At 42.5% G+C, this 562,363-nt stretch overlaps 19 protein-coding genes and 3 long non-coding RNA genes across 38 annotated transcripts; 12 read left to right on the forward strand and 10 right to left on the reverse strand.

Moving 5' to 3' along the window:
• Positions 1-55,573: 55,573 nt before the first annotated feature.
• On the forward strand, positions 55,574-60,188 carry LOC115586239 (protein FAM180A). Its single transcript, XM_030425087.1, has 3 exons — positions 55,574-55,858; positions 59,421-59,518; positions 59,607-60,188. The coding sequence occupies exons 1-3, from the start codon at positions 55,780-55,782 to the stop codon at positions 59,934-59,936; spliced, it is 507 nt and encodes a 168-aa protein (XP_030280947.1). The 5' UTR covers positions 55,574-55,779; the 3' UTR covers positions 59,937-60,188.
• A 1,315-nt stretch (positions 60,189-61,503) lies between these two features.
• On the reverse strand, positions 61,504-71,034 carry slc23a4 (solute carrier family 23 member 4). The gene is made up of 12 exons (XM_030424986.1): positions 70,820-71,034; positions 69,860-70,000; positions 69,330-69,487; positions 67,096-67,255; positions 65,472-65,653; positions 65,005-65,125; positions 64,754-64,910; positions 64,383-64,636; positions 64,123-64,287; positions 63,913-64,021; positions 63,721-63,816; positions 61,504-62,338 (listed from the first exon to the last, which is right to left on the reverse strand). The coding sequence occupies exons 1-12, from the start codon at positions 70,865-70,867 to the stop codon at positions 62,040-62,042; spliced, it is 1,890 nt and encodes a 629-aa protein (XP_030280846.1). The 5' UTR covers positions 70,868-71,034; the 3' UTR covers positions 61,504-62,039.
• Positions 71,035-77,054: 6,020 nt separating this feature from the next.
• On the forward strand, positions 77,055-81,228 carry LOC115586213 (homeobox protein aristaless-like 4). Its single transcript, XM_030425048.1, has 5 exons — positions 77,055-77,403; positions 77,516-77,566; positions 77,656-77,804; positions 79,370-79,483; positions 80,742-81,228. Exons 1-5 carry the CDS (start codon positions 77,169-77,171, stop codon positions 80,961-80,963), a joined length of 771 nt encoding a protein of 256 aa, XP_030280908.1. The 5' UTR covers positions 77,055-77,168; the 3' UTR covers positions 80,964-81,228.
• Positions 81,229-84,017: 2,789 nt separating this feature from the next.
• On the forward strand, positions 84,018-120,723 carry bicd1a (bicaudal D homolog 1a). 6 transcript variants are annotated; one of them, XM_030426209.1, is made up of 10 exons: positions 84,018-84,584; positions 104,907-105,119; positions 108,367-108,519; positions 109,664-110,161; positions 112,434-112,826; positions 112,908-113,669; positions 113,828-113,979; positions 114,084-114,294; positions 116,975-117,060; positions 118,492-120,723. In XM_030426209.1, exons 1-10 carry the CDS (start codon positions 84,369-84,371, stop codon positions 118,610-118,612), a joined length of 2,805 nt encoding a protein of 934 aa, XP_030282069.1. In that variant the 5' UTR covers positions 84,018-84,368; the 3' UTR covers positions 118,613-120,723. The 6 variants fall into 6 exon arrangements, with proteins under 6 accessions (XP_030282069.1, XP_030282070.1, XP_030282072.1 ...); XM_030426210.1 differs by having other exon boundaries at positions 112,911-113,669; XM_030426212.1 differs by having other exon boundaries at positions 116,985-117,060; positions 118,492-118,626.
• A 1,261-nt stretch (positions 120,724-121,984) lies between these two features.
• fgd4a (FYVE, RhoGEF and PH domain containing 4a) lies at positions 121,985-179,288 on the forward strand. Of its 6 annotated transcripts, none has more exons than XM_030427024.1 (18): positions 121,985-122,260; positions 154,211-154,294; positions 164,477-164,629; positions 166,248-166,458; positions 168,973-169,375; positions 171,822-171,911; positions 172,079-172,224; positions 172,389-172,545; positions 172,677-172,815; positions 172,902-172,960; positions 173,045-173,191; positions 173,574-173,746; positions 174,716-174,746; positions 174,858-174,938; positions 175,031-175,156; positions 176,158-176,295; positions 176,433-176,573; positions 176,712-179,288. In XM_030427024.1, the coding sequence occupies exons 1-18, from the start codon at positions 122,158-122,160 to the stop codon at positions 176,979-176,981; spliced, it is 2,652 nt and encodes an 883-aa protein (XP_030282884.1). In that variant the 5' UTR covers positions 121,985-122,157; the 3' UTR covers positions 176,982-179,288. The 6 variants fall into 6 exon arrangements, with proteins under 6 accessions (XP_030282884.1, XP_030282885.1, XP_030282886.1 ...); XM_030427025.1 differs by lacking the exon at positions 121,985-122,260 and adding an exon at positions 128,352-128,388; XM_030427026.1 differs by lacking the exon at positions 121,985-122,260 and adding an exon at positions 149,559-149,668.
• A 525-nt stretch (positions 179,289-179,813) lies between these two features.
• On the reverse strand, positions 179,814-194,605 carry nup205 (nucleoporin 205). 2 transcript variants are annotated; one of them, XM_030427022.1, is made up of 42 exons: positions 194,527-194,605; positions 192,869-193,011; positions 192,512-192,683; positions 192,139-192,283; positions 191,846-192,005; positions 191,436-191,664; positions 191,139-191,303; positions 190,831-191,006; positions 190,570-190,686; positions 189,926-190,063; positions 189,658-189,808; positions 189,186-189,391; positions 188,867-189,049; positions 188,485-188,535; positions 187,882-188,091; positions 187,500-187,737; positions 187,213-187,402; positions 186,933-187,053; positions 186,630-186,711; positions 186,367-186,531; positions 186,118-186,242; positions 185,892-186,006; positions 185,533-185,682; positions 185,257-185,331; positions 184,972-185,129; positions 184,801-184,881; positions 184,513-184,704; positions 184,105-184,306; positions 183,898-183,996; positions 183,648-183,793; positions 183,242-183,433; positions 183,030-183,151; positions 182,585-182,717; positions 182,355-182,481; positions 182,153-182,226; positions 181,916-182,044; positions 181,568-181,694; positions 181,196-181,368; positions 180,987-181,116; positions 180,676-180,804; positions 180,496-180,572; positions 179,814-180,350 (listed from the first exon to the last, which is right to left on the reverse strand). In XM_030427022.1, exons 1-42 carry the CDS (start codon positions 194,552-194,554, stop codon positions 180,198-180,200), a joined length of 5,979 nt encoding a protein of 1,992 aa, XP_030282882.1. In that variant the 5' UTR covers positions 194,555-194,605; the 3' UTR covers positions 179,814-180,197. The 2 variants fall into 2 exon arrangements, with proteins under 2 accessions (XP_030282882.1, XP_030282880.1); XM_030427020.1 differs by having other exon boundaries at positions 183,648-183,796.
• Positions 194,606-194,968: 363 nt separating this feature from the next.
• agk (acylglycerol kinase) lies at positions 194,969-198,120 on the forward strand. The gene is made up of 14 exons (XM_030427029.1): positions 194,969-195,257; positions 195,346-195,385; positions 195,495-195,574; positions 195,676-195,751; positions 195,852-195,977; positions 196,072-196,166; positions 196,249-196,318; positions 196,458-196,537; positions 196,633-196,690; positions 196,784-196,931; positions 197,028-197,125; positions 197,231-197,301; positions 197,412-197,496; positions 197,631-198,120. The coding sequence occupies exons 1-14, from the start codon at positions 195,148-195,150 to the stop codon at positions 197,763-197,765; spliced, it is 1,272 nt and encodes a 423-aa protein (XP_030282889.1). The 5' UTR covers positions 194,969-195,147; the 3' UTR covers positions 197,766-198,120.
• Positions 198,121-198,820: 700 nt separating this feature from the next.
• On the reverse strand, positions 198,821-200,410 carry LOC115587280 (uncharacterized). Its single transcript, XR_003985019.1, has 3 exons — positions 200,105-200,410; positions 199,554-199,912; positions 198,821-199,452 (listed from the first exon to the last, which is right to left on the reverse strand). It is a non-coding gene; the product is annotated as an uncharacterized LOC115587280 (long non-coding RNA).
• A 674-nt stretch (positions 200,411-201,084) lies between these two features.
• On the reverse strand, positions 201,085-208,566 carry dennd11 (DENN domain containing 11). Its single transcript, XM_030425761.1, has 9 exons — positions 207,920-208,566; positions 206,812-206,911; positions 206,561-206,719; positions 204,907-205,060; positions 204,666-204,804; positions 204,344-204,475; positions 204,090-204,240; positions 203,878-203,946; positions 201,085-203,747 (listed from the first exon to the last, which is right to left on the reverse strand). Exons 1-9 carry the CDS (start codon positions 208,341-208,343, stop codon positions 203,552-203,554), a joined length of 1,524 nt encoding a protein of 507 aa, XP_030281621.1. The 5' UTR covers positions 208,344-208,566; the 3' UTR covers positions 201,085-203,551.
• A 305-nt stretch (positions 208,567-208,871) lies between these two features.
• wee2 (WEE2 oocyte meiosis inhibiting kinase) lies at positions 208,872-213,799 on the forward strand. Of its 2 annotated transcripts, none has more exons than XM_030425760.1 (12): positions 208,872-209,016; positions 209,486-209,815; positions 209,940-210,133; positions 210,773-210,830; positions 211,182-211,351; positions 211,465-211,586; positions 211,685-211,831; positions 211,936-212,034; positions 212,116-212,201; positions 212,679-212,849; positions 213,049-213,197; positions 213,298-213,799. In XM_030425760.1, the coding sequence occupies exons 1-12, from the start codon at positions 208,996-208,998 to the stop codon at positions 213,461-213,463; spliced, it is 1,713 nt and encodes a 570-aa protein (XP_030281620.1). In that variant the 5' UTR covers positions 208,872-208,995; the 3' UTR covers positions 213,464-213,799. The 2 variants fall into 2 exon arrangements, with proteins under 2 accessions (XP_030281620.1, XP_030281619.1); XM_030425759.1 differs by lacking the exon at positions 208,872-209,016 and adding an exon at positions 209,031-209,174.
• Positions 213,800-217,205: 3,406 nt separating this feature from the next.
• On the reverse strand, positions 217,206-240,877 carry bcl2l13 (BCL2 like 13). 2 transcript variants are annotated; one of them, XM_030425765.1, is made up of 7 exons: positions 240,690-240,877; positions 239,442-239,643; positions 237,203-237,292; positions 236,105-236,261; positions 228,954-229,026; positions 228,659-228,787; positions 217,206-220,177 (listed from the first exon to the last, which is right to left on the reverse strand). In XM_030425765.1, exons 2-7 carry the CDS (start codon positions 239,578-239,580, stop codon positions 219,161-219,163), a joined length of 1,605 nt encoding a protein of 534 aa, XP_030281625.1. In that variant the 5' UTR covers positions 239,581-239,643; positions 240,690-240,877; the 3' UTR covers positions 217,206-219,160. The 2 variants fall into 2 exon arrangements, with proteins under 2 accessions (XP_030281625.1, XP_030281626.1); XM_030425766.1 differs by lacking the exon at positions 240,690-240,877 and adding an exon at positions 240,037-240,207.
• A 3,658-nt stretch (positions 240,878-244,535) lies between these two features.
• Positions 244,536-251,070, forward strand: fbxl9 (F-box and leucine rich repeat protein). Its single transcript, XM_030425764.1, has 11 exons — positions 244,536-244,964; positions 245,247-245,348; positions 245,464-245,598; positions 246,426-246,605; positions 247,357-247,662; positions 247,907-248,123; positions 248,361-248,518; positions 248,603-248,818; positions 248,958-249,170; positions 249,270-249,487; positions 249,580-251,070. Exons 1-11 carry the CDS (start codon positions 244,911-244,913, stop codon positions 249,746-249,748), a joined length of 1,968 nt encoding a protein of 655 aa, XP_030281624.1. The 5' UTR covers positions 244,536-244,910; the 3' UTR covers positions 249,749-251,070.
• On the reverse strand, positions 250,896-273,364 carry elmo3 (engulfment and cell motility 3). 2 transcript variants are annotated; one of them, XM_030425762.1, is made up of 21 exons: positions 273,104-273,364; positions 268,069-268,177; positions 264,837-264,877; positions 264,566-264,638; positions 262,407-262,457; positions 261,942-262,111; positions 261,375-261,474; positions 261,122-261,273; positions 260,720-260,798; positions 259,934-259,984; positions 259,668-259,790; positions 259,160-259,282; positions 258,934-259,038; positions 258,624-258,732; positions 258,366-258,502; positions 254,052-254,215; positions 253,207-253,319; positions 253,006-253,110; positions 252,794-252,873; positions 252,623-252,703; positions 250,896-252,490 (listed from the first exon to the last, which is right to left on the reverse strand). In XM_030425762.1, exons 2-21 carry the CDS (start codon positions 268,144-268,146, stop codon positions 252,278-252,280), a joined length of 2,148 nt encoding a protein of 715 aa, XP_030281622.1. In that variant the 5' UTR covers positions 268,147-268,177; positions 273,104-273,364; the 3' UTR covers positions 250,896-252,277. The 2 variants fall into 2 exon arrangements, with proteins under 2 accessions (XP_030281622.1, XP_030281623.1); XM_030425763.1 differs by lacking the exons at positions 258,366-258,502; positions 258,624-258,732; positions 258,934-259,038; ... (10 more) ...; positions 268,069-268,177; positions 273,104-273,364 and adding an exon at positions 256,150-256,630.
• Positions 273,365-275,445: 2,081 nt separating this feature from the next.
• e2f4 (E2F transcription factor 4) lies at positions 275,446-286,223 on the reverse strand. Its single transcript, XM_030426720.1, has 11 exons — positions 285,782-286,223; positions 283,726-283,835; positions 282,233-282,394; positions 280,445-280,488; positions 280,273-280,337; positions 279,988-280,176; positions 279,606-279,693; positions 278,349-278,492; positions 277,942-277,989; positions 277,777-277,821; positions 275,446-277,586 (listed from the first exon to the last, which is right to left on the reverse strand). Exons 1-11 carry the CDS (start codon positions 285,944-285,946, stop codon positions 277,471-277,473), a joined length of 1,176 nt encoding a protein of 391 aa, XP_030282580.1. The 5' UTR covers positions 285,947-286,223; the 3' UTR covers positions 275,446-277,470.
• Positions 286,224-288,276: 2,053 nt separating this feature from the next.
• On the forward strand, positions 288,277-303,788 carry ferry3 (FERRY endosomal RAB5 effector complex subunit 3). The gene is made up of 14 exons (XM_030426872.1): positions 288,277-288,369; positions 288,945-289,133; positions 289,557-289,702; positions 291,250-291,431; positions 292,424-292,523; positions 292,734-292,858; positions 294,498-294,604; positions 294,785-294,982; positions 295,339-295,467; positions 296,532-296,600; positions 296,745-296,947; positions 300,346-300,403; positions 300,886-300,953; positions 302,146-303,788. The coding sequence occupies exons 2-14, from the start codon at positions 288,953-288,955 to the stop codon at positions 302,236-302,238; spliced, it is 1,659 nt and encodes a 552-aa protein (XP_030282732.1). The 5' UTR covers positions 288,277-288,369; positions 288,945-288,952; the 3' UTR covers positions 302,239-303,788.
• A 2,031-nt stretch (positions 303,789-305,819) lies between these two features.
• LOC115586406 (solute carrier family 45 member 3) lies at positions 305,820-337,004 on the forward strand. 2 transcript variants are annotated; one of them, XM_030425429.1, is made up of 6 exons: positions 305,820-305,932; positions 324,208-324,574; positions 328,894-329,084; positions 329,194-329,857; positions 333,175-333,440; positions 333,531-337,004. In XM_030425429.1, exons 2-6 carry the CDS (start codon positions 324,427-324,429, stop codon positions 333,972-333,974), a joined length of 1,713 nt encoding a protein of 570 aa, XP_030281289.1. In that variant the 5' UTR covers positions 305,820-305,932; positions 324,208-324,426; the 3' UTR covers positions 333,975-337,004. The 2 variants fall into 2 exon arrangements, with proteins under 2 accessions (XP_030281289.1, XP_030281290.1); XM_030425430.1 differs by lacking the exon at positions 305,820-305,932 and adding an exon at positions 316,968-317,179.
• A 1,193-nt stretch (positions 337,005-338,197) lies between these two features.
• LOC115586410 (fibroblast growth factor 6) lies at positions 338,198-347,747 on the forward strand. The gene is made up of 3 exons (XM_030425434.1): positions 338,198-338,933; positions 339,640-339,743; positions 343,356-347,747. The coding sequence occupies exons 1-3, from the start codon at positions 338,588-338,590 to the stop codon at positions 343,530-343,532; spliced, it is 627 nt and encodes a 208-aa protein (XP_030281294.1). The 5' UTR covers positions 338,198-338,587; the 3' UTR covers positions 343,533-347,747.
• An 809-nt stretch (positions 347,748-348,556) lies between these two features.
• LOC115586409 (fibroblast growth factor 23-like) lies at positions 348,557-352,395 on the forward strand. Its single transcript, XM_030425433.1, has 3 exons — positions 348,557-350,714; positions 351,000-351,103; positions 351,202-352,395. Exons 1-3 carry the CDS (start codon positions 350,501-350,503, stop codon positions 351,628-351,630), a joined length of 747 nt encoding a protein of 248 aa, XP_030281293.1. The 5' UTR covers positions 348,557-350,500; the 3' UTR covers positions 351,631-352,395.
• Positions 352,396-353,133: 738 nt separating this feature from the next.
• On the reverse strand, positions 353,134-359,211 carry tigara (TP53 induced glycolysis regulatory phosphatase a). Of its 2 annotated transcripts, none has more exons than XM_030425432.1 (6): positions 358,901-359,211; positions 357,472-357,509; positions 357,258-357,379; positions 356,890-356,940; positions 356,632-356,742; positions 353,134-354,616 (listed from the first exon to the last, which is right to left on the reverse strand). In XM_030425432.1, exons 1-6 carry the CDS (start codon positions 359,122-359,124, stop codon positions 354,233-354,235), a joined length of 930 nt encoding a protein of 309 aa, XP_030281292.1. In that variant the 5' UTR covers positions 359,125-359,211; the 3' UTR covers positions 353,134-354,232. The 2 variants fall into 2 exon arrangements, with proteins under 2 accessions (XP_030281292.1, XP_030281291.1); XM_030425431.1 differs by having other exon boundaries at positions 356,863-356,940; positions 358,901-359,206.
• Positions 359,212-360,598: 1,387 nt separating this feature from the next.
• On the reverse strand, positions 360,599-384,037 carry ccnd2a (cyclin D2, a). The gene is made up of 5 exons (XM_030425298.1): positions 383,582-384,037; positions 381,981-382,196; positions 378,300-378,459; positions 370,658-370,806; positions 360,599-365,020 (listed from the first exon to the last, which is right to left on the reverse strand). The coding sequence occupies exons 1-5, from the start codon at positions 383,774-383,776 to the stop codon at positions 364,847-364,849; spliced, it is 894 nt and encodes a 297-aa protein (XP_030281158.1). The 5' UTR covers positions 383,777-384,037; the 3' UTR covers positions 360,599-364,846.
• LOC115586342 (uncharacterized) lies at positions 380,465-381,897 on the forward strand. Its single transcript, XR_003984859.1, has 2 exons — positions 380,465-380,753; positions 381,509-381,897. It is a non-coding gene; the product is annotated as an uncharacterized LOC115586342 (long non-coding RNA).
• A 29,156-nt stretch (positions 384,038-413,193) lies between the features above and the next one.
• LOC115586341 (uncharacterized) lies at positions 413,194-522,110 on the reverse strand. The gene is made up of 4 exons (XR_003984858.1): positions 521,993-522,110; positions 463,433-463,653; positions 425,659-425,714; positions 413,194-414,017 (listed from the first exon to the last, which is right to left on the reverse strand). It is a non-coding gene; the product is annotated as an uncharacterized LOC115586341 (long non-coding RNA).
• Positions 522,111-562,363: the final 40,253 nt, after the last annotated feature.

The following is a 562,363-nucleotide window of genomic DNA, read 5'->3' on the forward strand; positions in this document are numbered from 1 at the left end:
ATGCGCTGATGTTAGCATTTGGCTAAAAAAAAACACATGTGACAAACTAGCAGCTAGCATGGCTGTAAGCTCTTGTTTATTTGTGAGTGACCAATCTGTATAACAGAATATACAATACGATATGATATACTTTATTGTCCCCATAAGCAAATTTGTCTAGGAACCAAATGCTGGGCACATATAGCTGCTTCCAGAGTGAACTGTGACTGTGACTAAAGCCTTTTTCACAAATCAGCCCTGAGATTGGAGATAACAGGAGACTGTCCAAATCAGATGCACTCTCATCTACTGAAAATACTGTTTGGTTTTTGGATGAGGTGTAAAGCATGAAGAAGGAGGACTGTTTTTCACTTCATATCAATAACACATATATCTTGATTGTTACGCGTATGATTGGTTTTGAGGGCATTCCCTTACTTAAGAAACATGTAGAAGTAAGAACAGGCTGGCGGGCAGTACTGTATATGATGTTAGTCCATGAGCGGCTCACCCAGGCAATGCCAATAGAGTTTTCTCATTTACATTTTCTTTTATTATTATTATAAGAGGTTGGGCCAAAAACGATTTCACTTTCTCTGCCTTCACAGCCAAAGACAACAGTTGCTCCGGTGTCAAGTCTCTTGCGGATGTTCACAGTGGTTCAGCGCCGATATCCACACCAATCGCTGTTTAGAAGCCTTTCTCACACCTGGGCCACTGGGTTAATTGTCAAGCCCCACTCACTACCAGCCAACCAAACCAAAGAAGATAGTAATAATATGAATACTTAAGAGCATGCTGCTCAACTTAGCATGAAGAATCAGCTGTATCACCAAAAGAATGGGAAGCAATACACAGGCAAGCATATATCTTTATAATATATGGATGGTTTCCGGGTAGCAGCGCATGTGCGAAAAGGGCTTACGACCAATGATGGACAAGCGTGTCACCAAAAGTGCAACGTGACATCTCCTGTTCTTCACATTAGATCCTACTGCAGAGAGATATGGAAACACATGCACTGAATATTCTCCTCACATAGTTTGGGAAACTCTTTTTGTATAATGCATATATTCTAAAACCGAATATTAAAGAGTCATAATAAAAGCTTATCACAACCCAAATCCTCAGTCTCCGTGAATCGTGACCACAAGTGCAGTCTGCTAAAATGAGAACACATTCATCAAATGGTATGAACATGTATTCAGTGGAATAAGTTTTGATATTATCATTGAAAATAGTGTGTGTGTGTGTGTGTGTGTGTGTGTGTAGGTGTGTGTGTGTGTGTGTGTGTGTGTGTGTGTGTGTGTGTGTGTGCGTGTGTGTGTAGGTGTGTGTGTGTGTGTCTGTGTGTTTGTGTTCTGGCACACAGCAGGAAATGAACACATTGGGTGGTTCTTCTGCCATCTACGCCATAAATCTTCTCCTCAACGCTGCCGCACGCTATATTTGGTTTTTAGCCTTCACACCGGCTTCCTGACAAGTGTACATAGTGTAATATGCGTTTGGAAAATGTCCTCTGAAAAGTTTGAAGCTGAAGTTGCTGATGCGTGTGATTCCCAGAACCCGAGGTTCGAGGTTCCAGTGCCAAAGCTCACCTCAATGTCAGTGCAGACATGTTGGACGCCTCCAGAACCAATTATGGGTTCTGACTAATTGTTGGCGAAAGACTGTTTCCTTTCTTTTCTTTTTCTTTTTTCCTTGGTTGGACTTTATTCCCACATACACTAGCCCCCACAGTTAACACACACACACACGTATGTACACATACATGTGCATGTGATCTTACGGGCAGGTGTGCAATGTCAGGATGAAAAAGGAGTCAGAGACAATACCCAGACCCCCTTATCCCCAAAATGGCCACCCTCGCGGATTTACAGAGGGCTAATATCAGCCAAACCCTTGAGACCTTCTAAACACACTACTTTGTGTGTTTTTTCAGCAGCCGGGTCCGACACGTCACAGGGTTCTTTTTATTTATTTTATTACAGCTACAGTGATAGAGCGTACTTTGTCTTCCCTCTGCCTTCAGTGATGTGGAGAAACGGGGCTGCGTATTCTCCGAGCTGGATGCCTGTGTAGAATTTTGTTCCTGCGTGGGTGTGCATATGGCATATGTGTGTGTGGTAGCCAGAGAGGAGGCAGGTGGCCTGTGTGCATCGCTGCGTCAGGATCGATTAGTTCCAGAGACAGAGACAAGATGTGAAGATCCAGCAGTATTCTGTCAAAACAACGGGCTCGTCTCCAGACAGCTGGATTTCCACTCAGACCATCACATGGACTGTAAGCGTGCTCGGGGGGGGAAGGACAATATTTATAGGTAGGTTGTGTGCGACCCAGTGTGGGCTCAGAGTGCTTTTGGGCAGCATTTGCTGCCGTCAGAAGATCAATGTCGTGCAATAGACTGATAGACCTACAGAGAGTTCATTCCAGGTGATTTAGCACACACTGACAGCCATAACAGAAGTCCTCAGTAGTTTGAGCAACACTGCTGGTGAACAGATTGTGTTTTTAAACTTCACAACTGTGGTTAATTTTTGTGCTGTGTTGACAGGGATGTTATTATATTTAATCTTTTATCAAATACAGTATACCTTAGGGGTGTAAAGATTCACCGATACGAATCATTAACCTTTTTTAACATTAAAGATGTGACTACATCGATACGCGGACCACTGTATCGATTTAAATTTACCATTAACCGGTAGATACCCGATTCTAAAGTTATGTATTGGTTGACTGAAGCTTTGCTGCTAATTCTGCAGAGCTTCTCTCAACTCTCGTAAAAGGTTAAAGGTCAACGCAAGATTCTCAAGAGAGTAACGTCAGCGTATCCGAAGGGAAAAACCACAGGAACAACAACATGTCCAACAACTCCGACACTGTTTACAATGCACCAGCTGATCTGAAATCTAAAGTTTGGAAGAGATTTGGATTTTATAAGAAGGAGGGACATTTGGACAAAAGTCTGGCCATATGTAAGGTCTGTTAGAACAGCTATTAAGTACAGCGGTAGCACAACAAATCTGAAAACTCATCTGGCGAGACAGCATGGAGACAACTATGGGGGCGACAAGGGGTCTGTGGATGCTAACATTAGTAACGTTATAGCTAGCACAAGCAAGAACATGCAAGACAACAACATGGCTATTATAGACTTTTTCCAGCCACTACTTAGCCACAGCTCGGCGAGGTTCAAGGTAATCACGGCATCTGTAGCACGTTTCATTGGGAAGGACTTACGACCTTACAGTGTGGTTGAGAGTGATGCCTTTCGAGACACGGTAAGTTAAGCAATGCCACTTTTAGAGAATTGCTTATTTTGATTTATAATAGAAAATGAATGTCTACATTAAACAAATGTTAAGAACTGTATCAGATTGCATCGTATCGTCGAATTGCATCGCATCGCATCGAATTGCACTAAATCGTTCCGTATTTAAAATGTATAGTCCCTGAATCGTATCGTAGCCCATGTATCTAGATGCGTATTGAATCGTCTTATGAGGGAGAGATGTACACCCCTAGCATATCTGCATGGGAGGGTTCATTCAGACAGTATGTTAATAGAAAGTTAGCCGGCAACCAATACAGTACTCCAACCAGGGCCGGATTGGACAGATTAGTATAGACTATGTTTTTTAGGTCCTCTCCTATGTGCATATTTTGATATTTGGTAAACAAACACAATTACTTAAATGCTACATGATTGTTATTATATCATAATTACTTGCAGTTAAATTTGTTATGTAAATATTTTAACAAATCTGTTTATATTTCAGTAGTAATACACAATTGGAAGGTCATAGATACATTTTAGGATGAAGAAATTAATATCTTTACATTAAAATCAAGTTTTAGACTGGAGAATCTTTTAGATTTTTAAAAGTATTCAAATGTTGAATATGTAAATAAGTATGTGAAACATTATTCAAAGTGGGCAGTTCTTTTCTCCTCTGGCTCCCTAGAGGCAAGCGGGCCCCTCAGCATGTGCCTTGAATGTCTATGCCGAGATCTTGCTCAGCTCCAACCGTGTGTTAGCCTCAGTGTTTGTGGTTAGTTCATGGTGAACATTTTCAACTCATGCAGATGCATCTACACATCAATTTGTGCAAAATTTGAGCCTAACCAGGTCTTTCCATTGACTGGTCTGTACACACAGTTAGGGCTTAGTAGATAATTCCCAAGAAACAAGAGAAGTACAAAAGGTTTGTTGAGGTCTGGCAGGAAAAAGAACTATCAAAAAACCTTTAAAGTGTCAGTTGAAACATTTGAAAAACATTGTGTTAAGCTGCTCACAACTTATAGATGGTAGTGTCTTAAGGGGTGGTTGTGATCTTTATGCTTGCCTTCTCACTGGTCCCCCCTCATGAGTTGCACAGTGAAAGACAGTAATAGTAATATATATTTCAGTAGTCAGTAATATAGATTTTCATAGTAGTTCATGTGAATAAAAGTAACCAGCCAGCTGCTTTTGACCATTTGTCATGGCATCCAAAACAAGCAGACACGGGACCGCCTCTTTGAGTTCTCTGTCCTGATTGGCTAAGGTGGGCAGGGATTCCTGAAAATGTTTTTTTTGTTGTTGACATTTTACTGAAAGAGCAGGGGAAGAAGAGACATGGGTTAGAATATACTGTTGGAATATAGAGCTATTTAACACTTATTTCAATGTACTCACATCACTTACAGCAGCTTTAATAATGCCAGTCCCTCTCTCTGTACTTGCAGCGTGTTTCTTATTTGAGCAACTTATTTCAGATGGTATTCCTAAGCTGATGATAATGCAGGAGGGCAAGGACGGTGTTGTGTGCAACTTGTACAACTCCAACAATCCAAGGGCAGCATTGAGACACGAACTACAGCACAAAGAGTGATTCAGATTCAGTAGGACTTGGTCAGTGTGCTAAGCAGTCACTTTCATTTAATTCAACCATCACATTTCAGTGGAGTGATTCGGGGGCTATTTAAGGTCTTCACACTCACATCCGACCTGGATGCAAATGTTTTCCTTACTCACTGTAGCTGCTGCTGTTGCCAGAGGCCCCCTCGCCCCAGCCTCCACCTGCTTTAGCTTGGCTCTGTTTGTATGTACCTTGGATGGTGTTTACTCCCACTTATTACCCACTGAGGGATTATGTGTATGTCGTTTATTATGTGTTGTAGGTTCCCATTGTCCTGATCTGTCGCTGCAGCAGGGAGTCCTCACGAGGGGGAATATACTGCCTAAGTCTGACTGCCATTTGCCGTTATCTGTAAGTATTTCTGACAGAACTGAACTGATCCACGCCAACATCTAATGTTCATCGGTTGTAATAAGTATTAATAATATTTCTTTTCCAATGTAATCAATACTGAGCAACACCTGGTTGTTTAACTGATCTAAATTTGACCTGAAGTGAAGATGTCATCTCCAACATGTTGCCACTTAATCCACTCTTACATGTTGTATCAGTAAGAAACATGGACCTCAAATCTGCTTTTTAGAGATGACATTGTATGGCTTTTTATTTTTTATTTTGGACTCGTGCAATTTTCCATCAGAACCTCATTACGGCACCAGTTGCAGGCGATTCATGACGCAACACTAGAGCCTCTACATCCTGGCAGATTCCCTGTGTGTCCGGTCACTGTGGCCACACTGATGGAACACAGACGGCACTGATCTGCCCGCCTTTCATCTTTCCCGTTACACAATCTGGATAAACCTCCAGCTCTGATGGATCAGAGAGCCAAACATTACAAAATAAGACCAATATACGAATGCCAGTTCTCATCTGCGTCAAGCAGAAGGAACACAAACATGAAGGGAGAATGAGTAGAATTTACAGAAAAGCTTTTTGGTAATGATGTCCTTCGGGTATCATCAACCGAGTCTCACATCGAAATGTGTAATAGCTACATCGGATCACGGCACACAAAGTACTAGTTAAACAACAATTGCTCTACAATTGTGAGATGCTTAGTGTTTTTCTGCCTGTTTTTTTTTTTAAGGTGTATTGAATCTTGCGCTCAGAAGATGAATGTTAATGTTGGACTGGATAGAGATGTTTGATGCATTCTGGCCAACTCTCCCGCATTTCCTGGGAGACTCCATTTTTCCTTGTCCCTGCCTGATTTCCTGCGGGGGTCATAATTCTCCTGTTTTCCTTTGTTCATGACAACTCTTCGTACCTGAGTTTGTAGTAATCATAACCTGTAAACCAAGCAATTTTCAGATGTCCTTGAGAGAACAATTCCCATTTCTTGTGTTAAGTTTTAAAGGAGAGGGGTATGCTTTTTGTATAATCTGCCATGTTGATATTACCATTAATCATGTGGGTCCCACTGTGTCCATCATCATCGAGAGGCTGGAGATAAAAAAAATGAATTTGTTAATGAAAAGTGATTAATTTTACTTGACACTACAGATTCATGCGAGTTTACACCAGTGGGGAGGATTATTCAGCACTGTTTTCTGGAAAATACAAATAATAATCTAAAATTATATATGATAACCCCCATGTTGCGGTGTATTTATTTAATTGTTTTCATTCTTTAAAATTCACCAGAATCCAGGAAACAAAGTCCCTGGTCTTGATATCCTCCCTGTTGCTAAGGTCTCGAGAGGTTGGCAAGTATGGTTAGATATTAACGGCAGAAACTAAAAAACACAGAAAAAGATTATAGTTGGGATAGTTTCTGAAGCTAGAGGGAGCAAAGGTTGCAGTGTGTGTCAGGAGAGATAATAATTATGATTCACATTGAAATCCCCTCACACACAGCAGCTGCAGGAGTCTGTCGGCCTTATTGTTACGGAAAACTGTCAGAGAGAAAATTACACAGAAGTACGTCAAACCCTCTACAAAGTGTTTGTATTTACAATAATTACTGTTTACAACCAGACTGCAGTTCACAGTTTATCTTCTTTTGAGTCGTTTCTGGCTTTTCTTACATATTTCACCTCCTGCTGAAGAAAAAGCCCAGTCACACAGTATCACCTACAGACTAACACGATCTGAGTAGATGGGTTTATTTGCTGCCACTTTCAAATACAGCGCGTGTATTGGTTGTTACGTATATGTTCTTTGCCATGCTGTCTTAATATATTTCAGTTGGAGGACAGAAAATGTAACAGCTTTGAATACTGAGTATTTTAGGGCTCAGACGAGCTATGCTTTTACCCACTGGTGGACTGAGGGGGGTTCGGGGGCGCAATCGATCCTCCTGGTGCCCCCATGTTCGAAAAAACACCATTTTGTGCCCTTAGGTTGCCCCTACGTTAAATAAAACCTGATGAAGTGCCCTCTAGGGTGCCCTTCCAGTCAAATGGCTAATAGTTCCCCCATGTGTTTTATTACAGAGGTGGAGTAGTTCAAATCACTTAAATTGACTATTTATTCACTACTGATATGTGATATGTCAGGAAATCAATCAACTTGCACCATTTCTCACTTCATCAGCTCATACCGCAGATCTTTCGCTAACGACTGTGACTTCATTAGCCATGCCGGCCAGAGGACGCTGTCCGCCCTGCCTCCGTCCTTTGCTGTTTCCAACCATCTGTTGCGGAATCATTTCCAAACACTCCGTCGATACTTTTCTTGACAGCTGCTGCCATTTCCCTCAAGTAGCCATGGCTCTGCTCCTGTTCCTAATCATGTTAATGTAGTTATCTCGCTCCTTAAGAGCATGTATATGAGGAATGGAGGCCTGGTTGAGTGTGTCTGGCTGTTTTAGAAGTGTTGCACTTCACTTTGTTAAGTAGAAATTTATAGTGAGGGCTCTTTGCACCCAGGCCAGTTTCCACTGAGAATGACCGTACTGCAGTGGAGCTTTACTCACATATTACTGTCTGGAGTCTAAATACGGCGTGTGGTTTGACCAACAACCGGCACACCTTTCTTTTTGCTTCACCACAGATTTCAGATGCCTTGTGAATGCACCCGGATTGACAAGATTTTGGAAAGATGTGTTTTCAGCATGTGTGTCTCAGTTCCTCAGCCTTCACTCTTCATTAGGCTCATTATCTTGCTGAACGGAGCTCCCGCTATGTTTTTTGCAGGAGTGCCATCAGACTGCTTTTTTCTTGGCCAGCCCGCACCCCTCCGCCCTAAAAGAAATGTCCAGCTTGTTATTTATCCACACGCTGTGGGAACGGCTGATTAAGTTCCTCAGAGACCCATTAGAGCAGGCAACCTGTCCCACTTAGCCAACGCTACCATCCATCATGCAAATCTAGAACGCGGACACTGCGCTCAAGTCCACCACAGTCGGCTTTATTATACCCTCATGTCAAAACCCAGTAAAAAGTCTGCTGCTAACAACTCTGGACACTTCCTTTAAAAAACTCTGTAACAGCAGAAATGGGACACCGGTGGGCGAGCATGGAAGGAGCAACAGGTCTCGTATCAGTGGGGTTTGGTTAGCCAGGTTTGACACCCCCCCTCGGTCCTGCCCCATATCTCTTCTCCCGGCGGTGGCTGACCCAGGTAGCTGGGTCTTGGACGAACGGCCGGCTGCTGTGTGTTATTCTACCCTCAACTCCAGAGAAGGAGGTAATTTGCAAATAGGCTTCAGGACGCTCAGCACCGGGGCTCCAGCCTAGAGGCCCCCTGACAGGTCCGATATGGTTTTCCAATGGAAAATCTCTCAAAGCTGAGGTCTGGATATCTACCAGTGGGCCTGACTGAGTTCCAGTTTATTCTGATAAAAAAAAAAAGTATGTTTCCTCTTTTTGATACTTTTTCAGATGTAAAATTCACAATCACGACTACAGAAATGAGAGAATATGCAAGAAGACCTTAAACCGTAGCATAAACATGCAGCGTTAATTAAGGCTTCTGATGAAATGCAACGTTTATCTGTTTATCGGGTACCAGTGGCGGACTCGGGATGATTGGGGGGGCTGGGGCAAAAGAAAGAAGGGCACCAGCCATATGCAGTGAAGCACCAGCGTGCAGAAAGCCCTGACTTATTTATAGTGACCTGGAAGGGCACCCTAGAGAGCACCTAATCATGTTTTCTCCACTAGAAGGACACCCTAGAGGGAACTTTATCACGTTTTCTCCAATGGAAGGGCACCCTAGAGGGCACTTTCACTGTGATTTTTCAAACTCAACAGATTCCACCAGTACTAAAAACCAATCATTTTACCATCAAAATCTTTCTCTTGGCATCAGCTACTGTGAGAAACTCTTGATAAGGCCTTTGGGTCTGGTCCATCAGAGATATAAACATGCACAAACCATTCAAGGCTGGAGATTTAAGCCGATGAGGTTAAAACTGCTGCCTTACTTTAAGTTTGTTACAATGATGAAGTGTTTATTCGTCTGAAACATGTTCAGTGCTGTTAAAACAATTAACAGACACGACCACATCTCAATTCATTGTCTGCCAAGACGTGTCTGTGTTTTTCATCTGTTTAAGCAACCTAAATGCAGCCTCATGCACATGTGTGGGGGATCTGGACTCACACGCAAATGTGTCTTCTGTACAAAAAAGTGTTTTTAAAAAAAACGCCTTTCTTCCCTCTTGCGCCAGTGATTTTTTTGCAAATAAGCTCTTTCTCAAACAATGCAGAAAGCCCCATTACACGGCTGATTGTAATTGATGCCTTTGATTGTGTAGAGCTCCGCCGTCCACAGCCACGCAACTATAGCCCGAGGCCTCCGACCATCATCAAGTGAGGAGAAATCCCCAAAACAGCACGCGCTGCTGCTTCTGTTGTGTATCAAAGCAGACGGAGGAGAAACCAAACAAAGTGTGCATGGAGACCAGCAGCGAAACCTTAAAGGCCATTGATGCTTTGCATTTACAGCAAGAGTGTAACACCGAAAGAGCCTTTTCAGTGCTGATGTGTCGTTTCTCTCAAAATAAAGCACCTCATTTGATATCAGACTCCACTGGTTTTGTGGGAACTTTATGGCTCCGCTGTTGTTGGACACGAGTTAAACTTTTTTTTTTTTTTTTTTCCTTTGGAGTAATTTCATATTTTACTGTCACCAGCCTAGAGGTACTGAACACGAATCGTTTTTCATTCATCACATCAGTCGTCAGATGAGTGGATTTGCTGTGTTCGAGAGTGGGAAGAGCAAAGCACAGCTCTGGAAGCAATCAAAGGATGTTTATATATTTGGCAAAATGATATTCACTTAAAGCTGAGTATAAAATGGAACTGAGACGACTGGTGGTTTAACTGCTTACTATCGCAGCCATTAGGCTGTCACTTTTAAACCAGTCATATTTCTTCATTAGCTCGAACCACAGTGATTTACTGGGCTTTGAGGGCTTTTTATGATGAGAGTCTAAGTCTTGGTGAATGTGTGCAGGACCGTGACCAGCCCCCCCCCCCAAAAAAACTCTCTTTTCAATTGCTGTCTTGGAGAATCCAGCATTTACTTTTGGGTGGATTTCAGTTTGGGTTTCATTTTTATGAATCGTTTGTTCATCTTTTGACGTGCAGGGAGAATAACAGGCTTTTATATGAGGGCTTTCTTAGTGTCCAACACAAGTGCAAACGTGGTTTGTCTTTTGGTTTCACACGGGACACGAACAGTGGTCCCCTGAGTCGAAATCTGGTTGTTTTTGACCCCACCCATCCACCCGAACATCCTCTCTACACAGACTTTCATAATGACTACAGCCTCCAGAGGTTGCAATTATTTAAAAAATGTGTTTGGGTCAAAAAAAGTTGCTTACACGGACAACCCAAACAGCCCACTCACTAAAAGAAAAGTTTGGGGTTATGCTTCCCTGCAAACCACGGGTACATCAGAATGTGTACGCTTCATACGATGACTGCCATTTAACATTTAGATTCCAAGTAAGATCAGCTAAGAGAAGATGTGAATATGTCTTTCATGTGAGAAGGAGGGGACAGTGAACAACAACAACAACAACATGATGGGTTCAAGAAGGTTTTTTCAGTTTTTAAGCATGAAATCAATGGATTAAGAAGAAGATGGGACATTCCCCAAACATGATCTGTTCCTGACCCCAGTGTTGTAGTCAAGACCACCTAAACCAAGACCAACTCCAGAGTGTGTCGAAACCAAGACAAGACCGAGACCGAGGCGGAGCGAGTCCCACACTGCATGACACGCTTACAATAAAACGTGTAGCATGCGAACCGTAGGCACTCATAAAAACTGATCGAGATTGAGATTCATGTTCGCATATAAACACCCACAGAAGACAAATGAAAACTCCCTTCATGTCAGCGTAAATAAAACTTCCCCGATTGACGTCTGTGTTGTTTGTCTGTTGTACTTTTATGTACAAATGCTGCGTTCTAACTGGACTGAATGCAACATGTTATGGCTAATGTAAATGTTCCCTACAAGAATCAGCTCTCTGGCGTATCTACAGTATTTTCTCATCCAAATGACTTTGGTTCTAAGCTGCAACATGCATCGTTATGGGAGTGTTTCAGTCACTGCTGATGAGACTCATCTCAGCAAGGACAGTGATAACGAAAGTATGACATTTCATTTGTCACATCGTTTACGACCACTGGGGGATGTTAATTTAGCGCCATGTTTACAGTGAGACCCGACCGAGTAACAGGACAGGGCAGCCTCAATTTCATTTAGAATGTGATGTAGTAATAGAAACAAATGAATCTCGTCTCTCTCGTCTCCAGTGACTGGCTGTTTGTCCAAGCAGATGTGAGTGTTCGGGATATTAATGAAGGAGATTCAGATGAATTCAACCTTCCCAGAAGGAAGCCGAATCATTGCTGGTCACACACATGGAAGTGGATTTCCTCTCCATTTGCAAAACAAACAGATAGATTGCCTGTTTCGCGGTAGGCGACACAAGAGGTCAGATATGGCTCGTGTTAAACCTCCATTATTGCCTTCTGTTTAGAAAAGTGATGCTTATGAAGAGCTGATCAAACTGTTGATCTCTAAATAATGATGAGAAGTCGGGCCAGGTGGATGAAGTTGATGTTTGAAATGCATGAGTCAGGCTGTTTTTCCCCTCTGCACAGTGTGTACAACAATAATAATAAGTTCTGCTTTCTGTTTTGAACCACTCAGCAGGATTTTAAAAAACACAAAGCAAGAGTCTGACAGTAGCAGATTGGTTTCAGCCGTCCCGACAGCCGGGCCTAAACTGAACACTTTTTGATTTAATGTTTCATGACTCAAGTTGCGGACTTTGTATGTTGGAAAATCAGTTCAGCAAATACATAAATTCCATCCAACCCAAAGGGCTCCGTTAGTTAAAACCATGCAACAACTGTTTGCAGCTCAGCGGGACCCGTTCAGCTCGTCCACTGCCCTGGAAAAGAAGCATGATGTTTTAATAACAGCAATCTGCAGCAAAGATGGTTCTTTTTAGGCTCTCTGTCATCATACAGGACCACGCACACGCCTTAACGTCTTGGATTTCAAAAAGGGCGGCGTGTTTGGTCTTGTTAGGATGAATTGCGCTGTAACCTTTTGCAGATATTCTGCTAGTTTACATTGAAAATCTTGTCTGAGCTGACAGCTGGTCAGGGGGTGGAGGTGCAAAGTGATGGCAGCAAAACTTTGTTTAGAGATTGAATTGTGTTGGAACCCGAGACTGAGCCTGTTGGATTTACAGGACGTGAGTTTTTAGAGCGATGCGTTTTTGGAACTACTTTTGAATGCACCAAAACATGCAGCACCTGAACAAAGAGTTTCATTGTGTGAGTGCTGCTTTGTAATGACCCTAGGTGTGGTTTGACTCACAGAGCAGCTCTTTGTCTGATGGACACCTGGAGGAAATAGTGGAGGAGGATGGAGGTGGTGCAGAGGCAGGACTGGTCCGTGGTTCAAAGACTTCACTTCTTCCTCTCTTCTGAATGATTTACTCTGTGATTCATAGTCCTTCAGACTGAATGAGTTCCTGGAGGTTAATTCAGTAAAGCTCCATGAGTCAGTCCAATTAATTAAGATTTAATCAATCAAGAAATCAAAGCTGTGGAGTCACAGGCGTCAAACAATCCTTTTTTTTTTTTGTAAATGTGACTCTGGTTGCCAGACCTCTGACCGGACAACGACATCCAGTGACCTGCGAGGAGCTAAAAATGTTCCTCCGCAATTAAACGTTCACCACAATTTCCTGGAATTCCCAAGAGATCATAAATCACTTTTGGGCCGCTCGACTAAAACACTTGTTAATACAACATCAACTGCAAATGACCCTTCAAATGAACATCTGTGGGCCATATTGGGCAGACTTCCCTTTTAGCTCAAAATGCAGGAGACCACATGTGAAAGGTGCTGGTGATTCACAACTCGCTAAACAAAAAGGCACAGGTGAGATGAAAAAAAAAAAACAAGGTTTTATATTGTGCCACAGTGGGAGCAGGCTACCCTGCCTTGCTCAAGGGTGTTGTTATAATAGTTGCTGAAAGGAGGTCCAGCCAAACTTCTTGTGTTTTCTCTGCCCCTTTTCCTTGTTTGTTGAAGGAATTAATGCGGTGACCTTTCGTTCACACCCAAGTTTTGTAACCTTACAGCTACTGACACTACACCGGTTCAGTCAGCAGACTCACATGGAATGTAAATCAGGGAAGAGATGACGTTTGGCTCCCCACAGCAGGGATTGGGGAGTGACAAAATGGTTTCTCCCTTTGGGAATGCAGGCCAAAAATACAGGTGTATGCTGGGGTAGAGGTAAAGATTTCTGAAAATGATCTTTATGAACAGCAACAGCAGCAGCAAGATGGCTTTCAGGTGAGCAGTGTGGCAGCAGGCCTGGAAGCGAAAATAATGAGCAGTGCACCGCCATAATGCAAAAGGTATGTTTGACTCGGTTTAGCCTTGTACGAATGCATTCCATATAAATGAGGACACTGTTCATTATTATTATTTACTTGCAAATACCACGTCCGAACTAAACAACCGAATGGGCTGATTGCTAATAACTCCCAACTTTACATTTATGTCCACGAGAGAGCACAAGCAATAGATGTACCAGACTGGTTGTCACATGGTTAACGTTGTGCAACAGTCGCAGTTTGATGAGGTTTCGGTGCTTAAACTGTTGGCTGGTTTTAAGTATGGTGACTTGATCACGTAACGTACCAGGCGTAAGTAATGTGCATTACCCTTTTTTTGTTTTTAAATTTCAATACTTGTTGGTGTTTATCTATGTGTCACACAGGACACGAACAGCAATCTCCTGAGTGAAGGTCTGGAGGGAAAAAGATAGCATTGTAATTGATAATACCAAAAAATATCTGGGGGAGTACAAAGTTAATTTAGTTAACCACATTCATTCAAAACAAATAGCGGGCCGTATATCACATAGTTACGGCTAATTGCTGCTAATGGTAGCTGCCGGTAACTAATTAGCTCAGTTAGCTGGAACTCTGAGCACCTGAGATGCATTGGTGTTTCCCTGTGAGCACACGAGCTTTGGACCAGCTTTGGATGACATGCTTACTTCAGTAGATACATCTAACACAATACATAATAGACAGATAATAGATGCTATGATGTCAAAGCTGTTCTTTTTTAAATGTTTTCAACTAAAATCTTACATATTGCACCTTTAACCTTGCAGCATTTTTTTTTTCAAAATGCACAGACTGGACATAAACAACGTCAGTGCATTCCATGGTTAAGCAGAATAGGCCAAGTTTGTCGATGTTGTTCAGCGACTGGGTTGGAACATTATGTTATACGAGACTACAGACTCAAGACTGCCTGAAATAGCTTGCAGGCCTCGTTCCATAAACACCAAGACTGCATGTGAGTGGTATGTTTCCATACTGTTTGCTTTTACGAAAACAAAACATCGCAATCAACAGAACATGATCCAAACCATCTTCTGTTCACGATCCAACTCAAATGGTTCGAATTTTGTTGAAAAGATTATAGTGTAAATCTGTAAGGTAAACACCAACATTCTGCAGTGCCTGCCGCCTCTGCGTTTGGCACATGTGCGCTCGTGATTTCTTCAGTTGGGAGGAGAGTGTCGTGTGTCAGATGAGGAAAAGAGGGAGTTGGAGAGGGAGATGTAATCGAGACCGAGGTGAAGTGTGCCAAAATATATTTCTTTCTTTTTTTTTCGTAAATAATCAACATGTTACGAGATTTGTTCAAATATTGTTTTTCGAGGTTGGGTTTTATGACAGCCATTTTCCCTATTTATCCTGCCACCATGTTGGCCTCGAACATGTGCCCAAGGTTATCATGGGACAAATTATCCAATCACAGTCAAGATTATCCAACAAGTGAGCAAAGCGAGCCCAGGCAGACTTCCAGGGTAGAGATCTGAAGAGCTTTGTTTTGGTCGACTTAAGAGGCACGGGATCTTTTTAATGCTCAGTGCTGAGCCGCAGTGGATCGCTGCTGGTGTGCAGACCTTACACAAGATAATTATAGATTTCACCATGTAATCATCTCTTCTAATCACAAGAAAGACTTTTCCACTTTAGGCATCATACTTAAAAGCAATTACATTAACTTTATGGTTCATATGCAAGAAATGTGAGCTCGGGTTTTGTTCATGTATCGCAGAGGCTTCATTTGGTCAGATATAAGATTGGCCTGGGCTTAGGGCAGGAGGGCAAATGCTGCTGCTGGGTGGTTATGGTATTTGGAACTGTTGTTTGTAAGAAGGAGATAAAAAGGAGAAATCACCTTATTTCAGCTGATCGGATTACAGGTATTTAAATGATAAGTTGACCCGAAAAAAGGAAATACAGTCATTATTTTATAATTCAGCCCCATGCTGATGGAAAGTTGGGCGAGGTTTCAAAGACTGCAGAAGATTCAACAGCAATCCAACGATGCAGCGTTCTCCCAAGAAACCAAAGTAGTTGGGGACAGCAGGAAGAAAAATAACTACAATGCCTCTACACAGCTAGTCTGGAATTAACCATGTCTTTTATTTTTAGGTCAACTTATCCTTTCAAGTGATAGTTGGTGTTTCTGATGTGGGGTTGTATGAAGTCCTTATCCCAAATCAGGGTTTCGTGATCAAAATTTTAAGTTTTAAGTTTCCCCTGGTAACACCGAAGAGTTTGACATATAGCAGAAACAATCATTACAATCCCACAAGGTTCTTAAGTAATGGAAACACTGCTCACCACTCCAGTAAATTGGACAGACCTTAGATATGACTTAGTAACAAGAGTTAAACTAGTCGGCTCCCTTCGGCTTGACAGCCAACATTAAGTAGCAAGATTCAAAGTCAATACCATTGCGTACAGTTAAAAAAGTAAAAGTAAAAGTAAAAGTCAGTGCAATTTTTCACGAATGAATGGCGGCTCAAGAGTACCGTCGGCAGCCTGAAAAAGCGAGTCGAACAGCGAATGGGATGTGGGGGGGATCACTTGGAACCAGTAAGCTCAGAGGGACAGTGCAGCGCGGCAGCCATTGGGAGTGAATGCTTATGAAGGCTGTGTTAGGCTGTGTTTTGAAATCAGACAGGGTTTTCGCAGCTTTTTATGAGTTATCTATTACTTATGTACAGTTTAGCCAGCGGACACGTAGGCTGCCCACTTTTTAATTTACAACAGCCCTGATTTGAAGCCTCTTCTTGCAGCTTGTGTGTTATAAGCGCCAAATTACACAAGAGAGAAAAAAGCATTTTTGAATTCTCTCGCATGTTCTTAAAGCATCACACTTGTGTATAATGTACCGGTTTAACCCGCAGACCTGATTATAATCAAACTTGACTTACACTCTCACCCAGATCGCAGTCTACAGCATGCATCCCCTTACATTAATCAAATACTGTATATAAGTTCTCAGCCAGTGTGCTCCACACTTGTCTGCACTTCACTAGCATCATCAAAATTTTGATGCTCCACCATCTGTGTCTAATCTAATGCGTCCTCTCCCTGGATGACTCCTTTCACCACTCGTAATTTTTTTCAATAAACAATCCCAAAGGTCGACATGGCGGTGGAAAAAACAGGAACGCATGAAACAGGTCTGCTTTGGTAATCAGCTTGAACAGATGTGCGTGGCTTTGTACCAAGAAAGAAAAAGCTTTTGGGAAATAAACGCAGCTTATCACTTAAAAGGCTCCCGGTGGGCAGGATGCTCCATTTGTTATGAACATGAAAAAGTGGAACCGGTTCTCATTGCTGAGAAGAGCTTATCCATCATGCCATGGTATGACAGTGGAGACAGTGGCCCTATAAGCTGATGCAATACATCTTCCTGTTTCATCACTCCGAGATCTGCCAGGGTTTAGCCTTCGATGGGTGCTGACTATATTAGTGAGAGGATCAGCTCCATTAAGAGACAGTCTGTATTTATGTGCCTCTGAGGCAAGGCGTGCTTGGCAGCCAGAAAAACATCCAAATGGTATTTCTTGGTTAAAGTGTAACAAAGTTGATGAGGGGTGTTGACAGTAATCAGAAAGCAGGAACTGTGCTTTGGCAATGTTCTTACTGAACCCGTGTGTGGTCTAAGCACATTGTTCTGAGCAAATCAACGAAAACAATCTTGAGTTGAACGTGTTTCAAGCCTTCTCCACATCACCGAGCACTGAAAGACCTGACAACACATGTTGACATTCATTTTTCCTGTCAGGATGAATCGTTCGGTGATCCCCTGACTTTCATCCAGCGCTATAATCAGTTCAATACTTTATTTTGTTTGATACTATGATGTATAATAAACCATTACATGGCGGCGGCTGCTGTGGCTCAGGAGGTAAAGTGAGACATACGCTAATTGGAAGTTTAGTGGTTTAATACCGGGATCCACCCGGTTGCACTTGGAAATATCCTCAGGCAAGATACTGAACTGAATGTGTGTGATTGGCTAAACAAAGGGCCCTTTGGATAGGAAGCACTGCATGATGTAGGTCCTGTAGGTCAGCACCTTGCATAGCAGCCTCTGCAAATGCATGTCCAATAATGAATGTGGTAAACATTGTACCTTCTTGGCATTGATGTGGTAGTGTTGCCACCATATGCGTGTTAGCATGGTGACATTAGCATTTAGCTCAAAGCACCACCAACCTCACAGAGCTGCTTGCATGACTGTAGACTGTCATTCTCGTCACAACTATCATCCACCCTAGTTATGTTCCACAAAGTCTCAGCACTATTGTCATTGAACGCAATCCAGACAGAAGTTCTGTTATTTATTGAATGAATATTTGGGGGGTTTACATTCATGGTCATAATAAATAAGACTATTTTTTCTGAAGTGTTGAATTCATCTGGCAAGGGAGAGTAGCAATATTTTAATATCATTTTGATTTTATAGCTCTCTATCGCAAATGCATCTCTTTTATTCATACCAACCTTTTACATCTAGTGTCAATCTACATCACAGAGTATACACTTATGAATAATAAAATCACTGTGAGGCAGAAAAATTGCGCATGGATATTATCATAGTAAGTATTCCCAACTATGTCAGTAAATCCATCTTTTTGGCCCTTCAGCAAGGGTTTCTTCTCTGGCTGAAGCGCCACAAAGTTCCAAGTTTCCAAAGAGCCCCTAATAAATCATCACATTTATTCTTAGACCGCTTTGGAAGGAATATTTAAAACACAAATTCAAAACAAACCAGACTTTTGAAACGTTTCAGCACGGAGACAGAAATGATACAACTAATTAAACACCACACACTTGCAAAACTTATGGCTCTAACAAAACAGCACACCAGATCGGCTCCCTACCGGACAAAAATGAGACCAGAATCAGTATGAATCTCAAATTAAACAGAGGATGACAGACATTTTTTCTCTCACCCACACCTGGGTGGTTACAAGCTGGCGAAAACATCATGATTCTCTTGTCATTCATCACAGACTTCACCATCCAACACAAGCACAGCCAAACCTTTTAGTGTGTTTGGTTTTCCATAAATTTGAGACCACATTCCCACATGTGGGCATTGTTCATTATGAATAGACTTGTGCATTTGAGGCATTATGTCTGATGCTTTGCAGAAGGCCATTTGACTTTCACATCAGCGAGAAAAGGTCAGCAACCCATTTTCAGTGCAGACCGAAAACAGAGAGCTACATTATATTAAAAATGCACACGGTGTGAAAAACCTTCATGTTTCCCTTAAAACACACGCTGCTGTGCATCTGACCCGTATGTGACACTTGTTGCATTATTTATCATTCATGAATAACGAAGCGAACATTAGAACAACCCTGAACATCCCAGTGAAATATCAGATAAAAATGTGCACAGTTCGTTTTAGCGTGGCAAGCGGATAATTAATTTGTCTTTGTGTAGCTGCTTCCAAAACCATGGAATGCAGTAAATTAAAGACTTGGGTGCTCTAATTGAAAGCCAAAAAATGATTTAAATATTTACATCTTGTAAACTATTCTTGCTGGAATGAATTGTATTGCGTCTGACTTCTGCATTTTTTTGATACTGCTGCTGAATAATTATTCAACCACGCAGGCGTAGGAAATGTACCCAGTAATTGCTTTTGAAAGAAACCATTATGCCGCCATGAAAGACCAGTTTTCAACCAAGTTACATTAATACTGTTGGCTTGTTTTCATCAGGGGCTCAACAGACATTTTAGGATGTGGACTGTCGAGCAGCTTGGCTATGATAATTAGCTGCTGCCTTGCCTTCGTTTCATTGCTTTGTTCATTTAGCCAACAGAGGAAATGGGGCAGCGAGAGCAGCCCAAAAAATACAAAAAGTGCTTTTGGAAATGCGGTTTTATCATTTGTCTTCCAAGCGTTTAAACTCTAAACTCAGTCTTGAAAAAATAATTTACTATTCGTGTTCTTGCAGAGAATTAGATAAGAGAATTGAGAAGCTACTACTGTCATGTCTGTACGGTAAATAAACATGTCAAGCTACAAGCAACGGATTACCTTAGATAAGCATAGCGCGACACATAACCCCCAAAATCAAAAGTGGAAGATGCTTTATTATTGAATAATTAGATAATGATTAGTTCATAAATACCTGTGAATCAACATACCGACCAAATTCTTCGATTGTTCCTGATTTACTGTGAACAACAAACTAGTAACAACTCATTGATCCCTAAATCAGTAGTGATTAATGAGTATATATGGTAACATCTCTATTATGTATGACTTGAAAGTCATTAATGAGTATTTGATGGGTCTACTTAGTGACTATTTAGAAATACTTTACACTTACTTAAAGTTACACAAAAACAGTTGGTAATGATTTTATAATTACTTATTCATGAGTCTATTTTACAGAGAATTATGCTTCACTTTTAGTAATGTGATAAGCTGTTACTAGTTTGTGGCACTCAACAGCTGGCTCATCTATAGCTACTCATCAACAATTCATTAACTATCAAGTCGCCTCTGATCATTTCCATATTCCCTCATTAGTAACTCCTCACAGTTGTGTGTAGGCTACCTCACTGTTAAGTATTATCTAAAAGTTCATTAAAGGAAGACAGATTCTGTTGCCTTCAGAGCCAGATTAGTTGTTTTCCCCCTGTTTTCAGTCGTTATGCTAAGCTAAGCTAACTGTCCGCCAGCTGTGGTTTTATATTTACCATACAACCATGAGCTAACCATGGCAGATAAGCTTTCTTCTTACATCTGTACTCTTGTCAAGACTTGAACAGGCGGATATAGCTGGCCTAACTCTTTCCAAACACAACATAACACCTTCCAGCACCTCCAAAGCTACACAATTAACACCTTACAACACATATGTGTTTAATCCATACAAAGTGTGAAAGCAACAATTCACCATTTTACGGGCGGTTTTGTGCCAGACTCGTTTCTGCCCCGGTCTCTAGTCCTTACATCAAGCTAAAAGCTAACCAGCTGCTAGCGTTTTTTGCATGGATGTAAAAGTGGCACTGATCTTCTAATCCACCTATCGGCAAAGTGATTATGCATGAAAACAACATTTTAAAACTCAACACATAAATTCAACCAGTAAATCAGAGCACACTTGCGAGCGTTACACTACAGTAGAGTGAAAAGCTTTAATAGTGTGGATTTTACATTGTGCAGTCGTGTCCTGAGCGCAGTTTGACGCGGCCCGTTGTGAACCGTGTTCTGCCCACTCACTAGCTTCCTCTCTGTGCTAAGATAAAGGGCCTGCTTTCACACTTGTCATTCCTTTGCTAATTCAAGATCGGCCTTACACTCCTAATTACTCACTCATTCATCCTCTTCACTCAGTCTTTCTTCCTCTCTGTTTCACAGCACCAGCATGCAGGAATGCTGGGGAGAGCGTCCTCATTATGGAGGAGACAGCAGTTTGGGAATAGTTCTTCTAACACAAGTTCGGTCGCCGCTTTGCCCGGAGAGATACAATCGACCTTGGAGTGTCCCTGTGGGGAAAACACTAAAGCTGAGTTATGCGGTTGAGTGTGGGAAGAAAAGTGTAATAACTTTCACCTGAATGCCTCCACTCTACCAAACACCATGGGTTTGTCATTCACAGGCGTCAGACCCCCCTGTATTCAGAGAAGGAGGCCTGCAGGGATCTAGCACTAATGAGGCAGCAGGCATTTCTCTGGCTCGTTACAAACCGCTGTGTGTGAAGCCTTTCTCTTTACCAGAAGCTGCACCCAGTACCAGCTACTATTTCTTAGACTGAAAGGGATTCACAATTAATGATGCAATTATGCTAATGGAGTTGCCAAGCTGCTCCTTTGCCTCCCCTCCTACTAAGTATCAATCCTGCTGAAGAATGAGAGAGTGAAAGCATCACTGCTCAGATTCAGAGCGTACATTTGCCCGTGAGTCTGAGCTTTCCTGAGAAATGGCAGGCAGTGAAAAGTTGATGACAACAATTGGCCGAGGAAATAACAGAGCTCTTGTTTACTGTCGCTCGGCTTTTCCTTGCTAATGTGTAGAATAGCATTGGCGGGCAGGTCTAGAGTATTTTCTTGAGATTCAATCAAGTTTTGGCCACAAAGTGAGCCGTTTAATATTGACAGTATGACATCAGTTATGTTGCTGCAGCCACAGAGCGTAGTATGAGCTATTCTGGCATGAAGGTGCTTTTTCCTTCTGTAGAGCCAGGTCCAACTTTTTTCAAATCCACCTTTAAGTTGTATAAGTCTAGTCGCGGATGGTCTGATTGAGTCCATTTTCTTGTCATTAATGGGGCAAACGCAGTAATTCTGTTGGCCTGTATAATTCTCACCAGACCATATGGGTGCACCTTGACACCCGCCAGCCATACAGACAGTTGAAAAAGCTCCTAAGAAGACGAATGCCGGTGGGAAGGACTGGGCTTTTTCTCCATAGTGACAAATGGCCATTTAATGAAAAGAGGGCGGTAATTGTGCCTGAAGTTGCCATAACAGTGGCCACATTGGAAATCCAAGGGAGTAACCCATATTTTCACTGGCACCTCCACTATCATGTAATAAAGATTGGTGTATTTCTTACGTTTCCATCCAAAACCAATGCTTAATTTCATGCAGTGTTTAGTTAACCTTCAAAATAGCGCCAGAGCTGGAATCCAGCAGCAACAGCGGACTGTGCTAACTCACCGTATCAGCTTGCGCTCTTGTTTTGAAAAGCAATGAAATGGTAATCAGATTGACCCTTTGTACAATCATCCGCTGAGTAAGAGACACTGCCAGAGTCTTAGGTGAGTCCATCAACCACTAGGGTTATAGTAACATCTCTTTGTAACATTTCTCTGGTTTTGGACGTGCAAAATTACAATATTTTTAAAGTCATTTTGAACCACATTGTCACTTTACTTAATCCACTGATTTAACGCAACAAGTTCTGTTTAGGAGTTCGCTTCAGGATTACTGCACCTTTGGGGCTCTATAGGGAGTTGCATGAAGCTGATATATCGCCTCAAATGATGTCACTTCTGTTGGTTTAAAGTTAGAAGTTTGAAAAAGAGAAGATAAGATAAGAACAAATCTGGGTGGGTGGTGTTAAAGAGAAGCGAGTTTACCAAACTACTAACTTGATCCTTGTCTCCGCTTGAAGCTAGTGGCTCGAGGCGTTGCTGTTGGAAACAGTTGTCAATGTGTTGTTTGAGCAGTGATACAAATTATTTTCCTTATCCATGTTGCTCCCACACTGACTCACATGAACACACCGAAGATGGAAGAATGACTTCGCAGCTCTGGAAACGAGACCGTCTGAGGAGCACGTGAATGCAACATAATGTTCTCTGACTTCCTGATTTGTTGTTCAGACTTGAGGGGGCATTCACATGAATTTTTGAGGTTAAAAAAAAATATTTCTCTGATTATTCCGACACCCCCACTAACGCACAGTAACATCTATTTCTCCAACCAATCTTTCTGACGCTGGGTTGCATTGTGGGTAACAGGAAAAAGCGATGCATTGTCTGAAATGATCCTCACTTTTCTGTTTCTTTGCACAAAAACATTCATTGTACAACAATTTGTGTGACTTTGAAGTGATACACAGGGATTTTTTTATCACAATATAAATATCACAGTTTTCAGAAAGTGAAAATGTGGCAGCAATTGTTTTGTCTGCCTTTGTTTCCAAGGGTTCAGCTTCGTTAACATAAGCTGCAGTCAGTTGCTGTTGTTTGCCGTCTTGGCTTTGGAATCAGTTCAGCTGTTTGATTGCCAAAATGCTCACAGCTTGGATACACACAACTAGTGCCAAAGCTGGTAATCACACCTTATAATCAGACAAATAAGAGCAACACATTCACGAAACGCCTCGACCAAAACACTTGTTTTGTCATCTCTGTAAAGACTGAAATGACTGATTTTGATGTTAATGCAACACTGAGAGGATATGATTATTTCAGCAACTTCGGCTGCACACCACCCACAGTACAAACAACACACAGCGCAGTCAACCCTCTGAACTGCACCTCGCAAACACGTGGATGGTGGTGCTCAGGGGTGGTTGTGTTTTGATTAAAACGAGAGTAGCAGTAATTGGAAATGTTGCACCTGCGAGTCCCTGCATAATCATATTACTTCCCATGCCAAGATCTTTCCACTGCTCCTCATTTCATCAGAGACTAACTGTTTTGGGGAGCATGAACACATATGCTCATTTGTTTCGCTCCACTGTGTCTTGGCTTGCACGGATGGGGAAAGGTTAATTATATAAGCAATGCACAGAGGAGTCCTGTGTGTCAGCTGCAGATGAAATGCTGGATTAAAAGGCTCGGACAGAAACCCGTATGACGCCTTGTAGTATTTGCATTTTGTGCTAAAACCTTTTATGGCAGCCGATCATTTTATTACAGCTTGATACAAAGTGTTATTGCATTTTGCCCCTTTAACAAGCTTATTGCCAGGTTCCTGTCAGCTTTACCGACAATAACTGTCACATTACACAACATCTAAAACCACACTACACAACCTGAACAATGGCTGACAATCAGGCAGTGGAAGAAATGAATACTAACGAATGGTAGACAATCGTGTCTGTGTATGAAAAGGGTTGTAAATGTGGGGGGAAGTCTGCTGACAGTTCCCAGGAGATTTCCCCACCGGGAACAATACCATGGCTGGCTGGGTGTTTGCTCTTGTCAGTCACCTTCCACACGACGACAGAGACGAACCAGCCAACGGCAGCTTGAGTCAACTCCAGACGATGATGAGAGACCCGTAAAACTGCAACTGAGCTGCTCTCTTCCCCACCCTGCTGCTCCCAGCGTCTTCGTGAAGGCAAAGTGGGTTACATGAGGGTGACACAAAAGCTAAAGGACTTAAGTCGCGCTGTTTTTCTGCACGAGATGTTTTTGCCACACATGCATCCACATGCATATTTCAAATGTCTGCATGTTTTACTTTGTCACAGTTTCTATCATAAATCACGCCGCACTTCGTTTTTCATGCTGAAGGCGTCATTAATGAAATAAACCACAACCATGCTGAAATCATAATAACCATAATATTTTGTTAAACGGACTACATCAGCGCGGAGCACATTTCAGAGAGTGTTCTTGACATTTGGACCTCACAGGCTCTCCCAGTTTCCTCGCAGAGTGACATCTCATACGTGTGATGTATTAGAAGTGGAAAGCGTGACACAACGCTCGCACAGACAATTAATGTTGTAAGTGAAATGCAGAATATGTGGGTAATCCCCCACAGATGGAAAGAGTTTACAGGGATACAAGCCGTCGCAATTTAACAGACTCGGTCGTTATTCTTCTAGTCATGATTACAGTGGTTTTTCATGAGAGCAACTTCACAAACGGAATACACATTAAACAAGACGTTGTTTTTACAATAAGGGAGTATGATGAAAATGACTGAGGTTTAATCTAATCATAGATTTTATGTATTACAAGATCCTGTTACACACTCTTGAGGAAGGTCCAGAGGGACTGAAGTGTCAGTAAAATAAATAAACTGTGATGCTGACCACGAGCAGTGTGTGGGATCTTCTTTTTTTCAAGACTGCCTGAATATCTTCTTTGATTTATATTCACAAAGAAGATGCTGTTGAACCATACAGCAACTGTTGTAAATGTACCCAAAAGTCATAATTAAATAAAAGAGAAGATATCATGCTGAAATATATCTTTGGCTCAAATGAAAGTCACCCACCAGAAAGTTCTTGATGAAAATTCTTAAAGCTTACTTTAAGATTAATGCTAATGTCGGCATGCTAACGTGCATACAGTGACAATGCTAGCATGCAGATGTCAGGAAGTTCCAGTGTTCACCATCTTAGTTTAACATGCGTTGGTTTGCTAACATTTGCTAATTAGTGCTAAACACAAAGTACAGCTGACACTTGAGGTCATGAAACAAAGACAAATTGACATTTCCACCTGATGATAGCACTTCATGAAATGTGAACATCTTGAAGAGAATATGAATGTATGCGCACGGAAATCCATCCATTGCGATATTTCAGCTCGGAACAAGTTTGTAACATCCAAAAAAAGGTATTTCACTGGACATCGGGACATATCTGGTTATATTTGTGGTATTTAAGTCAGGTATGTTGCACAAAAATCTGATTTCTATTTTAATCCTACCCAAGCTTTTTGTGCTTAACCTTAACCAGATCATTAGTAAAGCAATTTCACAACATAAAATTTTTTTTAAAAATTGAAACTTATCAATCATACAGTTGCATCATAACGTAATGTAAAGTTTCAGCATATCTGCAATGTGCAAGGTAAGTGCATTTCTGTTTATTCTGGTAACTGGGTTTAACCGACATTACCACCCCTGGAGCTATGCCATTAGCATAGCAATACTACCCGCTTTCATGCAACAGAGCGTTTTATTCAGTCATCCACAAAAATCCTATTTTCTCCTCCCTAATGTGCCCCTTCATTGTTTCATGTACATGCCACAGACTGCACCACTGCAGATGAAAGTGTCATCTGATGGGAGATGAACTGCTTTATTTATTCTAACATTACAGCCCTTCACCTCAGTAACTTGCTTTTCAAATCTCATCATCACAGCAAGGCCCATCAATGTTTAAAATGCGCCTTTTATGTCTATATTTAGAAAATGTCATGATAAAATATTCCCCCCGGAGCTCTGAGCAATACATTAGGAAACAATCGCCGTTTTAGCTTAGAGTCGTTCCTTTTTCAAATTTTCATATTTTTTTTGACCGCCTGATTTACATTTCAGTGGCCGTTCTAGCGGTAAGACTAATAAGGGGCTTTCAAAGCCTTTGCCCAGGGCCTCTATTCAGATGTGGCCCACTGTTTGACACATGAAACACCAGTCAATCCCCCTTTCAAATCCCTTTCCTATTGTAGGGAAATGGTGTGGGTTCTGGCAGTGGCTGAGCGGTTCATATTTATACTGAGTCACATTGAAATTGTGATACTGTGGCGAGGTTTCTTCACGGTCAGATGTAATAAAAGAAAGAATATGCATCTACCGTAGCAGTAAACCAGCAGTCAACCAGAGCTAAACAATATATTAAAAGTGCCTGTATAGTGTTGTGAATGAAATGAAAATGCACCAAAAAAAAGGTTTTCATTTGATTCTCACTGTAAGTCATTGTACTGAGGCCATATCAAGCCAGTAGCAACAGGTGTATACATACACAAGGATAAAGAGCCCTCTCAGTGTGGCCTATCACCATGTGTCCACAGTAAATGAGCGTCCCCTGCCCATCCTTTCACATCCTGTTCTCCTCACACTGTGACATTTCAGTCATGTCCCCCATAACAGAATGTCAACCTGGGCGCTGTATCCCGGGCCATTAATCTCCCTAATTGAATAAAGATGAAGAGAAACCGCTGTGATGAGAAAGGGCAGAAGAGTGTCCTGGGTGTGATTTAATGACCCGAGTGATTTATGGCCGAGGATAACACCCCGTTTAGGACTGTGTGGGTGGCGTGTCAGAGGACAGCTCGCAAAAATGCCCTTTCCACCATTCTCCCTGTTGAGCTCGGGGCGAACACCCCCGCTGCACCTCAGCATCGTAAATTTCAAGCCGAAAGAGAAGCCAGTGTGAGAAGGAAAGTTTGTCTCGTCTGCGGAATACATAAGTGGTCAAACCTGGGAGAGAGGGAGAGGAAAGGGAAGAAGTGAACAGAAAATGTGCAAGAAACAAAGGGAAATGACGGGAAAGGTAAGGTAAGGAATACATAAGTAGTCAAACCTGAAAGGAAAGGAAAGGAAAGGAAAGGAAAGGAAAAGACAGGAAAGGGAAGGAAAGAGCCAGGTCAGTCCTCATGGGGCCTGTTGTGCTGAATGCAGCATTAACTTGACAAATTAAAGGCAAACCTTTGTGGAATAAAATCTCTTTCAAGGCTCATTAGTGTACAATCACAATTTGTTAAATATAGATGTACAACTACCGGTTTGATCCAGACGTCATCCATGAACAGAAACTACCAGAAACAGCGCACCATTCCCGGATCTGTCTTATTTTCTTTGATGGATTTCATGTGAATTATGAAAGTGACTGGCACACCGCAGCCTCTAGTTTAAAAACCATGCAGGAGATATATTTTTTTTTTCTCCTGGAGGAAGCAAACGTGCACACACACACACACACACCTGTTTTTCAAAAAGCGAAGCCTCCTTCCTCCTATCCCCTTACATATTTCAAAGGAAGGCTAATGGCATTCACAGACCCAGTGTGATTACATGGCATGTTAACGCTCCTGAAGACAAAGTCATGTCTAAGGCCTAGAGGGGAAATTTATTTTACAGCAGGGGCAGCCTGACACAGATGTTAACGGAATTACAGCCATCTGCCTCGAGGTGGCCGCCGCCGTGTGCCCCTGCTGGTGAGTCGTGCCATGTTTGAGCAAAGTCACACTGTGCCATCAGCTGTCAAGACATTCACAGTGAGGCGAAGGGTTAAATGTGAGCGCGGACACACATGCACAGCTGGACGGACACGGATGGTGACAGCACACACAGACACCGGGGCTCCTGCTTGTCATTTGTACGCTGTCTTTATCTATCACACGAAGCTCAACGACTGCAGGTTGGTGATTAATGAACTCCTCAACATGTCTGAGCCTCCGGGTGCCATCACAGACCGTGTGCGAGTGTAATATTAGATTCTCAAATACAGCCGAAGCATTGCCGCGAGTGTCTTGCTGGAGTATTTTTATACAAGCCCCTGGCTGACTGCTGTGTGGGCTTGTTTCAATATCTGCAAATTTGCCTTTAATTCATTTATTGTTCCCATTATTCCAACCTCAAGACATCTGTGCTCAGCCAGAGAGGCTGAATACACACGAATGTGCTTAAATAGAGGCGTATCTTTCATCCTTCAAGTTCACCAGTGTTCTTAAAAAAAGGCATTTTTCAAAGTAAATTCAGGCACTTCCCTCCATAGTGACTCTATGCAAACAGAGGATCAAGGACCCAGGATGCAGCAGGGGTTTGTTGCTCTGACGGAGCTGGCAGAATCCTGACAAAAAAAAAGGAAAAGACAGGAAACCAACAACAGCTGTGAAATTAATAGAAAGGAAAGGGCACTATTCTTGGATGACTGGCACTAAAAGCATAGTCCGCCTGTGCTTGGAAGAGGAGAAGATGACTGTGATTTCAGATATCGGTGGAACCGGATGCAATCAATGCAGAGGAAGACGGTTGCGTGGAGACAAATGAAGCAAACCACCTGTGTAGTCATGTATGCCTCATTATACTCTTTGTCTGTTTCATGACAAAAGAAGAGAAGTCAGAGAATCTTCACTCTCACAACTTTTGCTGGAAATTGTTTGATGCCTCATCAAACATCCAAGACCTGACTGAAGCTCCGAGGCTCTCCAGTGGAAGTAATTGCACCTCGGTGGCAGCACCGAAGCTGCAGGCTCCCACCCTGCGAGTGCACATGTTTTTAAGCCCTTTATTGCCACATTTACATATGAGGAAGAGACGAAGGGCCAGAGTGGATGAGACAGCGAGATAAAGACAGTGGCACCCGAAGGATTTAATGCAGAAAGCACGCATAGTCTACATTATGGTTACATAATGCCACCATGAAAAGGGTATTCACACACTGCATAAATATTGAATCATGCTCTCTCAGAGAAAGGTATATTCATGTATATTCATGCCTGTAGCAGGACATGGTTTCAAGTCATTTCATAAGTACGTTTGTGAAATGCTGAAACAAGAATAGTTGAGTTCCAGCAGAGCTTGTTCTCTCTTTTTTCTCGGGTTAGAATTTGAAATGAGGTAAATTCAGGACAGGTGAGTGAAAGTGAGTCTCTGCTGCAGTAATGCTTTTGTTGTTGTAGCCATTAATTCAAAAGTGAAGTTAAATGAGAAAGAATCACACATAAAAACTTTACTTTTATCATCATATGATATTGACATTTTTAGATGTGTCTCAAGTCGAACATATCATTTTTAAAATGTTGTGAGCAATGTGTAGCCCCCTGCTGGCATGGAGAAGAAATGCATCTTTTTTTTTTTCTCCTGGGGGGAACAGGGAAATACATTACTGTGCCAACTGAGAGATTTCTGTGTGTGTGTGTGTGTGTGTGTGTGTGTGTGTGTGTGTGTGTGTGTGTGTGTGTGTGTGTGTGTGTGTGAGTGCGTGCGTGTGTGTGCGCATGTGTGTGTGTGTGCGGTACGTATGATTTGTAGGACAGACCCGCCCTTGATGACATGCGCGTTTCCTTCAACCAGAGGCAAATGGATAAGCCACTGGGGCAATGAGGCAATAAATTAATTAAATAGCACTGATGGTCTTTGAGTACTATTGGATTTTTATGTCTCTCATCAAATCCTCATTTGCTCTGGTCGGCCTAATTTTCCAGCTTTGGAAACGGGTCAAACTGCAGTCCATACAGAAAACTGCACTTCTTGGCTCTGCCTTCAGTTTCCCTGTCCAATACTAGTGGGAGGGACCAGAGGTCAAGTAGTTTACCACCATGTGCCTGGTGATACGCTTTTCAGCAGCATATAGGGGCAATATGATGATAACAACAGCAGAATATATGAGTATTATCACTGTAAAAAAAAAGAAACTACATTTCCAACAAACATTTTGTGTCATGATGAATATAATAAGAATGCAACACTGCCGAAGACTTTTGCATGTTTATGTGACCAACCATCAGTAACAAATTAAGTAAAAAACACAGTACTCCATGATTAAATGGTCACAAATTGGCAGCTGTTTGGTTGGCAGCTTATTTGAACAGATATAAGCTTCTATGATCACCCTAGAGCCCACAAGAGCCAATGAGTGATTGCATTGACCTATTCTCTCTTCTTTCTCCTCTCTCATGAGCCACTTATTTGCCATCTGATTTGGACATTGAATACAGTGTTTTTCTGCCAATGCACCTGCATATATCATATGCACAAAGCTAGTGTAAATAAGGGAAATAAAGAGCCATGGTGAGTTTTTGCCCCCGTTACTCTCAAGCGTGGATATTTTGCAGTCACAAAATGGCATTTTCTTTGCCAGTTGCTTGAATATTTCCTTAGAAAAACATGTGTTAAGTGCTCATTTTCGGTATTTGTTATTAAATTTGAACTTGGACCATGTAATGACATACAATGTGGATTTTCCTGCTAAAAGGGGCAGTTACAGGTCACCTGCTGGTTTCTGATAGTTTGGGGGGAAAGAAACCGTCTTATAACCTTTCAAAAGAGCCCTATAACCATGCCTGTACTACAAATGGTTCAACAAATGGTTCAACAACAGCTTTGAATTTACTTTGGCTTGACGGGGATGGGTTTTTAATGGGTGAATAATTTTATATCAATTTCCAGGAATGATAAAAGACAGAAAAGGAAAGAAAAAGCAAAAGGCAGTAGTACAGTGAAGAGTCCATTTTGAATGACTTTTCTTGCCCCACATTCGATAACTATAAATTGTGTCCTACTTTCATGACCGTGTAAAAGTCAAATAAATGTAAAAAAGGCACCCCATTTTATCCTGAAGGTTAACTGAGGCCTCCCTCTGTGATAACAGCAGCACTCTAACAAAACTTTATCGCCTCTTGCTCGAATGCTGCTCTGTCGGTAAGCACTGTCAGCATATATTTGTACACATGGAGGTTACATGGCCATAAAGCCTGGGGAAAGAGAGCAAACAAACCATCTGTTTGGCAGCAGAGGACAGAAATAATATTCTGGACGGTGACGTGGATCCTGTTGCTATTCCAAACCTCAACTTTTGCTCCTGATCATTAAAAGTGCCGACTGATTTCAAGTTTCTATAATCAAACTCAAACTCCGGCTCTCGCGTGTGCTAGAGCAGCGATCTAGCTTTTTGGTTTTAGTCCCACTGCAGATCAAGCAAAAACCCCTAATACTGGATGTTTAATGTGGTAAGCTCGTCTGAAGTCATCACGATGCCTGCGCTTGTCCCTGAACGTCAAGCCCGTCGAGTAAGAGGCTTTGAAATATTAGGAGCAGTCAGATAGCCCCGCAGACACAGTAGTTGAAGACTCCGGCATGACAGGCCGCGTCGAAAGGCCTAATCCCAGTTTCCACTTGCGCCAATCCATCAATCTGTAATGATTCATAATGCTATAATCCGGTCCTCCTTACCCCCCACTCCCCCTCTCACACATGCACAATAATACTTTGTCATGTGTAAACAGTAAAGAGGTTGGGTAGCACTCTTTCCCTGTTGTTGTTTTTTACCCGCTGAATTATGCATTAGTACATATATGACAGAAATAGAATTGTTGTTTTTGCCTCTGTCTCCGGCAGACAAGTGCAGAGTGCTTTAAATTATAGATCTAGTCATCCTTTTTTGAATAATAGAACGGCTGAACTTTTTTTGCGTCGGAGGATAATCATTGTAGTTGTAAAAAAAAAAAAAAAAAAAACCTCTGTGTTACTTTCTGATGCGTGGCATTTTCATCCCAGACTTATTCGGCGACTTTTTTTTTTTCATTCCATACTTTCGGCTCCGCGCTGAAAAGGGGCAAAGTTTATCTGCTTTGATCAATAAAAAAACACCAAGTACTGAGAGGCAGAAGTTTCTTTCCGCTATCTGTGTCAGCACATATTTCATGAACCTGCGATCAGTTCTGGGAAATAGTGCAATATTCCAAACAAATAACCGTATTTTTTCTCCTCGCTCAGCTTTATGAGTGTGTGTCAAGACTCCCATCCCTCAATATTCTATAAGAGGAAGAGCGCACAGGCCGAGGCCATCCCTCTCTGAGTGGATTAAAAAGAAAACTCCCTGGCGATAAAGATGAAGACAGATTCCTTTAATATCTCTGTCATAACACAACCAGGACACTCTGCCCTCAGACTACACTTCTCAGAGATATTGTCCAGTCAGAAATGATTACGGCTCTCTGGTTAGCAAGGCCACCGAATTGATAAGGGATCAGCTGTCGGCTCTCACAGGGCACTGAGATGATCAGTCATTTGTTGTCGGGGTGTAGCAGACATTCAGAGGAAAGTGCACCGATAAGAGGAAGACCTTCAGTTTTACAAACCAAGTTTTTTTGCAAATAGTAATAAATGATGCATTAACACAAACCCTCATGTTTGGTTTGCAGTGCAGGCAAGCAGTCGGGGAATTATGTAGGAGGTGATTCACATTTTTCCATTCGCCATAAAAAAAAACAGCATCTTAGTAGTTTAGAACCCGAATATCCGTCTCTGAAATATATCTCAATATATACTGCATGTATACTCAGTGTTGAATTGAATTTCAGTTGTGATTGTTGACAAGACTGAAAACTACATTCAAACAAGACTGAGAGTCTATTTGTGAGCACAGCTCTGCTCTAAGCTTAATATAAACATCAGCACGTTAACAGGTTCATAACCGTACATAATGATGTTTATCAGGTATATTTACCATTTCACCTTCCACCTTCATCTTATTTTGGTGTGTGAGCATACTGACATTTGCTAATTGGCAGATTTCATTTTTGACGTGATTATGAAGCCAAATGGAAAATATAAAGGACCAGTGTGTAGGATTAAGAGGGCCCTGCTGGCAGAAATGTGATGTAATACTTATAAGTGTGTTTTATTAGTGTATAACCACCTGATACTAAGATTCTTTGAGTGTTTGGTACCTTAGATATTTCCAAAGCGGGAGCAGGTCCTCTTCCAGGGGTTCCATCCACTATGTCTCAACCCAGAACAGACAAACAATACAAATGGTTTTTCACGCTCTGTCATAACCTCATGGTTAGATGCCAGTTAACATGCTCCTAGGAACATGCTAACATACTAATGTTTTGGAGGTACACCATTGTCACTCTCTATTTAAATTCAATTTGATGATGGTGCTCAAGGTTTTGACAATTAAGGGGAATGTGAACGTCTGTACGTCGTTGTTGACACAGCCCGTCCTCATCAGAAAACACATTGGTAAACTTTGAAAGCAGCTTATTATGACCCATATTTACATATCTTTTTAGAGTTTGACTTCCAGTGGCCATAGTTAACATAATGGTCACAATGGAGGAAGTCAGGCAAAACAGCATAAAGAGCAACAAAGTCCTTGTAGTGAGGGGGAGGACAGATTGTTAGATTAAACTAGCCATGAACTTTTACTCCAGAGACCACTGTTTGTGTCACATGTCTGACCCAGAGTAAACAGTGACTTTTTTTTTAAAACTTGCAGCCATAGTAAACTGGCTTCAAGTACATTGCATAACTGAAGTTATATAAGTAACGTAGCTATTTTCACTCAAACCACAATGTTTGCGACAGTCATGTTGGTTTGGGAACTGTGATATATGTCGTTTTGGGAGTCACTGAATATCAGCCTGTTCAGTCGTTTAGGTTTCAGGATGTGTTTGTTTGGGACATTTTACTCAAAGCCACAAATATCAGGTAAAGTCAGAGGATCACCTGAGTGTGAACCGTGAATGTCTGCAGAGTTTTTGTATCTTTACCGCACCAACTGCTGAAAAAGAAACTTTTGTCTCGAGTAATACTGATTTGATCGCCACACATTAAGTTCCATTCACACTGGGGAGTAAATAGAAATGGGGATGGATATACAAAAATGCACAAATTACACATAAAACCAAAACTACCTGCATTAGGGAACTATTCTTCATTAAAAGCAAGAGAAAAACAATGTGTGCACTGATCCTCTAGTTAGGGTTTGATTCAGGGCATGATGGTTTAAATATAGCAAATGTCTCTTTTCTCATCTTAATGATTTTGTATCATCTGCACATGTCATAAAAAAAACATCTGATGACTGTTTCTAAATCAGCCCAATAGTCCCACAGAGCTTGCATTTACTGTTAACTCAAATCCGAAACATGTTTTATAGAAACCTCCTGGAACAAACACAAAAACCAGCTCTCCACAGCCGTTAAAAACCAATTTCTTAGCATCTTACTAATGTTTGAGACATTCCACAATGGTAATGTGGTTCAAAACAGCCTGAAGGAGCTCCCAGGGTGAGAAGAGAGTGGAAGATGTTAAATCTTACTCCTCCGCTGTAATTCACGTATGACACACACAGGACAAAAAGAGAGAGGTTAGACCTCTTGAAAACAAGCCTCTTCCTGGCCACAAGAATGCGAGCGAGCAGTGTGTTTTCAATTACACAAAACCAGCTCGACCATGGGCTGCTTCATTTAGCTGCCTGTCTTGGAGTCGACATAATTCTCCTTTTTCAACAAATCACAGTTTAGAAAATAAAAACATGTCTTCGTTCGCACGCTGCTAATCACACGGTCGGTATCAGAAGTTTCTCATTTTCGGATCAAACTGCTCGAGGATTGCTGGATTTGCGTACAAAAAACAGCGTCTTCCCCCCCCCCCCGAGCGAAAATGTACATTTTTGTGGGGGTTCTGACAAAAGAGAACACCACAGCAGCGACATTGAAATCTGCACGACAGTATTATTTCCTACAGTGGTGGCAGAGCAGCGAACCGCGTCGGTCCAACAGCTCCGGAGCATGGAAATTACGTTTTTGGGAAGTATTTGACATCATGTGCTGACACCAAGAAAAATAAATTGCGCTCAGAAAGGTTTCATGAAAGACACATGTCATCAACCGTAAAGCTGCAACAAATGACATCTGTAATCATGGGGATCAAGTCTGGTGGTTTCTGCTTGGTGACACAACTTGGATTCTTTAAGTTCTCCGGACTGTGGTTCACCGAGCCTCCCAATAGACACATTAGCCCGACAAATCTTTCCCAGGCTCTGTGCGCGCCAGATAGAGATTTGCTTAATTATTCCCCGTATGAAGGGCCCGGTGAGCACAATGTGTGTTATTATGCTCATCCGCTGGATGCCGGTTTTCACATTGTGCCCCCTGTGCACTCAGGTTTTTCAGACCCCGTAATTTCCCCCGGGTCTCTTGAACATGGCTGTCAGTTTGACTCTGGCTCATAGTTGGGAGGGTGGCCACCTTCTCCTAGGCAGACATCTCATACCCGCTTCGCCTTGGCGTGGAGACAGGAGGCTCCCAGTTCCCATTCCAGCTTCCTGCTCTCCACGGAGGGCCCGGCTTGGTGTGCAGCCCTGGGAATAGAGGTTGAGAGGTTGGAGCGGGGACAGAAGGGAGGGAGCGCAGGCCGAGGGGAGAGGAGAAGGGGGCACATTTGAAGGGATATTTCCTTTCACGGCTTCCGCTCCTCTCATTTTCTCCTTATTATCAGCATGCCCGGTGCCAGACCTCCAGCTTGATCCAGCTGAGGTGGGAGATGACATACAAAGTGCAGACAAAAAACTCAAAGTGGCAGTTGATCATTTTAAGAGGGGGAAAAGAGCCGGCTCCTGTTCTGGGCGTCTGCTTTCGATTAAGCTCTCCCCGGTTTTTTTTTCGAGTTGAAGAAAGAACACCAGTCCCCTTTATTCGAAAAATACAAACAAGTTATTTATTCATCCGCACACCCTCCCTTCTCTCAACTTCTCATTCTTCATCAGCAGCTTATTCCTCTTCACATCTCAGCGTGTGTTGCACCTCCTTGACTTCAGCTGCCTCTCTGTTCACAGAGACCCACACAGGCCTGTGCACGTCCACTCCCACACTCCCACAGCCTAGAAGGCAGATAGAGCTCTATCTCGCGTTTAATTTACAGTGAACACTAGCTGCTATACATCCAGCAGCGGGCCACTGCCCTCCTCCACCACACCACAACCTTTGTTTGGCCGCCTGTGATGAGTTGTGCAGCCGCAGCCAGCGCTTTTATTCGCTGCCAAAATAAGAGTTGGGCAGAGAATAAAACTGTGCTACAGGCCAGAGCGAGTCTGCAGCCCTGCCGAGAGACCGAGTGGTTCCTCCACCACGGGGATCCACAGCACAGTGGGGCGGACAGAGCTCCGTGCACGCAGAGACATTCCACACGTGCACGCGCCTCACTACAGGCTACCGTCCATCCCTCTGCCCTCAGGGTCCATGGATTTCATTTGATCGGCCTGTAATACATCAAACTCAACTAAAGACGTTTTCTATGTGATGTTATTATTTAAAAAGCGAGTTAAATGTGTCATTCTTAACATCACAGTTTTTGCAGCCGCCAGCTGTTGGTATGGTAACAGCGAGTGCAGTTTAATACTCCAGCAAACACTCAGTGAGCAGTTGTCAGAAATACAACGGATGACTGTTGTGTGTGTTGACACAGCAGCCAAACTCCCAAATTCTGGGCCGATTTGGATTCTGATGTTTAAAATGACAGTTTAGCCAATTTGCTGTTGCTCTTTATTTTTCTGTTTATTTTACTTTTTACTTTTTCTAATTTGCAAGATCTAATTGTGTATCTTCTTAATTCATATCTGTACATAATTGTTTCTATTGTTTTTGTTTTTGTTTGAAAAGTTGAAATAGATAATTAGGAAAAATTACAGTTTGACCATTTGAAATGGTTCAACTTAGTGTCATTGAGAACTTTATGCAACACTATTTTTAGAATGATAAACTCTCACACAATATAATCTAGGCCGGGTCTTGATAGACAGCTGTCACAGGGAGCAGTAACTACACCCAGTGCAGACTGCCTTGGCTCTTTGATTGAATTTTATAGCGACTGCAATATTAACATCGATGTCTTTTTAAGTTTAAGTCACATTCCTTCATTCCCACCAATGCTTTCATCAGTATTTGATGACCTGGGAATGAGACTCCGCAATCAGCTTTCACCTTCGAATGTTTAATGAAAGGTCCTAAACACAGCAAAGTAAGGAAAAATAAGAAAGTGCAGTTAGGGGGCAAGCTCTCTGCCTAAACAGACCCCACCACACTACTCTAGTGTTTCGTAAGTGATGATTGAGAGTCTAAGGAAAATCCTTCACAGTATACCTTTACAGAGTATAACTTTAAAAGACTTTGATGTTTGTTTGTTAGTGAAATAAAGATAGTAGCAGTGGCGGATAGATATAAGCACCGCCAAACCCAATCTTACTCCCAGACTGCGTGCACTGACTTTTTAAATGGAGTCACAGCATGCCATTTCCTTGGCAAATGGTTTTCTTTCTAGTAGGACCTTAAGCTTCACTGCTCCGCATTCGCCGCTCCATATTGAAATGGATTAAATGCTAAATCAAAAGTGACTCCCAGGAAAACAACGGAGAGAACCTGCTGACAGCTTATGTATAGACAAATAAAGACTTTATTGACCCCAGTCCCTTTTACAGTCCACTTTGAGGCTTTAAAAAGGGATTTTCTCTCTGGGCAGCATTAATGAGGTTTACCAAACTCTGCGACCCGAAGGTATTGTGGTCTCCCTTACAGCTGAGAAACTCTCTAATTCTCCAGTATATGTGAATATTAAAATCTTATGGGGAATATAAAGGATAGGGTAATGACTTTTGGGGTAGATGGCATCAGCCACAATGACAACAAACATTATTCTGATGAGGTGTACAGTACATTAGCCCGAGACATTGATATATGACTGTTTTACAGCAAAGCTCCTGCTAAACGCTGAGGTGTGTGTTTACATTGATCATAATCAGTGATATTTCTGCAGCCAGCCCTGCTTCCCCTTCGCCATAAGTCACTGTCATACGCGTTGGCTGTTTGTCCCTGAATATGCGCGAGTGGAAAAGCTCACAGTCAGGGGGTCAAATTGTGGCAGCATAAGCGGAACAACTTTGAGACGGTGATATTTTGCACGAGGCGCTCCGACAGGACAGCGCAGAGGAGAAACCAGAGAAGGGCGCTCATTATGCTGCCTTGACCTCCGAGGTCAGGGACAGGAAGGAAGCCGGCGGACACAGCGCCAAACTGGAACTGAGGTATTTTGCTGTTTTTAAACCAGCCACAGATAATGAGATTTATTGTTTACTGGGGTAATGAGAATGTAAAATCGTCTGTGAACATCTCTCCGTACTTTATTATTACAAGTCAGTGTTTATATTCAGGTTATTTATCTGCTTTGAGAACACACACATGTGCATAACGTGATATACTGTATATAAGAGAGGTCACTCTCACACCACAACACTTATAATATGGGAAGCACAGGCACTATGTAGTTTAATGAAGTGCAATGATACAGTAAATAACTGCTGTGTGGCCTTATTAGAAATTGGAATAAACAGCATACTATTACCACAATAAGTTATTAATGGTATATTACTTGTATATTCCTGAGATACTCACAATACATGTTTGATATGCTGTACTTATAACACTAATAAGATAGAGTTTGAATTAAGTAATCAAGTATGTATGTATTAGTACATAGTTTTTCCACTTTTTCCAAAAGTTCACTAAATACACTTATTCTTTTCTACAATCTAATTACAACTAAATTATACTTCCTACTTTTTTAACAACTGATTTTGTACCAAGTGTAGTTATTATTTTATATTTTAGATGAACTTTTAGTGAACTTTAAGTGAACTAATCATTAAGCTACTTGAAGTGTACTGATGATTAGTCAGGTAGACTCAAGTATGCTAAGATTTAATATACTTGGTGTATTCTGTCTTCGCAAGGGAAGACAAGAGAAACAAGTACAGCACCTCGATCAAACACGATAGCAACTTCAACTCCAGTACATAAATAGCATGTGTCTATTGTGTTTAAATTGTGTGAAAGTTTAGTCATTTTTATTCATACAACGTAATGTTAATCGATACATGTATGAAAAGGATAACTTGTCAACAATGCAGTGAGAATCTCTCACTGATTCCTACAGAATGCCTAAATATTTAAAATAATTCACGATTGTAAAGTATAGCATTATTGTATGTGTGTGCATGTGTGTGTGTGCGTGTGTGTGTGTGTGTGTGTGCACAGAAGTGTATCTACAGAAGCAGAACAGTGTCTGTTGGCTTGGCTCAAAATGAAGAAACATGTCACGATGTGGCTCACTGATGTGCTTTTAATAGTTTTTTTGGGAAATAGTGAAGCTTTTGTGGTAAGAAAGACATACGATACATCAGGCTTCGGATATAACAACAAAATGTGCTATTTTGATGAATTCATTGTTGGTTTGGGTTGTCTTCCAGGTGCGAGCTAGGAAAAAAAAAATTGGAAACCAGTTGCTGCTTAAAGTGCACGTAGACCGTATGAGTGAGGGTTCTGTCAAACCGGTGCACAGTTAATATGTTTGTGCACAAAAGGAAATCAGTGCATAAAACGACATGTGTGCCATCCTCTCTTGTGGTTCTATACAAAGAGCCAGGAGATCAGCACCAGGCTTTACACACTCTGAGAATGGAGCTGGTGATTTACAGTAGAGTCACTGCAATGGTCTTGGAAACATCCCATCGGTTTGTGAACGGAGAGTCTGTTTTTTATTGCCTACAGTTGTGAATAAATGAACGTAAACTGGTTGCACCTCCCATGAGACCAGACAACCAAGTCATTAAATGTGATGAAGCTTGGCTGGAAGGATGGATGGAGGGGAAAAACCAGGAAGGGACAGAGAAGGGAGGGCTGGAGGAGTGAAGGAGGAGAGGAGGAGGAGGAGGAGGATGCAGAGAGAAAACACTTTAGTTTAATTAAGACTAATGTGCATTGGGTAAGAGTCATCATGTTTAGGGAGGACTGGTAGGGGGAGTGCAGCACAGCAGGAGAGCATTACAGAGGAGTTTCACAACAGATGAAGCACGGCCTGGTGAAATGAAGTGTTGATTTCCTGCTGTGTTGATCATGTTTTGCCCCATCCAGCGGGTAGGGAAGGTCAGCAGATATACTGGAAAACAAATTAAGAGCACAGAGCTATTTTACACGATGACCGAACTTTGAGGTTACCACAAAACCCATGCGTTTGATATTTAAAAAGCACTTACAGTTTTAATTTCTAGCAAATTTGACTCCATTCAATCACCCAGAATCATTTCGCGTGCAGAGTTTTTTCTTCTATACTGTAACAACCACAAGCTCATCTGCAGCTGTTAACCCCGACTTAGAAGGAGGCAGATTTAATTACTTTAATGACTTAATGGATATGAACTTTATGATCAGCATTTGGCTCAAACCGAAGCCAAAAAAGTCAGTGTCAAGAGTCAAAATCTGTGAGAAAACTATTAACAAAGAGAATTCCCAACACCCAGTATCCTTATAATGATCACAAGTTACAAGGATTACAGCACTGAAACAAGAACAGTTAATTTCTTACCATTTACATTTAAGTTTTCCTTTCCTTACCCTGAATTAGACCAAATATTTTCCTTTTATTTCACAGCTAAACTGATATTGATTTACATTATAGGGGTTGTGCAGATTGGTGTAGACTGAAGGAGCTTGAAAACTTTTAAATTGCATGCCTTGAAATGCTGTACAGACACTCATGCTCCCCAGAGGACGAGGCCTGCTGATCCCTTGACTTTTTTATCGGTTGTCATCATCAGGCAGTCTTTGTAATCTGTCCAAAACTTTGGTTTATAACTAGCAATTACCAACCTTTTCCATTTTGTTGCAGAAATGCCATCTTATGTTACTGGGTCTTGAATAAGGGTTCAAGGGGACTGGGTCTTTTTATTTCTCAGTGCATTTGTGTATAAATATCTGCAAAACCAATTTGTGATTAATGCTAAAATGATCACGTTAGCATGCCCACAGGTACACTAAGTTGATGAAGATGGCAAACATTACATCTGTTTGACATCAGATCATTAGCATTGTTATTGTGAGCATGTTGGCATGCTGACGTTAGCATTTCAGCCTCACAAAGCTGCCAGCGTGTCTGTAGACTCTCAAGTCTGGTATCCCAGCCCAGTCACCAGGAAAATGTGTCAGCAGTTGACGTTCATGCTAGCCACTGGTTTGTTGTCATTTGTGGGTCATACTGCCATGCTGACGTTTCTATCATATGTGTCAGATCACATTTCCTGTAAACCCAATCAGCATAATAAATGTTAGCCAAGTATGTTTCTGCAAAAACAACAGATACATTCAAACTTAACAGTTCTTTGTTGTAACTTTAAACTTGTTTAGGTTCAATTTTCTATGTATCTCTTGTCCCACCGCTGTAGTTGCTCTGCTTTGGTTCAGGTACAAAAACCACTTGGTTATGGTTAGGAGAACATCATGGCTTGGCTCAGGATACCTGTTGTGGTCACCACGAAACAGCTGGAGATGGTCCGACTTCAGTTTCGGTCGCAACTTAAATGGAAAATGTCCCCACAGATTCCAACTGCGGTCACCTATTTGCAGCCTTGTGTGTAATAACTTTTGACACAGGACCACGGCGTTTCAACATTTGTATGCATGACATCATTTTTATGGTTTTCTGGAGCCCCTAGGATAATTTCCAGCTGTGATTGTGCAAAAACCAAAGCAGGTATTTTGAGCCAAAAACTAATCTTTTCCCAACCCTAGAGAGTGGAGTTTGTGCCTAACCAGACAATAAGCACAGCATTGTCACAACAAAAAACTGAAAAATGAATTGAAAATTAAATTTAAAGTTGCATCATAAAATTTCTTTATGTTTCGACATATCTGTGGTTTGTAGAAGCTACATTTATTTGGGTGATTGGGTTGAGTTCCCATACTCTCCTGGCCAGAGGCACTTTCATCATGCACTGAATATATAAATGTTTGATCGCAAAAGTGCAGCTGTGAGTTGAAAGAAATAGATTTTATCAGCGGCTGCTGTTACCGTACACTGTTTGGCTGGAGAGATGCTGTCAGCAACCATTTACACATTTTTCAATTGTTTTTTCCTCACATACCTCCGGCCAGCATGGTCTCCAACGTGTTGAGGTTTCAGCACACAGACAAAAGAAAAACCAATGTTTACAAATGTGGTAAGATTTAATTCCTTTATTTATATATTTTCTTACCCACTTACTCCATTTCATGGTCACAGGGGTCTGGACTCTGTCCCAATGAGCACTTGGTTGGGAAGTCAGGTTGTGGCAGAATTTAATTTAAGCGGCGCGAGGTCTGGAGTTTATGGCACTCTGTGTCTAAACAGACAGTGGAACTTGTGTAACTGCTTCCTCGGGAGACAAATTTCAGGGTAATTTACCAATGGACGTGTTCACTTCAAACAGGAGGCGCACGCTGACACTGACGTTAAATCATGTAAACGGTCATTAAAGCTGCTCTTTCATTAAATCTACGTGCTCCGAGACGCACGCGTAGACGACAGAGGGATACACATGTGTAACTCATTTCTGTGTTTTCTTCAGATTCCTGAACACCTATTAAACAGTCGCAATGCGACTAAAGTCAGGAGAATGTGAAGTAACAAAAGCAAAGTGATGCTGGGTGATCCTCAGCAGAGTGCTTGATTTATTTGATCTCTGTAACACATATCCACATGTGTATATACACACACACACACACACACACACACATACTCATCAGCTGCTGCGAGGCAGTCCAGGCGAGCTGTTGAGACCAAACAGCTGCTCTCACGTATCACCTTTCACTACCACACTAGAAGAGTAGCTCTCTGGGCCCGCTAACGTCCATGTAGATACAGTCAGAGAGGAAATGTCACGGTTCCCCACAGAATGTTAATTGAGCGACCAAAACAAACACCGCTTGAGCCAGAACAACACGCAGGAATCCTTTAATGACACTGTAGCGAGCAGCTACTAACTCCTTTCTAAATAACAAGAGGAGATAAAATAATGAAATGAAAGTAATTGCATTGTGTAGAGTCATCAATTTGCCCCGAGCGATAGACACAGAGTAATCGGTTTCATTTGTTGATTTTCATCCACGTACGCAATGTGGACTAATAACACACAATCCTCACCATTACGGGAAACTAGACAATCTGGCCTTCATTTTAAATTGCATTATATTTTGAAATCATTATCCCAACTATTCCATCCACTTAAAATTCCGCCCACTTAAAATTGCAGCGAACAACTTGCCTGAGTGTACTGATTAATGAGACGCCACGGCAGATGAGGCCATTACACGGGGAAATCCGTGTTGTTTGAACCAGACAATGAAGTTTCAGTTATGTAATCCGTCGTCAGTGTTTGAAGAACGACCCGAGTTTCAGAATGGATGCGTTGCCTCACCTCCATTAATTTACGCACACATGCCGTGTAACTGATTAGGAATCAGTTACTTGCCGAGTTCGGCTCTTCTGTATCAGACCGCTGAATGAGGCGCACTGTTAATCTTCGCTTCTCAAATCAGCTTCGCGGCTAAACAAAATATTTACATTGGTCTTTTTTATGAGATACATTTCTCTCCCACTGAGTCATCACTGAGATGGCTCCTGGCAGCGCACCGAGACAGCAGAGATGATGCAAGCTGAGGTCTGAGATCCTGTTCTTACCGTCAGTGTATTGCTCATATTCCTGTTTCTACCTTACACACCATTAGTCACATCACTGACCATTTGTCTGAGGCACACAGGGATACTTGTTGTCCACAGCCTCCTTCTGTTATTGTTTACAATACAGCCATACCGCCCTCCTAAATCAATATGTACTGTTATTTGTGTATTACATCGTTTGCTTTGTGTCGAGTTCTTGTAAATATGCACAGCGTACCACAAATGAGAAATCGTTAAGCGTGAGAAAAGTAGCCTTCACGGCTGAACGTGCAGCAACTTGCTCCCCGAGGCAATGAAATTTAGCCGCTCACATTTTCAGTAAGTACCACAACAAGCTACTGTAAATACCTGCTCGCAAAACTGAGCCGAGCTCTCCCAGAAGTGCGTGACACAGTCGGCGGTCGGACCACAGAAGGGGTGAGCCACCCACGCGTCGTTCCCGTAGACAGAGAAGTTGTTTTGATAGAAACTGTATTGCATGTGACGAGGAGACTACCCATGAGGCTGCACAAATCTGATTCCAGTAAAACAATGCGTCCCACCAAGAGGCCCGGTGTAGTCACCCAAGGGTGCATTCTCATCATTAGTCATGTACATTGAAAAGCTGTGGTGGAGCCGTAGATCGTGTTTCTCTGATACATTGTTGAACATGGAGACTGGACACTGACCATTGAGGATGGACGATCATTATTATGTTTTTTTTTATCTATGTGTGTGCATGTTTGATATGTTGTAACTTAAAACGTCATCAATTTTCACTTGAGGTATACTCAGGATTTTTGGGGGGCCATTATGCCTTCAATACAAAGAAACTTACATTCATCGTTGATTCCAATTTCTCTGTATCCAACAATATGCACATAGTAAAGAGAGAAAGAGAGAGAGGAGAGGAGAGAAGAGGTTGGATGTTCTGGAGAACAAAGATCCATATCCAAAGACTGCAATCATTTCATGCCATAAAACTGTCTCCATGCTTTTTAATAAAAAAAAAAAAAAAGAATGAAAAAAAGAGAGATAAAGATTAGAGAATATTGCTGCCTCCGGACCAGAATACCCACACACGGGGACGTGAAACATGAGTGTGGCGGTAACCTCATCACTCTTCCTGCATTAGAGGCCGGATCCCCACGTTTAGCACTGCCCGGGTCTATGATTTCATTACAGATGCGTGATTCAATACTAACAACTCAGATGACTTCAGGTCAATTACTCAATGACAGCGCTGCAGGCAACGCCATCCATCACCTACAACTAACCTTCATCTCATCTCCCCCGTACACCGCGGCTCAACCTGTCCTGTTCACTGTTACAGCACACTCCAGTCCCTCCCCCCCTCCTCCTTTTTTGAGCTCAGCTTGCCTGATACTATACATACCACTCACTCCAGCCAAGTGCACAGCTGTGAAAACAATCATTTCACATCTATTTCCCAATTCTATTGGCTTAAAATCATCTGTGCGCGGGCTTTGCTTGTACCTGTATATTCACACAAGGGGGTCTGAGTGAGCTGCCTCGTTATATGTGATGGGTTACTGAGATTGAAAGCCGCCAGATCGACTAGATAAGGCTTCTCTCTGCCGGCCCAAGGTCGGACTATACCTGTCGCACAGGAACAGAGATGGTGCCTAACACTCACACAGTGGAAATGATATAAGGAAACGCGACTACAGGGTTTGCACACCGAAGAACATACTGAGTACATACAGAAACCTTGCACACTGAGTTAAATGCGTTTATTATTCACAATACAAGACAAAAAGAAAAGGCTTCAAGCAGGTGATTTTCAGTCCTCTCACTTCTTGAAGAAAGATGTAATTAAAATACTGTAAAATACTGGGTTCAGCAATTTCTGAAAGGGGGGAGTTTCACCTGCTGACAAAGAATTTGAAGAATTTCTTCAGATTTTTCCCGATCACCTCCAGGCGTGTTTCAGGATGCCACTGATCAAGTTCTAAATGCCGCTAGCTGTGCTGGAACCACACATTAAAAAGAAGACCGTCGATTTCTGTGAGTCAGTGGATCCTGACCCAAACAGCAGCCGTTAGGAAAGGGTGTGAAAAAACGCAGGAAATTAAAACCCGTTCCAACAGAAACGACCGGCAAACATTTCAGAGTCAGTTTTTATTTTAACATATTTATTTTCTTAAGCAATTTCAGATGAAAACATTGACTTGGTGTGCAAAGGCCTTTTGAGGCTACAGCCAGACGAGATACTCTAGAGCTAAATGCTAACGTTTCCGGCGGCATGCTATCAAGCTCACAGTAACAATGCAAACACGCTGCCGTGTAATGTCCACCATCTTAGTTTGAGCTTGTTAGCATATTAACATTGCTGATTTGCGCTGAATACAAAAATCAAAAATAGATAGTACAATAATAATAATAAATCAATCAACAATGCAAAAGTGTTTCATAAAACAAACGTTGGGTCAGGATTTTGGAATGGACTCAGCATGACCTCAGTATTTCTAAACTCCTGGCTGCGGTCCTGTTTGGACCAGTGATATCGCTGGAGGGAAAGTCAAGAGTTCACCAAAATTATCACATTTTGAGGGCGGTATGTCTTGACAACAACTTGCATAGCGATCTATGGAACAGTTGCTGAGACACTTCACCGAAAACCAAAAATGTTAGTCTCGCGGTGAAGGAAGAATCCGGAGATCACTGAAGTCAGTCGAACTGATCCTCAGGGAACTGTGTTTATCCGTCTAAAGTTTCACCCCAATCCATCCCGTAGTTGACAAGATATTTTCAGTCTGGCCCCAAAGTGGTGGACCAATGGAGACAACGCTTTCCCCTATTGCCTGCCACTTGCAAAAAGGGAGGAGAAAATAAAAAAGAAAGAAAGGGAGGACTCCGGTCAAGTGGATTACAGGAGGAAGACAGAGTGGAAGAGACAATAAAAGCTGTTGGGGGCTAATAGAATCTCCATGGGCCTGTGAACGAGCTCATAGAGAAATTCACCAGGATTGATTGTGAGCTCAATGAAACTTAGGTCCATTAGGACATTGACCACTCTGTGAAATAAACCGATGCGACGCGAACACACGCCTCAAATCTTTTAATCTAATGAGTTCGTATTGACATTCTATTGGGCTTGTGTGAGTGCATGTACGGAACTATTTCAATGTTTACGCACCGGTCTGACTGTAGCTCGCCGCCTCCTTTCTCTTTCTTTGTAATATTTAGTTTTATGGGCACTAAAAGATTCAAAGAATGAGTAAACGAATGACTTTGGCCAGTCGGGTGAGACACAGCCCCACTTCCCAGCTCCCAGCAGGACCCGCAGTTATAACCGAGGTAATGGCCTTGAACTGCAGGAGTCTTTGCAGCCTCAAACAGAGCCCTACGGTCACTTGCCCAGATTATTGAGCCATTACTACAGTTTAACTAGGAGTAGGAGGTGGAACCGAACTCGCTTCAAAGAGACTGAAGCGAGCCGGTTGTGAAGTGAAGTATTCCCCGTGCAGGACTGACTTAAAGAAAATGTTTTTGTGCGGGATTTTGCGTGATCATCTGCGTTCCGTATGCCTACGTTTTGATGTCTGAGGAAGAAAGTGGACTGCAGGTTGCCTCTGTCAAGGTCAAGGCAGACGGGAGGAGGCGACAGAGGCTCAAAGAGCCGAAGAGGATGTGGAGGATGAGGGACATGCGAAGAAAGGAGCCAAAGACCTTGGGTTTATGTCAATGACTATTGTGGATCTGTCTGAGGATTTACACACACACACGCACAGTATATCCTAATAAAAGTGCACGCCGCAAACTCAAACAAGGACTCGGAGAAGTGAATGTGAGTGATGAGGGGCACGTTGAAGGCCTCGCCACTGCAGACAGCTCATCTTTCGTCCTCAGAGATAAGAAGGGGATTGAGGCAGGATGGATTCAGAATGCGAGGTAGTCTGTGTCTCTGTCTGCAGGCCGAGCACTCACGATTGAAATCTTCGAATAACTGCTTAGAAGGAAATGACAAGCAATAATGCAAAACTGCGTATTCCAGGTTCTGCTTGAAGTCATTTTCTACGAGTTCTTGGAAGTATTTACGATCAGGACTGACATTACTTGGTGGAAACAGAGGTTATTGAATTAAAATGACATTTATTTTACAGCATGTGTGCACAATACCATATATGACAAAATGTAAATGTGAATAAAATACAATATAGTTTGCATTTAAATCTTTTTAGAATGCATGTGTACTGCCAAAAATAAAACAAAGACTCAAGCATTCGTCATCCTTAAAAGCAGAATTCTTCTGTTGTTATAATTAAACTATATATAAAGTAGACCGTATGGTTTTTGCTTTCTTGCTGACATGTACTGTCCAGGGTTTATAAAAGGTTTTGGAAAAAGGTCAAGAAAAACATCACTCGTATTGAATTAAAAGGGAGTTATTAACTTTTTTAAATGCAGGAGACCAGTTTGCTTTTTCAACAACCAGTGAAATGCAAAAAAAAGGGTTTTTTTGCTGACAAGAATTTTTGATATAACTTTCATTTTGGGCTTTGGTGATTTATTCTTAAACATGAGAATGAAAACTGCACCTTTTTTCTATTGATTTATGTCACGTATAACTGACACATACATGGCGAATTACATTTCAAATGCATTTAATCATTTTAATATAGCAGTGTCACTTAGATTTGCATACAATGAAAAAGAAATCATCTCTCCATTGGTGGAATAGTATGGTTTATATATAAATACTCTACAGATTTCCACCATCTGTCATTTATTTCCACACAAAGAGAAGTTAAGCCCATTTTTTCCTCCATGCTCAATCTGCCTTTGTGCCTCCCTAAAACCCAAGAGAGAAAGATATACCAGCTCAGACAATGCAGCTGCTGTTTCGATGTCCTGATAGTGCTGGAGACGTGTTTGCAACTTAAACCCAAAACGCAAAAACACAGGTCATTTGTCAAAGTATGGTAGCTGCGTTCCGTCCAGAGCTCTGTTCCCACCATTGCTATTTTTGGTTGTGATTTGGATGCAGACTGTCCCAGAAAGTCACGTTCTGACTGCAGTCTGTGGGGATTGTTGAACTTCTCCATGCAGCTAATTACAGTCGTGGCTCTGCTCTTATTTTCTGTGTCTATGAGGAACAGATGGACAATGGGTTTGACAGTCTGACTCTGTGACGCGCTATTGCGCCAGCAAGAGATCTGGTCAGGGAGTGCGTCCCAGAAGTCAGAAATTATGGGAAGTTAGTATCATTTTAAAAACAGGAGGGTGGTTGAACGGATCATAAACTGGGTTTGGCCCGAAGACAGCAGCGTACAATACAACGGCATAATGCTGACAGATGGTGTGTGAAAAAGCTGGGAAGTACTGCAGTATCAGGCTGTGAAGTGGCAACTGCCCAGGGTCTGTGGATGCTGTGTACAGTATCTCCAAACAGCAGCACGGTAAATGCTAATGTGTTGATATAAAGGCTACATATGACAGCTGACCAGGATATTTCTGTTTAGAGGTGTATTAAAAGTTCACTGCTTTCCTGAGTTAAGTTCAATTTCAAAGAAAGTGATAATCAAAGAATATAACATTATGGTGCATGTTCACAAAAGTAACACATTTTCAGGGTTATCATGAACTCAACTAAAAACTTTGCTTTGGGTTTCTTTCTGTTAGGCATGCCACAGTGGGTGAGAGTTAATGCAGATTAATACTGCCACCTAGTGGAATAATGCTACTATTACAGATTGTAGGAGCTTTATTAAAACAGGGAAGGCACATCCTTTTTTTACTTCATGCTGCATTACGCCTTTTATTGTAGTTTTGAAATGAAAACATCTGGCACATCTGACTCACTCCATTTACGTACTGAGGGGGTCTCCAGATATGTAGCACTGCACTTCCATGAAGTTGGGAGGCTTGTAAAAAAAGATTTTATACAGCAAAAATGCAGCAGCAGACAACCTAACTTGCGGTCCCTAGCTAGGCTAAAAGCCTGGTCCTATATTTCCCATGATGCAATGACATGAAGATGCATCTGTCAACGTGCTGCCTTCAGGTCAGCGTCAGAAGTTGGAATTGCATAGCTCAAATTTTCAATTTCTTACATGAAATCAAAATAAATACTACAAATTCTGTGATCTTCAAATATATCTACCTCCTCCCAAGAGTGATGCCACTGTTGTGTGACATCAGACAAATTTACAAGTAGGAATTCAATAGGGGTCAGAGGTTGGAAAGGTTTGATTAGCAACATTACACCCATCCTGCCTGATAAAAAAGCCACACCTTAAACTCCACACCCTGTCTGTAACACTTTCATTAAAGGCTACATGCAGAGTCTCCAGCTCTCTGACGACGTTATCAAAGTCATTTTTCCAGACTTGCCAAAGCTTCTCTGGCGGTACAAAAGATATCATACAACAGTTTTCACACATTGTACAGGATGTGTGTAAAATTGGTTGGATGCCCCTTTAACGTACGTCATAAGAATAACTCACACCGTACTTGTGCTTCTCTGTGGAGTGTCTAAACAAAATAAAGTTCTCGTGACATAGATATCACATGATACTGTGTTCAGCAGTGCATTTCAGCAGACATTTTAATTTAATATAGAAAATTACAAAATAAAAATAAGTATTTTATTTATTGTTTTTTCATTATATGCAGCTATGTCATGCATATAACTCTTCGAAGTTTATATAATAAGTCATGTGGTATTTAAATGCTAAGATCATCATTATCCAAAAGTCACATGTCTCATGTCTCAAACTGTGATTTCTGTTGTTTTTTTGGTCAGATGTTTTTTATCTTTACTCTCTCTCACAGTGCAGGAAGAGCACAGGTGTTACTAATAACATTACTGATGTCCCTGTTCCATTTAAGTGCACTTGTGGTTATGTAAGTGAGGCCAGCATGCACAGTGCTGTGGCCCTGACACTGGCACCGCAAATGGAATGCAGCCATAGATAACATTATTAGTTACACCTGTGTGTGATGCTTCAGAGGGCCTGCCATGAGAAAGGTTTGTGCCCTGTCCAACATCACACACACACACACACATTCCCTCTCAGTTATGGGAGAAGAATTTACTGAACTGTTTGAATGTCAAAAATACTTTATTAACCTTAAATTATTGAGTTATCTGTAAGTGCATTAAAGGTCCAGTGTGTAAGATTTAGAAATGGAATTCAGAATATTCAGAATTATGTTTTCATTAGGGTAAAATCAGCTGAAAATAAGAATTTTTGGGTCTTCATTAACTTAGAATGATCCCTCTACATCCACAGACGGAGCAGGTCATCTTCCACTAAGTCCACCACGTCCACCATGTTGTGCGGCATCATTTGTACGGTAGCCCAGAATGGACAAACCAAACAATGGCTCTGAGCAGATTTTTCAATTTCCTTTTGCATTTTTAGTGGCCACTTGGCTTAATCTCTATCATAATATGATCTGATCAAAAGTTGTGTATGTTTCATGTTATTCTGTAAAGTAAACTAGCTAGTACTGCTGTAAAAAAAAAAAAAAAAAAAAGGATACATTACACTCTGAATTGTGGTAGAGTGGATGTAGAAAGTGGAAAAGTGTAAGTACTCAAAGTGTACTGCAAATATATCACCTATTATCACATTTTACTGGTATACTGTAAAATGTATCCAGTGAGGCACTGTTGCAGTTTGTTTGTTTGTTTGTTGAATTTATGTTAATTGTTGTCCCGTGTCATTGTCCCATGTCACCCATGTTGTTGTATATTCCATCTTCACTCTTTTTATTGTGTATTGTTGTTTTTTGCTGCTGGCTGCACCGCAAATTGCCGTCCGGGGACAATAAAGATCTCTTGACTTGACTACTGTTTGAATTATAGTTACATTAAACCAACTTCCATCCAGTGCTCGCTGTATATTTAAAGGGGAGTTATGGGTTTTTTACTAAACCGGCACCCTAAATTTTTTGGTGTGTAAATGATTTATACTTACCAAGATCGCCTCAGCTATTAGAACCGTCTCGATAGCTGCCACATAATCCTGTGGGGCAACTATGACTGTCAAAGCTACGACCACTAAAAAAGTGCTTGTTTTTGCTGCCGACAACCTGAGGGTGAAGTGCCTGACAACTTTACTGAAACAGTTCCTTTGGAGATATACCTCTTTGTTTAAGTAATAAGATCTTTCGGGTCTCAGTGGTTGCTAAAATTACAGAGTTTTGTCAGTTGAAACAGGAAGCCATCTGGTCTTGAACATTGGTTTCTCCAGCCCAGTGCTTGTTTTTGCTACTCACAACCTCAGGTTTAACTGTCTGACAACTTTACTAAAACATTTCCTTTGGAGATACACCTTTTTTGTTTAAATAATGAGATCTTTTTTGTAACCAGAAACACAAGTCTCGCTCACAAAGCAGTCTCTCAGAGATGTCAGAGTTGTAATGAGGAGCTCGTAGTTCACTGTACCTATAGGAACTGCCAGCAAGTATTCATTTCTAAAGTCATGGCTGATTATTTAACTGATTTTGACTCAATAGGCAACAAGTGTCACAGGTAATCTCGCTAGACTTCTCCTTGAACAAGACTCTCTCTCTATGGAGGAATCGTTACCGTGATGCTGTCAGACATTTTTCCTGGATGTAGCTGTGACGGTTGGAGATTCCTCTCAAGGATTACGTTGCAGCCCATTACAGCTGTGTCACAGCTGCCAGCTGAGGCGATCTGCCAGACCAATCCCCGAAACTTTTTTCGTAGAATGAATCATATACACACCAAAATGTGTAAATACAGCCCCAGGTTTAACAACAGCAGCATTCCCCTTCAACACTAAATAGCTCGCTCTGTAGTGAGTTAAACCTGAATTGAGTTAATAAATTATAGATTCTGCCGGACTCAACAGTTTAAAGTATCTGGAGACTTTTCTGTTGTGTAGCAGCTGCTGTCAGTCCACAGGCATGTCCTGTCCTCCTGTCTCAAATCTTATTCTCTTCAGCACTGCCAACCTCCTTTCATTAAGGAAGAAGTTCAAGTGAAGTGAAGTGAAGTTCAGGGGCTTTATGCACACCGAGCCTTCGTGATTGTAATTACCCATTATGATCATCCTCTTATTTAACATAATCACAATGCAAACCTAATACTCACCCCGGGCTCGATCCGCCTCTGAGTCACTCAGTAAGTACACCAATTTGAGAGAGGAAATTATTTGGGGTACAGCCTAGAATAACATTTTCATTTAATTTGCCCAGTGAAAGAATATTGTGTTTGTTCAAGTTTTGGAGCTGTAGTTCTTGGAGGTTTTGCAGAGGCCACAGCTCTCCTGCCAGTTTCGGCTCAGTCTGCGTCCACATTCCTCTGCAGCAGCCCGACTGCCACATCTGAGTCTGAGACGCAGCTTTGTCCCACTCTGACTTCCACAGAAACACATCTGGGCGCCTGAGGGCCACATGTATGGAAATGACCTCCAGAAAATGTATCCGTGTGCCGTGCTCACATGTTGGCAGCACCGCGTGTCCTAAATGAATGCTGAAATAGCTCTCAAACAAATAAAAATAATTTTATATGGTTGCACTTCTGGTAAGTGTTCCTTAGGCTTGTGGAGAAGGTGGACTGTGCCAGGCAGTGAACAAAGTCTTTCTTTGTGGTTTCTGCGTTATGTTTCCGTCCAGAATGCAGGGTGCGTGCATTGTATAATTGGAAATAATCACTTAGCTCAGTTTCATGTTCACGGAGTGTGAACTTTCCGCATCTGTCCTCCTGAGGACCACAAAACCGAGCTGGTCGCCCGGGGTCATTCTGGCACCGTCACGTACGCTCCGGCCCACGGAGGGAGCATGCTTTTGGCAAAAAACAGAATTAACTTGCACAAAAGCAGGGCTCCAAGAGGACTATAAACATGGTCGCTCACCCAAATCAGTTCTGCAACCCACAGAGCGGAGCCAGGATAAACAACATTGTTTTAAAGAAAGTAACAATATATGTGTCTGACAGGCACAAAATACTTTACATGACAAGCTGAGCAGAGAGATAATGACCAAACTATATCGTCATTTCAATCTAAAATGATGACTGGACAGCAGAGTCACCAGACTGAAATGTTGCAATTGTATATCACATCAACATTTCTACAGTATTTATCATTATACGTTCAGATTACTCGTATTTCTCGGCAGGATAAGGAGGATGGTGTGGTGGGACAGGGGAGAGGGATGCCAGATGTTTCAGCAAACCATGGATTAGGGCTGCACGATTCTGGAAAAAATGTGAATCATGATTTTTTTGCGTAGAATTGAGATCACGATTCTCTTGCACGATTTTTTCACAAAATGTTTATTGCACTGATGAGTAAAAAAACATTGTAGTATGGCAGAGGCATAAAGCAATGGTTTTTTTTGTTTTGTTCAAGTTCTATCATTGGATGAGAAATGATTTTTTCAGTTGCTTAACTAGCAGGCGAGGTGGAAATAAGTGTACCCTCTGAGGTTGCAAATCGGCGGACCTAAACAGACCCTCAATTTGCCGCCCTCTGTCTAAAACCGTGGACCTAGCTGCCCAAAAGACGGGCAGATTGGCGGCTTGCTGCCCCGTCTAAAACACTCACTGTCACTCACTCCTTCCAAACACTTAACTGCAGGCGGGCTTCCTCCGCTGAATCCCATGTTGTAAAGATGCTTTACCACAGGTTGAGGGAGGAGGCAGCGGCAGTGCTGCGTTTGGAGGCGCTTCGAAAAATCCAGGAGGAAAATAGGAGCATTTGTTTGTGATTCAGCTCGAGATATAAAATGCTCCATAATTGCTATCTGTAGAAATAAGATCACGTGTATGTGTGAATCGAGATCGCGATTTTTTAGCTGTTAATTGTTTCCTTAGGTTCAATTATCTAAATTTCATATTGTGACAATACTGTTAGGTTTAGGCAGAAAAATCACGTGGTTAGGGTTAGGGAAAGATCATGTCTTAGCTTAAAATATCTGTTTTGGTCACCTCAAATGCGGCTAAAGACATTACAACATCTGGTCAAAAACACCTGGTTTTATCACAACAAACATGGATGGAATTGGCCCAGAAGTATCCTTAAAAATAACTTTAATGTTAACCATAACCATAATGTTGAAATGCATCCTCGAACTGCAGTCAGTGACTTGGCTGTCTGTATGTATCTCCACCTCCAAGATGGATATTGAAGTTAGGTCATAAACATGAATGAAAGGTGAATTGTCAATGCAACACATACAAATGTGGTCATGCTAGCGCTTTGCAGAAATGTGCTCACATTTTTTTCTGGTGACTGGGCGCAAAAATGTTCAAGACCAGATTTCTTCCTGTTTTAACTGACAAAAACTGGCTAATTTTAGCAACCATTGAGGCATTTTCCAGCTGTCGCTTAACTGGCTGCCAAAACCCGATCTGTGCATAACCCTTACCGAGTGTTTCTTGTGCCTAACCAAACCGAAACCTTCAGCACAGCGTTGCCACAACAACTGAAGCATTTCTTCTGGCGGCCGGGTTGGAGGTGATGCACTGTTGACTTGCATTAGCACAACAGTGGATTTTAATTCAATACCCGTAAGTGATGGGAAAATGATTGTTTTACTGTCTGTGAACCTGGTGACAAGCAGCTGAAAGCATTTTAAGAGACGAGGTGCACAGTCAGAGGAGAGAGAGAGAGAAAGAGAGAGAAAGAGAGAGAGAAAGATCAGATGTGGATGGGAGGAGGGGAGAAACACAGTCCCGAGGACAGGATGGGGTGAGGGAACATAAGTGATGAGGAAAGTGCACAGTCTGGTGCTGTGCGAGGCTGCAGAGGCAGAGTTAAGAGAGGGGAATAAATGCAACAGAGGAGCATCCTGGGTGCTGACAGGCAGAGACACAGTGGCAGGCGATACATGCGGTTAACGGCGTGAGAGTGATCAGGCCACCATGCTGCCTTGGAGGATGGTCATCGTTGGTCTTTTCTACTGCTGCATCAAAACAGGTGGTACGCAGTGTCAGGCTAAAGGTAAGACATGAGCTGAGGTGTGATATTGGAGTGCAGGTCAGCAAACATTTCAGTTTGTAGAGTCCAGTTTTCTCTACATGATTCTTCACAGAGCAGAATATATTTCGGAGCAGTGTGAACGTTATTCGATCTCTTTTTCATGTGAGTCTTGGCTACAGGAGAATTTCACGCATAAGTCAGTTATTTATACAGTGTTAATGATGTTTTTGCGCCGTGATTGAATGAGTCTTGGCTGTAGGCTGAGTGTACTTTGGTTAGTGTAACATAATATTGATTCATAAAAAAATATGCAAATTAACAAAATCTTGTACAAGCATAGCATATTGTAATAGGGATGACCTCATTATGTGTATTGGACAGGAGAATATTTTTATCTCTGCAGCCCTCCTACATGAGTGGGAAATGATCCGTCTACATCAACCCCATTGTTTTGTTTTTTCAGAGCAGAATCCAGAACGGTGCAATGCAAAAAGTACTAAATAAGTGCCGTCTCACTCATTCGTCAGAGGAATACTGTGTTTTTCAGTTGAAGCGCACATTTATTCAATGCACGCTTTTATCATCATCTCTCTACTAAGTTCAGATGTCAACCGCACCTGTTTCTAATACAAAAGGAGGAGCAGGGGGATCTAAAGACAATCTGACAGAGGAAACTCATATTCCTCAAGTGAAATGAAAAGCATGCCGCTGAGATATCCAGGCCTGCTCCTGTCATGAACCGCCTTCGTCTCATCAGCTGGGATCTTTGATGGTTTGATCAAATGTTATTGGTCCTATCGTTCACCGAGACATGAACAGAAATTAAGATCCAGGGATGACATGGCGGCGAAATAACTCAGATGTTGGATTTTTTTTGTTTTGTTTTATGGCTGGGGACACTTCTCCACTGACAGGAAGCATGAGCAACATTAAAGCACTGAGAGTCATCAGAAGCACATATTTGTCCTCTGTTATCCCTTTGATACAGAGCCCAGCTGGTAAACACATGAAATGCTTAGTGCAGTTTTACTGATGTGCGTAATTTTAGGTTCATCAAAATTGCTCCGAAAATAAGCACTCTGCAGTGCATTCAGATGTGGACAACTGGATTGTTTGAAGGTTAAGCAGTAATGTTGAAACACTTTCATCAGTATTTTTTACTAGAACATAGATTTATTTAATCGTGGCAGTTTGGAGGACCCCTAAAGAGAGAAAGTAATCATCGCTACAGTGCCAGCTCTTATTGGCCTTATTGAACATAGATTAATGGCGATCATTATCTAAACATTACAACTGACTCGTGTGGATTATCTGATCCTGCAGCAGTCTATTAAAAGATCATTATCTTGTCGAGCCTGCTGCTTCTGACACCAAGTCAGTGGCAAGAAGTAAAAAGAGTTGGCGGTTGGGTCGTTGACTCTGGCTCAGACATCTAATGGTCTTCTTGATTTTGTTTCTCTCTCTGGTCACAACATCTTTACTCCAGACAAAACTGTACATGTTTAATGGTTTGGATTGTGCTGCTGCAGACTAAATAGATGACATCTAACGGCACTGTCCAGTTCAGTCACGAACTCTACCGCTTCCTCCAAGTCTGCGTGACAGGGTAGCTATCCGTCTAGATTTTTGTCTGCGTGATTTCCTCTGCAATTTTTTTCTTCCATCTGTTTTTCATCTTTTCATCTACACTACATAAACAGTCATATCTTGATCCTGTATACTAACACTGGAAGGAAGGACTCAGATCTTTTCCTTGAAGATGCATTGTGCAAGAACTGGCCACCTGTTGAATTCATATTCACAAATTTGGGGGAGGGGGGAGGCGCATATCACCAGAGTGACCCTCAACTGCTGCCAACTGCAGCTACAGTTTTCGTTAGCTCAGTTAGCAGAGCAGCTAGCGGTCCAGACTGGGAGCTTGGAGCACCAGGTAAGTGTTAGCAAGGCTAGCTGGTTAGCCTGCTAAGCATGGTTTGCAGCAAAATACTGGACGTCGTAATTCACATATTCAGTCATTTTAGTGAAGTTTTCAACCAAACATCTTACATGCTGCCCCTAAAATGAAATTACAAATGCCACAGTGTAGAAATACCTCATAAAAGTTATGCAAGTTATTATCTTATATTTATTATTTTATAATGATAGTTCATAAGTAAAAGAGAAAAATTCATATATTTGTCTGCTTCTGAAAAACCGTAGAGAAGAAGTGAATATTCACAGAAAATGGAAATACTGAAATCAAGTAAGTACCTCAACTTATACTTAAATATGGTACTTTTATTCAGGAGATGTAGTCAGATACGTTCCACCACTGCTTTATACCATATGAAAATATTGTAAATAAATATATTTCATAAAAGAAGCCAGCAGAATGTTACAGATACTTGACATTAAGTAAAAACAGCGGTCTGAATTTAGTTAAGTTTAGGCACAGAAACCACTGGTTGAGGGATGTTTAGGCTTGGAATACCTTTTTTGGTCACCACCTTTTGTTGCCAAAAACACAAATATCCATTGGTGTCACGCAATGGTCCCTCGTCAAAATACCCAGTGGTTTCTTACAAATGCTGACACTAATTGGGAAGTGGCAACTTATTCGTAATTAGCAAACGCTCCACATTTTACCTCTTTCCGATGAAACTCGTCTACAACAAAAAAAACCCCTCTCAATCATGATTTTAGACCCACTATAAGTGTAAGGCAGTGCAGAGCCCTTGCCCACTGCCTGTATTTTTTTTATTTTCTCAGTATTTTGCTGTGCTCGGGATGTTTCTGGTTGTTTACAATACTGGAGAAAGATCGACGATTGTTGAGTCTCATTCCCGGGTCGTCAGATATTGATGCAACCCAAAGCGAGGGTACTTCACGACCTGGAATTTGAACTCAGCAATCAACAAACAAGTCTTTCTTCAGAATGACTTACTGCAGCTCTGACCGGTTTGTTTAAAAAAACAGCCGCTGACAAATTCTGCATAGCATGCCTTTAGGTAGTGTGACTGCATGGTATTCAAGGGATGTCTATGCAAATGCATAATGGTTATACTTCCTCATCTTCAAATCAGGGGGAAGGTTTCTTGCCTGTGTGTTTTCTTTGGCCACACAAAATCTGCCTTGGTTAACAGCCTGCTCTGAATCATCTGAGTCTGTGGAATGCCGTGAAAAGCGAGGCAGAGATGCGAAGCCAGTACAACGCTCGTCAAAGTCATCTGGATCCTGTTGTGTAATCCGGGTGTTGCTCCGCCTTTGATTCTTCCGCTGCTTTTGAAGTCCACCGTCACGTCTCATCGCCCGCAGATAGAAGTCATCTGTAAGGTCAGAGAGGTCAGCGTTTCAGTGCGCGGTGTGCATATCGTAGACTAACTGCAGAATAACGTGGTGCGAGCCTGGTGAGCCTCTGCCCCACATGTGCCAGAACGTCAGTGCCCCACCGAAGCTTATATTTCATGGCAGAGTTTAGGGCCTGTTTTTCTGCTTGGCCTTTGGTTCCACAGCAGTAAATCACAAGACAAAAATGTGACGAAATTATGAACGGAAAGGTTTGCTCAGGAATTTGTCTGACTGTTTGTCTCTCTTTACTCAAAAGCCCTATTTCCAGCTGCAAGCAGAATAAAAAGGGAATCGGAAACTGCGGTGAACCCCACCTTCCAAGACTCCTTTGATGATGTTCACCTATTATACGAGGTGAGACAAATATATCTGTTTGAAGTGCAAAACCAGCAAATAGACCTCAATAATGAGCATGTCTTTGTCCTTCTTTTCCATCTACTAGATCCTGCTGGCTGGCGTACACTTTGAGCACAGTGGGAAGTTCTCAGTGCGAGACGCCGAGCTGGCTTCCCTCCTCAAGACGCGAAACCTGAAAGTCATCTGCGAGGAGATCATTCCCAGGGAGCTGACAGACATATATCGGCTCATCTCTGACCTTTCAGATCATCCCGGTCACCTGCAACAGGATGATTTTGAGCGCACCCTGTTGACGTTGGTGTACACCGCCCAGCAGATGGTCAACTCTACCGTTGAACAACAACGAGACGTGTGGGAAGAGTCTTTCGTTAGTTTGTACAAAGCCCTCAAACAGGATCTGACAGGGACCAATTAAACAGGCATCGATGTTGCTACAGTGCTGGACACATGGACATAAAAACATTATTTAAACAAAAATATCCATTGAGATCAAGGGGTAGTCCTGATATGTGCATGGAAGAAATGTTTTGTGTCTTGTACTGTATGCTGGCAGGTTATAAAGGCCCTCTTCACACGTACACAGGTATTTCTTAAAGGAGTCATCACCCGGAAATCGCAATTTCTCTCATTTAATCATGCATATTGGTGTTGCACCTCTGTTGAAACTTGCCTGAAAAGCTGGAGTTTGAAAGTGGCTTTTTTTTTCGCTTTGGCTCTTTTTCCGAACAGGAATAGCACACAATAGTGCGCGTTCCTAAAGCATGAGATTTTGACTCTGCTCGTGTGGTGACATTACCACAGGAGGCTACTTGCATAAGCATCAGCTCACAGCCGTCCTCAGCCAGACTTTCTGAGTGAGCACGCCAAATCTGCTTATTTCTCTGTCATTTTCACACCATACATCGTGACTGCCAGCATTGAAACTCAGGTCTTACATGTAAAACACAAGTGTGAAAAGTAATAAGGAAAAAAAAAAGATTTTACCATTCAGAGACATCCTGCTGTAAACGTGTCTCTTCCACCGTCTCTTCCTCTTCACTCTCCCGTTCGGGTTCCGACTCCGGCTCGTACATAAATGCCTGAATTCCATAAGGTTCGTCATTTAGTGTGTGCGCAATGACAGGGGGCTGTTTATGTTTTGGAGTCTGTGTGTGCATGCAGGCTAGCCCCCCATTTCGGCTCTGTCCTTCCTGCAGCCAATCAACGTGCGCCTCATTACATATTAATACAATGCACATCCAGACCGGTCAAAACCTCGCGCATAATCTCACGTGAAAAAGTCGCGGTATGAAAAAGTGTCAGAACAAGCTCTATGTTTGATTTTTTTTTATTTATTTTTTTTCTTATAAGTTTTAAGAATTTATCCAAAGCGATCCAAGAGGGACTGGATATGTAAAAAACCAGGTGATGACTCCTTTAAAACAGAGCTATTTCTAGGCTTTTTGTGCCTTTTGTAAACACGTACAGGGCGCTTTTTAATTTGCTGAAAATTGACAACTCCGGATTCAGTGTTTACATCTGGACAGTAGAGATTTTTAGAAACAACGCACCGAGACACCGCTGTTATCAGTGTTTGTACCAGCTACTGTCAGTTACATGTGAACTCGGAGTGTGTGTTATGATTGGAGCATTTGAGTTTGTACGTTGACAAAATGAATGTTTTATTGATATGACGTCATATTTAGACAGACACAAGCGGACATTGATCACGCAACGATGAAAAAGAGAGACAATGTTTTTCTGACAAATTCTGCAAGAATTCTGTGAGGAGCAGTCACACATCTGTGCCTCATTCATGAAGTTTTATGAAGCCAAGCAGCTAACCACTTTCCTGTGTATGCGAATGGCCATGGGATATGTGTTTTCAGGTGTGCTGTGGCGATCTTTCAGAAATGGTGCTTAAACACTGGTCTGGACAGAGACTGTTGCCACATATCGTTAAGGTGCATGGACTGATAAGACACAGTTATTAAAATTGTTAATTCAAACATGAGGTATCTTGTTTATATATATTTATATATATGAAACTACACATTGGATTAATATGCTGACAGTGGCAATAAACATCATGGATCGACTTACATTCACTTGTCTTTTCAGTGTTTGTTCTCTAGCACCTGTTTTTTTGACTGACAAGATCAAAGACAACAATAAAGTCTAAAGCTTTAAAACCAAAGAAATCGTTTTTTATATTCAACAGTGTAAGCTCTGAGAAAAAGTTGTCAGCTTACTATCCAGGAGAACACTTAAAGATTATATATATATATATATATATATATATATATATACACATTATATATATATCAATGTCAGCTTTATATCATTTATAACAATAATTACAAAATATCAAATAAAACTACATCCCTAAAGGAAATCCATGTATTAATAATATGCACAACGTCAATTGCAAATGTCACTCCAAAAGTTCATGTGAAATACTTTGCACCATGTTGTTACAGTACAAAAGAAGGAGGTCCAAAGTGAGCTGCCTCTGATGGTTTAGTTTTGCGGAAAATCCTCAAACTGGCATGCTGAGGCGAGCGCACCGCTCACATGGCGACTCCGTAATGATCTGCGACGGCTCTGGATGTCCCAGCGGCTGCTTTGGCTCCAAGGCATTAGTATCTGTTCCAGATCCATCCAGTAAAGTGGGCACACCAGGAGGGCAGAAAGGTATGTACCGGAGCCAGGAGGAAGAAGACAAGTAAGACGTGATGCCGAAGGGAAGGTTGTAGACTTCTCCGCTCTCCAGCGTGTTGCTGGAGTCGTCCTCGTGAGCCTTGTTCCAGGCCAGGATGCCTCGCTCATGCTTTGATCCTGTTGGACACGAGTTAGATGTGGTTAATTGTGCTAGCATGGTCTATTGAAGGAGTGAGTGCTGACTCTGTCTTCATGTTATTTCCTGACTGGACTTGTCTTCTCAAAAAACTTGGGAATGCTCATGTTTCAGGAACAATTGTTCTTAGAAAGTCTTCCTGTTCTACTACATGGAAAGTGCAACTGCCTCTCCTCAAAAATAAGTGCAATTTCTAAACTATTTTGGAATAGAGTTTCACTATCAAACACTGAAGGAGGATTAAAAGAAGGACGTTGCCACAGTATGAGATGCTAAAAGTTGCTAACAGTGTCTTCAGGCCCGGGCCTACAAAAGCAAGAATAACGATGCCTGTGAGCTAGTTCAGGCAATCAACTCTCCACAACCATCTACCAAACACACCCTCCCAATGTGGTGCTCTATTTATGCTGCAAAAATATCCCATTGCACCCTTTGCCCTGTCAGTGCCACTGCTACCCTGCGTCTGTATTGCTGCCTTTTCTCTTTTAGCACCGCCTACACAGCATCCTCCTGCAGGCTCCAGCAAGGGGCCTCAAGCTATCTGCTCATGAGTCCCGAATATTTCTATGAAAACATATCCACAGGGAGTGATGAGGTCAGAACTGGGACACCAAACTTAGTTGTCTGACTGACATATAGCAACACTTTCAACTTCCAATGTGTCCCTGTTGTGCCCCTGTCTCTAACCGAAGCCGAGTGGCTAACCATGCCATAGGCACTGAATATCCATAGGCTGTCCCGTACATTGTCGTGATAATCATCTGACACTTAGCAGCCAGTCACTTGATAGAACATGAGCACCAGATTCGGAATAAATAAGGTTTATTGAGTTGACTATTTTGACCTAAATTGAATCTTTACTTGACATTTCTGCTGGGACTACAGCTTGCATATTTTTTACAATGTGATTTCACTGTTAATAGGATGATAGCATTAAAAAGTATTCCGATTGGGATCTAAATTACTAAAGGATGAATGTTTAAGATTTCACAGCATCTGGCAGTGTGTGTGCATACTGCTAGTGAATAGCCCTCGTCTCACCCTCCCATAGGTTGGCTGCTTAAAACATGAATAATGCAGACGGCCCTCTCCAGTGCCAGTGTTTGCTTTGAACATCCTGGGCTTCTGTAGAAACATGGTGGTGCAACATGGCACACTCAGTAGAAGAGGACCTGCTCCCGGTGTAGATATATAGGGCTTATTCTCAGCTGACTTAACACTTCATAGTTTCAGGTGATTTACACTAATGAAAACAATAATTGTGATATCTGCGAATAGACCGCCCTAAACACACTCGACCTTTAAATAACTTTAAGGTAGTATTACTAATAAAAAAGACTAAATTAACTCATTACATAATTACCTGGGATTGTGTTGTCCAGTATGAAGCCAAAGAAACCTCCAACAAACATACTGGTTGTCAGGAGGACCAGCAGCACCTGGTCAAGTTCAACCACACCTGAACACAGCATAGTGAAATTAGTTTGGTGTAAAAAAATAGAATGATACTGAGATTAAGTGATTAAGATTATATGGTATAATTGCATCCATGCACCTGTAGCAATGGCATCAGGGTGCTTTACTATCCAGTTAGGAATGACCAGACCGGAGAACATGGAGAAGCCAAAAACGAAGATGTTTCGAGATGAATTCATGTCTGCGTACTGAAAATGTGAGGGGAAAAAACAATGTTGGAGAAAATGGTAAGTCCTGTTTTAATGAAATATTTATGTCACAGTATGAATATTTTTTGCCAAAAGTGTACCTGCAGGTTAGATACTCCTGCTGCAGAGATGACGCCAAACATAACCATGAACATGCCCCCGATCACGGGCGTCGGGATAGTGGTGAATATGGCGCCCACTTTACCAAACACACCCATGACAACCATCAAGACTCCGCTGGCTATTATCACCATGCGACTGCCAACCTTTGAAGAGAAAACTTGTATTAGTCAATATACCCTTAGAGAAAAAAGGTGGTTTTAATTATCAGGAATCTGTCAGATTGTGTAGCTCATCTCACCTTTGTAATACCAAGCGCTCCGACGTTCTCGCTGTATGAGGTGGTGCCGTTTCCTGTACCCCAGGCTCCAGCCAGCAGACAGCCCAGTCCCTCAATGCCAATCCCTCTGTTGATGGCATGTTTAGGGGGAGGTGGAGCCCCGGATAGCCTGGCACAAGCGTGGTAGTCCCCGACAGACTCTATCATGGAGGAAATCACACCAGCCAAGATGCCAACCACCCCTGCCAGGCTCACAGTCGGCATCCCCCACTGACCTAAGTTTGGATTCAAACAGAAGGAAACAGAGAATGACACAGAACATATGGCTTGCAAGGCCGTTTTTTAATTTTTATTTGAAGCCACTTCAGATGATAGTTTGGTAGCTTCTTTACCAGGGTATGGAAAAGTGAACCATGGAGCTTGGCTCATGACGTCTCCCTTTAGATCAGTGCGTGCCATGTAACCGTATCGCTGTGGATCAGTAGGAAGTACGTTGTAGATTGTCAAGATGTAGCAGATAAGCCAGGAAATAGTGATTCCAAGCAGCACCTGAGGATATGTACAAAAGGAAAAATCACCTTTTATGTCTTGTCAAAGGGTGTAAAGACAAAATGCATGATTAATTTCACAGTTTGGTACATACAGGGAGGATCTGGAAGACGTAGACACGAGAGATGTGCAGTTTTTTATCCTTGCTGTATGAAGGGAATGGCACAGGAATGTGACGGAGGTACTGAGAGAACAGGGTGATCAGTGCTGTGGTTCTGTGTGGGACAGAGACAAAGACATTAATTCACATTGTAACATTCTCAGTGTAAAATACAAGTAGAACGGTGCTTATTTGCGCTAAGTAGAGCAACTTAGCAGGTTCCTTTGCAACAAACTTTTAATAGGCTTTCTTGCCCTGCAGAGAGATTAAGGCTTTACGCAGATTTCAAGGCTATTATTAATTTTAAAGAAATTTGGCTTTACGCTCTGCGGGGGATCAAGTAGATTTAACATCACCTATATGATAAATTGTCTGGCAAAAGTGGAGTTCTCCATTTAGTCAATATCTTCTACTGCTGATTTCAAACTATAAAATGACACTGTTTGTTGAATTTTACCCACAAGGTAGCCAAGCCCCAATGGTTACCGGCACTGGTACCAGCTGAGTCAAACAGGGACAGTCCAATGAGAGAGATGGTGGGAGCGATGGTGAGAGGTCCAATGAAGCGCATGAAGAGGCCAATGAGGCCAGAGAAACCAACAAACACCTGCAAGAGGGATCCCACCATGATGGATCCCTGCAGCTGGGGAGAGACACAAGTACGCTTACAGTCAGGACGTGGCATCACTCTTGTTACAAAGTGATAGTTATAGTTATAGTCTTTGAAACAGAATACACCATTGTCATCTCACTTTTGTAACTATACACAATTTACATATAGATTTAGATGACTGTTCATTCTGCAGTTATAATGCGCGTGCTGCTTAAATACACTGATAAATTTCACTGAGGTCAAAATTAATATGGTATATATTGAGTAAATGACACATATCATGCTTATTATCATGGATGTTGCCCTCTGATGAAGTAAAGTAAATATCTTTTGAGCTCAGTTTGTTATTGTCAACCACAACAATACATTACAAATAAGGTTTTGTGAGATCCATCTGTCCCATTCCACGCAATAAGCCACTCGCTACTGAACACAGGGCGAAAAGGGTTCAAACTAGCATGAAACATGCGCACATAATACAACCATAACACAGCAAATGAACAATGGCTACTTCTGTGCAGCGCAAGGTTCTGTTAAACAATGAGCATCTGTCCAAGCCCGAGCACCAGGGCTGACACACAAACACTAATCTGATACACTCGTCCTTGTCCACGGGACAGTCCTAACAACACCAACACTTTCACATATAGTGGTCGTCCACCAATCGGAGGGTTGTTGGTTTGATTCCCAGCCCCTGCAGTCTACTTGTCGAAGTGTCCCTGGGCAAGATACTGAAAACCAAATTTTTCCCAGTGGCTCTTCCATCTGTACAAGTGGTTATCGCTCCTTATGAGCAATTGGCAGCTTACATGGGAGCCTCTGCCACCAGTGTGTGAATGTGTGTATGAATGGGGTCAATGCTCACTTGTGTTGCTGAGCACTTTGAGTGATCACTAAGACTAGAAAAGCACTCTATAAATACATTCAATTTATGTTACGTAAGGACTGTTTACACCTACTCATTTTGAAAGAGCAGGGTCCAGTGGGGAAACTCCCACTTTCCACCAACTAATGGTTTAATTTCATCTCTCGCTCAGTGAGTCAGAGAGCAGTCCACACAGAGCACCTGTTGTTTTGTCGCTGAGTAGACCTTTGTGCTTTTACTAAAATAGTGATAATCTGAATTTTTGTCTGTTCAGGGGCATAACTTAACAACAAGCTCAGCAACATTCACATTGATATCGATAGGCATGGTATGACCTTACAGTTGACATGTAAGCAAACAGAGCAACATTAGCATACAGGTGGAGACATGTTTCCAGCTGCCTGACAAACGTACGTCCTATATTTGGTGTTATTTTAGTTCTTGTGATGCCTTTACCAATTCTTCAGAAATACATGTAGTTGTTGCTTTTAAAGTTAAATGGAAAAAAAAAACGGAGTGGCTGTTTACATGTGAAGAAAATGACCTTTTGTCACCTGTAAACTGAAGTTCAGTCGCAATTAGAAAAAACATCAGAAGGTTTACTCACTGCTCTCATTCGACTCTGCCACACTTCTATGAATTCTGGGGAGGAGGTGTTGACCAGGGTGGCATTTTGGGTCCAAGCAGGACACGTCCACTCTGGCATGGACAGCATTGCCATGGAAGGTGCCAATAATGTGAACGTACCACCTTGGAGAATGGGCAGTCTGGAAATAAAGAGGAAAGGCAATTAAGAGGAGGTCACCAGACAGATATGACATCAGGACAGGAGCACTTCCAGGTCAAATACCATCAGATATGGTTGTGTCAGATGTTCTGCTACTGTAGACATCCGGCTTGGGACGTACAAACAAATAAATGAAAAGGGTTTGCTTGACTTCAAGAGTGTCTCTGTATCTACAGCCACTGCTTCGTTCACTCACATGTGATTGAATGGTTGATTTAAGTCATGTGAAGGTGGAGGGAGTGACTCTCTAATTGAACCAGCTGCTGCAACAGAGGTTAACTGAGTTAAAGTCATCTGCTATGCAATAATCCTCATTATGCTGCTCCCTTGAACCGTCAGCAATTCACATCAGATTGTTACAGACTTCAAATTCGTCTTTCCGTCTCTCACAGTGAGTCAGAATAGTCATGTGACAAGTAGACTTGTGGAAAACAGAGAAAACTCAAGGACATAGCAGACACATTTTAGCAAATATCTTCTGATGAGAGTTTACAATGTTTTCATCCTAAAGGGGGCAAAAAAAAGAATTGTTTTCTTTTGGCTTCTCTGTAACACTGAACAAACCCAGTGTGTTCCTCACAGCTGACCTCCAGGTATTTGGAGAGAGACAAGAAAGCGTCAGTGGTGCTAAGCCAGGAGAATGTGGATTTAGCAAGAACTAGATTCCAAAAGTAATAAGATGGAAATTCCTTCACTAATCCTACTGTGACACAAATATTCAGCCTGGCTGAGCCTGCGCAAACACAGCACAAGTTCAGAGCAACAAAAACACGGTTTGAGTTTGTAGTTCTGCTGAGACACAATCAGCCGTGTCATCGTTTCAAGTGTTCGGTGTTCATGCCCGTGGACGCAAGTGATACTTCACACTGAGTGGCACTGAGCGAAGTGCTGCTGGTGTTGACTTCTTTTTTTGTTTAGTTTTTTTTTGGGCTTTTTTACTGACGAGACATATTATTTGACATATCAGATTGTATCATATTGTACCAGATCATACTGAATTGCATTTAATTGGACTATATTGCATCATATCATAACAGAATACATGTTTTCATATCGTTCTGCATCATATTGTGTCATATTAAACTTTATTAGGGAGGTTTATAGTTGATACGAGATGTTTTCACTTTATAAATTGATATTTTCATACTTCTATGTTATTATGTAAAATGTTTTTGTTATAAAGATAATCATTTTATCTTTACATTATAACAAAAAATGTTTCACATGATCATGTCCTAAGAAGATAATTAGCATATTGTTATAACAAGATAAATTATGATGTTATAAGATTAAACGTTTTATGATAAAATCATAACTAAAGCGATGTTAAGTGAAATGTTTCATGTTATAACAAGATAAATAGCAAATCTTTACAAAAGAAGATTATTATTATATTGTGATAAGTGTGTATGTCATAATAATCTGAAAATATCGTGTTATATTGTGAAAAACGTCTTTGTTATAACTTTCCACATAATGATGTGATGTTGTGATGATGTTGTGATGATCTGTTTTTCTGGCCGCAGAATTGCTGTTGTATTTATACATTTGAAAGCTAAGTAGAAATGCTGTGGCAAGAACATCTAATGCAATTAGGTAACATTAGAACAGTAAAGTATTTCCATATGTAAATAACTATTTTCCCCATTTTCCTCATCACAGCTAAACCTGCCTGAACATTTGAAAGCATCTGCATGTAAAAGCCCTAATTTTCCTTTCCTAATCACTAAAATAGAAGCCGTACCTGCTGTACCCACACACTGGAACAGTCTATTGTTTTTCTGTGGTTCAGGCTGCACTCACATTGGCAGGCCTCACAGCTCAACAGGGTTAAGAAGGGATTCTGAGAGCTGTTTTGTTCTAGATGTTCAATAAGAAGCAGCCGCATGGTGAATTCCGCCATAAGGAACCTGCTACTCTGCCGCACACTCTTATCTTATCTTCTTATCTTACTTAGTAAATGAATGTAAATCATTCTGAGAGTGGAAACAGACATCTAATCCCCCAGCATCCTATCTTTCCTCTCATGAGCTACTTCTTCTTTACTTGCTCACCTAATGCCGAAGGTGACTTGCAACAGAGTGCAAAGGCCGGAGACGAAGAAGATGGTGCTGATGAGGTGGCTTTGCGTGAGGCCGTCGTGCTGCAGACACAACCCCTGAGACAGGATTAAGGGGATGGCGATGATGCCTCCAAACGCCGTCAGACAGTGCTGAGAGAGCAAAAGGAAAGAAAAAGGGGATGCTCATGTGCTGCGGGGGAATATTCTGCCTCAGAGGCTAAAGCATTACACCAAACATAAACTCATCTCTACATGTTTGCAGGACACTAAACATGACTGTATGAGTGCACTGTTCATAAAGCTTACAATCGCAACTGTATCTGAAGCAGGTTTCACATCAGGCCTGCGTACATAAAACCAGGTCTAACCAACTGTGAAGGAGGCATCAAACAGAGGCTCTCATGCAACAAGGCAGTCATGTTTGCATTGTTATATAACGTCAGAAACATAACAGGCTCTTAATCAGGAAAATGAATGGGGACTAATTGTCAACATGACCTTAAAGCCCCTCTGCTGACGTACCTGGATGCCTAGAAGGATGCACAGGTACCAGGGAGGAACATCTGTCACACAGTACGCCAGCTTATTGCTGTCCCCCTCCGTGGACGCGTCCATTTCCTCTCCCGGTTTTGTGTCAGGTAGATCACAAAAGCGCCCTTCAAGCTTCAATTAGCGGGACAGAAAGGCAAACAGAGGTCAATTAGAGGTACAGAGGAGATGATGGCGCGCAGTCATTTTATTTAGATAACAACAGAATGCTTCAACGTGTTTGAGCTCCCATTCAACCAGTCCACAAACTTTCATATCTGGACAATTCCCAGTGAGCGCATGGGGTTAGCTTGTGACTTTTTATCAGCCGTCACAAAATAAATGATTTGCTTCAGAAATTAAAACAATCTGAAAATCAAAACAAAAAGCCACAATCAAAATAAATATCGAACTTTCAGTAGGTTTAAAGCAAGAAATGTTTCCATAATCAATTATAAATTTAAATAACTAGCGTGCATAATGTCTTTCTTTATATTTTTCGTATCATACAAGATTTGGACTGAAAAAATAGAGCAGTTTCTTGTTGTGTGTCCGGCGACCGGACAGCGTCCCGCGTATCTTTTCAGTAATGTGATTTTAGGCATGGAGGAGCAAGAATGTAAACAAGTACATTCATATGTACCCATGACGACGACTGCTCTACTAGCTAATCCATCTGGTATCAATTATTAACTGACAATAAAATCTAGTTTTTACTGCAATTAAAAGAGAGATAAGTTAATAACTAATATCTATATAACCTGCTCACCTTCACACAGTTTAAAAGTAAATTACTTCGATATTAACTGGAAGAAACACTGCAATAAAACTTATAAACAAACTCATTTAAGATTATAGTTTTATTAGCTTTACAACCTTCAGAAATAGCTTCACAAGTTTGCAGTCTTCTTCAAATCACATCCCTGTAGAAGAGGAGGTAAAATCCACACTTACTGCAAATGCATAGTTGTCGAGACCGTTGCTTTCCTTCTCTGGAGCCATGTCAACTTCAGCCTACAGGCTCAGGTGCAGGTGGTGGTCCTCTGAGCCCGAAAACAAAACAGGCAAGTGAAAAAAACATGAGTAGAAGAGGAGGGAGCACATCAAGAGAGGACCGGGGAGTGTGAAACAGAGGGCGTGGGCTGGGCAGCTTGCTGGGAAGGAGCAGAGTTCAGACATGAGACCGTAGCGCATGCTGATTGAAATGAGTCCCACCAGCAGCTCATGTGAACCCAATTACAACAGAAGCAGCAGCTGACCAGGGGATAGGCTGTCAGACAGGGGACGACATTTTTCCCTGCCTTAGTTCGGTCTCAGAGAACTCTAAGGAGAATGAAAGAGCAGAAAAATACATAATTTTTTGAGAGCGGTCTACATGGAGTGGATCTCTCAGGGCGGTCCTGTACTTACTGTTTGTTCTAGCCGGCTGTTAAACGCACAGTCAAGTCAAATTACTGCAGTCGGATGCACTGAATAGTTAAAAATCCAGTCTTCAGGGCATAGCTCGGGTATGTCTTGCCCTTTTGCAGCCGACTTCCTTCTAATTTTAACACCAAATATTTGTTTTGGGAGGGCAAAACCTCCACGATCACATGGTGCCAGACTATCACATGGTGCAAAAGCTGTTATTGATGAGTGGTCAATGTTCAGTAAATTGCATTTCCTTATTTACCGTATAGCTGTGTTTCCCCTGAAATGATATTAGATTACATTGGATTATTAGGCAGAATTAAGAGTTTGATAGCAGCCCACATCTACTTCATTAAGAAAGTCCAAGTGAGGACATTTGTTAGTAGTATGGCACCGGTGAAAGCTCAGATTCTCACACTGCTGGCACCGATGTTTGGTCACAAACCAGATGATGTGTGACACCAGAAGTAAGCACACAAAAGGCCATTTAGTAAAACTCATCAAATGCACACTTTAGCAGATTATTCCCAGATACAGTCACAGCTTCCAGTTGCCGCTGCTAATTTTTGTGTCAGGCACTACTGTTTCCACTATAACCTTCACAGTTTATTAGATGCCTTTATAACACTTTCATACATCAAAAGGGGCATAATGGTATTAATGATGCTGTCAATTTTCCACGTCTAGATCTGCAAGAAATTTACATGAATCATTATTGCATAACCCTCTTTGGTTAGTCCTCATAAAGTACACAGTATTTCATTTGTATGGCGTCCTGTGGTCATGTATTTCTACATATACTAGTACAGTATGGTCATATTATAACATGTGGAAAACTTTGAATATAAAAGCATTTCAGGAAATTCACTACAGTGTGTCACACTATAAAAATGTATTTACTTGCCATACTGTTAAAAAAATAGAAAATGTTACGTTCTAGCAACTACTGTCATTCTACCCAACTTCACCCGCCATCACTACACAGAAAGAGGCGTGCATCAGCGCTATGCTAGCTAATGTTACGATTGGATTTTGGATTACGGCCAGTTTATGATATTTACACATTTTGTTTAGCAAGATCTTAGCAGTGGAAAACCACTTTTGTGATTTTCGAAGCATAACTTTAAGTGACTACAAGGAACTTTTAAGTGTTTTAAGAAACCGTCTCGTGTTCCCTCTGATGATGATGATAGATGATCTGTAACAGCAAACGAGAAAAAGCCTGCTGTTTTAATATAGTCATTATTAATGCCTGTTTTCAGGCTGCTGTTCCTGGTTGTCACTTTAAAGGGTTAATAGTAAAAAGCTAATGTTCGGCTGTAAACAAACAACATTCCAGTCGCATGCCTTAAAGTTTAATGTCCCAGACAACTTCTGTAGTCTCATTTAGCCACTTGTTAGCAACTGGTGCTTTAAGACACATAAGAGCTTTATAATTGAATTGTGGGACAGTTAATGATGTATTTGATGATGTAAAACAAAATGTGTAAATATCTCAAATCTGTGGTAACCACAGGTGTAATTTCAAGCATTTAACCAAAAACTCATTTAAAAAGCTCATTGACTTTGAGATGAGAGAACCAGATGTGATAACAGATATCTGTTTTTTAGGGCTCATTACTACAGCTCTCCATGGGACTACCTAGCTGCAGCTACATTTAGTAGCATGTAGTTGCTACTTTAGCGACAAAGCTATTGGCATCTGTCCATCAGGAACAGCATTAAGCACCTTGGTGGAAATGGCTTCCTTTGTTGTGAGAGGCTGCATACAGCCCCAATCTGGAGGTGTATAACCAGCAGCTAGCCATTAAAGCTAGCTGTCCAGAGCTGAGGCACAGCAGCTGGAGGACAGCAGAGGGAAAACCAGACAATACTTTTTCCATAAAATATGATCTACATCCCTGGTAGCGTGATAAAAATTAGGAGAGCATTTAATGGTTGTGAAATTGAGAGCAGAGTGCAGGATGAGTCATCAACATGTTTTTTACAATTTTCCAGGAAGTTCCAGACTAATCATTAAATCATTGTTGAGGCACTTAACTCAAAATCACAAATCACACATGTCTGCCTCAGTGCACAGGGGTCAGAGTCAACAGGTTTCACTGACTGGGGATCATGAATGTCTATATTAAGTTTTACGCCAACCTATCTAATATTCAATAAATTTCAGTGCGGAGATAATTGGTTGATCAACTGGCACCTGGTATTTATGTACAATAGGGTTATTTAATGATGTCCTCCAACAGTCTGAGCATATTTCAAAGAGCAGTTACAGAATACCAATCGAAAACTTTTGTCTTGAATTGTCAAATAGTCAGAATTGGAGCTTGAAAAAATCCCCCAAATGGAGGAGTTAAAGGAAATTGAGCTCACATGAAACTTGCAACTAGTGCGGAGAGAAGCAGCGCTGGCACATCATGAGGTCTCCTGCTTTGTGCGCATGTGACTGTGAGCAGTATACAGTATAAGGATCCATCACATGTCAGGTACTGAAGGCCTGGGATTGGCAGCAGTATTGTTTCAAAAGGCTTCATGACGACAGAATCAAAATGTAAAATGTGAGCCAAAGACATGAATGTATTTGAGCCAGTAGTTGAATTGGGAGCTAACACATCATTGTCATGTCCTCATTAGAGCTTGCTGAGAGCGCTGACAACCTTGACATGTATCATTGTGAATGTGTGTCCAATCACCAAAGCGAAGCCAACGATCTTTCTTTCTTCTGGTCATATCATTCACATGTGAGGGTTTTTTTTTTTTGTCTTTTCTTTTCGTCAGAGGCACATGATCACATTAGGACACACAGACAGTGTACTTTTTAAATGTGTGTCTCTGAGACCGTTCCCGTAATTAAATTGGGTGAAGGGCAGTCTGCAATCAGTCGCTGAGCGGACAGGGAAACTTTTAACGGAATAATGGGTTGCACGTGAGGAAATTAAAGGGAGAGAAGGATTTTTTTTTTCAATGTAGGGTTAAATTTAAAATCAAAATGTAAAGCACAGATAAATACAAATTTTAAAAAAGCAAAAACACAAACAGAAAAAAACATTTCAGCTCCTGTGTATGAGAATTGGATTAAATCTGTTTTTAAGGGTTTGGTCATTATAATGGTGACAAAAGATGAAAAATGTTGAATACTTCTTATAAACTAGGCACTATACAGTGATATAAATAATACAGTGTCATGGAAACGGCAGCAAAAAAGATGTTGAAGTTAAAAACAATCAATGAAGTTATTATCTTCGGTGTAGCATGCTGAAAAAGCCCTGGAAGAGGCGACCTGGGAGACTGTAGTATCATTCATGCAAACTGCCTGAGTCAAAAACATTTGGTTCTCAGAATGTAGTTTAATCTGATCCAGAGTCGCACTGCTTCTCGTGATCTTTTTCTAATTGTAATAAGAGTACAGTCTTGAGTGCATTTGAATAAAAAAGATTAAAAGATTGAATTTAAAAAGCAAAACTTGTATTACCGATATATTTATTTGTTTCACCACACTGCATCAAGTAACATGTATGTACTTATTTAAATGATTTTGAATGGACTCTATTTTTTCAGTCCACTCACGACTCCACACTCTACACACTAGATTATTAACAGACCATGGGAGACACATGTGGGTCACATTGTGTCTCACTATGACTCGAGTATGCAGAGATGTAGAAAACAGCACCACCCAAAGAAGAGTTCACTGTCATGTTGCAAACCATATTGGATCAGAGAGTGAAAATCTTTCATTTTTAATTCCTTTTTTTTTTTTTTTTTAAAGGCATCATTGCTGCTGAATAGAGAATAGAGATCATATATTTAGACGTGCATTTAACATCTGTTATTTATGTGAAGTTATATCAATTTCACATATGTGGACATATGAAAAGAGGCCTGAAACTGCAATAAGAAAGAAAGATAGAAAGAAAGAAATAGCTCTATAAATAAGTAAATACATTAAATGCAACAAGAATAATAGTACAAATAAATATAGGCATAAATTAATTTAAAAAGGTGACACAATTTATATTTTTGTTTTATTTTTTCTGTATTTTATTCACTTTGGTTTTAATTTTGCTATGTTTTTACATTCCCAATTGTTTTACCATTTAATGTTTTCATTTATTCATTTTTGTATTCATTGTTTCACTTATTAATTTGTTGTATTAATTAATTAATAATTCATTCATTCATGTATTCATAATCTTGCTAAATGCAAAGGTAGAAGAATACAGAAAAAGTATGTGAACAAAAACATTTGAAAATTAAATGGAAAATTAAACACAAGCAATCTAAAATGGAAATGTGTGTCACATTTCATAAATGAAATAATAATTACATGTATTTATGTGTTTCATTTTGGTCAGGTTGGCCCTCCATACATATGTTTGTGTGTGTGTGTGTATGACTTTGATATATTAAAGGTGCACTCCACTGATTTTACACATGCATGTCAACTTAATCTACATAGGGTGTATATTCATCTTGACTCTGAAGAAGTTTTATCATGATTATGATCCTGACATTGTCATCAGGCTTATGTTGGTTATGGACCAGTTTTTAAGCCTCCATTACAACTGGGAGCACTCAGGTTTATAGACAAGGATATTAAGCAGGCAAAGACGGTCTAACAATAATATCCCGTTGGTTTGCAATATGGGAAACGTGTGCCCGGTGCATGCTGATGTAGAAGTACCTCAGATGCTAGATAAAATATGATAAAGTGTCCTCAAGGTCGTCCTTCAGGCGTAGAAAACATGATGCAGTAAAGGCTTTACAGGCTGCTATACATAACACGCTAGATAAGGATTTGGAACCGCTTGACCATAAATGCATCGAGGCATCACTGGTCTTTTTTCCCGTGAACAATATCTCACTTCTGGTAAGGGTCTGGGTAAGAGCGAATCTGATGATTGGTCCCTCTTGTTTTTAATGTAACTGTTAGTAACAGATAGTGTCAATGGTATCCTGGTGTGTAGATTGACTGATTGTTTTTATTTTATCTGCTGTAATTTGCCCTGTGCTGGCTGCACCCAGCAGAGACGCACTGCTGTACACAGTGTATCTCCCGTTTCCTAGTAAGATACTCAAATGAGCCAGAGCACGCCATACCAGGAACTCCTCTGAGTGAAGAGCAGCCATTGTTACATCATTAAATACACCTGCTATGAAATGACACAATGTCTGCCATTAAAAAAGTCTATTAATATCATGGAAGACCGGAATCGTATTGTCATAATCATCAAAAACAATGCATGCAATTATGAGCCACCACCAACAGATGGAGACACACCAGACACAGAAGATAGTGTGTGTTCTCATTATCATGTGTGGAGAGGTGAACTGAAGTTTGAGAGGGCATACTGAGGACGAGGTGATAAAGGTTAGTCCTCTTGTAAACCTGTTGATAAGACAGAGGAGCATTGATTTAAATATGTTTCATCTTCAAGTAATAACCAGGTGGTAACCCCACTACATAACCACAGAGGCTTTGAGGCTCTGAGTTTGGCCCCTGCAATACAAGTACCATTAAAACTGGCAAAAGCTCAGCTCTATTAAATGCTGTGTGATAAGAGCGTATAATAATATCGTCAGAGGTACACATTTACACATTTACAATGAGCATACTATGGATAAAAAGTTACGTGTGGAAACTTTGACATCAGTGGATGTTGATTGCAGAGTCTTCCTAGAAGTACTGAGACATTGCCAGACGCTCCTCCCTAATAATGACCATGTGATACAGGTCAAACAGAGGCTGACAGGAGGGGGAGGCAACCTTACCTTCCTCACCTTATGGAACAGAGAGTGCAACACACATGCCAGTGACTAGAAGACAAGTTTTCTTATCCAGACAGCGGTGCAGATAAATATATTTTGTGTCTTTACTGTCTGCAGTCATCTGATGACAAAGGATCATATGGCAGGGGTTAAACTGCTTGAAATGTGGAATAGAGGAAATACAGAGAAAAAGTCCTGCATGGATGAGGAAAGGGAGTCTCAGCCTTGCAAGAAACTGTCCCATTCGATAGAAGAGATACTGAGGGAGCCCACATGTGTCAGAAAAGAGAGAAGTTTTCATCGAGAATGGTCTGTTATCAAGGAGAACACCAGAATATCTGACCAGCTCTCATCTACAGGTATGTTTTTTTTTATTACTCTTTTATATAAACTGGCATAAAAAGAGGCTTTCATCATCAAAGTATGATAAAAAATAATTCTGCTCATTTTCATTTTTTTTTTTTCCAACAGAATCTCCCCAAATCAGACTAGAGTCTCCAAAATCCACCACAAACTGCTTAAGTGAGTATATTGCTTTTTTTAATTAGAAACTGTGACCGCCACATGTTTAAGTGGACGTTTAAATGATGTTGACGATAATGCTTTGGCAGGTCAGAGGAAAAAGAGGCAAACGAGGGTCACGTTCACACCGTTCCAGGTGCAGGAGCTGGAGAAAGTCTTCCAGCAGAGCCACTACCCAGACGTCAACACCAGAGACCAGTTAGCCTCTAGCCTGCACCTCACTGAGGGCAGAATACAGGTAGGACACACGCAGCTCATCATTTATCATTAGGGTTAGGGTTAGGTTTCTTTATATATGATATATATATATATATATATATATATTAGGGCCGGGACTCGATTAAAAAAATTAATCGAATTAATCAGAGGCTTTGTAATTAATTAATCGAAATTAATCGCATTTTAATTGCATATAAATATTTGACCTGAGAACAGTGAGAAGCAATTTTTTCACATGGATTTTAGTATACCATTGAATAATGACTGAATACAGAAGTTTAAGCAACAAAACATTGTTTGGGGTTCTTTTTCAAGACCAACAGACCAGTGAAATTTTTGCCATAAAGTGTAGTATTAGCTTATTTAGGAATACATTTCAGAGATTCAGGTAGCCTATAGGTAGGTAGACCTTCTGTAAACTATAACATTTTGTTTTTTAAGTAAAACACAATACTTTCAAGTACATTCAGAACATTGGAAACCCTGACTATTAGAAAACATCTATCTTCAGAGGCCATAACAGACTTTACCAACAGTTGATCTAAACAAATCAATTTTCAGTCCAACTCTCTGTAAATAACCTTGGCCAAAACAATAAACAGTTCAACATAAAGTGCCAGTTGCAACAACAACATAATAAATAGTTGCTTGGCATTTAGGTGATACCTGAGGTGATACGCGGTGATACGCGAAATCATTTATCATTAGGGTTAGGGTTAGGTTTCTTTATATATGTATATATATATATATGCTGCATGTTAAAATGAGTCAATAATAACATTTGTGATCATTCTGATAAAATTCCAAACACGACCACATAAACCTTTTCTTGCACCTGATTTATTGCTGATATAAAAGGAGTCAATAAGTCAAACTGGGCTAACCAACAGTTCATTGAGTGTTAGACTGATTATACTAAATAGTCATCAGTGGGACAATAGTATTGGTCTTTGGACAGTTGCTTGCATTGGACATTATCTCCCAAATGATAAATGATAAACTGTAATAGTGTGCACTAAAAGCATTGATTCATTGTTGTGCACACAGAAGAAGACTGGGCAAATATGGACCCAATTTAGGTTAATACACTGATGCAGTAAAACCTTACCCGGAACCACCCAGTACCAGATTGTTTTGACCAACTGTTAAATTACATAAACTTTAATATGAACTGTAGTATGGCTGTGTGTGTGTTACGTTTCACTTTGTTAATGATCGTAAATAATACTGCAAATTGGAACGTCCATTTAAACATTGTTTTGTTCAGCTAACAATACGTTTCTGACCGCTTTTAAAGTCAGACTTGAGCTTAAATTATTTTAGTTTGTATAAATAACCCAACTGTAAGATTTAAAAAACATAAAGCACTTAGACTACAACTGGTTGTGTCAGTGCTGTATTGATCAAACCGGGTGAATTTTTAACCCAATGATTTTTAGTGCGAAGGAGCATTTGTCCTCAAAGGGAAGTGATAACAAAACAGGCCTTTCAGTACTATTTTACACATGTGTTTATGAGTTTATGTTATTCTAGATACATTTATTTTACTTCCTGTTTTTTTAACATGTCTTCTCTGTGCTTTAGATTTGGTTCCAGAACCGCAGAGCCAAATGGAGGAAGACTGAAACACTGAGGGAAATAGAAGTGGTGACTAAACAGCACGTACACTCTGCGAGTCATCCCCTGCTTTACTATGAGGTAACACAAGACTTATGATGTAAATAGCACATATGATATGAGAATAATTGGTTTCAATGCACCATATTTTTTGTCCATCATCATTATTTTTATAATACAAAACTTAATCTGTATAGCATTCTCTATAAAGCGTTATTCTTAACAGAGTTAAATGCAATAAGTGCTGTACAAAAGAAAAGATAATTAGACAGAATGTAAGCAAACAAGTCAGATAAAACTAAAATAAAGAATTTTTTATGGAGGAGATATAAACAATAAAATGAATGAGATCAAATACAAAGATAGAATAAAAACTTTATGAATAATAAAGCATCAGAGATGTCTAAGGATTTAAGAGAGAGAGAGATGAATAAAAATGACCTCTGACTTATCATTCGAAGCTTTGGAATAGGTTGTGAGTTTAACCAGGCTGCTCGGATTGAAGGGGTTTTAACGAAATGTGTAGCTGAGTGTTGTCGACATAAAAATGGTACAATACATAAGGATTTTGAAACACCTGGACAAGACGTAGCATATAAATAAAAAAAAACAGAAGGGGGCCAAGAGTAGAGCTGTGAGGGACACCAAAAGGAGCAATATTAGCCTTATAGGCTTAGAGCAGTGCCTTTAAGGCCTACCCAAGTCTTCAAGCAATTCGAGGGGATAATGTGATCAACAATATTGAATGCGACACTTAAAACTGAAATAACTGAAATGGAATAGCTGTCTATATCTGCAGTTAACATGATAAACCATTGTAGCATTTTTATACACAAAATGCAGCACAAAGTGAATTGCAAATTTAAAAAAGGAAAGAACTGACAGCTTAAAAAGCAGTTTAAACTGTTTAATACAATAAATTGAAGTGTCATTGAAGTAAATGTAAAATACAGTAAAACATTTTTGTATATATATATATAAATAATCCATATATTACAGCAACAAAAGCAATAATTGTTGGAAAAACAACCTTCATCATCATTATTAGCCTAACAGTTGTAATCCACAAGTAGTGTACACAATCATAGAATAAAAAAAAGATCCTAAAATAATTGATAGAATAATGTAAGATATGTGATGTTTTCTGTTGCAATAAGATATATCATCAGTTTTATTACAAATACAAAAACAAAAAATGATAATGGAGAACTGACTGAAGCAGTATCTAATCTAAAGGTAATCTAAAGGTGATCAGTCTGTACAGTCATCATAGATTAACTGAGTAACTGCTTTGTTGTTTCTTTGAGATAACTTCTCATCAGTGTCTGCACTCTCGTAGCTCTTACAGAAGCCCCAGCTGCAGGCAGCATGCTGGCTGCCGTGCTGTTTACCTGAACCCCTCCGATCCAGGCGGTTCGTCAGAGCCGCATCAACACCCACCTTTCTGAGTGATACGCGTTTGGATCACGCCGCTGTGTATCTTGATTCTCGCGATATGGAAAGATACAGTAGCACCTTCAGTATTCTTACAAATGAGGGTAGAAATGAGGGATCACATTGAGTTACTGTAATCTGTAATGAATGTTTAAATTATTTTTTGTAACGCGTTCGATGTGCAGTTTTTTTCAACCTGGAAATAAAGTTTGCATGTTAAAGGTGTAAGGTGTAAGAACTATGTAGTTCTGGGGAAGACATTTTAATGAGAATTGAGAATCAAATTTTAAGTTTGAATTTCTTCTCCAAACCTACATAGTGCCCCTATAACAGCTGAACATTATTTTTCCTTTACCAATAAAGTTGACATTCAAAATCGGCTGGCTACTGTACTGAATGCATTCGACTGGCTTCCTTTGCAATAGAGGATTTTGTGATAAGTCTGCATTTATGTATCACGTATTTCTACAGATCAAGGTTTGAGGACAATCAGTTCTGTGACATACTTCTTGGTAGAGGGCTGTGTTTGCACTCCGTTATTGTGCTGTTTGATTTTTCTTTTTCATGACACCACACTTCCTTGTCAGAGATAAGATTATGGCGCTGCCATAAACTGTTCAACTGTTTGACTCTCTGACAGCCTGTGCTTATCTTAATTTGGTATCATAAGTCAGGGTTATTGGCAGGTCAGCCGGGTGATTTAGGGAACATGTCGAATGTCATCATTGGGGAAAGGTGTGGACAATTATTGTACATTGCTGCTGTAAAGATATGCAAATAATTGTGACTTGAACTTTCAGAAATCAGGTATAGACAGCTTTCTTTACCCATCTTTATTTGTTTTGTTTAACCAGTTTTACACGTAAGACCACTGTAAATGTATTTCACAACCCTCACTGTAATATTGTTGCTTCAATTTAGCATGAAACCCGCCTCTTTCGACAGTGATATGGTTCTGAGAAACGGCTCCGACGATGGCATGAGATCCTCTCATCCCCTCCTTTTTCCAAAAAGTGTTACAGAGGGCATTTTTCAAATAATCATCAATTATAAGGAATATAACACGGCATCGCCTTCACTATCAATACCATAACTGATTACATTTAACAAGCTCTGAGTGCAGTTAAACTTTTCACCCCGGTCTTATCCTCTTTTATTGCATCTATTTGCGGTGAGATAACTTTATCTTGCTCCCGGTTAAGGAGGACAAAAAAACAAAAAAAAGGGTTGGTGGAAGCAGTCATACAAAATACTCGCTCAGCCACGCTTGTGTAACCATAATTACATCAGAACGTAAGTCTGGCTTTTTCTGCTGTTATGAATTGGTATCGTGACTTGACGTTCCTCCCCTGAAATCTCACAATTTCCAAGGACTTTTAAAGACAAAATGGTTTTCATGGCATGGAAATAGACGACCATATATCAATTGTGATTGTCCAGAACAGAATGCCTTCAGGACAAAGATGTGACACATCAGGTATGACCAGTACGCAAGTTGTTAATTTTTAACGAATTCAGTGGACCCAGGTTGGTTTCATTCACCTGCCACGAGCAATCTGACTCTTCTGGTTCTTTTGTTTTCAGAGCCATGGTTGGGACCGTGTATTCTAACTTGCTCAAACCTCAGTCAGTCAAGCAGACTGTGCTGATATACTTAACAGAACAACCCCTCTGTCCCTCCACTGTTTCTGCTATAAGGGAATGGAGAAGTGTGATGGCATGTTAACAAGGAGGCTGCGTTTTGGTCATTTTGTTTACAAGGGGGATGACATCCTGATTTGTGAATATAGGAAAATATAGGATTATTTCATGATCTCAAAATGGTTCAATTTAAAGCAACATTATGTAGAAATTGGCATTTTGTGCAATTTGGCGCCTCCCACAGTTTCTTAGTGCAACACCACTGTCGTAAAAAAAATAAAAACAGTTTGTCAGATGTAAAGGAGCTGCTTACTACGAACAAAAGTCATTACGTCAAAACAATGTTATATATTGAATCAAAAAATAGATAGATCAGTCAAATAGATGAATCCTGGGAACACATGCCAGGAGCAATATTGAACTGATGTCACCACCACTTTTATTTTGAGATCATATTCTTCACCTGCACTGTCTGTTGTTCAGTACAATACATGAAAACTAGATAGAGTAGATAGCCATGCAGTGAGTAATCAAGACCTCTTGACTCAAACACAGGTGGAACCAACAACATGAATCTCTGCATTCCATTAAGCCGTCATTATTTATAACACCTGCACAGTTCCTGATATTACATTGCAATGAAAGTGATCTATAAGAGAGGAAATTATAGTGCACATCCAAAGTTGGCGTATATTTTTAAATAGCAAGTATGAAAAGGAAAGTTGACAGTAAATGCATAGAGTAACAGCTTGGAGGCCGTAGGCTGACTTGTGCTTGTTAAAATGTGTGCACCCTTGGGCAAATTTGTGATGTGTGACTCGATCCATTACAAACTGACTTGGCAGACTTTATTGTGTTTACACTGCACCTATAAAGTATAAGCAATTCCTTCACTCCCTTACAGAGTGAGGGTTGCTTTCACTAGCAAGGACCGCAACAACAATATGTATCTAAATGTTTAATGTACCTTATAATGAGAATGTATTTGACAGAGATGACAGCTGAAAGGACGTAGAGGGGAGGACTGTGGATACAAAATATAGATACATTTATATATATATAAATATGTCATGTGTGGGGACAAGCTCCCTAAAATTGGATATGGAAAAGTGAAAAGTATAAACTGGATTGAACTGCTGGGGATGACGGGAGGAGAGAGGATGAAGGGATGCGAGTAGGGATGATGATCAGAGTTAGTGATGAAGAAGGGGGGTGAATGGGTGAAGAGGAGGGAGGGCAGGTCGAGAATCTGAGACGAGCAGAGCACCGGGGTTTCACGGTCCACGCTCCCCAATCTAAGTTAACTAAATAACTTTAATTTACTTATCCGACACAACAGTTTCATCAATTAAACGTGAGTAATGAGAGCGCGCAGGGCCATTTCTCCTGACACAGTGTTTGTGTGTGTGCGTGTGTGTGTGTGTGTGTGTGCACTATATAGGATTTGATAGGTTACAAGCAGGACTTGGAGGCATGTTGAATTTGGAGTTAGAGAGAGACAAACACTGTATGACTGAGAGCAGCAGACAGGTGGCGCCCTTTCACCCATGAATAAGCAGAAATGATGTTTTGCTGAGTATCACACTGGAAACAGCACTGACCTGGTTTTATTCTCTCTAACAGTCTCTACGGTCGCCCCAGGGTGATTTACCTGCTGTTGGGTGCTGCTGACGACACCTCTGAGCTAAATGTAGACATTCTGTAGTTGCTCGGGTTGGTTTATTTCCACATACTGCCCGCACCGGCTCTCTCGGCAGAGGAGAGGGGGGCGGGATATTGAGCATCTCTTCAGCCTCCGCCCGCCTCCGCGCCTCCGTGCCTCTGTCCAAAGCGAGGCGCTGGAGACACAGTGGGCACCGCAGAGCGACCGGGTGACAGACAGAGAGGGGCGATGGCCGCCGATGGAGGATGCGGGGAATCGGTGGATCAGTACCGGGCCGAGCTGGAGCGGCTCACCCAGGAACTTGCCGAGGCGAACCGGGAGAAGATCAGGGCTGCGGAGTGCGGTCTGGTCGTGCTGGAGGAGAACCAGGCGCTGAAGCAGAAGTATGTGGACCTGGAGACCGAGCAGGAGACTCTCAGGAAGGAGCTGGAACAGTTACAGGAGGTAAGAGGAGAGGAGCTGCCGCCTCCTCCTTCGTTGTTTACGACGAGCCAAACGCACTGCGGCCAGGTGTGATCAGCTGCACCCAGACGGCAGGGTGCCCACAGCACGCTCACGACGCTCGTGTCTTGTTTGTTGTCTTAATGTGAGTCCAAACAGAGTGTGTGGAACCAGCAGGGGCCGTTATGTGGTCTCCAGGGGCCCCAGCAATTAAGGAATACTTTGATATCACTTAAATGTAATTTAATTGGGGGGGGGGGGCTGGAATGTGGTGTATTCCCATAATTCCCACAATCTATGTTGTTTCTGTGCAGGCAACAGTGCTGGACAGTGCATTGATTATGTTGCAAGCTCGGGACTCAATAACATCCCACACCATTGTGTTTTCACTGTCTCAACACTCCCTCCCTGTGTGTGCACAGCAACAGTCATCCCTCTCAAGCAACCGGGCTGGGACCCTGAGTGCTTTGGTGCCTCGCCAAGATATGTATTCTTTCTCAGAAATCCCTCAGTAATTGGATCTTCAGAGTCGTCCACCGCTATTTGTGTGCTGGCTCACTTGTCCATTGATCTTAATGTCAAGATATGCGCAAAGACACATCAAGACTTGCTGTGAAGTTGTGAGACTGGACGTGCATTTATATTTCATTTCAAGTTTGGGGTTGATGATAACCTGGAGAAAGTGGCAAAGGAGCTGCCTGCTCCTGCTCCAGCCTGAATAATGAATGCTGGCTGCGCTCATACATATAGTCATTAATGCATACATGCATATAGCGACAAGAAGCAGATGCTGACAGGGCTTCACAGCTCAAGGTCGCTCGTGAAGATGCTCTGGAACCAGAGGGCCGAGAGGAGGAGGAGCTGAGGGCCGTGTTTTTGTGAGTGCGTGTGACTGACAGAGAGAGGCGACATTAGCATATCAGCCCTGTGCTGCAAAACTTGCCTCCACTCATTAGTTAGAAAGTGTCATCTCTAATCATAACAGGCAGTTCGGTCTAAATTAAAAGTCATCGGGTCACAGGAAAGTGCTCAAAGTAATAAACACAGTAGTGCAGCGAGTGTATCGTTAAGTGTTATTGAAAAGTATTGAAGTGCCTTTACCTCTGACAACTTAACTCCAATTTGCTGATTTTCCTGGTGCTAAATGATAGTAAATGCAGCATTTAATGCTTTTGGACAGTTGGCCCGCCAAAAACAAACCAAAAAAAAACCTTCAAGACGTCACCTTGCAATTTAGAATTTAGTGATGAGTATTTTTCATTGATTTCTGGTGTTTTACTGACCAAATGATTATCGAAAAGTTGTGAAAATAATAGTTATTTGCAGCCCTACGCTGGTGGGCTCGCCCCCCTGGTGCTTCCATGTTTGAAAAAAGGCAGCACAGGTGCCCTCTTGGATGCCCCATTGGTAGATAAGACATGATAAAGTGCCCTTAAGGGTGCCCTTCTCGAGCCCTCTCTTCACTATAAATACATCATGACTTTTTCTGTGCTGCTGCAGTGTACATCAGGCTCCCTTGTATATATATATAGTCACAAAAGTTACACTATGCATGCACGGTTATATAATGTATGTCTTCCCACTGCCCTTTTCTCCTAATGCTTGACTAGTTGAATATTTTGTTTTGACTTGCATGCAGAATCACGATGATCTTTGTGCACAGTTCAGCACAAAGTTAAAATGAGGAGACGGCCTGACACAGCCGGCAGCAGAGCACTGTCCAGCTGATATCTCACACTTATGGATTATTGGATGATGTGGCGGGTGATGCCGGAAAATGTGATGAGACAGAGAGGAGAAACAGAGAACTTTGACTGTGCAGGGGAGGGGATGAGATGGAGAGAGTAGACGTTGGGAAAGCAGTAAAAGTGAGGGATGTTGGCCAAATAGATGCCAGGAGAGGGAACGAAGACGATAGGCTAATACGTTAATAACAGTTTCTTGATCTTTCCAAGTATCATGGATGGAGTATCTTGTCACTACCTAACATATGATATGGTGCTTCTACAAAATCCTGCTTAATAAAACTTTGATTTGTGCTCTAAAACGTCAGCTTTAACTCTGCTCCCACACCAGAAGTGCTCTTTTCTGTGATCCGTCATCCGTTAACATCTGCACCCTTTGTATCATCTGCTTCTCCACCTGCCTGTCTGTCTGCCTGTCTGCCTGTCTGTCCACCTGTTTGTCTCTCTGTCTCAGCGAGAGGGGAACATTTTCCGGAGGTGATATTACTTCCACAAAAACACGTCCTGGCTCATATAGGTCTGTCGCACACTTCAATGAATATGAGGCAGAATGGCAGAGTGCGAACCTGCCACGACAATAAAGCCACGTCTGCTGTCGCCGAGCTCAGGAGAGGTGCACAACAAAAGGGCAGGCAGTCTGCGAATGGAAACTGGAATTGCTTCTGGGACCGAGTGACCGAGCTCACAGCTGTTATTTATTCTTATGATAGACCAAAAATCTATTACACAGTCTGAACCTCTTGTTTTGTTCCTCTTATTTGAGGATGGATTGTATCTTCTGTTTCACCAAGTTTTCATTTTTCGGAAACTCTCAGAAAGTGTTTCACCAGATATTGAGTTATAGCTTATGTGTAAAAAATCTCAGAAATAGACAGTATTTCTTGTAATAAGAGAAAAAAAAAATCTTGAATTTTATGTAAATTCTTTGTCCTTTTACTGTTGTTTAATTAATGATATTCACATAAAAACAATATAATTTGCCTTAAATAGGGTTGGATGCTGTCATAATATTGGTAATCACACTTAAAATGCAGAAGGGTGCTGTTATAGTTTTCCATAATTGTACAGGATCTGTCAATTAACAAACCAATCTATGTAACCACACAATACCAGTGAATGTACTGTAACTGCATAACAAATACCTATTTTAATTGTCAATAATTGTATCAGATTTGATAAATTAATTTACAGTATTAAAACTGAATTAAACATTTTTTATAGACATGACAACACACAGTTTACAGTCTTGTTTTTGTGATTGTATGGACATACATTCGTATTGTAGAAATACAGGGAAAATCTGTCAAATAAACAGAAGAAAGTCTATTAAATTATAGGGTATACTCTCAACATAAAAACATTCCTGTATCCCGTATGTAAAGATAATCCTGTCATGACTGAAGCATGTGTTTTCCAGGCACATGGCATTGTGTGTACAGGTGTGCTTGTGCACGTTAGCCGGATTTGCATGCGTGTTCTTCCTGTGTTTGCATGTATTCTGTGGTGACACATATGTCCACATGCACTGGTTGTCTGCCCTCAGTCCAAGTCCCAGCTGGTGGAGAAGAGTACTGCTTGTACTACACTCTTTCTCTCTTTCCCTCTCTCTCTCTCTCTCTCTCACACACACACACACACACACACAAACCCCACAGGACACTAGTGTCACAGCTGCTGTAGTTCTGGACTAATTTAATCTCTCTGTAAACTGAACTTTAAACTGCGTTTGTATATGGCTGTATTTAATATTAGCCCTGATGAAATGACAAAACACAGGGCCATCATGATGGGAACAAACAGACCAACACCCTCCAGGGATTTAGCTGTTATTTTCATTATTGACTAATTCACCAATTTGTTTTCTCCTCTAACAACCTCCCAGAACCTCAGGCAACATTTTAAAAGAGTTTATTTTGGTTTACCAGTGGTCCAAAACACAAAGCATTTAAATTAGAATGTTTGGCAATCGTGCTTGAAAAATGCCCAGAACTATTAATCAATTATTCAAATAGTTTCCGAGTCATTTTTCCTTTGGCTGACTCATTGAATCAGTGTCTAATTGTTTCAGCGTCTTGTGAAAGCGCAGCACTGCAAATCTAAAATTCATCATGGCCTCCCTTAGTTTCCCTCTTGGTTAATTGGAAAAAAAAATAGGAACATCAATCCTATATTTCTCGTCATTAGGCGGTTTCATTTTCAAATAAATCCAAAGCTGCTATTGTGCATTGTTTCTCTCATTGTTTGCACAGTACACTCTTGTGTCTCTGCGGGCTCAAGCAGAAACAGAATGCTAAGAGCGTGCATTGGCTCTTAAAGCAAGAAACTGTCTTCTTCTCTCCTGTGTCCTCCCCTCTCTTATATTATTTTCCCTTCAGCCAGCTCTTTCTCTCAACCTCCCTCCCTCCCGTCTTCCTCTCTGCCTGCCGGCCCCGTCACTCTCTCATTCCCTGTGTGTGCATGTACTGTATGTCACTGGATAGATGCCGAAGCAGTGACGGAGACACCGTTACCCCCGTGGTTCTGGCTTGTTAGCGCTGTCTCTGGGCAGATCAACCTCAGATTGGACACAGCGAGGAGTGGAAGGAGGGAGATTCCACCACTGCAGAGTGTTTGTGTGGTTTACAGTGATGTTTCTCATGGTACTGTCGATAAGGCTTAATACCGAGAGAGCTGGAAGAGCAGCCTTATAATCATAATGTCAAAGTGTCAATTTAATCATTTAATTTGTTTTCTGAAAATTGCCGTGTACTCACTAATTTGAAGGTTAATCTCTCGTGTCTCCCATTAAAAAAATCTATTAATCAACGCAACTCACAGGTCTGAAGCGTGTGAAAAATGAGTGAAGTCATTTCAGCCGCTGTCATGGCTCGTCTTCTCAGCCCTTCTAAAGCCTGCAGAAGAATTGACATTTATGATAAGTTGAGAACACGCGTTTCTCAGGTCACTTCTGCTCTACAGGCTTCAGGCTGAGAAAGATGCCAGAAGAAATCGACATCAGATTCTTCAGAGTGACTTGAAATACCTTAAAAAGAAAGATTCAGTCATGATTCATCAGGACAACGTAAAGTCTGAAGCTTGAAGACTGTCTCTGAATGTATCTTGCAGCTGTTTAGTCGTGCTTCTCCTTTACACTGTTCTTGGTGGTGTTTGCACACATTTAATGTGTTTGGCGTACAGTGTTTGCAGCCATTGAACTTCCAGCAAATGTCAATTTTTTTTGGTTTTATGGATCTACTGATATCACTGTCATGTCTGTAGCTAAGTTTGAAGTAGTCAGTTAGCTTAGCTTAGCTTAGCTTAGCCTAGCTTAGCATACAGACTGTTCCTCATCAGGGAGTAGTGACTTCCTGGAGTCCTGCACACGACATACACGACAGAAGATGTTGTTATGGGCTCTAAAGGCTCTGGTGGAGGGATTTGTTTACCTTTAGACGGAGCCAGGCTAGCTGTTTCCCCCTGCTTCGAGTCTTTATGCTAAGCTAAGCTAACCCCTGCTGCCTCTCGCCTTAAGTCCAATGTATCAAATGACCCTGCAGTAGTCATGAGTATTCATCGGCCCCAGCTCTGATCAGCAGTGATGGAAACGCAACAGCCAGGAGGACACGCTCTGGCTCTTTAATGTGTCCATCCCTCTCCGTTCAAGCAGCACTCCAATTTTTTTTCAGTCGCACTGAGTTTGAAAGAGATACTGTTATAAGATACAAAAAAGTAACCACTGTAACACTGCCATTGGTCTATTTGTAAGTGCCAGATCCGTGCCAGCTGCCTTATCACTGCTGCACATGTGCAACTCTCAACAGAGATGATAAGTAGGCGGGATGTCTAACTCCTCGGCTATTAAAAACTGAGATCATATTTCTATTGTTGTCGCTTTCTGCTCTTCCCTGTTTTCCCGAAACAAAAAACAGATATTCAAACATAAAGCAAGGGAAAAGGAGTCATTCGGCCATATTTAGAAGGTTTACGCATGTTTTAAAAAAAGCCTGCATACGCATGCTAAAAATGTGAGCCTAAAAAGCCTTTTCCCCAAATTCCAAACTCCTTTAAAGGTATCTTCCTTATCCAAAACAAAACGATTTGAAAAACAATTGAACCAGACAGCACCGCAGTTGTCTAACCGTGTAGGCAAGCAGTAACATGTTACCTCATGTGGCAAACTATGTTACAGTGTAAAAGTTATTCTCAAGGCTCGGCTGTCAAATTCAGGCAGAGCAACGTACACGTTTGCTGTACTGTGGGATGATTGATTTGCTGTCAGTTCATCCCCTCTGGGATCTTCTCCACAGTAACCATCTTCTGCATGAGTCAAGACGACGTCTTGGTCATCGGGGACCGGTGATGATGAGGGTGTGAAGCTGTCGGTTGACTCTACCGCCTTCAGAATTCATTATGAAGCCCTGTGAAATTGAAGCTTTAACCTTCAGGACTGAAGCGTCAGAGGCGTTCACGCTTTCAACGTCTGCCGTTTTTTCTTTGAGGTGGTGAATCAGCGTTGAATAGAAGGATTAGCAAAATCTGAATAGTAATTAACCTTTTTTTTTTTTTTTTTTTTTTACTATTTTGGAAATTGCCCAGTGCACCCTGGTTTGTTTGACTCATTGTCCAGTTCAGGGGCTATGGCCAAGAAAGGAAGCAGCTGTGGTTGTAAATCAGTCTTTCTTTAATGCACAGAAGGGCTACATTACAGGTTCCTCTTCCATCTCCTCCTCCTCCTCCTCCTGTTTGCTCCTCTTTTACATTAGCTGGGATTCGTGGGAGGGCAGTAAACATGGTTGGAGGGGCTGAATCAATACCTCTGGCTGGTATTCCCTCCTTTTACCATCGGCCCACCATCCCCCTCCTCATCTCCTGGAGCCCCTCTTCCCATCCACCCCTGTGATCTCTCCCCGGAGTGAAGTGGGAATTATGCATCGATTCCTGCTCCGTGTGGTGGAAAATGTATCATGTCGGAGCTTAAGCTGTGTGTTATCGTGTGTACCGTCGCATGCGTTGGGGAGAATCAGCGCTCATTGGTGAAACATCTGACAGATTCTGTGTAATTTCTTCAAAGTGGATCACACAGAACAGCTGCAGAAACACACCAAAAAAGTATTTTAAGTTGTTGTAGCCATTTATTTTGTTCCTTCAGCTTGAATGGCATCGGCGTTTGAGAGGAAAGAAGGGTGCGCTGTGCTGCAGGTTTCATGCCGTTGCCCTTTGACCCCAGCAACAGGCTCAGGGATGCAGTTGAGCATATAGATAAGGACCTGTCTGCCCTTGTGTTCGGCCCCCTGGTGTTTTACGTGGCGGTGGTTGATACATGGGTGTTTTGTCAGGACCTGAAGGGAAGGTCATCTGTCTTTGTAGTTGAGTCACACATCGGGACCACTTTTTTCTGCATGTGTGTGTGTTTTTTTTTTTTTTTTTTGTTTCTCTCCTGTGTCTGCTGCACATATAGCAGGAAAGGTTGGAGAGGGGAAGGGGGGTGTTGGGTGTGGATGTTGTGATTGAGACCAGAGAGGGAAGGAGGGGCGCAGGATAGAGTGGTGGTGGTGGTGGTGGAGGTGGTGGAGGTTGTCAGTGTCTCTTTGTTGTTTCAGGCTTTTTTATGGATGTGTTGACTTGATTTTAGAGGATGTCAGGAGGCGAGGGAGACAGTGCGGGCCGATTGCTGTATAGACAATCTGACAACAGAGCTCATGGTTTTGCTGAGTTATATTACAATCTGACCCATATTCTTTTCTTTTCTTTTCCTCCCCGTTCCTGAAACCTCATGATCCTCACATGAAAGAGAAGGGGACTTAATGAAACTGTTCTCTCCGCGGAAAAAACCTTCAGGCACGCCCAGCCCCGCATAGATTATGTTTTTCAGAAAGCTCCTTTTTTTGCTGCAGTGAAATACAGTAGTTGGTGAGAGGGAAGAGGGAACAGGACTCCCCAGCCTGCAGGCTGCTGTATTGATTAGTCGTCTACTTTAGCTGTGTGCGCTGCAAACTCTGAAAGCGTAGCAAAAAAAAAAAAAAAAAAAACACAAGGAAAACTTTTGTTTTTTTTGCAAATCAAAGGTCCTCCTTGTGTGAATTATGCGTCGTGGTTGTGGCATCTGCTGCCTGTGTTTACTGTTATCGCTCACATGAATTACATGTTTGTTTTTTTCATTAGCGCTTTAAAGCATCGCTGAGTCCAGTTATTCTGCCTTGGTTGTGTCTAGACAAAGCAATTTAGTCTCAAAAGTCTTCTTTCATGCTTATCATCTCCTCAGCCACTCCGCTCCCATCTAGATGTCCAGAGGCCATTATATCCAGCAACGATGTAGAGCAAGAACAAGCATGATCCTCTGAACGTCCTGCCTACCCCCCCTCGTCACAATTACACTGCCCATGCACATGAGCATGAGCATGTACGCGCCAAAACATGCACTTAGAGACTCAGAATCAGGGTCAGATGATCTGTCTCTGTCACTTCTGCCCTGTTAGGGGATGTATAGGATAAGGCAGGTATTAAATCATCTGATAGTTAACCCATTTAATTAACCCTGTCCTCCATCACAAGAGAGATGGTGTCAAGCCAGGTCACTAAGGTGAAAAAGCTTAGAGGAAGAAAGTATATCTGTTGTTTTGGAGGAAAAAGAACATGAATTGAATCATTTGGTCTATAAAATGCAAGAAAGTACAAACAGTTGCCGTTACAGTGTCCCAGATCACTGTGTGAGACACATATTTACAATAATATAAAACAGAGATGTAGCAAATTCTCCCATTAGAGAGCAGGAATCAGAAAATGTTTGGGTTTAGGGATGGCAGTGGTCTGTCACTCAGTTGATCAGTTGGCCCACAAGAAAATATCTCAACGTCTGTTTTTTATATGGACGTTCATGGTCACCTGAGGATGAATCCTAATGATTTCCCCGTTTTCTCTAGTACCCTTTTCTGCTCATACCCCAGCCAGGGTCAAGTCTTTATTTGTCAAAGTGAAACAGATCTTCATCTACAAAATGAACTGTCACCACATTCAGGATTCCCAGAGGATGAACCTAATGTATTCTATGATCCCCTAACTGTTGCACCACTATGATTGATTAGCACAAAATGTCCGTGTTCTCCTCAAGATAAATTGCAATAATTTAAGTGATCCCTATACTGAAGCAGGTCAAAGCTTTTATCTGGCCAGTGCTAGCAAAACCTGCAAAACTAATGGAAATCCCAACAGCCATATTTTGTGCTAATTAGCGATTATTATTGTGCTAACTTCATAAACTAAGACGATGAACATAGTAAACATACGTTGTCACATGTCACTCCACTGAAAATAGCAGGTTTACCTTAACAGTCGGTGTAAAGTGAGCGAGTCTGGGTCAAAGTGGTCACAAACCCCAGTGCAAACCGGCTTCACTCAACTCTATGTCACGATATCGGGCCTATCTACAAATAAGATGACATACACCCATGGCAGTGGCTTATGTTTATCTGATGTGTCACATCAATTTTGCGCTGGCACATTAAGGTTGTTTCAAACATTTTATTTGTTTTTTGTGTCTGTATAATGGCTATTTATGTTTCCTTGGTACAAAAGGGGGATCAAACAAGAACCAAAACAAAAGAACCAAAACAAAAGAAACGTTGTACCAGCATCAACTAAACTTAGTTTCAGCCCAGAAATTCACAATAGGTGCATCCCTACAATAACGCTAATGTCTTACATTTATTCTGATGAAAAAGAGATTGAATCCCAGCCAGAGAAAAAGTATAATGAGAGGAAACAACAATGTTTGGATAAAGGACAGAGACAGAGATAAGAGAGCGAAGTAAAGAATTCCATTTGCCTGATGAAATGCTGCTGCTGGCGTCTTCTCATTAGTGTCCTGTACAGTGCGAGGATTCCCACCGGTCTGCGGGCCCTGGCATGGAGGCTCTCCTGTGGCTGCACAAAAGCACTGAGTCACCCAGAGGCCCCCATGTGTCAATACCAAGAGGGTCAGTGTGTGCGGGCCGGCCGCTCCATTGTGGTGTGTGTTTGTCTGGCTTGACTGAGTCCTCTTAATCAGCAGAGACCAACTACAGAGATGGGAGACAATGTTATCAGTCGAATCTGTCTCCTGTCTTTCTGTCTCTCTGGCTGCCTCTCTGGGTGCGTCTGCTGGCACTGACACAGAATACCAATCAGCTCTCGAGCTCCTCCATCTTTTTGCTGCTCATTGCCGTCCTCATTGCTCTCAGCACACACGTCCAAGCTCACTTTCCCCTGTCTCCCTTTGGGTACCTTGTCTCATGGAATAGCACTTAGTCATACAAAGCAATGAGAGACTGTAGTGAAGTGTGCGGCAAAGAGGAAGCAGAGTGGGTCGATCTCCCCACTCCCAACATTAGCGCTCTAATTCTTCTTCACCCCGGGCAAGTCCCCGAACACTTGAATGACTGAGGAGACTCGGTACTTAGATAAGGATTATAATGGAAGTGGTCTGTTGTCATTTTAGGAGGATTACGATGGAATGAGAGAGCACTTCAAGGATTCCGGACAAGATTTGACCTTTGAGAGATTAGGAACAGAAAAAAGAAGTCAGTAAAACAGTGAAACAGGCCGTTTGCACTGTTATGTAAGACCTCGGGGATCGTGATCACTGAGACCTTTTATTTAGCCGTGTTCGTTCTGTTAGTGTTCCTGAATCGGTGAGCATCAGTGTACTGCTGTGTTTATTAGGCTCTATCCTGAGGGAGCGAGGCAGCTCTTACTTCACTGCATCGGCCCGTCCCCACTCACACAAACACATGGAGGCACAAAAATACCGAGTGTCTCTTTAAATCCGTATCTGACTGCAGCACACCTGCCACGAGCTGCAGCACAGAGAACCCATTGACATTAAAGAATGTGTGGCTGAAAGTGTGAAGTAGAGGACGCTGCACAGCAAATGTTAGATTACTTAAAGGTCCCATAGTGTAGAAAAGTGAGATTTCTGTCTTTTTGATTAACAAGCAGGTCTAGGTGCTGTATATATACTGTGAAAGTATCAAAACACGGTGGGCGATGCCTGATCAGGCCTGTGACAGATGACCAATCAGAGCGGGCTGGGCTTCTCAGGAGGGGCTTAAAGAAACAGGCACAGAAAACAGAGGCGTTGAGAGACAGAGTTGTTGTAGCAATGGGCAGTGTGAGAATGAGAGTGTGAGACTCGTGTGTTTTTTTAACATCGCAAAAGAAAAGGTGAATAACGGGGTACCTTTGAAGAACCAATCCCAGACCTGGGCCTCAACAATTTTGCTATCTGGTAAAAAAAAAACGTCCCTTTCCAGCTAAAAAAAAACGTGAGTAAAACACCTGAATAACATGGTTGATCAAGCAAGTAGTCAGTCCACAAAAAAATGAATAGGCAACAATTGTATCAATCTGTGAATCATTTCAGCTATTTAAAAAGTAAAATGCCCTCCAAAAATCAGTCAGATCTTGATATTTGATGTTTTTCTTTTGCCATCCATGATAGTAAACTGAACATGTTTGGATTTTGAAGCAGCGTTACATACCTTTCAATTTGTCAGCATAGACTTCAGGTAATTGTTATTTGCATTTTTATATGCAAACTTATGACTTAACTAAGGAGTTCATCAGAAAATAACTGGTCAGTTAATGGATAATGAAAATGCTCAATATACGCAGCCCCATTTAAGCCTTTTTCTGGTTGAGTTGAAACCAATAAATGACCTTCTTCACTGGTCAATGGACAGACAATTGATCATCAGTTAATGATTTATTTATCAAGAACGATTCATTCCAAATGCTCTGAAATGTGATGCTTTGTTGTTGTCCTAGTCATTTCTTTCAAAGTGGAGCTTTCTTCTTAATCCTTCCTACTGTCTGTGTCACAGCACTCACTCTGCATTAAAGCCTCGTCTCTTCCTTCTCAGTGCTTTTATTATTTACCCTTCCAGCCTGCTGGTACTCGCTTCCTCTACAAATGAACGGCAGGAGTCCGGGATGAATACCAGTGAAGTGCATGTCGGAGTGTCCCCGTAGCCATGTGTGTTTATTCTTTTTTTATATTAATTTGTGCGCTGGGATGGCCCACGGGGTAGGCCGTGTGTTTTTGCGGTTGACTTGCTCATGAGCTCCCGCAGGGCACATTACCAAGCAGAGAGAAGGCTGCATATGACACAGTTACGGCTGGTTTGCGCAGTGTTTAAGTGCCTCAAAGTCTGCTTGGGCTGATCAGAGCTTGACAAAGAAGAAAATCCGTCTACGTCTGCCTCTTTATATTGTGACTCCCATCTTACAAAATGTCTCTCAAGATCTGTGTTGGGATGGCTTATCGTGGAGCGGTCCACGGTTTGATTTCACACTGGGTCAATGTGTGGAATTCATGAGTAGAGTTAGGAGGAGAGCGGGGGAGAATGTAAAGACTCAAAGAGAAATTTAAAGAAGGCAAACAAATCTTATGCCCAGCTGCTTCTCCCTCTTCAAATTCAATGTCCATTCAGCCGGGCACAGACCGAGCACACTTAAGTGATAGGCATTCTGAGATTAAATCCAAGCGTCATTGTTATCAGGAGCAGACTTGAGCCAAATTGAATCACTTCAACAGCCCACATCTCTTTAACTAAACCCCACATGTCTCCTGGCAGACCTTTCAGCGCCACGTCGCATGTACAGTACGCATAGTGTCGGCGAGGAGGCGACAGATGTGATACCATTGTTGATTTGCTGTAACTGGCTGGGATTTTCCTCTATAAAGCTTATTAAGGGGTTTTTTTCAGCTGTTATCCTGCATTATAGCTTGTGAGTGTCACGATAATAGCATATTGTCATGGAGGAATAATAGGACTCACTGAGCTGAATAGCACTTCAGTGAGGAGGAAGGGAAAGCAGGGCAATTCGCATTTCCCCCTCCCAACTATCTATAAAGTATTCATATCATCCCCGGCTCTGTGTTTATGTAGAAAGTAATTCATTGAGTAGGAGGGCTTTAAGTGGTGCAGCGGAGCACTCAGCCTTATGATGATAAACTGTGCACATCCCTGTTGATTCACCGGAGGACTCCAAGTCGCTTAAAGTACACACAAACGCACACAAAGCCAATTTAAACTTTATTTTCAGCGTTTGTACACACTGTCTAGTGTTCACAATGTTATTTCAAGCTCACACAGGACAACGCGCCACGTGCAGTGTGTGAATAAACGGTTCAGATTTAGACGTACGTCGCTGAATGTGTTTTCCATCGTGTAACTGCTTCTCAGCTTCTGCTTTGTTTGTTAATTGTGCTGGTGTGACTGACCTCCATTCCTGCTGGGCTACGATTACCCAGCTTCCCCTCGTTCACAAAAATGTGCTTGTGTGTTTTTTTTTTTTATAGATGACAGATCTCTTGACTTGGCGCTTTTCCCTGTGGCTGAGAAGCACATGGGGACGTTTCGGTGTCCTTGCTAAAGGGCAAAGTATGCCAGGACGATGAATCCCATAAACCGGTGCTTCAGTGGCTCATCATGGATATGGCTTTTAAGTACATCAGAGAATACTAAATACAGAAATCTGAGAGGGAATTGCACGCATTAAACTTGCTTTGACGTCACAATCTGATTGGGTGACGTTGTTGTAGGTAAGCCTGACTTTTGTGCGACACTTAATTACTTGCATTTAAAGAGGCGCTCGGTTTGTCCGGGAACATGCTATCTATGAGCTGCTTAATGTCTTGTGTGGCGCAGAAGTGATCTTTCTTAAGTGTGTAGAAAAATAATAATGGTGATGTCATTGTGATATCAGATTGACTTGATCAGGTGGCTTGTCTTAAAAAAAAAAGAGGTGATATTAAGATGAATTATGGGAAACATAAGATTCGGTGTATTTGCGGTACGAGCAACACGTGACACTAAAATTCAGGATGTGCTTTGACTATTTTATTGGCGTGCAATACTGAGAAGCTGGAGCGTCCCTTTATGATATACTGTATAGCTGTTCTCGTTCAGAGCAACTGAGCAATTTCTTGGGTTATGAACAGCAGATATTTTTCTATTATAGTGGAAGAAGAAGACTCATGCAGTCATGCATGCTGCTTACGCTGATCAGAGCTTCACATTTAACGGCAAACCATAAAATCCTGCACACTTTTTTATGCTAAATATCATGACGTGTTGTATATGTTGTTCATTGTTGACAATGAACATCATATAATGGCTTGTCATCGGTCAACTTCTAAATTTCATACTATGTCAATGTGGTATACTTAACATAGATGACAAGGGTGATGTTAGGAGGAGTGGATAGTAGAATGTAAAGGTTGATTGGCGAAATAATAATAGGAATTATCGACGGAATGCATGACATGGCTTTTTTTTTGGCCGATTCTGATAACTAATAGGTAATTACCTGCTTCTAATGGTAAGCTATTATTATAAAAGTAGTTCCTATAACCTGTAGTTCACCCACACCTGAGGGTAATGGCTACAAGTACTTCTTTCTAAGAAGCTGTAAGAGTCTAGTCCAGTGTACACTGGGTGTCAAAGTTTGTAAATGCTGCTTTTGTTGAGTCAATATGTCCAATATGTATCGTGCAGTCCTGAAATAAAGAGTCTTTTGGACAATGAAATCTTTCATTCAGCTTTCTGTTGCAGAATACATACGGAAGAGTAAAGTCATTTAAAGACTTGGACACAGAGTTATCAAAATCATGTAAAAAGGTTATTCACTAACTTAACTTGCAAGGCTGCATCACCGGTTTTATTTGGTGTTAAGATAAACAAACCAGAGACACTCAGCAGTTTGTGAAGTGTAAACCCTTCTGCCTCCTTCCTGTTCTGCTGCGCTGTTCACCTCCTCAGACCTGTGTACTGCAGTCAAACGTGAGTTTGTCCAAAGGAGTGAGTGAGTCGGGTGAATCTAGTGTGCTGTGTTTTTAATGCAGGTTGACACACACACACTGACGTCTCTTCTATGATTTATGCTATTGTGGTGTTCTGTACCTGCTGGTCTTTAGTTTTTAATGGATTATTTGGCTCCGTCTCAAACACAGCAGCATGGCATGATTTACAACTAACCCGAATACCAACTAATGAACTTACACATCTCCTTGTATGCAGGTACACATCTATCAGTCCATCTGATCTCTGACACACACACACACACACACACACACACACACACACACACACACACACACTTCTTGTCATGACGGCTGACAGCTGTGTGGCTTCTCAGCAGCAGTCCTGCATGTCTCTCTCCATGGTACTGAAATCCCTGATGTGGTTGGCTGGGTCGACCATCTGGACAGGACGAAACAGCGTGTGTGTGTGTGTGTGTGTGTGTGTGTGTGTGTGTTTGCGTGTGTGTGCGTGTCTGTGTACATGCAGCGTGAGTGTGTGTGTTCACAAGAATTTTCCTACTTATGACTTGACTAATACCCTGATTTCCCCCATAACTTATCAAAATATTGGAGCAGCGGCAGGGATTAGAGCTCAGCAGGCTGTCTGGTTGACATTTCAATCATTCTCGTGATCCAAATTTAAAGCTGTCACGTCTCAAATTGAGCCGTAGAAATGATGCGTTCCTTTCAGAAAATATAAATGGCTCGCAGCGACTGATTGATTTCAAGTCTTTGAGTCTTTAATCCACATCCATCGTGGTTCAATTAAAATTCTCGTGAATGCATCAATTAATATCTAGCTGGGCATTTAGAGCAATTGATTAAGTCGATGTCATTATTAGGGTGTTAGGTTATCTAGATCATGTCATTAAAATCCACGTTAATTGGAATTTAGATGAACAAAGGGACCCTTTTATAGATCACAAATTCTACTCTTGCCTGTGTCAATTTTTCATTTCTCCTCTGTTTGAATTTCAAGTGCAGCGTTTAGCTCTAAGCTTTGCTCTGTGACCTTTAGAATTTAATTAAGTCTATGTCCTTTGCTGGCTTTACATTAGTGTCTATAAATAGACTTGTTTTTACAGTGTCTGATGCTGGGAAGACCTTGTAGAGTATGAAAGTTTGCAATAATAAATCACACTCCTTCTCCCTCCTGGGTGTAAAAATAGACTCCTCCTGCTGCTTCCACACACACATGCAGGATCGCACCCTCACAGGTCCTCCCCTGACTCCTCATTAGGAACTGCAGCAGTCAGGGAAGGATTTCGGGGTTACACACGCTCCTCCCCTCACATTGGTGCAGGGATGGGTCGGTTCCCTCTTTCCATGGCCCCAGGGATGAATATCTATAGAGGGGGGCTCTATTGTCTGGACTTTATCCACTGTTGCACAGACGGCAGAGGAGCCTCAAGGTTGAATGCATTATCTGGTTTTCAGTACACAAAAACGAACAGTCTGCCAATCAGTGACTACATATTGATATCATCCGGAGGAAAGTGGCATTAAACTTTAATTTGCCACATTGCTCCTCGCATGTTGTCTGGCTGGTTAGCTGTGTTGCATTGGCCAATTAGGGCACAGATGAAGGGCCAATGCTAATTCGTCAACATAATGAAACAGCACGCAGTATTGTCAGTGACGTTCATGTAATTAGGGTGAAAAATGCAGAGCTGTCGAAGTGTTATTTTTAGCCGAACAGAAGCTGTGGTGCAACAGCGCCGGGCGGGCCAGAGCACACTATGCTCCGTTAATGTTCAGCCTCAGTGTCAGTCACTGTGAGTTCCTTTGAGAGGAGCCGTGAGCAGATGGAGCCGGCAGACTTCGAGCAGTGTTGCCGCGTTGGGTGGATTTCAGTTGAGTTGGGTGGTTTTGGGACACTTTGCGTGGGATGAAGAGTGGTGAGGAGGTGTACAGGGTTTGGGCAGGTTTTTGAAAACACTGAAAATTACAGTTTCTTTAAAGATACAGTATATCAAGAAATGTCACTCGTTCGTCAATCGGAGACTCTGAAACAGCATTATTCGTTTGGGTTTTTTGGGATTGTGTGCAGCCTCTCCGTCTCTTTCTCTCTCTCTCTCTCTCTCACTTATGCTTGAGTGTGTGGGTAAAGCTGGCATACTGTCAAGGCTCGTTTCAGTTTACCAAGTTAGATAAAACCCTATTTTTGTTATTTGAGCTGTTGTTTTAAGGTAGATGGCAGAATTGTATAGTAGTTTGATGGTTGAATTGTACAACGTTGCCTCCTATTTACGGTCCAGCTCACACGTCAACACCTGAGATGTTGTCTTACTATGATGTCATATTGAAAGATTGTGATGAACCAAAATACAGTTGTTAATTTTTATTATTTCATTTGTTTTGTTTATTATAAAGAATATTTGAGTGGTTTTTTTATCCGTTTGGGGCAGAATTTGATCAGTTAACGAGAAAAATTTGAAAACATCAAACCACTCTGACGGCACTGGCTTCGAGGAGCATGGCTCAGCCCATAAGAGAGGCCTGTTATGAAACCTTCTGCCTTTTCTTACGCATCCGAGACCCACCGATTCTCCATGGATGACTTGCTGCTGAATCACTGTCTGCAACTGGGACAGTCCTCCTGTCTGTGTGTCTGTTGCTGTGTGCTTCTGCCACACATCATCAGGCAGAACGAAAGGTGCATGCAGAGTACTGAAAGTCGGGATACAGTGCTTGGCCAGATTTTTCTTTGCCTATTGTTCGATCGAATATTTCTATGTGGTTAAGGTAAGGCTACAGCCAGCAGACTGTTAGGGGGAAACAACTAGCCTGTCTCATTTAGTCACTAAGATTTTAACACATTTGTTTTGTTTGTGTCTGCACAAAACCAAAACAAGAAGATCTAGATTCACCAGGGAGGGAATCGGCCAGACTTTTTATTGGGAGCCATAACTTTGTGAGATCGATGCTGGTTGCCTGCCGTGCTCACCTCACAAGAAGTAATCCTGCATGTACACTCTGGTTTATGTAGGGATTAGAGAGACAAGATATAAGGTGTTAATTATTGAGCTTTAGAGGGCTTGGTAGATGTTTTCTTCAAGCTAACTGGCTTCTTCTGTCTGAAGCTTCTTAATTAGCCTGTTGACATGACGGTGGAGTCCATCTTCCCTTCAAACCCTCTGCAACAAAGCAATTTAGCACATTTCCCCCGTGTGAAATTAAGCCGTTGTTTATATTTCTTGAGTTAATGAAAAAACTACTATTGTGGCATGAGTGCCAAAATATTTCAGACAAAACCGAGCCCTTTCTGTTTTCACATTACCAGCACGGGATGGACAAGACTCAAGTCTAAACTGTTGCGTTTCACATTTCACACTCTCTGCTCTTTTGGTAAATCTCTGCTCCCTCCTTCGACTGTGTCGTACTAAAAGCCCGACAGCAGGACTCTGTGGGTCCAGATTTTTTCGCCCGTCCTCCTGCAGGGTCCAGCTGTTGCCGTGAGGCCCGCTCGGACACTGACAGCCTCTCATCTGAAGCCAGAACGCGAGCTCATTCAGTCACATTGTGCTCTTGGAATTAATCAGCTGTTTTGTTCCCGAGGCCCTCCCTCTTAATCATTCACCGCAATCACACTGTGCCTCACCGGAGAACGAGGGAGGGCTCAGGGGCCCAGAGAACAAGAGTGTGAACATAAAAGAGATGTGGTTAGAGACTCCGAGGGAGGAGGAGAGGGACAATTATAATACACTACTTTTATTTTGCGTGTAGTGTTTTCCAGTCGTTAAAAAAGCAAGCCCCTGAGTGCAGTGTTTGTGGCTGGATGGCTAAATGTTCTGTGTATTTATAGCTGTTTTGCTGAACTGATTATTGCTGGCTGGTATTCACATGCTAACTGTAACATTTGTAATTCGGAGGGAAACAAAGGTGGTTTATTGAGTTTGAATAAAACCATCTACCCAGGGAACCGGTGCCTTTCCACTTTATTCACCTGATTTACAGCATGGAGATGAAATGTGGGTTCATATTGAGAGAAGGGATAAGGGTGCAACCGTTTAAATTCATTTGACCAGGGACTGGATGTATTGTTCAATCAACATGTAGTGGGGCTCTGCTGGCTGGCGTCGAGTAGTCAATAAGCAGGTGGCATTCGACAGGATGGTGGTCAATAAAGCTCATTAACTGACATTTGGCTCTGCTAATGCGCTCTCATGCAACGGTACAGCAAATAAATCATCCCAAATTGTCATTTTAGTCATACATTTTTGATAATTGTCAAACTGCTTGTGAATAAGTTATGAGCAAGAGATCACTTCAGAATGGGGAACAGACTCTGAGTAATGAGGTTATTGAGGAATAACTCTTAGTTAATAGCCTAGGAGTTGTAGAAAGGAAGGGCTTTTATAATGACTAATAAATAATAGAGCCAGTAGGCAACTAAGACGCAGGCTAAGTAGCAACTAGAAAATTAGTATTATGTGTTACCTATATAAAATGTTTGCAGGGGCTCATAGGGGCTAAACATTCACGAGATAACCCCCTTCTCTCTGCGTTAGTGCTCTATATACTCTTTATGCTCTATGTACTGATTCATGATCTGCTTGAAAGTAGATAACTGTAATAAATTGCCCCTGTCTGACAAAACGACCTCAGTGTACTGCATGCTGCTCACTTAACCTGTTAGCTTGTGAATCAGAGGTAAATAGAGAAATGAAAAACGACCAGGAAGAAGAGGCAGCTGCACAAACTGAAACTCTCATCATCTCCAAATAATAGATGCTTGTACCTTATAAATGATTAATCTGGAATAGAGAAAATGCTGTTATTATGTCGAGGTGGGATTAGGAAGACTCATTGTGAATTATTAATACTCTAGGCTGAAGTGTGTGGCTCCCCTATGATTTATGCTGCATTGGCTCCCAGGTCGGGTAACTCTGTCCAGGAACTGCGCCCTGTAGACGGTCATAACTGTACATGCTGCATTGTTTACAGTCTCATGTGGCAATTGTAAACCATAAAATATTTTTCAGGGGAGACGGTATTGATCCATTGTCTCTTACAGAGGCCCCCGTGGGCAGCATACCCATTTTTCCTGCTGATCTGCTGGGAAAAGTGAAGGATGGCTCATAGTATTTATCGAGCCGCTGAGGCAGCCGGTGCATGTGTGTCGAGGAGCGCTCGGTTACAAGTCATGAAATCCTGTCTGCACCCGAGGCAACCTTGTCAGGGAAATACTGCAGGATTGCACTCTCATATAATATAAATGATGTGTTATTCCCTTAACCTTGCAGGAAGTAACTGTATATCTCTAAATTTCACCGTGCCTGTGTGCGTTTGTTGCACCACTAGTTCAGGTCCGGTACTGGGGGGCCTGTTCTGCTGTTGGTGCTCGCTTTGATTTTCTCAATCAAGCCCTCGGCTCCATTATCATGGCAAGTCAGCTCTCGGTGCCGTGAAAACCTGTGTCAGGAAAATGGGAACAGTGTGTCTATTGATCCCAGTGAAACATCATCCCACATAGACAGAAAGCAGGTATCCTTGAGGGACAGGCCCTGCGAGTGTGCTTGTCGGTGGTCAAAAGTGCAGCAGGAGTGCGCCTAGTGGCCATGGATTTATTCTGCACACCAGTGGGTGCAAATCCCTCGCGTTGGATTAGGATGTTGATGTTATATGACAGGATTTGCATCAGTGTCACTTCAATTTTGACTTCCCAAAGGACGTTTGTTGGTCGTTTTATTCTTTTTCAAATTGTGATATTTTTGGGGGGGCATTGCTCTGACCGTCCCTCCGTTTCTTCCTCCCCAGGCTTTCGGCCAGGCGTACACCAACCAGCGTAAGGTTGCAGAGGATGGGGAGACCAACGAGGAGACATTGCTGCAGGAGTCTGCCTGCAAGGAGGCCTACTACATGGGCCGTCTGCTGGAGCTGCAGACGGAGGTGACGCTGAGCCGCTCCGTGGCGTCCAACGCCCAGGCGGAGAACGAGAGGCTCAGCGCACTCGTGCAGGAGCTACGAGAGGTGAGGTGGTTCACGGCAGACAGGGGGTTTATCACTTCATACAAGACAAAAGAGACACAGGAAACCAGTCAAATGATAGATCAGAGAAAACAGCATGGGGTTATCTGACAGTGGAGCACAGGAATGTAAACATATCCCCATTTTAGTAGTGGTTGTTTACATGTATAGATTGTAATACAATAAAAATGCAAAATCCCTCAGGAAGACTTGTCAATGGCAGGTCATTTTTGTGTATTAAATTTAAGACTACTATTTAAGACACTTTCCTTCAGTGGTTGATGTTCTTGTGCATGTAAAAAATCTTGAAAGTTAAAAAGGTCAGAGTCTGCACCAACAAAGCTCCTCCCTCCCACGGAAAACACTGCTCCTGAAAAACCTCATCAGTAGTCCCACCTTTCATTTCGTGACTTGGTGACATCACACTAAATCACAGTGTGACACATTTGCTTCATTTTACCTAGCGGCAAGTTTAGCATATCAAAACTGATTTAGTACAGCTGCTCTTTTGTTGTTGTTATTGGTGCTGGGTCAGGCGTGTGTGAGCTGACCAGTCAGAGCAGAGTGGGTATTTCAGGAGGAGGGGGGCCTTAAAGAGACAGGAGTCAAAACAGAGCGTTTCAGACGAGAATGCTAATGTGTTTTTTGAACACTAAAGCATGTAAATGTATTCCAGAAGTAACCCAAAATAAAATTCTGAACCTGAAAAAGATCATAATATGTCTCCTTTAAAAAAAAATGTAGCTACTGGTGTATGCTAAAAATTTTTGGTCTGTTAGTTTTAAAATGTATTATACATTTAAGGCATGCAAAATAAGTAGTTATTTCTAAAGTTGTAGTCACCAGATGGATTTAAAAAATCTAAAAATCTGCAGCTTAGTCTGTTGTTGTAAAAAACTTTGTGAGGAGTTCTAACAAATGTACCTCTGGATTTAGAGAAACTTCCTAAACATTATTAATATGTAATTCTGTTGTTTTAAGCAGATTTTTTTACTTCCTTGCCTTCATGTACATAAACATACATGAGGTCAGTGTGTCTGATAAAGGCCCAAGGGTCACAGCGATGGGCGGGCAGATGGGGGGGGAGGGGTCAGACCTCACACAGAGAAAACAATATGTACGTGTGAACGTGCATCTGCACATGTCTGCAGCCGCTGTGTCGGGCAGTGCAGGAGTTCGAGCGGGGGTCAGACGCCGCGGCCACGACCCCATTGTGGGGGGCAAATCCGGTGCTAAGCTGGGGAATAAGTGAAATGCCCTGAGCTCGGCACATGTGAGCCTCGCTGCTCTCATCACACAACCAGCGATACACCCACAGGACACACACTCATTCACCACATTCAACCAGGAGTGTTGTGAGGCTGTGTTGTTAGCTGAGGTATTCCACATTTTCGATTGAGATACTGTTATTTTCTCACACTCGCACCTGTCACCTGTTGGCATCTTGATCAGGGCTCTTTGATGATGCACTCGTCTCTTTGAAGGCCTCATTTGCCTGCGCGGCGGCCACTTAACGAGGAGCAGCCGCCAGATGTTGCAGCCACACTGGGAGCGTCATTTGTCACAAGTCGCGTCTAATCAAAAGGTTTTTTGCAGGTTCCAAGCAACTTTTCACAAACACACATACACATTTATAGAGACTTAAACTCATGGGGAAAGTTAGATCCAGCCAGAGAAAGTTTGATTTTGCTGTGTTCAATCATAACATGAAATAATTAAAAGAGATAGGATGAAGTCCCAACCATACAAACATAGGAATTTTTACAAATTATGTGTTTTTTATTAAATCACAGCGCCCGAATTAGGGTGCTGTTATTTTATTAAAAAAACATATCATTGTGACATCTGCCTAAACTTACAAATAAATGACAATAACCCAAAAATCAGCACTGTCAATGTACCCTCCGTCCTGTGTCAACATCTTGTATTTATTCCCTGTTACCACTGCAACAGTGGTGCTAATGATGAATGAAAACGAGATAGTTGGACCGCTGCCATATTTGCCATTGTGTCACGAATCCAATAAAGCTGTCTGCACTGTGAACTCCAGATGAGGGTTGAGTCGCCCGGTTCTGCCCCTGTGGCGGGCTCGCTGCCAGCGTTGTGTGCCGCACTGTCCCTGACCCCGGCTGCTGTAGCCCCTGATCAAAAAAGACCTCTATAGAGCCTCACTGACTGATAATTGGCTTCTAATCCTGCGCAGTTCATACCCAGCTCAGTGTAAATCCCCGCATTGACATGAATATGTAATTAGACAACAACAATACAGTGCACTGTACAGCAGTGTGTTATTGTATGACTGGTTATTTATGGTGATACGGTTTGTACTAAAAATGTGATTTGGTTTATATTATAATCTTTCCCTGTACTTGCAGACGCCATTCTACTGTACTTCTGTGTACTTTGCAGTTAAGGCTCCATTAGCTTCAGAGTATAAGAGCTGCTGTCAGCAACTGTACAAATCAAAAGGTTCACTGTATCATAAACGGTCTTTAGTTTCAGTCCAGTTGCCTCTTCAGATAGTACAGTCATCCAACCCTTGACAAACACTAACACACACACACATACGCAAACACACACATACTGAGGTACTGAAGGGGCCATATGTGTCTCATGTCTCCGAGATTCTTCCCCCTGTGCTTGTACCCACCCACTCCTGACGCTGTCTCTGGGTCAGCACTTCTGCCATATGCACAGAGGGCTGCAGGGGAGCTGCATTGAGAGAGCTACACACATGCGCACGTAAACTGCAAATTTCACGTTTTATAATGTTTCAGGTCTTTGTTTCAAGATAAGAACGTCATTCCTGTTCTGCATGTCATTTCTGACTCGTAGGTATTGTGACTGTGACTGTGAGAAGAGATGATCTCGCTGGTCTGTCACTGTATTGCCACCACTGTATTAGATTTATGAATTATGTGGCTGGTGCATTACTCTAATCGGCAGTTTATCTGCTCCAGCATATGCTCATGTTTCTATCAGTGCACAGCAGGTGACCCGCTAATAATAGTGATCCGTCCGGAGTCAGAGGGTGCTGACTCATTGCATTTAACATAATGAAACTCACTGCTTCATTCTCATGCTATCAGAAGGGGGGGGTTTGCACAGTATGTGTGGGCTGAGATATATTATAGGTATGTCGATCCTCAGCATGAAACCCTGCACTTCATCCAATCGTAAGCCAAAGGGAGAGTTGTAAACTTTGGCCAGGATTAAGGTTATGACAACTTTTCTACTTTCTCTGCTCCAGAGTAACGAGACGCTGGAGCTACAGAGGAGTAGGATGAGGGAGGAGATCAAGGAGTACAAGTTCAGAGAGACCCGACTGCTCCAGGATTACACCGAGCTGGAGGAGGAGAACATCACGCTGCAGAAGCTGGTGTCCACGCTCAAGCAGAGCCAGGTCAGTGTGAAGACTGTCACCATTTTAGTACTTCAAAACACATTTATAAGATAAATTGTCTCATTGCCTTTAATGATGAGGCACCGACTGCCATCTCAGTTCAGATTAATTACTCATGCTAAATTTCCCAGTATAGCCTTGTTTATCAGTTCCAGGACAACACAGTGACCTCATCGAGTTGTTCATCATCCTTTGTTTCCCTGAAGCATCCCCCACTCAATTACACATAAAGTTTAAAGTGTCTTTATTGGCTTAAGTCCCAATTTCTAGTACCTGTGATGGGCTGGAGTAGAGTAAGGTCACATATCAACGGAAATTAACTATTGCGATGTAAGACTTTTTTCTTTTTTTTTTAACTCAAATAAAAAAATGATGCTTTCTCCTGCATATATTTGATGATACAGGCATTGTTCAAATTTTAAGATAAGAAATTGTATGAAAGCACCAAACAAAAGCCAAAAAGCTAACAAAATATCAACTGGATCTAAAATCTAGGGTAACTCTTTTTATAATGTCTAAGTATATTTTTGTGATTACTGGTCAAAAATATCTTATTAGACAAAAGGTGCAATATGTAAGAATCGGCCACCTGTCAAATTCATGCATAAAACAAATAGCAGCAGGCTGGTAGGCAACCACTACCTGGTGCTACATTACATATAGCTGCCATTAGCTAGTTAGCTCAGTTAGCTTTGCAGCTAGCAGTCCAAAATGGAAGCTCAGCGCATCAGGGGAGTGTTATTGTTTATTCCAGTAGCACAGGAGCTTTGGACCAGGACAGGCAAATCCAGGCCTAGCTTGCTTAGCATGCTAACTTCAGTAGATACAGTGTCTCTGCAACACAATACGAAGGCATCTTAATGTCAGAACTGCTATTTCTTCACCCTGCTGATAATTTTATTTAACTTTTGTATGTTTTCCAAAACAAACAAACAAACAAAAAAAATCATCAAAAATTCATCCTTTTGGGGGGTTTCGAGCTAGTTGTAATATTATACTGTGACACTGTGAAACTGTGATATTTATCTCAATCTCAATGTCAGTCCGTAAACAAATAGGATTCTTGTGTTTTAGAATTGAGTTAAGTAATTACATCACATGTTTCCTTGTTGTGTTCCTGTCTGTCCTATCTCCTCCTCCTCAGGTGGAGTATGAGGGGCTCAAACATGAAATTAAAGTACTTGAGGAGGAGACTGTTCTCCTGAACAGTCAGCTGGAGGACGCATTACGCCTGAAGGACATCTCAGAGGGTCAGCTGGAGGAGGCCCTGGATGCCCTCAAGAGTGAGCGTGAGCAGAAGAACAATCTGAGGAAGGAGCTGGCCCACCACATCAGCCTGAGTGACAGCGTGTATGGAGCAGGGGCCCACCTGGCACTCACCGTCACTGGCGTTGAGGGCCTCAAGTTCCCCGAGGAGACCAACGGAACCAACGGCACCAACGGCAGCGCCAGCCCTACTGCTAATGGCAACAATGAGGACAGCAACCGTCGCAACGGCCACCTCCACGCAACTGCCGGATTGGCTAAGATGAACGGGGAGTACCGACCCGGGCGGAAAGGAGAAGGCCTGCACCCTGTGCCGGATCTGTTCAGCGAGCTCAACCTGTCGGAGATTCAGAAGCTCAAGCAGCAGCTGCTACAGGTGGGACATAAGAAGAGGCCTCACAATGGCCATCAGTCAATCAGATTAACCATGATAATCAAAGTAAAATCAGTGGTGCTGACTGCTCGAAAGCACTTATTCTTTGTTCAGGGCTTTTTAATCATGAATGTTCCTTTTAAAGGTCAGTACTGACGCCACTGGAACATCACATTGTTTACTGTCTAGTTGATTTCAGTCACTTTAGCGCTGGTTCGTATCCTATATTGAAAACAGTTTACTGCACAGAGGGCGTATGAATTGCTCCAATTTCCCACACTACATTTCAGTTTTCAGTGTGGAGACTGAAGGGTCTTGTCAGTCTACTTGCTAAATTCTGTGTGGGCGTGCATCTCAGTTTGTTTGGTGTGTGACATTTCTCTGTGCTCAGCGTATATTTGCAAACTGATGAAAGCAGCCCCGGTCGCAGTCTGACACCGCTAACAGCAAGGAAATTACAAGGTGATGACAAGAATATAGATACTGGTACAGCTGCGGTCGAACCATAATGACACAAAGCATGTCTGGTGAATCATATAATGATGATACACTTTTTACAGGAACATTTAAGCCCGTATGAACTCTATATCACGTGTTTTTACGTAACGTATGCTTCCATAAGTGCTTGTGCCTTAGTGGAAGTAATAAAGCCAAATTATAGCAAAACAAAAAGAGTCCAGCAGTGGAGGCAGGACATTTGCGTGTACTATAGGGAGCCCTGTCAGGGAGATTAGCGTCCAGTAGGCACGGGGAGCAGATGCAGAGGCCAGAAAGAGACAGAATCGGACTGTGCTTTTAGTTTAGAAACAAGGAGACAGAAATAGAGCCCGATGACGGAGGGAAAATGCAGAGTACACTTACATTTATACCGCAGATAGTTCAAGCCTTCTGCTGTGATAAGCTATTTCCATATGAACAGAGAGTATAAATATAGAGCTTAGATAATATAGCATAGCAACTGTCTTCCTCTTCCAGTCTCTTACGCACTGAGTCAACTGAGTATACCACACACTCATGAACATGGGCCCACAGTTTGTATGTCACAGGTAGACTGGATTCATGGTGGAATCTAATTAAGTAATTACTGCACATTTTTGCCCTCGCTTAACTCCGCTGGGAAAATAGAAAATTAGATCAGTGGCTGCTACATGAGCAGTGTGCCTTTCTCTGTAAACACAATTACTCGCCAATCAGTTTTCGCTTCGGAGACGATTATTCTGGGAAAGATGTTAACGCCGGCAGCCTCGGGCTTTATAATTGCCAGTTGAATTTAGTAAAAATCAATTTTGTCTTTCTTCATTGTGGACGCTGTTAAAAAACATGCGCAATATATCACCACCTTAGGTTTCAGTTATCATTGTATTTACTAAACTTAGCTTCTAAGCCACATGATGATGGCTGCATGGTACATTGCGCTTATCTTTAATAGCCCCTTAATGTTATACTGATTATTCATTGGAATTATGGAGTCTTGCTATGCCATATTTTTTTAACAGTGGAATCTAAATATTACTACTATTTAAATTTGATTGTTTTCAGCATAACAGGAAACATCAGTGCAGGGTTATGTGAGAATATATATATTTATAACATTATAACACTTAAAGGATAAGTTGGCCGACAAATGAATATTCACTCGCCGATGGATAGTCGGGTGAAGTTTAGTAGTTAGCAAAACATTTTTGGAGCTTGAATGCTGCAGCATTCTCCTAAACAGATGAAGCAAATGGGGAATGGTCTAAAAACCGAAGAGCCTCCACATAAGACGGATCCATATAACTGATCCTGCATAATCCATGTCTCTTGGAGCTCTGAGATCCCAAATTAATTAGTAAACACATTATTTACACTCTTAGTGTGTAGCCGAGCTCATGCATCTACTTCAGACAGTGTACTTCAGACTAAAACTTTTAGCTTAGCAGCTATAGTGAAGAGTTCAGCTTAGAAAATGATGTAAATAACGTATTTTCAAATGATTTTACAAGCTTTCCTGAGACTGGGATTTACACTGTGTATGGCTATATAGTTGTTTTTTCCCCATTATAAAACAAGTCCCATCTACTTTAGTTGTTAAGAAGAATACTGCAACACTGTTCTGCCGTGAAGCTCCAGAATTGTTTCATAGACTACAAAACTGGGTGAACATATCCTTTACTAATTTACTTGGACTTAAAACACTGTTCTCAGTTGTATCGTTAAACATATATGCAGCATTGTATTCCCCCCCTCTGTCTTGACTGCCTCTCATGTGTTGGTGTATCTTCCCGTCCTGCAGGTGGAGCGTGAGAAGACTGTGCTGCTCATGAACCTGCAGGAGTCTCAGACCCAGCTGCAGCACACGCAGGGCGCCCTGAGCGAGCAGAGCGACCGGGTCCACCGCCTCACGGAGCGCATGAATGCCATGAAATGTCTGAATGGAGACAAAGAGCTAGATGACCTACAGGAGAGAGAGAAACCTGACGGTGGCTCCTCATCGCCGCCAGCCAATGGCCACCATGATCCCGATATCCACGGGTTCGAGATCCTGGAGTGCAAGTACAAGGTGGCAGTGACGGAGGTGATTGACCTGAAGGCGGAGCTCAAGGCCCTGAAGGAGAAGTACAACCAGGCTGTGGAGGGGCAGGGAGACAACCACAGCGACGACAGGGTCCAGGCACTGAGTGAACAGGTTTGTCATTGTTCAGATCTTTTTCAGTGGAGGGCTCGAGCTGTTTTGCATCCCATGACGTTGCTTCTGCCTTTGTCCAAGCAGGTAACTCACTTGGAGCGTAATTATCGTGAGAGCCGGGAGAGGGTGGCGAGCCTGGAGGCAGAGCTCAGAGCAGCGGCGAGCACAGCCACGGAGAGCCAGGGCATGCTCAACGCAGCACAGGATGAGCTGGTAACCTTCAGTGAGGAACTGGCCCAGCTCTACCACCACGTCTGTCTGTGCAACAACGAGACACCCAACCGCGTCATGCTGGACTACTACCGCCAGAGCCGCGTCACACGCAGCGGCAGCCTGAAAGGCTCAGACGACCCTCGCGCCCTGCTCTCCCCTCGCTTGGCACGACGCCTCGCCGCAGTATCCGCAGCCTGCTCCTCCGAACCCCCGCGCAGTCCCATGGACTCCCCATCCAAAGACGGCCATCACAATGAGACAACAACCAACACAGCAGACCCTCCATCCCTCCACAGCAGCCCCACCCGCAACCCCCCAGGCTCCCCAGTCATCAGCATCTCCCCTTGCCCGTCTCCGGTGCCCTCAGAGGCAGGCGGGGACCTGCGGAAGGAGCCCATGAATATCTACAACCTGAACGCCATCATCAGAGACCAGATCAAACACCTGCAGAGGGCTGTGGACCGTTCGCTGCAGCTGTCCAGGCAGAGGGCTGCAGCCAGGGAGCTGGCGCCAATGCTTGACAAGGACAAGGAGTTGTGCATGGAGGAGATCCTCAAACTGAAGTCCCTGCTCAGCACCAAGAGAGAGCAGATAGCCACACTCAGACTGGTGCTGAAGGCCAATAAACAGGTGAAAATCATTTTCTTTGTAGGTCATATCTTCAAGGAACATTTGTTTATCCATGCAAACAAAATAAATGATGCAATATCTCTTGTAAACCAGTCATTTCCAGACTTAATCTAAACAGGCCCTACATGTTGTAATCCAATGTTAAATTGTCATTGCAGACAGCAGAGGTTGCACTGGCTAATTTGAAGAGCAAGTACGAGAATGAAAAGTCGATGGTGACAGAGACCATGATGAAGCTGAGGAACGAGCTGAAGGCTCTGAAAGAAGATGCCGCCACCTTCTCGTCTCTCAGGGCCATGTTTGCCACCAGGTGAGAGGGGAAATAGAAAGCCATGCAAGCTGGGGAAGTGAAACTTGTAACTTTTGAACAGGGAATTTGCAGAAATCTCCAACTAAATCTTTGTTTCTCTGTAGATGTGATGAGTATGTCACCCAGCTGGATGAGATGCAGAGGCAGCTGGCGGCAGCGGAGGATGAGAAGAAAACGTTGAACTCCCTCCTCCGTATGGCCATCCAGCAGAAGCTGGCCCTGACCCAACGGCTGGAGGACCTGGAGTTTGACCAAGAGCAGACCCACCGTGGCCGTGGCGCTAAAGTGCCCAAGATAAGAAGCAGCCCGCCCAAAGTAAGTCGCAGAGGCACCTTGACAGCTCCCTCCAGCCCCACCAGGCTCCACAGCCCCTCCATTATCACCACCCACACCCTTAACACCTCCCTGACCCTCCTTAGTCCGCCCTCCGTCGAGCTAACCGCCTGCCCGTCCGTGTCTGCGTGTACCCCTGACACACTTTCCGAAACAATCCAGAACTCAACCCTGCCTAACATCAGTTACCCTAGTTTGCCCCTGGGCGCCCAGCCCATCACGATAGACCCTGAGTGGCTAACCTTAGAGGTCAGACGAGTCATTTATTCAAGACAAGACTTAGTTCAACTGTCCCCGCCTCACAGCACCACTCGCCCTGTCTCAGTGTCTCCTCACCTTCGGCGGAGGCGATGACTCATCATCGTCTCCACACCCAGCACCAATATCTGCTAAATTCCTGCAAGCCTCTGGATTAGGTGGGATACAGAGAGGAGGAAACACTGGTTTAACCTGTCTTTGGTTTGAATATGCAGAAATACCCAGGAGGAAGGAGCACCTTTTAGCTCCAACATCCTCAGAAACAGTACAGAAAAGCCCTTTTGTTATTGTTAAGGTTGTGTAAACATCGGACTGCGCAGATTTTTAAAGTTATAAGGCATATTTCTCTGCATTTTAATAACTGCTGACATAAAATGTGACATCATGTATCACTCTTTAGAGTACAGGGATGGGTTTCGAATTGGAAACCAAGCAAAAAAATGACTGCAGCGTTTGCCTCAGCATACAGTGACTCACAGCTCCTCCCTGTGGCAGGCTGCGTACATTACATGTCTTTTTTTTTTCTTTTTTTTTTGCATTTTTAGTCAAATGTAAATTATCTAAAATGTTCTATTCTATAATATGTTAGAAAATATATTTCTTTAAGGTCACTCTTGCATGCCTTGTTGTTGTCACATCCAACATTATGTCAAAAAGCATTTGACAGGCCTAAAGTATGTTACTGAGTGTTATAGAAGCCAGTCCGACCTCCTCTCTGTGCCTCAGCCTCATGTCTGATTCTCCATCGGTTAACTTCTCCTCTTACCACACTAAAACCACATCCATGTATTCCCCCACTGATGGTCAAAGTCTTGACAAAACCTCTCTCAACAGTATTCGTACACCAGGTGTCAGTGTCTGAGCACATTTCCATTCTCATCCCTGTCAAATGCTGTTTGACACCTCTTTGTCTTCCGTATCCTACCTCAAATAATCAGATATAAGGGAAAACAACGTTAAGATATCAAGAGACCATTTAAAGTTTTTAAGCGGAGCCGAAAGGAAGACTAACTTAGAGTGGAGTCCGTGAATATGACTGGAGCCGTGAGCAGCAGGTGATCTGGAGTTGAGCAGCATTGTTCCGCATTAGCCTCACTGTGTGTATCCTTCTCTGTTTGTGCTGTACAAATCAATACAATAATGGATTTTGGAAGAGTGTGTGTCTGTTGTGTCCATGTCTCTGTCTCATTCAGTGTTCTGTGTTTCCCACCTCCAGTGCTGATTGTCTAGCTGTGCAGAGACTGGTCCTGTCAGTGTGGTCAGATGAGACTGGTTCACATTATTAGTTACACTTTGCAAGCATTTGCTATAACTGACATGCAATAGATGCAGTCACTTAGTTCATACTCAAGTACTTCCATTTGGCTCTTCTGCTCTTTTGCTTAAATTTCTCCTCTCGCTCTCGCTGCATCTCTCCCATGCATTGGCAGTGTGCAACGCCGATTTTCACTGCAGGATAATCAGATTTCTTGCCCGAGAGAAACACATTAAGTAAATTTACAAAAGGATGATTATCCTCTATGTTATGTAAAATAATGAATAGTATTGTGCTATAGTAGTGCCATAAGAACATATACACCAGGATCAGACTGGTGCTTAAAGGTTACAGTTCGCTCCAAAATCAGAAATACATGTTTTTTTCTTTTTTCTTTCTTTTAGTGCTATTCATTCATCTGGATTGTTTTGGTATGATTTGCAGTTTTGTAGATATTGATTATAGAGATTTCTGCATACTTGTCAATAAACTAGTAATAATAGTAAGTAAAGTAGTAGTAGTAAGAAGCTAGTTGGCTTCTGGTGCCTAAGCATGAAAAAAAAAAAATAGAAAAAAAAGATTAAAGAAAAAAGAAAAAGCAGTGTCTATTTCCACCTGCCAACCATATCACCGCGCAGAGGGAAGAATGCCACTTCCCATCAACAAGAGGCTAGATAACTAAGCAAGCTAATATTGTAGCTCAGCTGAGGAGTATGCCTTCAGTGTTTTCATCCTGCACTGTTATGAGCCACTCCGCCTTGACAAGATGCATGCATGATTGTCTTCTGGAGACATTGCTGTTGTGTTTTTCAATGTTTTTTTTTTTTCATTTTGGTTGCTTAGTTTACTTTAAGCACCACAAGCTTGGTCCAGTTCCATAATAATCTCTATGGCCGATATCTCCAAAACTTACACCAAAAAAAAAAAAATGATATGAATGAATAGGATTTCAGGTAAGAGAGAAATACTTGTTTTTGATTTTGGGGTGAACTGTCCCTTTAAGTATGAAAATCAGAGCTTTCATAGCAGCAAACCAGCAGTAGTCTCTTTATCTCTGACAAGGCCTCCCCCTGTCTAGTCTTCCGTGTTTTCTCTGTCGTATTGTCTAATCTGAGTGTCACCACTCTGTATATTTGTCTAATTTATCAGTTTCTTGTAGATTGTCAGCAGCCTGCTGCCTCAGTACCGTCACTCTCCCCACAACTAAGGCGAGGGAGAGCCTCCCTAGTCCGCAGGTAACAAGCTGTAGAACCGGCTAGTAGTAGGCTCACTGACATCTATCTATCTATCTATCTATCTATCTATCTATCTATCTATCTATCTATCTATCTATCTATCTTTCAAATGCCACAAAATTGCAGATGCAGCAAATCACATTCTATTTAATGCACCTTTAATATTTTTATACTTGTCCTGCAAGATTCATGATTAATGATTAATGCATGCTATCACTTTACGTTACTACTTGTGAACAGGTTATGCGTGACAGCCCTGTGCTGCGTAAATAATTAATAACAACTCTGGCGAAGGCAGTGAAGGAATTGTATTTTAACCTTGCATGTGCATTTTTGCATGGCATTTATTTTTTTACATACATGCTCTCGCTGCATATATAAACATCACGATTCAAAGTTCAAGATTAACCTTCCATGTGATTTGTGTTTTTCTCCCTTATATACTTTTTACATGGCAGACATTTTGATTTCCTGTAGTTCTGGTTGTTGGCGAACAGAGAGATTCATGCAAGGCAACAAGGAAACTGCTGACAGATCTGACGTCTGGTTTTTCTGTCGTGCTGGTTAGCCTTTCTCCTCTAACCTCTGTTGTTCTGTAGAAGTTATCATTGCTTTTTCTTGAAAAGTATGATATGAACAACCTATTTTTGTCTCTGGGGTGGTTTTAAAGGAACAATTGGCTTTTTGGGTAATACCCCATGTTTATATGCTTTCTTGCCAAACTTTAGATGTGAACTCAGGAATGTACAGTATATATGAAGCTGCTACAGTAGCAGCAGGTTAGCCTAGCCACGCACAAAGATTGGAAACTGGAGGATACGGCTCACCATGCTCTGTCGAAAGATAACAAACCTACCTTCCAGCCCCTTAAAATTCATTAATCAACACAGTATATGTACAGTATATCTAGTTTGAGTGGTTCATACAAAAATGTAAAAACAGTGTGTTTTACCGGGGGGTGAGGCTATATGCTGGACTATTTCTTGGCCGGGTACAATAACTTCCTGTAGACTCTGCTTGTTGCCTGCCATCCTCAAGATGACAACAAAACTACAGGAAGTCAAGTTCAGACTGATTTTTTCACGATGGAGCAAGCTGGGTTCCCACTTTTTGCCATTCTTTGTGCCAGGCTACGCTAAATTACTGTAAAGAGTAGCTTCACATTTAGCATACCGACATGAGAGTGGTGTTCTCATTTCAGTCGCCAGCAAGAAAGCAAATGTATTTCCCCCCAAAAAGTTGAAATTTCTCTTGAGACAAACCATTTCAGTACTTTTTCCCTCGTCACATGTTGTTGGCTTTTTTTCTTTGTTGATTTGGTTTGACCTTATGCGTCCAACTACTGTGCCTCTCATGTCCAGCTCTTAGATTGCTGGTCTTTTTCACTCAATCTTATTTATTGTCTTCTCCTGTCTCTCTGCACTCTTACAGTCCTAAATATTTGGCAGACCTCCAGGAAAACCACGCTGTCCTGATCGGGAACAGTAGCCTTCTCTCCCCCTGCGACCCTCGTAACTGTCTGGCCCAGCAGCCCCAGCCCCCCGGCACCTAACCTTGCCGCTCCGGCCCTGGCCCCGGCCTCGGTCTGAAAGGAATCATGCAGAGACAGAGACACTCTAGACGGGGGTTCCCGCAATTTGACTCCCCCAAATCTAGCAGTCCAACCTGGTGCTTACTGAACTCTGTGAATCCTCCCCAAGCCCTACTGTACATGGTCCAGCCCTCGGCAGGCCTCGTGGTTACCCGGGTCGCAGACGAAGAGCAGGACGCTCTCTTCTCTTCTGGAAGTGACATCCTATCGAAGGACTGAACTGAGGTGCAAAAAATGCCAGAGTGACAAATCACGGGAATCTTCTCCCTTATTCGTATCAGTATTTATTTATAATTTATTTACTCTATTGATTATTTATTTACACATTGATTTGTGAGATATTTATTACTGGAATGTTTTTTTTCTGTGTTTGTTGGTCATTCTTCAAGATGGAAATCAAGTTTTACTGCTGTGGTGAAGAAAACCAAAAGCAGAACTTTTACACTGCAAAAGCTCTTTCTGGCCTAGAGAACAGGTTTAAAACTGGCCTAAACACACTATACGGCATTTAAAATGATAGATTTTGTCAGTATGATAATCCAAAAAAAAGACGTATGCCACTTTTACATAGAAGTACGCTGGGTTTGACATTGCAAACAGACTAATGAAGGTAAACATTTTATTACAAGAAAGTTATTTCTTGTGGTGGTGGTGATGGGTGATTTCAACTACCTTTCTAACGTCACTAGTCTTTCTTGGGATGCTTGTGTTTTTTTATACAAAGATCTTTTTTTTTTTGCAAATCATGTGCATAAAGACTATTTTATACCTCCTATGATTTTTATTTATTTTTACAGCAGACTCTAGCGACAAGGTTGTGTCTGTAATGTAGCCCGGATCTCCTCGGAGACTGGGATAGACGAGAGGCTGAGCGTTTGAGATCAGGACTAGGGCTGTTGGCCTGGGTTTTTTGCCTTTTGAATTGCACAGGTTTAAGTGACCGTGGAGTGTACTGACCTCCATCTTTTTATCCTTAATTAAGAACAGAGGACTTCTCCCCACCCCCAAAGGTGTGCCTCTTCTAGAGTAACCATCTCGGTCATGTCAGCATTGTACTCTCACCATAAAGTATTCTCTCTTTTCTCCGTGAGCTCGGTCACAAGCCCAGAAAAACTGTTACTATTACCTTAGTTGCTCCTGCAGTGACAGAAATGTCAGTCAAATTGATATTTTCAGTATCCCAAGCTACACTTGTCCGTCTCCATGTTCAGTGTCTCTACATGCTTCCTCCAAACTGTATGCAGTACTGTCCAAGCACAATTATGCACTATGCATTATAGCAATACAGTAGCACGGGTCGCGGACTGATTCGATTAAGATTAATCAATCGGTCTGTCACCATGAACTAACCAGCAGGCTGACAAGAAAGAGCAAGCCAGCAGGAGTGTCCCCAGCTTGCTCAAACAAAATGGAGACACTGCTACAGCACTACTGTCATTAGATGCTTTCAAGACGTTGTTTCGTTTTGAAACACTGTTTCGATCCGAGAGGAGTGGGGGCTGCGTCAAACCGAGATGGATGTAATGTGTAGCGTACGTTGCATAATTGAAGTCCCATCTCCTTGTCGTTATACCATCATAATGTCTTTAAAGTTAATGTTCTCCTCACTGCACTGAATACATACTTTTACAGATGGAGATGAAGTGGATCAAGTGAAATAACATAGCCAGTATAGTGTTGTAACGACAGATAAAAGCATATCTGTTACATCAGCAATGAATGAGTGGACTCTTTCTGTTCTCAGTGTGTACATTTGTTGGGTTTGTCTTTGTTAACAGTGTAGATTGTTACATTTGCAACTACAGAGTGATGAAAATGTTTGTGGTCCAAAAGTAGCTTCTGTACCCGTGCAGGCTCGTCAGTGAGCTAACTCTCTTGGTTTGTTTGCACAATATAGCATTGGATGGAGAGAAACTAATGCAATGAAAGAAAGAAAAAAAACTTGGAAAAAAACTGGTTTAAAAAGAATGATAGCTGTACTACAGTGGATTTGACAGTTTCTCCACCATCTACAACAGTGTTTAATTGGTTTCACAAGTAAATAAAAGACCTGCCCTTGGATTTGTATGTGACTTTGTGTTTGTGTCTGTTTTTTTAACTCATCAAATTACCTAGTACCTGTATCCATGCATCCACACAGAGAACACACAATAGATGAAAATGTCAGAAATAAAACAATGTCTAAACCTCATATGTGGTCAATGTGCTATATTGGGATCATTATGTAATATGCATGTAATGATTTAAGTTAAAAAATGTAGAAATCCACCAACACCTTGACAGAATGTGAAAAAATGGCTTGTTGCACAGCTAACAAATGCTTGCAGCTACAGCCACAGGTAGCTTTGGTAAAGAGAAAAGTGAGAAGCAGCCGTTTACAGCAATATTCTTCCCTTTATTTGTTTGAAAACCCCTTTGACAGTTGACCATTTTTTCCATAATACACCTTAAAGGCTCCAGAAAGCTTGGATTGGTAGTTACACCTCGCATAGTTTTAGTGCTCAACACTGGAGTCCCTCAGGGCTGTGAGCTTAGCCCCTTCCTGTTGACATTATACAGCCACGACTGGAATTTCAGAAATTGAGAGAGCTGATCTTGGTGGGATTTTAATCAACAATGATAGTTCATCTGCTTCATCTCTGTGTGCAGCAGGTGAACAGTTTTAGGTTACTGAGAATCAGCATCACAGAGAACCCATCAAGGTCTAACAACCTGGTATAAAAAAAATGTAAAATATAAAAAAAAAAAATAACTGAAAACATCACAACTGGCCTGTGAAAGCAGCTGCTCCCAAACTCACCCACAAAAATTATTTTCTATGATGTGATCTTCAACATTCTCAGCGAGTAATTTATAATCTTGATAGCTTCAGGAATGAATAATAATTTAGATTTTAAAAGCACGGGTTTGATTTATTATCTCCTGAGCGATTTAGCATCTTAAAATGAATGTAACATAATTATGACTTACTATCTCATAATCGTAAATGAGTCATAAATTAGAATTTGACGTCGACTTTATTGAGTGGCAGTATCTACTTAACTCACACTATGTCATCATTTAAGCTCTTAAATCGGATTTATTATGTCCAACCAATAAAAATACAAGATGATGAAGAAGATCAACATAATGCATACAAATAATCTGCATGATTTTCTTTTGAGTGTGTGTGTGTGTGTGTGTGTGTGTGTGTGTACAGTACGGACACTGTGCGGCTGTTATAAGGATCTCTGCACCATCAGTACGCGCACAGCCTGAGGGGAGAGGGGGGGGCGGGGCTTGAGAAACACCCCCGTCAAGGTGACACTGATCGGATTAAAGTGGGTGATGTCGACTGAGCGGACACATGTGCGTACAGCTGTTTACCAAACAAACAACACTCAGGCTGCGTGTGTCTCCACGGGCGTGGTGTTGCTGACCTGCGCAGAGTGTCCGAGGAGCGCGCGCTCCTTGAAGTTTCGTCGTTATTTCCGGTCACTCTGAATGCGTTGTACTTTGGTATCTCGATGCTGGAGCGGTCGTTGCCTGACAGGAGAATGGACAGCTTCAGCAGGGTCGCTTTTCGGAGGAAACAGCGGAGTATGGACGTCAGCGAGGCGGAGGAGGCAGGTGAGTGTCGAGGGAGCGCTTGGACGACACTTTGATAACGAAAACGTAACTTAACTGTCCCGAAACTACTGCAAAAAGACTCGAAAGTTACTCTCCTCAGTTTGTTATGACGTTTGACAAGCTGTTGTAAAAAAAAAACATATGCTCCCCTTTTTTTTTTTTTTTTTTACCAAGAATGTATCATTTCTCGACAGCTTTTATTTGAAAGTCACCTTATTTGTACTGATTGTTGAGGTGTGTGATTGTAAATATTCTCCATCTTACAGCACGAGTCAAAATCTCCAAATGATCACAGAAGCGTTTAATCGACCTACTTATGACTCACTTCTTGACTCCTTGTTTGAGCCATCAGGTGTTTTTGTCAGTGTGGTTGGGAAAGCGTGCACTGGCCAGACTGTAAAACACCTACATTATAGCCATTGTTTACACACCACTTAATAGCTGCTCAGCAGGTATGAAGGTCTCAACGACCAGCCCCAGCCTGTTGTGTAACCATCCACATGCTGGAGGGCACATTTTTTTCATTCCAGAAAAATACCACCGCGTAGGAGCTCCTAGAAGGTTGTCTTGCTCAAGACGAGTTATCTGCTCCTCTGCAGTTTTGTATCTCAGTTTTTTTTACAGGCCTGGAATCTGTTTCCACGCAGCCGTCCAGATGGATCTCCGAGAGCTGCAGCCTGCCAGCTGCAGCTGAAAGTTTGCCCAGGCTTCAGCGTGATTAAGCATATCTATATTTCTCTGAAAACTGGGATCCAAATGCATGTCAGCACTGCTATAGTCAAGTGTGTGCTGTCCAGGCATGAGCGTCTGAGATGGGAGGCGCCCACATGGCTTCGTCTTATCTTGCAACTCAGCGGAGGGCTTGTGCAAACACGCAGCCGAGGATAAACCGTACTGTACTTGCAGTCGGATTTGAACTTTGCTCTGTGGTTAGTAGCGCTAAGGTGTCTTCGGCTCATGAGGTGTGTGTCAGCAGTCAGCCCCTTGTCACTGATCTCAGGTAATGAGCTCTACCTCAGGAAGTGAGGTAAATACCAAAATACCCAGAGAAGTTATCCGTCAGTGAGTCACCGCGTGTTGGCAATACTCGAGTCAGATTTATATAGGTTGTATTCATCCTAATGTTCCCCTAGTATTGCACAATCGCAACACTTTTGGAAATACACCGTCTCCCTCCGACATATTGAATTCCTTATGCTTTTATACATGTCTGCTTTGGCAGGAGATAACAAGAGAGTACCGAATCCAAGGACGGAGATTTATGTGCACCGCCGACTAATGGGAAATTACAGCCAATAACTTGTCCCACACTGGTAGAAAGGCTGTTTTCATGTGGGTTCATTCGATTTCCACACTTTCCTCACAGCTCCTAAAACTATTACCTTCATCACACTTGCCTTTGCTGCCCAGTTTGAAAGGTAGTCCCAATTATCTGTCACGCTGTGTTTTTTGCAAAAATCAAACTGACCTCAACATGAACCGCCGTCGATTTTAGAAAGTAAAAAGTATGACTCCATTCCCCCTGCTGCAGTTAAATAGTCATTTCTTCCACTTGACCGGGTTCAACTCTTAATGATGAAGACGTTTTATTGTGGCTGGCTGACCCCCGCGCTCTGAGACCACGGATGGGATTTCGGTAGAGAAACCGTATTTCGCCCATAATGATCCGTCATGCTCTGTTATTTTGCCTTCATTCCTCCTGGATAAATCCTCTAGGAAGCAGCGAGGCACTGAGTCTGTAAGTCTGTTGTCCTATCAGCCCGCTCCACTCATCTTTGAATGTAAACCACAATACATCATTATCCTCTCAGCTCTTGTGTAACAGTAAATGTCAACACAATACTCCCTGGGGACGCATCTCAAAGAGGTCTTTTGTCTCTCTGTGAAGTCGAGATTGCAGTAAGCAAATAAATTGAACCCCCTCCCAAGTTTCCCTCTTATTAAAGCTCACGCGTGGAGGGAAGTCTATTTAGTGTTTACAGCACAAACAGCCTGGGGGCACGTCGCAGCTTTGAGCCGGTGTTTCTGCGAGGACAGCTGTATCTGTCTCCGACAATGAAGCTGCTTGTTTTCTGTCTGCTAAGACAGAAGCTGTGGGACTGTGTGAATCAGATGCTGTGTGGCCGCCTGCTAGCCTACTACCCCTGGTATTGTTTTGCTGAACTGTTGCCCATTCATCCCCAACTGAACCCTCTCACTGTCCTCCGCTGGCTTTAACTCAGTGCAGCCAATAGTGGTTCCTTTGTGAGGCTCAGTTCATGATGGCTTAAAGATGATTACTTTTTTATGTGTCATGTTTTGCTTTGCCACATTAATATAAACTACCCACAAATCCTAGCTGTGGTTATGAATAGGCACCGAGCGTTTCATGTGTGATATTTGAATTGTCAAAGCTAAATTGGAAAGTATTTAGTTTTCTGCTTGCTGCGCTGTTGAGCGAGCAGAGTTTCAGTCGTATTAATACCCACTGAACAAAGCAGAAGGTTCATATTCTCAGAATAGAACGACTTGCTGAGCGATTGTAGAATGAAGTTCATGTTCCGCAACCAGAAAAGGGGCTAACTTCACAACTTCAACCAACAGCAGACGCCCTGTTAGTTCAGTTCTTCTGTTCTATAAACTTTTCTGGTGAATGCACAATTGAAAATAAGAGAAATTTGTGATGTCAGCAGTTTGTGACAGATACACAGAGCGTTATTCCCCTCAGCTCTAAGGGCTGTCCTTCGGCTCATTGGTGTTTTTTTTATTAGAACCCGCACCTTTACTGTTTTGGTTCAGTGTTATCACAGGCGGGGCGCTCACCTGTTTTCAGAGAAAATCCTTTTGATGAACTCCACCTTACACCACCCGTCCAGCACCCGACAGCACACACACAGTTTGCAACTTGCTGGTTATCATAGTGGATCATTTAGCAGCTAAAGAGCCGCTCAGTTTGGGTTGGTGTGGACCATAACAGAGCTTAATGGACAGCGAATACCGGACCTGCCGTTTTTTTTTTTTTTAAGGCCGCAGGCGTGGCTTCAAACAGAGGCTCATGTTCCTGTGTGTTTCCTGGATGTGCACATCGGCTGGTTGTTGGTCTCACGCTCACCTCGAAGCTGTATAAGACGGCAGAGTTTGAAATCGATAACCGTAACCCAAAGAAGAGTAATAGAAGTAGGAGTAGAACTAATTACTATTTGCCACTGCCACACTTCAGTGCTCTTGTTCCTCTGGGATCTTTTCTGCTGGTGACAGAACATTACAAAATGAGACGAAAAACTGAAACATGTCAGAGTGTCGAAGCCTCTAGCTGCGTCTCAAAAAGCTTGATCATTTTGTCGTCTTTTAAATTACAGTGACAGCTTTAATTCAATATTGCATTCAGGGTTTTTGTCATTTTACTGAACCTTTAGCTGTGCCGCAGGAATGACATTTTTGTACTCATTTGTTTTTAAAGGCTTTTTTTCCCCCCGTTTTTATGTTGACATGTTTCTAACAGCATCCTGTTCCATGTTGGACATTTTGTACTGAGCCTGCTAATAATTCAAGCACATCAGTTTATCGTTCTTCACCACCTGAACTGACTTGAACGACTGAGTGACAGATAACCTAAGTGGTTATGGTGCATAGTTTGTCATGTGACACCAGTGATTTATGCAAGTTGACGGCTTGTTCCGAAAGCATATTCTCTCTTCAGGTGCACAGAGACAAAGGGTTCAGCACCTCCTCTAAGAGGATATTTATCTTTATAACTACCCAACCTTCTTTCATGTCCTTATTTGAATATTTCCTCTGAGTTCGCTGTGTGTCCAGTAGTGAAAGCTCAGACTAGATACGATTGTGTGTGAAGGTGTGGAGGAGGTTATCAGTTTGCTCAGGTGATAAATTACAGTGGGCGTGGGCTACCCTCAGCAGGAAATGTCTAATCTGTGTGTGTGTGTGTGTGTGCGTGTGTGTGTGTGTTTGTGAAATATTCCCCAGCAGTTGCACACACAGGCTTTCACAAACAACAGTATTCAGGTTCGGTTTGAGGAGTGCCAGTTTGCAACTGTTCCAGTAGGTGGAGGTAAACGCTCATAAATGTCTCACGCATCGGGCCCCTTCATGCTCAGTGTGGGATAAGGACACACGCGGAGTTATGTACTCCATTACAACAGAGCGACCATCCACATACACTGTATCCTGGCAGGAAACTGTGCTGTTGCTCCCAAATCAATTAAAAGACAATCAGCAGTCGTCAGTTTAGTTAGATTGTCTCTATAAATCTAAACGCTCCTTCCATTTAATAAGATAACCGTGCTTTATCTCTTTTGATTATTTAAATTTGACTTACTCTTAAAGGAATTTCGAATGATCGGAAAAAAAATTAGATAAAATCTTACTGTAACTCGCAGAGACAGTGCTCCTGTGATTCTGGGAAGACTGAGGGGGATTTCTCATAGATGTCTGCCAGAAAAACAATGAGGTGGACAGAGGAAACTAACAATGAGCTACTTTTAGACTGTTTGTGTAGAAATATGTAAATTCATCAAGGGGAAAAAAAGGGGGAGGGGCGCAAAACAAAGCCTGTTGACACTTCCTTTATTAACCACGCGTGTTGCACATGGACCTTTGATGTCGGGCACCATCATGAAGTAAGGTGGTGCTGCAGAGATGCTCTGGCCTACTAGTCGTGTTCTCCTGATGTAAGATAACGTGAGTGTTCAATGCAGATCCCAGCTAATGTCACATCATCGTGATTTGAATAGTTTTTTGCTAAATGTGAATCGTGATATCTTTTGAAATATTCCTACATGTTTGGAGTTTTTTCACCATCATGTTGCTACACCACCGTTAATCAGTTTTTATGTTGCTTCCAAACCCTAATGACTTGGGTTTGTTACACTGATACAGGACAGACACGAAACACAGTCAGTGCTCTTAGCTCGAATTAAAGACATATTCGATGTTTGGTATTTTTGATATACCTGCTGTTCCATACCTATTCCCTGTTATACGTTTGTTTGCTTCATGCCTTATTGCTTACTTTCATTGCTCTTATACTCCGAGTGAGAATAGACATATTGAATCTTGACCATAAGAACACATTTTTTGCGATGATCCTTCAAATGTGGTCATCAAGAACTTGTGACAAAGATACAGGTATGTATGTAAAAACACACAAATATCATATGCGACAACATAAACATCACTATAAATTGATGCTGATTTATCTTTCAAAGGCCAACTCCCGACCAGTATATCGATCGGGCTCTAGTCCGAATCCAAAGTCAATAGGTGCCTGAATATCTGCTGTGTTTTTCTTGTCCGCGTGCCAGCCAGAGTTTCCTGACTGCATCGTGTGTCATTTCCCCCTCCTCACTGGCATTATTAGCCCATGAGGTCCTTCCCAGAAAGCCCACTGTACTCTTGTTACCTTTCCAGCTCCGTCTGAGCTCAGAAAAGGAGAATTCAGACCTGCAGCAGTGGCCTGCTGGAAGAACCGAGGGGTTTCTTTGGGGAAGTAACTTTACAGAGAGGAAGATTGAAGAAAGGCGACTGTGCAACCCTTTTTTTTTTCTCTTACCTTTGCGAAATGAAGGACATCCCATTTGCAAGAGGACAGACATGTGTGATGGTGTTTGTGGTTGGATGACTCGGCTTCTTCTACAGTGCTCTCAGTCTACTCATAAGCAGAAGAGTCTCAGCTTGGCGTCCTGTCAGGGGGTTCTCTTCAGCCTCTTTGTTTACTGACTGAGGTCGAGGAAGGAAAGGGTGAAAGTACTAAACGGAGGTGTGTTTGAGGCCACGGTTTCCACGTAGGAAGTGAAAGCTTATACACCTCACCTTATCTCGCTGCTTCTATTGCATTCCATCCACCGATGTGGACGCAGCATGGACTGGCTGGTCGCTCGTTACCGGAGGTCCCGTCTCAGACACATCGCCTCTGGTAGGTCATCCTCACAGGCTGGACAGCACAATGAGGATGAGCACTGTCATTAGTTGAATATATATATATATATATTGGGAGGAGATCTTGGGTTGGTATTTCCTTTTTTTCTTTTTCAAAATAAAAGACACTGGACTTGTCATGAAACGACGGCGCAAGTACTGGTTTTGGAGCCGGAAAGGTAAAAACGCAAAGATGTGTCTGCTCTGCTGTTATGGTAAGATTTGGAGATTCCATATTTGTCTTGACACTAACAAATCATGGATTATTCTTGATAAGTAGAGGAATGTTTTCTGCCCATCCTTTCACAAACATCATCTGTGACTCATTTGTCATTTTTATAAGTGTTGCCATGACTTGTTTCATCTTTACTTTCCACCAGCCAGCAGCATTCTCAAATGTCATCATCTGGCTGCGCTCCCACACAGGCCATTTATTTACCACTCTGCTGATGTGCTGCTGTTCCTCTGACTGTGTGTTTTGTTTTGTTTTTTAGAAGTAGAGCAGCTGCACAAAACTAGAACATATTTTGTGGAAAGCTTCCTCTCTTCTGCAGTATGAATTTGCAATTCTTATTTTGATCAGGTTTTGATAGCAGCCAGTGGTTTCACCAGTGCCACTGTCTTGTAAAGGCATTTGTTTCAGTATTGCTTGTCAGATACAGTGCTTGGATAGAGTGTGTTGAGTCACTGGGCCGCAGCATCGGTCTCCATGTGGACCGGCTTGCTGCTGTGGAGCGATACAGCAGAGTGTAAAGGGAGCATTTAAATCCACCATGCTGGAAAAAAAAAAAAGACAGTTTTGTTCTCGGAAGCCTGGGAACCGTTTCCCCCTCTTAAGACCCTCGTCCAACCACTCTGGCCTTTTGGCAACCTCCCTGACGGCCCATTACCAAACTGCACTTGTGCTGTGTGTGTTTATGTGCAGCATAGTAGGGCGATAGAGTGTGAGTATGTGTGTTTTGTAGCAGTGCAACCCCTCAACTGTGCACTTTTCTTAGGGGGGATGTGAATTGTTGGTGAGCTGGTGGTGAGTCACCCGCATTTGATAGCAACGGAGAGGAAACACAGTTAGGCTTTCTGCTTTCATTCTCGTTGGCAGGAAGGAAAAGGCTGGGAACACCAGCAGGCCCGGGTCCTTTCACCACGCTCATTGTTTCAACGTGGGAGAGGGTGTCACCAGCAGTAGTAACACTACAGAGCCTGTACGCTCATATGTTTGGATTAGCTTTTTGTCTATTTTTATACAAGCCTTTTAAAGGTGGTTCTAGCAGTTCGGGAAACGTTTGAGTGTTTGATGGTCTTGAAGATAAAGATTGAGTTTTCATTTTGTTCCTTTAAAGGTGCAATATGTAAGGGATAATGCCCGACGAGGTGTCCATAAACAGGAGTTAATGGACGACGCGGAATACTCGATTCTGATTGGCTGCAGGGTGTCCATTAACCCCTGATATATGGACACCTACTAAGTAGTTCCAGTAAATGGTCTGCATTTTTATAGCGCTTTTCCAGTCTAACGACAGCTCAAAGCGCTGTACAACACATGCCACATTCACCCATTCACACACACATTCATACACTGATGACGGAGGCTGCCATGCAAGGCGCCAACTGCTCAGGAGCAATTTGGGGTTCAGTATCTTGCTCAAGGACACTTCGACATGCAACTAGGGGGAGCTGGGATTCGAACTGGTGACCTACTCATCACTAGACGACCCGCTCTACCCACTGAGCCACAGCCGCCCCAGTCAAATTGACTGTTCACCGCTGTAAATTAATGCGCTAGCTGGTGTATCAAATCTGAATATTTTATTTCCAGTACTGAGTGCAGTCCGTCAGTCCTTCAGTGTCTTATTCTCTGAACACCACAGGGTGGCGACTGTAACGCACAAGCTGCAGAAAGTACAATTCCCCTCTAAATTTACTGATACGCGAATAATCTCACATCCCGTTCGCTGTACAACTCTCTGCCTCAGGCTGCGGCCACAGTAGCGTTACACACGGCCGGTCATTTGTTCGTGAAAATCTTACTATTGATTTGGGGACAATGACATGACTGGTTTGCTAGCTAATCATGTTAGCTAGCATACTGTCAAATTATATTTACTGTTTGTCAACCGTACGCAATGTTATTGACTTTGAATCTTGCTAGCATAGCGTTAGCTTTCTGGCTCATGGCTGAGCGGACTAGAATATCTCCCGTTGCCAAGTCGTATCTATGATCCGTCCTATTTACTGGAGGAGTGAACAACGTCTCCGTTGCATAAGAATCTGACGGGAGAGTAATGACTGTTCCAGGTATTAGTCAAACCCTCAGGCGTTACCAGGGAAACTTAGTTATGGCTTGTGAAAAACTTTATATTAGGCCTCCGCGTCGTCCATTAACTCCTGTTTATGGACACCTCGTCGGGCATTATCCCTTAATTATTGTTAGAAATATGGGAATAAATGTTCTATAAATGTAAAACTAGGAATGACTACAATCGTTTATGAATGTCTAATGTGATAATATAAATATTCAGCACACGCAGAACCTAAAGATGGCTGGGTCGGGTCGTATCTCATTACTGTTAAATCTGTGATGTATTGTTCATATTCTCCAGAGGATGATACATAGGGATTTTGATGACCTTTGATTGCAGGATTTATTTTCTGTAGCATCATCGTCAGACCAAACCTTCACATGAGAGAGGGGTATTGGGCTCCCAAGAGGATAATCCTGTTCTATTTTACACGTTCCGTGCGTTCGACTCCTGACTTGCACCATGTTCAGGCCAAAATGTTCACAAACATTTAAGTAACTGTTTTCATCATTTAAAGTGAGTGAGTAATGAGAAATGTGTTGAGGGCATTCATGGCTTAGCGGGATAAATCCTTTTAATTCCTGCCTCAGCACCTCTCTCACGACATAGTTTTTATTTTTAGCCCCATTCCTAGTCAGGCTATTCACAAATGTGTTCCATCTATTGTATTATGAACCCTGTAGCTTTTAGAGGTTTGACTGCTTGTTCCTAACATGGTTATTTATTAATTTCCCCTGTGGCTCCCGTGTGTATACCCCTATAGCTCAAAACAACAGCACGGTATGTTCCAACAAGAAGCCTGTGTGGATGCCTGGAGGCAAAACTAGACAGTCAGGTAGTCAGGTTAAGATGAGGATGGTGAGCTAAATTTAGAGTGGTTGTTTGTTTCCCCGTTCCCTCTCAAGCTCGCTGTGGTTTTCAGCCTCTTCCTCCTGTTCTCTCTTTCTTCAGTCACGGGTATTTCCTCGATTCAACTGTCTCTCTTTACCTCTTTCTACATTGATCCGCATTCCTCCTGTTATGCCTGACTCCTGACGTCATGCTCAGATTGTTTTACTGGCATGAAATAAGAGATGCGTTGTCACGCTCACAACAACAGACACCGATAATGCTGAGATACACATAAAACAAAGGCTAATGAATTTGTTTATCTTCTCTGAAACTTGTACTGTGCGTGCACCCATACACACTCGAGTAAAGTCTGTTTGCAGACAATGTGAATGTGCATGCAAATGAGTAACGCCTACGATTTGGTATTTAGACACTTCAAACGCCAGGAGTGAGAGGAGTGCATTGCATCAATATAGGGAACTTCTCAGCAGAGTGCATTGACTTCCTGCAGAGCTGAGCGATCAGAGGTATTTACCTGATGTGTAGACTGTCAGCAGTGGGCCTAGTGTTCCAAGATGGAAGCCTTATCATTGGAATAAAATGTTCTCACCCTGCGCCATCACTGAGAAAGTTTCCCAGACTTCTTTAGCCCACTGTTAGATTGGATTCTTTCTGTGGTTCTGCCTGACTGACAGTGAGCAAAAGTTAGATTTAAAAGTTTTGTGTTTCAAAAAAAATAATAAAAAAAAAAAAAAAATATATATATATATATATATATATATATATATATATATATATATATATATATATATATATATATATATATATATATATATAACATTATTGTGTGGAAGTACCTTGATTTCTCATGTATTTAATTCACTAGATAGACATTCCCATCTATTTATTCATGATAGGGCTGCAACTAATGATTATTATCACTATCTGTTCATCTGCAGATTATTTTCACGATTGATCTTTTAATCATTTAGTGTATAAAATGTAAAAGGAAAAAAAAAAAGAAATCAGCTCCTAAATCAATTTCCTAGAGCCCAAAGGTACTTACATTTTTTATTTTTTTCCTTAAGTACAAAACTCAAAGACTCCCTACCTTAAATCACAAAGAAAAGCAGCAAATGTCAAGCAAGTTTAGCAATTTAAACTGTAGACAGTTTGCCACTGGATGATGTGCAACACATTGTGTGAAGAATAAGACTCTGTCATCAGTAGGCTTCATGTAACCTGTACTTTAGACTGTGACCACAGGAGGGCTTGTTATCACCAGAGGAGCCACCACAACGGTGTGCTTTCTTGTTGTTCTGCCTATCGGGAGCAAAAAACAAAAGCGCCTCAGAGTCACAGCTCAGTGGCTACCTATATTTTTGGGTCCAGAGGGAAGTTGTTTTATCAAGTGTGATTCTGCAAATTGTGCTACTTTTAGTAACCAGTGCGTACAAGTAAATTGTGTGAAGATTGTGAAAATCGATGTCAGAAGTGTGGCTCGCTGATTGTTGAATGTTGTTCCAGTTAGTGCATGAATAAAATCCGAGCCTCCCACGATGCCTGTTATCAGTCACAACAGAGAACTCGATCAGCCCAGTGTGCTGAAATGTGATTGTCCCTTAAGAGAGTTAAATGATGTAAAGCGGAGCGCAGTCAATGCTGTCGGCAAAGGACGTGATCAGTAAAGCCTGTGCTGGATATTTGTTCGAGAAGGCAGGGTAGAAACTAGAAAGGTGAGCACATCACAGTGACTTCCCAATCACGATCTATAGATAATGATTGCCGTAATCTAATTGACTGCAAAGGCACTTGACTCTGCTGGAATCCACTCGCACAAACACACACGCGGATGCTGTCACTGATGCACTCCCAAACATGAAAATAATGAAGCGCTTATCGCTCCCGGTGATCGCTCTCTTGTCTTATTGTTAATTCAGGGTGGATTATGGCGGGATTTATCCTGTGTGTTTACTCCGAGGGAAGATGAGAAGGATAAGGTGGATAATGAAAGCAGTGGAGCGTCGTCTGTGCTGAGATGGTGCTCAGACACTCCCAGTAAACTAATTGTTTAATCAATTCGGTGTCTAGATGAATGCTACTGTCTGGCCACGTTATTATATCTCTCAAAGAGCAGAGCTCAGGATCTGCTCGGCACAGTCCCAATTGATTTAAGCCAGTTGTTGGTTGTTTCAGGGGCAGGTTGACAGCTGGGGTAGCATGGTGTGTGTGTGTGTGTGTGTGTGTGTGTGTGTGTGTGTGTGTGTGTGTGTGTGTGTGCGCGTGTGCGTGTGCCAGGTTGACTACAGGAACCAATCCAAGGTGGGTTGTTCCTGTGACGCGGGGGCAGATGTCGACCCGTGCCCTAGCGACAGATGTGCCCTGCCCCAGGTTCGGCTTTTGTACCTTGTTTGTCGTGTCTTTGTAGCTTTTGTTCTTGTGTCTGTGTGTGTCTGTAAACACGTGTGTGACTGCAGACAATACCCATCATTCATCATTGACCTTCATAATGTGCATGGAGCACCGCGAGGAGGGGAGAGTCAATGAAAACAGCGAGGGGCTCAAATGCTGTGTGTGCATGCCAAGTGTGTGTATGTGTGTGTGCATTTTAAGCGATGCGGGTTTTAATTGATTGTGTGTGTATGTGTGTGTGTGTGTGTGGGAGGCCCCATCGGTCTATGCTCATAGAGATGTGGTGGGTAACGGCCTTGAGCCATGCTGTTATCCTCCCCTCTCCCCTTTTCTCAAGCCAGACAGAAGAAAGAGATGGATAGTGGAAGGAGAGGTGGACCTGTAACAGAGTGGTAGGTGGATGTGACAGAGAGGAGGTGGGAGGGAATGCTAGCCGCAGTGGTGAGGAGGTAGTGAAAGTGTGAGATGGCCAGCATTTGTGTCTGTCATGAGTGGGAGGAAGGTAGTGAGGCATGAGGAAGGATAGGACAGAGGGAAATATATGCACATATATTATGTTGATACATGCTTGAAAGCAGGGTGACAAAAAAAACGAAGAGGACCATTTGCAAAGCCCCGAGATTGTGGTTTAAAAGCCAACAGAATCAACCGGATTTACATGCTTTAAACTCATAACAAACTGAAGTTACAGCCACAGCTGAGAAATCTTCAAAAAAACTTGAGTGATTTTGACAGGTTGAGTGTTGATGTGTATTCATTCTACATAGCCAAGAAGAAGGGAAGTGTAAATCCAGGTGGGAATTCTTGAAAATCTCACATAGAAACACTGAGCTGTTGACATTTGAGGCTTTACTTTTGACCTGAAAATGAAAGGCATTATTTGGACTAATGCCTCAAAGCTGCACTAATCAATCTTTTTTATACAACAATAGATCCAATTATCTTGCACAATGTCAAAAGTTAGGGCCTCAACCAACAATTACTTTCATTGTCGTTCAATATTTTTAATAGTTTCTCATTTAACAATAATTTAATTGGTCTATAACATGTCAGAAAATGATGAAAAAAATACAGATCAGTGTTTCCCTTAGCCTAAGACATTCAAGGAAGCATGTTTACTTCCTTAAATGTTGGTTTCTTGTCACAGCCCAAACATATTCAGTTCACTATCACAGAAGAGTAAAGATTGACATTAAACAAGCTGAAATCAGAGAATTTTGACTTCTACTCGCATCAAAACCATATCCTGCGGCAGGCAGATGTCTCCGGCAAAAAAGCCCTGATGAACCCAGGGGATGCTGCCTGCGCTGCATTAAACAGCAGACAAACAAAGTTATTTCCCCTGAGGAGTTAACAGCAAAGCAAATGTTGCTCTTGTGAAAGCCGACATTATCGGGTCCAAACAGAATTTAAGCCATACTGTTTGGGCCTATTGGACACTCATTAGGAAGTATACAGTATTTGCAGTATGTAATCTTAATAGTCACCCATCACACATATTAAAACCAATAGGTTGAAGCCACAAAAAAGGAAATTAAATAATAAAAATGCTGCTGCTTATTTTGTTGTCCTTCAGATCCCACAATTTGACAGACAATTTACTGGACTGTTTCTCTTTCACTGTGCTCCAGCTATTTTGCTGAAGGGCAATCTGAATACCAATCTCCACAAAAGGAATGCTTTTGAAATTTAATTAGGATCACAGTAAAATTAGTCTTAATCCCTCGCCAAAACATTTCTAATTAAAGACAGTCATTTTGTCTGAAGAGAGCCGAACGTCTGAGTGTGAGGAGCAGAACTCAGAATAATTAAACCCAACAATTAGATGATTGGAAGACTTAATTGAATAATTAATTTGATAAATTCTTCAATATATTTTAGTCAGATTTGATAAAGTCTAAATTGTACATAAGTCAGTTATACTTCAGACTGCTAAGTGAGAGGTTAAACTTTTATTTTTTTCACCAATCAGAGGTATGAGGACATCTGCACGTTGGGACATGTGAGAGCTTCGGTGTCACCCCAGTGTAAAGAGTTTGATTCTGAACAAAATACGGCGCATAAAACACAATGGTCTTACATAATGTGGTTGAATCGTTTCTTGAATTAGTTTGTCTGCAGTATGTGCAGGAAGGATTCTTAAAGCTGACGTTCGCAGTGTGTGACAACAGTTCGATCTGCGGTTGCAATGCGGAGAGGACGGGCTTATCTGCCGCCCAGCAGCGTGCCTATTAAGTGTTTGATTGCGTTCCTCCGCGTGTGTTCCTGCTTTCACTTGTGTGCGCTGTGTGCATGCGCTGTGCGTGAAATAATGTAAATACAATCTGTGGATTTGTGGCCTGTCGTCATGATGGTAATGCGCTGTATATGTGCCTGCGTGCTCACCTCACTTCATATTGCGTACTGTATGGAGAATACTTAAACAGACCCATTACTCACCGTCTGAAAACCAATACTTCAGTAAAGCATCACCATGGAAACAATAGGCCACTCTGCTTATGATAATCAATGAATGTGTTTGAGAGGTTTGATTTGCCAACATCATACTCGAATATTCAAAGCACCACAGATGCCTGACATTCTTCATGGTAAGCTGCTCAGCTCTCCGATGGGAATCTCTGACAAAACAGCCGGATGTTATCCTCTTATTTCACATCAGTTCTAATAATTCTTTACATATTATTGAGATAATAGCAACATGTTTGGGGGTTTTTTCCTAAATAACCCAAATGAGCCTGAACGTTGCTGTCACATCCAGGCCACTAATTTGAAATGGTCTAACTAATGCTGAAACAATTCCCGCTAGTTCTAAACTAAATTAGCCCCAATTAGGTTGAAAGCTGACAGGGACGGTACATTAGGATAAATTCAATGTGAGCTTGTTAGTGGCGGGTTTCTTGTTATATCCTCACTTGTCACTTTTAGTTTGGCAGTAACTGCACTGCTTAATTAGGTCCTGGACTACTGTGCCTAGTGTTATTAGATTCATGAATAAACCCCAGTGAAAGTTTTTCTTAAAGCCTCTGACTGTCTTCTTTCTTTCCTTTATGGAATTAAAGTCAGCAAAGCTCCATGAACACAAATAAACAAGATAACTTTGATGATTACAATTCAGTATGTAGATTTACAGTATATATAAGGAACTGAAGCCATGATAACATATGTAAACAGTGTATACTCAGCAAATAGTATATCATAGTTATAGTTTTCGTTAAGGTTCTCTAGTCTGTCTTCTAGTTTCAGCTTTTATATTTATATTTCATATTTGAGTTAGTCTATTTAGTTATTGTATATAATTCAGCCTTTAATTGTATTTGTTTCTTTTACCTACCTTATTGTTTTTGTATTAATTTAATTTCCCTTTGGGATTAATAAACTATCCATCTACCAGTATCCCATGTAACTGCCAGTTTCAAAAGTGGTATTTTTTATTAGGCCCACTCTGCACTAGTAGCTATATCTACATACATTTTAAGATAATAATTTTTACTAACCACCATACTTTGGTTTTGTAGAAATTGCATTTATGCTGTACTCTCTGATGGTTAAAAATGACAAAAGTAATAATTCAGAGTAATGTAAACTTTTTAAATGTTTCTCTGTTCCCTCATTTCCCCACCTCTTAACTCCTATATGTAGCGTTACTGTAATTGTTTGTTATTTAAGTTTGTCTTTTAGTGTTGGGATTGGTTCGTGATGTCACCCTTATACGGAAGTGCTTCTGTCGGCTCCACGTACACGGCCGTGTATGGCGGTGGCGTCACTGTCTGATCCTTTTATTTCAGACTGCAGCAGGAAGCTCCGCTGCGCTGAGCTTCAGAGATGTTTGGAAAAATGTATCTTGTGTGGACACTACCGCACTACTTGGTCAATAAAAGAGCTAAGCTACTGAAAAGCTATTTGATTTAGAAAACAGCGATGCTAACACAACACTACTGAGAAATGTAGTGCCCAACGCTGCAAATCATATCATTCATTCATCAAGAACTAGGCTACTGACTTTATCGTGTAAATACTCTTAGTTAAGTCTCAAAAATGACGCCGATGCATCAGTCATTATGATACTTTGTTACTTCCACAAGTTCCGATGAGCGCTGGAAGTGTTATCCATTTCCCAAGGAACCCCCCCAGTGACTTCACCAGGAAGCTCATGGATACAGAAGAATGTCATTATTTGGTTTGTTGGGTTTATCAAAATGTAACATCACACAAGCAGTCTGTGATGAATCTGTTACCAATGCTCAACAGTACTGAAAAGTTGCTATAGTAAGGTGATTACTGTACTGTTACTGATTTGTCACTCAGTAGTTATTTTTCACTTTCTAATTCCAGGAAGAGCACAGTTACTGTCAACTATTTTGGGGGCTGCCTTGTTTGCTGTCTTATCCAATGTTGTACACACATGTTACATGTTGTGTCGTCTTCCAGCACCCAGCCAGTCAATGTCAGCTTTGCTTGTACATACCTCCGGGTCTTTTGAAGTGCTGCAGGCGGTCAGTCACCAGGGCTAAGCCAACGTTAGCTGTTGATAATGTGTAAATACCTGTAGGCTGCCTGCTTGTTTAACCTGAATGTTTTGTGTTCTATTTCTATGTGTGTTAAATATTTGACAAACAAGTTTAGTTCTGTTGATTTATTAACAAAGTAAAGTTAATCAATTACTTTTTCAAGTAACTTGACCAAACCAGGTTTTCATCCAATCCCAAATGTCTAAACTCATCCATCCTTTTTTGATTTTTCAGCCTTTTGTTTGATATTTTTCCTCTCCTGTTGCTCTGGTTTTTTAACTGTTGCGGTGACAGACCTAGAGTTGGGTGCATGGACCCTCTAGCCTCCTCTAGCCTCGGGGTCTGGAAGTGTGTTTTTGTGCGAGTGTGTGGCTGCAGGCTCTGTGACCACAGAGCAGCAGTGCTGACCCGTTGGTGGCAATGGCATGGCAGTTTATGTTCAGGAAGCGCAGTTATTTCTGTAGCACCCTGATTTCCTGTATGTGGTTTACACGTACACACAGTCCACAAAGACACACGTACCACTGCTGATAGTGGGGTCTGGATACAGTTATTGCTCCCTCCTGCCTTCCGGTCACTAATCACCGTGTTGCGTAATGAGGTCTGCACAGACTCACACTGTATCAAGGTGTGTGTGGGACTGAATGTGTATGAATGGTCGTTTCATGTAACTGCTGAGAGGATTTCATTTTAATGAGCATCTGTGTCTGGGACCGCTTGTGTAGGGTTAACAACAAAGCGGGTGTTGTACAGAGGATCACCAGCTCCACACTGAATTTCCAGCTGTTGTAAAACGTAAGAAAATTGTAGATTAGCGGAACAGGTTAAAAAATGGGTGGTTCAAGTGTGAGGTAAGGTTAAAAGGACACAAAGACAAGTTAAATGCAATGACAGACAGGGTAATAGAAAGGAGGTCAGGACTGTGGTGGCTGCCAGTCTGAATTAGAAACGAGATGGACGGAGTGCAGCTCCTTGACACAAACACAGTGTCTTATTAGCTGGATGCCCGAGGTGTGAATGTGTGTGCATGTATGTTTCCTCTTCACACAGCTTGCGAAAGCAACACCTCTCTCTCTGTTCGCTGCAGTAGCACTTAACGGTGCCTGTAGGTCATTTTTTCGCAGACAGGTTTGACAATATGACAACAACTGAGAGCTCTCTCTCACCCCGTCAACACTTCAGCCGCTCCAGCCAACCACAACTAAGATCTCCCTGCCCGATAGTGCGCTTTGTTCTGCTGATCAGCGCAGTGACGGAAGACTCGAATAGAATTGCGACAGAGCCATCATACTCTGAATTGCACCCACCGGAGGGAAAACAGTCAGCGCTGAAATTTGCAAGCAAACGGATGATGAAATGCTAACAAACAGCCTGAAGCTAGCTAAAGCATGAGATCTCAGCGTGTCAAATTAATATTTCTAATCATACAACCAATCCAATCCAACTTTATCTGTTAAGCGCTTTAAAAACAACCAAAGTTGACCAAAGTGCTGTACAGAAAAAATAAATAAAACATCACAAAGAGAAAGACATAATTGCTCACATACCGCGCAAAATACAACAATACATTAAAAGGCATAAAACATGAGTAAAAAATGCAATCAAAATAATCAAAATAAGGAATAAAATCAAGACGATTAAGTCGACCTCTTACTAGGTGTCGAAAGCTATGGAGAAGAGATGGGTTTTAACGTCTAATTAAGAAAAGACTCTTCCAGTACCACAAAGCTATTAATGTGAAATCCATTTGTACCTCAACTGGAAGCTACATTGGTTCTCTATAGGTTTATGACACATTTGACTACTTCAGCTTATGAAATAGGCACAAACCCCAAAATATGAAGTGCACTGTCATCAAGCTAAAAAAAACTGGTTAGTTCCCAAAATTGAGACATTTTAGAGGCTTTCGCAAGACCTGTAAATTTGAGACTTGATCTTGACTCAGACTCAGGCTTGAGACTTTAAATGGACCTGACCTGCTAGAAACCACTTGAGATTTGAAAGCATAAAACATTAATGTCTTATAGATATATCGATAAAATATCTGTATTCAAATGTCTAAGTCTGAGATCAAGACTAAACATAACATGAATAAAACTTTAAACATTACCCCGTCTTCGGAGCCTGCTTCATGACGATATTTATTAGAAACTCCCATGATCCCACGTCTATGTCTTTTGTTTTGTTTTGGCTGGGGCAGAAATGACATAATGTGCTTTTAAGTTTTGACCAAGCAAAGTCCTGTGCAATAACGAAAACTGTCTACAGCCATGTTAGCAACTCTATCAGGCTGTACTCATGCTCACTTAATGGTAATGTTTTGACAATGATCTTTAGTGGTTATAATGTTTACCATGCTCACCATCTTAGTTTAGCATGTTAGCATGCTAACATTTGCTAATCAGCACTAAAAAGAAATCAAATTTGTACTAATCATTTACATTTAAGTTACAGGTAAGATTTATTATATTTTCTTAAGACTCAAGGGTTTATAAGAACAAAACTATGTTTGAGTCCTTTGTGCTTCATCTCTTTTAGAAAATTAAGTGTTGACGTTGAATTGGGATGTCTCTGGTGGTACGGCAGCGTATACTTCTGTATCTTTTGCCAGATGACGGCAGGGCGAACAGTCTGTGGCCTTGGTAGGTGTTGTCTTTCAGTATCCTTTGGGCTCTGTGCAGACATTTCACTTCACAGATGTCACTGATGCTCTGTTGCGATGTTCTGGGCGGTTCAAATAACCTGCTGTTGAGTCTTCCTGTCCTGGGCCGTGCAGGAACAATGTCAGTTTGTGATGTTTCTGCTCAGGATGCTTTCCATTACTCCTCTTTAAAAGTTGTCCAGAGTCTGGCTCTAGAATTTAGCCCTCCTGTGGTTTATTAACTATAATTATAATAAAGACAATTACAACAGACAAAAATTAACCGAGTGCGTAAAGAGCCACGTACGTGTGTTTGTGTTCTTCCATGGGTGAATAGGCTAACAAGCGGCCATAGAGAGGTGCCCTGAGGAATCAAGGCATTAGACTTGACTTTGAGCCTCCTCTTGTCTAAAGACCTCTACAGCTCTGGCTTTCACGATGTGGATTTCTATTCAAAGAATACTCAGTCCTTTTCTTGTCTTTGTAAATATTTCCCCATGTAGCCACTCATTTGGTTGTCATGGGAAAAGAGTAGGTGGGCTTCACTCCCACTACCTCCAGCCTACACGTTGCTGCTCACTATTGACCCTGAAAGAAACAAGTTCAGAGCACATCACACAAGCCACAGAGAGACACTGACAAATGATAACGCAAAATTCTATAAACCTTTACTTTAGGCTCCTACAGATCAATTCCTAGTCATCTCTCTCTCTCTTCCTGGAGGGGGTTGTTATGAATCACGCTCAGCACCTATATCTGCTGTAGCCACCGGCAGCAGCAGCAGAAGCAGCAGCAGGGACAGCAAATGAGTACGGCCATTGGCTTCTTCCCCTCTCACCGGCCCTCCCCTCGCTCAACACAATGGGGCTGATTGTCCATGCGACACACACTCACACACAGAGGGGGCTTTACTCTGTGGGCTGAGTGTCGCTTCCCCCGCCATATGCCCCATCTCCGCTGGAATGTGATTATCTTTAATCGGCACGGAGAGGAATGAGGAAAAGGGTGAAAGAAGAGGGAAGCATCACAGAAGGCAGGAGGGGAGGTTGAGTGAAAGGGCGAGTCGGTCTGTCACTGAGCGTGCAAGTGTGTGTGTGTGTGAGAGGGAAGGAAGGGAGGATGCAACCAATGCAGCGAGGCAGCAGTTTAACACAAGCCTGAACCTGCCAGTGCGAGCGACAGAGCGCAGAGAGAGGGAGAGGAGGGAGAGGTCCTTTCACTTCAGTCCAAGCAGTGGATTTTAATTTCTTCACTGGACTCGGGACACAACCGTCACCCAGGTTAGTGCTTTCTCTCTTTTGAGACCGGTTTACCAGGCAGAGGTGGAGCGCTGTATCCACCGATGGCACAATGCAGCTGTGGGGCGTTGGGTTAACGGAGCCGATAGACAAATGTGGGTGGTTCGTGACCACAGAGACACTGAAACGCTGTTTGCTATTCCACACACACACAGACACACACAGACACACGTTGCCTGCTGAGGCTGATGGTTAACAAAGAGGGGAGCACACATCACAAAAGACGAACCCTGGATCTCACCACAGCATGTTCCTCTGGCGGGTGCTGTAAATACGAGTGGCAGTGGTGGCTGTGTGTGTGTGTGTGTGTGTGTGTGTGTGTGTGTGTGAGGGAGCTGTGGGGTACCCTGAGCAGTGGGAGCTGTTCTGGCTGGAGGGGACTATTAATTTTCTTAAAGGCGTTTACTGAGCCTGTCAGCTGCAGGCTGTCTCAGGATATACACTTCAGCTCGCATGCACACAGACACAGACAGACGCCTGTGCACGTAGAGGCCACCGCTGCTGATTTTGGTTAACTCTGTTTGCCTGTGATTGCCGTAATCGGCCTCAGCTGTCCACAGTGAGCTGTGGGAAAATATGCAAGTCCGTGCGTGTATGTGCAACTGCATGCGTGTGCGTGTGAACTGCAAACTGTGACTTAAGCCACCTTGTCATTACAGCTGTAATGCAATCTCTAGATGATAGATGTAACCCAAACTGCCTGTAGTGGCTGCACTCTGTCTTCCTCGCATCGAGCGAGGAAAAATGGCTTTGTGAATGTTATTTAGAAAAGAATAAATAGTTGCAATAATGACTTTTTTGTATTATCAGACAAATAATAGCTTCATGCCTTTTCTCTCAATCTCCTCTCTCCATCTCCCTGCTGTGTGCACTCGCTCTAACTCATTTGGCTGGCTATCTCTGCAGTTAAAACCATTAACTTTATCTGCAGCAATATATTTTCTGTAGTGCTTCCTCCACTGTCTAAGCCTGGCTTCCCATGCAGGCAGGCAGGCAGGCAGGCAGGCAGTGGAAGGGGTGTTATCGGATCCTGCTGTATGTGCCGGGGTGGAGGCAGGCATTCAGCAGCCCTTATACTAACAAGGCACCTCGCTGGGTCTGTGTGTGATCCCACTGAGGGCCTTAGCCCACCAGGATCAAGGAAGTCCCTGCAGCAAATCCCAAAAGCTCAGGGGGAGCCAAATGCAGTGACAGCTCATAGGTGAGGTGGCCTCCGTGGCTCAAATATGAATCTGCGACGGGGATTTTTGATGGGTGTCGTAATTGTAAAAGTCGTCATGGACAGCTGCGGTTTGGTGTTGCTTCATCAGAGAAAAATCAGCCTTTGAGACGTTGATGAAGCCAATGGTCTTCTCGGGGTTGAAGGGAACGTGTCATATGCACAGCAGGGGTCAGGTATTAGTGTGCATTTTGTTTCTAAAGAGAAGCTAAAAGGAGGAAGAAGCACAAACAGCCTCAACCACAGTGAATGCTGATGTACGCACAAGGACACAAACTTTACGGTCTGCTTCCAAGAACCCTGAAGTTCAGCTAGTTCTTGCATTTTTTTCACAGGTGTCTGTGCATGCGCGTGTCTGCGTGCATAATATGTATGGCTATAAGTCCCCTGTGCCCTGTATCCGACTCTGTGCCGGGGCTTTGTCAGCAGCTGCAGCGCTGTCATCACGGGATTCTTCCTCCTCACCTTCCCTGCCTCCTCACTCTCCTCACTTGGATTACACAGCTCGTTCCTTCGTCCCCTCTTTCTCTGAACGCCACAGTTAAAAACGCCCCGTCACTGCCATTCACGGGCATCGCTGGCTCTGTTTTTGGCAGCTGTCTTGTCATTCTGTCTCCGTCTTTCTGCTGAGCCTCCTGTGACACGGAGCAGAAATGCTGATGCTGTTTGACACTTCATTCCAGCAGGACGTGTCAGATTAAGTGCTGCGTGAGCTCGGGCATGTGAATGCAGACGTGCGGAAAAGCAGTTGAGTAAGTTCATGAGCGCTACAGAGCGTCCAGATCTGGTTTAAAGAGAGGATTTTTTTGGACAAACGTGGTGTCAGAAATGAGGAAGAGGGGATATAATTTCAGTACAAGCTTTATCAGCTAAAGAGGAAGTTTATTTTGAGTTGAATGTTGGTCGTCTCTCCTTCTCTTTCTGCCTCATTAGCGTCTTGGCAGCGGGCAGGCCTGCATTCAGGGTTGCAGGGTTGTCTGTGCATTCCAGCTCTGCTCTGAGAATATGGGCTCCAGTGGCTCCAGTCAGAGGGGCTCATTCATACCGAGCACAATGATCCCGTTTGAGCCGCAAAGTTTTTTAACCCACGCTGTTTGATTGGCATTATATTCAGCATCTACTTACTTCATCCATAATGCATTGAGTCCGATCAGCTTAGCATGAATCTCTGCTGCTCGCTGTTTCTCCAGTGCAGTGGAATCAATAGACGGCGATAAACAAAGAGACATTTAAGACGGACCAAATTAAGAATTCATCAGGAGGGTTTTAATATGAACTTTGATGTGCCGAATGAATTGATGGTTCACAAAGGACCGCACAGTAGATCTGTACAGTATCTGTGACTGTGGCAGCTTTACCACTCAGGTAGGAAGATACTTGGGCTTTGCAAACTGAAATTCCAGCTTTCATTTTTCTGTGTTTTATCAGCCGTAGATTGATAATTAAGCCAGCACTAGCTTCGCAAGCGGGTTTGGAAACGCCATATGCCTAGTTGACTTTTCATAACTGCCCCATTTTAAAACAAGAACTCTGTGAAACTTGGTGGCTACACACATGGGATCAAGCTAAAAGGCAGAGATTAAAGTCGCACGTCTCAGGCAACAAGTCAGCATCATCATTAGATGATAGTTAGATACCCAAGTAGACCACAACAAAATTAAAGGATAAGTTCATTCAAAACTGTAAATAGAGTCGGTATCTACTCAGTTTCATAGACACAAGACATTTCTGGAGCATTTCTGTTGCAATCCCAAGTCTGTGGAAGTGCTACATTGCCAAATTGATTCAAAAAGATGTTTTTTTACACCCATTTTAAACCAAAATATTCGCTGTAGCTGCTAAGCTAAAAGACCTTAGCACACACCCCCGTCTCATGTGGGTCAGCCATGCGTCAGGGGCATAATTTATGTTTTTCAAAGGGATTTCAATTTGGAATTTCAGGGCTTCCGGAGACTTGGATTACGGCAGATGTTGTCCGTCTGTTTTGTTTTTTTTTTGTTTTTTTTACCTTTTTTAAAAAAGTCCCCATTTGATTCAATTGTTTAGGAGAATGCTGCAACACCATTTAGCCCCCAGAAACTTTTTGTGGACCATGATTTCTTTATCTCGACTCTCCATCAGCATGGGGGTGATTAGGTAATATCTGTATTTTCATTTTTGGCAGAACTTCTACTTTGAACAGCTTTGTGTTTGTTACGCATTGGTAGAGCTGGTTAGCCGAGTCCCCAGGAATGAAGAAGTATGATGAGGGGAATTTTGACTCGTATTTCAAGCGTACGTAACTCCGTTTGAATTCTTGGCATACTTTGACAGGCACCTGAGAGATGATGAAGATGTATCCTACTCCTTAATGTTTGTACTTTCAAGGATTGTGTTTCAATTTGAACGTTACAAAAGGCTTTAAGGGTGGGGATTTTGGCTGACTTACAAATGTTGGTTAAAAGCTAAGTTAGGAGCACAGTTGCAGCTCACATGAGAGAACATAAACACACTGCTTCATCAACGTCAAACACTTCCCCTCTCGCGTGTCATGTTTTGTGGAGAAAAGCCTGACAGAACACACTGCCGTCCAACCTGTTTATACATGGAGTGGTATTCTGTCTAATGCCTCATGTACACTGCTTCAACGTATGCAGTACTTGACGGTACTGTTTTTTTTTGTAGTGTAAACAGTAAAACAGTCAAGTCCTAATCATCCCTGCAAATGATTCGGACTCACCTCTTGACAGTTAGAAATCAGCTCGTGAAATCTTCTGAACAATATCTGTCAACCGCGACCTTTTGCAAATGTCATGCACTGTCTCTGGTCCTGTGTACAAGGCCTCTGTTGTGGCTCGTTGCCTCTTGCTCAGCGCATTAGAATATGACCAAGTGCGTGTCTTTGTTTTCATCGTCGGACAGCATGAGTTGTAGCAGCGCCAGATGAGTAACAACTCGCTGATGAGCATCATGTTGTCAGAATTTCTCATGGGGTTATTTTGGGAGATGGGGCTGTATTTTTAGGTTCCAGAAGTGGTTTACTTTTGACGAGCAGATGGGAAATTTGGTTGTTTCTTGAGATGTTTTGATTATGAATTGGCTGCAAGGTCATTGAATGGAAACATAGCTCAATTACAGGAAGAAATACCCTTGGGGCATCTCTGCACGGTTCAACTTGACTGATTTAATACAAATCTGAGAGTGTTGTTGGTGTGAGTGAGTTTACTATTGTGTGTGTGTGTGTGTGTGTGTGTGTGTGTGTGTGTGTATGTGTGTGTGTGTGTGTGTCCGTTGCACACCAAAAGAGTATTGGTCTTTAATGCTGGATATAGGTCACTGTCACGTATCTGCCCCTAATCTGTGAGACATTTCAAATCCATTCGGTTCAGTCTTATCATAAAAGAGCATGCTGTGAATAATTGCGTTGTCCATTTATGAACAGACCGGTCTGCTGGGGCCCAGTCAGACGTGGTGATTGGGTGGACAGGAATATTGATTGACACATTTGGGAGCTCCTGCCCAGCAGCTGCGATGTGTTTTCCAAGGTATACAGGCAGGTCACAGGGGGGTTGGAGGGGGAGATAGAGGGAGTAGAAGGTGAGAGGGAAAGAGACAGCAGGCTGGAAGAGAAAAGAAAAGAGGTACGGTGAAAGAGAGGAAGTGAGAGAGATGGAGGAGGAGAGAATGACCGCCTGTCGATGCTATCGCATAGTCTAGTTCCAACAATCAATCCTCTTTTCAGTGCCCAGTGGTCACAGAATCCACTGTCTCTGTGCGAGTGTTTGGATCTCAATCGTAGGACTCTCCCATCAGCTTCATTCATTAATGTTTCATACCTGCTTGTATTTGTTATGGAATTAAATATGTCTGCCATCTGATATCCAGAGCACGTTTCAGCATTTAGTCATGGCTACCCTCCTCTGAATGGTAATTATCACTACAATGACAAACAAGAAACATACAGCAAATCCCTCTCTCTTTCTTTATGTGTTCCCTGAGGTACAGACAGGAAGCATTTAATGCGGGGGGGGGGGGGGGGGGCACCATTCGGGTTCAGGATCACAGCACTCCCAGTCGTCTGCCCTCATTAGGCATGGTCCGGAGAGCATGTTCAGATCATGCTAAAAGCTTATGTTCACACGCTGGGGCCAAGTAAGAAGCATGCTGGGCTCCAGAAAGTAGATGTACAGCGTCTGCACACGATGTACGAATTTGTGAGGCAAACGTTTAAGTAAGTGGAATGTAAGGAAGAGCGAAGGGGAACAAAGTGTACCGATTTTCTGAAGGGCTTGAAGGAAGACCCAAAGTCCATAGTTCAGATTTATTCAAAACTTATCAAAACTTCAGCTAAAACAATGGTTTGGTTCACTCTCATCATATTCCTATCCAAAACACACAGCTTGATTTCAGCAACAAAGCCAAGACAAGCCAAAGACCCAGCTATTTCCATTGGAGCTGCGGCTGTGAGACAATATATCAAGGTTGCGTTGTGCAGTTGGCCCAAGAAATCAATAAATACTGCTTTATAGTGACTATAGTCAATAATTTTGTATTACCAGTTGATCAATCAATCTATCACATGGCTGCTAGTGTGTAAAATGGGTCGATTGCAGTCATAAAGCCTCAGAGAATTACCCCCTGATTCATTGTTTGCATTTCTCAATGTGCATCGTTCATGTATTGGTTCACACTTACTCAATTTTAACCAGTGTTTGTGTCGTGACGGGCAGTTTTCAGCTACAGGCCTCCAAAACGCACTGCTACCTGCCCAGTAACAAACAGTAGACACACAAAGTTTAGCAACTAGCTGGTGAACACAGTGAAGCATAATGCAGCCCAAAGAGCCAGTGATTTCCCTCTGGAGTTTGTGGAGACCAAAACAAAAACTTACAGAACAGAAGAGTGAATATTGGATTATATTTGCCCAACAGGGAACCACTTACAGATCACCAGAAATATGCTTGATTGGCTCATTCTTTGTACAAGATTACAATCACAGAGCTGAAATGTTAGATTTCGAGTAAACTGAGCTGGAGACAGGGGTCTCATCTGGTTGCCTTGGCCATATAAAAGCCTTACGAGGCCTTTTAATTTTCACTCTATTATGTTTGTGGCAGAAAACCATAACTCTTTTGGTAATTGTCCATTATGGAGGGACAAGGGAGGAGGAGGAGGAGGAGGAGGAGGGATAGACAGACGCATCTGGTCTCATTCAATAGCCAATCTCCACTGTGTCAGGCATGGAAACCTCAGACATGTGCTCACACACATACGCGCGGGGACACACACATTATCACCAGCATGAAACTCGGTGTGATTAAAGGGGTGTGACTTGGCATATTAATACATTCTGCCCCTTTCCATTATTTATGAGTCACATTTGAATGGTAGTTATCTCAATCTAGGGCAGCCATGCAAATGAGGCCGGGGTTACTTTGAATCCTTGTGTCCGTATGGACTGAAACTATTCTTTTTTTATATATTTAACAGTATCCATTTCTTATCATTATAAGATGATAAGCACAGATCCCCCTCTGTGATTTAGATTTTTTAATTTCAGAATCTCTTTCTCCAACATCCATTTCTGCAGCAGTATATCAGGGTCGAGATTAGGTTGAAATTGGGCTTTGGGGGGTTTGCAGCACTGGCACAAGAGCACAAAATAGGGCGGCAGCGTGGTTCATCATGGTAAAAATGTGTTTAATAACGGGTTGTCAGAGCATTTGTCAGGCCTGCAGATGGTTAAATATTAACTGTTATGGCTGGTTAATCTGTATCTCTCTCACTTCTCCATCTTCACTTCCTCTACCTTTCTTCACCAGTGATAGCAGCGATTTCTTCCCCCCCCCCCCCCCCCCCCCCCCTCCTTTGGTTTGCCTCCTCTCCCCAATTTCCCTCCTCCCAACCTGGGGGTGACTTTGTCCTTGAGTGCTGGCTAACCCCTAAAAACACTACTATGGAAATTGTTAAAAGTGACCGTGAATCAAAATCTTGAAGGACAAGCTCACCCTCCTCCTTCCCTCCCTCCCTCCCTCCCTCCCATTCGCTCCCACACCTGGTGACTCTGGTTTCCAGGGAACCGGTTTGTACAGTGACGGAGTAGGCACTCTGAGGGCTCGATGGGTAAATGCCAGATATGAAGTTACTAGCTGACGGGGGAACTTGTCTCTGAAGAACGGAGTGCAATTTCCCTGTAGATGCTGATAAAAACTAAACTTGAAGGAACACTCTGAGATGGATAAGCACTATGTGGTTGACAGGAGGGGGAAAACCCAGCTGTACTGGAGAGGAATACTCACACACACAGGTACTGTTTTTTTTGTTCAACAGCCAGGTAGCTTGGTAACATCAAGAAAATACAGTTTGTTTTGGTTTCCGATACAAGACTAAAGATAAACCGCTGAGAAAAAAAGATACTGGAGGAAGTGCTAGTTTTAACACAGAAACCACACACACAGGTGTTGCCAGATAAGTGGATCCGTCATTGTGGGTGCAGCCACCTTAAAACATTTTAGATATGCAGGGTATCTGTTGTGGGGAAACCATGTAGATAATTACTTATGACAAGGTGACAGGTAAATCGAGCTATATTTAGCGCGTGTTAGAGTTCTGGTAATTTGTCTGGCTTTAAGTGTCCTGTAAAGATGTAATAGCAAATAATTAGATATAACTGTTTTTTATGTCATCACGTGTGACATATTAAATTACGATGTGTGAATATGCACAGAATGTAATTGTTGTCTGCACATGGTGTACTTTGGTATTTCTTCCGTTGTTGTTCTTCCTGTTTAGGAAACAGAAGTGTGAAATAACTAGAAACTTCAAGTTCAACCAGTTTTCTTGGTAGATTTTTCAGAACCTATTTTTATTTGGATGAATTGTTCTTAATGACTTTAGTTTTGCTATAGTTAATATTATTTTTATTTTTTAGTAGAATGAATGATGATTTATTGATCTTACTTTACAATGTTGCGCACTTGTTCTTACTGATGACGTCAATATTTAAACACGTGTAACAGATGAATGGGTTGACTGTTTTTCTATGCTAAATAATTTATTGGAACAGCTGGGCACTGTGGTTTTTAGCAAATGTTACTCAAACAGTGGCAGTTAATGCATTTTACTGGGGCTGAGGATGAGAACACATTTGGTGTTCAGTTGAGTACTTAAAGTGAAACTCTTACCAAAATGCAACCTAGGCTTTTTTTGGGAATGTGCCCGAGTCAAACCTTTGTGTAAATGCATAATTACGACACTTTTAAGGCACTTTTAAGATTTGCCGTATTTTCGTTTTCGGGTCAAACTCATTTTCAATGAGAGTGCTATGAGCATTTTATGAGAGCATCAAAATGTATTTTTGCTATTCACTACTTTTAAAACACCAAGAAGTCTCGACACAACATGAAACTTTGCTCGTAGTATCACCAGGGTCTCTACACATGAACACTAGCATTGAGAACATTGTTTGTGTACACAGAGTTAACTAAAATGAAATTTTTTGAACAACTCACGTTAGCAGTTGCTTGTTCTGCTCGCCGCCGTCCTGCCAGTCAAGAAGTATCGATTTCCAAATGCGGCATAACATGGATGAGAGTAGCAATTTTGATGCAATCGTGGAGTGCTCGTAGCACTCTCATTGAAAATGTAATATGGTAAATCTTAAAAGTGCCTCTTTCGTTGTAATTATGCTTTTACACGAAGGTTTGACTCGGCAGGATGGTGTAAGTGTGTCTGAGAATCGAACGCTATATGATGCCCATGTTGATGACAAGATTGATCTGCTTTTGAATGAGAGGTCGATCGCCAATGACTCCCAGTCGTCCATCACAAAACAACATGACCGTTGCAGCGTACACGTGGCAACCGTATCAGACCGTTTCGTCATGTGGTCACAGTTTGGGTTGTGTTTAGGCAACAGAAGTACTTAGTTAGGTTTAGGAAAAGATTGTAACTTCTGTAACTTAACTTTCGTATGTTCATACCTTAAGTCACATTACATATGTGAGGTGATGTAACTAGTGACCAAGTCTGTTAGGTCTTTTCACAGGATTTTCATTGACTACGAGAGCGGGAATATCATTGGCCTTATCCTTAAGACATGATTAAGTTTGGTTGTGTTTCTTGTGAGTATTTTTGTAAGAGTAATGATGTGTGTTGTTTTTTTTTCCTTTAAACTCTACGCACTTGTTGCCAGGCAATACTTCCATTGAGTAATGTCTTATTTATGCTCTGCTTGGCATCTGGTTCTACTAAACGCAGGGCATCCGTAACCTATGACATGTTAAATGGTCCGACTCCACATTTTCCGATGTGAAATACAAGGCGGCGAACGTGTGCAGTGAAGGGACCGGGATTTCATTTTGTGTGTTGACTGAAGGTCAGGCTGGGGCCATAACTCATTTGGTGTTCAGCACCGTAAGCGTCTGCGTCTGTGTTGCTACAGAGCAGGTGAATGTAAACAGAGACAAAGCAGCTGTCAGCAGTGGTGATGGGTTTGTTCACACCATTTTTACATACACACGCACACACACACACACAGAGTCTGAAGCTTTAATATCACAGCTCATTAACTGTCCTCTGTCCGTCGGAGAAAGTCACTGTTTTGCTTTTGATCTGCCTCCATCGCTACAGCTTGTATAAATAAAACAAACAACCATTTTACAGCGGTATTAGAGTGGAGGGTGGAGGTGCCACAGTTTCCTTCTGTGACACTCCAGTTGTTTCAGGAGAAGCTAAAGCGTTTATTCAGAGAGCTGATTGGATTGCTGCGAACGTAACTGCTAAATTGGACTTTTATTTTCTCTCGACTGCAGTCGCAAGAGGATGTGCTGCAGTTTGCCACCTGTCTTGATGTGTGTTTAATTCATGCCGCTAATTAGAGGAAGCTGAAGCCCCACACTGTACAGGAGGCAGATGACTGAGATATGTCACGGCAGAAATTACTTTAGATTCACTTTCACCCTTGCGATTTGTGACTCCTTTTTTGTTCACGGGTACTGTTGAAGCGTCTTTTTTGCAAGTCCACTCCCAAAAATAAGCACTTCACTTCGAGGATGTACGCACCCTGAGTTTCTTACTGAGTGTTAGGGCCTCATCATGAACGCTGGGGTTGTGTTTGTGTCCAATGCTGGTGTAGATGCGCAAGTTAATTCTCACAGTTTCTCTTTTTTGTCGCCGGGGTCACCGTGGCCAGATTATAGATGATGAAAAACAGGAAGTTGACTGGTAGGAAGAGGAAGTTTATGGTGAGTCCAGTAGCTGGACCAGTGAACTCTGCCCATCATACATCATCCCTGAAGTAGGTTTCCCCCACACCCACGACTCAGAGCGGTCATTCATTCGACCTTTGTGTCCTTCTTGGAAGTCGTCACTTCAGTTCTGGCAGAGTGTGTGACATTTTCGTTTCTTTGTGTTTGTGTGTTTTCAGTGCTGACATAGGAACACATCCCCCCACTTGAGGAAACAATAGGCATACGATGACTCGGGTCACATGGCTGAGAGTCTGCTTGGGGGGGGGGGTCACAGTTGAGTGGGTGGGATGTGTCTATAGAGAAGTGTCTGATATTTGCGTCATGCTTCTGATAAGCTGCTTATGTCTGTTATATTCTGAATATGGAACTTATATAACAGATTGGGGTTCACCTAAAGTACTGCACACACACACACACACACACACACACACAAACTGTAAAGTTGATATATGTGTGTGTGATAGAGGTAGAGAGAGCAGCAGGCAGGCCTGTCATGAGGAGTCCAGATGGTGGGTGGAGAAAGCCCTCCTTTAATCCCTGAGCCAGGATATTATACCCCCCCTTAACATACACGCACGTGCTCAAAGACACACACACACACACACACAGACAATCATTCGTACATCCTCTTGACTGTGTGCACGGCCCCACACTGAGTTTGTCCACTCTTCTTTTACGTGACATTAGCCACACTCCATTATGTTGGTCTCAGTTCACCACTCCTCTGTTGATATAGCCTGACTGATACTAAACACTTGCAAATTATAGTTTGGTGCATTGTGGGAAATAATGACAAGTGATGTATTAACACTGACATGGCAAAATGTGTGTAGGTGGGCTCATAGTATTAACCTGCCATGCTTTCTTTTGTATACCTTTTGAGATTTTTTTAGGCATGTGTCTGCAATTTCTGATGCGTTTTGTCTTGCTGTCCTTAGTGATTTGTGAAAACATAGAATAACTGATATAACATTAATAACATTGATAACCCAGCAGCTTTGATGCCTCATAGTAGATCAGACAGAGCATCGCTTTCTGTGTGTGTGCGCGCGCATGTGTGTGTGTTTGGAGGGGACTCGCTGATTCTCATGTGAGCCCGTCATTGTTTTTACGAGCGTTGCTATTTTCTCTTTAATCTTTTATGTGCATATTAAACGGCTGTGTTGAAAGAGTGTTAGCTCTCCCCACAGACGATGCCCTACATATCACAGACAGACTAATTAGGGTTTCTATCTCTGAGGGGCGGTATATTCCTTTTCATTTTCAAAACAAACATAAGTCGACTCCTGATCTTGATAAATGGAGCTACCAGAAGAGCTATTTGAGCATCTCCGCTACCGTGCGTGTCCACCTTGTTGTCTCAGCTGCTGTTTGGCCCATGCAGATTGTGGAAGGTATGAAATAGTACGATGCGCTCCCTCCTGCCTCATACTCCACCATTCCTCATTTTCATCTGCTCTCCTTAAATAAAACATGGGGTTGCCTGTAACAGCTTGAAGCTCCTGCCTCAGATGCGGGTCGAGTATTAAAATATCATCCTGTTCCCCTAGTTTGCTCGTATTTCTTTTTATAGTGAATCTTGTGTTTTCTTGTTGCAGAGAGGAAAGAAAAGCCTGTCTATTTCCAGTCCAAGAAAACTGATGAGGAGGCCTGCGTGGCGGTGAAGATCGAACACTCCAGAGGTAGGCTGCAACACTTTTACTCATCTACAGCCTCCTTCTGTCTGTTTTGTTTTTTTTAATCTTTCTCCTTTTAATGCAGATTTTTCTTGTCGTGGCACAGAGAGCCGCTCTCGGCGGTCAATTAATAAGTGTACAACACTCTTGCTGCTCTGCTTGTGCGTAGATGTGAGGAGGTTGTTCATTTCCTGTGGTTTCGTGCCTGTCTGTGTTTGTGCTGGGGTTTTGACGCAACCCTTTATATATATATATATATATATTTATTTTTTTATGCCTCTTTCTGATCCTCATCTTGTGATGTGTGGGAGGTATACCGCGCCACAAGCCAAATTAAGATGCAAAGCTTTGTTGCTTGTCAGTCACCAACACTGACTCACGGCAGGAGGGCTGCACGTATTTGCATGCAAAATCAATATCACGGCGAGAGTTTGGGGCCCCTCAGTCCTCTCTAAACCTAAACCAAACTCAGCGAAATCTTTTGCTCCTTCTGAGTAGATCGGCATCCGTTAAGTAAAGTTTGAGATAAGGTTGGTATGCAGAGAGGAGGTGGCAGGGTGGCACTATTGAGGGTAGAATGAGCACTACTCCCTGCAGCTCACAGCTATGCAGGGGTGTGAAGAAAGATGCTGGTCTCTGCTCTATTTTTATATCAAACTGTGTGCGTGTGTGTGTGTGTGTGTGTGCATCAGCGTGATGAATGGGTGCTTTCCTCCGGCCCCCAGTGCCTCCCTATTTTTCACCTTTTCTCATTTTCTCTCCTCTTCATGTGCAGCGTCTCGCTCCCTCTCGTAAATCCCTCCATGCACCATCCTTTCGCCCCTCTTCCATCTGGCTTTTCATCTGTCAGTCTTCTCTGCGCTCGTCTGTTTTCCTCGTGCCCTCACTCTTCCTTCCTTCCTGTCTGTTTCATCCCATCTTTCCTCTCGGCAACTGATGAAACTTTCTGCCTTTAACACATCCTCTCTGCCTTGCGAAATAGTTCCCACTGTTCCCATTTCTCCGCTTCTCATTTACCTTTCACCTCCCCACACTTGCTCCTCTTTTTTACACCACAACACTCTTCTTCCCCCCCCCCTGCCTCCTGTTTCTGGGCCTGACTGGGGTCCTAATCTCACGCTGGCCCTTGGATTAGGAGATGAGGCAGAGTTAATCTGAAGAAAGTCTGGGTAGTTGAACAGAAACAGCTAATCCTCCATTCCTGCTGGTTATCTGTCACCCTGTCTGTCATACACACACACGCATACACACTGCATGTGCTGCATGATGCGCACAGTGAACGCCTCGTGTACCCAGGCAGAGCCAGGCATGTGCTGTAACTACACTCTCTCTAATCTCATTGACTGATATAGGGCACCAGGAATTGTTTAAAATGGGGTTTTGAGTGTGTCTGTCTGACTGTCTGTCTGTCTGTCTGTCTGTCTGTCTGTCTGTCTTTCTGTTTGTCTATCTGTTTGTGTGTGTGCATGTGTCTGTGTTGTCTTTGTGTGACTGCGGTTAGAAGGTGACAAGTAGCAGTGAGTCACATGTCTCTGTATTTTGCACGTGCCTCAGAATGTATTTTCATTGCCAAATTTACATTGCTGGATGTGTCAGCCAAGTGTTTAGATGTCAGGGTTATTTTTATTGATTTCTTATTTATATTTTGCTGCATTCGAGCTAACGATAACCTCTAGAAGGTTAGCTCTGCCCCAGCAGCGGCCGGGGTGTCATGTTGCTACACACAGTGTAAAAAGGCATGCTAACCATGTAGCATGCATAGCCTCTATTATACTAGTAAGGTTGCCTAGTGAAAATTATAATGTACCTAATCTATTTTTTCACATGTTTTACGATATCCAATATATTGCAGAAAAAAAAGATTTCAGTGTCAGTTGCATGCAGCCACAACTGATGAATATAAAAAGTCAAACTTTCCAGAGATAAATACACATCATCAGGGCATAACACTTACAATTGAAACATGAAAATAAATAAAACCTGCACCTATGTAATTTGTAGTTCTCATCTTTTGGCAGTGACCACATTTCTTTATACTTGATAAGAGTGAAAAAAAACAAAACAGTTTCTTCGACTGAGGTGAGAGAACAACAGAGTTCGAGAGAAACCTTGTGCTCACACAAGATGAAGAATTCAGATAGGAAACGTGTTTCTGTTGCAGCAGAATGAATGAAGAGGATGAAGTGAAAATGTGGATAAAACAGATGAATCCATGAAAAGAAATGATCCGAACTAAACCAATCCTGCACATAAAGGGTTAGATAATTCACCAGAGAAACTGTCCTTTCATCAAGCCATCAGTCTGAAATGCTTCGTCACAAAAGCACCGCAGGATTCAGCATCAAAATTGAGGGCATAAATCTGAAAATAGGATTACCGACCAGCAGCATGTAAATGTGGCTTTTTGAAGTAACCAGGTGCCTGGAAACACATTTCCTGTTTCCTGCATAATAGTCAGTGAATGGAAGTGTTTGAATGCAGTTTTACGGAAGTGCCAGGTTGGGTGCCAGTCAGTCCCGTCTATAGAGGCTCCGCTGAGACCCTGCCAACGATAATGCTGCAGATGTTGGCTGCATCAAGTGTTTACTGGCAACAAATAATCGTTGCCACACAGAGACGTGAGCATGAGTGTGCAGTTTTGGCCACCGTTGCACGCACACTTATTCAGAGTTGGGAGATTCATCTTTATCCCTTCAGACATAGATTTTGCATCATTTATGTGAAATGTTCACAGCAGTGCTGTATGTAGAAGGAATCTCTACTGGTCAAACATGTTTTACTGGGAGAGCTAAAATAATTGCTGTTATTTTCTTCGAATCCTGCTCTGTTGACGCATGATAGCATGCCGGTGGCACAACAAAGTGTGAGTGTGAATATTTGTATTCAAAATTCACTCTAACTCACACACTCACACATACCTTTCACATTTTCACAGCTTGATTAAAGCTAAGGTTAAGCTGAGGCTTCCTGTGTTGTCTTTTTTTTGTCACCATGTGACGTGGCCCAAAGTTGACATATAACACTGTAGATCAGCAGACGCTCTAAAGCTTTGCTCAGAGGATACGTACAGAACATGGAGGACCTTGACTCGCAGTTCCCTTTGCCGACTTCTGCAAAAGGTACATCTTGTTCATGATAAGTATTGTGTTCCTTGGATCTTTGTTTCATTTTCATATTCGCTGCAGATTTAAAGGGGCACTATGTAGTTTTGGAGAATAAATTCATATTGTTTTTAATATTTACAATATTAACGGGGTAATTATACAAAGTCAGATATATGTATTGTTTCCACAACTGCATAAGCAAGCTGTTCAAAGAGGAAAATAAGGTCCCCAGAACACTTTTTGAAGCTAGATGGGTGGCAGGGTCCGCCAAATTTAAACCAAGTAAAACAATATGAAACTGTGTCGTCCTTTAAATCAGTTTATTTGATCAGCAAAGCGAAGATTTCATTATTTGTTTGTTTAGGCGTCAAGGCGTGAAGATCTTTCTCGTCTGATTAAAATTCCATTCCCACACTACGTAGTGCTCCCTTAAACTCAAACGAAGTCAGTGGCTTTTACCAGATGTTTATCCACTTTTCGCTCAGTTTGTCGACTGTCTTAACTCGCCCATATTGTTCCTGCGTCTTAAATATTTGCACGAGAACTGTGCCCGAGGAGATGAAGTTGACGGGATGGTGGTTTGAAATAATAGATCAGAGGCTCTGGGCTTCATTTAGATTGCAGCAGGCAGATGAGAGAAGTGGTGCGTGGCGCTCCGGGGCCACTTCACTGTGCTGATTGTTAATCATTGATCAGAGCGACTGACTGATGCCAGGCGTAGATGGAACGACAAGTGCGTCGGCTGTTGCGCAAGCGGGTCAGTCCTCTTTTACCGATTCCCACCAACTCTCTCGTCATTGTTTGATCCTTTTATGATCTTAAAACGGATGAGATCGACAGGTGAGAGGAAGCTGGAGAGCACCTAAATCATGCGTTCAGGGAGCTTCATACTCCCTGATTGATTTAATACTGTTCATTTCTACAATGAATGAGTGTGCTGCCGGTCTGTCAATAGTGTCAGTAGTGCTGTTTGTGTCTTATAAAGTCGAAATGTGCAGAGTTGTGTGTGTGTGTGTGTGTGTGTGTGTGTGTGTGTGTGCGCCGCTGTATTTGTTAAAAACCACTTAAATAGGGGGTGTGTGAGCGAGAGCGAAGGAGGAGTCATGTCCCGCTCTACTCTCTTCTGGCTGAGCTGAGTCACTCAGAGGCAGCGCTGCCTGGGAAGATTGCATGGAACCTAAACTTAGTCGTGCTCTTCTGGGACACACACACTCTCACACACACAGCGTGGCCCCTCGCTGAGGAGGATACACAGCTTTCCTCTCGGTTTCTAGCGCGGGGTGAGTTCATCCGCAGGGATTTATTTCTGCTCTCTATGTTTGATTCCTCTCGGATTGTCTTCTCTCTCTTCTTTTTTTTTTCTATGTTTGATTTGAAGTTATTTACAGCAGAGCACACAATCACACTTTGGTAATAAAACAGGCTTGTATGGTATTAGGCCGACCTGCTGCGTTATCTGACAATTTCTGAGAATGTTGCAATGTTTGCACTCTGCCGCTGAGCGAGCCTTTCATTTAATAAATCACTTCATATGCAAACATGCTCACATCACTGCACTCTGTAATGTACTTCGACCATAATGTAACACTTGCTGAAGACTGTGTATGCGAAGGGTTTCCGACGGTCTTCAACTAACTGAGATTTCTCCTGTTGGTCTTCTCCTGTTTTTCCTGACATTGCTTGCTGCTGCAGCGTAGAAGCCACCCAGACCTTGTTTTAATATGCCAACCCATTTAAAAAGAAGAAGCAGAATTTGTGATAAATCCTCTCAGACATTCCGTGTGATATGAATGTGGAGCCTGTGGAGCCGAGAGGCAAAGCCAAGAGAAGACAAAGCTTTAGTTTCAAGCTGTGTCTAGCAGGGTGGGGACACACTGAGCCACACACACTGAGCCACACACACACACACACACACACACACAGGTGTGCCTTTGTTTGGTTCACCTGGGGAACTAGAAACTGAAGTATCGGCACACATTAAGCCAGCGGGTGTTTGGAAGGAGGGACTCGTAAAAGACAGGTCAGGCAGGCCTACTGTAGGGTGACAACGCCTCATGGAAGTGTTGATCTCTCTTCTACGACGTAGAAATGTTTTGTACAATCACTTAATGGTGTTTGACTGAGAGGCTGAGTTGAGATTAACCCACTGACACACACCTGACTGTCTGCAAAGGCAGTAGTTTGTTTTTGGCCATGAAGGACAAGAACGTTTCTCAGACTCTGCTGCAGACGTTCGTCTCATGGTGCGTTTAAGTGCATTGTTGAAAAGGTCGGCAAGTTTGTTTTGAACCTTGCTCCCAGCAAGGCTCCAAGGATGACAGTGTTGGTCTGTGGGTCCACCAAGACTGTTCAAGAATTAAAAAACTACAGTGTAAAATGGATTGCCATATAATTGCTAAAGTACAATTACTCAGTTTTGAGGTACTCATTGGACTTTTGCTGTATAACATTTATTCTAATACTGAAGCTATGTATTACCGGTACTTTGCAGATTGCATGCTGCATCAGAAACAAAGCAGCGCATTTTCAAATACCTCAGATAAAACACTGAATGTAAATTAGAAAAATGCTGAATATTGGACCTGATAATCCCAAAGTACCCATAGTATACAGAATATATGTGCTATTGTAAAGTGCATTTATTGCAATAACATCACCTTTGATACCTACAACACTGCCCAGATTCCAATGATTTTGGTGAGCCCCTGACTTTTCCTCTCGCGCCACCAGCAGGTTGACGAGTGCCTGCGTGTGAAATGTCTCAATGTTTCTTAGTCACATTACTGATAATCATCAAAATTGTGCTTTTATACAGGTGAAAACACTGTACTGGAAAGTTTTGTGCTGGTCCTAATTAGCAAACGTTAGACGGTAAATATGAAAAAAATAGTATACCTGCTTAGCAATAGCATGCTGCTGTGACTGTTGACACTGTGAGAATGTTAGCATGGTGTCATTAGCATTTAGCTCAGTGCTGTGCAGAGTAAAACCTCTGGCATGACTGTTAACTCGTTAACTTAATTGGCTAGTCCTGCAAGAGCGCACCATACATAGTCCTGCAGGTATTGGGGTGCCAATATTTATTATTCGTGCAAAGAAATGGTGCTTTTGTTGCCTCCAGTTACTTGAATGTGCTTTCTAAATCAGACTAAGAGTAAGAGGGATTTTAAGTGCCATACAGCTAGTGTGGGAACTAAAGTTCAAAAGTCATTAGGATTCCTTTTCTAGGAACCATAATAGTAAAAATGTGTACAACATGTTGTTGAGGATCACCACATAGTGTGTGACCAGCAAACTAACCGACATTGCCATCCCTGGAGCCAAACTATTTTGGGCACAAGCTGGGATGATTCCCCTATTTTCAGACACGGTTTGTTTTTTTGTTGCGGAGAAAGATATTTGTGTCGGAGTGATACATTCCTTCAGCCTCCTTTGCCGGCTTGCAGTGAACTCAATCCCCTACTTCTGTGATGTGGCAGAGCTGGAGGGTTGTGGAGTGGGGGTGATGCCTTTCACGCTGTAGTACTGTTGCAACATTGACCACACACACACACGTGTGAATCTGCACACAATCCACTGAGCTCAGGTAAATGTCTGAAGTGAATTCTCTCTACTGATTCTCTTTGAAAAAGAAATGGATCTGGTTGGGTGGTTTCAGAGAGTTGACACATCTCCATCTCACTGTGGGAAGATGCCGTTCATGTTTTCAGATAAGTGTGATGGATATTTAAAATGAAATCAAAAGATGCAGAGCACTTTGCCATTCGGCACAGGTTGTTCCATCTCACTGACACCTGACCTTTACGCGAGCGTTTCTCATTTTCTTGCTCTCGCTGTGCGGTTTTGGATTTATTGAGATAGACTCAGATGTCTTCAGGCTCAGTCCACTAGGTTGTGAAATAAATGATCTGAAGGTAACCGGCTGGTTACCATGGTGGCGAGTCTCACCATCCTTCAACAAGGACCGAGGCAAAGGTTAAGTCTCAGTTTGACGTGTGAACTCGCACTTCCTGGATTACAACCGTGCTCCAACAGTGTTTCAGTTTCTTTGTAAAAACCGGTAACTTACAGTATTTCGATCAGAAGCATATATCATTGCATCAGTTAAATCCAGCTAAAGTTCCTCTTCTGTTTGTATCGTCTCACACCCAGACAGCAGGGTTTCTTTCTCTGCACACACAGACGGAGGAGGATAATCAAAGTCTTTCTGCAGTGTGGTGGCTGGCTGCTACCAATTTACTGTACAAGGCGGTCTGTCACTTGTGCCAAGCCAGCTTTAATGAGAAGATGCCAGAATGAGTGTGTTACCAGGAGCAGCAGTTCCTGAAAGCACTCCGGTTCTGGGAAAGGAAGTAGAGATTCTCGTGTTTTTACTGAAGAAACTGACTGTTTCCCTCATATTTGTCAAAGAGCATAGAGTCATCTTAACTGGAAACCATTTTCTGTGCAGTTTACAAAAGAACTGGTTTGCACGTCTGAGGCAAATACAATTGCATTTTCAGACACATCTACTCATATCACTATTTACATCTCTCTTTTCTTATCGTGAGCATGAACACTTAAAATACCTGCATGACTTTCTCAGGCTCGAGTGAAAGCTGAGGCAATTTACAGCTGAAGGACTGGTGTTTGACACAGTTAATAGCAACCTTCAGAGAGAAAGCCAGGCTGTGGAGAGTGGGACCCCCTGCAATCATCCCAGATAAATGGCATATGTGCAGTACAATCTTCATTTTTAGCCATACATGCATAATATGGCGCACAATGTTTTCTTATGATCTCTTAATGTGGCCTCGAGGGGAAGCCAAGCACATAATCAAGAGAAATTCCTGAGGCCGCCTGCAGGATTGATTGGTAATTTCGGGGCCCTGTTTAGAAAGTCTGCTCTCCCAAACGCAGCGTGGGATCGTTTCCAGTCAGACGGTTGCTCGAGCTGTTGTCTTTAATTACGGTCAGGCTGTAAAAATAGAAACTGTGACTATATGATTCTGTGGTTGTTGTTTTCTCTTTCTGTTTCAGGATTGGTAGGATAAAGATCACTGTAAGAGGAAATAAACAAGGGGCCCCCTGAGCAGTAACTATAAACTGCATCTGTAAGGGTACACCATATAGTGTGTGTTTTTCACTCAAATATCAGTTGTTCATGTAATTAGAGCTAGGGTTGCAACAGTATACCGGTTTTCAGATATACTGTAATTGGGTAAGCTCTAAACCTTAAAAATTTAGGGATGAAGCTGACATGTGTTCATTATCAGTTAATCGTACGTTTAAGAAAACTGTGAAAAATAGGCCCACTTTCTAGTTTCCTAAAACCCAAGCGTCTTCAAGTCTCACAGTCATAAACCCCCAAACTCAATTTGCTCAAACACAAGACAAAGAAAAGCAGCACAAGTGAGGTGTCCTCCATAATGTTTACAACTAGTGCTAACAAGCTAATGTTTGCATGCTCACACAGTAACTGCAAATGGTGAATTGGTGACTTATAGCTTAGCTTAGCTAAACATTAGCATATTAGCATCACTATGAGCATGTTAGCATTTAGCTCAAAAACCCCTAAAGAGCTGCTAGCATAGCTTAGCTGTAGACTCTTTCGGTTTATTGCACAAAAAGAGTTTAAACAGCCATTCGATTATTACTTTAGGTACCTTCACCAATGAGGTGTTCATGCGTTCCCGTATGGTGGTTTGTTGGTTTGTAACCAAGATTACAAAAAAACTACTGAGCAGATTTCCACGGAACTTTGATGGTGGATGGGTCTCAGCCCAGAATAGACCCAATTACATTTTAGTGGGGATTGGCAATTTTTTTCCTCTCCTTTCAACATTGCATTTTCTTGCCATTTTCCTTAATTTCTCTGAGAATAATACATGCATATTGATGGAAAAAAAACAAAAAACAAGCCAATTGAGGTGGCTGGGATCTGTGAGTGATTGCTTTGATGTGGCTACTACATGTGGTGGTTTTAAATCATGGTCAAGCAGTTCAAATGTAGAGTGATGCAGGACTGTCAAGTTTGATATTGGATTTTGATTGAATTAAAGGAGACTGTTGGTCCGTGGTGGATTTATGCACTCTCTGTCTTTCTAGTTGCAGATAAGATTTCAGAGTTTTTTGATAGTATATTCATCAAAGGTTCAGAAGCTTTTAACTATTTTCAGACGTGAAACCAGGTCAATCAATGCATTAAGAAGGCGCAAAATGTTTCTTTCCATTTTAGCATCTCTGAGCGCCAAACAAAGGTTGACTGAATCTTACTGTCTTTGTGCTTGACGTTCTTGACTGAAAACAGAACAGATACTTTATAAAAGGCGTCTGAAGTTCTGGTGTGAAACTGTATGTCTGAATCCGTTAAGGTCAAAGCCATCGCTATTGCACTACACACACTGTTAATCCATGCAGGTTAGCCAAGCGCAGAGCTACATTGATTTCTGCGTTCAAACCCATACATCAGCGCCACTTGTTAAATCACAAACACCCATTTAAGTGACCACCTTAAATGGAAACTAATAGCTCGTAAAGTAATGAGAGAACCTACTGGCTATTTAGAACCAAATATGGGCATTTGCCTTACTGGGCTGCATGTAAGAGTACACGCGTTTCACATGCATGTGTGTGTGTGTGTGCGTGCTGTTGAGGTCAGAGAGACAGGCAGATTTAGGCTACTGTAAACACTGCCAGTCGCTTCATTAAATCGGTCTGTCTCCTCTATCTAAACACTGCCGCTGTACCATCTGTGGCCAGCTGGTCGGCTAAAAAGCCCCGCCAGAGCTGATCATCAACGGGATCATTAGCTGGATAATCAACTGAACTGTCTAACTCTCTCTAATATTTACCGTGCAGCTGTTTACCATAAACATATTTGCAGAAATGAATATATAGCCAGTAAGCACTGTGTATAAATGTCTGGAGGGATGAGATTTGGCACACTGTGGTGTATGGAAGGGATCCTTAAAACATTTTCCTGGGTATTTGATGCATGGATTTAGAAGATTTAACTACTCGTCCTCCACTTTTTTTATGAAAATAGAGATGTCTTCATGTTCCTCTTGTAATTGACTTGTTCTCTTTTCTCCCTGTCCTTCAGCTCTAGGCAGCAGCCCGGCACACCAGCACCGCAACCCACCCAGTGTGCAGGCGTGTCTGAATCGTGCGAACGGTGGGACGACTTACAAGAGCAGGGGAGGCGTCAATGGAACAGGCACTGGCAACAGGCCGCCCTCGCTGTCTAAACCACAAGGTACATAATGACAACTCACAACAATCCAGCCTAACGCTGGAGAGTGGGAGGGTCAGTTGACACAATCGTATCGGTCTATGATTCATGTGTGGAGTCGGTGAGAAGGGTGTCGGCACGCACGTGCTAATTGTCTCAGAGTGACCTTTCACCTAGAGTGACGTGGTTCTTTAGAATTAATAGTGTGTTAAACACCAATGGTTAAAAAGTAGTTCATACTCTGAGTAGTGTTTGAGAAGAATGCTTTGCTATTTTACTTTAGTATTATTTAAATGTCAGTGGTTTTACTTGTGGTTGAGTAATAGTTCAGTGATGTGACTGTTCTTCAGAGACGCAATGTATCCAATAAATTCAGCCATGCCTGAGGATTTACACTTTGCCTGCGGTGGTGGAGAAAGTATTTAGATCTTTTGCTTAGGTAAAAGTGGCACACTGTGAGAAATGCTCTGGTACAGGTAACGTTATTATAAATGTTATATATTATATCTTTACATTATTATTGCCCAGTCAAAAATATAAAAGCAGGATTTCACCGTTTAGATGGAGAGTAAAGCGAAACTTTCACGATGCTCCCTTTGTCCAACCAATAGCCCTAACCAAATGATTACAAATATTAAATTGGTGAAGTTACCCTTTAAGAAGCTGAAACCATGAAATGTTTGGACACGATGCATTCAAAATTACCGAAACAATACATTTTGTGTCAATCAGTTTACCAGCTGATAATGTCAGCTGTACTTGTTTATACTGTTGTATGGTTTAATTAATAACATAACATCATATTTCATAACCTCTTCATTTGTCTCATACTTGGGTATGCATCACACCATGTAATCTGCGCAGTCCCTTTTAAAATGATAAATGAGTACTAAATACAATTTGAATCGGTATCTAAACCATTTATCTGCATTCTTGTAGCCAGCAGAGCAAGGAGCCAATGAAAATCCAGAAATCGAGACAAAAAAACAAGACTCAAGCAGGCGCAGGTTCGGAGAGGAGAGCACGGCCACAGAGCAGATCCCTGAGTAGTGTTTGAGAAGAATACTTTGTTATTTTACTTCTGTCTTATTTTGATATTAGTGGTTTTACTAGTGGTTGAGTAATAGTTCAGTGATGTAACTGTGCTCGTACTTTTCGTACAGATTGTCAGCACTCTTTCCGCCACTGCTAATTACTTTGGGGGTCCAAGCATTCTCAGTCCACCTCAAGGAGAGTGAAAACAGGAATAGAGTTACATAAGATGTCCCAGGATCAGTGAACCCTGTGCCTCGTTCCTCTTTTTATTTGCACTGAGTAAATCATTGTACACAGATAAGACAAGAGACAGAGACTCCATTCTCTCTGCTGCTAATAATCATCCTGGAACTTCAAGTCCTAACACATGACTTGTGAGTCGAGTGAAACTGATTGATTACTCTGTGCTGAGCTGGGTAACTTGTTTGTCACATTTAGGACGTTGACAGCTCAGTGTCCTGTGCGCGTGGGGTCATTTGACATAGCTTATACCGCCCCCCTCAGGTCCAACTCCACATTGCAGCGACATATTCCCTAATGAGTGAAATCAAAGCAAACGTCCAGTGTCCAAGGTAGTCACTAACTTTTCCTCTGGCTTCTCCTCCAGTGCCTCCAAAGCCACCACATCTCCAGAGCCCGGTGACAGAGCTCACGTCCCCACTGGGCCGCTTGCAGAAACCATCGCTTAGACCGGTCATGGAGGACAGAGGAGGAGGAGGAGGAGGAGGGGAAAGAGGAAGAGGGGCTGTGAACAGGGAGAAAGTCAGGGAGAAACCCTCCAAAGTGTTAGACCTCATCAGCCGCTTTGAGGAGAACAGGTAGGTGCACTTTACCCGCTGGTGTGTGTGTGTGTGTGTGTGCGTGTGTGTGTGTGTGTGTGTGTGTGTGCGTGCGTGTGTGCATGTGTGTGTGTGTGTGTGTGTGTGTGTGTTTATGTGTGTGTGTGTGTGTGTGTGTGTGTGTTTATGTGTTTATGTGTGTGTGTGTGTGTGCGTGTGTGTGTGTGTGTGAGAGCGATCAGGAAAATATGCTTTGAAGCAGTTGATTTTGTCTGGTTTTTGTGAGGAATTGCTCGTTTCATTCAATCTATTGTGCACAGTTATCCAGTGAAAGTGGACATTCAGTATTGAAGTTATGCTGTGTCCAGCATGACGGGGTTCATCCTGACAGATACGAACCACGTCACTTAATAGTTTTTGTAACAAAAAAACGACCTCATTCAGGCAGTTGCAACCCCGCGGTGACGGAAAAACCTCTCTGTCTTTCCTAACGTTTCCTATGCCGGTTATTTCAAGGATTAAAAGCAGAAGTCCTCTCGATCAAAGTAACCAGCCTGACTCATTGGTAGTAGCACAGACGAGCGCCGTAGACAGAACAAGCCCAGATTAGCCCGTGCTCGACAGGCCAAGCGTTAGCAGAGGGGATGAAAGGAGATTTACACAAGCAAGGGGGAAACGCGGCTCCTCATTCAGTTGTGGACCAGTGCTGGGAGATGAAACCCCGGAGACCGAGGTAAGATCCCTCACACTATCTTTAATATGTCTGCTTTGATCGTGAGGCCTCGTTGTGGTCATGTAAGCATTCTGTCGGCTTCTACGCAAACTCTTCCCAGCAGAATCTACTAAATCTAATGCTGGCTTCCAAGTGTGTCTCCCCCCCCCCTTTTTCCAGGTCGTGTTAGTAAGATTTGAATGCTGCAGCCTTGTCTGTGCGAGGGAGGCCGGTTGAAAGTGTTGGAAAGGCACAACAATGGTGCCCTTGTCCCCGCCGGACAACTGCTCATACAGTAGAGCCAAAGAAAAAATGCAAGCAGTGGCATGCCTGCTTGGATCTCCCTCAGTATCATCAGTCTGTAGCCTCTTATTTTGGATCTCTGCAAACAGAATTACAAAATCCGAGCAGGATCCGGCACCCTTTCATCGCACGTTCTCGCGTTGAGGTCCTTGCGAGGTTAATCAGAGCAAACGGGTGCATCTTTTTCATCCAGACTCTGCGGGGGCTGGGGGGGGGATTAGCCCTCCAGTGGCCTCGGTACAGAAAAAAAAAAAAAAAAGAGAAAGGCCCGCAGCTTCCGAGAAACAGAATTAGCCTACTAATATACTAATCTGGTTCACATGGCACTAAAGGCACCTTAGAGGACTGCCACATGGCAAGTGGAGCCGCTCTTAACTCTTGTCTCGTTCTGCTCGCTTTAAAACACTGTCATGCACTGATACACTTGGTGTGTTATGGATATGCAAAGAGGAACTGTTCCGTGCACCTTCCTACACACTGCGAGGTGAACCGTGCGTGTGTGCTTTTTCTTATCTAGTAGTACGAAACAATGTCTTCCAATCACGGCGTTATTTAGTCCTGCTCTGAGGGGGTTCGACGGCATTGTCTCCAATACAGGCACCTGAGGTGGCCGACAGCCCAGAAGTGATTCATCCGTGGAGTGTTTCACCAGCCTGTTGTTGTTCCTCTATTTATACATACTTCCTGTTTCAATCGGACAGCGACAGTTGTTGCGACAGCGGACGACTGAAGCTAATGAGCACCTGCTCGGCCGATGGGTTTTTTTTCATGGGTTTTCATTTTTGTGTAGGTTATCTAGTTTCTTTTCTGCTAGACAAGGCGATGCTTTGACACCCGGAAGTGTCTTTTATGGCCAGTTTTGCGACCGAGTTGGGATCAGCGAGCCGAGCTAAGATACAGCAGCTACTGGAGGCTTCTGCTGGCTGCAAACCCGGAGGGTAATTTACAGGGAAACAGCTGGACCCTCTGCCGGTACAGGATGTGGAGCAGATGAATGGTGACATTGTACATCCATGTGTGTGTGTGTGTGTGTGTGTGTCTGTGCGTGTTAATCTAGCTTCCATTCCTCCGCTGTATATCAAAACGTCTTGTGCAAACTGTTTTTTCCATTTCATTCATGCTCAGGCAAAGAAGGGAAGAGACGTTCCAGCACAATATATAATGTGGGTTCTCCTTGGAAGTAGGACAGGATCTGTCCTTGGGGAGCAGTGTTGTACCTCTCCCCCTCCTCCTGTCCTGCTCATTACTGTACTTCCATTCCTCCTCTGCTCATCCACGCACACACACACACACACACACACACACACTTCCTCTGCACTACACCAGCTCTCAGCAGCCTCATAAGACAGAAAGAAGTTTGTGCATCGCCACAGTTTTATTTTTAACTCTCACACTCGCATGCAGAAGCTCTCTGCTTACCGTCAGGTCTCACACTCCCTAATCAACGTGCCGAAGAGACTCCTGCAATCTATCTTGTCTCTCTGTGCTCTTGCCGTACTGACCGACTTCCTCCTTTGCCCTTTCCTCTGTTCCACCAGCAACACAGAGACCAAGAGAGACAGCTCGCCGCTGAAACAGATCAGCAAGTCAAACAACTGCAGCCCAGCTCACCGCGCCCACCAGAAGCAGAGCGAGACCGGGGGGACTCAGGAGAACGACTCCACCGTACCGGCTGCGCCGCAGGATGCTCACAAGCCGGCGTCTAACGGGGTGGTAGCCCAGATGGAGCAGGACAAGGAGAAGGAGGAGAGGAACAGTGAGAGCGTGAGGATAGAGACTGCCGGGCTGGTGAACGGAGATATGGGGGACGGGAGCGCAGAGCAGCGCGATGATCATTCACCTCCACACACGGACAGGACTGGTAGAGAAAGCCTTACTAAGAATGAGGACAGTGGAACAGAAAGTGAGCACCGGAACGGAGAAGGGAGCACAGACCAGAAGGTACGTGCATGTCTGCTTTGTTAGAGTGTATTTACATCCTCTGTGTCATATATTTAAAGCCGTCTCGTTGCTCTGCAGTCTCAGGTATTCTCAGATCTCAAACCTTCAGCAATGATTTACGTTCTGAGCTGTAAGTGAAATTAAATGGGTTACTCTAACGCTGTAAGGGTAGAGTTACAGGAGTGTATGCGTGCGTCTCAGAGGGGCTATTATCTGCGAAGGCCAAGCAGATGTCCAACGCTCGAGCAGCTGAGTTTGTGCTTCAGTGAACTCCCTGCTGGTGACTGTGGATTAAAAAATATCTCAGGTTCAGATCAATCTCTGTCTTCTCCCCTGCTCAAAACAACCACAGTCTCTCTGGCATCGGAGAGGAACAACAGATATCTTCACTGGTGCTGTGGCCCTGACAGAGAGCTCTGTCAAGTTCAAACTTACCGTTGGTGGTGAACCTGAGTGTTCTTTTTCTGGTCAAGACCAGTCAGTGAAGCTGTGTGACCAGTTTTCGAATCAGATTGTTTTTGCTGTTTGTGGAATTATCTTGAGTTAACATAGAGTTCTCCTCTTTGTGTCAGTTGTTAGAAAACAACATCTTAAATACTCTGTTCAGCTGGGTTTTTGGGCCTTTGACAGTAGTGGATCAACTACATGAATACCAATAAAACCACGTGGAAATAGTCCACTACAAGTTAGTGAGCACTGATCACGTTCATGCAGCAGAACCAAAGATTTCCTTGTCTCGGCGCCTGCATTACCCACAATTCATCTCAACTTCCAAAAGTTTGAGCGGGGATTTCGCAGTGTTATGCTTGTGGCAGCTAATGTAACCACATCACTCCACAGACTGCAGTCATCAGACGCAGCCAGCGCTGAATCAGGACAGTTATCAGACTTCACACAGAATCTCCAAAGGGGCACAAGATATAATTGATAGGGTCATGAGATGATTAACAAGAGAGGAAAGAAAAAAAAGAAGACATTCTGCAACTCAGAATTGTTTTTATCGATATTAAATTTAAATACGAATTTTAGAAGTGAAGTTATTATTTTTTTGCTCTCGTTGGGGCCCAAGCAGTTATTTAATTGAAACCATCTAAGAGGTTTCACTTTTGGGTGGAACTGCTAACGGCTCAAAGACATCTGAAAGAGGCCCCAGTTACATACAATCGCAGTTCCTTTTCTGTCAAAACGATTAGGAACAACTGGTTCAGACGTTAGAGATACATTCGCTTTTAAGAGCTCATGAGCCATTTCTTTATTCGTGTGTTTGTTGTTGAAAAGAATTCGTCAAATGTAGGTGTCCAATGAATGCAGTCAAATAAAAAGAGCAGTATTTCCTGTACCCGAGTAAAAGTTCATGTCACACTGTAGCACTCAAATGCATGTCCAGATATTTCTCTACTGATCAGTGTTTTACTTGAGGACCACAATGAACTGCATTTGTCTTACTCTGTAACATGGTGTGCCTGGGAAAAAGAAAATACGTCCCACAAACTCAGCAGAGAAGTGGCAACGTTGACAAATGAATTATGTGGAAATGAATGATGTGCTCTTGGGATACTTGGACCCAAGGAGAGAGGAAGATACTTGTTCCTTGCAGTTGCATGGTGCGGAAATATTCTGCTGCCGTGGTCGTTGTCACGTCAAACGCCCGATCAGTATGCGTGATGTTTTTTAAGTAGATTCTGAGGCTACGCTTTGTCACACTGATCGCCCTTTCACACAGACCCCTGTCAGACATGTTTGTGTCTTTGTTTGATTAAGAGTCATTTCCCTTATTCTGTATTTTCATTTCCTGTTCTGAGAGCCTCAGTTTGGCCACAGTCTAGCCCACCATCGGCCCAGTGTTGTGGACACACGTGTCGGTGTTACATGCCGCTGTCAGCTGTGTGTAACAACTAACAGCACATGCCTGAGCTCGAACAGCAGAGGAGTCATTGAGGCGTTGAACCTGAGTCAGTACAAGTAAATGGACAATATGTAGAAAATGCAACATGTCGTTCCTCAGCTATTCACTCCCTGATGGCTGTTGTAAAAGAAGTACGGTGCCTTTATATCAGTGACCTGAACCAAACAGGAACTTGCAAAGGGTCACATATAAAATGACAATGATGTGGGAATATAATGCTGACCTCAGATTCATGCAATACGGACCGTTTATACCACACTTCTGCATTATTATATATTTTTTTTAGCTCCAGCCAGTGTCTCAGAAGAGCTCATATGGTCCCATTTTCCTTTAAGCCTTCGGTGACAATACCAATTACTCACCACTAGAGAAGTATGAGAGTGGAAAAGGTCATTGTGCAAGACTGTGAGGCGGTGCGGCTGTCTTCCTTGCCCAACAGAATAAGATCACTTTCGCACCTCGCTAAGTCACTAATGAGCAGAAGTTGTATAAGATCACCACACGTGTAACAACTCACAGTGATGTACCCTCTGTTCTCAGGAGACAAATGAACAGAAGCTGTTCAAGATCGCCAGCGAGCTCTTGCACACAGAGAAGGCCTACGTGGCGAGACTTAATCTGCTGGACCAGGTGAGGAACTCAGAGAGAGCTCCGGTTCACTTCTGTTTTGTTTTGTTTTTTTCGTTTACATTGCACGGGAGGAGAATCTTCGCATGACAGCACCAAGAAACTGAACTAACTTGAGCTCATTCCCTTACATGCCACTTATCGTTTCTATGTTGTGCGCGGCTCTTCAGGTGTTCTGTCTTAAGCTAATGGAGGAGGCGAATAAAGGGACATTCCCTGTGGAGGTGGTGAAGAACATCTTCTCCAACATCTCCTCCATCCACACCTTCCACAGCCAGTTTCTGCTTCCGGACCTGGAGAAACGCATGGGAGAATGGTGAGCTTCGGCGGGAATGAAATGTGAATGAATGCAGCAGAGTTCTGAATCACAGCATTCGGCTGCATTCACATTCTCTCTTTGTACTGAACCAACGCTCTGGAGCGCCGGAGCAACGACTTCAGGTCTAACAAGCCCTGCCTTCCCCCTCTCCCTCCCTGCAGGGCGTCCACACCTCGCATCGGAGACATCCTGCAGAAACTCACACCCTTCCTCAAGATGTACGCAGAGTACGTGAAGAATTTCGACAAGGCCATGGAGCTGCTGAAACAGTGGACTGATCGTTCGCCTCAATTCAAGGCCATCATTCAGGAGATACAGGTACCGCCAACCAAAGTCCGCTCCGGATAAATGCATTTATCACTGTATAAGCATATTTCATTTGCACAAATTTGCTAAAAAATGTAGAAAGTGAGCTAATACTGCTTTTTGGTTCCGTTAAATCTGGGCAGAGTCAAGAGGCCTGCGGCTTCCTGACACTTCAGCATCACATGCTCGAGCCCGTGCAGAGAGTCCCTCGCTACGAGATGCTGCTCAAAGACTATCTGAAGAAGCTGCCTGAGGACGACTCCGACCGACGAGATGCAGAAAGTAAGTCGGAAATGCCTTAAACTCCAAGGAGCCATTATTATTTCAATCAGCCTGTCTTAAGGTAACCCGTCTTTTTCCCCCCCCAGAATCGTTAGAAATCATCGCCACAGCCGCTACTCACTCCAACAGCGCCATACGGAAATCTGTAAGTACAGAAATCTCAAACCAAGACGGAATCTCTCCGACTCATCGAAACCTGACTAAAATGAAATGTCCCATCCTCATTTAGGAGAATCTGAAGAAGCTGATAGAGATATACGAGATGCTGGGCGAGGAGGAGGACATCGTTAACCCCTCTAACGAGTTCATCAAGGAGGGCCAAATCCTGAAGCTGGCAGCCAGGAACACCTCAGCCATGGAGCGGTACCTCTTCCTGGTGAGAGAAAACCGTCAGGCACAAAAACGCCTTCTTATCTAATGAAGGACGCTGCAGGGAAATATGCTGTAGCGAGACTTCCCCTGCACAAGTCAATTGAAACAAGTGAATCATTTGGAGCCGGGAACACCTCCACGTGAGGATACACCAGGGGCACATGAACGAATCTCTCAATTACTGAGATTGCCAGATGATGTGATTACGTCGCGGCTGTTTCTTATTAGCTTCGGGTTGAATGTCTCCCGTCCGTGTAGTTCGCGTTGCCCGCTGTGCGCAGGACAGCGCCCACTGGCAGAAAAACAGTGCCTGCTAGAGTAGCGCTGATCTATTCTCACACATGTTCTGCCTTCACTAAAGCGTCTTGTGTTCCTTTCGCTGCCAGTTCAACCACATGCTGCTGTACTGCGTGCCCAAATTCAGTCTGGGGGGGACGAAGTACACCGTTCGGACGCGGATTGGCATCGACGGCATGAAGGTCCTGGAGACGATCAATGAGGATTACCCTCATACTTTCCAGGTGTCGGGGAAGGAGAGGACACTGGAGCTACAGGCCAGGTACAGTTCACTCCACGCAAAGTGCAACAAGAGGTCATTTTAAGAGACACCCCACTCCCTCTCCTGTCTCTGGTCAGCTCTGTCGTGTTTTCAGCTTCCAGTTAGCTTCACTTTTATCGTGGATGGAGGCATAAATTATGCAAATGTAGGACACAGTGATGAAGAGTGATGTCAAGAAGTCACAGAGAGAAGTGTTCTTGTTGGCGCAGACTTTAGAGGTCTTTAAGTTCAAGACCTTTCACACGCACAAGAACAAAAAATATACAAAAAAAAACAAAACACAATAGGTCTCCTTTAAACATTTTTAATTTCTCAGGTTCACCTGCTGGATACAAGATGTCTCCTTCTTTACTATGAAGTCCATTCTCAGTGTGTGTGTGTGCACTGGGGGCTTCAAGTTTCCACATCACACTTGTGTATGATGAACATTGGACCAGGACTAGCTTACCAACTATTGGTGATGTCACAAATCATGCTCGCAGGCCCGCCTCTTAAAAATCTGATTTTCAGTGAGATCAGGGAGAATTTACACTTTTTAGCAAATAAAAAGTGAAACCGTCCGTCTAGCGTCAAACCCTGCACATCCATCATTCTACACAGCGAGGCTTAAATATTCAACTGTAGGAACGAGAGGAAAAAGCACATTTTTGACTGCGGTTTGACTTTTAACCAAGCTAGATTTTTCCCATGGGTAGCTTTGCTGTAGTTCAACTTCTTCCAGTGTGAAGTTATGTAAGCTTGCAGAGCTATCCTTTCAAATAGCTTCCCACTGATAATCTGCACCACATACTGTATAATTTCAGTATGGACGACCACCACAGCACACCCAAGCTCCGTATTTAAATCCTGTAAATCTCTAAATAAACTCTTTGGCCGCGGCTAACTGCTATGTTGGTGTGACATAAAGTTCAGGTTTAATCATTCGCAGTGTCTTAACGCTTATTCTGGCTTTGTGTTTTTCCCCTGCAGCTCAGAGCAAGACAAGGCAGACTGGATTAAGGTACATACAGGACATATAGGACATTATTTTCGCATTTTATTGTGTGTGAAGGTAATGTGAAGTGACTCACACGTGTGTTTTATTTTATTTATTTATTTTTTTATCCGTCAGGCTTTCCAGGCGACCATTGAGATTTTCCAACAAAAAAATGAATCATTCAAAAACGCCTTGAAAGACGTGGAGGAAGTGTCTGTAAGTGTCACATCACAGTTGTACACACGAATGAGCTGTCGAAATCCATTGTGCACCGTCATAATGAGCCTGTGTTTTTTACTCGACTACAGAATGCAGAGCTGGGGAAGCGAGCCCCTCGCTGGATCCGCGACAACGAAGTGACGATGTGTATGAAGTGTAAAGAGCCCTTCAACGCTCTGACACGGCGGAGACACCACTGCAGAGCCTGCGGCTACGTAAGTCATCTTGATGGTGTCGTGTCATGCATAATGTATGTGCGGGAGGTGAATGAGAGCGCATCAGTCACTGGTACAACAGGGAACTTTTACTCATTCAGAGCTCACAACTGCAGTTCAGACGAGAGAAAACGTAGAATTTGAAACACCAAGAAATAACATTTTTCTACCTTGATTAGTTTTTACAGGAAATCTCAGATACTGATCAGCAGGGTTGAGTCAGATTAGTTCTAAATGTAGTCAGTTACTGATTACAGATTACATCGTTATACATATTAGTAAAGTAATCCATCGGATTTTTTCTTTAAACATCTAAAAATAACTGTCAAATCAACCCTTTTACCCTTAAAAACAGTTTAAAAAACTAAATAAATCAAATTTAAACTCACTCTGAACAAAACTGAGAGGATTAGTGCAATCAAAAATGTAATCAAGTACTCTTTGACAATGCATCTATAATATAATTACATTTTTCCAAATTGAATCTAGCTACTTATTTTTGTAATCCGATTACATAATCCCATTGTTTTGCATGTAATCCTTTATTACCCAACCCTGTTTGTGACAAACTTGTAGATTTCGCTGCTGTTGAAGTTTTTACTTTATCAACTACCTGAAACACATTCAGGGAAATATGGTTCACATGTGGGCTTCAAGTCAGAAAAATCCATTGCTCTTCCGGGTTAGAGTTGCTGTCCTTCAAGGAATTCACATGGACATTTAAAGTTTCAAGACACAGACCCTGTAGCAGAAATGTCCCTGACTCAACTTTGAGTCTGGCAAGGGACATTTGTTGCACATCATCCCCCACCAGTCACAGGCAAAATTCCCCTAAATGTTTTCCATAGGTAAATAACGTATTATTTAAAAAAAGAAACAAAATGTCTACTGACTTAAAAATAGTCACGGTGAACTAAACGATGCGTAAAGATAACTTCCTGTGACAGTTTTGGTAAGCATGTGCTGTATATTTATTGCTCTTCTCTTCCTCTTTATTACAGGTGGTGTGCTGGAAGTGTTCAGACAATAAGGTGGCGCTGGAATATGACAACAACAAGACGAACAAAGTCTGCAGAGACTGCTTCCTAATCCTGACTGGTGAAAGGGTAGCTGAGGGCAAAAAGAAGGGCATCCTAGAGGTAAACAGGATGTGCTGATACAGACAGAAATCTGTTGCTCTAGATAAAGAGATAACCGACCTAGAAATAAATTAGTGAAGTAGTGTTGCCTTGCTGATTTTGTCCTCATTTGCCGCGGTCTTCTTCCCACCGTGCAGATCGAGGCGGCTCAGTTCTCAGGCAGCAGCATCATGTGTGGCTTCCTGCAGTACTGTGAGAAGAACAAGCCGTGGCAGAAGGTGTGGTGCGTCATCCCCGAGAAGGAGTGCCTGGTGCTCTATCTCTATGGCGCTCCGCAGGTAAAACGCCGAGACAGGAATCGAAAAATGTGAACACCAGCATTCGTATAGAATGCATTATATTTTTTTGATTTTTATGTATAATATTTTATTTGCATAAAACTCATCAACTCCCATGACAATCTGTTCATCCCTCAGGACGTGAAGGCCCAGTCTAGCATTCCCCTCCTGGGCTACACTGTGGACGACAGCGCCCGGCCCACAGACGGTCAGGCAACCTTCCGCCTCTCTCAGTCCAAGTCCATCCACAATTTTGCTGCTGAAAGTGAGGAGCTCAAGCAGCGCTGGCTGAAGGTGATCCGGGTGGCAGTGACGGGAGAGGTGCCCGAATGCCCCCCGACCAACGGCAGCAATGCCACCCTGACGGACAACAACAACACACAGGAGGCGAGCACTGATAGCTCATAAGGTGCCGGCTGAAGGATGCTCAAGGAAGACAATATGTGCAGAACTGTGCTGCACGCACAATATACAAATGCACTTTCTCCATGCTGTCCTTAAATCTGAATCTTAACGACAAAGTGGAACAAAATCAGTGCTGGATAAGCTGCCTTTCCTTGCCACTCTCCTGTTTCCCACTTTCTTCATGGATTTTCTCAGCTAGAGCTGTGCTGGATTACTAAAAGACTTGTCTGGTACAGTCAACACTAGAGCAAAGGGGCCTCAGGATTGATTGACTTCACACAAACAGGCACTATTAAAGACAGCCCAAACATCATCTTGAGCCAGTGGACTACAACGGACTTGTGCAGCGCCCTTTACAGGATGTGAATCAAAGCAAAAGGACGGTCTGCTGCCAAAACGAAGTTTGCTGGTGCTGAAACTCAACTCTGTGTACCTGTACAGTATAAATGTTTTGTTTTTCAAAAAGGAAAAATTGTTGTTTTCATGTACAGAAATCAGTTTGAATCTTTGTTTTGATAATATAGAAAACATCTAAGTATGATATAAAGTATTTACAGTATTCCTGTTTTCCTTTGCTTGAGAAGATGGTTCCGAAAGTGGGAAAACTGATGATGTGGTTGGTAATGATTATCTCATCTCCCGCTCTAGTCACTCAGTGAAAATACATCAAGTCTAATCAAACTCTGGATGCATGTTGGCTGATCTGTGTATGTTTGCAAATCTATGAAGCGAAGGAACTCATTTATAAATCAGTGTGACCATAGCAGAAAAGGATGAGTCGAGTTGGTTGAGTTTTAAATACCAGCTTCTTATGGCGCTATATGGGAGGGCGATATGGAACTGGACTGGCAATACACGTTGTAATATCCTAAATTTCTGTAAGTTATAGAAAAAATGTAAATGTTTTTGGCTCATTCAGAAATGCCTGACAAATCAAGGTGCTTCATCATCTTGACGCAAATTCCTTACAGTCCATTACTAGTCAGTCCATTGGACACACTGGTAACCAGAGCTATAAACATACACTCCGGTAATTATTGTCATTAAGATTGGACAATTATTTAAGAGATTTCTTTGAAAAAAAACAACAACAAAAAACAACAAAATTGGAGCAGCATTCACCTGAACCTCAAACGGTCCCATTTCCTTAGTTAGGAAGTCGTTCTTTCGACCTCGGCATGTTGATTGGCTTTTAAGTCCATGTGGAAATAACATGGAGGTTCCACTTTTTTAACTAATCTAGGTCAACATTTACAACTCAAAACCATATTATAAGTGTGTGAGCAAATGTTTGATATCTAATATATGAATTTATAAAACATTCTAGCCATAAAGTGAACATTTACTTTCATCTGCTGGGTTTCTGCACATGTCAAAATATTTTGCCACTTTCAGAGTTGTTGCTCCAATTTGAGGGGGCCCTTACACCTCAGCAACTTTAATTAATCCAACATCATATAAATGCACAGTTTAGACATTGTACATCTGTTTTCACAGCTTGAGTCTTTCTCTCCGAGACCAGTAAACCAACTTCCATGTCAAAAACCAATAGAGTAGCCCTTTAATTATAAGTAGAAACAGTATAAAAGCTTCTCAAATATCTATGGTCTCACAACATGTATCGTCACACATCACCCAACCCTGGGGCCCAGGCAGTGCTGTTAGTATTAAAACTGAGTGTTTGTTAAAAGCTCGTCCAGCACAGGACAACCTTGGTTCACGTGGGAAGAGATGAGCGGGGATCATCGTTGTCTTCATGTGCCAGGGTTTTTTTATTTTAGATGCAAATGCAGCACAATCAGTTCTAGCGAAGCTGGTGCGAGAAATGTAAAATGTGTTTTTAATGCTGTAATTAATTTGTATTATTTAAAGTAATTTATAGAGTATGATGACAAGCATGATCTGTTAAAAGTAGCACAGTCGTTCCCCTCACTGTCAGCTATGAAGTGCGGTAGATAGATGTTATTTTTCTTTCCGAGAGCAAATGTTTTTCCACTAACCCATCAAAGATGTCACCTCGGTCCTTCAGCGCGACAACAACCGGTCACTGCGCTGGACGGACCATGTTCATTCCCTCTCCGTGCTCGATGCTGGTGCTCTCCTGAATCTCACCCCCTACTTCACTATTCAACATAATAAAACAAGAGCACAAAACCTTCCTGTCTGTAAGATCTGAATGTATATCCAGATTTTTTTTTTTTATGTGTGCTCTCATCCCCACCCTAAAGGCTTGAGAATCTACGCACTTTACAGTCTTATAAAGTGTACCTTCAAAGAAAATAAAACCAGATTAAATATGATTTATGTCAAGCGAGCTTGTTTGTAATGTTACTGCTTGAATGGCTTTTACTTAAAATGTCCTACCAAAACCAGCATGACAGTTCTGGTCACATGAGTCATTGTGATTCTACTTTCACAAAGAAATGTCTTGTTTTAGTTCCTTGTTTTGTTTCTCCTGATAAGAACTGTTCACTATGAGTCAACCCAGACAGGCACGTAAACGTAGGTGAAGTTAATAGTTTGTTTGTCACAAGTGGTTGACCGTCTCATGATATACGTGATAAGTGAAGCACTGAACCATCTGCAGCTTGTCTGATAACCACAAAAGTAAATGCAAAGTGAGAGTGACATCGTGGAACAAAGACTTGCTGTAAACAGGGAAAAGTTTCTGACAGTAAACACTATTCTCACTTGAGTGCATGTTAACAGCAAGGGACTCCGGTTTGCCATTATTACCAACTAACATAACTAGAATAAATTCTGCTTATTACTGTTGTAGTTTAGGGGGTTGTTGCATAATGTTTGAATGTGTGTGTGTGGAAAACTACACAAACATTTAACAGATTTAGAAAACATTTATTTTTGACAAAGAGAAATCAGAGCAAACAAAAAAATATCAAACTTCTTAACAAGTAAAAATTTCATACATGTGTTGTGCAAGTTACTTTATCTGACTTATTTTAGGAACACTCCTTGCACGACTTTAGGCAAACATAATTATATTGGTCACAAAGAATGCACCACGTGTTGTGTTAATATACCACAACACTCAGAGAGAGGAGCCACAACAGGTCAGCAAAAAGGAGCGATGTTGCCAGAAAAAAAAACACACCGACACCTTGGGGCGTCCTTGGATGTTTAGTCATCTGTTGTTGCTTGGCAAAGGTTTTCAGAGTGTTTTAGTCTTGGCCAGTCTTTGTTTTTGTGTGTTTGTGTGCCTCAGCTTTTAGGCTGACGCAGCAGGCCACGGATCCTGCGAACCAGGGCCTGGATGAAGGTGTAGCGGGAGCGGACCTGGCTGTACAAACCCTCCACCTCCAGCAGCTTCCTCTGCAGAGCCTCTCCGAAACCTGCGGCCATGTCACTCTTCAGCTGCACTCACACAAACACAAGACAGAGAGATCAGGAATGATGAACGTGGCAACCCACATATGTTGTTACAGCAGTATTCCAAGTGTAACAGTATCATGCTCATGCCAACGTGTGGAGCTGGTTGCCAGCTTACAGCAATTCTTACCAGGTCGAGGTCTTGCTGGCTGACTCTGGACAGACCGAGGCCACGGCCTCCACTTGCCTGCAAACCGCCAAATGAGTCTGAAGAAAAGGAATATTGACATTAGTGATTGCTACCAATAATACATTTACTTAATTCCAACACTTGCTTAAATGTGCATCTATCCGTGACATCTTTTCTCACCGTCTGTGAGCCGTGATCTATATAAACTGGCTCCAGGCAACAGGGAGTCCTTGGGGTCAGTGGGAGTACAATGCAACAGGTAGTACTCCAGGTGGCGCCACAACACAAACAAACAGGTCTCGATAACATCTGAGGAAGACGCAGGTCAAGGCATTTCACAGCAATTCATGATGTGGCCTTTATACATGGTGTTAGTCCAATTTACTGCACAAAACTCCTGAAGACAAATGTGACAACCTAGTGATGGACGGTAAGGGAGTCTATTCACAAGTCCTGTGACAACCACCGTGCTTGCAGGTAATAAAGGATACAGGAACACAGGGCCAGCAGCTTGGCTCTGTTGTTGATAAGCTGGACCAATCGTCTCTTTGCCAACAAGCTCCTCTGGACTGATGAGATTTTCTCCACCCCTCCTGGGCCTGACACCAGGCCTTGGCACAACTACAGAGACGATGTCTAGTCAGTACTGAAGACAATGATAGTTGGAGCCAATAAGATACATCAAATAAAGAAGAGTTACCTCCTTGAGCTCCTCGGGAGGCAGCTGATCCAGGCTCTGCAGCTTGCCTAGGCTCTGTCTGTGACTCTGGTGGAACCGGAAGAAGTCTGCAGCACTGTTCTTCAGCAGATACAGAACCAGACCCAGGCTGGGGGTCCGGGAGTAAGTCATCGATGGCAGAGTGGATGAGAGATCTTTAAAAAGAAAAAAAACAAAACAGTTTAGTCTCACTCCTGTAGGAACTTGTGGTAAAAGCTAAAAGAACCTCAAGAAATTATGGATTTTTAGCTTTATATAACAGGATCCTCTAGAAAAGTATGGCTATTTCTTCAGCATACAATAACAAGTCAAATCCCTTTTCCTCCTCTTCGGTATGGGCAGAATATTACTGACCTGTGCGTCCTCCGTCCCTGCCAGCTGGCTCGCTGCCTGATGGACTGAAGAGGCAGATGCTGAACTGGGCCTGGGCTGAGCTCTGCAGCAGCAGGGTTTGGCAATACTCCATGATGTTAGCACACACCTGGGCACAGAGGACAACACCTCTCAGATCACTGACCGTGGGACTTGTGATGAATAATAATGACTATGCATACAAGACTCGACACACATTGTTTCAGTGCCATATTATCCAATTTTCTGAATTCCCACTGTCCATTTTACTGCTCGAGGAGGTATACTTCATAACTTCTTTAGAGGAAAATTACACTCATACTCCCTTTATTAGAGAGCTTTTTGTCACACCTGTTGCATTGCCACCTCCATCTCTTCTCGTCTGTCTGCTGAGTCTCCAGGTGCAGCGATCTCAGCCTGCTTTAGCAACCTCTCCCTCTCACTCCCAGCCAGACGACCAAGCAGGGACAGACACAGGCGCTAAAAAGGAAAAAAAAAGAGACATATTGCCAACTGCAATTTTCACATTGGGATGGATGCTTATTAACAGGGAAGACAACAACAACAATCCATAGATTAGATAGAAACCTGGAATCTGTTGATGTGACCCTGAAACTCCATAAGAGCAGCACTGTTGACTTCCCCGCCCATCTCAAGGGCACCTGAAAGACCAAGCAGCAAATGAACACCACTATTTACATAATCTACATATGAATGTGTGGTGTGCATGATGGAAATCGGGAAATACAATAAAGAGTGAATAAAAAGATAAGACTGTTATTTATTGTACCTGGCAGAGCCGTCTTACTGATGATGCCAGTAAGCAAAGAGAGCTCCTGCAGAACTCCCATACTGAGCTCCTGACAACGTAACAGGGACTGAATGGTGTCTGCATGGACTATCAGCCACTGAAGAACCTGTAGACATACAGAATAAGAACATTAGAATGCAAGTGCAATGTTTATAAAGCAAACTGCCACAACATTTACATTTTTGCAAAATAATCATTTGTGTGCTTACCTGTGCTGCTCCCTGCTGGTGGTTCATGGTGGTGGAAGTCAGGATGACCTGAAAAAGCCTCAAGGTTGGCAACAGAATCTGCCTGTAGCGGTCCATGGGACTGGGGATGAAGCCGGATGGGTCCCTCATCACTCTGTAAACAAACAAGGAAACAGACGCACACTTAAGTAACACCATAAATAGACCTCTTAAGATTAGAGGTCACTTAGACGAGAGCAAAGCAAAGAAGCTATAATCAGCTTAATACATTAAAATTCCCCTCAAGGATTTGCTGACTCACTGTATCCTTACCCTCATTTGGTCAAAATCACTCTAAAAGTATGAGTGATGTTTTTATTCGAAATGACTGGTTAAAAAACATAATATCAACAACAAAACAATTTGATAAAAATGACAATACAATTGGGAGTTACTATACCGCCTTCTTCCCTTTCCACATTCATACCTGTGTGCATCGCTGTCAGGGACCATGTCAAACACCTGACACTCTATCAGCTGTGCCACCAGCCCACAGCGCAGCAGCTCCACAGCTCCCTGACCAGTCTTAGCCACACGAGTCAGCAGAGCCTGAAAACACCACAGCAGAGTTCTTTACTTTCAACTTTCAATATAATATTACAAACTCACGTCTAATCAAAACATAGTGTGTCTCCTCACCATCTTGCTCTCATAGATGTAGAGTGGCTTGAGGAGGGGAGGCTGAGGTGTGAGCAGGCTCTGAAGGGCGACATCATCCTGTCTCAGGCTCTCAACCAGTGACCGCAGGTAGCCACTGTTGCAGACATAAACCAGCCACTGATTCTGACGGTCTATGGACAGAATCCGGTCTAGCACGGCCAGAGCGAGCATCTGATGGACAGGGAAAGGAGACAGGGATGACAAAGGAGTCCTGAGAGTAAAAGAGTCTGGCTAGGTACTCATAAATAATATGTCCCAGCTAATTTTGCAATTAGACAAGTGTAATTTCACAAATAATCTAGTTTTAGTATAGTTTTTTGAAAGCAACTACATATATAAATGGCAGAGTAAGTAGATAGACTTTCTGTCTTTGTTTGGCTCTTACCCTGCTAATTTCATGGCCGTCACAGGCATCCCGACACACCACCTCCATGAGAGCCTTGCCATAGCTCTCAATGATAGCCAGGTTCTCTCTCTGCAGTTTAGAGAAACCATCTTCAGGGGCAGTGAGACGCTCCCACATTGCTTTCCCTGCTGGATGGATGGAGAGGAAGACAACACAATATCTGTACATTGTCTCTTTGAAATAACATCAGATAAGGTGACTTAATAACACACATGTCTCTTTGCTGTACCTTGTTGCAGAGTGTCTGGTTCATCAGGTTTCTGGGCGATTTGAAGGTAGTATAGCAGAGAGCCATACAGGTGGGCACGCAGACGCTGGTATCCACCTCCTTAAAGGGCAAAAGACAATATTATGAACTCAACTGACCATGGGTTATCTCAGCATGTGAGAAATGTGGGTTTTTATGAAATGATGCCATTTAAAAGTCAACACTTACCAGTACAAAGGATGAAGTCCAGCAGCTTGCGGAGAATCAGGTGGAGGGCAGAGTTGGCAATAGATGCAAAGCCGGAGGATGCCTCTAATCCCACCCCCTGCTGCTGCTCAGAGAGGACTGATTGGCTGAGGTGGGCTGTCAGAGTGAAGACTGCCCCCGCAACAATGGGCATCAGCTCTCCTGCTGCATCCTCAGATAACACCTGGACAACATAAGGCAACATTGACACTTAGTTGTTATTACAACCTGCAGATTTGCAGCATTTGTTATGTGTCAGCTCTGACAGGAACTAACAAGCAACTCTAGATCATTATACAGTAACGATGAACACTAAATAAATGCCATGACAAGAATTTAGAAATGACTGCACCCAAAATAACCCCCCATGTAACAAATTTCCTCACTGACCTTATCATGCAGGTCTAGCAGCAGGTCTCTGATGATGAGCTGCCTGTCATCAGCAGGTATGAGATCAGCCGGGCAGGCGGTCAGCAGCGTTTCCACCAGACTCCTCCAGGACCGCAGAGCATGTCGCTTTGCACTCAAACTGCGGCGCACACGATTGCGTTCCACCACCTGCTGCAGGATGGAGTTCACCTCCTGGAAGAACACAACCAGGGACAAAGAAGAATGTGGGCATAACATTTTCAACTCCAGGTTTACACAAAAATGAAGACTCAGTTTGGGCTCCCTCACCTCCATTAACAGAGGCCTCTGTCCAATGGCTGCCATTCCTTGCAATGCATTTACCTCAGCAACCAGCACTCTATGTAACAACTGTGAGGAAAATTAAAAACCAAATCAGCGGAAGATCAAACATAAAAAACAACACAACTGAGAGATTATGTGTTCAACCTTTAGACCCACCTTCACGTTGCACACTGTGTGTCCTTGCTCATTGACGTGCTCACAGTTGGAGATCACCTGCTCTATTTGAGTGCGTTCGAAGAAGTCAAGCTGCAGCAGTTCGGGCATGTCCTGACTGAAGTCGATGGTGTCCAGCACACTCAGCAGCTTCCTGCGCACTGATTGCATGGAACGAGGACAAGATGAGTAAAAGACAGAATCAGTATGTATGTATAACAGCCTGTATGCAGATTGTATTCATTTTATCATATATTTGATCTAAATATCTAGAGAGCTGGAACAAACCTTTAGATACAGTGTCAAAATGTAGGAAACCGCTGACTGATCTGGTTTCCTCTTCCATGCCTGATTCTCCATCAGCTAAAACAAAAATAAATATGAGGTACGTAGGTTGATGCATTAATGAGCTACGTTGTGTGGTCATGGTGTTTGGGAGTTTGAGTTTAAAACAACAACCATTAACAATAAAAGGTCAGATTTCACTCAGTTGTTTCACCAAATGTTTATCATTTCAAATGTGTGCTCATCATGGAGAATTAAATAAGTTTAGACAAGATATACCTGTATGTTGAGTGTGTGGCTGGTCATCCAACAGAAGGCTGACGAGGCGCTGCGTATGTGAACGCTGGCGGTTGAGCGAGGTCACTCTCAGCTCAATTGCAGCTGTTTTCATGAGCCAAGACATCTGGGATAGGGCAGCGATCTGATTACCTGACGAGAGCAGAAAGAAGAATCGGGATAATGATAAGAGATGACAGTGTTCTTTGTAGTATCTTCAACAACAGTTCATTACTCGCACGCTGAAAAACCCTTTGTGATATTAAAATAATCATTTTAGATTTTGCAAGTATTCAAAACAACTCCCAATTTCTGTTCTGTTCTGCATCCCCAGCTTTTCATTCATCACATCTGATACTCACTAGACAGGATGAAGGGTAGGTGCTGCAGGTGAGAGAACAGAAAGTCCTGGCTGGTCCTTAAATAACGCATGGTGGGTCCAGATGTTTCTGGGCAGGCACACAGCTGGTAGATCACCTGACAGAGGAAGAAGAAAAAAAAATCAGATTAATCAGACAATCAAAGGTGCTTTATTGACATCAAGTGCCTACTAGTCTCTGGGTTTTTCAAGTAGAGGATAAAGCATACCTGGTAGCAGAGCTCAGCCAGGTGTGGGGCCTGCTGTGTGAGTACAGGTCCTGATCTCTTCTCAGTGCCTCTCTGCAGCAGACTCAGGATGGCGTGCAGGCAGCTCCGTGAACATCCCAACACACCTGTAACAAGCAAATACACCTTCAGCTTAAAGATAACACTCAGGTCACCAGATGCCAATAAATATTGTTGAAATCACAACAGCCAGCAAAATTAATATGCCAGCAACTAAAGCTGTAGTCTGACCTGGATCCTGGAGGTTGGTGGAGGACACAGGCTTTTTCACTTCATATCCCAGAAGATACAGGGCCAGATTTGGTGTCTTCAGCTCCAAGGAAGTGATGAGCAGGTTCAGGATGTGGATCTGGGTCTCGTGTCGGATTCTTCCAATTGTCTTCTGTGGTTCTGACTCTGGAAGTTTGGGGAGAATGAAAGTGTAAGAATGTGGCAGCAGGATTTAAAACAAACAAAGAAGATGGTACAGTTTTTCCACAACAAGTCTCTCTTACCATCTCCTTTCTCTGTTCCCTCTTCTGCCTCTTCATTGTCCAGACACTCTACAAAGCCTGCCATTAGCTTGTCACTCACAGTCTAAAGGACAGAGACAAAAAGTGCTGCCAACTTCAAACACAATAAAACGCTTGACAAAAGACTGAAGTGCCATTACGTAGAATGCACGCAGGATTTATTTCTATTCTACTTAAAGAAAATGTTAATTACATTATTTTGTTATCTTGCTGACTTTTATTCTTTGCTTACCAAATATTTTGTGAAATATCCAGAAGCTTTGAGGGGAAACAGACTTTATTTACCTGGTCGTGTGTGAAATCTCCCACGAGCCGATTCTGAATGTTGGGGTAGTTGGCGATACGACGCAGGATCTTGGCACTCTGAAATGCAGCCTCTGGGTTGGAGCTGCTGTGGTACAGATACCTGTACAGGAAAAACATAGGTCACCATTAAGTTCTACTGTTCTGAACAAATTAGTCTTTGAAAGGGTAGTTTTCATTAAATACAATTTAAAATGACTTAATCAAACAACTTAAACAAAAACAGACTTAACAGTTTCCATTAGAGCCTGGATGCCCCTACCTGGCAATATTGACAATGTGATCAGCCTTCCTAGTTTGAGGACTGACTCCCTGGAGGAGCTGCTCCAAGGGGGACACCAGCAGGGAAGCCTGGCTCTCCCTGAGGAGGTCCATGAACACCACTTCCTTCTGCAGTGCCAAGTCTAGAAGGCGCAGGCAGTGCAGCACAGCCGACTCCAAATGCTTCTTACCTGTAGGGGAGGAGTAACACAGCACGACGTCAGAACACACACATACACACAAGCAATCTCTCATTCTTGGAGTGCAGAACAGCATATGTTCTCTCACCAGGGAAGAGTGCATAGGTGTCCAGCTGGCGTACGCCCTCCTCCAGCAGGCTGAGGCAGAGCACCAGCATGGGTGAGTCGTTGAGCAGGTGGAACATGATGCTGTGTCCGGGGGGCTTGTGGGCCGAGACCTGCTCTCCCTGTAGCTCCACCATCTCTTGCACAAAGTCTGACGGCTGGGGCTCGTAGTCCCGCAGCAGCTTGTGGAACACCTCCAGGACAGCATCAGCAACCTCCCACTGAGATGGCAAAGGAAAGACAACAGGAAAAACAAATCAAACAGGGGTATGTGTAGTTGTTCAAAGACCATGTATACATACATGCATGCAACTACATGTCTTCTCCTTGCAAAGGCATGGTAAGAGCACTATACAGCAGTTTACCTTCTCAGCTGGACGGCGATACGCTCTGGTGGGGAAGGGCAGGAACACAGAATCACGCAAGAAGTCCAGGTAGGGCTGAAAGCCTGGCACGCGCAGTCCGGCACCCAAATTAATGGGCAGGCTGTTCTCAACCAATGTGCTGATCAGATGGCAGAAGCTTCTTGTCAGGGGGTACTCCTCACAGCTGGACTCAATCTCATTCAGCTCCACCTGAGAGACAAAACAAACTAATCAGGAAGTTTGCCGCCAAAGTAGGCATCTCCCTACAGGTTGTAACATCTGAACGGAACGATTTTAGTCTGATGCAAGTCAATTTTTCGTCTTTAGCTTTTTACTGACCACAGAGACATCACATCCACATATAAAGACAAGAAGACCACAACACATCTACGTTTTCACACTATGCATTTGGTCATCAGTCAAATGTATCTTAATGTAAACAAATCAAAAAGATCCTTGCAACCCTAAGTGATCCAATTACTCTGTGCATCAACTAATTACATGTTTTGAATTTGAGCGAGAAGCAAACATTAAAACATTTCCCACAGATTGGTTTAAGCAGTGGGTATACAGCATTATATTCACTAACCACAAAACACTCACCTCAATTCCAGCTGCCTGCCTCTGTCCTGGGGCTCGCACTGTCTGAAGGATCTGTTGTAAAACAACATGAAGTTACAAAACTTTACATCTACTGCAGAAATATTTTAAAAAGCAGTATTCTGCCAAACTCAAACCAATGTCATAACCCTACAAGACTTAAGTGCCTCAGATAAAAAGAAGAGAATACATCCATGGTAGAATTTTAATGTTTGCATATTTGCTGTCTGATATCATTGACATTTCACAGATGCAAATTTGAGCTTTATATTGATGTCAAAAGAAAAGCTTTCAGTAATTATGTTCATATTCTACATGACAAAATGCAGACCCTCTTCATATAGAATCAACAAAAATAGTTTTTTCGTCAATTATAAAGGCTAACCTGTGTGTACTCTAGTGACTGCCACAGTGAAGCAGCAATCTCTGGTGACTTCCCAAAAGCTGCCAGGCACTGCAGGACCTCAGCCTTCAGGACAGGAGGAACACTGCACTGAAGCAACCCCAACATCACTACAACTGGGGTCCACTGGGGATGCTCACACAATGCAAGTCGTGCATTTTCACTCTGAAGAAAAACATAACACACACATACCACAATAATGTTAGATAAGAACTATCTAAGCAGCCTGTATATCACAGGGTTTTCAAAGATAAGATAAGGAATTTAAAATCTTGATCTCATCCTGAATATTGTACCATACCCATGTGATGATGGTGGTGAGCAACTGAAAAAATGAGGTGAGTCCTTCCATCTCTCTTTGGGTAATGCCTCTTATGGGCGGGTGGCGGTACTGTGCTGCATCTGGATTTGGAAAGTCTCGTCGCAGGTTCTCATGGTAGAGCATAAGGGAGTGAAAGAAATGTTCCCAAGACACTGGACTGCCTGAAACCCCCTGGATATTATCACCTGCAATTATATACTCAGAGTTAGTTGGTATTCATTTGAAAATGTATAAAATCAATGTATTCAGCTTTTGAAGTCAGATTTTGATCTCCTAAACTTAAAAAAAAATAAAGAATATGAACATCTACTGAACAGCCACAAAGAGTCAATACTCTAGTGGCAAAAATTCCTGATCCAGATTACCAGTCAGTTCACATAGGGCAAACTGCACATCAAACGGTTTCAATTTCACAAAGCAAGCTGAAAATATATACACAATCTGCTCTTACTGTGTGTGGCTCCATTGGTTTTAAGCAGGCTGAAGCAGTAGTGGGCACACTGAGGACCATTAGCCAGGCCTTTTAGCATACGGAGATAGGACATATAGAGGGTGGAGGGAAGAAGGTCTCCCATCTGACGCACAAACTTGGACAGAACAACCTGCATCAAACATAGAACATACAGAAAAGAATGGCATGTTTTTATATTAGGGTCTTTTCATACCTTTCAGTACAATTCTTGCCATAAAAAGAAGGGTCCAGAAAATATAGCTCTTACCTGTTTATGTGGAGGCCTTTGCAGTGCCATTCCCAGATAGGATCCCTGCAGGGAGGTGTGCTGGAGAGACTCAGTGGGACACCAGAACTCCAGACCCAACTCCAGCCCAAATGAGTCCTTACTGTAAAACTCTCCTATCTGGTAAGACAAAGCAGTAACCAAAAATGTTAACAAATACTATCAGTTAAACCCTTAAAATCTAGTGATGATTAACTGATGTATGTGTGTGTACTGTACTGCTGCAACCATAATAAATTAATTGATTGAAAGAAATTGCAAACTTTTAAAATAAGCAACTAACCATTTCAATTATTTTTCAAGCGAAATGTCAAACTTTTAAAGTAAGAGATTAAAACTAAGGATTAGCTGCTTGTTTTGTCATTTTTGATATTAAATGAAGAGTGTTTGGGTTTTGGACTGTTGGTTGGACAAAAGAAGCAATTTGAATACATTGCCTCTGAATCTGAGAAATTGTGGTGAGCATTTTTTGCAATTTTATTATTTGTTATGATAAAATTTGTAATAATTCATTAGCGAATATTTGTGAAAATGATCTGCAAATTAATCAATAACATTAAATGCTAGCTGCAGCACTAATGTTGCACACAAATGAATGTGTGCAAGTGTAGGTGAAAAACACTCACGAGAATCATGAGGTGGTCTAAGTCCTTGCGTAACGATGATGGAAGCTCACTGTCCATCTGTAGGGACATGTGCACCAGACGGGCATCCTCATCAGCACGGTTACGAAGTTGTTTCACCTAAAAAGACAAAATATGTTCATTTAACAGTCTAATCAGCTGGCAGAATGATAAAACAATGTGATAACAAATAATTATATAGAGACAAACCAAACTCTTACTAGAGTAAAAAAATTGGTTGTGGACAACTATGGCCCCTCTCACCTTCATTGGCATAAGTGCCAGGAAGTCTGTAATGAGTGAATGGAGGCGGCGGATGTAAAACTCTTCCTGGCCAAAACTCTCACATCCCAGAATGCCCTCCTTCATAAACAGGAAGACGTCTCCAAGTAGAGCCTGGTCGGCCAGAGCCTCGTCTGCCTCCGTGAACTCAACCAGGGCTGCACAGAATACACAGAGAAGCACACAACATTAAATTGGCTGCCATCTTGGAAAAATCATATTTTTTTAAAAAGGTTTTCTTCATACAGGTAAAAGGCAGTTAATGCCTGTCAAAAGAATAGGGACCTTACCGCATCCCTGTGGAAGCTGAGAGAGGACCCTCAGAGACAGAGCCCACGCCAGTCGACACAAAGCCTGCAGGCCTGGAAGCTTCCACGGCTGGCCGTCCATCAGGCGACTGTGCACTGCAGACACATACTGCCTCTCAGTGAGCAATGGCAATGCCTGGAGCAGATCTAGAGGAACAAAACACACAGAGACAGTCCTTCATTAGCTGTAAAATCCAAACCCTGACACCAACAGCAATCTTATGCATAACTTTAATCAATCAAGGTTAAAATTACAGACATTATTTAACGGGTTCTCACCTTCTCTATCTTCTGTTCCTTGTTCTATGAAGCTGACATCCAAGCAGTACAGCAGTGCCATGACCAGAGCCATGTTCATGCTGTCCAATGAGCCATCAGCTTGAGCCGTCACTGTCTCCAGGTGGCCAATAAGAGCCAGGGTGTCATCTTTAGTCAGAGGTGATTGGCAGGTCCATAAAAAGAGGCTGTCGGCCAGGGCCTGTCTGCTTTCTTTGATGAGGTCAGAAACCTGGGGGAAAAGAGTGGGAATTAAAAGTTGTCCATATTCATCCCCGCATATATTCTACCATTCCATGTTGCTATTTCAGTTATAAACTTTAGTCTCTGCATGAGCCAAGAATGATGGGATATAAATGCATGTTCAGCAGATGAATATCTCGGCTTCAAATTAACAAATATTTTGCTGTCACCTCTTTTCTGTGCTTCTCGTTGCCCAGGCCACGCTCCTTTTGCAGCTTTTCAAACTCACGCGTCACATTAATCTCTGATACCAAGGTTAGGATGCGTTTGGTCAGACCCTGGTTCATCAATTCATCTGTAAAACGGGATGTCAATGCCACCAGCTCCCCACTGAGTGAGAAAACAAATAACAGTAATGATAAATAACAAGACACCACAAATATTAAGGAAACATGCTCATGGTGTGGACTTTTAAAAGCACCTCTCATTGCTTGATTGCACTACTTACAGAGAAAATTATTACCTTAGGTCCAGTGTGAATGTCTTGCCCTGGCGTGACTGGATGAGTGTGCGCAGGGAGTTGGCCACACAAAGCTTTCCATCCCAGTAGAGCAGCACAGCTACCAGACCTCGTGTCAGACCTGGAAAATGGGGCTGCTGCTGCTCACCTAGAGACAAATAGACACATTCAGAGAATCAATCGCATCATTTAAGGCCTTGACTCCAAATCACTGATTTGATGAGGAAAATCCAAAAACAAAATAGTTATTTCTAAATAATGTGACCTCTGTATGATTCACACAGAAAACAACTTAATAAACACTCACCAAATTTGCTAAATCACATTCTTGATAAATTTGCTTGCAAGTCATTACTTTTTCTCATGTCCCCATTACCTGCCAAGAGGAGCTCCAAAGCTGCCAACTCTCCAATATCAAACAGGTCACTGAGGATGAAGGCCTCTTTGAGAAGCTGCTCTGGAAGGAGCCGTGACCCCTGCTGACCTTGGATGGCGATGCCTTCTGTGCTGGCTTTACGCACCTTCTCTCTCTGCTCTGCACTCTTTGGCTAAAAATGAGAAAAGAAAAAGACCTGGTGTTATTTACATTACAGTCTCAGAAGACATACTGCATATCATAAATGTGTCTGTCAGCACCAAGGGAGTGGAAGGCCACTCAGGAAGAATATTATTGTAAACATCCAAATATGAAATGAAAGTAAGACAAAGAATTTGTGTTTGCACAACATCTCACCGGGTTCCTAAAGAGTGAAAGAAAATGCGATTTGTGTTTCTTCAGCTGCAGGTCCAGCAGGTGGACGCTCTCTGGCTGTCTCCTCAACACCGCCCCGTCCACCGTCTCCCATAACTCCTTCAGCGGCCCCCACAGACTGGCTCCTGGGTGGGTAAATGAGCTTTTAAATGTCTTTCCTCATCACACATACACAGCTTCTGATTTCAACTAATTCTATTGTAGTTATTTCTAATGCCATACTGGGCATTAGCAGCTTGTCCTGATAGTCATACAGGTTCTGCTGAATCCTACTCTCATAATCAGACTCAATATTGATGAGAATCAAATTATCTTCTGGCAATATACAGTAAGTGAATAATCTTTAATGCAGTGAATAATCCTGTATACTGTGAGGTAATTGACTGACAGGACTGATGTTGGGAAGTGACAATTTCATTTCATGAACTGGAGCTGTCCACAAACACGGAGGCAGTCTACAAGAAAGGCCTGAGCCGGCATTACTTCCTGAGGAGGCTCAGGTCCTTTAATGTCTGCAACCGGATGCTACGGATGTTTTATCAGTCTGTTGTTACGAGCACCATCTCCTTCGCTGTGATGTCCTGAGGTACGTGCATCAAAGCAAAGGACGCCAACAGACTGAATAAACTCATCAATAAGGTGTCGGTTGTGTTAAGCTTGTCACCCTGGAGGAGGTGGCGGAGGACAGGATGCCTCTCACCCCCTCCACAAAACTCTGGACACTCTCTAACACTCAAATAATGCACTTTGAATTACTATTACTGTAAATACTGTCTATTATATTGACATTGTGAGCCTCTTTCTGACTTCGACAAAGTGTGATGACCAATATGAATATGTTACTGATGTACACACACACCATACAGTTCTCTGATGAAAGATGGTCATGTGATGTGTAAATGACAGTACCAGTAAACAAATCTTATAGCCATACTTATATTTCTCGTGATTCTAGTTTTCTTTTTTTACGGTTGTTAATGTAGATTTAGCTTCATTAAGCTATAACACTGAGGTTATTGGTTCTTGTATCACAGACCCAGAGGAAGCCTTGCTGTCACTAAACATCACTCAGGTGTGTACAAAGACACCTGGCTGACACCAGTAAACATCTGACACTCATTCCTCACTGACAGGACATGAATATAGTAAACCGGAGAGTAGTTTAAACCTGGTCCGAACTGCTCCATGTGTGTCTGTGAGATGATCTAAGGCGCGGTGCACCAGTGTGCAGTGTGCCAAGTTATGATGCCAAACATTTCCTTACTTGTTCACGTCAGTTAGTTTCAGTTTAGTTGTTTCCAAATACGTGAATCTGCTGACCCATTAGACTGAGCAGAGAGGTCATGTTTACCGGATGGCGTCGTTCTAACATGGTCGTTTGTTAACGTTAGGTCTAAACGCGCGTACCTTCCGATTAACCGTTTAACTAACGTTAGCTAACTTAAGGTTTACTTGTAGGCTAGGCTAAATTAGCCTGAACTTGAATGGTCCATCACCATGCGGTCATAACATATGACGTGCGGCACAACTGGTCCTGAAAAGCGAACAAGTACATTCTCATATATGAAATGACAACTAATAGCAAGTGTTAGATGTAAAGGCATTTAAGTTACACTCGTTGAAAGACATATAATTCATACCCGAATTTACCGCCATCTGCGCCGCCATGATACGCTCGGAAAATTGGACAGTAGTTTCTGAGATTGTGCCGGTGTGAAATTTAAAATTATAAATTCTCTAAACACACTTTGCTGGCACTCGGTCCACAAAAAAATACACCAGTTCAAAGTGAATGCGTATACGTATTAATTAAATGGGTAGGATATTCTTAACATTGATGTTAATCTGTGTAGACTCTTCAGGCGGGGTCCTCGGATCGTTGGAGTCGTCTAGCTGGTCGGGACTTGTAGTTTACCAGCGCAGGTGAACTCAATAAGTGATTTAATTGTATTCCCTGTGTATTTGAGTGTTATTTTACAAAATCCATTCTTTGTCAAATATTTTCCTAACTAACGTTTAATAAAGAAATACGTGCTGCGCTGACACGCGTTCGTGAACCTCATGTGGCAAAAACATTGGTTCCGCCCTGTGTTGGTCCGTCCTGTTTTGAGGTTACACCGAGATGTCCATGCTAGTCTGACAGTTGTAGATCGGTGACCGCTGGGATAGAAATGTGTCGTTCGTGATTTTCAAGCCTCGGTGCCTCCGTAAATTTAGCACCGCATTAGAATAAAGGGTTCGGGGACATTTTATCTAAAGACATGGCTCGAGTTGTGAAAGTGTTTCGGACGGTGCGGAATCACTGGAAGAAATCCACATTCGCCGTCTGCGTCCTGTCTTACGGAGGCTACTGGCTGTATGGTAAACACTGGTGAGTCTCTCAGCTTATGGTATTACCCACTGATGAGAGCACAGGTCTGTTCGTGTGCCTTACATTTTTTGGTCTTTTGTCTTATCAGTGATAGTGTTCTGCGGACAGAGGCTTGTCTAGTGGCCAGGGTGAGACATTACTTGTTCTTACAAACTAATTGTCAGCCAAAGACATGATACAAACCAATATCTTCAAGTGCCCATTATTGGTCCTCATCATCATCTTCATCTCTATTAGGAATTTGGGCGTCAACAGATAGCACCAGGGGAGCAGCTGAGGAAAGCAACAGTGATCTTGAACCCTGCAGCATGTGGAGGGTAAGGAAACAGAAACGTCCAAATTTAAAGTTTGGTCTGGACTTCGAAAAACAGGTTTTTCTCAGAACATTTTCAGCTCCCTGTCTCAATCTCCCCCCCAGGAAAGCCAACAACTTGTTTGAAAAGAATGCTGCTCCCATTTTACACCTGGCTGGTGTGGAGATAACAATAGTAAAGGTATGTCTTTTTTTTCCACCTTTTAGTCCAGTTTTTAGTGTCTCTAGTCAGTCCTATTTTGTGACACCATGATTGTTATATATTGCCTGCTCCTCTACAGACAGATTATGAAGGCCAGGCAAAGAAACTGATGGAGTTTATGGAAAAGACAGACATGCTGATCGTGGCCGGAGGGGATGGCACATTGCAGGAAGTCATCACAGGCTTGCTGCGAAGGCCAGATCAAGTAGGTGGCACACAGGCATCATGCTTTGGTTTAACGGTCACAGGTCTAAACGTTTTCTTTAGCAGTGTCACTGATGGATGATTTGTGGCTGCAGGAAACACTCAGCAGCACACCGATTGGATTCATTCCACTGGGCTCCCACAATTCCCTGAGTCCAAGTCTTCATCTCCTCAGTGACAACAAGGTCAAGTAAGTATCTCATCAGTATCATACCTAAAGATCCAGATGTGTAGAGGATGTGTCTCATTGATTAAATCTGTGCATTTTTCAGAGACATTACATCGGCAACACTGTCCATTCTGAAGGGAGAAACTGTTCCTCTGGATGTGCTACAAATAAAAGTGAGAAACTTTATGTTTATGTCCACTGTTTGTTTGTTTTTGTGGTACAATAAACAGAATAAGTATTTTTTAAGTAATTTTCTTTTTTCATTATCAAGAAAAAAAGATTTCATTTCATTTTTACCGTGTGTGTTACTAGGGCGAGCAAGAGCAGCCTGTCTTTGCTCTGACGGGACTTCGTTGGGGTGCATTCAGAGATGTGGCCGCAACAATTAGCAAGTAAGATTCCACAATTGGTCGCTCGGACTACAATCCTGGGTAAACTGTGACAAAATTCCACATACAAAAGGGTAATCAGCCATATTTCCTCATAGATATTGGTACCTTGGACCACTGAAGACAAAAGCAGCACATTGGTTTAGCACTCTTCGGGTGAGGTTTTATTTAAACATCTGATTATCTCATTGGTACAGTAGATGTCATGAGGTGAGATGTTGTATCTTACACTGTTGGAAAATCTTTCAGGAGTGGCCCCTTGTCAAGGAAGTCTCTGTGTCCTACTTGGCTCCAAGTCTTCGGCTCCCTGACCTGCCCCCTCAGAAGCCCACCAGACCCAGCCTGCTCTACCGCATCGCCCGCAGATGGAGAAACTACTGGAACCCTCCTGTTGAAGGTAATGTGTGTTACTGTGTCGTTACTTGGATCACAACATGGCAGTAAAACGTGACGTTTTGAGAGTAAGAATGTTGGTGTTTGCATGTTTGCTCAGAACCTCCAAAAGTGGAAGAGCCAGAGGTGTGGAGTGAGCAGAAGCTGTCGACACTGGAGCTTTTTATTCAGACGCACAACAAAAACCCAGTGGAAGTGGTCAGTGCGAAAAGAATTGTGCTTATAAAACCCTTTACCTGCTCTTATTGAGTGCTGACATGATCTCACATTTTGTAATTATTTCCTGTTTATTTGGACTTGCAGCGCATAAATGACTCCATGATGATCTGTGCAGAACCAGACGACTTCACAGTGGGCGAGTTCATCACTGTCGGGTTAGCAGATTTTTTCCGCTTTTATTAGTAACAATTGAGGCCCAAACACAGTATATGATAGTTCATGTTTACGTATATTCAATAAAAAATGCAAATGTTCTTCATTTTAGAAATAAAAAGGAGGAGGACCCCACTGTATTCACCAAAACGTCCACAAAGCTGGAGGCCAGTGCTTGTCGGCTGCAGCTGCCAGAGGTCAGAAACGCTTTTACGTGACCTGATTGCAGTTTGTTACATCAAAGCAAAACTATTTTAAGATAGTCAGCTCACATTTTAGAGCTCAGTACATCAGTTTTTGTCTTGACGAATCGTATGTCCTGACCCCGCAGGGTGCCACCGGCTTCTACAACATCGATAACGAGGAGTATGAGGCGATGCCTGTGGAGATAAGGCTGTTGCCACGGAAACTACGCTTCTTCATCAGTGCAGAGCGCAGGGAGGAGCTCCTCCTGCAGATGCAGTGAAGGGGGGGAAAGAAAGATTAACCAGAAAGAAGACAAGAACAGTGAGACACAAACTGAACTCAAGAGAAACACAAAAACAAAGATCAAGATGCCATGAAACTCTGAAAACAGATGTTTGGATTTGGAGTCACTGAAATGGAAATGGTCCTTTGTTACATTTAAACATTACTCTAAATCATAGGAGGATTTTATTACATGTCGCTGTATGTAAAAGGACCAAGGCTTTGTATTTCTTTAAGCCATTAACCCATGTACAGGTTGTCTTACCCATGGACTTTATGTTTACTAAATGGTTTACTTTTTCCATCACAATTGAACTTGGTCAATAAAATAATGTCTGTCAAAGTCCACAGAAGTTTGTTTGATCAGTCTGATACTTAGCATGGAAGAATTCAGTAGATGCCTGGTTTAGATAAGGGGCACAGGCACGAGTAGCTGATGAATCAACAATATTATGGATAGGTTTGGGGTATAAAGATGAAGGTAAAGAACACAGGTATGCTGCAGCATTTTGAATGGGTTGCAAATGATCCGAGTGTTTGGAATCGCCCTGATGAGGCTGGGTCTGATCTGACAGATGGCGTAGACAGAAAATCTGCGGAATTAAATAAGTGGCTGTGATGGAGGCCTCTTATCGTATTTAGTTGCCCAGGAAAACAAAACTATATTAACATATAGGGCTGCAGAATTAATTGTATTATAATCAAAATTGCAACATGGCCAAGTGCAATATCCTAAATCATAAGAAGCCAAAATGTTTGATGAAGGTCAAATGTGTCATCAAACAGCATTATGTCCTGTAGTGCTGCAGAGATGCCCTGGCCTACAAACCTTCTCTCCAGATGTAAATCCCAAATCATACTGCAAATTATATCTTTAAAAACATCACATTTTCATTACTCTGAAAGACTGGGATAACATAGACATGTACTGATTGGACACTGACAAAGAGATATGAAAATGTTAAAAGCATTTCATCTTACATGTCCAGCTCTAGAAGTCATGGGGACATCATGTTATACACTAGATTTCCAAAAGGAATAAACAGAGACAACTGCTCTTCTGTACAGTTTTATTTTTAATTCAATTTACATTATTTACATGCATGCAAAAAAAGCGTGCAAAGGATACAGAAATAAAGTGGAAACTTGTTTAAATGTATTAATATTATTATTATGTTTTACAATGTTTGTGTGTGAATGTGTGATCACTAGGACTTTTTCAGGCAGACATTAAACAGACACATTAAATATGACATAGTTTATACAGCTCTCCCAATGGCTGTGTCCTGCGCTGTCTGAAGTACGACTTCAGTGTGTCTCGGACTGACACCGCATCCTGTGATGCCCTGGCAGTTGACAGTCGCACTGGCTCCAGCAGGCCGTTGTCCCCGGCAACCAGCCTCCTCCATTTACCTGGCAGAATCTCCCCTGACGCTGCAGTCCTGTCAACAAATCCAGGCGGGATGTATATGGTTGTATGAGAGGCTGCAGCGTCAGTGTATGTGAGCAATTTGTGCAGGGCCACACTGGTCTTAACCACATCCACGGTCTGGTGGAGATCTATGGGCCGTCCCAGAATCCTCCACCGGGTAGCCAGGACCCCAAAAGCATCTTCAATCACTCTCCTGGTCTTGGAATGGAATGGCGATGACTGTAGACTGTCCGTGCATCATCAAGGTTGATACCTACAAGCAAAAAGATGTAACACATTAGACCACAGCCAAAACAGAGAGCACATGTATGATGTTAAGGGGATGTCAAATCTGTCGATGTCAGAATAGATTACCTGAATATGGCACATCAGATGTACATCCAGTGGGAATGCTTCATCCCCAAGGAACACAGGTAGTGTTGAGGTGTTGGTGTCATTCAGAGGGGCAGGTGGAGGAAGATCCAGGGTCCCCTGCAGAAGCTGTGATCCAAATTCACTCTCCTGGAAAATCCGTCACACCGTCAATTTCGCGCCCATGTGCACCGATGTCCACCGCGGTGAATCGATACTCTGCATCGCAGGCAGCCAAAAGCAAGCTCTCACTCCCTGGGCCTGATGGTGCCTGTGTTTGCATGTGTCTCACATCAATGGCCCCCACGCAGTTTGGAAAGTTCCACACTCACCAGAAATCACAGGCAATGCGGGTTCAATCTCTGGCAGTGGGTGAAAACACAAAGTCATTTTTTAGTCCATTCCAGACAGCCTGACACACCTCGGACACAATCGAAGACACCGTCTCCGTATCTAGCTGGTAGGCGAGCACAACACTTTCCTGGTCACTGCCTGACTCGAGTAACCTCAAAGTTTAAATATAGTTATTAAGCTAGTTTCTCTTGCAAACTCACCGTTAACCTGCGGCGAGTCCTGTTGTGTTGTGTGAACGGCTCGATGCGACGCAGCAGCTCATCAAACGGAGAGCGGACATGTGAAAGTAGCTGAAGTGCATTTCCTCGTCGGGAGCGAGCAGTGGCACGACAACGCGATTAAATTCCCCGCCGGGACGTCGCTTTGCGGGTAAGCGACGAGCAGGCCGCCTCCTTTGGTGCTGCATTTGTCGTTTTAAAAGCCATAAGCAGATAATCTCTTCCTCGGCAAGCCGGAGCTCCAGCGCAGTGTGGGCCGCCATGTTGGATGTTGACGTTTTTCCGGCAACACTGTTGACGTTCTTCTTCTTCCTCGCTGGAAGTTCCGACAGGCTGTGCGAAGCTGCCCTCTACCGTTACAGGGTAGTCACACCAGGTCATATTCTTCTGGCCGACATTCCAATATAACAAAGAAAACTTTAAATTACGTTTCCCACCTGTGGATAGGTATTGTCAACAGAAAGGACAATACCTATCATCTGAACAAGGTGGTTGCGGCTCCTTCACTATCTTGACACTAGCCGCCTCTTGTTGTTTAGTAACATTTGCTGTAACATTATCCTCCTGGCTCACCTCATTTGCATGGTTGGAAACAACTGTATGGGCGCGCTGAAATAAATAACATGTTCTTCATTTCATAATAATTTGGGTTTAAAGTTCTTGACAGCTCCCTCATTTCTATTACTTTCATTACTGGCGTTCCAGTCTTTGTACAGGTGTTGGCACAAGAAGGAAATTCACCTCAGTCGCTAGTATCTGGCTTAGGTGGGTGAGTATCCAGCTCAGGTCATGTGACTGTCACATGCAGTCCACTGGTGACATTTTTAGAAAAATAAAGTGTTAACTGTTGTTGTTTTTGGGTAAAAAATCCAATTCTGGTCCTGGGGATATGTTAAATAGGATTTTGTAAGAAGAAAATGAAATAGTTTAATGGATACAAAAACAGAGGATTCGATAACACCTAAACTGTATCAATGTTTTATTGTTTTACAATGGCAGTACAGTGAAATTAACAGTTTCTCATGCTATTGAGTTCATGTGTACAATTACTGACATCTCTTTACAGTGTTTCACATTAGTAGAGGTGGAGACTTATTTGTTATTCAGTGAACACTGCTGATTTACATTACAATCAAGAAGAAAACACTACTTGGATGTGTTGCTGCATGTGTGCAATATTTTTGCTGTCTTTGACATTCAGTAGAGTGACACGCTGTACAAACAACTTATTTAGCTAATGCTGGTACACATCTGTGAACGGCTCCACAAAGAAGGCATTTTATACAGTGGTGTGTGTTGTGTACATTCCCTTTTACTTTAAACATACAGCTAAAGTAAAGCAAACAGTGGAGACCGACAGAGGCAAGAGTTGCCTATAGGTCTGTTGACGAGTAAATAGACCAGTCAGAGTGAACAGGTTTCACTGGCGATGGTAAGGTCACTGGGAACAATGTACTTAATCTTTCAGCAAATACTGTTGACGCACATACAGAAATGAGTCAGTCACTTTGCTGCAGTAATTTTGAGAAATCACATTTCATTAAGGCCCCATTTAAACAACAAAGCTTAAGTGCCCTTCTCTTTCAAATACAATCCTTTGTGCACCTTTTGAAAATGTTTTAACCAACCCAAAAACATCTTTGGGGGCGGTCGAGTCAAAACAGTACAGGCTAAGACCATTAGTAGTCCTCAACCTGGAGATCAGCCAGCGACAGATCATTACTGAAATTGTGACAATGAAAAAGAATGAATATTTGTAGACCAATGAATGAAAAAGACATGTTTTTAAAAATTACTTGGTGTTTTAGCTTGCAAATGCATACGAGGCGAGTATCCGCCTCATGTGTTCCAACATGGAACAAATTATCGCTCTGATTGGCAACGTGATGGATGAAATAAACCAGTCTGCCAGGGTAATTCAAAAGACACATTTGGCTCGTCTCTAGAGCTGGATTCGCTCAATGGGGCTGTGATGAAAAGGCAGAGAGAAACCATCAGTTGAATCTGCCCGTGGAGGAGGAGTTAAAGCTTCTGCTCAGCCCTCACTGTGACAAACGCCACATCTCCAAAACCACAAAGAGATCTTTGTCAAGGACACAGACAAGCAGAGGGGGTCTCTCTGCAGCTGATCAACAAGTAGACTACAAACGGCTCCATCGAGGACTTAACAGTCTCAAAGAAGATGGATAGGCTTATGCTGATGAACCATCCTTGAGACTCAAATACAAATTCAAGCCTCTATACAGTGCAACACACACACACACACACAAAACCCCTCCACTCCATAACCGCTTGATGGCTCAGTCATAAACATAGCAATAAAAAAAAAAAAAATACAGTTAAGTATGATCACTGTGTGCATCAGGAGATAGTCCAGTGGTGGACATGGTGCAGCATTCATGATAAATTAGTGTTTAAGAGTCACAGTCATTGACAATTCAAGAACATCAGCTGAACACGACGTATGAAGGTAAAACAAAGCACAGAGGTTTCCGGAACAGCACACTCAAACACAGAGACACATTATCAGATCGACCTCGTGTTGAAGGTGCATCAAGGTGAGCAAAGTATTTAACAGCGTTTCCCCTCCTGTTCCGCGACTCACCTTCATAATAAACCACCCCAGTTATAAAAAAAAGAGGATATCTTACAAACATATCTTACCATTCAATTGTGAGAGCATAGTAAAAAAAAAAAAAAAAGCATTTACATGGAGAAGCCCGATTATTTCAATTAACGTAGAGACTCCTATTGCTTCCTTTTTAAAAGGCAAATAAAGTTTCCAAAGTAGCTTTATCCAGACGAGAATCGTGATCATCCACGTATGGTATTATTTCAAATGGTCGCACATTATGACGGCTCAAATCTCCTATTAAATATATTTGAAGAAATGTGCGCACATAACATGAATCTATTCTTTAGACAGAGTGTTAAGTGGACACCAAAGCTGCAGGAGTGTGACTGTTTCAGTGTCTTCGTCATTGTGATGGGTGCAGATGCAGACATCCTGCTGTGAAACCTGATCAAGACTTTGATACTTTTTATCCAGTGCTTCAGTCATGGCCCCATAAGCCAGAATCAAAGTCAAACAAGGACACACAAACAAAAATCATTACATGACAGAAGGTGTGAGTGGCTTTAAGAGCTCACCGCTGTGAAGCGCCGCTGTCTGCTAGGCGGGAGTTTTATCAGCCACCGCGGAAATACAAAATGTCCTCAGCCTCCACAGCGGTTGGGAACAGTCTCCGCAGGTCAGATGAGACACACACAGATATAAAAACAGACACCCAGGAGGGGACAGCAGGCAACAGATGGAAGTCCCGGGGTGGAGGCAGTGTCTTCAGTGTCTTGGTGTGCGTGTGGGCCTTGAAGGCACAAATATCCAGTGGCAATCCAAGTTTCCCAGACTGAGGGCGGGGGGGGAGGGCCTCAGGGGCAGCAGAGGTTGTCTATGACCAGCGTGATGTCAAAACCGTACACCTCCAGCAGGTCGATGAGGAAGGAGCGATCTCCCTGGGGATCCAGCCCCATGGCCCTCACGTGCTCAGCGGTGAGGGTGGGATCAATGCTCCCTGCTACCTCGGACAGGATCTGGAAGATGCGGTTATTCAGCTCCATGAAGAATCTAGGATAGGAATAAAAACAGCTCCTTCATGCTATGGTCCTCCGCGTTTTCTCACAATTAGAAACACCAACAGTACCACCTGTGATTATGACTCAAGCAGCAGCTACATGTACGCTTGCCAAGGACTCACAGAATGAAAAGATCCTCTTCGGTCGATGTGCAGTCTCCATCCACCTCCTGATTGTACAGCAACATTTGCCTGGAGAAGAAAAAAAAATACAATCAATCGATCATGACTTCTGAAAACTAGGATCTCTAGGCGCCTAATTTTCTCGGAATAAAATCAGATAATTTGACAGTAAACGTGACGCCATTTTGCCTGGTTTGCAGTGCGTAGTGTACCTCTGTTCCGTCAGTTTCCTGTACTTCTCCTTATCTGCCGCATTCAGTCGGAGAAGCGGCTGCAAGTGGCTTCTGTGCGTTTTCACATTCTGGTTATCAATGTAGACGTCGTACAGCTCCTTCTTCTCCTCAAATATCTTCTCCGTTGTGCCTTAAAAAAACGAAATATGGACGCGTGCTCACACATAAGGGATCGATTCCATAGATTACGAGTAGCATTTACAAGCATTTACATGAAGTAGCGCTCCACTCACAGGCCACGTATGACATCTCTGTTTCCAGGGCGGTGATGTCGGCTACGTTGATGTAGAAGAAAGGCCGTAATTCAGGCACAGAGACACCAATTCCAGGCAAAGAGACGTTGGCCAGGCAGCAACAGCAATACACTGAGGGAGCACAAGAGCACAGGGGATGAAACATATTCATGGAAAGAGAAATTAAACACCAGTTAGGTTGCAGCATTAGTGACGTCATCAGATGCTGGGCTTTGAGCGTGGAAGAACAATAAGAACGTAATCTGTGCTGCAGCCACAGATTTAAAAGCACTGTTTGAGCATGTATGTCTGGGCTCCTCACCCCTGTAGCAGACCACGCCTACAGGTGGAGGGGAGAAGATGAGGAGACGTTTCCTAAGCAGTGCAAACTTCCACAGCACCATTATCTGCTCCCCGAAGAACTGGATGAACTGGGACATGCAGCCAGCTGGGTGAGTGATCTGCAAGGGAGGAAAAAATATATATTAAAAAACAGATGTTTTTATTTTTATTTTGAGGTCGTTTTCTGACTGAGCAAACATGCTGTTGTGCTGCTTTCAGACCTTCATTTCTGGGTGCATACAGCGGTTGATGGTGGTGACGCTCCAGGTTGGGCAAGCGGTGACCAACCCGTTTCCCATAGGGGGAAGGACAGCTTTCTTGTCCTCGTAGAAGGCTTCCAGTGGAGAGTACTGGCCTGGACACTGCAGCTGGTGTCTACAAGGCAATAAGGAGGAGAGAAAGAGAGAGAGACAAATCAGGTCAGGTCAATTTTGGATTTGTATAATTAAGCAGATTCAACTAGCTTGAGTGTATGCACACAAATCACATGTGCATATTAAAAAGGTGCCATATTATTGTACACTTTTGTAGGTTAATACTTTTATTTGAGTTGTCGATTGGAAAAAATGCTTTTAAAAAGCAAGAACGACATTATTTTCTTAAACAGTTGATTTCTGCAGCACCTCTATTCACCCTTTGTCTGAATGCTCTGTTATAGTGCCTGTCTCTTTAAAAAAGGTGCGATATATAAGAAATTGGCCCTCTGTTAAATTCATGCTCCAAACATATAGGGGGAAGCATATAACCAGAGTAACCACTAACTGCTGCTAACTGCAGCCGCCCTTAGCTAGTTAGCTCAGTTAGCCATGCAGCTGGCTGTTAAGACTGGGAGCTCAGGAACCAGGGGGCCGTTACTGTTCCCACCGCTAGCACAGGGACTTTGGACTGGGACAGGTTGGGAGTAACGTTTCTGCATCAGCTCTGCCAGTGTCTTTGAAACCACAGCCACGGCCTTTCAAATTAATTGTGCAGCACCAGGACCTCCTTTTTATACAAAGAAAGACAGAAGATCTCACTTTCTACATTATGGGACCTTTAGTGATCTGCGCGTCATGTTTGCAGCTCATGCAGAGTCATCCGACAGATTTGAAGACCATTAATAAAGCACGGTGGCTCGCATCTGAAACTATTCACTCAAACTGATCGAATCTGTTACACACTGTAATGGGAAGTCTACGTGGAGGCATTGTGTATTCAGCATCAGACGCTATGTAGGTCATCCATAATGCAAGATCACAGATTGTGCTTGGTTAGTAAGCATCACTTGTTCTTAAATTGCACCGTGGGATCACTTGAGGCCACTCACATTATATAAACACCACTTTTTCTGGATTCAGCCACATCAACTCATGCTTTACATATTTCTAACACCGCCTGAGGCATCTGCACACAACTGTAAAAAAAAAGCCACAGTAGCCACACATTAACTCTCCATACAGACAAACTCAGATCCACTTGTACTTGCTGGTAACCTGAGCCAACTGTGGCTGTGCCATATATATATATTTATGCATAGTCAATGAGGAGATAAGCTTTATTTTTTTCTTTCGTGACAGGACTGAAGCAGAAGAGCAGAGTTACTGAAGAGAGGAGAGGCTGTCAAGGCTCCTTCCACTTCCTCGCTTAGACTTCACACGAAAAACTGCATGTAAATGTGCCTCAGTGACGATAGCTGTAACTGGGACTCGAGGCTCATGTTTAATAGATGAGGAGAAATTTGAACAAGGACGCGAGGACGGGAGGTGCGCACATACGAAGACAACTGCGAACATGCTCGTGTGAGAGAAAAGGTAAACAGAATACAGAGGGGGTGGTGCACGGGCAGCACAATAGGATACACAATCTCACACACACACAGAGGAAAGTATGTCTCACCTGACTTGGTTCTCCAGGAAGTGCATGTAGCGGTAGAGCAGAGTGTAGGAGGGAGACAGAATTCCCACAGACTTCATCCTCGCCCCTCGCTCCAGCTCGCTCTCCACAGGCATGTTCGCGAAACAGGCCAGCCCAAAGTAGGAGCCTTTACGAAAATATCTAGCCAAGGGGCAAAACAAAGAGGGGAGGTGAACACACAGTGACAGATTCCTGGCAGGGATTGAAAAGACAAATGTTTCCTCCATACACACATGAAGTCGCTGGTGATCCGGTGGGAACCGCTGGCCATGGACTTGAACTCAACTCCGTCCAGATTGATGTCGTGAGGCAGGCACCACTCCACCATATTCCCTGCCATTCACACAGAGAACATACCATGAAGTTACTTCCCACGCCGACTACATTCATCCTGACCGCTTCCCCTAATTCTGCGTGTCAGTCATGCTGTCGCAGGAGGTCAGACAGAGAGAGAAAGCACTGACTCAGCAACTGTAACTTTCTGTACACTGGCTCCTTCTGTATATTAAAGGGCTATTATGTAGTTTTGGAGAAGAAATGTACAAATATATAATATTAATGAGGCAATAATACAAACTCTGAATTTCTTTTTCTTCCATATCTGAATAAACAAGCTGTCCTCAGAGGAAAATAAGGTCACCAGAACACTGTCTGTTTATATGTGGCGGACCCTGCCACCTTTCTAGCTTCAAAGTTAAACAGTATGAGATCCTGATGTCTTTTAAGGCTGGTTTGTTTATTCAGTTTGTTTAGGCATATAATAAAAGAAAATATGAAAAAAAAAATATGAAAAAAATATCAGTCAATGATAATTCCTTCTCTTCTGATTCAAATGTATTCCCCAAAACTACATAATGCACCTTTACGTACCAACATCCTGGCCTTGTTTCTCTGAACTACTGACTATATATTTCTTGTATATTTGTAACTACAGTGATGCAAATGATTATCAAATTCTGAAGTAAATCTAACAGGATTTTTCCCCTTTTTCCAGCTTGGGCTGCAGTCACTCATCTCCTGCACACAGTATGTTTGAAGGCTTGGAAATCAGACCAGGAAGTCCGTTTCTATTGGAAGGGGTGCCCCACTGGTTCACTGGTTCGATTGTGAATCTTTACATCTGGGCCTTCAAAGTTAAAATGTTTGACAACACCACCTCTATAATATCTTTGGTTAAGAGCAACATTACCCCTTTCACTCCCATGACTCAGTATGATGCACTGAAGCACATCAGACAGAGAGGCGCTTCAGGATAACAATCCTTCAGATTGCCTGGTCAACAACAATTTGATCCATGACAGATAACAAATCGGATGCCTCGTCTGCAATTCGCTCGCTTACCTGATCTGGTATCGAAGGTAACCACAAACACAGCCACGATCTGGTCTTTTTCCTCCCACTGATCCCTCACCGAGAGGCCGGGGAAGGGAACATGACGATCCGTACCGAGGGTGTGCGGGCGATCCCACCCGTGCCCGCAGAGCACCGTTCGCGGGCGGCCCGGGCTTCCGTCCCCGCTGGCGATAACAGCTGTTAGACTCTTCGTCGGACTGCAGGTTATGGCGGTGGTGGTGGTGCCGCTGCTCCACCCAGTAACGGCCGCGGTGCCTGTCGGTGTGCGACGCCCGGCTGGCTGCGAACTTTTCTCCGGCGGTGCGTCGTCCTCCCGCGGCGGCGCGGGCGGCGGAGGGGCCGCCTGGTTCGGATCTGGCGGTGGGATCTCCTCCCAGTCCAGCAGCGGGGCTCGGTCCGACTGCTTCACCATGGTGCTGCGGCTGCCTCCGGGGACTCGGGAAGGGAGACGAATATCACTAAGGTCCGCTGTCCAGTTGAATCGCGCACACTAAACACGGTGCTGGTGCTGGAGCCGGATCATGGTTTCCTGCTGCCTGCTGGGTTGTTTTCTATGTATTTGTAAGCGTGTCACATCCACCGACGGGCTGCTTTTCCTCCTCCTGTCTCACTGTTTTGATGACGTCGCTGACTTCCGCCCACGTGTCTATATTACTATTTAATACAATGACCTAATTTCGGTTATAGACTGTTAATTTGGCCCATGATCATTCATTTTATTATAACATTCACATAAAGATTCCGCTTTAATGTGCGTGTTGGACTTGAGTCTGTTACAGATTGTTTTAATGGTATATTTATGTTGTTAACTTGTCCATATACTTATGGACACACACACATTTAATAGTTAGATTTTCATAGTTTTAATGTGACCGCTGTAAAAAAAAAAATATATATATATATAATAAAAAGTTGTTTACGTAATTAACATCCATTTTAAAGTCAGGTGTGCTGTCTACGAGCCAGTCAGCCAATCAGAGGGCTAGATGTGTTGACCCCCGAGGGCATAGTTCATTTAAACAGGAAGTCATTTACATACAAGGCGCGAAATTTAAGCGTGGTGGATGGGGGAAGGCGACTCGTTCGTGAGTATGCATCATGTATCATCATACAACATACATAAAGTACACACTGGTGTGTGTGTGTGAGACTCATAATGTGAAGCTTCTGTTGAGCTTTCAAAGATGTCTGAAAAACCACAGCTTGACAGATGTGCTGCTTTTCAACTGTCTTGCGTGATTTGGTGAGCAGAATGTCCTCAAAACATAAATCGAGTAGTAATATTGATTTATTGATCAGATTATGGGTGTGGAGGTCAAAAGTGAGCTGACAGTAGGATATACTGGATATGTTTAAAGGCCTACTGCTTTAGAGGTTAAGAGAGTATTATTTTTTTTTCGTTTTTTTTCTCCTCCAAAGAGCCTTGATGCAAGCATAATGGTCTAAAGCGTGCTGAATTAAAAAAACAAACAAAAAAAAAACAGTATTTTTGCTCTGCAGCGGTAATCAAATACATGATTGAGCAAATTAAACCAAACCTTTGCCAAAACTCAGGCCCCAAGCATGGCGACATTGTATGACGGGATCAGCCAGCAGCTGGACTTCACTAGCTGTGGAGAGGAGGGGAGCAGCAGCAGCAGTGACAACAGTTCAGATGACTACACCTCCAGGATCCGCAGTCCCAGGATCCGAAGTCCCAGAATTTGCAGTCCCAGGATCCAGAGTCCCAGGATTCGCAGTCCCAGCTCTGCGTGCAGGACGCCCCGGGTGCAGCGCCACCGCAGCAGAAGCAGCACCTTATCTTCCCCTGTAGAGTGCACCAGCCCCATACCTTACGCTTCCTGGAAGAAACTGAGGCTCTGTGACTCTCCCAGCACTCCCAAGGTGGGGAATAATTCAGACTGATTGTACTTAAGTGGTGCCTCCCCCTGTGCTCTTTGAGTGACTGTCAGTATGTCAAAGCAGTTTAACTTCATGAACTGTATTTCTATCTATTTTTCCCCTGCAGAGCTTACTGTCAAAGTCGTCCCAGCCTTGCTCCAGCACTAAGATAAGTCGCAATCAGAGGACCCTGCGTTTCAACTACGTCCACGCACCTTGCGTCAATGTGAATCCTTTCACCCCTGACACAGTGCGCAGGAACAGCGAGCAGCAGTGGAGGAACAGTGGTAGGAGTGATGATGATGAAGATTATGGACGCAGGTAACTACTGCTGAATGCTGTGTCATCGTCTGTAAGGGCGTGAGTGTGAGCTGCAGGCTGGGGGTATTAAATGTGAGCCCTAGTGCATTTTCAGCCTTTCTTACGCAGATTTGTTTGATGGTAATGTCTGGAAAATTGCCCAAACGTGTAATTTAGAAACATCTCCAGTCACATCAAAATGAGTCCATTCATTGTGTGGCTGTCTCATAAGAATTTAATGTTCGTCACTACAGGGTATGGCCTTGAAATAATACTGTGATATATATTTTTTTTTTTACCGCATATCGTGATATTTTTGGCCAAACAGCTCTATTAATATTGCAGCGATGACTATTCATACTTATTAACACAATGACATCTTTGATAATCATCAATGACGTGGAATGCCATGACCAAGTGGGCGAAGGCTAGTATTACAACATGTAGAACAATGAGGTAAGTTGAGGCATCAGATGGCATCACTGTACTGTAACGCAGCCTTAAAACCAGGAAAAGCTAACACTTTGGCCATATCAATATACAAAGACATCCAAAATCTGGCTTTAGTGTCACTACTCATAAGCCTGACTTTAATCCCTTCATGATGCGGTGTTGTTCTGAAATTATAAAAAGGTCTAAAGGCCCTCTTTTACCTTTCAGGTTGAAACACAGCTTAACGTCATCTGAGGAGGACGATGATGCCTTCCTCCCACCAAAGGTACAACTATTTTTATCAGTGCTTTCTGCTGGATGTGTTCCTCCCTCTCAGATGCCTCTGATATGATTTCATCATCACGCTTTGTCATCCTCCGCTGCCTCCTCACTTCTTGTTTTGTCCAAAAATTACATGCTGCCAGTCCTGCTTCCGGGATTTCTCTAAGGAATCTCCAGCTCTGTCAGACTCCCCCACCTCTTTTTGTCATGGAAGTGCGTCCATATTTGGTGATGCGTGAAAGAAGTTCCCCGGTTCTTCGGGCTAATCAAACTCGAGACTGATGACGCGCGTTCCTCCTTTTCTAGCAATGTCTTTTGGTTTAACCACAAGGCCCCCCGTCTGTTTGTCTGGCAGAGGCGAGCCGTCCAAGCCTTCATGCTGTCGCGCTATGAGAGCGAGTTCCTGGAGCTGGAGTGCATTGGAGTGGGCGAGTTTGGGGCAGTTTACAAGTGTGTGAAGAGGCTGGATGGTTGCTTGTACGCCATAAAACGCTCTCGCAGACCCCTGGCAGGCTCTGCCAATGAGTGAGTCAGCATTATGCCGTGTCTCTGCTAGAATCAGATCAGTCCACTTGTTTTACTGTTCCTGAACTGATCAAATTTATCCTTGACTTGTTTTTCTTTTTATGTCCTCTCAGGCAGTTGGCTCTAAAGGAAGTGTATGCGCATGCTGTTCTTGGGCACCACCCACATGTTGTTCGTTATTATTCAGCATGGGCAGAAGACGATCACATGATTATTCAGAATGAATACTGTGATGGTTGGTTTCCGCTTACTGTCAAAAACAGTTTAAGATGACATTTGACAAGACAATTTTTGGTTGAATCATGTGGTCTTGTTAATGTGTGTTTGTGGCAGGTGGGAGCCTCAACAATGCCATCGTGACGAAGGAGATGCAGGGTGAGCTGTTTTCGGAGGCCGAGTTGAAAGATCTGCTCTTAGAGGTGTCGATGGGGTTGAAGTACATCCACAGCTTGGGCCTCGTACACCTGGACATCAAGCCAAGTATGCCTCATTGAGCAGTTTGTATTTCATACATTGTCTGGTCTTAAACCTAAAGTCTCTTGTGCCTTTTATTTAAAATCTGCCATGTTTCAACCCTTTTGTAGGTAATATATTCATCTGCCAGCATCCCAGGGCTGCAGGTGAAGGGGAGAGTGAGGAGGAAGATGACAGAAGCACTTCAGCAGGAGTCATTTACAAAATTGGTATTGCTGTACATCGCATGTTTGATGCATTTCTACCTGAAATGTTTGATTGCCGCAAAATCTGATTGTTGTTTCCTGCAGGGGATCTGGGTCATGTGACGTCAACAAACAGCCCTCAAGTTGAGGAAGGGGACAGCCGCTTTCTGGCCAGTGAGGTCCTGCATGAGGTAAAAATGTTAAAAGCAAAGTAGTCATGGCCTCTCGTTTGGTTGGACTGAAGATTAAATGTCCAATATTTAGAATTTAGTGGCATCTAGTGGTGAGGTTGCAGACTAAAGATCCCACATATCAGCCTCTTCTATGGTGGCCTCAAAAAACGCTCAAGGTCCTCTGTAGTCCCAGTTTCACTTGGTTTGTCCATTCTGGGCCACTGTAGAAAAATTGCTGTGCAACCTGGGGGACTCTGTGGAGGAGGACCTACTCCCTATGTAGATAAAATCTCATTCTGAGGTAACAAAACACAGAAAGAAAACATAGTTATGAATATCACTTTTTTGAATCCCTAGTAAATTTTGCTCAAGACAAAAAATAAAAACAATAACGATGTTAAATTCACATGTTCAGTTGTATTTGCGTTGTTTCTCGTGCTCAGTTGTATTTGCGTTGTTTCTCGTGCTCATTTCAGCAATGTGTCTGCTCTCCAGGATTACAGCAACCTCCCCAAGGCAGACATCTTTGCTCTGGGCCTCACCGTGCTGCTGGCAGCCGGCGCTCCTCCCATGCCGCAAAATGGTGATGAGTGGCACAGCCTCAGAGAGGGGAAGCTCCCCAAACTGCCCCAGGAGCTATCGGCTCCCTTCAGTAGCCTACTGCAGGTAATCCTTTTTTTTTGGGGGGGGGGCGCTGATGTTTTTGTCATGTTTTAATGTTTTAATCTAAAAATAAGCTAAAGGGATTTGATTTTCAAGATGTCATCTCCATGGATAGCATTTTTATGTTTGAATTTGAATTCACTCCTATCACTGGCCTAGCTCCTTGAAAATACCTTTTGTTTGTTTTTATTCTTTATGTCAGTCGTTGTTGGATCCAGACCTGACCAAGCGTCTATCTGCCAGGGAGCTGTGCAAGCACACAGTCCTAAGGGAGGAGAGGACTGGGAGGCTGGCTGCTCAGCTACGAAGAGAGCTCAATGTAGAGAAGTTCAGGACTGCCATGCTTGAAAAGTAAGAGGGGGAAAAATGGGTGTATAGTACATTAGTCCTGCTTAATACTCGCATGCTGATGCCAGTTAAAAGCATTCACTCATTTCCATTTTCTCCTCAGGGAGCTCCAGGAGGCTCGTCAGGCTGCTTTGTCCCCCAAGCAGAGCCTCCCTCCTGGACTGAAACCCCCTGCTAAGATGGGGTCTCTACCGAAATCAGGGAGGAGGCTTGTCGGTAGGAAGACTGCGCGATCCATGAGCTTTGGTTGCCCAGGATATGGCGTGTGATGGGGCGTTGTGAGGCCCAAAGGCTCGGCTGCTATGTGACTCCTTCTGCAACGAGGTGGTGGCACAAATGTAGCAAGTCTTCATGTGAAGACTACGTGACCAAATCCCTGATACAGCAAAGGTTTTGCTGATACTGATTGAAATAACTGGAGGGACAAAACATGGAGCCGTCTGAGTGGACACAGTGTGACCGAGCGACTGGAGAAGCTGTGTTTGGTTTTAAAGGACTAATCTGCTATTTTAACTGCTTGTTACGGACCATTGTACTTAACCACAGGATGACTTGTGTGGTGTTGTTTTTTAACTGTAAATAAACTTTTAAAGCATTTTATCAGGCAGGTTTTGTCTGTTTTGATTTTAGCTGTGCTACTCAAGGGTTAATGGTTTACCAATCAATCCAAAAGAAGTCCACTGTTCAAAGTCACAGCAGGGACTTTCCAGTGGTGTGTTTTGCTCATGTTATCTTTAAACTCCAGCTAACTGTGACTGTGGACTCAGGAAGTATGAGCCAGTGTGCTGTAAATTCAGTTTTGTTTTGCAGGTCATGTATTCCACTGTTTGGGACAATACATTAATTTACATCAGGTCACATCTACCCAAAGTGGCGTAGTCTACACAAATTTTTCACACATTTCCAATAAGTTAATTAAAAGATACCTTGGACACATTTCAGGCTCTGTCATATGCCTTTCCTATGCCACTAGCGGCAGACGGCTTTCATTTTTCTGTTCCAACTAAACACTTATTTGCGTGTTTTTCTCTCATGGGGTTTCAGTTTTGTTTTATGTGTTACCCACGGCGGATTCCGACGGTATGTGAACGCGTCATGAGGCGTAATGTCCTCCCGCTACACAAGATGAGGACGTGCAGTTGTTGTTGTGTTGCTCACTCACACACAGACACACACAGACACAGAGAGGCTCAGATTAGCCAATTAGCTTCGTTCCCCGCGGCTGGTCGGTGATCTACATGGAGCATCACTGACTGTTACTTATATGAAGTGAACGCTAAAAGCTGACGGGACACCGGCACAGGACACGACTGTGAGTAAGACGAGAAACTCCCTCGACACTAATTTAACTTTGGACAGAAAGTTTTGGTTTTGATAACTTAAGTTAACTTTGACGCCCGAAAGATAAGTTGGCTAATGTGTCGATAACCAAAAGTTAGCATTAGCTTGTCGCTCTAGCACCCAAGTGTCCAATCAATACTATTCCGTGAATGGAGTGTAGTTGTTGTGGTTTCCCATGGGTTAAAGCTGTTAATGTTACATAAATGAAACTATTTAAATGTCCCTCTGTTTAAACTGCGGTCGTCTCCCTCCATGGTGCAACCGTTTGACCTGGTTCGTCTTTGTTTCACTAACATTATCCTCATCACTCTTCCTCAGGCAGGGATGGATGACCTGGGGAATCTTAAAAGTGGCCAAAACGCCGCCCTGGTCATCCTCGCCTTCCTTCAGGCGGACTGTGGGGATTCAGAGTACAGCGAGGAGCTTTATTTCTTGGCCCAGGAAATAAACGTCAACCGGGACATCAATTGCAATGGCCTCGGGGAAGACCCTTCGGAGGATGGATACCTTGAATCTGATGGTGGTCACTTGTGTGGTTGCATCACAGATGCTGTACGTGATATCCAGCCTTCAGTCGGGCTGCCTGGTGAGTGATGGCTGTGAATGATGTTTATGTGTGTCGGATGATTCTGAAAGCAAAATGCAAAATCCTCTGAGCCTCAGGGTAACAGGCTCACTCACATCTGAAGTTGTTTAACCGTGTAATGGAGAAGCTCTTACTTAATAACAGTCCAGAAGTCAAAGCGCTGACATTCACATCTGATGAGTTGTTCACAGCTGTTTTTAAAAAACAACCTGTGCCTCAAACAGAAAGCAGGAAGTGAGAGCCGTCAACCATTTCATGTGACCCCTGGCTCACTTGATGCAAGCTTACATTCACATTCATACATCTTTCACTTGATTACAGTATGTGTCTGAAACCCTAAATCATAAAATCATAAAATGTGTGATATCGAAGTCCAGAATATATATATATATTTTTTTTTTTAACTTTATGATAGATTTACAAATACATTTAATGAGGGCTCATTGCTGCATGTTCATTTTTGGAAAATAATGATAATAATATTTTCACTGTCCTTCCCGTTGGACCCAGAAACAAACATGATGTGGACTCTTGAAGTGTACTGATGTTTTCCTGTAGGGAACCATGCAGATGCAGAAGTCTTTGTGCAGATCGCAGAGGGCCTGAGAGAAATTGCTGCCCAACTTGAACACAATGTTGTAGCTCAGGCGACCCAGAACCTGAGCAGGAACATAAACGCATCCCACTCCCCCCAAGTGAGTCATCTCTGAGCACAGGGACTTTTGAATTGTTGATGTTTTGTTGGTCATTGTCTGTCACAGACAGGACAAACTATTTAGTTTATAATTGCCTTCATATTATTATGATTCCTTCCTATTTTTAACTAGGGCTCGAATTAATCAAGTGTCATTATCTTTGTAGATTTTCTTTTTAAAAGTTGGTCAAAAATAATGACATGATAAAAGTCAAATTGCCAAGAGGGAAAAATACCCCAAACTGCATATGTAACAAAGAGATCATCACACAGCCTTTCAGTAACTGTAATGCTGTAATCTGAGCGTATCTGCACACTTTGTGGCTGATTAAAGTAACCTAAATACCAATGACAGCACTTTTCTGTTGCTGCAGCAACATGCTGTTAATCTTACACACACTCACTCCTTTACTTCCCACCATAAACCCACTTGACATTACCCCTATTGGCTCCTGTAAAAGCGCTTTTTTTTTTTTTTCCCCCCCTAGGAGTGGGGAAAATACCTTTCCTCGGAGGTGGAGAGGGTGATGAGGCAGGGCTTAAGTCTCAGCGATCTACCCCAGGAGCGTGTCATCTTGGCCCTGAGTCTCACCCTGGTGAAGGGAGTGTACAAGCAGGCCCCCCATTTGCTAAGAAACCTCTTCAACACGGCGCTGCAGTACATTAGCAGCTCTGCGAGTGCCAGGTGACTTTTGAGCTGCAGGCTGAGGAAATTACTTGGAACACAGCTGAATCTGAAACTGACACCTGCTCCGAGGGATCAGTTCACTCTGTAATTGGTTGTCTTGACTTGTTGCTAGTGAGAATGATTTCCATATGAAGGAAAGTGGCGATGAGTCATAATTTGAAGAAGGGAAATTTTGTTCGACACTTGAATTTTTTCATTGCTTATGTTTACTCTTGTTTAAAAGTCTATGTTTTCACGTTGTACTTGAAATACCGGTCATGATTAGTTTGCATTCAATGATTTCACTTTTGATATATCGGTTCATGTATGTGTATTGTTTGTGTAACCTGAATAAATAGATTTTTTCCGGGAATTGAGTTTCATTGAAATCCTAATACTGTAAGATTTTTTTATATATATATAAATCATTTTACATAAATGAGGGGCTGTGTGGAACGTCTGTGTTGTGCTGGAAGTAGATGTATAGTCATAGTCATGTAAATTCTTACATAAAGCCCCTTTAAACAGTAAACGTAAAAGGGGCAGAACACACCAAAATAAAAAGTAGTGCCACTGTAATACTTTTACTACACCTGCCAACCATATCAGATCGCAGAATGGAAGAATAGCACAACATGAAAAAGTCAAAGTATATATTTGGGGTGAACTGTCCCTTTAAGCATTTTTTTTTTTTTTTTAAACAAACCACCACAGAAAAGCTTCTCAAATATTTAAATCTTTTTTATTATTGTCATTTTAAACAGTGTATTGTAGGAAACTCAAGGTACAAAGTGTCATGTTGGGGACCTTTTGACATCCATCCTGCTCTGTGCTGTGTTTCCCTTTGAGAGCAGGCATAGTTCGAGTCCACAAGTATTACTTGTGTGTAACACTGACTCACGTACATGGAAACACCCTTTCTGTATCAAAGAAGATGATATCTGTCCAACACTGTTTTAACATCCATTCATGAATTTTCATAGTGATACAACTTACTGCAGAAGAGAAAATATTTAAGTGGTGAGGCAGCAGCAAAGAGGGCAGAACATGGTTGGTCACATTTTTTTTAAAAATGTAACGAGTCAGGGGGACTCACTAATCTTCTGTCTAAATTTAATGTGAGAGTGGAAGGAGACATTCCCACATAAACAACTCACATTTTTCTGCTTAAGTGCTGTATATTGGCACACTAGTAATTGCAGAGTTTCACTAAGCCGGGTGATCTAAAAATGGAATTTCATAGCAACACGAGAGGCTGAGTGGGTCTGTGGTAAATTTCTTGTTATCTGAAACAAAAATCTTTATAACTGCTTACTGAATGCATATGTAAAGCCATACAAACTTGTTGCCGCTGATTTGATTGTCACTTTTTGCCGTTAAAACCCTCACTAGTGGCCCACTACCTCATACTCTACTCGGGGAGGGAATGGAGCTGAAATAATAACTAGACACACTGGAACAGATGCGATCCTCACTAAAAAAGCCACGGCTCGAGTCAGGTGCATCAAAAGTGGCGAAGTTAAAGAAAAGTGTAGAGAGCAAAATATGAAAGACTTAAGTAACCTGACAGGATACAAACTGCAGAGAAAAAAAAGTGAGTCCAATAAATTCAATTGGGACTCAAATTTATGTGCTGCAGTCACGTTCCTGCAACTCCTTACCTGGAGAAGCACTGCTCACTTTGCCAGGGTAAACAAACGCCATGGCTGACAAGCGCCACCTTGTTCTGTATGAATAAAATATGAAAATCTATTGCAATAAGAGTTAACACCATGTTACATGCTGTATTCAACTGAACCTTCACAGTATATTCAGATTTACATACAAATGATAGCAACAGAATGACTCAGGCTCCACGTACATCAGCGTACTCGCTGTATCATTTCTACGAGTGCAGCAGCAGAGCTGTATCTCAGGACACATTTGAATACTTTCATCCATTCTCGGGCAAACGCTTTAATGTTTCAACACACAACAACTAAAGCGCGCTGCATGTGAAGAAATACAAATCATTTATGCAATATGGAAGATGGGACATAAATCTAACCGAATATCTTTTTTTTTTCTGCGTCAGTAGGACTTTCAAACTGACAAATCAAATTCAAATTATTGGTTTCACTTCCGTACCATACATGTGTGGTTTGGTAAACAGGGAAAGTATCAGACAGTTACTTAGAAGGGGAAAATGTAAATAAGTGCGAAAGAGAGACGGCTTGAAAGGCAGCTGGACAGCAACAGTAAATGTGGGCTTTAGCTGGGGGGTGGGGGTGGGGAAGCACACCGACTCAACTGGCACAAGACAATCCTAAACAGTGAGCCACAGACACAAAAGAAACCAAAAGTAGCAGAAGAGGGCTCAAAGTCAACACATTTTTTCCAGTCTAAGAGAGGGAGGGCTGAAGTATAAAGAATCTTAACACAAAGTTGCCCCAAAAGGAAAACACCAAAAATGAAGTCAGTGGAGTGCATTGAGATTTTTTGTTTGCCGGGGGCATTTTCACATTGCCTGGAAACCTTCAAAAGCATAGCAGATTTTTCTTTTTTTAAAATGCAGCCTCATTTGATAAATCCAACAGAATTTTGTAAAGGGAGTCCCACCATGTGTGCACTAATACATTTATTTTTCTACATTAACAGCTTGTCGTTTTTTATTCGCCTTCCCTGACAAAGACACTTTTCTACTTCCTCCTGTAGCTTATGAGACCATACGCCATGACAGCAGCCAGGACCGCCAGTGCAGCACCGCCATAAAGCAGGAACTCTGATGCTGGCTCTGTCTGCTCCTCAGCTGGTGCTTCTTCTACAGGGGCTTCTGGGATTAAGGGTGCAGCCAACGGGATCTCCGGCTCTGCCACAGTCTCTGGTTCTGGCTGGGGAGGCACTACGACGATGGACTCTGGTTCAGGGGCTGGTTCTGAAGTGGCTTCAGGCTCTGCTGGTTCTTCCGGGGCTTCCTTAGCTAGAGATGGGGGTGCCATCTCAGCAGGCACTGGGGCAGGGGCGGCAGCTGGTTCTGGCTCAGGCTCTGGTTCTACTGCAGGAACAGATAAGGGTGCTGGAGGTTCTGGATCAGAGGGAGGGGGTGCAGCAGCTTCTGCGACGGGGGGGAGCAGCTCTGGTTCTGAGGAAATGAGGGACGGCTCTGCAGACAAGACTGCAGGCGTCTCTATAACAACTGGCTCCTCTAGTGAAAGCAGGGAGGCTGGGGTTGCGGAGTCTGCCTCGGCTGACTCTGGAACAGGTGGAGTCTGGCCCCTAAATTCTTCCCTGAGCTCAGCCAGCTCACTCTCTGTCCCTAAAACACTCATCATGCTCTCCTCTATTGCTGCCACTTCACCGCCTTCCTCGAGCAGCTCGGCTTCCTCGCGCTCGACGTGGACAATGTCCGAGTTCGAGGAGTTATTCTCGCTTCGCTCCTCGGCCAGAGCCACGCCCTCATTGCTGTCCAGGCTCTTGACGTCTTCAGGGTCCATCACACCGACCTGTGCCCAAGACTCGTGGCCTGCCAGAGACACAGGTAAGCTTTCCGTCTGCCAGGAGCTCTGCTCACTGCTGTTGTCTCCAGTGCAGAGCAGCGATGAGGGAGGGCTGAGCTGGTCGTGATGCTGCTCCCCAGAGAGGATGTAGATGTCGTTGCTGTCTTCGGCGATGGTTACACCTCGCTCCTCATCTGACTCAAGGCTGTATATTTGACTCTGTGGCAGAAAGAGACAGAGATGGTATCAATATTCTGTGTTTTGTTAAGCAGGTAAGTAATGTGATTCATACATATGAATGATTTTGAAGAATTTTGAGTTATAGATGGAAAAGTTTCATTTATTATTTCGCATATTGAGTTTGCATTTTTGGTACATCAACATGAACTGATAAAGAAAGTCAACAGCAATCTCCAAGTGGCATACAAAATACAGGGTTACCTCAACTTGTTGAACACCAAAATCAAGGACTTTCCAGGCCCATTCCTCAAATATAGATAGTTTGAGACATGGATCAAGGTTAGCTACTGGTTTAGAACACAGATTTTTATGATGAGGTCTAACAGGCTTTACAGAAGCTCAGGCAACAATTAAAAACAGAGAGGCCTTTTCAATTGTGATGGCGGACAACTGAGAGGAGCATAATAATGTACTTGATCTTGCATATCACATATTGACCTGTGTGACTGAATTGTGTGTTTAGATAAGCACAATGCTGCAAACACTGAGTGAAAATGTAAAAAAGCTCTTAAAGTGACAGCCTACACACTGTACATAATATAACACTGCCCTGCTTTACACCTTCAGTTACCATTGTGTGCCACCTAGTGGTATGTAGCAACTAACCAACTACATCAGGAGCCATCTGCAGAGTTCTATTACATAACAGATAATATCATCTCATATGATCATGTGGGTATGAGTGACTAACACAGAGGTCAGCTCGCTGAAGCTGAATATGTTGAAATCAATCGAACTGTTGAATCTGCTGAACTACATCTGACCTCAAAATATTAAAACCTTTTCCCAAAGCTCATTTTTCATGTCAACTGCAAGAGCCCAAGGCAAAACTATAGCATGTGAGCATACCGGCCATATCATTTATATTGCTGTGTGTGCAATGATGTGAAACAGAATCTACAGTATGTGGTTCATAAATAGGCCAGTGAGTAATCACAATGAGCACAAAACAAGAAGCACAGGGACATGCTTACTGTCTTGAAATCATGAGTGTTAAAAACACTGGAAATACATATGAAGAAGTTGACAAGATGCTGCTGTTGCAGCTTGCTACACTTGAGTTTCATCCTCTCCCACTGTCCAGCAGCAGAATCCAACACCGCCCACAGCCCTGTAAGTCCGACTGTGCACATTAGCATCTCTCTCTTAAATCACAAAAGGGCAGTTATATAGAGCCATACCAAAAAGACCAGTGTCTACAGCCACACTAGCAGCTTTTCAAGGCAAAGTAGTTCTTTCAGCTAAATGCTAACACGCTCACAAGGACAACACCAAGAATCAAGAATCAAGAATCACAAAGTACAGGCGAGGTTGATGGAAATGATCAATTTAGAAGGTATTTGTAACAGTCCATCGCGAGGGAAACACAAATGTGCAAAGACATTCCACAGAAATCTGTGTTAGAGCTGTGCTACAGGACATGTCAGGGAATAATCAAAGTCTGCAGGTCATGAATGACTATACAGGTCAGTTGAATTCAGTCAGGACGAAAGTGGTTGACTGGCAGACCAACAATCTATCCACAAACCCATATCTGTAGCACAGCATATAGTAGAGCTTCAACTACCAATTCAAAGTCCAGTCCAAAGTGTAAATTGCTTCTTTTGTCCAACCAACAGTCCAAAATCCAAAGACTCTTCACTTACTTTCATAAATGACAGAAAAGCAGCAAATCATCACATTTAAGAAGCTGGAACCAGTAAATGTTCAACATCGTTGCTTAAAAAATGCCTGTCGAAGTTGCTGTGGATCTGTGATGAGCAGGCTTCTCTGCTGCGTTTCTTTGCATGTCACACACCTGTAGGTGTGACCTGAACAGATGAGATTCAAACCGACAGTGGGGATGTGTGTGAACATTTGCATGTGTGGGGGGTGTGTGCAGCAGACAGACAGGTTCTGACAGAAGAGACAAGCTCCCGAGGCAACACCATCTCATTTGAAAACATGATAATATTTTACCATCGTCTTCAGAGTGTCCGCTTTGTGCCATCAAAGTATTTAACCTCTGAGAAAGCATACAATATGTAAACTACTACTGACCTACGTAAATACGATCGATAAGCAAATGGTCAAGCTGTGAAGGTTATATTCCTTACAAGGACACTCGCATGGCAGATGCATCCTGGCAGGCAGGGAAGAGATTAAATCTAACAGCGCTCCATCATTATCCAACATTTGCCTTCTTCATAAGCTGATTTACATGTGGGACAGTGTTTCACCGATCACTCGCCCTCAGGATACAGGCTCCCTATCAGCTGGACAGGGCACAACAGGGATGCCATGTGAGATGAAATCCACAGCAAAAGGTTGCTGGTGGCAATCAGGAGCAATGACAATCAATCCTGCTGCATTTGTAGTTTCAAGTTGATAGTGGAAACGTCCTCACTTATCTAATATCTAAACTGAGATTACACCTCTAAAGGAAGATTGACAGGGTTAATATTACGTACAGAAGAAAGTAGCAGTAAACCATAAGATTTCTTACGATATTTGTATGCAGTTTAAAGGTTGGGAATTACGCAACAAAAATACCTCCCAAGCTAGAGGCACAAAAAGTACACTTCTGCACAAAGAAGGACTCTGGAACAATCAAAACGCATGAATAAACAAAAAGTTATCGGAAAACGACTTCTAAACCTGCATGAATAATAAAATCAAGAATGAACAGTTAAAAGAAAACCCACCTGAGGAGAAAATCCACTCTGAATCTGTTCTACGCTCTGTGTTGTTGTCCTCCAGCACTGCTGATACTGGGAGACACACTAACTTTTCAGCTACTCGGTCGTCAGGTGTGTCCTACTGCTCTCCACCCTCGCCCCAAGACAAACACTAACTTTATAAAACACATTCCTGCTGTAGAGCCAAGGGTGTACAGCCTACCTGTCCTTGCCCTGCCTTTTCATGTCACACTTAATCAACACTGCGCTGACGTTCAGTCTGAAAGACCCGTAGAAATATCTGTAAACTCACTGACATGTTTCAGAGACGAAAACAGCTGCCACATTTTTGGGACCTTGACATATGCTTGCTACATTGCCACATGACTGCCACATACTGTCAACATGCAAAATACAAAACAGGACTTAGTTGTTTCTTTTTACATATATATTTTTGATTGTGAATACATACAAGTAAAATCCTTTTGATCAAATTAATGCAGTACGATGAAACTCTTGACATTCATGAGGATTATGTCATCACTGTTCCTAATGGACAAGCACTGCAAGAGGTCACATGGTATTGGACCGAGATCAGCGAAACCCAGGACAGAGAGGGACAGCTACACTGCTAATTAACATCTAATGAAACCTTTAGTTTAATGTAACTACATTAGGATCTCATTTTAACAAACTTATAATCACTACAATTGGCCTTGCATGCTGGGGCTGGTGCTCTTTCACAGTCACATGCAAATATCTGATCACCATCACAGATCATTTACTGGCTTTACTTGACTTGAATAGCCATTGCACACATCGCCATCAACCCACAGTAAAAAAATACAAAACTTATAATGGAAGAATACTGTGACCCAAGCTCAACGTGTCATCAACAACAGGAATATGAACAATTTATTAATTCATCTGCCTCTAAAAGTAGCCTCTGGCTCAATAATAGATTCTTCACATTTATTTGCATTCTTTTATAATGTTAAGACACATAATATCTCCTTAAGTTTCATATAGAAGCCAAGACAAGTTCAGGACTGAACATATTTATGGAATCTGGCAACTCTGTGCCAGCCTTGGGCAAGTCTCCTGTTGATGTGCAGCGAGACAATTTGCATCAGTAAATATTGCTTTTTGACCAGTCATCATTAGCGGTGTTGTGGCAGCAGGGACACTGACAGATAAACGGAACGACAGGGAGATGGTTGGGTGCCCTGTTTAAATGTTGGCACTCAGCCCCTGTGCTGCTGCTAATGCTGCTGTAGCACGTCTTTTAGCAGGTCACAAGTGGGCCAGTCAAGCCCCTCGTGATGATGTTGTCAGAGGATTAAGAGAGTTATTTTGGGGGTCTTCTTCAGCCCGCAAAGATACTCTACTCTAGTGGAACCCAATGTTGATGCACAGAGATTATTGCATATTTCAACGTGGCGAGAGAGTGCTTACATAACATGGGGGAGCACTGTTAGTGTGCAGGGTGCAGCATGACGTGCCCTGACACGGCCTGGGCTGGAACCCTTGCAGCACCTTGTCCCAAAATATCACCACTGCAGCATCACTGTTTCTACGCAGCACACAACACAGCCAATGTAAAACGGAAGTGCCCATAGGAGATGCCTTTTGGATAAGCTGCTTTGACTATCAATTTGCTGCAGTAAAATGAGGTATGTCTTCATTATCTCATCCCTAAGAGGTCAGGTGCATTTGTCAGTGTGCCACTTTTAAACCTCAGGAGTCACATTACATCACACGAACAAGGACTGTAATTTGAAATGGCTGTTGTGCACACTCAGTTCTCATGCAGCAGTTTTTAATCTGAAGGACAACTGTCTGACCAGCAAGAGCATGTAAGCATTCAGACTGACCTCCAGGACACAGGCCGTGAACTAACTACTAGAGACAACCCAGAGAGGTTGGCTGCTGTACAGGCACTCGATTACAACCACCCTTGTTTGGCATCAATTCTGCTCTCCAGTTTTGTAGTACATCACTCTTACTTTAGAAGAGGGCTGCAAGATATGGTAAAAAAATTATCAAATGCCCCCCCCCTATTTTGACAAATACTGCGACTCACGCTTAGTGGGAATGATCATCACAATCTTATTAGCCTCTGGAAAAATCTAAATCCAAATCATGATGCTGTGACATTTGTTGGGGTCTGTACCAAACAAATTTGTTTTCATCTGAAGAACAAGATTTGTCAGCCAGGACGTCTCTGCAGCGCTACATTACTTCATTATAACGCTGTTTTGTCACACGTTACTTTTATCCAAAAAATTGCAGCTTCTTGCGATTTCAATTATATTTCAATTAATTCAGAAACCCTATTTATTTCACCATGTACGCCATCTTTTTTTTTTTTTAGCTCACCCCCCTTCCCCTCCCTTGTGCTTCCCCAATCATGTCCTCCCCCTGCCCCTGGCTGTGCGCCGTCTGAGGGCTGCTGGTTTTGTTCCTGCCAAATGAAGTGGACACCACATTAGGGTCATAATAATCCTTATTGTGTTCCGATGTAACTAACAACGGCATTACGAGAGCCACCCAAACATGGTGCCTCACTTACACTATAGTCACAGCATGTCCGCTAAGAAGAGGACACGCTGGTACTCATCGCCGCATTTAGGATTTTGTATCCTTTTAAATAAAAATGCTTGAACAACTGGTCAATAAATATGATAAACATTAATAAAATGGTGTTCCTTGTGCATTAGCAATTAGCATTTGTGTACTTGAATTTTTTCACATTTTACAAAATCATACTTTGATAAAAATCAATCTGTACGTAGTGTTTACATGCAACCCCTAAACAATGACAAGAACTGGAAAGATTGACCTATTCCGCTGTCGACAGTCTGTCACACACTCGCACGCACACATCCAGACCAATGAGCTCACTCCGTTTTCGCTTCAGTATCACAAGTAAAACATCCTACCTCGGTATGAAGTCCTGCTTTCACTTGAATACACAAAACTCAAGACGCAGCGATGAGGAGGATTCAGGTAGCAGGTAGCCAGCTGAAGAGAAGCGTGCATGCAGGCAGCTGTCAAATTAATGGAGATTTCACTTTGCTCTCACTGGCACACCACGCTTCTCTCTCCCCCCCCCCCCCTCGCTCCTTTTCTCCCTCATCTCTCACCCCTCCCTCCTTCGTATGCCCTCCCCTCCTATTGCAAACTCTCCCTCCGTCTCCTCCTGATCCTGCCCCAGCCGCTCATCTGTTCATCCCCTATGACATAACGCAGAGCAATAATGTATCTTTGTCTGCAGCCGGCACACTATGTTCGCTTTACGTTGCACGAAACCAGGCAGAACGTCATGATAACGGGGCACCAGTGATAACAGCGGTGGCTAACACGTCATGTGACCGTTCATCAGAATGACCTCTTTCACAGGGAGCCATCTGTGACGCAGTGCTCCACTTATTACAACACTGGAAAATAAACCCATCTTCAACAAGAAAAGTTGCAAAAGTTGTATTTATATAACATGAGAACAGGGAAAGTGTGCGCATAGGAAACATTTAAAAAAATCATACAGCTAGACGTACAGTATCACTGTACTCGCACTTATATATATAGCTCATTTGTTTGTTACCTGAGGACATGTCAGTCCCAACTTGCACAGCTCATCTGCATCTGCTAGGATTACTGTTAAGCTCTAGCAGCAGAGTTCATGTTTTAATAGGCACGTTATCTTCATTAAATATGCAAATGATTATCATGTAACAGAAAAACTATTGCATTTTGTTCTGAACTATGATTGATTGTACTTGACAGATTGAAATTAAAGTTTAAGTGACCAGAAAGCAGATTACATGAAGTATCTGACTCCTGACTGATGGCAATATGGGGTTGCAAGTTTGGTTTTAACTCTTTAACACCCACCCTTTTTAAAGGATATTATTACAACCATCTATGTACAAAATACTACTATATACAAATGACAAATGATTACTACACAACTATTACTAAAATTTCTAAAAATGTCTGATGCTGTAAGCAAGGCAGTGATCAGCGGGCCAATAATTCTTTTTCTGAGTGCCAGGTGTTGATTTCCTCAGTGGCCCAAAACACAAGAGCACATCACATGAAATAAAGACATCTCAATGACCTCCTTTTGTTTGAACCAGGTCTTCTTTCCGTCCAAAGACATGGTTAAATATATGATCAAATACAAAGAAATTCTGTCAAAAAGTGCATTTCTCTGGGTGAAGGTTGTGCTGGGCGTTCAGCTGTGTAAAGCACGGACGCATTGAAATAGTTTGCTAAAATAGATTGGCTCAAATGCAACTATCCATGCATACCAGTGTTGGAAAGGTAGAATAATTGGCTACAAGCATGAATAATCGATGTGTTGATAGCCAATAATACCTCGTTCTAGTTTGGTCATCAACAATACATGACAGAACCCACCGGCCTTTTAAAGTGGGAGCACTTGCTGTACTCCACGAGGTGAAAAATACACAGAAAGGGATAGGATCACTTTCACGTTGTGGGCAGCAACATAAGGAAAACAATATCAACACCATATGAACGATCATATGAACGATCACAATCAAAAAGTGATATTTGTGATTATTTTGACAGATATTGTGATATAATTCAGGATTATTATGGATGATTCAATTTTACATCACAATTTTCATTGTCATTCTAGTAAAATCATGATGACGTGGCATCGTTTATTACATTTGGAGAACACGCTTTGTCGGCCAGAGCATCTCTTCAGCACTAAACAAATGCACTAAAAAACACTGTTTTGTGTGACACATTTTATCTTGATAAAATAATTGCACTTCTTGTGATGTGTATATTGCACTTAGTCATACAGCAACTTCGATTATTATGTGATTAGTTGTGCAGCCCTGCTTCACAGGACACTTGGATTCATTTCATGGTTAAACTTTTTGGATTCTTTTAATCACTACCGTTATACACTTAAGGAATGAAAGTTATCAAGCATTTCAAACAAATTCAGGCCTTATGACTGCTTCGAAAAAGGTATGGAGTCACCACTTCCCCCCCCCCCCCCCATCTCTTCAGTTTGCTAAGGTGGTAAATCCGAATGACTCATAATTTGGTAGTCATGGTTTCCCTAAAATGAACTATATGACTCAACTGTGGAGAATCTAACCTATCTAACAAGGTAGAACATGCCTATATTCACAAGTGTAAACATCTATATCCTCATGTGTGGTGCCGACCCACTTTGAACGGGCCGAACAGTTCGGCATGCCGGTGGGCTGATGGGCTTAGGGGGGTTAAATACCGTCCAGTTATTTATGTAAAGTTGAGGATTTACTGCCATGTACACATAGGTATGATGTATGTTCTAATCTTGTGTGTGGTACTATGCCGGTTGGAACAGAAACAGGGACTCAGGGGTATGAAACATCTGTATGGGAAGCACACTGACGCCCTCATCTGGCTATTCTGAGTTCTGTGAATCTATTTTAAGGAAGATGGAGGCATTTTTTTCTGTTCACCTTACACGACATCCCAATTTTCTGTTCTGCACATCTTGCAAATATTTATATAAATATTCAGACATTAAGAGGCACCAAGTGGTTGCCTTTGATTATATGAATAACTTATAAGCTTATACTTTACAATTTCTATTTTTGTAACTGTTGTAAGGAGGGCACACTTAGCAGTAGCAGTACACCAATCTAAAATTCTTACTCATCCAAATATGAATATTACTAAAACTATTTTTGAACTCCAGCTGAACTTAGTACAAAATGTTTATGGAAGCATAGAATGGTTTTCCTCCACTGCATGCTTAAAAACTCACCCATCCCCCTTGCTGAATGATGTATCCAGCTTCGTCCTCCTCTAGGAAGCGCACCCCCAGATGCAACAGAGTTGCCAGTGACTGGCCTTCACTTTGTAAAGCCTGGAGCAGCACCAAAGGCACTAGCACCTGAGAGAAGGGGTGGGGAAAGGAGTTTAAGTTAAAGATGAGAAAATGAAACAAAAGAAATGTGGAAAAGTTTTGCAACATTTGCATGTCCTACGTAATCTGCTTTGTGGTTTGTTTGTATTTTTTTTTAAACCAGGCCTTTGTATAGAGAACAAATAAAACTCACCTTGCTCCAGCCTCCCTGTGTGTGTATTGAGAGATCCAGTGCTGTGTCTCTGAATCTCTGGTAGTCCAAGGGCCTGAAACACACACAGACAACATCCCTGGTAATAAATACAAGGCCTACATATAACCGTCTTGGAAATATCAAAATGTGCTCAAAATCCAAGAATTATTGTAAAAAGACGCATCATACTTCACACAGTACCCCACATTAATGATTTTGTTAATGCCAAGATCTACTATCCCCGAGCACGGTCAAGCTCGGCTCGGGCGCATCACGGCTGAGGCTTCTCTCCTCTATTCCTCTCACAGTCTATTTGTTTATTGGGTCTCACAATCTTATATTTACAAGACAAGACAATCAGAGTCAAGTTTGAGATAACTTGTTCTAGATATAAAAGTGAGACAATGCCTCCTAAGTCAGACCTTAAGTGGGATCAATTGAATGAAAGCCTGATGGAAATGATGAGGGATCAGAAACAACATCGGATTGTGACCGATGAACTTCGGAAAGATCTGATGGCGGAGTTGAGAGAGATGAAGAAACAGATAGAACCTCTCAACAAGGCAATGGCTGAAATTAAACAACTCCGGCAGGAGAATGAGAAAAAAGACCAGCTGATAAAGCAGCTGGGAAACAAAGTGGAGGAGCTGGATCAACAGGGAAAGCTCAATGATGTGATTGTGACTGGCCTCATAATCAAGCCTCCAACCTACGCAGCGGCGGCTGCAGCTGGGAATTCAGCCCATGAGCCTGGTGAATCTGAGATGAAATCTGTGGAGAAGCAGGTGTCTGAGTTCCTGAATGGCAAAGGCATCGAGGTGAATTTCGGCAACATGGAAGTATGTTACCTCTTACCTCGAAGGAAAGAGTCAGCAACTCGAGCTGTCATCCTGAAATTCATCAACAGAAAATACAAGACTGCACTGCTGAAGCAGGGCAAGAAGCTCAAAGACTCGAATGTCTACATCAATGAGAATCTCACCAGAAAGAATGCAGACATCGCCAGAACAGCTCGCCAACTGAAAAAGGATGGTAAGATACAACACACCTGGATGGCTAACTGCAGAATCTACATCAAAACAAATGGAGCATCAGCTGAAGAAGTCAAAATAATCCAGATCAGGAGCAAGGATGAGTTGGAGAAATACAATAACTAAGGTATGGCTCACGAACACTCCATAACTACAGCACAGCAAAGTTCAACGGTTCTTACACGGACTGAAAGTATGATGGGAATATCTGAAAGGATTGCTGAGCTAGGAAGTGTGGAGTTGATTACAAATCAACATGTGAATCATACCTTATCTGACCTGAACGAAGGAATTGACCCGGATAATCACTTCTGTTTCAACATGACTGGGAATTGCAAGTATTATACTGAAGTTCAATACAGAGACAGCGCTGAGATGGACGGGAAACTGTCTCTAATTCACTTTAACAGCAGGAGTCTATATACCAACTTCGGCCACATCAAGGAATACCTAAATCACTTCAAAACCCCTTTCACCATCATTGCAGTGTCGGAAACATGGATTAATGAAGACAAAGGCACAGATTTTTTCCTGGATGGATATAATCTTGTATGTGTTAACAGGAGAAACAAAGGCGGAGGAGGAGTGGCACTATTCATTGACAATAATATCAAGTATGAGACAGTACAAAACATGTCTAAAGCTGTGGATCACTTATTGGAATGTGTGACAATTGAAATCTGTGTAACTAAAGGTAAAAATATAGTTGTAAGCTGTGTCTACAGAGCACCAACTCAAAAATAGAGGACTTCAATGAATGTGTGGGAGAAATATTCTCCGAAACAAGTCAAAGAGAGTTTTTATCTGTGGTGATATAAATATTGACTTGCTCAATCCGAAACAAAACACGGTAATTGACGAGTTCATTAATTTGATGTATACAATGGGCTTACAACCTCTCATCACACGCCCAAGCAGGATCACGACACACAGCGCTACTCTAATTGATAATATTTTTACTAACTTTAATGACATAGTAAGTGGACTCCTGATAAATGATATAAGTGACCACTTACCAATCTTTGCTATCTATGACTATAAATACACTGTGAGACAGACACCTAACAAAAACACATACATAAGGGTCAGAACTAAAGAAGGAATGAATATACTGAAAAATGAACTACTGAGGCAAAACTGGAATAATGTTTATAATGAAACAGATGTGAATGATGCATATGATTCCTTTTTGCTAAAATTTTAAACACTGTATGACAGACACTGTCCTGTGAAAAAGAAACACCCTAATCAGAATAAGGAGCAGAAACCATGGCTCACAAAAACATTGATAAACGCCTGCAGGAAGAAAAACACTCTGTATAGACAGTTCCTAAAATCAAGGACGGCCCAGTCTGAAGTGAGATATAAAAGGTATAAAAACAAGCTAAACAGCATCCTAAAGGAATGCAAGAAAGAATATTACAGCAATCTACTAGCAGAAAATATGAAGTATACTAAAAAATTATGGGATATTCTAAACAATGTGACTAATAATAAAAGCACAAAGCCTAACTATCCTCCCTACTTCAAGTATAACAACATGCAGGAAGAAAATCCGGAAGTCATAACAAATAGATTCAATCAATTCTTTGTAAACATCGGGCCAGAGCTAGCAGGACATTCCTGACTCACCCCTACACTGGGACCACTTTGATAAGGATGGAGACAGAACTCCCAGCTCAATGTTTCTCACACCAGTGAAGGACACAGAGATTAGACATCTGGTCAACGAATGCATAACAAAAACTTCCACTGATGTTGATGACTTCGACATGAGGCTAATTAAGAAAGTATTAGACGGAATTATTTCACCTCTAACATACATTTTTAATCTGTCATTTCAAACTGGGATATTTCCCACTAAAATGAAAGTTGCCAAAGTTGTGCCACTGTTTAAGAATGGTGACACACACGAGTTTACTAATTACAGACCAATCTCAATACTGCCACAACTGTCGAAAATCCTAGAGAAGCTATTCAACAATAGGCTAGATAACTTCATCAACAAACACAAATTGCTATATGACAGCCAATATGGATTCAGAAGGAACCACTCGACTGCCTTTGCTCTAACTGAGTGTGTGGAAATCATTACTGACGCTATTGACCAAAAACAACATTCAATAGGAATTTTCATAGACCTGAAAAAAGCATTTGACACCGTTAATCATGATATTTTAATAGCTAAACTGGAGAGATATGGCATTAGAGGTGTAGCACTGCAGTGGGTCAAGAGCTATCTACACAAGAGATCCCAATATGTCAAAATGGGTGATAACACATCGACTAGCTTGGACATAGTCTGTGGGGTCCCACAGGGGTCAGTTCTGGGTCCAAAGCTGTTTATACTATATATAAATGATATATGCAAAGTGTCAAATATTCTGAAATTAATATTATTCGCAGATGATACAAATATTTTCTGTTCTGGGACTGACTTGAACCAACTTGTGGAAACAGTAAATCACGAAATGGCCAAACTTCATGTGTGGTTTAATATAAATAAATTATCACTAAATCTTGAGAAAACTAAATACATGCTATATGGGAAAAAAGGCTGCAACAACAGTACTAACATTCAAGTAAACGGAGCGAATATTGAAAGGGTACATGAGAACAAAGTACTGGGAGTAATCATCGACGACATGTTAAGTTGTTAGCCACACATAAGACAGCTAAAAAGGAAGTTGGCCAGGAGTGTGTCCATACTCTGGAAAGCACAAAAAATATTAAATCAAAAAGCACTTCATCTGTTGTACTGTGCACTCGTCTCTCCACACCTGCAATACTGTGCAGAGGTGTGGGGACACACATATAAAGGCTCCACACAGCCTTTGTTAATACTCCAAAAAAGAGCTTTGAGAATCTTACATTATGCCAACTATAGGGCACACACACAAATCAGTTATTTATTGAATCAAGAATACTTAAACTATATGACTTAATAAACTATCGCACACTACAAATGATGTACAAGGCTGCTAACAAAAGCCTCCCTCATAATTTGCAAATACTCTTCCTAGACAGAGAGGAGAGACACAATCTCAGAGGGAACATGATTTTCAGGCAAAGTAAAGTACGAACTACGTTAAAATCCTTTTCTTTATCAGTCAAAGGTGTTAAACAATGGAATGTGCTAGAAGAAGATGTCAAAAAATCAGCAACACTAAGTGGCTTCAAGAAAAAGTATGTACATTCAATCGTTGATCAGTACAGATCAATGCAGGAGGGTTGATAAAGGTCAGAGGCACGAATCAACAGACACTGTGCAGACACTGTGTTGAGACCGCATGTGAGCATAACGAATACCATTCTGTACCCAAACAATAAGTTGAACCTGAGAAAATTGTATGGTCCAAGGCCAATGCCAGTTGTACATAGCATGATGTTGTTATAATGTGTATCAACAATGTGAGATAACTTAGGTACGAACACTGTGACACTATTGTGAGTTATCACAAGTTCTTCTGAGCTGTGAAGAACTCAACTAGCCCTGTAAATCGGCACACAACAGTCATTCGATTGAGATTCGTCTAATATTGTACAACAACGTTCTTAACCAATCAACCAATCGATCAATCCACGATGGAGTTGCTGAGCTGGTCAATGAATGCCATCGACAGAGTGTTCTCAACACGGCGTGCGGGTTCTGGTGAACCGACATGCCCGGACAGGACCTTCATGTCCGGCTACGTTATGGATGGTTGGGGAAAGTGGAGAGTCATCTGCCTTGCCGCACTGGATGTGGAGGATGTCGAGGACGTGTACATGTTCACGTTCATGACAATTGGAACGATCGCTTTGGGATTTGGAATCTTTATGCAATATCGGAAAATGAGAAAGATCGCTACTGAGCAGACCAGTGCGAGGGCGGACAACGCCACTACTCGGAGTGCTGTGGTCGGGATACGCTCTGACATCTCAGCAATTCGCGAGTTCGTGATACAGATGCGAGTTGATGTAGCCACCAATCGGGAGGACATGGCGAAGCTAACAGCGATGAAAGCTGCAGAGGAGACTGATGAATAACATAAAAATGCATTAAAGGGCTCTTACACCATCCCAACACCATCTCAACAAATAATAAATACACTGGACTTTTGCTCTCTGTCGATTGGACATTCTGACCTTGTGGCAAGCCTGGCTATAAGATGAGGCTATAAGATGAGACTGTTGTTCACTCATGATGGACTAATATGGACACATGTGCAGACACACATGTAATCTGTATGTACTGTCTAGAGCTTGAATTCAGCTCTGTATGCTACTGCTGTAATATGTTTTGTCAAAGGTCATAACAAAAGAAGTTGTTAGGTAAAAAAAAAAAAAAAGAAAAAAAAAAGAAAAGAAAATGTAAAATGCAAAAGACAAGAAAAAGATCAGGATGAAGATTTTATCCTGTGGGTAATGGGGGCGGGACTTGATAAGCTTTGGCTTCTCCCGCTTTTCCCTTTCGGCCATGTGTATTGTATTATTTGAACAATGATGAAATGTGATGTTTATGAATTGACATGCCCGAAATAAACAACATAAACTATAAAGTATATTTTGTAGCAAAACCTAGATTTATCCTCTTATTTATCCTCTAAAATACCAACCTGAGGCGTTTATGTGGTCACATCTTAAATGTGTTTTTATTGTCCATGACTTATTACTTCTCTTGTATGTGTTGCAGTTTCTTTTACATATCCATGATTTCTGTTATTATCTGCCTTCAGGGAGTCAGATCGAAGTTTTCCAACTGATCTACTGTGTACCAGAGATAACTTGTGAAGTCACATCTTCCCTTCCAAATGAGTTTGTCTTGCAACATGTGGATGTCAGCAATACTTTAAATAAAGGAGCAAATTTGTGTGCCTGAGGGGTTTTCTTCCTTTTTTGCATATGACTGTATATCCAAAAAGCTGCTTTTTACTCTCTGGGGTAGTTCCCTTAGTATGGACGGTCTGTTGTGGCAATATTCTGCTCAGTTACACACAGTCACAGTTGTCCAGTACAACCACAGTCTTATCTGTGGGCCACAGAGCCGCTCTACTGGAGCAGTGGATTAGGTGTCTCGTTTAAGTGTACAACTTTTAGCAATCAGTATTTGACGACCCGAGAGTGACACTATGAGATCAACCCTCTTTTTTCACAATCAGTTTAAGAGTTTGCCTTCATTATACTGTGTTGCTTTACTCGTCCACATTAATGCACGGGCACTGGCTTGTCTCATCTTCTCTCACTTTTCTCTTTCTCTCGGTTTTCTCTCTCCCAGCAATTTCATCTATTCTATTTGTCAGCAGTATGTTTTATAAAGTCATCCAGAAAACACAACCTTTCTTTTTTTTTTTCTTCTTCTGCGATTCTGTCGTAACAGCAGGTGAGCCACGTGTTGAGGATGCTGGTTAATTATGTAGCAGATCAAAACCAAGGTGCACCCTATGACATTGCAACAATGAGTTGCACTTACAAGTTTGTACAAAATAACGGCGGTCAGTAGGCTGACATTACATTAGATAAGTCGCATCACAATCAGTATGTTTACAGGATGGATGTAATACCAGAGAGCCTCTCTCTCACTGCAGAGCATGTGAGATTGACAGACGGGATGGGAAGAGCGAGGGCAGATTGTCCACTAGTATAATCAATCGCAAATGGCATTTTTCTCTCTGACAAAAAAAAAAAAGATACAAGTGTAAAATGGGTCACCGAATAAACTTGGGCAGGCATCAATATACACAGATCAAGTGTATGTGTGGGAGATACTGCCTCTACAATATTTTGGTTTCATTTCAAATTCTGAATTCATGCAATACAGCCTTTTTTTTCCTTATGTAACTGCATCACCGTGAAAGTTCAATAGTTCACTAAGGAGAAAAGAACTAAGCAGCCGTTTATCAACATTGACTCGGTCATTCCTCTGAGACTGTAACACTCACCATGTGGGCACACATTTCCTCATACTGTCTGAGTGTAGTGTGAAAAGAGTTGATTAGTGTAGTTGCTGCACCCACCCTCACAATTCTGTTTCCATAAGTACCAAGTTTTGGATCAAATATTTGTAAGCAGTCAAGAAAAGCAGCAAACATGTCATAGCAGCTTTTGTCACATAAACAGGTCAGAGTGCTGCAGACTGACCCTGCGAGGAGTGCGTCTACTGCTGCCGCCAGGTGTGCATCAAGCTCTCTGGCCACCTGGTCTCCCACTGCAGCGAGGCAGTCTTCAATGGAGGTCTCTGGGTTGGCCGGATTAAACACCAGCGATGTGTGTCGGTCAAAGCCTGTTGTAGAAAAAGCTGCAAACACACAGGACAGAGTGATAGCTCAGACAGGAATTCATTTTTAGGAATTATTCAGATAACCAGAGAAGAAAACGTGGTGGTAACGCCGGAGAGATGCTCAGCTCCTCCTTTATACACAAGAGCAAGGACGATAGCCTGGAGCATCACTAAACCTTTGTTATGTAAAGAAGCCAAAGTTCTCTTTCAAAGCATACATTTCATGTTGTACATTGACAGACTTTGACCTCTGGATTCCTTTGAACGGGCAGACCAACTGTCTGCATGACCTGCAAAGCCAGAATATGTTTAACTAAGGAACTAGAAGTACCACCTTGTGCTGTGTGCCTCTGCGGACATGTCAAGTTACTGTTCCTGAGCTATGCTGTGGAAATGTGGCCAATACACTTCTTTTTGCATTTGTGCAAAATGTTGTTGAAATTATCACAGGAATTGTCAAGTAATGGCTGAAAATGTGTTTGTATGAGGTCACAGTGACCGTGACATTGACAATCAAATCACAATCAGTTTATCCTTCAGTTCAGATTGATGGTTGTACCCAATTTGAAGAAATTCACTCAAGGTGGTCTTGAAATGTCACATTCACAAGAATGGGATGGAGAGACAGACACTTGCTATCGCTAGAACAGCAGCAAAAATAAAGAGTTTTAAAAGACATCAATCTGTTTGATTATGTGCTTCCTTTCAGTAATTTACGGAGTATTTAAGCAGTGCTTTAAAGCATCATAATAGTGGTTCACATGCATATATGCATTTGCATTAAAATGACTTTACAATGAGTAAACCATTATGAAGACTGAATTCATTGAGTCGAGACTGGAATCTGTATCCAATAAACTTAATTTGGACAAAAACCACTGGAACGGACTCTGTGTGTGTGTGTGTGCGTGTGTGTGCATCTGGTGTACACTTGTACAGCTATGTTTGTGTCCACTTACAGTCAGCGATTTCATCTTCCAGTTTTTTCAGCTCTTCCTCTACCTGCACTTTTATCATTGTGGTCCTCTCTCTCTCATTCTGGGAATCTCCTAAAGGAAACAAACACATAATTTAATGACCAACCCATCTCACTCCCGTCTCAAACACACACTCTCACCGTTCACAAACGCTATACAGTGCAGTTGTACACCAAATCACAATAGAAAAGCACTTTACACGGTCATCTCTGTTTCTGCATCCTAAAACATTACCGTGTTTAATCATTGTAGTGTGTAACAGCTGTCTGAAGTCATTTTTTTTTGTTGTTTGTAGTTATTGTTGCAACAATGTTCTATGCTGCTCTTTTGGCCGGGCTTGACAGCAGTGATGCCTGCACATATCATGACACTAAATACACACCGTTTGCCCAACAAGCCTGTTATGCATGTATAAACACTGACTTTCCTGTTGAGAAGAACAATGTTTGCAGGCTGAGGTGCAGCTAAAGTCACTTTAGCAACCTTTACTTTCAAGTCACTCATTTACTCCTCCTCAGCATGATGTTGCTGGACTCCAACATATGAAAAGAGGGAGAACTGAGCTCTCTCGTCGCGTGCATCTGAGGCAGCAACACGGAGCTTGTGCTTTAGTAAATAATTCACGAGATTCAGTCTACACTGCTGAAGACATAATGAATCAGGCTAGGGGCAATACTGACACAAAGGCTGCCCGGGGTATATGACCACGAGCTTCCACATTAACACACGCACACACACACACACACACACACACACACACACACACACACACACACACACACACACACACACACACACAGAAAGCCATTCAGCTTATGAAGATCCAGCAGTCATTTGATTAAGAAGTGAAACAGTTTGTGGTGCTAAACTGGGGACTAACAGCCAAAAAAAGAAATTGCATTTAAGTATTAGTATTTATTGATTTAGCAGCTGACTGATATGATTTTTCCAATTAATGTTTTCGTGACACAAGTCAAACGCTGACATGGTTTTAACAGGAAGGAAGAGGGCCCTCAGTCTTTTCTGTCTGTGTCCCTGCGGCCCATACATGACCACCCTGAGGACCAGTGTTGGTTTTTACCGAGCTTGGTGCTGTTTCAGCACTGAGCCAGACAGCTACCCGGCCAACTATTTGCTTCAGTCCACTGGCGTGCGAGTGATCCTGCAGTGATTACACATGACAGGCTGTCAGAAATTGGACCGGGTCAAGCGGAAAGCAGGGATCAGCCACTCCTCTGACTTTCTCCGCCCATTCCAAGCTTGCACACAACAACAAAAATGGACAGGAAATACTGAAAACTTCCTCTCTCTCTCTTTGACCATCTTTCCTTCTGCTTTTAATCCTAAAAAAAAAAAAAAGGCCCGAATATTTCTTTTTTAGAAAACTCTGTCCATATGCTGTGGCAGAGGGAATGACATCCATGGCCTAAAATGCTCCTCCTGCAAACCTGTAGGACCTTCCAATTGGGATTTTTTTTTCACCCAGTAATTTATGTCACCACTAACACGCTGTGTCCATAATTTGATTGCGCAAAGTATGAGCCATGACATGTTGGTGGCTAGTGGGGGATTCAGTTTCACACAGCATTTCTCTTAGAGCACAGGACACGCACAAGTACGACAACTATAGGTCAAAAACTATTCAAAAACAGTCCACTGTCGCTTTTTTTGTATGCCAGACACACAGGACACCAAGAAGAAAAACAGCTGCTGGCCTGAGGTCACAGCACAAGGCTGTTATAAATGCCTCCGCAAAGACAGGCCTTCGGTTACTTTGGACACCATATTGGAAGGCTAATACAGAGTGTCACATGCCATCTATTTATTTACAAGCACTTCTTAGCTGTCACATTCAAACAGACACACAAGTCACTTGACGTGTTTCTATGCCAACGTAAGAGGCGGCAAAACTAACTGGTGGTAAACAGGTGGCAACCTGCCTACACACCCCGAATGTTTTCCTGCTATGTATGCATGTGCACACAAATCTATTTGCGTGCCGTGCGAAGGCACAAGCGTGAGGTTTGCCCTCACATATGCGTCACATACCGCCTGAAGAGACCGTAGAAAGCAATAAAACAGGGTGTCCTTGGCAGTGGTTGCACTTCACCGAGCGTGTCCCTTCAGGACAAACGGACAACTAATTTTTTCAGATTGAGGCAATCATTTCTAACAGATTGTGTTAACTACATTTGGAGCCAAAATAAGTCTTTCTTCTCACCTTGAGCTGTGGTGGCCTGTGATCTACCAACAGGCAGCATTCCCAGGTAGTTGAGAACAATGTACTTGGTTTCATAATGGAAATCCTCAGGCACAGTGGTGGTAATGGAGGCAGAAGAGGTAGAGCCTGAGGTAGCCATTGAACAGACCTGTGTCAGACTCTCAGGCACATATGTTCTTACAGTCAAAGATGGACGTATGACCTGGGAAGATGACAGCAAGAAAAGAAATAAAAGGTACAACCGGGAAGCTGCAGTACAGTCACATCACAAAACATGAGGGAATCCACATCAGAATCTGGAGAAAAGTCATGAAGACGTCTGCTGTGACACTGTAATTCAGCTGTCAGGTGTTTGTCATAAAACAAATGTCCCACTTAATTTCATTGCAGGTAGACAGCACAATGTCCTACTCCCATTGTGCCAGGTGGACATGTCCATCTGGCAAAGAGGCGAAACTTGATCAGTGAGTGTAAATACTGGTGCATCTGGGACTGCACGGCTGTTTACTGAGACACAGATGGAGAAGGGCCCAAGACATGTCAAACTCATACACGAGTACGTTTTGTACCTACATCATGACACAATAGAACTTACATAACACACGTGGCGGACAAAGGGGCGTGCAAAGCCCTTCCAATAGAGCCTTTTTTGGACAGATGCATGATGGAAATTCAGATATCTTTAACCGTAAACCACCGTTTACAAACGCATTGATTTGCAAAGTTGAACAAGTCAATGAGTGAACGGCTCACATCGTCCTCGACAGATGAGGTGGGACCATGTGGACCCCATGAGATCAAATTTACCAGATTAAATTAAAAAAAACGAAAAACTTCCGGCCTGTCCTGTCAGAATAAAACGTCTTGCAGATTTGTTCCCAAACCGATACATATCCAAGTTCAAATTAAATCATTAAACTACTATACACATTGGAATTTAAGTTAATAAAATCATTGTTATTCTTTTAACAAATTGGCAGCATGGCTCATTGAATATTACGATCTAACGTTAAACGCTCATATTCAATTAATAATCCGACGCACAGCCCGTTAGATAATTACCTGACATGTACCTTTAATGTCCGCCACACTGGACACTCCGCTTCAGGGCAGACGGGCGCTCACTGGAGTATCTCACCACACATGCAGGCTACAGCTAGCTTAACATTGCACGTTTTAGGTGGCTATTTCAGAGACGCAAAACTTAATTTGAACTTCAGTTCAGCCGAGCGGGAGTATATTTCTTACCGTCCTTGTCCAAAGGCAACCAGGTGGTGACAGACGACAAGCTGAATGGAAATGTGCGACACAGTCCCAGCAGCAGGAGCAGCAGCAGTGAAAGGGATAGACCACCGCTGGCTGGCAGCTACAGCACTAGCACACCGTGTGCTTTGGAGGCTACACAAGCTAGTGAGAGTGAAACGGCGACCTTCCGGTCGTAACCTTCAAAATAACACTGTCGTTAGTCGGCGGACAGGTGGCGCTACTTATTTACGAGGCGCTAATTTTACGCTGAAAGTGAATGATTGAGCGTTTCCTGTGTGTCATGGCAGGGTGGCAATTGAGTGTGGTATTTTGGAGAGCTATTTAACTGTGACTTCTTCTGAATGAAATAATAAGCTTACATAATGACTAAAATGACCGAATGTGACGCACGGCACCGTTAAAACCCCCCAAACCAGTGGACGGACTGAACCCGTACAGAGGCGACGCCCCCCGACCTTTTACAGTAAGAGTCAGCAACACCGAGCACGGGAAAAAGAGCACGTAGCTATGCATTGTTGGGTTACTGATGTCAACAGCACTCTGCTTACATAGTGTCTGGAAGCACGTGAAAACACGTGTTTACTGAAAGGAGGGGAGTGGCACCCTTTCCTCGTTCCATTCCAAGGACTTGACCTACTGAATGTGTGTCTTATTTTGAAAGTCACGACCGGATGTTCTGTTCTGACTTGTGTCTGTCTTCTTTGTTTGAATATTTTTCTCACATTTGATATACATTGATAATTAGGCTACATGCAACATCTCATTCACAACTACAGTGAGATTGCATACATTTAGGTTTGTGTATGTATACATGCCATAATGTGCGTCAGTTTTTTAGTCCCATAATTAAATTCTTACATTTCAGCAACTGTCTAACACCGCAGACAGATTATTGCCTATAAACTACATTTTATAAATGTGTTTGATTTCACAGTATCTGGATAATTGTTTGCTACCATGACCTTTAAAGTAATCCAAGTTCATCAGTTAAACTGTTATATGTGAACATTTGTGTTTTTCATAGGGTCCCCAAGAAAGCCCCAGTTCATATCTGAAGACTCAAGCTGTACGCTCAGTTTATGAGCAGACGGTGTCCACCGCACTTTAACTCAAAATGACACTGTTTGTTCTCAGCCTGATTTAATGATAGTGAAAGACTCTGCCTTTTGACCAGTCTGAATGAAATAAACCCCACCTATTATCATGTAGCATCCCACCATGAAATTCCACTAAATATGTGATGAAACGCATAAACATTTAAAGGTTTGTGATTGACAATTTTGATTAAAAGCTATTCTAAAAGTTCAAATAAAAGTTGAATACAACTGGTGCGAAAATGTTCTTCCTGCCTAAAGACAGAAAAAAACAACAGTTGCAGCTTTCATTGCTGACATGCATAAGCCTATTTAGTTTTCATATCAGTCTCCTGGCACTGGTGTGGTGTCTACTGTTTGGCACCGTTGCTTACATTTGTGGCCACAAAGCTGGAATCTAATACTGTCATGGTATCATAACGCACAAAGCTCTCTCTGTGACAGTGTATCACTCTGTCGGCCAGAACGTGTTGTAACTCCAGCCTCTGACAAAAAAGGCTGCAAGAGCTGGCACCAGATAGCTTCTCGTCTTCTTGAAGACTCCTGATGGCAACAAGCCCTGTCAAGTGTTAGTGTCGGAAAAATGTTTTAACAACTGCATCTACATTGACATTGGGGAAACGTTAAGGGAGTTAAAAATCTGTGATTCTAAGGTGCATCACTGTTTACAGCAAATCCTGAGGAGCAACATAAGAGAAAAGATGAAGACTGAGGATTTGAGTATGACCACTGTACATCAGCTGTTTCTCCGTTTGTTTTGTTTTCTTTTTTGTGCCCTTTAAACTCCTGATCACCGTCATATAGATCATGTCTTAAGACTTTATTTCCTCCAACAATAGCCCTATGAGGAGGATAATGAGAGGATATAATAAGACTGGGCTTTAATCAGGTGATTGCTGCCCCCTAATGGAGGATTGCCCACCCAACTAAAACCTCCTGAAGGCTGCCAGGTCCATAGGCTCTGGTAGGGGCCATGAGTGAGGTCATTGTCATGGTTTATAAGAGGTACCTGAGCTATCACACATTTACAGCCAGATCTATTCTTCGTTTAAAAACTTTATTTATATCTATCAGTTTATTTGTCAGGGGCAATACATGTAGGCGTTGTTATACCTGATGAAAATGCAACTGATGTAACGTATAAAGGACTTCTAGCCGGGGGTTCATTCGCACATCTTGTCCCTGGTTAGGCTTTTGAGATATAAAACACATGATACAACACTGTAAAAAAGACAGAAGTTAAAAATCAAACAGACATAGACAGGCCGCCTACTATCTTTTTTAAATCTAGTGTGACATCCAAGCATCTTCATCTACCAACATCCTAGACCTCTAGTTTAGTCTTTCCTCCCTCTGTGGTACTAAAAATTAACAGGTTCATCATTGTAAGTGATTTTAACTTTCACTTGCCACTGACCTTTTAAGCGTTGCTAAATCATTTCAACATGTTTCTTGCCTCACACATAACTGTGGGCACACCCTCGAGCTCGCCTGGCCTGACCCGAAACTTCTTGCACACGACTGAGTTAGTTTCTTCCCAAGACAGAAACAAACAATATGACCTCCAAGCTTGAATGAATACTCGGCAGCTAAGCCCTCTGCTACTTTTCTTCAATGTGTCAAAAATAATTCCCAAGTTTACCAAATATTAAATGAAACTGGCAATCGGTTCAATGATCAGTGCTCCTTAGCTCTTGATATTATCGCTGCAAATAAGACTAGCCCCAATGTTGAACCCTGGATAGATGACTACACTACACAAAAGGGTGAGCGGAGATGGAAAAAAAAAAAAAAAAAAAACAAGCCTCAACATTTGAATAAATCGTGTTTTTTTTCCTGAGTTTCATGTGTCAAGTTGTCAAGTTTCAACTACAGTGTGTGAAACCACAAACCAAATAGGCTATAGCAAAAACTGAACAGGAAGCAGCAGGTTAGCGATGAATGTGCTTCACACCAGTTCTGACTCGAGACAGAATGTGGGCACCAGTTTAACCAGAAAGCCACAGCTCTGTTTTTTTTTTTTTCATTACACTGTATGAAGATTTGTTTTAGAAGATCTTAAGGAAGGATCTGATCTTAGAATATAAAACAACACATATAAAACAACACATCTCGAGAGAGTTAGGGGCGGCTGTAGCTCAGTGGGTAGAGCTGGTTCGAATCCCCGGCTCCCCTGGGGTGGGACTGAGCTACATGCCGAAGTATCCTTGAGCAAGATACTGAACCCCAGAATTGCTCCTGATGTGCAGTTGGAACCCTGTGGGGCAGCCACTGCCATCAGTAAGGGTCCTGCAATGAGTGTACGTACCCTGGCCTTCACCCATGAGTCAAACTGGATTTGGCCCCAGTAAGCCCCACAACCCCTCAGGGGGATGAAAAGCAGCAACCCTCACGGAAAAAGCAGAAAACGAAACAAAACATCTGATATAATATAAAAATGGGCTGTTACATCAGATCCAGGCCTGTGGTTCTGCTTTAGTGTATTCATATGAATTGCCCATTTATTTACACTTTTGTGAAACATCTTGTTAATTTCTGTTTGGCAACATACATTTTCCAGCATTACACCAACACCTAAGTGGAAAACCCTGTGATAGGTGTAAGACTTTAGTTTCCCATTTATTTAGGTCAGCTTTTTTCTCTCTCTCTCTGTTTTAAGGTCAAGTTGTGCTAACCATGGCACCAACCGACTTTGCGGTGTGCTTGTTCCAGGTAAAGGTAGAAGAACAACAGACCAACGGAAAAAACACCATTTCCCACAATGCCCCGCCCCCTGTCGTCAGCCTTCCCTCTGCGGTCAGCTGATCCGACTGAAGTCAGCCTGCAGACGGAGGTGTACAGCCTGTGGTACAGTGCAAAGTAGCTTAGTGAGATGACAGCAGGCTCCATAACTCTTCGTTGGCTTACACCCGAGATTTTACATTTTTAAATGCTATTTACTGGAGAATGAAACGAGTCCGACGGCTTCTCGTCACCAAGAGGCTGTTAGCTTAATTGCTAACGTGAGTCAACCAACGTAAGAGCTTTTTAATGCAGCTAGCTAGTCAGTGGGCAGTTGATTGACCTGTGATGGTCTGGAGCGCTTCATACTGACGAAGGAGAGGCTGAGATGGAAGACTGCGAATGGGAGGACTTCACAGAAACACCTGAGCTGCCTCTGGAGGTCAGTCCATGTGTTGGTCGGGCAAGGATGAAGCTGGCACACACACAGTTTTTCTTTCTTGTTTACAGTAACACTCTGCTTCATATTCATACTGTCACACACATGTCGGAGCTGAGAGTGCAGCCGCAGTGACAGTCATCATTGACTGTATTCAGTTCATATGCAGTATGCTGTCACTTTGGTCAATGAAGTGGAATTAAATAGGCCTAGGATGGACCTTTCTCCCAGGACCATGAACTTTAATGTGATTTAATGCTGTTTTTTTTCCATCTCTTGCTGTAGATTATAGTTTACATCCTGAGCTTTCTGCACGCTTCAGACAGAAAGGAAGCCTCACTGGTCTGCCGCAGGTGGTACAGTGCCAGTCAAGACCTGCGCTTTCAGGTGATTTGCGTGAACTACTGACTGCTTTATTCATTTGCATAGAAAAAGACCCGGGAAGGAACTTCAAGAGTAAAAGGCTAACCCCATGTTCCCTCTCTGTCTTCTCTTTGTGCAGAGGGACGTCACCTTCTGCTTCCCGGCTTCAGCCTCATCCCTGGAGCTGATCAGGGGTCTGGGCAGAAAGTCACGCTGCAGTCTGATTATAAGCCAGCTCGATGGCTTCAGTCTGTCCAGATCGCTGCTCCTGGAGGTGCAGTACGCAGTTGTCATTTAAAAAACGCTTCACGGCATGAGTGTGGAAAGAGAGAGAAAGAAAAAAGAGATGATTAGTAATCACCGGATGACTTTGAGAGAGTTTTATCATGATAGATATTCCATGTGGTTATACAAATCTTTGTGAGTTCAGAGAATTCCCCCACCTCCAGGGCTTATAAAAGCTTTTTTGGGAGGAAAAAAAAAAGTCATAGGCGACTAAGTCTCGTGGACTTTATTCAACTCTGAGTCAGACTGCTACCAGGCAAGACAGGAAGTCTGTTCTCCTGAAAGGAGTTGTTGTATGAGCCAGGAACAGGAACATTTTAATAAAACTGTTTGGTTATTTTTTTGTCTTGACTATTTCAATAATGTCACTCTTATCGCAAGTCTTTGCACGGTTGCTGCGACTCTTATCATTTTAATTGTTTCCATCAGACTGACCAGGATGTGGCACAGTCATAGTTAGACTTGTCATGGTCCAAAGTTCATTTCACCTTTATCACTAAATGTGTTTGGACATGCAAGATTTGAATTTCCCATTTAATCTTTATTGTTAATCCTCAACAGTTGCCTGTAATATAAGAATAAGGAGGGAGGATATGTCGTATCTTCTCGCGTCTATGCAGCCTGTCAGAGATTGTCGTTTAATGAAATGGACTGATTTCTATAACCAATAAACACTGTGCACATGTCATTTTTTATGGCACAGAAAGCAGGAAGTGAAGTTAACAGCATTACCCGCTCTTTGTCTCTGTCCACCTGTCAACCCCCCCACCATCCCCAAATTTAAACTTGTTTCCTTACCTCCTCTTCCCTCTTCAGGTGGGTGTGTGCTTGGGCCCTAAGTTGGAGAGCTTGGCCCTGCCTGGCAGCAGTATAACAGAGGCCTCGCTGCTGGCCCTCCTGCCTCGCCTCACCTCCCTCCGCAGGCTTGATCTCAGGGGCCTGGACAGCCTCTTCATGTCGGGGGCCTTTCTCTCCAGGGAGGAGCACAGACAGCAGGTATGTAGTGGTGCGGTGGACTGAGGTTGGCCATTGTTTCAGTAACACCTCAGCTGACTGTCCTGTCAACAAAAAATCTGGAGATAAAGTGAGGAGTGTGAAGACAGAAAAAAAGACAAATAAAACCAAAGTAGTTTTGGGTAAGGCCGATATCAGAGTTCTAACACCTGTTTTACCATGTTAGAAACAAATATTCCATGAAATTTGTCATTTTTTTGTGACTGATTGATTGTAAACTGTTAAGTAATACCACTAATATTATTTTTAAACGGAAAAGGACGTACAGAAACTTATCAAGACAGCTGATTTGTACATGCAATTCTCTTGAACTAGGAAAGTGCAGTAACTGTATTTTTTTGGTTCTGTTTTTTTTTTATAAACAAAATGATAATAATCAGTTAATATATAATATGATGTTGGTATTAAAACCTTTTTTTTTTAATTTGTTACAAAGTTTATCAGGCCAGCCAACAAACCTGAAACCCTCATATTCTACTTCTGCTGTAGTTACTGTTCTCTGCTTTCTTTGTGGAACACTATTCGTTTTTGCTTCTGCCTACATATTCACCCGTATAGCTCTACTTTAAGCCAGGATTAGCATCTCTGTATATCTGTAGTTCTCTTGGGAGAACAGGGCACTGGCAGTGGTTCCACGCAGCAAGTCCTGAGTGTCATCGTCTTTAGAGCTTTATTGTTTTTCCGCCTGCAGCAATGGTCCCATTTCAGGTCAAACTCCATCCTCTTGTTACAGGTCAGGTCGGCACTCTCTGGTTTGGAGGAGCTGGACCTCTCCGACCTGCGCTACCTCTCCGACCTCACCTTCAACCGGCTCACGGGCTGCACCCCCCGCCTCTGTCGCCTCGCGCTGGCCGGCTGCCACATCGCTTTCGAGTTCGACCCGTATCGAGGGTGCCCGGTTGGAACCGTTGAGGATTCGTCGGCGCTGCTGTCACTGAGGAACTTGCGGAGGTTGTTAACAGAGCAGAAATCCACCGTTGTAGCTCTGGACCTCAGCAGAACCTCCATCACCCCCGAGTCACTGCGCATTATTGCACAGGTCGGATAAGCTTAAGTCACTGCAGCTTCTTAACTGCTTGAAGGAATGATTCTTGATCTTGGTGCCTATTCGGTGGTTTATATAGACTTAAGATTTCTTTTATAATGTTGAATCTTTTCATGATTTAAGAATGTCTTTTAGTTTCTGAAAAGATAGTTTCAACTGCTTATCTTCATAAGACACATATTGTGTAGAACCTATACTTAGGGCGTCTTTGTTGTTTTTAATTTTATCTCTGTTCCAGGTTCAGGGTTTAGTCTTAGACGAACTTTGTCTGCACGGCTGTAAGGAGCTGACCGACTACTCAGTGGAGGTTCTGGTGAAGCACCAGCCGAGCCTCAAGAAACTGGACATTAGTGCCTGCACTGAGCTGACCAACAGGTCTGTAGAGGCCGTGGCGCGGGGCCTGAAGACGCTGACACACCTCTCCTTGTCCCGTGACTGGAGGATCACTGAAAAAGGTGCCCATAGTGTATTGTTGTTTTTGAATGTATTAAAGACTTGAAGCTTGAAATTCAAAGAACTGTCAGTGTTGTGTTTACAGCTTGTTGTGCTGCCCCCGTGTGGTCAAAGAAATACATTGACATGGCTTTGTTGCTTGTGAAACACTGCATATTTCCATTTGACACCCTCTTTGCCAATGAACTTGTAACTCTCTTAGTGTTCGACTTCAAACAATGATTTCCTGTCTTCCACAGGCCTCGCTGACCTTCTGTCTGTGTCGTCCCTGAGGAGTCTGGATCTGTCCGAGTGTCTGCACATCAGCGGGACGGAGATAGTCAAAGGCTTGACGGGATCCGTAGCCGCCAGAGCACAGCTCGAGACACTCAGCCTCAAGAGCTGCACCTACATTCGGGTCAGTCGGTGTGTTTGTATAATGTGTGTTTGTATCTCACTATGTCTACGTGAAAATATTTATCTTCATCTCCTCTCTCTTCAGGATCTCGAAGTTTTCTCTCTGACCCAGCTTCTTGGGGATACTCTCCGCGAGCTAGACTTGACATCATGTGTCAACGTGACTGACCTGTCCGTGCGCTCTATAGCCACCTACCTGCACAGGCTGGTGGTTCTGCGGCTCGGCTGGTGTAAAGAAGTCACAGACTGGGGGCTGCTGGGGATGGTGGAAACGACCAAATGTGACCCTGACAACGAGGCGGTGAGAAAGCCGGCCTGTTTTTTTGGCTGGAAGGAATGAGCGGAATAGCTTTCCTTATACTCTCCTTAATAGAATTTACATTAACTGTAGTTTTAGCAAAACGTGCTAAAGCTGTGCATAAATGTACTTCTCTCAACAGAGCGACAAGGGTCCCAAGTTCACCCGGACCTTTGGCAACATGGGCTTCTTCAAGCCTCCTCGTTTGCCTTTCGAGGAGCGGCCCAAGCTGGTGACGCAGAACGACCTGCAGCAGTTCAAACAGCAGGCCGGAGCTTCACTTTTAGCCCTCAACAGGCTGCAGGAGCTGGACCTGTCTGCCTGCGACAAACTCACCGACAGCAGCATCACACAGGTGGGAGGCTGAGGAGAGGCCAATGTGTGTGTGTGTTTGTAGTAGAAATGCAGAGTATTTCAAAAAGTCAGGGATCGGAACTGTTTCTCCTTTCCTCAGGTGGTGCGTTACCCGGACCTCCACAGTCTGTCACTCTCCATGCTGCCGGAGATCACCGACGCCAGCTTGGCATCAGTAGCCTGGCACTGCCGCAGCCTCACCAGCCTGGCCCTCAGCCACTGCCCGGGGATCAGTGACCGTGGAGTGGCACAGGCTGCACCGTATCTCCAAAGACTGCAGCATCTCTACCTCTCCTGTTGTAATAACATCACTGACAGGTGAGTGTCAAAGAACCCCACGTCGCCGCCTGTATCTGCAGCCCCAGACAGTGAGAAATAATTCCTTATCGTTTAACCCTTGATCCCTCCAGATCTTTGTTCCTCCTGGTGCAACACTGTAAACGTCTGCGAACACTCGACATCTCAAGGTGCAAAAACATCTCCATGACAACTCTTGAGCTCCTTCAATCACAGCTGCCGTTCCTGGAAAATGTCCACTACAAATTCATAGGTGGGGCCGATCATATACTTGCACTCTGAGTGACTCCGGCTGGACCTTTTTTAGTAAGAAAACCTGCTGACCAAAGCCTTCTCTGTGAGTTGAGCTTTTGCACATCTCAGTAATATGCACGAGAACTGAAGGAAATGTTGAAATCTATGTTAAATGTACTGTAAGTCGTTTAAAAAAAAAAAAGTATTGTTCAGGTACAACTTGTATGATACAACCACACAGGGCAGATACAATGGTATTTAACCAACATATTTAAAGATTAACTGTTAAGTCCAAGAGGAGAAATCTGTAATATTTATGTTCAGTTTATGTGGTGCATCATCACTGAGGGCACAGATTTAAGTGAGGCATCATATAGAGGAGCTGCATCTGTGCACAAGTCTGTTTAAATCAAGAGACACTCTGGAAAACTGCAACATACAGCTGCCAAAGCAAGAAATACTCTCACATTATCTCAGTAGGAGGAGATTGGGAATTTCTGGAGGTGTAGACATCACTGAAACCAGTCAAAGTGTCTCGGAAAACATTTCCATCACTGAAGGTCGAAAGAAAATGGAGGAAGCTTTCATAAATACTTTTGTTGAGATCAAAAGTTGCTTTAAAATTGATTTTTTTTTTTATGCATTAGTTTTGTTGATTTCTTTTCTATGTCAGAGAAAATAGTTAATTCTTAATAGGGTTTGCAATTATATATTTAATACTTTATAATTATATTTAGTCCACAACTAATGACATTCCAAGTTTAGGTTCCAGACTTAATTTCTCATGTTTGTCCATTTCGGACGTTTTTCTCTTATTTTTTTAACAACAAAATAGGTTGAATATTTTTATAACAGTTTTGTGCTGCTGAAGTAGAAGTAAAGATGGGATATGACATGAAATAGTGGTTCTCGAATACTTTCCCCAACGTCAACTCTCAGACCAGCCCTGATACCAAGAAGGTTGGACGCTGTGTAAAACAGAAATTTAACAGAACGTGATCATTTCCCTTTTGACGTAAACTAGACTGAAAACATTACAAAGACGATATGTCAGGTTAACAGGTTCATTGCTAACAGATAATAGTATCGTGATTGGGAATGACTTGCATTCTGGTTTTTCCATTTATGTTTTACACGGTGTACCAACTCTTTCTAAATCAGGGGTTGTAGAAACAAAATGACTCTGATGCATAGGTGAATGATGAAGAGAAATTTATTTTGCATGGTCTCTTTCAAAGGTTTTCCTTTTAGAGGATGTCAGCTGCCCCTGGCGAAGGCAGAGAATTACAGACTGTAAAAATTAAAAAAATCGAAGATAAAAAGATGTGGATTTTATAAATAAACCAAAGCTTGGCTCTGAGCAAAACACACACATGCTTGTTTTTTTTTCCTCAGTATAAATCCAACAGTTTATTCATGTGAAGTCTCCCAAAGCACATGACTCCAAGTGAAGGTTATCACAGAGGGTTGTGTGTCAGGAATGGACAGCACAGGACAGTGCTGAATGAATAACCTAATGTGAAAAAAGACACAAAACACTCGATGATTATGCTGTAGACCTGTGTCAGTTCTAAAGTAGCTGCTTTGGGTGTCACCACTACAGTGCTTTGTGAGTGAGAACGTTGTACACTGTCAGAGCATGTCGCTTCTATCATAGTATTATAAAAAAGTACCTTGTACGCAATTGATCAGTTACAAAACAGTTCAGGAAAAGACCAATGATTGCATACTGTATCATACTGATTTCCTGGGATGATTGCTGGTTTGATATAAAACTTGTAACAAGTCTTTTGTCATTATCAAACAGTTAATTATGGCAAAGGTTAACAAGTACCTATTGTTAAAAAACAAAAAAAGAAAGAAAAGGTAAGTTTGGTACCTAATGCAAATCGGAATCACAATGAAGAAAAAAAAAAAATCAAAAGTTGTACGGAGCATCTTATTGTCTTGTCTATTTGTTGGAAATGAGCATAACACGTACCACATCTTGAGAAAGCACTCATTTATAGTTAATGCCCATTAAGATAAAAGCAACCGAAGGTTCAAAGCATCTGTAACCTCCTCACACACGGAATCATTCCATGTGTCGTATATTTTTAGATATATTTAGAAATATAAAAAGATTACAAAAACAAATTTAAAGTACCATTGCTTGAGTGGCTGCATTGTATAAGAAGAAGTCTTTGTTGTTTAATGAGCTGTGTTGAAGCTTCCAGACAGCTGAGGAGGAGGAATCGTGAAAGGAGAGCTGAGCAGTGACAATGTGCAGCATCAGTACAGTCAATAACCATCTGGCAGCAGTGCGCACACACACACACACACACACACACACACACACACACACACAAAACCACTATCGTAGTTTAAAAATGTCACTTTTCGGCAGGTTTCCTCCTTTTTTTTCAGAAGAAGAATCTAATGTCAAGGTTATAAATCTGTATTAAAGGAATAAGTGCACGGATGCACAGGTTGTCTCTCACCACACACATGCCTTATTTCACGTAGACACACACACACACACATATATATATTTACACATTCACACATCCTAGTTGCACTCCAGCTGATGCACACGCTCTACTGCTCAGTCTGACTGAAGTCGTAGCAGAAGTTGTAGTTGCTCGGTGGTTTGGGGACGACTGGCGCGCACTCGGGAATGGGAACGTTCTCGAGGTCCAGGAGGCGGAGCTTAATCTCCATCGAGAGGAGGATCTCCAGCTCGCTGCGCATGGATTCACTGCTCATCTCTCGGCCCAGGAGGACGCTCAGTCCATCTGTCCACAGGCAGAACTGAGACAGATAGAGAGGAAGCCTCCAATTAAGCTGTTTATACATCGTAAAGCTCACAGAAAAGAAGAAACTGCGATAATGAGGGGAATGTTGTGTAAATTTGGGGGGGAAAAAATTCAGAGCAAGACTCACATCAGTTCTGGAGGGGGCGATGAAGTTCAGGCTGTACTCTTCTACATCATACATGATGCTAAATGCCAGGTCCAGCACCTCCTGAAAGCAAGATAGATAAACACAGTGAGATCTCAACCCACCAGAGGTGAACATGAATGGAATTTTGGAAACACGGAGAGTGTCGTTGACCTTGTTCTGTTTGCCTTTATTCTCCTTCATGTGAGGACAGTCTTTTCCTGTCAGCAACCCTTTGATATCTGCTACTGGAACTGAGGAAGAGTCATAAACAGACATGGTCAAGTTTATATAATCGAAATAAGTCAGGGCTCCAACTCATATTCATGATCAAGTTTTAGTTTTGTCTCCTCTACAAGTTGCAAATTATTGTGTTTTCGACTCACTCTTCTCTTGAAGTGTTTCGATTGGTGGATTTTCGGTGTCCTCCTCCACGTCACCGTAGTGAAGCATCTTGTGATTGGGTGACAAGCGGCAGTACCACAGTTTATCTGAGAAAATCAGATGATCACAGGGTTTAGGTCGAACAAGACATGATCTATGTTTTTTTTCTTCAGGGTGTTATGTATCTGCGTGCGCCGTCTCACCCTGTCGGCGTCGGCTGCTGATCTTCCTGAACATTGTTCCTTGACACAGCCGGTTGAGTCTCTGCTGGCGGATCAACTCGAGCAGCTCTGGTTTCAGGCGCTCTTTGAGCTCACTGGGACGACATGATAAAATGCTTCAGAATGCTTGGTCACATGGGAGTAGCACTGTTTTGCAGACACGGTTGCCAACTCACAACCGAACAATCAAAACTTGATGGGAAGTCAGATGGGGATTCACACACGCCAATAAACTCAAACTGCGTGGATGACCCCTTAATGTGGCAGCATCACGCTGTTACACACAGTGTTTGGTAACAAACACCAGCAAAATAAACAACAGTGTAGCTGCTGACCTGTCAGCTGGCTCCATGAGGGTGGAAACTATCTGGAGAGGTCCATAAAGCAGCTGATCAGGCTGCAGTACAGACACCGTGTTGCTTTACTTTTTCTACATTTCAACAACTTAACCAACGAGAGTCTCAACCCGTTAACCTCATTTTTCTGGATGGCCATCGAGTCAAAATAGCTGCTGCAAGAACCGAAAATGACTGAAACCACCCACACAACTAAACAAATCCTGAATCCAGTGTGCGTCACAAGGGCAATGAAACTGAAATCAATTCAAACTCAATTAAGCTTTTTCAACAGCAAAACAATTCATTTCAAGAATGTTTTCTTGTCTGAAGAACATTCTTTGAAGTGTCACGCTCAGCAAAAACACATATTCTGGATACTCAGAACGTGACTATACGAGAGGGGCACCTTCTCTCATGCAGCCGAGACAAAGGAATCAAATAACGCAACAAGAAGGTGCACATGTAAGCTGTAAGCATCCCGCTACTCACAGTACAGGTGGAGCAAGAGTCTCTTCTTGGTGCAGCCGTTCTGTCTGCCGCAGTTTGAGGATCTCGCTGTAGTTGAGGGCATTGACTTTGTTCTTGAAGAGCTCCAGGGAGGTCGGCTTACTGGACAACGTCCTGGTGATCTGCTCTCTCACCACCTGCATCACCTGGGGACAGACGCAGAGAGTTTAGTTTGGTTGTGTTGATATTTCAGCCGTGTTCAATGCAGCTCTCTCTCACCAACAATGCCCCTTGTTTGAAAAAAAAAAGCCTTCAGGTTTAATGATCCTTCTGAGGAATGGTCCTCTACTAATAACTTGTACACATCGGAGGTCAACAGCAGAAAGGAATAATAATGAAGGTATGGAGAGCTGTACTTTTTTTCCCTCTCTTTAACTTTTCATTTTCTTATTGGCTTTAGTGTTACACTCGTGCACAAGTTTCACACACAAGACACCAACTGTGAGGTGCTGTTCCCATGAATGTTGTACAGTATTCATATGATGCCAGTGAAAGGAATATTTAGATCCGTCTCCATGTGTAAAAGTGCTGTAAAATTAAAATGGATAATGGAGTCGGTAATCTCGCGTTTCAACTTTTCACTTATTTAGATGAGAGGAAGCTGCACTGCTCTGGGTTCTGCCAAAGAAACAGCAGTTTCAGTTATATGCTTGGCTTCGAGAAATTCCAGGAATTGCTGCACTCTGTCCACTGCACTTGCAATCAGCTTTAATGACAACAACGACAACGTTTAGACTCAGGCCTTAATCAGGTTATCTAAACCGACAAATTCCAACCTCCAATACTGACCTACGGGAACACAGCTTGATTGCAGTTTGTGGGCTGTTTGAGGAAGAGTACTTTACTTCCTCTCCTCAACTCTTTCATTACTCCACACCCTTTGCCTTTCATCCATTCATCCAGTTTCCCGCCCACTCCTTTTATTAGTCTGAAGTTAAGCTCCCTCCTGGTTCACACCGTCCAATCACATGAGCCCATACGTACCTCCTCTCTTCTCCGACCCACACAGTCATTGATCAGTTCGGTCATTATCAACCCAATTATCTGCTGCATCCACCCGACACTGACCACGCTGAATTAGCACAATCGATGATGGAAAAACTGGGGGGTTATTTTACAGATTATATGGATGAACCTAAAAAGGTGAAAAATCAAAAAGACATTTAACTAACTAACGTGAGAGCAAGTCCCTCCACATTGAACTGCTGCAGCAATGACTCAGCATTTGCTCTGATTTTGTGTGTGTGTGTATTCTGCACAACTTGTTAAACTGAAGCGAACACTGGGGGACAGGGGGTGACCCCGGCAACCCCAAAACAAGATCTCAGGGCATTTGTTCAAACAGTGTACTCGCGCGGGTGTAAAATCCATAGCTTCCTTGAGTGTATGTGCCTCAGCTGTAAAAATAGGAAAATCTATTTAAAAATCTATAATGCGACGAGACCAAGCCAACTCCGGCAGTGTGTGTCCTGCACTCGCTGTTCTGACACACACACACACACACTCTGCTGACCTAGATCATTCCTGTTCACACCCAATTTGACTGATTGTGAACAATCAGTGACTAAAGTGTAATTTGATCCATTCAGTGCAACTCCGTCCAGGCTTCTCTCTGTGGCAGCAATTCACACCAAATGTAGAAATCTTTATCCCATGACAAATCCGATAAAGCTTGCAACCGTAGGAGAAGGTTTACGACCACAGAGAATGGCCGCCGCGCAAGTGCAGACGGTGAAATTCAGACCGTCATCCTAGATTGTGTGAACGTGCGGGGACACAAAACAAGCGACTAGAGTTTCACACTGTCCAGCCCTCTGCGCCAAAATAACCTCACTGTCCAGCAGCGTTCACATGACACAAGCCTTGGGCAGCCACTTCACACCGTTGTGTCTTCTCAACTCTGGTGCCACAAATCATGCCTGCTGATGAGTTTAACCTTTTTAACAGTTCAGCTAAAACTGTGGATGACAAATCAGATTTTTGTTTCGTCTACACCTGGAACATTTGATATCACCAGCCTGATTAAACTGAATGAATAACAAATTGCTTAGCCAAGAAATAATACCAAAGACAACCTTACCTCCATCTTTTTTTTTTTTCCTTTCGGGCTGACTATTTCGACAAATATTTCGATCCCGACTTGGAATTCCACCGCCCGTCAACGATCGGAGAAGAGCGACGGGGATGATGAGCGGTAAACGTGAGGCAGAGAGAGGCAGAGATCACCAACATGACAGGAGAGGTGCAGGCCTGTGGCTGTTTTGTAAACAGACACCCTGATACTCTCGCACACATGCACACCCCCTCCCGTCCAGCCCCTCTGTCACTGAGCTGAACTGGCCAATGGGGGCGATGACTGGCAGCTGTCCCCTGTTCCCTGAAACCCTGCAGCATGTGCACATATGCAAAAATGTGTGTCCATCTGTGGGCGCGGAGGATGACCGTTATCGCAGCGGGTCTATAGAGCTTCGCAAATCCATTCACCGTGATTCGATGGACAGAGGGTGTGTCACTTACGATTAATTATCTTTGGTAAAGTAACCTGAATTTGTGATATCAAATATACCAACATCTCTCTTTTCCCCCCGGTTTCTCCCCCCACTCCAGCCCTCTCATTCTCACCCTCTCATAGAGTTTCCAGGAGTTTTAGGTTCCCTCTGTTGTTGTGTAATTACCGCTCATACCCCTGAGCGCTTTGTTTTCCTCATTTCCTTCTCCCTCTGTTTCTGCCGCCCACCACGCTTCTCTTTGTCCACCTAATGCCCTTTTGTCCTTGCCCCAAAGCACCCTGGGTAGGGGGCCGGGGGCAGAAACAAAAGGCCGGACTGCTGGCCTGGCGCTGAGGACACTGGCCCGATGCTGAAAGGTCGAAAGGTCACTGAGTTTTATGACTATCAGGAGGGCACTTTGTTGATGTGTGGTGTTGAAATGCGGCTCAGGACAAAGGCTTGACCGCTCTCCTTTTCAGGATGGTGGATTCTCAATGTTTGTACCAGACCAGAGCCCGCTGCTGAAGGCTTGGCTCAACTTACTACATAGTTTACACACTACATTGTGGTTGTAAGGTCACTGTGTGTTCTCTATCTGTGGGGGTAGGGGATGTGCAGCATAAAAACGATCCAATACAAAGTCACTAAAGTACAAAGTTAAACAAATCCATCTTAAACTCTTCTCATTTAATCAAACTTTGGAGGAGATGGCCTTCAGCTAAATTTTGTATTTGTTAGGCCTTCATTGTCCACGTAACATAACTGAGATGAGATCAATCACTCAGAGCTTTTTAGGTTTGTTTTATATATGATTCACGATGCTACTGTGCAAGATAATTAGGGATTAGGGATTGATGAACAGAATGGGATTATCACTGCTTTGCTTTCATGTATTTAATAAGCAAAACAGCGGGTAGATACAAGGAAGTGACCAATTTCAACATCCTTTCATCATTTAGAAGTGTAATTGTGGTTGGGCCTGTCCGACTTAACAGAAAATGACCAAGTTCTTAATAGAAAGCACACTGTTGCTATGTCACTGTATTTGTTTGCTAGATTTGCAGTAAACAGGACCCTTCTGGCCATGGTAGGCTTGGATCTGAAATATCCTGTGTCATCTTTTTACACACACAGCGACCATCGGCGTGCCATTATTCATGCTAGACCAGCAGTCAGACGTTGTTTGTCTGTGTAGCGACTGTGAAATCTGCAGATTGTACAAAATCCCCTTAGGAAAGCTGTGATATTTCCCATCTCTGTGGGAAAACCTCAATGCAACTGTTACCATAGCACAAGAAAAAAAAAAATATCACAACTGGCTTGTTGGCAGTAAAATGTGTGCATCCAAGAAATTCAACGTTGTCCTTCAGCCTCAGACTTTTCTTACAGCATCTTTGAGGAAACACCATCACCAATTAACTGTGTGACCGTGGATTACAATGACCTAATTTATGTAACACAGCTTTCATCACAGACAAACTGAGTTATCTGCCTTTCAACTTAGTCAGTTAGCTTAGCTTAACAGAAAGACTGGAAACAGGGCAAAGAGCCTAGCCTGGCACTCCCCAAAGGAATCAGAGCTGCTGGCTCAAGGTGCGTATTTTCCATACAGAAATGAGAGTGGTATAAATCTTCTCAACGAACTCTCACCAAGAAACTGAATGAGCACATTTCCCAAAAGACTGAACTATTCCTTTAAATTGAAAGAAATGTGAAGTTTGAAGCTGGCCTGCCTCATCAAAATCCTCTTGTATGATCAGACAGCTGTCGCTGTGCCTTTAAAGATAGCCATGCTATGCTATTGTACCTTGTCAAAGTCCTCCTGTGTTGCTCTCATCTCCTTCCAGGTCTTGTTGAGCAGCTGAATGCAGACACAGAAAAGCTCATCCATCAGCCGATCCTGACTGAAGAAGATGGGGTGGTAGTCAGATCCTGTTTCTGAGGCTGTTAACAGAGGTAGTGATGGAAAAGGCGGAGGAAAAAAGCAGCATGACGCAACATTAGTTGTTTCAAGAGTCAGACCGAGGCAAAGTTATGGCACTTAGTAGGTTGGAGGTGAACTTACGAGGCTCTCCAATACGAAGGATTTCACAAAGGATGAGTGTGAGTTGGATGCTGCTCCTTGCAAACGGACACTCATGTTTGTCTTCCCTACTGCTGTTCTCCAGGACAAACTGTGGGAGGGCAAAACATTTAGATAGAACAGTAAACACTCCAAATTAAACTTTAATTAGTCATAAGGTGAAGCCTTGGCCATAGAGCTTTCACAAACATAATAACACGACAATACGTAACCTCATAGTTGTGCTGTAAATATAAATGTATATGTAGAACTTATCAAATTGTCAGATGAACAGAAAATAATTCATGCTCACCCTACTGTAGGCGTCGGGATAGCGTGCTGAAAAATAATACATGGTGTCCAAAGCTAAAAGACCAGGAGGCGTTCGCACCAAGTCCTGACCAGGGTTACTGTTGTTCTGAAAGGAAATAACCAAAGACAAAATGAATCACTGTAATGCACAGCTGAAAAATAATACAGCAAGGAGTACTGATATCAATGCTGAAAAAATTTAAATAACCTCTGAGTTAGCAACTTACAGAAAAGCCTAATTTCTTGAACTCTTTGGCGCACAGCGAGCGACGTCTCTCGTGGCTCAGACTGTTCTCGCTTTCTGTCTCAAACGCTGCCTGACGCAAATTATGAAGGATGTCTCTCTGCTCCTGGAGTGACAGAGAGAAGAAGCAGATCAAAGACGGGTGTTTACTACGGTGATAGATGTTGATCCATTTTCAATATTTCAAGACAGACAATTCATTTGGGTATCTAAGTAGTTCTTTCAGCCATGCACCGACTCCTAATCAAGTGTATCTGGTAATTTCAACTAAGAATGTTTGTTTTATTTATCTACAGATTACTGTGGCTGTTAATGTTTCTGTTTTTTTTTCTGGGCAAACCTGTTAATCTTTCAAAAGGTCAAATGAAGACTGCTGATGAATCCTTAGTGGTGTGCAGGATAAAGTATCTAATGTCGAAATCTTTATAAAACGTACATGTGTAGGTGTAATAGTCTGATAAATGAGAGTGACTTATGATGTTGTAGCTCACCTGGCTGTAACAGTCCAGAGGCGTCCTCATGCGAGGCTCCAGGTGATTCAAAGTAACGGACTGTAGGACGTAGAGGTAGTGGGCCATCTCATCCTGGACTGAACCAGAACTGTGGATGATGTTCTGCAACAAAATGCACAGTTTTTGTGAATAGGCCAGATAGAGTGCTGGTTTTTCCTACATTCCTCTGCAACAATGTGGTCTTCTGGCAACATATAATCACTGAGATGTGGATGTAAAACATTTGAAAAAAGAAGATAATTTACCTTATAAATGTACTGACGGAGATTCTTCTTATTCAGGAAGGCAAACATGTCCTGGAAAAGAGAAAACAAGAGATAAGTAAAGATTAGATGTGTCACTAAGGTGCAATGATATTAAAGTAACATGGGGTGGCGACATAGTGTCAGTAAGTGATTAGTGGGCGGGAGGAGGGTTGGTGTGTGAGACTTTGACCTCTGTGACGAAACCATCACTTGCTGGTACACGCATCTCTGGCCCCACCTCATTTTGTTCAGGACCAATTTGCTGATAAGAAGGGTGGATTTGTTGACCTACTGTAAAAGTGAGGAAGTGTGTGTGAGAGTAACAAAGAGACTCTGAGAGAAAGGCCACAGAGCGCTGAATGAAGGAACTGTGTCCGTACAATGAGAGAGGAGCTGAAACAGGACAGAGGGAGAGAAAGCCTCGACTGTCTGAGCTGACCAGACAGAAAGAGATAGATGTGTCATTTCCATCTATAAGAAGTGGCTCTGACTCACAATGACGGCCTGCTCGTGCAAATTACCACCCTCCACCCCAAGTCAGCTCAGGATATAAAAAACCAAAATGCACTGCAGTAAAGAGCTTAGATCATTGAAGATGTAAAATATCCGCAAAATTTAAAGTGTGCACTGTTTTCCAGCTGCAGGGCGCCATTGTCTGGAAGTCACAGACATTCAGGAAACTAGCGAAATCCCTCCTTGTCCGCATGCTTTAGAGTTTGAATAGCTACTACAAGAGGAAGCTGATCAAAAGTGCGTTGGAAAGTGAGAAACAGATTGCAGCAGCACCTGTCTGTCTGAGTCCCCGGCTGTTTGTAGTAGTGCCATAAGTAGGGCCATGGCTTTGGTCTGTATCTGCTGGTTCGTCCTGCAAGAGGTCAGAGAGGCAAGTGTGAGAAACACACAAGATTGTTTCAATTATCTAATCAATATAGTATGTCTAACTGTCTCTGCTCTTTATCACACTAAGATTTCACAGTCAGCTCTAGTGTTTTACATATTTAAAAACTTCCTGTTAGGGATACTATGGTGATACTCGTTACGCTCAAAGAGGTGTTACTGTGTCAGAGTTTGTTTTCTCTTTTACTGATTAGTGATCGTCTCAAATTTCACATTGATGAAACTTTGAAAAGGTACAAATGTATCTAAAAATGAATGACTGCCGTCATTCCACATCTTTCCGTCACTTACACCTGGAGGTGAGCGATGAGCCTCTCCATTGTCACTTCCTGCTTGACCTGCAGGAAGAGGCTGTGGCTGCTCAATACCATGCTCTCCAGGATGTCCAAGGACACCTGCTGTATTGAGGCATCGGTCGGCTTGGCGTTGACGAAGCTGGCAATCTGAGAGGAGAGGAAGAGGTCGGGAAAAGTAAGAGAGAATGTGGCTAGGGTGAGGTAAAAAAATATAAAATGACAGAGAGAGAGAGCGGCATATACAGCACCTTCTTTATGAAGACAGACGAGAGGTTCTCCCAGGAAACTATCCCATGATCCATCAGTTCCATGAAGCCCGTCAGTGTGTGGGTCATGATCACATTACTCCTGAATGACACACACCATCAAAAAATGTATTTGCATATTTGCACCCACATATACACACACTGCATTCAAATGGACTGCTTGTGTAGAATCCCTTCAGTCATTCAGCTACTGGTTTTAAGTGTAAATATTTATACAAATGGACTCAGAACATTTCCATCTTGTGACACAGCACTCAGGATTAAGCTCACTGTGCTCCATGCTACAGTGACTTTCGTCAGCATTATCTATGATCATGGAAACAGATCAACATAAATGAGCTACCAGTCTCTAATATCAACTTGTGCAGAAGATGGCTTAACATTTGGGTCCCTTGATACAAAATTCTACACGGTCAGCTTTGCAGGATCGGCAGCTACATGCATGAGATCCAATCCATCCCTCAGCACCACTGACATCTATCTGAGGAACAGTATTCCACCTCAGGGAAGGAAACCATGCAAGCACCGACACACACATCGAGTACTAACTCTTTAGAGTCCTCCACTATCTTGACCAATAAGAGGTGTCCGTCTCGGCTGATGAACTCCTGAGCAAAGGTCACGTCTGTGGAAACGCTGGCCAGTTCCTTCAGAGAGTCGCATCGCACGCCCGCGTCCGAGCTCTGGATGCCCTTGAACAAATCGTCTGCACACCGGCCCTGCGTTCACCAGCATCGGTGAAACACACAAAAACAAACACATATGCTCAAACACACCCCACTCAACAGTTTTCTCCTTTTGTCATTGTTCGTATATGGTCGCTCTTCTTCGAAACTTAGCTTCTTGTAGTTTGCAGTTACAGATGATTGCTGACTTACTGACTATGAATGCAGCTGTGTGAATTTCTTTCGTGCACAATGTAAAAGACAGAGTGGCGGAGTGAGAGAGAGAGGGCGGCAGGAATGTGAGAAGAGGGAGGTGAGAGAGTAGTGTGGCACAAGGATGCAGACTTACCGGTGCCTTGGTCAGACGCAGAATGCAGCCGTTCTTTATGTCCAGACGATTCTACAATGCAAAAACAAACGGACAGACACAGACACACGTGCAATCACGCGCGTGCACACACACACGTACACACACACGTACACACACACACACACACACACACACACACACACACACACACACAGAGGTGTTTAAAAACTTTTGAAATCTAAAACACACCGACGTATACTGGTGCATTTGTTCAGGAAGCAAGCAAGTAAAAATAAGTTAAAGGGTACAAAGACCTATACACACACATAGACACATAAACAGCACAGTAGCTCATAGACAACCTTACACTTTGATAAATATAGTCACCTATAAACTGCCAAAAAAGCTCTGACTGGTAGTTAGGCTTGACACTCTACTCGAAACAGCAGAAGGGTGTGATGAAATGCATATTTAAATGCTGAGTCAGTTTTTTTATGTAAAATTTTTCTATCAAGCTCTGCAGCTTCTGGCCAAGTACAGCTTTCTCTGAGGAGAAGACGCCCTGAACTCTCCTTTCAGGGCCAGAGCAAAATGTGTTGTGCTCTTACAGGGGATGAGGGGAGTGATGGGAGGTGACAGCCCAAACTCAACATGCTGATAATGCATTGCCTCAAATCACAATGCATCTGTCCTACTCCAGCCTTGGGTCTATTTAACAGGAACAATACAGACAAACCTTAAAATACAACAGATGTAGTGTATCTAGATTCTAGCTGATGCAATTTTTTTATCACACATAGAGCTGAACACAAAAAAATTATTTAAAAAACCCCCAGAGCAAACAAAACAGACTGTGTGAATATGAATATTGATGTGTCAGTGCATGTCTGTATTGTAGATCTGTGTTGTGCACATAGCTGTTGGTTCCAAAATGCTTAAATTTTACGAGCCATAAACTAGATTACCATTGTTTTTCTAGCCTACAACTGTAGCAAATTTACCCACCACAAGCATATTTTACCAGCATCTGGCAAGTAGCTGGTGCTAATTTTTGAACAATGAGTGCGTGTGCATGAGCATGTACATGTACATGTACATGACCACTGGATGCACTGAAAAAGGATCCTGTGGTGGTGATGCTGCACATCTAGACACCAGAATTGCACTATTTGGTGTTTTTGCTGCCCCAGATAGCGCTCACGTTCGTGCTCTTGTCCACTTTGACAAAGACAGAGGCAAATGTGACTGGCATGCAAATCACAGATATGTTTGGAAACTCTAAGTCTGACAAAGCAAAGAAACTTACTTGAAGTTTATGTATATGTGAATCCAATATTTATCGTGCTGGCCTGATTAAATAAGACAGTGTTGGCATCTCATTGTACTTGGTGTTGCCTGAATTGAGGAATTAGAATCAGTATTGGAAAATAAAACATTTACGGGGATCTGTCTGAACTCAGGTAACTGTTGAAAACAGGAAATGAAGCATTATTACACTGCATGCAGTCAAGCCAAGCGTTCCTTAGACTCATCAAGAGGTCGCTCTTAAACTGAAACATCTGCATTTAACTACGCTCACTTTTAGGTCTGAATGTTATCAAGCAGCAAGTAAATGCCTGCTGTGTGTTTCAAGCTCTACACAACAGCACACTTACGCTTGTCTCATTGCAGTTAAATAAATGAAGCATATTTCTTTGTATCTATGGGATGGCATTGTAATGGATTCTGCAGCCCTGTCTCCTGCCCAAAGAGGGGGAGGGCCTACAGTAGCAACCTTTTCAAAAGGTCACTTGACACCAGCTGAGCATAGTTCCAGCTGTTTTTCTCTTTCTCTTTTTTCCATGTCTTTTGCTTCTTCAGCCTGTCTCACTCAATTTTGAACAGCATTAATGACATTGTGTTACCTAGGTTTCATCTTAAGACAAGTAATTGTATATACTTTTGGATTCTAGGGGAAAAACCTGACAAAAGCAGACAGTGGTAACAAAGTGCTGACAGCGTTGTGAATCACCGATTCACTGCTGTGTTTTTAAATCTTACAGAGATTTACAACATTCTCGTCCTAAATGTAGAAGCATCTGAAAGCGATGACTCACGTCTGTTGCTCAATGTCTTCAAGATGTGCTCAGACATTTACCAGACAGATTCCCTGGTGTAGATAAATATTTGTATTGATTTGTGCATAAGACGTGACTCACAGATTCAGTGATGTACGTCCGCACTCCATCAGCATACTGCAGAGCGTAGTTCTCAGGACCTGGGAGATTCCAGCTGAGCGTGCACACACACACACACACACACACACACACACGCGCACACACACACACACACACACACACACACACACACACACACACACAAACAGAGATTAACCATCACAGTAATAGGAACATTTAATGAGAATGATGGCAAACATTACAAAAAGAGTCAAGCAAAAAAAATAAATCTGAGCCATTATCATCAACTTACCCATCGCACACCTCCTTTATTACAGCAGACAGAGGTTTTTTCTGCACGGACAGCAAAAAAGCATGTTGTCAGTCAACTACATACACACATCATAAATAACACACACCTGCTGCATACATGTGGGTCATAACAACAGGATTTAGCAGACTCTACTACTAAGTATTTTCTCTGTCAGGGAGCTGAGGCATGCTTCAGTAATAACATGCTGTTATGGGATCACGGGACCGCAGCTATTCTCTCTGGCTGCAAACCTTGTTTGCTGAGGAGAGGAAATCCTAGAGCTCCCCAACGCGTTCTGAACAATGTTACCCTCACTGCCCAGATCCCTCTTTGTACGTAAATAAAGCCAGACTACTTCCATGTCTGACTCTCAGCTAGCCTGCCATTAGTGGTCAGCCCGGCGGTCAACCAATCAAAATGTCTTCGGGTTCTGTGGTAGACCCAGTGGCTGCTCTGTTATTAGTGGCAGCCAAGAAGGACGACCAATCGGATGAGTTTAGTGGATAGGCTGGGACAGGATTGGTTGTGATCTGAAATAAATGGGCATTCTCATCCAAATCAACACTCCTGGAGGCTCAATTGTTGAGCAGCTCCAAAAGAGAGTCATGAAAATTGTTGGTTAAGGTATCAGGGCTTGAAAAAGTGTGAAACTGGGATCCGTTTTCATTCCAGTTTCAGTTCTGCAGTTTCAGTCCAACTGTGAAATTACCAGGCAGTCTAGCACGTAGCAGTAAACCCACTGCCTCAGTTCAAACCTTCTCAAGTGATGTACAATGTGTGACTGTCAGAAACACACCCCTGCTGTCTGGGATACAGTTTAAACTTCTGACTAGTTTCTTGCGCAAAGTACAAGTTCCCCTAAGTTTCTGAGAAAGACTTGGAAAACTTCCCAACAATCGCATCAGTACAAGCTGAGGAAATAAAGCCATTGGGTGTGTACGGAAACCGCAAGTGTCCATATAAACAATCATATAAATAAATTGTGTGAAACATATAAATGCGCCAATAATTAGTAAAATGACTGAATAAATCATATAAAATAAAGATTGCTTATGCTACCTCCATAACCAGCTAAGCATCCAGGCTGCCTTGTGAGCTTCAAGTATTACTGTTTTAAAGGTGTTAACAGTTAGCTGGCTCCTGTTGACTAGAACACCCACTGGGAAAGACTCCATGTCTTGGATGTGTCATGTGTCGCTGCCTTTTAACTCTGTCTCTTCATTGATGCTGAGTTATACGCCAAGCTCACCGTGCTATCTAGTTGGCCAGTAAGGTAGTTTTGCATGTGGATACTTGTTCAGCAAAATAAATAAAAGGAGATTTAAGATTCTGTGTCTCTTGTTGATTCAGAATTATTTTGACATTAACAGAAGCCAACTGGCTAAATCTGGTAGCAGGGGTGGAGCTTGCTTGAGAGGCAGAGGGCAGCTGATAGGTGAGGGCCTGTTGACGACACCACTGTCATGTAAAGTGAAGGCAAAAGATGAGGAATAAAAATAATCAATATGTAAATAAGAATGATTAAATAACAATCCATAACAAACATTTAAGTTTAAATGATTTAACTTAATTTCCTAAATAATTTCACCTAACATAATTTTATTTATACATTTTACGCAATGTATTTTAATTTCTTTTATAATAACTTATATTGCTCAATGTTGGCTCCATAGGTCATGACAGGAAGATGTTGAAAGGCTGACCTGCTCATAAAACTACAGAGCCAGTTTAAATATCTCGTTCCACAGCAGTTTTGTCAAACCACAATGTTAAGGAAGTGATGACAGTTGACTTCTGTAGGCACACCCCACACTGACACCAAAAGGCTTTATAACACCATCGTAATCTTCTTCATCTTCCTGTTTTACAGTGGAATGAAAACTACCTCATCTTCTGAAATGTAACGCTTGTGTTGATGTTCACTGTATCAACATATCAGCAACATCTTGGTCAGATGGTCGAATTTCAAAGTGTATGTCAAAAACCGTCAAAGGCTGCTTAATGTAAACAGAATCTGTCCGCAAAGTCAGATTGTTTGCAAGCTAAAAAAATAATCAGAAGAATCATGTGTGATTCTTGGCTTGATGTCTCAGTTGTCTTCTCAGGCCTAAATAAATCTCCACCAATTGGTCACAGCATTAAAAGGATGAGCAGTTGTTATGAATAGTATAGATTACTTTGTAATAATGCAATGTTCTGCTGGATAACCTTGGGTCCTGGCATTCATGTGGATCAATTTGACACCCCCTTGTGGCCGGAACAAGTCTGGTGTGCTGCTAACACCCTGGTGCCAGATACGTGGGATCCCCCAATAGGTCTCGTGCCTCTGCGGATAAGAGCCAAATCTGATCCATGGTGTGGCCTCTGTGGATCAGATTTGTTTCTGCACATCCCACAGTTGCACTGTCAGATTGGGATCTGTAAATCTGGAGACTAGGTCAACGCTTTTTGCATTGTCCTACTGCCCCCACCATGAGGGGGTTTAGTCAGTCTGCAATAGTGTTTGGGTGAGTGGTGGATGTCATGTGGCATCCACATGGATGCCAGGGCCCAGGGTTTATGAATGTCATATTGCATTACAAGACGATCAGTTTTCATCACTTAACCTGTTAGTCTTTCAATGTTGTGGTGTGATTGGTGTAAATCATGCTGAAATTCAGGTTTGTAAGCAACATGACGCCAACAGAAACAGGGCTCCAGAGTGTAGAAAACATATTTCTTTTGGGTGTGGATGGGCAAAACTTATTTGTGTGTTGTGTGCCCATAGTGCTGCTGCAGATTTTTTGTCTGTCTGGCCTCGGAGAGCTTTCGAACCATAAATACAACTCCTGAGCTCACGTTTATGTCCTGGTAGAACTACCATCAGACTCACAGCAGCATAATCAACATCTCTTTAACAGTTAGGGTTTTGGCACTGTAGAGGTCTTTGGGTTTACCAATGTGACAAATGACGCCGCTGAGAGGAAGTGCTGCCTGAAAAGGCTCAACATGAAAGAGCATGAAATTCCCATGGTGGTTTGCTGTCAGAGCAGCCAGCTTGATCTAAGTCTGAGAACAGGCAGACAACAGAGACTATACTATTATACTGTATTACTCTGTGTGTGTGTGTGTGTGTGTGTGTGTGTGCGCGCGCGTGCGTGTGTGTGTGTGTGTGTGTGTGTGTGTGTGTGTGTGTGTGTGTGTGTGTGTGTGTGTGTGTGTGTGTGTGTGTGTGTGTGTGTGTGCGCATTACCTGGTCCAGTTGTATGAGCTGGGGGTAGGCCCCAGGCATCTGGATGGCTATCTTCACTATGTCCTTCTGTTGTGGCATGTTGGCACCTCTTGACTCCACCACTCTGTAGCTGACGATAACAACAGAGATGAAAGGGTAAAAAAAAAGTGGAACATCACATTTACAGTAGGATGTCCCTTAACCAAAATATCATGACATTTACTAGCTGGAACCAGATAGAATAAATAAATGAATAAAAAAAAAACTTCATCGTTTACCCTAGGAAGCATGTATTTAAAGTCATCCAATGCACTTTTTTTTTTCTTTTTTCTTTTTTTTTTTTACCAAAGATTACTTTGAAGATGTAAGGTAAACAATGACCAAAATGAGTTTGAGCATGTATCGGATGACAATACAAGTTCAAATTCATTTTGACAGTAACTACAAGACAAAAAAGTGTGGGCTCTAAACTGATGATAGACCCAATGTTGAGCATAAATCTGAGAAAATGTGGACCTAGTCTTGACAAGGACCACTGTGAAGAACTGAACAATCATTCTGTTCAGTTCAAAGACGATCTGGCCGAAGATAATATTGCAATCTACTTAATCACAATCACGATCCACAATCTAAATTGCTTTTCATTCCTCGATCTTGACACACCCGTAGACTATGGCTAGACTTGAAATAGCCGAAGCATTTCTTCTGTCTGCATTGTTGAAACAACATTGCATTAGGGATCATCCTTTTTTGGCACAAGCTCCTCAGTGACGTTGCTGACTATGACTTAACGTTGCATGATTTACTATACGTCACCAGGAACAAGGAAAAGCCACATGAAGTAATTTGTCCAATCATTCAGTATAGCCATGTATTTGGCTACATTCATTGGTTCTTCATGTAGGAAGGATCTGTTAGTCAATGAGGTCATGTAAAAACAGAAGTAAGACGACATGAAATACAACAAGCGTCAACATTCACCTGATATCTAGGTTTAGGTAAGATTGTGGACGCTTTTCTAAATCAATCACAATCTAAAATCTGTGCTGTGCTGCTGCGTCAAGCTGGAAAAATTCATAAAACTATGAGCTGTCTCTCTGTCGTTTCATGAATGACTCATGTCTGTCAACTATCATTTTCAATATGAAGCTGTAGCCCAGTGTTCCTCTTTCACTGTATATTTATGGAGCACTGAGTAAAGAAGAGACAGCTAAATACTGTCTGTGCACGCACTATGGATTATTCACTCTTTTTTCCCTTTCCAACTCTCACACACACACACACACACACACACACACACTTCTTCAACATTTCCTCCTCAGCCTTCAGACAGCATTCCCAGAGGATACAGAAGAAGCTGTTGTTGTGTTTCCAACCCTTCCCCCTTCCTTGTCCTTCTCCGTCTCTCCATTGCTCTCAGCACATGGAAACCATACAGTTGGATCTAAATTCTTCTGCACGTTCGTGAGCTCACGATGAAGGAAAAGAGGTTGAGCTTGTGTCTGCAAGTGTACGGTGTGATTAATAACCCCTGCCCTCTACTCAATCTCTTGAACAGTTCAGATACCATGACTCCCGTCTATAAAAGAAAGCCTTCAGTTTATTGCAGGTTTCAAAGCAGCAATACTCCTGTCAAAACAACCACACATCTTTACGGTCTTCTCACCTCACTCAGCCTGAGGCTGCATCTTTCCTGATAAAGAACACTTTCAAAGCAAGAATGAAAACAGGGAGGGCACATCCTCCTACGGCAGGATCGACTGAGGCTGGAGACCTGCTGACTTGTTTTCAAGCATATGCAAACAATTAATCACATGAGGTTTAATTGGGATCATTCACATGGATTAGACAGCAAGAAAAAAGCCTGTGGTGCTGAAATAATTATATCGGTGCTGGTGCCAAAGGTCAGTTTAACTCCCACAAATAACAACAAGAGCTTGCAGACTTAATCTTAAAGAGATTTAGGGGAGTGCAGGTTTGTGCTGGGGCAGCTATGAGTCAGCAGATGCAAGGGCAAGCTCTGGGTTATGGCATGTCATGTCTTTGCAACACCGCCTGTGGGTTTTTAATGAGAATCTGTCTAAGATGCATAATGATGAATGTGAAACAGAATCCATGTGTCTATTAGCTGAAACCCAAATTATTACCTTGGCTGCTGAAAAATTATAAAAGTAGAGAAGGCTTTCTTTTGTAAAAAAAAACCAAAAACAATTCCTCAGAGGTGCAAATCAATAATGAAGTGGACGCTGTTGGGCTTCCACAACAGCTGTACGTTAGAGTTGTTTTTCGCTAGCCACTGGGAATGACGGGATTTCGCTGATTTTCGCCGGTACCTTTACAGTTATGATAACTAGTTGTTGAAAATGTGAACCAACTCTACTGCTCAGCCCAGCAGGTAGGTCCAGAAGGAAAACCCAGGAGCTGATGGTGGACTTCCGGCGCAGGAATCCCAAGAAGGATCAATAAAAGGAACATCTTATCTATCTCATCTTTTCCTGTATAGCTGTGATGAGGTTGACATTTGAATTAGTCCAGCAGCCTGGTATGTAGCAAAAGCTGTCATGCTAACACACTAAGCTGAGATGGTCTGCAAGGTAAACATACCTGCTAAACATCATTCACTCATGATTATCATCACTGTTGGCATGCTGACGTTAGTATTTAGCTCAAAGTACCATTGTGCCTTTGCATGTATAACATGAATATTAACATGAATCTAGATGCTTAGCGTTGTTTTGATGAACCTGAACTTTCATTTTTGTTTACTACGTTTTTTTAATGTCACAGAGAACTACTCAAAGAGTTAAATGAAGTTTTACACTAAATAAGGTGATTTAGCAAACAAATAAATGTGTGCACAACTGTTGGTGCTTTCATTGCCTTCAGTAACAAAAAAAAGAGACTAATAATATCATAATCTTACCATTTTTCAGATTTTCAGAGATTTTCTTGTCTCATAACACAATACCATGAATGTAATGATTTATCTTGGTGTCTTGAACTGCAGACTGAAGTGGAAGACCCACTTTCCAGCGCAGTTACACTCAGTAGTGAATTTGAATCGTAAAGAGCATGGAGAAAAGGGCTGATAGAAAAAGGAAATAAATGTCACCAGTTACACTCGTTGTGTCAGACTAGTCGGAGCAGACAGTTAAATATCTGGTTAAGTCCAGAGGACTTCTAGCTCTCTGGGTTACCCTGAGCTGATGACAGAGCTCCATTAGTCTACATTCATCATGACCTGTCTGTACATGCTTCAGGCCCCATTCAACACTGGGAAGAGCTCAGGATGCACCGACATTCTCCTGTCATTACAACAAGACGAAGCTCGTTTCTTCGACTGCAAAATGGGACAAGCTAACAAAGTGTTGTAACCTGTATTGTGACTCATCAAATGCCTTACATACTACTCGAAATCAAATCACATTAGGTATCAATCAGAAGACAAATGAGATGTTAAAACATTCAAACCCTTATTCTTAAACAATTCCACTATCAAGTTGTTCCCTTATAACTAGAAGCAAGAGCAGCCTTGTGTACTGGCCAGAATATTTTTATGCTTCTAAATGAACTGTCAAACCAGCCCTTGGTTTGTTGTGAACCTCAGCTCGTGAATCTCAACAGAAAGCTGCTGATGTTGAAAAATGCTCAAGCTGTTCGACGTTTCCCTTTCTGAACTCGGCACAGAAAGAAGGGAGATTTTCATCTCTGTCTCTCCACAGAGGTTAACCACTGAAGTGAGTGCATCTGTGGTGTCCCCTGAATTAGATGGAAGACGAAACTTCACCTTCTGCACATGTCTGTCTGCATCAAAGTAAAGGTGATCACTATTGTCTGCACACTGTTAAAGCAACAATTCAAAAATCTCATTGATACTTTCAATCCTTTTGTAAGGCAATTTGTAATTGTTTTCTGGCCATCTCATTTTCCTGTGAATGGAGTATTTCTTGGTTTTAGTACTGGGTTTGGAAAAAGTAATGTATTTTGAAGGTGCCACATGCACTCTGATTTAAGTAAAGCTCGACCGATGCTAGAGTTGTTTGAGTTGATGTCGATCTTGTGAGTGATATTTCCTGTTGTCTATTCTGTATTTTTTCAATGAAGTAGTTGTCGGGCTACATGTAAAGTAAAACTGAAAAGTCTAAGATTGATTATTTATTCTGAGGACAAATCATACTGATAACCAATTGTAGCTGTAGCCAATAACATGTCATTACAGTACTGGGAAGTTAAGCTACCAACACACAGGAAAATACATCCAGGCATGTTTACAGCTGTCACAATATACTGTAACAAATACTTTGTTAACCACGCACTACAAAGTGGAGCGGAGGGGGACTGATCTTACAAAACCATGTTGTTCACCAGCTGTCAGTGCCTGTATTCTTCCATGAGCACTTTGCTTCATTAGGCTTAAAACCACCAGCATGGCCAGACCTTTTGTTAGCCTGCAGACTCACCAGTGTGTCTCAGACCCCCTGGACTGACTGACCTCCCCTACCCTCCCCTCTGTGGTGGTGGTGGTGGTGGTGGGGTGTGTGTGTGTGTGTGGTACCCTGTCAGGTTAGGAATTTCAGGCAGCTGAGAGCTCCCCCCCTTCACTCAAACACACACACACACACACACACACACACACACACACACACACACACACACACAAGCAAATAGATCTCAAATACAAATCTTTCTTCTGAGACTTAATGGATTCTGACTTTGTGTCGCTAAAAGAGATTTGACACTGGTACCCATTCATTACAATGGTACAGTTGTGTTTGACACATATTAATGCAGGCTAACTTAGGTGCAGCAGTAACCAAACTAGTTCAGTACAGTCATGTGCTGCTGTATAAATTCAATTAGTTGAAGCTAATTTAGTGTGAAGTAAACGCATCGATATACAAATAAAGGTGATAACAGCACCTGAATTGTTCGTACGTTTTTAAAAGTACTGCCAGTTCTTGTCAAACCTTTTTGTTTTTTAAAAAGCACACAAGACAGGGTCGAAATAGAAGTGTGTGAGTCAGCTGCAGAGCTTTTTTCCCAGCCTGCGTCCTACCTGGGTTGAAAAGACAAGTCGAGGGGCTACCGTCCTGCAGGAACCGCCGCAGTCCGACCGAGAAACATTTGCAACTGTCTCTTTCCCCTCAGACGGAGCTAACCGAGTCCTCAGAAGTGACTTATCTCAGAGAAACATTTGGACTACTCGGAAAAACACAGAACAGCCTCTTGCAATAAGCTCTCAGGAATGATTAGTTAACTTAAAAGTTCCGGGTTGGGTTGGAGTCTTTCAGTCGAGTTTTTAAGTCAAGGTTGCTTGATTCAGACGACGAGTTTCCGGTGTAGACTTTCAACATAAAGCCCGTCCAGTACAGCGTGTCTTAACATGAGCATTAACGTGGGGATAATGTCAAAGACAAATATGTTATCCTTGTTGGATCTTTTCATGGCACTCGTATGCTATCAAATAAGATGTTACATTGAAACCTTTCAGTGTGCTTGTTTATGGCCAACGCTGAAATAATTTTAATTTGATCGAAACAGCGCTCTTACTTTGAAAGTAAAATAATATCACTTGTGGAAATGCCGTCGCTGCATATCCTGAGCTAGGTCAACTTTTCTTAAACATTTCCAAGAAGTAGTGATGAACTAATTCAAAGTTCCGGGTCGGGTACAGCTGGTCACAGCCGCCCTCTGCTGTTCCTCCTGTCTCCAAAGCGTTTTGATATGAATTATATATGAACGCTAATCCTCACTGATTCGCACTGTTGGTCACCACATGGGAAGCTGGACGTCCTAGTGGCTTATTGGGCCAACCATGAACTACACTTATGCATTGATTACAAGACAATGCTGCACCTAATGTCTCTCCTCTGTACAACCCTAATAAGTATAGATCTCTTTTTTTATGCCTTTGGCCTGGACATATGACAGTGGACAGCTGACAGGAAATGAGGGGAGGAAGAGATAAGGAATGCAACGAAAGTCAGAGTCAAATTGGGAGAGTTGAAATTACATGGTCAGCACCCAGGGGCCACCAGGACACCCCGTGCAGACCTTTCATTTTCTAACCTATAACGTTGCTCACATCCTGACATCATGGCAATCTATATGTCAGCTGTGTGTCGGTGCATGTAATTAAGCCGTTCATCTTGCATGGTAACCTGATGAGGCTGCCAGGACTTATTACGCCACACTCCAAACAGATGACTCAGCTACGTGTTGAGCGGTGGAGTTGGAGGGATAATACTTTCTAATCTCAGAATGTAATTACCTTCATATTTAACAGGTCTTTTTAGATTTATGGACATTAGGAGGTTGTTGTGGCTTCATTTGAGACCTGAGCACAACAGAAGAGATGCTGTGTAAGCTCAGCTACAAATACCCCTGAATTTTATCAAGGTGGAGGAAGTATTGAGATGTTTTTCTTAAGTAAAAGTCATGTTGAAGTACCAAACTGTAAAATAAATAGTCTTACAAGTAAAACTGCTTCATTGAACTCCTTTTACTTAAGTAAAAATATGGAGGTACAACTAAGGAATCTTTTTAATGAGATAAAAGTAAAAACACTCAGTGCAGTCTCAGTAAAGTCTCCTATGACTTTTAAACTAGTAAATGAAATTAGATTATTATTACTTACGCATTAGGATAAAAGCTGGGTTTCACTGCTGTTGTTTGGACCTAACCTTTTAACTATTTTGCACAGGAATGCAGCTAATGATTATTTTCATTGATATAATTATTTCATTTATTAATCTGCATATTATTTTCTCCATTAATCGCCTTTTTGGTTTATTTTCAATTTCAATAATTAAAAGGAAAAGCAGCACATCTTCATGTGTGCAATGCTAGAACACTGACTTGTTTTTGCATGAAAAACACAATTGTCAAAATAATCACACTAATCACTTTGGCAGTACATTTTGATGTTTTACATACAAGAATTTTAATTTGTAAAGTAATTTAGAATGGAGGCCAAGTACCTCAGATTTATGCTTAAGTACAGTCTGTGTTAATGTACTTGGTTTCATTTCACCATTAAATCTGAAACCGTCTTCTCGTCACGTTCTGCCCATTCAATGACACAGTTGACAGCCCAGTGCACTGATAAGAGACAAAATCAAATCGAGAGCTTCTGTTAGAACATTTGCATCTTGACTTCGTGTAACTGCTTCTTTGTGTCAGCATGCGTGTATTCAACTTGAGACTTCACCTACAGACTACATCTTCAAAAACAACTAAAGGTCCTAGCTCAAATCAACAACATACCAGATCACCATTTCACGTTTCCCCTGAAATGAACTCACAGTAACAGCACACACACGGAGAGGAAACCCCGTCTGACAAGCACCACAAATATGACTCATAACTTTAGTTGGAAACCAAGGACACTAAACAATACAAAGAATACCAAAGTGTTTATTTTGACTCATTTGATGCAACTACAGCTTAGCAATAGTGAGCCTGTTAAAAACAGTCTGTAGGATGGAGTCTCTCTCTCACATTCACACAACATTCATTCGACCCAGTACTGTTGAACTCTCTGGCTGCTCTACTGAAGGATTAGGCAAAGTCACAACACTGTCCAAACACAATGACTGGCTACTGATCAAGGAGTGGATGAGTAGCAACCAATCTGTTCACATACAGTGATGTAAAGTGCAACAATGAGACCAGATGCTTTTGATGAAGAAAGTTTTCTGGATAAAGTCCAAACTATGAAGTTTAGCCCCAAATTAGTAGCAGTAATAATATATCTATCAGGTATAAAAAAATAAACACTATTCTATACAAGCGGTAGAGAGGGATATACACAGTACATACATACATACATACATACATACAATACATGTCATCCAGGGCAAAACAGCACATTAATACGCAAAAAAGAAGAAAGCAATGTAGAAATATGAATACAGCCTGACTCGCAACAACTCATCCTGAACTGCTACTCATCTGCCCCCCTGCACAGAGAGAATGATTAGAGTTGAAAAATAAATTTAGAGTGAAAGACAGTATTTCATTTACCAGAAACAGAGAGAACATTGGAAAAAAACAACAAAAAAAAACTACCAATAGGGATCTGTGCCAAATATACAAAAACAAGCAATAATAGGAGCATTTTTCATGGCATGGTGACTATATTCAGTAAAAATACATCAGAAATACATACATACCCATTTACATACAAATGAACTCAGAACAATGGTATTCATATACATACATAATAATTGAAAGTCATTTTGGAGAGGGGGGAGCCATTCCTCTGACGTGCACCTGTTAAGTCATATATAAAACAGAGCCAATAAAAATCTGCAAAGCCCAAAAGTCCAGAGGCAAAAATTAAACCCAAAGCAAGCGTAGTTTTATCACTAAACACCGAAGTGTAGAAGTGCTGATTCTGAACCAGTTAAACAACAAGGTGGCCATAATGTGGAGCATATGAGGCTTTATTTAAATTTGAACAAGTGCCTTATTGACCTGAATGGTTGATTTAAAACGGTAATATCCTAAAACTCACCCCCCTCATACCCCTGCATTGTTTTGGTGCTTGGCTCTTTAAGTCACAAGGTGTATTGGCTTCAGCAACTCAACATTAAGATCCTCTTTTTTCTATCTGGCGCAGTAAAAACACTTCAAACACTGTAAGATTTCTCTTTTCTGAAAGATTAGGACAAATTTCCATTATTTCAAACAAAGCACTTCATACATACATGAAGTATGATTTTTAAATCTGGTACCTTTGTTTATTTGCAAACTATTGCTCTGCCTGTGGTAGAAACGTAGTTCATGATTACACCATAGTTTTGTGTGCTGGTAATACAAAATATATATTCTCTATGTACATGAGGACAGTGCATATTTAACCAGCTGTGTTTGGACTCGAGCCATGCATGAGCAGCTGCCGGGTGATAAAGGCTGTGCTCTGTTAGTCTGCCATGATTCTTTACCTGATAAGAAAAGGACTTCTTTTGTTTTAATGGAGACGTCTGACTCAAGATAAGAGAGCGTTCAATACAAAACTCTAGCACACACACACACACACACACTTGCTCACAAGTATGCCCACACATCCGCTCACAAGCACACAGGAAAGCTTAAACACAAACATTAACGCTTTATCATACATAACAATCCAAAAATATAATTATTTGTTTTGACAATGTTTCCTTGGAAAAGCAGTAAGTAAAATGTTTTGTTCTCGCCTGCATTTCTTCACGATGCTGTACATCGAGCTACTGTGACTGAGCTCACGTGAGCTCACTGTGTCAGTGCAGAGGTGTCCTTGAATGCTCATCAGATCACACCAGCTTCCCTGCACCTCCTTTCACCTTCACTGTCAGTGAGGGGGACATCTTGGGAGAAAATTAAGGTAGATTAGCATATTTGGGAGAATGCTGCCCGCTCTGACAACAATCTCAGGGGTCAGAGGTTGAGAATGGGGACGTCAAAGAGGTCACACAGGCCTTCTGTCTCATCCAGGTTGTATATGTAGTCGTGGTCGCTGGGTGGAGGGGACAGACGAAGGAGAGGCGAGAACACTGGAGGTGAAGTAGATAGAGACAGGGGTGAGACTATGCACAAAAAGAGACCACTAGTCAAAATTCTGAAATGTTTTCAAAAGCCTCTGTTCCTCTGCCTCCTTTGTTATACATATTATACATAATCAATTTACACGTTTTTCAAACATTTACAATATTTGCTTCTGTAAAAAAAAACAAAAGAACTCACCTTCTGATGACATCAAGTCTTCCAACAGGTCTCCACTCATGATCTCTGTCAAGATTACAGAAAAGAATTGAGAGAGGATTTTAAAATTGAAGAAGTGATTTACAGGTAATAACCACATAATCAATGGCAGAATTTATGTGTGTGTAGTATTCAAGGGGTGTTTACCTTTTGTTGGATCAAACATGTCAGAGAGCTCTTTGGGAAAGTCCAGCACTAGAAGGAAACCACAACAAAGATTTCAGCTGAACAGTCACCGTATTACACTGAAGTGCATGATATACATATTAAAATGTTCCTTATACTATGTCATATGGTCCTGCAGTAGCCATTTAAATATATTGGTTTGCAAAATAAATATAATCTTTAAAAAGTTAAACTATTGAGATTGACATCCAATGAAATGGCATGTAAATGTGATTCCAATTGCATGTATGGCACCAAACTTTTAAAGCAAATAAACTTCATCATCCCTGACTAAACATCTTCATCCTTCCAGGCTGCATTTCAGAGAGAGAGGGAAAGACAGAAATTGAGGAAGCGGTTTTAAAAGCATTAGAATCACGGAGACTCACGTTCAGATGGATCCGACTTAATCGGTTCAAAGACTGCAGAGGCAGCAGAGGAAGCAGATCCATCCAACGAGGCAGAAGATTGTAGTTGCTGAGTAACTGCAGATGTATCTGTTGTAGGGGTGAGTGGCGTGGTGCTCGTCACTTCTGAAATAAGTGTGAGATAAAATAATGTTGGTTCTTGGCAATATACTACATCACAAATGGTTCCATGTAAACTACAAATACAAGAATCACATTATTTTTGATAATGTACAAAATAGTTCTTAAGACAGTAAGATAGTCCCAGTCTTACAGACAAAAAAATTGCCTTAGAACTCATGAATTTGTATCGAATGGTCACAGACCAGGAGTCAACTACATTAGGTATAAAATAAGACATGTCATAACATTTATTTTTTTAGTGTTCCTTCATTTTATAACAAAAATAGTTAGCAAAATGCGACCCCAGTCCCCAAGAAGTGGATCTTGTCTGTCTTTGACACTTGATTAAGGTTCAAAATAGGGCTGCACGATATTTGAAAAAAACTGACATTGCGAATTTTCTCATCCCTGTGATATATTTTGCGATATGAAAAAAAAAAAAAAAACACGGAATTTTCATCAGATGACCTGAATACGATTTATGTTATGCTGCACTGCTGCTATCTTGTGGACAATTAACCTGCACTGATCTTACCTGTTTTTGTCGTACTGAACTGTGTGGTACTGACGTAAATGGTCAAACTAATCAGTTGTGTTACCTCTCATTGTGGCAACAGATGCAAGGCACTGTCGACACAGAACACGTGTTGGTCAATATCATCCTTCTTGTAGCTGAAATAATTCCAGATAACTGATGCTGCTTTTCTTTTTGGCACCAAGTCTTCAATTTCAGCGATTTTCTCTTGTTCCTTGCTCTTTTTTTCAATGTTGTTACCAGCGACTTACTCCATGTGCAGGGGCGTGGTCTGCTTCGGGACACTGATTAAGAACTAACGTGATTGGTGGATCGCTGTGTCAGATAGCCTTGAAATTAGATGAGTTATGGCATGGCAGGCCCTGCGATGTGACTATTGCACACACGTACATCGCGATGACAATGCTCAAACGATATATCGTGCAGCTCTAGTTCAAAATATAGTAAAATGAAAGAAAAGTAATCCAACAGTTATACCAAACTTACAGAGAACCATGACTTCGTTACCGGAATACTGCTATACCCCTAATTTACCCTAGTTCAGTTCTCAATGTGCTTACTGGTCTGTTGTCCCTCCCTACCTGTCACTGAGGCTGTCTGGTTAGCTGCTGTAGCTGACGTTGTGGGAGGACCAGGTTTTGTACATGTTGCTAAAGCTGCTTTGGGGACCTGGAGGGTAGAAAGACAGAAAAGTCGTAACATTGCATCATGAAAATCATTGTGTGATGAAAAAGAGAAGTCAGTATTTTGAAAGGAAAAAAAAAAAAAAAAAACCCAAACATTTCAGTGGTGATTAAGCATTTATGAGCTCTATCTCGCACGCAACTGTAATGTGAATGATGGAAACGGAACGATATTGCGGTCTTGGGGTTGATGTCAATGTCAGCTACCAGACTCTTACAGTAAACACATCAATATATGAATAGTACTAATTGCAGTGAGAAAGCTGGTATTTGTGTGGACCTGGGACGCAGCAGTGGGCAGCTGAGAGGTAGGTGTCGGTGCTGGGAGGCTTTGAAGGACATCGTCTGGAGGAGGGACGGGCAAAACAACAGGAGAGGCACTGGACGGGTCCTTATTTACCAGCAAAACCTCAATGGGACCAGTTGAACTCTTGAGACGGATCTGGTATTTCCTTTGTCCATTGAGGACCTGGATGAGAACACAAGACCCAGTCTGAGATACAAGACACAACAGCAGCTGGACGAACGGAGCATTCAAAGCGCGCAAACCACACATCTAACTTACAGATTCTGGTATGGGGACCTCTAACTGTGTGCCAATGGGAGCACGGATTGCTAGGAGTGTGTCACCTGAGGAGGATGAAGAAGCAGGTGATGAGTGATAGAGACTGTTTGTCAACTTGTCAAAGGCCAAAAAAAAAAAAAGTCTATAAAGATTGAGCATCTGAAACAATTACCTTTGAAAGCTCCACAGAGGTCTTCGTGTTTTATATAGGCCATAGTACGAATGTGTTAAGGGTTCAATTCCAATAAAAATCATTCAAATGAGATGGTTGGTTAACTACGGACATGATGGTTTAATGAACAATTTTACGAACAGTTTGAAAGGGGCATAAATACACTTTTTATCAAACCCCATAAAAGTATTTAAAAAGCACCCTTTGGGCTGAGTAATACTTTCAATAACCTTTATGAGAAAAAATCATCTTTGTAGTGGCCCTTTAAATGACTGGGATAGAGAGCCTTGATATGAACTTTGTGGATGGCCGATCTGGCAAAATCTGTGGAGATGCATGCCCAGGATTATCCCCTATGAGATGCCAGATGGTGCTGAGATTGGAACGTACATTCAGATCATTGTGTCTACTGTTGCCCAGTGCCACCAAGTGCCACATGCATGTCCCTAAATACTGAACATGAGCGGTTTTCACAAAGCATATGATATATCTAACTTATTCATCATAGAATGTTTTTACACAGTTTTACAATGTTGTCCTAGTACTTCAGGTCCATTTTATTCTCAGGTTAAACATTCCTATAGGAAAAACTCCAGTAAATGATTTGGCACTGCTCTGAGTAACATTTAAAAAAAGGCAGCAAATTCATTCAGCCTTTTCCAGAGAGTACTATTGTCAGATGGGCTCCCACCAGTGACATGCCTAACACCAAAACACATAATACACACACACACTTCATTCAAAGGAAAACTAGGTACATGTCATTTATATTAAGATACATTGTTTGGCTCATCACTACCTCCTAGATTGCAATACAAAATTATTAATGTGTGTGAAGGTTTTTTCTTATCCTTTTATTTTCAATTTAATTATGTTTTGGGGGCTGGGGGGTATTTATGTGTGGGACTGTGACCTGTTGCCCCTTTGTGACTGATGTCAATATCTGTCATCTATGTCACAGTGCAGAACGTGTGACGAGGTAGCTTGGACATGTGGAGGCAAGGCCATCTCCCCGATAGCTGTCAAGAAATCTATGTGGTTTCCAAACCTTTTTTTGGTGGCGGTTCTGCCGCCATAGCACGCAAGCCTACAGTTTTGTCTGCAGCAGTAATGGATTCGGGGAAACATTATGACTGCCCTGAGTCCACCAGCTCATAACTGGCATTATAGTTCGTCTCAGCATGCGTCTCGAGTGACCACATGTGACTGAATTGGATAGACAGTGTTTCATAGAGTTTCTCCAAACTCAACAACTCATAAATTTGCAAATTTTTCAGAAGAGAAGAGGTCGACTATATATCAGTTACTGTTTACCGTATTTGTAAAAAATTGACATGGTCAATTTCAATCGAATGTTGTTTTCTTTCATAAATTCAGCTGAATAGGCTGAACACATATGCGTACACATTGGTAAGCAAATTTTGTCACAGTGGCCCAGACCACTTCTGAATGTTGTGTGAGTGATAGGATATCAAACACATCCTCAATGCATCTTGGAGGCATTTACACTTGGACTTAGAGCTGTCCACTTGTGATCATTCATACTGGATGTTAATACCAGGTCTGAACAGGTCCCAAGAAAATCACCCTACTGATGCCACAAGAGTTATCATGGCTGGGGGGTTTCAATTATGAAAAACTGTTGTAGGAACACTTGGTGTCCGTGACTTGGAATCGAAGAGAATAAATTAATCACCTATTAAATATAACATTAGCACTGACCAGGGGATAGATCAGTGGAAAACTATTTCTAGCTACAACATAAACACAATGTGCATCGAAGGATATGGGCTATTGTTGGAGTCGTCTGTGACATTCTTGATGCTCTGTTGGACCCAGACTCTCTGCTGGTCCAGCTCATTTTCCCTGAGAGCCAAGTCATCTAGCTCCGCCTTCAGATTAATCAGTTTATCAGCTATCTCTCTGGTGTTGCAGCCTGGACCTACACCCCTGAAACACAGAGACACATACATGGTCATGCACAGACAGCAGGCAAAGACAGCTTCACAATATGCTGTCTCTCACAGATCTGTCTCTCACAGATATGGCTACTGATCATTCATTCTCGTCTCAGGGCTAGGACAGGACAACTGCTGCGCTTACACGTAACATGTTTAAAGACGGATGGTAAGTTTACCACATAGCTTGAAATAATGCCTTTTTTTATTCTTTAAGGAAGTGGTTTGACAAGTCCCACAACAATATGTTCTGTTAAGCAATGATGAATAGTACTGGAAAATATTGTGAGGAGTACTGGGGGAAATTAACAATGTTTGGCTTGATGATCAATTTAACAGTTCTCCAGTTTCTAAACAAATCAAAGTAATCAATACCTAAATCAGTGATGTACATATGCATGTGTTGTGTGGAGGCTGTGCAGCCACTGGCCACTATTGGAGCCAAGTTCGGTCAATACTGTACTATTGGTTGACCTCTAATATGAATACATTTCTGACGATGTGGATGCAAACCTGCAATTACCAATTGAGGGCTGCTAATTTAGCATCAAAATCATTGTTGAGCTTGGCTACAGGGTCAACAGCATATAACTGTCACTTTTTCAACACGTACTCCCTGAAATGTAATGCCAAATCTAAACCATCTGGACATGTGTTTATAACTCTCATATCTTCACTTCTGCATGAGGCTTTGACAGCGCACGTACTGTATTCAGGTGTTTTTCTATTCTTCAGGCCATTTCGTTATAGTGTCAACAAATGTAAGTACAGGACGGTACACATTGTTTGTGGTCAGTTCCATAACTTAAAAAAATTAAACCCTCATGCAAAATGGGATTCTATTTTGTTTATATGGTGTCATACTATTCTGCTCGACAATAATTTATCTGCTGTAATGACTTAATTATACAGTCAGTCACAGGCTCATGAGCATATTTGTCACATAGATTAACACACAAGCAGAGTATGTACATGTTATTTGAAAAGGGGGAGGTGGTGGTGATGGGGTTGCTTCAAGTGACTGCAAGACACATATTATTAGTATGGTTTCACATAATTCCGCCCTCTCCTTACTTCAACACAATCACAGTTTTGTTATAATGGGCATGCTAGGTCAGGAAAAACAAATTCCAAAATATTATTTTAATTAACTGATGAATTACACAACTCCAAGTGTGGAGTTGTGTTTTGTTTTTTAAATTCACATTTACAAAATTAAAATGTTGCCTTCTCATGAAGGCAAAATGCACCGAAACCTTTAAGACAACAAATGCGGTACTTTCACACTTTGGGGAATAAAACAAATGGGGACTGGGGACTTACTTCCATTGGATGCTGTTTTTGGACTTCTTCTCTATCAGTCCAATTCCCTCCAACACATTAGTGATATCGTAGATACGTCGTTTCTGCCGCACAGCCAATGTATCTGCGGCCTGAATGAATGGACAAAAGCAATAAAAAATGTCAGAGATTACTGGCATGTCCTTGGTCATAGAATTAGAGAACACAGTATCTGTACCAAAAAATTACATTCACTGCAGCCAAAAAACATGAGGTTTCACCACCCAGCAAATGACATTGTCATTTAAACTTCCTTTCCAATCCAACCTCTTGCTGTTTAGCAAACTAATGATAACCATATGGGTGGTGCTGATAAGTTTAGGCCTGGGCTCTCAGAGTGCATTGGAGTCACAGACCTGCTGAATGTAAGCTAATAAGCCTTTAAATTACACAGTTTACAGAACATAATTTAATCATTAACTCATGCAAAACAAAGGTAAGGATGTCTAGTTCAGTGTGGGTGTGGAAGCACACTGAATGTCATGAGCTATGTTTTGCCTTTTACAGCAGTGTCAACATATTAAGGTTGCAGTAGTATACTGGTTGCAAGGTATACAATTTTATGCATTTTTATGAATTGACAGTGTGCATTTGCTTATCTACGACATTGAAATCTACCATATCAGTATTATCAAAACATGCATATCTCAACTCAAGTTTCACGTCTATTAGGGCATAACATTTTGTGAAATTATAATAAAGCAACTGCTCATAAAAAACAAACAAAAATAATAACTGCATAACATCATATACAGAAATACAGTGAAGCAGATATTTTTTTGAGCTGGCTACCGTACCATGAAAATCTCACACTTACTGCAACAACAAGTCAGAACAGAGGTTTTGTCTTACAAAACACAGCTGGTTTACAAAAACACTTAGTGTATAAAAGCTGTGTTACAACAGAAGAATGACCATATATCAATCCCCAAACATCATGCCAAGACCTACACAGGCCTGTTTTCTGTTATGGACACAATGTTTAATTGCACAAAGTTAGCTGGTATCATTATGTCAAACATTTTTACAGACAGGAGATAGTAATGTGTCTGGTATTTTCACTTTCATAGGCTATAGATTGAGCAAAGCAATGGCCCATCGTGAGTGCCATCAAGTCACCGAGGTCACTGTGAAAGAGAAACTGTTGTGTGATATTAAGTAATGCTTGGCTGGTCAGGCTGCCATCTGGCCCCGTGGTTTTGGCTATGACAAAAACATGGATGGCACTGTTAGTTAAGATGTTTCTATTTATATTCCTGGTAGGCAAGTATGTTATAATTTTTTGATAGGTCTGGTCTTCAGGTCTAACTCAATTTTTGTGGTATTTGAGCTCAAAGTTTGCCAAGTGTTAGAGCCCCTGGCTGAGTAAACACCAATTAATTCTTTAAGAAGTTGAACTTAAGTGACTCTGAGACCAACAGACTGATCAGCAAGTAGGGTCAGAGTTTTGTGGGAGTTTTTCTATAATATCTAAACAGATCAAGAGGGGGACGATGACCTGTTAGACTGTGGTGCAGGAGACAGTGAATGTTAGAAAAGGAACATGTTATTGAAAAGCTAATGCGCTGACGTTAAATGCCTTACGAGAAAATACTGAAAGCTAGCTCAGTGAATAAATACCGTTAAGTGACAAAGACATTATCAATCAGAAAAAGGTTGTTCATGTGTGAAGATGCAGTAGCGTTAGCTCAAAGGGGGACGACAATAGCTGACCCACTTTTTTTAACTTTGAATCTCCAGGGGGCAGAGTCTGAAAAGTTGACCAGTGCTCTCAAAGTTCAGTGTGTAACCTCACTTTGCTCCGTGTTGAGAAAAGCCAAACTAGCAGAACCCAGCATGTGACAGGAGGTTTGAAAGTAACCGAGGTGTTTAAAAACTACAGAGCCAAAAGAGCTATCGTCCATTCAAATTAGCCTGTCACACGGCTAGGCTAGGCTAATAGGCAAGCTAGCGAAAGTGCATGTAACCTAACGACAGCGGGCTGGCTCAAAATGACATGTGCTAGCTAACAACAAAGACTCTGGGGCTGCATGCTCACCGCTTTCAAATCCAGCACTCCGTCTTTTGCTTCCTGTAGCAAAGTCACAAACTTGGTCGTGAGCAGTCCGAGGCTCTTTTCGTGCCTGCTGGGAGTCTGTGGCTGCAGCGAGTCCCCCACAGCTCCCAGTTCGCCTCTGTTACTGGCCGACTCCAGCTCCATCATCACTCGGGACCAGCTCCGTACTTCCCCCTGCCTCCCCGACCAAACCCAGCCAGCGAGCCCAGGAAAGCACGCCCTATCGCCGCAGTAAAGACAAACAGAAAGTCGGGGAAGTGTGTGGCGGATAACAGGTGTTAAGCGAGCTAGTCCGACCTGGTTTGCTCCAAATTATTTCACTAAATCGAGCCGAGCAGGCTGAGTACGGCTATTCAATGAGCGGCGAGCAGTCGGCGGAGAGAGCCGTTGGCCACGCGAGGTATGACGGGACGGTTCAATCGTCAGAGGGACCGTCTGCAAATACTCGCATCGATTCAAAAGCGTGTCACAACGTTTATTTAAACTTGTCGGGACAATAAATATAGTCACAGCCGCCAATGTATTGCGTCGTGGACATACGTCCATAACTTGCACGGATTACGTGTCATCGTTTTTTTTTAGGTTCGTGTAAAAGGGGCTTTCCCGGATGTGTTCGGGAGCGCTATTGTCACACAGTCCCTTATCCACTCAAACTTGAAGAAAACACACGCACGCGTTTGTGAACGTGCACGCATACATACACACCACACTCAGGCGCGGGCACACACGGTCACGAACGTTTTCCAGACATCGAGTTGAAGTGTTTGTAGGTATACTGTAGAATTCGCACAGAATTTTGACTGGATTCGTGAGTCATGTTTTTTTTTTTTTTTCTCTCTGTATTCACTTTTCATATTTTTTGTTCACAATCATATTGAATTATACTGACTATAGATGTGAATATATTACATTAATTTATATTTGTCCATGACAGTTCAAAGCCCTAGTAAAGTCATGCTGATATTTTATTAGACCATGTGGTACTCAGCTGCTATTTCTATTTAGCTGCTAAAACAGCAAGCATCTAGTGCACAGCTTTTGTGTAAGCTTACTTTGGTCTAGTAATTGCTTGTAGATTTATCAGATCATATATCAAGTTACCCAAACAAACAAATAAACTATATTATCTGCGTAAAGTAAGGTAAAACTTTGAAAGGTTTGACTGTCTTCCAATAAAAGGCAAGAGGAGATAAACATATTGGAATAGTTAGTTTACTTCTCATATATTCAACTGAATTTGTTTGGCTTATATATATATATATATCCTGAGATAGTTAAATGTTAGGGGAGACTGGGGTAAGTTGAGCCACCCCTTGTTGCTGGTAAAACTAAAAAACATTGATCATGTGACCAAATATTTAGGAGGAAGGCATCATTTCATGGAGTCTGTGAAGGTAAGAACCACATGGGTACAGTGGTTCGACGTTTATTTCCCCAAAAACATTTTTCACTCTTGAAAGTGAATTTAGTCTATCGTAAGTTTAATTAGAATTGTGTTTAGACCAAAACAGATAATTTTGAATTTGTTTTATACATCAATTGTGGTATCTATGAGCTACAACATGAGGTCATAAACCTAGCATAAAAGTAGGGATACGGCTCAATTTACCCCGCTCCTATGCTCAATTTATCCCATACACGGGGTAAGTTGTGCCACAGTACCACTTTTTTTGGACATGCTATATCATCGAAACAGTTATGTTTACACTCATTTTGTTTGTTTGAAGGGATGCACAACATCCTGAAATATGTGCAGATATATTAGTTGGTGACAAAACAATGATTGCCTTGATGTAGTGATCCTAAATATGAAAAATGGCTCATCTTACCCCAGTCTCCCCTACGTAGAAGTTATGCTTTGTCTTTTTCCATGCTGAGTGGTTCTATGACAGCAGAGGATGCATATCTCCTTCAGATTATAGTGTCATTTATTATAAAGAGTAATCTCCAACCTCTGCTCTTTTGCTATGATTTTTATTCATCATGATTGTGTATTTCTGTTTTTAATTGTAGTCCAATTATTTACTTCCCATTCAACAGTGAGTGTGTCGTAACAAATATTAATTCTCGAAAATGTCTCTTTTCCTGGATTTTCCTTTTTGATCTTAACCTAACTTTGTCCAAAAAATCGTTTCCTTACTTAATATTTTGGTGTTGGGCAGCTACACATCATTATTATTATTTATTTTTTAAATTGGTATTATTCATAAACCAATAACCACCATCGTTGGCCAGCAGGGGGAGGTATTGCCCAAGGGAAAACTACGCCCCTGGTAAATTACGCTTTCGGATAAACAGATTCGTTGCTCTGCAAATCTTCTTCGTACGTGAGAGAGAGCCATCCAAATAAAAAAGATAATACATTCTGTTAATTGACTGTAAGTCAAACACACACAGAGAGACCACAGCACTTTTGATGTTCAATTAGAAAACACCCACAGCTGAGCCTCAGAGTCGCGAAAGTGCTTTTGCCGTCACACTGCTCCACTCAGTCCATTCAGTCAGCTGACTGAACCAAACAGGAGCGCTCTCTCTCCCCAACAGGAAACACCATATTTATTCATACTCGGGTAAATTTACCTCTTATAACATTTATATGTTCACCAAAAATTAAGCAAATAGCGTTGCCTAGCAAGACATGTCCAGGGCAAAGTGCCACACTCTTTTTAAGCTTCGTATCTACACGATAGCTATACTGCTAGCTAACATGGAGCTAATTGTACGTGCAGATTAAACATAGCTGTCACATTACAGGGATTTCAGTTCGCTATTAGACATAACGTATTCATTTAAACAGCTGTGAAGTAATTGTCCTTTCCTCGTTATAGTTCAACAAGAAATTAAATGTTGGTCTCAGTGTGTTGCTTGTACAGTAGGTGTCAGTGGGTTAACATATATATATACATACAGATAGAATAGAATAGAATAGAATAGTCTTTATTGTCATTGTACAGGAGAGTTCAATGAAATAGAGGTAGAAATAATTGAAATAGTGGTAGGCATGTCCGCGCTGCAGATGGACTTTTTTTTATTTTTATATATCAATATGTCTTCAGTTCTTCGCTTTACAATAGCCCATTCGACCCCATGACACGGGACATTACTTTAATTCATGTTTCACTGTTGCATTCGTTGTATTTTCCAGCCGAAACCATGAAGAAGAACAAAAGCAAGGCGAACACTGCTGCTGAGAAGGAGTTTGTGTTTGAGTTCAAGGCAGGGAAACACAACTGTGTCCTCAAGGTGCCTCTGCAGTTTCCTGTTCAAGAGAACATCAGTGACCTTCATGGACGCCTGATGCTGCTACATAAAATACCCTGCTACATAGAAAATGGTGAGAGTGTCGCTCCCTTGGTTAAATGAAAATCTATTCAAACACTGAATTTGCACCATCATCTGTACTGGACCTAAATGCCCAAAACAAAACAGAATACAAAATTACATTATTTTTGGATTGGCACAGACCCCCTAACTACTCTGCAACAACTCCCCCAAACCCTGTGTAAACCAAAGCTACACTAGGACGAGAAACGCCAGATTCTGTTTATTTGAAATGGATCTATTGAGACAGTTACTCTCTACACGTCTCCCTGGGAATGAGATGATATTGTCAGCATGCGTACTGTTAGTTTGAAACCTGAACAGATGGAGTGGATCCAGCCAATTGATTTTGCGGCGTACTACTTGGCTTGCATGTGAATGAAAATATTTTTTTAAATGACTGTTATTTGCTGCGTGTGCATCTCTCCCACTGCAGAGCTAAAAACCTCACTTTCCGCCTTCATTGAGAGGGAGACCATCCTGGATTATGACAGAGAGGCGGAGCTGGCCCTGCAGAGACTCACAGCAGGAGATGTAGATGTGAACCAGCTCACCAACGCGTGGACAAGGTCTTATGTGGAGGTGATGAATAAAGATTTTGACACGAGTACATATGGCTTTAATGGTAGATTTCATTAGATTGGAGAATAATGCCACACACACCATTCATTTGCCATTGAGCGAGTGAGATCATCCATGTAGGAGTTTTAATTCAGTTTGTCTGCTGCCCCTGGCTGTGACTAATCAACGACCTCGACAAGTTTAATTCAAATATACAGATTAGAAGGACCGTCTACTATGATAGCATCATGCATGAGTCTCACTATTATCAAGAAATGTATACAACTCTGGCATCTAAACTTTTCCACACTTGACCCTAGTTTGCTTTCCTCGATGAGCATTTCAGCATCAACAGTGTGTGTTTGTGGGGTGGTACTTAGGGATTTGTGGTACATCGTGATTATATTTGATTTTATAAACAAATACCCCCCTGAAAACTTTAGGAAGATATTTCTGTAAAATTGTGGGCAGCGGCTTTAATTGTTGTCAGATCAGTCCAAAAAGTTCATTTCATATACTGCTCACCGATCCATGATGGTCGTGTATATTCACTGCTCCATGTCTCTGTAGTAGCACAGCAGTGTTTCAAAGTGTCCTCGGATGCTCCGTCTAACTTCAGCCCAGTCACGGATCATTAAAGCAATTTAAACAGAAGGAGTGCAGTGCATCTGCAAATTGATTATTCATGAGTTTCAGAGAGAGAAAAAAAAATCCCATTGCATAAGCCTGCGTGCTGTGTTTAATGTCTCCCCATTGCACTTGGTTACACTTTGATGCGTTTCTTCCCAGAGATCCAATATGTGTCGGCGTTTTTTTTCCCCACATATTTGAGAATGCAGTCATAACTTTTATTGCATGGATCCATTCAAAACAAACAGCCTGCCGACAGACCGAAGTGAACTTGGTGTGTTTTTTTTTATTTAAATCAGTTATGGTCCTCTCACTGAAGAATTTCTTTGAATGCAAATGTTAATAAGATCAGTTGGTTTTGCACTTTGAAAGTTCACGAGTCTAAACTCTCTGCTGTCACTTGCCCAGACGTTTATAAACAGACAATGGCTGCCCGAGCTCGTGTTGTCGAGCCCCTCTGACCCACTGCACTCAGACATTTAGGACTGGCTACCTGTTAACGTTTTACTGCAGTCACACAGAAATACACATGGAGGCCTTCCAGCATCCATCGTGCTCGTGGCCGGAAGATTCCTGAGCCTGTATAAATAGAGGAGTTTCAGATTCTGATTAATGCTCTGTTGCTTTTCTAATTATACACGGGGCTCGTCAACCTCCCTGGATTATTGAGCAGAGCAAAACGCACAAAATGTGTTGATATTCCATTTTGCCTTCCTCTTTTGTCTTCCTCCGACCACAGAAAATTACATTTCCACACTTTCTGCTCGGAGTCAGCATCTTGCTGTTTCCTATTTCTCACAACACATGCAGCAGTTTATCACCCACAAGTATTTTTTTCCCCCAAGCACAGTAGACTGTGCAGCCTGGTTAGGCTGTATGTCTTTTATTACAGTTACCACTGTGAAATAGACATTTTCTTTCTACTATAACTGTTTCAGACTACACTGGAGCATGCTCGGCCTGAAGAGCCCAGTTGGGATGAAGACTTTGCCGATGTTTACCACGAGCTGATCCACTCTCCTGCCTCAGATACACTTCTCAACCTGGAGCACAACTATTTTGTTAGCATCTCTGAGCTCATCAGTGAGAGAGACATGGAGATCAAGAAGCTGCAGGAGAGGTTGGTATTATGGATTATTGCCTGGATCCTTGGATTTCCTGCACATACTGTATTTTTCCCCATTCTTTCTTTGTAACCCATTCCCACGCACATGCATGCCATGATGCCGGAGGCCACCATGCATGGTGCCAACCTGCTCATTAGGAGCAGTACAGCCCTTCCTAACCTAAATATTCTTTCGCCCAACCATTCACATGCTGATGGAACAGTCAGTAGGAGTAATTTAAGGATCAGTATCTTGCCGACATGCAGCTGTTGACTGAACCATCAAACCACCAACCCTCGGATCAGTAGACTATTTGATGTAACAGGGTGAATCCCCACAATTCCATGCACCCACGATTAACTAATATATTTTATTCTGATTATTTTTTTACATCAAAATGGTAGACACCGAACACAGCATCAGACTTTTTGCGATCAGCAGACAGATTTTAGAGTAATCTAGGTTTTGAATTTCTTCCAAAATCACATCACAACACTATCATGAAATCTAGAAGAGAGTCCGCCAGAGAGTAGAGTTTTCAGACGATCACGGCCCCATTGTTTCGCATGCACCAGAGTTGCATTGACATCTAACGCAACCGCCCTGATGAACAGGAATAACGAGCAAATGCATCACAGTTTGATTGAATAGAACCAAACAGATGTGAAAGCAGCCAGAAAGCATTAAGACCTTTAATATATTCTCAGATGTGTCTTTATCTGTCAGTTGTGTCAGGGCTTTGATACATGTATGTGTTTCTTGTACTGTACTGTTGATCTGGAGCTTAACTCGTGATAGTCAAATAACTGGGCAGTTTGCATTGAAAACTGAATAGAAAATCCTTTTGCTGCTCGGTCATGGCTATTGTCTCCAGTTTTCTTAATTTTTGTTGTAGGGTTGACTGTTGTGAATGTAGGCGACTTTAATAACATAGAGCATGTCTATTACGATGATGTACCTCCTCATCGTTTAAATAACGACAATGATTTTTTCCTCTGTCTGGCAGGCAGGCTGCTGAAATGGACAAAGTGATGCACGAGCTGGGGAATACTTTGAGCGACCAGGATGTAAATGCTGTCGCCTCTCAGCACTTTGATGCACAGCAGGTAAGAAAAAGATGTTTCGGGTGCTCTGTAGCGGTGTTAAAAAGCAGGCATTCCTTGATCCCAGCAGAAAGTTATCATTTCACCACAGGCATTTCAGAAGATTAATTCAGTGAATATACAGGTTTCCGATGTGCCCCAGCATGAAAAGTCAAGATGTGTTGCTGTCATGGAAAAGTCGTTCAGTGTTTGACTTTTATCTTTGTTGAACAGGTGTTGGAAAACAAGTGGGCCAGTGAGCTGAAGCAGGTTACCGGCATTCAGAAGCAAGAGTATCAGGAGTGGGTCATCAAACTTCACCAGGACCTGCAGAAATCCACCAACAGCAGCCAGATTAAGTGAGTTCCTCTGTATGTGACCAGGCGAACACTTGTGTTAAAATGCTTTTTTTTGTGTGTACACTGAAGCTCAGTCTTCGGTTGTGTACACACATCTGGTATCTGTAGGCTTACTGTACACCCACCCGGACCTGAACAGGTTCTTTCATTTGTGTGACTCTTCTCCTCTTTTTTTTTTTTTTTTTTATAACAGGGTAAAATCAGAACCGCTGATCCAAGATAATGAACACTTGAGTCAGGTGCTTAGTTGCTTACTCTTGTTGGGTGAAAAAGGAAAAGCTGCAGTGCGGACACGGATGATTGCAACGTGCAGATGCAGCAGCTTAGAGTGGCACTGTCCAAAGTTACAGGACGGTGCTTCATGATCTAAATTCACTGACACTGTGTGATAGATGCAGAGGCTTTGGCTTGTCTGGGCTGTGTGGTTTAGATTCATCTTAGGTTTATTTGTACAGAGATGATGTTGGAAGTTGAGTTAACATTGAACATTAGAACTATAAAAGGGTGAATAAAAGAAAAGGTGAAGCTAGGATCTAAATGATAACAGGTCAAACTTGTTTTGTTGACTAATATAAAACTGCAAGAAACGCATCAAATAACATGCTTTAAATGTTTATGTGAGCCTATTTTCTGGAAAAATCCCACTGAATCTTGACTAGAGGTCAAGCTGTCCCTTAACTAACAGGATCTCAGCAGCTGCACTTCTGCAGCACTTCTAATCCAAAACACGACATGTCTAATGGCCCTTTGAAGTACTGGCTCCATTTACATAGAAATTGAAGTGATTACAAGAGGTCAAAAGCTCATCTTAGTTTGACTGATGCGCAGCCTCGCAGTATCAGTTCTGACTGGCATCTCGGGATAAGAAGTCTAATAGAGCTTAACAGTAATGCGGCCCCAAAGAGCAGTGGTTTAAATTCAGGTCTTAACACTCCTCTGCATATATTGGATATTCCATCAAAACGCAGATACCAGTAGGACCTGTATGCTGAGAGCTCCACAGACAATGAGCTGACCTTGCATTACTTTTTCTTAATGATGAATATCATTATCTTGCTCTGTGTTGTTGGTAAAACTTAAAACTTCCACATCAGCACTTTGAACTTTGTAAATATGCGTTTTGAAGCTGCAGCCTGTAAAGGAAACCCAGAAATCAAGTACAGGTTGGACTTTTGATTATTTTGATATTTTTTCTCACTTTTTCAGAGCCTTATTAATAAAATGTATCTGTCAGCTGACGAACTTTCTACTTTCTACTTTTGTACTGAACATAATGCAGAAAAGTATGCTCGGGGTATTTATAATTATTAAACTCCCATTGAAGTGTACTGTTTCAGTGCGCTGATGTAATTTTTGGATGATAAAGTTTATTGTTAAACTGTAAAAATGAATAGCTGCAACAAAGAAATGGAATCCTTAGAACTGAATACTTGTTTAATCAAATTGTCTATTACATTATACCCTCTTTAATTGTATTAATTATCAAAGAACTAGCCATGAAAAAGGTTTATTTTAGGTTTTTCTTGGGATAAAGCTCTTCAGGCTTCTTCAGAAGCTATAAAACTAACATCCATTATTAGCTGTTTTTAAATATAAACATATATCTTCTAATTTATTTGTTTGCTTGTTTGATTTGCAGTGAGGAGATTAAGGTGCAGCCCAGCCAGCTGTCAGAGCTTGCAGATTCTGGGGCCAGGATGTTTGAGGAGCAGCCTCAGCTGGAGGAGAGTTTCACCATACACTTAGGTACTCGGCTTCTAACACGTATCCAAGTAATTGTGCACAGTTCGTCGTCAGCTGACATGTAACACACCATGTTTACAACAGGCTTGTATTGCATAGAGTAAAATGCATAATAATTTTGTCTAAGTGACTTTGTGTACATGTCGTATATGATATTTGTATTATGTATATTTCTTTGATCAGGGGCTCAACTGAAGACGATGCACAACCTGCGGCTGGTCCGGGCAGATGTGCTGGACTTCTGTAAGCACCGGCGGCACGGCAGTGGCGGAGCAAAACTAAGGCGGCTACAGACGGCCCTTTCACTCTACTCCTCCTCGCTCTGTGGTCTGGTGTTGTTGGTCGACAACAGGGTCAACTCCTACAGCGGCATCAAGAGAGGTCAGGGGACATTTTTAATGATCTTCAACCTGTGGTGGTTCATAGAAAGATTAGAACTGGCGTTTGGTCAAGGTGTAATTTAAGCTGTGCTTTGTGATATTTTGGCACCAGTAAATTGTACAATTTTTATTTTGGTCGTACTCATGACTCACTCTTGTCTCTCACCTTTTCTGTGAGAATAACACTAGTCTTTTACACCTCTTATTTGTTTTGGGCACTCCATTCACCCTTCAGTCTGGATCCTTTTTTTAGAGTGGCAGCTCAGTATGGAGGTATGACAATAGAGATAAGCTCTTTCTAACTTTAGCTCTTCATGCGTTGTTTTGTTTTCTGGCCTTTTCTGTGTTGACCTGCAGACTTTGCAACTGTGGCGAAGGAGTGTACAGACTTCCACTTTCACTGTCTGGAGGGGCAGCTGGAAGAGGTGCAGCAGGTGGTGCTCTATGCCAGAGCCCAGCGGAGCAGCAAGCAGAAGGAACAACCTGGTTAGACCTTTGGCTTTACTTGGGTCTCACTGTGAGCACAGCTGCAATGTAGACGGAGGATTCAAAGATGGTTAGAAAGAGAGAGAGAAGACCAGCGAGGCAGGGGCTTTCATGAATAGCTAGTGACACTGACTCACTCACTACTTTAGAAAATGTATTACCCTACATCGCCTGGTGCCTTTTTTTTAGCCAGCCATGCACTATAAACCGTTTTTAATCATGGCCTTTTTAACAGTGCAACGGAGACATAAAGTGACAAGATACAAGTTGTTGCTCTCTGCCTACAAAATATATTCACTTCGAGGCTGAGCTCTAATTTATCTGATATGATGTTAAGCAAGACAAGAAAGAGCAGCTTTATCTCTCATTTTCACACCACAAACATGAGCGTAAAATGTGCAGCGAATGTGCGAGCATTTATAGGAACTTTGCCCACACATACAAACATTTTGGAGTCTGGAAAAATTGCTGCTGGAGATGGCGAGGTGGTTCATTGATCCAGACAGTAGACATTAAATGTGAGAGGCATCATTATATATATGATGCTATGAAGTACTGCATTAACTGCATAATGCTGTATGACTAGAGGACTACGTGAATGGAAGGATTAACAAAATGTACATTCTCACCTGCACCTCACTCAAGAACGCCCCAATTTCTGTGTCCAAAAACCCAAAGAATGAACCGTCAATCAGCAGGTTCAATTCTGTGCATCAGCATTCATGAGGAACTCTGCACTGACTGTTTATGGTTGATTGTGGGCATGTAGAGGGCGGGAAATGAAGTTGATCAACATGCAGATCTTTTTTGGCTTACCTTATTTTCCACATTTGTACTAAGGCAAAAATGTGGTGTGAATTCACTGCAGTTTTACAAATGAGGCCCCAGATCCTTATCACAGCGAGTGGTTCACAGAGTAAAGATTATAGATATGGTCTTTCTAGTTTAAAAGCCTTTCGAGGAAATTCCTCCTGCTATTGCCACGGAGTGTCCTTATGAGGTCCTTTGAGGAGTCTTTTGCATACAGATTTTTGTAGTGATTTTTCAATTCTTTGTCCATACAGAGATTCCAAGGAATGGATGTGATGATAAGAGCAAAAATGTTGAAAGAAATCCATCCAACATTTTACCAGGTAAGGGTCATGTTTATTTCTGACTCATGGTCAGATTATTAGACCAACAAATCACTCATTTTGAAATCATTTTTAGACTACACCACTTTTAGATAGTATTCTTAACATTTTTTTGTTCGGTACCTGCTGTGTCTCTTCCTCAAGGTGAGTTTTACATCTCACGGCACTCCAACCTGTCAGAGGTACATGTTGTATTCCACCTGTGTGTGGACGATAACGTGCGTTCAGGGAACATCACGGCCCGGGACCCTGCCATCATGGGTTTGAGAAACATCCTGAAGGTCTGCTGCACACATGACATAACCACAGTCACCGTACCTCTGCTGCTGGTCCACGACATGTCAGAGGTAAGAGTAGCCCAAGAGCACTGCCAACGCTTGTACGTATGATATTGTCGTATGTCAAACTCACACACACAAAACACATCATGATTTTAAGTATTGTAGTCATGTGATACCTCAAGGGAATAATTAAATCCACATCGAAAATGCAGTCATTCTTTTAACCCTGTGTGTGTTCAAACATTGTTTAAGATATAAACAAAAAACATAGTGATCGGGCGCGCAGGTGGTTGAGTGGTTGGAGCGCATGCCACATACACAGCCGACCCCGGTTCGATTCCGGCCGGAGGTCCTTTGCTGCATGTCACATCCCCCTCTCTCTCCCATATTTCCTATCTGTCTACTGCTTAATAAAGGTGTCTATGCCAGAAAAAAAATCTTTAAAAAAAACCAAAAACATAGTGATCTCCAAACTACACAAGTTACTTTGTACACTTCTACAAACAGATCATGAGATTTCTCCAAGTTGAGCATATGAGAACATAAAGTACATATAAAGGTAAATGTTTGAGTTGGACCATGTGATTATTTGGCTATCAAACACTTGACTGATTAGGAAAGGTCTGGAGGTAACCGCTATATGCAAGCAGCTCTACATTTACCTTAGGTAATGAAATCGCTGAATTATTGTGGTTATCCTGGATTCTTGTATCCCAGAATGTTCCTCTGCAGTTGTCAGTGTATGTGGAAAGATAATGGAGTGGTTCAACTAATCTGTAAATGTAGTACAACTTGTTTTTTTTTTTTGTTTTTTTTTTCTTTTATATTTTTTTGGCCTTTTATGGCTTTATTGACAGTACAGCTGAAGATATGACAGGAAACAGGGAGAGAGAGGGGGAGTGACACGCAGCAAAGGGACCCAGGCCGGGAGTCGAACCCAGGTCTGCTGCAGAGCCTCGGCACATGGGACGCGTGCTCTACCAACTGAGCTAAACGGCGCCCCGTACAACTTGTTTCGAAAAATATATCCACATATTCAGCTTACTGTAGCATCGGAACGGTTGAAATAGTTAATGTTGGTTCCAAGTATCCTAATGGATAATTGTTGAACTAGGTTTTCTAAAAATGATGGATAATGGCTGAAATAAATGTTGCCTAAAAGTAATGGTGGAAAGATTTAGCTAAAAGTAATGGTTAATATTTGAAATAGTTAGCAAAATGTAATGAATAATGGTTGAAGTAATTCACTAAAAGTAATGGTTAATCGTTGAGATAGATAACATGATGGATAAATGGTGAAACTTTTCATTTCTGTCGCTACAAATATAGCAGTATGAATGCAAACCTGAGCATACCAGCGTTAGCGCTGACATTTCAGTGTTATCAGAAACATTGTAATATCCACCATTATATACACTTTTGGTAGTTGAGGAGTCAGGTGTGGCTAACACCACCTCAGGAGCTGATGTGGATTCACTGTTGCTCAACAACACATCAGTAGTGTAGGTTCAGCTTTTGAACCGCCATCATTAACCCTATCAGCATAATCTCTCATCAGCTTTGGTCTTGTACTTCTCTGTAAAGCCTCAGTAGTTTGTGATTGTTGGTGGTCAGAGGTGAGGGGAAGCTGCTGGCAACACAAGTTTCCATGTCCTTCACTGATGGCATAGTCACAATTTCTTCCCTTTCATTCTGCCTCAGCCTGTTTATGCACTGCATCCTCAGCTGTGGTCTGGCTCGTCAGGCACTGGCTGTGTATTTAGCCTAGAGCTTAACATTTCCCAGGTTTAAAACCAGGAGGGCAAAGGAAAGAGTCATGAACTCTTGTGTTTACTTTGAACCTCTGAGTGTACAACGGCACTCTGTACTCACACAGTAGGGAAGAGTAAAAGAGAGAGCTTTTGGAGACTGATGAACTGAGCCCGAATCTAAGAGTTTAGGCAAATATCTGATCACAATAAAAAGGGATTTTCCATTGAAATTGGAAAATCAATTTTTTAATTTTATCTGCAGAAAAATTAATGGAATTGGGATTTTCTTGTAACCCATATAGCAGCCCATTCTCAGTCCTTTTACTGAGTAAAATGAAAACTTAATAAACTGAGAATCCCATGAGATGGGAAGTAAATTCTCAACAAGCCTCCATCTGGAGTGCACTCATGCCCCAACAGGCCCGGTGCAATTTTTCTTCTCATGTTTAATCAAGGGTCTTTGTTTACATAACCAAAGACTTCTAACTTTTGAAGCCTCAGGAACCAGAGGAACTTAAATTAATAGCTTCTGGGTCATCAAAACTTTCTCTATGTCATCTTCTTTTTGGTCTTGTTTGCCATTTAGTGGAGATGTTTGCCTGTTTGTACAAGCCTGTTATTGTGTTTTGGTGTTTAAAATAACTGACATAGTTTGCCTCGGTGAACTGCAGAGCCCAATCAAAACACAGCAGGGCTATTCTCCTTGTTTAATGTTCTTTCTGGTTGTCCTTGACCATTTACTGTGTAAGAAAAAACATGGGAGAATTGCTTCATAACACTTCAATACATGTTTCCGATTTTTTCAAATTTTTGCAGAGGGAAAACTTTCTCAACCATTTTAGTTCCAGATTGAAAACAATAACTCACAATTTCACAACTGTTAATGTTCCCTTTTTCTGGTTGTGGGAATGCCTCATTTGCCACTGGCAACCGCACCACTCATAATGAAAAATTCTTGAGTCTATTAGCCTATTGTGAGTGAGTTAAAACCCTAGCACTTAAGCCTGTGTAGTTGATCCCACAGCGCAGTTGGTTTGGGCATAAAAATGGGCCTTGATGACACGCCTGCCTCCAGTTCATGGATCCAGTTTGTTGACTTGGAATGGGTGCAAAGCATTTCTAAGTGGGTGAAAGACTGTGTGTTTGTTTTTGTGTGTTTGTGTGTGTGAGTGTGTGTGTGTGTGTGTGTGTGTGTGTGCGTGTGTGTGTGTGTGTGTGTGTGTGTGTGAGCGTGTGGGAGACTACCTATCTGGTGGTCCTCGTTACTCAGAAAGGTCTACTGCAGAGATGACTGCCTGCTGAGTTCACAGTGTGTAGCCAGCAGCCTGGAGCCAAACACACAAAACTGAAGGGAGATGAGAAGTGACATACGCAGAAAGCGGTGCAGGGACATTATTGCAGTTACATTTGTAAGAATTGCCATTTCTGCACTTAGACATTGTTTGTGTGTGGAGATAGTTACCTGACATGTGACTCGGTGGGTAACATAGTTAATATGTATCCTGTACAGTGTCTCATATTGCTCTTTTAATATGTTAATTTCTTGAAGTGCATCATGGCATCTCTTCTCGCTCGATTGGCTGAATCGATCTTTGTGCCAACAAACTAAAACATATTAAGCTGTTATTCTGAGGTATTTTTGCTGCACATTTGTAAACTTAACAAAATTTTTTTTTTAATTATTAATTGTTGTTATGTCTCATCTCTCTGTAGGAGATGACCATACCATGGTGTCTTAAAAGAGCGGAGCTGGTTTTCAAATGTGTCAAGGGTGAGTGAAATCATTTAGAGTTCAGGAATTATTATGATACCAATGTTTTTAGTTTTGTAAATAACATGACTTGATGAGATGCAGTCAGTCAAGAGGAAGTCTCATAGCAGAGATCTGTCACACCCAAGTTAACAGCTTTTTAAAACATATATCTGACTCATGAAGTCTTGTTTTAAGTTCCTCAAAGTCAAAGAGCAAGAGACTCTTTTTTCCTTCATTGTGCCTGCTGACAGTAATACATTTTCCATGACACGAAGCTTATTGTTAAATTAAAGTTGTAATATGTTGTAACTAAGAGGCACAGCGCTCACATCCTCTCGACTGGTAAGACAGTTGCTCTCTTGCTTAAGAGGAAGACAATGCCGCTTGAGGGAAGGAAGCCTGCAATGCCTGGAATACATCAAATATTGCAGATAGATATTTGAGAATGAAAGATGATTTCTTGGTAGATGATAATACATTTCAAGCTGTTATATTTGCAGGCTTCATGATGGAGATGGCCTCGTGGGATGGAGGTATATCACGCACGGTCCAGTTTCTTGTGCCAAAGGTGAGAACGTGTTAACGTGTTCACTCCCCTCTGCTTTTGGCTTGATCGCTAAGGCAGAACACAATCACCAGTTGAGTAATTGCTTGCCAGTAGATCTGTATGTTAACTCCAAAATGTGTATTTGAGGCCTCATATGTACACAAGATCACAAAAGGCACACCTGGCCTCGCAGTACACAACCTTTGAGTGCAAGCAGAAGGGAGTGACTGTTTAAAAAAGCATGCCATAAATCACAGATTATAGAGCTTTAGGTTCCATGGACCAGTGTTTACACTGCTGTGATCAAAGAAAGCTCAGACATTCATCCAAGTAATTGTAGAATAAGCAACAGGATTAACGTGTAGCTTTCCAACACTGAGGCGTAATCTTGAATTTAGTTGAATGTCAACATCTAACCTTGTGTTTTTAGAAACAATGTTGGTAAAGTCAACCAATTTATAGATGCTGATTTGCAAGTAAAAGATAGGAAACACTATGGTTGCTCTGTAAAGCAAGGAAGAAGCGTAACTGTTCTTTTATTTTAGGCTTAGCATGATGGTGTATACCTATAGCGTTTGTGGTTTCTCAGGGAGGCAGCAGATCCTATAGCAAGATCTCATGTTGACAGGTTAAGATGATAAAACCAGCGGCATCAAAGGACTCCCGGCTGCATTTGCTTCCTGTCAGCTACATGCACAGACACCATTTAAAATAGCACCTTCTTGTTTTCTGCGCCTCAAAGAGAAGCGGCGGCTAAATATACGCCCCGTGTTTGTGCGTCGCTGAATGATGCGCATGTGACTGTTTCTGCTCAAAGATTAATACTTAACATTCTTATTTGACGGGTGGTGATGCTTAGGGTGACACGGTATGTTCCCCCGTTAAAGTCGCAGGCAGCTGCCGGAGCTCACATCACTCGAGCATCCCTCAGAAGAAAAAAAAAAAAAGACCCTGTGATGTTGAACCAAAGGGCACGACGGGGCTGTTAACACTCAGCTGTACACAAACTGTCCAGATGTATTTTTGTTTGCATGGACACAATTTCCGCTGGGTTAGAAAATACATAGAAATACATAAAAAAAGGTTTCTTTGCTTCCCTTCAATTGTCACAGGTTTTTTTTTTTTTTTTTTACACTAGTGCTGCACAAGATCCCCCTCCCTTGTCACTCACTAATCCTGGCTGTGTCTTTCTGTGTCTCTTTGATATTAACAGAGCATCTCAGAGGAAATGTTCTACCAGTTGAGCAACATGCTGCCTCAGATCTTCCGCGTCTCCTCCACCCTCACCCTCACCTCAAAGCACTGATGGATACCACATTACATCCTTAAGACTTAACAGGGACGCATTTATTTTAAAAGCTGTGACAGGTTATGTTTCTTGTTTTTTTTTTGTTTGTTTGTTTGTTTTTTTTGCAGCGTGGGGTGTGCAGATTTGATGAAATGGCACATAAACCCTATTCATTTCAATATGGTGGCATTAAGGCACTTACAGCACAGCTGCAAAAAGTATTTTAAAGGTTCTTTATTGTAGAAAGTGGGGTTTCTGTGTCTTTTTCAATTATTAAACAGGTCTATTGAAACGTGTGAAAGTAATAAAATGCAACGAAAACAGGCAGAAGAGACAGGCACTCAGAATGGAGTGCTCTGAATAGATGGTGGAGGGCGAATGGGTGAGAGAAAAACAAAAAACCTTTAAAACATGAAAACATGTTAGACACCCTGTATATTTTGCCCCTTCCAAAGCTCCACACACTGTTAATGCTTCTTACTGAAAGAGGACTTGATTCAGTGGCTCAGTAAAGCAGCTGCTCAAATGTTCATTTCAAGCCTCCAGGGTGAGGTTCTGGTGACAGAGTTTTATGACATCAAAACATTAGCCACCGGTGCTGCAAGTGTTCCGGCTCTCCTTTTAGAGCAGTTTTGTTACTTTCTGCGCGTTCGAGCCACAACAAAATGGAGACACTGGCGTTGGTGATGTTGTCATAGCTCGCAGGTGCGGGTAAAAATGCCATCAATGGAGCAGATGAAGTAAATGTGAATACAGTTTGTTTACGATATTCCAATCATTTTCATGATTTTCCACATGCAGTTGTGACTTAACAAACGCTGGTAACATTTCTCAATAGTGGTGTGCGAACCACACTAAATGTGAATTTTGTCGTGTTTTCCCCCACAAATCTCCACACAGCTGGATCTGATAACATTTTGTTGACGATAAAAAAAAAATATCACCGCTCACGGCTTTTAATATTTTTTTGTTTTTATGTGCGGTATCAGGTTGCTGCCAACATCTTATGTCATCTGTTGAATCTCTTTGACAATTCATCCGTTATCACACTTCAGCCATCATATGAGATTTCGCAGACTAAACCGCTGGGTAGTTGGTTTCATATTGGAGGGCTTGTCTGTCCGGAGAGAAGTGACATAAACTTGGCTCTTCTAGTCCTGAAGACCAATGGCGTTGCTGCTGAAAGGAGCAACGTGCAGGTGTTTTTAGCTGCATTGCAGTGAGTTGTAAGCGAGGGTCACTCTTCATGCGAGTGTGTGTGCGTGTGTGTGGTGCCTCCCCACCACCTCTGTAACAGCAGATGGCACTATTCTTAAAGACGTGAGAAGGGTCTCCACACACACACACACACACACACACACACACTATTAAAAGAGATAAAGTTTAAACGAGCGTCTGCTGCTCATTTAAATTAATCCCAAGAGTTTTGATTCCGCGTTCATTACAAGTGGGGAGAGGAACACTATGAAAACTTCAGCCTCAGTGGTCAGATATGTCATACATTCTGTATATTTCCTGCGTATGTTTACATTTTTATGTTTTAATAAAGAAGTAACACATGCACCATATTGATTTGATGTACATTCTTCATGGGAGCGTTTATAAGCTCACGACAGTCTCCCACTTTGGATGATTATGTTTTTTCTTCCCTTCTGCTGACGGTGATGAACTTCTAGTGGCACTTGGATCCGCGTTTTATTTGGTGTCGATGGGTTATCCACAGTGCACATAATCTCTCTGAAGTTAATAATCCATGTCATTCATTTGAATTACATTCCTGCACATGTAATGGTGGCCTAAAGGCTATTTCAGGCATACTGAAATCAATTCAGCTTGTCAGAAAGTTTGCTCCAGCCACGTTCAGCGGTGGCATTAAGATTATTAGAGGAGTCAGGAGTGTGGCGATCAAAGCAAGTTTTCTTCTCTTCTCTCAAGATAAACAGCATGGCCAGCAGCCCAGGGAGAGTTGTGAGATTTTTTTTAACAGTTTTTTGTTGAAACCTGAAACTGTTTATATCACATTGCCATGGTGAGAACCCACAAAACTGTAAGAATATGTATTGCCGAGTGTTTGGCATTCTTGGGATTGGTCTCAGTGGCCTGGAGTGTTGGGTTTCCTCGGCGAGAGAGTGTAGGGTGCTGATTCAGCACGATAGTCCGGCTCTCCCTCCTCTCTCACATGCTTGAAAATGATCTGGGCTACATTTACAAACTGGACATGAGAAGCATCATCCATATAAAGGTTTTTCGTCAAAGAGTTACAGCACAGACAGCACTGTGGAAAACAGCCTAACCCCTTTCCGTCCCGTATGAAAGCCTCCCGTCTAATAGCTGTTCTGACAATGGTGAAATATTAGGGCCTCCTCAGTACAAACGAGCAGGGGGTAAAGTACTCCAGGTAGTCACAGGCAAAGAAATGTGACCAAGGGAAAGTCATCTACAGCATGTGATAGTCCGTGAATTGAACTGCTTTGAATTGAACACTGTTTGAAGTCAGGTCAAGTGGAAACTCATTAAAAGAAACATTACATTCATGAAGTGAAAACTTTGTCCTTCCTTGGGAAGAAGCAAAGTTTCCTGTGCCTAGCTTTATACTTACAGAGCAGGATTATCTGGTCATAATTAATTTCCCCACCTAATTTAACTTGCCTGGGAATTAGAGGTCTGAGGAGTGGCATGCCCGTACTTGCTGTAAAGCAATCTGGTTCTACACAAGAATTAAAGACGGTGACGGAATGGGAGCAAAAAAACCCTAAAAACATTGTGGTTTAGAATGACTTGGCAAGAAGATACAAATCAAAACCTGCAGGTACGGTCATGATGCCTAAGATTGCAAAAGCAACATGAATCAAGAACATGACACAGAACGTAGTGAAGAGCATATTATTCAATTCACATTCAATTAACAACGTTTAAGATAAGAGCCTAATTGATATATTGAGGGACAGCTATTACATGACATAAAAATGTAGACAGGTGTCATATTTCTCTGCCGACCCCTTTACTTTATGTAAAGTGTCGGTGGTTAGAAGATGCCTGGCCATTTCTGTCTTTTATGTGTAAAAGAGAAAACTAAACCAGAAGCAGATGGATGGCAGATCCATGTATGTATGTGTAAAGTGTCAAAAGAAAGATGAATGGTAGAAGCAAAAGACAGAAGTATAAGAGGAGCATTAAACTAAAATGGCAAAGAACAGTTAAATGAACTTGTAGGCAGCACATAATAATAACAGAAGCGCCTTAGAAAAACACCATGAATCTCTTCATTCATTTATTCACGTTTGTTTACAGCAGTTTTCCTCTCACGTCACAGGTACTGCTACCGGAACTTGCCATGTTTCTCGCTTAACAAAATAAAATGTTGTGGACCTTAATGAAGGCACTTTGAAAAGAACACTGCAAAAACATTAAAACGTTTGTCGGCGTTTTGTTCAGTACGCACACTTCTCAAACAGCGTATTCATTTTGCTCAGGGTTTCTTGTTTTAAACGGAGTAATACACTACTTCAGCCATAAAGTCCCGCTCGCGAGGGCTTCATCGCCCTTTATTGTGAAAGTCTGGACCGGAAGATGTCGCCATCATTACTGCTAACTTCACGGCGTCTGTCACAGCTGGGTGTCTGGCTCTCTGTACAAGTTGAGCAACAGCGGTATGTCGGTTGGGAGAGAGCAAGTTGCTGCACGGATTTCCCGGAGCTGCACATAACTTGAGGTAAAGTTTACGCTGAAAGGAGACCCTCATCGGAATAATATATTTATTCCGCAGATACCGCACTCACGTAGCCCTGATTAACAGACTCAGATGTATCGCGGCAGTTTGTAATGTAACGGTCTTTAACGATGCGGGTTAAAACTTCTTCATTGTACGAGGCTGCTTCACCAGCGCTCCGGCGCGTCGACGCCGCAGACGAACCGGGTTACATTTCGACCCGAATGTCGGCGTTGTACCGCTGCTGTTCAGCTCAATTCATACGACGCCAGAAATCGTGATTGAGCTGAGCCGAAAATGGAAGTGTGTAATTGTGTTTGGTCGGAGTCTGCGGCTGAAAGGTGTATGGTTAGCCAGCAGCAGCAGGAGCAGCAGCAGCAGCGTGGTGCTTTCTGGAAGTTTTTTCCACTCTGCGTCGCTGACTGCATCTCTCCACACCGCCAGGCTCCCCGAGTGCACACTGATGTGGTGCCAAGTGCCATGGTGGCAATAACTTTACAGGCTTATACCCACCGATATAGCCTAACCCCCTTCTGTCCCGCACGAAAAGCCTTCCGTCTAATTCGCTGTAAACCTTTGGCGCTGCGTTGGCGAGCACCCCGCTATTTTGACACATAGATTTATGGGGGGGGGGCGTTTCAGGACACCCCGTTTGGAAAGTTGTGCCCGAACTCTTCCAACTGGCACTGGCGCTGATTGTGATAAGGCTTTAATTGAAAACCTTGTCTCCCTGTTGTTGGCTGTTTTGTACATTTCAGTCGGCTGAGAGCCAACGAGGCTCTGATCTGCTGGTGCAGCTGCGAACACAGTTCTCGGCTGATAAACGTCAGTGTGTATTGTTCCTGTGAGACTTATTTTTATGGTGCCGAATTAAAGAACGCTTAATGGAAAGACACGTCTTTTTTGGGGGGGCGGGCGGGGGGACTAGCTCAACAGCACTTCAGCAGTATTGTTGATGATGAAGACTGAGTCACTCACTGCTCCTGCAAAATTTCCAAGGAAGTGGAAAGTGTGGGAAATGAAGAAGTCGTTGTCCCACTGATTACTCACTGACTAACTGTGTCAACTTGCAATATTCTTTTGCGCCTGAAATGTTAAAGGTGACAGTGGAGTGACTGGCACAGATCCTGGATTCAGCTGTGGTAGCATGTGTGTGTGTTATTGATGTGTAATATCACATCTTTGTAAATTATCGAAGAATGTATGAGTGGATCAGGATAATTTGTCTCGCTTTTATTAAAAAGTGACAAAGCAAATTCACAAGAAGTTGATGCTGCATTGCTGTTTGTTGCTTCCCTCTCACACAGTTGTGGTCAAATGTAGCCATTTTTGCACGTGGATCCCCTTTTTTTTTTTCTTTTTTGCCTCCTTTCGTCTCGCTTTCTAAAGCCTCTTTCTAAATTTAATTTCTCTATCTAGACAATGCAATGTCTGGAATGTAAACCACATTTTCTACTGAGTAAACTCTTTCTCTAGCGAGCTGCAGTTAAGCGCTAAAAGTTTCCGTACTTGTGTTTTTTTTTTGTGTGAATCTGGTTCTTTGACTTAACTCAAAACCCACATGAAGAAGGAAGAGGATCAAAAGGTTAAACGGCTCTAACCCATGACAGAGGGACTTTTATTGTCACCATGACCGTGACTCTGCCTCTTACACAAAGACCTCTTTCCCCTCTCCATGGACCAGTCAAGTGTGTTATTCATTCCCCCCCTGGAAAATAGACTCTTCTCTTTAGCCCTGTTGGCCCCGGCAGCTCCTTTCTTCTCCTTATACTCTCAACAGTATTTACTTCTAACAACTTTTGCCCTTTGTAGAATGATAAAACATGTAATTATGTCCCCAGCCAGTTTATAGAAAAGTAGTTTGCATGGGAGATGCCTTCGGTGTAATGCTTTAACATCACCCAAAACTCTGAATACTGATGATCAGTGACTAGCAGGTCTGATCTCAGAGCAGCCACATTCTAAGCACTCGCTGCTTCGCCCCAGGAGGGGTTTGCGCAGCTCTCTGCGGAGCTCATCTGCTCCACATTGATAGAAATGCTTCTTTACCCAGGATGCTGTGGCTAGACCAGCTGGCTGTTCTCTCACTGCTTTCTGACAGTCTAATATACCCCCAAGCCGAGCGCAGGATAATCACCAACCGTCGAGGACACCAAGCTACTTAGGCAGACTGAAGGCTTTGCAGTTTTAATCAGTCGTAGGCTGTTTATCTCCCGCTCAGAGCGCTCTTCTGTGCTTTATATGTGTACCTGGATCCTCAATGACTTACACTCCGCTTCTGCATATGTTTTTTTTGAAGACAGGTGGTGGATTATGTGGTGGGTGTGAGTGATCTTTCTTCTTCTTCTTCTTTTTCTTTTTTTTTTTTTTTTTTTTTTTTTAAAAGCTACCTCTTCCTAACGGGTAGGGCCCGAAAAGCTTTTGCTGGAGGGGAGGGGAGTGGAGAGGGGGTCGTCTCTTAAGCCCTGTGTCCTCTTCAAAGCATTGTGTGCTGCTGTCGCTCTGGTATCATGTGTAACCATGAACAATCACAGGTATGCAATCTGTACAATGGCTGCCTGTCACATCAGAGAAGTGCAGGAGACACTCATTTCAGTGGGAAAGCACTGCATCATGGCTCTCATGACAATCCCGTTTCTTTACGTTGCCTTCAGGTCTGAACTTTGATGTTATAGTTTAGTGGGATTACTCAAGTTGTGGCACTTTCGCGGCCTAAACTGTGTTTTTTCTACAGTTTTTATGAGCATGTCACAGGAGATTTATCCTCAATTTTATGCATTACAAAACGCAATATTTGCCTTTTTGATTTTCTGTCTGCAGGAAATGAGATGAAACCTTGTCTGCACTTAAGTTGGACCAATTGCCTTGGGGTTTTATGTAATTTGAGCTGTCGCCTTCATGTTGACAGAAACCATGCTGCTGCCTCTGTTTCCTTTGTCTCTGCATGAACTGATTTAGTAGGAGTTCATTTCTCAGATCTGCATGGTGTATTCTGTTATCTTTAGGCAAACATTCAAAGCATTCGGGTCTTGTACAATTACTGCTGAAGTGAGTGTGTCCCTCAAGGGCTAATCATTGTAAAAACAGTGAGCTCATTTGTTGAAACAGGAGGGGGGGGATAAATGGCAATGGTAAAAGAAAGTTGACGGGTACATTTTTGTATTTGTGCTGTATGTTTTTCCCTGGAGGACAACGACCACCAATCAAACGCAACACAACACCTGCTGCTCACAGACTGGGAAAATCTTGCAAGTGCTGGAATGAACGTTATTAAGCCCACCATAACTCACTAACAGCAGGGTGGACGTGGCTGAATATTAAGCAACCTGTCTGTTTCCTGGATCTCTCATTGATGGGAGGCAGAGGAGCGCAAAAGTTTTTCCCAGCTCTCTGCAGGCTGCGAGGTCAAAGTCCAAACAGTTTCCCTGTAATGGTGCTCCGCAGCCAGCTGGGCTGGAGAGAAAGAGCGCTTACAGGCTCCCCTAATGGGCCAAAGCTCAAAGAAAAGATGTCAGCTACCCTACCACCAAGGAATGTCACCTCTGTGACATTGTTATCATTCAGCATTTTCTTTGTTTTTGACAATATGGCCACTTTCTCACAGTTGTTGCTGGAAGTCCTAACAGCCAGTTGCCTTTTTATGTTATGACAAGGAGGATTTTGATAAGTGTTGTGATATGCCTGAATCTGTCTTGATGAGTACGAGTCCATGCGCTGATCCAATACCACATAGTTTTATTATTTGCACCTCAACCCTTCTACTTGTAAAGACTAATTTATACTTAACTTATGGCACGGATACTGGTGGAGCCTTTCTTTGTCCGCTTTTTTGACTCTGAGTGGCGCCCTCTAGTGGTTGTAACGTCCATGCAAACTTGAAGGGCACGTGGAGGTATGTGGGCAGTGATGGTTATATTGTTTGAAACGCATCTATTTTCATACGTAAAGGGGCGTAAATGTGCCTTTTTAGTAGCATCCTGTACACCTGTGTACATCTTACCAGATGTATTACTGCGCAAGTAGCAAGTATCCATAAATGGTAAGAGACTTGTGTAACTTTAAGCACGTCCATAGAACAACATCCATACAGGGCTGGTAGAATATAGCTGTTACAGTATAATGATATTGTTCATATAGATATATTTTTAATGCAGTAGTATAGGTACCAATACACAAAGTTCTGGGTATCACAGTCTGTATCGGAAAGGAAAAATGGTATCCGTATGTATGTCTGATTTTGATTCAAGAGGAATGCGACTGAAACTTCAGTTAAGACACTTGTTCCACCTTGAGTTCATTCAGCACTCGTTCCATATTTAAAACCGGGTCTCAGATATTTCACCACGTACTAACACCTCTCTCCCACTGGCGTCATGAAAGTGAAGTCCTCTTACAGTATGATGTGCATGGCTGAGCTTCTGTCAGGATCACAGTCCTCTGGACCACTCCCGGGATCATCACTAACTTTAATTGGTGTGAGAGGCTGAGGGCATGTTCAACTCGGGCATCTCTAGGTTGTCTGTGTTCTTTGAATGCCTGGTCTGATTAAAGACGTGAATATTCCCTGTCTTCTTTTCACTTTGGCATGAAATTGCTCCGTGCCAGAGACTGTGGGTGTGTTGGCACCGGTTCAGTTCTCCAGTGGCTTGCTTGGCCAACTGCTTTTCTCTTTAATCCGAATTTCCTGCTCTGTATTTTTGTCATTCAAACTTAAATGCACTGTAACACAATGGGTAGAGGATGCCAACCGGCCAGCCGTTTCTAAAAACGGAATCATTAAGTAAATTGTGGGAACATATAAGTGGCTTTTACTTGGTTTTGTTGGCAAAGGCAACCGTCTACTGATGTCCATCTTTCTCCTGTCAGTGTGAAGCACAAGAATAAATGATGGAAGGACACTTTGTGTTCCCTTGTCTGGAGGGGTAGAGCGAGGGGAAATTGTCGCTTTGTTGAGCACGGATGGCGTCGTTCTCTGACATGAATGGGGTTAAAAAAAGTACTGCTAAGATGCTTCGCCAAATATACTTAAGCAGCCATTAATACACCTGAGCAGTCTGCTCAAGTAAATGTGCAGTTCCAGAAATTAAAAAATCTATATGAATAAATAAATGAACATATGGGAAACCCTGGAAGCGTTGTTTAATGTAAACCTGAATCCTCCCTTGTCAATTCAACCTGAGTGCTTTGGCCAAAAACCAAATTACTTGTAGCTAACGTGGCAGCACTGCACTTCTTTATTGGCGAGAGTAAGTGACAGTCTGAGTCGGCTTGCGTTGTTCCACTCTCACGCCCTGTCTGCTAGCCTGATTCAATTTGCTGACTTAAGTTATTTCTGCCCACATGGTTCAAGTGTGGAGGGGGGACTGCGTGGCATTGAAGGCAGAACAGCCTCAGGTCCGGCTCTCACGAGAAGGCGGGGGACAGACGGCAATCGAGCCCATCGCTTTTTCCAAAATTCCCCCTAAATGAGAAGCACTACTTTGAGAGTTTGACATGGCTGCTAAACCACAGTTGAAGTCCAGATGAGACAAGTACGGGGCCTGGAGCTAGGATAAGACGGGCTTCTCCTTAGACATTTTCCCATGGTGATAAGGACTTGGCCAGATGTTTGCAATACATATTCACACCCTCTCCTCTTTGACTCACACTGCGAGGCCGAGACGCCCCAGAGAGTGTCTGAAAGTCTAGAAAGAGCAAACCTGGTAAGGCCCTTAGCGTGCTGAATTATGAACGACCCCGTCACCTCCTGATAATTCTCCTGAATTTACCAGGACATATCGGCCAACAGGACAGCGAAATGTTTCCAGCTTGATTTAGCCTTCTTTGAAGTTCGCCTATATGAATGGGGAAAACGGCATATTATGAGACACCACAGTGTTCTCTTTCATGTAGTAAGCTGAAAGGGATGCTATTGAGTGTTTGAGGGAGTCCTTTGATATGTGAGATGCTCCATGCCTTGTGAAAGGATCAAGCTTATGATTTGAGTCAATGTGTGTGTGAGTGCTTTGATGCCCGCTCCTGCTAGTTCAGTGTTTTGTCAGAAATGTTTCGTATAGCAGGCTTAGGGGGATCAACCATTATGGGTCCCGAAGGTCCGTACAGCACACATACAGTATGTGTTAAAACGTGGCCGCTCATGCACATATGTGTTTGGTTATCCCCACGCAAAGACACAGATTCACAAGGACTGAAGTGTTAATGAAGTTAATGGAGTTGCCGTTACACACTTAGTTGACGGTAAACAACGCCCGAAACTTGGTTTGCTAGTTGGATATCTCAGTGTTTAGAGGACATGATTAGAATGCTGGAAAGGAACAATTTGTTTTGATTACATGTTTCTTTGTTTCGCAAGCTTTTCGTCCGGTAGTGCTGATGATTGACATTTCTTATTTTCCCGCGAGGCCCAGAGTAGCCTTCCGCCTTTTAGTCTGCAGTTATGGGTTGGGCACATAAACATAGTAATGTCGTAAAAGCCCTCCCATTGTGTAATTGTGTTTTACGCTGCTGTTTTTATCCTTTTTAAAGGAAAGGCTAACTTAAATATGATTATAACTCCACTGAAGAGCACTTTGTGACTGTGGGGAGACTGTTTATTAAAAATGATTTAAGTGTGTGTGTGTGTGCGCACAAGGTTAAGCATATGTGGTGGGTCATGGTGTGTGTGTGTGTGTGTGTGTGTGTGTGTGTGTGTGTGTGTGTGTGTGTGTGTGTGTGTGTGTGTGTGTGTGTGTGTGTGTGTGTGTGTGTGTGTGTGTGTGTGTGGTTTCAAGCCTTCCTGTGTATGCTACTAGTTAGAGAGAGAGAGGGCTTTGCCCCGTCCTCCATCCTCACCATCTGGTTTGTGTAGCGTTTGACTGAGGCGTTAATCATTGTGCCTCGGGGCCACTCCTGCTCTGACAACAGCTGGAAAAGGGAGATGGACCTGTTGATGTCCTTATGTCTGTCAGTCCTCTATGCACTGCTGTATTAACTGTATCCAAGCAGCTGGAAGGTTCATGACCTTGGTGTTTCTAGTTTCTTGAAAAACAGCTGGAATGGCCTCCCTGGCACTGTTTCCTCTTTCTGTAATGTCTCTCAGCCCTCAACTTCCTTTTCAGTTGCCCAGTGCTTCTATACCACGCTTTAAGTATTTTTAAAGTTTGCTGACCTGCCTTTATTTTAAGGAACTGCACGAACACTGGAAAGGCTAATTCATCTGCATGTGCAGCATGAGTGCCCCCGGTGCCGCGTCAGACTCTACACACCAGATGAGCTAGAAAAAGAAAACTGGTAGCTTATTTCGTGTACTGTATACCCCGTCTTCCACCCTATTCTCGTTCAGCTGTTGCACACGCTGTCCTCTGTTTTTGACTTTTCTTTGTTGTTCAGCCAAACACAACAAACAAAGGAGCTCTTTTTCTTGTTGTTGGAGGGGGAAGATGTGTGGAACTGGACTGCGCGTGCAGACACCCGATTGTAATGCAGTGTAAGAATGAACATTGAGTAACCTGCTGCCAAAAAAGAACCTCACAGTGTAATTGAGACCCGGTTACATGTCTTCTAATTAGGGCTAAACAATGTATTGTTTCGGCATCAGCATTGTTTGTATGCTATAGTCAATAACTCAGACAGCGCATTGCAGCATTGAGTACCACTCAAGGCAACGTGACTCATTTTTAACATATCATCCCAGTGGCACAAATCCGTGTCTGATAAGTACAAGGCCAGAATAAATTGTCATCCATCAGGACAAAGGTATTTTGGCTAGTGTGCACCAAGTGCAAAAGGTTGAGTATGTCAGGGATTCTCTGTGTTGTGAAAACATTGTACCAACAGTTGAAAATGAGCCCTTTGGCTGTAACTAGCACATTAACAGTGCAAATATGTGTAATATGACAGTTAATTTAAATGTTCAAAATAGACTTCATTTTTTTCATTAAAGATATGTCACTGGCGGGTTGTTAGGACAGATAGGACAGCTTCAATGTTCTTAAAATAACATCTCCTCATGACTCTGGTCCTTTTCTTCTTCCTGTTAGCAGCTGGGAAGAACTCCAGAGTGAGAGTTCCTCCGAATGCCTCTAAAAGCATCTTCAGGTAATTGATCGTGTTACCCACTGGTTATTTGAGGGCATCTCTGTCTGAATCCCATGAGTGCTTTTCATTTTTGTCACACAGCAGCCCATGCATGTTCCTGTAAGGACACCTCTTTACTCAACGGCTTAACATCATGTCTGACAGCGAAGCTCCTCTTCAGCCAGTGTGTAATACTCTCCTGAAAGCAGTGCTGCTCCCTGATGTTACGTGTCCAGCTTTTAGCTAATGGATAGGTGGAAGTAAAGCAAAATGATGTGATGGATGAAGTGAGTCATTCGTGCAGGAGTTTGTTATTAAGATGCCGATGTAAAACGAGCGCAAAAAAACAAAACAAAAAACCCAACTGTTAATGAAAAGAAAGCCCCCACCATTTTTCAACATGGTGTGTTGTCCTGGTTTTATCTGGCAGTTTTTCCATCTCAGTTCTATGTGAAAGCCCCCTGAAGTAAACTTGTTACATTGAAAGTGGAGAAAGAGAGAAATTACATTTGTTCAGGGAAAAGGCCATTTGCACGGTAAATATAATGTTACAGTCATTGTCCTTGGTAAGACATTTTGACAACATTATACATGGTAGAATTATTTGTCAATTATTTGTTGAAAATTGATAAAGCGTGTGATAATGCCAGCTGGTAATGCGCCTATACACAGTGGAAGCTACATTATTTGGTGTCAAATGTGTTGGTATGTAGGAAAAACCCTCCAAACTCAAGTTGTTGCCTTGAGTCCTCTCCTCAGGCGTAGGAGCATACATGTGTGTGCAAAGCATGATTGATCTTAAAGGGAATGTAACATCGTGTGCGCCTCTCTTGGTGCAGCTTTATGGATCGATTCATAATTGCATTTTCATTATTTATGATACCGTGGCAGCTGTGACAGTTCTGTGGCAGTGTGCAACAGATGGCCTTGTATAACTAAATGCTGCCGGGAGCCTTGGGGGACTATATAGAAGTGTCTTGTACCATCTATGTTATGTCCTGGTATAGATAACTTCTGGAGAATGTTGTCTGGTTCTCTTAGATAGTCTTGTCAAGTGGTGCTAATCCTGAGGGCTATTCGGTATGTATAGAAGCTCTGTGTTTAAGCATCAACGTCACGTATTTACTTAAAGGTTAATTTGCCCTGGAAGCACACAATGAGTGATTGATCCTTCCCACCCTTCGTGCTGCGTATAATGTGGGTGACATTTAGGCTTTATTGGGACCCTGCTGCTCTGCCAAGAGTAGTGGCCCCTGAGTCCTATTCCTGACACACTGTTTTGGTTTCCTTGGTTTATCAAAGCAGCAAGCAGTGTGTCGTGGCTTATTATGGTCATGTTGGGTTTGGCCAGCGCTGGAGAAGACCGGTTTGTGGAAAAGGCTACCATGGAATTAAAACCTTCTCAGTCTGCCCAAAGTGCTGCTGCATCTTTAGCCAAGGCTGTAGTCAAGCACACACCCTATGTAAACAATAGAAACATCACTGCAGCACATTAAAATGGTTGAAGATGTGCAGTACCAGTACATGTAGCAATGCAGCCATTTGTAGAGAGAGCTGTCAGCTGGTTGGGGAAAGTAAATGTCTGGTATGTGTGGAACTTGAGGGTTTTTTTTTGTGGGGGGGGGGGGATGTTTGGCTGGAGCCTCTGTTTTCTTCACTCTATACCTCATTATCCATATTTCCATACGGTTCTCCTGGACTGACACAATAAAAACCTTTTTTTTTTTTTTTTGGGTGTTTCCATTCCTAGTTAACCATTAGGCTCCTAGGAGGGTGTGTGTTTGAGACATGCCTATTTGTACTTGGGGTGGCTAGTTTCACACCAATGGGGGGAAAAAAGAAAAACTTGTCAACTATTTTAAAGGAGAGGCATTGATGGTTTTATGCAAGCTTGTTATGTTCCAGATTTATAAAACAGAGAATCAAATTGAGACGTTCAGTAGGTCCAGACACAGAGGTCCAAGCTAAGTGAGTGAGTCCCGGCCTTTCACCAAAATGGGATTTTCAGAATTCTCTTAATTCCAGGCAAGCCGCTCCTGTTGCAGAGGGGAAGTGCTGCCAGCAGCCATTCCCCGCTCCCTCTCTTCTTATTGATTTGTCTCTGGGCTCCAGAAATGGAGATTCCTTAAAGCCTGCCGTAGTCTAATGACATTACTCAACACCCACCACTAACCACCCTCCCCATTTTAGATCTCCCTCTGCTCCACTTTTTTTTCTTTCTTTCCTCTCACTGTTATCTAATTAAAAGCTTTTTCTATAGAGGGTTGGTCTTGGCCTCCAGGCGTGGGGTACAGACATGGCAGCCGGGGGGGGGGGGGGGAGTGATAGTGTGTCTGTGTGCATGTGTGTGTGCACGCGAGAGAGAGCCATTGTCTGTGCGTGTGTGCATGTATGTGTCTACTCAAATAGGCTTACTGCTGGCTGAGCTAGTGAACCAAGAAAAGGGTTGGAGCGGTCCATGGACAAGCGGTCATGCAGGAGTATGAGCTTAACTGAGGCTGGGCTCCAAGAAGAAGGGAGGTAATGAGAGAGGATGGGAGAGAGCTGCCTCTGCCCTGATAGGCAGCAGAACATGATCCTGGGTCGGGGGTATAATACAGAACTTTTAGGGAGTGGTTATAGATAGTGAGAGAGAAAGGATGGGGGAGTGGCCTCAGCGTGAGGTTGTTAGATGATATCAATTCATTCTTTGTTTCCTAACTGCCTGTGGTGCTCGTAGCGTCCAACACAGGTGAGAATGACTCTGCACCATATTTCAGGTCAAGGTTTAGCTCTAAGCTGCATGTTTTCTTAAAGACCGTGAGGGCAAAACAGAAAATAGACTTTTTTTTTTCAGACAGAAAGCGACAAGATTCCTCAAGTGCTTTGGGATTTTCCCAATTCCCACCTTACAGGCTGAGGCACAGAGGAGAGGGAGGGAAGGAGGGAGGGCGAATAATGGGAGGGAAGGAGGTGGGCTCAATAAGAGAGGAGGGAACAGGGGACACAAAAAGCAGCAGGATAAAAAAAGAGTCAGACTCTCGAGCATGGAGTTGAAGCAGGTGGTCAAGAGAGTCAGTGCAGATATGCTGGGAGAGAGTCGAGGGCGTTGATTGGATAAAGAGTGTGAGCAGCCTTTAAAATAGATTAGATGCTCAATTTTCAGCAATGCGTGCGTGTCTGTAAATGGACCTTTGAGCTCCGCTTCTTTGACTGGTGAGTATCAATTTGCTTAATATCCCCACTCCTGAGTGGCTCGTCATGTTATTTCACTATTATTACACTTTATCTTGCATTCATTCATTAATGTGTGAAAAGTCAAAGATGCCAGTAGTTAATGTAGAGGACGAAATACAGGGAAGAGCGAATTAAATCATCTTTGGAAATGCACAGATGCGCGCTTTCAGTCCTGCTACATTTGGGATTTTTAGATGCAGTCATTTAGGCAAGCAGGATGACTTTCCCCTGTATGTGATGAGCTCCCTGTAGTGTTTGAAATGAAACAGTACCTGTGAATTTTGTGAACGCTAACGGTAGTGAAAGGTCAGCTGTATCCTTCTCAGTAAATTCAAGCCCTGTTTTTCACTAAGAAGTTTCTAGTGTGACCTTCTTGTCATTTTTACAATAATGTTATTTTATTGAAATTAATCTGCTTGCAAGGAATGCGAGCCAAGCTAATTTTGACTGAAAAATAAACCCCAAAAGGCAGATGCAACAAGCTGATGTATGAAGTGTTATATGAAGAATTTCATTTAAAGTGCATATTTTATTTGAAATGAGGTGAAGGAATTCATAAACATCTGCTTAGAGTAACTGTGCAACGACTTCTGATGTGTCACCGTGAGTTAATTTGATGAGGAAACAAAAATTGGCAGTGTAAAGTGAGAATAATATGAAACGCAGCTGTGGTATTCAGACATTAATCATAACATGTCATAATTATAGTCATAAATTCAATTTCATGTTTGCATGCTACAACATAGTGTTGATCAGAAATACCCTCCCACAGCAATTAACCAGTTGTTGATCAAACCTAATTAAAATCTTGACTGCTTTATTAACGAAATGTAAACACACCTGATCATGCTCGAATGAAAACTCATTAGTGTTTGCAGTCCCTCTTATTAGTCCTTTCACCTTGACACAATAGGTTTTCAGTGACTGGAAAGCCACAGTCCACGGGGAGGCACCTTATCAGCCACATTGACTCACAAGAGGCTACAGGGCTGAACTCTGCTGCACTCCATTGTTGTGTTATTTGCATGGGCCAGTATGATAACGTTCCACCCTGAGCCATGACTGGCTTCATTCTCTGGTGCGGGGAGAGGCGCAGGCTTCCCTTGGTTCACCCTCTGACACACACACACACACACACATCCACACACCCTAATCCCACACCAGGGCAACCCAACTGAGCCGACATTCCTCCCATATTCACCTGATAAGTGTGATGTGTGTGGCTGTTTTTGTATCTGTGTGGATCCTCTGTAGTTCCCTCTCAGATAAAGACTGATACATTTCTCCACTTTTTTTAAGGTTGGGATTTGGAGTCCATTAGTGTAGAGATGCTGTTTTGAAATGGTATTGGGAATTTGAATGATTGCTTGGATAATCTTTTTTTCCCCCAGAAACAGAAATTACATTCTCTTACTAAAATAACTTGTGAAGAAACTCTGAGCCATGAACTATACAGTTTTTTTTTTTTGGTCACTTTTTTGGTCTTTAAAACTTAAGGGACTTCTTCTGAGTCATCGTCCTAATTAGGTGCCAGAGATGGAAAGAGCACTTCACATTTTGGCACCGCGAAGAATGTCATTAGACCCTCCAGAAATAAGACAAGGTCGTCTTTCCTGCTCCATTATAAGATGCATGTCCTTCCATCGAATCTGCTCTCAGAAGCACTCTTTTAAAATAACTGGCGACAGGTTGACTGTTCATTTAACTAGACAGCAAAAGTACAGGAGGAGAATATTAGCAGCAGACCGCTTTGAAATGTTACGTTGGTCACATGATTTGCGGTGAAAGGCAGGGTCAGGGGTCACAGTGACGGATGTCGGCTTAAGATTACAGGCTTTGGGGGGCGGGGGGTCAGCATGGTCAGGGTTGCCTTTCAAGTGAGCAGAGACAGAACACAAATCAAACACTGAACTTTTTACTGAAGTAGGTTAAACAAGTTCCATGTTATTATCCAGTTCTCAGTAACAGAAGGAAACTCTGTTTTGAAAAAGGGTGCCAGAGGTCTGATGGTGTCTTCATCTGGATGAACGATGGACAACACCTGGTGGAAGTCAATGCAGGCCGGATGGAAAAAGAATAAAAGAGGGACTCACGGAGAGTGCGAAAGTGTTCACATGCAGACAGTTTCGTTATTCAATTTAATGTGCTAATGGCTTACAGTGTCTTACAATAGTATTTGTTTGCAAGTTAATTATTGTAATGAAGTTTAACAACTGAAAGGGTTTGAAGTGGCAGTGTGAACATGGAAAATAATTGGAGTCATTTGTAGTCTTTGTTAAGAGTGTGAATCGAGCTATATATTTTTGAAAAACACAAGTTTCTGGTGAGTTGAACAGAAACACGTTCGCATCACTTGTTCTGCGTTTGACCTTAAAAGCCTGGGAACTGGACGAATCTGTCGAGCTCGCGAAGGCTACCTAAAAACCTGAGGCAGTTGTTGTACAAGCAAGTTGTAGTTGCTTGTAGTCGAATCATGAGTGTGTATGCAAACTGTGTACGCACTAATGGCTGAGGAACTGAAAGCAGGACACCTATTAGCTGATTAGTGAGAAGTGAAAGCAGCTGAAATGTCAGTTGATGTCTAACTAATGGAAGAAATTAAAATGCCATTTAACGAGTCAGCACTGAGAGCAGCCGGGACGTCATTTAAGGACTAACTGAATTGTGAATTAAATGATACAGACAAGTATAAAGTTGATGAATTAAATGATACAGACAAGTATAAAGTTGATGTTGGCAGAGGGGGTGAAAGAGGTACTAACAGTGGAGATGACCTGACCGTGTGTCGAGGGAATGTCATTTAAAATCAGTTTGAGCTCTCAGGGCTTTTGGAGACTTCGGTTATGCCGGGCGAGCTACATGGGGCCCTTTTATATTTTTCTTTTAGTTGTTTTTTTACATTTAAGAATGAGTCCTTGTCTACTTCAGTTGTGTAGGAGAATGCTGAAATGCTGTTTTGCCGCTCCAGGAATGTTTTGTGGACCACAGTACCTCAGCTGACTTTCCATCAGCATGGGGTTGAGTAGATTATGAATAAATTGTAATTTTCGGGTGAATGTATCCTTTAATAACAGTGATCCAGGTCTCTTTATCAAGGGTTTTGTTTTTTAAAGTCGAAACCCCCACATTTTTACGTGTTGTTAAGGAACTTGTCTGGGGCCATCATTTGCCGATGTGTGGCTCTTCTCATGACCTCCACAACAATGCCAGTCTGCACTGCCAAGAAAAGCTGTGGTAGCGATATTCTGGCAGCATTGCCAACGGTGCAGTGTTCATCAGTGGTTTGTCCATCCTAACCCGTTTTTATTTATTCAGAGAGTAGAGAAGTAGAGCCACAAGAAGAAAGGGCTTGCAGGAAGTAAGCCAGGGAAGCAGTCCTAGCGTAAAAGCTGGTCCTGCTGTACCTCCATGCAGACAGTCAGGTCCATTAATGTGCAGGAACTCAAAGAGAGGAGGAAGGCCTCAGTGCTGCAGCCATTCAGCATGAGCCAAACACACAACCCAGACCCTCCTGCTGAGGTTTCTGCAGCCACAGCCTCCACTGTGCCTGTGGGTCTGATGTCATCTCGGAGCAATTCCTTCCCCTCTTCCCTTCCAAACCCTGCTGTCTGATGGGAGGAGACCCCCCACCCAACACCACACAAACACACGCAAACACACACACACACTTTCTATATCCTACCATCTATATGAACACTGCTGCGTTAATAAAAGACTTGGAAATGGACTTGATACCTCACAATATCACATTACTCTCCCAGGCACAATGTATACAAAGCCTGTTTTGTATTGTAAGAATACAGCTCAGAGTCATTAGGACCGATTTTTGGGGGGCCTGCGGCTGAATAGGGCTCGGTAATGGAGCAGTGGGAGAGCTGACAAAAGCAGCCCCCCACCAACCTCCACCCCCACCACCTCTCCTCCCAGCAGCCTGGCTGATATTGTGGTGTTAAAACACGTAAGGTGACAAGGAGAGCTGTCTGTCTAACAGTGTGTGCGTGTGTTTGTGTCTCCGAGGCTATGGGAAGACGACGAAGGGCATGACTAGAATACATTGTAGAGTCAGAGGTGTCATTAAGCGAGCGGTAGAATGACTGCGTGGGTTGCCAGTGTGTGTGTGCGTTTTCTTCTTTCTGTCCCTATAATGCAAACTCAAGTGCTTAAGAGCTCTTTCTGCTTTGTGTCCATGCCACAAACCTTGTGTTGGCTAAAGATTACTGTATTTAAAACAAACGAGTGGATTTTGTTTTCATGTTTAGCTTTTGAGATGGATAATTGGACTCTCTGCTTCTCTGCTAACCCTGCTGCCACCTTCCTCGCTTACCTCCTAACTTTGACTTGCCACCACCACCCGGGTGGAGACTTAAGCAACCGCTCATTTAACAAAACCCTGGAAGCTGACTTGCATTCAGGGAGGCGTCCAGACAAGCTGCGGCTGCTCGGGTGGACAAATCAGATTTCTCTATTCTTACCACTTGGGGGCCTTTTCTTTTTTCGGTGAGAACCTCTGACAGAGAATCAGCTGGGGTTGCAATGGAAAGCATTCACATTGGTTATGCCTTTATGGTTCTGAATCTCAGTCGTGGGCAGATATGTCAAAAGAGTTCTTCTTAGAATGCAGGTCAGGTCAGAGACGAAGCTGACCTCAGGGGTTGTGGAAGGATAAGGAAGAAGAAATGCAGAGGAGAGGGAGTGGAGGGGGGTATATATATACACACATCCACAGAGAATCTGTTGGTAGAGGGGTTGTAGTGGCCAGACAGGCCGTAGGGCAAAGGCTGGTCCCCTGATGGGTGTCTTTCAGTGTGCCCAGGCTGGGTGGGAATGAGATCTGACGGGTGTGAAATGGTCCGCTCTCTCAGTGACCCAGGCCCCTGTTAGAATCCAGCCTGCTAACACTGTCGCTTTGTCCTTCACATTCTCAAAGAGTCCGTGTATCAAAGGACTCATAATGACTGAGCTGGGAATGTATGAATGCTGTAGGAACTCTGATGGCATTGACGGCATTCAGTTAACATTTTTGATAACAATGATGGGAAAGGCACAAGAGGTTTAAGATGGGCCTTGTAAATGCCCGATGACAATAATTCATGCAAGTGATGTTATGCTGGGACATTTAAGGACAGGGACTGCTTGTTGCGATGCCCAAAGCCGCTTGGGCTTCTTGAGAAAACCATATGTCATCTATTTTGTCTCTTCAGCACTGTCCATGTTACCTAACAGAACAGATTTCAATATTTGTTTCTTTGCTGTGTGAATCGGATTACATCACTTGGTAAGCCAAGCACATTTCTGTGATTAACCAAGTCTCGTTGGAGATGATGACATCCATTTTGTTTGCTGGGAGAGAACAGATGGGCAGCATTGGCAGAGAAATGTCACACCAAATGCAAATATAGCACCTTGTTGTTTGTGTATTTGCGGCTGTTCTGACTGTTCTTGCTCTTTCCCTCTGCTTTTAAAGAATACACATCTCATTGGTGGATGATGACGATTATACATTTTTGTTTCTGCTCGTCAAAAAGCTGACAGACCGGTGCATGAATGCGCACAGATTGGAGGCCGTCTGATGTATTAACTGAAGGCCATGTCACCTGTCAGTCTGTTTTTTTCCAATGTCTTTTTCAGTTTGAGTTTGAAGTGGTTGTTTTTTTTTGTTTTTATTTAAAGGATGTCAAAAGTATCAAATCTTTCATACTTTTTTCCATATGATACAATATCTGCATTCAGTTGTATCAAACTTTGCGTGCATGGGACCCACCTTCTTGCTCTGGTATCAAAAGAGGTCACATTTTTTTTTTATTTATCCTAGTATTGTATCAAAGTTTAATATTCTGGTATCCCAACAGTCGTATTTTCTTTAGAATTAAAGTCCCACATCCTTCCCACAGATAAATATCAAAGTCATTTCAAGACTGTAATCTTCAAATTGCAGAACTGTGTTTTTTAGAGAGAACAGGGACAAGATGAGCATGCTTTATCTTGATAGTGAAGCATGTAATTGAGTGTCAGCTATTGTCACTGGAAAACTTACCCTTCAAGGTGTGGTTGACTTTGTCAGTGTAGGACAGTGTGCAGAAAATAACAAGGTTGTCGTGAGTTCCACTGGCGTTTTTGTTCTTCCCGATACATAAAGCTTAACCTTTGATTTCAGCACCTCACCTGGACAACACACTTTTCCGGTACCTGGCACAACATAACTGCCTGTCTCTAAAGCAGACACAGTAAAACGTATGTCATCATCCCTCTCTATCTTCCTCTACTGCCTGCTTTAAAGTCTCTTATAGTCTCTTTCTAGTGACACCTTTTTTCTGGTGCTTAAAAAAGTCTAATCTGCCTTCATTTGTAGAAAGAAGAGACATGTATGTGAGTAAAACTGCAGTCAGGAGCTTAATAATGCAGACAATGACAGGGTCAGCTAAGGATAGGCTGGATTTTAGATCCCCCCCCCCCCCCCCCCCCCACACACACACACACACACACACTTATACTAGACCAAGGGAGAATGAAAATTAGAACTTTGACTCCCTTTTTTTTAAGTGGTTGAACTTCTAAACCTCTACAGCGCCGTGTGTGTTTTGAAACCGAATAAGAAAAGGCAAGCAAAGCAGCAGGGAAAGAGAGAAATCTCTTGGCAAATGTCTTGGTGTGTTTGCCACGTAGCTCCAGCTGACTCATCTTCTCTCTCAGCCTGTGGTTGTTCCTGCTGTCCTGAAGCTGCTGGTGAGGAGCTTGGGAAATACATTGCTATCATGTACTTGTGACTGTTGTCGCTACTTCCATGTTTCTGGAAAAATGACGGAATCTCCATTGTGTGTGTGTGTGTGTGGGGGGGGGGGGGGAAATAAAACATTCCCCATGCAACCTGAGGCCAGTGACGTCCAGGTGTTGTGACCTGGGAATGACCTGTATAATGTGGCATGCCTTAGCCCTTACTCACATTTTCAGTCTGGTGTTTCTTTAATTCTGCTGTTCAAAAGTTCACTCCTCTCTTTCCTCCACTTCAGATCCAGAATGCTGAGAAGAGGATGAATCCTTCAGGTCATCTGAGACATCCGCGTGTCTTTGCCGCTGTCCTTCCCCGACAGCCCTCTCGTCCCACTGGGGCACCATCTGCCTCCCTACGCTCCCCCCTTTGCCCCAGTCTGGGTCCTTCCTCCCTCCCCTGCCCCCAGTAGTCACCATCCCAGAGGGGAGGAAAGGCGAGCTAGCAAGCCCCTGTAAATATGCCTGGATGGAGGTCTCAGTGGCGTCTCGTCCTGCTGAACTCCCTGACCTGTGGCCTGGAGATCTGCGTGGCAGCTGGGATCACATACGTGCCCCCACTGCTGCTGGAGGCTGGAGTGGAAGAGCGCTACATGACCATGGTGCTAGGTAAGGGACTGAAAGAGGTGGGGGCAGGGGTTCTGGTTACCCAGGCCTGTTTGCTACCTCATAGTGTGTGTGAATGCAAGTGCACGTGTGTGAATGTTGTGCTTCTGCTTCATTCTTTCTCTCATATATTCATAATTTCCCTCTCCGTCATTTTCTGACAACGTATTCATTAAACATGAAAAGCACTTGCACACCCTTTTAAGGATCGGCTGCTCCATGAATTGGATGGCTGTCTCCTCCGTGGCTTGTTTACTGACCACATGAGTGATTGTGTCTTGTCCAAGTGTGTCAAATGATCCATTTTTATAGCCCTCGAGTGCTATTTATTCTCTTCGCAATACTTTGCTAGTAGTTTGTGGTGGTTACATTAAAGCCGTGATACAGATGGAAGACCATTTTATTTGTTGCTGTTGATGTCATGAGAACTGTTGTATGCCAGAAGAGGTCGTGGCCTCTAAGGGACCTATGCTTTGTATATTAGACTGATACGTAAAGATGTGATCCTGTCCGGTGTTGAGGCGTGACTGAGCTGCAGGGCTTCCAATATCTTCTTTCCCATTTAGGTCATAAAGACATAATTGAGGCTGTTACGCTAATCAGTGACCAAATCACCTGTTGTTTTGGAGAGCTAGTAATCAGGGCACTAATTTAAAGGCAGCAGAAGGGCCAACTGCCCGAGGACGAATTTCCCGACACAGACGGACATGCAGTTCATGGAATTTATTTCGTGTTTCACACTGTTTAACAAAGATCATATGATTTAACTAAATGCGTTTTATTTGCCTTTCTCTTAAGATCATAAATCATTGTCATGATCTTAGTAATTAGTGAGTTTTTTTTTCACTGAATAGACTATTGCCAAATATGATATTGACAACCTACACAAATATTCAATGCTTGTTTCTTTATTTAACAATACACGTACATACCTACTGATATGTGTCTTGCACATTACGGCTGCACAGAGCACAAGGCTTGACAGCTCGAGCTGTTCTCTGTATCACAGCTTTCAGAGCCTTTTGTGTTGGATCCGAACAAGACATTTAGGACAGGATTTGACGATGAAAAGCAGTTTTAGCTGTGGCACAACTTGAAAGGCATTGTAACACCGCTGTTAAACAACAACACTGCTTGGCGAAATGTGCAGCAGGTTAGAATGATGAGCCATTAAGTCTGTGTTCTTCTGACATTCTGCTAAAGGTAGAACACGGAGAACAAGTCATCTTGAAAATACAAAACACTGCTGCATTTTGCCAGCTGAAGGTATTGGTAAAACGTGGGAGCTTAGAAGAAACGTATCATGCAGGCAGCATCTGTTAGAATCCAGAACGATCGTCCGCTGTGTTGTTCATAGGGAAACAGTTTAAACAGAAAGGTAATCATCATTTTTCTCAGCATAATCTCAGTTACTTAACCAAAGAACATAAGTATTATTATGTTTTGCTGAGACTGTAAGAGAGGCATTGATTGGACTATACGGTTATTTTTGAGGCTTTGAAGTCAGCAGCAAATGCACTGCATTTGTAATCTATGATGTTTAACGGGAATTATCTTCACTTTTAACATACAAAACAATTTACTGTTAGGTTTTTTTGTTTTTTTTTGTTTACAGTTTAAGTGCAACATCATATCCAGAAGTTCTGGGAAGAGCCGTGAAATAAAGCCTGTTTAGCTCTTTTGTGCAAAGGCGGCTATACACACCACAAACACTCTGGAAAACAAGCTGCTGATGATCGCACCATCACGTCTGGCCTGCATGTTATTCAGTTTTGCCAGTGGTTTTGTTTCTGTGGCTGTGGTTGCCTCAATGGTCTGTAATTCAAACGGCCAGTCGTTTTTGTGCTCACAAATTATCGGCATGTGTGTACTGCACATACACAATATTTAGCCTCACCCATACATTTGCACACTGTAACTGAGTTAACTTGTAAGCAATGTGAATGGTTGCCTTATCCTGTCTGCCCAAATGGCGTCCACATGGTCTCCACTGAAGGCTCCTCTTTGAGACGTTCTCTTGTGACTACACAGATGACACATACAATCAACCAAAGTAAAAGGCACTGTGCGGCTGACGTAAGTGACTATTCAAGTATAAAGATTGAACAAACTACACTTTTAGTCTTCCGTTTCGGTAGCAGCTGCTGGTAATATGAAGAAAAATGATTTCATTGTAGGGTTCCTCCCAAACAGGCTGCACTGTAAGCCAATCTGGAAATGGCACTCAACCTAATTCTCATCTCCCTGTATTATAATGGAGTGCCTGAGTGTTATGTGAATGAAGATAGATATTGTGTCCTGGGAGGGTTAAAGCTAATTTCCCCCAGCAGTAGTGTCGGGTTCTCAGATGGCTGCTTTCTACTTTATCTAATAGCCATTTGTTGGCTGCCTAGTCCTCCAGTTGTTACTTTCTTTCTCCAGTTTCTTCTCTGTAAGTAGAGAACACACCAAGGCATCCATTCCCCTTGTTATTTTAAGCATATTTAGGTGTATTTAAGTAACAAAGCACAATGGGTAATGTGACGCGTTTTACATTAGTTCGGATCATATGTGGTGTGTGTGTCTGTAAACAGAGCTGGAAAGCAGCTTGCTTTGTATTCAGAGGCTGGGAAGCATTCTTGGGTGTGTATGTGTGTTTCGTATATGTTATATTGCAGGGAGTATTTAGCAGCTACTTAGAAGTAAGTGTGTGTGTGTGTGTGTGTGTGTGTGTGTGTGTGTGCGTGCGTGCGTGTGCGTGTGTGTGTGTGTGCGTGTGTGTGTGTGTGTGGATTGTTATGATGGGCCTCCACAGCTGCAGCAACAAGAACTGCATGGGAGGTGTGGACTGCCAGGCTGCAGTCGACCTGTCTGTCTCTCTCACATTGCCCGCCTGTCTCTTTGTCTGTGCTTTTCTATTTCACTGCTCACCTGCCTGGGTTTTTGTTTCAGAGTGCTCTTCAGACACCAGAAACGTGTTATTTGTTAACCCCTCTGTTTCTGTGAATCAGTTGGTTGTCAAAACTGTAGAATAGAAATGCAATCGAATGTTGGGTTGTGTAGTTGCGTATTCCAATCATGTGTCTTTGCTGTGGACTTTTTGACCCCTAGTGGCACCGTAGAGCAAAGACTTGATGGGGGAGGTTAAGGTTACTTTATTGTCTCCCTGAGGAGAACGTTAGCTCAGATTATGGGAACTTCTGCATCAAGCCAGTCATTACAATTAACACTTGTGTGTAAGCGTGAGATAAATCAACCTAGCAAAGTCTGGGAAGATCACACAAGATCCTGTTGACTGCTCATACTGTATTGTTTGTGTTTTATGCGTTAGTAGCATATGCATGAAGGCAGATGTGAATTGTGCCTTTTAGTGAAAAACTCAGGATGTAAACCAATTTGCGCTCATCTATAATGAGAACTCCACACGACACCTTTTAAATGTCAATCTGTAGCCCCAAGATTGGGTCGTTTTAGAGATTGTGTGTGTTTGAGTGGGAACGTGGTGTGTTCTAATTAGCCGGGGCCGATCACGGGTGGAGGATGAGCTGAGGGTGGGTTACCTTCAGGCAGCGGCAGGCCATCTGTAGGAGCCATCACCAGCCATCAGGGAGTAGGACTTGACAGGGCCAGTAGAAGACACGCTGAACACAAGTAAACCAGTCAGATTGGCTGTAGGAAGCTACTGCAGCAGAACAGAGATGTTACAGACGTGTGTATTTAGGGCTGCAACTAACAATTACTTTCATTATCAATCTGTCGAAAATTAATCTAATGTCTAATTGATTGATCAGTTGTTTGTTAAATAAAATGTAAGAAAATGGTGATCAGTGTTTCCCGAAGCCGAAAATGACATCTTCAAATGTCTTGTTTGTGTTTTCAGAGTCAGACAAAGATTGAAAAAGAAAGATATTTGGATGACTGTCATTGAGGTGTAAAGAAACTAGAAAATGTTCATATTTAAAATGCTTTAATTGGAGAATTTTTCCTTTTTTTATTTAGAAATGACTAAATGTAGTCAATCAATTCTCAGAATAGTTGGCAATTAATTTAACAGTTGATTCCTCATTAAAGCTGTTCTTGTGCTTTTGGCGTGGGATATTGTGAAAAATCTGTGTGGAGATGCAGTGTGTGATTTTAAGATCTTCATAACAAACTGAAGAGTGTGACAGTGATTCAGACCGAACATACCTTGACCCACTCCTGCAGTCTGTTTCTAACAGTTTTAAAATTCATATTATGTGCTAACATCTGAACTACTTTCAACTTTATTGGCTGCTTCCCCTCAAAATATTCTGTTAGCGTTGTTTGTGACCTCTTCTGTGTTTCCCTGGTTCTGTCCACAGGCATTGGTCCGGTACTTGGCCTCTTATTCATCCCTCTGATTGGCTCAGCCAGTGACCACTGCAACAGCAGTTATGGCAGACGCCGGCCGTTCATCTGGCTGCTGTCTTTAGGAGTCCTTTTGGCGCTTGTCATCATTCCCCATGCTGATGTACTGGCCACGCACTTTGCCTGGGGTGGGCAAACCCTTCAGGTATGACACACGTTTATTGTGTTTGATTGTCGTTATGGTGAATTCTACATACCATAAGTACCTTAACATTTCTTTCAATGTTTTTCTTCAATGTTGTTTCTTGCAATAGGTGGGCTTCCTCATCCTCGGGGTGGGGCTCCTTGACTTTTGTGGACAAGTGTGCTTCACACCCCTGGAAGCCCTTTTGTCGGACCTGTATCGAGAAGAGGAGGACTGCGGCCAAGCCTTCGCCATGTTCTCCTTCATGGTCAGCTTGGGGGGCTGTATTGGTTATTTGCTACCCGCACTTGACTGGAGTCGTGGCCTCCTCTCTGTTTACCTGGGAGGCCAGGCTGAGTGCCTCTTTTTCCTCCTCATCCTCATCTTCGTCTCCAGTGTACTCATCACCATGAAGGTGTCTGAAGAACCCTTGTGTGCCAGCAGTGGCTTGGCCGGGTCAGGATCGTTACTGGAGACGGGGGCTGGCACGATAGAGACTGGCCGGTATGGCGTGCCGCGCTCATGCTGCTACCTGCTGAAGTGTAAGCTGAGGCTTCTGAAGTCTGGACCGCTGCTGTGCCTGCTGAGAACATGCTGGTCCATGACCCCGGCTATCTACAGGAGCTACTGCCATGTCCCACGGGTGATGAGGCAGCTGTGTGTGGCTCAGCTCTGCAGCTGGATGGCCGTCATGTCTTTTATGCTTTTCTACACAGACTTTGTGGGGGAAGGCCTGTATGAGGGCGTGCCCAGTGCATTACCAGGAAGTGTGTCCAGGCAGAGATACGACGAAGGTCAGTTCTCATTACTTTGAAAGCTTTCTTTTCTAAATGCCTAAGCAGCTCATTGTGGTATACAACCTAGAATCTGCTCTACCTTTTAAACCACAGCAGCTCCTGGTTGATAGAAAATATTGCAATATTTCTGGGCTAGATCGTGTTACATGATGTATGTCTATATTTTAACATCCTCCTTAAAGGCACTTCATGAATGCTAGAACTTGGCGACAAAGTCAAATATCACAATATTTCCATAACAGTATTCAACAGCACGTATGCCATATCACAATATAATGATAACCAAAATCTAACATATCTAGTCTCATATTACAATAACTATATATTATATATATATATTAGCACCTTATGAAGGAAACTTCCATTGCACTAGACAAGTCCTACCTCTTGTCATAATGGCTTTACCTCCACCACCTGTCCATATAAACTAGCTCGGGTTTCATCCGAGCCGGGCAGGATGCACTCACATTCCTCAGGCACAGGTGGAGGACTGAGCCTTTGGTTCTGCATGCCTACATGCCTTCTTGTTGCCCTCAGACCGGCCGTCAGCGCAGACTAACATGAGATGATGAATATTTATGTAATTGTGCCACTGAACAATTGACAATTCCGTTGAGGAAGTCCAAGGCAATCCAAGGAATTTCAGGTATTGCTTTCCTCCCCTGCGCTTTTCTTGCAATCGTAAACAAACGAACACAGTCTTTATCCGTTCCCTTTTTTGCTCTGTAAAGCAAAATCATAGTCGCTAATCTTCTCGACAGATGTATGGGTACATTCTGTAGCTATGCAAATGCAAAGCTGTATGAGTCTACCTACATAAAACCTTTAGATAGACTGTGTGAAAGCGGATAAACTTCAACAAATCTCTTGTGTCAGTGTTGTAAGAAGCATGCTAGGAAGGCGTCTTTATTTGGTATATTTTACCAGACAGTGTTTTGAGAATGAAACAGTCAAGGGGAAGAATGAAGTTGAAGTAAACTGATGTGAAGAAGACCATCTCGCCGACGTTGTGTGTTTGCAGTGCTCTTGCGGAGCTTAAATGTTCTCCCTTTGAATCCTTCTTCTCAACCTTTCCTTTCTCTCTCTCTCTCTCTCTCTCAATTCTCCCTCTTTCATTTGCTGTTTTCATCTGTCCATCCACATTCTTTACTCCTCCCTCATTCTCCACCTCTATCTCCCTTCCCCACTTTATTTACTTTTTACTTCCCCTCAGTCTCTCCTCCGTGTGCTTGCTGGACCACGAGGAATGTCACACTCACAAAGAATTAATGTCAAGGAAACGGCACACAAAGAACATGTTCATTCAAGTCAGGTAGAAGGCCAAAGCACCAAAACAAATCTGTGGTCTGTCTGAGCGGGACTCCTTTAATCAGAAATGCATTGGATGTTATTAAAGCATATTATTCAGTCTGCAGATGTTTTCCCTGCATCAAGGTTATCTGCTTTGTCTACAGCACATTCTTCAATTATTCTAATCATCTTTCCTACTGGGAAGGGTTGCAGTGCAAAGTTGGTATTCTTGGAGGCTTGCACTACAGGAACGGCCATTTTCCCATTCTGCAGCACCTCTCCTGTGCACAGATTCAGTAGCTTTCTGGCCCGGTCCCATATCTGTCTGGGCTTGAATTTCGGTCCTCATTAGCTTCTGTAGTGTTTGTAAAGTGGACTCGGCAGCTTTGCTATCCAGGAGTAACGCGATACACATACTCCTTTCACATAAGCAATTCTCTGCTTTGCTGCTGAACTTCTGACCCACACTGTTCAGGGAGAGCAAGCAGAGAGTTCAGACTGAATACAGACTGAAATAAATAACAGTCTAGACATGTAGGCAGCCCTGCTTACATGGACTGGTACTAAAAACTTAAAAAAAAAAAACTTATTGGCTGAAATAAATAGGTAGGAAACATGATTGACAATGGGACCATTTTCCCACAGCAGACGAAATCACATGGTTGAGAAGATTTTTTTGTAAATTGTCGCATTCAGTCGAAAGAGAAAAATTTCTACTTTTGCATCTAGTTAAATGGAGAATACAAATGCTCTTATGATTTTTCAAACTCACGTTTATGATACATCACTTTTATGATTCTTGCAATGTAATGTAAGTAAAAAGTAATTAATAAATGTAGATCACGGTTGAATGTTTTATCGTCACCATCACTAAACTTCATACTACACTACATTGTACATACAGCTTATACTTATGCATTCTTTGCTTTGCATACTTTGCTTTGCATGCTTTGCTTTGCATACTCTCCACCTGTAAAGATTAATCTCTCTGGCCGCTTCTGTAGTTTCACTCCACCACTTGTTAGCCACTTCCTTTTTAAAAGAGGCACTATGTAGTGGAAGAAATTTTAAGTAGAAAAGAAAACTTTTCATTGACAGTTCATTTAGATGGTTTAGGCATGAAAATAAATCTAACTGTCTTTGTTTTCATAATTGAATAAAAAAACTGACCTGAAAGGACAACACAACTGTTTTGTGGGCCCTGCCACCTTTCTAGCTTCAAACAGTGTTCTGGGGACCTTATTTTCCTCTGAGAACAGCTTGTTTATTCAGTTATGGAAAAGATATATTAGTGATTTTGTGTTGGAACCTCATTAATATTGTAAATATAGAAATTCTGAGTTTGAATTTCTTCTCTGAAACTACATTGTGCCCCATTTAGACATGTAAATGCTCTATAATTCAGATGTAGGCTGAAGTTTTTTATGTTGTAGAACAAAATGTGAAAAGCTTCTGGCATTTAACTGAAAACCTTTTATAAACCACATAAACAAAAAAAGCAGCATCATAAAATAACAGAATCAAATTTAGTAAGGCCACCTTTTCTGTTGCTATGAACTTACCAACTGACCTAAGAGGAGTTCTAAGTCCTCATCAAATGCTTGTTGGCTGGGTGGTTGATTGGTCCAGACATGGGCCAGGAGGTGCACTGCAACAGTAAATAAAGACTGGTCTATGTGTGCGTGCCCTTATCTCAGGTTAATGCTGTGTGTGTGATGGTCCAAGTCCGTGCCGCAGAGCTCCGTGAATGTCTCTCCGACCGGATCCGTGCCTGTGTGTTTTATGGGCTTGAGCAAACAGCGGGGTTTCCCGCTCACCCAAAGATTTGTTAATACAACACAGTTAAAAGTTAACATCATCGTCAAGCGTGCTGTGCTTATTTCCCTAGATGTGGCCATAAAACCAAATTATCAGAGTTAATGCAGATGTCAGAGGGTTTCCGTACCGGCAACAAAATAGACGCCCTCTGTGGGGGTTTATGAGCTGAGCTGGCTGTAATACAACTTTTTTTTTCTTTCTTTCAGGTATCCGTATGGGAAGTCTGGGCCTGTTCCTGCAGTGTGCTACCTCAACCTTCTTCTCCCTGGTCATGAGTCGTTTGGTTCGCCACTTTGGCTCACGGTGGGTCTACCTGAGCAGCATGGTGAGCTTCACACTCTCAGCTTTGGTCATCTGCCTGTCCAAAAGTGTGGTCTTGGTCACTGTGATGGCGGCCCTCACTGGCTATGCGTACGCCACCCTGCAGACCCTGCCCTACACACTCACCTGCCACTACCACAAGGAGAAAGAGGTACGTTCGAACAACTTTTATACGGAAGGATAGTGTGTTGATGACTTTTTTTGGGATTGATAAGCTGACTCTTTTCTTGTCTCATTTCAGGTCTATATGCCAAAAAAGAAAACCAAAAGCATGCATAAAAATGGCATTACATCCAAGCTGGACTCTGTGTATTCGACTCCTGTGGAAGAGGAGGCTGGACTGAACCACAAAACAGGAACTCCCAATGGGAATGCCTTCTTTGGCCAGGACAGCTATGAGTACTACCCCAGTCCACATGGCCAGAATGGCTCCTCTCACAGCGCTGTCAGCGGTGAACAGGAGGAGGCCGAGTTAGGCTTTGAGAAACGTGGCGTGGGTTTAGACTTTGCCATTTTGGACAGCACCTTCCTCCTCTCTCAGGTTTTCCCCACCCTCTTCATGGGCACGATCGTTCAGTTCGCACAGTCCGTCACTGCCTACATTGCCTCCTCTGCCATCTTTGGTGCCGTCGCCATCTACTTGGCAGGTCACATCATCTTTGACCAAAAGGACCTCAAAAGATGAGACTTGGATACAAAAGATGCAGCAGTGATGATTAATCAATCAGTCATTCAGGTTCCTTGCGTGGAACTCAACAATGCACTACTGTTTCCAGAATGCCTTGCGCTATTACCGTGTGTTTGCTCTTGCTTGGGAAAATGTGTTTCTGTCAGCGTGTGCCAGGTTACAAGCAAAAGGCCATAAAAGACGTGTTATCTGCCAATAAGGTGTAGGTTCCATATCAGAGCAGGGGCTGTTAGGCTATCTGCCATCTGAAGAGTCAACACCACCTGTTTGCTCGAGACAGGTGCGGCACTCTGTACTGAGTCCATTTGAATCCTATAGAAATCTCCCTCCAGACCTTTTATTGTGACATATTTTCTGTCCGTTGTCTTTTTCCTCAGGTACCACAAACAGATTTACTGTAGAACTCATCAACCTCAGCTACACAGCTACTAACCTTTTAAGTGTTCTCTTATGGCCTCCCATTTTCAAAAGTACAGTCTGTTTTTTACTCAAACAACATGTCAAAGAAGACAGTTTGGGCTTGTTCATACTCATCTGCAGCTTTACTAAGCCAGTCTGGAGACTGGTCATCATGCCATTGAGACAGGCCTGTCTTTCTTCATAACGGCAGCATGGGGAGATTAACACAATATACCAATATATCTACCCCCTCAGAAAATACAGTTACAAGTGGGACCATTGGACTTGTCCATCCAGGATGAAAAAAAAAAACACCTAAAGGGTTTGTTCAGTGAATAAGTATTGCAACTCCATAAAGTTTGGGAATTTGCAAGAGACCGATTTAAGGGAAAAAAAAAAAAAAGTGGTGAAAATATATTTGTCTTTTATTCTCTTCAAGGTGTCTAGCTCCAAAAATTGTGGATCCTACATTTCCCATAATGCATCTCTGCATTATCTTTCAGTAGAGCGCCTCTACATTTTAAGTGCCATCATCATCTTTTTTTAATGTGATGCCCTCAGTTTGTAAGATCGTTCGTCTTTCTGATAATTCAAATCCCACACCTAAAGATAACGCTGATGCCATCACTTCATGACATCATCAGGGTTATTCTCTCAGACCTGACAAAGCAGGGGACATTTAAACGGACCTTTTATGTGTGAAATTGTTGGGATACCCCGTTTAAACTTTCAAGTGTACTCCCCACATCTAGTGTCAACCAATAATTAATGAACAGTTTTACTGTAAATATTTTGTATACAAATTTACTGTATATCCCTATGGGAATTTTATTATGCAACCTGTTGAGGTGAGGTTACCAACTGTGGTGGTTTCGCGAATGAAGCTGTTTACTGGAACTGGAAATACTGCATCAAACGACCTCTGTCTAAATAATCAAGAGTAGTGTGGTCGAGTGGGACTGCCCTTCGTGCTCAATTATGCTTCTGATCAGGACAGTCGTCTCAGGGTTGGTTTAAGTATCCCATCCTGTCCTTGTGCCACTGATGAAAACACTTTCCATTCTGCATAATCCTACATGTTTTCCTGTATTCTCAAATGACAATCTAGGACATCCAGATGGGCCCGTTATATAATGTAAACATGTAGGGCGATGTCTGATTGAATCCCACTTCATAGCACCCATTCCTGAAAGACCAAAAAGCAAACAAACTGTAATGCAGCAAATGGAAATATTTGGTTACTGAAAAAGATGCGAGAGTAGGCACTGTATATGGTGGGCTGAAGGATACGGAACCGACTTGAGGTGTGTGTGTGTGTGTGTGTCTGTGTGTGTGTGTGTGTGTGTGTGTGTGTACATGGAGGACAGACGGTGTAAAAGCATGAGTAATATATAAGTGTAAGGCTAATGAAAATGGTGTGCTGTTCTTTCTCATTGCTTACGACTTCAGCCCGGCCCGTACGATGCTGTATGTCACGATGTATTGTGGCCTTCGGTTGAGCTTTTCAAACACTCTGGTTGTTGTAAACACCAGTAAGTGAGCGCAATTCGTCTCCAGGCTGCGTGATCCTACACGAGGGGTTGATTAATTGGGTTCCGCAGATACAAATAGCCCCTGAAGGGTGTTATTGCCTGAGGCGTGCTCAGCGTGAGACAAGTAAAAAAGACGGCAAAGGATTTGTCTGTCATGTTGACACTGCTGCAGAGTCAATCGTTCAAGCAACCCAATTATCCTACTTATCCCCGAAATGCACAGGAAAATATTGGTCTGGCAGTAGCTTAAGTGTCTGGGGTAAAAAAAAAAAAGATGTTTAACAAGTGCCTGTACATTTTTCAAACCTTTTTTTTTGTACATATGTATTTATTTATGCTTTTATTACAAAATAGCACGTATTAAACTATTGGCCTCTTTGCCATCTTTCAGAGATGCAAGGGTGAAGGCTGTCTCTGTGAAAAAGATAAATTATTTGTATAGATGTGGTATAGGAGCATCATCAAAGCTATAATTTATTTAACATTACCCACTTTTATCCTGAAGCTTCGATAACATCACAGAACCTTTAGCTGCTGTATCGAACCAGCTGCAGATGAGAATACCGAAAATGATCCGAAGTCGCCCCTTTGGTCACCATCCGCGCAGCCTGTGTGTGAAAAGTTTATTCCTGTCACAACTGAGATGCTTTGTAGGTTGTTTTTTTTTTCCTTTTTTGTCAGGTGTGAATAAGAAACCTCATCACTTTATCAGTTCTGCTTTATCTGGGTCTTGTATAACCACTTGTTTCTTATCAGAGATCTGTTTTTATTGTTATGCTTTGCAGATAAACACTGCAGATATGTTTAACTGGATGACTCGTTTTCAGTCCCGGTTGCTCTCAACCAAATGTCCTTTTTTCATTTTTAGAGAAGAAAAAAAAAAAAAAAAAGTGCCAATGGTCCGATCATTTTGAGGCCAGAAGTCGTGTTCTGATGTGATTGTTCAGGTTTTTAAATCATGTGTCTTTTGTCATAAATGCATTCAGCCATAACAAAAAGTCCTATTTCTTTTTCATTGTACATCCATCAGATTGTTTATAAATATGCAGTTACCAAATAGATTTTATACATAATAAAAGAACTGCATTGTTAATGAGATGTTGTCCTTGAGTTATTTTAGGAAACCAGTTGGTTCATCATTGCATACAGCATTTAAACTTAAAATGTTGTAAAACTTAAACATATTGTTCAGTTCAACTTGTTTGTATCTGTATTGTATGAATTATTATCATCTGAGGTGCATTTTAACTTTCGTCTTCAGTTTAAATTGGCGTTTTTAAAGCGTAAAATGTCCCAAAAATCCCTATGGGGTTTGGTGTGCGGACGCTTTAGGCCCTAAAGGTTGCTCAGGAGTGGTTCCAATGAACTTGGAAATGGTGCCATCCTTTGGAAATCTCGGGGAACTGATGTGTGCAGGAGAGGCTGCTGGTGCGCAACTGCACGGGCCTCACTGACGCATGGGCATGCTGCTGGTGGCATTATCTATTACATGGAAAAGACGATAGGCTTTCATGTTGCAGGGAATGGCATGCTGACAATGTGTGCCATTTCATGACGGGGCCTCTCCAGTGTGCTCCTCGCGGTTCTCACGAGTGCACCATGGGAAATTCGCGGTGTTATGGCGTGCGCTTATAAAAATGTGATACTTTATGAAAATGCCACTCTGGGCCTCTGTGAAGAGAGGAGGGTGGGGGTGGGGGTAGGTGTCTTGCTCAAGGACACGTCAGCAGGGCGGATGCTGCCGGCCGACGCCGAGGTCTTGAACCCTGATCTTTACGCGGCTGAGGGGTGTGTGTGTGTGTGTGTGTGTGTCTGTGTGTGTGCACCCTGCTGGCGCCCCCGCTTCAGCCGAGGTGTCGTTTTTTTTTTTTAAGGCGCAGAAAAGCGGATTTTGCTGGGGGAAAGTTCTTGAACGGCGCAGCAGCAGAAGAAGTCGCACCACGGGAGCCCTGTCATTGCTCTCCGGTGACAAGTGGGCCTGTTTTTACACCTTCCTTCTAAATAAGGAAGCGGCCTGACAGACATATGACCACCGACCCAATTTGGGAGCTGCCCGAGCGCCCCATCGCGTCCCACGGCCGCTGAACGCCACCAATAAGCTTCCTCCCCCCTTTCCAGCCCGGCAGTGACACCGGGCTATTTCCCTCAACTCTCAACAGAGTTGGTAATTTTCCTGCTGTCAGCACCCTTCTCTACCCTTGTATTGTCCCCCCCCCGCGGTGAAGTCAGCATGATGTCATCTAGGGATGCGATAGCCGTGGCAAGGTTGAAGCAGGGTTTTTGGTGAGTGGTTGGAGGATTTTTTTCTTCTTCTCAACTCTTCACCGAGAGGGAGCCGGATAGAGGGGGAAGAGAGAGAGAGAGAGAGAAAGGGAAAGAGAGTGTGTGCGCGCGTGTGTGTGTGTGTGTGTGAGAGAGAGAGAGAGAGAGAGAGAGGCGCGGAGGAGCTGCAAAACATGGTAATCACCACCACCAACATCACCATCACCATCACCTCCAGCTCTGCCGCGCACTCTCCCGTCTCCTCTCCTCCTCTGCACCGGGGCTTGCGTTTCATGCCCAAAGCCCTGATCCGCGCTCCAAAAATAACCCTCAGCCAGCATGCCGAAGGAAGCAAAACAAGAAGAGCGGTATTTTTAGGGTCATTAATTTTGACCACGTGGCCCGAAGGTAAACCGGATGGCCGTTGCGCAAAGGCTCCTCGTCAGTATGTCCTGCGAGGCCGGCACGCCGCACTGGACGCTGACCGCGGTGGTTCTCCTGGGCTTTCTGCTGGGGATCGTGTCAGCGTACCCGTTACCGAGCGGCAGGACAAACGCAACTTTATTGGAGAAACGATGGGAGACCCTCTTCTCCCGCTCTGTACTGGGGATCTCCGGGGAGAAACCGGAGCTGAACTGGGAGAGTGACTATCTGCTGGGCATCAAAAGAGTGCGGAGGCTCTACTGCAACGTGGGCATCGGGTTTCACCTTCAGGTCCTCCCCGACGGCAGGATAAACGGTGCACATAATGAAAACCAGTACAGTGAGTTCTACCTACCTCCAACCAATGTAATGCAATAGACATAAAGAGAGAGGCAGAGTCAATAAGCATGGATCTGTGTTGCGTGTCTATCCCCTCTATTAATTTGCATGATCATGTGTCATCCCGGCTCCGGTGGGGGAAGAATTGAATTTCTTCCACGTCAAAGACAAATCTATTAAAGATAAGTATCCATCAGTGCTGAGACCCCGTCCTCCTCCTTCTCCCCCCCCTCTTCCTCCCCCACCTCCTCCTCACCCCCTCACCCCCCACCCCTCAAGCTCAACCATGACATGAATGTATGGACGCTTTTAGACACAACTTATTTTTACGCAGCCCTGTGAGGGCGGTCCGGAGGCCGATGGCCGCGCACGCCGATGCAATTACCGCAATTACTGCTGCAATAACCGGCATGCGCCTAATTGGCACGCGCGCCCCTGGGTGCCAAGTGTTAAGATGAGGGTGAAAGATGCAGAACAAAGGCTCGGCATGCTGCGCAGCAAATCTGCAAGGTTACACCCATAGACGCAGAGAGAAGGAGAGAGAGAGAGAGTGAGAGAGAGAGAGAGAGAGAGAGAGAGGGAGCGCACAATGCCACAGACACAGTGATAAAACACCGAGTGAGCCGAGGAGGAGCGGCCGGTGTTTCTGTCATTGTTTTCTCATCCCCCCCTGCTCTAAAATGTGGTCACTCTTTGTCTCGCATCAGGTCTCATAGAGATCTCCACGGTGGAGAGAGGAGTGGTGAGCCTCTATGGGGTGAAGAGTGAGCTGTTTGTCGCAATGAACAGCCGTGGGAGGTTATACGGAACGGTAGGTATGCACAGTATTTTGTTTATTGTCCAGCAGTGTTGGTTAAATGGGAGCCCTGGAAATAGGACGCACTTTGCAGCAGCTCCATCACTCATATTTTTGGGGATGGGACCGCCGGCACGAAAAGGGGGGGGGGGGAGAGAGAGAGGGAGAGAGAAGGCAGGCTGCTCATTACGTGCTGCGAAATCCATATATTTAAATTTCATCAGGAATTTATAAAGCTCTATTTAAAGAGACGGTGCCAGGGCCTGGTGGCCTGTGGGTGCATAATGCTGAGGTTAACAGATGCAGGGCTGAGTGCACACGCCTGTGATGTGCTCGTGTGTGTGTGTGTGTGTGTGTGTGTGTGTGTGTGTGTGTGAAGAGGAGGGAAAACCCCCTGATGCAAGGGAACCTGTCAGCAGCGCTGGAAATCGATTCTCACGGTAAAGCGCTTGTGTTTGCAGGGCAGCTCACACAGTGCACATCTTGAGGGGGCGAAGGCCCAACTCGCTCACCGCACCACCACTACCACCACCAGCAGCAGCAGCAGCAGCAGCTTCTCCAGCCCCCCCCCCCAAAAAAAAATAAAATCTGAAACCCAGTATTTTGGAAAGAAATTTGAAATGTGAAAGCAGAACATCTGTCTCCAGAGGTGTTTCTTGGAAAGCGTGTTGGTTTTCTCCTATCACCAAACTGCAGCTGTGCCTCCTTGCATTTTCTGGGAGGTGTCCAACAGTAGGAAGCAGGCTGCTGTGTGTCAGCTTGGCTCCATTTGAGGTGTTGTGGGAAATCCAGAGTCCTTGATGCACAGCACCATTGGGATTCTATCTCTATAAACGCTAGTACCCGACAGGACACCAGTTATGGCACTAAAAACATTGATGGGCATAAAGGTTTTGGACACCCGTGAGGATATGTATTTCTCAGTATTGTTAAAAAACCTGGGCCTTTTCTCATTATTTAATCAGATTTAAATGGCTGCAGTACAAAACTTGAGCATTTTTAGAGAGGCAATAATGATCTACAGTTAAAACACATCTCAGTATATTGTGACAGTGGTTTCATGGCCGTGTGAATTTAAGTTCCCAAGGGCCTTAACCATGTGGAATGTCTAACTTCGATACAGTACCTTCATTAATATTCAATATAGGCGTGTTGCAATATGGCGACATTCAGGATAACCATAATACTGAAAAAAATATTAAATTCTGATATTGTCTTAATGATACACACCAGTAGTAGTAGAATAGTCTCGTCAGGATAATCCAGCAGAGATGTTTGGCCTTTTTCATCTTTTGCTTCTGAGTGTTATGAAAAGGTTGCCAAGTAATTGAGTAGTCGAACGTAATCGTTCTTTTTGTCCACTTTTTATTCACACCGATATTGTGAGTTTCAATACCACTGGGGAAAAACTGACACTGAGCGCATAACATTTGAGATTTTTATTAAAGAAAATACATATAACATGGCTTTCTTCGAGGCAACTGTGTGTTAAGAGCAACAGAATCTCAGTTGATTAACTTCTGGAGAAGGTGGGGCTATGTGGTCCAGCTGTGCACGTGTCCCCTCACTGCCGGAGAGCTTAAAAAACGCAGTACTGGCACGTTCATACTGCGAAAACACGAGCAATGAAACCCTTTCAGAATTTATACATGTCGATATTTCGATACTTTGGACAATAGCATGGCAGTTTTTTAAGATTAGGATGACTTTTATTGCAAGGTTAAAATGACAATATATTAGGAATTAACTTAAATAGTAGTCTAGTCATGTCATTATATGTCTATATTTGGATTTAATGTAAATCTTATTTTTTACGATGCCCAATGCAATGTAGTGAATTCTTACTTTTGATTTATTTTGTTTTACCTTTGATGGTTTTTTTTGCCCTGTTAACAAAGAAGCAACACAGTTTCATTATTAATAGTCGAAGTGACAGTTTAATTAAACTTGAGCTTTTGCTCCTCATCACACAGATAAGACGTAACTGCAGAATTACCGGCGATAACCTTTAGAAGTTGTCATTTGTTTGCTCCGAGAGCAATGATGGCTATTAATACATAAACGTTGCTGGTGGTGGGGGAGGAAGCATTGTGTTTAGTAGAGCCCTGCTGACACATGGCTGCTGGTTTGCTCGCTGTGGCCAACATATTTGACAGAGAGAATGTGAGTCGTTATCTGCTCATGAGTGATGAAGCGTTAGCTTGTGAGCAGGCTGATGATCTGATAAGAGATTGAATTAGGCCACATGGCCTCCAATAAGGAGTATTTGCCCTGCTGCCGTTCACTGTACAAGTCATGAATGCACAGTCAGCTCAGTTGTTATAGTATTCATAGTGGCAGATACTGTATGTAGACAGTATTTTATATGGAGGGACTTTAAGCACAAAATATTGATCAGTGATAGTCGCATATCTAAAACCTTCCTGTTTTCTGGTTCATTCTAGTGTGTATTTTAAATTTTACAGTGTTTATTAATAGGTTTTTAATTTTAAAGGAATAGTCTGACATTTTGGAAAAAGGGTTTATTTGCTTTTTCGCAAAAAAACATTTAAAGTGATAAACCATTCACATACAAAAACCATTCCGACATCTTTTTTATACGAAGCTGTTGCCACAAGAAGATTGAGGGACATAGAGGGAAACTGGTAGTCTGTTTCTGTCCAAAGGTAAAGAAAAGGAAACTTTTTTTAATGTTCTTATTTGTGGAAAAATGAATTAAAGAAACAAGATAAAATGTGTTCATAAGTAAGCATGAGAGGTGCAGGTGGGCTGAGTTTGATGCACCTTGTTTCTGCAAATTTAAGATAAGTTAAGCTAACCGACTCCTGGCAGTAGATGCACGCACAAGTAGCATCAATCCTCTCATCTTACTCTCTGCAATAAAGTGAGAGAGCAAATTTCTGAAAATATTAAACTATTCCTTTAAATTACACAGTTCGGTTGGATTTAAAGGTCCTGTTCGAATGATTTTGTCTTTTGTAGTTTTCCACCAGCTGAACACCTCGTCTCACCCCTTCCTATGGTGGCTCATAGAGCCAGTGTTTGGTTTGTTCATACTGGGCAACCGTAGAAACATGGTGGTGCAACATGGCAGAATCTGCAGAAGAGGACTCGCTTACTCTGCAGATATAAAAGACACATTTTATTATAACGAAACACAATGGTTCCTAGTTTTTTAAGGTGATGATACGCTAACGAAATGCATCATTATGAATATTGTATTACAGTTCTGACCCAAAATCCTACACTATGGTCCTCTAAATTAATTTTTGTTCTTTGAGTCAACTGTCAATCAATGGAAGTTCCTTCTGTGTGTAAAAATACCAGCTGATTTGGCTCACCCTTTACACCAATTCTAAATTAATAGCTATTTTTGAAATACTTAATATGCCTTTAAGAGCGCTTGGTGCTGCTGGGAGGCTGCACAAAGATAACTCTTGACAAAATGTTAATTCATTGTCCCCGCTGCTGTGTGCAGTCTAAATTTAGCTCTATATTTTTGTGCATTGCTCAGAATATTTTGAAAGCGCTTTTTCATGTTCTGCCATCATTGCTTCACACTACAAACTGCCCATCTTTCAGCACTGGATTAAAATGCACGCTGTCCTTCTCTTTGTCACCCTCCAGACAGTCTTCCATGACGAGTGCAAGTTCAAGGAGAGCTTGCTCCCGAACAACTACAACGCCTACGAGTCTCTGGTCTACAGAGGCTCCTACATAGCACTCAGCAAGCATGGCCGCGTGAAGAGGGGCAACAAGGCCACCACTGCCATGACTGTAACGCACTTCCTACCCCGAATATGAGCAAAAACTGGCAATAACAAACTTATTTGCACATGAGGACTTATCTCCCAGGTAACATAAATACCGTATACGTACGTACAAAACACAAAAAGACAAAATGGACTGTAACAGGAAAGAAATTCAACTATATCTGATAGTATTTATTCAAACTTTATATGTATATTTGGGTAGCTTACTTTGTATTAGAAATGATGGAAATGCCATTCTTTGCTGCTTTTATGATTTTCATCATTTTGTGATATGAAGGGGATGGAGGGGCGTCAATGGTCCCCTCAGTTTATATGGGTGCTTGCTAGAATTGGTTGAGTCCTTTGCCCTGTCAGCGGATGTCAGTTCATCCTTTTGGAAATGAAATGGATACGTTATTACCTCAAAGCACCATATCCTGAGAAGAGGAGGAGGAGGAGGAAGAAGAAGAGGATGAAGAGAAATGTGTGCATGAAATTTCTACAGAGAAGAATGCCTGTTTACTTCAAATACTCCTTGTCATCCATCAAGGACTTTTTTCCATCCTCCATGTTTTTCGAGTGTCACTGTCAGGGCAACTAGAGCACTTGCGACAAAACATGGCGGTGGTGTTTTTTCTTGCTTCGTCATGAGGTGGCGGTGCCTTGAATTCCTCCTTGCGGCCCCCTTTACCCTAGCATGCGAGAAACATGGTGCCCGAGTCAGAAATAGGAATGAAGCGCAAGTCATCACTCCCTCAGACACCACCGGGGGGCTTTAGCCCAATTCCTAGAGGGCCAGAGGTTTCTCCACTTTATTTTCTTTCCATAATTAGATCAATTAAGTAATTGAGACTCTATGCTGCACAGGACCCACTGGAGCCTCTTGTTAATATGGAAAGCTAGATTTAGAGTCAGCACTCACCCCCAACCCCCACTCCCCCCCCACACCATGTCCAAGGGAGCTTTGACAATCCCAGGTTTTACTTTCACAAATTTTGTAGCCGGATCATCGGGCCAGATTGGGTGTGCGTGACTGTTTACTGTATGTGTGGGCATGCTTTTATATAAGTTGCTCGGTTTGAGAGCTGCTTCATGTGAAAGGTTTTTTTTTTTCCCTCATTGTGGGAGGTCAAGGGGGCGTTTGTGTAACAGAATATCATAGACCTGACACTATGAAGCAAAATGTCCTCCAGTGTCTGTCTGCTGTATGCTGTACTGTATATCCCTCCTGTTCAAATTGAGTCGGTGCAAACTGTTGCATCTGGTCTGTGGCACTGGGTTTTTGTTTCCTGTCGACGACTTGCGCTAATTTATTTGACTTTATTTGGCAAACTTTGTAGCAAAAGTGATGATGGGAGCTGTTTGACTTTCACACTGGTTTAATGATATTTGGCACTTAAAGAGACGTGTTAGTGCAGAGAGGAAGTTGCAGCCAATCCACTGTAAATATGTTGGCCTGCTGCTTCCGATTTGTGAACGACACTTCAGGTAACTCGGCCTGTCTGACGTTTAGATGTGGCTGGCGCTTATTGATCCCAGATTTTTTTAAGGTGCAATATGTAAGATTTGGCCACCTGTCAAATTCATAGTCAGAACAATCAGAGTAGCTGCTAACTGTTGCTGCAGTTAGCTGGTTAGCTCAGTTGGACATACCTCTAGTGGTCTGGACTGGGAGCTGGGAGTGTAACTGGACTGTTGGTGTATTCCACCACAAGCACAGGAGTGTTGGACTGGGACGGGCTGTTACATTTCACATGCTGTTAATTATTTTAGACAAATTGTGAATGTTTTCAACAAAATTCTAACATATTGCACCATTAAGCTATTTATGCGTGATTCAGATTGGTCACTGAGTCACAGTATGGCTTCTTGGGAGAAAAAAAAAGAGCAATGTTGCAGAAAGCATTGAACCAAAAGGGTTATATTAGCAATGTTAATTTAGGCTTTGTGTAATGCAGCATACCATACTTGAATTCAACAACTGCTTGTGCTCCCCTCTCAGATAGTTTTCCATTGTTGGAGATGAAGGGGGGGGGGGACAAAGAGCAAGCAAAGTTGAAGGTAGCAACAATGCACATGGACTTATATGGGACTCTGCATGTGGCGCTAGTTGTTTGTTTAACTTGGTGAGGATGTGGATAATGTGGGGTAAAATACCTGAGCATCAGACTGGTGGGCCCCCCTCGTCTGTCGTTGTCAGACCGGCCAGTCAGGGCCCCGGGATTCCTGTCCCGCTCATCTGAGCCATTCTTGTACCAAGGTCAAAGATGTGGGATTTCTGTGCTTTGTGTTACCGATGTAGGCGTGTTTTCTGGTCCATCTCAATGACTTTTACATTGTTGTCGTACGGAGCTTTGCACCTGTTACGCCGTTTCTTGCTCAATACAAAAATGGTCGTCTTGTCACGTGCAACAAGTCTATTTAATGTTCAAATGGTGCGACTGAGCTGGGTTTTTAATGATTTTCAATTCACTTGACCTGCAATATTCTGTAAGTAGCAAACCACCAGTCAGGCTAGTGTGGTGAAATGTGATTAAAAAAAGAAAGTAGCAAGGTTGTTATACATACTGTTTATGTTATCATATTTTACCTCATGCCCTTTCTAACATTACTGCAACACAGTGACAAAATGTCTGTGAGCGATGGTTTACGTGCCCTTTAAGCTCCAGCTGATGTCTAGTAGCAGAGACGATTGTGCAGCATCTTGTCCGAATGAGTGCCTATGTAGGCGTGTGTGTGTGTGTGTGTATGCGCGTGTGTGTGTGTGTGTATAGCTGAGCGCGCTCCTGTCATGTTCTGTTTCTGCCAAAGCGACAGTAGAGATGGTATCAGATCAATTTACCTTGAGTCAGGAATAACAGGGCATTGTCTGACTGTGCAAGCAGGAGAGGATAAAGACGAGAGGGATGGAAAAATGCAACACAGAAGCTTCTGAGGGAGAAAAATAAAGCACTGAATGTGGTTTGAGCTGGTAGCTATGTAGCAAAAGGCCACTGAAAAAGAATCTAATGCTTCCAGGAAAGGGACAATTCAAAGAGGTTGCCTGGTGGACTGAATACTGTGATCCAAGAGAGCAACTTGACACTCCCAGGATGTTTATTGTGAATGGGGGATTTTTTTCTCTCCTTTTTTTGACTGGTCAGCCTTTATCACATCACTATGATCAGAAAATGATCACCTGTAGCTTTTTTTTCCAGGACTGATTTTGTGGCTGTGAGGAATAGGTTGGAAATGTATTTTGGCGAATTTGTCAAAATATAGAAAAGGTGCAAATTTCTGTTTTCTTTTCTTTTTTTTTTTCTTTCAACTTACTGAGCAGGGGTGGATGTTGTTTACCCTTTGCTACGTGCTCATCAAAATGAGCTAACATACACGATCAAAAGTGTTTTTGATGACGACGTGTGTCAATTACTGTATGTCATTTCTGATTTATCATGGTATGTTTCAGAGGACACTGTCAGCACAGCAAGCAATGAGTTAAATGGCAGAATGGGAAATGTAAAGCTACAATGGCTACTCTAGTAGGACAGCTGAAAAGTTGAATTTGTAAAAAAGTTGAATAAATTTAGCCTGGTGTCAGATTTTGAAAGCTTGAGAATTGAAAAATTAAAGGAAACATCCCTCTGTTACAAAGTCTACAGCCTCCGCATGTTTCAAGGCAGAGGTTGTACGATGTAACAGTAACAGAGAGAAGGTAGTTAATGGTAAGAAGAATCACCTTTCAACATTAACCCTTATTTCCTTGATTCCTTTATTATTCATATGGAGTTCTGAACAGACTAAGTATGAGTCACCCCTGTTGATTAAGGATCCAGTGTCTGGATTTTGCCATTGTGCTTATCATACCTGTTCAGCTGGTTTTAAAATGTGTTGGTTCACAGGGAACTGGAGGTCTGTGGGAGGATCTGGGATCAGACTTGTGTGTGTGAATGTGCGAGTGTGTGTGTGTGTGTGTGTCCCTGTGTGCCGGCAGCCTTTGTGTTTCTCTCTCAGTTTTCTATTCCTGCACTGAGGGGAGAGTGCTTCCTCTGAGTCCCCCTCCTCTTTTTTAACATATACCTCACCTTCTGCCTTAGTTCCGATTATTGAAATGATTGTAAATTAGTTTGAAACAACAGACTTCTCCAATCATTTGTTTCTGAAAAATATGATGACGAGTAAGTAAAATACTATATTACAAATGGTTTTCCTTTTATTTTTGTACGTATGTGCTGTGCACAGCAGTCAACTGTATTCCTGAGATGGTAATAAAAGACGTTTTGTAAAAGCTGTTGTTGAATGCTTTAAAATGTGCATGGTTCCTTCGTCATACTTATTCTCCCAGAAAGACGCAGATTATTGTAGGAACTCTTACGCTCGGCGCAGGGCGGCGCGCAGCGGAGCACGTTGTCATCATAGCACCTGCGCCCACCTGTTCGCCCCTGGGTGCGCTGGTCGTGTTGAGGTGTGGCCAGGCGCACTGATAGTGGATTGATATCTGAAGGCATCAGAAAAGTCCACAGACCAACAAAAAGTTGGTCTAAAGTCAAAGGCGCAGTCTGTTTTCTGCTATTTAAAGGACGCATGAGATGCGCCTACACAGCGGCCACACTCTGATTTTATGATTTGAGAGGCTGCTTCTGGTTATTTTAAACACTTCCATGAATGCAGTCATGTCAGTGTAACACATATCCTGGCACTTTAATCGGCAAACTCTCCAAAGGAAACGAGTCTGGAGTTTAAAATAATCCATTACGTTTACCAGCTGTTCCTCGCGCGCAAATGCGCATGTTAACGCACAGATCCACATATGGTTTCTGCTGCTGCTGCAAGTCATGTCGTTAGTATTTTGCTCATTAAGGATGTATTTCTCCACACTCATCCCACCGGTATTGATCAGGATGATTTTGACTTTTATTTCGCCCGATCAACGGACTGAGATCCGCGCACACGCAGCAGCTCCTCCTCCTCCTCAGTTTAATATCAGTTTATTTTTTCATATGCAGAGTTATTGATGGGACAGATGATTGCGAAATGGCGGGTCAGAGGGGCCAGCAGCTGAGGATCACATACATGTCCCTCTGCGGAGACGAGGGCCACTGGTTACTGTGTGCCAGGTTCTGGCGCACCTGGCTCTTAAGGGGAATGGGAGACGACACTTGGATGATTTGATTTATGTTCCGCCCAAAACACGTCCATGACTAATTCGGAGTTCAAACACCACCTCTCTGCGCCGTGCGCCGCACTTTGCGCTAGGATTATTCACCGTTTAACAGGCAAAATGAACTTGGACACGCCCTGAACGCACCAGCACGCTTTGCTCTGGACCGCTTAAATAGGGCCCTATACGAGTCTGTGAAAATGTAAAACCTCAATCCAAAGTCACGGTCACTGAAGCACCAAGAGTCAGTATGTGGCGCCCTCTTGTGGGGAAATATGACAACAGGTAGAAGGCAACGTTCTGATAGATGGTGAGAGAAAATGTAGATGAAAATAAACGGTATCAGAAATAGGTGCAAATAACGCTAACAGTTTATTTTATTGGTTCTAGTCTTAATAAATATCTTGTAAATTTCTAGGATTTTCCCTGAAAAAACTTTGTCATTTGGTACTAAAATGTAGGTAAAATAAAGACTTGATCAATTGTTGCAATATCAATCAATACATTTTAATGAAATGCTTAATTTGAATGGAGTATACTGGTTTTGTCGTTCGTGTCAGCTGGATGTAAATAATACATGGATAATGAGTGAATATTTACTTTGGTTTAAATTGTTCCATTCTTTCAAGAAACTTCCTGTGAAAAGTAACAGCTGGTTAACTCAACACAGCAAACTAAAATAGCTCAGACCTTCAGCTATATTTCACCTATTACTAGAAGTGAATCACAGAGGTCTTTCCAGGAAAGTCTCAAGACACTATTTGGAAATAGCAGTCCTGTAACATAAAGTGGTACTTGTCTTTTAATTGAGTAACTTGAAACTTTCAGTGTCTTGCAATATTCTTTCAGGGAAGACACAATGTATAGTTAAGTCTCAGGTCGTCACCTTGGCGTGCCCTTAAGTGTGTACAGCTCGGACTGTGAATACAAACCACCTCCAAAGCCTCAGCTTTAGAATATACATACATATACACACTTTGTTAAGTTAGTCAAAACTTATTGAAGGAGTACAGGACATCTTGTTTTGTTTTAATGGGGTGTCTGAACCTGAAATCTGAACCCCACCAAAAATGAGGCCTATAAAATGAAAGATTTACAGCCTCGTGAGAGGAATGACAGGAAGTGACAGTGTGTGAGGTTAATTAATAAGCGGGGTATGAGTCATTCTCCTTGGATGAGAGTCAACATATCGTGACACAACAGAATCACATTATCAGAAATATAATTAAACATTTGACGTCACTTATGTGTACGTAGGTTGTAAACACATAATAATAATAATAAAACAAAAAAATAAATGATTTTGGCCTGTGACCATTAAGTTCTATACACTGCAGGTTTTGCTAAATGTGTGATCAGTAATTCCTCCTTCCTTGCACATGGCAGTTAGGTGAAGTGTGTGCCAGAACCTCTACTCTATCTCTGTTGGTTATACCTCTGACCAGAGGAAATTCTGAAGGGAAAGTCTGATATAAACAATAGTCAGTCAAACAATAAAGACTAAACGAGTAGTTTGGGAAGCTGACATTTTTACCTCGCTTCATCATCCTTTTCACATCTCCTGCTGCCGCTAATGTCTCTTTTACGACTGAACCAAGAGTAACCTGTGCTTCGAGCTATGACAGAGAGATTCAACTTTTTCCATTAGAGTGATGAAAGTACAGATAAAACGGTGTCAGAGCCTGCAGGATGTCCACCTCAGCAACCCTTAACAGAAAAAAATGCAGGCTTTGAGTCATTTGGGTAAATGAGTTAGCCAGTTAATCGACCCACTGTTTAAATAAACCTGTTGGACTTTCTCCTCCTCCAGTAGCTGCCCCGCACACCGGCCTGAACCTTTGTGCTGTTAGGTTAAAGAGAGCACGGCATCCCCATTGATCATGCAACCGGCTTTCTTCTCACTCGTCCTGATTGCCGTACATGTGTCTGTACCGGTGGATTGTACAGCGAGCCTCCGGGATCCAGAGCAACTTCTACAACATCAGCAGGGCGGCTCCAGCACAGGAGCGCGAGCAGAGTCATCCGCCGGTACGGGACGTTTCTACTTGGAGCTGAGTGGATCAATGAGAAAAGGCATTCACAGACACTTTCTGGGTAAGTCTGCTGATATCCATCAAAACTATTTAATTCAGTCCAAATTAGACATAAGTATACATAAGTATAAAAGTCAGAAATAGATTCCCTATGGCATGTTTCTGGATAGACCTGCACAAACATCATTCAGATGTCTATTTTGCTTGTCATCTACGCAAACAAACATTCTCTGACCATGTTGCAACATGTCACTAAAATTATACTGAATCTACAGTAACGTAATTTCTTTTTGATTTGACAATTTTTTGATTGATGCTAACACGTTTAAACCTTCTTCTCTCACAGCTGTCTTGCCAGTTAGAACAGACGCAGGTAATTTTGTGTCAATATTTGATCTGAGAAGAAGACTGTTCCTCTGCATGGACTTTAAGGGGGAGCTGTACAAGTCGGTGAGTGTTCTATAAACGCACTTGATTTGAATGAAGTCAGGAAGCAAGTGCTGTGAGATTTGACAATTTGTGTTTGTCCACTTTTGTCTACCCAACAGAGGCAAAAGGACAGAGAAGACTGTCTCTTCCAGCGCATCTGGTTAGATCTGGTTAATCACCATGACGTGTTTTACTCTATCAGTGCGGGCCAGCTGCTCAAACTGGAAGGAGCAGAGCTGAGAGTTGCTCACCCAGAGCCACCCAAGCCCTCCTCAGCCATCATGGAGAGGTTCCTTGGTCCCTTGGTAAGGAGACAAAGGAGGAGCGAGGAGGTGAACCCCTCTGATCCGTTAAGATCAGAGTCACATCCCTCACATCCTGCCAAGGATCACAAGGATGCAGATCACAGGCAGCCAGAACAGGACCAGGCCGGCGCCGTTTCCAAAGAGACCATCACGTCGTGTGACGACCCCCTGCGGGTCTTACAGGCCAACGGGCCCGTCAGTCCTGTCAAGACTAATATCGCAGACCGAGCACCACAAGACTAATTCTCAACATGAGGGTGAAGTCAAGAGGGGCTGCAAGTCTTTATGTTTGTCCTGAAAACTCTCATGTTTGGAGGAGATACTGTACTTGTAGACACTCTGTCCTAACACATCAGCGAGGGCCAGATAGCTGGCAGAGTCAAACTGACATGAGAGGGCGGCTCGTTATCTTTTGAGGCCACATGAAAGCATTCAATATTTTACAGCTTCTGAGAAAAGAGATTTTATTAAAACCATAAAATCGATTGTTTTCAGAATTAGTTTTGATTCAACTGTTAACGCCTGGTAATGCACGCATAAAGCGCGTTACATCACAGCCGTCTGTACAGATGTTCTGTTTGAACAGCCATGGAAGGATAAGTATGGCAACATCTGACCTGTCCACGCAACGAGTTTGGTCCAGTGTCCCGCTGTCCTTTAACCTCTTTTGTCAGTTAAATTTTAAACCTTGAGCCGGATGGCTGTTTGTTTTGCATATGTACGGATGTGTAATCTGTGAGTAATTATGAATATTTATACATAAATTTGTTGATACAGTAATGCTTCATGGCAGGAGCGTAGAAACTAAACAAACATCGAGCAGTGCATACTTTTGTTACAGTCTAATTATGTCAGGTGCCGGACACCAATAGTCACAGCAATGAAAAGGTATATTTATTTATTGAAATGCGTTTAATGACTTCCTTCCTAGCCTAATGTTTTATTATTTATATATTTCACGTTGTGTTATTTCTAATGTGGATGAATAAATGGTCACTATTCTGTGGATGGTCTGTGTGTTTGTCCAAAAAGAGTTTTTTTCTACCTTGCATTTAGGCAACAGGAATTTACAGGAAAATGTTTTCAACATATTCTGGGATATTTGAATAAGAGGACAACGTGAAATAACATAGGGGGAACATCCTGTGACACAGAAAGATAGGAGCTACATTGATTCATCTCACTACTCAACCACAGCTTCATGCAAGACTCTACATATATCTATATCTACAGATCACTAATAAAAGTAATCTTTTCAGCAAACCGTTGCATCCTGGTGGAAATGGTAAAACTGGGAATGTCTGTTGATATTTCATTCCTTTCCTCTCATCCTATTTTTACATTTTCATTCCGCTCAGATTATAGTGATTAAGTCTCAAGTATCACGCATCAAGTATTTTAGTCACCTCACATTTACATTTTTCCTGACCATGAACATTATGACAAATGCATTTTTTTGCCAACCAATCCAAAAGCCACGGATATCGCATGGTTGTTATGCACACAGCCAATTGGTTATATAACTGGCAAATATTAGAGCTGAACAAACAAAGTCCAAATGAAGTAACATCAAATAGAAAATATAAACATTTGTTTCTCATATCAGCATATGAAATAAATGTAGGTGGCCTTGTACCTATATGATGTAAGATTATTGAAATGAAAGGCTTGATATTTTCATGAATCCGAATGTAAAATACATCCTGTACATCATGCAGGGATGAACAAATGAGACCGAGCCTTGACTTAATGTCTGAGTTCTACGTAGTTTTATTTGTTTATATTTAGAAAATGAACAAGAAACCGGTAATAGCTACATTTTCTTCTTCAAGAACTAAAGAGTTTTCACTTGCTTTCAGTCACTGAAAGTGTTTCTCATACAATCCAATTCAGTAGTCATTTACTGTACATTCTCTTGATTATGGTATGGAGCGGAGTGAAAGTAGACAAAAAGTGCATGAGCCCCACAGCACAAAACGTAGACTGAACTCTTGCTTCTCGACAAGCTTTTGTCCTTGTTGGCCGAAGTGTTAATTCACAACAATGAAAGAGTCACTGATTTCCAAAAAGTCAACACTGCTGCGGTCCAGCTCTGTGTTCCTACACAAAATCCATGAACTTCAGGAGAGTAAAAATAGAAACACGTACTCATTAGAGCTGAAAGTCGCCCACATTTACAGTAATGAACAGCCAGACAGTGACAAAGTAATGATGGCACAGCCCTGCAACACTAACCGTCTGAGTTTAAATGAAGGTGCTCAGACCTTTCATGCAAAACATCTTCTAAAGGACAAATAGACGATTGGTTGGAATATGTAATTCAATATAGATGAAAAGTTATGTTGCATACTCTTGGTAAACAAAAAAAAAAAAAAAGAACTTTATAAATTAAGAAGGCAATCCAGGCCCTCTGAATGTAAGAAAATGTGTGAATATGTTTTGACCTCTAGGTGTTCTCATGTTGTTGTTGAGACCTAGTGACTGGAACATGCTGTCTTTTCCAGTGATTTGTCTTTTTCAGTGATTTAGCTGCAATAATAAAAGGCCTATTTATGTTTCCTTCTTAAAATGTCAAATGTTTTTTTTAACGATTAATTAATTAAAAACTTCCCCTAAGATTTTTCTGGGGGGATAATTCAATTGTCAAAACATGCTTTTATTGAAAAGCCAGGAAAAACTTTGTCCATCCATTAAATTCAAAAGTGAATAAATAAAATAAATTAACTGTATTGTGACTGAGCAAATGAATGAAATAAATGAAAAACCTTTGTGAACCTGATTGTTACTTCCTTCTCTTGGTTCTCTCAAACAGATTCCTTTAATAAACCCTCTCTTCATTGAGCTCCTACTGTTTAACATGGTCGCCCCTGTGTATGAACACACAGCTCATCCTTGACACTTTGAACCCGTCTTGCTCTTTTCTCATGGTGAGTATAAACCGACACAGACCTGTGTTGGGACTTAAAGAGAACATATGTGCCCTGTCAGAACCTGGAGGCAAGGCGCAGTGTAACTCCTCCACAAAGTAACGCACTGCCACACACATGTAGGCCCCGTGGGTGACAACCAAAGCATGGATGGGGATGTCCCTGACACCGTCGTCTGCCTTTCCCTCGACAGGAGAGGTTTCTGGTATCGCAGATATGGAGGTTTCATCCTCCCATCTGTCATGTTCGGTCCCAATCTGCTGGAGCATTTTCTCCATAAACTCTTTGACCCGCTCCTTCACCTAAACACAGTAAAATCCGTTGTAAACTGCGCCATGCTTCTCTTGCATTTTCTTCCTACACTACCTGCATACGTCACGGAAATACGACAGTAAAACTTGTTTTATTCTCAACAACATAGTCACAACCTTCCCCACAAAAGCACACAAAACAACTCCAGTTTCATCCTGACACAACAACCTGTTACTCGTTTAGGAAAACTGGGAGGGAGGCCTCTAGCCGACGCTGATTGGGGCGCTCGGTGCTTACGTCAAATCTATCTTTGTATATCTGCATCATCATCATCATCATCATCATCATCATCATGTGCTGGTCACGTATTGGGTTGGACAAGGGTCCATGTCCAAGACAAGATGAAGCCTGATGACCTATCTTTGAAATAGAACATCCTTCCCTCCGACATCCCCCTCCCCCGGACATACACACACACAAACGCAGACACACTTTCCTCCCACGCAGCCTCTTGCACAAATAACACAAAGCTAAGTGGTGACTTTTTAATCAGGGGCAATGACGAACACTCTGCAGTTGTTTGACAGTAGAAAGACATGTACTTTGATCCTCCTGATGCACACCAACTATTCTGGCAGATACAGAAGAAATACAATCATGTGGATGCAAAGAGGCCCTGACACAGCATATCAGATCCATGCAGAGTGAGCGGTAGTGTAAGGAAATTGGTGTCTTCTGCCACCTAGTGGAAGCATGAGTGTATTGTGACAGGACTTTTAATCTGGGTCCATATCTGAAGTTAAAAAAACAAAAAGAAAAAGGGATTTGGTTATCACAAGGATAACAGCTGGGCAACCATTTTCTAACAGTTAAGTCGATCTGTCCAATAATAAGTCTACAAGCTAAGATCATCTCAGCAATTAAGGTTCAGTTCCACCATTAATATATGAAGAATTTCATTATTGGCAGAAAGTCTTGTTTTAAGGCATCAACATTTTCGGCAAATCACCAGTTTGACCACCATCCTGATACATTGAAGATGTCTTAAGTTTGTGCTCCAAGAAAGACTAAACAATTACATTTCAAATCAAACCAGCGACATGCCTCTCCAGAGAAAAGGTCCTGTCAAACGAGAACAGGGCTGCCCAGAGTTGCGCCACCGGACCAAAGTTTGTTCACCACAAGGTTCAATTTGGTGCACCAGACGCTTCTAGCAAAAACATATGAAAATAAATAATCCAAGAAATATAATACTGTTTATGCCCTTTTATTTTCTGGGAGGTAAAAATGCTCTTTAAAAGTGTAGGATCCCTAATTATGTACCTATTTTGTAATCTTTGCATGTTGGGCAGAGTGACACAGAAAACCAGTTCAGTTAGGGGAACTTGGCATCCTATCTGAACAATAAAATACAATAAAATATAACACAATAGGAGCTTTTGGCTTGTGGCCCGACATTAAATACAATTTTGATCCTCCAAGGGAAAAGGTTAGGGCACCCCTGAAGGAGAGCCGTTTGTAATTTTTTTTTTATATTCTTTTCCTTACTCATTTTCCTTAAAAAAAGTCACATTAAATACTATATTATCTATTCGATTTCTATTATTTATAATGCTGGAGGACAATAAACTACATGTGTAGCAAGTACATTTTTTACAACACTGAATGCTAGTCACGAACTGAAAGACGAAAACTTACTGAACTGGACATCACTTGGTATCAGGGCACACAGATTGTTTGATGTTATAATGAGTGAAGGCTGATTTGATCATGTCTATGAAGCAGAAGGTTATAATTTCAACCTCCATGCAACATGTCAATGCAGACACGCTGTAGCTTAGTTGGAGTTTTCAGTGTGGGATTATTTGTATTTGTTATTATTCATGATAGGGTATTAAAATACAAACATTAAAGTATGAACACTAGAATAAGAATGTTAACACATTACTTGTTAAAGAGAGCAAAGACATGGCAAAAGACAGGAAAGAGGACTGAGAATGAATAAAATAAAATAAAATAAAATGAAATAACAGGGATAATAGATACTGGACCCTTCTGTCCTCACCTGTTCCTGAGTCTCCCCTCCTGGAGGGGTGAAGCCTGGAAACGACTGACCGGCTGCCTTGGCCATCTCTTTCACATCCTGCAACCGTCCTCCCTCTGCTACCCCAAAGCTCTGAAAAATAAGTAACTGACTCAGGTTTATTACATAACAAGTAAATATACCTCACTTGAGTGTTTGTGTGGGAAAATACTTTTGTTAAAAACATGTTCACACAAAAGGAAAGGTACTCACTATCTCTTTAAGTAAAGGGTCACGCACCATCTGTAGAGCAGAACAGCTGCTGTTGCGTTTCATTATTGTTGCAGCAGTCTGGAAGAGATAATGCACAATCATCTCGTCAAATCCTGACATGCTGTTGTTATCTCTCTACAGAGAGGAGCAGGTTTAGCCCCAGATGTTTCTCATGTCTTACTCCCGCTAACTACCAATCTATGATCATAAAGGGAGTTGATGTGGAAATAAAACCATTGAGTGTGGATGAACATACAGTCTAATGGACACAGTGGAGTGTATTTCCATTACATCTAATCATGCAGTGAAATAAATATATCCTGCAATGTTTTACTCATTTTTCATCTTAACATTCATAAGATTCCTGCTCCCACTGTACAAGTAAAGCATTGTACCTGCTGGGCTCGCAGCATATCACTAACAAACACACAGCTGAACGTGACATCTTTCAGGTAACAGCCTGCAGCCTCGGCCTGCTGCAGCCCGGTCTCAGACAAGGGACAGTCTATAGCCTGGCCTGTGTTGAGAAGAAGGGCAGGATATAAGCAGGAAAACAGAAAGCACAAGAAAGAGAGAGCAATTAATCTTATGTGTTCAATCATACTCTACCTTGTAGCAGGCCTTCTTTATTGTAACGCGTTTCTCCACTGCAGGAAATAAAGGATTTATCAATGTCACAGTACCATTATTAGGATAAAGGTGTCCATAACACATTAGTTAAAGATGCTCTGGGAGGGCTACTGTTCGTATTTAAGGAGTACAGTCACTGCTCCACTGTGCTGACTTATTAAGCCCCAAAGATCTGGAGCAGTCTGCCCAAAGTTATTAGGGGCTCTGAATCTATTGACACTTTCAAACCAATCTTAAGAAATATCAAGATGCAAAAAAAAAAAAGAAAGAAAAAAAAAAGTCTTTCTCTTGATGTGTTTTTTTAACCCAATTTTTGTTTCATCTTGCTTTTTTAATTCTATTCTATTTTACTTTCTTGAAGGGTTTGAACCTGATGGTTGTTGTATCTTGTCATATCCTGCTGTTTAAATGAAAAATATATAGTCTATTTCTTGTCTTTTTTTAAATCATACATGTTATGGATACCTGGTTTCTGTTGAGCACTTTGTTACTTTATTTCATGCTATATAAATAAAATGAACCTTTCAATTTGCTTTCACAGTTTTCTTGAATGTGAGATAACCTGATGTCTTTCAATGGTTTTACATACAGTAATGAAATCCACAGATATTTCATTTACAATTATATAAGGAAACAAAAGCAGCAATTTTTTCCGGTTATTGGCTCAATTATTTTTTAATTATTGCCTGCTTATGTTTATTTGCACAAAATGTCTCATCGATACGCGTTATATTTGCGCAGTTTCTCTTGACACCTACATGTGCCAATGATTTATTTATATACATTTATCATTATAACATTCACATTATTATTAGTTTGTTTTACAGAGTTGTTTTTTGATAGTGACTGAGGACGGAGAATACACCCATCATTAATTCTGACCTCTGGTGGTCATGAGGAGGTACTGCAGTGCCTGAACCCGGCATGAATACAGAGCACCGTGAAGTGGACCGGGACATGAGTCGTCGCCAACCGCTCAGCACATAAAACTGTTCATGATTGCAGTTGTGTGCTGAAGTTGTAACAAAAGCAGGCTATGTCAAAAATAAAAGCTTGAACACTGAGCTGACACTGGCAAGGTGTACCTGTCAGTAATGCAAGTCAAGGCTGTGTGACACCTGTTGGCGTTAGCATGCAGCTAAAGCTAAATACCGTCTGTTAAGTAACCACTTTAAAAGTACGGCAGCCGAATACGCACCACGAAGAAGCTTTACATGTTCACTGTCAATTTTTTCCACACATGTGAATATGTAAACATAGTATTACTTAATTAAAACTAGCTTACAGTTATTATGTCCACCAGAGAGACCATGAACTATAGCCTTTTTAAAGTAGGACAAGCAGAGCGGCACTGCTGAAAACAAGTTTTCAGACACAGTGAATATAAATAAATGTCAGCCGTACTTACTGACGAACCAGGGTTAGCCCAAATGTTAGCGCTTTCATCCTCTGGAAGGAACCGACGGAGAAGTATTGCATTAAGCTCGCTGTGTGAGTTAAAAACACTGTCCTAAAGAAGACTACAGGAGGCGTCTCCCGCCTGGAGAGGAGCTGAGGTTGACGGACAGACATGTGGACCACTCCGGTCAACATTGTTGGGAGGAACGCGCTACACGAACTGGCCCGGTCCATAGTTACCTGAAGTTAAGAGAACCTGAAGCACCCGCTCTACACTGTGTTCCTCTGCAGTAAGGTGCGACAGCCCTCTTCTGATTGGCTCTTCAATTAAGGTAATGTTACCTGCAGCACAGTCACTGCGCTTAAGCCTTAAAGGAGCACTATATAGTTTTAGATAAGGAATTCAAACTCTGAATGTTAACATTTACAATATTAATGAGAAAATAATACAAACTCAGACCCATTTATTTTCTTCGCCCATAACTAAATAAGCTTTTCTCGGAGGAAAAGTAAGTCCCCTGAACAATGTTGGAAGCTAGAAAGGTGGCAGGGTCCGCCACATATAAACAAAGTAAAGCAGTATGAGTACAATTATAGGTACCTGAACTTTACTTCGACTTAACTACATTTTGAGGCAAATACTACACCGTTACCTTTATTTTATGACTTGTTTACTGGTTCCTTTGCAGATTGCGTGCTGCATCAGAAACAAAGTAGCACATTTCTACTTTAAACTAATTTTTTTTATTGTCATTCAGATAAACAAAAACAAAAGCAACTGATTCTGATAAATGCAGAATATCATTTCCGATAATCTGCCATGCCAATAATTGGTCAACCCATAGTATACAGTTTATATGTACATGTAAACATGTATAATTTACCTTTACTTCTACTTTTGATATGCAAGTACACTGATTACCAGAAAATACATTTTGATCCTTAAGCATATTTCATACTTCAAGACTTTCACCTTGATATCTTAACCTTTAGTCAAGTATGACTTTTTGGTACTTTTTACATCACTGTATGAAGTCTATAGTTGATGTCTGTTGGATCAAGTAACAACGCTTCCATGAATGCAGCCACTAGAGGGCACAGATTGACACGTTCCCTACTCGCAGTTGTCCTCTGGCTTTATTTGTGACTTTTCTCCAGACAGCTCTAACTATTCTTCTGTCTCACCACAACTACTTTTGTCTAAGAATGCAGCAAATACAGTTGTATTTGTGTCACCATAACCATGCAAGCAGCTCTGATGACATCAGTGAGTGAGAATTATGCGGTATGTAATTATATAAATTTAGTTGTACAGAAGTTCTCCTTTGTATTTCTCTGTAGACATCATGGATTTAAAAGAGTGTGTTCAGGGTTTGAGAGTCCTTTTTGTTTCGGACCAGAATACAAATTTTTGCTGGCCTGAGCTGAAATATTGATACATCTCATTTTTTCTTGCAAGTTCACAGCTGCGGGGAGTGTTTACAACTGCTTCTTCCTTATATTCTGGCCGGGGGAACACATATTGTCCCACATTCATCATCAGCGCTTTGTGTGGCTTTCAAGTCATCGAGTGCTACAGCTGAACTCTGCTTCACAGTGTCACTGCTGACTCACGCACACACACACACACACACCCACGCACACAAGCTAGTCTATCGATCATGAAACAATCAAACACAGAGCCCAAAAGGAACACAGGCGTGGGAAATAGTGAGCTGATGTGGTGTCACACCCTTTAAAGCAGAAGTTTATTGAACAGAGGTTGTGCAACAGACATTTGAGGTACATGACATGAGTTATAGTGGAGGGGAGGGGGGAGGGGGGGACCCAAAGGGAAATCTGCACCATTGAAACTTCCAGATATCAGAATATTTATGGTTGGACATGACAGGTGTAGCTCAGCCCATTACTCTGTGGCAGTTACAATGGTGCACAGACAGATTAATTCAGACCAAAGCATATCTTTCTCACATACAAGAATCCATGTTTACTGACATTCAGAGCGATTGTGTTTGTATAAAGCAAGAACTGTACTTTGGCCATCATAGGAATGCTGTTTTTCCCTCGCTCTCTCTCTCTCTCTCTCTCTCTCTCTCTCTCTCGCACGCAGGCAAGATGTAGCACCAACATGAACAGAAATGAACATGCTTGAACTATCTACGGAACAAACCCCCTCGGAGATAGACGCTGCAATGTTGATGTGTCCCCCCAAACACCACCCCCCCCTCCAATATAGGTTTAAGTCCAAGTGGAAGCCTTGCATATTTCCTGTCTCCCATCTCACTGAGCAAGTTGTTTCCCCTCTAAAACAGCGAGAATCATCCACAAAAATGCTAATTTGTCGTTGCTTCCCCCCCCCCCCCCCCCCAAACTGTATTCTTTCTCCTCCGTTTCCAGGCTCCCTAACTGCAGAGGTATAGGCGATGGATTTTTGTTTATGTTTTTCTTTTTGTCCAGTAATCCTGAGGTATAGGAAATACCACTGATGCAGAATGTGACTGAAGAAGGAGAGCAAAATAGATTTAAAAAAAAAAAAGGGGGAAAGGAGACATGCTATCTAAGCAAACTGTCAAACTGTACAAAGAACATTTCCAGTCGAATACTCATTTCATGTTCTTCTATCACCATCTACTTCGTTTTTTTTTTTCTGAATGTATCTCTTAAGCAGTAAAATAATTATATTATAATACAAATGTTTATAAAATAGCAGCACACTCAAGTGACACATCACAACTAGGTAATGTTATTTTTTTGTATAAATGAAACAAATTCATAGCTTTTAGCAGCGCAAAAAGACAACAATAACTCAATAAAAATATTGACACTTTTTTCTTGATGTCTTCACACCTCCTCCTCTGTCCTCTCTTCACTTTGGAATACAGTATCTCTAAATCTTAGAAAAACCCTTTTGCGGGTCTGGTCACCCCATAAAATATATCAAACACAAATTGAAAAGGTGGTCTCAATATATAACACATGCAACAATAAATTGCAGGAAAGAAAAATCACAACCATTAAGTTTGGGAGAGAGCTTACATCAGGCAAACAGAGGCAAAAAATGAAGGGGTCGTATCAAAGATTCAGACGGGGATGTTTTGGCAACATGTGTCATTAAATTGCCCAGTTTTACTGAAAAACATCACTCAGACATTACAGATCCCCACATTTTTCTTCAGTCTGACAAAACACACACGCAGCAAAGTCACATGAAAAAAAAAAGAAAAAAAACTCAAGCATTAAGTCGAAGACACCTTGCTGTGGCAAAGCAACGTGTCCCATGAAAAACAAAACAAAACAAAAAAAATAATCATCCGTCTCTTGTTTTGTGCTGATGTCTGTCTGGCTGATGAACCCCCCTTGCCAATGATTTGAAGCAGCAAAGCTCACAGGGGACACATGTGTTCACTGACAGACACTGAACTCCACAAGCCAGCACCATAGAAAACTGACCAACCACTGCAACGCACATCAGTTAAGGTGGTTTCAAACAAAGGCTCTGCTCTGTCTCAAAAAATGCAAACCCCATTGCCCTCTGGAGAACGTGTGCAAATGTCGGGATGTTACGACCACCTTATTGGAGCTCCTCGCTGCCCTGTGTGACTATCTGTGGCTGTGATGCAGATAAATATGAAGAAAAAATTCAAGTAAAAACAAAAAAAATTCATTTCTTGACAATATAAAAGAAAATCAAACAGAACCCATGGATCAGTGAACTCTGTGTGTAGGCGTTTTTTCAATTCATATTGGCGTTTGCGATTCGAAATTTCAGACTCCCCATCAACTTGCACTTTGCTTGAACAGGAATGTTTTTTTCTTCGCTCGGAATGTCCTCTCGTCGTGAGTTGTGGAAAGCCTTGTTATTAATGTGACTCTTGCTTGACAAGGGTATGTCTGATGATTGGGAAACCAGCCCTACAAAGTAAACCAAAGAAAAGGCTAACAAGGAAAAAAAAAAGAAAAGAAACATCCATTCACCTCCAATCACCACCCGACGCATTTCATTTTACTTATCTCCTGGGGAGCATGTTCTCAAAGTGCTTTGCCATTGAAATCATATAGGGGAGCTGAAAACAACCCTATGTGGGACTCCAGATGCATTGACAGTATATCATCAACCTGTACTCCTCTAACCCCACCCCCCAAGAAAGTTCATGCTCACATGATCTGGCACTGTACAGTCTTAGTTCCTCATTTCATTTCCATGCAAATGGAAACCCAGAACGCTTCTTTTCACTTAGCTGAGTCATTGTAGACATCCATTCTGAGAAGTTAATGTTGATCCCATCCAAATATGTCAGATGGCAGATGTCAACGTTTTATTATGAGGCCTTTTGCCATCTTTTTGTTTGTTACATCTTCCAGCCACTGGCTGTAAATCATCCTCATCTCCTACACAGCAGCATGCGCCTGCACCACTCAGATCCTCTCTATCCCTACCATCCTGTGCTTCCACAGTGACTTCTTGTTGTCCCTGTCTTTCTCATCCTTTCCACGCCGCACCCTGTCCCCACCCTGCTAACGAATACAGAGGAGCCTGACATCCTCCAGACTTTAAAAAGCAAAGCCTTACTTTCTTCAAGACATCGTCCTCTCCGGTTTTCACGTGAGCCATGCACGCTGGCACACGTGAGAGGTCATTACTACTCTGTCCAGACTCGAAGCCTTTCACAACTAAGGAAACACTATATCGTAACAATGTGAAAAAAGAATGAAGTATCTGCAATATTTCATTAACAGAATGGCAGTAATTAACAAACACCTCACCTGACCTCTGAGTCTGGAAAAATGCTTTTTAGAAAGGTAAGGGGCTCTAAGACAAAGTCCCTTCGCTTAACTCTCTCATTCATAGTCCATGCACATGAGTTTATTGTTGGCCAACAACGAAACCATGAGACATTGTTAATGCATGGAGGCAGTGATATAGCTTAGATGCCCTGTTATACTGATGGACAAAGTATTATGTGTAGCCTCTGCTTGCTCCATAGTCTTTTAATATAGAACGTAAGTCTACGACTTGACTTTTGCAACAAGTGCCTCACGCCACAGAATGCACACTGCTAATATAGATACAGGATCACATGTAGCATTCACACCACACACGCACGCACACACACACACACACACACACACACACACAGACACACATACAGACACGCACAGGCGCACATGCAAGCGGGCAGACTCACTTGCACACCCACAAACTGACACACACAAGCAGCCTGACAAAAGGAGCTTATTGATCTCTACTACTCAGTTCCAAAATATTCCAATAATAATATTAATAATAATAATAATAATTACTAATACTACTAATAATTATTATCATTCTGTCTCTTCCGTGGAATTGGGACCCACCAACTTATAGCACAATGTTCTCACGGCTTCCACTGTCTCGTCCTCGACACACACGTGGACCCTCGTGGTGCTCGAGGAGCTCGAGCACGTCCATGGATGTAATAGTGATAATACTCATAGAAAACAAAACAGAGGAGGAAACAAACTGAAGCCCCAGTGTGATCCCATGTATGCATTTTTCTGAATGGTTTCCACAACTTCTACCATAACAGCCTCGTCATCAAGCTATGGTTAAAATATAACTTAAAGGACATACTATACAATCAGAGGCAGAACGCAAATATGATTGGCTTCCCTTCTGTATATCCAAGGCACCACAGAGCTTCATCGTATCAAATTTGTCGCTTTTAGACTAGAACATCATAGAAAATCTATTTCGTAGGGCAGGTTTGTTTTTTTTGTTTCTTTTGACTTGAAGAACAGAAAATCTACACAAAAAACTAGCAAGCATTGTTCTTTTTTCGTTTAAAGGGCTTGTGTTTTTAACATTTTTTGTTCTTTTTGTTCTTTTTTTCTGCTTTTAAGAAAATTGAGGTTTTTTTCATGATGCTTTTTTTTTCTTTTGTAAAATCCTGTGCAATGATGCCCCTCTTCTGGCGGTTCACAAGTTGACATCGCGGACGTCTGTCGGGGTGGAGGATTGGTCCAGCTCGTCCAGGCCTTTCCCGCTGGGGCCTCTCTGCGTCTGCTGCTGCTGCTGTTGCTGCTGCCGGCCCTCGCGCAGGCTGCTCACCAACACGCGCTCGATCTGCTCCTGGCACTCTTTGAGAACATCCTGCGGTGAAACAACAGAGGAAGGACAAGACGTAAGTAGAAACCCAAATTAATGTGCTAATGGGGGTCAGGACAGTTCTCTAATTTCCAAGTCAAGTCGGCAAAACTTTGCTTGAATATTTGATTTATGTGTCTGATTTAATGCAGTGGATTTTAAGCTATTTGCAACACGCGTCTTCTGCAAATATTCTATGGTATATTCTCATTTTACCCAGGCGAGTAGAAAAGCTTGGCCTGTTTCAGTCGAATCAAAAGATAAGTGCCACAGTTTATTGTTGCGGAAATTGGTTTTTGCAGCCATCATCGTGAAAACCAAGAGAAATCTGAAAACTTTTGTCAACGCGTGACAAATGGGGGCCCCCCAGTGTGGCAGCAGAGGGGCCCCTGGGCAGTGGAGGTCACGGGTTTTAAATGACCACCGACTTCCTAGCAGCTCCAACTACTGCCAAGGCTGCACGTAGACAAGGACCAGACCCAGGCATTACATCAGCCCACCAGGGTTGTGCACTGAGCACCTCCCCTATAGCGCTCGTGTGCACATGCCGACACACATGCGTTCCCACACGCATGTCTGTGCGTACACACCCCCATCCAACCACCCACCTATCCCACACCACCACCACCAAACAAAACCCAAACAGAAGTAGCCTTGACAACGGCGGCTGAAAACACAGGTAGTACTAAAGCTATGTTAATTACATCCACCTCCTGTGGGAACACAAAGGTGGTGCTTTTTTAACGAGAGCCAGTCTGTGTGCCTGCCTGCCTGCAGGGGATCCATCTGAGACCTGGCCGGCTCGCCTTTCACCATCAAAGGCCGCGGCGGCAATCTGAGAATCCACCTGGGAGAGGAGCCTCTCAACAGCGCTGAGCCCTCATATCCTTCCCTGATGGAGGGTTGACAGAGGGGACAGCGTAGCTCATGAAGGGGGGGGGAGGGGGAAGGTAAAGGGGAAGGAGTGTCTAATGGATTGTTAGCAAGAGTGTTTGAGAAGGAGAGGAACAGCCAACCTTTAAATATATTCCGAAATAACAAACTAATGTGAAAGTTCCTGAGCTGATTAAGAGTTAGCAGTGCTCTCTGGTGGTGAAACACAAGAATGCAACTGAAGCAGAGTGGTTTGCTTTCAGCTCTACAGACGCGCACACACACACACATGCATTACCCGTTGCCTTGTGGGAAACATGACTGAGAGCGCCCCATGGCCGGAGGGATGGGTGAAAGTGTACCGCATGTGGAGCGGGGAAACATTCTTCAGAAATTTACAGCTAATTTAAACCTGATGGGCCACAGTTTGAGCCTGCGTTATAGCTTCTGGTGCCGCTGGGCCTTGATGAAATGAGAACTGAGACCTCGCTCACATCAGAATTGCTCGTCGGGAGCTCCTCACGGGTGAGCGACAAAAGGTCACGGTGTCAAAGGTCAAACAGCATGACACATTACAGGGTGAGACATGTACCGTGTTGTCACGGGGAAGAAACACCAGTTTTTGACTTCTAACTCAACTTTCAAAAACTGGCAATTTGTTGAAAATCTGCACATGTGGACACTGTTATGGAGGATTTCTTTACGAGTGGAATCTCCTTAAAGGACCAAGAAATCTATTCCATTACATGACCACTGACAAAATGCCTCAGCCAACAGGGGTTTTGCTGATATCTGAAGTCAGCAGGAAGTAATTCCTGCCTTAACATCTCTTTTATTATGAGCTCTCCAGCATCGAGCGATGATTAGCTCGGGAGAGTTTTTTGGATCACAATCTGTCAAGAATGATTTGATGTTGATGAGGTTGGACCGATCTGGGCTGGGTGCCTCAGGGAAAATGTTTCCCCCAGCAATGGGTCTGACGTGGACGAAACCCGACCAGCGTCTGTCCCTTAATCTCCTCCAGAGGTTGGCCGCTAACATGGGCGTGTGCACACACACACACTAACACAAGATCTTCCCAACAACATGTGCCCCATTGGTCATAAAAGCTCAATTCCTGTGAGAAAATTAAGTAAAGCGAAGAACATGTAAAGGAACTGCCTGTGTCTTACCGCAAGAATGTACGCCTTCACTTCTTAAAAGACATGCTCCCCCTGTCTCGGATCCCATGCCAAGCCTCATGGGCTTTATTCGAGAAACTTTAATGACTTCAGTGTGTGACTACTGGAAACACCAATACTGTTTTCAGAGAAGCTCTAGGTACTTGGATACCGAGGAGGCCAACAGCACTGAATAAGTTGACCATGGGAGGTAGTGCTATACTCGAGCATCTTATTTTGTAGCCTCAACCCGGAAAAACACATAACCACCTCAGATCCTCCCTTGCTGTTACCGTCCTCCATCTGCCCTGCCTCAAACATACATCACACTGCACCAATCTGTCCCTCTGACAAATCAAGGCGTGCACATGATTCCCCGGGCGGCCTTTGTGACACTGGCAGTAGGGGGGGAAGTCGTGCAGACAGACAAAACCAAAAGGAAGAAATGTGTGAAGCCATGGAATGTGTTTTAACTGCTGACTGCACCACACAAGACAGCGTTAGCTACTCTGGGAGGACTTGGTGGTCAGACAGCTGAAACAAACACACAGGCAGACACACACTACAGATCCCATGGAGCCTTAAGAAGAAATATCCGGAGGCTGACACTGGAATTGAGGAGTCACCACATGACTCGAATTTCCACAAGTTACAATAGAAAATGTGACCTTTCTCTTACTTTTTAGCGCCGCATGCCGAAACACCACAAATGGTGACGCCACGGGCTGTGTTAATAGAGATCATCTTTCCTAATAAATGCATCTTTGTCGCAAGCAACATATTACTGTTCCCACTCTGAAGACATTTAAAAATTCACATGTGCCCATTGTGCAGCTTGAACGAGAACATCTCAGCGATGGTTAGGCCACAATGGAAACCAAGGTGATAAAAAAAGAGGAATGAAAACAGGACGACAGGGAGAAGTGGGGAAATGTGTTTCCGGTGTCTTGGTGAGTGACCCTGACCGAAAAAAAAAAGATGAATGAGAGACAGAGAGAAAATGAGATGATAAAATCTAGGAAGTGGTGTTTGCACATCGTTGCACTTCTTGAACCTCTACTTTCTGTATTAATCATTCAAGAATAAAGGGAAGCTCTACACATTCATGTGCTCATTATTAGTCTAAATTGTGTATTGTAGCATAAAGTGTATTCTAGTTTTCTTTCTGTCACTGCAGATGACCTCTACAGTTCAGTGAAGTCACAACTGATTAGTCTCCCACCAGAAACTCAACACATTGTCACAAATTCCATATTTTCTCCCTTCACATTATGACTTGGCTCTTAGACACTGCTGTCCCTAACAGGGAGCCCCTCTTGGCCACACCAGGTGCATGTGAGGCTGCACAACATTCTTCCAGCGGCCCAAGATGGTGACTTGGCCCTATCACATTTCCACTGGAAAACCACAGCTTCTGGATACCACAGATGCCAGCAGGGTGCCAGGGGGGTGGCGTTGGCCATGATGCTGTTGGCAGCAGCAGCTGCAGAGGTTGGCCAAACTTGCTTTGCCTTCATATTTTGCCTGGCTCTTTGGCCCGGCTGGCTACGGGACGCAGCTCTACCATCTTGCCGAGCCTCTACACTGCCGGCCAAAACCAAAGACAGTATGTATACACATTTAGACGCAGGTTCACACCTCCAGCCTGATGCCTGCAGATGAAATCGACTGTGAGTGTGGGTGTTGAAAAGTATAAAGTGATGCAGCTTTCGGGTAAAGGAGATAGGGTAAGACTTCCAAAGACTAGGTCACTGATCACCGTTTCCTCTTTTTTATGTTTGTGAAAGCCTTAACCCTTAAACAGTGACAGAAAATAAATAGCACTGAAACCGCTTATTAATGCTGTTGTAACACTAGCGGTGCACAAATCTGATGCAGACCAAAAGATGCTCTCCAAAAGTGTTTAGTTCTGGATTCATCGTGGCACAGTTTATACTAAAGCCTCCTCTATATGTTGAACAGGGGAGGGTGGCCCTCTGCTTTGCCTCCCGTGTTTACTGCGAGCCATGGCTTGTCTGAATCCAGGAATGTGAGGAGTTGATCAGAGACACAGAGCGACTTAATTCCCTCAAGTCGAAAAGACCTCGCAGCCTAAACACACTGAGGCCCTGTGCTGCTGAGGTCAGCTATTTGTTTTTCCTCAGCTGCTGAGCGAGACTTCACACAGCTCGCACCAGAGGGAGCCATGCTTTCCAGCGGCGATGCACTATGGACCGTAGGAGGAGACGAGAGAGGGCTGATTGTCGCGAGGGAAGGCATGACACCCCCTCCCAGTGTCCTTTTCACACTTCAACAGCTTTCTTCCACCTCCTCCTCCCTCTTCGGCTCTTTTTGGGGACAGAATTGAACATACCAGGGCTGAGGCTCGGGATCTGTGTCGTGCCCTTTGATCCGCTCCCTCCGCGGTAAGCACACATGAACTCTAAATGTTCATGTTTGGATGAAGTCTGCTGTTACTAACTAAAAGCCTTTTTTTCATCATGTTTGGTAATAGGCGCTCTTTTGCCAAGGCTGCAGCGTCTGAGCCGGAGCTGGTCCCTGCCCACTGCTCCTGAATAGTTAAGATGGGTCAAATGTAGAAGACTAATTTGTCCAGAGAGGCTAATAAAGAACGACTTAATAAATCAACCTATGCTGCAGCTTTGCCCACCCTCACAGCCAGCTACAGCAAGCTGAAGCCCTCACCCATCCACGTGATGAAAGCCAGGCATCTCCGAGTCAGTAGAGGCCCTGCCTGTGTTTGGACTCAACTCACCCACCACCGCAAAACTCGCTGTACCCAGACAGCCGCACAACGGCCTGGCCAGCATTCCTGTCAGCGACAGAGCATACTGTATATGCTCTCAACCTGGCTCGATTTAGAGGATTCTTTATGCGAGGGGGCCCTGAGCAGCCTGACCGGACGGATGGAGAGGTGGAAAAAAAACCTGCAGCATGCCACCTCTCAGTCCAGTCAAGTGTATGACAGAAGGGGCTGCGTGTAAACTGATGAGCTTCTTTTAATGAAGACATTTTTCTGGTCTCAGATTTGCAGTTTTTGTTTTTTTTACTCGATTGGCAATAAAATCCCCTCAAAATGGGTTTGTGGAATCCCAGCGAAGAGGCCAAATGTGAGTCTATCGCAAACACACAACCTCGACAAACATGTGGCATTTTTTAACTTTTGACATAAATAACAAGGATATTTCCCCTCAGAGAAGTAGCTAGTCTCTGTGACGAAAGCAGAATCTTCTTGTTAACACTCAGAGATCGTAAAAGTGTGCGTTTCAGGGGTGGAAAGATGAGTTAATTGTGGCACTTCGCTGGAAATGTAAACCAACTGGAGAGTTCGGCAGCTGATTCAGCTTTGAATCATAGAGCAATAATTGTACTTATCTAAATACCAGAGAGCACCTAACTAATCTCACAAGATATACTCACACTTATTCCTCCTCCACATTCAAAATTACTCAGAAACATCCCCACTCAAATTTTCCACACACAAGTATCAAGGTCCCAGCCCAACCTTTACTGACAAGACCACACTGGAATGTTTTAAACTCAGTTGTTGTTTTGGAAAAAAAAAAAAAAATGTGTGTGTCCGGCCCAAATCAGTGTAAAACAAACTCACCACTTCTGTGTTTGTGATTTTGGCCAGCAGGTCTGTCAGACTGTCGCCCCACTGTGACTGGTCGGTGGAGTCCAGCTGTAGGCCGCAGATTGCAGCCCCCACACTTCCTGTGGCAATCATGGAGGGAGGGTACATGGCGAATCTGAAATCTGTTAAAAGGAAGGAATGAAAATTTTAGTTAAATGTGTCTTCGGTGCTTAAATTTGAAGCTCAGTGGATAAATGACTCAAACTGTTTTTCTTTTTCATTCTTTTATTCACCTGGTGCCGCTCCTAAATTGCACTTTTCAATTCATACGCTCCACAAATACGTCCCTCCCAGAGACAATATGATTCGGTAATCTAGCAGTCAGCTAATAAATAATCCCTCTATTGCACCGGGCCTGAACGCAGTGCTCACTAATGACCAGGGGCCTGGATAATGAGGGTTCACTTGGCTTGTAAAGGAGCTGAAAAGCAACCACCCTCACCCCGCTCCCCACCCGAGTCCCCCCTTTCCCCAGCCCGGCCCCTTTTCTTCCATCTCCTGAGTAAATCGTGTGCTCGCTGAAAAAAGCCCCATAGCGCTTGGAAAGGGAGGAATAAAGAGGCTCAGTGCCTCTGCCAATGCTCACTGCTGTAGGTCCTTTTTCCACGTGTGGTCACAGGCGTGCATCTCAAAGACCAATAACCTTGTTAGCTCCCCTCACTGTCATTCATAATGCAAATGAGACAGCTTGTGAACGGGCCAGAAGCCCGAAAAGGCAAGGCAACTGGCATACAGGGGGAGAGAGGGCGAGAGAGAGAGACAGGCAGGGAGAGAGAGAGTTTTTCTCTTCACAAACAGAGACATACACACAAACAGACACACACACACACTTGCACACGCACGCACGCACGCACACGCGCGCGCGCACACACACACACACACACACACACACACACACACACACACACACAAACACACACGCACACACACACAAACACACTCGCTCCTTTTCTCAATTCTCTCTTTATGTCTTGCTCAACTTCTACCTTTCTTTTTGGACAACACATGGCTTGCTTAGATGGGGCCAGTGAATGGCACACATGCCCCAGTCTTTGTTGCTACAACAGGCAGCGGTTTGCATTGGCGGCCCTCCTATCTTTTAGCATATTAATAGAGTGGCGGGCCTGCGAGAGGGAAGGCAGAGGAGTGTGACTCCATTGTCCAGAGTCATCACCTCATTTCACCCAATTGAGAGACACAGCATCCATCCCTTCTCCGCTGATACCAATTCAGCGAGACAGGCTGGACAAAGAGCGTGGCTGGACAGGGGAGGGGGCAGGGGGTCGACTGGGGGGAGGAAGATGAAGAAGGAGGGATGGACGGTGTGGCGACAAGGCGACGAAGAGAAAAGAAGGGGAAGGTGGTGGGCTTGGTGGGAGAGGAGAGGGGGTGGACAACTCCGATTGCACATCACTCTCAAGTCTGTGTCCAGACTCTTGTGAGGCTTTGGAAGAAGAAAAGAGTCGCCCTCCAGCGACCCTCACCTCCTGCCTCCCACCCCCCCGCCTCACAAGTATGCCTCTGTTCGTGGGCCACCTATGGGCTAGAGGAGTGGGCAGTGGGGGCATAGAAACAGCCTGCACATTAACATATTGCCATATTCAATTGCAAAGCAAACTGCGTGCGATGGCTCTGAAGGAGATTTTTCTTCCTTCTTTTTTTCAAAAATCTGGAATCAAAGAGGTAGGCCCTTTGATAGCTGTAAAGGCAGCCCCTCACTGCCTTTTTAACATGCACAGCCAGGCGCTTTCTCATCTTGTGGGCTCAGTGTTGACAAATAAATGAACTTATTATACACCCCTGTGTTAGCCGCTGGGCCTCTGCCAAGGGGCGATTTATTAAAGGCTACCTCGAGCCAAGAGGAAAGAGCACACAAAGCCCCTCGGCATTACATCACTGCTGTAAGAGCACAACTTTCTATAGAGGGCTAAAAGGACAAAGGCATACACGGATTTACTGTACGTGTGCAGCGAGCGCAGACTGACAGGCGAGGAGGCAGACACCTAAGAGACGCAAGGGGGAAACAATGCACTGATGGCTGCATGGTTTAAGATGCAGACACACATACACAAACACACAAACACACACACACACAGCACAGACGTAGGTTTGTGGGAGAGCTGAGTGGCGGGCAGTGGGCAGCAAGCTGATTTTTCGCACTCAAGACAAGACAGGTCTGTAGCAGAACAAGGACGCGCGCGTGCAGCCGATGCGGGCTGACACTCGGGCCTGGTGGCTGCTGCATGTGGGGCGAAGAATGGCCGTATTTTAGGAGGCCCTCATTGATATTCATGTTGAGGATAAACAGTGTATGTAGCTGAGTGGGGACGCCTGCGATGGAAAGCTCCCTGTGAGCAGCGGCTGGCTGGCCTGGCCTGCACGCCTCTCACCCCCTTCAATGGCCCTTTCTCCTCCCTGCGCCCCCTCATCTCCATTCCTCCGTGTTCCTAACCCCCTGAAACACCATCCTCAGGCCTCTGGTCGCACAGTCTGCTGCCCCGCGCGGCCCACTCCTCCTGGGTGGCTGCAATGCACAGTGTGCACATTAAACTTGTAAATTAATTAAAGTTGGAAAGTTGAACAACAGCCAGGAGAAGAAAGAAAAAAAAAAAAACCTCTCCTTCTCGCCCTCGACTCTCTTTCCAGGGCTATAAATCAGGGTCTTGTGTTGTATACATGTAGCGCTTATTGACCTTGTTTATTAAAGGAGTAGCATTACGAGGACCCAGGGCCTGTTGACTGATTAAGGCCAAAAACAAACATAATTTCGGGGTTGGCATGACAGTCAGTTTCACCACTAATGCAACACAGCCTGGTAGTCCAAACATGGCCTGTAGAGAGCTGCTCAGACACACCAACACACCAAAAACAACGTCCCAACTGGGCTTATGGAGCTCTTCCACATGCAGCAAGGGGAGTAATTACCGATTAATAACTTGATACAGATATCTGTCATATTCCATTACCTCTTATCCCCGGCTGTCACTCCGGAGACAAACAAAAAACAGAAGTTTGAGGAGAATTTGAGTCATGCACCCCGGCTCAAACGCTGATTAACTCATTTGCCAAAAAACAGAATTCCTCCTTAATTGCAGCATCCTGTGACAGCTCGCTTCACTCTTGCACTATAGAATCCACTGTCACAGCTGCATGGGCGGTAATGTCAGAAGTATCAGCGATCAAATGTGGGACGGGGGACCCTCTGGTGTCATGACAGGTCAAACCAGCTTCCACTAACATTTACTTACTGCTTCAGATCACAAATATTAGTCTTTGTGGTCAGCTTGACCTCCAAGGTAAACATGGAGGCTTAAAAACATTTTGATTCCTACAACTTTTTTCGGTGGGATAACTGCAGCTTTGAACGCAAAAAAATCTCAGTCTTTGTGTTTCTGGTGTGACTCAGCAGGCCTCAGTATTTATAGTGTGGTGCTGATTACACCAGCGAGGTGAAGGAGAGGAGGAGGAGGAGGAGGAGGAGGAGGGGGAGGAGGGGACTCAGGACATGCCACTCGATGATTCACTCTGCGTGTCACATTTTTGGGCGCATACTGTCAGGAAGCTTCTCCCCGCTCCATGTGCCGACGGTGCAGTCGGACCGGACGTGACTCCTCACATCAGCGGAGCTTGCGGAGAGATGATAATTTGTCGGAGGAGGTGGCTAATTTGTTAGGGTTCTGACTCATCAAACATGAAGGGGCTTTTATGTAAACAAACACCAGTAGAGACCATTTCATTGACCACGTCTGAGATGAATCATTCATCTCTAGAATGCGGAGCTGGGCCTGGAGGGGATTCTCCTTGCGGCAGCCACTTGGAGAGGAAGCTACAAGGGAACATTCCTGCCTCTGGACCAGTGAGACGTAACAGCTAAGATGAAAAGAGGTCTTATGAGTCATTTGAAAACATTTTGACGGTTGCATAAAAATGGACACGTTTGCAGATAGTTTGTCTCTTCCTGGAGACGAGAAAGATTTGAGGCTCCCTCCTTGTAGGATACAGAAAAATCTGTCAGCTTTGGAGAGCTCTGATGATCCTCTGTGAATATCTTCATTATTTCAAAATAAAAGTTAAATACAGTGGAGGAACTTTGCGTATGTAAGCATGTCATCCAACAGACCAAACAATGGAGTATGCTGTATACTACCGCAGTGTGAACAGTTTATGAATTTGGGTAGAACTGTGTGAGAAAACTTCTTAAAGTGTAGGGTGTTTATCGTACATGGCCCACTTTTAAAGGGGCACTATGTAGTTTTGAGGAAGAAAGTTTAATCAGATGCCAAAGATCTTCCTTGACTGTTTTTTACGCCTAAACAAACTAAATAAACAAACTCTCTTTGATTTTCATGGTTGAATGAACTGAACGATCAAACTGACCTTAAAGGACGGCACAACTTCATAGTGTTTTACTTTGTTTATCTTTGACGGACCCTGCCACCTTTCTAGCTTCAAACAGTGTTCTGGGGACCTTATTTTCCTCAGAGAACATCTTGTATATTCACTTATGGAAAAGAAATAAATAAATTTCTTAGCTTGAATTTGTTCTACAAAACAACAAAGTGCCCCTTTAAATACCTTAAATAAAACCTCAGCTACAGGACACATGGTGCCGTTATACATGAGGGAAAATGAAGCCATGCAGCGAAGCCTGACTTCTCGCATGCTTGTTGGCTGGTGAATCATTAGTTTGTCTCAGGGAAACTAACCAGTTAATCATCTAGTTACTTCAAACAGTCCAAAGACACTTCCACGCACCAACGAAAGTAATCAAATAATATTTGGAGAGTTACTTAAACCACCTGTTATTTACATCCAAACTTGTAGCAAATTCGTAATTGTCTCCCTCAGGACAATTGACTCTCTCTTGGACAGCACTGTTGGCCCTGCTCCAGAATTTTCTTTTGATCCACTTCTATGACTATTGTCACCATTCCATCCATACCATTACAGAGAGGGCTATTGGAGTCCATATGAAAAAAAAAAAAAATAGACCATAATCCCTGCCAATATGGCAAGAAGACGGAGCTCAATAACTGCAGCAGACAGGTTGGGGTGCATCTGTCTGCCCCCTGCACCCCGTCCTTTCTCCCACTTTACCTCAATTGAATAAGAATAGAAGAGGAAGCTCGGAGTGCTCGGTGTCTGTGTGGAGGAATGGAGGTTCATAATCTCCCTTAATGAGCTTGTTTCTGGGCTATTATCCGGCGGCCTGCCTGAGGGAAACGCTGGTGTTTCCTATCAAGTGGCCCCGCAGCGCTGACCCTCGCATGGCTCTGCATATGAAATGTAAGGGCCAAGCCTTTTGTCTCCTTTCTCCCAGCCTCTAGCTGAGCTCCCGAGCCATTTGCATAGTCCTGAAAGGAGCGGCCAATGTTATTAATTAATACAGAGCCAGCCTGCGCCACCTGACAAAATCCCACCGAGTGGCCCGAACGGAACTGTTTCATCAAAAGAGAGGAGCCATTAGGAATGAGAGGCCTTATTCTCCACTCCACTCTTCTCTCTCTTGTTCCCTTGAAAACAGAGAGCCGTGGTTTTATGCGTGTTTTCTTTTTCAGTATGGGGGCAGCGGCGGCGGTGGCGGTGGCAGCGGCGGCGGCGGGAGTAGTGGTGGGTGGTGGGGTTGAATGAGACTGTATGAAATAGGAAGGCCACAGGTGACCCGTTGTCAACTGTCTTGCAAATGTAAATCCTCCTGAGAGATCTCCTCCTTCTGCTGCGCCTTTACCTTCTCCGCTCCGCTCGGGTCGGAGGATGTCTCAAGGAGGATTCTCACCAGATAACCCGAAGATTTACGGCTGGGAACGTTCCACAAATGGGGTTTCGAATTCCCAGAGATCTTCAGATGCACCAAATTGTTGACTCACCCGCGCTCTCTCTTTCTCTGCCTTGCCCTCACTCTCAGTGTTTGCCTGGATACAAGTCTGAGGAGAGCATACACAGATAAATGGCCTGTTGCTAATCCAGAGCTATCTCCAGAAAAAGTTTCTCTCCTAAAACACAATGTCAGGGAGGACGACTCCTGGAGGCTCGTAAATTTATTTCCACTGCCTCATTGAAGCAATTAAGGACAAAGTGCATGCTGAGTCTTTCACAATGTTGCTTTGGGAATAGGTCCGATCACTGACACGCTGTCATTCCACACATTAATCCGCTGGCACAAAGCAAGGGGTGAGAGATGCGGGGTGAGACAGGGAGAGGAAGAGAGCAAGAGATAGTGAGAGAGGGACGGGGAGAAACAGAGAAAACAGGCGTTCCTCCTTCAGAAATGAACTTTTGCAAACTTTTCTCACCCTCAGATCCATTGCACAATCAGTGCAAGGGGATTCCATCACTTTATATTGTAAATACCTGTCACCTCCCCTCGTATTTATTCATCCAACTACACACACAGACTCCTCTGAATGATGTCAGCACAAGAGGCTGTTTCCCATGGGGGGTTGGTAGGGGGTGCAGTTAGCATTCCTGCAGAAAAAAGGAAGCTGGTGGTGGTGGTCACCCAGACAGTGAGAAAAAAAAGAGTGTCAAACAGCCTCATTGTGGGTTAAATGTGTATTTTGCTGCGTCACTATCAAGATAAAACCATAAACACGTTAAGGACTGCCGACAAATGCCGGTTTCAATCGACACCCCTGCATTATTAGCAGTCTGAATGCGTTGGTGGCAGTGACAAAAAAACAGGAGAAACCTGCCCTATGGTGAATCTCAACATGGGAAAGCTATCATGTCCTCCAGCTGTAGGGCGGGGAGGCGTGAGAAGTTATGGGGGAGAGAAAGAGGGAAGGAAGGCGGCAGGGGAAAGAGATATGAAAACATGAAATGCCTCAGAATTGGCAGGGCAAAAACAATACACTCCTCTGGCTTTTCCCTCACTCCCTGTTCCCTCCTGCATCTTCTCCGTCTCCGACCTCGCCGTCTCTTCAGATCATGTTAAAGGCTCCCTGTCCCTCCCACGACTCGCTGGATGTTTGATCTCGGGGGGAACAATTCACCTCAAGAGCAGAAGAGACAATGGCCTGCCTGCCTCCACCCCTGTCCATTCCTCTTCTCGACCCTGTGCGACATGGGAATGCCCCTGAACCGGGCTCAATCTGCTTTGAAGTGTTACTGGATGCTCTGGAAGCCACTGATACTCAACAACATGACCACATACCAGCCTGGGAGAAGACTAATGATGGACGTGAGACTTAAGAGTCTAGCGCTGAAATGTCTTCCATGACACATGCTTTTCTCAGGCCGAATACTTTCCCATCGGAGGTAATGCTACTCACTTCAATTACGGCGGGCCGTGACTGGCCCGCAGCACACCTCTGAACAGAGTTGTTGCCGCATGTTATTGAGAGAAGAGGGCGAAGAATGTGTGGATAAAGACATTTTGCAACATGAGAAAGTATGTTGATGCAAGCCATTATCGTTTGGTTTGACTTGGCAGCTTGTCCATGATCAGTGTCACTTGCAACACCAATAGAAAGAAAAAAAAAAAAAGAAAAAAGGAAAAAGATATGATGTGAAGATGACATCGCACTCTGTATTGTCATCTGTTGGATCTGTTAACATCTCACTTTATTCGGACAAATACAACAGGACCTCGAGCGTGTCCGACATTGCATCCTACCTGTGGCGCAGAGGGCGATGAAGGTCTGGACATGTTTGCGTATAAGTGCCAGCTTATCCTCGGGCAGCGGCAGCCTCCTTACAATGTGCTCGATGAAGTCGTTCGGTGTTACTGCTGCCAGGTTCCACTTCAACTTCCCCAACACCACCAGTTCCCATTCCTTAAGAGAGCGAGACAGAGAGAGACGGACAGAGAGAGTAGCGAACAGAGGGAGATAACCAAGAATGAGACAGAATTAGAAAGATGAAATGACACAAAGTACCACCCCATATTTGCATACATATTTAACATTTACACTACTGCCTGAAGTGAGTGAGCGTGTCTCTGTGGGCCCCTGGCCCCGTACATTATATGTGTGGAGGTTAAGCATGATTGTTATTATGTTAGTCTCTGCTTGGCCGAGCCTGGGACAGAGAAACACCAGCAGCGCCACCAACCCAGGTGACCTCACAACACTGTCTCCCTCCCCGTCTGTCTGTCTGGCATCTGGGGACTTTCCTAAAGAGGCCCACTAGAGGTTCTACTGTGTGTGTGTGTGTGTGTGTGTGTGTGTGTGTGCGTGCGTGTGTCTGATTGTACAGTGAAAATGGATAGGAAGGCTGTGCTTGTTGAGCAGGATCAGCGATAAATCTCCTTTATCAGTATTTAAAGGGGCACCATGTTGTTTTGTAGACCAAATTGAAACTCTGAATTGTATTGGTTGCAATATCAATGAGGTAATAATACAAACTCAGAAACTTTCCATAACTGACTAGACAAGCTGTTCTCGGAGGAAAGTAAGGCACCCGGAACACTGTTTGAAGCTAGAAAGGTGGCAGGGTCCGCCACATATAAACAAAGTAAAACAGAATGAAACTAATTGGCCCTTTAAGGTCAGTTTGTGTACCTTAAAGGACATGAAAATGAAGAGTTTATTTATTTAGTTTGTTTAGGTATAAAAAAAGGCATTTTCCTCCCCAAAACTACATAGTGCACATTTAATGTCATCTCATTCCACTCATCATTTAGTCAATTAAACCTCGCAACAGGTGATGTTTTGTCACTTATTCTTCATATAAACAACATGAAGTGCCAAGTTTAGTTAAAGACTTTATTTCAAGCAATCTACAGCATATTTCTGGCTCACAGGAAACATAAACTTGGTGCAGCGTTTGACTTAAACCAATGTGAATCAGTTCACTATGGATCTCTCGGCAAAATGTGATGACATGCTGGTCTCGATGAGTGTCTGTGTGTGAGTGTGTGTGGGACACTAGGTGTGGTCTTCTCTTCTCTTAGAGTGTATTGTTACTTTCACTTCCTAGAGGAGGAGGTGATTAACCGAAGAGTTGGTGACTAATTTGGGAAAAAATGTCGTGGTTTGGTTCCGGACTGCAGCCTTGTGACTGGGACCACGGATGCTCTTCATTTTCCCTTTCAGAGCAAGCGAGAGACCACATGGACTCATAGTCATGAGACAATTCAATATGGCTGCCACTGACTTGACCCGCCACCAGCTGGCAATTTTCTAATCAAAGTGACCTTTTTCAGCCTGGCTATGCTTTTCTGATCTCCTTGATGCCGTGGGGCAAAGAGAGGGGAGAGGAAAGGCTCCATTAAAAAAAAAAAAAAAGAAAAGAAAAAAGTTGTTCTGTAATCATGTGAGAGGAAATGAGAAAATAAAAGCATCTCAGTTAAAGGTGAAAGACATCTCCCCATGTTTGCTTGGAGATGTGCCACCAGTATCGCGAAGATTCAATTATTTGATCATATGCAAATCACGATGGCAGGCTGTGTTTTCAGGGGTGTAAATAAAGACACTGGGGGTTGGTTGGGGGGGGGGGGGGGGGGGGGGGGGGAGTAGCCCCTGCAAAGACAAACGCTCTTGCGATTGATTCGCATTGCTGCCTCAGATACACGCCTGTGCTCAAAGAAGAACTCGCAGCGTTAACTTATAAACAGCTCCATTTGTAATGTGGCCTTGAAAAAGCCAAACCCATCTCCATCATGGCTTTCATAACAGATTTTTGTCCCAGAATGATTTGCTTTCCCATGCAGTAGAGCAGCCTCAGTAACTTACTGGAATCTAATGTTTGCAACATGGCTGCCTCCTGCTCCCAGAAGCCTTCACCATCAGTGCCAAGCTAGCAATATTCAAGCCTACAGCAGAAGACGATGACAAACCTTGCAACACAGACTCTGTGCTGACAGAGTGGCAGGCAGGCAGGCAGGCACCCACTTCCTTCTTCTACTGCCTTCCTCTGGTCACACCTTCTTTGAAAATTGCGGTTCTCTTTACAAGAAATTGTTACCAAAGACGAGGACAAAAAAACGATCACATGCCCCGAGCAGCTGATCTCTGTTTCCTGTATCTGTGTGTCAGCCAAAATACTGCCTTATACAGAGACACTGAGAAGAGGCCCCGGCAAGCCAGTTCAAGGACTGGAGGCTTTGTCTTCAGACGTGCACATAAAGGTAGGACGCACTCAGTTTTTCTTGTAAAAATGCGGCGTGACGCGCTGCTTTATACAAGCCCACCGCCGGCTGACAATGCAGCACTTTTCCCCCCTTTAATGCACGTTCTGTTTACTTGTCACGCTGACCGTTGAGGCCCTCACTGCGGAGCGTGGTAAGTGAATCTGACACAATATTCCCGAGCAGAAACACATTCCAGAAAAATTATCAGCGACCGACAAAACCGACAGGAACTCGAATATTCTGCAGCAATCAACCAGGCGAGCCGGAGAGAGAGCCGCCAGTCAGGCAGCGAGGCAGGCCTGCAACCATCAGCCACGTCTGAATCATAATATGTGGCCTCTTTCACAACATGGGTGGGATTGGCTGTTGTTTACTGAGGAATGTTTATGTAGCACCACAGAGCAGTGGGGGAAACACTTATCTGATGGGAAAACTGAGTTAATTAATTGGTTTGCGCTGGTGAAGGCGGCTGGTATTATCAGAACCGAGGGGGCCTTATCAAGCACAGGACACAGAGGAATGACATTTTTGTGCTCCAGACGACACACAGCGTCCCCCCCCCCCCCCATGCACCATCGCTCCTGACTGCGAGCCACATTTCATGCGCTGCAAAAAAAAAACAAAAACGTGCCAGAGTCAGAAACAGCGCAGCATGACATAATATCAGAAATGTGTGCATCCACGGTTATTTTTGGACGAGAGCTGAACTGTAAAAGGCAAACTTGAATTTCTCTGTGTCTCTCCCTCTCTAGCCGACAGGAACAGAGTCAGAACTTTGGCTGGAGTTCAAGCTGACCTCGTTGCTCTGTGCAAATATTTGCCACTAGATGGCGATGGAGACCACTGCACAGGACTGCACAGACTGGATGGATACTGTAAAAGCCCAGAGGGTCCTGTACAGTAAAGGGAGCCCTTGTGGAACAATTCACTGCAAAGGCTTTTGCTTTTTAATGATGACGGCGCAGTCCAGACCAGAGACCGGACATCAGATTGGGTGAAATGACAGCAGCACCTGTGTTTGTGTGGGATGTGTTGAGCTGCAGTGATTAAAAATTGAGTGTATTCAAAAGTGAACGTGTGCCCCCTAAAAACAGGTGAAGTTCCCCAAAAGCATGATGTGGAAATAAAAGACATTCATATATCATGACACCATGTTCAAACAGCTGGCGAGGACAGCAGGAATCCTCAAAAGTGTGAATTTTGTGAAAACCAACTGTTGCTTACCAGCAGCTCTTGTGGTCTGATGGAGTTATCTGTGTAGATGCAAAGCTTCTCTGCAGTTAATGGACGAGTCTCTTTCAATTTGGATGCAAGAAACATGCACACTGCTCCCAGCAGCTGCAGGTTACACTTTTTGGTGGGTACCACGGCTAAAAATCTGTCTAAGTAGTTCATGGCCAAGGGAAAAACTTCTTCCTCGCACTTCTGCTCCTCACAAACCTGAATAAAGAGAGGGCAGACAATGCGGCAATGTTCAGCATTTGGAATCAGTAACCCACCCTGGGGTGACCTGACTTGTTTTCCAGCACTTGAAATGTATATAAAACTTTTATGAGATAACGAAACAAAAGTCTAATCACATGAAGAGCACATATAAATTCAATGACACACATAGTTGGGGCACGGCCAAGAATTTGCGCCCAGCCCTAATCGGTTGCGACATCATAAATTAATTCGAAATAGATTATTTTACTGGGAATGAAATAAGTCCCGGACACATAGTGTCAATAGAGTCGCATTCCTGCAGTTCATTCACTAAGAAATGAATTCAAGTCACAATCAGCCGAGCCAAAAAAACACCCCGACAGCGCAGCACACGGAAACACACGTTTTTTTTTTCATTCGTCATATTTTCATAAAATAATTAAAAATACAAATAAATTATCTAGAGCGATTTTCTTCGCACCATAATGTTCAGGGGGGTCTTCCACATCAGACCCGACAATTCATATCCAAATGCATGCGCGATAAATAGGAAGAAAATGTCAAAATAAAAGGCGAGTCGCGAGAGGTTGGTCCGATGTGCGTCACCGCCGACCCGATATATATATTTCAAAAATTAATTAAAAATCTCCAGTCGCTCGGATTCTGACAATATTTACATGAAAATAAAGCTCGGGGGCTCGAGATTGTTTACAGGCGGACGATGACCGGAAATATTGGACCGAGTGTCAAAAATCGAACATAATTCCAGAGAGAGGCTTTGCGACGGGGGGAAGACCAAAACGACAGATAAGGCCCTCGCCCCTTCCGACATTTAAAATAGATACCTAAAATGTTCGCAACGCTTTTTGGGATCAATTCTATATTCAGCGGACACCCAAGAACCTCCTCTGTCATTGCCGATGGCTTATAACCGCTGTTATTGCGTTTATGACACTGTAAAGTCCTCTTAAAAGCCCAAGCGCTCCTGTAAAAAAAACAACATGGCGATAAGCAGCGCGGGGCAAGCATTGCATCGGCGAGTGCATACGTGTGCATGGAAATATTCAGGCTATCTAAAATAATAACATTAAAGAATCAACAGGCAGCCCGTGCGGCCGACGTGCGAGGCATGGAGAGGAAATTCTCCGGTGTCGCCGATATCACAGCTCGAAGTTTTTCATAAGCACCGTCGTTCGCGAGGCGGACTTTAAAAATGGGAATATATCGCGGAAAACGACACATTTGGTTAATACGAGGAATAAGCAGTCGGAAACGAGAGCAACAAGTGTGATCTACTGTCCAAAAATTGCAAACGGCGCTCGCCAAAGCAGCAATAGAAAACAAATCAAGAGGCTTTAAAGTCGAACCACGGAAATAATAAGACTTGCGTTTCGGTATACCTCCAACATCCAAGTCGCGACCATCCTCCTCATAAACGGCTGGATATCTTTCTGGACGCCTTTGAAATAGGAATATTGGGGTAGAAACCTCTCCTCTATGGTCAACAAGCTCTGCAGGACTCTGTCATCGCACAGGAGGTTCGGATCGGGACGAGCTCTTATGATGGTGTCCATTTCGAGGCAGAGCAGCTCCATGGTGCTGGTGCTTTCACTTTAGTGAAAAAGTAGGATTTCTCTCTCGGAAGCGTAAAAGCGGTTTTGCGGAGCCAAAATGCAAAGGGGTGGCAGGGAAAGTCTTGTCGAGGCATAAAAAAGTGAGACTGCAGGGGCTCCGTAAGAGTAGTCCTGCCTCTCCTTGCTGAGAACTTTTTCCTCTCTCCCCACAGTGCGCCTCTACTTTCATCCGCCTGGCCAGATCAGGCGCACTTTCAAGCCTGCCCTGCATGCGCCACTGACGCAATTCACTTCATTACCTCTGTATAGACCAGACGCAACACGCTGCAGTCCCGTCCCTCTTTTCTTTCAGGGCTGACATGCAGGACAACTTTCAGCAAACTGGTTTCATTTCTAAATGTTAAAGGCTGACACCTTCCCCACAGCAGATGCACAACAAAGGTGCAGAATAAATCCTCTTAAACTCGAGTTGTACCTGGTTTTTTTCCGCACATCCCGACCATTTAAGGCTGAAACAGACACATTTAAGAAAATGCAATTCTTGGGGTGTATTCAAGTGTGTGACTGATTAATGTTCACTTTAAACATGCTGCCATCAGATAAAAGTGGAGATTTTTTTTGGTGTTTGAATAGATTTACATCTCCATGTTGGTGCCAGGTTGCCTTATAACGAGGACACAATGATATAAATAAATACATGAAATGCTTTATTCATCGTTGCGTTATTATTACGCACATTTTTCAGCTTTTAAATAAAAGCCTTCCACAACGTTCACTGGCTGAAGTGCAGCAAGTGCCCCCTTGTGAAAGTCATTTGAATATTAGTTTGGAGAAGAAAGAAAGACAAGAAAGACAGACAGAAAGAAAGAAAGAAAGAAAGAAAGAACCTCCAGAGGAAGCGACTAATTGCTGCTCGCCTGCTTCTCAAACCAACTTGTCTGTCAGCTTTTTTTTTTTCTTCAAATGGACTCGCTGAACCTCGGCGCGGAGCATGACGCATGTAGATACTGTATGCATGTGGCCATAAACACTGCATATTAACTCAGGGGGGCGTGAGCGCGCACGGACACGCGCGAAGGACAGAACCACCCACCCACCCACTCACTCACACACACACTCACACACACACACATACATACACATATACACACTGACACTCATACTTACACACTCACACACACACACATGGTCTTACAAACTTTTTTTTTTTTTGTTGCAGCCACACAGCTTGTGGTTTATGAGATAGCTTTCTAGGAAATTTGAGGCAGCGTTGAATTTTTTCTCCTTGCATAATCTTCTGTTGAAGATAACACAAAGATGAGACTCATTGACTTCGCTCGGCTCGCATAATATCAAGCCACTCAACAATTCATGCTTATTAATCTTTACTTTTCTATTCATTTTTTTGGATTGGGTGTGTGATCAGGTTTCTGTAAGAATCGACGTGGAAAAAAAACAACAACAAAAAAAAAAACAAACAAAAAGAAAAAAAAAAACAAGCAGGTGGAAACTGAGCCGAGAGTGTAAGTCATTGAGATGGATAATTAAAAAAAATGACTGCCAAATGATTTAGCCTCACATACAGTCACAAAGAGAATCTGCATGGGTAAATATGTTAATCCCCCTCCTATTCTTAGTCAACTTCAAAGACGGAGCCTTGAATGAAACGAGACTCGAGTGCGTCAGGGGAAGACTGGGGACTGTAAAGTCTTCACAGCTTTGGAGCTGTTAATTTCCCTGAGAAGCTTGTTGGCTATATAGCAATACTGGTGAGAAAAGTGGGGGAAATGTCTCTTTAAAGTTTTTTTTTTTCCAGTCTAAGTTGTTTCCTCCTCCCTGTGTGTCTATTTGCATAGCCAATAGTTCCTCAGCGCTCGACCGAGGCTGTGCGATTGTTACCGGGCAGAATTGACTTCTTCTATACCTTCCTCCCTCTCCCTCCCTCTCTCTCTCTCTCTCTCTCTCTCTCTCTCTCTGTGTCTCTCTCTCCCTCCCTCTCTCTCTGCTGTGGTCATTTATCAGTCTCGCCCCTAAGTGGATGTCGCTGCTGCTATCTGACACAGGGCGAGTTTTCTTGAACAGCATCATGTAGGTTTGAAGTTTCATGAGCTCGTGTTCAGTCGGAAAAGTGTGTGAAACTCCCTGTGTTTTCATTCTTAGTGTTAAAAAACATAGAGGAGGGGAGAAACGTTGCGTCCGGAGTGACGCATCAGTGCAGACGCTGGGTGGATGGTGACACTTCCATCGACAAAGTGACCCCTGACTCAAGAAAATGGCTAAAAAAACCTTTGAATTTAATAGAAAAAATAAGAATAAAATCGAAATTGTGTCATCCTTAATGACAAATGTTGTATGCTGAAGAAAGGGAAGAATTTCAAGCCTCTCAGTGGTTTAAATTAATTATTGAAATTGCAAGTTTTTCAGTTCATTAAACCACCAACAAGTGTTATCCTCTCTTGGATGGAACACACCTCACACAGCCACGTTTCTGCTGAGATGAGAAATAAATATTTCAAATGAATCGACACTAAGAAGATGTGCCATTACTTAATTAAATGGACTCCTTCACAAGAGTCTGAAAGAAAGCCAGACCGAATCAAATGTGGCTGAACGGGGCTGCTGCTGCGCGGGAGAGGCAGGTGCTCCAAACCCTCCCTCCATGCACAGCCCAGCTCCATCAGCTGTCCCCAGCTCACCGCGCAGGATGCGCAATTGCGCATCTCGCATCCAAACGCCTCCGACATTTCATCTCAGGCTGATTGCCACCGATGGTCACTTGTGCTTAGTTACGCGGAAGTGAGTAATTCAAAGTCACAATAAACAATAAGGATGTGCAGAAAAACCCCCAGTGTGCCATGCGCTGCAAAATGTCCACATGCGACAAACATAATCTTTAAACCACACTGCCTTAAAAAAAAAAATGGAGAAAGCAAACAGTTTTTGTGGGTGAGTAAAGTGGCAGCTTGTTGAAATAGCAAATTTAATTTGAAGGTGGTTTATTTACCACGTAAATTCCTAAAATAAGGCTCATAACATAGTCGAGAAACTTTCCAAAAAAATATGTAAAAATGTTCCTCTTCTTGAAAAGACACTTTCATGATCAAATAACGTGTCGGGACTTTATTCAACACACTTGTCAAGCAGTTTTCTTTTCTTTCTTTTTTTTTTTTTTTTTTCCCTTCCCCTGCAGCTTCTGCGGAGGAACAGTGACGCCAGCGGCTCCTCTGAGATCAGAAGCTGCTGCGGCGCATTCTCTCCCCGGAAGCATTCAATTACCATATGACAATAAAGTCGGAGCACGCCCTGTAGGTTAGAAAGTTGTCACAACATACATTCAGATGTACACTGGGAGGGGAACAGTCGAGAAACGGTTAGGTTTGGGGAGTTTGGTGGAGTTCCTGCGCAGCACACTGCAAGAAACATCCGTCGGGTGGAAATATTTCTATGAAGTGTCGGCTTTCTGAAATGTTTATTTTCTTTATTTAAAGTTTCAAAAAACTCAGTCGAACAGTGTGAAGCGGGTCCACGTGTTTGCAGCTCATCAAATGGCGCTCTTTTCTAAAAAAAAAAACAACAAAAAAACAAAAAACCCAAAACAAACCAGAAAAACAGTGGCATTATCTGCCTCCATCAAGCTTTGTTTTATGATAGATGGCTCCAGAAAAAATGCCCGACATGGGCGCATCAAAAAAAAGAAAGAAAGAAAAAAAAAAAAGAAAACATATGAACCCTTCCTTGTGTCTCTGCCGACGCTCAAACGAGATTTAAAAGGCGTGAATAAAAAGGGTAAGGGTGGTCTGTTTGTCCAGCGAGGACCGCACCTTCCACTGATTAAATCACCGTTACAACGACCCAGCGACAAGCAGGCAACACCCCGGGGTGTCTGCCGATGATGATGAGAGGGGCTCTGGCTTTTTTTTTTTTTTCTTCTTCTTCTCCTTTTACCGACATCAACATGGGAATCCTGAGCTGAGAAAAAAAAACAAAAAACAAAAACGTCCCACATGAGACGAGAAAAGTGTCGGAGGGGAATTTGGCAGCTTCCCTATCAGAGCAGAGACGGTTGTGAGATGACAGCAGCTCAGGTCTCAGTGTGTTTGTTTGGGAGCAGAGCACAAACAGCTCTGCCTGTCAAACCAAGAAACCCCTGAGATCTATTTTCTATCAGCTTGTCAGGCACCTTTCTTAGCTCTCTGAACCGGGGGGGGGGGGGGGGGGGGGGGGGGACACTGATTTTATATCATATTTATTGGCAAAAATAAAGCAAAATTGTGTGTTTTAATTTCATATTTTTAAACACACTAAATGTGGAAATATGTGCATTAAAAGAACACTCATCGTGTGAGGCTGGCTATCTGGTTTTCCAATGAGACTGCAGCCCCATGAACCTAAAAGTGAAACTAAAAAATGAACAAGAATGCTCCATGCAAATTGCATTTTTTTAAACACAGCTTATCTAAACGGTGGCTGAACTAGTTTGAATAGATAGGATCTGCTCAGGTATGTGAGAGGAAAACACCTCAGACACAAACTGAAAACAACACACCTGCACCAGCAGGTCAGCAATGCAGGAAACACACCTCCTTGTAAAATGAAATGAAATGAAATGAAAAGATAACTCGTAAGTGTTGAGAATGTGACATGATCTAGTTCCTTGTCGTGTTTCTTTTAAGAATTCAAAGAAACAGAAATATTAAACAGAGTGTAATGAAACAAAGAAACTTTGGTGCATTTATGTGAAATTCCACCTGTCTCTATTCAGATAGAATTATGTAATAATTCTTTATGTATCCATTTTTAAACAATTTATATATATTTTCCTCATTTTTATCATGTTTCATCTTAACAATAATTTTTGGAAGATTTTTGATAAAGGTATCAACACTCCAACTATAACAGATTATTGTCAAACGGCTGAAAATCTGCTTCACTGACTGACATTAATTCAAAGATTTAATTGTTTGTGAGGAAACGGCGTGAATAAAATGAAACATTTCAGTCTTAAAATTCAAATCAGCTCATTTCTTAATTTTCTGGACAGAAAATCTGATTGATTTCTTTTTTTTTTAGATTCTATGAACATATAAAATGTTTAAACATGGACCAAAAAAATAGAGCAGGCAGGGACTAATGTTTATGAAGGTGGAAATCAAAGGAAGAGAAATAAATTCAGCGCATTAAATGTCAAAATATCGACTCTAAAAATACATCTTCTCATGTCAGATCATAATAGAGGGGATCACACTTTGACAAAATGAAGCAGCTGAACAAGAAATCAGTTCATTCCAACAATCAGGCAGCAGGTGAGAAGTCTGCAACAGCCCGGAAATGAACATCCAGCAGCCTCCTCCCTTTCTGCTTCAGTTTAGGGATTCGTCTGTTGACCAAACCACTCAGCTCACATCCTGCCAGTTGAATAACGAGCAGGATCACAGAGGAACATGGACACACGTCAGAGAGGAACGTCCAACGGCAGCAAGATGCTCAAACAACCCGAGCAGCTTTGCCACATGCGCTGTGGTGTGAAATAAAAATCTAAAATGAGAAAACAGCTCTTCACACGCTCTACCAGCTCCTAAACTGATCTTGAGGAGCTTAGCGATGAATCACCATTAAATTCACATGAAAACATCACTCCTACATACAGATCATTTGTTTATCGTGCCCACATTTCCCCATTTTTCGCAGTATTTTTTTGTGGTTGAGCAACTGCAGATGTGTGTGCCAAACAACAAAATGGAGAAAAACCTACTCATCCACGATAAAAAAAATAAAATAATAAAAAAAAAACCCCACCAGACTTCATGCAAAACTTTCACTGGATAAGCAGCTCCAAACATCACAAACAGAAACATCTTTGCGCGCTCGGTGTCTCAGAGCGCTCCATCGCCTTTTGCTGCACCAATGACCCACGAAATGAAGAGTCGTTCAACAGAAAAACACTGACTGTTGCGCTTTTACTGTCCGACATTTTAGATGGTTACAAGCCGCATTTTCGCTGTGATTACAGTCAAAATGAGCGTGCATCCTGGGCGAAGCTGAACCCAATTAAATGCAGCACAGGCTGAAAACACTCAAAATTCTGCATGAAATTCTGTTTAGATGCAGCAACAGGCGCCTCAGTCAAACTGGGACATCAGGTCGTCACATACCCGATAGAGACAGGTCTATTTGTTTCAGATTAACATCAAACAGTTTTAGGAAAAAAAAAAAAGCCAAATACTCTAACTTCTGACGAAGTCCACGATCTTGTGATTGTGCACACAGAAGTTCCAGCTGCTTTTAGACATTCAGGATAAGCAATCATCTGATTCGATCAAAGGCACTTTGTAACCAAACAAACATGAATAAACCTTCAGTTTTTTACCCCCAGCAGTGTCGGGAGCATTGCCCCCGCTCTGATACTGTGCGATGTGAGTGTTTGCAACACTTGCGCCTGACATCCCCGCTAACCACCTGTGGGACTTCTCTGATTCCCCCTCCATGACTGATGTTACAACAATGCAGCTTTGGCATTGAGCGCTCGCCCTGCAGACTTCCCTCCGACTCCCTCAGAAATTCTTTACGCAAACATGTCCTCCCGAATTCTTTGAGACATGCCCTTATCTCATTAACTGGAAAAGAAACAAGGAGCGGCAAACGAACAGAACGAATTCTTAATTGCCGTCTACGGACGTCCTTGGGAGGAGATGTTGGGAGTGTGATGCCGGGGGAGAGGTGGGAGACATCTAACTCAGGTAGATGCCTTTCGGAGCCTCTGGTGGAGACGCGCGTGATGTGTGGTGCTACAGCAGGCATCACACTGCCTTCAAGGGCAGCTACGATTCTCAACTATAATGTGAATGTGTGACACACCTCTGTTAATTTATTACACCGCATTAAGTTGAGAAAATTCCAGGTGCACGCAGCGCTGTGCTTGAGAAAATGAAATCTCGAAATCCATGGCTCTTTAAGACATTCTGGCGCGTGTGGGTGTCAGCTTTACATTTTTGGGGACTAGACAATCATCCCATGCGTTTTCTTTAAAAGAAATCCATGAGTGAAAAAAGGTCATGTAAGAGGACAATAAAGAATGAGTCAGGAACTAAATGTTCTCTGCCTTTGGGAGCAGAGTTGTGAACACAAAGGCTCCTTTTGGTCACAGATGCATCCTCCTCTGTGCAAACGGCTTTCTGTTGGCTTGTGGCTTTTCTTTTTAACAAAACGTAGTTTGATCAAGTTTGTGTCGGACGACATTCTAAAAGGCAAACATCCAAAACAACACTGCAGTTTGCTGGCGTTATTTCATTGAGCGTGCTTGGGCTGTTCCCTTATTAACGAGGTGCGTTTTCCTCTCATCATCGGAGCGTTCTCGACTATTTTTGAACGGAGAGTGACATTTGCTCAGTCACAGCGTATTGGCTGTGGTTTTTTGTGAACACCCAATCTGCCAAATGTCGCGCTCAGCCACTTCTTGTCCCCGTATCATCCAAACCACAATCATTTACTCGGGATGTGTGACGGAGTCTGCCGCCGTGTTGGGTGTATTCTTCAGGCAGCGGGCGATTTCTTCATGTTCAAACGGGTCCATCCCCCTGATGGACTCTTCGAACTGACTCTTTTGCTGCTTTTGGTTTTGGAGCTATGGTCAGGGTTATAGAGTCTAACTAGCACAAAGCTCCTTCAGGTTAATATAAATGAGTCGGGCAGAAGAGACTTACGTATTCAACTGAACAACACATTTGTCCCTGCACTCTCTTTTCTACCAGGGAATCAAGAAAAGGGATGGCAGGTTAACAAGGGGGACGGCATCCCACTCTCTCCCTCCTGCTGCTTCACATCATAATTTGTCTGCTCTGCCTCCCGACAACTATCAAAGAAGACGCATTAACCATGAAACCCTCTGTAGCCGATGACTGAGTGCAGCAATGGCGCCTCTGACAAGAGCTGTTAAAGGGAGTGCCTTCTGTTCCCTCCTCCTGCTTAAACGTCTCTCCCCTGAGAACTCAGATATGTAATAATACGTAACCTAAAACATGGCTGCTTTCAACTTTGCCTCTTCCTTTAAGGGAATGAAACAACAGAGTAAAGGCACGTTAAATGAAAACCTGAAGAGTGCAGATCTGAGCCAGGTGAGTCTGGGGGCACGTGAGGAGGGGAACAAGAAGTACAGGGTGGGCTGTGTGTCCAGCGTGTACGCACGAGAGTAGAGGAACGAAGGGCAGACAATGCCACCAGAGTCAAGAGTCAGCCAACACTAATGTGACCGCTGTGTAAGCTGTCCCGAGCGGTAACAAACTCCAAAGGGAAGAGGTTGTTCATCACTTGCAGCTGCTAATGACTGGCTGAAAGAAGCAGTCAATAAAACCGGTTTATTTTAAATGAATGAATTGGCAAGTCATACATGTACAGGCTGATGTGTACCGTAGTATCGCAACATAACTGACAAAGAAAAACACACACAGAAACACATACACACAACACCCTCCGGGCCTATGCCTGGTGGAGACAATAACCACAAATGCCAGTGTAGCTACTGTGTTACACTGCTCTATGGTTTTCTCCATGCCACAGGTGCAACTGCCTGTGGGAAAACAGACTTGTATCACTTGTTGCACTTGCTTGTCACAACAAAAGGTCCAAACCTCCAACTACAGAAAAAGCCTTCCACGCACACAGCCAGCCCTTCAGAAGAGCCGAACATGCGACGTGAAAGCCCCATTAATAACTGAAGGCGGCCTTGTGCTACGTCTCAATCCATCACAGGTACTGGCGACAGCTTGTTGAGAGACGGATGAGCCGCTCCACAGACTGCTTGCTGTGGAAGGAACAATAAGGTCTGGTAGCTCTGGCCAAACCTTCGGTTAACACAAGGAACAAGCCGTCTGGTATTCATTTACCTTTCTGCTACCCCTCCACCCCATTCCTTCATCCCTGCCTCCATCCCTGCCTCCATCCCTCCCCTCTTTCAAATGCTTGACCCCGTCTTTTGAACTCCACCAACAACCTTTCATGTGGTCATCGAATCTGGGGCCAAATGAGCCCGATAGAGAGGTGGTGGTTTGGAGCACCGGCTCCTAAATAATGTCAATATTTCCCTGCCGTAACAGAGGATAAACTGCTTTCTTTCCTGTTTCTTACACTTTTTTTCTGCACTGCGAAGACTGCCGGCTCGCTCCACACACAGCGGTGCAGAGCGGCTCAGCTGCTGCTGCTGTCTCTTCCCCTCCAGCTCCTCCAGGATTTTCCCATGTTCATATCACTAGCCCTTGACTTTGTCACTCATGCAACAGCTGCTCGCTGATACCACACCACAGTTCCAGCCTATTGCTCTCCCCTTCTTTCACAACGCACACCAAGAACAAAGACATTGTTAATCCAGCCGAGTCCTTGGTGCAGAATGCAAGGACTTCCAGGGAGAGGTTGTGTATGTCAAGACAATAAGCACATTTTTGCACAAAAAAACCCTCGCCAGATTGTTTGAAAATTGTGTCTCGTGGTGCTTTGGGAGGATCAACATCCTGAGGACTTCCACCTGGGATCACAACAAGCTCAGACTAAAACACACTGAACTTGACGTCAGAGACATCTCACAGCTGGGTAAAAAAGTTTACTGGCATCCGAATAATCAAAGACATCAACCAATCTCGTTGCATGTAATTCAGTAAAGGAGACATTTTATGCTCATCTACAGGTTCATCATTTTATTTTGGGCAACTGCTACCTTTACATGCTTTAATTCTAATAAAACCCAATGAGCCAAGCCATTCACAGAAATCTTGTTTAATCTATGATTCACACACCACTCCCATGAATGAACAAAAGAAACACTGCCTATTTACATGGAGTCGGTCAAACAGATGGAGAGGTGTGCACACATAAGGAAAGTTAATCGTGTAGTCCCCAAAATAACCCATGTCATTAAAAATAAACCCCAGACACCAAACACATAACACCTGAGCCCTCACATGCACAAGTGCATGCACAGAACGGTGCTGCTGTTGCCCTTGTTCCCATTATCTCTCCTGCAGATGGTAACAGATGGCACATAGATGAGAACAAGATTACCTCAACAATTATAGAGGGGTTCCTCCGACTGTGTCAGGTGCTCACCTATCGACTGTCTCTAATAATAAACACTGGGTGCTCGGCTTTGGGATGAAAACGCTGAAAATAAAGAAATCAAACACGTGCCGGATGGAAGGAGAAAATGCAGGTGTATCGACAGAAAAGTAGAAAACACCTGATCAGAGAAGCAACATTTATCAAAAATAGACATGCCAAGAAAACACATGCACACCCCCACACACACCCACACCATCTGATCCTCTCACTGATCAGTGATAGAGACAAATGAGGGGGGGCCCACCACAGTGGCTCCCCTGGCAGACGTGTTGCTTCATTACAGCACCACACATGAATGTGCGCCATCCTCCCCACCTCCTCTGGATCACGCCACAATAATCTGATCCTTTTGGGAAACTGAGGTGTCGGACTGTAATTTATAGGCCGTATCTTTCAAGTTTTTCCCCTCGGCTTGGCTGGTGGCGTCAGCCGCTGAGCCACTGTGTGTGTTTAACGGCTACATGTGTCGCTCCCTATCTCGCTGTCTGAGTGGCACAAAGGTAAAAGGAAGCTTAACAGCCTGGGAAAAAGTTGAACAGTGTGAAATTACCTTGATCCAAAGATTCCTGCCACATACCAGCCCAATGAACCCATAACAGAGCAGGCACTCAGTCAGAGAGCCCTGCCTGCAGGGAACAGCTGAGACATTACAGAGAGAAAGAGGGGAGGGGAGCGGGAGGGTGGGTATGGGAGGTGAAAGAAAGAAAGATAAATGGGAGCAGGAAAGAGGCCCACCTCCACTAATCTTCAGTCTACAGTCATTGGTAGGGGTCAGAGTATCTCTATGTACATCCTATGATAACGCTGGACAACTGGTACAGTAGGTGGGGTACCACTGGTTCAGTCAGATTTCGCACACAGAGGCCCTTCTGGGGGGTTAAAGGAGCCGCAGCTGTAGTTCTGTATGATGGTGGACACATCAGATGATGACGCGAAGAATGGATTCTGTTTCCATGTATCATTATCATGAAGCAATATTTACATAACTTCTCTGTCAGCCTGGAATAAAAGCTTTGTAAAGGAGGTTTAGAATCTAACTAAATCTCTCATATTGAAAGTTGCATTGACTCTCATTCCAAACAAAACCTATTAAAGACACAAAAACGCGAAGGGCTCTGTGATGTCCAAGCATTTAAAAGAGTTTATTTAGATGGGTTCAGACGTTTGTTGACTGACCTATTTGCCTTGACCAGAGGGACCGTGCTTTGATGCCCTGGCTGGTACAGGCATGTGAGCCAAAATGTGACGGTGAATCATCTACAGTAAATAGACACTTTGAATAAGTTTCACTTCACAAACCCGAGCCCTGTTGCGTAAAGAATGACTCTTACTTTCTGCTCTTTTGCTGCTCCTCCTAAATGTTGGTCACATAATCCCCTTCACCAAAGAGTGGACTTTATTGAAGTTTACTGCTGCAGCCAAAAACGTTTTATTTATTTCAGTTACAACTCAGTTCGATGCTCTTATGTTGGTCTAAATAGATTTTTTCCTGTATCGGATGTGATACAAAATAAAAGGGTAACTGTATTCCAGTAAAGTTACAGAAAAAGTAGACGTTAGTAGATTGCAGATGCATTCAGTACCTTCAAAAAACAATGATATACTAGTCTGTAACCAGAGGACACACTTGGTATTAAGACCATATAACATTAATCTCATTGATATTTCTTTTCTCTTGTCTTTATTTACATATGTTTGGTGCTGAAGTAACCCAAAAGTAATAGCAAGAAAATGGTGGAACTTAGGTGGAACTTATTGGTAACTTAACACAACACAATCTTGTAACCAACGCACAATGATATGCTAAAAAGTAAAGAAAAAATGTCTCTACAAACTAAATGTCTATAAAATCATGCATAACGTTTTCTATTTACTACAACAATCCAGCTGTTGGTGAAAACATGAGGATTGAGGACATACTTGTTTTTATTCAGCAGTAGATTGACTGGTTGTACAAAATAAAAAGCAGGGATCACACAAATCAGTGGATCATATTTTGTTTTAGTCATTTTCACTCAATTATGTTGGATTTTCAGCTCATGCAATGGCCGGTTCTTCTGTTATTATTGAATATCTAATTATTTTTTGTACTAATCTGTAGATGTATTATAAAGGCTCTGCAATCATGACATGAATTATGAAGTTGTTTTCATTCCCCAAACCAAACCAGGAACAAAAATCCCTATTGGACAATCACACCAACCAATTAGCTGGTGTGACTGTTGCTTCAGACACAACTTTTTATAGTAAAGTCATTATAGAGTAACATTACAGTTGCCATCCAAATAAAATCATATCTGTAGGCAAAAGTTAAAAAAATCTCCACTACAGTTGTTTTTAGTTGTTGGTAATAAAAACGTTCCTTGCTGATTTCTACAGGAAATCCCCGCTTCATATCTTTGTACAGTTTCATCAAGACAGAGATATTATGGTTGATTAAGATTAAGTGAAGTCGAGATAAAAAGGAAAACATCGCAGATAAATAAATTCTTTCGCTTTGGCTCTTTAATTATGCAAGAGCAAACCATTTTTATCACTATTAATATTCTCAGTTATCTGTTGAAATGTTGGGGAATTTCATCTTACACTGTTCAGCACTGTGGGGATTCCACACTTGATGAATTACTCTAACTCGACACAGCGGCATTCACTAATCAAAACACCAATGACAGCTGGAGGAGGCAAACCCGTTTCAGGGTAACTCAGAAACGACCAGTTCCTGTGTTTGTTGGTTGCACCTGTTGGTGTTGTTGTGTGCCAGCTTGTGACGAGTAGACTCTTATCAGAATATCTGCCACTGCAGATGTGCTCTTTCTGGGTTTGGAAGTGTGACAATTGTTTATACTCAATTAGAGAAACTTGCCTCAAATGTCTGACTGTGAGAACGCCGGATATGAGCAGAGGTGCACTTTGCGCCACATGTAGAGCAGTGTAACCTGAGTGCTGATGGGGAGTGTGTCATCAGGTTAATCAGGTGCAACGCTCATGCTGCAGAGCTGGAAGGCATAATCAAACTGTCTTTTGACTGCTGTTGTATGTGCATACACATTAACATGTCTGTATGCAAATTCCCTGTGTGTCACATGCCATTTTACTGAAATATCAAGTTCATAACAGCCCCATCACTCAGTCTGCACAGTGACGTTGCTGCATTATGAAACAGGTTTATCAATGACGGTGTTATCACAAATATACTGGTCGGGTGGGTTGAAGCTTCCTTGGAAAATAAAAAAACCTGCCATCACCCGTATCCAAAAAATAAAAGTACACAAATATGCTTTTAAAAACAAAACCGATATTGTTTGCGTTCAGGCTAACTCAATTTGAGTTTCACAAGATTCAATTCTGCCTCTGACAGTGTTAATAAAGTGAAGCCTGTCTTGTCTTTCATCTGAAAACAGTGATATATGAGCATGTGGATATCCCCAAATGTCCTGGGTGAGCTTTCACGAGAAATTAAACCTTATCTGATTGATAGTTCCACTGACTACTTGATGTTTGATGTGTTGTGTCCCTTTTTCCCCGCTTGATCTGTGACTGGAGTTAAAGGTGCCCTGCAGATTTCTAGACAAACCCTGCTTTGTCTACAATACATTGTGTGTATCCTTAAAGTAGTAACGCAATGCATCCTATCAGAAGAAACATGTTTGGAGTTTCACAGCAAAACAGCGTTGCAGCATCCTCCTAAACAATAGAAGGTGAAACTTGCAAAATGTACCAAAAAAAAAAAAAAAAACAGCTCGTCTGGCACAATCCACTCATGTGACTCCAGGAGCCCCAAGATCCCAAATTGTTTTGATTTTGATGCGTGCTGATGTGTGATGTTATATATATCCCCTTTTTAAAGCTGAAATCATCACTATAGCTGCCAAGCTAAAAACATTAGCACACACCCTGTCTGAAGTGCGTGCACGAGCTTGACCGCCCAATTATGGTGTAAATATTGTCTTTCTATGTGGGCTCTTTGGACTTCTGGAGATTTGGATAACAAGATGAGCCATCTTATGTTTCTTTCTTTTGCTGTCTACTTCAGTTGTTTAGGACAATGCTGCAACATTGCTTTGCTGAATAAAAAAACTTGACCTGACTTTTCAACCTGAGGCTGAGTAGATAACGACTGAATTATCTTTTCTGGTTGAACTTATCCTTTCAGGGCTAACAAACGCATTGAATGCACTGCAGAGATCTCATGCAGTCTTCTTCTTCTCTAACCCTTTTATTGGCAACGTGTTCTCTTTTGTGCTGCATTCCTGCCCACACAATTTACGCCCTCTGCAGTAAAGGAAAAATTTGTATCCTGTGCTAATGGCATGCGTGTGCATGTTGGAAGGGCAGAGATGTAAACAATGCACAGTGTATGATAAGTGGTTACTAATGAATGATTGATTTTAGTGTTCAAGAATGGATATAATGATTTTGTTATTGTATGTTTTTTAGTTGTGAAATCACTGAGTCATGGCCTTTCTTGTTCACCAATGATAAAACTTGCTGAATGATATTCAACTCATCTCACCTGTTAATACATGTTTGCTAATCGTAGAGCAACCTGCGTTGCCACTTCACCTCACCAACTCTAGTATCCAGGATTCTGGCTTATGCTTTAAGGAATGATTGTCACAGTTCTTCAAAAAAAGGACCCCAAACAGACAAAGACAGGAAGTGAAAAGTAAAAAACTACATACAATCATATCATCTTAAAAAAAAAGACACCCGACAACTAACGAAAAAACAATGATGACAAAGATCTCAGAACTGGCGGTAATTTCTAGACCTTTTAAACCAATTGTAATTTTCAGCGCTTAAGATCCCTTAAAGTATTGAAATATTTGTATCCTGGGATTGGTGCGTATTCATTGAAGTGTTCTTCAAAGGTCAAAATTGTCTGCTCTAAATGACCCTGTTGAAAACTCCCAGAATCTGAAAAACAAAAGACCCAATCTGAGAGAGACCCTGGGGCAGTTCAACCTATTTCAAACAGATTAAAAGATAAAGTGACTTGATCAAAAAAGCCTGTCCCTGACAGCATCAGTCATTTCAGCCATTTCCCAAACACGACATGTTTACATTGAAGAGACAAAGACCTCTTGTTAGAATTATGACTCCTGTCAATCAGGTGCAAAGGAAGGAGGAAGTAGCCACAAACTCCACGTAGGGAGGGGGTCGGGGTGTTCGGAAGGGTCAACAAACCATTGGAGTACGACGAGGGAGATCATTGGTCGCTTCCTGTTTCCTACCGACAGTCAGTGATGGTTTCTTGACTGTGACCAAGATCTTTCCCTGAACCAAAACATTTTGTGCCGAGAAAACGTTTATTGTGTCTTTCTGGAGGGTTTTAAAAAGACATGTTTAATTGTTTAAAGGTCCAATTTGTGACTGTTTATTCCCAACTTGAAAATCTAAAATCAACAACTGTTAAGTTAGAGGACTTTTTGGATCAAAAATCAACAGGACCACAGTAGAGTCAAAAAAACAACATTTGCAGAAGCAAAAAGAGTAGTAAGACCTCACAAAAGGACCTTGCCCAGCCCATTGGACCTGGACTGAATGGTGATTAAGGTACCAGGTTGGTCTTGGTCGACCTTAACTCCCAGAAGCGACCAAAGCAGTGTAATTCTTCTAAATTTGATCGATGCTGAGTCTTCTATCTTGGGAGCTGGCAGGACATAAACTCAACTTTGGGTCACTCTCCATCGGCATGAAGGCGGCGGACTCATTCATGTTCCATTACCTCTGGAATGTCTACTGTGGAATAAGGGAGCAGTCGCACATCACAGGCTGGTATTCACCTTTCAATCACCCCCCCTCCTCTGCCCCTCACCCCTGTAATCATGTTAGCTCATACATAATCGCATTTCAATTACTGACAGGAGTGTGACCCTTGCCTCCCAACATGCCTAATCTAATACATGTGTTTTACTTCAAGACAGAGGGATGCCTTGTTTTGGTAGACGGAGGAGAAAAAAAAAAAAAGGTCGAGGCACGCATGAACATGCTGTGTCATGCCGTAACTATAAAAAGGGATGTCAGAAGTTTTCTGATTCAGCCGAGGAAGTCCACAGCTATTTTTAGCAGGACATATAGTGTCCATGGCGCCTGGAAGTGATGTAAACACGCCGTCCGGTTTGGATTGGATAGAAGAGGAGAATAAAACAGAGAGAAAGGAGGACACAACACACGTCTGTGTGTGAGAGTGTCTCTATCAGCCTCTCAGTCTGCATGTGTCTGTGTGTGTCAGGGGCCCTCTGAACTCTGCAATCCCACCGTTCAGGAGAGTGGAGAGAAAACACCAAAGATACCCTCAGTCATAAATCTACCTCCCCCTCCTCCCCTCCCCTCTGTCTGTCCCACTGGGTAAGGTAATTCTTTCCTCCAGGACTTTTTCATCTTTTCTCCGTCTTTCTCTCGGTCTATTCCTTCCCTTTCTGCCCGTCTGCTCTTTCGCTCTGCAATTCCCACTCTGTCACTCTGTGTCTGTGTGCTTAGCGGCCTTGTGTCATTATTATGGGCCAATTTGTGTCAATGCTAACATCCCATTCATCATGGGGGGAATGGTTTCCGCCAGGGCTCGGGGGGCTCGCATACCTCACCTCTCACATTTTCACCATGGTGGCATCCGCTCCGCTATGGGGTCAGAGGTCAGAGTTCCAGACCTCCTGAGTGATCACTGACTTCTCCGACTTCTCTGCTTACCCCCCTCAGCACCCTCGATCCTCCTCCCCCAATCAGTCCCACTCTCTGTTCTTCCAGCTCGCTTACTTTTCCAGGTCTTTCCCCCTCCTTCACTTGATTGGTTGTTCTTGTGCTCTCCTGCGGTGCACTTCTTTCTCCATCTTAAATCTCTTTCTGTCTCATTTCTTCCTTCTTTTTTTCTCTCACTTTCGTGGTGATTTTACACCAACAACCCAACCCCGACTCCTACCCTTGGGGAGTGTGTAACCAAAAAGCCAAATCGAGTTTGATCCATTGTTACTTGTCTCATTACCCTGATGTTTCTACAGAGCCGTCTGCACCATGCTCCATACATTATGCTCCTTTTCCCAAGCCTTATCCCACCCACCCACCAACCCTCTGCAACCCAACCCCCTATCACATCAATGGCTGACAGCCCTTACGCTCACTAAAACCCCTGCATGTGGGTCGATGGTTTATTTCTTATGAATGAAGGGCCCAAACGAAAGTGCATTCCTGTCTCAACTCTGAGAGGAAGCAGCTGGCTGTTTGGTGAGTTCAGGTCAGATGTTGGTGTTTTACATCCACGTCCTACACAGGGGAATATGATTAAGTGCAGAGCAGAGAAAAGAGGAAGAAGTAGAAAACCACCGAACAAGAAGAACATCAACAACAAAAATAAAATGGGGCCCAGGAGGGTGATGTGCAGAGAATCGCTGTGGAAATGCTGCCACACCACCTCAGGTTGCTCCTCCTGTGAACTGCAGGCCGGAACAAAGGAGGAATTGAATTTGATGTGGAGGTGAAAGGTCAGAACGCAGAGCTAATATCTGCTGTGATGGTTTGGGCTTTTTTATCTCAAACAAGTCTCACATGTCTGTGTCAAAGCCATCTCATGGACAATTTTTGTTCCTATTTTCAGAGCGCGGCAAACGAATTAAAACGTGTGCAGTTGACCCTCTTGTTTACATTCAGAAAAAGTCTGCGAGTTAAGACCTTTCCTGCTATGGCCTGAAAATAAGCAGCTGAGCTGAAAGGATCCTTGTTGTTGTGAAGTTTCCCTTGCTTGTTTAGAGATGGTATTTGCTGTAAATCTGTGCAGTGAGAGCTTGGCTCCGGCGTGTCGCAGGCTGCCAGATGGAGGCAGGCATGGGGAAGGAAGGCATGTGGGGCACGCAAGTCCGTCTCCATTTCTCTCTCTGCCAGCTCCTAATTATGCTCAATTACACCTTTAACACAAGTGGGCCGCTGTGGACATTTCTCAGGGTGTGAGGTCAAGCATTTCCTGTGTCTGTGAATGACCCAACGTCAGGGGAATTGTCTTGCATGGGCCTCCCTCTCTCTCTCCCTCCATCATTCACTCTCTCCGTCTTTTTGACCCCTCCTCCACTAAGCCCCGATGCCAGACCTCCACCATTCACCAATGAGTCAGATAGTTGGGGCTTAACCCCTGTGACTTGTGAGGGCTCTCTTCTCTCAAACACAAACAAACAGGAAAAGGCATGCACACCCTGACTACCTCACGTACACACACGCACGAGCGTACACGCACATTCATGCATGCAAACAGAACTTGCATGAATATCAGCATCTCGAAACACAAAACTCAATGACGACCGAAACTCAAATTCCATTCGATTTCTTTGTACGTTTCTGGCAACACATCCAAGTATCGTATTCTGCATCCGGTTTGCCACTCGATCCTCTCCAGCTGGAGTTTTTTCTGTTTCCTGATGGTCCAGTTCAGTTCTTCACCTTACCATTGTCAACAAAACACCTTAAGGTGGCTTTCGGTGTGGGCTTGAATGTTAATTACAGATTCGATCTAATCTTATCTAATCTAATTGACTGTGTGAGTGTGTTTGAGCGCGCCAACGTGTGTGAGTCACAGCCTCAGAAGAAACAGCAACCCGCCTCACAATGGTGGTGTACCAACAGGTTGGGTTCCCACACCCAGCAGGAAAATAAATACTCCATAATCACCGCCTATCAAAACAGGCACCGTACGCAGGGTGAAGCGAAAATGGCGCATTCCATGGGAAATCCATAGCGAGCAAGTACATGCTCGCTCCTCTGCACTGACATTTCAGAGGCACAAGGGAGAGATTAGAGGCACAAATGGGAGGGCCACAAAACCAGGATGAAAGATGGCTGAGGGAGATGGGGGATAGGCCCCCTATTTTTATAAGATGAATCGACAGTTAAAGTGACATCACAATGATTGAAGGTAAAATCTGCAAGTGGCTCAAGTGAGCAGACTGGACTTAGTCGGATGACTTATTTCACATGAAAGATTTTGAAATTGCACAACCCCACCGTTAGTCCGGGCGTATGTAGGAGGTGACAGTTTTGTAACATGTATCAAATCACAGTTTTGTGACATTTTTTAGCTCAGTGGCCCAAAATAAATCCCAAACGGGTTTCTTTCCAAAATACGATAGTGGGAGTAAGAGATTGTTTGTATGGTGAATGAAAAACCTCCCTGGCAAGAGGATGTATGTTTTGAACATCTTTAAAACCACCCATCTGCCCACCCACCGCCCCACACAGTCCTGCAAGCCACCACGCTGCGGATACAGTTACTGCAATGACCTAGCATTTCACTCTGCCAAGAGGACAGGAGTGGAAACAAATATGAGAAAAAAAAAGTCCTCAGAGAAAAAAAAAACAAAAATGGAAGGATTTTTTTTTTCTTAAATGCTGAGTAGAGGAGTTTGGTTATTATTGGAGGTGGGGAAAAATGAAAGAGGTCATTCATGACAAAGAGCCAAGATATGAGGAAACCACACTTGTGTCTGAAACAGGCAGTGGGAACACTGAGCCAAGTCTTAGTCTCAGCTGTTGTTCCAAGCCACACATTTATCACACAGGCACTTCCCCAGCAAGAAAAGAGCCTCACAGGCAGCCACGGAGGGGTGCAGACTTGCTCAAGTGACTAGATGACCCTGAATACCAGAGAGTGGCAGGTCTGCGGGATGAAAGGAGACCTTGTCTTGGCCTCTGTCTGTCGATGTGACTTTAAGTGCTGTCCCACGTTAAGGTAGAGTGAGCCTTTTAGAGAGAGACAAACTGCCTCGCAAATATTTGTGCGCTGGATCCACATTGTGGGCCATACGAAGAGGAGGAAAGCTGAACTGGGTGGAATATGGCCTAAAGCTATTAAACACACTGCTTTCTCCTCCTTCACATTCTTCACCTTGGAAAAAATGAACAGGATAGAGAAGGTGGAAGGAGTGGGTGAGAGAGAAACTGAGAGAGAGGGAGTCGAGTCCAACCTCCACCATACTAAAGAGCATTGTATGTAGCACTTCACAGAGCTAACGATTATAGGAAAGCTTTTCCAGGTTTTGGCCATCTGTCACTTTTATGAACAGTGCGGTAGGAAATTGGGTCTTTGGGTTGTTTGGCCTGGGAATAATGAGCCACTGAAAATGATTGTTATAGATGACCTCTCGGCACTACTCTCATATGGAGCCAATCGGGACGCAGCTCCAGAGGCCTCCTAACAATCAGGGATAAATCAATTGGATGTTACGGGTCAGGGGCAGGGGTTCTGCAGGAGGTAGGCCTGGGAACAAGGTAACAACGTACTTCCTGCAATGAGGAGGGCTCGACTTCGGGGTGTTTCTGAGAGAAAAAAGACCCTGCCCCAATCAGCGTGGCATCCAAAACGTGTTAATGCAAACCTGAAATCTTGAAAGGCACTGCGTAAATGGACTAAAGAGCCCATTTGAGGATGAAGTTAGGTAAATGTAAACAAACAAAGGCTTATGGGAAAAAAGGAAGACAGAGGAATGGAGGGAATGATACAGGATGAGTGGAGCGGGGGGGGGGGGGGGGGGGGAAGAGAGGAGCGAGAGAGAGGTGTGTATTCCAAAAAGCCTATCAGTCGTAACGCCAAGCCCTCTTCGGATGCCCCTCAGACAAAACAGACAAAACACCCGATAAGGTTGAATGTGAGAGACATTCCTCAGCTGAATGTGTGTGTGCCGATGAGGGCACGTTGTGTGGTCAACAGCGCTTACAAAACTGATACCGAAAAATACCCAGAGAGTTTGCAACAAAATGTCACACAGGTAAGTAACCCTATGTCTACAGATGGTTAAATTACGAATTCAAAAGTCTTTACATAATAAAGGCGTGCAATGCATGTCTCTAAAGATGTTTCACTCTTATTTGTAGAAAAATTATTGATATATCTCGGAAACATTATACAGGAGTAACATTTACACAAGAAGGTCCTAAAGATAATTTCATTTTTTTTATTTATTATGTCACTTACCATTAAACCTTTGATTGGATAGTGATCATTTTTGAAGTAGAGCAGACCTTAACACACTAAGCTGTGATACAATTAGAAATTCAAATCAGAAATTCAGTTAGACTGAAGACTATAAAAGTTTTATAATAGCATCAATAACATGTTCATTGTTAGGTTATAAGACATTAATAAGAAACGTTTTAACAGTTTACAGGGATCTTAAGAAAGTTAATAAAAGCCTTCTAAGTTTATATTTTATTGTAAGTCCATTGAGTTTAACTAACTAACCTATAATGTCACTGTTAATAAGCTTTTTTTGTTGCTTTATTAGGATTATACATACTTTATCATACATTTCATAGCAGTTCTCTTGCAGATACCAGACTTTAAGCAAGAAGAATGCTTATTAAAGTTAATAAACCAGATGCGAAGGTTAATAAATCACCCCATTTCTGTAGCCCCTTCTGGGCACCCCTCTGGGATATTTACTTGTTTTGTAGCTGTGCTACTACTCTTTGAACTTTCTTCTATACTTTAGGGTTCTAAATAATAAAATATCCCCACACTGCAGAAAAAGGAGGAGAATACACCGACAATGAGATCCAGTTTCTGAAACACAGTTTGTTTTCACATTGGATTAGTATTGTGAAGTGTAACCACATATCATACTAAAATCAAATCCAGAATTGCATCCATTTTTTAAATTTTACATTCCCCTCACAGCAATTTGTGAATAAATGGCTTTAATGCCTCCATTTACTCCACATCACTGTTCACAACATATCCTGTCAGAACAGCGTTTTAAGACTAAAGTGAGACTTATCTAAAAGGATAGTCGTACAACTGTCAAAATGTACGATCACCCAGAGGGGCGTTTGAGGGTTGAAGATGATTGCAGAAATGCTAGTGTTACATCAGTTTTCAACAGCAGACATCTGGTTGGTCCAGTTTCTTGGTCATTAGTTATGTCATGTTTGAAACCAACTTAGCAGTATTTGACTCTCAGTTAACTTCCTGACAGTTTGCTCCCCTGGGCTTTTTTTTGCAAGCTAGGTACAAATGCCAGTATATCCCCAGGACAGGTCATGCAAATGAGGAGGGAATAGAATGAGTTATGTTTGAGCATTTCATGTTTCAACATGCCTCTTACTGTCCCTCATACCACCTGTCCGGGATCCATTTTTATCTTGTATCTCATCTTTGCCTGTCTCTGATCCTGAAGGCTTTCTTGACTCCCCACAGCCGCTAGTCGACCTGCACTTGTGGCTCTACAGTGATGAAATGTCATATTGAATGAGGAGAAGGAGACTATGTTTCATCTGGATGAAATGACAGACAGAAAGAAAAACAGATGATGAGACTACTTCTCTTCTCAGTATTAATTTTCCTTCCTCACATGCTGCACTCCTGGACAGCAGCCCTGATGAAACTTCCTCTCTTGTCTCCATCCCCACAGGAGGCACTCTGCAAGCTGCACACTCTATAATCAGCTCATATCAGAGAGAAGAGAATGAGAGGATGCTTATAAGAGAAAAGAAAAAGAGACAAGTGTGGTTGTGTGAATATTTGAGTGACTTTGAATCTCCATAATATGTTGAAGATAAATGAAAAAGGGTATTCAAAACAACAACAACAACAACAAAAAACCTCTCAGACAATTCAATGCAACAGGCTTTGTTGGCATTAGGTGTTCATTTCATTTCTTTATTTAAAGGACAGTGCACATTAATCAACATTTCTGTAAGTGTGCCAGTGTTAGGTGTATCAAGTTCCTCCCTCTTACTCTCTCCCTGTAGCTGGAGCCGCAGATATGAGGTGCCACAATCACTCGCTACATGCAGACAGGTGCCCTGGCAAACTGTGGCAAGCAAGACATGTGTATGACGCAGTGGTAGAAGAAGTATTTAGGTCCTTTCATTTGTAAAATGTAGCAATATAGAATGCAAAAATACTCCAACAGAAGAAAAAGTCCTGTTTGAAAAATCCCTCTGAAGTAAAAATACACAATTACAGGGCTGCAACTAATGATTATTCTCATTGTTGATTTGCTCATTTGTTCTTTGGTCTATAAAATGTCTGAAAAATTAGAGCATATTAACAGTTTTTCCCAAAGCCAATAAATCGAATATCAAAGTAGTTGTTGACTAATTTAATAGTTGAGAACATTATCGATTAGTCATTGCAGCTCTACACAAGCACTAAGACTAAAATGTACTATTAGTACTGCTTCGGTCCCTCTGACTGTTATATAAGGCATAATTAAATAATCAATACTGAAGAATCAGTGTGTGAGCAGCACGCTGCGATTGTAGCTGCTTGAGGTGGAGCTAGTCAGTTAACTGGAGCAACTTTATAAACAGTTAGCTAGGTTAGTCCAGTGGTTCCCGACATATGACTCCAAAGAGTCACCAGATAAATCGAATGGGTTGTGAGAGGATTAACGGACGAGCAAATTTGAGAGACTAGGGCTCTGACTCTCAAATCCTGGGCATTTTTGTTGAAATATTGGATTATTTGAGCGTTTAGTGAATGGAAGTCAAGAGAGAAGTTTAGAAGGAAAATTACTATTTGGTGGAGGTGATCATTACTTATAGACATGGACTGAAATATGACACATCTACATAAAGGATTCAAGGATTAAAATCCAGACAGATTGGAAATCAATCATAATCTAAAAAACATATAGTATAAAAAATATACATAACATAGAAATAGAAATGTAATAATAGAGTAGAAGTACGTCATTTTCCTCAGAAATGTAGAGGAGTTTAGTTTAGTGTGTTTATTTCGGTTGAAGTAAGGCAGCATAAAATGAAAATACTCAGGTGAAATACCAGACCATCAATATTGGACAGTCCTTCAGTAAATGTACCTAATTACTTTTCACCATTGATATGAACGCAATGGGGATTACTTACAGAATGATGGCTGGGGTTCAGTCTTTAAAACACACAGGACAAAAAACAAAACACATATTGCTTTTGTGCTCGCACAGAAACATTCTCTCACACACACAGCTGGTCAGTACATAAAATAAAAGCAGAAACAAAAAGCTCAACAACCTGTTGGCTGCTTTTCTTCTCCGGTACAGTTTGACCATGAATTGCCATTAGAGTCCACTGTATAACTCTGCCTGTCAACAGCCCATTGTAGTTTTCAGAAAGAGCCCATATGTTCAGTCCTTGTTACCACTGTCATTCTGATGGACCCCTTTATAACACAGCCTAACGAGAAGCATTGTGACAATACAGAGAGGGGTTTCAGTATGTGTACTGTACATCTGTGGTCTATAAAGTTTGTATGCATGGACAGGAAGGCAGGAACGACATGTTGCCGTGGAAACAACAGTCCGAAATAAAGTGGCTTAAAAACAATAACAGATGCAGAGTCTGTTGGTTCAAGTTAGAGATTATAGATGCTATTTTCCAATACATGTGAGCATGTAGTTACACACAAACATATGCCAGCTGCCACACACAGAAGCATGTTCACAGAACAAAAGGCTGAGCATGTTCCCAGCACCAAACTGTGAGCCGTCTCCTCTGTAGCCACGCGTGCACTGTCCAAAACAAGTCATGTGTTTTTCCTGGAGCTTGTGGAGATGTAATTGCTCTCCAAAGAGTGACAACACATCAAGCACATATGATCATATGATGGGATCTTAAAGTCGACGAAGGCAGGAGAAGACATTTTCTTCACAGTAGCTGCATGTAGCCATTGTCCAGCAAGTGTTGTGTTCTACTGTACCTGCTTTCCCGTTCGTCTTGTCTTTATAAATAGCTTGGCTACCAGGTAGGAGGAGGAAAAGAGCAGCTCGGACCAAGCAGCCAATCATCAACAGGCGTCCTGGCTGTAGACAGCGACGTTTCAGATTGTGCAAATTGCAATTGCTGTGTCTTTCGGTTACATTATTGCAAAGGTATGTGGTTGCACATCTCTCTTGCAAAGCACAAGAACAACGCGGAGGGCTTAAAGTTGTCTGCAGTCTCAGGTGCACTCTCTGCTGGGATGGGTGCTGAGTCGACACTGAGGGGATCATCTCAATGTACAAACGTCACCATTGAACTTGTAAAAGTTCTGCAGCCGTGGAGAGGATGAGAAAACCGGTGTGGTTTTTGAGCACTGAAGCATGTAAATGTAGTCGAGTAATAACCCATATAATATTACAAACCTGAAAATAAGCATAATGTGTCAGTTATGACAAAAGTTGAATTACACTTTTTTTCTCAATTTTACAGCAAATTCTCAACCAAATGGATATCGTACCCATTTTTAGTTTGCTTGTCCTTCATTTTCTTTTCAAACGTGCACCGTTTGCACTTCTGCATTTGTTGCTCATGATGGTGTGTATGTGCACATTTTTTTGGCAACAATTGTAATCTCACACACAATGCAGGGCCAGCATGAGTGTATCTTGTATAACTGAGGTGACACCAAGTGAAATATTCACACGCCCCAGTGAACCTGCACCCTAAAACATGACTAAGTAAAAGAAACAAGTGATATCATAAAAAAAGCCAAGAATGGCCACCATAAATTACTCATGCATTGTTGTCTATTAGCTTTCATCATCAACACAAAAGAAAGATATATATAGATAGGAAGAGGTGGGAGATAGGAAGCCACAGGGAGAGCAAGAGAAAGTAAGCAGAGAAGAGGGGAAGGGGAACTCTGCACAAAGGAGAAGCCTGGATTAAGTCATGAGTGGCAAGCGACATAGGTTGGATTTTTAACGAGTGAGATCACATCCTCTTCCCTAAACAGAGGAGGAACTCATCCTTGGGTGGACAGGACGGCTGAGCTGAGCCCCGCCACTGTCTGTGAGTGCTTGTGTGTGTGTGTGTGTGTGTGCGCGCAACAAACGGGACATCCATTACCGAGCTGAGACAGTGGCATGCAGCCCTGGCCCCGCACGCAGGAGGCTCCACACATGTCAGCAGGCTGCACATGGAGGGACACACAACCGGAGCGTGCGTGTGTGTGTGTGTGTTTACGTGATCCATGTAGGAGGTTGTGTGCGACCATGCATCTTATGTGCGTAGCCATGTTCCACATTATAGAATTTGATGATGAGCCTGTGTAACTCTGTGTTACTGCTGAGATCAGCAACATTAATTGTGCTTCTTCTTCTCGTAATTCCATTTACAGAGCGGGAGCAGTCATCTACTGTTTGTAATTTACATGCATAGATCTCTGGATACGAATCATATCTTGACCTAACACTCAATACTGTGCCTAAACGCATCATGTGCACTGACGGAAGACTGAAGCTGCTGCTGCTAACATGCTACTTTCAAAATTGGGACAATAATTCGGTCTCGTCAATTGACATGGTCTTATCGAGTCATTTTTGTGAAAATAAACCGCACAAATAAATGGATATATATTGTTACAGCACAGTTAAACCCCCGGGGTTTGTTATTTACTTGACAGTCGTTTAATGCAACACAGAGGCTGTAACTTTCCAAACTCAGTGCTTCAAACTCATAATAACTGCGCCGGGCTGAAGTCAGGTGCGGACGTAAAAAAGCGAGCGCCTGTCAAGTTTGGGTTGGGCTCGGTTACCACTCTTATGGAAGTTAAGAAAGAGAAATGTGCTGTCTTCTATTCACGCTGTGTAGAACTTATGTTACTTTCTACCTCGCAACCAGTGTGGACAAAACTCCAAGAGATACTCAGCTGGAATATTCATAAAATCGCATAAATTGCTTGAAACTCCTCATAATGCAAGTCTCTGTCCCTGCAGAGACACCTGCAACATTCATATTTTTCACTGTTACCAAAGAAACTATCCATGCAAAATCCCCACATCCTATCCAGGTGAACTGTTCCTCCGTAACTCACACTGGACCAGGACCAGGGAATCATGGTGGCAGTCTGCACAGCTGTGGGAAACACAGCCTGAACCTCCCTAAAATTTACACTCATTCACAGATCAATCATCCAATGACAAAACCTTCCTGACGTGACCTTGTTCCTCCAGTCAGGGTGCGCAGAGGAAGTCGAGTCATAAGCGTCTCTGCTTCTATTGGAGATTTGGGAATTTTAAAAAACTGCAGACATTCCGAAATATCACTAAATAACATAGTTAAAAGTCTTTCCAGGAAAAAAAGGAGCTCAGCGTTCGCAGGTCTCGGCGTCTATAAATCTCGTTTCTTGAGGGAATTCTATCGCAAGATTGGGCTGAAGGATGCCGGCTTATTTCTTCAGATTTATGTGACGAACGCGGCCTCACTTTTTGTTATTGAAAAAGACACAAGTGTGGAGGCGCCGGAACACACCAGGAATGCAGGTCTAATCTTGATCCCTATCACATATGTTAGGTAGCTCTCCATTTCAGGACTGTGAATCATGCTTATTGCATAAAAGAAGGAACACACACGTATAGCCCTCATACCCCTACTAAACTGGGAAAAAGCCTGGGACGCTTTGTAAAAACATGAATAAAAACAGAATATGACGATTTCCTTGTGTGCATATACTCATGTGAAAGCAGTATATTCAATGGTTACCTCATCAGTTTAATTCATTTTTGTGAATATATGTAGAACTTGATGCCAGCTATGTGATCAAACAAGTTGTGAATGAGCCAAAAACACCTGTGTGGGACATCCCACTGGTAAACAGGCTAATACTGTCAAATGAAGGGCCATCCTCGCAAGGCTCGGTTGTTCACAAGAAACATGTGGGGCGAGAACATTCATTAAAACGTCAACAAAATGATTGCATTCTGATTTTATTTGTTCTACCGGAGCGTTTCAGGAATTGGGGCAGCGCTAGTTCTCCCCCACCTCCAACTCTGACTTAAAGAGACACAACATACGAAGCCCATCCTGGTTTTCTCTTCCTCCCACACTCTTTTCCTTCCTTCCCTCCCTCTTTCCCTTCACTTCCCATGCCCAACCAGACATGACCCTATGTGCAGACTTCAGGGTGGAGTAGTAAAAGTCTGGGCTTGGTGTGCTGAGTGGAGATGGTGCACAGATGGAGATGTTCTCCCGCTACAACCACGACGCTGCAGAGAGACAGAGAAAAAGGAAAGAGAGAGGAAGAGCTCGAGGAAGGGATTGCAAAAGAGAAATAAAAAAAACCAAAACATTTGCAGCTTGTTATGGGAATTTTCCTCCCTCGTGGAAACATTTCCTTCTTGTCTTCAGCCGAGGAGCCTGTTATTCATCCCTCCACCTCTCTCTCCTTCACTCTCTCTCCACCCCCCGGCCTACCCTCCCTCCGCCCTCCCCCTCAACACCCCTCTCCAGACTGGGCTTTCACTTTGGGGGGCCCTCAGCTTCCCTCTCGGCTGACCAGGGAGCTTTCAAGGTACCCTGATGGATGCTAATGCCGGACTCTTTCAGATCGTTTTACAGCCGGAGCCTTTGATCTGCCAGCAGGCCTCTCTCCACGGGCTGCCTGTCCTGAGAAAATGTAAATCCCCGCCTTACAGACACCTGTAAAAAAAATACAGCAGAAAGGGGGACAGAAAAAGAAGTTACTCTAAAGAAAAAAAAAAGGGGGGAAAGAAAAGATACAGTATTGTGACATTTGAAAAAAGGGGGCATAGTTTAGATTGCGGCAGAGTGACAAAGAATGAGATGGAAATTGTGCGGAAATAAGAGCGAGTGGCAAAAAAAAAAGGGGACAGGACTGCAGAGAAAGGAGCGGAGAAACTGAGACATGGCAACCAACAAAGACGGAAAAGAGGAATGGCCACCACAAAACAGAGAGACAGAAGGGACACGGACGGAGGCAATAGAAAGAAAGGCTACAACGGCAAAAAAAAAGAAAGAAGGAGAGTTCATCTAAAGACCCAGCATGGAAGACAGGAGGAGAATGGGTGGGCGAGAGAAAGCAAGATGGAAATAGTGGAGAAAAAGTTGCTAAAGGCAGAGACAGATGGACAATTTGACTCGGGAAGAAAGAGAAAGAAAGACAGAAAGCCAGCCCAGACAGACATATGAGGCCTGCTGAGCAGCTCAAGGGCGGATGTGTCTGTACGGTTGAAAATTTAGGAAGGAAGAAGTGAAAAAGAAAGTATGGTGAAGGGGACTCCAGTCAGCGGCGCCGGTGACAGCAGTGAAAGAGGCCTCCCTCACCAGCGGCAGGGCTCTCTGAATAGCGGGGGCTGCTGCTAGACAGCTGGGTGCAGCTGATCGGTGGACAGACTCTGTGGAAGAGCGCTTGTCTTCCTGCAGCCAGCTGCTGTGTCCAGAGGCCAGCAGTGACAGCACAAGGCTCAGAATTGATTACCAGAGCTGGCAGTTCAATGGGGTGGATGGAGTGCAGCGAGGTTGACTTCTCTGAAGTATGTGTGTGCACTGTACAGCAGCAGCAGCAGCAGAGCACAGCTGGCACTCACTGTATCCTCTTCTGAGAAAAAAAAAAAAAAAAAAACAGAGGAGGGGAGAGAAGAGAGATTGCTATTATTGTGATCCTCCTTTCATTTTGTCTTCCTTTCTTCTGCTCTTTCAGCCACTTGCTATCATTTCTCTTCCCCTCTTCCCCCAGAGAACCGTGGAGGAAATGGCTGTCTTTGCACAGGAGATAAACTGCACTGAGAAGGAGTGCTCTTAAACTACAAAGCTGATATGAGTCTCGCTGTACAGGCAGCTTACAGGTACAGAGTTGAACACTCTAAGACATGAGGTTGCCTTGTATAGCCGGGGCTCTTCCTGTGTGAGGTGCAAGCCCTGCGCCTGCAAATTCTACGCTCTGAATCTGAGACTGACATATAAAAGAACTGTGAGGTGAATCCGGCTCAACTCCTAATTCACTTTGTTGATTTTATTGCTTTATTAGATTCTGGGGGAAGAGGAGAGGAGTGGAGCGAATGTCTTGAATGTTTCTGGAAATAAAAATTCCTCCACCTCCACTGGCATTGTCACAGCCTCTGATCAACACTTCCTTTTGTTTCCTCATACTCCTTCATGCTCACAGCCACGCACCCTGCTGCTCCCCGTCTCCCCTTCACCTTCCTGTTGTCCTATCAAAACAGGAATGATGTCATTCTCCTTGTAGCTCCGGATGGGAAGAAAACCTAGCACACACTCCACAGTCCGCAGCGGCAGCGGCAGCAGCAGCAGCAGCAGCAGCAGCAGCATCCTCCTGTCTGCATGTCTGTTCCTTGTCAGTCTGTCTGTCTGTGCGTCTGATCGGGCCACATCCGGCCATCCTGACTCCCCTGCGACTCCCCCAGGCCTCTGTGTCAGGAGGAAGGAAGGAAGGAAGGCCCTGCGGTCACACAGGAGGGAGGGTTTGGAGAAAGGGAGGGAGGAAGTGTGAAAGGGTGTCTTAGCTGGAGCTGATCCACTCCATTGGAGCCTCTCACTATAGAAGGGCTGTTTGGACAGGGACAAGGCCAAGCACAAGTGTGTGTGTCTGCGTGTGTATGTGTCTATGGCTGCGCACCAAGATCATCACAGAGAGGCAGAGAGTTGTGTTCTGTTGTATTTATTGATGGCTCCACTGAAAATATTCAGCATATAATCCCCGCTGGCTGCAAGCTAGTTGGGGACGTTAGGTGGTGTATGTGTGTGTGTGTGTGTGTGCATGTGTGTGTGGGGTGTGACTCAGTGCTTCTGTTCATCAGAGAGTGACAGCTTACCTCAGTGGAAATTCAACTGAGTCATCATGTTCGGTGACTGCGCTGAACATGGAGGGTTTAGCACCTCTCTCCCTCCACATACTGTATATAAGCGCACGCACGTACGCACGTCAACACACAAACACTCATCCATTTTTGTGTGAGAAAAGTCGCATGAGAAAAGGAGCAGTAGCTCATCTATGCGACGTGACAACGGCCTGGCGTGTCACCTCACTGATTTTGCTTACTGTCATTTCCAAAGCCACATACGCCGAGTGTCAATGTCGTCACGCCGTTTCTGCAAAGGGGAAAATCGAGGTGTAAAAGCTGTGTAGGGAGACGGTTAGCGCGAGAGGAGTGCGAGCATTTGCCAGCAATGGATCTCTTTTGCTTCTGGCTTTGTCGCTGGAGAGCAAGCAGGAATTAAGTGCATTGGAGAATGAGTTGGAAAAATACATTTCCTGGTGTGAGCAGAGGGGCGGCTGGGAGGAACACTGCCAGGCACAGAGGCAGCGAGACACCGCCACTGTCCGACACTTAGCTTCCCCACTGCTGCAGCCGCTGTGTCTGCTAATACAGACTGGTGTTACTGGTTTGATCCCTGGATGTTAGGGGAAGATATCGAGGAATGGTTGGCAGCTGTTGCTGAGGAGCCTTTCAGACAAAACTTTGACCTTGCCAGGGAAGTTGCAGGCGCACATGATATGAATCACTGTGTAAACACAAGTAACTGTCCGTTTAAATGTGTCGCTGGAAGGGAAAATCCAGGTGACGCAGCCTGGCGTCTACTGCTTATCATAAAGGCAAACATATTATACTCACTTTCAGGTTCATACTTTTATTTTGGGTTGCTGCTAGAATAGGTTTACATGCTTTAATGATCAAAAACACATCAGCTTCTTCATACTGTTCAGTGCTGCAGAAGTGTATTTCTCCTCTGTCTGAACCGCTCTGTTTTAGCTCCTGTCTCTTTCAGACCCCCTCCTGAAAACCCAGTTTGCTCCAGTTGGTCAGCTCAGACATGCCTGAGCCAGGACTGCTAACAACAACAGAGCAGCTGTGCTAAATCAATTCTTACATGCCATTATAGCCACTAGTCATACATTATGCAATCGTGGGATTTTGTGACATTGTGTGATGTCACAAAGTCACAGAATTAAAGGGGCGAGTACTGACGAGGCGTTTCAAGAGCGGCGTCTTCTGTGGGAGAGCGGCGCTTCTGTCCGTCCAGACTTTGACCTTTTCAACCTTCAACACCTTTTACGCGCACAGGAACATATGTAAACACCACAGGAATGGAGAATAAAACAAAAAAGCATAGTGGGTCTCCTTTAAGTTTCGAGCTAAAACGAGAATTTATTACGCCTTGAGTGCGTGCATAGTGCATCAGTGAGAAAGAGAAAAACAGAGACAGTGAGACAACATTCTTTCCCTACGTTTAAAAAAGCTGCTGCCCCAGTATTGTCTGCCAGTTTCAGTTAAAAGTTAAACCATAAATCAACACATCACTTCCTGTATTGTGTCATTATTGTTTTGTTTGATTTATAATTTCTCTCCTTTTTTTTCTTCCTGTGTATTCAGCTGATAAGACTTAACAGCCGGGGCTTGAAAAGGCACACCCTTGCCTGCTCTTGTTCGCCTACTAAAAATAAGCGGTGAAGTAATGCGAAAAACACTGCTCTATTTACATTCTGGTAAGTAACAGCCTCGACACTGCCTGCCTGCCTGCCTGCAGTGTTGAATCTGGGCTAAATGACTGAGGGGAAATTTTGCTGCCTTTTTTTTTTTTTTTTTTTTTTTTTGCTGGCTGAGGGACAGGGAGAAAATGGTGAGAAAGTGCAGATAGAGAGAAAGAGGCAGAAGTGAATAAGAAAAGCAGAAGCTTCAGAAAAATGACACAAGTGAAGTAGCCTTTAAAAAAGACAGGGGAAATAAGAACAAACCAAATGATGGACATAAAAGGTAAAAGAAATAAATAAATAAAGAGGGGAAAGATATGTCAGAGATGCCAGAGAGAGATGAGTACAGGAGACAGACTGCTGTCATCGCAATCAGACATGTGAGAGTGTTTGTGTGCGTTTGTACCGTGGCATCTCATTCCTCCCTAATAGCCAAAGGGAGGTGGTGGGCACAGATAACAGACACCGCAGGGCGGACGGCGGATACAGATCTTTCTGGCTGAATTTATGAATGATTGGGATCAGAGGGGCACGTGGACGGATGTGTGCGCCCCGCTCAGGCCATCATCACGCATCCCCACTGACGACACCGCTGTCCTCAAACAGAGAGAGCGAGACGGAGACAGGCCAGAGACATGATACAAATGCCAAGAGGATCCACAATCACCCTCACTGTACTCAGCTGACGTGTCTGTATGACGTACAGATTCTTGAAGGAGGAAGCACATTTGATGAATTTTTTTTTCAGTAAACAGCAAAGCAGCACATGGGTTGGTTGAACGGATTATTGCATCTAATTAAATTCGAGAACCCACGTGATGGTTGTGACTCAGTTCATTTTTGATTTTACTCCTCTGAAAAACGAAGATGACGGCAGCAATTTCTCTTCTGCCTCAGTGCTGGTAGGGTTAAATGGCAAAATGTGGATTGCAAAGCATGTAGTGAATTGGGTTTGATCGCGGCTGCGTCGTACCGTCACGTCCTTACACTTCTGGGTAACTTCCACACAGAGCTGAGCTGCTCTGGTTATCATTTACATGACTTATAAAACAGTTTTTGGTCAAATCATGCAGTAAGTGGCATCAAAGATTAACTTTAATGACAGCCTGCTTGACAGTAAGATAACGCTGAGCGGGCTATTGTTGTTTTGGACTGATTCACAATGGATTACATTAATCCCTTCAAATGACACTAGTCCTGTCAGTCATGTATTAGTAACTCATGTATATGATTATGACATCGTAATCACACCTCTGCCAAGGCCTAACAATCCCTGTAAAATCATTCAAGCCATATCCAATATCAAACTTGATATCCTACATGACTTTTTAATCCTTTAAGCTGACCTGATTTGGGATCCACATAAAATTTTACTCACTCACAGATACCAGCCACCTAAATACGCCTGATTTTTTTTCATCAAGATCCATGCCTTACTCCCTCAGAAAATTGGTTCAGGAGTGTCGGACTGAGATGGGCTGTGCCTTTACATGCTAACTTCAGTAGATTCTTGCAACACAATAAATATAGACATCATAATATGAAAAACTGGTTTTTAACTGAATTTGTTACTTTTTGCACCTTTAAACAAAGTGACAAACAGTCCCTGGATGTGTCCCTTTATCTAGATCAGCACCAAAAGCGAATAGGGCCAAAACCCATCTCCATCCAAGTTTTGTGAAAATCTGACAACAAACCAACAACCAACTGACAATTATCAATAGTCTCGTGTCTTTTTGCAGCAGAGAATAGAATAACATATTGCTGCATTTGGGACATTAAATCAAGGCAAAAGCATGGCTTTCTTTTAGATTTTTTTGACTACAAATCTGGTGCCTTAAAGAAAGATAATGTGTGGACATAGAGCTACAAAACTGGAGGCCATTTCCATGTAGCATGAATATCTCCAACAATCTCCTTTTAGGCTGGAAACAATTTAGAAGGTCTTGGGTGAGTAAAATAATCACGTAACAAAGTCTTGATTAAGCCACTTAGGGACTGATGGAGGGCAAAATGGTTCGATGTGGATAACTAGATTTGGTTCTGTGCACATAAAGTAGCTAACCTAAATTCATTCCACTGTTTCCACTTCATTGATGACTTCTCTGATATGTTAAATTAATGCAAAGTGATGGCAGGCATGGTAACCACAGTGAAGCGGCGTTGCACCCAACCAGCTGATGATGAAACAGAGCACGGACTTCATCACGTATTTTGCCACCGCTCACCCTTCCCTCGACTCCCAAACCTCTGATGAGAAAAAAGAAGTAAAAGGAGCTTGTTTGCATCTTATCTGCAGGAAATAGCATTAGCCAAAATTGTACTCTTGGGTTAGGGCATGAAAGGGATGGCATGGCTGTGGCCATCATTAGTCCTGTCCCCCGACGTGCGGCCTGCCTCTGATCCGGAGCCAGGGCTGGGCAGGAAGGCAGAAGGTGGGCAGGAGAGAGTCGGCAGCCCCTGGGTGGGCTCGACCACTTGGGCCTCGCTAATGGGCCGGCAGCCATCAGCCTGGTATGTCGGTATGCAGGCCGCCACTGCTCGTGCCGACGTCAGGGGATTTTAAATCGGCTGGAGTAGACGATTGTGAAACAAGAGGGGCCACCCTGCCCACCTCTCTGCCACTATCACTGACCATCCACTTCTCATCTTCCCATCTTCCCAGTGAAGTGAAGCCAACGGAGCAGAAACTGCAGTGAGTTAGTTCTGCTTGGTCTGGTCTAATCTCGGTGCTTTTTGTGTCCATGTTTCCATGTTTCCTCCTTCTCAGAGGGAGCAAAACAGTCTTTCTCAGCTCCCTCACATCCCACAATGCCCCTGCACCGCTACCAATGAGAACTCAGCCTTTTTCCCAGCAGTTTCCACAACGACAGCTATTTTTCCCATGCTCTCCTTTCAGGGAACCTATTTGGGGCATTGAGGCTATCAAACCAGCTGAGAATGAAAAATAACTCTTTGAGAAGTCAAGAAAAAAGAATCAATTGAATGGTTACAAGTCACTTCTCAATTTTAACCACACTATTGTTTCTAATTGCACACACGTCTTTGTAGAAGTCTTTAAAAAACTTGTTTTTTTAAACAACTCTCTCCCAGCACAGCTCTCCTTTCTCTCTAACAATATACTGAAGTGTTATATGATGTTTCCTGTGCTTTCAGAAACAATGAGCTAATCAAAAAGCTGAGCGCCTGTATTTACAGCTCCTTTTGTGACCAGTGTGTCGGGGTGAATGGCTCGCCTGGCCCCGAGGCAAACATACAACCTGCCATTGAGGATAACGGCCGTGTCAACGAGGGAGGCATATCACCTTTGCTCCCAGTATTTTACGACACAAGGCTCCAATGGAAACACAGCTCTGGGGCAGCGGGCAGCATCACAGCCCCGACAGCAAAAACTGTCAAAGACGCAGTGTCAAGTGTCTACTGATGGGACACTCAAGTGTCCCCCATTGTACTGTAAAAAGGCTGTGATGTACAGTGAAGCACAGGGAGAAGAACAAAAACAAGAAAGCGAGGGAATGTATATTCTATAAGAGCTCTTTGATACTATAACAAGAGGTTCTCACAACGAGACAAGCAGGCTGTGACACCACAAGGCAGCACACTAGCAGGCTTATCAGAGGAGTACTATTAATACCAGTGAGACTTGTCCCCCTGTCCCCTGAGGGAGAACGATGGAGGAAGTCATCGATTCTTCCCACCATAATCTCTGGGAAGGACAGACCTTGCCTTTTCCCTTTTGGGTGACAAGGGTTATTATTCTAAAAATTTGAAAGGGCCCACACAAGAGCTATTTCTGTGCCTTGGTGATGGCGAGGCATTAGAGTCCAAGCCTGATCCACTGTAGCACTGAAAAACAGTCGTTGTTGAAGCAGCCTCCCCTTCCCAGGACTGTTTCTACATTTCATTTTAATCTTCGTAAGCTCCGCTGATCTGTCATAACACTATTTTTTAAAGCTATCCTTGCAAGAAAAACAGTAGTAGTCATTTCTTTGAGTGCCGACGACCTACAATACTTAGTACTTAATAATTTGTGAAAGTTTTCTCCCAGAAGCAAAGGTGGCAGTAGCATGATGTTGGTACAGCTCTGTAAAACTGCAAAACAACTTAGCAAAGCAACCTCTTTTGGCTTGGCAATGGCTTCTTTTAATCCTCAACCTTAAACCTCCTATTTGTAAGAAAGTAGATTTTTGAGTCTCAGCACTTGTCAGTATTTAATGAGTTGCTTTTGTTTAACCCACATATTTGCTTCAATATTGACAGCTTTAAAATCATTTTGATGTCTTTAATTCTGAGTTTTTCTTCAGCATTTCGCCAGTTTGCCGTTTCCAACCAACTGCTCCCCAAGCAGCGGTTCCTTTGCTACTATATTCATATTTCTGACTGACTACTTCTCTAGACTTATGACACATAACTCTGAAATATCAATGTATTTGGGTTTGTTTTTGCTAGTTTGGAGAAATTCTAAAGTCGGTTGTGGCACAACCCAGTCTGTAAAATGTTTGCTTGTCAAGACAGATAAGCAGAAAGGGAACAGACGGGCCAATATAAGGTCACACAGAAAATGGCACTGATAGATTTGGATGCCAGAGCAGCTGTCAGAGCAGGTCCTGATGGCAGAGACAGAGGGCTGGAGGACAAACTGCACAGTGGTTGTGACAGGATGAGGATGAGAGGAAGACAAGCAGCATCTGTGTGTGTGTGTGTGTGTGTGTGTTTGTGTGTGTGTGTGTGTTTGTGTACGCCCGTGTGTGCGTGCGTGTCTGTCGGTGTGTGTGTTTAAGTATCAATGCATGTGTGCTTTGTGTAGTAACACTCTTCCTTTGGCAGGCCCAACCACTACTGTAGGCCCGCCTGTGTGTGTGTGGGTGTGTGTAGATCTGGAGCAGTTAGAACAGCAGTAAAGCAGATGTTTCCTCTGTTTGGCTCTAGAACATGAACATGAAGAAAAACAAGGGCCTGACCCAGAGGACAGGATCTCATTGATGATACCTACAGTAACGGGTCGGAACTATGAGCGTTAGATAAAGAAGCTCACACTGAAGAAGCAATCACACGGTTCGACGTCTTATTGAATCATATCTTACTGGCAGCGTTGCCAGATCTTGCAAGAGAAACAAGCAACCAGGTCCATGGAAACAAACTAGGCATTTTCCCTTTATAAGATAACATGGGCGCAAACCAAAAGCATCAACTACACTTTGGGACCAAGCAACAAAAACACAACATGCAACAGCCAATAGTTGTAAGTCACTTTGTAGAAAAACAAGCTCAAAGCCGCTTATGATTAGCAGACTTGGCAACCCTGTGCAGGGGCTCTATGTAATAATTTGTAGCAATCTACATCTATCGGTCAACTTTTATTAGCCATATGTGAGCAAATTTGTAGCGTGACATGAAAAAAATACTGTACATCAACCGTGGTGTGCATTTTGAGCACTTTTGACGATAAAGAGTGAATGTGGAATCCCTTCGTTCATACAATTAATCTGCACAAAACACCTGCCAGCGACAATAACACTGAAGGAATATGGGCGTGAGAGTGACTGATAGAGCAAAGAGGTCCACTGAGCTCCACCTCTTTCCAACTCGTCCCAGTTTTGGTCAGCTGTGAGGAGCAAAGCAGCTGCACTGCGCTAATCCTAACAGGCAAACGTTGTGAACACAAGTGTTCTGCTGCTGCTGCTCCTGCCGCTGCCGGACAGCGAACCACATGTCAAAAGTGTCGAGTCACCCTGAGAGCAGCCACTTGACCCAGGAATGCTGTTTCACACTGGACTACACTGTACGATTTTCCCCTCGCAGCCTGCGGCCAATTAGCGTTGAGAAAGTGCACGCTGAGGTATAGTATGGAAGGAGCAATGCAGTGGTGGAATGTAATTAAGTACATTTATTCAAGTGCAACACATAAGCACGCATTTGAGGTACTATTTCCATTTTATGTTACTTTAGACTCTCACTGCACAGATCTCAACCTTAAACAATTTCAGAAGTCAAAATGCATCATACACATTAATGCAGCAGTAATTTTGATACACAAAAATCATCGAACAACATCAACACTGACAGGGAACATTTTACTACACTTATATAATACATGTAAATACTTACGCAAGTACGTGTGGTGTGGTATTGTTGACAATTTGGTATTAGTGCTTTTACTGAAGTAAAGGATTTTAACACTTCTTCCATCACTGGAGTGATGACAATCAAGTGTTTTCCAAATTACAGTGGATGTTTATGAAAGCTACTCTTTGAATTATCACTTATTTGTGTCTGATGAAACACAACCAACCCTGCATGTGCCAACATCTGTTGAGAAATGCTAGTGCAACGTGGAACAACACCAACCAATTCAATATGTATGCAAACTATTGCATAATTACCAAACCATCAGGTATTTAATCACAAGGGATCAAATGAAAGGCCTGTGCTGACATGCCTGTCTCTGTTTCAGCATTTGCTGTATTGACCTGAATGTAAGACTTATAAATACATTGTTGTCTTCTCTGAAGGAGATATAACATGCTGGGAAAAGACTGAGAATGAGTTATAATGACAGACACATCAAACAGTCCCTCTTTTCGTCCTTTTTGCCTCTTATTGTTGTGTTTTCTCTTCCTCATGCTTCCATGAGAGATGATAATGGTTTGTTCGTGGTTCACACTGTTTAATGGATACTCTGTTTAAGGTGGTAAATGAAATATAATTTGGCTGCAGTTTATCATGTTTATCTGTATTGTAAAGGACAATAGTTTTTATAGATTTGGCTTGTTATTGATTTATGCCTTAAATTTTTGTTTCAATGTGATAACACATATTTTAAAAATAGATATTCAATTAATTATTTGTTTTATTTGGAGTGCCTCTTATCCTCACAAAGTCAAAACCAAGTGTTGGGGGGTTGTCATAAAACCATGGTTGTCTCGTTCTCTCTCGTACTATTTGGTATGAGTGTAAGTATAACTCATTGTAAAAGTAATGTATATCACATCATGATATTTTCTGGCAAAACATGTACTTAAAGCCCCTGTACAGACTTTTCATTTAGTTTTGATTTTGGCGGCCCCACTGGACGAAAGCGGTAGTGTTTTGCCGGAATGAAGACTGCATTTCCCATGAGCTCTAGCGCCCACTGTCGTGAAGACGTTTGTCTGGCCGGCATGTGTAGATTTGTTTTGGAAACGTCGGAATATGGACGAGGTAATGTGTCTATTTGTATTTCTACTTAATATAATATGCCGCCGGTGAAACAAAGTAATGCTGCTGTTGCACTGCAATTTCCCAGCTATATATATTACCCACGGTGCTACAGAGCTAGCGTTACAGCAAAGTCACAGTGACTGTGATGGATGTTTTGTTCTAAGTAAGAAACTGAATCATTTATAATGACAGAGGATATTACCGATGCATCATTGCAGGTCGGCTGGGCTGAAGCATACACACGGCTGAAATGGATACGTGATCTAAGACGTTTGTTATCGTTTTCACGAGTGTAGTATCTAGAGCTAATCTAGTGGTAACGTTAGCCAGCTTTGTTGTAACAACAAAAATTCATGTAATGCTGTAAACTACGTCCCGCATTACATTTCATAAATGAAATAAAATTTACAAACCTGTCTAGGAGGAATTGGGCGAATTCTGGATCCGACCCTCCCTTCAAGCCCCGCAACTCTCTCCATCTCTGGAAGGAATCGCCAATGTTTATCCGTGTTTTAGCCCTAGCTTGATCGGATTCCCTCTTGGCCTTTCGTTGGTCTTCGGTTCGAATTCTTTTTCTTTTCTTTGTCTCATTATCAGGCATGACAAAAGTTTTAGCTCGGTTAGCACTGGCTAACGTAGCAACAAAACAGCTATGCCGTATCCTGAATGTCGTCAGTTCCGGTCTGACTGCCGTAAGTCGTTTCATCAGTGGTCCGACCCGACCAATGCCTTTCAGAGGTATAGAATTAGACTACTTAGAAATAGCGTATCTTCACGCTGATGGGCTCATTTGCTGTTGTAGGTAACAGAGACACATCAGCAGAAACCAGAGACTTTTCTATATCCAGTTAAAAACTACGTACAGGGGCTTTAAGTATCAAGAGTACAAGTAAAAGCCAGTAATAAACGTTATATATTTACATGTATGTAGATACTGTATACTTTGGGTCAAATGATTAAGATGTTTAATCAGATTGATGATAATTAAAATTAATAACTGACACTGATCATTGAATTTATTAAACATACATAGTGGATTAAAAAGTACACTATTTGCCTTCAAGCTGTAGACAAGTAGAAAGTAGAAGAAAATGCAACTACCCAAGTAAAGTAAATGTACGTACAGTAAGTACAGTGAGTACATTTACTCAGTTACATTCCATCCCTGCTGTATACAGTGGGTCGAATGATTACCTGCCAGGTTGATTACTGTGTCCAATAATTAAGTTAAAACAAAAAAGAAAATAAATTAAAATGCACTACTTTCACTCAGATGTAACATGTAATCCGCAAAGTAACTAGTAACTTAGGTTACCAAATTTCTTTTTGAGTCAATTGTGCAATATTTGAGTGTAAATGTGGTGGAGTGGAAGTTTTAAGAAAAGGAAAAAGTAAATTCTTATGTAAAGTACTTCAAAATTGAACTTAAGCTCAGTAGTTGAGTAAATACACTGAGTAACATTCCATAAATGTGAACCTCACCTCTGAGCAACACATTTGACACCATGTGATGACACTTTATTGTAGCTTTTTAGCATTAGAACATTTTTGATTAGCAATTTAAAAAGCAAAGCAGTCATTGTGTGCAAAGAGACAGTTGTAGAGAAAGCACCTAAAGCTAACATTTACAGGAATTCATGCTTGTGGGGTTTCAATAGCAGAGAAAGACACAATAGTGGTATCAGATCATTGTGATACTGAAAATGACAGTAACAAGGTCAATAATAGATTCGCTGCTGACCTTTACCTCAATGAGAGCTACTTTTATTTCCCATTATCATGGATTTATACACCTGCATCAAGTCTGAGAACAGATCGCTGGAGCCATGAACTGGACTAACCGGACTATGAAACAAACGTCAACATCAGCACAACCGTCAGCAGGCTAACCCCAGCTACATCAAGTTTAATTTTAAGTAAGATCACAGAGGGCGTAATGAGCAAACATTTCCACTACTCCCTCAGCAACAACCCTGACAGAAGAAGCAGGCAGAAGAAGGCTTTTCAGGCTCCTGCGCGAGACAGACAAGCCAGCGAGACTGGTTTCAATCAAAACAAAAGTACAAGCACAGCAGTGCTGTGATCTATTGTTAACAGAGCTAGTGGCATCTGGGGACAGCAGGGGTACTCACTAAGACAATCTATACTGTCTTCTGGAGGCCAAACATCTAACTGATTATTTCCTCTGTGATTTTTCATGTTTATGTGTTATGTTTCATACATTTTCTTAAGATATACACATCCAGCCAAGGGCCATTTGACATATCTCGTGTCAGTCCATACACGGCTCGTGAGTCTCAGTGTGGCTTGAGCTCCAGCGAGTTGAAACACATAAATAAGGCCAACAGCCCACACATGAATTAGCAGATCACGTGAGCCCAGTGAGAAAAAGAAACGGTAATTCACCTACCTGAGATCACCTCCCAAGGCCAGTCCTCAGCACATTCCACTGACAGGATCCCATTGCTAGAAGACATAAGACACAGTGAAGCGTGAAGACAGTCAGAGTGATGAGGGTGACATTTAAAATATCACACTGAAGTTTTACTGGCTGACAGGCTGTGGCTCACTGCTTTGATCAGTAAGTTGTCATAAGTTTGATACGATGTCGATAACAAATTGGAAATTCCTGTCTCTGAGTCAGACAAAAATAGGCTCTGACACACTGTGATTATCATGAAAAGAAATCTTCGATGAGGCGTACTTTCCAGTGTCCTGTCAAATAGTGTATTGTTGCAAATTAAGTGCATGTGACAGTTCAAGCACTGAGCTGTACAAAAAATGAAAGAAAGTATACAGGATCAAATGCTGTCAGTTTCGGTAAACTACTGATACATACCATATCGATATTGCAACAATGTGTGTCATATTACGTTCACGTTACGTGTTTTTGACCTGACTGTCACATGTGGAGATGGAGAGGACGGTGGTGGAGTAACAGGCAAGGAAGGCTGGCAGGCCACCGTCTGCAGTTGAAGACTGCATTACAACATTTGTAAATGTGAAACTACTGGATAGTTTTGATAAGGGACCACAGCATTTCCACATTTTGAAACAAGATATTTTTAGTGAGACCTCAGAACAATTAGCAGCTGTGTATGCGGCGACAAAAGCAGATATCTGGACATCTCCTAACCCTTACCCTGATCCTGATCTCGACACTAACCCTTACCCTAGTTTGTGGTGACAGATAGGGGTGTTTTAAGCCATAACACAATCTTTTTATAACCCTTACCAAGTAGTTTTTGTACCCAAACCTAACCACAGCACAAGCACACATTTGTAACGATATACGATAGAAAACTGAGCCTAAAGAACTGTGAAGTTGCAACGTAAAAAATGTTAAGTTTCAACACAGACAATCCCGCATAGTTTTTTTTTTCTTGAGAACAGAAGCTAGGTTAAAACATTACTCTGTTAATTCTTTTCTCCACTAACGTACACTTGAGACCTCATCACTCAACACCATGACTTAGATGAGAAGAGCGGATTATTCCACAAAACTCTCCTTCCTATCAGATGTAATCTCCTGCTTTCCCCACAGAGATCATCTTATGTGAGCAATGCAGCGAGGCCTGAGGGCCTTTCACCACGCCGGGTCAGAGAGCTACCTTCACTTCCGAAAGGTAATGCCCCACCCGTTTCTTCTCAACTTCATTGAACGGTGAGACAAGGTTCAATTCACCTAGAGGAAATGCAAGGAGTGGGAGCGGAGTGACGGATTGGCGAAGCAGCTGAGGCGGGGAAGCCACGAAAGCCAGTGAAATGTGAAATTGTCAAAACACGTATTTTCTGTTTTTCCCCAAATGGAGTGAATATGGTGGGAATTCAAAGCAGCTGGAAAGCGGAGAGGTTCGAATTAAACCCTCAATCTTCAGAAATCAGGAAAAGGGATCAGGTGAATGACGAGCAACACATCCAGGACTTAAGATCCTGCACAGATGGCTTTTTAAACGTCTTCCATTATCCAGCCTTGTCTTTGAAACCTGAGCTCCTGGCAGAGCACAGCAGCTATCTGCTTCCTGATAAACAAATGTTAAGACAACCTCACTGGGAAATTTAATTCAGTAGAACCCAACTTGACTCTGAGCCTTGTGCTGTAACTCTACCCAAGCCAGTACGATGGCGTCTGATAATATTTATTACGGTTGATGAATGACAAATCACTCAGCTCTTGCAGGGGAGCTGCCACCAACTTCCCCTTTCTCTTTGAAACTCTGTCATCACATTTGCGTATTTCCCGACCCTTCCTCTCCCCAGTTAGCTCCGTGCACGAGTTTGCTGACCGGCTTTAAGGTCTGCGTCATGTCCTGAAATGACAGGAGCTGCTGGGCCGAGCCACACTGAGAGCAGCCGAATGCTCCAGTGGAAGGGGAATCTCCTAATCTGAACAATAGGCTCATTAGTGCTTCAAACAGTCTTCACTGGACATCCTCGGTTCAGAAGAGGAAGATAAGCAGCTGCATTTTATTGTAGGAGTACAAAGGTGTGTGCGTGCATCTGTTTTGGTGGGTGTGTACACGTGTTACGCAACGTTAACACTTCATCCAGGTGGGTGACAACAAAGAGACAAGGGTGCAGGTAGAATCCCAAGCCTATTCTGGCTCTCCTAATCTCTCCATTCTGACACACACTTTGATTTGTGAGTCAGTGAAAAGCCTGAGCAAACAGCCCGTCCCATTGCCACCCAAGGAAAGACTGCAAGTAACTTTCAGTCAACTCTTTGGTCTCCCCAGCGTTTGTTCAAGGAGGTTCACCTATCTTTTCAACACCGGGTAACCTGGAAAATAATCAGTTGATTGGCAGACTTCAGTGTCCTCCCCATTCCTCTTTGTGGAGTGTTTTATCTGAGGCCTGTTAAGGAAATCTGTTTGTCCCTCGCTAGCATGACCGGACAGATGTTCCTTCACAGAGATCAGGACATACCCCCACGTATTAATGCATTAAAACACACAGTCACACAATGCCGACAGAGATGCTTCAGATCATCAAACATAAAGATGAGATAAAGACTAAATAATAGATAACCAAAAGTAAAGGCAGCAGAGAGAATGAGCTAAAGGAAGAGCTGCAGGCACTTTGCAGGACAAAACCACGGATTCCTGTTCTGTTTTTGCAGGCTAGTATCGTTTGTTGTGAGAGAGAAAGAGGCTGTCTTTTCTCTTTACTTCTTACTCAAACCAAGAAACTCATAGCTCTGATGAAGCATCAAGCTTAGTGTGGGGACTAAAAAAGAAAAAGAAAAAAAAAAAAAAGAATCAATTTCTTATATCTGCCAACACCCAGCTTGTCGCACAACCCCACCCAAAACCAGTGAACCTCGCAATACAAAATTGGTAACTGGAGGGGTAATGTTGATATTCAGTTTCAGCCATAAAAGGAACCCTGGCAGTGTTTTTTTATTTAATTTAATGTAACAGAGACAGAGGTGACACAGAGAGCAACAAGAAAAACATTACATTACACGGTAGTGTTGTGGCCATACTGGAATTTTCGAACTCTGATACAAAACCTCGTCGACACTATTTTCAGTGCCGCAGGAAAAGAGTGAAACACCACAGACCATATTCCCACGGAGGCCATTTTCTCTGTAATCTCGGTCAGATTGGGAAGCGTAAATGTCATAGTGCTGTGTTAGGGGTTGCAGGTTGTATAAAGGTGCGTAATTTGACAAATCATTGTAAAGTCAACACTTTGGAGAGACACTGGGCCATATTTCAACCTATACCAACATATTTGATAAACCATTAGCTAATGTTAGGGAAGAAGTGGTCGAATGCTGACGCTAACTAATGGCTTACCATTAGCTGGATTGGTGTTTTACTTTCAGGCTTATCACACTGTGTATCACTATGAAACAGTAATAGCTAATGCTAATGTTAGCTAATGGAGGCTAAGGGGTTGTGAAATATGTGGATTTACCTTGAAATATGGCCAGATGGTTTTCACTTTCCAATGTCTTTGCTGTTGCTGATCAATTAGCAAGCGGTGAAATGATTTCAACGTCCCTAAATGTATAAAACTTACAACCTGGACTACAGCAGTATGACAGCAGAGCTTCCGGCCCATGAGCGTGATGTCAGAGGAAAATGGCTTCTGTGTGAATATGCTCTACACAGGGCATAGAACTTTAGATTTTTATCAAAAGATGAATATAAGAAGAGTATAACATTTCATTGAGGTACAACTTTTTTCTCGGTTATAGTTGCAGGGAACAGCAAAATGACGTAAACACATTAAATTAAACATTAAACTATTACATTTGTGCTTATTGTTTATTAAATGCACCTGTTTTGTCTTTTTAGAGACAGATTGTTAATCTGCAGGTGTAACTTTATTATACAACACAAAAAACAAAAGTCAACTTCAGCTTAAAATGGACCAACATTGTACTGAAACCGGTCGATATTGGTGACACACCGGGATGTACATGAAGACAGAAAGGGAAGTGTGTGGTGAAAAAGTGATGGAGTTCAAGAACATGGAGCTAACAGCGATAACAGTAATAAATCAGATGTGCTGCGACCCCACACAGTGTCCAGCAGTGTCTGTGCGTCCCACCCCAATTCCTCACACACCCCACTTAAGACGTGAAACCTGTGTCGACAGCTCAACCTGCTAACCTTTGTAACCCCTCTACCCCTTCCCACCCGGAGTGGGACACCAGTGGAAAGAGGAAGTGACACCGCCACGGAGGGGAAAGGTCGACTCAGACGATGCATTTCAAATGCGAGGGAACAAGATGGATGGTGGCGGCTGCAGTGGAAGCAGCATGTTTTCACTAGTCAAAGAATCCCAAATAGCTTATTTTCACCATGTACAACAAATTTGTCTCATTCGGTTCAGTTGCTCCCTAAGGCTGGGAGCAATTATTGCCCCGAACTCTTGTCTTTGGTTTGGCTTCTGCTCTCACCTCTAAAGCCTCAAAGAAGACTATTTATGTTTTGTTTTAGCGTGTTTTAAACCCATATCTCCGGTCTGCCCGCTGCAGTTATGATTTTGGCAACAGGCACAAACGGGAGTAAACAAAACAGTAGAGGATGCCAAGCCAAAGACGGTTACCCATAGAAAACACGGATCTCTCGTTTTTTCATTGTTGTATTTCTGTTTAAGTGTCTCTTATAGGGAATAGCCCTTTAGAGTATTCTATTATATGTGAGCACAAGAAGTTGAGGGGTAAATCTCGCCTTAATTATTCCTACTCATGTCAAACTTCTTTCTAAGTAGGAGCTGCTACGGATCCACACACAGGATACAGAACTAGACAATGTGGTGCCGAACTGGTTGTAACATTGATCTCAAACGATGAACAGCAAGACCACATTTCTTCTGTTCCTCTCCCTCTCAGCCTGGAGTCTAAGATTATATTTCTCGCAGCACTAAACCTAGATCAGGAACTTCAATATGCGGTTTTCGGCTTTAAGCTTCACCACTTCAGGCGACTCAGATACCGTCGACTAATATTTTCCTGATGTAATCGTGGATGTTCTGACTTTGGCCATCATTCAGACTAATGTTACACCAGGCCATTCAGATTCCTTCTACATCAAAAACAATTATATGACACTCACTACACCACTGACTGTCTTGAGGAACAGGCTCAAGAAGGAGCTTAGGCATCCAGAGGCGATGCAGAGAAGTCGTCTTGAAGTAGCCCTGTTTGTTTTCCGTCCTCCCTGCAATGGGCTCCTACAACCAGCAGCATTAAAGGGAAAAAAGGAGTATAATTTAAGCTGCCATCGCACTACCATCCTCCTGCTATTGGCTTTTAATCTTTCATTAAGGTTTTTAAGGTTCCGATCAGTCACAGATGAGAGTTTGAAGGTCTGGCAAAAATGACTGTCATGGTTTGAACTGGAAATGTCAGTACTGACTTGACGTGTGAGATGGGACCTAAGCGTAGCCCTTCAATATCAAAGTCGATCACAGCTCAACCACTTCTCCTGACTCCGTATGCTGAGGGTTAACCCTGTGTCTATATAAGAGGTGTTTTTCATCCATGTCTCGTGCATCTGATGGAGTAGATATGCTTCTATTTTAAACGATCCACAGACTACCTCGGCCGTGTAACTGATCATGTTTAACTTGCACTATATGCGTGCAAGCACAACAACTTTTTATGTTTCAAGTCTGTTTTATTCAGTTCTACATGCTTAATTACAGTGAATTTGTGTCTGGTTCTGAGCTGCTGCTGCACTGTTAACGCACTTTTACTTCACAGCCTTAAGTGTAGACAATACAGCGGAGCTGCAGATAAATTCTATTTTTATGATCACATCAAAAAATACAGGTTAATGCACTGTGACATGTGACAGATTTAAAAGGAGTGATGAGAAGGTTTAAAGAAACAAAACGTCGCCATGCTTTAGTAGAGGTCAAAATAGCATCTATTAACATATTGGAGCAGAGCCAGAACATTATACAGCACATTCAGCAGCCAAATAACCACCAAACGTTGGCAGCGAATGTTTCGGCAAACAACTCATACATACAAGTTTGTACATGTCATACATCCCATTTAGACATTTGTGAATACTTGTCACATCACAAGTTTATGATTCAACTTTCTTACTGTGAGGTAGAGGGGAGGGTAGCGGAATTAAAGGCAAGAAGGCTGCCAAGCCAGTGACCAGAGTTCAAGACTGTGTCCAACTTTTGCAACACTGGATATTTTTAAGGAGACTTCAGGACAATTTCCAGCCATAGCAGGTAATTTAAACAAAAATATGATGTGTTGCTAACCTTAGCCAAGGTATCTTTGTGTTGCACAGAGTTGTCACAACATAAAGATAGAGTGGCCACACATAACTTACATTGCCAACATTTATTCAGGTGATTGGGTTGTCATAAGTGTTAAACTGCCAAAGCATGTATCTTATGAACACATGCATGTTGGATCAGACAGGTAGTATGAGACAGGCTTGTGATGTAAAATGTTGATACAAATTTGATTTGGGACAATCTTGCTTTGACACCCGTGTCTCTATTTTACTCGGTACAGTTTGCTCTCGATCCAAAATTTAAGAAAAATCATAGTGGTAGTGACATCACTTGATTTGAAAGCACCTCCAATGAACAATCTGCTGGGATCTAATAAAATGAAAGTGTAGTTAATTAAACTTGAGGAATGCTTTGAAAAAAAAAAAACACATTCTTTTCTGATCAGAGGTTATTATTCAGTCTCAAAAAAATATCATTAATGCCCAAAAGCATGCCTCATATCCCAGTCCCTCGCTCTCTAACACACTGAACAACCAGAAGCTGAGTCTGGGGGCCACATTCTTGCCCTCTCCACACTCAACTGCCAACACAGCACGTGGCTTTGTGCTGGCTTCGCCGATGGCTCCTTTTAGGAGTTCTTAATGGGTCACACGCACAATACACTTTGTGTTACCGAGCATTAAACCTTCACTGACGGGATTGGCGGTGTCACTAGGGTTCAGGTGAAGGAGAAGGAGAAAGACATACTGGGCAGGAGTTTGGACGTGTAGGCCCGCTGAACACACTCATATGGCTCTGTCCGTCCCTGACCTGCAGTCTCTAAGGAAATGATAGTGAAAGTGTCAGGAGAGGGATTTGAAAGGTCAGAATCCCCTAAATGAAATGAAAGGGACATTGTAGGCCCTGCTGGCAATATTGCTCTACGAAGTACGCACGCACGCACACACATACATACAGATATACTGTACATACATAAACACCTACACTCACACACACACACAATACAGACACACAGATATCAGTGCATTCAGACATACTTACAAGTACACACATGTATGCATATAGCTGCACATATACACATGTACCCCCGAACACAGGCACGCACACACATGGATATGTCCAACAGTGGTGAACAGCTGCATGAGTCGGTCTGGAGCGAGACCAGCCACCTCTTGGCCACAAAGGGCTGCTTGTGCCCCCGGCTCGCTAGGAACATAAAACACAAGAGATAAGACCAGACACTGTTTGCCAGGACCAGCGGACCTCCCCAAACAGGAACTGCAAGTGCAAGTGTTTGACACACACACATACACCCACGCACACACACAGACTGGGATGCAGGAAAGCAGACACATGTACACGTTTGTATGTGCGGAGAACGTTGTTAACTGACATGCAAAGAGGTCAAACTGGTTGATTTGTCAGAGCCCACCTCTGCCGAGCTACTTGCCCCAAATTCCCAAGCTCATCTGACCACTTAACAGCTCGACAGTAAGTCGATCCGCTCTTAACAGCACATAAAGTGAGGTTTCCCTCCGCAACAGGTGAATTGAGACTTTAATTGCTGGTAGGAAACTCGCTGCCGCTCCTCTATACTTGTGAAGCATGTTTGAAATATTTTAGATTGCTGATAAAGTAGTTGATCACTGAGGGAGATTAAATTTCATTTCTTGAGAAATGATTCGTTATCACCACTGCCTCATACGGTTCCAGTATCTGTCATTTTTGGTGTTTTTTAATGATGTGTTGTTTGTTAAAGCAACATCATGAAACTTTTTTTAATCCTTAAAACAACAGCTTCAGAACCATGTTGATTGGACCGTGTCTTGTCATAGGGTGAATGCCAGCTCTGTCTCAGCCACTCCGCCCCCCTGTCACTTGTTTCTGCACTATGTGACTTCAGTGAGAGGTTGGGATCACAGAGTTACATATATTTGTACCTTCTACACATACCACTGTCATGACGTAATGAGTTCTGTTTGCAGTTAGCACCTACATTACATCTGACAATTTGTTACAGACCTGAGATGTATTTATGACAGCGTTGTTGCACTCAGAAACTGTGGGGGGCGCCAAATTGCACAAAACACCAATTTCTACATAATGCTGCTTAAAACATGTGCTTTGTGAAATTTGCCTTTTCAAAAAACTTAATTTACTTGTAAAAAAACACAAGTTTTGCGACTGCAACCAAACAAGAACTGAGTTTTGTTCTTCTTTTGGACAGTAGTGCCGCAAAGCCTTTTGCTTCTTTTGCTCAATTCACTGCATTACGTTGTTCCTTTGTGATTACACGTCATATGCAGACAAATGTCGTTCTAAATAAGTTTAAAAGTGACACTGTATCACTTTCGAATAAAGCAGGTGGAACACATTTTTTCCTCACCCAAATGAAAAGCTGAATTCACAAGCAACAGAGTGCATCATTGCTCAATTCCACACACCCATGGCTTTTGTCACTATAACCTCACTTGGTCTGGTATGACTGACAGTAGCCCTTCGTGGCTAATGATATCTGTTGTAAGCAACCTCTAGATAATATTTGTTGTGTGACTGACATTACTGAGAGGCGACAGAATCAATTTGCTGACTTTTTGACCCCTCTATACTTGTGCTTCTCCTGCGCTATGATTTAGCACATATTAGCATGTCCTAACTGCGCATGTGGCTGCTGTTATTGAAAGGTTTCGTGAGCTCACTTTAAAGCTTCTGTAAAATGCAGTGATAGCCATCTATTTGAAGGTATTTCCACACTGGTTTCCTTGTGGCCTATAGAGGTGACGCCTTAGAGGAACAAAACTGCTCCTAGATGTTCTGTGAAAGGAGTCCGGTCTATTGTGATCTGAGGAGCGCGGCTAATGCGAGGCCAAAGAAACCCGCTTCTTTAACAATGAAGCTGTGCCCTATTCTGTTCTATGTGGCTCCATTTCTGCTGAGTCATGATTTGTGCAGTCACCACTCGCTGGCCCACACAGACACAGGGCCACACACACCATGACACAGTAGAGTCTGTGTGGCTCAGATCAAGGTCCACTCGCAAAGGGGAGGAGGGAAAAAACCCCGAAACGTGACTGATGTCTTTGTCCTTATCGTTGCCCTTCTTCTTCCTCTCTCTCTCCGTCTGTCTATCCATCACCAGCTCCATCGCTCTCTTTCACTCTCTCTCTGTCACCTCCCCATCTCTGTCCATCTGTCGCTATCACCACTTCCATCTATTGCTCACATATCTGCCTGCTGTCTATCGCACTGCCGTCCCTTCTCTCCTCATTTCATGCAAAACAGGGTCGTTTCATATGAAATAACACAGTATCAATTCATAATCTCGTGGGAGTTCCCTCCAAGTCTTTCGGACAAACCTGATGAACTTCTGGTGTTTTAAATATTTGTGTCCGTTGCATCAACAGGGTGTGCATCTTTGTAAAGCCAGATGTGTGAGGAATATATCGATGGAGAGATATGGAGGCCAGACGCATGGATGTGGCTGCGTCACCCGGCAGTTTATTTTAATAATTTCCACTTCATTCATCAGCTGTCCATACTGACCAGTGGGCCATGCAGCTGTAGCTCATTCATAACCTCCACTGGCCACCACACACGCACACACACACACACACACACACACACAAACAGATGGACTTAAATCTGGACATGGACTTAAATCTGCACCATGCAAAAGAGAAGAGTCAAATGTGCGCGTCCGTCAAAAACAAAACAGTGCGCTCAAACACACTCTTGGGTGAAATGATAGTTTGTATGGTTTGAATGAGGCTCAAGGGGATTTTACAGAACTGCAGTATGTATACAGAAGGTGGAAGCTTAGACATCTGTGTACGCAAATAAGAGTGAGAGGGTACTTTGGTGTCTGAAACACCTGGGACTCGGTCCCTTTTGGGAACACGCTCAGTGTTTAATCCACAGAATCAGCTCACTGAAGGTTCTCACTGGTATAAAAGGCAGGGAGATATGAATGGACGCACATGTATGCATACACAGTCATGCGTATACTTACATATGACTGTTGATCTTTGAACAACAATCTCCAGTTCAGTTCAGGTTAAAAGATACGAGACACTATGAGCTGTGACAAAAGTTTATTTTACAACCAAGCCTGCATTCTGAATGATTCAGCCGTGGGACATGCAGAATATTCAAAAGACACGTCCATCCATATAGGGTTATTTCCACACGCAGTGAAAATCTATCGCATTGAGTGAGACTGAGACTGTCACAATGATGAATGGTCCAGAGGTTTGTTCATAATGTAGCTCGACTTTCAAATTCCACTCATTCATGATCACGAAGGGAAGTTCGGACGGAGCTAACTCAGAAAGGGGAAGTTCAGAGAGACACGGCAAATGGCCATCAGCTGTTGCTATAAGGCAACACAAACGTACAAAATAGCAAAGTACCAACTTCCTCTCAGATAGCTGTGCTCCTGTACTCAATACTATATATGTACAGGTAATCGGAACTGAAAAGGTTCATGTTAGAGTTCTTATTTCTATGTCATGTATTAAGTATTTGGCCTGACAAAAGGGAAAATAAACAGGGCTTTTCACCCACATTTTCTTCCCAATAAGTAGTTGAGTAAGGGAAGAGCTAACTAAGTCTTCATTCATTTTCCATGTATTTTTATTTCTTTTTTCATCTAACTAAAAAATAATGTGGATGGCTCACAGTAATAAAAGTCAACAGAAAACAATGGAACTCCTTCTAATAAGTCAGCTTTTTATCTTTCCCCTACACACAAAACAACAACAAACTCTGCTTAATCAGGACTGATGGCACCTGAAATGATTATATTCGGTCAGTTTCCAAGTTTTGGTGTCAAAGCTACCAAAAGCTGTCATGATTCCAGATATGTGATTTTAGTATAAATCAAAAAGCTGAAACACAGCCTTGAACTGTGGTCACTGGCTTGGCAGCCTTCTCGCCTGTAACTCGCCTGGATTCTTTTAAGGGGACCTACGGAACACTTCCAGCTGACAAAAATGCATATTTTTGATGAGAAGTCAGGACATCTCTAGCCATGTTTGTGGCAACTATAACAGGTATTTTACCTCAAAACATTATCTTTTTCTAACCAGTGCCCAGGTCTTTTTGTGCCTAAACCTAATTAGACTTTCCTCAAATTCAAAGTGGAACCTAAGGAAACATAAAGTTGTACTTTAGCACTGTTGCGTTCTGCCACTATTGCTATCACAGCGTCGGTCAAACATTTTGCTGTACCCACAGTAGTGTGTATACACAAAAAAACCTGATGTTAAGCAGAAAGCTAATACTAGAGCATGCCGACATGAGGTCACAGACACAGACTGATGAGGTATGACATCTGTATTTATTGTTACTTTAATTTGAGAAATTTGCTTTAATGATCAAACGTCTCACTATGGAACACTTTTTGAGGAAGTATACCATTGAATGAAAAAAACGAAAGAAGTTTTCCGTTTGTGATATTCGAACAGTCATCAACTCTCTGGCAGAAAGCAGCAGCATTCTCGAAGTGTTTCACTGATTACAGCTAATTCCTACGTCACCTCCCCGTGCCTCAAAACATTCCAACGCCGTTTTCTATTTTGGATTGAGGCATTTGCCTGTTTTTCTCCTCATTTAGCCACTTGAAAAAGGTCCTGTGATTTAGTTCCTTGTGAGGAACTCTCCTTCACTCCCAGAGGGACCTGACTAAACTTTAACTGTTGTCGGGCAAAATAAGTCCACATGACAAGAGGGGGACTGATTCCCATGTGATTGGTTGATAATTGCCATGTTTGGAATGATGGAAAGATTCTTTGAAATCTGTCGCCACTGTTCATGGGCAATTTAGCGTACATGAAAGGGGAGAGGCGGTATCACTGATTAACAGAAACCAATATGTTAGAAGACTAACTCTACCTCTGGTGAACCCTGATCCAGGAACAATATATCAACTAACTATCTAGAGGTAGGTCATTTACTCTTTGCAAATACACAAACACACCTTAGTTGGAGAGTCAGCTTTCCAGAGAAGAGATATAAAGTGAAAGTATTTACAAGTTAACACCCTGAACAATGATAAGATTTAAGAACTGTTTCCATTTCATTGCTTTCAATTTAGTCACAGTTTGACTTGTGTTAACTTCTGTTGCGGTGACTCATAATCAACAGGGTGGGCCAGGAGACATACAGTAAATATGCTGCAAAGTTAACTGCCTGTTAAAATGTGTCAAACTGAGCCAAGCTGAAATAATGACACGCTGATAGCCAGCAAACAGGATGTTTCTTCGGGTTTGCCAGAGAAGGATGTGAAACAAAAGGTGAAGTGTGAGGTGTGGCGAGCGGCAGTCTGCAGGTTTGGAACAGAGACCTCTCGTTTTGACTCAGCATGTTAGTACACCTCTTTTCTGCTGCATCATGAGTTGAAACACTATCTGCTATAAGACTATTTCACAGTTCTGAATTGACACAATGGGAGTGACGATAAAGTTTTCTTATCAGCCCTTTTACGGTGCAATATGTAAGAATTGGCCACATGTAGAATTCATACTCCAAACAAATAGTGGGCAGCATGTCACCTGCTGCTAACTGTGCTCCACACATCCATGACTGTAGCTGCCGTTAACTTGTTGGCTCTCTTGGCCCTGCAGCTTGCAAGAATACAATATTAGACTTATGGAGTGCAGTTTAAGACGTAATATGTAAGAAACAACCATCTGGCAATTCATACTCCAAAGAAACAAGGGCGCAGCATATCCCCACAGTAACCGCTAACTGTAGCAGCCATTAGCTAATTAGCTCAGTTAGCTGTGCAGCTAGGGGATCTGGACTGGGAGCATGGGAGCACCAGGGAGTGTTGGTCTTGTTTGCACTGCTCAGTTCAGGAGAGCTTTGATAGGAACTCGTGGGATTGCATACTGCAACTGCAGTGTATCTCTCTGCAACACAATACATGTAGACATCAAAACAGTTTGTGTTATCCTACTGATTATTTTAGTTAAATTAAATGTTTTAAATTAGTATTCTCACATATTGCACCTTTAAGAATGTCCATCTCTGCCAAATAGCTCTGAAGTATGTCTGTCTGTCATCTTACCCTGCGTATACACTCTGCCAGTTTATAAGTTACAGCCATCTTAAACTAATGCAATCTAATACAACGGTCTTGCTATTAACCCCACCTACTTGAAGGTTATAATGTTCTGTTAGGTTTAGAAAGCTGATCATTCATCTAATGTAGTTTATGCGTATTGTGTGTGTACTGTATTGCATTTCTATTATTATGTCTACCCTAATTATATTAGTGAGTACAGGCTATAAAACAGAAGCACCTATAACCTTCAGGAAGGTGGCCTATTAGACTGTATTTGTCTTAGTTTGGTGTGTAAATTCACTGCATGTCCTGTTGCCTCTCCAGCTCTCAGCAGCAGCAGCAGCAGCAGCTACTGACTTTCCTCTGTGCCTTGCAGCAGCTGCAGTCACAAAGTGTGACTAGCGCCCTCTATGAGTGGCAGCTACTAAATGTTTCTGCAGGAACAGAAACCAGCAGAGTGGGGCAGGCAGCTGGACAGGGACAAGTGCAGCACGGCCACCGGTGGCACTCATGTTAGAGACAGTGGTGCAGCCCCCAGGAAACAGCTGCTCTGCTATCAGTCACACTTACAGCACAGACATGGGATGGAGTGAGTTAGGTTTGTGGGATCATTCTTTGTACGGCTCAAGAGTGTGTTTTACATTATCAAATGTTGATGACGAGGAAAATTCGTTGAGATATAAGCGCGTGCAAAATGTGAACTCAGTGATTTGTGAGCCAAGTTCATGCCTGCATTTCATCTGAACCAAAGCTTATGTCACAAACAGATCACATGGGCCACACTGGTGTTGTTTTTGCGAGCACTTTTCTGCGTTTGTGTGTGTGTGTAAGCCAGCTGTTAACCACAGATCAACCAGCCAACAAAACAATACATAAAGCACAGTCCAGGATGCGTACATTCAGACCAGTGGTTGATAGGGTTTGGACTAAGCCGATGTGTTTAAGTGTGAAAAATACCTAATTCAAAACAGGAAAACAAAGCGAGGGGAAGTCTTTGACATACAGCATCTTATATATGTTTTGTATGTAATCGTGGGAAAATGTCTCTGTCCGTCCATAAAGCTGTTGAACTATAAATGGGGCTTCTTTTCGTCTTTCTGTTCTCTGATTTTAAATTACTGTGCATACTTTCATGTCCTGGTTACTGTCAGGTCGCACCTTGTGTTTTCACTTTCTAGGCATTTAAGAGCAAAACCCCATTCTCCCTCACCTTTACAGTTTAAACAAAAGGACTTCATCTTCTGTTTACAGAGCTGGACTTCAGCTTTCAATCTTATTTTTGCAGAGTGTTAAATACTCCTGCTATGATGTTGATGACACTTTGGGGGGCTAAAACATGACAAAGTAGGTGGGGAAATTTGCTACACAATTTATTCTGTATGAAATTACTCAAAATGAAACCTGATTTTCATTCATTTGAAATTGTTTATGCATGACGGACCAGAACATGTGTGAAGGGAATTCATGAGATTAAATTCACATGCATGTGTAAAAAAAACTATCCCCCATTAAAGGGGCAGTATGTAGCTTTAAAGAAGAAATTCAAACTCAATATTATATATTCACAATATTAATGAGGTAATAACACAAAACTGCCATTATTTGCCCATAACTGAATAAACAAGCTGTTCTTTATAGGTCCCCAGACTAGTATGAAGTTGTGTCGTCCTTTAAGGTCAGTTTGTTCATTCATTTTATTTAGTCATGGAACGAGCATTTGTTTATTTAGTTTGTTGAGGCATAACAAAATCAGTCAAAGGGGATCTTTCTCCTCTGATCAAATAATTTCTTCCCAAAAATTAAATAATGCACCTTTAAAAAAAATAAATAAATCATAATTAGGTCCCTCAAAACACAAGACTGGCCCTTAAGAATTAGACCCAGAGTTGATACGGGCCCTGCCGTCCTAATCTTATCTGCAGGGGTGGAGAGTGGAGACGAGAGGAGGGACGGCTGGTGCTATTTCCGTTGGCACGCTTTCACATCAGTGTTTGCAGTGGCATGACCACTCCAGATCAACCGTGGCAAGGAAAGGTTGGTCACTTATCAGTGTGAAAAAAGCTCTTTAAACATGAACGTGACGACATCAAAATGGAAAATAACAGAGCAAAATGAAAAATTCCCCTTTGCTGCGTTTCAGACATGAATCAATCTGCTAACAGGCACTGGTAGGCAACGCTTTCTGTCACTCAAAACACACTGGTTGAGAAATAAGTCATCAATGCTGCTTTTTTATTTGCGATAACAGTACCTAGTGAGTAACAGAATCAGTCAAATGTTCCAGTCTCATGCGAGCGAGCTGTGTGACATTTTTTCAAAGGCAACAACAGCTAGTCATCAATTAGCTTGTATTTTATGGATAACACGCCTGTTCCTGGTGTTTCTTTACTCGAGAGTTCTTGGGAATGTGGGGTCCTGACAGAGCCACAGTTAATATCACCGGGGCAGGTGAGGAGAAGGGTGAAGCACAGCGGGGTTCCATATCGTATGTCTTTAATGTCTGTCTGTCAGACATTCCTGCTTCCCAAAGCCCAGTGTTCCCATACATCTTCATGTGCACTGTCTGCCGTCGATTTACAAAGCGCACAATACCACATTTCTTTCCCCAATCTCTCTCTCTCTCTCTTTTTTTTTTTTTTAAATTCCATACATGCACATAAACGCCTCCACAAACACATGCATGCGCGCACACACTCACAGTCATCCTCTCTGTTTTCCAGTCGGGAATGTATGGCATTGAAAAATAATACTAATGGCCAAAGTGCAGCGCCTCAACAGTATCACTGGCACGGCCGGATATTGAACCGCTGAGTACTACTACGTGACGGGCAGACTGGGATGTTCCCTGTTACCACTCAACACACACACTCACACACTTTTTTACTGAAGAAACTATAAAAATCTTGATGACGTGACATTTATCGTTGTACGTACCAAACAAACATGTTTTCGTACATCTAAAGAACAAGGTTTGTGGGTGAGGGTGTCTCTGCAGCAATGGAATTATTCACCATCATGCTGTTCAGTCACACATCTTACCTCTGCTTTAACTTCACCTGAATTTGCAGCTTCTGTGATTTGTATCAATTGTTCCGAGTGTTCAACTGGACCACTCTTTCATTAAGCTGCCACCTCCCGCCTGCCTTTCCTCTCCTAAGCCTCTGTTCACCCCGACATGGCCTCATGAAGGCCCACACCTCACTTCTGGGCTTCCTGGCTACTGATTGCGGCGTCTGACTCACAAAAGGCAAAACACAAGCTGCCGGTGTCTGTACCAGGTACCATCTGGGTCTGGTTACCAAGCGGTGGAGAGGCAGTGGAGGAGGAGGGGGCAGAGGATGATGGCAGGGCAGAATGTGCTCCCCTCTGAAATTAACTAAGGGGGCCATGAGAACCGACAAAAGGACATTTACATAAATTACTGCAATGTGAAACACACTCACAGCAATGTTTGGGAGATCTTAATGTGTTCTGTTTGCGGTCTGAAGTTTGAAAACTGGCATAGGGTCTGAGAAAAGATTATTTTAAAGATTATGTTGTTGTCATCACATGAACTTACTTGAGCGTGTTTTGTTGCTATGTTACTCCACCCTTGGGTTATCAACCTGTTCGAAACCAGTTGGATGAACAGTTGCGAATGAATTTGCATGTCCTGGCATAGTTTGGAATTCGATGAATCACACCAGAAAGCAGAAGTTCCCAACTTTTGACCCGTTAAAGCAAAGCCTTGTCCAGTCACAACCCCTCTCACAAGTTGCATGTGGAAACATGTGGAGGCCAGTTTTAATTAAAGGCATACTATGCAGGATTTAAAGGTTGCAGCTTGAAACCACAACATTCAAAGATAATTGTTGAGTGTCATTCCCGGGTTGTTAAATACAAAAGCTTTGAGTCGGCGAGCCATCAACCTACAGCCCTCGTAGCTGACCGCCCGGGAATGTGAGTCAGCAATCAACTATCTTTCCACAGAATTGCTGAAGCTCAAGAGCACAACAAACACAGCAATATATAAGAAAAAAAAAAAAAAATACAAGATGAGGGCAGAGTCTCAGCAGCTACAGACTACACCACACTCTTCTAGTGCATCAGAAGTGACGATTGAAAGACATTAGTCTGAAAAAGGATTCATTTTCCGATTACTTTGACAAATGTTGTGATGCAAATCACAAGTGGGAATCGTTACTTTTTGCATTTCATCTTCACGAAAATATTGACTTTTGCTGGGGTCTGTACCAAACATGTTCTGATACATCTGGAGAATTTGATTTGCTTCATGTATGAGAAAAGATACGTTATGACACGTTTGTATTTCTGCACAAAGGGAGGGCAACTTTAAATATTGCACTGGGCCATATTGTGCTTTTAATACTGTTTCGATTAACTGTGCAGGGCTCAGGTCTGAACCATGTTTTCATTTCATTTTTTAAGAAAAAATCCTACATAGCATTATTTACTATGCATGCAAAAAATCTTCACAATCTTGTGACCTTCACCCCCAGATTAAACCACTGCCATTAAGTACCCTTGAGACACTCCAAACTAACTAGTTTTTTTTGTCTATGCCCGATTCTTCTAAAGATTACTCCAAGGAGATGCTCATTCTCTCACAGACTTTTGAGACTTCTTAATGTCCCTCGAGATGTATGCACAGTCATCAAAAGTCTAGACTCTAAAATCACTTCAAAAAAATACATATTTCAAAGTCACACAAGCATAAATCTAACACAAAACAGAGATCAAATTGAAAACAGAGTGTATACATACTTGTCAGCTTCACTGTCTCAAAATGCATCAACACACTCATGTGTTGCCACATCTCTATTTCTTTATCTCTCATTTTGGTAACACTTTAAAAATAACCATCAGTAATAATTGATAATAATTGAATAATTATATATTATATTGGTTGTAATTTCTAATAACTCAAAACTTTAGTTATCCGGCCATGTTATGAGGTGTTTAGCAACTGTCTCCAAGTTGTGTGTTGATATGTCTGAACTGATTTACACATTTCCTAAACATTTTGCATCAAACAGTAACATTAGCTAAAATGTGGTTGAATGTTAACATTAGCTGTTGTCTAATGGAAACTAGTCTGTTATCAAAACTGTGGGTTTAGCTTGAAATATGGTCCAACGTCCCTCTGGGTTAAACTATCAGTTGACTTTAAAGTCAATAATCAATCAAGAAGCAATGAAATGATAACAATTTATCAGATTGCCCACGTCTATATGACTTGCAACCAAGAGCACAGCAGCGCAACACTTGAGCTTCCCACCCTGAGTGTGATGTCAGAGGATAATGGCCACCATGTGAATATGGTCTATAGTAATTTTCCTGTGACAAATAAGGAAATGCTTTATGAACTAGTTATGAAGCAATAAGAGGTTTAAGTAAGGGTTCATAAACACCAGTTGCAACCTTTTGAAGATAATGTTTATAGATGAACTACACAGTATTCATTAACCATTTATCAACTATAATAAACCTCAGTTGCACCTTTACAATGAACATTTGCTTTTCAAAATTATGAAGCATTCCATTGTTAATAGTGATACAACTATTAATGGTTAATTTAAGTTTATTACATTTAAAACCAACTATTTATTAAAGCTAGGGTCTACAATCCTGGAGAGCTAGCAAGAGAGCTTGCAAGATTTGAAAGTGGCACCTCCTCTAAGTTCCACCCCCCCTCCCCATCCCGTCAGTGCTCTGTCCAAAGCCACTCCCCCACAAACTTGATTGGCATCTGTTAGTGGGACTCAGCAGGGAGAAGGAGATGCCGGAGCAAGACGCAGCAATTCAGCTGAATTTAGCACGGAGCAGACAGGAAGTCAAGCGCCGACATAACAAACTACAAAATAAATAAAACACTCCGTGTTGACACCAGCACACATCCTGAGGCCTGTCTACCGTACTGCGCCGTTGCGGACTCAAACCACAACCGGTGGGGATTGCCGGAAGGCGGAGCAAAACCGGATCGGAGCCGCAATGCAGCGGACCGTATCCAGTGGAAATTGGGCCGACTCATTAGCCATTCTCATGGCTAAAAACGACACACAAAGAAGCTAACGTTAGCATTGTGCTATACGAGCTACAAACGTAGCCAAGTTGGCAAACCTCACATATTTCATGAAAATAACAAATCCCCCTGAAACAAAACAAAGAATTACCTGTCCAACAGAAAGAGAGCAACCTCTGCATCACTTTTCAAGCCCTTCACATGCCCCAGTTGTCTCCACCACTCAAACGCCACACCGATGTTGACTCTGTCCGACTTCTTTTCTTTATCCAGAGCCTTTTTCGTCGCAGCCTTTCCTGCCTCAGGCTTTCTTTTCCTTGCCTTGTTAGCGGGCTGAGCTGTTACAAGTAACGCTGGCTCCATTTTCTCTGCCATTGTAACCAAATGAACTTCTTATCCTGCAACTCGTATTTCTGCAGAGCAGTGTGCTGAATATTTCCGGCATCAGTGAAACGTAACGTGTGCGCGCGCGGAGGAGGGAGGGACAGAACGAGACATGAAGGCATCTGACCAATCCGCGCTGTCCGGGCCGGACGGCATGGATTGGTCAGATTTTTCTCAGTCCTACAGCTGCCACAGAGGTCCGATTATTTTCGTTCCTTTTTCTGAATACATAATGTATTGACTACTCTCAGGATAGCAGGATCATTTCACCCAGTATAACAAAATGTGTTTCTGAACAACATTACAGACCCTAGCTTTAATGGTGGCAATTATAACCAAATATAATGTTGTTTACCTCATCCAATCAACATATACTCTCTTCATTAGGTGCACTTGTACTATTCAACGCAGTCCAATACAACAGCCCTGTCACAGCAGTAAGTACAAGCAGGGGGGAAACTGGCTAATTACAACTACTCAAATTATAATTAAATCAGTAAGTCATTTTTTTTTTGGGTACTTGTACATTTATAAATATTTTTTCACGTCTTATTTTTTCAAGTACTTAAGTTTGCATTACACCATGTAATCTACTTAGTTACTTTTAAATTCATAATTGAGTACATAGTACAATTTGAATTAAAATCAAAACCTTTCATCTGTGTCGTCATTTTTGTAGCCAATAAGGCTATCTGATCCCAATAAAAAGTTGTGCTGCAGGCGCAGGTCTGGAGAGGAGACCATGACCACTTAGCAGAACAGAGCAGGAGATGGGAGTAGGTAAGTAAGAGAAACAGAAACAGAAAAACCTCTTTGCTTGAATCCCTGCTATTGATAATGCATCAAAAATCAGTTGTTAAAAAGTAACTAATATTCTGTGTAGTGTTTGAGAAGAATACTTTTTGCTACATTACATACATACGTTTGCAAAAGTATTATTTTAATAGTTGTAATAGTTACCTGTAATTAAGTAATCTATCAGTAATGTAACTGTACTCGTACTTGAGTACAGGTTTTTGTAGTCTTTCCACAACTATAAGTTATATTACTGAGCCCAAAGTGAAAACATATATAACTGGCATTATAAAATCTTGGCCACATGAAAACATCCTCAAAGCTATCTTTGCCATCATTTCAAATAAGCCAAATAATACTTAACATACTGTTATTTTCTGAGAGTGGTTGCTCTTTCTTGTACAACCAACAGTTTGTCAGTATGTGTATGTGTGGAAAGAGAGGAAAAGAGAGCTGAACTGTCACAGAAACGGACAGACAGCAGCAGTGCTTTCCTCCGCCTGCACACTGTCCACTGTCCTGTCTGAGTGTGTGTCCGCTGCACTACCTTTATCTCCCAGTCATGCTGCTGGGTGACATTACTGTATGAAGGATGTCCTGGACGGAGCTGATAACACGTTCCTCATCACTGAGGTAATTTCCTCCACCCACAATGCATCTGGGCCAGCTGCTTAACTAGTTTATGGGTTAGCAGTGGGGTCAACCTGCAAACCCTCACTGCTGAAACGATATACTGAACGGCATCTCAAAATGTCATACCTGTGGGACAGCAAGTGGTTAATGTCTTTTTTTTTCAGGTTTCTTTTTTTAAATTGAGCCTGCAACATATACACTGTACACTGTAGCAGACATTTGGTATCCATACATTTTGGACTTTTTAATAAGGGAGTAGGAGTATAAATAATACATGATTTATTAAATAACAGGCTATTTTTATGTGGAAAAAACCCATATAACACAAGCTATTGTTCAGAGTGCGTTTTTTTTTTTTCTTAATAAGTCTTCGCACATGTCCAGAGGGGATCTTTAAGTTACAGTTAGACAAAATTAATTCAAAAAATAATCTGCATAAATAATTGAACCAAAACGATATATAAATCTTCACTTAATCACAATGGAGCACCTCTTTTACTTTTTAGATTGTGACCCCTTTTTTATCACGCTTAAAAAAAATTGAAAAAGTTCAAAGACCATGTATGAATGTACTCAGTGCTTGTGACCATTTAATATTCAGAAATAATTCTTTTTTCAGAGTTCAGTACAACAAAAGATCATTAGCAAATAGATTAACTAGGTACTTAAGTATGTCTCAACTTGAGTATATATTTTAGCTGTAGGATATTTAGCAACAATTTTAATTGATCTTAATTGAAAGATTAAAACCGTAAAAAGACTTTAAACGATAATCACATTCAGTGCTTTTTCAGCATAGTCAGCTGAATATGTTGTGGCTTTTACCAAAACAATCTCCATGTGCCTAGTGAGCCCAGTTTGACTCACATAAATCTGGCAAAACCTTCATAAAAAAAGTTTTTAATTGTTGTTAAGCAGAGTTCCTACACTTTGCCCAGCCACTGACTTGCAGTTTGCCTCAGCCGGGAATTACAAACGCAAAACCACCTACGCAGCTTCGCGGCACCTTTGCGGCACCTTTGCGGCACCTTTTAAGAGTAAGTACCACCATGACTCATGACTGAGCCAGGGAGAGATAAAGACAGGATGAGAAAGATAAACTAAGTACATAAAGTGACTCCGTCGGATCAATGATTATCTACATCATAGTGAAACAGGAACTACATTTAAATGCTCACAAATAAACTAATGCTCAGTACAGCATGTGGTGCAGGTGAGGACTCTATCTGACTCCACAGACTGTAGGACTGAACAGAGGGCCGAGGAGGGTGTGTCTTTGAACAACAGGCCAAGCATGGCCAGATCGCTTCTCAGCAAAAGTTTGGAGAGGAACTGCTGCTGCTGTTGGCTCTGAAAGGAGGAGCCCAGTCAGGGTGGCCGAGGATGATTCCTCTTTTGTTCCATCTCTGTCACCTAATCAATTTTCTTTGGCAAGTCCTAAATAAAGTCATATAGTGGTACTAATGTTTTAATATAACGCCATGTGTCTGTGGCACAGTTATGGCCCCAGACCTCCTGATCCCCCCTTCTGTATCTTGATTCATTAGCAGGCTAAGGGGGCGGCATTTGTTCTGTGGCCCGGGCACACATGAAGGGAAGGAAGATGAGCAAGGAAACAACAGAGGGCGAGGGAGGAGGGAGACAGGGAGGGATGGAACGAGTAGGAAAGGGAAGTGAGTCGAGAAAGAACAACATAAACAAAGAAAGAATGAAAAAGGTTTTTCCAAGCATCTTCATCAAAAGCTTGAGACTTCAGGTAAGCTTGAGTGTGAAGAGGAAAAGGAAAAATAATTAAACAAAAAAGAGTAGATGGCGGAAGAAGGAGGAGGAAAGGAGGAAGACGATGAAGAAGAAGCGGTGAGAAAGCAGTCCCGTTCAGACGGGACTGCTTTCTCACCGCTTCTTCAGCAAGTTAGTGATTACTGATTAGCCAGCGCGGTCCTGTAGGGAGGCCTGTCTGTCCTTGGCTTGGGAAAACAACATAAAAGGGAGCCGGCTGTTTTGTGACGGGACTTGAAAGCTTGGTAGCTATCGGGAGACATTAGCCTTATCAATGGCCGGTCACTAGAGCCGGGCTATATGAAGCAACAAGGGCACTGCTTTTCCACGAGGAGATAACCGACGCATGCCTCGGCCCACATTTGCATTCGCCGGGGCAACAGGCAGGCAGAGACACACAATATGACAGAAAGAGAGAAAAAAAAAACACATAAAAAAAAAAAAAAAATCTAGTGAGGCTGGAGAGTGCAGCTTTGCCAACTGAGGTGCCAAGACGCCAGTCAGACAGCCAGTCAGTCGGTGTGTCCTGCCCAGTGCCCATATGGGTGTGGCAACCTGGCAGACAAGTGGACAACTCTAATGTAGGCCTGCTTGAAACCTCACCACCTGGTCCTCTACTGTCCTATATGGATGGAAGTGAGAGGTTAACAATTGCAACGCCACCTTTCAATCATTGAAAAGAACACCTTGAAACTTTGTGTGTGTGTGTGTGCTTGTAAGAGAGATTTCCATTGGGTCAAGTCCACGAGTCCAAACTGTTGAAAGTTAAAAAAAAAAATAAAAAAAAAACAGCTTTGAGAGGGACAGGAGGACAATGTTAGACAACATCAAACGACTTTCTGGGAAGATCCCCGTTCTTCCTGCATCACCACTGTACATAACACATTGGACCAGAGACCACTACGCACACACACTTACTTCCCCTTTTTTTACCGCTCCACTCGCCCCGGCCCTCCCAGTATGTTTGTGCTGATTGATTTTTGTGGGGTAAGGTCACTCGAAACAGCTGCTGATAGACATGCAATTCATCTGGAGTTCAAAGAGTGCTTGGGTCGGTCAGTGCCGTTCCTGTTTGTGCTCCACTGAATGACAGCGTCATCAGGCGCCCTGCCTTGTCAAAAGCGTAGGTGGCAGGGCAAGCAGTCCTTTCACCCATCACTCACTTTTGCTTTCCAACTCTCGCCTAATCAATGCAGCAGAGTCAAAGTTTCAACCTTATATGAGGTGTTTTTTAGTCTGGACTGTATGTCATCATCGGGGTTTCCAACTTTGGGAATCCCTTCAAATTAGCATGATTCTCCTGGATAATGAAGAATCACACCCCCGCATTCTGAAGAACCGAAAGAAACTATTCAGTTTTCTTATTACCCATACTCCGTGTGACTCAGCGGGGTAATCAGTCCCAGAGGAAGTGAAGGACTGATAAAGATGAAAGAGGCGGCGAATGAAAGTTACCTGGCTGTAATACACCTGTCATTAACCAAATCCTAGCCTAATCCTGCTTGTGCCTGCTACGATATGTTTGCGATATTTGCAATGCACAAACATCTGGAATGAGGTTCAAAGCGGCACACTCCGCACACCGGCGCCACTTTTCTGCATTCTCGCTCGCCCTTGTTTTCTCTCTGGTCTCTTGTCCCAGCTCTAAATGCCGCTGCCTGCTTCAGATCTTGTTGTCCTCTCTCTCAGCTGACTGCCTGGCACACCTTTTGGAGGGCAAAGTCCCCGAGTGAGGAAAGAGATGAAAACACATGCGTGCACGCACATCGGAGCGCAAGTGAACACATGTAATCATGTGCAAACACAAGCGCACGCCGGGATGTGGGGACACAGACACAATCTGATACACAGATGAATGTATGCACCCAGAGAGGCAGCGCACACACACACGCGCACACACACACACACACACACACACACACACACACACACACACACACACACACACACACACACACAAGCACTCACTTCCAAAGTCCTCCAGCGTCATGCCTTCCCACCCTACACTTGATAAACCCTTGTGTGAGCCTGACAAAGCAGGAGAGGGCACTCAGCAGCCTTTGAACACTGGAGCAGGTTGCATAAGACAGCTCAGTGTACCAGCAGACTGTATTCACACACGGAACTGGAGAGTACTGTACCCGGCACTGTGTGACTCGGGCAAAACTTTCCAGGAATTACATTTGAATGGGTTTGTAATTTCACCTCTAATTGATTCATCCAAATGGTGGCCAGTGGTTAGACCATCAAGAAAAGATTTGGTGCTCCACAGCTACAAAATCGGAGCTATCTGATGCTATAGCAGGGATTCAAATGTTCTAAATGTCTCTGAATCTCAAGCTGAAAATGGACGGCTGAAACAAGCGGTGGGGTAAAACATGGAGCTGACTTCTAAAATTATTCGCAGGCTGTTGCATTACACAATACAAGGAGAACCAAATGTATCATCATCATGTGGTGCTGTTTCTGCTGAACAATAATAGATGATTGCTGCACAAGTAGATGTCAAAATAAAGGAAACACCAAACTCAATTACCAGAACAAATGTTGGAAACATGCTTTTCTGCAAACCACAGATATGTTGAAACGTTTGCTGTGTGCCTATGATCTGGTTAGGTTTAGGCCCAAAACATACTCTGAAAACATGATGTATTGGCTCAAAATACAATAGTTTTGCTTGCCAAAAGCATGGCTGGACATGTCCTGACTTCTCATCAAAACTGTGCCACAAACAAGGTTGGCTTAAAATATCCAGTGGTGTCACGTTTAAATGTTGAAAGACTGTCTCGAACAGTGGTCACTGGCTTGGCAGCCTTCTCGTCTGTAACTATAACCATAGGAAAACAGCTTGTAGAGCCAAAATGCTTTCAGCAAGGCAAATACCGAAAATACCCTTTATTATTGGCAGGGAATAACCTAATCTCAATTCTATCTCAATGCAACCTGCAAAGCATCAAAGAGCAGTTTTATTTGTAGTATTTTGAGACATTTCAAAAGTCACACTTTATTGGAAGCAGTTTGGCTCTCATGCAGATTATGCAGAACTAAGTTCCGAGTGTCTTCATCCATAAGGGATGAATGGAGAAGTTGTTGAAGTTCAAAGCAGCAGTTTCCATCCCTGAAGAGGAAACCAGAGCGCTCTGTTTGTCATTGATGTCATCGCCAGCAAACCACACTTCGAACTGGTAATAAGGCAGCAGGGGCATACACTCCAAAACACAGAGGGCCCTATTTGTTCAAGCCACACACCCCACGTGTGCCTCCATGCCTCTACTGAAACCGTGCGCTAATGGTTCCCACATCAGACTCTCAGCGGCCTCAGTCACATATGACTGCCATGCGTCGCCATCTCCATCTCCATCCACCTCACCTCACCTCCGACTGGCTCGGTCAATTAGTAAGTAGCATGGAGAGCGCAGACCAGGCTTCTGAAGGGGCCTCCCGGCGGGGGATGTGCACAGACTGACTGAGGAAGCAGAGCTGTATTTACAGAAAAGCACAACTGGGATGCACCGATAGGAATCTGACTTTCATTTAACTTGTAAAATAGCGATGTGAGTGTGTGCATGTGTGCTCCTATGTGTGTAAAAAGCTCAGGGTTTTGTGGGAGCGCTGCACTGAGTAATTGAGACCGTATTTTCAAACAGTCCAGACCAGATCTTGACTCAATCACGTCTGGCCCCATGGATGGGGTAGACCAGGGTCTACATCATTGTTTGACAACGTGTATGCTGCAGATTGATTTTCTGGTTCTAGTGGACGGGGGCAAACGGATGTGAAAGGGAGGTACGGTACAAGATTATGCATCATGAGGAAGGAAGTATAGAAAAGCGTAGCATTTGGACCATGTGCTGCACTCTTGCGATTTTTCTTCTCCTTTCTCCTTTCATTTCCACTTTAGCACATCAAATGTTAGTGTTGTAGAAGATGGAGGAAGAGGAAGAGGAGGAGAAGGAGGAGGAGATGAAGAAGAAGAAGATGAAGACGATGAAGACAAAGAATAATAACCAGAGAATCGGTTTCTTTATCATTGCCTTTGATAAAAATTCAATCAAGTGAGAAGACAGATCAATTGCTTTCCTGTACATTCAGCGCATAAATCTCCCAAAAATGCAAAAGGACCACACCAGTAAATGTGATGCAGAGGCGTGATGGAGAGGGTTAGGAGGAGCGTGGCACAAAGGATCATAAATTGTTGCCTAGTTAAAAATTGAGACTGAAGTCGCTCCTATGGAAAGAAGAGACAACTAATCATACTTGGCAGAGTAAAACCGCCAATGACTTTTTACTTTTTTATGATTATTCTGCGCTAATCTAAAACAGAAGCCAACGTTCTATTTTTTCTTTTGGCTCTAGTGAAATGATTTGATTACCTTCTTCGTCTTCCTGGCTTTACTTGAAATGCAAAGAGCATTCCAGTTTAGTGTTATGATGGCTGAGTTTTGCAGAACAGCCTCCTAAACATCGTGAGCTACAGCGATGGGAACAGCTGTGATCGAATGCTAAAAGAAGGTACTTGCAATTTGTACCACCCTTAATTGTAAAATGTACGTGTTGACCTATCATATAAAGCAAGATCATCTCCTCCTCCACCTGCTCCGTCAGTGCGTCTCTCTTTCTCTCTTCCCCTGCGCGTGTTGAGGCGTTGTGTGTTCCCCCTGGGAGTATCTGTCTTATCGTATCATCTTTTTCAACATAAATATCATATCATGAGTTATATTTTTGAGTAATATTAATGTTTCTTCTCAAGAGGTAGTTGAACCATGGCCAAGGTTTTTATTTTGTAATCAAGATGACTATGCAATGATGTTTCTTGCAATGCAACAGCTCAGAGATCTCCAATCGCACGTGGGAACATACCTGTGAGTTGCACAGGTACATTATCAGGTGCAATCCCGGAGCTGACAGTGTGATGAGCTGATCCAATTGAGTCAAGTTCACACTACAAGATTTCATCTCTAATCTTCCACTCACAACAGTGTTCAGAGATAAATAGCCCAAGATCGGATGCAGATTGGCTGACACATTGCAGACGCTTGTTTGATATCTAGCAGGCTAAGGCTAAGGCACAGACGTGCCTAGGTATTTCTTAAAACAAAGCTTTTTCTATGCTTTTTGGCCCTTCTGTACACACGTAAATGGCGTTTCAGGTCACTGAAAATGGAGCTTTTGGAAAACTCCTGCCACAGTGAAGATATTCAGAATTTTCAGTGTGTATGAATAGACAGGAAAACACGTTTTTGTTTGCTCGTCCCCTTTTGTTTGACATCGGAAAATGTGTTAGTAGTGATTATGGTCCTGGTTATATCCTCCTTGCAATTTGGAACGGTGACTAAGAACGGGACTGTTCTAGAAAAAGAGCTAGGATATCGCCGTACTTTGATTGGCAAGACTCCCAGTCCACATTTTCTTGGATTTTGTTCACTTTATTTTTAGGTTTAACAATGAGGAGTAACTCCACTTCAGCGTCAGTCCACACATGTGGTTCTCCCCCCCAAGGTGCCATTGGTGTTGTTGTGCCTTTTCCGTTAATGACTTCAGGCTTCTGATTGGCCAATGTTGTCTTACTGTAGCCTGTATTTGCGCTTTCATGTGGACAGAGATTTTACACCGATGGGGTGAATGGGCATGTTTTTGAAAACGGAGGAGGAAAGAAATCCATTTTTAAAAATACCTGTGAACATGTGGACTAGGCCTTGAAATCTGCCGACGGGTTGGGAGCTAGAAAGGACCAACAGCCAATGAGAGCAGCCAATCCAATACAAGCGTGCAGCTATATGTTTTCAGTGCAAAAAAATCCTTGCTACCTGTCATCCTAATGCATTCTCTCACTCACAATCTTTTCTTATTCCTCCTTGCTGCAAATCAGTACACAAACAACTCGGGCTACTTGGACCTCGTCATCCCTGTTCACAAGTCTTGTGTGTGATTGTAACTTATGACAAACGAAGGCATTAGCAAAGGCAGTATAAATCTGGCTCTGAGTGTTGTCTTCGTGCTGTAGGCTATCATAAAGAGGAAGACGTCTAGCTAGCATTAGCTTTTTCCTAAGAAAAACAAAATTCCTTCTTTTTGGTAAACAGAGATTATTCTGATCAGATGTTTTTATGTTTTCAGTTTCTTAAAAAAAATAAAAAATTTTCTTACAAATGACCGTACTGTAATTACTTAATATTTGTCGGTGTATTGTTCTGCAGATCTGGATCCACACACACACGCACGCACGCACGCACGCACGCACGCACGCACGCACACGCACACACACACACACACACACACACTCAGTAATTTCTAGTTGCATCTGTTTTTGTTATGTTTTGTTTTTTCTGATGCCATCACCACAGCAGAGCAATGTTTGGTTTTTAAAGGAAGTGAAGTTCTCAACAGCTCATGCTTTGCAGTGAGTGTCTGGAATGTCTAATGTAAGCACAAAATTAATAGTGTGCAACAATGACAATATAGGCTAAACATTTATCAGCTCAGCGCTGTTGACATATTTAAGCAATGTTTAAAACCATTGTACTTTTCATTGAACCGATTGCAATATAAGCATGTCGCATCTTATTATAACAACACAATAGAGACAGTTTTCCTCTACCTTGTTAGCGCTCGCCACTTTATCCATTTTCTGATGTTAAGCACATGATCAAAACCAACACACAACAAGGTTTGGGTTTCACATCTTTAGGGATCATCCCACACTAGCTGGGAAACTGAATGTGCGTGGGTGATTGTTTCATACTTCCAGTTTAACTTTGACACTACCTGTAGGCCCAGGAGTTTTTGTTCTCTCCTGTCTTTGATCTCTGCTCCACTGTGACAGAATGTGGCAGAATCACTGACCTCAGCTCGAACCGATAAAACATTCCCCACCTACAATTATTCTTGCAATTCACATGCAGAACATGTTATTCACAACAGGATGATCTCGAGAGTTGTATAAAGGCTCCATCAAATCCAGGCATTGTATCAGATTTCGTCCGCTGGATTAGAAATTGCATTTCTGCTTGCGCTGGAGGAATGCACCACAGATGCAAGTACTCAGCAGGATAATGTATACAATATGAAACCAGAGGAAACAAACCCATTATATGAACCTGGTTACCGGTTTTACTGGAAGTTGATTAAAAAAAAAGGAAAAAAGAAAAGATTTAACAAAGATATGATGTGAATGAACGTATGAATGCATGACCTAACGTTCTCATAATGGCAAGCAACATATGAAAACGGTTTTCCTCCGCTGTGACGTCAGATTATTATACGACAAAATAACATAACATCCTGAATGTGCTGTACACTTTTTCCTTGCTCAAGACGTGGGCAACTCTACTGAAGGGGGTGCAGATCAAACGCGCTGGCCTGGGGCAAATTAGATCCAATTCCACTTTGTTGCAGGGGCCTGCATTTATTTTCTGACATTTACCATATAGTAAAGTCAGACGTATCCCTTGCGGAGGAGGCCCCCCTCAATCAGAGTCTCCTAAACCTATCAGCAGGCGGAGAAAGGAAGGGGGCGACTTTAGACAGCAGAGAAAGAGCGCGTGAGCATCTGACTTCCATTGCTGAGCTCAGCTTGTGTGTTCCATTTAGCCACTGGTGTTTTGAGGAGATGCACAGCACTGTTACCAGAGCCCCAAACTCACACACTCATGATGTCATTGAGGTTCTATCATTACAGGCTGCAGATGATGCTGTGTTGGGCCGGGAGAGTTCCCACGCTTCTTCATGCAAATATTACTTTGGAACAAATTGACACTCATGTATGAAAGGAGAAGAGAGGAATGTACAGGGGAAGACTGGGGAAGAGGAAAACGAAGACAAGACTTCCTGATTTCTTTGTTAATGGTCCAGTGTGCAGGATTTAGTGGCATCTAACACCGAACACCACCTCAACTAAACCTTCCACTATGTTGGCTTCTACAAACAGGAGAAATGGCTCTCCCTTCAGCTTTACAAGTTCATTTCGGTAATTTCAGAAATTTCAGTGAGAATTACCTGTGAATATGGAGTCATTTTTTACTAATGACAGGTGAAGACCGGAGAGGAGACGTTGGTGTTGAGAAGGTGCAAGTGTGCATTTGCGCATGTGGAGCAGAAAAGAAGGCATCAGTCTGTAAGCTCCTGTGCACTGTAAGCCCGATGTGCTCACATTTTATGACTAATTTGAGGATAGAGGAGGTCTATTTCTCAATTTTCTAGCTTTTTGTCCCTTTTTTAACGTAGTCATTGCAAAAGCTTCTTCCTCTTCAACCAAACAAATAATGAACAAAACAAACCAAAACAAACCAAAACAAACCGACAAACAAGCATACGAATACCAATTTGGACATTGATCACCATGGCAATGGCAGAAGCTTCAGAGCTCAGGTCAGGTGCAATGCGCCAGACTTCATAGAAGAGGACACCTCGTAGATAAAAAGGCTCTTTCTAAGGTAACGAAAAGAGAGTAATTCTTAGTTTCAGCTGACTATACACGGTTTAAAACATACCTGTGAACATTATATTCCAGTATTTCCTGGTCCTGTTTCCCCATTCCAACACACCTGGTTCAAATGATCAGCTAGACATCGAGCTCCGCTGATAAGGAATTGTTCATTTGAATCAGGTGAGTTAAAGCAGGGAAAGATTTTGAATATGCATCATTGGAACTAAAATCTTAATCCTACAGAGTGGACCTTTAAATCGTCTAATGTTACAATCCACTGTACATCATCTGTGAGAGACTTTCCAGTCCATAGAAGATGCACTGAACTATTTCCTGAAGCTCATGCTGAGCATGTGAAATCTTTGGTGAAAGCTTGTTTTCTTTTAATTTTTCAGCTGTAATTTAAGTCATGCTCATACGTCTTTTATATATTCTTTCTGACCAAAAAGACAAATCCTAAGTAGCTATCATCATTTTTTAGGATCACAATATATAAAATATGCATAGTGAACACAGCTGGCTTTTACCCAGCTGGCTGTTACGGGTTTACAGCGTGTGTTAACTTCCAGATAAGCTCAACTGTGCTGCGCTGCATTCATAATGTCGGCAAGCAGCTTTCTTGAAACATCTGAGCACTTGGAATGAATTCTTCACTTAAGATAAGGACTCCAGGTAATCTGGTCCAAATAGGCCATCTGCTGTTCCCACAGCCAACAACACAGGCTAATAACATGCTGCATCCAATCAGATTGTACCAGAGTCGGCCGCGATAAAGGCAAAGCAATAAAATGAAACAATCTGCTGCTTTGACACTACAAGCAAGAGAGCTTGCTATTTCACTGCTGGGCTGGGGGCAGGAATGTGCTCTTTGAACCAGCTTTATTTAACAGCGGAGCAGCATGTGCACAGCACGCCCTGAGTCTTCGAGCTGGCCCAGGGACCGTTTGCTCCTGGCATGGGCACGTCAGACGCGGGGCCACCGGGTCAGGGAGCTGGCATCCTCACCCCTGGCACAAGTTGCTCCCCTCGGGGGCGTAGGGGGTGACACCAGGCTCATGGGGAGCACCAGACAGACAGGGGCCTACCAAACAGCTTGTGACCATAACCAACAGTGGCAGAGAACAATGAATGCAATTATTTACAAGAACACAGTCCAAGTCTCTTTTAGTGTCTCCCTATTACGCCTGTTTACTCCCACTCTCGTTTTGCGGGGCAGCATGGAGGGGCTGTGACCTTGTCGGTGCGGTCGTCAGCAGGACGTTTTCATAGTGCCCAGGGCTACCCTGCTATTCATGCTCTATCGCCATCAGGCCTGATCAGTGTCCAGCTGCAGCCTCTTTCCTACCAACTGCACATTTTGATGACAGGTCAAGGGAGACACATCAAATTGAGTTGAGCAGATCTTTTCAAGCTTTTCACAAGAAATGAAAATGTATAAAACTGCATGAAAATGAATAGGGTTTTCTTTAGGTGCAGTGTTGAGGTAATGTGGAAAGGATCCGCCAAAGTTTCAAACAATAATACAGTGGTGAATCATTACTTTCATGCACCATTAGGAAGGAATTTCTCTTTCTATTGGTTTTAACTGCTGAGAACCGGGTATAGACCAACAAGTTTCTGTCAGCACATGGCTGTGAGTGGTAGGGAGGAACGGAGAGCCGAGTGGGCAGGAAAGTCTCCTACTATGTATTTAGCCTCATAAAATGCAATCATAAAATAAAATTTCATGTAATGCTTTAATAAAGGATTTGTTTTTAACATGGCACAACCAATGAGTGGTGTCATTCTTTCTAACAGAAACAGATTTTTTTTTTCCATGACAATTAACATCCATTAAAGGTTAAACCCAGCAATACATTTTCCATTTAGAATCTGCTGCTGTGTGTTTTCCCAACATCTACAGACTCCCACAGCTTTTTAAAAATCTGCTTAAATTTAGCTTACATGGACTTCCTGCTGCCTCATAAATATTCGGCCGTTACAAATAATGATGCAATTTCTCCTCTCTCTTATCTAAAGACAATCTAAAGAAATCACTGCCTGACTTCACCAAACCTTTTTCTTCTTTGCATTAGTTTTATTTTTTCATATCCACGGTCACCTCCGCAGTCACAATGAACACACTGGTAGCAAACTCATGTTAGAAAAATGCACAGTTCACCGATCATAACTTAATCTCAAGAGTTTGTGCTGTACGTCTGCAAGTTAATCTAGAGTGGAACAGGAAGCTGAATGTATAATTACACGGAATATACGTATCGGTGGATTTACACCAAGTTTCAATCGGGCACGTTGCAACCGTAATGATCGCCAGAGCCGAACGACATTCTAGACAATGATTATGTTTCTACAAGTTTTGCCATGGCGCGTTTCTCCGATCTGCTCTGAAAAGAAAACGCCCCAATCTATTTTTGGTGGAAACCGACCGCGGCTGCGTCAAATTACACAGAGGCAGATCAAACCAGACAGGTGGAGTGTACAGCATAGTGTATCCGGTCAATTTCAAAATAAAATACCCAGTGCTGACCGAGGCTCTACTGTACAACAAAGTAGGAAATATTAACAATAAACACACTTGAACACACAAATGACTAAATGATTTAACTACGTAGCCACTTCAACCTAATTGGAAGCCTAAAAAGTCAAGGAAAAATGATTAAATAAACACAATCTTTACAAGTCAACAACATCAGAGAGGCATGACGCTCATCAAACTGTGGTTCTATTACAGTTTGCTTGTTTTTTGGTGGAAAGGGAAGCTCCATGGAGCCTACGAATGACTGATCTTCCTGTTAAAGTTCAGTAATTTTTAATGGCTCTTGTGTCTGCACTTTCTGTTAAGTAAGGAGTGCAGTTCCTTTGTTATTTTGTGTTCTTTAGATGTTTCACGTTGAAGTGAAGAGTCTACTGTGATCACACCGGCATTATCAAACTGGCCCAGTGAGTCAGACGGCGCTGCGTTGGCAGAAATCCAAGCAAGATTTTGTCGTTTCTGAATCTCCCCTGCTCAATCAATCAACGCTGCAAAGAAACAATACACGTAAAGAAAATTGCTAAATGTATTACATAACATATAGTGCATCGTCAGAACTGAAAGGAAGTGCATATTGACTGCTGTAATGACTTTCTTGTGACTGAGACCCCAGTGGAGGAAGATGGCTTCCCCGTCCCAAATAACTGAATCAGCTCCAGCTGAGCAAACAACACACACTCAGTGCGGAAGCTCAAAAAAGAATAATAGCGCCCAAGAATTTACAATAAGTGTACATTCCCACTGTACAAGCAAACACAAAAGCATACATGCCCTCCCTTTCATACACATTCACAGTGACACACACATACAGTAGATACAGTCAGTTCCATTTTTCTTTTCCCCTGTGGCTCTTGGCTGTGGCCCTTTAGGAGTCTCCAGATGAAGAGAGCGTGGAGTGTGGCAGAGGGTCCTTCCATAAACAATAAACAACAGTTATCTTGTGTGCGGCCGTCTGTGTCAAGAGGCGAATGAAGCCAAGCCCAGCATCTGAGAGGCGTCTGCTCCTCTTTCCGCCTTTGGTCTTGTCTCTTTCAATGGCTTATAAAAGTGTGGATGTGTGTTTACGCCCAAGGGTGTGTGTCTGTGTTCACAGCACAGCACAGGGCTCCTCTGTATTGTATTCTGAAGCTGGCTGGAAGTAAAAAGGCAGAATTAAGAGTGGTGGGGGCAAGAGGAAGGGGGCTGCCAGCACACTGCAGAACGGCAGGGAGCTCCCCCAGATCCCAGCTGCCCAGGACTGGCTGAGAGCTTCAGGCGAGTGCCAGGCTTCCTTGGCCCTGGTGGAGGTGGGCCAGAGAGAGTGGGAGGAGTGGGAGGTACACGTCAGAAAAAAATGCCAAAAATAATGTCTGGGCCTATATAAAGAAGGCCTTGGGAGACACACAATGCTGACATACATAAGAAAAACTCAATCTGTTGGCAGGTGGGAAACATCAGGGGCTTTTTTCAGTTAACAGAGAACAAAACAGAGGTTTCAAATAATAATTGCTTATATAAGGTGTTCATATTTTATGGAGCACTGGTACACAGAACCAAATAACTTCCTGAGAAGGCCAATGAAATGGTCTTCCAGTATTGGTGGCCTGAATGCCGCTGCTTCTCCACAGGGGCTGGCAACTCAGTAGAAAACAAAGTTTATCTGGAACTGTTTAATGCATTATTTGTGTAACAATCAAGGAAGCGAGTTTATTTTGCAGATAATTATAGCTTTTGTTGCGTCGATGGCCAAGATAAGCCAGGGTTCCGAACCATTAACTGGTTGTATTTATTCTGGCAAACGACAGCACTGAGTTTGTGATGCAGAATGCAGTCTAAGTGTACTGGCAGCGAACTAGGAGATCCTTACATTTTAGTATAGTGCTCTTTTCATCGCACAATACAAATCAATCAATCAATCAATCAATCAATCAATCAATCAGTAACGTCGCTGAATAAAACCGTTGGGTATTTTCAGTGTTACACATAATAGGTCTTTAATTCGACAAGAGATATTTATCACCACAACAGTTCCCAGCCTCCTATCTCTTGATCCGCTTAGATCAAAAAACATGACTCAATGAAAAATTGAGGCCATTAACTATACGATATTCAAACCATATGTAAAGCCAATGTCTGATGTGACGCCCACCACACACTGAAAGGAGTAATGCGGCACAACCATCTCAAGTGGAATGTGGGCCCTGAGAGTTGGGGCTCTACTGTAAGCAGTAATAATCACAGCTCAGGCAAGAGCCTGTGGAAATCCCCCAGCTGGTCTGGACACTTTTGCCCTCTGAGCTGACCCAGGAACAGGCCGGGGCGCTAATCATGGCACTTGGCAGACAGCAGCATTTTTCCATAGGTCCCTCAGAGAAAGCCCTTCCTCTACAGAAGCAGGTAATCACAACAAGCAGCACATCCCGCTTCGGTGGCCGGCCAATGAATGCCTGCTTCGTCAACTCCAGGAGGAGTCCGAAAACTATTTCTGTGCCTCTGACAGAAACAAATAACCCCTGTGTTACCCTGCCTGTCAGCCTTATTGCCTGTTAGGGAACTAATGTGGGTGGTGTTCGTCATTGTGTGCTGTTGCCCTGGGGCCAGTGACAGGAAGTGAGCTCAAATATGACAAGGGAGAAACCAATTTAAATATAAAAGCTGTTTACGCACAAAAACTTTATATGGGTGATGGAAAGCTCAAATCTGAGGTGTTGAAAGTTTAGGAATGGGACTGTATGTTGCATCATTGTCAAATTAGATCCTGTGACTCAGCAGAAAAAAGTGGAAAAAAAGGCAAAAGAAAGTGATCTTTAGGCTTCTGGTGGTCTCAGTTCTCCTAATACCTCTAGTTTCCTGTTTTACAGCATCACCTCCATCCACCAGGGTCCCCAGGTTTGCTTCCTGTGTCAAAGTCCTGACGTGCACAGTCTGTGTTTTCCATTGCTGAACCTTTTCCTTTGGACACCTGGACTTAGATTTGTCATGTCCAGAGGGGGCCATTCAGATGGATTTCATTAGCAGTGCTGACATGTTGTTATCACTAACATCAGGGCTATCGTCAGGGATGCTACTGTTGGACAGTGATAGACTCAGGATGTTTGGGGGCAGGGGCGAAAAAACAAAACACCAGTGGACATATAGGTAGATGGACTGTGAAAATAATATCCATCCATCCATCCATCCATCAAATGGGAGAGGTGGTCTCTAAGGTTGTCATACCATGTGTGTCCACAGGGGCCGCCAGAATCAACATAAACTGAAAGTTCCCAGTAGCAGCTTTAATGTTGTTTGACTGACTGTGACTAAAATGTAATTTATTCCTTTTGTTTGGATGCTATAGGTGGAAACGTAAGCAAAACCTCACAGAAGTTGTTTATTTCACAATGAGGAGCTGAAACGATTTTACACCATCTGTCAACAGTTCCCACAGTCTAAACAGGAGGTCCCAATTTCAGTGGCCACCAAATAGTTTGGTGTCATAAATGTGGAGGACTTAGTGACAGATCTCGTGCCAGACCACTTTCTCCACAACTCTGAGAGATCTGAGTGATAAATACACTAAAGCACAGACTGACGGAAAATTCCAATTTTCAACTATGTCCAAGCCAGGAGACAAACTCAGAGCAGGTACTGAGCTCAGGTACACACTCACACACTCACACGCACACTCTCTCACACACACACATGATTGATTGGGGGACACCACATCAACACACAGCTGTTTGTTTTTGTTAACAGACAGACATCACACACATCAACCAGACCAGGGGACCTAGGGTGGCCAGTTTACAATCTCCAGGCCACACGATAAATGACACATAAGTTTGAGCAAAAAAACAATTTGACTTACATTAAATCTTGTGGTGGTTACAGTAGGGTTCAGATCTGCGCTGGTTGTTCGTTATAGCCTTTTCCCTGATGTCACTCAGGTGGCGAAGAAAAGAGCTTTCCTGGCCCAAGCATGGGGTCTTATGTTGGGCCAAAACAGGCTTTCTGGCGCTGCTTCTTTCTGATGTGCATCGCATCATTCCTCTTCATAAATACTGTCCGAGAGAGGTTTTATTTCAACATCTGGATGGCAAAATACAGAAAGCAAATTTAGAATACAGACATATTTATGTGTTTCTGTGACATTATGCAATGTGATTTTCTCTGTGTACATTTTCCTCTTTCCCTCAGCCTTGTGGACTCCTGATGCCGTTGATCTAGTCCGTCTTAGCCAGACCCACCAGGCCTAGCCCACCCTGGCATTGGCACTGAAACAGCCAAGCTGACAATTATTATCTACCTCACTGCCCTTGCTAGCAAGCTGACGGGATGGGCAGCATTTGTCTGGCTGGTGTATACAGTATCTGCCTGTGTAGGGTCAATGAGTGCATCCTGATCCCCTCTACCCAATATCAGACAAAATCTAAATCCCTTACAATGAGTCGGGTAACTCTGTTGACAAAAGTCTGGTGAAAGCTTGTCTAATAAAGTACTCTTCTCAAAAACCTTTGTTGTGAAAATGAGAATATCAATAAACAAGCCTGTTATTATAGAGAGAGACTCAGATCTACACAATGTGACAGGCTTGTGTTTGCAAGAAAACCCAACTCTAACTGACAAAAGCTGTGGTGTGAGTCATCCTGGGATCTTCTGATACTGTGGTCTCCTCCTCAAATCCTCCTCAACCTCTCATCTCATTTACTGACTGGTGTTCTCCCAACAGAATTCCTCACTGTCACCACATTCATTCATTTTAATCATTCACGCTAGCAAGCAGTTACTGATGCTGAACCTGCAGGGCTAAAGTTGCTACTTCCTGAAAACGATTACAGCCACTTTGATTTCAAGAAGCCCTTGCAACGTCATTGTATACCTTTATGACTCAACCACAAGTGACAAACCGATCTGGCTCTGGCAGAGCCAAATGTTCTTCCTTTAAAATGACTCAACTGTGACTTTATACAAGAACCATCATCTCTACCACTGCCACCAAAGACTAGCCAGCAGCCTTTTGAAGACCTTTGTGACTCATCAGAGAAACCCGATGCTGAGGATAGGGCAGAACAGGCGGTAGGCAGTTACTTCTATAGAGAGAACAATAAAATGCAGATAATGACAGATATGGCCTGTGACACAGATGGGCCAGGACTGTTTTAGAAAGACACCCTCCACACTAATCTGAGTCAAAGAGCACTCTCTTGAGGGAAACATCACTGGAACTGAAGGATCAAAGAGAAGACTTATGGACTTACATTATAGCCTACAGATGGTGCAAACTGATGTTTTGGTGTGGTAATGCAGATGACTGTCTACAATAATTCATACTCTCAGTCATATGTGGAAATGGTTTTGAAAATCTATTTATGACATATTCACTGTTGTTTGTCGTGTCATCATGCATGCCCTGAAGCTAGCTCCATCCAACGGAAGTTTGACCCAAACTATTAATAACTGAATAAGTGACAAGCACTCTTGACTGTTGAACTGGGAATGATCAAACATTTTTGAGTTAAAAATAAACACATCAACATTTAAAAGAGGCGAGTTACAAGTAGTCTTTTTATAGGTTTGGGACTGTGGTGAGGAGTGGGTGGCCCGGCCCTGACCCCCATTCATCTCAGTGAGATACAGTAGGCTAATGTGTGGAGGGATGTTCAAAGGAGGTGCGTCCCACAAACATGAACATACAGAGGTCAAGGAACAGGCTAACCACAGCAGCAAGACTGGTTTGTTGACCACTTATCTGTATGCCCATCGGCCTGTGCATACACCACCCTGAAAGTGAATGTTGGCTGAAGAAACAGATGGAAAAACAACAGGCAGACAGAGAGATGAAGAAATGTGTGTACGGCATGTCAATATCACAGACATTGACAGAGGAATTAACATTGTCTGTTTATATTATTCCGACTTTAAATCTTCCCATCATTCTGCCTCCTTTTTCATGCACAATTGATGATCAATTGATGAAATGATGCAGCTGAGAAGTGAGTCACTAAAACAACTATTTCAACCACAAAACATGCTGTAAACACGACAACACAAGCATCATCTCGGTCACGCACAAATGTCTAAAATTCATGAAGCTGCGACACCCTTGATAACCCTTCCTGTCTCCATCTACAATCTCTAAGAGCTGAAACATCAAAGCTTGGAACAGTGCCCTGTTCTCAAAGTCCAAATGATCACTTGTCTCAGCTTGGATGTGATCCTAGAAGTTTTTGACATCCATGTCAATGAGACAGGCAGGCTCATTCAGACAAACTCGCTCCTTCCTGGCTTGGCTCTCTTGTTCTCCCAAGATCCAATACATTCATAACTAAACAGTGGTCAACAGCACAAGAGGATCAAGGACATGAAAAGCCTGTGATTCATAAGTAGAGTTTTCCATAGCACTTTCTTTATAGAAATAGTCCTTTTAAATATCTATAGCCCATCTCACAGTATAGCTGCTCTGTGGTTTTGTTCATATTGCTAGACAATATAGTGATCATAAAATGGATGGAGGACTTTATCTGCAACAGTTTAGTAATGACTGTTGGTTAAATTAGTATTTATGAGCCAGGATCAGATTTCCCACTACTGCCAACATCAGAAAAATGTATGGATTAGATCAACTACATTGCTAAAGTTAGTTCATTGACATCCGCATGAACAAAAAATAAATCTGCAATCCTGATCTGATTGATCTCATGGCTATGTGCACAGACATCCATTTGTCATCAGCTCATTGTGTTTATCCAGCTTTCTCCTTTTCAGCGCTCCTTCTCTGGGGTGTTCCCCAGGAGTCAGTCTTTGTTCCACTTTTGTTTCCCGTATATATCCTACTCCAGGGTCACCTTTGTATTGGCAGAGCATTATCATATATCACATCATATCAGACAATATGTCATATCATCAGTATCACTTTCTGTTCATCATCCATACTGCCTTTACATTTGTATTATTGATTATACTAACATTATACTAACTATTGTATTCATTCCTTAAAATGATATCCCTGTTATCCCCTGTGTTTAATTTTGGATATCATGCCGATTTCTACTTCCCTTCCTCAGTGCACACATTTAATCTTCCTCTTTGTCTCTCTTTCTCCCCTGTCTTGGACACGCACACCCCCCCATTATATGTCATTTTCATCTCTTCGATTCTGCCTCTCACTGGCCCCTGGCACCATCTTGAATATTCATAACTGCCCTCTGATGAGCATGCTAAATGGGTGTCAAGATGATTTGGCCACATGACAGAACTGGATTGTCTTTGATAAGCCCCGACTTGAGCCAGAACAAGGCAGCAAGGAGGAGAAGAGCGACAGAGAGAAAAGAGACATTGACCCAGAGGATTTTTGGGTGCTTTGTTGAACCAATCAGAACCAAGGGAGCAGGACGGATGGAGCTACGACTGGCCAGCAATGGAGAGGTCAGTAGGGGGGCGGACCCCTGCGGTGGCCTCGGGGGTGAAAGTCATTGTCACCAGGCTTTAATGGGTCCCAAAATTCCTCAACTGACCAAAACCTGTGAAACGATTGAGAAACGAAAGACATTTGTGATTCAAATAGGGCCTCTGGGGGCTCCACCATGAGGTCTGCAGCTTCTCAGAGGAAACAAACACCCTCCCATACTCGCAAGGATAAGCCAACCTGGTCCCCTTCTTGGCCACAATTTCAAATCTTCATATTTTTACATCACAAAACTGTGGGATTTAGCTTGGTTTACTAAGAGTTGGGGACAAAAGCAGCTTCTGTTTGATAAATGAATTGTTTAATTCATTTGGCTGTAAGGCAAAGTAAGTAATCATGGTGGGAAAAACACAGTAACATGATTTTTGCTTTATACTGTGAAGGAATTCCATCATCAACACTATAAAAAGGTAAAAGTCTTCACAAACAGGAACACAAACGGCAACACAGCTTGTTTGAAAGGGATCTGCATTAGTTTCTATACATTTGTAACAAAAAATGTCAATGATTCATTTCAAAAGGGAATAATTACCCTTTCTTTCTTAATTAATTTGTTATTCTGCTTGTTTTTAATTTGACATATGCTATACAAGCCATATCCAACCTCGACAGCAGCTATACTAGGAAAAAGTGATTTCCTAATTTGAGTAGTCCAACTTTAATATAGGCGCTTCAGATGAGCTGAGCTGTTTGTTCGTGTATGTTTGCACTGTACTGTGTGCTGCTGTCCAGGTCGAAATTGGAAACATTTCTACCACTTCTTTATAATCTGTTGATGGTTTAGGATGCAAAACTCCCCATACATAGCATGTCAACAAGACTAACCACTGTAACTGACTTTGTGCCTCAGTTATACACAGACAGTTCAGAATTGTGTTATTTTGCTAAAATCGGGTATTCATAGTTATTATGCTCATTACTAATTACTGTCAACTTATATAGTTGGTTGGTGACACAGGCATTCTTATGGCAAATATTTATGATTATGTCCATCATATATAAAGGACATGTAGGGAATCCTGGCCAAACTTCACTTAGGTGGTAGTCTGATCAGAGTTTATGGACTGAGTTGTGATACCCCTGATCGCTACATAAATCTCATCATCCAATGGGAGGAGTAGAGGGCCGGCACTACTGGCTTTGTTTCTTCTGTCAGCCTCATCTGCCCTCACTGTCCCGTCACACAGTAAACCCTGCCCAGGCTGGATGCCTGACAAAGACCACCAACCACTCTCCAGCCATTCCATCCCACAATCTGCTAGTGGCACCCCCACATTTACCAGGCGCATATAAACATGTGCATGCACACTCACACATGACGGAAACCTCAGTGGAAATCACAAACCTGCTTGCTAATCTTCACTAAATCTGCCTCCCCATTTGGCTTTATCTGTCTTTTGTTATCAGTGCTTGGACTGGAGAATGGCAGGGGGTCACAAGGGTAAGACTTCTTTTCCAGCATCTGCGTAAAAAGAGGGGGGGCAGGAGAGGAGAGCTATGCAGGGCAAGGGGCCACCCCTAACTCCACTTCTCAACCCTCCATACCCCCAGCCCCCGACTCTGATATTTTTGGAAGTCTTTTTTCCTTTATTCCTTCTTTTTCCTTTTTCCTTTCCTCTAAAACCCAAATAAAGTGTGTGATGGATGAGTGAGCAGAGGCAACACCTCCCCCATCAATCTGGAGCTCGCCGGGGTTTAGGAAGAAGGGGGAGGCTGTCCCCTCACAGGCCTCCAGAGGATCCAGCAGCATGCCCCATGTTTCTCTCACACACATCCAACGGACACACACGTGCATAGTCAGCCATAAAACAGTCGTGATGCACAGCATCCACAGATACCCACAAATGCAGCTGCATGTTAAAAGCATATGCACAGTAAACACATACGGTATATATGACAGACAACCAACAATGTCAAACCTCAGACCCCTGCACAGACCCACCTCCAATGCAACCGAGCACAATTTAGCAACCCTTTTACAGCCCCAAAGTCAGTGGACACCCTATGCTTACTGAGAGCCTCATGTCAAACCAAACAATGTAAAATTGCTATAACCCAGACAGGAAGGAGAACAAGTGAAGGAAAAAAAAAACGGAGAGAGTAAATGCATAAGAGAGAACTGGGGGGTAAAGAAAAGAGTGTGGAGAAAGGAGACACCAAATGGTCCTAGTTAGTGGCTGCAGAGCACAGAGAGATCTGAACAACACAGTCAGTCTCTCTCTCTCTCTCTGAGAGCTCCACCAGCACAAGGAGTAAATTCCAAGAGAGTGTCGTCACCAGGAGCAGGCGAAAGGCAGGGAAGTGGTTTTAAAAGAAAAAAGAAAAAAGAAAACCCTGGTTTAAGCCTCTGGGTGAGTTTGTGGGTGGTTTGGTGGGTGGTGTTGTATATATACAGTGTGTGTGTCTATGTCTGTGAGTGAGTGAGTGTGCGTGTGTGTGTGTGCGTGCTACATATGTATGGACATACACATTAGCGTGTGTGTTCGCGTTGTTATAGTCACACCAGAATCTGAGTATATATTTGGTAAAGCATAATGACAAACGATTATTCTCCTCCTTTTTATTGTGCATAAAAACTATCTCAGCTCCATGATTGCATCTACATTCACGCACCTCCGAGGGCACCACAAGTGACACAAATGAAGTGCATCCACAATGCTGCATGTCCAAGGTGCATTATGAGTCTGGTTAAACAGTTGATGCTGCATATGCTCACTGCGGATCCTCCAGTGGCGATATCTGTATTCATTTTATTGCTCGTGAACTGCTCAAAATGCTTTAAAAACTTTGAGGAGTGCAGTGGGACAGTGAGGCCGAATGGACTGGTTATCGTATGAACTGAGAATGGTCAAGCAAAGACGTTGAACCTAGAGCAGTGCAAAAGGCTAACAAAATGACATTCAGGTGAGCACATACACACAAAAAACACACGCATATTATTAACTGCACATGTGCGACATTCACAGTCAGCATGTCAGTGCAAGTGAGCTGATGGGAATATGGATTGCTACAGTGAAAACATCTCCATACCAAACACTGAGGTACAGCATGTTCGGTTCACTTGTACGATTTAATGTCGATTAATACAACCCTGCAACTAATTATTCCTTTGTGAAGAAACTGTGTTGGATAGAACTGAATCCAACTCTTTCGTAAATTTTAACATGATATTTAGCGTTGGTATTGTATTAGATTTCTAACACCGGGAAGGCAATCACTGATTTCTCACTTATTTAGCAGGAGGTGTCTGGTAAACTTCTGCATCACAACACCCCGAACATAGTTTCACGCCACTTTAAAGATCCTCTTTGTAAAATAGGTGATATTTGAATCTCATTCCCAACTCGTCAAATGATGATTTGGGATTGTAGGTTGGGTTGGCTGCCATCCGAAAGAGTCAGTATTTCACTTGTTGGGAATGCACACTATGCCTTTGTTTAGACTGACCAGAAGTACACTTTAGAGATGGGGCAACTGCTCATGAAGTGAACCGACTTCTAATGAAATGTCTTAATAGAACATTAAGAGGAAGATGAGTGCTGCAAGCTCGAGTGAAGAATGTGAGCTAACCTAAGCTGTACAAGTCCAGTTTGTGAATATAAAGAGATGAGAGGAAAAATTAGGCGAGAAGCAACCAGAGCTCAAGGAAAGTTCTGGAAGTCAGTCCAGGTTGTAGCTGTAGCATACTTCCCCCAAACACACAGCTATGTCTATACCTTTGGTCCAGTGGCTGTTTGTAGTGAAATGACCCATTTCACATGAATAAAGAGCATCAAAAATGTATCTCCTATTCAATCGGAATGCACCTAAACTGTACACCTGCTGGTTGGCTTGATCAGAGGGCTGCTCTTGTTTCAGCCCTAGGGGAAAGTGGCTGCTGCTGGAAAGTGTGTGTGCGAGCGTTTGAGTGCTCTACACCTGAGTGCAAATGGATGGACTTTTCTGTCAGCCAAGATGGTTATGATGGACACACATACACACTCACAAATAGTTTGCATGTATGTGTGTGTGTGTGTGTGTGTGTGCGTGGCAGGCAGACAGAACCTCCAGCCAGCAGAATGATTGAGCCTGGGCTCATTTGTAGCCAACACAGCCTAAAACTGAGATCGCAGATCCAATTCATGTGAAGCCAAACCAGATTCATTAGACTCCAGACAGCTTGATGTGGAGACGGCAACCCGGTGTTGTTGTTGTCATTTTTGTTTGTGGGTCAAGCGAAGGCTTCCGGTGTTTTGATGCCACACATTGTCAAGTGTGTGGGTTTTTTAAACTATGTGTTTGGATACAAAATTGACTGCAGCCCTTTTGCTGTTGGGTACCCACATCACCAGACAATAAAATTATACCCATGCTGGTGAACTAAATATGTGAATATGTTGTATAAGTATTAAACTCAAAATTCAGAAAAAAAGGAAAATTGACCCGCAGCTAAAAATACTGGTTATCACAAGCACACGAGGAGGGGAGCTAAACATAGCCGCAAGCTTCTGACACAGTGAGAGAGGGAGAGAGATGGATAGATAGAGATGGAGAAACAGAGTGAGAGAGATAGCCTAACTAACAGCTGTGAACATTTTCCATTTGAAGTGAAACATTCCTGTGTGCTCGTGGCCCTGCACACTCCAGCGGGCTTCCTCTCAGCTCCATGTGGTATTTGTCCCCAGCTAAGATCCAGAGAGTGGGAGAGCGAGCTGCAAACTTTCCCAAGGATACCATCCAGCCACATGCCACTCTCGCCCTCCCTCCCAGCAGAGCGGCCCTGCTTTCCCCCTCGTCCCACTCTCCTCCTACGCTCCCTCTCTCCTCTGCTGCCTCCTCATCACCATCCATGGTTTACAAGGACATCACATTCATTAAGAATTTGCTCCTGACTGGAAAATTATTCCATTTCAATAATGGCCATGTACTCTAAAGTTCCATGTCGGAGCAGTATTAGAAGCACTGCAAGCGACATTACTCCATGGATGGCAGTGTTCGTGTCAGACACATTAGTCCAAGCCGCAAGTAAGTCTCAAGTCATTTTTTCTTGGGCAAGTCGAGTCGAGTCCTTAGTTAAGGCAAGTCAAGCCACTTTTATCCCTACCCAAGAAATTTCAGTCTTACCTGCAGAACCCAGTCTTCTCAAATCTTTTAGCTACAACGTTCAAAAATAATGAGGAAGTGGTTTTTATTGCGCCTCGGTAAAATAAAAGTAACCAAACAACAAACAACTTGATCAAAAAATATTCCTTTGTCATCACATTAAAAGTGAAATAACGACTGTCAGTATTTCATTGTGTTTCAGTGACATACCGACAGCAGCACTACGAAAAACTAAACTGAAAACACAATATCAGCACGGACAAGTCATTCGAGTTATTGTGTCTCAAATCAAGTCACAAGTTTTTAACTTCCAAGTTCATGTCGAGTCTCCAGTCATTTTTTTTTTTTGTTGAGTCAAGTTGCAAGTCACAATGACTCCACATCTTTGGTTGTGTTACGATTAGGGCAGGCAGGTGTTTCTCCAGCACTGACACAGTGCTATGGAGATGGTCTGGCTATGCACGACTACAATCAAATTACATTTTGTCTTTTGTGCGACTTAGCAAACGCCTGCATGCAAACCAATAACATAAGATGGTGAACATGGTATTCCTGATACGTGCTAAACAACTGCATTGACTTTGTTTTATAGGACGGCTTGAGATATGACTGGAAATGGGATGAGAGAGAAGTGGGATGACATGCAGCAAAGGGCCACAGGTCAGAGTTGAACCCTGGGCCAATGCAGCGAGGACACAGCCTCTGTACATAGGGCACACACTCTTCCAACTCAGCTACTGTGGTGCCCCTGCATTGTCAATTTTAAAGTTCCGACATGAACATTATTTCAACGTCACTTTGCAGAAAAGCAGCCCCACATAACTATTCATATAGTTATTGATCTAAATGTAGTTTAATATCCTCTTACATGATCATTCTTGATTGACCATCGCTGAGTTGGAGCCTCATGAAATTCATTTATACATCCTTGCGACCTAGGTGGTGCCAGAAGTTTGGATTATTTGAGGTCGTCCAATGGATACCATTGGCCATGGCTTGGTTTGCTGAGCCCAAAATGGATGCTAAGGGGAAATATCTATTTGCGTTGCTTCTCATCTGGCAGAGCAAGGTCAGATAAAACTAGATGTGTTGACCGCTAGTATGCTAACTTCCTCCATTTTGGTTTCTTCCTCAAACGCCTTCAATGTCAAGATGATTTGCAATCAGTCAACGGTGTAAATTTCCATGTCAAAGTTCACCAGTGTGGTAACCTACGTGATGTGAAAATTCTCTGCTATAAATAATGCCATTTGTACAGTTTCAATTATTGAGCATTGAAGGAGCAGAAAATGACCCTCCTGCCTACCTCACTAGAACACACACACTGTTTGATTTTAAATGTTAAAGGTGTGTGTATTTCCATCCTGTAACGTTCTGCCGTTTGGTCCCACCTTGTCTGCTTGTGTCCAACTGCACAATAAATAGCCCGGACCGCTTTCTGCTCTGTTCACCACCACATCACATGGCCGTCACAACTGTAACCACTGAGAGATGTGCGTGTGTGTGTGTGTGTGAGCGTGTCCTCAGGATCTTGGCTGAGCTCGTGTGTCCTCAGGATCTGTGGGTCTCCAGTTGTGTGGGTAACATGACGCTTCGGCCCCAGCCAGTTGCCGCAGATGGTAACAGCACAACAGCTAAGCGCAAGAGGGGAGCGAGGAGGAAGTGTTGTTATCACCAGCTGGCTCAGTGGCTCAGCCATGAGCAGTCAGTGAGACGAGTGCAGCAACAGGAACGCGTGGGTGTGCATGTAGGCTGTACGGAGGCCCCTCAAGTCTGAGAGGGCGAGTGTTCGGAGTGTGTGCACGAGAGTATGCTGTTTAGGTACGTTACGTGCACCAACGTTTGCCGGTTTGCGTGCGCACGTGCATGCTAGCGTGTGTGGCCCACACATGACGTACTTGGAGCCCCGAGCGTTTTCTACGACCTTCATCTTGCTTGTTTGTGCAGCCTTCTGAGCGGACGCTGAGAAGCTCGTGTTGTTTTAGTCCTGATTGCCCAGCGATTAATGTCTAAATGTTGCGGCAATTTGCAAACATTTGAGATAAGTCAATAGCGTATTATAAATATTACTCGAAAAAAAAAAAAAAATCATCAAGCGTTTCTCTTTGGGCAATCTGTACTGGACTCCAGTCAGCAAGGGAACATCAGGATTTGAACCCCTGCAGTTTGGATGCTTTACATTAACGCCTGTCTGAGCTGATGCATCTCGCGGTCTCTGAGGGATTCAGACCTAAAGGAGCGAGGGCCTCTGACGGTTGGGAGGATGCAGCCATGAGACCTTGCGTACCAGTAAAACTAAAACAAGAACACGTTTCCCGTAACATACATTGATTCCCCTCCCATTTTAAGGTTGCGAGTGTGTGTGTGTGTGTGTGCTTGTGTGTGTATGTGTGTGACTCTGTGTGTGCGCCGATCAAGCATCTCTGTGTGGCCTTGTGGTGTTACTGAGTTCACACACTCTACAAGACTGCCTAGGAAATTTCTGTAACATATTGCATAAACTCTGAAAGATGAAACAGAAAGTTACTTATCACTGCAAATCTTTAAGAGTCTGTTTACAGTGCAGGCCGAGTCGGGACTCCGCTACAAGCCTGTAAAGATATGACAACACATCATTTTCCGAGCGCTCTCTTTCCAAGCAGGCTCTTCTCTTTCCACATAAATCTTTCCGTATTTACATCTCGATTTATAAAAAGTCCAAGGCCGACATTCCCCTCTCTCTCATCATGTCATCCCACCCTTTCCTAAAAGCAGTTATTGTTGGCGTGTGGCATCATCACAGCCAAACAACAAAAGGGATTGTCCACTGCAACCAGAAAGCTGACATCATCTCTTCCTTGTGTCTTTTAATAGCTTTTTGATGTCCAAATTCAGTTGCACCTCCGCCACACTACATCTTTAAGAGAGTCGAGCTCCTGTTAGGGAAGGCGATGTTACATAACAGAGCCCCCCCCCCCCCACCTCCCCCCTGCCCTTTCCTTTGCACATGTTTCAGAGTGTGACTGCCATGAGTTCAACACTGAAAAGGGGGACAGAGGACCCTCTGAATGATCAGAGCTGGAGGAGGGAGGATAAGAGAGCGGGAGCGAGAGTAGCAATGCGCGATGTCCTCACAGTACATCATTCCTCCTCTCTCTGTCGCCCTCCACCCTCTCCCCCAAGCAGTCAGCCGTCCCCAGTCCACGGACAATGGGACTGTTCAACCAAAATAGTACCTTGCCTTAGCCATGCTTCCTGCCTGAGCACTGGCCTTGCAGTATTTCTTGCCCCTTATCAAAAGGGGATTCCTAACTTGACGAGGTCTGCTCAGTTGAGCGGACAATTACATCAAGGTGAGGTGAAGAAAGGGAGGGTCATGACTGAAGAGACATCACACATGGCTGTATAATGTTGAAGGCACCAACAGGAGCTTCCTGTTTAGCTCACAGTCCGTTAAGATGCAACACATCCACAGGCCGACGGACTTCTGCTAACTCTCGCAGCTGGTATACTTAACCCTTTAGAGATCAGTCGACTCTGACCGAATTAGACCACAGACAACAACGCTTCACGTTGCAGGAACAACAATGGACACACATGCTGTCAAAAACAGACTGCGCTTGGCCACAGAAAACACAAATGACAGCTTTAAATAGGCTCAGTGACTGAAAATTCCCCTGAAATCTTGGCCTGGGGAGGTTACACCAAATAAAAGGAAGTACTGTAAGAGTCATCAACACACACAACTTGAGAAACATTTGCATTATATCTGTTAAGTGGTGGGTGAAATAAGAAAAAAAGTCAATCTATTTTGAGACAGATGCGTTATTACTCAATGCGCAAAAGAAAGACTGCCGTGCAATATGGGGAAATCTCAAAATAATCCCACAAACATTTCAAGATCTATTGATGATTCATTTAAATTGTTTATACATTTAGAACAAAACAGGTATAAACGATAATTTCATCAACTAAATATACCCTACAATCACATATGTGAAGGTGATTTATTTCAAATCAGTTTAAATAGTATAAATATCAGTCATTAGTACGAGAAATCTTTGTGCCACATCAGGTCCTGAAATCGTTGACATTGTTTTCATTTGTAAATGAAAAAAAACACAACAAAAACAAAACAACATTGTTGGTCGGGGCTACAACAATTACAAAGTCTGGGCATGTTATCGTCTGAAGAAACAGTGTTTTGTGCTCTTTGAGTTCTTTGGCCTTCAGCCATGGCCAATCACAGAAATGGGGCGCATTTCATGTGGTAGCTGGCCTATGTGGCCTCCTGTCCACAGCATTTTATTTTGTTAAGCTGTCATGTTCACATAATGCTGCCTTAGTCGGAGCTGATCATTAAGTAGTTAAATGCGACCAAACTGACGAGAGCTCCTATCGCCGTCAGCCGCTTGAGCGCTCATTAAAACAAAGGAACACGCGGAAAAACAAAAGTAAAACCAGTTTTGCAGTAGACAATTTTGCAAACATGGTATAAAACGAGCTCGAGACCACATGAAGGACTGAGTAATATGACTCTACTCTCCAGATTTCTGAGAAAAGCAGCCCATCTCTCTTTCTCTAAATCTCTTTCTTTCTGAAGCTCTCTATGCTCTTGCAGCCTGAAGACAGACCCTGTCCTCCCCGAGGGTTCTGCTCGGTGCAAACCCAAGAAAGAGTTTTTCTCTGCATTGTGTAGAAGACATGTTGTGAAAGGTTTTGGCTCTGACTGTCTGACAGCAGTGGGGGCTGTCTGTGTGAGGGCCTCATTCATGGCTGTGGAAATATGATGTGGTGAGTGGATGCATATGGGCCTGTACATCTCTCCCCCTTTTCGTCTGAAGTGTATTCAAACCACGTCGTTCCTACTGAGAGCTTTATTATGCTGCCCAGGGGAACACGTCGTCTCTGTGGCTGCATCGTGGATCTCTCTGTGGACTCTGCCTCTCTGGTTTCTTTCTACTCCACAGAGCAGTGACTAACTGGGAATGCACCTTGTCCCATCCCTGGAGGACCACCAGGACTGAACAGCACGCGTCCTCTCATCAGCAAATATCTCCAACTCATCCTGCCGCAACCCCTTTGGATTACTGTGGGAACTGTGGGAAGAATACTCGGGCTAAAGTGACCTAAAAGATGTATCCCTCTTTTATGTTACAGAACTATCCAATAAACCTGTGATGATCCCAAATGACATGGTCTACTTTCATGACAGCTACTGCAGGGGACAATACCAAGGGGAATTTTCTAAGTGACTGCTGACAGGTATCAATATATTACCCATGAAAGCACACTGAGGTGTGTGATTGAGTGCACAAAAGCGTGCAGGTTACATTAAAATGAGCAGTGTGTGAGTGTGCACAGTAGAACAGGCTGTCCAATGAACAATGTGAACATGCGATGCCGTTACACGCACGCCTCAGAAGATTGGAAAAAAAAAAAGAGTGCAATCCACAAAACCTAAAATGAGTCACAAGAAAACAAAACACAAGCACTGATCAGCAGTAAGTATACTTGTCTCTACAATTCAAAACCAGTAACACATACCGGTAGCACTTGGGATCGAATGCGGCCCCATACAATTAACAACAATTGGTTGCATTCCCTTAAGGATTTTCCCAGACAAAAGTGCTCGCCGTATCAATACTGTCCCTTGCTCCCTCCCTCGCCTGCAGTGCTGTGGTATCATATCTGGCCTCTTTGTGCGCAGGGGGATTTCCAGCCGCTGAAACGGTGAGCTGGTTGGGAATGGGCATCCGACCTCTGGGCAGCGTTTCTTTAACCGTGTGGGAACGGAGCGCTCCGTGTGGGACTGGAGGACACGTGACAAACGCACACATACTGTTTTGGGGAGCGCACACACAGTGACACAGTGACACAGTTGGTGTGACACTGTGAAAGTAGCGGGGCAGATTTTGAAATGACACCAGGCCAAGAGGCCAGTCTTTTTCTGCGGAAGCGACACGTCTGAGGCTTATAATGCAGATGTACATACAACCTTGAAGGAGTGCAGATGGAAAGTCGGGTGAGGTTTCAGAGTTCATTTTTGTAATTTCACATCAAAATAGTGCTGCTGCATACTCCTAAACAACTGAAGTAGACGGGGACTTGTGTGCCCATCCATGAACTCAATGTTTAAATAGGTACTGGTTTACTTCAAGGGAGCAAAGAAAGTTAATTGAACTTAATTTTGGGCAGATCTCATCTGAAGAAGCTTATGAGTTGAAGTACGACTGGGACTGGACATCAAAAACGTTATTCTTACTGGTTGTATAGGCAATACCAACTGTATGCAATTTCCATAAACTTGTACCTGGACAAATAATTACAGTTAATGACATTTTGCCGCATCAGTACTTGACCCTTGGCCACAGCTGTCCACCATTTTTTAAATGTTATGGAAGTATTCCTGCCATTTTGAAAGCGGATGTTAACATACTACAAGTGCAATACATCCAGACTTCGCTTTTCAGGAACAGATTACCTTAATCAAAAAACCTTTTTACAGATGAGTCCCCCCTGGGGCTTATACAATGTAAAAGCAGCTCTAACCCAGAACCAGTTCTCAAATAAATCTAGGGTTTCAACAAATGTTCATTTCCATTATTGATTAAGCTACTTATCATTTCGTATTAAACATTTAATCCCTTAATTTATTTTACAAAATGTCAAAACATTGTGAAAAATGCTACATCACAATATACCAAAGTCAAAAGGCCAAAGTGACTTCAAATATCTTTTTTTGTCCAACCAACAGTCCAAACCCCGACCGCAATATTTTTCTACCATATATCACAAAGAAAAGGCAGCTTATCATTACAATTGGCTTGAAAAAAGACACATTTTTTTTCAATCAATTAATTGACCACTTGTTGCAACTTTTAAACCATACCAGCTAACTACAGTCTCAATTACAAGAATAGCAATATCAAGTATCACTTCCAAGAAGGGAGCACAACATTTTATCGTTCACATTCTTACAGACTGCACTATATTTGTCATCTCTGACATCAGCTCGGACACAAATTTGACTGCAGTTGAGGTTGAGTTCTAAATTGGGTGTTTACAGGGCTCTGTTTACATGCAGAGACTCCAACTAGTGTGGGAACAGTAAACAGCAGCATCAAGTATACTGAAATGATTGCCGATGGTCAGCCCACAGAAAAATGCAGCAAACTAATTAAACAACCTCAGCACACTGCTCCCGCCATATGGATTTTCTAGCTGAAAAATGATCTGTTTGCTTCCCAGACTGGTGCATATTTTTGAAGCCTGAAAGGCGCATGTGACCGCTCTGTAGTGTGACAAATTCTTTACATACTTTTCTGATCAAGGGAATTAGAAATATTCAAGAACTACTCGAAGATGCATTGAAGCTGATGAGTTGGCTCACAATGTGCTCATTAAGCGTGCTTTATAATAGAATGAGAAATCATAATAGATGTAAAAATCTACGAATCCATTCTTCAGATAAAATTGAGTAAAAACTCTCCAGTGATGGAGAATGACCATATAATCATACATAAATACATTAAAACAATGCAATAATGCCACTCAAATATAATATGAGAAGTCTAATGCAATAGTTGATAAATGGGACACGTGTAATTACAATTAGAGCGCTCTGACAAAGAACCTTACACACTGTTTGTGACCTTATATAGTGCAGCTCTTGTACAAGCAAAAACCTAATCTCGTGTCTCAATGACTGAATCGCTAAAAACATGTCTGGCCAATGGTCGGTAATGAGCAGACAGAAGGTTAATCAGATCTACTCGGCAAACGCAGAAAAACCCCAGCTGCACAGAAACCATTCTTCTCTTAACAGACTTGTAATTGCAGAGACAGACAGACAGATGCGGCTTACAAAACAACTCGTGAAGAGGAATGCCAGCCATTTGGCATGTACAGTACAACAGATGAATGGCTTTTGTTGAGGGGTTTCACCGGGCCCAGTTGACAGAGGGCTAAAGTCAGTGCTCCCCAGCCCAGCAGACAGACGGGACAAAGACGGGCCAGTGTATTTCACCCACAGTTTTTCTCTAGGGGCCTTTTCACAGCTAATCCACTGGGCCTGAGAGGAGCAGCAGGACAGGTCAGTAATGCTGCTCCACCTCTGCGGAGGCCTGAGTCTTTGGCAGCATTATGGAGGCAGATAAAGGAGCTAGACGCTGCCTTCTGTGTCTCTGAAGTCACTCTTGTCGGGCTGATCCTGATCCCTGACATCGTACTATTGGAAGGAAGGCTGGCAGGTCATTGGCTCAGTTTGATGGCCAGGTAAGCTGCTGTAGAGCCTGCTGTTACTATAGTCTGCCCTGGCTGGACACTCGCACTATGGCCTGGCTGTCATGAGATCAACAGCAGACACCTTCCATAGCCACTTCCCCTCCCTGTTTGATTCTCTCTCCTCGGCTCACTTTCCCAGCTCTCCACCCTACTTCTGGACACCCTAAATCACCCGGCCCACTTTTTTAAATAGTGGCCCATGCCTCTGAATCCAAAGCACTCTAAATATGTCACATTCCACATGGTACCTATCTCTGTGGTGGCGGGACTTTCTCACAGAACTTAAACCCTATTTTTCTTTGAATGAGAGTACTCTATTGTTGTTCAAATTGTCCATCCAAACCCTAGCAACTTCCCCAAATCGGTATGCCACAGGAATTCCTGGCTCCACTGCCAACTCTAGCTACCTGGTAAAGGGGATTAGGGTGCTTTATCCTTTAGTCAAGAATGCGGAATGGCTGAACTTCTGACCAAGTCAGACAGGCTTGACATTCAAAGCTTGTGTTCCACGGTGATGCCTCCAGCCTCTGTTGTCCGTCTCTCAACTAAAAATTCCATCAGGACAATTTGATATCAATAACACTTGAGAACTATTTAACCCATAACCTACTGTTTCAAACGAACAGTGATGCAACGTGAAAATAAGGAAAGGATTTTAACACAAAGACTTTTATGGAACGTGAAGATCAAACGTAGAAGAACTAGGTTAACACGCAAACACTTGGCTAAACGCCATATCCCTAACATAATTATAATCCTAACATTCATGTTTGAACACCATCCACCTCCATCGAATGCTGAGTCACAACAGGTAAAACCGTGCGCCCACCGACCCGTCCCACTCCACCTCCTCGGGCTCCAGGCGATCACGTAAAAATAGCTACCATCGATAGCATTCCTAAGCCATGACACTGTGCTTAAGGTGACTACCACTCCCAGTAACCCGGCAGCAAGTCTCTCGCACTCAAGCCCATTCATGAATAGCATCCCACTGCAAGCTTTCCCATCAAAAAAGATAGCCGTGAGGTTGCATGTGGCCCCATGAGTTTTCTGGACAAGACAGGTCCAGAGAAGAAGAAGTATGCTTCCAAATTTCACCCAACTTGGTGTGAGACCTTCCCCCTTATTGACATGTCTCGCTTACCCATCCTCTTGCCTCCACTCTGACGACCTTAATGATATTAATGATGTGTGTTAAGGAGCTAATGATAGCTCCTTAACACACACACACACACACACACACACACACACACACACACACACACACACACACACACACACACACTTACAAAGTTTGCACTTGAAGCTAATTTTTGTGATGTAAATGATGAGATGAGATGACTTTCCATCACTTTTTGTACACTTTCTGTGTTTTTTAATGTCAGGTCGCTTTACTTTACATCCTTAGGGTTAGGGCTGAATCAATACTACAGAAAATCTCCATCCTTTTCACATGTTGGTAGGTATGCTGTTGGCAAGTTATCAACTACAACACATCTTCCATAACGTCAAATACAGATCACCTGTTGATCATCTGAGATGCTGCATACTCCAAGAATACAGATATAGAACATAAAAAGAATACAGCACAGGTGAAAAATGTATGCATTTTTAAGATTCTCCAAATAGGCAGCATATGTCAGGCTTGTGAACTATGAATGATCTGAGGCACATGTCAGGGCAGGACTGTGCTACAGTATCAACGCAGAGTGATGCTTTCTCTCCCCTTTAGGCTAATTTCAAATACTATAACTTAAACTGTAGAAGGCAACTTGTAACAGCAGTTTGATCTTTATTCACAGGTGTATTCAGCAGGACCAGAAACATTTTCTGTATGGAAAATATAGAATAACACCAGCACCAGATGGAAAAAAGAACAGCCATTTAGAAGACTTTGATAAGTAGGGCAAGCACAGTTACGTACTGACTTTGGCTGGTGACTCACCACCTTAAGGTGCGTCATAGAGCATCGGATTAGTTATTTAAGATCTCAATGGTCTGACTGGATAATGCTTTCTGTCTAAACAGTCCCATCATCACCCATCTACAAGGGTATACATGCCAACACTGTGTACAAATGATCTCTTATATTATTGTCCTCTTTATCTGCACCTGACCTCTTTTTAAAATGTTTTGGCATTATATATGTATTCAGACCCTCATACATACATACATTTGTTGTGATTTTATACAACTTATAGCACTACTTTTTAGGTGTTTATCTTGGAAACTAATTAAATAAGTGCCTCATTCTCACACATCGTAAAGATGTATTGAAAACCAAACCATCATGTGGGGTAAGGGAGGTTCAGCCTGTGTGTAACGCACACAAGATTCTGAGAAATGTTCTCTCGGCCACAGCCCGAACTATGATCAAACATAAAAACCAAATCATGCATTTATCTCAAATCAAAACCGAACGGGGCTTTTCCATTTTAAGTCGCTGCCTACCTGAGTAAGACCACATAAGACAATTGAAGAGCATAAAAAAGAAGAGAAGAATCTAACAAAACAAGGTGTGTCTTGGTTTTGGCAAGGTTGCTGTGTCTTCCTTTCAAGAAGAAAAAGAATAAACAGGAACTTCTGCTGTAAATATGTGTAATTTGAAGATAAAAACTGAACAGTGCACTGGCAGGTTTGCAGCCACATGACTTTCAGTTAGAAAGACCTGTCCTACTGCTTCTGCAGCTGCGTAAGGTGCCAGTCTGGCTACCACTTCTACTAATCTTTCAGCATCACTGCCCAGTGCATGGAAGTACATCCGACAGCAAAAAATAAATTGAGCGATCAATATTGGAGTCTTGAAGCCAGCCTTTCAGAGTGTGCAGACACAGATTTGAACATGTAATCCTGATCATATGCACTTGTTTCTTAGACTCTTAGAACCTCTTCTCATCTCAAGCTGTAGGCAGCTTGAGATGAGAAGAGGCTCCTTAAAAAATATTTTAGACATGTAAGCTGCAACAGGACACTCCCACATCAACATCACATCTTTTTAAAAGTTTAAGTCTGCACAAGGTAAAGGCTTTTGATTGCGATTCTCTGCACTTAGTTTGATTTTTTGTTCAGGGGATTCAGACAGCCAGAGAAGCATGAGCAGCTTTGACCATACAGTCACCCAATTCCTCTTGAAAGCTCAAATCATCTTTCACGCTCACAATTCTGACATCCATCTAGCACAAATCTACTTCTGCTCTCATAGACGCGTGCGTGTGCACTCTCAAAGGTTGACTTGCAGACTGAGTAGTGCTCGAATTTGTTTTGTGCTCTCTCAAATCTTCTGTCGTCAATATACCTCCATACCAATGCAGCCGTCCTAACATGGGATAGGAGGCAGCTGTGAGGGGGATGCTGCGGACGGCCTTGCCCTCCTCTCAGTTCTGGAGACCAGCTGACTTATATCAGAGGGCCATCAAGGACAACAACAATCAGGCATACTACTGAGAGAAAGCAACTAACCTCCTCCGCCATGAACAGAAATCTTCCCCCGACAAGTTGTACTGTACACAACGATTCCGTTCCTCAATTTAAACATATATTTTGATTTATTTTTGTTCCATTCTCTGTAATTATTCTCCTGGTCTAAGCTTGGGAAAATCTCACTGATTTTTTCATTCCTCGAAAACCCCAGAGCAGCCAGAGCAGGGAGGACTGAGGCCCGACACCTGATGCCCTCCTCCTGGCACCAAGGGCCACTGAAAGATTCCTCAGGCCTGTGAAACCAGCCGGCTGTGCACAGGGTTCAAAGATTCAACACATTCCAGGGCAGCTCTCAGGGGACAGTTACTTTGTGAACGGCCAAACAGAACGAAAAACCCACCAAATATTTGAGATCGGTAATTATAGACTCACTAAACTTATCAGGGACCATACATGTTCTTTTGATGAGTAGAGTGAATACAGTTATCCATAGTTTTATACGATCTTAACAATATTACTTCAATGAGAAGCTTTATCGATACTGAAAATACAATAATCTAAGCTTATCATTGCAACATTTTAATAAGAATAATAAATATCAAAATGGAACTTCAAGGTTATGGTGAACTACAACAAGCAATAGTCCGTAAAGTGATGACTTTAGGCCTTAAGCAGACCTAAATGAAGAACTCAATTTGGGACCCTACAAAACTTCCTGGGTACTAATAAAGAATTATGTGAGTGTGTGAGTGTGTGTGTGTGTGTGTACGTGTGTGTGTGTGTGTGTGTGTGTGTGTGTGTGGGGGGGGGGGGGGGGGGGGGGGGGCTGTCCAGATGGACAGAGGGCCAATATGGACGTAGAGGGGTCATAACAGAAACCAGAGTATCAAAGCCGAGAGGGCCGATTCCAGAAACTTGGCACTTTCAAGTAGCACTTATCCAGGGGTATCATATAAACTTAACCCTGCTGCCAGAATGGCCGCCTGGAAGGAAATGAGTCGAGGGTCGTGACCTTGAAAGCACATGTCAAACGTTGCTGGCCACGGCGCACAGATAGTCACAAGGTAAGCTGCACAGCCATGGTCTCAGAGTGGCAGATGGCTCTAAAATCTCCGAAGACCCACGTTCTGTCTCTGCCCCCTCCACGAGAACAGCAGGATGATACATAAGTATCATGGCAACTGTCACAGGGCGACCACACACCACTTTGGACAAATTTTCTTCCATCCATCTTTACACTAAATCCAAAAAGCTACACTGTAAAAATAAAAATAAAAATAAAATAAGAAGACAAATTAGGCAACAAAGATGTAAAGCCCAATTTGTTGACTAGCATGTCACTGTCTTGATAATCTAGCTCATGATCTTGTATTTCGATGTACTTTGGATAGTCTTCATGTTTGCTTCACAGTGTCAAAAGTTTTCAGGCTTAGTGTTAACACTGTTATGTCATTAACCACAGAGACTTCAACACAAGTAGGCTATAATGACGCATCACTACCATGCACCATGGTAACAAAAATAACAAATAATTGACACACTCTCTCTCCGCACGTTCATCAGATATGCGTCTCATATCATTTGCCGCGTCTTGCCTTTCCCTTACGGCCGGGCATGAACATGAATATTGCAACTGTTAGCGGCTACCAAGTGTCTGATGGATGTGCTATTTCTGCCATGCTGGTCAACAGAGGATTTAAGCTGTCGTTATTGTCAACGACAAGATCATTTCTTGACTTTTACAGGCAACCGATGCAGCTGAAATACAGCTAATGACTGCTTTTGGTCAGGCCTCTTGACCGACAAGGTAGGATTAAGGAGTCTCAAGGTGTCTGCTCTCAATCCAAGACCCACTGAACATCCAGATACTTTAAGGTTCAGTCAGCAAAATGCTGTCGCAAAAACTTACATCAAAGTAACAGCGAGCCTGGCTTGGAACTCTTATTCATCACACATAAACATCATCACTCATCATGCAAGTTTGATTATTTGTAACTTAAACTACCACCTTTACAAATATAGCAATGATGCTGTCAAAGGAAAACAAAAACCCTTTCCCCCCTCTTTAATCCCTGGCTTATCCCACCAGGTCTACACTTCAAACATTCAGTCACCAGCTCAACCTGAGGCCTCCTGCTCACTGCCATTACACCACGCACAATGGCTCGTCGAGGTGCCCTATTTCCAAGTCACATTCTTGGATAAATGCTATCCTGAAATCAAATCATGTGGAAATGAACAGACGATGCATATAAAGATTAGAGCCCGACCGATGTGTCGGTTTGCCGATATTGGCCTTTTCAGAGATATATTGTGATTGCCGTGTGGTCATTTTTAATTACGTGTTAAACTGTTAGTAAAGTTGATTTTTTCCGTGCACCATAGCCATTCTAAATAGATACCTTTATGTTAAACTGTAAAGTTTTCTGCCCGCATTACATAAAATATGAAAAATATGCTTTGGGTATTTTTGATTATTGAATTCCCAGCTAATTTGACTGTTTCAGTCACTTTAGACTGTTAATTTTACTGTAAAAGTGTAAAATATCCTGCCTCCCTTACATATCTTTTTTCAGAAGTGTTTGATAATCCCATTTAGGGATCACTGCACAAAATGTGTCAAAAATCAAAAGATCTGTCGGACTATAATGCCTATATATAAGGAAAAAATCTGTCTTCCTCCAAACACCATAGGTTTGCTTCTACATTTCCTGTAAGACATATACTTTTTAGGTTCTCTTCTTGTACAGTCAGCAACACTTTCAACACAGACCTTCCCATCATCACTGAAGTGACATCCTACATTTTGTGTCCAACAGGAAACTTGAACATGTTGTTTCCAAATCATTTCCTCTGTTCAGCTGTTCTTGTGTGTGTTTCTTGATATGTAGCAACATATCTAATGAAACTGTCTCTTATGAAATAATCTCACCGATGGCCTTCCCGGCACTGGCTCTAACTGCCAAGAGTGCAGCGAGTGCATTCAGATGTCATCACCAATACATGTTTCGTCCGCAGACAACTGACTCATTGATTAGTCCAAAGCCACCACAGTCGTTTGGTATTGAGCTGTTATGATGGATGTCAGGACTCAACACAAACAGCTTGTAATGTGACTCCTAAAAACCCACTTCGCCTCATAAACACACGAGGGATCAAAAACGTTCAAACTTTCTTCGAAAGCGATAAAATGTACCTGAAGAGTGTTAAAACATTAAGAAGCCACACATGAGATGTATATATGGTTATCTGATATATCATGTCTAGAACAAGACTACACCAACCCATGTTCTGTAAAATATGTGTAAATAGCAGGCCTTACTCAACCAGATAATCCTTATCTATGTCTATATATCTATACCCATATCCTGCAGCCACAGGACATGAGATAATGCCCGAACCTCAAACATTCAGTCACTAACTCTGCTGTTACAAATCAGTGGCCTTTCAAAATTTCACGACTAATTCTAAAACATGAAGAATATGTTGATAACTTGCCTCGCTCTGGGAAATCAGTAGGTAAGTAAGCCAGAAGGTTGAGGCTGAGTGGATGGTTATTCAAGAGAAAGATTTTTAACAGTCACCAGTCTCTCAGGTTTTTTGAAGATTTTGTTCTTTGTGAAATTAGCCAGCTGGTGGTGTTGCAGGTTGTGTGGTTATTGTGGTTTCAGCCAGCTGGTGATTCTCCAGAGAATATTTATGTATTTGGTTTTGGTAATTTGTTTCTCTCGCAAAAAGGCAAAAGTGGGGAGACTTTGATGATCGAAGATAAACGCCTCAGTACTTGACCCTCACCCCCTGAAAAACATACTTTTTTTTTTTAATCACAGCAAAAATGTCAACTGCTTTAAATAGTGTTGGAAAATAAAAAGGTAAAAGTTATATTTAGCCTACAATGATGTGTAAATTAAGTGTTGATTAATGTGCATTGTCCTTAAATAAATGACTGATTAAATTAATTAATAAATAAATTAGTTTAGTTTAGATCAGCTTAGTTTAGTTCAGTTTAGATAATGTAAGAAGGGGCAGCGCAAATTAACTACAGTTATAAGTACTTGTAAAATGACACTTGAAACAAGTAGAACAGATACAGAGCAAGCAAGTTTAGTGCTGATATGTGTGTGTATTAATCAACCATTATTCTAATTGGCTACTAAAAATATACATGGAAATAAACACCAAATTAAACAAATAAATGTAAATAAATTAATCATTTTTAAGTTGATTCAATTTGTTATAAAATCACTGAGCATGGCAAATGATACATTTAAACTTTAAAACCATAGACATACAAAATCACATGCGTTACTTTACTGTTTAATATGCATACAGACAGCATTTATTTGAGAAATCTGGCAACTCGTAGCTCCCTTAGGTGCCAGATGACGACATTGCCTTGTGATTAGCAACCTCCCGCCTGTCTAAACAAACTAATCTAAACTAATGACAACCTGACACCTTTTATGCGAAGAGCGAAAATGACAGTTGTGTATGATAATGAGTTGTGACGATACCAAAAAAAAAAAACCTAAACAGGAAATAGAACCCAAAAACACCAGTTGCCTCACATTCCTAGAAAAAAAAAATGAATACCAAGAACAGGACGTGCATGAAGTCTTCACTGCGTCACTGTGTTTCCATTCTGCTGTTTGGTAGCCTGACAACAGCGGCTTTTGTTGCCTCTTGCACACATCATGCTCGAACATTTAGATGTTATAAGAACTGTGACGACGATGGTTGAGAATTATTGGTATATGACCACTAATTGCACAACTGGATGATACTGTATCTCTGCATGTACTGAAAACCATCACAATTATTGCACTGGAGATAACGCATGAAATGATTCATGAATGAGAACGTAAATTAAGGTTACTGAGACGTTGATAATTGTCACGTTTGTGGTTTGAATGCAAGACTGTAAATAGCACTGTAACCTAAAAAAAAAAGTACTTTGATACACGAAATGAAGTTCATGAGTGACCATGTGGTGTTCTAGTGAAATGTGTGGTTGAAGTCAGGGAAACTACCTGAACATTTCTCCTCCTCCTTCACATCTGCCTACCAACAGCTGCATAAACAAACTTGTAAACATGGACATTTTGCATAAAACCCCACAGTGAACAGATCGTGCTTACAGTACACATGACTCATCCTCGATCATGTTAATCTGGTAGAACGGTCAAACATACACTCGCTCAATTAATGTATTCTATCTACAGGAGAACTGGGAGAGTCAGGTTGTCGAGTAGGTAAGGTGTGTCTGGATCAAAGCAAATTGTTGGTTACGCTAGCAGAGGGGAGACCGGTACAACGGTTAGGCCCCAGATGGGTGCACACCTGTGGGCCTCAAAGAACATACCCAGCCCCTGAAAACCTCCAGAGCACCAGGATGCATATTCACACAGCATCTGAAAGCTGGAATCTGATCCATCCATGACCACAGATCAAGTTACACAATTACAAAAACGTGGGACCTGTCAAGTCCCAGAAAAAAAATAATTCATTTTACATTTGATAAAATAAATATTTAAAATGCAATGACTCTAGTTTTAAATAAAAAGGAATGCCCCTTGTCTGTCTGTCAACACATTATGCCATGCCCTTTATTCAAAACTCCCAACTGCTCAAACATAGCTTTTGTTGTGAAGTTCTATACATACATATGCCAAATGTAAACACTCTATTCTGTTCATTGTATTCAATGTATAAATCTGACGCTATGTTATTCCTTTGTTTCACTATAATGAAGACCGGCCATAAAGCAACCTAAAAATGTGCCTCAAAAGCAGCACAGGTGGTTGAGTCGATGTGCCATATGGTGGAATTCAAGATGTATGAATTGTGCTTGGCTTCAGCCAGTCTCGATAAATATTAAATGAAAATCAATTATGTTTGGACGGTTAAATTGTCCCTGTGCTTATGAGCTCACTGTTTGTGCTTTTACACCTGCTGCCGTATGTGGAGATAATTGGTCTCAATGGAGTGAGTAAATCACTTAATGGCTTTCAGGGTTTTTCTCCCCTTATTGAAACAGTAAAGACACTGAGGGAGAGCATATCACAGTGCCTCCGAAATTAAATAAGATGCGATTAAATATCTGAACGTAAGGTTATATATTTTCAACAAGATTTTTCTTCTTGCCAGACAGTTTTCATGTTTGAGCATTTCACTTGTTTCAAGACATTTTCACCTTAATGTTCTTAATGTATGGTGTAGTGTTAAGGATGTGTTCAGGAATCTCTCTGCCTGAGAAAACAAGCTGCTTTGTAGCCTGGTAGTACGGCAGTGGACATGTCTGTATCTTTTGCCAGACGGCAATTGCTTGGAGCAACCTTACCTAACCTAATTTAGAACTAATAATAACAATTTCTTGTTTCAAGGAACCTATCCTTTTCATCCATTCACATATTAGGAGCAGAAATGTGTGTGTCTGCTAATCTGAGAACTGACTATATAACCTTTATTGGTGTAAAAGCTGGTGTGATAGGGTAATATAAAAAATATATAAAAAAAGTTTTAAGCAGTGTAACATTTGTTGACTTGTCACAGCAGTGCATTTGCCTAAATTTAATTTCTATCTTTTACCAAGCCAATAAAATTTCAAGTACAATCAGTAGTTTATTCCAGGCCTTATTTCAAAACACTTGCAATAGCATTGGATGCTAAATTTGATTAGTTAACATGTTGACTCACTTTTCAAAATAATGTAAATTACTTTTAAGTCAGATATTGATGGTTTTATCTTAAACCGACACTTAACACCTCAATTATTCATTATTCTGGCTTGTCACAGGAGAAAACACATTTTCTTCTGTAACAAGAGCTCACTTATCACATAATATAGCTAGTCTGAAAAATTAAAGGAGGGCCCAGTGATTCAGTATCGCACTTTTACAAAGCTTGTGTGCAGTGATTTCAGGAGATATCCTGTCTTTTATTCTCGAAAACACAGGATTCTACTTTTCCCTTAATGAAACTAGACAGCACCTTTCATCAGACTCCTCCCCCCAATAAATGCCTCAAATCTGAAGTGCAGGCTTTCTTTTAAAAATGTAAGTCACTCACCAAAGCAGAACTAACCTTAATGGCATTATTAGGTAGGGCTGGGCAATATTTCCATATCATATTATTGTCGTGATATGAGACTATTTGCCTTTAACCATGTAAAGCACTTTGTAACTTTGTTTTGAAAAATGCTTTATAAACAAAGTTTATCCTTATTATTGTTATTATTTAATATGTGATTATATCCATTTTACTGATGATCATCTATCAAATCTCATCAACTTAAGATCTAAAGATTTTGTGAAATAGTCATCCTTCCTTGTCGCAATATCAATATTGAGGTATCTGATAAAAATATATCATGATATTTGATTTTGCAAAATAAGGAGATATTTGTGTCTCGTGATATGGCCTAAAGATATTGCAGTATTATTCTAATGCCATATCACCTAGCCATATTACCAGGGTTATTCTGTCAAGACTGGAAAGCTTCTTCACAGTATACCAAGTTGTTTTCATTACTGTTATTTCTAATGATCAGTGAAGTGAACTTCAATTGTGTAAAAGTCAGGGCTGCAACTAAAGATTATTTTCATTTTCATTCCCCAGAGTCTAAAGTGACATCCTCGGTCCAAGCAACAGAGCAAAACTGAAAGTTTAATTTACTATCACAAATGACAAAGAAAAGCAGCATGGACAAGGAAATCAGCGGATGTTTGACATTTTTACTTGAAAAATGACTGAAATGATTGATCAATTATCAAAAAACATCAACTAATCGATGAATTAACAGGTTGTTGCAGCACTTGCTAAAATGGGTTTCAGGATATTAAAATATTGGTAGCATTGGTAAAGATTACCATTACCATGACCATTGTTGTCTACAAGAAAAGGTGGTTCACTACATCATCATCATCACAAAGTCCCTTTCTGTTTAAAAACTGTCACTGTGAACCTATTGTACATGTGATTCCCTACAAGCCTGTGAGCATGCAATGGTGGGACTGTGCCGTCACTGTTGTCTAGTTCAATTAGATGGTGCCAGAATGACCAGTTTTTAGAAATTACACATCCATACAACACACTTTATAAGCCTTGGGGTCTTCCTTCTTATTCATCCTGGCCATATCAAGCCATGTAATGACCATGAGGGGTTTTTTAATCCTCATGCTGCCTGACTAACAGTGTTTTCCAGTATACTCATTTTGGCATGTGAACACAACTTCACTCTTACTTTGGAAAGCATTAAAATGAATGCAGCAGTTCCATCTTAAGGTCACCAGTAGGTACTACAACAAGATACAAAACATCTTTCACTCTTGGTCCTTCTCTTTCTATTTATACGTCCGTTTCTCTCAAATACAGACACTCTTTTTTTCTGCTGCTTACGGAATTCAAAACAAGAGGATATTCATTGTGTGTGTGCAATGCATCCGCAGGAGAGAGAAATATGCATTATCTGCGTAGGAAGGCTCCATCAGTTAAACTATTGAGGGAGTTGTCCTCGGAGGAATTTAAAAGGTCTGCATGTCATTGACCAGAGGGTTCCTGCGAGCTGTGAGCCCAGTTTATTTGTTGCAAATGGAGATTTTTTGAATTGTGAGCAGCTCCATTATTTTCAGGCACACGTCTTTCCTTCGCGAAAGACCGGAAAAGTCCACATGCATAGATACACCAATACGTTGACTACGCACACACACATACTGTTTCGGGGTGGGATGTTTAAACCTCTCTTGGCACCTGATCAGACCAAGTTTCCCATGAAGTTTTCTGTAGCGCAGAAGTGACTTGAACTGATTGAGGCTGATAAGTGGCCCGAGCAATTGGCCCTTCCACTGTGACAAGGGAGTGGAGAGAGCAATTAGTCTGGATTCGAGATCTGCAATTCCATAACCTCAGATAAACCTTCATGATTACCCCATAAAACTGGCCTTTCCTGAATGGCATGTCATTGAGGAGAAACGGGGCTGTGTAAAGTGCAAGGCTGGCAAAAGTCCTGGAGTTCGGTGGGTTAAAACTTGGCGCCATGGGAACCACGCCAATCATTCATATTACAAGTCGGGATAGCTCTGGGAATAAAGGCATACCAAACGAACACACAGGAAACATTTAAGTGCAAACAACAGCAGCATGCTGCTGGCAGGTAAAAGGCGTTGTCTGCCAAGAGAAAAAGACAAGTGCGTGCTCTTCTGAACTGCTTTTAAGCACTGGCACAGTGATGATACTGAACTTTATGCCAATCCTAAGTCTTAAGAAAATGAAAGAGAAAGTAATTATTGATTCAGTAGCACACTGGGCTGCTGTTAAGGCTCATTTAATTTCAAAAGATAACATCGTTTCTATAGGGTTACATTAGATTAACACATCAAACTACGGAGAAAACCTTTCTTTTTTAAAGCCCATACTTTCTACAGCCCGACTGATATCAGTTAGCTGATATTATGGGCTGATATTGGCTTATTTGTATCAGCATATAGCTTGTCTTATATGCGCTGATATAAAAATTCCCAGTGCAGAGTGTTGTATCATTGCACAGATGTCATTTCATGCAGTTAGAGCAGACCCGTTAAGCCCTGTTGATTTTTTTCTTCAGTGTGTTACATATGTCCACACCAACAGAAGCTCCTCTCTCCCCCAGAAGAAAACACCTGAAACACCTCTTCAGTCCTGACTTTAATTCTGTGAGTTTGTGACATCACACTACATCACCATGTCACATATTTGCATAATTGATGCCTAAGCTAATTTGTGGGAACTGATTTTGCACAATTATTTTGTGATTAATGATGCAGGCTCAGGTGTGTGTGTTAGCTCACTAATCAGAGCAGACTGGGTTTTTGGGGGGAGGTGCCTTAGAGAGACAAGAGCTAAAACAGAGCATTTCAGGCAGTTCTAAAACAGTCAGTGCGTTTACATGACACTCAAGAAAACCGAATTACTGTGTTAGTCAGACTATGATGGGATTCTTAAGATGCATGTACATGCATATACACCTTAGTCTGACTAAAATCGGACCGGATCGGATTTCTCATAGTCGAATTAAAGCACCCAGATTATTCGATTGATAGTCGCATTACTCCTGCATGTATACGTTCCAGCGGATTGGATCGGATTTTGCGTTCTGTGCAGGCGGGAGATTTTTTCCCCGGGCCCGTGAGCCGGAAGTAGACGGACGGCGGCGGCAGCATCTTTCCTCCAAAATCACCGCAAGAAAGAGCACCATTGTGCATCTAGTTTGTGTAATTATCATGTACACCATATACGAAGTGTACAAAGATGTAGCTTTGTCTCGCTCTTCGTACGCCATCTTTCTTGAATGCCGAGGCAGCTGGTGACGTAAAGAGGTCAGCCGGAGGTGGCTCTGTTACCACTAGTTGAAATGGGTACAGCGCCACCTAGTGCCTAGGGTATGACATGCTCCGGCCAAATAATCTGATTTTCTCACCGGCATGTATACTCGGACAATTGCAGTTGTCTGGTGGAGTAGCATAGTCGAACTATGGCTGTAATCCGACTAAGCTGTGCATGTAAACGCACTGACTAAGAGCCTAAACCCTAAACCCCCAAATCCTAAATCTCTTGTAGTAGTAACCCAAAATAAAATTATGAACCTGAAAAATGAGCGTAATATGTCTCCTTTAAGTTGACTGTTTTAAGTTTCGTATCTGTCACAAGCGTTTGATAACCACTTTTGAGGGATCATTGCCAAAACTACATCTAACTGATTTCTGTGAACTCGCATTCTGCTTGATCCACAGGCACTTCTCCTTTTTGGACCTGGCAGCTGGATTCAGAGTGGCAGAGAGGAAGGCGGAGGGGAGACACAGTTACAGTATAGCACAGCACATACAAGCTAACATCTAAACAGCTGATGGTTTCGGAGTTCACAAGACGGCTCCCACAAGGGGATGCCGCTGCTGGAAAAGACACAGCAAAATACAGTACGGCACAGTGCAGTGAAGTATGATCTAACCAGGAGACTCCTGCAAATTCAACAGTATGTGCCTGGTACAAACACAGTACACCGCAGTGTGGCTCAGACTGTCTGGACTGCTGCAGACAGATACAACACAGCATAAGGTATGATTGAGCAGCCTCAGTACGACTCAGTAAAATGCTCTGCAGTGGAGTCTGGATGGGATGTAACCAAAGCACCGAAGCGCAGGCCCGGCTAAAGTACAGTAAAGGGATTCAAGATGAGGGGGCTGTAGGGATAGAGGGCGGGAGGGGTGGAGAGATTGAGCGTAACAAGCAAGCACACATAAAGCCGGTCTCATTCTTTTTTTTTTTCTCTCCTCCCCTCCTTCCCTCTGTCTCTCCCTCTCTCTCACCATTACAGCAGCATTAGAAGCTGAGCTGCTCAACTGTTCCAAGATGTCAGAACTACAAAGCTCCCTTGAATGAGGGAATGTGGGGCCCAGGGCGGCGAGGGGGTCTGGAACAGCTGGCCCAGTGGTGGGGCCTCCTGTTCCCTCGCTCTGCAGCCGCTAGCTAGCTGGGACAAGACAGGGATGTCTGGCTGGGGGGTGGTGTGTGTGTGTGTGTGTGTGTGTGTGTGTGTGTGTGTGGCGGGAGGGAGGGAGGTGGATAGAAGGGGGTCAGGGAATGCGTCTGTCCTCTCAGTGTGGGAGGGATGACACGGGGCTCACCAGCCAGGTCCCCCTGACCAATGCTGGAGAGAACGGGATGGGTGGAGACGGAGGAGGAAGTGTGTGGCTGGGTGAGGCTGACAGCGATGTTCAACTCTGCGATTTCAGTGAACAGCGGTTGCCAACGTTGCACAATGACACACAGGGCACATCAGCTAAAAGGAAGTGAGCAAGTAGGAGGAAAGCTAGATCACAAAGTAGAGGATGAGAATGTATGGATTCATTTTGTGGCACAAACACGCAGAAATGCATGCCCGTGCACACATGAGGACGAAGGGCTACATCTCCATCTGCTCATGCTCTGCACTTAGGGAGACATGGAAAATTACAGGGAGAGAACACTTGTGGCTCCGATCTCATCTTTGGTGTCAGAGAAGTGTGACTTAAAAGGGAGGCGGATATAAGGAGACAAAACTATTCTCGACAACTGTAAACAGGAGAAAGCTCGGAGCTGTTGAAGCTTAGCATACAGAAGGAAAGAGAGGAAAAGAAAGATATCATATAAGGTTACAGCGGAGTTCAGGGAAGGTATCAAGTTAAAATGAGGCTTAATTCCGCAGCACAGTGAGCCTCCACTTTCCCAGGACATGAACATAGGGGGTGTTCATATGAGCTTGTTGTGGGCCGCCACACATGATGCTGGAAAAGAGCTGCAGAGAACAGGCAACAAAGCAGGCAATGGAAATGGACTCTAAGCAGCTACATATGCACTCACGGATATGGAAGACCCACAATTACTAGCTGCAGTGGAAACCCGACTTTCAAGGAACAAACTTGAGGCAAGCGTTTAATGTAAACCACCATACAGTAAATGTAACCAAATGACGTCGGGTCCCATGAATGGCTTCTGTTGTTCATTTAAGATATGGCACCATTCAAGAATCGCACTGTAATTGTATTGTTACTTGTTTTTTTATTGCTGTTTGTTTTTTCCACCCTTTGGGGGTGTTGTCACGTGCATTAATCAGACACATATGAATTTTCTGGAGCTTTTTCTGACACTCATACACATAAAGATGCGCCCCACTACCACAAATGACACAAACGAGCATGTACATAGAAACATATGGGGATACACAAGCCAATCTGCATGCACACACACATCCACGCCAACACACACACACAGCATTCCAGTTGGGGGTGTGAGTGCTGGAGGGAGACCTCATAGATTGTGAAGTGCACAAATTCCAAAACAGCAAAGTAAAACATCCCCTTTTAAAGAGAAGTCTCGGATTATTCTACAGGAGTTTCCGTTTCAGGGTGCCACACAGTCGACCATGCGCTCGCTCCACACAACAACATAAAGCTCAGTCATTGGGCGGCCCAGAGAGCCATCCCAGTAAGATTAGAGCTGGTCTTAAAACCGGATCTTAATTGTGTACATTTGTAATTATACAACGGTTCTCCTCTTCCCTTCTGAGTAACTTAAACATCTGGAATTGGGCACGACAGAGGACTTCTTTACTGCTGCAGGAGAAGAAAGAGTAAGTGAGAGGAAAAGTGAACAGGGGAAAGAACAAACAAAAAGAAAGCACAGAAATGAGCTGGTGAAGATTCAGCAGCGAAGGCTTTCCATTCTAGTGTGCAAGCATGTGAGGTATGTGTGCTGGAGGAGGACACAAAAGATGATTCCTGGAGTTCCTCTTTTGGTCCAGAACACAGCAGTGGACCAGCCAGCGAGCTTTTCAATCAGACGGTCCCAGCTGCAGCAACTAGTGCCCTCTATGTCACTCAGCAACTTGGTGCAGAGTGTGAGGGCAAGCAGGAGAATGCATATATGCAAAATATTCAAGCCAATCGCCAGAATAAACGTCAGCTAAGTACGTTTCTTTGTGTTGCAACCTTACATTTTTTTAGGTTGAATTTTCCATTTCTTTCTTGTCACGATGCTGTGTTTAAGCTCTGGTAAGGTTTACACATACATACACAAAAAAAAACTTGGTTCGAACAAGGTTAGTGTTAGGTTATGCTTGACTTAAAATATCTGTTTTGGTCCCCACAATCACAGATGGATCATGGGGACCCCCCCACGGATGGTCCCATTTCCCATGAAAATAGGCAGGTTAGGTAGCTACAAAAACAGCTTAAAACATCCAAAGGGGTCCTTAAAAATATCCAGCGGTGTGGCTTGAACTGCAGTCAGCCATTTAGCAGCCACATTGGCTTTTAATGATGCCACCAGATTGAAAGGTGGCTAGTTAGCACATAATGTGAATGTGATATGCCATGTTTGCTACAAATGTCATCCTTGGACGTATCTGCGGGTTGAAGAAACATTAACTGATAACATTGCATCCTGGCGTCTAGGCAGAAATCTTTGGTGGTAGGTTCAGGGCTGGATAAAATTAATTCCAATGGTAAACATATGTCACATTTATGTAAAAACATAATGTGCTTGTTGGATTTTCAATTGCCAGAAATAATCCACCAATCACGACCTTTGTATCAGCAGTTAGCTTAAAAAAAAAGCTTTTCTCTTCGGAAAGCCAAACTGTGGTGCAAGATCCCTCTTAAATCATTGGGTGAACATCATATCTTAAGCACATAGTTAGTGCAGGACAAAAATGTCAACACCGAACACTGTGATTCTTCTTTAGTAGGGGTTAAGGGGGCTCCATTCATGTGCGTCAGAGGTTTGATATAGAGCAGTATCTGGTCATCCTGCGTAACAACTTTCTTGGAATTTGCACTGCCACTGTACTGGACAATTGTTTGCTTGAGGATCCTTTCTTGCCATAAAAGAGAGAAGGAGCCGCGGCTGCCTTAACGACATGCTTGCATTTTCTTGCAGGTTAAACCTGGACTCACTCCAAATCACTCGACACAAAGAGAACTCCCTTTACTGCCTGTTTCTGTACATATTAACTGAGACGATTTCCCCTCCAGTAATAACAAGATGTATTCATGTAGACCTGGGTCGAACCCTTGTTTGATTGACATAATGGCATGGAAACAGTTCATTCATCTCCCCCACGAACTACTGCTCCTGACAGCCTGCACTTTGAAACCTGAGCAGGGCAGCAATCTACCTCCTGATATGTATATGTTAACATTAAGTGAGGCAATAGCACTCATTTCCTCAGTTTATTATTGCACACACTAGTTACACAAAGAGAGCAATCTTACACAATTCACTTCTGCAGAAGGATTGAAAAAGGAAAGAGGAAGCTTCCTTCTGTGGGAACACTGAAAGTCGCAGGAGCGCGGTGGGTCATTTGGACGAGGCTGCTGTAGTAGCATGTTGGTATTTGTTAAAACTGGATCCAGGTTTCAGAAAGAATGAGGCGCCCTGTAGTGTAATACAGGAATGCAACAAGAAGGAAAAGGACCAAAAGTCATAGGGGAAAAGACTTTAAAAGATTCTAATAAGATCAATTATGAAGACTTTGTGTCATATCACCGCTCGCCTTTAATCTGCTTAAATATGGTTGGATGTAAAGCTAGATACAAGGGGAGATGGATGTGAGGAAAGAGTGAAAATATGGCCAATTCCATTTCGATCAACTCACTTTTCCTGTTGAGCCTTTAGTAGCCGGGACGGATCAAACAATAATCCGTCTAAAGAATAATATGTTGAAGTTGCATGCTAATAAAGACATCTGCAGTGAGTCGGTCTAAAAACCTAAGATGAAAGGACATCTCACAGCAGACAGATGGACTGACGAAGACAAGTGGCACCAAAACCACATTCAAAATCTTTTCCCATTTTCCCGAAAAAGACAGACAACCTATTCTGCGTCAGATGAAACACCACCAAATGTCACTTGAGTATCACAAATCCCTACAATGAGTCAATTATACCTCTCCTCAGTCACTGGCAGAGTACATGAAGCCAAGACATTTGGTGACCTCAGACTGACTCTAGAGAAAGCAGGCACAAAATGACAGTCCAGCTACGATGCCTGCGAGACATTAGCCTTAAACTGTCTCTGGGGGTATTTTCTCTAATGCTTCTAAAAGACACTGTCTGGCATACTATGGCCGAACTTAACAGAAATCACATTTGACAGCGCAAAGGCAAATCTGTGTTGTTACAGTGTCATTATATCAAAAATATTATCAGAAAAAGTCAGGTGTGTGGATGTGGACTGTGTGCATGTGCCTGCTTTCCTTGGCAGGTGGCATTCACACACACACACACACACACACACACACACACACACACACACACTGTCCTCTGCATGAGATGACTCACATGCCGTGACATCTGGTTAGTGTTGGATACATTGTTCAGGGCAGCACGGTGACTTAACCCAACGCATAATGGAAGGAAAAAGGAAAAAGAGAAAGCCATGGAATGAAATACATTATTATAATATTAGGCCTCAGTTCTCTATTAATGTTTTTTCCTCTGTTAACAATGGGACACTATGCTGCCAACGCAGGGGACAACTGCGAGCTGACTCGCTCCAGGACAACTTTACCCTCTGGTGGTAGGAGAGGTCAGGAGCAAGAGGTGGAAAACATGAGAATCTGGGCAGAAAACTGGTCGATACGTGAGCTTCTGCTGTTTTTGTTTCTAAAAGTGTGAGTGAGATGAAAAACATTCCTCGAGAGAGGTTCTAAATCCCGTACTCCTTTTTGTCAAATATTCAAATCGACCCAACTCGTGTCTGCACAAGTTCCCCTTTTACAGACTTGCAGTGATAGCTTGCTCTTGGGCTACACGGGAGACATTGGTATGACAATCTTGTCAGGTGTAGTGTAAATTAAGCTGCTCTTGTTGGAGCAAAAAAGAAAAGAAAAAAACAATGGCAAAGGCTCTGCATGGAAATGGGCGCGAGACACTTCCAAAGCAAAAATAATCTGCAGTGCATTTACCCTCTCATCCCTTATTACTGCATCCCCCCTCGGCTTCATGTGGGAGAGACACTGGTAGAGAGAGGCTGCTGAAGAGACCCACCTCCCTCTTCTCCCAGCACTGCCTCAGGAATGCTTTTCTTCTGGCCCCCTCAGCCCCATGTGTAGACGCCCTCTCTGCAGGGTGTGTTTTGCATGTAAAGCAGGCTGCAGATGCTGTCCGCAAAAAAGCGACCAGGAGGGACAAGGGGGACCAGGACACAAGGAGGCCCCACTGCCATGCCACCCGCCTGGCCTCGCCTCGCTTTGCTGCCACCCCCTCCACAGCTCCCCTCCCGCAACACCTCTCATTACTTCACCCCTCGACAGCAAATCCCCCCCCCCACCCCCGATCCCTCCTTTCCACCCCTAGTTCGACATGCCACCCCTCCATCACCCCCCCATCCCCTCCATCCACCCCCTCGACCATCCCTCTGCCACCCTCCTAGCACACGCAGTTGTGTGTCTCCTGGGAAACAAGCTCTGGTTGGTGTATGGAGGCACGCTGAGCTTCGACACACACACACACACACACACACACACACACACACACACACACACACACCACTTCAGTGGAGAGAAAGACCTGCGAAATACCGTTTGGACACAGAGAAAGTGGAGGGAGAAAGAGAGTGATCACCTCTAATAAAATGGTTCTTTACAATCCTGTTATGCATATTCGGCTTGACATGACCACATTCAGGGGAATTAATTAACAAGTGTATGGCGTGCATTAATATTGTGTTTGACAGCAGACAGGTGGCTGGCTGGGAGCAGATGTTAGGAGGGAGGCCAGAGAGAGAGAGAGAGAGACTGAGTGAGTGGGAGATGGAAAATGATTACAAGGTTTTATACTATAAACACAACTAACATGTAATCACTGGATTTGCACACACTTTGCAATTTAAATTGATTGTTGCTGGGAAACAGTCACTTCATTTATTTATTGAGCTACAGCGAATGCTTTGCTGACAATTCGGATGAACAGATCAGGACAATCAAGTAGAACTGCAAAACAGCCACCAGTTCCAGCTTTGCAAATGTGATGATTTGGCAATTTAAAAAGGGGCACAATGAGTTGGACTGTCCTCTCCAAAACTACAAGATTTTGACATTTTAATATTGAACATATTATTGAGGTAATTATACAAACTCAGATTTTTTTTTCTATAAATGAATAAACAGGTTGTTCTCAGGCGAAAATAAGGTCCCCAGAACACTGCTAGAAAGGTGGCAGGGTCCGTCAAATATAAACTATATTAAATTGTGTTGTCCTTTAAGGTCAGTGTGTTTATTCAGTTTAGTCAGACATTCCCTTATGCATGATTGTAAACTGAGTACCATTAGGTTTAAACCAACACTTGGACAAAACAACCTAATTAAAAAGATCCCCTTATGTTGTATTTTTAGGCTAAACAATCAATCAATTATTACAGACACATCAATATCAAAAGAAATGCTAGCTGCATCTCTACATCTCAACAGTGTCTCTACACTATCTACAATAAAGCATCCATTACACTATTCATCCCTCCAGCTCCTCTTTCTGCTGCACACAAAGCACCACAGTGTGGCCAGTCATGGAGGGTGCAACTGGGATGACATAATGGTGTTTTCCGTCCAACCTCTCCACTCCCAGGTTTTGTACTGAGCCGAACAAGGTGTGGTGGTGCTGTGTCTCTGTGCGTGTGTATGTGTGTGTGTGTGTGTGTGTGTGGCAGGGTGAATAATTGTTGTGACACACTGGTACATTTGGATAATGACCTTTTTTGTTACTTTTACAGTATTCCCACCTCAGCCAGCCTTTACATGTGCAGCCCTTGATCCCAAAGAACACCTTTGTGGTGCCTTGCAATGCTTATGTAATCCACAAGCCTGCTTTATTCTATCCTGTTTGACAAGGAGTTACTGCTCCACAAAGTAACACACATTTGGGCAGGCTGCTCAAGATTGTGTAGACTCGGATGTTGGTTTCTCTTTTGTGTTGCTGTGTGGTTAATGCAACGAGTTTGTCTGCTTGCGTGAAAGCTTTGCATGTGGTCTTGAGCGAATGGCACCCGACTTAACCTATACTCGTTCAAATAGCATATAGTTTGTGTGAAAGGCAACACCTAACTATTGAACATCAACAATGAGGATCCATCATATTACAAGAGTAAACATTCATTTCCTCAGGTAAAACATGGAAGCAAGGAAGGGTAGATTCCTCTACTGTGTGAAACTGAGATGGATTTGGCTAGAACATCTGTTTGGGATTCCCTGTTTCCCCCTTAGCTCCACCAATCCCATTCATTTTACAAAAATGTCAGGCAGCAGATACTTCTGTATCGCTTGTCATACGGCAGCAGGGTGAACCGACTTTTGCTGGGGTGGGTGATGTCTTTTAGTAACCTTGGCTTCACCGATATCACTGACGGTCAGTAGATGGGTATAAAGTGATGGTTGCTCTGCGTGTACTGAAATGGAGTCTGCAGGTAGGACATGGCTCTATAACAATACTGGATCTTGAGGGTGTCAACATTGACATCAAGAGAGAAGTAATCAAATGTATTCCCATGGAAAGTTGTTGGCCCATGGCATACGACTCGACGACTCACATTCTCGAGTTCTGAAAAAGCTGCAATTTATCAGTTCATCTACTTTTGTGTCTACGGTTGCTAACAGTTGTCGAGTGTCTGCCTCTGCAGCTCAGGGGACCGCAGCAAACACATGGGTCAGGAGGCAGGAACTCTGGGAGTCTCCATGCTTTGCTCCAGCATTTGGAACCACTCTGGACCTATCACAAATTCCTCTTTCTTGGCAGCTATACAGATTTCCCTCTCTCTCCCTTTCCTCTTTTCATCAGTGTTGGCAGTAGAACTGTAGACTACATTCTGCACTAATTAACAACCTTCGGAGGAAGACCACCAAACTGGCAAACTGGCACACTCGAAGCACGCTTACAGTAAGAGTCTTTTTTCATTCTGTTTTTATATCTGTCTCCGTTCTTTGTTCGTCCCTTTAAAGGCTGTGTTGTGTTAAAGGTTGTGTTGCAATGGTCAACACAACTTTCAAACTAAGACGGAGCCACATGTAAATGCGAACACACACACATGCACACACTTAATGAACATAATCTATGCCCTTCTCATTGGCCCTGCTACTAATTATTGTATGGCAGCAAGCCTCTCAGTAAAACGTTTGCTGTATGTTATCAGAGTATCTGAATAAACAAACGCAACATCCACGTCGGCCAAGTTGGCAGCTTTTCCTCGGTGACGTACAGAAAACAATGAACAATACTTGTTCTCATGCTGTAACAGACCTGGGCGATAAAATGATAGCAATAGCCATCAGAAGCAATAAAAAAAATAGGTTTGATATGGTGTTCATTTTAACCCATTTAATGCAAACTGCTTTTCAATGACAACACATAACAAATATGCCATATTCTTTAATAATGGTGCGATTTTTAAATGACACACAGATAGTTATTTATTTAAGGTGTGTTGTTCAGATGAACCGTCACATTCCCAAAATGCTGAGTTAGGGTTAGTTTTGGAGATGTTTCGACGGAGATAAGGACGGTCAGGTTTACCCTTTTTTTCCAGTTACTGCCCCTGTGTTGGATGTCTACGAATGAACTGTCAGTGGAGCGCTGACGCCAAGCAGTGTTGGACCACAGAGAGCTAGCAAGTGACCGGCATCACATCAGTGCTCTGGCAGTGTGTGTCACAGGTAGGCTCATATACCCTTCCATCTCATCATCAAGTAATAGCATCAAGTACTCAGGGTTGTGTTTAACATGACTTACTCTGAACAATGCTGCAACAGTATGGATAACTATTGACATCAACTGAAATTTCATTGTGCTAAATTCTTATGCTGTATTACCATACATCCAATATTTGGGATGTGAAACTATGGAACATTAAGACAACTTGGACTATAGTGACAGCTTTATCTCTGGAGGAAGAGTGTTTTGAGAAAATGGGACTGGGATTTTATCAGTTGTTGAATAACTTCATAGTTATACCAACAGTTTTTTTTCCAAATCTTAAACTGAAGTTGGTCTTTTTTAGGATTCTTGACATTATCAACAATGAATAATTTATATGCCTTACTATAGCTGGATGGATGCTTGATACAGGTGGTTAGTGAGAGTCCCACCGTAGGGATGTGCATTGCAGGTTTGGAGTAAAAATGTCAAACAGTTGCTGTTTCCACTCTCTTAAATAAGATTTGCTGCTTGTCTTTGACATTTTAGAGACTATTTCTCGATTAACTGTTTAATCAACATGTTATTCGATAATGAAAAACAGTTGTTGGTTGCAGCCCAACCCTGCAAACTAGACGGATGTATCAAATGCAATCGACCACGTCCTGCTCCAACTGAACTCTCAACAGTTAACTGATTTACCTCACTTTGTGACAGATATCCTCCTAGATAACCAGCAGGCATCTGAGACATGTTGGTGAACCATCGTGAGCTCCAAGATCACGTCTTTGAACAGTTAACACATGGCTATCATTGTTCATGGGTGCCAATTTGCCTCTGATCTAGGGCTTTTTGTCAGTGATTTTCAGAAACCATCAGCGACAGCTAAAATCTTGTAGCGTGGACTCAATGGGATATGTTTCCCATCACACTATTGTCTTTTTCTTACTTGAAAATTTGCACAGAAATATTCAAGAAGCTTGACGTTGACAGAGGCGCTTGGTATGTACACACACAAACACACACACACACACACACACACACACACACACACACACAAAAACGTCAAAACCCCAAGCTACCGGTCTGGAGCATCAATCGAGCCTCTGTTCCTTCTCCTCACCCTCCTCGTCTCCACTGCCATCTTCCACCACCAACATCCACACCACATAATTTGTCACAGCACAGCACAACCTAAAACCAGAAGAGCAGCTTTCAAAGCGCACTTAAATTAAAATCAGGTACATGCTCTCCTTTGGTAATACAGTGCACTGAATAGTCTGGCCCTCACTGGTTTCCATTCTTGATCTTCCCTTGGGAAAGTTACTGAACAAGGGGCAGAGTGGGGAGGTCACAGGATTTCTCAAACTCTTGTCATGGAGTAAATTCTTCACATTTCTCATGCTTAAATTGCTCGATTGCCAATGTTGCAAGCATACAGTAGCTACCAAATGGAATGAGTGCATTCATTTGGGCCACAGTGCCATGAAACAAGGACAGATGTTATGGGAAGTGGTCTTGTGATCACAGGGGCAATACTAGTTCATATCTCTGGAGCAACTGGTTAAAGTGCGGTAGGGGAAAGTGAATGCAAAAGCTCCTGACAATTTCTATGAGCAAGATATTAAGCAAATAATCTAGTTATAGAGTTGACAGTAGAAGGCAGCACTGCTCCAAGGTGTGGAGTGCTGTTTGAATATTAACGAGTAGAGTGTGAATCTGTTTTCTCTGGATAAATAAGGGGCATAAAACATTCCTCTGTTCTCGGAAGTGCCCAGCAAGCAGAGACCATTAAAACAATCAACAAAAGGGGGGGAACAGAAGAGCAGAGGACAAGTGGTAATTCTTGTCCACCTTCATTTGACAAACTCAACTATGGGTTAAAAGCCTGACAAGACGGCCTAAACATATAAAACAAGAGGCAAGAGGGTGAAGAATGAAGGAATTCCAAGAAGACAGTGGGTCCAAGGAGACAGTTGGCCTTGTTTCCCAAAGAGATGCTCTGGCATGCCAATGATCACAGACAGCCTTCCAGCGTTAAGTGACTCTGAATAGCACCAAGGGGACAGCGAGAGGACAGAGCAACAAGATTGCTGGACCAGAGCGGGGCGAGTGTTGCTGGCAGGGCCGGCGTATTGTTCTGGGAGCCGAGCAGGAGGCTATCACGGCCCGGGCAAACCGCTAGCCACGTGCTCCTCACCGAGGCTGGCATGAATTATTACATTTCATTCTGTTATCTTTCATCATGGTTCATTACAGACAGACAATTGAGCTTCAAGAGGAGCACCACGCTCAGGGGTCCCCACAGATGCCCTCAGAAAGAGAGAGAGAGAGAGAGAGAGAGAGAGAGAGAGAGAGAGAGAGAGAGAGAGAGAGAGAGAGAGAGAGAGAGAGAGAGAGAGAGAGAGAAAGAGAGAGAGAGAGAATCCCTGCACTCTCCACTGAAAGGGACAGAGGAGGATGGACAAAAACACATTGTCCGTGGATTTAAAAAGGAGGCTTATGGATGCTATGAAAAAAGAAATGTGCTTCTTAAAGAAGAGAAGAATGAATCTGCCCGCTGATGCACACTCAATGAGATGTACGCTAGCCGAGCCATAGAAAAGAAGCGGGAATTGAAAGGGATGGAATCTGAGGCAAATGACATTCGAGTGTTTTGAAAATAACTGACAGCTGCACAATAGGACACCAAAACAGGCTGCAATCTGGCCATAGATAGATGAAAAGACAAGGACTTGAATAGAAGTGCGACCAAATACATACAGAGATACTGTCCATTCATGGAAGAGGAGGATAAATAGACAGCCGTGAAAATGGACATGAAAGGTGAGGTTTTGCTCTGATAAATGCCACAAACAAAGAGATAACCGCAAAGAATGTGTGGAACAATTAGGCTTTCTCATTTTAAGTACATTTTAAATTTAGGCCTTGAGAAATTTTCTTTACCCGAGAGTCACACTTAATGTATAGAGACACATCCAGATTCACATGGAGACAAAACAGGGACCAAAAGCCAGCTAATATTTGAAACGCAATGATTTCAGTCGGGGACACTCGTCTTGTAAGAGCTAATCACAGCTGATTACAAACCTGTCTGAAATAATCATATATCATCGAACGAATGAGCCAAACCATCCAGATAAAATGTATTGGATTAATCACGGTGTCCCTCTTCATTAAACTTTGTTTTCCGCGTCTGCATGCGTGTGTGTGTGTCCAGAGAGGTGAGTATCAGAACACACTCCTCTTGTCACTTGCTGTTCGCTGCATAACACAGACATTTTCCATTCTGTCAGCGCGAGCAGCGAGCACACTGGCTCCCTTCTAAACTCAGCCGCCACTTCATTAAATGACTTCAGACTCTTGGCAGAGTCAGTGGGAAAAGTCTATATTAACTGTGTGTGAGATCCACGGGGTGACCAACAAAGGCCATAGTTGTTCCTCTATGCTGGGTGCTGCTTGGGAGAATTCTGGGGCCTATCGGGGTACCCCTCAGATGGGCCCTCCGCCTTGCACATGCTCCTGCTTCTTCTTCTTCTCTCTCTCTCTGACCTCACGTACATACAGACAGACACAATTAAACCCACGAGGATGCACGCTAGAGTCACACAAAGATATGCCGACCTTTGCCCCACTTTCCAGGGAAACGGTGCTGGGATTGCGCGTTACTGTAAGTCAGCACGAGCCAGCCACGGTGGAGAAAAAGGTGCATGTGCCTGTGCACGTCAGCGTGCAGCAGGATCAATGGCATTGTGCAGGATCGAGCCAGGTTATGGGCAGCATGAGAGAGTGTGGGGATGAGATGAGAGGGACTGCATGTGTTTAGACTGGAGAGTGGAGAGAAGGGTCCAACGTGACGGCAGGCTCATTTGTTTACAGGAGGTTCAGATGGAGAGAGGCATCCTGATGGTCCCTAATGGCCAGGAGGAGAAGCTGGCGGCTAAATCAAAGCGTCGACAGTTACTCAGCCAGGTCAAAGTGCTGGGTCATTTGGGAGCAGATGGGCAGAACAGCCAGTGGATCAGTCACTGTAGTGCCCCAGACTTTTGTATTTTGTAATAGCACTATCTGTTGGAAGGTGGGATCACAACACATTTTTTCACTCCAGACTTGTACATCAGCTATGTCAGCGGCCTTAAGCTCCGTAGTCAAGTTAGCAATAACACTTTCAACACAAAGCTAGCTGACATACATTTCATGTTATGACAATGGATCTTGATTCTTGGTCTCTGAGGGGAAAATCTTGTGTATGATTCATCTAACCACCCTGCCCACCCCCCGTTTCTCTTTTTTCTCTCCTCGGTCTCTTGACTTCACTATTTGCAACTTTTTATCAGTTACATTCTCAATAAGAAGGCTTGTTAATTGTCGACTGTAGTCTTTGCGTTGTGTTTAATTTGTGGGCCAAGACGCTGGAGACGTGAGGTGACGCAGCTCGTTCTTTCATGCTAGTTTGGTGTGTCAGGGCCTTAAGACATGAGGGGCCACTGACCAGGCCGCCTTATTTGATGTGCTGGGAGTGGGAACAGGCAGGGTATCATTGGACATTTGTTGGAGGAAAAACTACTTACAAATTAAGTTTGACTTCTGCAGCTCAGACAATTGTTTCTATCAGCTATATGATAACTCAAAGTATCCGACAAAATCTCGGGAAAAGGCAACATCACTAAAAATAGGTCCAGAAGACTGTAAGAAACATGATCAAATGATCTTCAAAGTAGTAATAGTAGTAAATAAGCCAACAGTTGGAGACGGATTATCTAAACCACTTTCCTTCCAGGTAAAGCTGAAAGTGAGGAAACCAATAATGGTGGAATTAACCTCTCATTGCACATGAAAACAGTGCGTATTGTAAATTTGGAGGTGTACATAATCATTATGTACGTTGTTATTGCAAATGGTTTCACCCTTTGCCTCCTTTTCTTCCTCCAAATAACTTTGACTAACTTTAGTGCTATGGAAACAACCTAATGTATAATTGGCATAATTTGTCTTACCTTGCTAGACATATTATAACTGATGCTACCATGTCCCAAGATCCAAGTCATCAAGGTTATAATCCTTCAGATTTTCATCACATCAAACCCTGTGTGATGGAAAAGCACCAGCGATTTATAAGGAAGACGTGCAATTTTTTTCATGGCCGAGCAAGGAGGACTCATTAGACATCTCAGCACGTGATAAATGAACAGGTTACTTCGAACGCATCTTCAGTACAGGGTGCCTTACTCCTTGCTACCGCTGCATTAATTACTGACGCTGTATTGCATTTTTCACATGGAAGAGAAAACAATGAAATTATGAAAATGACAGGTTAATACAGGTTATAGCTGTTCTGGAGAGACACAGGAGAGCAGAGGTCAAATGGGGAGTGTTCAGAGACAGACTGATGAGCAGTGAAGTGTGGGAAGAAGAATAAACAATAATACTGTCTCACCTGTGGTTTCACACATGCAGACCAAGGCACACATGCACACCTTTGATTGGGAAGTCTATTTTTACAGTATTTCTTTGTGAACACATCCACTAACCAGCTCTCACACACAGAGCAGATGTATTGAGATTCATTCAAGACACAGCAGGCAAAAAGAACAGCAGAGCTGTACAGTCAATCAGGCAGATTGACTTGATATGCCAGCTAACTTCAGTGTTGACCTTTAGCCAATCTGCTGGATTTATTTGTTCTAATTAAGCAGGTTATTGCCACATGCCTAGACAAATTAGGCCATTTATCACAATGTGACATGTCAGAGGAGGAAAGACCAATTACCCCAGAGGAAAAAGAGCAATTTCTTCAATACCAGGAGGAGTCAGAGAAGGTTCACATTTACACCCACACATAATAAATAAATGTACATGAGGGTACAACCATTACTTGATTGGTTTTCAACTAGCACACTAATCTCCAGCTACTTCGATAATTGCTTAACTGTTTGATTTATTTAACAAAAAGTCAAAATTCTCTGCTTCCTTTTCTCCTTTTAGACAGTACAGCAAAACATTTGGGTTCTGGCATTTGAAGACATCATATTGGGCTTTGGGAAATGCTGATTGACATTTCTTACCATTTTCAGACATTTTATGGATGAAACAACTGATTAACTAATTGAGAAAATAATCCGCAGTCTTATAAGCAATGACAATAATCCTTAGTTGCAGCCTTATGCATTCACAACCCAATGGGCAGAATAAATGTTGGCAATGTAAGTCTCTGTAAACCACGGACATGTTCAAACTTTACACTTCTTTATGTTTCTTGAGGTTGTATTTTTTATTCTATCTTTGGACAATTGGTTAGGATTAGGCCCAAAAACCCTACTTGGTTAGGGTTAGGAAAAGATCATGTCTTGGCAAAAAATACCTGTTTTGTCACCACAAACACAGCTGGGGATATCTATGCCAATCCTGGTATTTAACATTTCTCCACACTTCTGTGTACTCAGTCTGCAACCATTCAGGTAGACACAATGCACTGGCTGCACTATAATGTAACTCCAGTGTCAACACCAATTAACCAAGTGAAATGTGCACATGTGCTGCAACTCAATTCTGATTTTCACTTTGATGGACACAGTCACCTGGGCCCACCGACACACACCAAACACACACTTTTAAGAAAAAAAATCCGGCAAACTGAACACAGCTTACAGCATGGCCCCGGGGTTGAAAATAGTCCACAATGTCTGGATCAACAGAGGCTGGAGCCAGCGGGGGCTCGGAGGTGGACTGAGGCGGCCCAGTGAGAGGCCTCCTCCGCCAGCCTGGATAAACACAGTTAGCTGGGGAACTCAGATTGTTTCTCCTCCTGTAATCCCACATACTGGAACCTCTGTGCATGTGCAGTGTAGTGATGAGAGTATATGTTTTTGTGCGACCGCTTCACAGACGGCGTGGGTGTGCACTGTACTGTATGTATATAAGCTTGTGTGTGCACCACTGAGCCGCACATCTGATGCTGGAAGCTAATTGAGGATACAGGGATGCATACAAGCCCAGGAGCAAAGCTCCCCACGTGGCTGCATATTCATTCATAACGTTTTTTTATCTCCCTCGAACACAAGCTCCATTATCTTCCACACACCAAAAGACGCGTCATGATACGATTCAGCCGAGCGTTCATCCTCAACGTTGCCAGGACTACACAAAGCTCACCTTTCACTGGAAACTCCTCATCAAGGAAGGTTTACTTTCAATTAAACTACACCGCAAAAACATTCACACGCGCGCAGCCACTAACCTCCGAGTGACTCCCAAGCATCCTGAGCCATCCGCCACATTACACAAGGAGATTCAGAGCACAAAATGAAGGAATAACACAAGGCGACAATATGGCTCAGTTCCTTTCACCGTGGGGTTTCACTCTGAGAAATGTTTGGAGTTTCAAAGCACTACATCCTTCCTACAGTACACGCTCATTCTGAAAAGGGCTCTCTGTCTCTAATTGGTCTCTTTTACCCTTTTTTATCCGCTTCTCCCTCTCTGGCTGCCGTGCTTTCTGCCGCTCTTATGAACACACACGCAATGGTGTGTGCATGTACATACAAGCACGTAAACCAACACATGCGACATTCCCGTCTAATCCACATCCATCCTCTCACCGATTGGTTTTGCTTCCAGTGTAAACTTCCAAGTAGAGGTCAGACTTCAGGGGTCACAGGGGCCCGCAGAAGGCCATGCAGCTCGACTTCAAAGAGAAACAGGCCTGGGCAGGGCGGCTGGTTCGTTAGTGCTTATTCTGCCCTCAGTTGCACCCGCTCACATCTCCTTTATGTCTGTTTCCTATTGCTGATGCTAGACAGTCAAGGCTGCGTTAGCTGGCTACTGCATTTCAAATGTCTGACTTTTCTTGGATCCTTGTTTCGGCACATTCACCTTCCTCCGCTGACTGGTTGTTAATATTCATTAGACTTCAAACATTTCATCGTTTGGTAACTCTGGCATTAAATCTATGCTGTGACAGAATTGTCTCCTAGCAATCCACTGACAGGCACAAGACTAATTTAACAGCCTTGACTATTGATCTGTAGGAGCTGATTAGGGCTGGATATCAAGCCTCAATACGTTTTTGTTACTAACCGAATTGTGGCCACAGCACACCTCAAATACTTCATCAGATTTATAAAGCTTTAATTAGATAACAACACCAGCCCAGGAGGTTGTCACCAGTGTCAGTTTGTTTGGTGGTTGGTTGGTTTCTCAGCAGGATTACACAAAAACTATGGAGGATGGGGGTCAGCCAAGAACAAACACCATTAACTTCAGGTGCAGATCCAAATAAATAAATAAACAAATAAATAAAGGCATTTTGCCTTTTTTGCTAATTTCCCAGGGACTTATTCATGAATCTTGATGAGAAAGAAATCAAGCGTAGATAGGTGGCTGGTATCTATGACTGAATAAAAAGGCGTGATGTTGGGCCTTTGTGGAGGTATGCAGCCCACTGACGACTCCAACTACAATCCCAAAGCATCAGTATTTGACAAGCTGGGAAACCCAAAGTGTCCGTATTACTATCTAACCAACAGGAGTTTTAAATACAATTATACTTGTCTTGGGATTTGAACAATGTTCAGGATTAATAATCAAAATAAAAACATTTATAATAATTTGGCAGAATACAACTAGAGAGAAACTGGGATAGGCTCCAGAAACCCCGCGACCCCTTAAAAAAAGGGGGGATAAAATGTGGTAACATCCCCTGCGACCCTCACAGAGAAGCGGAAGAAAATGAGATGAGATGAGAGACGACTAAAATATATATAGCAGGTACTATGACCGATAAAGGATTGTTAAGGCCGATACCGATACAAATATTTGGTGATTTAAAAATCCAATATTTCGATATATCAGCCGATATATATATATATATATATATATATATATATATATATATATATATATATATATATATATATATATATATATATATATATATATATAAACAATAAATCCAGAAACGCGTAACAAAACAGAAACAGATTTCCGTAACATTAGTTATTTGTAGTCATTTATGAGTCCTCACTGAAATAATATGATAATGCAATTTGAAAAATAAACTTGTTGGTTTTATTGTCACAACAGAACAGGGTAACATCAAAATACATCATAGGGTTTGTGGCGTTCTAAACACAAATGTTGCCAACAGGGACGTTGTAGAGCAGGGGTGCCCACACTTTTTTAGCTTGCAGACTACTTTAAAAATGACCAGGTCAAAATGATCTACCTACATAAGAAACACTAAACATCTATTTATTTATACATACACTGAATAAACTTTATATAACACAATGCATAACTGATATTGAGAGACTAAAGTAATCCTTGGTATTGCACAGAAAAATTGACAGCAGTAATGCACACAGGTGACAAACAGCCATCAATACTGCACACAGCTAACACACCGGGAGCTGGTGGTTTTCACCATAAAGCTTTTGAATGCCTGAAAAATGTCCTCTCCCCGCATGCGTTCTTTCATGGGTGGTAATGTTAACAGCTCCTCTTCTTCAGTCATATCTGTAAACACCATCCAAATAAAAATGCACAACTGGGCTGTATCACTGGTGTCTGTAGACTCGTCTGTAGTGAGAAACACTCGCAGCCTGCAATGTCTCTCTGAAGCTGCTGTGTCAAATCCTCTGCCATTACTTTACAGCGCTGTGTAACTGTACTTCTTGATAGCTGAAGAGCTTTGATTGATGACAATATTTCTAGTTGTTTTTAAAATCCCAAAACGAGGAGTCAGATGCTTCGGTGTTGGCCTTTGCTTGTGGATTCCGCTGTGTGAAAAACGACTGTTGTCCAATTAACTAGTTTCCTCACTGTTCTCTTTGTCAGCTCACTTTTTGAAGGCAAGTCAGTGTCGTACTTTTACAGTTCGAAAGTGCCTCTCAACATTCCTCTTCTTCGGAATAGCGACGGTAGTTTGACAAATCAGACAAATGCACATTCTTTATATCCTTCCTTTTGTTGAAGTCAATTGAAGCCGCTAACCAGGTCGCTTAGCTCGCTTGTGTTTTGCAGTAGCTAGCGCATTTGTGCATACGACCCGTGACACGTGACCCGTACAAGAAGAGATCTCAGACTGGCTGTCCTGTACATCAAATAGGTGGCATACAAGACCTGTTGTAGAGTGCCCTCTGGTGGACTAACTACTCACGCCAACACTCATAACATGGTCGAAGGGTGTTTCATCCGTTTTTATCTTATTCTTTAAATATGAATTTATCGGCCATTATATATAGTTTGGAAAAAAAAAAAAAAAAATATATATATATATATATATATATATATACATATAATGACCCCCCAATGAAAAACACAAACTATATTTTGTTAAGCCATTTAACTGAAGCTGACAGATGTCCTCATCACATGCTATAACCATGTTACAGTGAGGTCATGTTTCTCACTGAGTGTACCTTTAAACCCTAATTTTTGGATTTCATCAACATGACTTTTCTGCCCTCTAGTGGTAATGTATGACAACATAAGCTGCATGTGTGTATTTGTGCTTTCAGCATAGGGCAACACAAATGTTTCTTAGCAGGGATGATGTGCATGTAAGTGCCAAATAATAATTCTTTGTGTTTCAATTTTACTTTTAGTGTTATTAAAAGACTTGATAAGTCATGTGTTGTTTTCTTTGTCACACAAACATCTCAATTAAAATGTGTATCAATGATTGGTATCATTAGTGTTATTTCTTTGATAGCTATATAAAGTTGGATGCAAAAAAGAATCATACTGAATTAGCTAGAATGCAGTAGAAGATCTTTAAAACCAACCATTACATGTGGAAATTATACATGAACATACTTTTGAAAGTCAGTGTGCTCATGCATTGAGTTACAAAACTATTGTTATGTCATCCAGACAGATATACATCTAGTAGGTGTACATAAATTAACATTACATATTCACCTAAAGGGATTAGGATTACTGCTCCGTTTAAATATTCAGTCACACTGGATAGTGACGGGATGACTAATTTTGCACAACCTCTCCTGAACACTAGAGGTCAGGGTTTTACCATCTATGGACGACACCCTGACTAGAAGCCACTGCCACATTAATTACACTGTCTCAGACGGAGCAAGGAAACAACTGAAAACACCAGAATCAAAACTGAAAGAGCCAAAGGGGAAAACTTAGTCTCATACTGCTTCAACTGCAGTCAAATAACACCAATGTTCCAAACCTGCTTGAAAATTACCTGCATGAATGAGTCAAACATTGTTATTGGACCTAGAATCAGTTCCAACAAACAGTATTTGAAAAAGTAAGCGGGAGTTTCACAGCACTTTCTGATGATTTATGAAATTCTGATGCACGACCCACACCACAGAATATTAGTCAGTCATCTAGTCTGAATATCCTGTTTTTTGAACAACTAATGGAAAACTTCACCAAGGAAAATCTTATTTTATTATAATACTAACACTTGTTTATAAAAATTGTTTTGGAAACAAGTGGAGCTTTCTCCCACAAACAGGTTTCTAAGACTGAATTTATATTAAACAGATGTAAAGATAAGTTCAAATACACAATCTCTTTCAGAGAAGTGACTCAGTCTACCCTTCAAATGTAATGCCCATCCGGCAGACTTGGTGACATAACATGTCTGAGTGTACCTTTGGGAAATGTGTTGACGTAGGTACACAGGGGAATTTTCGGTGCCATCGCTTTGCAATGTCAGCACCAGACACGCCTAGCGGAGAGCATGAAAACAAAGCTGGCCGCAAAACAGCTGTTATGTCTGACTTACTGTACAGGCTACCAAAAAGAAAAAAAAGCCTTTTCCGCAAATGAAGTTGTGTTTCTACCCTCAGTGATCACTGCAAAAAACATCTGATGACAAGCCTCAGTGAGCAGGCAAATGCACACACTGTGCTGCTTTTAATAATGCAAAGCCTTGAATGAGAGTAAACAAATGCAGCGCACGAAAATACATAGAAAAAACACCTAACTGTGCTACATAATAGACTTATGAAGACAATAAACTGTTAATTCTCTTGGCTGGAATTGGCTTGAAAACGGATGATATATCCAATTCTGCTTTCTAAGCAGCAGCAGAAAAAATTGAACACATGCTTGGCTTCAAAAGAAACAGACAGACAGCTTTTATGACATGCGACATTAATGTATAACCCATGTAACTGCATTCTTGCAGTATGTAAACCACCATAATGAGCATGGCCAAGTCAAGATGTTCTTCAGGCAGAGCAGCTGCAACTCCTCATAGTTGATTCTGGTCCAATTCTATAGTAGACACATACGTACATACAATCTGACACTGCTCTGCCTCCTCCTCCTCTTCCTCCTCCTCCTTCTCCTCCTGCTGCTGCTGCTGCTGCTGCTGCTGCTGCTGCACTGCAGAACATCCATTGAGATGCTCCTCAATGTTTTAACCTGGTCTCAAAGTTCACAGACACATGACACATGTTTGTTCACCACTTTCGGTGTCATTTGTATCTCAAAAACCCAATAGACTGTGAAAAAATAATGATAATATCGCAAAAACATGGTAATATTCTTGCAACAAGGGGCACCAGGAAAACAATGTAAAATAACATTTAATGACTGTGTTGTAAAAAAACAGTAATGTTCTTTAACTAAAACACAGTTTTTCACTTTCATTTCACATGAGATTTTGTTTATTTTGGGGGCTTTTAAAGGTGCACTATGTAGTTTTAGGAAGACAAAGATCTTTATCTTTATTTTTTTTTTTTAATGCCCAAACAAACAAAATTAACAAACTGAAACTGACGATATTTGGCAGTTCCTGCCACCTCTCTAGCTTCAAACATGGTTTGAGTTTGATTTTCTTATCCAAAACTACATAGTGCCCCTTTTAATATTTAATTACGGTTATTTACACATACAAATACAAGGAAATTATATTTTATGGTTATCAACAGTTAGAGATTTTAGTTTTTGATTGATTGATGATTTTGGGGTTGAAAAACAAAAGTCCTACAAGATACTAAATCCTGTCATGTTTAAAGATGCATACCGGTATGTGATACGATGACAAGAGCTGCAACGTCTACCCACAAGGTACATTCTGACCACAGATACATGTATATAACGTAACACTTACGCAACAACTGATGCTTATCATTTTAACTGCTAAAACATCTTCACTTGAAAAACAATTTGTTGTCCTTTGTACTTAGGATGTGGCTACTGGGTGACACACTCTTTATTTCCAATACAAATGTAACTCTTCTGACACTTAGTAAATGCATGAATAAACACTGTTCTGCTTTTTCCCTCCATATGCGCAGCCGTTTCTTTCTGCCTGACCGTGTTTGAACAGCGCAGAGCAAATAAAATTGCTCCTCATTCCCCTCAAAACTACAGCATCTCCTCAGTGTCTCAGCACCACTGCAATGTACATTTAAAGCACTCAAACCACCAGAGTACCAGAACCACTGTGGTCTGTATGTTTGTGTTTAGATTGTATGACAGGAAGTGATGACGTCAGTGTGTTTCATGTCAGACAGCGTCTCGGGTTTCTGTGAGAGCAGCTAGACATGAAAACAAACTCATCTCATCGCAAGATCACTACTTGAGATTACTTACACGCAGGAGCTTTCGATTTTATGGCAAATTCCAACAGCAATACAAAACTCACAGCAAATAAAACGTGCATGATGAGATATAAAACAGAATTATCTGAAAACCATGTGAAACTGACCGCACCTCATCTTGCTCGCTCAGCTGTTACGGGAATCAACATCCGCTGAGGCATCTTTCAGTTCATCAGATCTGCGCTGGACCAATCGGTGACGTATTGGGAGTTTTTAAAAGACGACTTGTCGTCTCTTAAAAACTCCCAAAGTGGTGAAACTAAGTGATACAACTAAAAAGAGTTATGATTCAGAAACGGCAGGGTCTGTCCCACCTCAAGGTAATTCAGTAACAGATCTGACTAGTTTGGAATCGATTTCAATGTGTTTCCAATAAGTTCTTCCAGTCATAATATCAGATGATTGTTGAGTTTTGCCAGACCAAACCAAGCAAAGTGAGAAATGTTGGCTGGCTTTTGTCAGGTAATCGCAAAAGTGCACTGATCCAACATATCAATCTTTTTTTAGGTCTGCATGTTTTCCTTTATTTTGGACTTGATATGATGATTACAGAAATGGTTAAAAGGTGCATTATATAAGAATTGGCCACCTTGAATTCATGCTCCCAACAAATAGGGCCAGCATATCACCACAGTAACCGCTAACTGCTGCTGCCTGTATTCATCTTAGACATCTTTCACTGTAGCTAATCTTAGCTCAGTTAGCCAAGCAGCCAGTGGAAATATGAGGGGAGTGCTGTTGTTTACACTCCTAACAGAAGCTTTGGACCGCTAGGAGAAAGAGGTTTTTAGGCCCTGGGCTAGTTGGTTAGCATGCTAACTTCCGTACATATCTCTTGACCTACCCTCAAAATAGCTATTTCATCAAAATGGCTTCATGATTTTAGTTACACTTTTGAATGTTGCAAACCAACATTTTTACAAATTGCACCTTTCATGTTATGTTTATGTTTTTGATAAATGGCCATAACAACTACATAATATGTAGACTGAAATTCTACATGGACTACATATATTGTATAAAATTCTGTTTCATATTAAACTTAAAGTATAATAACATGTAAGGCGGCCCGTAGTGTAATGTCTAAACAAGTCAGCAGCAGTGCATTAGCATGACTGATGTTGGGCACATTAGCTTCAATCTCTGAAATTTCTCAGGTTCTATAACTTTGTTATGGCTCACAAGATACAGATAACAGGCCAATATTTTTAGAGGTTTTTGAGTCTAAGTCCCAACTTGCTTTGAGCTGGCTGCCGACCACACCTACAATCCCAAAGCGTCTATATTTTGTAAACTGGAGAACCCCAACCATCAGTTTCTGATTATTGTGTTTGATTGCACAAGGGGTCATGGCTAGACTGGCATCAGTGTTGTGTAAACTAAATTTTGTTTTACCAATGAATCGTTGTTAAAAAGAAGCATGTTGGATTTATGTGAATACATGTGTTCTGTTTTTTGTAAATTGGCCCCTTAATGCTGGAACTACGAACCCACTATGGGTCACGGACCCACTGTTGAAGACCCAGGCTTGCGTCACCACCTGTCTCCTTATCGTGGCCAAAAAGCTGCACTCGAACATAGCACAAAGACTACAGCTGACAGCCAACAAGCTTGTATGTTCTGTGCCCGCATGAAAGGAAATACATGTAACCGCTGTTGCGATTAAGCAGAATTTTTGACACCACTCTCGCTAATATAGCCGCTCCTGATGGAGAATATGTGCGGTAAAAAGTTTAAAGACGAAGGCACTGACGAAGAAGCAGAGTAGAAAAGTACGGAGAAACATCACTAGCTGGGTGAAATCATGGATACCACAGCGACAGGCTCAAGGGGCTTTCCCTCTCTTTATCTGTTTGTCTTTTCTGTACTGAGCCGTCTATCTGAACAGCCAATCACAGTGATTTCTCTCACCGACAAGCCACCGCCGATTCTACCTGCTGAAGGGTTGGGCCACATGCGGGACACACCAGACTGACTCGAGCCCCGGATGACTGCCCTGACAATGTGTGTAGGGGCCTTAAGAGAAATCAGCTGTGTGACTCCAAATAAAATATCGAGTGATCCTTCCTTCCCACAATTTCTGTCTTTGGAGTGATTTATTCAATACGGGTTAAGAGTCATTGAAGCTGACGCACACAGTGTACATTTTAACTTCTTTGCCAGTGTCTTTTTACAACCAAAACAATATCAAGAAGCCAGAAGCTACCAGTGACGGAGCCAAAAATACCAGTTTCACGGTCCAAGGACTTTTGGAGATGAGTAGGCAGTCCCTGTTAAGCTTTGACCGAAAGCTGTTTGTTGGAAAGTGACAGAACAGCGACTGCAGCAGCAGAGATACACGTCTTCAAAACAGACACCCACTAACAAAGACCACGATACAATTAAGAAGAAAAGAACTGCGAAACCACAAATGTACGTAAAAGAAATGTGTCACATTTCCAGGGAAGTTACAGAGAAGAGAGTCATCATTGCATATACCCAGCAAGCAACCCCCTCCCCCTCCCAACACCACCACCACGATGACTCTGGGCCAAAACTTCAGCCGATTCTGTTTCTCAGCCTTCTCTCTGACAGGAAGCTTTTCCCTCCCCCTTCTTCCTCAGCCCCTCCTTCAGCTGAGGTGGGCGTGCTGAGGGAACACAGAGCGTGCAGATGTTGACGTTCCACAACGAAAGTTGTGCCCACATCCGCTCAGAGTGGAGACTTGTGTAGCCTATAGCAGGCTGTTCAGACTAACAGTAAAACAGCAGGCGACAAAATATGGCTCTTCTACAGCACGGTTCACTTTCAGCACCACTGGAGCTCAGAGACGAGAGCAGGATAGGCTCACTTAGGCGAAACAGAAACATATAGTCTGTGAGTGGGTGAGAGAGAGTGAAAGTGAGAGAGATTCCAGGCGATGTAGCCTACTTCTGAACATGAAGAAATAGCTGTCATTAAAAAGCTTATGTGACATCATAAGGAGCTTTTAAAACATAGTAAAAGACTTTAACATGAACACTTCTCCTTTAAGTGTCCACCTGCTGAGTTGATGGATTGTCACATTTCCTTGTCTCACACTTAAAGCAGGCAGAGCTGCTCTCCGTGTCGTCACTTACCACCACTCAGATGAGGCTGAGTCGCTGCCTATTCATGGGTCATGTCTCAGTCAGCGGGCAAATGCTTCAAGTGTGACTTTCAATGAACTCTGCTCCGTCATTAACATGATCATTAAATGTAACCAGAAAAACCACTCTTGTTACGATTTAACTCACTCTTGTTACGATTTAACTCACTAATAAACATAGAATCTCACTGGCTAGACTGTTAAAGGGAACATCACTAACCTTTAAAGGTGCACTATGTAGTTTGGGGAAAGAAGAGAAAGATCGTCACTGATTTTTTTTTTTTTTTTATGTCATAAACTAAATAAACAAACTCTTCGTTTTCACGATTGAATAAACAAAATAACCTTGAAGGACAAAACTGTTTCCAACTGTTTTACTTTGTCGTAAAAAAAAATAATTTTCTGTACCTAAATTACAGCTTTTAGCTTTCATTTTGCATTGGTAAAGGTTATGAGATTTGGTTTATTTTTGGGCCCATTTTTTTTTAAAAAGGGCAGTTTCGGGGCAGAAATCTAAATCAGATGCAAAATATGTCCATTTATTTATTGGTTATGCCCAACCAAACTAAATAAATGAACTCTTTTTCGTGACTGAATCAACTGAATAACAAACTGATCTTAAAGGACAACACAGTTTTACACAGTTTTGTTTATAGTTGGCGGATCTTGCCACCTCTCTAGCTTCAGACAGTGTTCAGGGGACCTTATTTTTCTCTGTAAAACAGCAACTCAGTTACAGGAAGAAAAAAAAATCTGAGTTTGTATTACTACCTCAGTAATATTGTAATTTAAAAAAAAATTCCGAGTTTGAGTTTCTTCTGCATGATAGTGCCTCTTTAAAGTCTCTCCAACTGATTACAGCCTCTCCTGCTGACCCACAGTTTGAACTGTGTCGAACACGTCTGCTGTACGACATGCTGCAGACTCCTCCAGCGGTGTCAGAGCCGAACTGTGAGCGGACCGGGCAGTGACACACAGACTTCTTCTCAGCTGGACTTTGACGGGTTTTTTTCAGTACACCATTGACGTCATTCGGTACACTGTGACATCCTCTGTCACGTAGGCTACCGTAGGCTATACTACTGTTTTGTTTTGTTTTTTTAATCAGTTTTCCACAAATCTCTTGTTCAGTCTTTCCTCTTACATGACAGCTGTTTTGTACCAGCAGCGCCAGTACTACTACTACTACTACTACTACTACGGGTCACGAGGACACCTACGGCGTACAACGAACGCTCGGCGCGCGCGCACACACAAACACACACACATACACACACACACACGACAAACACATCTCTGTCTCACCTGTTTCGGTGATTTTGGTTCACCTGGCAGCAGCACCGTCGCTCCTCGTCGTAGTAAACACGGCGGACGAGCTGTTTGACAGCGTGTGAGACTTGTTTACAAAGTTTCACCGTGAGCTCCCATTGGTCTGAGGGAGGTTTGGTCGACGCCCCAAACCCTCGGTCACCGGGCCGCGTCTCAAACCTTTGTTTCCTGGAGTGGCTGCCTTCCTGTAGAGAGGAGACGCAGCGAAGTGAAGGAGGCGAGTTGTGGCACCTTGATGGGGAGATTTAATGGCATGTGTTAGGGTGTTAAAGCGGCACTATGTAGTTTTAGAGAGGAAATTCAAACTCAGAGTTTAAATATATCAATGGTAATACAAACTCTTGTTTCCATCACTGAATAAACAAGCTGTCCTCAGAGGAAAATTAGCTCTCCAGAACCCTCTCTGAAGCCATTAAAGTGGCAGGGTCGGCCAAATATGAACTAAGTTAAACAGTATGAAATTGTGTTGTCGTTTTTAGGTCGGTTTTGTTTATTTAAACAAAAGAAGTTTGTTTATTTAGTTTGTTTAGGCATGAGCACGAGTCAGGGAAGATCTTTCTGTTCTGATTCAAATTGTGCACCTTTAAGCCAATTTCTCCTCCATGCAGACACGAAAAAGGCCAAACACATCGGGATCACAATAAGCTGCCTTCTGTGCTACCTGTAGTGGAAATTTAAATGAGTGGCAGTTTGCAGCAAGCACATTCAGCTCCCACGTTTCCAGAAGATAAAAAACAGACCCCATACTTTTCTACACCAAAATAAAAAGGTGCTTTATGCCACATAGATGGGGTACCTCAGGGAATACACCAACTGATACCTTAAGCTATTTAAAATCAGTCACATGCATCCAGACATAGACCTAATTTTCCCCAAAGTTGCCTTGTTAATGCGAACATATTCAAGAACTGTTCAGTCAATGCATGCTTAAGTAGGCTATGAGTGGTTATAAGAACATATTTTGGTCTGACAATTTATAATGTATTATTAAAAGAAAAATAATGCAGCCTAATGCAGCTTTTTATATTAGTTTTGAGCTGTTAGGATACAGGATTGTGCTGCAAAGTGATTTAGTCCTTAGCTGTGGGCCTACAAAAGTATCCCAGTTCTCACTAGCTTAAGGCTGCTACACATAAAACTGGAAACAAAAAATCCCTATAAATGGATGTCTGTGAAGATTCTAAATATTTAATTGGATATTACTTATAGAACAATAAATCATATGGCTGTGCTGTATGGGCTCACTGCTCTTTCTCAGGCAGCATTACAGTAGAAAAAGAGAAATAAAAATCTCTGAATACATCTGGAACTTTTTGTCTTTGTTTTTTGCACCCAATGTGCCTTATTGAATAGAAGTGCCTTAAAGCAGTAAATACATCGCTGTCTTTGCATTTTGTGGCTTCCAGTTGGATTTACACTTATGCTTTAAAGGCCTTGGACCTAATTCATAAAAATGTTCTGAGATTTATACTCGAAACTTCTCTGAAGATCATTGCCAACGGCGGGCTTCAGCTCAATTCATAAAAGACACTGAGCATAAAACACCTTGCTTAAGCAGATTCTGAGAATCCCATTTGTAACTTACTCGCCTGTGACCTATAAATCTCAAATCAACTTCCAGTGACGGCACCTGCCTTGCTATTTCCCCCTTTACAAAAGGCCAACAGAAATGAGGGGTTTATTCAGATATAGAGACCCAAAGAGAAAATCAAAGATTGTGGAAGATAAGATCACAGCGATGCAGAGGAGACTGAAGCCAGAGAACATATATTATTGTGTAGACTAAGTAGTGTTATATTGTATTGTATGTATTCCGTAACACTGTGACTGCATACTGATCTCCTTTAGAAACTGCTGGTGTGCGTTCATCAGGACATCATTTCCACACGACTGGCAGTGATTGCCTACTATCCATTAACATGCTATATGCTGAAGTGTTAACAAAGAAAAATCTACCAGAGACAAACAGCAGGGAATAATTTCAGATGAAAATGGAAACATTTATCCCTTCATGGATAATTTACTGTATGTTGCCCGCTGGGTTATCAATCTGCCTAAAAGCTATCATGTTGCGATGAAACCACAGTATTACAGGTGTTTTTAAACCGGGAAAAAATATATCATTGTATGCTACTACTTAAAAGCCACAATACGTCTAACAAGAAAACTGTTGCCACTAGGATTACTTCTTTAATCAATACGTAAGGGCTCTTGCAATACGTAATCCACTCGTGGCAATTAAAGCGTAATAAAAAGGCTATATACATTTCTCATGTTCTGTTTATGCATTCAACAGCGTCATTAACATAATGTATAATCAAAAACACAATCTTAACCAAGCTTAGCCAATGTGTTTTTTTGTGTTTCAGGCAACAGGACATCATCTGGACAGTGGACTCTTACCAGGGCCTTCATTTTTGGTGTCACTACTTTCCAGATTATTGCACACCAATTTTGTGGGGACCCTGAGGTTAAAAAGCCTGACACTTCTCACCAGATAGTAGAAATAACAAGGCCTCATGAAGCTCTCCAACTGTCCATCTGTTGTCCAGTGGAGATGACCATTTTTACCTGAAATTGTTGCGCATGTTGTGCAAACAAAATACATTTCATTTCATCAGACATTCTTGCCGAAAAAAGCTGTAGGAAAGACTCAGATCTTGGTCAGCGCCTAATGAAGATAAAAAGTCACCAACACCAATTAGTACGCCCTTACCCTCCTGCCAGTACACACATCAGCGTGTAAAATCCCTTTTCTTATTGTCTAATTATAGTTTAAATTGATTGAAGCTCCTTTCCAAGCATTTTAATGACCTCTTGTCCACTGAGACTGTCTGTAGTGTGAATAGAATACAAACGTTACACCCGTAGCACTTTAAGCTTTTTCTCCCACTATCTATGGACGAACGGGACTCAGGCTGGCCAAACAACATGTAATCAGAGATTGTTGTGCCCATAGAGACCGGTCTCCACCACAACATCTTGGATCAAGCTGTTGCACTTGACAGGTGGGCTGTGTTCTGTGCACCAGACTACAGCGGGACAAGGAGAGGGTTAGAGAGAGTTAATAACATAACATTGATGCTTGATGCTGACACTCAGTCAAAGTGGGCAGGAAGTGGTGGCTGTACACGGGGGCCTACAGGGACCAGTGCCCCTGTAAAAATGTCCCTGCCCCCCCCCCCCCCCCCCCCCCCCCGTTTCTTCTTCTAGTAGTCATCATGGAATGAGGAAGTGACATTGCAGCATTTTTTGGACCAGTAAATAAAAAAGTGAGAAAAACATATCAAGTTATTTAGAAATCCGAGGAGCTGTAGGAGGAAGAGCCGGAGGAGTTGATGGAGGTTGGAGGGAAGGCAGGTGATGAAAGTGAGGGCTCTGACACATAGAGGGACGGTCCAGAGGGTGAGGAGGAAGGAGAGGGTGAGGAGGAAGAAAACCTACAGGGACAGAGGGAGGAACAGCAAGTTGGTCCATGTGGATCAAGTAATGCACCATTAGGTTTGTGATGTAGAAAAGGTGTTTTTGTACATGCCATTTGCAAACCAGTGTCATTACAATTCATAGTACAGTGTGTCCATAAAATGGTGCTTTCTGCCATAATTAATTTTTTGTGTCATTGATGTGTGATTCTCATGTTACAAAAATAAACAAAAACGTGGCCTACATTTTTAAATACATGCAAGAGTAAATAAATGTTGTTTATAGGTGTGTCCTATGCTTACTGTGCATCTTTCCACAGACATCAGCAAGTCCAAGAACGATGCAGCAGTACAGCCCAAGTTGATTATATTCCCAACCACTTGGAGGACAGGAGGTGGAGCTTTAGCCCAAACTGGTATGAGGGGATAAGGTCTCCATGCCCACCTTTTGCAGCATTGTCCTACTTTATGTAATTTCTCATTTTTGATGGTCCTACCTCATTTTTTCAATCCATACACTCTTTATGTACAAAATAAACGTATGTATGATTTTAATGTAAAGCAAAATTAAAGTATGTAATGTTTAAATATCATTTGTTTCCGTTTTTAATGTGCCCCTCTGATTAAACACTGGCCCCACCTTGGCCCCCCCAGTAAAATTCGTCTAGAACTGCCACTGTGGGCAGCCAGTGTTTCCCTGATGTTGAACTTTGATGTGAAGACGCTGACCACATTATTATCACTATCATTTTGATGCTGTTTACGATTACTATAACTCAAATTCAAAAGATGCGCTGTGTGTTTACGTAAATTCATACATAGATAACTGTATATATGTTCTGTGATTTATGTAGCATGAATGAGTTTATGATGTTACATTTTCTTATTCAACCCCATGTTGTATTATGACAATAAATTATCTTGTACCTGATGAGGAAACACACAGCAAATACAACAAAGCTATTTCTATCATTGATTCTCACGTCCATGTGGTATTTCCTGTGCAGTAAGTATGCAATGAGAATTGATGTGTGTATAACATATGTATATGTCCATAAATGGATGGACTTATTTGATTCAAAGCCTTACGTCAGGTTCTGATTAATCAATATGAACTTCACAGGAAGAGCGAGGAAATAGAATCCAGCGCCTTGGAGGGCTCACATGATAAGTCCGCGGTGAATTTAACTGAAGGGCCGGCTTTGATGAGACAATATAATGCTCTTGAAGATAAGAGGAAGGAGGGATGGAATGTATTTCTTCACAGATGTCATGGGGTCTGTGTGAAAGGGAGCAGGGAGAGATGACGTCAAAGAGGGAATGAGACAAATCTGTTCAGAGGTGACATATAATAACACAGAATACATGGTCGGACCATTCCGAGGTTTTTCCCTCTTTCCACTTAATATCACGCACACACAAATGCTCAAATACACACAGCTGCACACACAACAAATCTCAAAACAAAATAGGGCTATCCAGAGGGAGTCCTCTTGGCGGTGAAATTTTGGATGGCTTTTTACAAATTACAATTTCAATGTGTTTACATGTGGCGTGCCGTGTGTTTGTGACAGGGATTCATATTCTGTGGAGATTCTTCACAGGCAAAATCACCAATTTCATACACAGTAGCAGTTAAGAATGGAAAACATGCAAAACAACTATTGAAGTCAGGTCAATGTTATTTATATGGCCTTATATCACAAATGAACAGGACAAACTCTGTCCCTATAGCTTTGATTCAGATAAGGAGGCAATTTTGTATTGTGTAATCTGTGTTTATAAAGATATGGATATGGATTCCCCCCCCCCCCCCCCACTGCAGCATTGAATACAAATTACAACCGAGTAGAACATAAACTGACAAAGTGTTCCTTCAGCACCTAAAGTGACTGGTTTAGTGATTCGCAACGTAATATACCTCTTATCATCTTTTAGTGAAACAACCTTCTTATTAAGAAGTAGTCACGCACCAGTGATTATGGTTTTCTCATCAAAGATAATTGTCAAGAAGAGTCATTCAGTCATAGCTATATTAGCCTCAGTGAAGTCCAGCTTCAGTGTGCACTCAAATAGTTCTTCTGAGAAAACAACACCGACTTGATGTGTTTGATTGCTGCTATCCTGCTGTGCTGTGCACTGGGAAAGGCAGGTCAGACAACACAGGAGTCCTCAATTTCCTGATAAGAGTGTGCAAGTTACGTGGGAACAAGTGAACAAAATGCTTCAAAGAGAAATGAAACAATTTACAACCTCACAAATACAGATACATCAAAGACGTCAGTGACGACAATAAAGTTTATTAGGTGTATTTGTCACTCAATCTTCAGCACTGCAATTGGACTATTTGAGAGTCGGGAGAGTGCACAGACTAACATAACATAATAAGACATTGTTATTTTCAAATGTAGTTTTTATTGTTTTGGCCAGTGTGCCATGGTGGCGCTTGACTATTTCATCATGTACTAGCTTTACAAGGAATTATTCCCACCCAGAGAGGTGGTTGTACGATAGCACTCTTGTTCTTTGATTGCATCGCTGTCATGCACATCCGGCCCCTCCATGTGAGGCTCAAAATGAGGCAGGTGAGCATCCACATGATGTCCTGGATTACAGACTATTTAATTGACAGTACAGTTTGGCCTCCTGCAGAGCATTGCGATTGAAATGCAGCAGAACAAAAAGGGTACTTGCTGAGAACCACACTTTGTCACCTTCTTCATTTTCACACTCTGCACTGTAGGTTTCTTTTTTTTTCATCTTTTTTTCCCGTGGCTTTTTTGCTTTAGGATGTGTCAGTAGGGCAAAGAGGACAGATTCCATCTGCACCTGAAAATTAGACCCAGTGGGTGAGAGCCTATTATAACTCACTGGATGCACCCACCTAGTATGCCTGGTGGGAAGATCCACTACTCTGAGGTTCTCGGTAACAGCGCTTGATACGGTCAGCGAAGCCTAGCAGGTGCTGTACGCATGATAATCTCTCCTGCCTCTAAACGAACTTAGAAGCGATTGCCACACTCCTGATGACTCCATGCCCTCACAAATCTGGCCTTGCAACTACCTCAGAGAACCTACATCGCCCTACAGCCCAGAGACCTCTCTTCACCACCAGTGACGAGTGCTCCACTGGGTTTGGCTGACCCTAACAATATTTTGGGATGACAACATCTACCAAGATGTGAGTGCACTCCTGGCATTAACTCCCAAACACCAATTTAGGCATGCTATAGCATTTGATTGGCTGAAAGAGAGGGGGCTTTAAGGTGCACATCATAACATTTAATATTTTATATATCAACTACCAGCGTTAACTAGCTTCAAAAACCTTGGTTATCTGTAGATAAGTCTGACAGGTGAAGACTCGCCATTGGAAAGTCTTGTGAGGGGCCGGCTTTTATTTCTATCTTATTTATTTATTAATTTATTTATACCAACCCCGGATTGACAGGATGTAGCATTTATAGCCTGCAGATATTCAGTAGGTCATCTTATTTGCAGAAACATGACAGGTGCAATCTGTAAAAGCAGGGACAGTTGAAATCACAATTTAAACTGCACATATCGAGCACTTGCACATTGAGTATGCTTTCCAGCATGCAGCATTCATACACACATGAATTTTATTGATGTTCTCTCAATATCTAAATTGCCCTTCAAAAGCAAATGAGTGTGTTCATAAAAGATTTTTTGTCTCTCATTCCACAAGCACTTCATCCCATAGCCCTGTCAGCCCGTTTCTACCGGAGAAAAATGCCATCAGGACACACATCCTTATGTTGTTGTTATTTAGCCTGTTATTTTCAAGGATATTAACTTCTAAATCACTGAATTCTAGGTTGTGAAAAATAGTTTGCAGATGGGGTTGTTGCGTCCCTCCCAATGTTGAGACCAAACCTTGCCCTTGGCTCATAATAATAATAAATTGGACTATTTGTTACATAAGTATTATACATATGTAACAAATAGGATACAGAAATAAATGAGCAAAAGCGTAGTTTTATGCAATGGAAACGCAAACCTATTTATAATCTCATTTAATTAAGAAACAATCAAACTAGCTACATTAGCCTCAAAGCAGTAATGGAAATGTAGATAATAGAATTATGCATGTTTCTCAGTTTCTCTCGGCAAGACACGCTAATGCCTAGCAACAACCTATCTCTTAGAATATACAGGTAACGATTTAAATTTAATTGGAAGATATGAAAATAGAATTGGGTTGTTGTTTTTGAGACAGGAAAACAGTATGCAAATCAATAAGAAAAAGGAGACATAACACAATTTGATTGCTTAATTAAGCCCCACAGTTTTGATCTTTGGCTCTGACTATTCTAGGTGGATGCAGCAGGTTTTTTTTGTGGGGTTTGCCTAATTATGATGCTTAATCCATAGGCTCTCCTGAGGGTTGGACTATAGCAAAGCAGTAATTAAATCAAAGAGCTGAATGGAAATGAGGAAATGTTTTTCTTTCGCACTTAATCTTTCTCTCTGAAGTCGAACAATGTAGGGAAATCTTGGTATATGTTAATGTTATTGTATTTAGGAGATAAGATTCAGAGAAAGTTAATCATTTGCAGATTTGAGATAGCAGCCAGCTTGGGATGAGAGAACCAAATACGAGCCGGAAAAGTACCACAGTGCAAGAAAATGAATGTGAGATAACTTAAATGTGAGGAACATTTTAAGTCAATAGAACCTTATTATTATGTGCCTTACAGGAGCTGCTGTAAACAGCCAATATTATTTTCCAATTATTTTTGATCATGCTGATTGATTGTGACAAAATTCTAATCAATGCCCCATTGTGGAGCTCTACTAATACCTGCTCTTGATATTTGATGGATTGAATTGAGCGGATAAGGAAAAGACACAAGCACACATAGACACACATCAGAGAAATGCACATATACGAGCTTTCATGCTGGACAAAGTCAATCTTGCTAATCTCCAACAGGACATCAGCGGATCATTTGAGTGAGTGGTTGTTTGTGGATCAAATAAAATCGCAGTCTGACTTTGAGAGTTTTGATGCATTGTTGGACAAAGTGAAGTTGAATTTAAAGGTCCCATATTATGAAAAACACATTTTCTCTGGTATCTACATATATAAACTGGTCCTCCCTGAGCCTACCAACTCCCAGAATGAGGAAAGCAAACAAGTCTTGCATGGTCTCTGCAGCCACTGGTAAAACGGCGCTCCTACAGGCTGTTCAGATTCTGCTCCTGTCGTTACATAACGAAAGGAGTCATTTTCATAAGCCGGCCTCCTCTGTGCGGTGATAGGAGATGGGGGCGTTCATCCCTGAGGTGAAGTTCGGTGTGTCCAGCGGCAGTGTTTCGCAAATTGTTCTGTTGTTGGTTGTATAAATCAACATCAGTGCCTATATTCTGTCCCAGCTACAGAACAACAGAAGAGACAGTGGCTGCGTTTCATTTTTAATGACAACATGCCAGCTACGGTTCGTGTTAGCTTGTATGTGTGTGCTAACCACTTCACATCGGACTGCTTCAGTAACCAGGGTCAGTACAAAACTGGCTTTGCCTCGACACCGACCCTCGTAAAAGGATCAGTCCCAACCATAGAGGACCCAGCAACTGCACCCGAGCCACAGGTAAGTGTCGCCACGTTTTGATAGTATTTACAGTTGCCTACGAGTATGGTGAAGTCAGCTTGAAATTGGCTAACTATTTAGGTCTGCTTCGTTTCGCTATGCAATGGCGTTTGAGACGAGTTTAATGTTAATAATATTAAGATGGAGCGTGGTTGTCACAGTAAAAAGTCTGGAAACATGTGCAGACTGGAGACAGAGATGATGCAAACAGTGTCCAAGAGTTTGGAGACTGTTGGAGACAAACAGAGCTTTCGCTAGCTGTTAGCCATTAGCTACATGGTAGTAACTGTAACAACACATACAAACAAACTAACATTATTCAGACACACTAACCATTCTGAAACGTCCTGCTGCAGCAGCAGAGTCTGTACTTCTTCAGGAGCCTCTCCATCTGGGTCCTATTCTGGGTCAAACTGGTATGGTTGAACAACAGCATTTCGGCGGACCATAGCGATACATCCACTGTAAAACATTAGCGCATGCTACCGCTAACGCAAGCGGCATCGTCTCCCTGAGAGGGACGTGTAGCAGGCAAGGCAGGCGTTGACAGATGGAGCTCATTTGCATTTAAAGGTGCAGGCACAGAAACAACCTGCTCTCAGTAGAGCTCACTTGACCGACTTTTAGTCAGCTGAAATTCAGGACCGCGGATGGGTTTGGGGCAATGCATTTCGAATACAGTGTGGTTGGACCTCTGACACCTGTGTGAAATTGATGAAAAACAGTATAATATGGGACCCTTAAAGCTTGCAAGATTAAATAATCCCCCCCCCCGCTTGCACATGTGAAACCGGACCTTATTTGATGTTTTCTCGGTCTCCCTCCCTCTACTGTCCTCCAGGCTGCTCTGCCTCAAACCTGCTGCTAACTGTAGCTGCCATTAGCTAGTTAGCTCATCTGACATTACATCTGATATCAGTGTAACAGAAACCTGGGATTTGTATTTCAAACAGCAGCACACTCAATAACTGAGGGCCACCAAATGCCAGATAATACCAATTCATACATAATATTGCTGGACTGAAATACCTAAATGTACAGTATGTTGAGTGAAAAAAAAAACCCCTCTACTTTAGCCTCTTCAGGAGAGGCATTAAGAGGTCAGAGGCCAGATAGGGGTCAAGGAAAAACTAAGTGTCTCCCCTGTTTGATGGCTTTTTTGTCGGAAGCTCACATTGGGGTGCCCAGGGAGTGCTGGCGGGCTAATTAGCACTGTGCCAAGTGCTTAATCCCCATCTAAGTCATTAGTCTGTGAAACAAACAGTGGTGCTCAGATTGAAGGTAATTAAGGGCGATCCCTGACACACAGGCTGAGTGTTATTACTCTTAGCTCAGCTGCACAGTCAAATTTTTTGCATTTGTATGCCGCAGTGTTCCCAAATGTGTACATATTCATATCCATATATGTGTGTTCAAACAGCGTGTGCCATGACTGACACTCCTAACCTATAGCCAGCAAAATCGAGTGAGTACTTTAGATCATCAGCAGAGCTATACTATTCTTATTCCTGAAAGCCCACGTAAAATTGAGCTAAAACGCCCATCTCAGTCTAGCCCAGAGTAAACGCAAAGCTGCTGTTGAACCTTTAGGAGAACATAATGGGTTTGGTGCTCTTTTGAAAGGTTATGAGCAGATTGTTTTTCCCAAGCTGTTGGAAGCTCTGCAAGTGTATTGTTTGAACACGCTGAATTATTTATTGATTTTTCTCACTTACATTTGTGAATGCAAGAAATGTAAGAAAAACACATACAGAATGCCTCTATTAGCTGGAAAACTCAATTGGTCCACAGTCTTACATGAGCAAAGTTCAATTACACAACACTTAACACATGATTTTTAAGGAGGAAATATTGCGGTGACTGGCAAAAAAAAAATAAAAAAATGTTTACACTTCAAAATAGCTAGAGAGTAACAGGGGCAACAACGTAATTTAAGTTCTTAATTTCCTAATTAAAAGAAACTGCCTATTTAAAGCATTCAATTATATCCACTTGCATACTATCCATGGTTAGGGCTTTCCTAAATAATATTAACTATATATTTCTGGATTTGAAATCACATTTGGCTACATGATGCATCCGTCATCTGGACGGTGCCGTGTAAGTGACTCAGGTGACATGTCTCCATGATCCCTCCTTGGCTGTTGTTGGCTCAAGGGTGGGCATAGAAGCTCCTATCTGCTCGAATGAGCTGTCAATCAAACAACTGCCATTTTGGGAACTCCGATGTAGAGCGACAATGGTGTCTGCTGTGAAATGCGAGGAGTCTTTTTACAGATACAAGCATGAAAAAGCGTGTTTTGGACTGAATGTGTTACTGAAAATGACATTTGGGAATTGGAGATATTTTAGGGGGTAGTTTGATGCACTACTGAAACACCCAGACTCTTTCTTGGTATGTTGGCAAAACTTCATACATGCTGGTTTGTCAGCTTGTTTGGTTGGTTGTTTGTTGACTGTAACTTGCTGATACGCTTTTATCTTGAAATGGTTTGACTGAACAGAATCACGAGAATCTAAGTTTTGTAACGATGTATGGAATGACGACACACTTCCATTGAGGCGTCCACCTTTTTGCTTAGCTGTGTTTGTATTGCTTGGCAAGCTAGTCAGACCCAGCTTAACAGGTTAATTGAATTTGCTTCTTTTCTTCATCGCTCTGCAATCATTATTTCCTTTCCAGCCTGACATTCAACATCATTAAATTTACTGTCTGGATATTACAGCCAGGTGTTTTTATGATCTCCAGGAACACATGTCCTATAGAGCCTGTGTGAAATTTATGATTCATAATTGAAGCCAGTGAGTAGAGGAAGCTCTGCTCGACTCACCTTATTTAATTCATGTTATCATTACAGAGTAATTTTTATCCGTCTCACTCCAGTACCTTCATTGCAGTGTCCAAACATCAACTCTGCCCTGAGGACAGACTTTGTCATCATAGCAATCACTGGTTTAGAAATGGAGTAACATGGACAATAAGTACAAACTGACAAACAGTGACACATAATGCATTATTATACATTATGTGTCACTGGCCAAATCACAACAGATATTTGTATATCATATCATTGCCTCTGTGTGGGGCCTTTATTCGTCTAACGGTGGGTCAGTTGTTAATGGTATGCTCACCAAGGACGCAAGAATGATTAATGGGGGAGAACAGAAAAGCCATCACTTATAATCTCTGTGGCTCTAGAGTTAAGTCCGACAACTGCACTCACTGCCCTTCTGTAATATCGCATTGAATGGCACATTAATTTGCACGTTCGGTAGCACAGTCACTAAAACAACTCACCCACTTAATAATTAGCAGTGACGCTCGCATCGGTGATCCGTTGGTCAAACAGGTGGATTGTGATATTTGTGGATGTACAACTAGCTGATTATATTATGTCACAGATTAGGTATCCATCTTCTTACTTAGCTCCCACAAATAAAGCTCAGTGTGTGTGTGTGTGTGTGTGTGTGTGTGTGTGTGTGTGTGTGTGTGTGTGTGAATCCCTTTGTCCATTTTCCTGTGACGGCACCAAGACAGGCAGGTTGGGTGCATCAGAGACACTAATTGCCTATACAGTAGGTGTGGAGTGTTTTGTGACTTACCTTAAAGCATGCTGGAAAAAAAGCTGAAGCTGCTTTTAAATAAAAAAAAACAGGCTTATTTTGTCAAGACAACAACTAAACAAGTCTATGACAAGTGATGAAGATCAGCTTCTGCCTTAGGTATATTTGAGTTTGTGTGCTTAAACAGTATGGCTGTGAGAATTACACAAAAGTCGATTTTTCTGAGCAAATTTTAGGCATTTTCATCAGCAGTCGGAGTGTTTGTATGTTGTAAAATGAAATGTGTGTAAGATATAGAAAATATTATTATTGATTGGACGAGTAAAAACATTTTTTAAAGACTGTATTTTCCATTATCCTGCCCTCCCCCAAAGGCATAGCTCCTCAGATCAGCTCAGTGCTTGTTTTTTAAGCCATGCCCTTTCCAGAGTGGTGCGGCAGTAACAAATGGATGCATTTATGATCTGTGAAGGACAAAAGCGGCAGAGGCTCGCAGGTGTGTGTTATTGCCAGTAGGGGGAGGAAGAGCACACAGAGTGACGGTATAAAACATTGTGGGATGATGCTTCAGTCACAGACAGCACAGGGCAGATGAAGTTGGCTGTTTACAAGATACATTCGGGAGTAAATGGAAATCTCTTCTGCTCTCACTTGCCCTTTCCGATCATTGCAGTGTCGGAGAGGCTGCAGGGATGTACAAGGGCCAATCTCTGCAAATCAGATACGCAGTGAAAGAAAGAAGACCTTGGGCATGTTGCCACAAACACATATTGACATGTCACTGGAGTATTTTCAGAACAGGCGAGTCCTTCGTCTCACCAGGAGTTCCAGTGCAACAATAAAGCTCAGGTGTGTCCGCACCACCCACTGATGCTTCTGGGCTGCAAGGATTCATGTGTCACATCCTTGACTCAGAGGAGGAGGGAGCAGTCGGGGAGATAAGCCAAATTAAAAACTGATAGCACATGTACATTTGTACAATTCATTGGGTCTCAACAAAGCAGAGAGCAAATGGAATATATGACATCACCTCGCATTACTGTGCATAGCTAATGGAGGTTTACTGATGACATTTAACTGTAGTAGGAGGAGTGAGGATTATTTGTGCACACAGCAAGAAGTGATTAGCTGCAGCTCATATCGTAAGGACTGTATCTAGAGTAAGGAGCTTGAAGAGGCTAATTCTGCTTTGCAAAAGTTAATGCAGCTTGCATGCATAAAACACATGATGGTGTGATTACATGCTCTGTCTGTGATGCAATAAACAATATATGTGAAATCATGCAATGGTGATGGTCTTTCCTTATTGAATTTCCTGCCCATGTACAGTGGCGGACTCAGGGTGATTAAGGGGCACTGGCTGTGTGCGGTTTTCATTTTTTATCTATTTTCAAACATGTAACACCCATTACCACCTGCAATCAAGTGTTAATTGTTTTTTTTAAAAGAGTCAATCCAAAGCATGCCACTTCCACCAGCCAGAAAAATATATCCCCGGAAATAACAGACCCTCTTCTAATTTGTAACACCCAGTCGTACTTCTGGTTACTTTGGTGAAAGTAATGCAAAAGTCTTTATCCAAGCTGCACATGGATAAAGGAAGCAATTCAGTTGCACATTGATTTATCCAACTGCAGTTAGCCTTTCTGCCTCCTAGTGGTCGTGCCATGGTGATGCCCTGAGTCCTTGCAACATGTCTAAATGTTGGGAAGTTGCGCCGAGAGTGATGCTCTCCTTTTGAGTAAGGGCAACTCACACAGCTCACACGGTTAAAGACATTCACAACAGCTGCCAAGTACAACCACAGCCTGATCTGTTGGTCACTGACCAGCTGTTGTGGAAGAGTTGAGTGTTTTGGGTCTTTGCTCCGGGGCTTTACAGTGGTGGTAATGAGGTAGAGGCAAGCGCTGATCTTTCGATTTATCCTGTGCTTTTTGACCCCCTAGCCACTGATTCTCACCTCCACACTGAACTCTATGATACTGTCTTTATTAATGCAAGATCCCCCTTTAACTTGCTGAAAAACACATTTTCACTGATATATACTTTTAATTAATCTGCCCTAAACATCATATCAAACTGTAAACACACTGTTGCCTAATAACCATGGCCATGTAGCAGAAAATGCATTGAATGATCAAAGATCAAGAACTTTGAAAGATGACACAACATCTATTAACCACTTAAACCAAGGATTCAGCAGCAAGATGTTAGCTGTCCTCCTTCTAACTTCAATCAGCACCATCAAACTATGAATAATTCTACACAAATGGGTTATTGTGACCTAAATTAATGAAAAGCAGAGTCATTAGTTCATCTCCCTGCAAGGCGTTTTGTTTTGCAAGCTCAGACCAGCTAAAAGCCACAAGAGACTGACCCCATGATGTAGCACAAATTTGCATTCAGTGACTTCAAGGAGCTGGCCGAAAATGTGAAGAGAATATGTGAACACACAAAGAAATATTAATTTGTACCTGCCAACATTACTGCACCCATATGAACCACAGATTGAAGCGATACGCTCAATTTGTTTAAATTCATAGCTCAACATTTTGAAATCGACATACACGATGTCTACAAGTGTGTAAAAATGTCTTCATGTTCAAACGAGGAGCCATCGCTGCCAGGCAGACCTTCAAAAAGGAGAGGAGGAAGGATGAAATGATGCAGGAACACAGTCTGTAGTGTGGAGGCAAGAGGGGAAGTGCATGAGACACGAAGCAAATGTCAATAAAAGTGAAGGTATTGCAGGTTGAGTGAAATTTTGAGACATATGTCTCCTTGAGACCTGTTTCATCCATTTTCACTTACACTTCCAACTAAGCAAAGGGTTTGAGTGAGTGCAGTGACAAAGGGACGCACATCAGGCAGGGTGGTTTGCGCTCGCTCACCCCTGCCATTGCGTTTAGTTGCCAGGGACTACAACACACATCCCAAACTGAAACTGCAAAACTCTGCATCGAGTTAATCACTATCAGGAGCATAATGGATGATATACCTAATTGGGAGCACAGCACTCGGAGGAGAAGGGGTCAAAAATAGGGAGACTCCTACGAAAATCTGTTGTTGTATGATAACTGGTGAATTAATCTAAAGATCTGTGTTTGAGATAACAAAATAGGTAAAGCCTTTTTAAAAAAAAACACAAAACACAAAGTCTACAAAATCGGAAATGGCCAATATTTGTTCTGGTGACTGGGTTGTAATAAAGTGTAAAATAATACAAAGTAAATTGAAATAAATAATCCCATTCTTCTTCTTTATGGATGGAACTGGTGAATGACTTCAGGCTACATGTTCAGGATGAATGGAAGGAGGTCCGCCACCTTCTGAATGTGCTCATCTCCTCATGGGACCAAAACAAACATCTGTCCAGTTCGGACCCCTAAAACTGCTTACTTGAGTGTCTGATACACAAAGCTGTTAAAATGTCCCTCTCTCTACAACCGTAACTCTGTCCACGCTGAGCATTAGGTGACTGATTACGCTTTCTGTCCTTTTTACCTGCAGTGTGTCTTTCTCTCATCAGGGTACCTCGGTAGCTCTCTTCTTGTGGCTGCAGGGTCCAATCGCCACTTCTGATTACTCCACGCTTTGTTAGTCATCATGATTGTCACCATTATCACCCCCCTCATCAGTGAAACTGTGGCACCGATAGTAATTGTAATTGCCTGCTTAGTATTTGAGTCTATGCCTTTTTTGGTCGTCCCATTGCTGTTGGTTGTCTCAGATAAATGTAATTAGCTGTATAATCTTTGGTCTTTAGAGCTTGTTTTGGAAATTTCGCTGTTCGCAGTGAAACTGGCTTACACACAAGGCTTACATGAAAGCCAGAGCATTTGCCGTATTTTTAGTGATGATTCTTTGGAGTAGACAGAGAGGTAATGAGAAAATCTCAGACCACCGTGCTCTTTAAGCAAAAGAGTTGCAAAAGATAATCTTACTCTCACCGTGCTCTTTCTGCTCTCAGAAATTAACTGCCTTTTGGGGAATTCATACACATCCTGTTATCATTTTCCAAACTTAAAAAAAAACCTCCTACTTCAATGAAAGGATGGAGTGCAGATAGAACGACAGATACAGGATTTTACATTCCGCTGTTTCATTAAAAGAAAATCTCAAAGGGCGACGAGGAAAAGATGAAACGGGAAACGTTCTTATGTCAGAATGAGAGCAAGTATTACACAGTGATAACTACACCGGAGAATCATCTGTTCCCTGTACTGTGTAGTCTTATACAATGTTAAACTAGAACACAAAGACTTTTTTATTTATGTCTTTCTGCTGGTAGTCACAAACTTTCATCCAATCGGACTGTGATGGATGTTAGTCAGGGGCCACTCATGCAAATTAACAGACCCTTTGGCAAGGAAAAATCTATAAAGTATTGCTGATTTCTTCTCTATTGCTGTTTTTTTTTTTAAAAGGGGCTCCCATTTCAAAACTAACATCAGCTTGCTCTCTGTGGCTGTTCATATGTGGTTTTACCACCCGTCCTGAGTGATCTTATCACAAGTGGGTAGCCTCAAGCTTGTCAATTCACACCTGGCATTAAATTGGTCTCCAAATGCGTCTCGAGCGACCCCCTGTGATCAGATCTCACTTTGCCGCTGTCTATGCAAATACAGACCTAAATCACAGGGACAACTGTCTTCACACATAACACTTGCCAAATTAACTAACTAGTTTAAATAGAATTAGTTATAGACAGTTGTTTTACATCAGCATTGTTTTACAGTTTCTCGTCATGCAGTAAATCTCATAATATAGCGTTTTTTAAAGGGAGTCTGGGGATTTGCGACAAAGAGGTAGCCTCAGTTAGTAACTGTTGACTGTAATTGTGGAATTTAACATGTGTACCGCTGCTGGGAGGTAAGATGCACTTCAGACATGGAAACAGACAGGATGAACTATATAAATATGAAAAACAGACAGGCTCTCACAGCGATGCCGTGATGAACTGACACTTTTTTTTTACAAGGAGAAGAGACATCTTTGTGGATTTGCAAGAAGGCACCTGTGGTTTAGAATTTGACTTTGATTTTTTTTTTTTTAACAAAGTTTGATAGGTCTCTCCTCATGCAACATCTCTTACACTCACACGATTTGAAAAGGAGTCTGGGATACTTCCTTTACCAGTTCAATAACTAGTTGCTATAACGTCTGCTGCTAAGAGACCCGAAACAGAACAGTGAACCACATGGAAATCAGACAATATCCGATTCATTATAATGTCACCTCAGAAGGTGGTTCTTCAATGTGGCCGGATCACTAAGGACACACGTTGATGCGCACGTGAACACGTCCTCTTTTAGCGGAGTGGAGAGAGACACTGACACAAAGCACTCAAGAACGTCCATAAAGTCACATCCTAAGGATGTCGCTGAATATCTGACCCGAGTCTTTTACAAAGACATCCACAGTCCAAAGAGGCCCATTACCAGCTGTGCTTTTTGCGTGTTAATACAGTCTTTACAGCTTTTGAGTCACTGCTAAAAAAGACCTTTGGAAATTGTGAGAATTCAGCTTTCCACAATGTCATGCTTAAGAAAAAGAAAAAACCTTCAAACAGAATTACATTCGCATGACTTACAATTAAAGGTGACTGGCAATGCAACGCTTGCCTTCCACAAGGTTGGAGGGGATGAATAGCTGATTTTGAAAGCCCACAACCTCAACTGAGGTGTCGGTGAAGACTCTTATGTTGTCAATGTACTTAAAGGAATTTAAAAAATTGAACCGATTTTGCAAATTCGCCATCTAAAAAAGATAAAGTGTTATAATTATTAGCTCTAATTGCAGAAATACTGAAAGAACTCAACAACCACAGTTTTAGTTAAAGCAATAGGTGGTCTTGGCCATGGAGAGAAAGATTGGACCTCATACAGATACTTGTTCTTAAGTGTCTTGTACAAGTGATTTCGGAGAACTTGATGTATCTCATTTTATTTTGTATTTTGTCTTCGGCACCTTTACAACTTATGAATGGTCCAGATCTGTTACAATTACTCTGCTCTTATCCACATCTGACATCAGATGAACCTTCCCCACACACCACACCATTAAATTCCATCACGATCAGGCAACAATTAATTGCACAGCTATCTATCATGTAATCAACAGCTTTATTAAGCCAAGACCCTGACCGTATTAGCCTAAACATTGCTCCTGTTGTTAATGTGGCTATGTGCATTAGTTTTCAAAGTGAGTGATCGCCTATTTTTGATACTATTTTTCTTTGCTAAACAAAACTGGGGCCCACTGATGCCACCCTCATATGTAGCTGTTCAGTTCAGGCTAGCTTCTGCTGTTTCCAGTTGTTATGTGAAGCCAAGCTAACTGGCTCCTGTCGACGGCTGTCTTTCAGGAACTCTCTGCAAAAAACAGAAAATAGACGTAACGTATTTCCCCAAAATGCTGAACTGTTCCTTGAAAAAACCACAATATGATAAAAAAAAAAACACCTATCCAACAACTAACTCTCCCCATTCATCAAAATGGTGCCTGCAGTTCTCGTGTCACACAGGGATTTAACCTTGCATTTGATTAACACCATGCTTTAACTACACTACTGCACAAACATTATCAAGCACAAAGGCCAAAGTCGAGCGACAGAAACAGCCTTTGAAAGTAAACAGGCTTTGAAAGCATGCGGTTAACCTGATTAGGTCTGACTTAGAACACAGAAACAAAGGCAGAGTGAAAAAACAAGCCATCAAACACAAAAGAGAAATCTGATTAAACACAGAGCAGAGCCCCACTGTCAGACCAAGAGCTTCAGAACGATATTAAATAAAATTATTTGTTGTGTTGCAGTTTTAAGAACTAGGAGTAGGTGATAACCCTAACCCAAAGTATCACAAACCAACGAATAAGAACACAATTTTTTTTTCCCCACTGTCTTTTTTCAGATCAGAGCAGCATACATGTGTACTCAAATTGAAAATGCAAACCTTTCTTGTAGCGCTGTCACAGCCGGCACACATGTACAAAACAAAAAGCCGATAAACAATCAAAACTAACCACAGAGGACAGACATTTGCATCAACGGCAACAACAACGACAAACAACAAAAACAAAACCTTAATGAGCATATTAAGCTCAGTCTGCTCCAATACAGGTTCTTGCCACTTGAGTACATACCAAGGGGGTCCACTCTTCATAACCTTCACTAATGAATGGTAAACTAATGGTTAATCAATTTAAGAATCAAAATATTTGTTATTTGCAGTAGATGTTAATTAACCTTTACAATTGCTTAACAAAATGTTTTCTGAAGTATTCTATTGTTATAATTACTACCAACTAAAGTTTAATTAAAGGTGCTATTGGTCACATTCATCCACTAAATCACACATCCCATCGCATTCTCGTCAATGCTTGAGGGGGCTCTCAAGTTCTTTCCAGTTTGTTGCACTACAGACATTGCAGTTAAATGCATACTGTAGCATAACTCAGCCATTTTACATTTGTTTTCCAACAAACTGACAACCACCAAGACACCATATGATTACCAAGAAGGAACTGGAACCAACCGTCAGAATTTTAAGACAGAAAACAATCATTTGGACCCAACAAAGAGCTACATTTATTATACACCTTTCTACAAGCTCTGTAGGGGTATTATTTTAAACAAATAATGTGTCTCCAGCAAAATGTTATCAATATGGCCTTTGAATATAAAGTTACCATTTATCAATGATTGAATGAAGTGTTCCCCAAAGTAGTGTTTTCAAAAATATCTGCGCATATTTAGATACATATCACTTCTGAATATTTGAAAAGGCTTTATAAAAACATCTCGTCTCTCCCACAATGAGTTGACACACACACAGCACTGCAGTGACATAGACTCGCCTCTGACTCTAGTCACAATTAACCCTAACTCAGACACACAGTACACAAGCCTTGTTATATTTCTTTTTCCATGCCCTTAATGTTGTGTCAATTTAACATTGAACATTGTTGTTGTGAATATTGATAGAAATTCCTGTATCATGACACAGTAACAAAGCAACACTGTCTATCCAGTGAAGTTTGCGCTGATTGTGCAGCGTAAGACAAAGCCAACCCCCGGGCCAGAGCTCAGTGACTTACAGTCAGGACAAAAGTCTTGTGGGTCATAATGTACACAGAGAGTTTGAGGTATTAAAGTGGATGTGTGCCCTAAATGAAATTGTGGCAGCTCCACGGCATGTGACTACCTGAACACTGCACCATATGCTAAATCTGTATTTATTCGGCATATGCAGATTGAAGCCAAGGTCAGGGACACAGCATCACCACAGAGATGTGATGTTGCACTCAAGTGACACACATTCTGAGTGGAACGAGAAACACACAAAGATGCCAGTAGTGAAGAAGACAAGAGATATAAATGGTAAAATATCATTGACTTCCTAATAACAGTCCAGAGGAGGGTCTTTATTTTGTCTTGACATTTTACTGATGAGCTCAGGTGGGTCGACAGTCTGTCTATAAGTGACTGTGAGTGGCGGTAATTACAGGTACAAATGACTAATAATTGTGCAGTTTATGTCACAAATATTAGCAGAAATTAGAAAGTGTTGGAAGTCCTTAATCAGGTTATTCAGCTGTGAAAGGTTTCCCAATTTACTAGGTTATTTACATGACTGCCTTTGTGGGTAGCAAAGCATTTTTTTTCTCTACTCCATAAATATGCAAAAACAGAAGAAATCTATTTTAATTGTAGCCATGGCCTGGTTTGGGATGTTCTCTTGATAAAGGTACATGGACAGTATTTGAGGATTTGAATGCAGGCATAAAGCACATATTTCCGCAGCTACTAAACCTTCCTTTTTTTAAGCTGTTACAAGTGACCTTCATGCTGAATGGACCAGACTGAAAATATCTGGTGATAAATTACAGTTTTTTTGTGGTAGTGTTTTATAGGCCACAGCCAAATTGAGATTTATTCTGTGAATCACCAGGCTACGACAGGCTGCGCGTCACTTTGTAACCCAAAATATCAGGATCAGTGAGAAACATATATGATATAAAACAAATACAATAACCTTTAATTACAAATGTGAAAATTTTGTTTTTACTACCACTGACGTTTTTTGGGCTTTAGCTGTAATTAGACTGTAGGTTCAGACTGTTTGAAGCAGTGTTTTTCAATCCTGCATTCCTGCATGTTTTAGATGTTTCCCTGCCTCGACACACCTGATTCAAATGAATGTGTCGTTATCAGGCTTCAGCAGGGCTTGATGACATGCTGATCATTTGAATCAGGTATGTTGGGGGAAACATCTAAAATATGCAGAGGAGAGGGGGCCCTTAGGCCAGGATTAAATCACACTAGTTTAGAGCAACACAAATGAAGTGTGATGACTTTTTAAAACAGCGTTCTATTTCCTTTTGCTGTACAATTCTACAGTGCAGTCATCTCTTCTGAGATACAACACAGGTGTTCATGATTCGGAAGGCAGCTTGGACTCTGGCTTCATTTAAATGTCAATATGTTCTTGGAGACAAAACAACAAAAGGAAAATATGGAGGAATAGTGCATTTTTTCCTTAACAAAAGAGGAAACCACAAGTATCCAACAGGATTGCATCACTATTTCTAAGATCATATTAGTTGAGAAAGTATGAAGTAATTGGAGACCATTCAGTCAGGAGGACATTGTTTTCTAAAATGTTATCTTGCGGATGTATTTTCAGTGCAACAAACATTGAGGACTGGCGTGGACTCAGCCAGGAGATGATAGCTGTCATGGTTAAATTTAGCTGTTTCCTGTTGTTTTTCCTGTTTTTTATTTTGATAGGTTTCACCCCCACCTGTCATATTTTGTTTCACTTCCTGTCATCCGTCTTTGTGATTGCCCTGATTGGATTCACCTGTTCCTAACTAACCTCCTGTGTATTTAGACATGTTTCTGACCTCTTTCAGTTGTGCCCATGTTCCCTGCACCACTTTGTACTTGGATTTACTTAGTTCTTGGATTTGCTTCAGTCTGTTTCCTTAATTCATTGTCACACTGCCAGTTTTAGTTTTACATAATTAAGTCCTGCTTTTTTGCCACTACTACCTGCCAGCCTGGAAATATTGCATTTTGGTCCTTTTTCTCTAATCCTAAAAGATTCTCTGAGTAATGTCTGATTTTTGCCTTCAACATATTCAGAAAATATTCCTAATAGTTCAGTTCTAAGGACAAATCTTTATCCAAAGCATTTGTTTAATTTACAATATTTGGTCAATATCCCAATGGCTTTGGACAAATCCTAAAATATGTGTTTGAGTTTTCCTACCAGGCCACAGCACCTTCAGCGCTGATCCGAGGTGCCTACAAATTTTGAAGTGACGCCAGGAGTCCTAAAAAATCTCATCTTGACTTTCCATTTCAGTTCCTTCAAAATTGGCCGATTTGTTATACCTCTCACCAAGATAAGCCTTTCCAGCCTTTGTCTGAAATTATGGTGTTCTTTTCAAATTCCCATTTTTTTCCCTTGATAACCAGACTGTTCTCTCCATGGATTCTTAGTATAATCTTGTCTTACATATGTGTGATAGAGTCTTCATTTTGAAAGGTCCCTTCACATAAGGAAATGTTCTATACTGGATGAGGTGATATGTATAATTTGTCCCATTCTTTGTGTTTCCTAAGGTAGTTTCTTACCTGGATGTCTCTATAAAAGCCATGGGCAGGAAGATCAGATTTATGCTGAGCTGCTCAAAGAACATCAGGCCCCCCCTTCAAATTACTTACCCTTAACCATTCCCTCCTGTTTGTTTTAACCTGTTTCTAACTTGGATCGAAGAAAGTCAAAGTTGTGTGCAGCCTTCATCGCTCTAGATGTTGACATGCATAGTCTTGGTAATTGTTCTTTTTGTTTCCACAGGCTCTATTAGGAGTAAGATCAGCACTTCCTATCTTGTGAATTCAGTTTTAATTTCACCTATCCATAGTTGTTAGCTGATCAACCATGAATTTGAATTAGTTATGATAACTCCTTGGTATCAAAACCCAGGATTCTTGACAGCTGTGCAGGCCTGGTTTGGGATGTTCTCTAGATAAAGGTGCGTGGACAGTACTGCTGCTGCTTCAAATGGTCACAATATATTGGATAGCATATTTGTTTCGCATATGTAAAAATGTGCTTTACTGGTAAGATAAGGCAAGATCCCCCAACGTCATTGCCATCTGACTTTGATTGACTGGGTAAGCTAAACGTTCTCCAAATTCTTTGTTTTCCTATGATTGGCGGAAGAGAAAATTGGGTCACTGATATGTGAATAAATCATCTGCATAGAGCGAGACCTTGTGTTGTCCTTCATTCTTTATACCCTTAATGCTTTGATTTTGTCTAATTAAAGCTGCTAGATGATCTACATTTAAAAGAAAGCTGAGAATGAGGCAGTCTCTTTGACAAACCTCCCTTTCAAAGTAAAAAAAAAAACAGCATCCATGTATGTCCCTGTAGCTCTGACATATCAAGGATATCATCTTATTTTTCTCTTTTTGTTGTTATAGTTACTAAAATTGTCATCATGATCTGACAGTAAAATAAGATTCAGATCAGCTGTGTAAAAATCAACTGTCTGTGGCTCCACCCAGAGGCGAAGAATGACCTACCATTCCCCTGGCAAAGAGAAGAAATAAGAAGACTGAAAAAGAAAAACAGTGTCAAAAAAATTGGACGAGCCAGAAAGAAAACAAGGATAAATACCGGAGCGTAATTTCAGAGGTGTAGGGAGCTGCAGGATTTGTAAGGACTCAAGAGCGACGCAGAGTTAGTAGCTTTTAGCTGGACAAGTAAGGACCCCTGCTTGATATATGTTTCATTCTATGTTTTAACCACAAGGCTATGGTGGCGGCGGTTACAGTGATACTCACAATAGCGCATATCGCCGTACGATGTTGCAGTCGAGCTATGTAGCTTATTGCTAAATCTAGCTTGTTAGCATGTATGCTAACTCCAGTGTTTAGCTTTGTCTTTATGCCTACTGGTTAGCAAAAGTGTCTTTCAAGTGACTGGGCAGTTATAACGTTAGTTTGTGTTCAGTATGCTCTGAAGTGGTTGAATTGGTTTAGAGAAATAACGTTACTCATGCTTCATGCAGCATGGCGTTGCAGCTGGTATTGATTAGCTGGTAACTCCTACCGCGATGTGAGGAATATTGTGTGTTACTCAGGATATCTACAGTGATATGCAGGAGGCACTTGTCATTGTAGTTTAGTTGTACTGGTCAGGAAGAGAACAATCAGGGCTTATGTTGTTGTTATTTTGAATGCGCCCTCTTGGTTATCTGGTGTCCTCTCTTACCATGGTTACAAGCCTGCTTGTGCACAGCAGGCTCCTCTGTGGGGAGTGGTTTTGAAGGCAGCAGAGAGGAAGAAGGAGGGACCTGGGAGCTGTGTTCATTAAAATTTTATGACTAAGTCCACTTTTTTCTCAAAACTACAGACTGAAGCTTTAAATGTCTCTGGAGACATCAGGGGGGCTATGAAGTGGAAGGGACTGGGTGATCATTTTGCCTTTTTTACCTTATATGTTCTTTGGACAGAATCTCTAGTGATGACCTCCAGTAATTTTCTGTCGAAAATGTTTTGTTGAATTAACAGGAAACCCTGAAATAGAGTTTTTTCATTAAATTTACTGAACTATATGGAATGGACTAGATGTATTGAGATTGTTTAATTCGGTGAGATACTACTTTTTTGTGTATGTGATGTACAGATTTAGGATTAGTTGAGAAGCTTATCAAAGGCCCTCCTAGTCTGTTTATTTTTAGCAGCATGTCATGTGCACTCTTACTTTAGTGTTCAATTTCTGAGTGCTTTTGTATTCTCTATGTTTATTTGCCCATTGGAATTTAATTTTATATGGTCATGACTCAATCTGGATAATTTTCCCCCTTCAAGCTGATGCTCCTCTCATGATACCCCCTGAGGTCCAAGTGAAGCTTAAACACAAGTTATGGAGGACACTCCAATCAGTCAACATATATGCACTAAAACTTATACAGTACATTTTTAAGTAGCTGTCATATACTGTATCTTGCAAAAGAATCCAATTTTAGACTCTTGAAGAACCATGATCATTATCTGTATTACTATCATCACCCCCATCACCACCAGTCATAAATATCTTTTTGGCCATTCTTAATGCTGTGCAAGGTTGTGGGAGGCTGCAGTGTATCCCTGCATACTCAGGCTGAGAGACATGATTTAACCTCTACAGATCGCCTGTCTGTCACACACATGCAGCTAATCAGACCCACAGATAATTTATAGTTTCCAATTCTTTGGAGCGTGAGATTAACCCCATATAGAGAGATCATGCAAAGACTGAAATGATCCAACCTAGCAGATTCAAACTCAGGTCCTTCTTGCTGGGAAGGGATGTTGCTTACTACTGGGCCACCCTGCTCCCACCTGACATTAATATTCGATCTTTAATTACATAGTATAGTTGACGGGGGCCTCTTTTATGGAAGTATGGAAGTGAATTATCAAAGACGATTTACCTTGATGCCCCTCCTTGAAATGGCACCTTATCGTGGTGAGGGAGTTTGAGCACCTGAATGATCCTAGGAGCTATGTTGTCCGGGGCTTAATGCCCCCGGTAGGGTCTCCCAAGGCAAACAGGTCCTAGGTGACGGGTCAGACTAATAACGGTTCCAAAGCCCTTAATGAATATAATACCAACAAGGAAGTGTACGTTGCCCAGAATGGCGTCACCGGGGCCCCACCCTGGAGCCAGGCCTGGGGTTGGGGCTCGCAGGCGAGCGCCTGGTGGCCGGGTCTTTGCCCACGGGACCCCGCCGGGCGCAGTCCGAATGAGCGACGTTGGCCCGCCCTCCAGTAGGCTCACCCCCTGCAGGAGCTTTCAGAAGGGGCCGGTGCGGTGTGAATTGGGTGGCAGTCGTGGACGGGGGCCCCGACAACCCAATTCCCAGACAGTGACTCTAGCCATGGGGACATGGAATGTCACCTTTCTGGGGGTAAAGAGCCTGAGCTAGTGCTGGAGGTTGAGCGGTACCGGCTAAAGATAATCGGGCTCACCTCCACGCACAGTCTGGGCTCTGGAACCCAACTCCTTGAGAGAGGCTGGACTCTCTTCTACTCTGGAGTTGCCCGCGGTAAGAGGCGGCGAGCTGGTGTGGGCTTGCTTATAGCTCCCCAGCTCAGCGGCCATGTGTTGGAGTTCACCCTGGTAAATGAGAGGCTCGCCTCCCTGCACCTTCAGGTCGGGAATATGTCTCTCACTGTTCTTTTGGCTTATGGGCCGAACAGCTGTGTAGAGTACCTGGCCTTCTTGGAGTCCCTGGGTGGGGTACTGGAGGGTGCTCCAACCGTGGACTCCGTCGTTTTACTGGGGGACTTCAACGCTCACGTGGGCAGCGACAGTGTTACCTGGAGGGGTGTGAGGGTGTGTTCTAACTATTTGGGGATCACACTCCTCAGCCTCCCTGGGAAAGTCTATTCCAGGGTACCTTGGATTCAGGAGGAACAATGCAGTTTTTGTCCTGGCCGCGGAACACTGGACCAGCTCTATACCCTCTGCAGGGTGCTCGAGGGTTCATGGGAGTTATCCCAACCAGTCCAGCTCAGAGTAGAGCCGCTGCTCCTCCCAGATAACGCGGAAGATGATGAATGGATGGATGGACTTATCTTGATTAGTTCTTTATCCAGAAGTCAGTGGAGCATTAACAGTGTAATAGAGACAAGTTGCTGTTTCGATTTTTCCAAACATATTTTTAAATACATTGACCACCTTTGTATTGGTGTTGTGCCATAAACAAAATATCTGAGCTTGACATGTCAAGAAAATGGAAACCAGATGCCTGGCTAGATACCACTAGGAAACCACCAACATTACCCTAACACCAGAAAGCTTTAAGAAGTCATTTCAAAATCATACCAATATGGTATTTTGCTTTCACCTACATATTTTTATCATTTGAATGAACTGATCCTTTACTGTGAATAAATTAGATGCCTGCATTGCACACCTTGAGCTTGCCAGAGGAAGATAAGTAAAACAGCAGCTGATTATCTAAGCAACACCAAGATGATTGGGCTGCACAACTTAGACTTGAAAACATATGTCATTCAATTTGCTGGAGCCTCACACTGAATAATCAAGTGACCTGCCTCCACTTCTGTGCACTGACTGCACGTCTTACATCAGTCCTCAACTGGGGCTGCTGTGTGCGCATATAAATGTCTGTGTGTGTGGATGAATAGCACATGCAGAGATGGACCAGAGTTGTACCTATGCAATCTCAGCCCTCTTTGTCAATCTCAATTCCTAATCAGCTGCTTAAAATCCTGCTTTCATCTCAACCATGTCCCATAAACTCAGTGTATGGTTTCTTTCTACTTGCATAAAAATGGTAAGCAAGTACCAATCCGTTCTCCCAGATGATGCTGATTTATAAATAGTTTGTATTGAAGATTTTGAATCAGTATCTGTATTGTAGCCACTATTATCCATCCAGCCATTGCTGTGGTGGATCCAACCAGATTTTAAAAAAGGACTGAAGAAGAGAGTTCAAGGTCTGTTAAAGTGTAAGTTGGGTACACAGACAGGTCTCATCTCTGTTCTCCTGTGCTAACCGACAGCGTCTTCAGTCCGACCACATAGCAGAATTAATGGGATGATGGAACAGGACTGAGGGAACATAATGAGGTTTATAATTAGCCTGCGGGTTAGAGGGCTGGCCACTGGAGGTCAGGCCTGAATTCTTCTCTGCTGTCAGGTTAATGCATCCGTGTGTGTGTGTGTGTGTGTGTATTTGTGTGTGTGTGCATGTGCATGTGCCTGTGTGTGTGTGTGTGTGTGTGTGTGTGTGTGTGTGTGTGTGTGTGTGTGTGTGTGTGGGAGCAAGTTCTTTTGTACCGGACCACCAATTAGCTTTTTTCCCCCCTCATTATAATTAAAGCTTCAGCAAATTACATCAAGTTCAACAAATACTGTACCCTGCATTTACAAATAGAAGAGTCTATTTATTTTTTTAAATTCTAAACCAAAGCAGGGTTGGAGGTGCTGTTACACATATAGTAGGCATACATACATTGATTTTTTGTTGGTAGAATGCCTCCATCTATCTGCTGTAGAAACTCAACGATATTCACACCCTCAGAATGGCTTCACAGAATCCATGAGCATAATCTATATTGGAACAACAGTATCCACTACATGACAAGGAAATGGTCTCTGAGTGGGCCTTTAGAGGACTGCTGTCAGCCACTGACTACAATTGGCAAGATACAACAGTGCGCGGGAACCAATTTGGCAACGCTGCTGTATCACCCTCATAGTGGAGATCAGAAACCACAGCTTCCACCTGCTGCTGTCAAATTGCGGCTCTGGTTCCAACAGATTACACACAAAACAGAGGCCTGCTCCAAGACAGACTTTGGATTTATTCAAATCTATGTGCACCCCTCTCCTCTATAACATTATCTTTAAACGTGACCTGAATTCCGTGGACTGTAAACCTTTATGGGGGAGGGTAAGATATCACCTGGGATGACATTTTTGATGTGAAGTCACAGCTGTTAATAGGGGGGTCTAACCTGGAATAATGGCTCTGTGGTGTAAAGGTTATGAGAGCTGTAAAAATAATAGACCGCAAAGCCAGGGTTTTGTTAGCCAGCCACTTCTCCTGAGTAAAATACACTCTGTGTGTGAGAGTAAAGATACAGAGATCATTCCAGGACACTGGTTTTGCAGGCTTGACTTATCGACTTGTGTCTAAATTGGATCTGAACAATTACTGTGCAGAAGCATGGTAACAAGCTACGTAGCATGTTTGCCAGTAACCTCCGAACAGTGCAGCAGAGTTATTAGGCTTCCTCTGTCAGCTTTAATCAATACCTGCACATACTGGTTGCCACTGCACCCTGCTTACTTTTCGCCATTTTGCATCATGCAAGACATGTTTTCAATTTTCTTACCAAGTTGATTCAGTAGCCCCAAACTGTCTGTATGTCAATCATTATGAATTTTGGGGGGATTTTTATCACTCGTTTCTCTCAACAACTCCGGACTCTGTTTACCTTATTTTCATGTGGTGTTTTAGTGTGATGCACAAAATGCTATTAAAGTGGTTCATAAACACCAAATTAGACATCATTTTAGAAAATGCCCTAGATAAGAGCATCCTATTCTTAACGAGATATTTGGAATAGGTTCATAGGTCCACCAGGCGCACATACTGTATCGACTCACTAATTTTCAAACAGACAAACTAATGGAGCTGTCAGTGAAAATGCCAAAGCTAAACTTTTAATGTTGGATCAATCAAAAAATAATGAGGACAAATTAGCAATTATATTGTGCTGGCAATATCTCAATCACCTGTATTTTGGCTTATAATTTCAAATACACAACAAGTGGGCTGCTAGATTTTTGTTGATTCATGTGCATGAGAACAATTAAAATGGTAAGTTTGAAATTAACACACCCAGTGTCTTGTGAAGGCTGTTTTTCTAACAAAGAAAATGGAACAAAATGCAATGAATTGCACAAGTTCACTTAAACACCTGGCACATTTCTGTATCTTCTGAATTTTGAATGTGTGCACACTAATGTATGGGAGCCCTAAAGAGCCATGCATTTATACATTTTATTTCCTCCGTTTTCCCAGGATAACGGGATAATTTTCTCGAGATCTCGAGATAACAAAACTTTGTTTTCCCAAGATAACAATGTAATTAATTAGAGATCTTGAGAAAACAAAACAATAGGCTCACTTAGATTGCGCCGCCGACATAGCTGAAGCCTTGCTAACCGTCTTTTTAGATTACGCACACAAATGTGTATATAATCTGTAAACCCATCGGTCAGCATGCCATGCCACTTGTGTGTGATGGAAATCTCATGCCTATCATATCACAGTCATTATCTCGAAATCTCAAATTAATTATATCGTTATCTCGGGAAAGGAAAATTTTGTTATCTCAAGAAAATGATCCCGTTATCTCCGGCAAACAGCAGTTGTTATTTCGAGATAATAACTCGAGATCTCGAGAAAACAAATGAAATTAACTTGTTATCACAGGAAAATTTAAGAAATAAAATGAATGAATGCATGGCCCTTTAGGGCTTCCATACTAACTACTTTCGGGTTTACTAACTTTTGCTCCTACGTTACCAAGTGGTTGACATTCTTGATTGTTAGTGCAATGTTTACACACGTTTTAGATAGACTGTCATAAAATGTGGTCCATTGTGTCCAGATAATTTCTAATTTCTTTCTTTTCTTTCTTTTAATTTCTTTCTTTCTTTATTTCTTGACAATTCATCCAAGAGTTGTTCAGACAGCTGCTGAATGAATTGATTGGAAGTTTGGTGAGGACATTCATGTTCCCGTCAGGATGAATTAACGTTGGAGATCCCATACCTTGAGACCATCACTTTATCTTATGACCAAACATCCTTCACACTAAACTGCACTGTAAAATCAGACAGTGACAGTGAATCTGACAGTGAGAAATAAAATCAAGGAATCCGATTACCTCAAAATTACCAAGTAAAGTTGACCAGTAATTTTACGTTGTTTCTTTTAAGTTTCGTCAAATTAATTTTAATAGTCTACATTAAGTGGAATTTCTGAGGTGATTGGTTTCCAGACATGACATTTTTTTTTATCATGAATTATTTATTGCAAAACCAGCACATATTATTCAATATAACAGGATGCTAAGTACATTTTACAGTTTAACCCTTCCCAATGCCCCTCCACCAGCAACATCACAGTACATACACAGACAGGGAAAACCTATTTTGACAGTAAACCTTTTAAGTCATCTATCAAAATAGTCCACATTGAAATTGTTTCATTTATTCTTGCAGATGATAGTTCCAAGCAAGGTATGTCAAAAAAAAACTCACAGCCAATGTATACTGGAAATGTCATGAAGAAGCCTCCAGCGCTGTAAAACAATCTTCTTGGCAGCAGTCAGGCAGTTGGCCAACTTGTACGTTTTGACAGTTGTAAAACTATGAACCAGGTGAACATAACACCTGCTTAACATTAGCGTGTTGGCAATGTCATTGTGAGCATTCGAGCACACGACCCATGCTGTCTTTTTCTGTTAAGGACAGTCTCCATTTTCTTGGCTTCATCAAAAGCAACGTTATTCTTCAATGCATCAGTGCCTCCAGTGGGGTGAGGAATGTTGGCAGGTGGGACAATAATCTGTAATCTGTGAGCAGCAGTGTAACTCGTGCCTCGCGCTATGATGGTGTTCATTTCAAGCCTAGTTAAACACATTGTAACTCAACTCAATCTGGTGTAGTTTGGAAGATTCTTTTCCTTTTTTTTTTTTTTTTTTTTTTTACTTAGCAAGATGCACTGCTGCCAGCAGCAATTCTAATATTTTTCTAGAAAAAGTAGATGATTTTCCATCTGGACAGAAGAACAGAAACTCGAAAACGGAGTGAATGAGAGATCCTTCAGTTGAGAGGGAGAGGAGATTATAGCTGGCCTGGAGATCAGTCATATGGTTGCATTTCAGCGGTATGGCTGGGAGATTGAAGAGTGTGCGTGGGAGTGCGTGCAAATATATATCTGTGGGAGAGTCAGCAAACTAGACGATAAAAATAAAAAATAGCAGATTGTTAACGAGAGAATCGTCGAGAAGAGGGGCTGATGAACAGTTCTGCTGAAACAAGAATGTTCACTGAATTCTACTGGGTGGGTGAGGGATGGTGTTTGTTGTGTCAAGGTCGAGTCCAACCACAATCACTTAGTGATTGGCAAGCAGCTGATATTGGTCAAATGTGAGTGTCAGAAAATGTTTTTTGTGCGATGACATGGGTGGTGCCTGCTTCCCTGCTCCTCTCCTTCAATCACAGCCGCCTGGCTACAACTCATCCCTCACCAGGCTGCCATTTAAATGAATGGATGCAACATCATCCTGCTTCTTGGTCTGCGACAGACATCTGAACCCAGAGAATGCCGCTGAGAGACGAGGCAGAATGCTTTTCATGGCTGGTATTGTCCGGTCGGATTGAAATGGCGGTGTTATCAGACACTGCAAGGCAAGTTGAAGTGCTCGGGTCATCATAGTCCACCCATTCCTTTTCAGTTGGGGTTTCTCTCCACTCTAAGATGGCCTCCCAGCATGCAATTTACTGCCACCTGGTCTGTCCTTGAGAAAGCTATTTTCTAAGGCATATTGAGCAGAGATGTGAGGGCTTTAATGTGTGATGCGCCTGTGAGTCTTCCTGTAGTGCTGAGTGCAAACTACATTTCCACATGCATTATGCAGTCTTAAAGCTGAATTAAGTTATTTTTGAGACATGAAAGTCTGAGAAAAACAGGCCTTGTATACAGGCATTGGCTTTAAAAAGGCTAATGTGTTGTGTTGTTAAATAGTACTTGCGGGTTTGACATATGGGAGTTGCAGAGTTAACATTATGACAGTTATTAAGAAACATGAAAATGGTTCACTTGGTTTTTTTTCAATCTCCTGCTCTGCGACTGCATGTCTCAACAGGGTAACTGAAGTACAGCATCACACGTTTAATGCCAGGCAGCCAGAAATCTATTTTAGAGCTCGTTGTTTTTCCCCAGTGGTGGTGAAAATTGACAATTCACACGTTAATGACGTTACACCACACTACAATTTTCCAAAACAGCTCCGGGCTCATTGTCTCTGATGTACTTTATGATTTAACAGCTTCTCTTGGAAGCAGAAGCAAGAAAGACTTTTAATTTAATAGCACAGTAATAATACAGCACTTGCCCCATTACAGCTACAACACTGTGTGGGCTCAGGTTACCTTTGTCACCTCTGTGCAACCTTTTACAACAGTACTAAATAAAATCATTATGGAATACATTGATTTTAGTAGATTATAAAGGTAGGTTTTAGGTATTTGCAACAGTATAATGTAACATTATAACTCACATTACTCAATATATATATATATATGTATATATACATATATATATATATATATATATATATATATATATATATATATATATATATATATATATATATATATATATATATATATATATAGCCATCAAAATGAGCTTACACATGTGTGATGTTGAAACTTGGAGCCTTCCGTGTGCATAGACTGAGAATGGACTATAATCAAAGATATTTATTGTCATATGCACACTTGCAGACATTCAATGAAATCTGATGACACAGATGCCCTGTACAAGATGGGCTGAAGTCGCCTCCTTCTGCTGCGGAGACTGAGGTTTTCTGGGATTCACAGGACATTACTTTGAACATTTTATGACGCTGTGGCTGAACAAACTGGTTAGGATGGCCAGCTCTGTCCTGGACTGTCCACTGGATTCCATATAGTGGGTGGGTGAGAGGAGGATGTTGGTCAAGCTGACATCAGTCATGGACAACACTTCTCACCCCCTGCACCAGACTGTGGAAGCCTTGAGCAGCCCTTTCAGCAGCAGACTCTTGTACCCGCTACCGCAGATCATTCATCCCTCAACTCAAGTAATACCTGAACAATAACTTTCAACTCACTTTGTTTTCTTGTATATATCTTATTTTTTTTTCTCTATTTATTTTCTATTTAACTTTATGTGCACTGTTAGAAGTAGCGGGTTGCAAAAGTAATGCAGTTACTGTAATGCATTACTTTTTGCTGTAACACAGTAATGTGAGGCATTACAAAAAAAAGTGGTAATATTTTACTCAATACAAATCTCAGTAACGCCTGTTACAATGCATTTTAACCCCGAAATTAAGTGGTGTGTTGTTTTGATACAAATTCGCCAACACCGCAAGATTAGCAGAGGAGAAAACATTTGCACACATGTTCACTTCCTGTTAGTGCTGGAGAACTATTGATTGAGGAGCGATATTGATTCTGCGATGCTTGAACCTCGAGAAGTGAGGAGAGACACACACACACACATACACAACACACACACACAACACACAACACACACACCAGATTGAAAATCAATGTGTGTTTCAAAAACTTTCAATGCAGTGTAGATGCATCATAGGAATATGTACTGTCCCTGATATATAGAGGAAGGTGAGCCATGCAATATGCATGTTTAATCACATCTAGAGGACATATGCTTTTAGAAAATGTATGGTGCCATCAGCTTTCCCTTATATTGATAGAGACCAAGGTGTGTACATGCAAAAAGTTTTGACACATATTGATTTTTCATTGTAAATCTTCTCATGGAACTGAAACAGGTGGTGCACCCCAAATGTTTCAATATTACCATTGCAATTCATGTTCAGCATGGCCAGCCCTTTCAAAAACTGTTGTTTTCAGTATAAGTGGTTGTGAATTTTGGTGAAAGTAACTTAAAAGTAATGCTATAGTAGTGTAATGCCTTACAATTCAAAGACAGTAATATTGAAATGTAACAAATTACTTTGTAATGACAGTAACAAGTAATAAATAATGCATTTCATGTTTGGAGTGACTTGCCCAACACTGTTTATGCATATTTGCCTGATTCTTTTCCCTGTACTTGTTGCATCTAAAGCTGTTGTAACAAGTGAATTTCCCCGTTGTGGGATGAATAAAGCCTATCTAATCTAATTTCTACTGATAAACAATAATACAAATGTGCATTGTCATCTGTATGAATAGAGACTACTGAAGATCTGACTAACTTAATTATGGAGGAGAGCAAAACTACGCTGAGACACATACAGACGCCAGACCAGACCAGTAATGATAAAGTTTCTATTCTGTTTCTGTTTGAAGCCTTTGGGAGTTTTCATTGGAGGATTTTGAGGAGCAGGAAGTCAAGCCCCTCTGATGCTGCTTCAGTAAGACTTAAACTGTAAATTGTTAATGCTGATTTTATGCTTTAATATGCCAGAACTGCACTTATTCTGTCTTGATCCAGGTTTGGTCAGTCAGTGTCTGCAGTGAGTCTCATTTGATTGACATTTATTAACAGTTAAATTACAGTGTTTTAATTAAATATGTCTGAGATATTCTGAAGTGTTCTTAAAATGAATTTGAATGACTTAAACCTGCAGACGTCCTAAAGTGCTCAGCACTGCACAGAAGTATGTATAGAACCTGAGAGAGAAGCACCAGGAGGTTCCAAGTGACAAAATACTGTCTCCAGGAGAGGTGGCGATTGAGGTTGTCCCCAAAGTCCTGCAGGGCTTCCGGGTGCTTCCTCAAATCGCCCTCTTTAAAATGCCTTCCCACAGGCTCAGCACATTGTCTGTTGGGTTTACAAAAGCGGTTTGGACCAGGTCTCCTGTGCTCTCTACACTGTGGAACATCAGGCCACCTTCTCCCGCTCCACCAGGGATGACACAGTCCTCTCTGTACTCAGAGAGGACAGAAAGTCACCAACTTGATGTACTTAGGATTGATTCTTTTGCACCAGTGCTGCTGAGTGAGATCTCCACAGACACCCACGACTGAGCCTCCATCCACACTGAACGTCCGATTTTGAGGTGGATCCAGATCTGACCAGATGACCCATTGAGGTTCTAGCTCCACTGACATGCCCTGCAGAACCTCCAAGTATTGTGGTTCAGGCCGGGGTGAATATAAACGAGGAACCTGGCCTAGATGAAATGCTAATACAGTGGTTCTGTCTTCACTGCAGCGGCCCGGGGTTCAAGTCTGATCTGTGGCCCTTTCTTGGAGTTCATCCCCTCTCTCTCTCATCCCATAATCTTGTCAACTCTCTAAGCTTTTATATCAATGAAGCAATGCAAAGGCCAACAAACACGTTAAAAAAACAAACAAACAAGAAAACCAAAAATCTTTGAACTGGAAATAGACAGGTTTTTTTGCTTTAACTTATCATTACGAGGTAAATGTTGGCTACACAGTGTGACAGACTTCACTATCATGATACAATTTTGTCTGCCGCGGGGCATGTGGCCACAGGGAAAAAGAAGGTTGACAGGCGATCCATTTGTATAACAGACTAAATGACTGAATAAATGTATGTTTTGTCCTATGCTACTGTTTGCGGCTCTGAGGAATATGGAAACAATATACTTGTCTTTGCAACTGCAGTGCCTACAACAGCCTAATATCAGTTGGAATCACTCTGTTGCTTAATTTTATAGTGAACAAAAAAAAAGTATTATGAATAAAAATTCTAAACAAGCAGTCCCCTTCAGTTTTTAAAATTTTTTTGGCAAAGCCTTACAGGCTGGGCACACTCGATGCCTTTGTACTGCATTGCAGCTGCATTACCAAGCTGCTGTGACTCACTCCTGTGTTTGTGTTCACATAGGCTCCTGCCTGCCCCATCTGTTGACATGGAGTTTGTCTTTGACAATTATCAGTAAATATGATGATGTGGTTTTCTTTTTTCCTGGTGAAAGAGCGAGAAAGCCATATGTTTCTTTGAGTTCTCAAGAAACTTTCCACAAAATGACATAATTATTTTATACCATTATCAAATATGTACAGGAGAAAATGTAACTTCCTTGAAAGTAACTCTACATTCAAACTTGACTAAATAACTAAATTACATTAAAGTATGGAAGCGAATTTGTACCATAATTCAAATTAAAATGCATTTACAGAAATGCTTTTTCATTTTAAGAATGTAGCTGCATTTTTTGACTCATAAATAAAATTAGTAATAAATCATCCAAATTGCATTTTCATTTTCTTCTTCAAGACTGCTCATTTTGTAACTTAATTCAAATGATAAAGAAAAGGACATTTAAGATTTAATATTCAAAAGATGGCCCAGCAAATAGGTACCAAAATTCAATTTGAAATGTCAAATTTGAAAATTAAAATGCATTAGCAGAAATGCTTTTTCATTTCAAAGTAAGAGCTGCATTTTTTGACTCATAAATAAAATTAGTAATAAATCATCCAAATTGCATTTTCATTTTCTTCTTCAAGACTGCTTATTATGTAACTTAATTCAAATGATAAGGAAAAGGACATTTAAGATACAATTTTCAAAAGATGACCCAGCAAATAGGTACCAAAATTCAATTTGAAATGTCAAATTTGAAAATTAAAATGCATTAGCCGAAATGCTTTCTCATTTCAAAGTCAGAGCTGCATTTTTGACTCATAAATAAAATTAGTAATAAATCATCCAGATTGCATTTTCATTTTCTTCTTCAAAACTGCTCATTTTGTTACACAAAGACAAAGAAAACTGCTTTTTCGTTTTGAAGCCCTCCCCCCGCAAAAAAAGGTCCAAAATTCAATTTGAATTCGCAATCCCAAGCGGCGCAGGAGAGTGACGTCAGCGGCCTCTCTTCTTCTTCAGCCCCCAGTCTGACCGACCGTGCTACGCATCTACGTTAGGGGGCGGCGGTGTGCTTATTCGACACTGGAGCAAGAGAAGGGACAAGAGGAGAGTGTGAAGGCTGTGTTGGTAGCATAGACTGTGGTACATGTTTTCAGAAACAGCGGGGAAATCACCACCATGTCCAGTTCTGTACTGCGGTCAAGCCAGCCATGGTTCGCGTTTGCTTGGTTAAATCAGCCGCACATTTTTTTTCCAGTGCGAAATTCTCTAACATTTACAGTGATCATAATGAAGCCGCTCTGAAGAGCTGCTGGCAGTGACGGTGGGTCAGACTGCAGACTCACAGTCAGACCCATGAAACACACACGGTACTTTACAGTCAGTATTCCCGGTAATAAACTGAAGGTATCAGCTGGACCGTACGTCGACGTCGCCCCCATATTGGATGTGGCAGCTCAGCCCCGTGAACTAATACAAGTCAATGGAGTGAACTTTATAAAGCTCCCTCTACAAAGTGCTATAATGTCTCTCTCTCTCCCACACCCCACGCACCTGCAGCGGGTCACAAAATCACCGGCCGCTTTATAGCCTGGAGCCCCGCCTTTCCGAAACCCCGCTGTTCCGAACATAGACTTCAATTCATCGTAATGGCGGGGTTTCCCTTTTTTTCAAAGACCCCGCTATTCCGAAAAGTCTATTGGGGAAACCCCTCCATTCCGAAAACCCCCCATTCCGAACGGACACAATCAGAAAGGAAACGGAGGCTGCACATTTATCCTTTTTTATTTTGTGGGTTAAAACGGATCATGTGGCTGATTAACCGCAAAACAAGCCTACTTCATCTTATTGACATAACGCTCATTATGCTTCAGCTGGACAAATGGCTGTGTTGAATTGAAATTATTTTATCATGCTAAATATCCGAAATTGTATGAAAATTGCTCCAAAGCGTTATACCGATCTTCGGACATATTCAGACACAGCCTTATATTGGTTCTGAGCAAAGGAATGTCTGTTTTCTCCCCCGGTCTGTTGTCAGCAAGAGCGGGGGCTGCAGGCTCGAGCCTGGGTGAAGTGGGCTCAAGCCAGAGTTCAGCCGAGAGAGAAAAATTGTGTATTTCTTTTGCTCTGTGGGAGATCTCCCACAACAGAGTGGATGAGAAACCAAGGGGGACAGATCTGCCCAGCAAACATCAGAACGCAGAGTGCAGCCTTTGTCTGTCACCTGGTTCAGCACCCTGGACAGCTGCCTGCGTAACTGGATGTGGGAATTTGATGCATTTGAAGCCGCGACATTTGGTCAGAAACGTCATATATAATAACATTGTTTCGAGTCGTAAACAGTTCTGTAAGTGGAAGAAATAACAATCAATTAGGCTATTAGTGTTAGTCCTTCCTCATATAAAGTTGCGTTACGTTGCACAGCTGGAGACCGCTAACAAAGTTAGAGACAAGAGAGACAATGTATGACATCCCGCGAAATGATGTGCGGTCAATATGACCGCTTATGGCTGAAATAGGTAAAACAAATCACATTTTCTTTTCCTTTTGTGTAATTTATATAAAAAACTATTCTCAATTAAAATACAGACACTTTTAGAAAATGGTTAGAAGTCTGTAATGTTTGCATTTTCTTCACATCGCAGATTGATAACTTAATTGTTATAATGTTCAAAGTTATTATTATTATTATTATTATTATTATTATTTCACATAAACACACACACAGCAAGTATAATGGTACTGTGCTAGGTATTTTCGTGGTTCTTGGTGCTTGGAGCAATGTTGTTGTTGTGGCATTCATGCCAATAAAGCGAATTTGAAATGAATTGAATTAATAAACCTTTAGATTCTTGCCTATAGACTGAAAAGTGTTGTGTTTACAAATGAGCAATACATCCAGATTTCTTGAGATTTGTATTGTCAATGGGAATTAAAATTTAAATGTCAGGCGATGTTTTCTTCATGGAAATTATTTTTCGGGCAAACAATTATAAGAGAGAGAGGGAGCGCGGACGGGGGATCCGTTGTGTGACAGCGGAGCGGAGGGTCAGCAGCTGGATTTTGCACGCACAGTTTGCGTGTGTAGGCCCGTGGTCATGATAATCCGTCTATGGCTATAAGAGATGTCTTCTCCTCTGCTTTTTTTTTTCCAAAGACAAACTGAGCAGCACTGCTCAATCCACTCAATCCGCTCCAGCTCCACCCACCCGGCGCTCCTCCGAGTGCCGACAGGACTGCCAGCTCTGCGGCGACCCGGAGCGTGGCTTCCCCGTGAACACCCCCTCCTACTCTGACTTTGTCCGTGTTACAATAAACACTCCATGCATCCAGCTACAGCCTCCTGTCCGCTTCTGGGTCTCACCTTTGCTAAAGACACCTAACATTAACAGATCAAAACAGAGTAAACGGCAGCTATCCGACATCAGATCCACGCTCCTGCCTGCCCCAGCCAGCCCCCACACACCGGCCTGTCGCCTGCGCAGCCGCGCGGGAGGGGACAGGAGAGACCCCGGCGCTGCTGCAGAGGAGCCGTGGACTGC

This window comes from Sparus aurata, chromosome 8 (genome assembly GCF_900880675.1).
Source record: "Sparus aurata chromosome 8, fSpaAur1.1, whole genome shotgun sequence".
In the NCBI taxonomy this organism is placed as follows: domain Eukaryota; kingdom Metazoa; phylum Chordata; class Actinopteri; order Spariformes; family Sparidae; genus Sparus; species Sparus aurata.

Excerpts from the sequence above, each read along its gene's own strand:
- LOC115586406 (XM_030425429.1), top strand. The coding sequence starts at position 324,427 with ATGCCTGGATGGAGGTCTCAGTGGCGTCTCGTCCTGCTGAACTCCCTG. Across the intron at positions 324,575-328,893 it reads CTACATGACCATGGTGCTAG|GCATTGGTCCGGTACTTGGC; the intron begins GTAAGGGACTGA and ends TTCTGTCCACAG. Across the intron at positions 329,858-333,174 it reads CAGGCAGAGATACGACGAAG|GTATCCGTATGGGAAGTCTG; the intron begins GTCAGTTCTCAT and ends TCTTTCTTTCAG.
- LOC115586410 (XM_030425434.1), top strand. The coding sequence starts at position 338,588 with ATGGCCGTTGCGCAAAGGCTCCTCGTCAGTATGTCCTGCGAGGCCGGC. Across the intron at positions 338,934-339,639 it reads ACATAATGAAAACCAGTACA|GTCTCATAGAGATCTCCACG; the intron begins GTGAGTTCTACC and ends GTCTCGCATCAG. Across the intron at positions 339,744-343,355 it reads GTGGGAGGTTATACGGAACG|ACAGTCTTCCATGACGAGTG; the intron begins GTAGGTATGCAC and ends GTCACCCTCCAG.
- LOC115586213 (XM_030425048.1), top strand. The coding sequence starts at position 77,169 with ATGACAAAGGATCATATGGCAGGGGTTAAACTGCTTGAAATGTGGAAT. Across the intron at positions 77,404-77,515 it reads TGACCAGCTCTCATCTACAG|AATCTCCCCAAATCAGACTA; the intron begins GTATGTTTTTTT and ends TTTTTCCAACAG. Across the intron at positions 79,484-80,741 it reads ATCCCCTGCTTTACTATGAG|CTCTTACAGAAGCCCCAGCT; the intron begins GTAACACAAGAC and ends GCACTCTCGTAG.
- bicd1a (XM_030426209.1), top strand. The coding sequence starts at position 84,369 with ATGGCCGCCGATGGAGGATGCGGGGAATCGGTGGATCAGTACCGGGCC. Across the intron at positions 108,520-109,663 it reads CCACGCTCAAGCAGAGCCAG|GTGGAGTATGAGGGGCTCAA; the intron begins GTCAGTGTGAAG and ends CCTCCTCCTCAG. Across the intron at positions 117,061-118,491 it reads AGAGCCTCCCTAGTCCGCAG|TCCTAAATATTTGGCAGACC; the intron begins GTAACAAGCTGT and ends GCACTCTTACAG.
- ccnd2a (XM_030425298.1), bottom strand. The coding sequence starts at position 383,776 with ATGGAGCTGCTCTGCCTCGAAATGGACACCATCATAAGAGCTCGTCCC. Across the intron at positions 370,807-378,299 it reads CATCGCCCTCTGCGCCACAG|ATTTCAGATTCGCCATGTAC; the intron begins GTAGGATGCAAT and ends TCCTTTTAACAG. Across the intron at positions 365,021-370,657 it reads AAATCACAAACACAGAAGTG|GATGTTCTCAAAGAGTGCCA; the intron begins GTGAGTTTGTTT and ends GTTTCACCGCAG.
- e2f4 (XM_030426720.1), bottom strand. The coding sequence starts at position 285,946 with ATGATGGAGCTGGAGTCGGCCAGTAACAGAGGCGAACTGGGAGCTGTG. Across the intron at positions 280,489-282,232 it reads GACGACTCCAACAATAGCCC|TATGGCCTATATAAAACACG; the intron begins ATATCCTTCGAT and ends ACACATTCGTAC. Across the intron at positions 280,338-280,444 it reads CCTCTGTGGAGCTTTCAAAG|GTGACACACTCCTAGCAATC; the intron begins GTAATTGTTTCA and ends CATCCTCCTCAG.
- nup205 (XM_030427020.1), bottom strand. The coding sequence starts at position 194,554 with ATGGCGGCGCAGATGGCGGTAAATTCGG. Across the intron at positions 188,092-188,484 it reads GGCAGGCAGCTGGAATTGAG|GTGGAGCTGAATGAGATTGA; the intron begins GTGAGTGTTTTG and ends TTTGTCTCTCAG. Across the intron at positions 185,683-185,891 it reads CCTACCCTTCATCCTGTCTA|GTAATCAGATCGCTGCCCTA; the intron begins GTGAGTATCAGA and ends TGCTCTCGTCAG.
- bcl2l13 (XM_030425765.1), bottom strand. The coding sequence starts at position 239,580 with ATGGCTACCTCAGGCTCTACCTCTTCTGCCTCCATTACCACCACTGTG. Across the intron at positions 236,262-237,202 it reads GGAAGATGAAATCGCTGACT|CTTTTTCTACAACAGGCTTT; the intron begins GTAAGTGGACAC and ends GTGTGTTTGCAG. Across the intron at positions 229,027-236,104 it reads GTAGACGCACTCCTCGCAGG|GCCCTTGGACTACCAGAGAT; the intron begins GTCAGTCTGCAG and ends TGTGTGTTTCAG.
- tigara (XM_030425431.1), bottom strand. The coding sequence starts at position 359,124 with ATGGACCGGGCCAGTTCGTGTAGCGCGTTCCTCCCAACAATGTTGACC. Across the intron at positions 357,510-358,900 it reads GGGCTAACCCTGGTTCGTCA|TGGAGAAACGCGTTACAATA; the intron begins GTAAGTACGGCT and ends TATTTCCTGCAG. Across the intron at positions 354,617-356,631 it reads GAGGGGAGACTCAGGAACAG|GTGAAGGAGCGGGTCAAAGA; the intron begins GTGAGGACAGAA and ends TACTGTGTTTAG.
- slc23a4 (XM_030424986.1), bottom strand. The coding sequence starts at position 70,867 with ATGGCTCCAGAGAAGGAAAGCAACGGTCTCGACAACTATGCATTTGCA. Across the intron at positions 64,637-64,753 it reads GTTCACTTTTCCATACCCTG|GTCAGTGGGGGATGCCGACT; the intron begins GTAAAGAAGCTA and ends ATCCAAACTTAG. Across the intron at positions 63,817-63,912 it reads CCCTGATGCCATTGCTACAG|GTGTGGTTGAACTTGACCAG; the intron begins GTGCATGGATGC and ends TGCTGTGTTCAG.
- elmo3 (XM_030425762.1), bottom strand. The coding sequence starts at position 268,146 with ATGCCACAACAGAAGGACATAGTGAAGATAGCCATCCAGATGCCTGGG. Across the intron at positions 261,475-261,941 it reads ATAGTGGAGGACTCTAAAGA|GAGTAATGTGATCATGACCC; the intron begins GTTAGTACTCGA and ends TGTGTCATTCAG. Across the intron at positions 253,320-254,051 it reads ACTCTTGCTCCACCTGTACT|TGAGCTCAAAGAGCGCCTGA; the intron begins GTGAGTAGCGGG and ends ATGTCGTCCCAG.
- fbxl9 (XM_030425764.1), top strand. The coding sequence starts at position 244,911 with ATGGAAGACTGCGAATGGGAGGACTTCACAGAAACACCTGAGCTGCCT. Across the intron at positions 248,124-248,360 it reads CTGGAGGATCACTGAAAAAG|GCCTCGCTGACCTTCTGTCT; the intron begins GTGCCCATAGTG and ends TGTCTTCCACAG. Across the intron at positions 248,519-248,602 it reads AGAGCTGCACCTACATTCGG|GATCTCGAAGTTTTCTCTCT; the intron begins GTCAGTCGGTGT and ends CTCTCTCTTCAG.
- LOC115586239 (XM_030425087.1), top strand. The coding sequence starts at position 55,780 with ATGCTGCCTTGGAGGATGGTCATCGTTGGTCTTTTCTACTGCTGCATC. Across the intron at positions 55,859-59,420 it reads TACGCAGTGTCAGGCTAAAG|CCCTATTTCCAGCTGCAAGC; the intron begins GTAAGACATGAG and ends TTTACTCAAAAG. Across the intron at positions 59,519-59,606 it reads ATGTTCACCTATTATACGAG|ATCCTGCTGGCTGGCGTACA; the intron begins GTGAGACAAATA and ends TCCATCTACTAG.
- LOC115586409 (XM_030425433.1), top strand. The coding sequence starts at position 350,501 with ATGCAACCGGCTTTCTTCTCACTCGTCCTGATTGCCGTACATGTGTCT. Across the intron at positions 350,715-350,999 it reads CATTCACAGACACTTTCTGG|CTGTCTTGCCAGTTAGAACA; the intron begins GTAAGTCTGCTG and ends CTTCTCTCACAG. Across the intron at positions 351,104-351,201 it reads AGGGGGAGCTGTACAAGTCG|AGGCAAAAGGACAGAGAAGA; the intron begins GTGAGTGTTCTA and ends TCTACCCAACAG.
- ferry3 (XM_030426872.1), top strand. The coding sequence starts at position 288,953 with ATGAAGAAGAACAAAAGCAAGGCGAACACTGCTGCTGAGAAGGAGTTT. Across the intron at positions 289,134-289,556 it reads ACCCTGCTACATAGAAAATG|AGCTAAAAACCTCACTTTCC; the intron begins GTGAGAGTGTCG and ends CTCCCACTGCAG. Across the intron at positions 294,983-295,338 it reads CTACAGCGGCATCAAGAGAG|ACTTTGCAACTGTGGCGAAG; the intron begins GTCAGGGGACAT and ends GTTGACCTGCAG.
- fgd4a (XM_030427024.1), top strand. The coding sequence starts at position 122,158 with ATGCTGGAGCGGTCGTTGCCTGACAGGAGAATGGACAGCTTCAGCAGG. Across the intron at positions 173,192-173,573 it reads TGGAGCGGTACCTCTTCCTG|TTCAACCACATGCTGCTGTA; the intron begins GTGAGAGAAAAC and ends TTTCGCTGCCAG. Across the intron at positions 174,747-174,857 it reads ACAAGGCAGACTGGATTAAG|GCTTTCCAGGCGACCATTGA; the intron begins GTACATACAGGA and ends TTTATCCGTCAG.
- agk (XM_030427029.1), top strand. The coding sequence starts at position 195,148 with ATGGCTCGAGTTGTGAAAGTGTTTCGGACGGTGCGGAATCACTGGAAG. Across the intron at positions 196,538-196,632 it reads GTGGCCGCAACAATTAGCAA|ATATTGGTACCTTGGACCAC; the intron begins GTAAGATTCCAC and ends ATTTCCTCATAG. Across the intron at positions 197,302-197,411 it reads GGCGAGTTCATCACTGTCGG|AAATAAAAAGGAGGAGGACC; the intron begins GTTAGCAGATTT and ends TCTTCATTTTAG.
- dennd11 (XM_030425761.1), bottom strand. The coding sequence starts at position 208,343 with ATGGTGAAGCAGTCGGACCGAGCCCCGCTGCTGGACTGGGAGGAGATC. Across the intron at positions 206,720-206,811 it reads CGGATCACCAGCGACTTCAT|ATATTTTCGTAAAGGCTCCT; the intron begins GTGTGTATGGAG and ends CCCCTTGGCTAG. Across the intron at positions 203,748-203,877 it reads GAAGAGGATCTTTTCATTCT|ATTCTTCATGGAGCTGAATA; the intron begins GTGAGTCCTTGG and ends TTCCTATCCTAG.
- wee2 (XM_030425759.1), top strand. The coding sequence starts at position 209,142 with ATGTGCTGCTTTTCAACTGTCTTGCGTGATTTG. Across the intron at positions 211,587-211,684 it reads TCAGAATGAATACTGTGATG|GTGGGAGCCTCAACAATGCC; the intron begins GTTGGTTTCCGC and ends TGTTTGTGGCAG. Across the intron at positions 212,202-212,678 it reads CCAGTGAGGTCCTGCATGAG|GATTACAGCAACCTCCCCAA; the intron begins GTAAAAATGTTA and ends TCTGCTCTCCAG.